Source organism: Ambystoma mexicanum, chromosome 7p, assembly GCF_040938575.1.
Source record: "Ambystoma mexicanum isolate Mex_15411 chromosome 7p, UKY_AmexF1_1, whole genome shotgun sequence".
In the NCBI taxonomy this organism is placed as follows: Eukaryota; Metazoa; Chordata; class Amphibia; order Caudata; family Ambystomatidae; genus Ambystoma; species Ambystoma mexicanum.
The window spans coordinates 713,523,627-714,100,342 of record NC_090939.1 but is presented as its reverse complement, the minus strand read 5'-3'; positions in this window follow the sequence as shown (position 1 = coordinate 714,100,342).

Genomic DNA, 576,716 nt, shown 5'->3' with positions numbered 1-576,716 from the left:
TTGCAGTTGTTGAGATGGTCACCTCTGCTGGACGTCCAACTCCCGACTGTGGCAGGGATGTGTCCTCCACCAGCCTGGCCGCATGGTCAGAGGCAGCTCCACAGGGTACCCAGGTGATACATGGGTGGGAAGATGGCACGGAGGATGACTGGCGCATAGGGGGTTCAGGTGAGGAGGGGGTCAAAGCAAGGTTCAGCAAACGGAGGATTCCGGCCTGGGTGACCTGTCCCAGTAGGCTGACGTGGCCAACGAGCCATTCGAGATGACATGCAGTCTCCCCATGAAAAGACTGCAGGTCACCTTGCATGTCCCGTTGACGCAACGCCACCCCACCCCACCCAGGACATGCTCAACCCGGTCCTGGTTAGCCACGTCCGCAGGGAGAGGAAGGCCAGTTGTTGTAAGCGGATCCCCTCCCTGAAAACGGGTCTGGACGTAGGCATCCCTGCTGGTGCGGGATGATGCAGTCACAGGATCGGGGACAGGATTACACACAGGCACCTCTGCGGCGGCCTGTGCTGCCTCCTGCCCCTGCACTGCATCAGTGGAATCCCCACCTCCATACCCCGTCTCTGTCCCTTGCGCTGCCTCCTTCTCCACCAAACCCCCCACCAACCTGGATGACTCCGTGCCATCTTCCTTCGTCGGGGTCTCAGCTGCTCCTCCTGCTGCCGAGGAGTCCAACTCTGACCTCCGCCTCTTGGACATACCCTGGGCAGCTGCAGCTTGGCACGCGGCACCGGACTCCTCACTCCCTGACGAGATCACAACCTGGGAGGGGAGCCGGGCCTTGCGTCTCTGGCTGGTGGTGTGATCCCGCCGCTGTGCTCCACAGCACCCTCTCCGCCCTCTCCATCAGTTGACGCTGCAGATAGAGAAAGATAGGAGACAGGCATCAGGACACTGTACAATGGACTGATACACATATGCCAATTGCACATGAGTGGCAGTGTCAAACTTCAGACATGGCATCACAATCCCCAACACACATGGCATGTCATCTCACACACATGAGCAATTCCACAGCTATATGGCAACAGCCAGCACCATCCATACACATACAACAGCATGAGCAGCCAAAGGTGAGGCAGACATCACATGAAACACAGGGAGTGCACTAGACATGCACACACGCCACCACACTTACATGCATGTGTACACCACCAACTGTCACAGTCATGAGATTGGCATCCATGTCACATCTGGCAATCAGTCTTCTACATATCAGTGTCCCAAGCATCCATGTTGCATCACTGTTGCACCCTTGTGAAATACACACACATGCTCATGTACACGGTGCAGATACATGCAGCTGGAACTGACATCCATGTGTGACTCCACAACCATGCCAACTTACATACACAGTCATTCAAACATGTGTGCTCACACATATGCATTTGGCATGCAAGCTTACACACACATGCACCATCCATGTGTCTCACACATGAGAGGACTCGCATGTGTTAGCCTCACGGCCCTGTACATACACATCCATACATGGCCCTACAAAACCACATGTGCAACCTGCACACTACTGGCACACCACCACACGCACAGCTTACAATCAGTATGCATGTACACTTACCGCTCGACTCCAGACGGGTCTGCCTCTCAAGGACCTGGACGTGGAGCACTGGTGATATGTGTTCCAGGACCCTCATTTGATGTTCCGACAGGTGGCCCCGGAACCCCTTAGCATCCGCTGCCTTCAAGAGGTGCCGGGCCTTGTTGAGCGGTCCCAGCGCTTCTTGACATGTTTGAATTTGCGGACTGCCACCCCATCCGTGTTGATGGCAGTAACGATGTCCTTCCAGATCCTGGTCCGTCCTTCCTTGTCGACGTGCAACCTTCCGAAGAGGGTATCATACTGCCCCAGGACCTGCTCCACCAGGACACCAACTTCGGTGGCAGTGAAGCTGGTGGCTCTCTGCCTCTCTGGCTGGGGGTTGCCAGTGGTCTCAGATGGTGGTGTGCCCGACATGGCAACCCCAGAGGCAGGTGTGGGTGGGCAACTGGGTCCTGGGGCTGGGCTGTGGAGCGATGGTATTCCAGTCGGGAGTCTTCAGTTTCAGCAGGGGTGGTCACAGCAACTGCACCCCTGGCTGATGTGCAGGCAGCAAATAGCAGGGCATGTGGGCAGCAGGCAGGCAGCAGCAGATGGCAGGTGGGAGCGTGCTCGGGGCTCTTGGGGCAGGAAAATGGCCTTCAGGGCAGGAGCGTGGTCTTCCGTGTGTTTTCACATGGCCAGCTTGATACGGAGTGATTTGGCATGTGAAAAAATTGCACGTCAGCGTGTAATTTGAGGAAAGGCGCTTAGCACGTGAGCGCGTCAGCGCACGCACGCAATTCCATTGGACAAAAGGCCCTTAGCGCGTAAGTGCGTCTGTGGCGTATCGCGCACGGGCGTTGCCCTGGCAGGGCTTGAAGATCCCACGTGGATTTCCATTGCTCTGTACGTGCTTTTCGTGGGGTGCGGTGCGTGTGTTTTCCAGGCGTTGGGGTTCACACGCTATTACTTCACAGCAGGTGGGTGTTGGCTACGCGTTCTTCTACATGCAAGGCAGACGGTGAGTGGTAGCCCGTTCGCCCAGGCCCAATTGTGTGTAAAACTTCCCACGCACCCCTGAAATACACGTACCCTGCTGAAATTGCATGTAAAACTTCCCGCGCACCCTGTATTACACGTACCCTGCTCGCACAGGGCCCTTTCGCGTGTGAGACTTCCCGCGGACCCCATAATACATGTGCCCTGCTCGCACAGGGCCCTTTCACGTGTGAGACTTCCCGCGCACCCCATAATACACGTACCCTGCTCGCACAGGGCCCTTTCGCGTGTAAAACTTCCCGCAAATCCCAGTTAAACACGTACCCTGCTGAAATGGCGTGTGAGACTTCCCACGCACCCCACCACCTGTGCGAGTGGGGTACGTGTATTACGGGGTGCGCGGGAAGTTTTACACACAATTTCAGCAGGGTACGTGTATTTCTGTGGTGCGCGGGAAGTTTTACACGCGATTTCAGCAGGGTACGTGTATTTCAGGAGTGCACGGGAAGTTTTACATGCAATTTCAGCAGGGTACGTGTATTTTAGGGGTGCGCAGGAAGTTTTACACACAATTTCAGCAGGGTACGTGTATTTCTGTGGTGCGCGGGAAGTTTTACACGCAATTTCAGCAGGGTACGTGTATTTCAGGAGTGCACGGGAAGTTTTACATGCAATTTCAGCAGGGTACGTGTATTTTAGGGGTGCGCAGGAAGTTTTACACGCAATTTCAGCAGGGTATATGTATTTTGGGGGTGCAGGGGAGTCCTACATGTGATTTGGCAGTGTGGGTCCTCCCAGGTGTTTCCTCTACACCCTCCACTGACCCTGCAGTCAGCCCACACCACAGGGGACTACCCTGCACCCCTGGTCAGGGTCCAGCATGGGCATGCCCCCCAGCCAAGCCACATGTCACCTTGCACTACTGATCAACAGCGCATGACCCCCTGCACCCCCACCCCCCAGCAGTCAGGGGCACCTGCCAGAAGGCCCCCACTCATGTCCCACTCATGTCTACCAGCACCCCCACGCCCCCATCAATGACAGGCACCTGCCAGCAGGCCCCGACGCATGTCCCACTCATGACCCCCTGCACCCCCAGCAGTCAGGGGCACCTGCCAGCAGGTCCCCACTCATGACCCCTGCACCCCACCTCCCCATCATTGACAGGCACCTGCCAGCAGGCCCCAACACATGTCCCACTCATGACCCCCTGCACCTCCAACCCCCGGCAGTGCAGGGCACCTGCCAGCAGACCCCCACTCATGTCCCACTCATGACTCCCTGCACCCCCATCCCTCAGCAGTCAGGGGCACCTGCCAGCAGGCCCCCACTCATGACCCCCTGTACCCCCACCCCTCAGCAGTCAGGGACATCTGCCAGCAGGCCCCCACTCATGACCCCTTGCACCCCCACCCCCAGCAGTGCAGGGCACCTGCCAGCAGGCCCCCACTCATGTCCCACTCATGACCCCCTGTTCCCCTACCCCCCAGCAGTCAGGGGCACCGACCAGCAGGCCCTCACTCATGACCCCCTGCACCCCCACCCCCCCATTGACAGGCACCTGCCAGCAGGCCCCGACACATGTCCCTCTCATGACCCCATGCACCACCACCCCCCAGCAGTGCAGGGCACCTGCCATCAGGCCCCCACTCATGTCCCACTCATGGCCCCCTGCACCCCTCAGCAGTCAGGGACATCTGCCAGCAGGCCCCCACTCATGACCCCTTGCACCCCCACCCCCCAGCAGTGCAGGGCACCTGCCAGCAGGCCCCCACTCATGTCCCACTTATGATCCCCTCCCCCCCTAACCCCCAGCAGTCAGGGGCACCGGCCAGCAGGCCCCTACTCATGACCCCCTGCACCCCCACCCCCCCATTGACAGGCACCTGCCAGCAGGCCCCGACACATGTCCCTCTCATGACCCCCTGCACCACCACCCCCCAGCAGTGCAGGGCACCTGCCAGCAGGCCCCCACTCATGTCCCACTCATGTCCCCCAGCACCCCCACACCCCCATCCTTGACAGGCACATGCCAGCAGGCCCCGACACACGTCCCCCAGCACCCCCACCCCAGCATCTTTGACAGGCACCTGCCAGCCCACCCCCGACACATGTCCCCCAGCCAACACGTAATCACAATCCAGATCCCTGGCTATTATGGCCACACAAATCCCACCCCACACCACCCCAGTCCAAACACCCATCCAAGCTTTACATCCACTCCAAATTGAAATCACCATTACATGATATATCACAAATAAGCAGTATGCGCATGAGTACAAGTCTGTCAGACCCACACAATGGCAACACATGACTGAGAAATCCCACATTGTAACATGCATGAAACCAATGAGAGAAGACCACACATTGAAGTAAGAAACAAAAATGTATTCAAGTCAAAATGAAGGGAATGAAATAAAAACGCACAATAATGCCAATAATAATGAAAATGCAGCATGTTCCAAAAAATGATAAATAAATAAAATGAGAATCCAAATTAATCCAAATGAAAATGTGTCCAAAGTCACCGTCCAACAACCAAATCCAAAGGGAAAGAAAACCGTAATATCCATTGCTCCATGGTGAAGAAAAATAAAGATGAACGAGAAAAATCCACTGTAAAACTATGTACAAATAGCAAATCCAGGGTCCATGAGCCCAACGACATAAATGAAACCTACAATGAAACCTACCTAATTACTAACTATATACAAAAATGTGGGTCATATTCCATGCGCCCCAAATGAAAGAAAAAAGAAATTAAGCTTAACACTAATGAACTATATACAATGGCGGCGGGCAAGTCCAACGGCTCACTTGTTGATGTCATGGGCCAGGGCATCATCGAACTCCTGTTCAATGTCTTGGAGGTGGGCCTGTTCTCTGTCCTAGAGGTCTCGCAGGGATAACGCCATGTCCACCTCCAACTCCCTTCGAATTCCCTCAAGGCACTGAGCCCGCCTCAGCGCCTTGCGCATGGAGTCCTCCCTCCTGACTATTGTGAGCCGTGCCTCCTCTGCCCGCCGCTGCTCCGCACCTATCTGCTGGCCCAACCGCTGCCACACGGAAGACACTCCCATTCCAGGGTCCCTCTGCCCTCCAGCCGATGCCTGCCCCTCTGATGTAGATGGCCCCGAGCCATGATGCCTCCCACGTTGAGCCTGCCGCTGCCTCCGACACAACTGCCTCTGCCAGCACGACGGCATCCAGGCTGATGGAATCCACCGATGCCGTCGTGCACGTGCCCTGCTCGATGATGCCGGCACATCCTTCATCTGCTGGGGTCCAGTTGCTGTGGTGTCCACCCCTGCTGGACCTCCGACTCCCAACTGTGGCAGGGATGGGATCCCCACCGAACTGGCTGCATTAGTCAGGGCAGGTTCACAGGGGGCCCTGGTGGCATCTGGGCCAGAAGACGGCATGGAGAACGACTGGCGCATAGTCTCCACAGAGGAGGAGAGGGCCGTCAGAGTGGCCGACACACGTTCAAAACCCCCGACCATGGACACTCCCAACTGGGCCACGTTGGCACGCTGCTCTTCATGATGATGTGCGTGCTCCCCCCGGGAAGCATGCACGTCATCACGAAAGTCACGCGTGCGCAACGCGACACCAATCAGGACCTTCTCCATATGGCCAGGGGTCCCCTCGTCCGCAGGTAGAGGAGTGCCAGATGACATGGACATCCCCCTACCTGCGGACGGGCCTGGGATGGGGCATCCCTGCTGGTGCATGGTGGTGCAGTCACAGGGTCAGGGACAGCAACATGCACAGGCCCCTCCACGGTGACCTGTGCTGCCTCCTGCCCCTGGCCCTGGACTGCACCACTTGCACCAGTGGTACCACCCCCACCAGGCCCCATGTGCGGCTCAGTAGCGGCCTCCTCCTCCTCTGTGGAAAACACCAACCTGGATGGCTCCACACCATCTTCCGCCATTGCAAGCCCCTGTGGGGGCTCACCCACCCCTTCTGCTGCAGCCGTAGTGGCAGACGCAGCACCAGTTCCCTCACTCCCGGAGGATGGTAAATTCTGGGAGGATGACTGGGCTTTGCGTCACCTGCCGGTGGGGGCATCCCCACCGCTTTGCTCCACAGCGCCATCTCTGCCCTCTTCATCACTTGCCGCTGTGTAGAGGGAGACATAGAACACAAGCATCAGGGTACTGTACAATGGTCCCCTAGACAGGAAGCAATAGCAGATGAGTGGCACTGTCAAACACCACTTCCATCATGTCCCTCCACAACACATGGGTCAGGGCAGGCAAAACACATGCAGTAACAGGCATGGCACATGAAATGGTAACAGGCATGACACATGCTATGAACATTAGCATACATGTCCAAGGGACTCTTCACACATACAATGCAGGTTTGAAACTCATATGCATCATGGGTCATGCCTATCACATGCACACACTTCACCGTAGTTTCATCCATCTGGCCTCGTACACCCCAGACACAGTGGATACAAGGATGAGTAGGCTGCATCATTGAATCTGAACATTGTCACAGACATGTGTCATGCATCCATGGCATTTACAAGTCACAGACACGCAAGTCAGGCACACAGACATGGACACCATACATGTCCATGACAGCAGCACCCATCTCTCACACCCCATCCATGTCCAATAACAGAGACAGGCATGCATTAATGTGTGCATTCCGCATGCTGCTCCGCATGTTGCATTGTAACACATGCACCAACCATGTGGTTCACACATTACTGGTCTCACATGCATGACCATGATGTCCCTGCACACACACAAACGTACATGGCCTATGTCACACATACAGGCAAGTATCAGACAACCAGCACCCTGCAACATGCCCTGTCTCACACAGCAATGCTTGGCCACTTACCGTTCAACTCCGGACGGGTCTGCCTCCGAAGGATCTGGGCGTGGAGCGCTGGGCCTACACGTTCCAGGACCCTCATCTGGATGGTACTCATGCTGCCCTGGCCCTCCTCCACGAGGCGCCGGGCCTTTATGAGGGTCCTGGACCTCAAGTCCTCCCAGCGCTTGTTGACTTGCTTGATGTTGCGGGTTGCCACCCCCTCCGTGTTGTAGGCAACCACAAAGTCGTCCCAGATCCTATCCCGTCCTTCCTTGTTGGCGCGTGATGTTCCGAAGAGGGCATCATAATGCCCCAGGACATGCTCCACCAGGACACCAACTTCCTTCTGACTGAAGCTGGTGGCCCTCTGCCCCTTTGGCTCGGGGTCGCCAGTGGTCTCAGGTGGTGTTTGCCCCGACATGGCGACCCCCGAGGCAGGTGTGGGTGGGCAACTGGGTCCTGGAGCTGGGCTGCGGAGCGATGGTATCCCAGTAGGGAGTCTTCTGTTCCAGCAGGGGTGGACACAGCAACTGGACCCCTGCAGATGGCTGATGTGCAGGCACCAAATATCAGGGCACGTGGGCAGCAGGCAGTCAGGCAGCAGCAGATGGCAGGTGGGAGCGTGCTCGGGGCTCTTGGGGGCAGGAAAATAGCCTTCAGGGCAGTAGCGTGGTCTTCCGTGTGTTTTCGCGTGGCCAGTTTGATACGGAGTGATTTGGCACGTGAAAATCTTGCACGTCAGCGTGTAATTCGAGGAAAGGGCCTTAGCGCATAAGCGCGTCAGCACACGCACGCGATTCCATCGGACCAAAGGCCCTTAGCGTGTAGGCGCGTAAGTTAAATTTTGCACGCAAGCGTTTCCCTCATAGCACGTGATGACAGATCACACGTGGAAAAACTGCACGTCCAAGTGTCATCGTGTGTAATTGGATGAAAGCGCCCACATGCACGAGTCGCTGACATGGATGTTTGTCCCGGTTTAAAAGCTGCGTGTAGGACGCCATTTCCTTGTACGTGCTCTTCGTGGAGAGCGAGTGGGTGAAATCTGTACTTCTTGTCGGTTCACACGCGATTACTTCACAGCGTTTCTAGTTCGTACTCCCTGTTACCTCTGACAGCTCTTTTCTGATTTTTTGTTGGGCCTGTTTCCTCAAACAGAGTTCACTTCTCCTTTTGTCCTGTCTCCTCAGACAGCGTACAATTCTACTTTTGGCGGGGGTGTTGCCAACGCGCGTATTTTTCACGTTCTTTTTCCAGGCAGACGGTGAGTTCCGCACGTACTTAGCAACTGTGCTTGCCCCGTGTGTCGCGTTCCCCTTCAGAGGTCATTGTAGGCTGTGTGTATAACGCATAAGCTTATTTTTGTGTTTCTGGGTGCCACAGCGTAGTGCGGGTTCATTTTTTCACGCACGTGGTCTACGAGGGGTTGCATGCACGTTTATTTTTGATTTTGGGCTGCCTGTGCGTTTAGTGACCAGTCATCTTCCCCCAGGGGTCACAGACAGCCTTGTTAGAGCACTAGGGTACGGATTCCATCTGGTTTCCTACCCCTTTGACCCCCAATTGCCTAGGACAATAGTTTACTGCAACTCCCATACGCACAACAACATCAGTGCCATGGCTGGGAGGCGACCAAGCAGTAAGGGAGGCAAAGGTGGCCGACCCTCAAAAGGTGGGCGTGGTGGGCGCGGTAGTGGACGTGGCCGGGATTTGCAGGGTGCCCCTAAGACCCCATGTGTGGAGGAACAATCAGGGTCACCCATGCCCCCCCCCATGGTTGAGGGAAACGTGGCAGACACCATCCAAGCTCAGCCCCTGTTGGACCAGCCCATTGTGGCACCTGACCTGGCACAGGATGACTCCCTGGCTGACTTCCAGGTCAGCAAGTCTAGGCCACGTGTGGCGGTGCAAGTTGTTGTCACCAATCCACGTGGATCTGGAGCAGCTATGTCATCTGCTGCCCCAACTATGCAGGGTGGGGAGGCTGCAGGGGCAGCTGCAGCTCCATCCGCCCCAGCTCTGATTCTCCCAGCCAGGATAGTGTCAGTCCCAGTCCATCAAACTGACGTTCCCCCTGCCAACATTACACTGCAACCAATGCCTGCAACAAGACCTATGGTCATTGTGCATTCCCACACTCCTGCCATCCAGTCCACCAGTGATTCTGCCCCTACTGACCAGAGCGGCGTAAGCCACTCTGGCTCTGCTCCACCTTTAAAGAAGAGGAAGAAGGGTGCTCTAGCACGACATGCTGAGACCCCAGACACGGCTACACACTCCGGAACCTCGAGGAAGCCTTGCTTCAATGATACGGAACTTGATGCACTTGTGGGCTATGTGTCGGCACATAGCCACGAAATGCTGGTGACTGCAGGGTGCAAGACCACACCTGGTCAACGTAAGGCACACTGGCAGACCATCGCCAACCGCATAAGTGCCCTTGGATTTGTGAGGCGCTCAGCTGATGATTGCTACAAGCGGTGGAAGGACCTGAAACGCAGAGCAAAGAACAAGCTGGCCTCAAATCATGCCGCTACTCTGGTGACTGGCGGTGGGTCGCCACAAGAGGACAACAAACTCACTGAACATGAGTCTGTTGCTGGGGCCTTCGTCACAGAGGAACAGATCCAAGGTGTGGGAGGACAACCTGATTATGAAGCATTGTCCGGTGAGTGTCCATGCATGTGTGTGTAATGCATGTGTATGTTGTTTGGGTGACGGGTTCTGATTGAGTGCCAGGTGAGGGTGTGTGTGCCTGAGTGGTATGGGTCACCCATGTGCTTCATCCAAAACATTCAGCGGCCTTGGATTTCGGTGTGACAGTATCCCGTCTGCCCACATTAGTAATTTGGCTCAACACTACAGCAGTTGCCCTTGAAGTGGCATCTTGCAACAACATTGTTTGTATTTTTCAGTGTTCGTTCAGGCTGATTGTTTCAATTCTCCCACTTTGGCTCAGCGTTCCTCAGCCCTATTGTCACATTTGTGACATGCTTCTGTCATTGATGAACCCCACATTGGACCACATGTGTTACCTTGTTAGATGAATGATTTGACCATTCAGGCTAATTGAGTATTGGCCTGATCACAGGAATTTATGGGGCCTGTTTGAATGTGGAACATGATAGTTGTTTCCTGTCATGTTGAAGTGACAAACCATTGATGTGTACATCGGCCTGCAATCACTGTATTTTTGTACACTGGGTGTGTTACAGTTATCCCAGCTCCCCTGAGTACAAGACTCAGGCTTCCTCAAAGAGGGGCTCTTTTCCACAATGTACCTCTCTGCTGTTTCAGTTGGGACAGGCAGAGGTGTCAATTGAATAAAAGAGCGGGGAGAACACACACCGCCAATACCAATGCTGCAAAGGAATACAAAGATAATAGACAGTGTTGAGGTTAAGGCAAGTAATTAGAACAGTTGAATTAAACGGGCAACTACCTAGATAGGTATTGGAGTGGAGCTTCCCCGGGGTGGATCTACAAGGAATAACACAAAATGAGTGGAAATGGTCTAATTAAATATCGGTCCCAACTATATATATAGAATTGGTAACAACTAACCTGAATAAGGATATTTTGAGGAAAGGAATCCAGGAAACAGAAGACAATGACAGGAGAAAATATCTCTCAGGCGTTGGAGTACTGTTTTGACATGTTTTTCGTGGTCTTCCTGGTTTTGTGTATAAATCAAAATGTTATCCAGGTAGACAACAACAAACTGATCAAGAATGTCATAAAACAAATCATTCATGAATGCCTGAAAGGTGGCCGGGGCATTACAAAACCCAAAGGGCATGACAAGGTATTCAAATAGACAGTAACGTGTTTTGAATGCGGTCTTCCATTCGTCCCCCTCTCTCATACGGACGAGATTGTAAGCTCCTCTGAGATCGAGCTCAGTAAATATTTTGGAAGATCCCAATTGATCAAGGAGGACAGAGATCAGAGGAAGAGGGTACTGGTTTTTTATGGTTGCCGCATTCAAAGCACGATAATCAATATGGGGACGTAAATCCCCTTCCTTCTTAGGAACAAAGAAAAGTGGTGATGCAATTGGTGATTTGGATGGATGAATGAATCCCATGGCCAAAGCCTTGTCTATATAATCTTTAAGGGCTTCATCTTCTTTGAGAGTAAGGGAGTACACTCTGCCGGATGGTATCTTTACTCCCGGTATTAGGTCTATTGGGCAATAATAGGCTCTACGTGGGGGTAGAGTCGCCGCCATCCCTTTGTCAAAAACATCTGTGTAATCTGCATATTGAGAACATATCACAGAGACAACATTTTTAGAAACAGCTCCAATATGCATAGTAGGAGAAACCAGTGCCCTGACTGGACTTTCCTGGGTAATACCAAGTAATGTAGTACATCGAGTATTTCATATATTGGTAGGGAACTGAATCTGAGATATCGACCAATCGATGGCAGGGTTATGAAGCTTCAACCATGGAAAACCCAGAATGACTTTGTAGGCTGGTGCTTTCATGATATCGAATGATATGTCTTCAGTATGATTTGAGTCAATTTTATTCAAGTATTGCTTTTCCTTTTGGTTTTTTTTTACTCCACACTGTTGGATTCCTATTCTTGCTTTATCCTTCAACGTTTTTCACATAATCTGTTGTTTCCCAAATTAAACATTACATATTTATTTTGTTTCTTTGGAATGCAACCTTTATTAAAAAACGGAGTATCAAGGGGGATTGCAAGCTCTATATAGGTTGTGAGGCAAAGGCAAAACATACAACAGATAGTCAGCAGTGCAATTTGTTACACACATTACATTCACGAAACATGTAAATGAGAGTTAGAGGGTAGCAAGTGATTGCCACCACATCCATTCATTTAGGCCTTCCACATCAGTTCTTAATCTGAACTGCTGACTATCTGTTGTATGTTTTGCCTTTGCCTCACAACCTATATAGAGCTTGCAATCCCCCTTGATACTCCGTTTTTCTGTAGAAAAAACTACATCCCCTATCATTTCACTCAATGTATCGATGTATAAAAATCTCTTTCTGATTTCTTGTGATGATGAGAGATACCACTCAGATCTACACACTATGAGACTCTACCACCATTAGGCATTCTGGCATTTAACCTCAGTAAGCTAATTTCCTGAGTTTGCACTGTAAAGAACTCCAGGACGGTATATGTACTTTTCTTCAAATATGTCATCTTTAAATAAGCTGATCTAGCCATTACTACTGTGTCTGGTTCCTTAAGAACATAGCCGGTAGATTGGCTAAAATAATTTGGCTATCTATGTGTGTGACTGTCACTTGGAAAACTGGCCTGTTGGCCGATTTATAAACAGATCCGCCGTTTTTTGCCATCAACATGCCATACCAAGCTGGCCGCCATCTATGCAGTCTGTTTCTAGTCCGTTTTTAGTGTCCATCGAGATCCAACACGCAGGTTGTCACGTGATTGACAACGCGTTGTGTACACGATAGCTGAGGCGCGGCTCCGTGTATCGACATCAGACTTTGTTTTCAATCTCGAGGGGTACCTGTCATCTATCATGAGGTAAGCAATACCCGATATGCAGATGCTAACGCTGCATATAAACGGCCCTTTGCAGACGTTTTGCAGCCACTCCTTCTCTTCATTTGAGTCTAACCAAACACACTTGTTTTTTTAACAATAGACACGTGTTACACGCGGCGAGACCCCAGTACCCACAAATGTGAACTGTGCCCTGGTTTGTCTCCTCTTGAAAACCAGACCATGGGCTGAATAAACTAAAATTATAATTTAAAAAAAAAACCCTCACCTCCATTGCCCTAGATGCCCTTTCGTTCTATGCATTAGGCTGGCTGGGGAAACTATAGTTTATAGTTTGTCGAAATCGCTAGTACCATATGGGCTACAAACAACATAGAGTAACCAGATGGGTTGCTCCATGACGACGTTACATGGGGATACCCTGCCGGTCCTGTGAGCTCTACAGGTCAAACTCCTCAGGAGTCGACCTGCAAATTGAAAAAAAGCTAGTTTTTAATGACCTTGTGTTTTAAATGCTCTTTGATGCAAACACAGTCATCCTTCAAGTTTCCTTTTCCATTTCACCTAAACTTATAAGAATACATTTCTTCTGTAGGTGAACAAGGAATGTGCGATCATCTCGGATTCGGGAATCTGTAAATAATTTACCTGCCCGCATCCAAGGACCCTGACATTGGGGAGTTGCTTCACCTGTAATGGGTAAGATGTGTACATTATGACCTCTTATGTGACAGAACAGCAGCTGGAGCGGCTCACACGTTCGCTCTCAGCTGAGATGCAGGCAACTCAGGAGGAGATCCGTGCATCACGTCATGTGCTGCATGGGGATCTCCGTACTATAATCCTCCAAAACGAGACCTTCCACACCCACATGCTTGCTGCCATGGAGGACCATACCAGGGCCTTGCTTGGGCTGCCTCCCATTGCACCACCACCTCCTGTGGCAGCACCACCTCCTGTGGCAGCAGCAGAGGGTAATGATAGCGACAGCAGCAATTCTCTCACATTGGCATAGCCGTGCAGGCCATGAGCCCATGGAGGTGTTTTTTGTTCCCAACATCCACACAGGTGGGTGTTGGTGCGCACCCTGTCCTCGGACCAACTGGGTGGCCTCCCCCCCCTTGGCCCCCACATGGCCATTTTTGATTTTTGATTTCTTTTTTTTTTTTGCAGTGTGTTGCCTCGTGTGGCTCCCATGTGCATCCACTTTATTCCGGCTGGGCACATGCAGACTTGTCCTGAGTTTGGGTTAGATGCTTGGGTTCGTGAGACATGGGCTTGCAAAGGGTGTGCCCAAGTGACATTGACTTACACGGTGACATAGGACTCCCATGAGCTGTGTGGGCAGTCTGTAGTCAATACTGTGTATAAATTCCTAGTGGATATTGTTGTTGAATTGTACACTGCATGATGTATTGCTATGTGCTTGTGCATCCATGTCTTTCGCCTAATTTGCTGGTTAATTCCTCATGTCTTCACAAGGCTGTCTACTTTGGAGATGGAGTTCAGGTTGTAAGCAGTGCACTTGGACATTTGCGTGGCAGCAGCACTGTACAGTTGGAAGTGGCCGATGTGCTGGCATGATCAGGTTGTAAGACTACCACTACTTTAATTTAGTACTGTCATGTTTATGCAATGTTTGAGGTTGTGTAGCTGCATTGTATTGTTGGTAAGTATTTGGTCATGTGTGTTGTTAGTTCTACATTACTGGGAGCATATTGTGTATGGGCAGTTTCCATTGAGGACACTGTACCTTGACACTTGTGTGATGTTTTGGGGATTGCTTTGTTTGCTCTCAGATAGTATGACATGCCATGGTGTGTTGGGTGGCAGTGCTGGGGAGGGGTTTGGTGACATGGCACTGTTGTCATGTTGTTTTTTGCAAGGGGGTAATGATTTTTGCAGCATAGAAGTGTGTCTTTTGGTGACACAGCATTGGTGGTGTTTGTGTAGGTAGGGCACACAATGTAACACTTCCAGGTGACCAATCTCAGGCTGGTATGGTTGTGACAGTTGACTGTCCCTTATGTCATCATCATTGATTGTCAGCTGGTATGTGCCAGGGCTGTGTGCACTCCACAGGGGTGTGATTTTAGGTGAAGTAATTATCCACCAACTGCGCACGGGCTGCCTCATCCCGTGCCCTTTCCCCTCCCATGCACAGCGGGCGTGCATGTGGTTGGGGATGTGGGGGCACCACCATGTCCACGCCAGGCCCCGGCGTGTTGCAACGTTGTGCAGGACACATGCTGCCACTATGATCCTGCACACTACTGGGGGAGCGTATAACAGCTGCCCGCCAGAACGGTCAAGGGAGCGAAAGCGTGTCTTGAGCACTCCGAATGTGCGCTCCACTATGCCCCGGTTTGCAATGTGGGCTGTGTTGTATCTTACCTCAGGTGGCGTGGTGGGGTTCCAAATTGGCGCCATCATGTCGGTGCTCAGAGGGTAGGCACTGTCCCCTGGGGAGGTGGAGATGGGTATCATTAGTGGGGTTGTGACATTACTCAGTATCTGACATGCATGCATGTGCTGTGGCATTTATACTCACCGAGCAGCCATGTATCGCCATGCCGCCCAGCTTCTAGGTCCCAGTTTAGGGTTGACATTCTGTAAATAAAACTGTCGTGGGTGGACCCTGGATAGTTGGCATATACTGAGGTGATGATTCCCTTGGCATCACATACTACCTGGATGTTGATGGAATGCCAGTGCTTGCGGTTTCTGTAGATGTGCTCTGATGCCCTGGGGGGACCTAGAGCCACATGGGTGCAGTCAATGGCACCTAGCACTTTGGGGAAGTGTGCCACCCCGTAAAAATCCTGGACGACAGCCTGCCTTTCTGCAGGTGTTCTGGGCAGGTATATGTGCTTGCGGACTGATGGGCGTGCAGTCATGATGGCTAAGACCTGGTGTAGGCAGCGTGACTGCGTGGCCTGTGACACCCCCCCACTATAGCAGTTGTTCATTCAAATTATCCAGTGGCCAAGAAGTGCAGTACATCGAGGACCTTATGCAGGGGGCTGAGTGCTTGGGAGCACAGGATGGGTGATGTGAGGTCATCCTCCCACTCACTGACCAGGTTGAGTATTATGTGAGGTGGACACCTGTACCTCCCATACACCTGGTCATCAGGCATCCCAAAAAGGCTGGTTCTGGGTGTAAAAATTCTGGGCCTGACTATCCTCCTCCTCCTTCTGCGGTATCCCACGACCACTGCTGCTAGGAACGGTATATTCATCCTGGCGTCTGTGCTTGTTTGTTGTTTGCTCACACTTTTATGCTACGCAGGTCCACGTACGCCTGCTTCCTGCTGGCGTACGTGTTTCCGGATTAGCGCGTCTTTTTTGGCGCACGCGTTAGTCCCTTCGATTCCATGAATACGTGTTTTGAACGTGTGTGTGGGCATTCCTGCGCACTTTCCTCCTGTACTTCCCCCGTGACGCCCACATTTTCACGAGTTGTTCCCCATTCCGCGTGTCATGCCCCCTGTTCCTCCTACTTTTGTGTGTGTGTCGCACTATGTGCGATTTCGCTGTGCGCTTAGCGCACGCTGTTTGGAGACGTGTGCGCCAGCGTGCGCCACGCAGAATTTTGGTGCACATCCTGGAAGTTCCTCGCGCACAGACTTCCATGAATCGCTGTGCGTGGGTTTCACTGCGATTTTCGCACTGGCACTGCGATTCGCACGCTTTCGCACGCTTGCGCTGAAAATTTCAGCGCACATTAATTCCATGAATCAGCCTCTATATGGGGTGCAGGGAGTTCTGGATGAGTTTTTTTATTTGAAGGTGTACTGTATGTCATTGTTATATGGTTTAAATCTATTGTGGTGGTTGTGGCCAGTGACCAGAATCTCGTGGGCATGGCCAAAGGCTATGCACACAAAAATCTGGCCACTGGCCACACATAGTATAGTAACTTGTGCATAGTAACTATAGGTAATGTAGGGTGTGTATTCAGTATTTGTAATATGGTGGAATGATATGATTAAAGAGTATATGGTATTTATAATTGTAGTACAATTAAGGACAGTGCACCTTGATGTCTCCTCTGTCTTTCACACTGTCAACCATTGTATCCTCATTAAATAGTTTCATGATACCATTAGCATCATGGACCGGGCACTGTACTGGCTGATTTATTTTCCTCACTAACTACCCTTCCCAGCTGCAACTGGGCTGTTTGTACTCCACCACCTCACTGGTTCTTTGCAGAGTACCCCAGGGTCTATCATATGATTTTGGCTCTTCCATATCTATTTCGTCCCTCTGGCTCACTTGATGTTTCACTGGCAACACATAGTATAGTAATATGTGTATAGTATTTATAGGTACTGTAGGGGGAGCATACTCTATTTGTAATATGGTGGAATTATATAATAGAGTGTATATGGTATTTATGATTGTAGTAAATTGAGGACAGTGCTCCTTGATGTCTCCTCCGCCTTTCACATGGTGAACCATTGTATCCTTATTAAAAGTTTACATGATACCTTTAGCATCATGAAACGGCACTGGACTGGCTGTTCTGTTTTCCTCATTAACCACCCTTCCCAGCAGCAACTGGGCTGTTTGTACTCCACATCCTCATTGTGTACCTGCAGAGTACCCCAGGGTTTTATCCTATCATTGTGCCAATAACATATCTGTTTCGTCCTTCTGGCTCACCCAATGTTTTTCTTCTTTTCTCATTTCTAGTGTTCTGTTAATGACACACAGCCTTCCGTAAACTTCCCTGAACCCAATGTTCTCCTTTTTTATCACTGATTCTCTGATCACCATTGAGGCATGTGCTGCTAACAATCTTTGTCTCAATGCCAGTAAGACTGTGATCTTTCTTATTATGACACCTGTGCCCTGTTTTTCTCCTACATGTGGCCACTGTCTTTGGGTCCTCTACTCTCAGAATTCTGTGGGCATCATCATGAGTTTGGCCTGAACCCTTATACGCAGTGGTAACAGGATTACCACCACATTTAAGGGCTGGCCAAACCACTAGTTGCGCGGAAAATGGCATGTTCACCTCTAGATTTTTGCTGGAGGTAAAAATTACAATTTTCGCACCGTTTTTGGCTGTTTTTGGTGCTATTACCACTGGCACAATTACCGGTTCTATGGACCCAATGTGGAATTGGGATATATTGTCCCCCCCAATTAGTGATCTGGAGCAGATTGTGCCGCACCGAGCTGCAGTAGCGCTATTAGCATTGGTATACTGCCGGTATACCGACCAACTTGTGCTGAGGCCCTCTGAGACCAAAAACATTGGGGTTATCTTTAAGTGTTTTTGCGCCTTTGATCCTTACATTTTGGAGCTTGGAAAGAAAGCCCATGGTTTGAGCTTTACCTCCTTACAGGTATTCCACTGTTCTTTGCCTTCACCCAAAAGTTCAACATCTCTACAGCCCTGATGCACTTTAGGCTGGACGACTGCAACAGCCTCTTCCTTAAACTCCCCATTTGTTGTCTATACCCCCTTCGGCTAATGTAGAATAGGGCTGCCAGACTTGTCCTTGGCCTGAAGCCCACGGATGGTATTGCTGCAGCCTGAAAATGTGTACATTTTCTCCTGCTAATTGCTACTATGTCCAACTTTGTTTCGCTAAATACTGTCCTGCTGCAGCCCTCCGCTGCTGTAAATTCAATACTCTGCTTGTCAATTGCTTTATGAAACATAGAGCGGGAGGCATGTCTCTGTCTTTGGCTCATGCCTCTATTTTCAACAGCCTTCCTGCTCCTTTTATACTTGAGCTGAGTTCCAGAAACTTCTGAAAGTTCTTCTTTTGTCTTGTTGTTTTACTTAATCCCTTGCCTGCTTATTCCTATCACTGCCACTGGTGGCTTGGTCCCTCATAAACCTCACAGCTTCCAGGCCCTATATCTAGTCGACACCAGTACATCCCTCCACCCTTCATCACTGCACTTGCGGGTGTACCGCCTGGTGACTGTGTACCACACCCTTGGGACTTCTTTGCCACAGCAGGTAGTTAGTGGCCTCCCACTTTGGCATGACTCAGCACTTTCCTTCTGGGCTTCTATGAGCACTTGGTGATCTCTACGCCTCTTTCCATTCATGCACTTCTTTTACTGCAAAATGCATATGTGCATTTATAACAGCATTGTGTAAACATTTTTGGGATAAGAAAAGAAAATGCATATGGAAAATATCTGTACAACATTTTTAAGTGGCGGTTGGTGTGTGGAAGTTTAATGTGCTGATACGGTTATTGTAGGGTAACTAATTGGTTTATACATGTGTGACCGTTTTAAAGCAGGCAATGATGGAGTGCTACAAACATAACAGTAAAAAGGGTAGAAGGGCTTTCTTTTGCGAGTGTGTGCATGTGAAATGTGGGTTTCTTAATAAAGCATGGCCTAGAGAAGGGGAGTGCAGAGACCACAGATAGTCATGATGGGCCCTGCATTATGGTCCTTATTGTATGCTAGAGAAAAGTATTTTGGACAGAAAATAGTTTCTGTTTTGTTCTTTTTCTCTAGTATACAAGTGTCCATTATTGCCATTAGCATAGTCAAAAATGCTAATGGGAACTTTGCAGAATCTTATGTGTTTAACTACTTTACTGAACAATGAAAAGTAGTCCATAAGATTATATTTTTTACTTCTATTTTTTAACTGTGAAAGTTGGTTCCTAAAGGAACCTTTTTCAGGTTTTTTTTTTTAATTCAAATTCTTTTTTAAATGTATTTATTTTTGCAGGAGAGGCCAGGTAGTAAGGTGGGGGGGGGATAAGGGAAGGGGCAGCAAGCACAGATATAGAGGGGCAGTTGAACAAGGGAAGATGTTGGGCATGCATTAAATGTAAGTTAGGGGGCAGTGTTTCTTATGCTGCCTGGTTGAGGCCTCGAAGACACTTTGAAACTGCTCCCCCTGCAGAGTGGTGTGTTGCAGTATATATCGAGTACAGTTGTCTTCGAAAGATGTGGATCGACAGCCTCTTTATAGCTTGCAAGGTAGCTGGTGGGATCTTGTGCCCCACAGGAGTAGCCTGTGTGGTGGCAGGATTGGTTGAGGAAGATGAGGAAGAGGAAGACAGCCTACTACTTCCTGAAAAATTAACAGCCTTTCTCAGAGCATCCGAGTGGTTGGATTTAGTGTGGGGTGCATAGAGGTGGTCCCATAGCAGTAATGATAATGATAATGATAATGATGTGTTATTTATATTGCGCCTTAATCCAAAGTGCTGAGTACTGCCCTGGTTGTCTGTGACTGAATACAACGTTGCACTCAGTGGGCCTCATTACAAGTAGGGCGTAAAGGGATACCGGGCACCGGTAATGACACTGGTGCAGGTAATCCCTTTGCGCCCTGCTTCGAGTTCCCTTTGCGGGTCCTTCCTTAACTCCTGGTTTTAGCAGGCGTTAAGGACGAGACCCGCAAAGGGACACCGGGGTCAATAACGGTACCGTAATTTACAGTACCGTTATTGCCACCTTCCCCTTTCCCATTGAGCCCTATGGGGGCTCAAATGGGAATGGGGAATGGCCCTGGTGAATGTGGAATTACCGGTGCCTCTGACCTCGGAATGGACCGGTAATTACTCCATTCACCAGGCCAGAGTCGGAACGATTTTGGAGGCAGCCATGCCGCAAATAGCGGTGCAAAGTCGGAATGAGGCCCAGTGCATTTTAACCTTGGTAGCTTTAGCCTTTGATACCTCCTCAAAGGTGGTAAAAAACTGCGACACCCATGATTCTTTCTGGGTGCTAGAGGTAGGCATTGCCTCTACCTCATTTTTGTGGTCCTCAAGATTGTTTTCTGAATTATTGCGCTTCTTACATTGTCTGGGCCCTCCAGCTGATGGTAGTGGTGGTGGTGGTGATAGTGGCTCCTGGGGATGAGGGATGGCAATATCTGATGCCATTGTTGAAGATAAATAGCAGTTCTGCTAATATTCTTCCAAGCATGAGCTGTGTCCTAGATTGCAAATGGATAATCAGTAAGAATAGGTGTAGTAGCTGTGCAAGGGCACATTTTGAGTTTAAAACAGTTATTTGTGATCTTACCGCAAACAATTACAAAGTGGTAAATTTCATCAAGGACAAAACACCATTTGGGAAGACCTCAAATAAGGGTGTCTCAAAATGTGTATGCCTTTCCTCTAACTACGGCTAGCCTGCAAGCTCTCCTCTAGCATCTGTGTAAAGCAATCCAGACGAGAACGTTCAAATGGGTGCATGCCTGCACAAGACAAATTGGATGTGCCACCTTTGACTGTGTTGTTTTCTACCCTTTTAGATGTGGATCTTACTGAATATATGATATACACTAGGTAAAGGGTCTGCAACCTTTAGCTCTCCAGATGTTTTGAACAACAACTACCATCATCCCTAGCCAGAAACGTCAATGAAAATGGGATAATTTGTATTGCATTTCAAAACATCTGGAGCACCAATGGTTGCAGACCCAGGCATTAGAATATACAAAGATGGAACATTGTGTAGATTTACAATTCAGATATTAAGCATATGGGGTCTATCTCCACCCTCCATGAGTGGTGACCTTTACTTCAGACACCCCTTTACAGCGGTAAATAACAGACCTTACAGTAAAAGATACATGCAGGTAGTTTATGCTATTTCACTGGGGAATGTCACCCGTATAAATGTATACAGGAAGGAGACAAAAATGTCAAGTGCCGCTGAAATTTGCAGATTATGTGGTGTGCAATTTGCTGCTATTTTGAATTTAGCTGTAGTACCATTTGCTGCTATTTTGAATTGAACTGTTAGTACCATATGTTGCTTCTTCAAAGTTAGATGTTAGTTCCATTTGCTACTATTTTGAATTTAGCTGTTAGTACCATCTGTTGCTACTTGAAAGTTAGCTGTAAGTACCATTTGCTGCTATTTTGAATTTAGCTGTTAGTAGCATTTTCTGCTATTTTTTTATTTAGCTGTTACTACCATCTGTTGCTACTTCAAAGTTACCCACCCTTCCTCCACTACTCTCTCTTTTCTTCCCCTCCTCCATGACACCTATGGCACTCTCTGTCTCTCCTATTTTTTAGAACTGTTTCTCCATTGACTATCCAACCCTTCTCACTATGTCTGTTAGGAAGAAGTTCAAAAGGATATCCTGGCCTATAACCCTTGTCTCCCTATCACTGACACCTACTTCAGCGCTTACTCCAGACAGATCCTCAACAACATTCTCTTTAATGTTCCTTCGCCGGACCACTGGACTTCTCATATGGTCTCTCTGCTCTCTGACTTCTCTTCCTCACCCATTAATGGTGACACCCGGTAGGAGGCACTTCTGGACCCCTTCCACTCCTCTAAGGTAATCATTAATGTCTACTTTAATGGCACCAATCTTCTCCTCTTTGACAGACACTTCCCATGCCTCATCAATTTTCTTTCTTCTCCTGCTGTCCCGTCTCTCTCTTCTTCAGCTTCCTTGCCTCTCCCTCTGCATCCTCCTTGGCTACCTTGCCCTCTCCTCCTTCCTCTTCTGTTCCCCATCGGGCTCTTTTTTACACCTCTGCAGAACGTGCCTCTGATTTGTACCCCTCCCCAGAAGTCCATCAAGGATGGCAACCTTCTCCATATTGCCACTCCCAACTCTCGCTCAGCTGTCAAACACTACTGACATCTGTCAACTCCTAGAAAAACTTAACCTCGATGTCCTCGGTCACACTGAGACATGGTTCACGGCCAGCTTTGTCACACATTTTGTCACTCTCCTCCCTGATGGCTACAAGATCCTCTCTGTGCCCAGACCCAACCGGTCCGGAGGTGGTGTACCCTTGATCTTCCTGGAGTGGATTCCTGCCACTGTCATTTCTATGCAGGCCTAATCCTCTATTGAATGCCTTGTCTGCAGGTGTCCTCTCTCTCCTGGCCACTCTCTTATGGTGGCCACTCTATCAGCCACCTGGTCAGATCTCCTCCTTTCTCTCTGAGTGGGTGGACTTCTACTCCTCCCTCCTGGCTTGGACCACTCTACTCCTTCTTCTTGGAGACTTCAACATCCATCTGGATGCTTCCTGACCCTCCTCTGGACTTTTTTGTGACCTCTGCAACTCTCTCTCTCTCTCTCTCTCTCTCTCTTTCTATTCTCCCCTCTGGCCCAACTCACTCTGCAGGACACACTCTGGATGTTCTGATCTCTTCAGACCTCCCCCTCTCTATGCCTCTGACCATTCCTCTCTCCTGGAGTGATCACTCTCTTCTTTCCTCCCATCTCTCCCCCTCTACCCCTCAGGCCAAGCCAACTCCAACACTACCACCTACCTTCTCAGTCATCCGACCCATTAAGTGCGTGTCAGTTGAGGCTTTCGCTACCACTTTCTGTCCCCCTCCTCCACCTCTGACTGACTCACATCCTGACAGAGCCTTTTCCATGCTCTACTCTTCTATATCTGATACTCTTTATGTTCTTGCCCCTGTCATGAGGATCCGCTTGAAGCCCAAAGCCAAGTGTAACTCTTGGTATAACTCTGACCTTGTTACCCTTAAACGCAAGTGTCGGGTGGCGTAGAGGAATTGGCACGCTTCTTGTGCATCCTCTGACAAACTGGCCTGCCGCCTGCTCCAAAGGCAATACCGGCTCTGTGTCCGCACTAAGAAGAGAGCCTATATCTAAGCCTGTGTCTCTGCAGCATCTAGCAACTGGCCAACCTTGCTGCTGCCTCTACCTCTCCTGTCACCTCCCAGGCCCTCTGCACGGCCGTTGCCTCTCATTTCATTTGAAAGACCCAGAACATCCTGTCTACCCTCTTGTCCTCTACTCCTACTCCTCCTTCTCTCTCTGATACATCTGGCCCCTCTGCAGCTGCCTCTCCTCCCTCTTTCTCATCTTTTCCGCCGTTCTCTTTTAACAAGATTTCCAGACAAGTTCGATCTATGAAAATCTCGTCAAAACAGGTTCTTCCCTGTGCATACAAAACCATCAAGGACCTCATTGACACCCTTGCTCCTGCTCTGGCCGACTTCTGCAACCACTCCTTCGCCTCTGGATCCTTCCCCTCCCCTCTGAAGCACTCTCTTGTATGTGAACTCTCTTCTCAAAAATCTCACAGCCGACCTCTCTTGCCCGGCTAACTATCGCCCGATCTCTGCCACTCCTTTCCTGGGAAAACTCCTGGAAAAGCTGGCCATCTCCCAGCTTAATCTCCACACCAATTCTGTTGGTTGGCTCCATGACCATCAGTCTGGCTTCAGAGCTGTCAGAAGCATGGACACTGATCTCCTGAACATCCCTGAAGACCTGCTGTCCAACCTTGATTCTAATATCCCATCTGCCCTCATCATACTTGACCTTTCTTCTGCCTTTGACATGGTCAACCATGTCAACCATGGTCAACCATGTCATCCTGCTCAATCACCGTCTTGATAATCTGGGTTATCACTGATCAGGCTCTGGCCTGGCTGACCTCCTTCCTCTCCAACCAACCCTCCCAGGTCCAACTTGGGCCCTTCCCTTCCTCTATCTCACGTTCTACCTGTGGTGTTTCCCAGGGGTCTAACCTCTTTCCCTGGCTCTCCAACCAATACCTGGCACAGCTCACCAACTGCATAACTGCTCTCTGCTCAAACGTTCAATGCTATGCAGATGACACCCAATTTGTTTTCAGGGTCCCCTCCCTCACCTCTTCTCCCTCTCTCAACTCCCACTGTCTTTCTGCAATCCAGGAGTGGTGCTCTGCCAACAACCTCTGCCTTAATGTCAGTAGGACAGTGATCCTCCTCTTTGAAACACCTGCACCTTCCTTTCCTTTCACTTTCTGGCTGGCCTCCCTTGGCCCTCTCCCTGCTACTACTTGTGAGGCTAACAACCTCTGGGTCATCTTTGACTCCACGCTTTCCTTTTCTCCTCACATCTCTGATGTCTCAAAGAAGTGTAACTACCGACTGCACCTACTCAGAGGTATTCTTCCTTTCCTCTCCTTTCCCCAGAAGCTCACTGTCTCCAGAACTCTGTTTCTCTCTAGGCTGGACTATTGTAAAAGCCTTTTTCTAAATCTGCCTTCAACCACTCTACGCCATCTGCAGCTCATCCAGAACAGGACTGTGAGACTTGTCCTTGGTCTCAAGCCCTGGGATCATATCTCTCCAGCCCTGAAATCTCTTCATTGGTTCTCAGTGGCTGCAAGTATTAATTTCAAGACCCTTTGCATTGTCCACAAGGCTTTCTGGGCCTGGGTCCACAATACCTTCAACTCTCCCTCCGTAAATACATTTCTACTCAAGCTCTTCGCTCCTTCACCTCCAACTCCCTCAGGGTCAGTCGCTTCTCCAAGCAATGATTTGGGAGTAGATCTCTTTCCTCGGCTGGGGCCTCCCTTTGGAATAGCCTCCCTGCCTCTCTGAAACATGAGAACCATCTTTGGCACCTCAACACCTTCCTCTCTGCTTCTGCCTTTACTCTTCCTCTCCCCTGCTAATCTGTCTGTTTTGCTACCTGGTTACCCTCTGATTTCGAGCCCAGATCCCTGCCCTCCCAGACACACACCCGCACTACCTCCTGGCAAACCCTGCACCTGGGTCTGTATCTTCAACCCTACAGTCCCATTCCAGCACTGATCAGATAGCTGTTCTCTACACCTTATTTTCGCACTTACCACCTGCTGCCGCACTACCTGTTGTTGTTCTATCAATAGGGAGGCCTGGGTTGGAGACCAGGATGTCCCTTTTGAGCTTCTTCCTGCCAGGCTTAGTGAGAGGAATAGGATAGTCAAAAGAAAAGCAGTTATAAAAGATAGCTGAGACAGAGAGCACCATAGGGGGTGTGGGGAGGGGAAAGAGAGGGGTAGGGAGTGGGGAGCCCAGGCAGGGGAGGGGAGGTCATGCAAGGGGGGCAGGAGGGAGGCACAAGGGGGACACAAAAGGGAGGGGGCACAACAAATAACAAGAATAATAAACCAACAAATCTGAATCAGAAAGAAAAGAGCACAGCAGGGAACCTAGAAGAGGAGACTGCAGATGTAGTACAGAACTAAGGCAAAGCACAAAGCACAACAGGGAACCTGGAAGTAAAAAAAAAAATCAGATATAATACAGGACCAAAAGCAAAACACAGAGGTCAGCAGGGAACCTAGAAGTGAAGAATGCAGGCAATTGCTATGTGATGCTACAAACCTTGGATACCAACACCATAGCAAGAACTGTAGAGAGCAAACACCAAGTCAACACTTTCAATAAGGCACAGAACACAACAGCACCCTAGAAGAAGAATGCAGGCAATGCAAAGTAATTCCAGAAAAAACAGTGAAGCACGTCACAGTGTCAAAATAGTACACAATAAATCAAAGAGGGAAGGGCTGAGATGCGAGAGGAAGGAAGGGAAATGCATAAGGGGGAATGGAACAGGATGCATGGACCTACAATGAGAGGGAGCGCACATGGCCAGGTTGTTGGCTAAGTATTTGAGCACAACACAATACAACACACACAGATTTGATTTTCCCAAAAGGGGGGAAAAAGGCTACGTTTTTGAGCACAGCACAATACAACACACCCAGATCCGACTTACCTGATCAGTCGCAGGCTACATGCTACCATGGCAGACACTGGCAGACACCACTGGAGCTGTCCTTAGCCTCTGGTCCTTGGCTGAGGGGGCTGCCACAGCAGGGGGTGAATTGAGTGTCCGATTTAAAGGACCTGCCAACCAATGGGAGCACAGTGGGAGAGAGGGACAGGGGAGGGCCAACAAACAAGGAGGAAAAAGGGACAAAGGGAGGCGAGAGCGGGCACACAAGCACTGCGGCGTGAGAATAAAACTTGTAAAAATGCACAACTTATTGTTCCACAGAGCACGTGTCATCTCACCAGCAACAAAGAAGTTGATGTTGGTGTTGCCTGATCATGGTGGGGATGGCCTGTGAGGGGCAGAGGAAGAAAACACATGTTGGTGCATGCTTAACTGCTGTCTGAGCGGAGTTTCGGGCCCTGGATCCTCCTGGTCCAAACAAGTCCAAACAGGAATTGCCCTTTTCTTCATCTGCCCCCCACTTCTGACACCCAGGTGAGAGACAGCCTTGATCTAAGAGTTAAAAGCAGAAAGGAAGAGGCAGGGCTAAGAACATGGCTGGTGCCTAGGCCAGGTACCTAGATCCACTTGCACCCGCTCCTCGTCTGTAAAGAAGATAAGGCTGGAGGGCTGCTTAAGTAGGGATAAAGAGCGGCAACCAGGAAGGCACCAAGTGGGTGGGGCTTAGGCCAGATGACCTAGATCCATTTGCACCTCCTCAGTAAATAGACTATGCTTGGATCACACCATAAGGGAACCCTTTAGTAGAGGTATTTTTCTCATCTGCCCTCAGCCCATTTCTGTCCATTAGGCATTGGAACACACATTACTAGCAGGAGACAATGTTTAGTCATGTAGTTTACCTTATGTCTTAAAAATGAAAAAAAATATTTCTTAGAGATGTATTTTTTTGGGCATTAAAATCATCCTTGTCTCTTGCTCCTGAATTGAAGGCATATTGCTAGATTGAACAAGATGGCAAAATACGTACACCACACAAATTGAAATAACAAGAACGTTCAATTAAGTCAGACTTTAAAAAATGGCATGTATCAAATCAATTAATTTCTTCCAAAAATGGTAAACAATATTTTCATGTTGGACTGCTAGATTTCGATTTGAGATTTTGAGTAACATCATATGATTACATTTACTGCAAATAATGAATTTACCATAATCATTCCCTCACAGTTTTGAAGATTTTTGCAGAAATCAAGATATGGGCAAGTCAGGTTATACACTCTTAAGGGGCTGCCCGCCACAAAGAACCATGTTGACTTGGGTAGTAAACCCAATGGTCTTCTTTGAGGCCTTACATATATGTTGGCTATTGACTGTAAATGTTAATGTAGTGTTCTTACTTCTGGATGGGGTTCCGTCATGTTGGCATTTCCCCGTCTCTTCTTTGGTTACTATCATAGTCTCTGGTGGATTCTGCAATTCTGGAACTATGGGTTTTCTCAAGCACCCATTCAATATATGTCTGCATGTCCCACAGACATAGAATTCGGTTTACCTGGGGTCCTTGTGATCTATTGGTCTGACAGGCTGACATTTGACTCATAAATTCTCTATCCAAGCATCAAAACCGGGGAATTCTCGTCCAATTGTGAGATCATCCACAAGATTTGGGATTTAGGCAAACCTTGTTTTTCCAAGAATATTCTCTGAGTTGGATGGAGTTTGAAGTTTGAAGTTTAGTTTATTTGTAAAGCGCACCAGGCCCATGGGCAACCGGGCGCATAATCTTAGGTGAAGGTTACAATTGGATGGGAATCTTACTTGACATGTAGGACACCCAGTGGCCAAGGAAACAACAGGTGGCTTCAGGTTTCCCACCAAGCCGGCTGTTCATGAGAGGAGGTCACCCTGGGTGGACAACAATTGGACCTGACTGTGTCTTTTGGGGGTTATTCCTTTCTTCTTCAGTCCTTAATTGTTTCCTTTAGGAATCTGGGTTGGATGTGTATCCCTGGGGCTCAGGTCCAACATTTTAATATTTTTAAATCTTTATTTTTTTGTTTAGATTTTTTTTCCCCGAGGAGGCTACCTCCCAGGACATGTACTGGTGGAGGCCCCCACAATGTGGGGGCTACGGCGGCCCCTGCTACACCAGTGATACAAAGACTAGAGACTTGCTGAAGCCATATGTGTTGCTGTTGGACAGATGTAAAATCAGGAGACTTCGAATTTTAAATTGTACTTATTAACTCCCTTATGTCTCCTGTTAACATACAATAATGAAAGAATGTTTAATGCTGAGTACTATATCAACTCCTGATTCTTCCCTTTAACAGATGGAATGCAGCAGTGGCTGCAGCATGAGCTCTGCATGGAACTGCAGGAAGAACCACAACTTGGACCATCTTGGAGTGAGAGAAATGCGAAAATTCTGCAGTAGCACAATCACACCCATGTAAGAAAAGAATTCAGCACAGGATTCTGATCGTGTATGCATTGTCCCATGGCACAGATCAGAAGCTTGTGTCAACCACTGAGAACTAGAAGCCCTCCAGTTTTTGGGAGGGTTGAGCAATACTATCTCGAAGGCGGCAAAGCACAAATAGTAATGAATCAGACTAAGGCAGTGTTAATTTCCATTTTAAGAGACCATAGTACTCCATGGGGATGTATGCAGATTTTTAGTGAGCGGTAGTTCCACCCAAGTATATCTGACAATTTTTGGACCTAAAGAGGAGGATTTACCTCCATTTTTCTTTTCTCATATCCATATTCAGAATTCTGTGGGGAGGTAAAATCAGCAGTAGTTCCATTAGCACAAGAAAAAGTAGTAGTTATGGAATGACTTACAAAAATTGCCCATATTACCGAATTCTTAATGAGGGCCCATGCCTTGAAATTATTCTGTGTTTATTTTGACTGGTGATTTTAATGGCCATACAAGCATTAACTAGCCAATGCTCTTGAATTTGTGGAATTTGAAGCTTGGCTAATACCAATATGGCTATCAAATCTGAATTTCTCCGATTTCTAAGAAGTCTTCTAAATAAAATGGCTGACCATAAGTCATGCCATATTAATTGCTTTATATCTGATGATTTACCACTAAGGGCACTTTTATACAATCTCCTCTTTCTTGCTCGTATTTCTTATAAATGTATTTACCACAATGCAAAGTAAATGTACCACATGTAAATTTACCACATGACAAAGTATGACATGATTTGTAGTTTCAGCAATGGTTGAAAGGTATCCAATGTTTTAACATTGACTTTCTTTAACACACATGCATTGCTGAATGTATTGCACCAAAGGGATGTGTTAACTTTGGGAATATTAACATTGTGGGGTTTCCCCTTACATTTGGTGGCAAAAAATCAATAAAGAAATTGCAGAAGAAAATGTGCAGTAAAGAATTGTAAAGTAAAAACTCATAACACCAGTTTACAGTGGCCATTATCACCTGAGTCTCAAGATAAACATCTCTAATATAGTTCAAATCGACAATTTCATATCCCTAATTTAACTACAGTAAATAATAACAGGATGGATACAATGGACTGAGGTGCCAGTAGACCAGAATTAAACTAATGGAATTAGTAGAAGTAGAAACAGAGTTAAGGTGTGTCATTCTACTTATCATAGGCCTTTCTTAAGCGGTTTTAAGGATCCAGTTGCCACCCAGAAAAATAACAGGATGGCATGAGTTAGCTATAGATGTATTATTATCAGACCTAAAAAAGGAAAAGGACCAAGAAGAGTGGGAACAGATGTTGTCTTGTTGTACAATTAACAAAATAAAAAGGGTTTCTCATGCCGTGAAGTTAGTGATATCTTAGATGGTGTGGTAGATTATTCTTTTTGCTGTAATTTCACAAGAGAACACTTTTTGGGGAAGTAACAGAGCAAAATTACATAGTTGTTTATGATTTTATTGGTCCCGATGATCTCATTCAAGTAGCTACACTAGATAAAGAAATGTCTGTTTCAATAGATTAAAATCCTGTAAAGTACCAGGCTATGATGGTGTGCCAGGAGATCTGTACAGGTTATGCTCTGAGGCACGGGCCCCTCGTTTGAATAAGCTTTTTAAAGCACTGCTAGTATCAACCACATTACAATCTTATTGATTTTTATCATGTATCATCCAAAGTTTTTTTTTAAAGAAAGGATAAAGAAGTAATTTTCTTTATTGAAGACTAATTGCCTGAGTGACATTTCACTTAAAACCTTGGGTATGTTTATCTGTGAGAAGTTATTTTTCTGGGTAACATAACATTATATATTGTCTTTTACTCAACTCGTTATTCTTTCTGGATTGGGTACTTCAGAACAATGTCTCTCACTCTAGCGTTATAACTTGATGGGCCTCATTACAAGCATGGCGGTAGCCGTGCCTGTATAGCAGGCACAGCTACCACCATGCTCGCTACCGGCACCACCACCCGCGATTGGGCAATAACCGGCCATTACGAGTTGAATGGGCTGGTAATTGCCCATTCACGTGTGGCGGTATTGGCGGGCTCCCGATCCCCATTGTGTCCCATAGGGCAGAATAGGGGTGGGGAGCATGGTTGCATCGGCACCGTTGATAACGGTGCCGGTGTAATCACCAGTTCTGCTCACGGGTGCCGCACAGCCCGCCAGCTAAGACCTGGCGGACTGTCAGGCACCCGCTAGCCGAACTCGTAATTCGGCGGAACGGTATGAATGGTGGCATGCCTTACCGGCACCGTTCATACCGTTACCACCAGGGTCGTAATGAGGCCCGATAAGTATGTTGAAGCGAACAGAGGTGATAGCTGTATATGACTGGGTTGAATGTGCTTTACTTTGGAAGGCCTTTGTCAACCTAGGCATTGATCAACAACTGCTCAGCTTGATTGGACAATCATATATAGGTACCGAGCCCCATGTCACCAGTGGCAAAGGGGGTATAAAATAGAGACAATGGGCCTCATTATAAGACCGGCAATAGCCGTGCCAGTAAAACCGGCACGGCTGCCGCCAGTATCATTTTTTTGCCAGCACCCGCTGTTAGGCAGAATCATATGCAGAATCCTTTGGGAACACCACACACAATTAAGACTACAAGTGCAAGTACAAATTCACCTTTGATACAAGCCTTATTAAACAGTAAAGTGGTAGTGATGGCTGAGCATCCAGACTTATCTCAAGAGTAAAGTGAGCAGTATCTGAAGTTACACAAAGCACATCAATTACTATGGTTTACACAAACACTGACTCAAGGTTTCAAAGTAAAAGAATATACATGTATTTACACATTCATTTGTAAAACAGTTCACTAAATAAAGCAGCAGAAAAATCACACTCTTAATATACTACACCACACCCAATCAATTCTGGATAAGTTAAGCTCAAAATGAAGTGTGAGCAAAATGGCGCTCCAGCAATTTAAAAAGGGAGGGAAAGACAAGGTTATACAAAATTAAGCAGCACCAACAAGTAAGTAGGCAGGGAAATCTAGAAAAGGCTTGCTACAATGAGGATTCAAATCAATAGGCCTGGGCCAATATTAATGGTTCAGAGTCTTTGCAGAGGATCACACAGTTCGGAGTAGTTCGCGGGTAAGTCTTTGCCAAGAGGCGAAACGAAGTTGGTCAGAAGAAAAGTTACTTAAAAGAATAGGGAAGGACAAGCCCTCGGATTGGTGAAAGATTTAAAACACTTTCACCGTGGTTGGAACGAACAACCGGGTTTGAAAAGTACCTTTAGAAGAAGAAGGATGCTGTAGCTGAGGCAAAAGTTCCTGGCAGATCCTGCAGGCTCACGGTTCCTGAAGTGACTGTTGGACTGGCACAAAGAAGGAAGACTAGAGGGTCCTGCACTGCCCAAGGAAGAAACCAGCAGCAGAGCAAAGCAACAAATAAAAGGTGCGCTCCTTAAAACCCAAACAGGGTCCGGTCCTCCTGGCTATCGCGTTCACTGCAGCTGTGCACTGCAAATTCGACCAGAGGGGAGGGAGGCCTTGCTTGGTGTTTGGTGAACTGATTGGTCCCACCAGCTCAAGGGAAGAAGATTCCTTGCATATCTTCTCTGTCGTTGAAGTTTGGAGATTCGTACCCACAGCAGGGCCTAACCGGGAGGTTCAGTCGTGGAAGTGGTCCTCTTCTTTCAGCTTCTCTTCGGTTCTCTCGATCCAGTGGCAACTGTGCCTTCCTAGTCCCAGAGACCTGCTTATTATGCAGTTTTCCCCCATTCACACAGTCTGGCTGTCAATCACACAGCAGGGTGGCTGTCCTGCGAGGACAGTCACCTAGCCAATCAAACAGGAGTGTGACTTGGGTTTCCAAGGGAACCCTGTGCAGGGGTAGTTTAACCCCTCCCTCACATAGGGCTCAATGGGAATGGGGAGGTCGGATGCACCGGCACCATTCAGAATGGTGCCGGTGCATCCGACATGCTCTGCTCGTGGGTGCCAGTACGCCCATTAGGTCAGACCTGGCAGACGGGAAGACACCCGCGAGCAGAACTCATAGTTTGCCGGTCCAGTAACAATGGTACCGGCAAGCTTACCGGTACCGTTGTTACTGGACTGGCAAACTTATAATGAGGCCCAATCTGTCCATCATGCATGGTGTCCATCATGGATGTGTTCTAGCACTGCTACTGGTTAATCTTTATATTAATGGCCAAGGGGCCTAGTTTGACTTTTGTATCTTGAGGTGGCAGAGAGGAGAATCACCTGTCTTGCCTATACAGTTGATGTTGTCCTCCTGGGAAGAACACTGATGGCTCTTCAGACGTTACTAGGTGATTATGGGTTGTTTATGTCAAATGTCAACATTTCTGTTAACATAGACAAGTGTTATATCATGTGCTTTCAAAGAGGCCTTGGAAGATAACTGACGTTTTATATAATATGGAAACCACTGATCTAATGGTAGCAAAATGTTTTAAATGTTTGGCAGTCATATGTCTTGCTGCAAAGCAATATCAGTCCAATTCAGGTATTTTAAGCTTTTCGGCTAAACATTGAGGTGTATAAGGCCAAACCCGGAGGATTGGCAACATATGCCATAGGTGTTTGTGCCTAGACCCATATGGAGCCAATTGCTAGAACAATTTTTAAAAGTCAGGTCTGACAGAGTCTATGGCTGACGAACCTCCCTGTTTGGAAACATGTAAGGGAGCCCTGGTTCACAAGCTTGTGCTAGCACAGGTACTTTACAGGCTTCCATTTTGTCGAATGAAACTGTAGCTTTAATTAACATGATTATCAGATAGTACATCACCTGATAACATTTCTTCTACCAAATGTTTATTTGAAAAGCTAAATTAAAATTGATGGCCATTTTAAAACATTTTTCCTAACCCTACAACTAGTACGATCAGCTAAGCTCTTTATTTAAAACGCTACTTTCCATTGTACGCAGGAAGCTTTCTGTAGAGACCAGCTTCCCTGCATCCTGATTTGAATGCTTGGAATCTTGGAGTGAATGTTGATGTATCAGTGGTGTTCTGAGTATGTCAGTTGGAGAGATGTAGACCCTTAGAGAGGATGCCGGTGCATGTTGCCCTTAGCTTAAGTGTGCCTGACTTGATGTACTTAATATAATGTACAAGAACTTAATTGAAGAAGTAACTAGTACATCAGAAGATGTAAGAGTCAACTTTAGCAGAACCCAATCTTTACAATGGCGACAAGGATGATTGCTGTGCTGGGGGGAACAGCACAAAGGAGGGGACATGCACCGTCCCCCAACCAAAGAAGAAGATCCTCTCTGGTAGGGGCACTGCTGTTTGCCATCAAGCACAGAGGGGTCCAGCGCTGGATCCAGAGGCACAGGATGTAGAGGGCAGCACCAGGGCCTGGGCCTGCGGGCCTGCCAGCAGGCATGCAGGCAAAGGACAGTGGGGGCCTGTATGCTGCGTGGCAAAATGGATTTTGGCGGGGCTAAGGGCCCATGGCAGCACCATGAAGGGGCTTAGAGCCCATAGCTGTGAAAAGGAGGGGCTTGGAGCCCATGGCAGCACCATGGAGGGGCTAGGAGCCTATTAAAAGGAAGTTTGGAGGGGCTTGGGGCCATTTCCAGCGCTTAGGAGGGGCATGAGGCCCTTAGTACTGCAGAAGCCATAATGGCAAATGGAGACAATTGAAGGGGCTTGGAGCCCATTTCTGCGCATTTAAGGGGCTTGGAGCTCACCATAGCGTGGAGCTCACCATGGCGCTTGGAAGGGGCCCAGGAGCAGACACACACATATACATTATATATGATTTTGCTTAAAAGGGGACGCAGATGATATCAGGAGCCTTACCTATTGGCATAAGCCGCCTTGTCTGTTGTTGTGGGCTGACTTGAATGATGCAGTCAGTGATCTCTGTGAGGAACATGAGAGATTAGTTGACAAGCAATATTGAGGAGCTGTGCAATACGGTGAAAAACAGGCACCTTATGGTGTGAAGCTGGAGGCAAAGGGGCGCGCTTTGATTCATGGAGCTCTGTTTCGCTCGCCTCTTCACCTGAAGTGATGACGTGTGTGGAATTCCTGGGGGTATGGTGATTACATCGCTGTGCTGGAGACGTCATTATTGAGTGGTCAGTTGACTCGGAACTGCATGAGAGCTGTGAGGAGGAAATAACCTTTGCAGCGTGAGGCGGGGCGCTGTGACGTGAAAAAAACCAGTGAAGTTTATGTTGTTTTTCTTCCCGTGCTTACTCAAGTAAACAGAAGCATAAACAGATGCATTTCAGGGTGAGCACGGCGTTGCGAGGGAAAAGTGGGGAAGCAATGAGAAATCGGCAAAGATATTCTAGAGAAACGGAATCACAGGGTGATGTTTTTGTCCAGAGTGATAAGATTTGCATGATGTCGGCGGCATTACTTAGTGCTGCGCAGTAACTCGGGAGCTAAAGCGGACACTGCCTGCTGTGTGGATGGCAATGCAGGGGAGGCCAGCAGAGGTATTTAGGAACGGTTTGTCTAGTGACCAGTGGGAAAGGGAGCCGTGTTTCCCCAGTGTTACTGCGCTGCACATGAATGGCAGTTAGTGCAGTGAATATCTAGAGATTATATGCCGTCGGAGTTATGCCATATGTCTCTGTGTATTTAAGTAGAAATGTTAAATGTTAACATTTGTGAAGTTGTAATGGTAGGGTTTTGAGTTTCTTAAGGGATTTGTTAATTTGTTAGGGACACCATATAGTCGTGATGTGAGGCCTGGGTGCGACTGATTGTGTGAATGGAATGAGTTTAAAAGTCGTGGCCTTTGTTAGAAAATGCATGTTTGTGATTTTAGCACATAATTTTATGAACCCTGAATTTAAAAGAACATTCTTGTTTAACAAGTTTCTTTCCCAAAGATAAACTCTAAAAGGTAATAGACAATGTGGACTGGTTAGGGTTACGGTAGATTGAATACAGAAACGTGTTTGTGAAATGTTGCCATGTGGATTTTTGCCACACTAACAATTTTGTTTTGCAGGTGGGACTTTTATTCAAGTTAGAGAACGTAGGAGTTTAATGCTAGAACTCTGTTAGGTGATTGCAGAGTTATTTAATTTGTCACAATATTGGAGAAATGTGTGTGGGCATTGTTGAGTACATATGATGCAGTGAGTGTGCAGTGTTGTTGTGAGTATGCTATATGGAGCTCCCTCACAGCAAGTGTGTTCTCAAGGGTTGGTCGTCCTAGGGACACAGGTGACTTTTGGAGGTGGTGATACTAGCACTTTGGCTGACTATGTGTTGGGTGTTAACCACCCGGGTGTTCGGAATGCCCAGCCTGGTTCTTAGGAACGTGTGTAGTGCACAGACAGGAACTGTGTGTATGGAGTGGTTGTGGGGAAGCAGAGTGGTTGTTAGCACGTGGTGCAGTGCAGGTTGCACAGATCTGAAGAGGTATTGGGGTGTCTGAGGTTGTGAGGATTTGGAGTGGTAAATTTACCAGTTGTTTGGTGTCCTTTTCCCACTTCGTAGAAAAGGGGAAGGGCATTGTTGGAGCAGTTTTGGTCCCACTATGGTGAGGACGGTTTCTGGGTTGTGTGGGTGTGGAGTGTTGCAGTTTGAGGTAGAGATGCACGCACATGGGATGGTGTGTGTGTTTGCGAGTGTGTATTTTTGTTGGTAGGTGTTATTTGTTGTCATTAAAGGGGGAAGATATGTAGAGACCTGGCTTCCTTGGATCCTGAGTTGAATGCTTGGAATGTTGGAGTGAGTGACATAGAATGCAGCCTGTGAGAATGTTGATGTATGAGTGGTGTTCTGAGTATGTCAGTTGGAGGGATGCAGACCCCTAGAGAGGATGCCGGTGCATGTTGCACTAAGCTTAAGTGTGCCTGACTTGATGTACTTAAAATAATGTACAAGAACCTAATTAAAGAAGTAACTAGTACATCAGAAGATGGAAGAGTCAACTTTAGCAGAACCCAATCTTTACACGTTCCATGCCTTTTAGACATATGGAGAATATTCTGAATAGTTATTTTTTTATAATATTGTTAGATATATGGGATGCAAATTAGATATACATTGTACCTTTTGGGACAGAAATGTAGATACTACATGTAATTGTGATTATGTCTCAATTGACAAATAATTATGCACTGTTTTTTGTAAGTGCTACTTTGTTCCTAGGAAACATTACATCCTACTGCTGCTCATTCACTTACACACTCATTATTGCTGAATGGCATTCCTTCACTTAATGCAATCGAGTGCTCATCTTATTTGCTGGGGAATCAGCAGCCTCTAAGGGGCTCACATCTCCCCAGTTTTGCGCTCCCTGCACTGGCTCCCGGTGGCTCAACCTAGTCGATTCAAGGCGCCCTGCATTGTCCATTGGGCTCTGCATGATCATGGGGCAGAATTTCTTCGTGCCAAATTTATTCGCTACCTTCCAAATCGCTCTTTGCGATCAGCGTCAGCAGGCTTGCTCTGTGACCCTGTTTTTCTAATATTGGGGGTCGAGCCTTCTCTGTTGCTGCAGCACAGTTATGGAATGACCTCCCACCGGTTGTAAAAACACTGCCTGACCATCTGGCTTTCAGGAAAGCCTTACAAATGTACCTGTTTTAGATTACCACTGAAGATGGCTTTTGGCTCTCTGTTCTCCCTCTCTAGCACCATGATGCATTCGGGCAGCCATGTGCTTTACACATTCTCGTAACATAACAAAACTTAACAGAACATGCTGCCTGAAATCTAAGGGGTTATGTTTCAGATCAGCAGGTCCTGTTCTGATGTCATACAGATTGTTTATTGGTTCTTAGGATTTTCCCTGAGATGTCAGGGGTAGGCTAATACGTGATTGTATGGCATCTCCAGGGAATCAGGAAGGGAGTAACTGTTTGATATATTCTGTGGGACTGGCAGTGGTCTGAACCAATGAATGTGAGGACATGTGACAGGATGGGGTAGAACTAGCTGTATGTGTGAAGGTGTGTAGCAATGTAAGGGAACAGATTGCTTTCAGGTGAGATAGTGTGTGAAAGGAGTTCATTACTGGGTGGTGTCCCACTTAGGGATCCCCCAGATTTTTCCCACCCCTATTAGGGAGAGAAGAATCTTAACTCAATGTAAACAGACAAAGACTATTACCTTGCTGAAGCCATAACAACAGAGGTAACTAGATATAGGCACGCCCATGTTACAAAGTGGCAATAATCCTAACTTGGAGGCACACCATGGATCCCCTTCATGATGTGATTTTGTAACTCCCTGCTGTGGTTTCATGTGTGTGCTCTTCTGGTGAGCAACAGGGGGCCTCTGAGTTGGATTTAAGATTTGCTATGAGATATTGGCTTATCCAAACTGTTTCTCAACTAACAATTCTTCACTGTAATTCAATGGTTTTGTAATGCTATTGTTTTACCAAGGCTTATGGCCGTGACCACTGCCCACTTTACAACCATTAAGATTAAAGACTAAGTAGGGGGTCATTACAAGTTTGGTGGTATCCTGCCAGTAATACTGAACTATTATTATTATTATTATTATTATTATTATTATTATTATTCCTTTTTTTTACTGGGGGCTTGCTCTTCATCCATCAAAGTCGTTAAAAACTGCTTGTCAGATTTACACAACAAACCCAACAAAACGAAATATCTGCAAAACTTTGTACTCAGCTTGTTTCTTCCTTGGCACAAATACATCCATCAGTTTTTGCTATGTGCATAATCAATGGAAGCACCTTTTTTCTCAATGGGATAACAGCTTTTCTTCAACGCTGAATAACTTTTGAACCATTTAACGAATTGGCCTCAAACCTTCCATTTTGATGGGGCATTTACCAGACAATTGTTTTAGATTATTTCAGACAGATCTGTCCAAAGAGTAAAATATTGATATTAGCACCCAGCAGAGGTGAGGGAGGTGTGGTGACCTCCCAGCCAAGCAGGAGGCTCAGAACGGGGGACTTACCACAAGTCACAGTTCCAAGCCTCCCTAGAAGCAGGAGGCCATCATCTCCCCTGATGGGAATCAGGTAAGTGTGCTCCCATGGTCCAATTTCTGCTTCTTACCACCCACCTCCAACTCCGATTTCTATAAAGCCCCGCCCACCCCCACCCTACTTACCTTGGGCTCCTTTGTTCCTCACCGACAGACAGCAGGAACACTCAGTGTTCCTAGTGCATCTCTTTCGCGGCAATGGCCGACATGAAAAGGGAGAAGGGACTGAGTAAAGTTCCCTCTCCATAAACCATGATGGCCATCAATACTTTTTTTGAAGTTGAGCAATGGCAACCACGCTCTTTCTCAACTTGAAAAAGAAAACTATTAGCATCCCAGTACAATATGCTGGGATGCTAATCGCAACAAACCCATCCGTGTGGGAGCTTTACCGAGGCAGGTAATGCCTGGGCTAACTGGTCCAGACATTACCCGGCCTGGTAAGCCCCGCCTATCAGGGTTTATTGCTTACGTAAGAGAATATTAGCAAAAGCCATTGATTCTTAGGATTTAGCTTAACAATAGGTGCTTCAATTGAGAACACACACACATTCTATTTTACGTTAAATTGATCTACTTTTCTGTGCTCGACCTTCAGATGAGATCAGCAGTTCACTTAAAATTGGCCTTACAGAAGTTCAGATCTTCATAATTTACCATGAAAAGAGTTCTCCCAGCTCTATATTTCAAACTGGAAACATATTAGAGAAACATGCTGATCTATTTCAGGATTTGCTCAAAAAAAGAAAGGTTAGAACATAATAAATTCTATGGACTGTAACTTGCCGGGTCACAGCTGTGGAGCTTCCAAAAAATAATCAAGCTGAATCTGTTTTTGTATGTATGTAAGTTTTTATATGGCACACACATAACACTGTACACCGAAGGCATGCGGTAGTTGGTATCATACTTTTCACACAAAGGAATGGTAGACCATTCCCGGCATATTTAAAGACATGTAAAGAGGTTACTCAGAGGGATACACACATGGGTTACAGGTTGCGCCAAGGTTGACCCAGTCTTAGTACATTCGTAGTTATATTCCTATTTGTTGTATCTACAGCTGCGCTGCCTTTGCCTCCATGGCCTCTAGCCACTACCTGTAACCGGCTGTATAGGTCTACCCATGTACACGTGTGCCCTTAATTGTATCCACAGCCGCATGTCTATGCTCATGCCTGCGAAAATGGGCTGTTAGCCAAAGCCAAACGCACGAGACGCGATTCCAAAAACTTTTGCCAAACTGAAGACAAGAGAGTGGCAGATCTAATGGCTGACTCAACCATCACTATCCCGACCTTCATTAGGCCTCCCTCAGCACCCTTTTCCCCATAGGCCCTCATACCCCAAGGCCCTGTATATACTTAACCCGCAAACCCCTTTATATTTTCTATAGGAAAATCATTTTCATTGGATTACATATCAAACGATGCATGGGAACAGAACAGAAACAAAATGCTAAGTGCAAAGGACGAGTATGCTCGTCCTTTTTGCACAGACTTGCCTAATAGCCTGGCAGTTAAGGGGTTAATACTAAATCAGCATATTCGTCTGGAAAATAAGGAAAATCAAAGAATGTACAGTTGTTCACCCACCTGATACATATCTTGTACTATAACTTAGATCTCGATACATCAAATCGAACTAAACTTTGAAAGCCCAGGCAGGACGGTAAATGTTTTAACGTAGTCTAAACCTGTTTTAAAGACCGCTGATGCCACTTAATAGCAACCCTTAGTGATTTCCCAAGCTTGCAAATCTGCATGACTCTTTGCATATTTATGAGCTGCAAGGAGTGGAAGAAATCATTAAGAGCCGCCTGGTGGGACACACAGCTGCAGCAATCAGGTTTCTGGATCACTCAGAGGAATGCAATACACGATGCGTAGTCCCTATTAATTTCAAGGGACTATGCATCGAGAATTGCATTCCTCTGAGCAATCCAGCAACCTGATTGCTGCAGCTGTGTGTCCCACCAGGCGGCTCTTAATGATTTATTCCACTCATTCACTCACAAATCTGTTCTTTGAACTTTTATTTAGCTCTGCCTGCAAAAGAGAAGATTAATTGAAATTCTCTTTTCTCCACTATATTCAAAGTGCAAAATATGTCAATGTTTCAGTATGTGTGTTGCAGTGTTGCAGTAGAGTATGAAGGGTGCTGTGCCAGATTCACTTCATACAAGAAAAGGAAGAGGGTTTGTATGTAAAATCCCCCCATCCCCTGCACACTACTTAGAACTGTTAATGACACTGCAAAGTTATGTTAAAGATTTAGTTTTTACAGCAAGTTTCATAGGTACACCAAGTTTGTGGTCAGGAGTCGACTAGTGAAAAATCCTGCTCTACATTTCCATTTAAAATACGTACATCCACGCGGAGGGGCATGAACACACATGTGAATGTTTTGACACACATGCCGTTGAATATGGAATGAATTATCCGTTGTCTCTGCGAGGTTCTCCTTTTTCCGTGAACTTCCACTTGAACTCTGTATAGAGAGAGGGGGTCCGCAAGGCTCATGAAGAAGAAGCACCGTCCTCGAAAATGCATCAGTCAATGTTACTGGACATACAGATTGTTTTGCCTGTTATTCTCTATAATAAAAAATATATATTTTTTTCTATAAAATCTGTAGCATATAATTCTGTTTTGAGTCACTTATAAAACTTGCTGTGCCTATGAAACTTGCTGTAAAAACTAAATCTTGAACATAACTTTACACTGTCATTTACAGTTCTAAATAGTGTGCAGGGGATGGGAGGATTCTAAATACGAATCCTCTTCCCTTTCTTGTATTGAGTGGTCGTTCTGTGCCAGGACCGCAGTTCCTCCCCTGCACCTGAAAACATACTTACCTGATATTTCAGTTGATTTATAAGACTTATTGTGAACCTTGGTGTGCACCTATAACCCTCGGATATTTTCCAGATTCACTTCATCATATACTAATTTGATTTTCAGGTAATCAAGAGAATTATCCAAACTATATTTTAGAAGTGTTTTCATATGCATATTGGGTGCTGAGCAACATTTCTGTATATTCAGACATTATTAACCAACCAATCTGATTGTACCCTGATGACAGACCATTGTTTTCTAGCAAATATGTTCTTTGAGGACATCTATCTAATTGCATCAACAAGAAATGCTCACCTTGGAATGCTCGGAAGGAAGCACCAAATTTAATCACACTGTAAGTGTGTGTGTATGCCTGCGTGTGTATGTCTGCATGTGCTCATTGCAAGGATATTTTTTGATTCCCTACATTCAGAGTGTTATGCACAAGATTGTCTGAGTTGATTTAATGACTTTTTTTTTCATGATTTCCTTTAGCTATGACCTGTGCACCCAGGTGGAGGTGAATCAAGTATCCTACTCCTTGACTGCTCCTATCACAGTGATGCTACAGTAAGAAGAAAAAAGGTATCATGGTGAGGACACTAATTCTACCCACCTCACCATGACCTCCTTATCCAACTTTAGAAAAAGTGACCAGAAATAAAAACAAAAGTGACCTTACAGGAATGGTAATCAAACCACTCAAATGTCTTGCCTTGTTAAGCCAAGACATCTACACCAAGTCCTCTGTGCCTGATGGGCAATGGTTACTACCTCATGGGAAGTATCACTGTAACATAAACTCAAACTACACCATTGCTTCCCAACTGACTGTGACTATAACATTGATTTGATCTTCCTAATATTTAAGCAAGTGTTGTGTAGTAGTTTTGTATAGCGTTAGGTTACATTTTTAGTGAGATTGACTGTGTTTTGGAAATAGTTGATTTGGTCTGTGTTTCTACCTTAGCATTGGCAACCACAATGTGTGTTGTCTTTATATTCTTTGCACTGAGTGTTAGCACCTTACCTTTGGCATTTCCAATCTTTCAAAAAAAGTAGTTTTTCACTGATTTGCTAAATGTTTATATTGTTTATGTGTGTGAGTGTATGTTTGGATATGCTCACTGCAAGCGTATTTTTCAAGATTCACTACATTCAGAGTTCTATACACAAGATTGTCTGAGTTCAATTAATTAATTACATTTTTTTACATGATTTTCTTTAGCTATACATCCAATTTTATCAAAGGACGTACAAAAAGGGAAGAGAGAAAGAAATCGTTATTGCAAGAATTCACCCGCAATACTGCATATTTAGAAAAGAGCAAGTCCATAAAGTGCAACTGTATAAACAAATAACAGACAAACATCTTTAAAAACAAAGAGACGGGGTCCAATTCAGGCAATTATCTGCGTGGAAAATAGGGTACTTGTGCGCACAACTGCGCACAAATCCTCCTTTGTCGATTCATGGAATCAAATGCATGGTACTTTTCCAAGACTTGCAAGGATTTCGTGCTGGCCCGGCACGTCTCTGCGAGTGGAGGAACACCTTGTTCGAGACTCCAGCAGAGTGTGGGCTGGGCCTACGCAGTGACCAAAATAGTGGACGGAACATACAGAATGAGGAATTACACATGAAAATGTGGGCATATTAAGGGATGGTCAACTGTCAACCAATGGCATGCCAATACCAGCGCAAATAAACACATGTTCATGGATTTCAACTCTGAATGTCGGGTCGTGAAAAAGTTCACACAAATCCTGGTACACTCCTGCCACCTTATAGCATGCGTAAACATCAACGGGCATCTAAACAAAACGTATACAACCATGATGAATCAAGCATTTGTCTGAGCGATCGTGAAAGGACACCACAAGAGAAGGAGGATGGCCAGTGCCCGGATCTTCAACACATGTATCACCTTCTTCGGGATGCCGGATAACCAGGTCTATGGCAGATACAGCCCACGGTACACAATAAAACACATACATCTGAGACACAACATACTTCTTACAAATATTCAGACAGGTGAAATATACTGCATGATTGATCATATTTACAATAGAAGTGAAAGGTCTAAATACCTTGATTCCTCATTATCTATGCATGGAAGCTATAGAATGGTTCCTTCTCAACTAAGGTGAAATCAGGGCATCCATAGAGTTCATGTTGATCCTCCTACAATTCATCTCAGAAAATTCCTACTTCCAATTCTAGTTTTTTCTCCAAGTGTCAGGAACATCAATGGGAGCCACTATGGCTCCCACATATGCTAACTGCTTCATGCACAGATGGGAGAGAGAATATGTGATAGATCATGTGGTGTGGTAGAATTACTTAAGCTTTTGGCTACACTACATTGAAGACATTTCTGGAGTCTGGAAACGTACTAAAGAGAGTCTTACTGGCTTCTTAGTTTATTTGAACATGATTGACCAACCATACAATTTACCATTGAGATGTCAGAAGAATGCATTAATTTTTGGGATATAGAAATCAAACTGTCTCACAGGACTTACTTGACTAACATTTTCAGAAAAGAAACAGATAGGAGCAATCTGTCACATTGACTCGGCTTCCATCTACCAAACCACATTAGGAATTTACCTTACAGTAAAATGCTAAGAGTTAAAAAGATAGTCAGTGATCCAAAGGAAAGCATTGATCAGATCACAAAAATGGGTGAAGACATTCTCAGCCAGAGGCTACCAACCTGAGGAGGTCAATGCCGCAAAGGAAAGTTTAGGTGACATCACACAACAAGCTTTACTTAATGAAAGTCGCAAAGAAAAGAAACCCCCTGCACTTGTGTATGTATCCAAATACTCCATACAAAGTGGACAAATTTAATCTTCCATTAAGAGAAATTGGGGGACTCTTACTTGTGATCCCAAAATATAGCATTTATTTCGAGAAATACCTGTCTTTGCCTACAAAAGGGGAACTAACCTCAGAGACTGCCAAGTTAACACAAGACCAGATCGGAGAAGCTCACCAACAACCACTAAAAATAAATGAACCTTCCTGTGCTTGCATTGTACCAACTGTGGGTTCGTAACTAAAGGAGATAAGGTGAACAACCCTCGATAAGGAGAACTTATCAAGATTAAAAGTTATGTTCCATGTGACACAAAAAGTGTTGTTTATACCATCAAGTGCCATGTGGGATTTACTACATGGGACAATCACAACAACCATGCAAGTTAGGATGGAATGAACATCGGTTGAGAGAGGAGCCCAAAACATCAACTCAGCAGTAGTGAGAAACTGGATTGAAAAACAACATGATTTGTCACAAATCAGATTTCAAGTGGTGGGTGTCATCATCAGAAGGGAATCCTATGGAAACCTGACAAAACAACTTGACCAAATTGGAACATTTTGGATTGGGAATTTTGACTCATTAGCCCCCAATGAGATCAACACAGGATGTAATTATGTGTTCTTTGTTAAGCATCCTGGGGCGCACTTCACACTCTAAGCATTTTATTTGCTCATATACGTAAATTATGACACCAGCACTTTCCTTTTGGAGATCTCAATGAGGCATCAGTGTGTTGGCAGTAGTATCATACATTTGTAATCACTAGTATGTTCACCAATTGTTGATATATTAATTCATTGAGCTTTAGATAGCTATATCTCATAATATTATAGCTTTAATGATACATGGCTTTTGCCTTTTTTTCTTTCTTTTTTCTTTGTTGTATACTTTGTCCATACCATGTTTATTACTATTATGCAATTGCAATTTCCTGCACTCATTGTGTATATAGTTATCCCAGGACATGCTGATATTAGTACTGCATATTAGAGCATGTTTAGCCTATAGCAGCACATGTGTTTTAATTACCTGTATTCAACCAAATGGAAACATTATTGCAGCATCTTCCTGCATTCAATTACAGCCCCATAGGTATTTTCCTTACAGTTGCGCTTTACAGGCGCATTATGGTTGATGATGTCACTGCATGACGCCTATGCTGTGACACCATTTCCCGCTAACGCCTCTTTTTTTCATCATCGAGTAGATAATCATTGTTGCAGCCACATGGCGGTCATTGGTACACAAAGAACCCAAAGCGCGGCTGGAAGATCTTGTATTCACAGGGGTATCTGTACTATCCATTGAAAATAAATGAATTGAATTGAAATCCAACAAAATGTATTCATTGAAAGTCAAATACATATTGTTGGATTTCGATTAGGGTTAGGGTTGAGGGGTGCCCTTGGGGTTGGAGGGGTCGGGGGGAACCCCCCAATAAGGAAAATGTTACATGAAGCTGGCCAGTGCCGAAATACTTTAACGATTTCAGGCCTGGACAGCTCTATGTAAAGTTTTAAGGGGGGAAATAAATGCATCAAAATGCTATCTTTTACATTTAAAAGTACGTATCCATAGAAACTTGTCCATTCCTGCTGTTTATACAGACGGTCATCCGATACGGGAGTGCACATGCGCTCCATAGAACTGGTGGCGCACAAGCGCCCTGTGGACCTGAAGCAGATGACATAGGATACTCCCGAGGGGCCCTGAGAGCGGTTGCACATAAGGCGGCGGCACCCACCCGGGACTGGAGGGAGGCAGGGGCCAATACCGGGCCCTCAATATACGGCTAGCCCGTTGGCCCGCTGGCGAGATTGCGGGCCTACTTGATCTACGGCACCGCGACAAGGGGCCAGTAGGCCTTGTCTGTAACCACGGGAATGCCAGACGTCAGGAGGGCGTCCCAACTGCTCAAATCCAAGACTAAGCAGCCTACAATGGAAGATTTCACCAAGACCCCGCAACAGGCGGAGGGGGCGAGACCTAAAGACAAGAATCCACCATCGGTCATCACTCCTACACGCGTCGACCGCCAGATCCTGGAAGCAATTGCAGACCTTAAGGCATCGTGGAAAGGTAAGCTAGAGGCAGCCACTGCCGAGCTTAAGGCAGCGCTCGAGCTCAAAATCGGCGCAGTGCAGGAGGAGGTCAACTTGCTCAGATTGGATGTGCAGAAAATGGCAGAACACACGGATGAACTAGAGAAAGAAGTGACCATAAACACGACTGCCCGGACCTCGCACAAGTCAGTGATCCATATCCTGAGGCAGCAGGTGACCAACCTGGAGAATAGAGCAGAGGAGGCCGAAGGGCGTGCTCGAAGGAACAATGTGCGCATAGTGGGCCTTCCGGAGGAGGAAGAGGGCCCTAACCTGACGGACTATGTTGAGAACATGTTGCTTCAATATATAGGGGCTGAGATCTTCATGCAAGGCTTCGAGGTGGAGTGTGCACACATCGAGCTATCACGAGGAAGCCCCCTCCGGGTACCACCCCAAGGCCGATCATCGCCAAGATTTTGAACTATCGGTACAGGGAGAAGATACTGGAATATTTCAGGAAGGGGGGCACCATACAAAGGGCCTCCGTGACCATCTCGGCATATCCTGACAATACACTTCAAGTGCAGAGGCGGAGGCTGAACTATGGGACAGTGAAAAGGAGATTGCGAGCCGTGGGGTTGAGATACATGCTGATGTACCCAGCTAAACTGAAAGTATTCCATAAAACCAAAGCTTTGTTTTTTGAGAGTCCGGAGGATGCGATGGAATGGTTGGATTGCCAGAATTGCCCCCGAGGGCACAGACGGCCGCAAGAAGGACGATACGGATGAGTGAGGCCCGATCATGGGACCGAGGTGCTGTACATATTGTGACTCTGAGACTTGATTATAATATAGAGTAACGATTTGTTGACTCTCAGGGGTGAAGTACTTTATTGTGATACGGGGGATACACAATGTACCACGGTAATCATCAGGAGACGAGAGAGAAACACTCTTGACCCCAATAGTTAGTATATTAGTTAGGTCACCTAATATTGGTGACACCCTGCCGGGTTCCCGACCTCGGCATTTCGAGGTGGGACCAAACGCGGGGGAGCATGAGATCCAGGGATGGAGCTGGGCATTAGTTTGGGTGGGGTTGGGGGGCAGGAGGGAAGGGGAAGTGTGCAGTGGGGAACAGTTGAGTGAGGGGTGGGGAGCGGGCTAGTTGGAGAGCCCAAGTTGGGGGAGGGTGGGGAAGGAGCCCAATTTCATGCTGGCCGGGACTGGAACGGTGACCCAGGGAGGGGGGAGGCGGTACATTTTTCACACGACTATGGATAGCCTCCGGATTGTAACTTGCAACATAAGAGGTCTCAACAGCTACCTGAAAAGGAACAAAGTAATGATGTATCTGAGAAGGCTGAAAGTCGATATAGCATTACTACAGGAGAGCTATCTTACTAGGGACAAATTAGAGGTGGTCAAGAGAAAGTGGAGGGGACCACCTCAGGAGCTACATACTCGGCATATGCAAGGGGGGTGGTCACGTGGATAGCACCTCATGTACCTTTCCAGCTGCTTCAATCCACGCCAGACCCGGATGGGAGAATGCTAGTGGTGCGGGGGATGTTGGAGAATAGGGAGGTGAACACCGTGAACACATATGCTCCCAATCAGGACACAGCGGCCTACTACAGGGCCCTATATGACAAAAGTAGCCCCCTAATGGGCTGTGCTACCATCTGGGGAGGCAACTTTAACTGTACAATAGATCCCAAGATGGACAGGTCCGATAAGAAATTGAGAGACCCACCCCTGCAGCGAAGGCACTAATGGCCCTACTGCGGGATTTTGATCTAGATGACATTTGGAGGTTGCTGCACCCGGGCGACAGGCAGTACTCACACTATTCAGCCCCTCATAACTTGTACACTAGATTGGATTACATGTTTGTGTCCTCGGGAATAGCCGGGGAAATAACAGGCTCGGAATACAAGGCCAGAGTGCTCTCGGACCACTCCCCCCTGGTGGTGGAGTGGAGGCATCGGCCCCCTAGGGCAAGAATCCCGACGTGGAAACTCAGAGCTGAGGCTTTGCAGGATTTGGGATTTCGAGAGGACCTAAGGGAGGCCATAACTGAATATTTTGATATTAACACTGGCAGTGTGCAGTCAGAGGGCACCCTATGGGTGGCGTTTAAAGTAGTGGTGCAGGGCGTGGCCATATCTAAGTCTAGAGGGCTCCAAGGGGGCATAGAGCGGGAGCTACAGGAGACAGAGAGGGAGCTTGAAAAGATAATACGGAAGGGATGTACCTCACAGGAAGATACGGCAGGTTGGCCCTACTCCAGCAGGCTAGCAGTGGGCATTGGGACAGGCTCTGCAAGTTAAATTACAAAAAGTACATTGAGAAGCAACATGCGGGAGGAGATAAACCGGGCAGGTTGCTAGCATGGCTTTACAAGAACGAAACGCCACATTCAGTGATTAGGGAGATAAAGGACGAAGATGGCCAGACCTGGGATACCCAAGAAGGAGTCAATGAGGGATTTCTCAGATTCTACAGGCACTTATACGAGGACACGGGGGAGGAGATGGGGCGAGAGACTCAGGAAACCCTGGAGGATATAGGACTGCTTAAGCTTAGTGATCAGGAGCGGGAGGACTTAGATGCCCCAATCACTCTTGAAGAACTGGAGATGGTGGTACAGCACCTACCCACGTGTAAGGCCCCAGTGTCAGATGGGCTCCCGAGTGAATTTTATAAAACATACAAGCAGGATGTGCTCCCCCCGTTGCTCGCCATGTTAAACGAGGCGTATGAACAAGGAGAGTTGCCGATGTCCCTGAGGGACTTGAAACAAGTGGGGAGGCGTCCTGCCACTTACTTTAGGCCCATTTACCTATATGGTAAAGGCTGAATTTCTTTGCATGCTAGTTATGACAGTGGTTATATTATTTAGCTGACTGTCATAGGTTTTCTAAAAAGATGAGCAAGAGATAGACCCTTATGGAAATGCATCATAGCATACTTTTATTATTCTGCTAGTGCTAGTAGGTACACAACATATTTTATGCTTTTAAAGTTTTTTCAAGAATATATGTAGAAGATGCTATTTCATAATATGCATCTTAAATCAGAGTACATTCATTTTGTTTTACAAATGCATTGGAAAAAAGAAAGAGTGAGTGACAAATATGGTTGTGACAAACATTCAACAAATGCACTAAAAGAGTGTAACAAATGTGGTATACAAAATCACCATTAATATTGTTTGTTCGTGTCTTGAATAGAACATATATACAAGACTGTATGGTGTTTGTAAGCTCTAGAGGAGACAGGGACCTAGTCGTTGGTCAACGTCAGGAATCAAATCAGGTTATGAGACGGGACTGTGGGAATGTAGCCCACAAAGTTATGTGGCCCCGTGATGTTTCGGCAATGAGCCTTCTTCTTGGGCCTCGACTTGGTCTCCACTGTGTGTGGAGAAAAGGAGGGAAAAAATAAAAAAGATTCTAAGTAAAATTCAAGGGCAGACTTACTACAGAGTACATCTAAAAAGAAAGATGAGTCTGAAGGTTGTTTGACCTGCATGCATTAAAAATTAATCAGGACCAATATAGGTACAACAATGGAGTTGTCCTGGTGCTTGCTGGACACTTAGGTACTAACCTGAAAAAAAGTACAGGGTTCTAAAGGTGGCTTCACGGAGATGGAGGCGGGGAATACTGTTAGACTCTCCAACATCAGGTATCTGGTAATTCGAGAGTTGTACGTAGATTTTTTGGGTTACTACAAATACTGGAAGGGAAACAAGGAGACAGAAAAAATGTCTCTCAGTCATGTGTTGGGATTTAACATACACTGGCTGCTGTTAAAATAAGTAGACAGAGTAACCATGCAGTACCTGGGGTATCTTGGTGTTAAGCCCGCAGAAACTGTTGTGCTGAATTCTACGGGAAGGCAGTCCTCTATACACGATGCCTTGGTATTAGATATCAGGATTTGGAAGGGCAGTCACCCATCCGGTAACAGGGTGCTGTGGACAGCTGTGGGCCGTTCTTTTGATTTATTGGATTACCCTGTTAAAAAATAGAATAGAATAGGACGGCAACTGATTAGTGGAGGTGGCGAAGTACGAGAAATCCACACGTGCGGCTGAAAGCGCACGTTTGTTGCACAGCCCGTGTGTTCTAGTTGCTGGTGAGGATCAGCTAGTGGGGTCAGGAACATAGGGTCAGAATTTGACGTTCCTGATCCCCACATGGTCTGACTGCCATGGATCTCTCACCTGTGGTGTATGGCGCTGTGATGTTTCATCTGGCCGGGGGGCTGCTACGGATGCGGCAGCTCGCGTAGCTGCATACAAAAGGAAAGAAGCTGTAACTCTATCTATACAGTGCGCATGTGCAGGGAACCTCTGTTTTAGTCTCTGCGCATGGAAAGGGAGAAAAAGCTGTAACTCTATCTATACAGTGCGCTTGCGCAGGGAACCTCTGTTTTAGTCTCTGCGCATGCGTACTTTGTGCGGTGTCAATGAGTTGTCATGGCACCCGTAAAGGAACTAGCTACTGTACGCTTGGCCGTGACCCCTCGTACCGTCTTAGGTTGTATATTTGGACCGTGTATGCGGGTAGGTACTAATGGGGGCTGGACATCCTACTTCTTAGATGTTATTTCGACGTCTCATGGTTCATAGAACGGAGGAAAAAAGGGGGAAAAGAGGCAGGGTAATGGACACATTGGGAGTGAGAAGTGTTCACAGGGACGGGTGCATGTGTAATGAGGGATACACGTTAAAGAGTCAAAGGCGTAATTAAATTGGCTGGTACCACATATAAACGAGGTGACAATAAGATATACTGTATTCAAAGTAAAACACAAATTTGGTGGAAACAAAGTCACAACTCATTTAGATAGACATTATTCTTGTAGTCGCATATTGTTAATATTTATCACAAAGTGCAAATATGTATAAAGCGCCTGGGTAGTTGTTGGTAGCCTAATAGACACTTCGAGATATATGTCAGCACATCTGGTAACATGAAGAGTTTCTGATACAACAGAAAAAGCTGTGGGAGGCTGACCTTTGAATGTCGGAATAAGGTGTTAGAGTGCTGCTGGTAGGCCTAGGTAGAACACTAGGTAGGGGAATATCCCTGTTCAACCATAGGTGGTTGGTATGGCTTCATTCAGGCCCTTCGTAATGGTTTTAAGTTTGAAGATCCACCATGATTCCTTGTAGTTTAGGGCGTTAGAAGCATTGGTGGTATTGACCACCGTATCAGCAACCCACCATAGTATGTCATCTGCACTATGTTGGTATTCCATGTAGTGAGACACTAATGGTGCTGAATGAACTCGACATCGAATCCTGGAGCGGTGTTCACCAATTCTCTTGTTGACCTGCCTCTGAGTTTGGCCAACATATCTGAGCCCACAGGGGCATTCGATGATGTATACTACATTGGTAGTTTTGCAATTGGAAAAGTGTCTGATCTTCCATTCCTTGTCTTCTATTTGAAATGATGTAGTTTTTTTTCGTGAATTTGCATACATTACATGTACCACATGGGTGATGACCCATTATTTCCCTCATATTCCAAAGTTTTGTCCTTTGGGATTTTTTGTTTAACCTGGCATGGGTCAGCATATCCTTCAGGTTTTTGCCTCTCTTAAGGGCCATTCTTGGTGTAGGTGCATTCGGAAGACTCAATTGTACCAGTGGCCAAAATTTCTTAATGATGGATTTAAGTTTAGTGGTATTTGGGCCAAAGGTAGTTACACAGGTCATGAGTTTTTCACTTTCTGTGTCTCGTACTTTGGGAGTGAGTAAAGTTTCGCGGGGAGTATATTGTGCGCGCTTGGTGGTATTCCGAATTAGTTTTTTGGGGTATCCTCTATTGAGGAGTTTATGTTTCAAAATGTTGGCATGTTTTTTGTACTGTTCCAATTCTGTGCAGTTCCGCCTGAGCCGTAAAAATTGACCAAATGGTAGGTTATTTCTCAGGTTCCTGGGATGGTTGCTTCTGTAGTGCAACAGAGTATTTCTCTCTGTTTCCTTCCTGTAGAGTGGGCATATCAGTTTTTCTTCTTTGTCACTGATTTCTAAGTCAAGGAAGTTAATCGTCTGGTTGCTTTTACAGAGTGTAAATTTGATGTCTTCTGTTCTTTGGTTCAACCAGTGTAGGAAATTTTCAACCGGAGTATCGATGTCTTGCCATATAAAGATAATATCATCTATATAGCGATACCAATGCACAATCTTATCTCTGAATGGGTTATGAAAATTTAGAATGTGTTGTTGTTCGTATTCTGACATGAAGATCACGGCCAGACTGGGGGCAAAGGCTGCTCCCATCGCGGTACCGCTGACCTGTAGATAAAAGTTGTCATCAAAAGAGAAGAAGTTGTTTGTAAGAGCCAATTCTAACAGTTCAACTATAAAGTTAGCTGGAACTCGATTTTGTCTCATATGGTGTATAAGATTCTGGTGGATACATTCTAGAGCTGCTTCTTGGGGGATGCTCGTATAGAGACTAGCGATGTCCATGGTCACCAGGAGGTCCCTTGTTGGATTCAATGTCAGGTCTTCAAAAAAAGCGATTGTTGCCATGGTATCCCTTAAATAAGTTGGAGTTTCTTGGCTCAAGGGTTTCAAGAAGTGATCCACAAATTTGCATAATGGTTCGAGGATGTCCCTGAGGGAGGCGGTAATAATCCCACTCTTGAAACCATGCAAACCAGGCTCGGATTGCGGATCTTACCAACCCTTGTCCATGCTTAACCAGGATAGCAAGATCCTTACTGCCGTGTTAGAAAACAGGCTTAAACGCCTCATAGGGAAACTGGTCCACACCGATCAAACAGGGTACGAACCAGGAAGGAATATAACGGACAACCATAGGAAACTTCACCACATGATCGAGCAAACTGAGAAAGACCCGGGCCAAATGGCGATAGTCTCGTTGGATGCAATTAAGGCTTTTGATTCGGTGAGGTGGCCGTGGCTGCTGGTGGCGCTGAGGGAGTATGGCATGGGGTCGGGGTACCTGAGGTGGGTCAAAATGATTTATAGCTCCCCAATCGCTGGGGTTAAAACTGGCGCCATGATCTCGGACAAATGGCAGCTCAGCAGGGGCACGAGACAGGGTTGTCCATGGTCACCAATGTTGTATATCCTTGCTATGGAACCGCTGGTGATCTGCCCCAGACAACAGTATGGGGAGATTGGCATCCCCACAAAGGGAGGAACGCACCTCACCTCGTTGTATGCAGATGACATCCTGTTATACCTGCGCTTCCCAGAGGAAAACTTGCAATTTGTCCTGGAGGCGATGGAACATTATGCCACCCTCTCGGGCATAGTGGTGAGCCCCAGGATCTCGAGCTTGTTCCCCTTGGGAAGATATAGAAGGGTCCCAGTGGAAGACTTGCCGGTCTTGCCGATACCCTGGCAGACCAGGACCTTTAGGTATCTAGGCATTGATATATGTCACTCGGTGGAGGACGAACACAAACACAACACGGAGCGGGCAGTAGCAGGTATTAAGAACAGTGTGGGGTTCTGGTCTAGGCTCCCTTTAGCCATGATGGGTAGGGCAGCACTTCTTAAGATGGTGGTCCTGCTGAGACTGCTGCACTTCTTTGTGAATATTCCATGTATGCTTCCCAGACGGTTTTTCGGGAAACTCCACAGTTTATTTAGGGGCTTCATCTGGCACAATACCAGAAACAGGGTGGCTTTATGAAAGTTACAAAACCTCTAGCGGCAAAAGGAGCATAAATTTACCGAGCTTTGAGCTGTATTATCTGGCAGGACAACTTCAGTACGTGACCAGGTGGCTGTCCGAGGAAGAGTCAGCGGAGACCAGGCTGCTGTATATGGACTCGACCCCTTGTTTTTTGAGGGAGATGGTGTGTTTGCCCAAAGCTAAGGTGCAGGGAAGGGCAAAGCTCCTAACACTGGGTTGGGAAATCTGGAACAAAATGTGGCAGCTGGTGGGAATCCCGACCCCGTGCTCCCCTCAGGTGCCGCTGGTAGCGGTATGCAGAGAGGACCCGCAATTAATAATAGCGGTCCGTAAATACTGGGAATCAATGGGACTTGTGACCCTCGGGGATGTATGGCAAGAGGGCGAGGCACTAGATTTCAGTAGGCTGATGGAAGACACTGGCGTGCATGCAGGCCAACATATTACCCATACTAGAATTATTAAACTGGTGTTGGACAGATGGTATGTGGAAGAGTTATCAGAGCAACCAGATATGGCTATCGAGACAATGTATGATATCTCAGAGGGTGGGCATGAAGTGTCCCGCATATACGAATTACTGATGTCCATGGTGGGTAAGGAGGTGTTGCAATTGAGACGGGATTGGGAGGATGAGGTGGGAGAACCCCTACTAGATGGACAATGGGACAGAGTTCAGAGGTACCACAAGAAGGTGTCTCACAATGCAAGGCTTCAGCAGATACAGTTCTATGTCACCCATAGGGCATATATGACCCCCGGTAGGATTGCCAGTTTGGGAACCCAGCGGTGCAAAAGTGTCCACGATGTGGAGAGGCGGAAGCGGGGCTAATACATATGTTCTGGGCTTGCCCGGAGGTGGGCAGATTTTGGACAGAGATCAAGTTGCGCCTGGCGGAGAAAGGGATCACATTGGAGATGGAATCAGTATGGGCATGTTTGCTGGGGGTGTTCGCCAGACCGCATAACCTGAAGCATGTTAGTAAAATGAAGGACCTAGCCTGCATTCTGGCCAAACGAAGAATCGCAATGTGCTGGAAGGCTGCCCAGCGCTCCAAAATAGAGCCGTGGTGGACGGACCTCCTAAAATGGGCGGACGGAGAAACAACAGTCTGGTACGAAGCAATCAGCAGGGGTGGGGAGGAAGAAGTGGGACCCTTGATTGAATGGAGGCAACTGGTGTCTATACTAGCAGGCACTCCCAAGGCGGGTCCCGACAGGGACTCTGCGCAGGAGATGTGAGAGCACAATGAGATATTCTGGCGGGCGGCAGGAAATAGGAGCTCGAGGTAAAGGGGAGGGTGGGGGAGGACCGTAATGTTTACTGTATGACTATATCGCAACAGACTTGAATATAAATGTCCTCTAAGTTGTAATGTTTGGTGTGTTGGTTATAAAAAATAAAAAATATTTAAAAAAAAAAATAAAAAAACATTGTGTTAAGAGGATCTGAGCCCAGCTGAGGGGACTCCGAGGTGAATAGTGAATCACCTGAGAAATTAAGTACTTGTGAACATCTGAAAGAGGAAAGGAACTTATTGTTTGTTTTTCGCATCAGGCACTCTGAAAGAGACTTGGGCACAGAAGGCCGTGATGCTAATGATTGAACTGTATCCTCATGCTATGGAAGCCAGGGACTTTCAGTGCTGAAAACATGGGAAAGGGAGGCCAACGGCCTGAACATTCTGACATTTCATTTGTGAACACTTTTCTTTTGCATAACATTGTTTTTATCCCACAATGTGTATTTAGTAGTAAGGATTGGCGATAGGTTTAATAGTATAGGCCCTTTTTATTTTGACAAGACAGCACTAGGACTGCATTATTATTATCTGATGGTTGTAGATTGCTCCCATCTGTAGATTTAGGATTAGATAGGCATTTTTAAAGCCTTTTGGAAGTTTAATAAAAACCCTTGAACTGTTGTTATGTGTGTCTGTTTTACTGTTGATCCTATGCCTTCCTTACAGACAGTACAGTGAACACTGGCATGGGGGCGATGATGCAAAGCCCAAGAATGTCTGAACCCAAATACTCACCAATTGCACTGAAGACAGGATCTTGCAGAAGGCAGCACTTGACAGAGGCAGATGTCAGACTGGAAGGCTGGACACTGAAGTAACTGGCATGAAACACACAAGAAGACATAACAAAGCAATGAGAAACAGAGACAAAAGACAAATGCACACAAAAGGGAGCAGACAACTGGAAAGTGCAAGGTAATGTAGACTTCACTGCGACTCGATTGCATTGGGGCATATGTGCATTGAATTATAGGTAGAATTGACATGCTCCCAGCAACTGTCAACATGCTGCTGTAATCCCCCTGGTGCACCATGCATGGCAAACAAACCCTGCTCAATGTGGTGTGCCTGGTGTCTGTTGACAACATAGCATCCCAAACATGTACATCATTGGTGTCATGTGTGTGGATTATACTTTGGACCACACAAGAACAATGGTGAACCCTGACCAATAAGTGTAATAGTGTCTTCCATGTTCATGAATCAATATTAGTGAATCATTGTATGGGATGCCATGTATCAGGCACTACACATGCGAAAAGTGCAAGGAGGCACACACCACCACAATCATCAAAATGTGTCACAGGCCACAAACAGCTGGCCCTGCCACCCTCCTGACAACTCAACAAGAAAGGCCCTACAGAGATTGGCCACACACAACTATGATCCTGCAACATGTGGCACCATGATACAAGTGTGAAAACAGCATGCACAGACACATGAACAGAAGAACACCATGTGACACAGGCACCCACAAACTTTGACCTCTGCCCCACAAAACAAGTTAAACAAAAGTGAATGCACAGAGTGCCCTTCAATTCCCTGCACAGGGAACCCACCTGTCCTGCATACACTGCATCCCACTAGGAAACACATCCTCAAATTGTAAAGACATGCATTGAAACAACTTAAAAACAGTGGTGATCCATGACGACCATTTAGGGAATCAGAAAACAGGCACAGACCACCCAGTGCAGAAAGACCACAGCGTGAAATAGGGAGACAGCACACATATTGAGAATTGAGAGAGAGAGAGAGAGAGAGAGAGAGAGAGAGAGCGAGAGGGGGAGGGAAAATTGAAAACCATAGCAAGGAGACCCTGTCTGGAGTGGAGACGGGATGGACATGCTCAATATCACTGTGGGTGAGGGCACATAGAAGTCGGCCTACGGAGGACGATAGTTATATCAATACCTCTGGAAGTACCATCATGGCATGAGATCACCGAAGGGTACATCTAAAGAAAATATCCACATGCAGAGGCCATGAAGGACAAAAGTGGTGGGGGTGAAGGACAGACTGGCAAATAATAGGCACATGTGTAGGGTCAATCAGTAGCCATATCTCACACAAACCAAGGCAAAATCCCACATGACATGCATTACACAACAAGACACATGTACACCATGTCCACACAACTAAGGCATTGAAAGCATATACCCTAACCCTACATGAGCCAACATTTAACCCTGTTGGACAAAACAACAAATGGACATGCAGCTGTACATTCACCCCCCAACACACCACACACCCTGAGTGAGACTGCCCTACTAAGTGTGCATGGATTCCAGGGCTCACTTGAACCTGACACAGGGACAACAGATAAAGCCAAGCAGTAGGAAGTGGAGGATGTCAGACATGTATGCAACTACATTGTGTCAATTGAATGTACACCCACAGACTGTGGTAGTGAACATGATGTAGAAATTAAAACCAGAAAACATGTAATACACAACAGTAATGATAACCAGCAGCACAACAGCATATACAAAAAGTCACCATACTGGGTAACAGAGAAGCAGTCAGTTAGTGGTACACATGTGCATATCTGTCAAAACCAACACGCATTGAGTGTGAGACAAGCATGTCTTGTGGAGTCAATGCACACACATGTCCACAAAGGAGTCACCAGAGCCCATGTCATGAAATGCTGAAGTGTAGGTTGTGCATACGTGCCTATCCATGCGAATGGGACTTGTTGACCAGTGATCCGGTTGGGAAGGACATGTAAGCGGAGTGGGAAGTGGATTTAGAATTGGCAATGGTCAAAGAGTAGTGTCCACAGGGAGAACATGTGCAGGGCACAGTATGCAACATAGGGACCCGGGAAGTATAAGGGTGGCAGTAAAGAAACATCACCACAGTCAGTGTGCCAAGTGTTGGAGAACATAAACCCCCAGAGTGAAGAAGCAGCAACAATGCATTTGGGAAACAGTACATGCATCCACACTGAACAAAACACTGACAATGTGGAATGTGACAATAGTGCTGCACAATCACTTCCAAACATGCAGTCAACATCATGAGTGCATCCACAGAAACAATGCACGGGCATAGAAGTGCAATTGCACATACACAAACATACATATGTACAGACACACATCTGCTCAGACATTCACTGTGACACAAGGTGAACACTGCCAGCTGCTCTAGATATGTACTGCATGCAGAAACCATGGGGAACAATTACACAGACAGAACATGCAAGAAAGTGCACATGCTTACCCGCTGACTGTGCCAGCATGATGTAATTCCTGAATCACCTCCACTGGGAACCGTGCCTCCAAATGTGTGACAGGAGGTCCAGTGCCTGGCAGAGTGTATGGGTAGTTGGGATGTCAAGGGGCGCGGGGTGTCTCCCCTGGGAGTGCAGTCACTACCTCATTTCGGAGCACTGTAACAACATGGGACAAGGCATTAAAATAGCCATAGTACAGTACCATACACACCTTGCACATGTGTTAATATTCACTGAACACAATGTTACCTGCACATGCCATCCCATCCACCATGATGCAACCATGACAGTTGACGTCACTGTGCATGGCTGAATGTCCACCACTGCATACGTCATGCCCTTGAGAGTGCAACTGCACAACTCAAGGCAAATGGTAAAAATCAAAAAGAAAACAGAAAAAGATTCCACTTTAGAAAGGTATGAACAGAAACATTTACCAATATCTGGGCAAGGGGTCTTGAAAACAAAGAAAAAAGTGTTCATGGCAAAGCAAGGGAGACAAAAAGAAAAAAGAAAGTCCATGGGCGTATAAAATTAAAGATATAAGAAAACTTGCCCATCATGGACAGGGGGGAGTCCACCCGGAAGGGGGAGCATTAGGGTATACATCAATTTCATTTGACTAGGAGAAAAAAAACCTCCATGGGCTCATGGACCTCACGGCAACGGTGGGCCAGGAGTCATGTCTGTGCTGGGACACCCATCCTGTGGTTGATCTGCAGGTGGGTGTGGGGCTGGAGGCAGACCATGCAGTGCCAAGGCCTCGTCTTCAGAGGTGGCAGCCATGTGTGACACTGATGAATGCACCAGCACAGATAGGCCGGTGATGTCTGAGTGAATTGCCTCATGGAAGGCAAGAGATTCTGCATTTGCAGATGGCCGTGATACACAGAGTTCCTCCTAGAGTGACTGCGTGAAGGCACCCACTTCATTGTAGATCAGTTTCTTTGTGGCTGTTAGTTTTGCATGCAGTTCAGCCTGCTGGGCCTCCATGTCAAGTCTCAAGGCCACTCTGTGTGCCTGAGCATCTGGATGCAGGGAAGCCTGAAGGCACCCCAGACCAGCCCGTCGACCCTTGATGTTGGCCTCCATCCACAGTCTGTGGGAGCGGCATGAGGACCGCATGACCTGCAGCTGTTGCTCTACCCGGGCTGCAGGTGAGGTCATGGATTTGGTCATCTTATCCATGCTCTCAGCTATCGTCTCCAAAACAAAGCCATGTCGGAAGGCAGCACACCACATCTGCTGCTCCCCAGCCTGCACACATCCCCCACGTGTGCAGGGCCCACTGCAGCCTGATGCAAGGTACCATGTTCTTTTCTGTGGTGCCCCTGTTGTTTGGTGTAGGTCTGCATACCTGCCTTAGACATCAGGCCCAGGGCCCAATACCAATTATGTGGTGGGTGGCCTTGCAGTCGTAACCACCACAGACGGGTTTGCTACCACTGACCGGCCTTGTGAAGCCAGCCACCCCACCACAGACTCAAGGACCCCGACTGATACACCCATTGGGGTACTCACCTTTGCCATCTTTAAGGCATGCACATCTGGTTCAGCATCAGAGACATCTGAGTCAAAAGAGTCTGAAGAGACTGCAGCACAACTCAGGATGGTCTGCAGCACTAGTGGGTTCTCATGGCCTAACACACCTTATCCCCCACTGGTGAACTGCCGCACAACTGACTCTTCATCCTCCTACTCCTCTGTATCTGGTGCATCCTCACCTGCACATGGACAGAGAAAGACATGTTGATACATGTCAAAAGAGACAACGATGTACATATGCTCCAAGGAGTACCCTGACAAGAAATGTCATGAAATGCACCCATCTGACATTGCGTATCCACACACTTGGTCCAGTAAGCAACTGCTACATGGCATTTGCTGACAAGGGCCTTTCCCCTCTCCCATCATGTACATGCCAGCACTGGGAACATTGACATTCAACAGTGTTGTAAATGCACAATGAAGGGAGATTCAACTGTCAAGTCACCACACATACCAAGGAAAAAGTAATGCACACGTGACATTTTATTGTACAATGATATCACATTGGAAAAGCCAGACATCCAAATCCACGGACAACACTACGGTCAACACATGACACAATAATCAGGTCCGGGACAGGGAACAGGAGACAATGAGGACCTGCATGAAGGCGTGGAACGGGAAGGAGCCCACGTGTAGGTACACCTGAAAGTGTGTTTTCTGGTTAAGGTCCCTGAAGTGCAGTGAGATGGAGAGTGGATTGGGCGACGTGAACAAGGTCCGCCAATCCACAAGATGGTAAGAACAGTGGCCACATGGAGTGGACAGATAGTGTGGGAGGGTAAGAGGGAGCATGAGGCACAATGGGTAGGCTCTCTGTGGCAATGGAATTAAGTAAATGTGTGTGTGGTATGTGGACACTTATGTACTACACTCTGGGAACACAACAATGTGTGTTGACAGACAGCTCAGATATGCATCGTGACAAGGAAACCCATAGAAGCAGGTGGCAAATGGAACATGCAACTCTGCATGACATGGCGTGTAAGGGATACTTTGTGTGCATGCACCGTCTAGCAGTGCAGAGTGAAACGCAACAAGAATGTAGCAAAGACACTACTTGTAGGTGTCACATGTTTCACAAGTGCCGGGGGAGTACTCTGTGGGGGATGTGTCCTGTCACACAGGTATGTGCCACAAATGGCTGCCACACAGGCTATACCCAGTATGATGATGATGGCCAATTGACATGAGTCTGTACGTCACAGGACATGCTTTATCCACGGCTGTCATACAAATGCAGCAAGATGTGCCAATACACAACTGAGGTGGGTGATGCATAACTGGCAAAAAACAGGAGGATCAATGATGGACACTCATCTGATGTGTCCTCATAATTCTACAGGCCTCCCACGCCTTGCACATGCTCAATGAGGATACATTGGCTTGTGACCTCTTCATGCAGTGTCATCTGCTCCTCATGTGGTAGCCACCCTCTAGCCAGTGCAGAGGTCAGGTTGACACTCAGCTTGTGCTTGGTGCGATGGGTGAGATAATTCCAGTGCTTGATTACCTGTTCCGCTGTGTGCATCTCCAACCCTAAGGCATTTATCTGTTGTGTGAGTGTACGTGTGCTCCCCGCATACCGTCACATGTCAAAACTGTGATCTGCCACGTAGTCAATCAGGATCTGGAGCTCCTCATCAGAGAAGTTCTTCTTTTTGTGTGGACCAGTGTCCTGTGTTGTGTCTTGGGGTTGAGAATCTACCTGCTGTGCAGGGCATCCTTTCCAACCACAAGTGGCAGGTGCAGGACCACCTTTGGCCTGGGGCCTGCCATGTCCTCCTTGGGCTCGGGCAGGTGTTTCACCACCACTTCCCTGACCACCTGGGGGCTGGGGCAGGTGTTTCACCATCATCACCCCCACCCTGACACGGTCTGTGTTTTTCCCTTTTGGGGCCTTTCCACTCATGTCACAGTGTAAGGGATGAATGGGAGGCACACCAAGTTATTGTGCTGGGTGATGTGAGTTAGGGGACAGTCTACATGATGTACGACATAGGAGTGTGGTCCAGCAAGCCTCAAATTTACCCCAAACAGGAAAAATATGTGGTACGAGATGTGCAGTGGGACCCAATAACACACAAAGTGCATACGCAACACCTGGAAAGCTTCAGAAAAATAAAAAAGAGGTACGCGCTGTGCAGTGGCACACAATAACACAAAATATGAATATGCAACACACGGAAAGCTCCCGAAACTCAAAAAAGAGGTACGCGATACACAGTAGCAATCACAAACAGAAAAAGTGCATACACTACAGACCGCGTGCCTCAAAATGGGGATAGAAAAAATGTGCGTATGCGCATAGGGAACCACCCCCCAAAAAATATTACACTAGCTGAAGGTGTTAGGGAGAATTCTCTAATAATGCTAATTTCCCAAACCTAGTGAGTCCCCCAGCAGCTTTGCTGGATTCTTGGGGTTTGTTTTTTTCTCCTGCTAATAGTGAGACTCTTTTCCTCCCACTCTTAGGCATGATTTGAGGAATGTCTTTGACGTTTTGTGTGCTTATGGGCTATGTTTTTTTTTACTCCATAGGGTATCATCTGTTTTTGTATATGTGTTACACAGCACTCTCAGTGCAATAACACTCCAAACATAGACTCCATACTCTGGGACTGACTACTGTCTCCCAGGGCATGTAAAGTCACCATTGACTTTACTACTCCAAAATTGTGAACAGAACCAGCACAAACCATCATATTGTGGACGTACTGGAAGGGGTTAATTCGATTGCCCCTGGGTCTGTTTTGAAGGGGGCGCTGTCCAGTCCCCCATTGTCGAGTTCCTGGCTGGTGGCAGTGGTTACCACGCGAAATATTCCACCAGAATGTTTCCTATGGGATTTTCCCATTGATTTTAAACGCACCATTTTTTGGTGCAATGTTAAAGATACCGCTGGTTTATTTATTTAATATTAAATCACCGGTTGGGTCTTTTTTCCAGAACTCTTTTCTAAAATGGCGTTCGTGTCCGTCTCTGTAACTCCAACCAAGGTCGGGCCCTTTGTTCCACTTTTTGGCGGGCTTCTCCACAGAAGCCCTCCAACTGATGCCACTCTGTCTAGGTTCCACAGGAAGTGTGGGTGGGGGAATTGGCACCCTGGACTGCGTTGCCTTAGCATCACAAGTCGTACTCTGTTCTGATTGGCCCAGTGGTGAGCCTCCCGTCTCACCACTTAGCATGTATGAGTGACAGCTAGGCTGTTGAATGGGGTTTTTTCTGCATAAAAGCAGGGCTTTTGGGACTGGAACTTCAGAAGTTGCCACAGGACCTAAGAAATCCGATGAGGGGAGAAGCTAAAACATCTGCAATGACGACACCACTGGTGGAGCCCTGCTGCAACAACCTCACCCCTTTCCCGATGACAAGAGAAGATCTTCTGCTGAAAGAGTCTTCTTCCTCTGAGCTGGTGGAATCAACCACTTTGCCATTTCGCTTTCCAGGACGTCTCTTGGTCGAATAGCCCGTGCCAAGCACGCCGGCGGCCAGATAGCCAAGCTTCACCACTGCGACCGCGAATACCAGGAACGCACCTTTTCACCGACAAACTCCGCGGCTGGTTTCTTCCCTGGGCAGTGCAACGACTCCAAGTTTCCTCCTCGACGAGATCCTCTCTTCCCCTGGTCGAAACCACTAACTGCACCCGCTGCCAGGAACAACCACTGCTGGGGCTTCCTCAACTTTAAAGGTACTGTCTTCCACCTGGCCTCCCTTTCTACGGTTTGCTAAAGGTGACCCTTAAATCCTTTGCTTTCCAACTGGGTTGGCCCCAAACCTTCTAGCTTTACCTTTTGAACCACCCTAACCTCTTTTGAACATTTCTACAAAGACTTGAATGCATTTCTCAACTGTGTGATCTTGGGCACATTTCACCTTGCTCCATTTAAAGTGGGCCTGGCCTATGAACGTTGTTTCTACAGTAGACTCTGCTTTCACTAACTTGTTTTGGTCTCCTAAAAGTGTTGGGAACAGTTTTATCTTTATGACCTGCCTTTTTCTCTCCCTTTTATTTAATTATTGGAGTGCCATCTAAGTTACGCGCTCACCTCTGTTTTGACAAAAAGTGGTGTTTTGACTTAGAATTGTCTAATAATTCTTAAGGGAGGTGTGTATACTTTCCTGATTGTGTTTTGAACTTGCTTTGATTAATAGTGCTAGTGTGTGTTAAATAAATAATTATATACTTTTGATACAAAGCTCTGGTCAGTGTTTGCTTGTTCTACTATGTTTTTGGCCCTATTGTGTATCCTCTGTATACTGCCTAACTCTTCTTGAGAGAAGTCTGACTGCTCAGCCACAGCTACCAGGTAAATCTGGGTGGGACAGACTGCTACCAATTGGGTTTTCTGCTTACTCCTGTAGTCTTAATCTTTTTTCAGTGTTCCCCAATGGAACTGCACAGGATTCTGCCTAACAAGGGATCGGAGTGTGTGGCCCCCCAAAATACATGGAAATGACAATACTCCATCTTCATTCTTTTGCGCGTACAGCCAGTGATGCGTTTACTCATCCTTATGTATCCCCGTCAATGTTGTGAGCCATGTGGGCAAGCTGCGTGCAGTGCGTGTCACTTAACTTACGTGCTAAGGGCCCTTGCTCTGTTTACAGCTGCCTTTCGAGCTGCACATCAAAGATCCACTCTCCTGCCTATATGCCACTTTACATGCCTCCTTCTGCCCCGTGCTGCCTCCCCCGTTGCCATCTGCTGCTGCATGTCCAGTGTGCGTGCCTGCTGCCCACCTGCACTGCATTGGGGGTGCCTGATTTCCAGTCATTGCCTGTGCATCTTGTTAGGCGGAAACCTGTGCAGTTCCCTCTGGGACCACTGCAAAAGGTTTAAGACTACAGGTGTTTGGCAGTAAACCCACTTGGTAGCAGTCTGTACCACACAGATTCACCTGGTAGCTGTGGCTGAGCAGTCAGACTTCCCTCAAGAAGAGTTAGGCACAATAGGTCAAGAGCACACAATAGAACAAGTAAACACTGACCAGGGCTTCGAGTAAAAGAGATATCATTATTTATTTAAAACCACATCTAGAAAAACACACAGGCACTAATAGTAAGCAATTCAAAAACACGGTCACTAAAAGATATACACTCCCTTAAAAGAATATTAGACAAGTCTTAAGTAAAGCCCCACCTATTTTCAGACAGCGGTGAACGCTTAACGTAGATGGCACTACGTTAAGCAATAGTTTGTTTTAAAAAGGGAGAGAAAAGCAGAGAACAAGTTGAAACAGATCCCAACACTTTTACAAGAACATAACAAGAGAGGAAGGCAAGGTAAAACCGTGAATTCAGAGTCAGTAGGCTGGATCCGCTTTAAGAGGATCGAAACGAAATGTGTCCAAGGTCACACGGTTGCAGTGCACAAAAAGTCTTGTAATGGTTCAAAAAGGAGTTGGACTAAAGAAAGGGAGCAGTTAGAGGGTCAAGGCGGCCAGCCCAGTCCAGAAGGTTAAGGAGTTATTATTACCTTGTAGCAATCTTTAGAAAGGGAGGCCTGGCGGACACGGTACCTTAAAGTGGTGAGAACACTCCAGCGGGGGCAGTTGTTCCTGGCAGCGGATGCAAGTCGGTGCTTCGTCCGGGGGAAGAAAGGATCTCGTCGTGGAGGAAGATAGGAGTCCATTGCACTGCCAGGGAAGAAACCAGCCGCGGAGTTTCTCAGCTACAAGGAGCGGTCCATTGATTCGCGGTTCTGTGGTGAGTGGCTATCCGGCCGCCGGGGTGCTTGGCACGGGCAGTTTGACCACAAACCGGTCTGGGGTGCAAAGAAAAGAAGGTAAACTGGTTGTGCCCACCAGTCAGGGGAAGAAGCATCTCCAGCCGGGAGATCTTCTCTGTCGTCGGGAAGTGGTGGGTTGGTTCTGCATGGCTCCACCGGTGGTGTCGTCGTGGTAGGTCAGCTCAGCTTCGCCCTCGTCGGATTCTCAGGTCCTGTGGCGACTTCTGAAGTTCCAGTCCCCAAAGCCCTGCTTTTATGCAGCATACCCCCATTCACTCAGCCTAGCTGTCAATCAAACATGCTAAGTGGTGAGCCGGCCGGCTCACCACTTGGTCCAATCACACAAGAGTGCGACTTCAGTTACCAAGGTAACTCAGTCCAGGGTGCCTAAACTCCCTCCCACACCCCCTGTGGTACCCAGACAGAGTGGCAACACTTTTGGAGGCTTCTGTGGAGAAGCCCGCCAAAAAGTGGAACAAAGGGCTCGACTTGGGTTGGAGTCACAGAAGAGAACACAAACGCCATTTTAGAAACGAGTTTTGGCAAAAAATACCAACCGGAGAATTAATATTAATTAAATGAACCGGCGGTATGTTCGAGGCTATGAGAATTAAATAATTAAAGTTGGTAGCCTCGAACAATGGGAAAATCCCATAGGAAAATTTTGCGGTTGAATATAAAAAGTAGTTTCCACTGCCACCAGCCAAAACTCGATCAGGGGGGGCGGAGACGTGCCCCCTCGACTAACAGACCCCAGGGCAATCGAATTGCCCCAACCAGTATGCCCACAATATGATGGTTTGTACTGGTTTCTGTTAATAATTTAGGACTAGTAAAGCCAATGGTGACTTTACATGCCCTGGGAGACAGTAGTCAGTCCCAGGGTATGGAGTCTATGGTGGCGTGTCACTATGACACCCCTGTGTTACTGCACGGAGGGTGCTGTGTAACACACATAGTAAAAACACATGAGATCCTATGGAGTAAAGGACCCCATAGCCCATAAAACACATAATCAGTCAAAGGAACACCATAAATCATGTCCAAGAGTGGGAGAAAAAGAGTCTCACTGTTGGCAGGAGGAAATAAAAACTCCAGAAATCCAGCAAAGCTGCTGGGGGACTCACTAGGTTAGGAAATTCAGCCTAAAGAGAGAATTCTCCCTAACACTCCTGTCTCAGGCCCTGTGGCCACCCCAGCTGCTGTGTTGAACTCCCTTGACATACCGCCACCACTCATCTGCAGCCCATCTCCAAGACCAGCCTACCTAGCCACACCTACATCAGGGGTTGCCATGTCTGCTCCATCTTCCTCGGACCAGAGTGGGAACCCCATTGCAGCGAGGCAGAGGGCTGTCAACTTCAGTGCAAAACAAGTTGACATCCTTGTGGATGAGGTCCTGGCAAATCATGATGTCCTCTTCGACCCACCAATGCAACGTGGCAAGAAAGGATGTCTCCAGATCTGGGAGGACATGACGGCTGTCATCAACATGGAGGTTGTGGCAGTCCGCTGCGACAAGGCCATACTTAAAGACTGGAGGGACCTCAAATCTTGTACCCACATCAAGGCACATCGCTTCCTGAAGGCCTGTTCAATCGTGCAGGTGCACTGTGCACGCAGGAGAGTTAGTCTAGAAAATACCCTACTATAGCATAGACAGTATATTATGTTGGCCGAAAACCAACCGCATCATATGTCTAGCATCATCAGTACAGCATCGTCAGCATAACCATAGAGCGTCCATTTTGTAAGAATAGAATTCGCCATTTTGCTATTTTGCTTCTCTTTGCTTTTCTGTTCAAATGCTTTGCTAAAAGTGAATTCTATTCTCGTTCTGCTCATGCACAGAGCAAGGCCACACGTTACATGTTGAGAGACTAACCCAGACAGCCCAGATAGCAATGCACCGTTTTCCTCCCTCACAAGTCCTTGGAAGTAAGCAGAAAGGCATTTAATCACTAAGCAGGTACCAGCTAGTCTCGCTGGAGTGGCAGAAACTGTAGAAATAGACAGTTAATGGCTTGAATTATACTCACTTTCACGGCCCCCCTTTCCTGGGCCCCTTTAGATCGAGCCAACCTCTAGCTCACAAATAGAAACCAAGAGGTAGTAAGGCTTGGAATGTGTCCCTCCTACGAATACAGCTTGCTTGCAGAACAAGAGCACTATGTTCTCGATAACAAAGAATAGTGTCTGCACCTTCACAGATTGCAACTGTTGCTGAATAAATGTCTATAAGGGTAAGTCATATAAGTCATAATTGTCAATCACCGAACCCTTGCTAAAGGAGATACATTATGGGCGGTTTTGGATGTGTCATTACTGATAATATGATGGTCATTTTATATATATGTAACTGATGTAAAATGTTCGCTCTCTTGCGTCCCACGAGGTCTGGGCAACACACGTTGCGGGACGTGAGATCCGGTCGGCCGACTGAGACTATTTGCTTTGCAATAAACCCTAGATTTTGGGAATTGAACTTTGTGTCTGGTGTATCAGTTTGTGTGTGGTGATTGTGCCTTGTTTCCATGCATGAGGGTCCCCCAGGGGCCCGTCAAAAATGGTGCCCGAATAGGGACCCTCCCCCATTTGCTGCATCGTTTACGTTGTAATTTGAAGAAGGTGGAAAAAAAATAATTGAGGACGAGGCCGTTGAGCCAGGATCGAGAGGTGTTCGGGGCGCCTCTGTGAAAGTGATGAGAGACTCCTTTGCAGATCTGTACACAACCGATCCCTGATCGACGTGTCCGGCCAGAGAGCAAGAAGGCGAGGGTCCCAAAACGAGGCAGAGTGAGCCATATACGCATACACGACGATCCTTGGTTGCATCAGTATACGGACGATTTGCGTCTTCGTGAGAGACGAATTGGTTGATCAGGTGAGTCGTGCCCCAATTCTAATAGTCCTGATATTGGTTGAGAGTTGCTCTTGCAAGATCAAACGCCCAGGGTAAGATACAAATAAGATTAAACATGCCTGGGAAATTGCCTTCCTTTTTCCAATGCGGTAGACAATCTTTGGAAACTGGCCAGGCTGCGCCACCCGAAGTATGGAATAGGGGCAATGCTGTTTTGTGAAATTCGACACAGAAAAACCAGACACGTAGAAGATTTGCAATGGCCTAAAAATGGGAGTTATGAGATGGCGCGTATAGATTATTTGGAATCAGTATTGCTGCGCAAGAAACCACTCCCTGCGACATTTGACGTCATTAGAGACTGGAGGAAGGAAGCTATGCTCCGCTTGAGAAGCAGAGAGAAATATACGCGTAGGCATAAATCTAGAGAAGATAGAGTGCTAGAAAAGGAAGGAAAAGAATGGGATGATCAAATCAGAAAGGCAGACAGAAGTCTCCAAATGAAAATAGATAAAATATATCTTCAGCAAGAATTGCATGCATCAGATGAATTAATCAATAAGATTTTAAATGAAAAGAGAAAAGAACTTCCCAAAAGTAAGACTGCCATAATTGAACCTGTGCCCATTGCCCAGATTTTGCCCCAGCCCATCCCTGGTGTTCAGCCTCCATTACAGCCACAGCTACCACTCCCCCTTCCAGTTGTTCCATCCGCACCAGCCCCTCCTCTGCACATAATTTCACTCCCCCCTCCGCCTACCGAGCTTAAATCCACAGTACTCAGAGAAGACCGTAAAGGAGGAGCTGGGCCTGCACAAAGCATGTATGCTAGAATAACCCGTGGTGCGGTCAGCAAGGAGAGGAGGAAGGAGTTGAAAGAACAGGCAGAAATATACACCGAAGGAAATGATGAGACCTCAACACTGGGGTTGATGTACGTTTATAGGAAGCTCAGTGAAAAACAGGTATTGTTGGAATGCATGGGGGAATATTTGATGGAGAGATGGAAGCAATTAATTGGTATGGTGCCACCGCAGAAGTTGCGGGACTTGAATGTCTTTGCGCGTATAAGAAAAAGTGATTCAGAAATGAAGGAACATTTGGATAGGTTTTTGCGTTTAAAAATGAACTTGATGAATTGTATGCTGAAATGTTTTGTATGCCCGGGTTTCGAAACAAAGATGTAAGGAGAGGTAGGCAAGAGGCGGTACCATATATGCAACAGCAATTTTTTCCGCCGTCAAAACATGCCAATGAAGAAATGGAAATATGCACACGAGAGGCACTTAGATGGATTACAGATGCTAGCATTCCTACAATGGAGGTGCATGAAACATTTGATCAATATACATTAGGAATGCAAAGGAAGGCATTGCAAGTAATGGTTCAATATTTACAGGACCAATATGTAGATAATAAGCAAAGTTATTGAGAGAGGTTGTTTGAAAATAGAGCCAGTGAGAATTGTTTTGAAAGAGGGAGTAACATTGCCACGTATTCCCCAGTATAAAATTTCAGTTGAAGGTGAAAAAGCATTGTCTCAGATTTGATTAAAAGAAACGTGATTGAAGAGATTACTGGTAGCACTTGTAACAGCCCTATTCTTCCAGTTTATAAGAAAAGAGGTAATGAAATACCGATCCGTTTCATAATTGATTTACGCGCATTGAATAAAGTAGTTGATCCCCAGTTCCCGTTGGTCCCAGACGTCACTACCATTTTGACAATGATATCAGCTCCGGCTTCATATTTTAGTGTGCTTGATCTTAAGAATGCATTTTTTTGCATTCCAGTACACCAAGATAGCAGATACCTATTTGCTTTCACACTAGGTGGGCATTCATTCACATTCACACAAATTCTACAAGGTTACACTGAGAGCCCAAGTATTTATAGCAGAGCATTGAAAGAACACCTAGACATGCAAGAACTACTAGCGGGTTGCTACTATTGCAGTACATAGATGATTTGTTAATTGCTGCTGAAACAGAAGAAATTTGTAAAGAGGGAACTGTTTTGTTGTTGTCACATTTAGCAGAACATGGGCATAACGCTTCTTTAAAAATATTCCAGTATTGTCGAAAGGAGGTGGCTATTTGGGCTACCTACTTTCAAAAGAGGGAAGAAGACTGACACCAGAAACTACAGAGAGCATCTCTGGTATGCCTATTCCAAAAACACAGAAAGGAGTTAGAGCCATAATAGGCATGGCTTCCTATTGCTGCCAATGGATAGCAAATTTTGCGATGATTGTAAAGCCAATGGTGGCATTGACAAAGAAGGATGTTGTGTTGCATTTGCCATGGAGTGAGGAATGTCAGAATGCATTTGATGTGCTCAGCCCCAGTTTTGGGCACACCAAATTATGAAAACATTTTTAAATTATTTGTGCATGAAAATAAAGGATGCGCGCTGGCTGTTTTGACACAGGAACAAGGCGGAAGAAATAGACCATGCAGTTATTTTTCTTCCTGCGCCTGTGAAACAAACCGAAGGGATGGTGTTGGGCCACACCTGAATATTGATGGTGCCACACGCAATAGACATTCTCTTAAACAGAACGCAGACGCAACACCTCACATCAGCTAGATTGACTAGATATGAAATTGTCGTGTTCGCACCACATATTCAAATTCAGAGGTGTTGCGCTTTGAACCCTGTAGAATTAATGCCCCTGCCCAGTGAAGAAATAGGTGAGAATGAATCACCTCCTCATGATTGTTTAATGGTTACTGAAGAAGAAACGAAGGGAAGAATTGACGTAACAGACACCCCACAGAAAGAGCCAGATGAAGAACTGTTTTGTGACTGTTCCTGTTTCAAATTACCTGATGGCACCTCAACTGCTACCTATGCCATCACAACACTAAAGACTATTGTAGAGAGCAAAAGGATCCCACACAATTCAGCACAGACATCAGAGATAAAAGCATTGAGAAGAGCATGTGAAATTTTTGAAAATCTAAATGTAAACATATATACTGACAGTCAGTATGCCTTTGGGGTGGTGCACAATTTTGGCCAAATCTGGGCTGAGAGGGGTTTCCTAACATCACACTGGAACTAGAATCCAACATGGCCCTTTGATAGTGCAATTGCTGTCTGCACTTACGTATCTGAAGTGACTGGCGATAATGAAGTGCAAAGCGCATTAAAAAATAAGATGTAAGGTGGGAAAGGAAACAAAATTGCAAAACAAACTGCCACTGACTTAAGCACAAAAATGTTGATAGTACAGTCGGAAGAAGTTCCCTGCATGATAGAGAATGGGATTTCTACAGTCAAAGAAATGCAAGCGGATGCAACTGCTGATGAAATAAATGGGTGGGCTAAGGACTCTGCAGAATTAGGCTTGGAAGGTTGCTGGGTGGACAAGGAGAGTAGAAAATGGATGCTACCAACTCCTATGTAACTGCAATGGACACCATGGCCCACAGTCCCACGCACATCTGAAAAAAATGGTTCAGCATTTAACTACAGTATGGCAGAACACGCACATAAAAAAATGCAGAATGACTAGTTCAGAATTGTATAACATGTCTGCAACACAATGTTGGATGAGGCTCAGCTACTCCAACAGGGAGTTTTGCCCCCCCCCCTCTATGCCCTTTGAAGTGATCCATTTTGATTTCATAGAAATGGAAAGATGTCAGAACCTGAAATACATCCTAGTGGTAGTGTGTGCGTTCAGTAAATGGGTGGAAGCATATCTGCTGAAGGACTGCACAGCCATGAGCACTGCTAAAGTAATGTTAAAAGAGTACTTTTCCCGATTCGGCTTGCCACGGGTCATATGGTCAGATAACGGCCCGCATTTTGTTGCCGCCCTGATATTACAGATTTGTTCAGACCTCCAGATTGATAAACAATTCCATTGCGCCAGGCATCCGATGAGTGCTGGGCTTGTTGAGAGCCAAAATGGCATATTAAAGAGTAAAATAAGCAAAATATGCGCAGGGCGCAAGCTGAGATGGACGGGTGTGTTACCTTTAGCTTTGTTGTGCATGCACACATCTGTACAGACAAGGACTGGACTCTCCCCATACGAAATCGTGATGGGGAGACCTGCTAATGTTTGGTGTGCGCCGCAGCCAAAGCAGTTGAGTGAAATAGAACATTCTGTGCTTAGTACATATTGTAACCTTTTAATACAGAAGCTTTGTTTGATTAATCAGCTGGTGCAGGAGGCTCTTCCTGTCAGATATACTGGCCTGGGGCATTGTCTGCAGCTGGGAGACTGGATCCTCATTAATAACTTTGAACGGAAATCATGGCTTGCACCAAGATGACGAGGGCCCTGTCAGGTTCTCCTGGCAACACAAACCGCAGTCCGTGTGGAAGGTCGAAAGGCATGGATACATGCCACTCACACTAAGAGAATTCCATTGCCATTGAAAGAACTGCCTGATCCAAATGACAAGGAAGAAACAGCTACCTCCGATTCGAAGGACATCATTGCCAGTTCTCTGCTGAAAATTCTGCCTGAGTCTGAGACAAAGCCTGAGAAGATTGCTAAAAAGGAGAAAGGGCTAAGCGTGCCCCAACTTTGCCCAGTTGAATCTGCATCGCCACAGGTTGACACAAAACGTGCAACAACACTTTGGCGCCCACCATCACCGGCTGCACCACAGGCTGACTCTGAGCCTGACTCTGGAAGTGCACCTGTGCTATTCATCGATCACACAGTGCCTGGAGCAATACGGTACAACCTACGTTCTCAAAATCGAAAGTGATCTGATCTTCGTGTTTAATTTTGCTGCCTCTATTTCCCATCACAGATGAAGTGGGAATCAGAGGCCTAGGGGAGTGGAGCGTAGGGGTTGTACAAATCTGACAGCTCTGGAACGCGGCTTCCCGGTGCTACCTTTGAAAACAAAAAAATCCATGTGTTGATCACCCCGTGTGAACGAGCGGGGCTCATATGGTACGAAGGCAATTGATGTTTGCTCTGGAGTCTTTTGAGCAATGTGCAGGAGCATGATAATCTTGCCTCATGTTTAGCAATCCAGGCTGATGAGAACTGGCCTAAACACTTTGTTACCATTTTTCGAAATCACTGGTATATCAATGAGTGCAGCGGTGAGAAGTATTCACGACGAACATTGCTGGAGAAGAAGAATCAGGAAAATGCCTATACCTGCTCCTGCCCCCTCCTGCACCAATGCTAATAATGTAGTGAATATAGAGACTATAAAATTGCCGAGAAAGCGTTGCCGTAAAAGATGTATTCTAATCATCACAATATTCATATGCATTATCAATCTACTTGCACCGGTATCAATAGTCCTGGTATTATGGTATTTAGAGGAAATACATCCATTTGGTGTGTTTTTTCTTATTAGTAATGTTTCTGTCACCGGAAGCCCAGTCCATGTAATCTCTTATACTTTGTCCCCAATGGAAGAAAGACACGGGGAAGGCTATGGGAATAACACGTTACTTCTGATAATGAACATGACACACTCAATCCTGAAAAAAACAATTGTTGGGTGTGTACCCATATACCACAACTTGGTGGAAAGGGAATAGGTTGGTATGTGCAGCCATTGCAATTATGTTCAGCATGTTATGCATCATTAAGTGCACTATATTATGGGAAATGGAATAAGAGTGAAACGGGTCGATTAGATAAGACACACATGGACGATTTTGAAGAAGTGGTAATGAAACCTGTAGGTTGCTCCAGATTTCACAGCGCAAGAATAATAACACCAGTAGTAACGCCACAAGATAGATTATATGTGCCATATAAATCATCTGTAATCACTTTTTACATGAACCCACTAGGGAGTAAAGATGCAGTGCGCCCCTCGTATACAATAAATTACATTCCTCGCACTGTTTCATTTTGCTTGTGAAAGAAAGGCTCCTATTCAGTAGGGACATTTAATAGGTGCATGAATATTGCAATCCTTGAGAGAGAGGAAGAACCAGTATATGTAGGTGACCCTGTCTATTTCATATGTGGGGAAAAAGCTTATCCATGGTTGCCTAGAAATTGGGGAGGTACTTGTTCCTTAGGAATTCTTTTCCCAGGGGTATTCCTTTCAAAAACATCAGACATAGCAAAATTATCTAGATCAAGGCCACAATGAGATGAGGAAGGAGGATTGATTGCAGAAGATATAGCAAAATCATTTATACCATTTTGGGGTGAAGCAATACATTTGTATAATATAAGACAACTGTCCAGAATTTTAGAGAAAACAATAAATGGAACATCGGATATATTGTATACTATGACTCTGTAGGAAAAAACAATTAGATTAATGACACTTCAAAATAGAATGGCTCTTGACATAGTTTTGGCTGACCATGGAGGAGTTTGCAAAATCGTGGGGTCATCGTGTTGTGTATTTGTGAGTGACTCCTCCCCTATGATTTTTGAGGCAATAAAAAAGTTACACATCCTGAGCTCTGGATGGAAATTGGCTGCAATATTAGCAGCAGTACGCTGAATCTTCCTAACATGTTGTTGCATACACTGTCTACCAATAATTTGCACTGAAGTAAGTGATGAAAGCATACACATGATGACACAAAAAAGAGCTCCCGAAGTAAATACAATCACGAGCCACGAAATGCAGACGGTGAAAAAATTAATGTCTATAAATATCGATGATGATGGTGACGATTATAGAAGTATGAAGAGTTCAGAATCAGATACATGGTTAGAGGAAGACGCGACGTATGGTTGATGCGTTTGGCTTACGGCCAAGAGGAGGGTTTGTTAGTCTAGAAAATACCCTACCATAGCATTGACGGTATATTATGTTGGCCGAAAACCAACTGCATCGTATGTCTAGCATCATCAGTACAGCATCGTCAGCATAACCATAGAGCGTCCATTTTGTAAGAATAGAATTCGCCGTTTTGCTATTTTGCTCCACTTTGCTTTTCTGTTCAAATGCTTTGCAAAAAGTGAATTCTATTCTCGTTCTGCTCATGCACCGTGCAAGACCACAAGTTACATATTGAGAGACGAGACCATACAGCCCAGACAGCAATGCACTGTTTTCTTCCCTCACAAGTCCTTGGAAGTAAGCAGAAAGGCATTTAAGCACTAAGCAGTTGCCAGTTAGTCTCGCTGGAGCGGCAGAACTGTAGAAATAGACAGTTAATGGCTTGAATTATACTCACTTTCACGGCCCCCTTTGCTGGGCCCCTTTAGATCGAGCTGACCTCTAGCTCACTAATAGAAACCAAGAGATAGTAAGGCTTGGAATGTGTCCCTCCTACGAACACAGCTTGCTTGCAGGACAAGAGCACTATGTTCTCGGTAACAAAGAATAGTGTCTGCACCTTCACAGATTGAAACTGTTGCTGAATAAATGTCTATAAGGGTGTCATATTCGTCATAATTGTCAATCCCCGAACCCTTGCTAAAGGAGATACATTATGGGCGGTTTCGGATGTGTCATTACTGATAATATGATGGTTATTTTGTATATATGTAACTGATGTAAAATGTTCGCTCTCTTGCGTCCCACAAGGTCTGGGTAACACACGATGCGGGACGTGAGATCCGGTCGGCTGACTGAGACTATTTGCTTTGCAATAAATCCTAGATTTTGGGAATTGAACCTTGTGTCTGGCGTATCAGTTTGTGTGTGGTGATTGTGCCTTGTTTCCATGCACAAGGGTCCCCCAGGGGCCCGTCACTCAAAAGGTTCTACCCATAGCTGCATGCCCAGGTCTGAGAGTTGCAACAACGTCTGGAGTGGGCTGGTGAGTAGGCATGTGTTTTACTGCTCGACGGTGCATAAGCATGTGCTTGCATGTTGGCAGTGACCCCCTTACTTTTGCAGCATGTATGTTTCAGCCACCAACATCAGCATGCAGGCCCCAGACAATGCTCCCCATGTGGGAAATCAGAAATGTGCAGATTGGGAATGCACTATAATTTACATTGTGTTTTGTAGTACATTTTTGCAAACTGTGCACATGCAATGTTTCTTGTGTCTGAGACATACCTATGGCAATAGCAATGTGTGACTATGCATCACTCACGTCTGGAGGTCACATGTGCATTTGGATGTTTGGCGTAGTCAAGTTTGGTCATTGCAGTTTCCAGGACTGTGATGTGATCGGTCATGGCCCCGCTTGTGAGTCATGTGTGTGCATGCCATGTGGATGTGCTTGGGTCTATGGCATGCCAATTGTGCCTGTGCTATTGATGCATGTATGTTTTGCATGTAAGCAGGATGGGTTGTGGCAGAGGCATGCTGTTTGATGTGATGATGTGGAGAGATGTACAGGCAGGTTTACGCATGGCCATGCTGTGAGTGGTGAAAGTATGGTTGGCCACTGGAGGCCATAATGCCACGGTGTGTTTTGCCCAAAATGTGTTCACGGCGGTGTGCCCCCACATCTATGTTCACATGATTTATGTGTGTGTACGTCATACCAGTTTGCTCCCTGCCCACCCCTGTGCCAATGTGGCATGTCTCCCATGGATGTGCATCAGGCAGCAGTTGGGTCATGTTCACCAACCCCTAGGGTCATGTGATTCATCTTGGTATGTGTCTGTGCACTGGCCAAATTGTGATGCGTTTACATGTGGATGTGTCATGATTGTTCACATCGTGCCTGGGTTGCTGTGTCTGTTTGGATGTGGATTGCATGTCCATGTGCGTGGGTGTGGATGTTGCTGCTTGATCCATGGACATGTCATGTTCCTGTAAATGTTGGTGATGCCACATCAGCTTATTTGCAGTACACTGATGTTGCTGTTCTGTGTCTCCTTTACCACAGTTGCTGCAGCTGATAAAGAGGACAGAAGCGGTGCTCTGGAGCATGGATGCGGGGATCACTCCACCAGATATAGGCGCAAGCCCCAGCAACTCCCCCATGACAGCTAATCTTGGGCAGCGATGTGACTGAGGTAGCCCCTATACCATCAGGCTTAGCTGCTACGGGTAAGTCCAAGGAGGTGGACGGGAACTCCTCAGCAGTGGTGGAACTGGGTGATGCCACACAGGGCCCATCCATGGCAGAAGACACCCTGGAGTCATCCAGGTAGATGGAGGGGGAAGTGGAGGAAGTGGCTGTTGCAGCCCAACCCATGGGGTCAGGTGGGGTGTCGAGGTGGGAGTGCATGCTGCAATTATTCCCAGGGCCATGAGGCTGTGCATGCAACTGTGGAGGTGCCTGTGCAAAATCCTGTACGTGGGCCATCGGATGCAGGACTCTTCACCTGCTGAGATGCCTCCACCGAGACCAGAGGACCGTTGCCGGCTGATGTGTCCATCCGGAATAAGGTGCTGCCCCTGCTGGTTGGGGTTACAAGGCAGACTGTAGTCATTCATAATGACAGACAATCTACTCATAGTCTGCTTACCCATCATCAGAACGAGCTGTACCGCGTTGTGGCCTTGCTTGCAGCAGGCCTGGTCACTTCTGGACTACGTGGGCTGTTCACTGCTGTGACCACCTCCTCGGCTTCCTCATATGTGCACCAGAAATCCTTTGGGGTGTCTTCCAGCCTACATACCAGCAGGCCCACCTGTGATTAGTCCCACCCCCATCACCCTGTCTGGTTGAGCTTACATCCCGCCCGAGGTGGGAGACACAGGTATGGCAGCTAAGGTGGTCACTGTGCCTACCCATGCACTTATAGGGATACAGGCAATGGAGGGACAGCAGGCACCGTGGAGCAGTGCAGGTGCTGTATGACCCCGGAAATCATCATCAGGTCAGAGGGCGTGCCAAGGGAGCGTGCACTGGGCACAGCGGCAGCCGGTGGCAAAGAGAAGGAGGCAGTATGTTGCAGGGCCGACTACGCCAAGGAGGCAGGTGAAAAGTTTGATCCTGGAGGATCACGTGGGAGCGCTACACACAATGTTTTCTGTGTTCAGGAATTTAGGCAGTTGGTGGCAGAGATGCAGCAGACACTGGAAGCAAGGGTGATGGTGGCGAGGGCTGAGGTTGCGCTGCTTTGTGCCAGGAGGTGGGCTGCCATCCTGGAGGCCACTTAAAGGGCAGTGCAGGATGCCAAAGTACAGATGCTGTCCACCCTGCAAACTCCCCAGGAATCAACAGAGGCGCACCTGATGGAGGAGGATGTAGTGTGTGACTAAGCCCTGGTAGACCGCTTGGGTGAGATTATCGATGACTACTAGCCTGCTGCCTTTGTATATGTTTATTTAGGTGTAGGTTTCATTTATTTATTGTTTTATTTATTGGCCCGGACTTCGAAGACTTTCCTTCCCTGTTAGTTATTAAGGCATAGGGGTGTCATCTTTTACTCCTGACTGCTTGGACCTTCTTTTCCAGTTTTTGTTGTACAGAGTTTTGTTTAATACATCTTTCATATTCCATTCCACACTTCATGCAGTTCATTTGTGTGTCTGTAAATTTGATAGATCACATTTCAGCCAGTGCATCTCTCCATTGCAAGCCATGTCACTTGTGGTATGACAGTGTGGGTGTTGTTGCTATAATGGTTGCGGGTGGAGGGATGTACATGTGCCTGACATGTGGGGGTGGGTCCATCAGACAACTGGGGCTGCACTGTATGTTCTCATTTGCATCTAAATGTGCAGCATCACTGTGTGTTTGGCATCAGTGTGGTTGGGGTGGAGGGTTAGGGTGTGTGTGAGATGATGTACATCTGGGTATGGTTGCAGTGATGTGCAGATGTGGTTAGTTTTAATTGGTTTACTCGGATTGGGGATGTGATGCCACCTGTTCCTGTGTGTTTACACAGGTTCACATTGTTTACATTGACAGTCCACTGTTGTTCATGTGTCACCTTTGCACATGCTTGGGATTGTGCATATGCCCACACTAAATGTACTGTATTGTATATTTTGCATTGTGGTTGTTGTGATCGGAGGTGGGCTCACTGTGGAGGGGTGCCCTGGTCACATTACTTGCACATTTATTTGTCATTGCTGTGTCAAACCCATGTCATACCCACATGCCCACCAGCATGTGCAGTCACACACTGCCTGCTCTCATGTCTTGCTCCACCTCTGCAACTGGAATGCATTTGTGACCCATGTTTCCTCTTCCTGTGTGGCAGCACACATTTCCTGTGTTAGTGAGTCATGCACTCTCAGACTGCCCTGACATCACCCATGCATGTGCCTGTCATGTTGTGGTCCCTGACAGGGACTATGCCACCACATCCGCTAAGGTCACTTGTGCTCAGGCTGTGATGCATCTGGATATTATTTGTGGATCTGGATGAAGTATGAATAGGTTTATTTCTGTCCGTGGCACACATTCAGTTGGTGTGCTTTGATGCCTTTGGAATGACCCATGGTCAACTTGAACATGCCACTTTGCATTGCATTCACTTGTCACATGTTTACGAAGTGGCTACAGTGTTGTTGGTGCAATGTAGTGCTGTCTGGCTGGGGTGCTGCAGATTCCGGTCTGACAGTGATTGAAAGCTGATGCTCCGGTCCAGGACTGGTCATCAGTGCTTCCTGTTGATCGTGTTGGTGGTGGACATGTTGTGGGTGTGCTTCATGGTGGAGGCAGACCACAGAGGTTTGGGTGAGTTACAGCCATACATTGAACTGCATGTGTGGGAGACTGTCAGGGGTCTTCCTGCGGTAGTGTCAGAGCTGAGGGTGCTATGGGCACTGTCAGGAGGCTGCATGGGGTAGTGTTGGAGGTGAGGGGAGCTGGCAGGTGGTGTCTGGACTTGAGAGGACTGCCTTGGGTAGCATCAGAGCTGAGGGTGGTGTGGGGAGGGGAGTGTACTGTCAGCAGCTGTGTGTGGAGGTTTCGGAGGTGAGGAGACCGGTGGGTGGTGTCTGGACTTGAGGGGGCTGCCTGGTGTAGTATTGGAGCTGAGCGCAGTGTGGGAAGGGGATTGTACTGTCAGGGGGCTGCCTAGGGTAGTGTCAGAGGTGAGGGGGGGTTGGTGGGTGGTGTCTATATTTGAGGGAGCTGCCTGGGGTAGTGTTGGATGGTGGCTGGACTTGATGGGGCTTTCTGGGGTAGTGTCAGAGCTGAGGGTGGTATGGGGAGTGGAGTGTAATGTCAGGGGGCTGCCTGTTGTAGTGTGAGAGTTGATTGGGGCTGGTGGGTGGTGTCTGGACTTGAGGGGCTACCTGGGGGAGTGTCTAAGGGGAGGGGAGTTGGTGGGTGGTGTCTGGACTGTAGGTGGCTGCCTTGGGTAGCATCAGAGCTGAGGGCGGTGTTGGGAGGGGAGTGCACTGTCAGGGGGCTGTCTGGGGTAGTGTCGGGTGTGAGGAGGCTGGTGGTGTCTGGACTGAGGGGGCTGCCTGGGGTAGTGTCAGGGCTGAGGGTGCTGTGGGCACTGTTCTGTCAGGAGGCTGCAAGGGGTAGTGTTGGAGGTGAGGAGAGCTGGCAGGTGGTGTCTGGACTTGAGGGGGCTGCCTAGAGTAGCATCAGAGCTGAGGGCAGTGTGGGGAGGGGAGTATACTGTAAGGGGGCTGCCTGGGGTAGTTTCAGAGGTGAGGAGACTGCTAGGTGGTGTCTGGATGTGAGGGGGCTGCCTGGGTTAGTGTCGGAGCTGAGGGCGGCGTGGGGAGGGGAGTGTAATATCAGGGGGTTAGCTGGGGTAGTGTTGTAGGTTATGGGGGTGGGTGGGTGAAGTCTGAACTTGAGGGGACTGCCTGGGGTAGTATCTGAGGTGAGAGGGGATGGTGGATGCTGTCTGGAGTTGAGGAGGCTGCCTGTGGTAGTGTCAGAGCTGAGGGCGGTATGGGGAAGGGAGCTTACTGTCAAGGGGCTGTCTGATGTGGTGCTGGAGGTGATGGGGGCTGACAGGTGGTGTCTGGACTTGAGGGGGCTACCTGGGGTAGTGTCGGAGGTGAGGGGGCTGGTGGGTAGTTTCAGGGCTTGAGGGCGCTGCCTGGGGTAGTGTGGGCAGTGAGGGGAGCTGGCAGGTGGTGTCTGGACTTGAGAGGGCTGCCTTGGATAGCATCAGAGCTGAGGGTGGTGTGGGGAGGGGAGTGTACTGTCAGGGGCTGTGTATGGAGGTGTCGGAGCTGGGGAGATGGGTGGGTGGTGTCTGGACTTGAGGGGGCTGCCTGGTGTAGTATTGGAGCTGAGCACAGTGTGGGAAGGGGATTGTACTGTCAGGGGGCTGCCTAGGGTAGTGTCAGAGGTGAGGAGGTTGGTGGGTGGTGTCTATATTTGAGGAAGCTGCCTGGGGTAGTGTTGGATGTGAGGGGGTCTGATGGGTGGTGTCTGGATTTGAGGGGGCTGTCTGGGGTAGTGTCAGAGCTGAGGGTGGTATGGGGAGGGGAGTGTACTGTCAGGGGGCTGCCTGATGTAGTGTCAGAGGTGATGAGGGCTGGTGGGTGGTGTCTGGACTTGGGGGGTATCCTGGGGTTGTGTCAGAGGTGATAGGGACTGGTGGGTGGTATCTGGACTTGAGGTGCTGCCTGGGGGAGTGTCTAAGGTGAGGGGAGCTGGTCGGTGGTGTATGGACTGTAGGTGGCTGCCTTGGGTAGCATCGGAGCTGAGGGCAGTGTGGGGAGGGGAGTACACTGTCAAGGGGATGCCTGGGGTAGTGTCAGGTGTGAGGAGGCTGGTGGGTGGTGTCTGGACTGAGGGGGCTGCCTGGGGTAGTTCAGAGGTGAGAGGGGCTGGTGTGTGGTGTCTGGACTTGAGGGGCCTGCTTGGAGTAGTGTCAGAGCTGAGGGTAATGTGGGAGGGGAATGTGCTGTCACGGGGCTACCTGATATAGCGTCAGCGGTGAGGGGGGCTGGTGTCTGGAATTTAGGGAGCTGCCTGGGGTAGTGTTGGAGGTGAGGGGGGGCTGTTGTGCAGTGTCTGGACTTGGGGGGCTGTCTGCGGTAGTGTCAGAAGTGAGGGGGGCTGGTATGTGGTGTCTGGACTTGAGAGGGCTACCTTGGGTAGCATCAGAGCTGATGGCAGTGTGGGGAGGGGAGTATACTGTAAAGGGGCTGGCTGGGGTAATGTCAGAGGTGAGGAGGCTGCTGGGTGGTGTCTGGACATGAGGGGCTGCCTGGGTTAGTGTCAGATCTGAGGGTGGTGTGGGGAGGAGAGTGTACTGTCAGGGGGCTGCCTCGGTTAGTGTGACAAGAGCATGTGAAATTTTTGAAAATCTAAATGTAAACATATATACTGACAGTCAGTATGCCTTTGGGGTGGTGCACAATTTTGGCCGACTCTGGGCTGAGAGGGGTTTCCTAACATCACATTGGAACTAGAATCCAGCATGGCCCTTTGATAGAGCGATTGCTGTCTGCACTTACGTATCCGAAGTGACTGGCAATAATGAAGTGCAAAGCGCATAAAAAAATAACATACTGCTGCCTGAAAACCTGCTTTCACTTTACTGAAAACGAACGTTTATTTATTCTGCATTCTGCAGAAACTGCGAGCCATCCAGGTGCTTTTGCTCGCGTGAGGTCGCTTCCTGGAGGAGGCGGGACCCGGCCAGCACACGTGACTCATCACGTGACCTTACCAGCTACAAAGCACAGAGCCAACCAGCCGAGCGGCGAATACTGCTGCCTGAAAACCTGCTTTCACTTTACTGAAAACGAACGTTTATTTATTCTGCATTCTTCAGAAACTGCAAGCCATCCAGGTGCTTTTGCTCGCGTGAGGTCGCTTCCTGGAGGAGGCGGGACCCGGCCAGCACACGTGACTCATCACGTGACCTTACCAGCTACAAAGCACAGAGCCAACCAGCCGAGCGGCGAATACTGCTGCCTGAAAACCTGCTTTCACTTTACTGAAAACGAACGTTTATTTATTCTGCATCCTGCTGAAACTGCGAGCCATCCAGGTGCTTTTGCTCGCGTGAGGTCGCTTCCTGGAGGAGGCGGGACCCGGCCAGCACACGTGACTCATCACGTGACCTTACCAGCTACAAAGCACAGAGCCAACCACCCTTGCGGCGTTAAGCCCGGCGGGGTCAAGGGCGCTGGCTGTTGTGCGGTTGTTGCGCGAGGGTGCCGCAGTCTACCAATCTAACATCGGAACTGAGACGGAACCTGTTTTACCTAGCATCATATGAGGTGGTAGTGAGGTAAGGTCCCACACCATATAATTTAATTAGTATAATACACCAAAGACCCTACGTGAAACTGCGGGATATTACTTCCTTTGATCACGTTAGGATCGCAAAACAGGTTTCGCAACAAAAACACATTTTTGATCCCCAATAAGGCATATCTGATATATTATCAAGATATAAAAATCCTTAGCAGCAAGCGCCTCTGTTCGCAGAAAGTCTCTAATCTATTTAAGCTTTATGAAATATTTTGTGATACACTCTGCTTGAACTCTACTTTGACAAACAATATACACACTACGGACTGTCTATCAACTAAACAATAAGTTGAATGAGACTACGCAGTACAAAAGAAATGGAAGGGGCAGGGGATGGATCTTATTTAAACCAAAAGGACGTAGCAAGCACACCAACTATTCAACATGCTCAGGAGAATGTAAATTTAAACACCCCGTTGCAAATCCAAGCACTGGTACATGCTGAAGAAAACCATAGCACACCAGTAAAAAGTCCAACAGAGAAAAATCTACATGTTGCTATAATGCAAAATTGGAAGCGGGGGTTGGAATACACCATCACAACAAGAAGGATGCAAAGTAAAATAGAAACATTTTTTGGGAAAAAGCAACATAAAAGCCATAGTGACATTGAAGGTGAATCACTCATTCTTTGGGAAGACCCAAGGAATCCACAAACCCCCACGTCTAGCACAGAAATACACACGATATCAACAAATCTGGAAAAAGAAGGCCCAGTATGCCAGGAGGAGGATAAGGTGCCTTCTCCAATGCCTGAAAGCTCACAGCCAACAACAAATGTCACACAGCTTTTTCAGGGCCAAAGGGAAACAGACACAAAAAACGAGGAGAAAGCACAAACAAACGTAAATGCAGATACATTGAAAGCCCTGAATTTTGTTCTTAGCTCATTGGTCTCAGTCTTTGAGATGTTAAAAGGAGAGGTTCAATCGCAAAATGGGACATTGTTAGAAATAACAAAAGAAATTACACTCTGCGATTCCACTTTAGTGGGTTTGGTGAATGCTATTAACACAAAACTAAGCACCCAAATTCAGGCCTTAAACCTCGAGACTATAAAGCAAGGACTCGATATCGCATCCATCCAGCAATCATTGAAAGAAAAAAATGAAACTGGAAAACAAAACAATAGACTGCTACAAGAGGTTCTATTAACTTTGAAAGGACATTCGTTCCCAACCCAAAAAGAAAAAACTCCACAAAAAATTCAGGAATATTCACTTCATGATTCGCCACTTTCAGACTCCATAATGGAAGAATTTCTAAGACTTGCAACGGTACTAGAGGAAGACGCAGATGTTGGAAAAAACACACAAAAAAAAAAGAAGGATGTGAAAATCAAAAAAGCATTCAAACGGGACAAATGCAAGAATGGCAAGAACGAGGAGAACAAACATCAAGAGGGAGAAGAAAAAGGAGGAATCGCCTTGTAAAGTGAGAGAGATCCAAATCTACACAACCAAGAGGAAAAAGGAAACATAATAAAGGAATAAATCATAACAGAAACAGAAAAGAGAAAGGAAACGCACAAGAACAAATACGATCAACTGGGTACAGTGGAGAACAAAAAAGCATTATAGAAGATCCTAAAGCCCCTTACAACGGCTCAAAAAAAAAAAATCAAATACGGAAAAGGGGAATCAGAAATGTAGGACTGAAGTTTCTGCAAAAACCAAAACGATTGAAGAAAAACAATTGGATGACATAGCCTTAATAACAAAAGCAAGTATTGGTTTGCAAACAGAGGAGGAGATAGGGCAAAAGGACAACCTAAAAAAGAAAATCACAGAGGCTGAAAAGGAATTGAAACAGCAACTAAACCTGGAGAAACTACCAGCAAAAAATAACCTAGATGCACAACACCAAAAAGAGACTACAGCAAAAGCAGTCAAATGGGCTCCTATCTTCATTAAATAAAACCTCCAGCTTGGAAAAAATAAAGCTGGTGGCAAAACTACTGCCATAGATCAATATGAAAATATAAAAAATGCCCCAATTTTCTTATCAAAGAAGCAAGTGGCCATCAAGGATCCTAGGTCAAATCTTTCAAAGTCATCGGCCTTAACAAATACGATGGGAAAAAACATACCCGAAGGAAATGATATCAAAATTCAAAATGGAGAAGGAAAATTTGTTAGGCTTGACATTCTTACACATCACGAGGAAAATAAAATAGGGTCCCAATACTGCTCGGTAACATGTGATCAACCAATCCAAAATACAACGTTGGAAAACAAAATCCAAAGGTTATGGTTGAGACTACGATCAAATCAGGGACGCCACAAAGCTTTGAATCGGGGAGTGATTTTAGACATAATGCAAAAAATTGCAAATCTTCACTCCTTCAAATCTAAAGACATCGAGAGCGTGAAATTCCCACTGTCAACTGATCCATTTTTGGTTGAACTTCTCTTGTCCTCTAAGAATGCAGAAAAATATATTCTACAAAACTCAGTTGAACTAGAATCCTACGGGCTAGAGATCTCATGCAATGACAGGGAAAGCAACGTTATGAGTAAACAACACAACCCTGTACATTCAATCAAAGGAAAAATACCCCAAAATGAGGCGATTCCTACAAAGAAAGGAAATTCAGAAAAAGATTTCAAAGAAAAAGACAACACTCTTTTGCTCCTCCCAGAAATACTGACAGAAGTATTACAGAAACTAGGCCTAGGCACACAGCGTCTTTAGAAGGAACAATGTAAATATCTTTAGTTGGAATACAAGGGGCTCAAGTATTATTAGAGGCAAAGAAACACGATCATATCTATTTAGCCAGGGAGATGTAGTTCTATTGCAAGAAACCTGGTTGGTAAACCCACTAAATATTGAAGGATACACAGTTTACTGTCTATCAGCTGCGCAAAAACCACTAGGACGTCCCTCAGGAGGACTATTGATAGCACTAAAAAATCAAGTTTTTAAAAATGTCACAGAAATATGGAAAAATCCCCAGGGTATCCAAGCATGTAGAGCCGAAGTAAAATTACAAGAAACTATTACAACTTGGGTCTTTGTAAATATTTACTAGAACCCTGCAACATCGAAACTAAATTGCTTCTTAGGAAACCTAGCAGCACTATTCGAACTACTAAAAACAACCTTAGCCGCTTGTAAAATCGTGATGGCAGGAGACTTTAATTCAAACTGCCTATATCCTCAAAAAGGAGGCTTAGATCGAATGTCTCATGGGAAAATTAGTCAGGGGAAAAAGTGGCAGGAATTTATGGAAGAATGGGATCTTCACATGGTAATGTGCACACTAGAGGGCGACCAAGAACCATACACAACCTGGAGAAGAGGGAATACATCCTCCGCCATAGACTATATTTTTGTTTCAAAAACCCTACATGCTTTGCCTTCTACTCTAAAAATAAAACAGGAGTTAGGCAGTGATCACAGTAGATTGGAGCTGTCATTTGAAAATATTATAATAACGGAGGCTGAAAGAGAACTTCAGCTGCTAGAAGGTAAAAAAGGAAAACTTAGAGTTGTAAAATATAAAGATGGGGGAATCAAACTAAATGGAAAACTTAAAGGGCTCCCCGAGCACTTTTGGAAAACACAATGTGACCCAGAACGATTTACCAATTTTCTATGGACAACTCTAATGCCCAAATATTTAGCGGGAGAAACCAAACAGAAACATCTTCATGCCTTTGATGAACTCACACAAAGAAAAAAAGAGAGCATAGAAAAGCTCTAAGAGATATAAAAAGAGCAGGATACTCATTTGGAAAAATGAAAATTGAGATAAGAAACCAAAAAGCAAATTATAAATCATGGTCAATTTCGCATAAAGCCCATCGGACGCAAACAGATGGCGAGCATATACTTAGCACCCTTAGAGAAAGAAACAGTAAGAACTTCTGGGAAATATTGAACAAATTTGAAGGGGACCAGACACAATCATTATGTAATCTAGTGTCAGAAGATAATTGGGTGAGATATCTGACAGAAACATTCAAGAGTAAAATCAACTGCGAATTCAAAAACAAAACAGATATCCACTGGCAACTAAACTTTAAGGAGGAGGATATACTCGAAATCATAGCCAACTCAACGACATCTAAAGCTTCGGGACTAAATGGCCTGACTTACCAGGCATTGAGAAATGAACCAGTGCTGTGGTCAAAACTTTTATCCACTCTTTTCAAGGAAATACTAAAACAACGAACATTTCCAGCATCTTGGAAAACGGCTCTCATAGTACCCTTTTTTAAAACTGGGGATCGGAGAGTAGCAAGTAACTACAGACCAATAGCACTGTTGGACATTGAAAGTAAAATCTTCATGAAACTTCTACTAAATCACATCATGAAATGGGTTGAAGAGTCCAATATTTTGTCACGCTATCAAACAGGATTCCGCAAAGGCCATTCAATATCCATTAATGGCCTGATCCTAAATATCCTAAACGAACAAAAAAGAGGGGGAAAAAAACAAATAATGTATGGAGCTTGGATAGACCTTTCCAAAGCATTTGATCAGGTAGAACAAGTACTACTTTGGGGGAAACTCCGAAAATGGGGAATGCCAGAACCACTATTATCAATTCTAGTGGAGCTATATAAAGATACTAATTTGAGAATACGGCTTGATGCAATGGGACATCTCTCAAGACTGGTTGAAGTGAATAGAGGGGTAAGACAAGGCTGCCTGGGAGCGCCCCTGTTCTTCAATCTGTTCTTGGCAGATATGGGCCCTTTTTTACAATCATCTGCTTTGTTAAGCCCAATGTTAAATGGGAGAAAGATCTGTTGGCTTGCGTATGCAGACGATATAGTTCTCCTCGACAGAACACCGATCGGTTTACAGCATCTACTTGATAAAATGAATGAGTATGTGGAACTAAATAAATTGACAGTTAATCCAGCCAAATCAAACATTTTGATCTTCAAACATCCACTATCAAAAACGAAATGCAGAAACTGGAACATGGGAGGAGAACGGATAAGAACCGTTGAAACTATAAAATACCTGGGATATAACATCCATGCCCATCCAGCAATATACAAAGCAGAAAATGAAATCAGGGCGAAAGTCAAACAATTTACATCACAAATGATCAAGCTAAACTATACATTTTGCAAATTCTCCATTCTCCCATTGGTGAAGTTTTATCTAGCCAAAGTGGTACCAGTCATCCTATATGGCTTAGAAGCAAAGCCGGATCTCTGGTTTACAAACTGGGACAATTTTGAGGGCCATCTATGGAAAAAAGCTCTGGGCCTCCCAAATTGTGCCTCTTTAAAAAGTCTGAGATTTGAATTAGGTCTAAAATCATTGAACTGTATGGCAGACTGGAAGCTCATCTCATTATATCGGGAAATAATAACAAGTAAAGACTCGACAATGTATGGAGATCTTAGACATGAAGCTCTACAAAAGAGATCAACCATCCTCGCCTCATTGGAAGAGAAAACGATGGAAAGACTGGATGCAGTAGATCTAAATGAAGAGATCTTGGCCCTAAACCCACTTAAAGTAAAAAAAAGACTCGAACAATGGGACTGGATTAAAACGGTAGAAAAAGTAAGAGAGGACCCAACACAAAACACCTTCTTGAAAGGAGAAAAGAAACTCGGGTGTCTCTCCCGATATCTCCTGAAGTCCCCCAATAGGAAACTGCGTTCAGACTTCCTTAGAATGAGACTGAACCTTGTCCATTGTGGTGCTGTTTTGGTAAAACGCAACCAAGGGGACATGGCAAAAAAACTATGCTCAGTCTGTGAAAACCCTGCCAAACAAACGCTAAGACATGTTCTAATGGATTGTGAAGGCACATGGCCACTACGATTTAGACTTTTTAGAGATCTCGTGCGGAGGGAGGAAGACATAGTTACAGACTTCCTCTGGGATAGAATCATCTCGGGCACCAACGCTGCATTGATGTTTGCAGCAACCCAGGTCATAATAGAAAGTGGCCTGACAATCTAATATAATAAAATAAAGTAGAAGTATTTGTAAATTTTGATCCAGCAAAAATTAGGAACATTTGGCGGGGTTGGTGGATAATAATGAAATGCACATGCAAATTTTATAATTTTATTATTTTGTAAAGGCTTGTGCCAAAACAAATAAAAAAAAAAATAAAAAAAAATAACATGTATGGTTGGAAAGGAAACTGCAACTGCTGATGAAATAAACGGGTGGGCTAAGGGCTCTGCAGAATTAGGCTTGGAAGGTTGCTGGGTGGACAAGGAGAGTAGAAAATGGATGCTACCAACTCCTATGTAACTGCAATGGTCACCATGGCCGACAGTCCCACGCACATCTGAAATAAATGGTTCAGCATTTAAATACAGTATGGCAGAACACGCACATAAAAAAATGCGGAAAGACTAGTTCAGAATTATATAACATGTCTGCAACACAATGTTGGAAGAGGAACAGCTACTCCAACAGGGAGTTTTGCCCTCCCCTCTATGCCCTTTCAGGTGATCCATTTTATTTCATAGAAATGGAAAGATGTCAGAACCTGAAATACATCCTGGTGGTAGTGTGTGCATTCAGTAAATGGGTGGAAGCATATCTGCTGAAGGACTGCACAGCCATGAGCATGGCTAAAGTAATGTTAAAAGAGTACTTTTCCCGATGCGGCCTGCCACGGGTCATATGGTCAGATAACGGCCCGCGTTTTGTTGCCGCCGTGATATTACAGATTTGTGAAGACCTCCAGATTGATAAACGATTCCATTGCGCCAGGCATCCGATGAGTGCTGGGCTTGTTGAGAGCAAAAACGGCATATTAAAGAGTAAACTAAGCAAAATGTGCACAGGGAGCAAGCTGAGATGGACGGGTGTGTTAGCTTTGTTGTGCATGCGCACATCTGTACAGGCAAGGACTGGACTCTCCCCACACAAAATAGTGATGGGGAGACCTGCTAATGTTTGGTGTGCGCCGCAGCCAAGGCAGTTGAGTGAAATAGAACACTCTGTGCTTAGTACATATTGTAACCTTTTAATACAGAAGCTTGGTTTGATTCATCAGCAGGTGCAGGAGGCTCTTCCTGTCAGATATACTGGCCCGGGGCATTGTCTGCAGCGGGAAGACTGGATCCTCATTAAAAACTTTGAACGGAAATCATCATTTGCACCAAGATTACGAGGGCCCTATCAGGTTCTCCTGGGAACACAAACCGCACTCTGTGTGGAAGGTCGAAAGGCATGGATACATGCCACTCACACTAAGAGAATTCCATCGCTATTGAAAGAACTGCCTGATCCAAACGACAAGGAAGAAACAGCTGCCTCCGACTCCAATGACATCATTGACAGTTCTCTGCCGAAAATTCTGCCTGAGTCTGAGACAAAGCCTGAGAAGATTGATAAAAAGGGGAAAGGGCTAAGCATGCTCCAACTTTGCCCAGTTCAATCTGCATCGCCACAGGTTGACACAAAACGTGCAACAACACTTTGGCGCCCACCATCGCTCGCTGCGCCACAGGCTGACTCTGAGCCTGACTCTGGAAGTGCACCTGCGCTATTCTTCGATCACACAGTGCCCGGAGCAATACGGTACAACCTACGTTCTCAAAATCGAAAGTGATCTGATCTTCGTGTTTAATTTTGTTCCCTCTATTTCCCATCACAGATGAAGTGGGAATCAGAGGCCTACCGTAGTGGAGCGTGGGGTAGTACAAATCTGACAGCTCTGGAACACGGCTTCCCGGTGCTACCTTTGAAAACAAAAAAAATCCATGTGTTGATCACCCCGTGTGAACGAGCGGGACTCATTTGGTACGAAGGCAATTGATGTTTGCTCTGGAGTCTTTTGAGCAATGTGGAGGAGCACAATATCTTGCCTCACCTTTAGCAATCCAGGCTGCCGAGTACTGGCCTAAACACTTTGTTAACATTTTTCAAAATCACTGGTATTTCAACGAGTGCAGCGATGAGAAGTATTCACGACGAACATTGCTGGAGAAGAAGAATCAAGAAAATGCCTATACCTGCTCCTGCCCCCACCTGCACCAATGCTAATAATGTAGTGAATATAGAGACTATGAAATTGCAGAGAAAGCATTGCCGTAAAAGATGTATGCTAATCATCACAATATTCATGTGCATTATGAGTCTACTTGCACCGGCATCAATAGTCCTGGTATTATGGTATTTAGAGGAAATACATCCATTAGGTGTGTTTTTGCTTATTAGTAATGTTTCTGTCACCGGAAGCCCAGTCCATGTAATCGCTTATACTGTGTCCCCAATGGAAGAAAGACACAGAGAAGGCTATGGGAATAACACATTACTTCTGATAATGAACATGACACACTCAATCCTGAGAAAAAACAATTGTTGGGTGTGTACCCATATTCCACAACTTGGTGGAAAGGGAATAGGTTGGTATGTGCAGCCATTGCAATTAAGTTCAGCATGTTATGCATCATTAAGTGCACTATATTATCGGAAATGGAAGAAGAGGGAAACGGTTCGATTAGATAAGACAAACATGGACAAATCTGAAGAAGTGGTAATGAAACCTGTAGGTTGCTCCATATTTCACAGAGCAAGAATGATAACACCAGTAGTAACGCCACAAGATAGATGATACGTGCCATATAAATCATCTGTAATCACGTTTCACATGAACCCACTAGGGAGTAAAGATGCAGTGCCCCCCTCGTAGACAATAAATTACATTCCTTGCACTGTTTCATTTTGCTTGAGAAAGAAAGGCTCCTATTCAGTAGGGACATTCAATAAGTGCATGAATATCGCAATCCTTGAGAGAGAGGAAGAACCAGTATATGTAGGTGACCCTGTCTATTTCATATGTGGGGAAAAAGCTTTTCCATGGTTGCCTAGAAATTGGGGAGGTACTTGTTACTTAAGAATTATTTTCCCGGGGTATTCCTTTCAAAAACATCAGACATAGCAAAATTATCTAGATCAAGGCCACAATGAGATGAGATGAAGGAGGATTGATTGCAGAAGATATAGCAAAATCATTTATACCATTTTGGGGTCAAACAATACATTTGTATAATATAAGACAACTGTCCAGAATTTTTGAGAAAACAATAAATGGAACAACGGATATATTGTATAATATGACTCTGGAGAAAAAAGCAATTAGATTAATGACACTTCAAAATAGAATGGCTCTTGACATAGCTTTGGCTGACCACGGAGGAGTTTTCAAAATTGTGGGGTCATCCTGTTGCGTATCTGTGAGTGACTCCTCCCCTACGATTTTTGAGGCAATAAAAAAGTTACACGTCCTGAGGTCTGGATGGAAATTGGCTGCAATATTAGCAGCAGTACGCAGAATCTTCCTAACATGTTGTTGTTGCATACACTGTCTACCAATAATTTGCACTGAAGTAAGTGATGAATGCATACACATGATGACACAAAAAAGAGCTCCCAAAGCAAATACAATCACGAACCAGGAAATGCAGACGGTGAAAGAATTCATGTCTATAAATATCTAAGATGGTGATGACGATTATAGCAGTATGCAGAGTTCAGAATCAGATACATGGTCAGAGGAAGACGCAATATATGGTTGATGCATTTGGTTTACGGCCAAGAGGAGGGTTTGTTAGTCTAGAAAATACCCTACCATAGCATTGACGGTATATTATGTTGGCCGAAAACCAACCACATTGTATGTCTAGCATCATCAGTACAGCATCGTCAGCATAACAATAGAGCGTCCATTTTGTAAGAATAGAATTCGCCATTTTGCTGTTTTGCTTCTCTTTGCTTTTCTGTTCAAATGCTTTGCTAAAAGTGAATTCTATTCTCGTTCTGCTCATGGACAGAGCAAGGCCACAACTTATATGTTGAGAGACTAGATCAGAGAGCCCAGACAGCAATGCACCGTTTTCCTCCCTCACAAGTCCTTGGAAGTAAGCAGAAAGGCATTTAATCACTAAGCAGGTGCCAGCTAGTCTCGCTGGAGCGGCAGAAACTGTAGAAGTAGACAGCTAATGGCTTGAATTATACTCACTTTCACAGCCCCCCTTTGCTGGGCCCCTTTAGATCAAGCCGACCTCTAGCTCACAAATAGAAACCAAGAGATAGCAGGGCTTGGAATGTGTCCCTCCTACGAACACAGCTTGCTTGCAGAACAAGAGCACTATGTTCTCGGTAACAAAGAATAGTGTCTGCACCTTCACAGATTGCAACTGTTGCTGAATAAATATAAGGGTGTCATATTCGTCATAATTTTCAGTCACCGAACCCTTGCTAAAGGAGATACATTATGGGTGGTTTCGGATGTGTCATTACTGTTAATATGATGGTCATTTTGTATATATGTAACTGATGTAAAATGTTCGCTCTCTTCCGTCCCACAAGGTCTGGGTAACATACGATGCGGGGCGTGAGATCCGGTCGCCCGACTGAGACTATTTGCTTTGCAATAAACCCTAGAGTTTGGGAATTGAACCTTGTGTCTGGCGTATCAGTTTGTGTGTGGTGATTGTGCCTTGTTTCCAGGCACAAGGGTGCCCCAGGGGCCCGTCACTCATAAGGTTCTACCCATAGCTGCATGCCCAGGTCTAAGAGTTGCAACAACGTCTGGAGTCGGCTGGTGAGTAGGCATGTGTTTTACTGCTCGACGGTGCGTGAGCATGTGCTTGCATGTTGGCAGTGACCCCCTTACTTTTGCCACATGTATGTTTCAGCCACAAACATCAGCATGCATGCCCCAGACAATGCTCCCCATGTGGGAAATCAGAAATGTGCAGATTGGGAATGCACTGTAATTTGCATTGGCCCTCATTACGACCCTGGCGGAAATCGAAAAACGATGGCGGAAATGCAATACCGCCATCGAATAGCGCTCGGTGCGATTATGACCCGTCACCGTAAAGTACGATGCCATTAGCGACACCGTAGTGAACGCCAACGCTAACTGCACCAAGTACGCGCACGCGCGCCATGCGAAACCGTAATTACCACCATGGCGCAACAGTACGCGAATTCTGACCCTAGCGGACATTTACCTAACGCCATCAAGCATGGCGGAAAGTACCATTCCGCCATGGTGAGAAGTACGGCATCGCGAACCAACCGTAAAAAGCCCTACTGAGTGCCTGTACACCACTCCCTGGCCACATTGCACAACTCCTCGTAGGTGCAATGAAGTCACACAATGCAACCAGTGAAATGTACAAGTCACCCATGCATGCCAACGAACAAATGAATGTAGGTGCTCCAAGTGCCTTGTGAGTGGCCATCCATATTTGCCATGGCACCATTGCCGTACTGATGCAGCACAGGCATGTGAAGGTTCAAGTACAGCAACATGAACTGAAATTTGAGACAAACAAAAACAGGCCCCCCATCGCTTGACACCAGTGAAAGGCAACATTCAAAGCAGTATCCTGAGTGAGACTGCACCAGCCCTGTACTCCTGCCAGTAAACAAACCAACCATCAGCATAAGCATGTACCACACAAGTTGGCAGAGTGACTGAGCAGCCAGGCTCATCTCAAGAGGGGCCAATGGGAGCTGCAGGGCACAGATGGCACGAATACAGAAGCTATTCCAATGGACATGACCTCAGTCTCCCTCCAAAAAACGCACGCAAACACAGGCACCTGTGACCAGCCATATTCTGATAATCACATCATTCCACCAATCCACCTGGCTGACCGGCATCTGTTACACAAAAGCTGATCCCCCACCCCTGAGCATGACATCATTAAAACAGTCATAATGGCAGCCCCTATCCCTGACCTCACTGGGCTTCGTAGGCAAACGCGCCCAGTACAGTACCACGCAACTATACTCAGAAGCCGGAACCCAATGCAGATCTTCTCACAATACATCGCTCCACAAATAGGAATATGCTACATTACTTGCAAAGAATAACGCTACACGGTCAATATCATAATCAAAATTTAATGCACAACAAAATCACCAAGCCCATACAGCTATTAGGTCATGAACTCCAAAATATATTTCATTATTGTGGGCTGCATCCGCAATAAATGACCAGCTTCTTCTTGTGTGACGCCCTGTTCCTTCATGGTACACAGGGGCTACATTCACGTTCAAAAAGGCAACATGGAAGCGCCTAGAACCGCAGGGCCGTCCCATTAGGTAGGCACTAGTCCAGCTGAAAGGTCGATATGTTGCTCCTAGCCACTAGTACTGCGTAAGGGCATGTGGGCCATTGGCGATCGTCCCATAAGATCGTAATGGTGCTCCACTGATTAACACGAAGCAGCAGGTGTCGGGAGTAAAAGCCATCTGCAGGAGTGGCATACAGATGGCAGCGGCAAAAGGGGAGGGGATACCTGTCACCCAAATGAAATGAAAAAGAATAGTATGGGCATCAGAACTTCATTTGAATTACTCACTTCAATGATCACACTAAATCCACAGCCATATGCGTGCTAGCCCACTCAAAAGGATTATTCCCACCCAAAAATCACTTGCGAATCATAACTATATAAATCGAGGTGAAAACACTATTACAAACGAGTGTTTGTGTGCATGCGTCTGTTAAAACAGAATCCATTAGATGGGATTAGTAACGTGCATAGACACAAGTGTTTGAAGGCGCGTCGAGACAGGGAGGGTTCAACAAGGGCACATAGACGATGGTCTCACTATGGCAGCCCTGCATCACATAGCGCAGGGGAAGTGGATAGATTCCAAAAAGCCATGTACATGGCAAACTCTCTATTAAATCATCTGTCCATGCATCCATACATCATTCCCTCATCCCGGTATGAAAACGCCTGATTATTTACTCACATAACATGTGAAATTTCCATTGAGTCTGTGCGTAATGCAGTCTGCAAAATCCACTGTGCTCCAGCCCGGAATTCCAGTGTTGTGAAGTAACATGTATTTGGGAACGTCCGGCCTTATCGTCCACTACGCTATTGCGCATCCCATACTATTCATATCAATCATTGCATTCTCGCCATGGCCCCCGTCCCAAGGACATTAAACAATAGAACTTTATATCTGCAGTCAGACCTGTGGGCGTCTCCTCACCGCTAGCTGAAAACCGAAAGCGCTGTCCTTCGAATTCCTCATTTGCAACATCGCGTCGAAAAGGCATCTGTGACCGCTTGAAATCACAAATCCATCCATGTAGTGCGTCAGTGTGTGAAAATGGCAACTGGCTTCACTCACAAATGGTACGCCCCGCCCGTCGGTGAACCGCGGTACAGTGCTGCATGAGGGTCCACCGTTAATCGAGTACTACATTCCACTGACCCTTCACAAGTTTGTTCGCGACTGCAAAGATAGTATGTGAAACAATGGGACCATAGCAGAATGAACATATGAACCAATATTTCACTGCCATCGGGATTAAATACATGATTGTAATACCAAGATGGCATGCGTCGAATTGCAGCGTTGTGTGCGGGACGTGCTCGCCCAAAGGGGATTGCAGCTTGCACAGGTGGAATGAATCACCACAGGTGGAGGCTATACAGCCTGAAAACACATAAATTGCACACCCAACCCCCTCCCACAACCACACCCACTCCAAAATGCTACCGGCAGGACTAGCGATGTTGGCCCTGGGGGACCTGATAGCACTGCAAGTACTCCAACTTCAAGAAGAAGACGAACACCAACTACTACAACAACCGGCCGCACAGAGGAGACGCAGGAGGAGGAGGAGGGCAAGGCAGGGCCAGCAAGGCCCACCAGCACAGCCACTACCACCACGCAGGCAGCCCGCAATCCCACGCCTCCGAGCACATCCGTTCAACCTCACTGATGAGCAGATCCACACCCTCTACCGTTTGGACCGGGACACCATAACCGCCATTGTGCACATGACACACGCTGACCTTGTCAGCATGATAGATAGCCCAACCGCCATCCCACCCCTACTGAAGGTGGTGTCTGTACTCCACTTCCTGGCCACAGGCACCTACCAGCACACAGTCGGACAGTTGCATGGCATTTCACAGCCACTGTTGTCACGGACACTATTGCAAGTGCTCGATGCCCTCCTGAAGCACGCAGACGACTACATCTCTCTACCACGCTCGGAGCAGGAAATTACGAACACAAAAGTGGGATTCCATGCACTTGCCGGCATACCGGGTTGCATAAGTGCCATCGACTGCACCCATGTGGAATTGGTTGTCCCACATGCCATGGAGGCCCAGTACCGCAACCGAAAACAATATCATTCTCTTAATGTACAAATGGTGTGTGACTCCAACAGGATCATCACACATTGTTGTGCCCGATTTCCTGGATCAACCCATGATTCTATGGTCTTGAGGAACTCTACAATACCACGCTACATGGAGCGACACGCAGGGAACAGATCCTGGCTACTCGGTGGGTCTCATTTCATGCATGATAATGTGGGGTATGTGATGCGGCAATGACCTGGCAGGAAGGGGGGGGATGCGTACGTAGCAATGTCATTCCACAAACATCCTTTATTGTCCACATACAGGTGATGCCGGGTATCCACTGAAGAGATGGCTCCTTACACCACTCCGGAACCCACAGAACCAGCATGAGGAGGACTACAACCATGCCCACTCACGTACCCGTGTAGTCATAGAACAGGCATTCAGCCTACTGAAGGGTCGTTTCCGCTGCCTCAGCAGGTCTGGCGGGGCACTCCTGTACCGCCATGAGAAGGTTGCAAAGATGGTCATGGCATGTGTCATGCTACACAACATGTGCGTACGTAGAAATGTGCCCATGCCCCCTGACGCAGAACTGCAAGCACCTGAAGATGGTCATGATGAGGGTCGGCATGTGGCAGCACCTCAAGGAGTCCGCGAGGCACAGGAGGGCCGTGAAATTCGTCAGATTATTATAGATTCATGCTTCTAGCACTCACGCCTGGTGGCTGATACATGGACACGGGACTTGTGGCACTGTGTGTGTCTGGAACATGCACAATATGGACTGTACGCCTATAAAGGCCTCGTACACAAAGATCAATGTCCACACATATCATTGGATGATTGTGAAATGTTTATAGCATATGTGAAATTATGTTACACACCCCATCGACCCGCCACCCAAGTAAGCCCAACACACCCCCTCCACCCTCCTACCTCCCCCCCGAAGACCAGTGGCCAAAGATGCTCATTGTCAGTGGGCAGACGCTATTGCAAGCCCCCTCTCCGGGTATCAGGGGCACCCCTGCCTGTGGAGCGCAGGTTCCTCCCAGATCTACGTTGGGGGCTGCCCTGGACGGAACTTGCAACGGATGATGTCTCTGCCTGCTCACGTCCATGCATGTCCCTAAGGGTTTGTGAGAGCTCAGTGAGCACACGGCGCACAGCGGCAAGTTCAGCACATACGTCTTTGGACGTCGCATGCAGTTCCCCCCTCAGGCTCTCGGTGCTTCTCTCCATTTGTACTCTCAGGCTCTCGGTGCTTATCTCCATTTGTGCCCTTAGTGTCTATGTACTTCTCTCCATTTCTGCCCTAAGTGTCTCAGTAGATGTTTCTATGGCTGCCTTAGTACCCCCACATTCATCAGCATGGTCCTTGAGGAGCGTGGCCAGTTGCTGCTGTTGCACGATCACCTGGTCGAGGGACTGTTGCCTCTGCTAGGCCATGGCCATTTGCGGTGGTGTCACAGAGGGGCTGATCACCTCATGTTGCCTTGACACAGGGCTTGTGGGGGATGGCCAGTCGTCGTCTTGTGGGTGCCCCTGCGTGGTATCCTCATGGTGTACGGGATGGAACAAACAGGGGGATTGAGACAGGTCATGGATGGATCCTACATCGACATCACCGTTTTCTGTGTCGGAGCATGCTGCCATTAATGCAGTGTCACCTATGGTGCTGCTGCCACCAGAAGCAGTGCCTTCTGTGGCATCCATTCGGGGGACCTGTGGTGGTGCTGTTGTGGGCATGCTGGCTGCTGGGGTGCCTGTTGAAGTCCCCTCCTGTGTGCTGCCACTTGATTTGTGCTGCTGCCGTGTCTTGATCCGCGCAGCTGAGGTGGAGGGTCTTTGGCCGTTGGTCTTGGCCCTCTTTGCAGGTGTGCTGGTAGGGGTGTCCTGGAGCTCGTCGTTTGAATCGGACCCTGTGGTGGAGTAAAGGAGGGCGAGCGTTATTAATGGGTCTGTGGAAATTGGAATGGCAATGTATCACATGCATTGGGGTGGTACCTGAGGGTGATTTGGGTCAGGGCCTTGGAGGTGGTTTCCTTTTTGTGTGGATTGAGGATGCAGTTGTTTTGCAGCCTGCAGTTAGGGTGTGCCTGCTGCACGTGTAGAGGGTGTTTTTGGGATTTTTAATTATTTATGTATTTAATGTGACTTTTAAAGTGCGCTATCAGGCCAATGTATGTGGACGTTCTCCTGGACATGTGTTTCTGTTGCACTATGTGGACACATGGTACTTCACATGATTGGACATTGTGGATTTTGCATTGTTTTATTTGGCCCACCTACCTGATTCTTCGGATGTCTGCACTCCTTTCTCCATCCCTCCGACTCCCTCTATACTCTCCATTCCAATGGTGGAGGCACAGATTTCTTCCCAGGGGGTCTACTTGATGGGTGATTACGATCCTCCCTCGGTAGCTGTGGCAATGTTACGGTTGGCGGATAGTATGCTCCGTACGCGTATCCGCAAGTCGTCCCATCGCTTTCTGCATTGCTGTGGGTTGCGGGGTGCGGTCCCCACCGCACTTACCCGCTGTGCCACCAGGGCCCATATGGCCTTCTTGTTCGCAAGTGCCGTCCTGGTCATTTGCGTCGAGAAGACGACGGCAGCATTCTCCTGGAGGGTCTCTGTGAGCACGGTGAGTTCCTCACGGGAGAAGTGGACCTGCCGCTTGCGGTCGCACGCTTTTTTCGCTACTTTTCCCATTTTTATTGTTTTCACTAGGGTGGATGACGGGTTGGGATGTGTCTCAGGGTAGTATTTTTAACGGTTGTGTGGGAATTCTGATTTTATAGGTGTACGGCGTGCTGTTTCCCGTTCCGGGTCCATGTTTTTAGTTCCGTTTCCGTATATTTACGGTCACCGTATTTTCCGATTGCCGCTCATTACGGTGACCGCTATGATGGGTGGCGGAATTGCACCTAGGGCGCCGTACGACGGCGGTGAGGGGCGTTTTGGGGACATTTCCGCCATCGCGGACTTTGCACTTCCGCCATGGCGTAGTGCTCGTGCCCGATGGGTCAGAATTAGCCGCACTTTACTCCGTCGTGCAATGGCGGAAACGCTATTTACGCTATGGCGGTCAGGTCAGTTACTTTCCGCCAGGGTCGTAATGAGGGCCATTGTGTTTTATAGTACATTTTTGCAAACTGTGCACATGCAATGTTTCTTGTGTCTGAGACATACCTATGGCAATAGCAATGTGTGACTAAGCATCACTTACGTCTGGAGGTCACACGTGCATTTGGATGTTTGGCGTAGTCAAGTTTGGTCATTGCAGTTTCCAGGACTGTGATGTGATCGGTCATGGCGTGGCATGTGAGTGATGTGTGTGCATGCCATGTGGATGTGCTTGGGACTATGGCATGCCACATGTTCCTGTGCTATTTATGCATGTATGTTTTGCATGTGAGCAGGATGGGTTGTGGCAGAGGCATGTTGTTTGATGTGATGATGTGGAGATTTGCACAGGCAGGTTTACGCATGGCCATGCTGTGAGTGGTGAAAGTATGGTTTGCCCAAAATGTGTTCACGGCGGAGTGCCCCCACATCTATGTTCACATGCTTTATGTGTGTGTACGTCATACCAGTTTGCTCCCTGCCCACCCCTGTGCCCATGTGGCATGTCTCCCATGGATGTGCATCAGGCTGCAGTTGGGTCATGTTGACCAACTCCTAGGGTCATTTGATTCATCTTGGTATGTGTCTGTGCACTGGCCAAATTGTGCTGCGTTTACATGTGGATGTGTCATGGTTGTTCACATCATGCCTGGGCTGCTGTGACTGTTTGGATGTGGATTGCATGTCCATGTGCGTGGGTGTGGATGTTGCTGCTTGTTCCATGGACATGTCATGTTCCTGTAAATGTTGGTGATGCCACATCAGTTTAGTTACAGTACACTGATGTTGCTGTTCTGTGTCTCCTTTACCACAGTGGCTGCAGCTGATAAAGAGGACAGAAGCGGTGCTCTGGAGCATGGATGTGGGGATCACTCTACCAGATATAGGCGCAAGCCCCAGCCACTTCCCCATGACAGCTAATCTTCGTGGAGCGATGTGACTGAGGTAGCCCCTATACCATCAGGCTTGGCTGCTACGGGTAAGTCCAAGGAGGTGGACGGGAACTCCTCAGCAGTGGTGGAACTGGGTGATGCCACACAGGGGCCATCCATGGCAGAAGATACCCTGGAGTCATCCAGGTTGATGGAGGGGGAAGCAGAGGAAGTGGCTGTTGCAGCCCAACACATGGGGTCAGGTGGGGTGTCGAGGGGTGTCGAGGTGGGAGTGCATGCTGCAATTCTTCCCAGTGCCATGAGGCTGTGCATGCAACTGTGGAGGTGCCTGTGTAAAATCCTGTACATGGGCCATCGGATGCAGGACTCTGCACCTAGTGGGATGCCTCCACCCAGACCAGCAGAACGTTGCTGGCTGATGTGTCCATCTGGAATCAGTTGCTGCCCCTGCTGGTTGGGGTTACAAGGCAGACTGTAGTCATTCATAATGACAGATAAACTACTCATAGTCTGCTTACCCATCATCAGAACGAGCTGTACTGTGTTGTGGCCTTGCTTGCAGCAGGCCTGGTCACTTCTGGACTACATGGGCTGTTCACTGCTTTGACCACCTCCTCGGCTTCCTCCTCTGTGCACCAGAAATCCTTTGGGGTGTCTTCCAGCCTACATACCAGCAGGCCCACCTGTGATTAGTCCCACCCCCATCACCCTGTCTGGTTGAGCTTACATCCCGCCCGAGGGCGGAGACACAGGTATGGCAGCAGAGGTGGTCACTGTGCCTACCCACACACTTATAGTGATACAGGCAATGGAGGGACAGCAGGCACCGTGGAGCAGTGCAGGTGCTGTATGACCCCGGAAATCATCATCAGGTCAGGGGGCGTGCCAAGGGAGTGTGCACTGGGCACAGCGGCAGAAGGTGGCAAACAGGAGGAGGCAGTATGTTGCAGGGCCGACTACGCCAAGGAGGCAGGTGAAAAGTTTGATCCTGAAGGATCATGTGGGAGCGCTACACACAATGTTTTCTGTGTTCAGGAATTTAGGTAGCTGGTGGCAGAGATGCAATGGGCACTGGAAGCAAGGGTGATGGTGGCGAGGGCTGAGGTTGCGCTGCTTGGGGCAGTGCAGGATGCCAAAGTACAGATGCTGGCTACCCTGAAAACCCCCAGGAATCAACAGAGGTGCACCTGATGGAGGATGTAGTGTGTGACTAAGCCCTGGTAGACAGCTTGGGTGAGATTGTCGACGACTACTAGCCTGCTGCCTTTGTATATGGTTATTTAGGTGTAGGTTTAATTTATTTATTGTTTTATTTATTGGCCCAGACTTTGAAGACTTTCCTTCCCTGTTAGTTATTTAGGCATAGGGGTGTCATCTTTTACTCCTGACTGCTTGGACCTTCTTTTCCAGTTTTTGATGTACAGAGTTTTGTTTAATACATCTTTCATATTGTTCCATTCCACACTTCATGCAGTCATTTGTGTGTCTGCAACTTTGATAGATCACATTTCAGCCAGTGCATCTCTCCATTGCAAGCCATGTCACTTGTGGTGTGACAATGTTGGTGTTGTTGCTGTAATGGTTGCGGGTGGAGGGATGTAAATGGGCCTGACATCTGGGGGTGGGCACATCAGACAACTGGGGCTACACTGTATGTTTTCATTTGCATTTAAATGTGCAGCATCACAGTGTGTTTGGCATCAGTGTGGTTGGGGTGGAGGGTTAGGGTGTGTGTGAGATGATGTACATCCGGGTATGGTTGCAGTGATGTGCGGATGTGGTTAGTTTTAATTGGTTTACTAGGATTGTGGATGTGATGCCACGTGTTCCTGTGTGTTTACACAGGTTCACATTGTTTACATTGACAGTCCACTGTTGTTCATGTGTCCCCTTTGCACATGCTTGGGATTGTGCATATGCCCACACTGAATTTACTGTATTGTATATTTTGCATTGTGGTTGTTGTGATGGGAGGTGGGCTCACTGTGGAGGGGTGACCTGGTCACATTACTTGCACATTTATTTGTCATAGCTGTGTCAAACCCATGTCATGCCCACATGCCCACCAGCATGTGCAGTCACACACTGCCTGCTCTCATGTCTTGCTCCACCTCTGCAACTGGAATGCATTTGTGACCCATGTTTCCTCTTCGTGTGTGGCGGCACACATTTCCTGTTTCAGTGAGTTATGCACTCTCTGACTGCCCTGCCATCACCCATGCATGTGCCTGTCATGTTGTGGTCCCTGACAGGGACTATGCCACCACTTCCACTCAGGTCACTTGTGCTCAGGCTGTGATGCGTCTGGATGTTATTTGTGGATCTGGACGATGTATGAATAGGTTTATTTCTGTCCTTGGCACACATTCAGTTGGTGTGCTTTGATGCCTTTTGGAATGACCCATGGTCAACTTTTACATGCCACTTTGCATTGCATTCACTTGTCACATGTTTATGGAGTGGCCACAGTGTTGTTGGTGCAATGTAGTGCTGTCTGGCTGGGGTGCTGCAGATTCCGGTCTGACAGGGATTGAAAGCTGGTGCTTCGGTCCAGGACTGGTCATCAGTGCTTCCTGTTGATTGTGTTGGCGGTGGACATGTTGTGGGTGTGCTTCATGGTGGAGGCAGACCACGGAGGTTCAGTTGAGTTACAGCCATACATTGAACTGCATGTGTGGGAGACTGTCAGGGGGCTTCCTGCGGTAGTGTCAGAGCTGAGGGTGTTGGAGGTGAGGAGAGCTGAGAGGTGGTGTCTGGACTTGAGGGGGCTGCCTTGGGTAGCATCAGAGCTGAGGGCAGTGTGGGGAGGGGAGTATACTGTAAGGGGGCTTCCTGGGCTAGTTTCAGAGGTGAGGAGACTGCTAGGTGGTGTCTGGACGTGAGGGGGCTGCCTGGGTTAGTGTCGGAGCTGAGGGCGGTGTGGAGGGGAGTGTAATATCAGGGGGTTGCCTGGGGTAGTGTTGGAGGTTATGGGGTGGTTGGGTGCACTTTGAACTTGAGGGGACTGCCTGGGGTAGTAACTGAGGTGAGGGGGGATGGTGGATGCTGTCTGGAGTTGAGGAGGCTGCCTGGGATAGTGTCAGAGCTGAGGGCGGTATGGGGAAGGGAATGTACTGTCAAGGGGCTGACTGATGTTGTGCTGGAGGTGAGGGGGCTGACAGGTGGTGTCTGGACTTGAGGGGGCTACCTGGGGTAGTGTCGGAGGTGAGGGGGCTGGTGGGTAGTTTCAGGGCTTGAGGGTGCTGCCTGGGGTAGTGTGGGCGGTGAGAGGAGTTGGCAGCTGGTGTCTGGGCTTGAGAGGGCTGCTTTGGGTAGCATCAGAGCTGAGGGAAGTGTGGGGAGGGGAGTGTACTGTCAGGGTCTGTGTGTGGAGGTGTCGGAGGTGAGGAGACCGGTGGGTGGTGTCTGGATTTGAGGGGGATGCCTGGTGTAGTGTTGGAGCTGAGCGCAGTGTGGGAAGGGGATTGTACTGTCAGGGGGCTGCCTAGGGTAGTTTCAGAGGTGAGGGGGGTTGGTGGGTGGTGTCTATATTTGAGGGAGCTGCCTGGGGTAGTGTTGGATGTGAGGGGGTCTGGTAGGTGGTGTCTGGACTTGAGGGGGCTTTCTGGGGTAGTGTCAGAGCTGAGGGTGGTATGGGGAGGGGAGTGTACTGTCAGGGGGCTGCCTGATGTAGTGTCAGAGGTGATGGCGGCTGGTGGGTGGTGTCTGGACTTGAGAGGGTAGCCTGGGGTTGTGTCGGAGGTGATGGGGGCTGGTGGGTGGTATCTGGACTTGAGGGGCTGCCTGGGGGAGTGTCTAAGGTGAGGGGAGCTGGTAGGTGGTGTCTGGACTGTAGGTGGCTGCCTTGGGTAGCATCGGAGCTGAGGGTGGTGTGGGGAGGGGAGTGCACTGTCAGGGGGCTGCCTGGGGTAGTGTCGGGTGTGAGGAGGCTTGTGGGTGGTGTCTGGACTGAGGGGCCTGTCTGGGGTAGTGTCGGAGGTGAGGTGGGCTGGTGGGTGGTGTCTTGACTTCTGTAGGCTGTCTGGGGTAGTGTTGGAGGTGAGGGGGGCTAGTGGGTTGTGTCTGGACTAGAGGGAGTGTTATGGAAAAACATGCACGAGTCTCTTTAGAACCTCGTGCATGTATATTCCATTTGAGAGTGCCTCGCCAGTTGGTGCTTCCACTGTGACTACCCCGGGGGCCTCGAATAAAGCTCTTACTCACCTCCATTTCAGTGTGCCTCTTTATTACAATGGCGACGAGGCACCGTACCCCGAGGCCCCCGGGAGTGTATCATGCCACCTGACTGCGAGGGAGGGAAGAACAAGCCGCCCTTCGAGTAAGAATACACCCTGGAGAAGAAATCCCTGTGCTGAGTGTGCTCAATAATGATATGGACATCAAATCTAATCTAGCAAAACAATTCCCCAAGGTGTTCTGCGACAAGATTGGACTCCTAAAAGGTTTCCAACACAGAATAATCCTCAAAAGAGGTGCTGTCCCAGTGGCCCACCGAGTCCGCAGTATTCCCTTTGGAACAAAAGAGGCGTTGAAGAAAGAACTTAAGCGCCTCTGCGATGAAAATATCATACAGCCCATCGAGAGTTCAGAATGGCTTGCCCCTATTGTCTTAGTAAAAAAACCGGACGATTCCATAAGAATGTGCGTCGACTTGAGAGACCTAAACAAAAACATATGGGTTGACAGACACCCACTTCCCAATGTATCTGAACTCCTATCGACCATGAAACCTGCAAAATACTTTACAACTCTGGACCTCTCCTCAGCCTATCACCAGATAGCTTTGGAAGAGAGCTCAAAGAACCTAACATCTTTTGTCACACCTCTCGGTGCATTCATGTTTAACAGAATGCCATTTGGACTCGCTTCAGCCGCAGCAGTCTTTCAGAGACTCATGTCACATCTATTTGGAGGACTTGATGGCATACACTGCTTCCAAGATGATATCCTCATATCAGCCAGTACAGAAGAAGAGCACAACGCAAAACTTGTGGGTGTCCTACAGGTCATACAAAAAAGTGGGCTCACACTCAAATTAGAGAAATGCAACATAAAGTGCGACCGAGTTTCATACCTGGGCCATTCCATTGACGCCAACGGCATCAGCCCCAAGAGGAAACTCATGGACACCATAATGAATATCCCCGAGCCTCAAAGTAAAGACCAATTAAGGAGTTTCCTCGGGATGACAGAATACTACTCCAAGTTTATAAACAACTATGCTGATAAGACCAAAAACATGAGGAACATCTTGAAGAAGGCAGCCAAATTCATATGGTCCACTGAATGCAAGAACGAATTCGAAGAAATCAAATTCCAAATTAACCAAGCTCCAGCCTTAGGAATGTTCGATTGTAAAGCCAAAACCATCATATCCGTAGATGCAAGTACAACCGGACTGGGTGGTATCCTGGAACAGCAACAAGATAAGAACATCGTGACGATTGCATTCGCATCGAGATTACTGAGGGGAGCCGAACTAAACTATTCCACCATTGAGAGAGAAGCTCTGGGTCTGAGGTGGATTCTTCAGCATTTCAGGAACCTAATTTGGGGCTTACCCGTCATACTGAAAACAGACCATAAACCTCTAGTAAATGTCCTTCAGTCCAAAACCCCCCACCTTATATCACCGAGAATAAGACGTTGGTTCCTCGACATCATGCAATACAACCTCCAACTATGCTATACTACTGGTCCACAAAACCAAGTAGCAGATTGTCTTTCCAGATTATCGACCAACATCGACACTGAGATTGCATCTCCAGATGAAGACATCATAGCTGTCGTAAACCCTGCCATCTCGAGAGATGAATGGAAAATTAATGCCAATACTGATCCGGAACAGCGAGAAATCAGGGAAGCGATAGCCAATGACTGGGTGGAAACGGGAGAGGCTTTAACTACCTTCATTTCCTTTAAGGAAGAATTTACAATGGACGATGAGCATATCTTCAGAGGCGATCGAGTAATCCCACCCACCCAACTTAGAAAAAAAGTACTCCAACTGGCACACGAAGGTCACCTAGGAAGGAGCTTGACGAAAAACAAGTTGAGAAACAACTATTGGTGGCCAGGAATGTGGAAAGAAGCAGAAGAACTGGTCAAAAATTGTTCCACGTGTGCCATGAGTGACAAGTCCAAGATCTTAAGAAAGACCCCCTTACAGCCTATTGAACCTCCCAAACATGTGTGGTCTAAACTGGCAATCGACATCATGGGTCCATTCGAGAACCTCGAAACAGTCAAAGTATATATCATAGTACTTGTCGATTACACCTCTAAATGGACAGAATGGGGAATAGCTGAGGACAATGTGACCTCAAAGAAAGTCACAGATTTCCTGACAGAGATCTTCAACAGGGAGGGAGACCCCAAGGAAGTGGTTTCGGACAACGGGTCTATTTGGGGAATTCCTCAAGAAAAGGTCCATCAGCCACATAAAAACATCCAATTTCCAACAGACTTGTGGAACGCATGAACAGGCTCGTGAAGAGCGTAGTTCAACTGGCCACGGCCAACAACCTCCCATGGAGAGAAACCCTCAAAGAAGCTTTACATGCGTATAGAACAACCCCACACACCACCACACACCACCACAAACATAGAGCCCTTCACCCTCATGCGAGGTAGGGTTGCAACCAACCGATTTAGACCGGCGTGGATGTTCTTATACACGGGAGAAGCAAGGGTGAACATGGATCTACTTCAAAAGACAGTAAGAGAAAAACAAGCAAAATACAAAAGACAATACGACTCCAGACATGGAGTAAAAGAGATGATGGTTCGTGAAGGAGACTGGGTATGTGTCAAAGAACCGAAGAAAACTCTCAAGGGTGAATCCATCTTCAGACCTCCACAGAGAGTTGTGAGTTGTCATGGGAAGTCTGTCATTCTCGATGATGGAAAGAGATGGTCTGGAGATGATCTCATAAAAGTAACAAAAGACATCCAACAGACCAGCATATCTAAGGACAACAGTCCTGACAGACCATCACAACACACCTCACATTCCCTAAGAGAATCCCTCCGTGAACATGTGGACAATGATAGACCTCACTCCATGCATCAAGGAGTCCCCACTGGAAGAATGTCCAGAAGGAACCGCAAAATCATCCAAAACTTCAACAATGACTATGGCCCTCATTACGACCCTGGCGGTAAGGGGTTTACGCCAGCGTTAGCTGCGCCGACCCCTTACCGCCAACTACGAGTTCCCAAAGCGCCATGGTCACTTTTCCGCCCGCTTTTTGCGGGCGTAAAAATCCATGGCGCTATGGGACCTTGGTGTTAATTACGCCACCGTAATGTACGGTGGCGTAATTAACGCCTTCCCCACTCCCATTGAGCCCTATGGGGCCAAAATGGGGAAGGGTAAATGGGTCAATGGGGACTTACCGCCCCGCCAACCTCGGAATGGGGCGGTAAGTCCGCCATCCGACATGGCGTAAACGGACTTTACGCCATGGCGGAAAAGTCCGTCGATGGCGGAAAAAATCCGCCAGGGTCGTAATGAGGGCCAATGTCTATTACTAATGTACCCCAGTTTACCCATCTTCCCTCTCCTCTCCCACTTGACCCCCCTTTTTTTCCCCTTCACTTTCCTGTTTCCCCCCCCCCTGTTTTTCTTTTTTCTTTTTGCCTCAGGTGGGGGAGATGTTATGGTAATACATGCACGAGTCTCTTTAGAACCTCGTGCATGTATATTCCATTTGAGAGTGCCTCGCCAGTTGGTGCTTCCACTGTGACTACCCCGGGGGCCTCGAATAAAGCTCTTACTCACCTCCATTTCAGTGTGCCTCTTTATTACAGGGGGCTGCCTGGGGTAGTGTCAGAGGTGAGAGGGGCTGGTGTGTGGTGTCTGGACTTGAGGGGGCTGCCTGGGATAGTGTCAGAGCTGAGGGCAATGTGGGAGGGGAGTATACTGTAAAGAGGCTGCCTGGGGTAGTGTCAGAGGTGAGGAGGCTGCTGGGTGGTGTCTGGACATGAGGGGCTGCCTGGGGTAGTGTCGGAGCTGAGGGTGGTGTGGGGAGGGGAGTGTACTGTCAGGGGGCTTCCTGCGGTAGTGTCAGAGTTGAGGGTGCTGTGGGGACTGTTCTGTCAGGAGGCTGCCTGTGTTGGTGTTGGAGGTGAGGGGAGCTGGCAGGTCGTGTCTGGACTTGAGGGGGCTGCCTTGGGTAGCATCAGAGGTGAGGGCAGTGTGGGGAGGGGAGTGTACTGTAAGGGGGCTGCCTGGGGTAGCGTTGGAGGTGAGGAGGTTGCTGGGTGGTGTCTGGACGTGTGGGGGCTACCTGGGGTAGTGTTGGGACAGAGGGTGGTGTGGGGAGCGGAGTGTACTGTCAGGGGGCTGCCTGGGGTAGTGTCCGAGCTGAGGGTGCTGTGGGGATTGTACTGTCAAGGGGCTGCCTGGGGTAGTTGGCGGTTATGGGGTGGGTAGGTGCAGTCTGGATTTGAGGCGGCTGCCTGGGGTAGTATCTGAGGTGAGAGGGACTGGTGGATGCTGTCTGGACTTGAGGGGACTGCCTGGGATAGTGTCAGAGCTGAGGGTGGTATGGGGAGGGGAGTGTACTGTCAAGGGGCTGCCTGATGTGGTGCTGCAGGTGAGGGTGGCCGACCGGTGGTGTCTGGATTTGAGGGGGCTGCCTGGGGTAGTGTCAGAGGTGAGGAGGCTGCTGGGTGGTGTCTGGACATGAGGGGCTGCCTGGGGTAGTGTCAGAGTTGAGGGTGCTGTGGGGACTGTTCTGTCAGGAGGCTGCCTGTGTTGGTGTTGGAGGTGAGGGGAGCTGGCAGGTCGTGTCTGGACTTGAGGGGGCTGCCTTGGGTAGCATCAGAGGTGAGGGCAGTGTGGGGAGGGGAGTGTACTGTAAGGGGGCTGCCTGGGGTAGCGTTGGAGGTGAGGAGGTTGCTGGGTGGTGTCTGGACGTGTGGGGGCTACCTGGGGTAGTGTTGGGACAGAGGGTGGTGTGGGGAGCGGAGTGTACTGTCAGGGGGCTGCCTGGGGTAGTGTCCGAGCTGAGGGTGCTGTGGGGATTGTACTGTCAAGGGGCTGCCTGGGGTAGTTGGCGGTTATGGGGTGGGTAGGTGCAGTCTGGATTTGAGGCGGCTGCCTGGGGTAGTATCTGAGGTGAGAGGGACTGGTGGATGCTGTCTGGACTTGAGGGGACTGCCTGGGATAGTGTCAGAGCTGAGGGTGGTATGGGGAGGGGAGTGTACTGTCAAGGGGCTGCCTGATGTGGTGCTGCAGGTGAGGGTGGCCGACCGGTGGTGTCTGGATTTGAGGGGGCTGCCTGGGGTAGTGTCAGAGGTGAGGGAGGCTGGTGGGTGGTTTCAGGGATTGAGGGGGCTGCCTGGGGTAGTGTGGGAGGTGAGGGAGCTGGTGGGTGGTATCTGGACTTGACGGGGCTGCCTGGCATAGTGTTGGAGGTGAGGGGAGCTGGCAGGTGGTGTCTGGACCTGAGAGGGCTGCCTTGGGTAGCATCAGAGCTGAGGGCTGTGTGGGGAGGGGAGTGTACTGTCAGGGGGCTGCCTAGCATAGTGTCAGAGCTGAGGAGACTGGTGGGTGGTGTCTATGCATGAGGGGGCTGCCTGGGGTAGGGTTGGATGTGAGGGGGTCTGGTGGGTGGTGTCTGGACTTGAGGCGGTTGCCTGGGGTAGTGTCAGAGCTGAGGGTGGTATGGGGAGGAGAGTGTACTGTCAGGGGGCTGCCTGATGTAGTGTCAGAGGTGAGGGGGGCTGGTGGGTGGTGTCTTGACTTCCGTAGGCTGCCTGTAATAGTGTTGGAGGTGAGGGGGGCAGGTGGGTGGTGTCTGGACTTGAGGGAGCTGCCTTTGATATCGTCAGAGGTGAGGGGGGCTGGTGTGTGGTGTCTGGACTTGAGGGGCTGCCTGGGGAAGTATCAGAGCTGAGGGCAATGTGGGAGGGCATTGTGCTGTCAGGGGGCTACCTGGGATAGTGTCAGAGGTTTGGGGGCTGTTGTGCAGTGTCTGGACTTGGGGGGGCTGCCTGCGGTAGTGTCGGAGGTGAGGGGGGCTGGTTTGTTGTGTCTGGACTTGAAGGGGCTGCCTGGGGTAGTGTCGGGAGTGAGGGGGCCTGGTGGGTGGTGTCTGGACTTGAGGGGGATATCTGGGGTCGTGTCAGAACTGTGGGTGGTGTGGGTAGGGGAGCATACTGTCAGGGTCAGCCTGGGGTAGTGTCGGAGATGAGGGGGACTATTGGGTGGTTTCTGGACTTGAGGGGGCTGCATGGGGTAGTGACGGAGGTGAGAGGGGCTGATGGATGGTATCTGGAGTTGGGGGGCTGTCTGGGGTTGTGCTGGAGGTGAGGGGGACTGGTGGGTGGTGTCTGGACTTGAGGGGTCAGCCTGGGGCAGTGTCGGAGCTGGGGGTGGTGTGGGGTGGGGGGTGGATATCACTGGCAGGGGGCAGCCTGTGGTAGTGTCAAAGGTGAGGGGGGCAGGTGGGTGGTTTCTGGATTTGTTGGGGCTGCCTGCAGTAGTGATGGAGGTGAGAGGGCTGATGGTGTCCGGACTTGAGGGGGCTGCCTGGTGTTGTCAGAGCGTGGGCAGTGTAGGCAGGGCAGTATACTGTCAGGGGGCTGCCTGGGGTAGTGTCAGAGGTGAGGGGGGCTGGTGGGTGTTTTCTGGACTTGAGGGGGCTGCCTGGGGTAGTGACGGTGATGAGAGGTGCTGATGGTGTCTGGACTTGAGGGGGATGCCTGGGGTTGTGTCAGAGCTCAGGGCAGTGTAGGGAGGGCAGTGTACTGTCAGGCGTCTGCCTGGGGTAGTGTCCAAGGTGAGGGGGGCTGGTGGATGGTGTCTGGACTTGAGGAGGGAGCCTGTGCATTTTTCATTGGGGGCGCAGCCTCGACTTACGAGGAAGCTCTTGTGTATTCACAAGGGTGCTGCCTTAGCTTATGCTGAAGCCTGTGTGTTTTCATTGGGGATGCGGTCTCGACTTATGAGCATACTCTTGTGTTTTCGCAGGGCTGCCACCTTAGCTTATGAGGGAGCCCATGCATTTTTGTTGGCGGTGCAACCTCGACTTACGAGGAAGCTCTTGCGTTTTCGCAGGGGTGAAGCCTTAGCTTATGAGGGAGCCCATGCATTTTCATTGGGGGTGAAGCCGCGTCTTACGAGGAAGCTCTCACATTTTCACTGGTGGTGCCGCCTTAGCTCACGAGAGAGGCCGCGCGTTTTTGTTGTTTTTGTTGTTTGTGCAGCCTTGACATACAATGAAAGACTTGTGTTTTCAAAGGGATGCCGCCTGCTTATAAGGGGGCCTGCGTATTTTCACAGTGGTGCTGGATGGTGGGTCAGGGTGGACGCAGAGGTTTTCTATGGCTTGGTTTTTGGTTTGCGTGGCAGCGTGTTGTGGGTGTTCCTCGTGCAGCTCCATTCCCTTTGCTTGTCGGCTAGAAATGCGTGTTTGGATCCATGAATAAACAGATTATGCAGATTTACGTACTCGCGCAGGCTCACGCAGTGTCCTTCTCAGAGCACAACCCTTGCAGGATTTCTGCGCATATTTCCATGAATCGGGCCCACAGTGTGCATGAATAACAGCTGCCACATAGGGACTTGAGAACACACCAACTCTCAAAGTAATTTCAAGAGTTTTTATCGATGTAATTGTGATGGGGCGCCACCAGATTTGGTTACACCCTTGTAGTGAACGCCACGGCAGCTTAATACATTCAATCAGCAAGTGGATCTCGTTAACTTCATTTTCTTGATTGCATCTTTATTGGTGCTGTACTTTCACCATTATGCATGTGGTGCATAGCTTTTTTGCAACGCACTCTGCTTTGCTGTCCATCCAAAGGTTTTCACAGAATAGCTGAGGATCCTCTCGTTACATTTAGTACTACAAACTGCAATCCTCTGTGGATGGTCAGTAATGTGACTCTAGAGGTTGTGGATACCTATAATTACTTGGGGATCCTGTTTGCGAGCAATTGTAGTTGGGGTGTGCAAGTGATGATGGCAGCTAACAAGGCACAAATGGTATTGGGGAGCTTGGGCCATTTCTATTATAAGTATGGAGGATGTAGGTTAGATACATGTGCTGAGGTCCTTCAGTCAAAGGTGAATGCTGCTATTTTATATGGTTGTGAAATGTGGGGTCATTTGGACCTTAAGACTATAGATCACATTCAATATAGTTTTTTTCGTAAGGTAGTGGCACTTGGTTCTAGTACTCCACAGAAGCATGAAGAGCATAGCTGGGTGCGCCCTCTATCAGTATTCTTGTCCAGTGGAAATATTTACACTATGCAGTCAAAATCTTTTTGTGATAGCACAGTAAACCCGAACATTACAAATGTAATAGCTGAAATGCTAAGATACTGCACTTGGAACATTTGATTGCTTCTCGGCATGTACCTCAGGATGAGAATGTGATTATGCAAATGCTGTTCCCCGAATATCATAGCATCATTTTAATGATTATAAATTTGTAAAACGCTTAATACCAAAGAGGTTTTTAAGCGCGGAGCGCGTTGCCACTGAGCTCTACTATCCATGCCAATGATGTGACTGAATGTATGCCTTTGCGGGGCCGTATGCGTTGGTTTTAAAAAACTAAGGGGGTAATTCATAGAATTCAGCGCACAAGTGGCGCACGCGGCTGGCGCACAGTGTGCGCGTGCGAATCCCTGCGCCAGCCGCGTGCGCTAAAATCCATTTCCGCGCACAGCGTATTCATGGATTCCAGCCACCAAAACCAGCCGTGGCGCACAGTGGCGCAGCGACCCTGCAGCAGCGCCAGTTACGCCCCCAAGAACGCCTCTCGCGCAGGGAAAAGCCATCATACCCAATCCAGCGCAAAGGGCTGCGCTAACCCTGTACCAGCACAGCAAGCGGGCTACGTGTATCACTGGGGTGCGTGGGAAGTACCTCACGCGATTCCATCAGGGTACGTGTATTTCGGGGTGCTATCAGCAGGGTACGTGTATTTCAGGGGTGCGCGGGAAGTTCCACACGCGAATGGCCTGGGCGCGTGTATTTCAGGGGTGCGCGGGAAGTTCCACACGCGATTGGCCTGGGCGCGTGTATTTCAGGGGTGCGCGGGAAGTTCCACACGCGAATGGCCTGGGCGCGTGTATTTCAGGGATGCGCGGGAAGTTCCACACGCAAATGGCCTGGGCGCGTGTATTTCAGGGGTGCGCGGGAAGTTCCACACGCGATTGGCCTGGGCGCGTGTATTTCAGGGGTGCGCGGGAAGTTCCACACGCGATTGGCCTGGGCGCGTGTATTTCAGGGGTGCGCGGGAAGTTCCACACGCGAATGGCCTGGGCGCGTGTATTTCAGGGGTGCGCAGGAAGTTCCACACGCGAATGGCCTGGGCGCGTGTATTTCAGGGGTGCGCGGGAAGTTCCACACGCGATTGGCCTGGGCGCGTGTATTTCAGGGGTGCGCGGGAAGTTCCACACGTGATTGGCCTGGGCGCGTGTATTTCAGGGGTGCGCGGGAAGTTCCACACGCGATTGGCCTGGGCGCGTGTATTTCAGGGGTGCGTGGGAAGTTCCACACGCAAATGGCCTGTGCGCGTGTATTTCAGGGGTGCACGGGAAGTTCCACACGCGAATGGCCTGGGCGCGTGTATTTCAGGGGTGCGCGGGAAGTTCCACACGCGATTGGCCTGGGCGCGTGTATTACAGGGGTGCGCGGGAAGTTCCACACGCGAATGGCCTGGGCGCGTGTATTTCAGGGGTGCGCGGGAAGTTCCACACGCGAATGGCCTGGGCGCGTGTATTTCAGGGGTGCGCGGGAAGTTTCACACGCGATTGGCCTGGGCGCGTGTATTACAGGGGTGCGCGGGAAGTTCCACACGCGATTGGCCTGGGCGCGTGTATTACAGGGGTGCGCGGGAAGTTCCACACGCGAATGGCCTGGGCGCGTGCATTTCAGGGGTGCGCGGGAAGTTCCACATGCGAATGGCCTGGGGGAGCGTGTGCATGTATACCAGGGGTGCGCGGAAAGTTTTACACGCGATTTCAGCAGGGTACGTGTATTTCAGGGGTGCCGGGGAGTCCTACATGTGATTTGACAGTGTGGGTCCTCCCAGGTGTTCCCTGTACACCCTCCACGCCCCCTGCAGGCAGCCCACACCACAGGGGACTACCCTGCATCCCTGGTCATGTCCCGCAGGCAGCCCACCCAACATGGGCATGCCCCCCAGCAAAGGCACATGTCTCCTTGAACTAATGAACACCAACTCATGTCCCCTTGCACCACTACCCCCCAGCACTGTGGGGCACCTGCCAGCAGGCCCCCACCCATGTCCAACTCATGTCCCCTTGCACCCCCACCCCCCAGCACTGTGGGGCCCCTGCCAGCAGGCCCCCACCCATGTCCAACTCATGTCCCCCACCACCCCCACCCCCCAGCACTGTGGGGCACCTGCCAGCAGGCCCCCACCCATGTCCAACTCAGGTCCCCCACCATCCCCACCCCCCAGCACTGTGGGGCACCTGCCAGCAGGCCCCCACCCATGTCCAACTCATGTCCCCCACCAACCCCACCCCCCAGCACTGTGGGGCACCTGCCAGCAGGCCCCCACCCATGTCCAACTCATGTCCCCCACCACCCCCACCCCCCAGCACTGTGGGGCACCTGCCAGCAGGCCCCCACCCATGTCCAACTCATGTCCCCCACCACCCCCACCCCCCAGCACTGTGGGGCACCTGCCAGCAGGCCCCCACCCATGTCCAACTCATGTCCCCTTGCACCCCCACCCCCAGCATTGCGGGGCACCCTCCACCAGGCCCTCGCCCATGTCCCATCCATGCCCCCCTGCACCTGGGTCCCAACAATCCCCAATCATGTCCGTAATGGCCATCCTCCCCTGCCAAAAGGCCCAAACAACTATCACATCCACCCACATATCAAAGGCAATTACATGTTACACACCCTATGTAAATAATGCAAATGAACACATGTCTGTCACACACAATGGCTGCAAGTGAATGTTAAAACACCCAACATGACATGCATGAAAGTAATGAGATGATACGACACATTGAAGGATGAAAATAAAAATGTATTGAAAATCAACTAGAATGGAAATGAAATGAGAAAAACCACAAAGCAAAACAACAAAAAGAAGATGAATGTCCATGAAAAAAATCCAAAAAAATCAAAAAATCCATAGAAGAACTATTTACAAGACAATCCCGGGTCCATGAGCCCAACCAAATGAAACCTAACTATGTCAACTAACTAAAAATTGAACTATATACAAAAAAGTGGCGCATTGTCCAATCGCAACCAAATAAAAAAAATAATAATTTAAAGGAAACCTACCACTAACTATATAACTATATACAAAGGCAGCGGGCTAGTCCGACGGCTCACTGGTTGTTGTCATGGGCCAGGGCATCATCGAACTCCCGTTCAATGGCTTGGAGGCGGGAATGTTCCCTGGCCCCGAGGTCCCGCAGGGATAATGCAGTGTCCAGCTCCAACTCCCTGCGAAGACCCTCGAGGCACTCAGCCCGCCTCAGCGCCCTCCGCATGGAGTCCTCCGCCCTGACCATTGTGAGCCGTTCCTCCTCTGCCCGCTGCCGCTCCGCACCTATCTGCTGGCACAAAAGCTCCCACACGGAAGCCACTCCCATTCCAGGGTTCTCCTGCCATCCGGCGGATGCCTGCACCCCTGATGTTGATGGCCCCAAGCCATGATGCCTCCCACGTTGAGCCTGCTGCTGCCTCCGACGCAACTGCCTGTGCCAGCACGACGGCATCCAGGCTGATGGAAACCACCGACGCCGTTGTGCACGTGCCCTGCCCGATGATGCCATCACATCCTCCATCTGCTGGGGTCCAGTTGCTGGTGTGTCCACCCCTGCTGGACCTCTGACTCCCGACTGTGGCAGGGATGGGATCCCCACCGAGCTGGCTGCATTGGTCAGGGCAGGTCCACAGGGGGCCCTGGTGGCATCTGGGCCGGAAGACGGCAAGGAGAACGACTGGCGTATAGTCTCCATAGGGGAGGAGAGGGCCGCCAGATTGGCCGACACATGCAGGAAACCCCCCAACATGGACGATCCCAATTGGGCCACGTCGGCATGGTGCTCTTCGTGATGACGTGCGTGCTCCTCCTGGGAAGCACACACGGCATCACAAATCACAGCCGTGCGCATCACGGCCCCAATCGGGACTTTCTCGATACGGCCAGGGGTCCCCTCGTCCGCAGGTGGAGGGGAGTCAGATGACATGGACATCCCCTCTACCTGCGGACGGGCCTGGGACGGGGCATCCCTGCTGGTGCATGGTGGTGCACCCACAGGGTCAGGGACAGCGACATGCACAGGCCCCTCCATGGCGACCTGTGCTGCCTCCTGCCCCTGCCCCTGGACTGCACCACTTGCACCAGCAGGGATGCCCCCACCAGGCCCCATGTGCGCCTCAGTGGCGGCCTCCTCCTCTGTGGAAACCACCAACCTGGATGGCTCCTCACCGTCTTCCGCCGTAGCAGGCCCCTGTGGGGGCTCACCCACCCCTTCCGCTGCAGCCGTGGGGGCATCCCCGCCGCCTTGCTCCACAGCGCCGTCTCCGCCCTCTTCTTCACTAGCCGCTGCGTAGAGGGAGACATAGAACACAAGCATCAGGGTACTGTACAATGGTCCCCTAGACAGGAAGCAATAGCAGATGAGTACCACTGTCAAAGTACACTTCCATCATGTCCCTCCACAACACATGTGTCAGTCCAGGCAAAACACACACAGTGACAGTCATGGTGCATGCCATGGACATTTCCATACATGTCCAATGGACTCTCGAAACATAGAATGTAATGGTACTCACATGCATCATGGGTCATGCCTATCACATGCACACACTTCACCTCAGTCGCATCCATCTGGCCCCCACCCATGTCCAGGAACAGAGACTGCCATGCTCTCATGTGAACAATCTGCATAGGGCTCCCCATGTCGCATTTGAACACATGCAACGACCGTGCGGTTCACACATTGCTGATCGCACATGCATTGCCATGATGTCCCTGCACACATACATGCGTACATGGCCTATGTCACACATACAGGCAAGTATCAGACAACCAGCACACTGCAACATGCCCTGTCTCACACAGCAATGCTTGGCCACTTACCGCTCAACTCCAGACGGGTCTCCCTCGCAAGGACGTGGGGCGCTGGGTGTACGCGTTCCAGGACCCTCATCTGGATGGAACTCATGCGGCCCCGGCCCCCCTCCACGAGGCGCCGGGCCTTTATGAGGGTCCTGGACCTCAAGTCTTCCCAGCGCTTCTTGACCTTCTGTATGGTGCGGGTTGCCACCCCCTCCGCGTTGATGGCAACCACACAGTCGGCCCAGATCCTCTCCCCTCCTTCCTTGTTGGCGCGGGACGATCCGAAGAGGGCATCATACTGCCCCAGGACTTGCTCCACCAGGACACCAACTTTGGTGGCAGTGAAGCTGGTGCCCCTCTGCCCCTCTGGCCGGGGGTTGCCACTGGTGCCAGATGTGGATGTGCCCGACATGGCAACCCCAGGGGCAGGAGTGGGTGGGCAACTGGGTCCTGGGGCTGGGCTGTGGAGCGATGTTATCCGAGTCGGGAGTCTTCTGTTCCAGCAGCGGTGGACACAGCAACTGGACCCCTGCAGATGGCTGATGTGCAGGCACCAAATGGCAGGGCACGGTGGCAGCAGGCAGGCAGGCAGGCAGGCAGCAGCAGATGGCACGTGGGAGGCTGCTCGGGGCACTGGGGGGCAGTAATTCAGCCTTCTGGGCAGGAGCGTGGTCTTCCGTGTGTTTTCGCGTGGCCAGCTTGATACGGAGTGATTTGGCACGTGAAAATCCTGCACGTCAGTGTGAAAATTGAGGAAAGGCCCTTAGCGCGTAAGCGCATCAGCACGCTTACGCGATTTCATTGGACCAAAGGCCCTTACAGTGTAAGCGCGTCTGTGACGTTTTGCGCACGGGCGTTGCCCTGGCAGGGCTTGGAGATCCCGCTACGTGTATCACTGGGGTGCGTGGGAAGTACCTCACGCGATTCCATCAGGGTACGTGTATTTCGGGGTGCTATCAGCAGGGTACGTGTATTTCAGGGGTGCGCGGGAAGTTCCACACGCGAATGGCCTGGGCGCGTGTATTTCAGGGGTGCGCGGGAAGTTCCACACACGATTGGCCTGGGCGCGTGTATTTCAGGGGTGCGCGGGAAGTTCCACACGCGAATGGCCTGGGCGCGTGTATTTCAGGGATGCGCGGGAAGTTCCACACGCAAATGGCCTGGGCGCGTGTATTTCAGGGGTGCGCGGGAAGTTCCACACGCGATTGGCCTGGGCGCGTGTATTTCAGGGGTGCGCGGGAAGTTCCACACGCGATTGGCCTGGGCGCGTGTATTTCAGGGGTGCGCGGGAAGTTCCACACGCGAATGGCCTGGGCGCGTGTATTTCAGGGGTGCGCGGGAAGTTCCACACGCGAATGGCCTGGGCGCGTGTATTTCAGGGGTGGGGGGGAAGTTCCACACGCGATTGGCCTGGGCGCGTGTATTTCAGGGGTGCGCGGGAAGTTCCACACGCGATTGGCCTGGGCGCGTGTATTTCAGGGGTGCGCGGGAAGTTCCACACGCGATTGGCCTGGGCGCGTGTATTTCAGGGGTGCGCGGGAAGTTCCACACGCGAATGGCCTGTGCGCGTGTATTTCAGGGGTGCGCGGGAAGTTCCACACGCGAATGGCCTGGGCGCGTGTATTTCAGGGGTGCGCGGGAAGTTCCACACGCGATTGGCCTGGGCGCGTGTATTACAGGGGTGCGCGGGAAGTTCCACACGCGAATGGCCTGGGCGCGTGTATTTCAGGGGTGCGCGGGAAGTTCCACACGCGATTGGCCTGGGCGCGTGTATTACAGGGGTGCACGGGAAGTTCCACACGCGATTGGCCTGGGCGCGTGTATTACAGGGGTGCGCGGGAAGTTCCACACGCGAATGGCCTGGGCGCGTGCATTTCAGGGGTGCGCGGGAAGTTCCACATGCGAATGGCCTGGGGGAGCGTGTGCTTGTATACCAGGGGTGCGCGGAAAGTTTTACACGCGATTTCAGCAGGGTACGTGTATTTCAGGGGTGCCGGGGAGTCCTACATGTGATTTGACAGTGTGGGTCCTCCCAGGTGTTCCCTGTACACCCTCCACGCCCCCTGCAGGCAGCCCACACCACAGGGGACTACCCTGCATCCCTGGTCATGTCCCGCAGGCAGCCCACCCAACATGGGCATGCCCCCCAGCAAAGGCACATGTCTCCTTGAACTAATGAACACCAACTCATGTCCCCTTGCACCCCTACCCCCCAGCACTGTGGGGCACCTGCCAGCAGGCCCCCACCCATGTCCAACTCATGTCCCCTTGCACCCCCACCCCCCAGCACTGTGGGGCCCCTGCCAGCAGGCCCCCACCCATGTCCAACTCATGTCCCCCACCACCCCCACCCCCCAGCACTGTGGGGCACCTGCCAGCAGGCCCCCACCCATGTCCAACTCAGGTCCCCCACCATCCCCACCCCCCAGCACTGTGGGGCACCTGCCAGCAGGCCCCCACCCATGTCCAACTCATGTCCCCCACCACCCCCACCCCCCAGCACTGTGGGGCACCTGCCAGCAGGCCCCCACCCATGTCCAACTCATGTCCCCCACCACCCCCACCCCCCAGCACTGTGGGGCACCTGCCAGCAGGCCCCCACCCATGTCCAACTCATGTCCCCCACCACCCCCACCCCCCAGCACTGTGGGGCACCTGCCAGCAGGCCCCCACCCATGTCCAACTCATGTCCCCTTGCACCCCCACCCCCAGCATTGCGGGGCACCCTCCACCAGGCCCTCGCCCATGTCCCATCCATGCCCCCCTGCACCTGGGTCCCAACAATCCCCAATCATGTCCGTAATGGCCATCCTCCCCTGCCAAAAGGCCCAACCAACTATCACATCCACCCACATATCAAAGGCAATTACATGTTACACACCCTATGTAAATAATGCAAATGAACACATGTCTGTCACACACAATGGCTGCAAGTGAATGTTAAAACACCCAACATGACATGCATGAAAGTAATGAGATGATACGACACATTGAAGGATGAAAATAAAAATGTATTGAAAATCAACTAGAATGGAAATGAAATGAGAAAAACCACAAAGCAAAACAACAAAAAGAAGATGAATGTCCATGAAAAAAATCCAAAAAAATCAAAAAATCCATAGAAGAACTATTTACAAGACAATCCCGGGTCCATGAGCCCAACCAAATGAAACCTAACTATGTCAACTAACTAAAAATTGAACTATATACAAAAAAGTGGCGCATTGTCCAATCGCAACCAAATAAAAAAAATAATAATTTAAAGGAAACCTACCACTAACTATATAACTATATACAAAGGCAGCGGGCTAGTCCGACGGCTCACTGGTTGTTGTCATGGGCCAGGGCATCATCGAACTCCCGTTCAATGGCTTGGAGGCGGGAATGTTCCCTGGCCCCGAGGTCCCGCAGGGATAATGCAGTGTCCAGCTCCAACTCCCTGCGAAGACCCTCGAGGCACTCAGCCCGCCTCAGCGCCCTCCGCATGGAGTCCTCCGCCCTGACCATTGTGAGCCGTTCCTCCTCTGCCCGCTGCCGCTCCGCACCTATCTGCTGGCACAAACGCTCCCACACGGAAGCCACTCCCATTCCAGGGTTCTCCTACCATCCGGCGGATGCCTGCACCCCTGATGTTGATGGCCCCAAGCCATGATGCCTCCCACGTTGAGCCTGCTGCTGCCTCCGACGCAACTGCCTGTGCCAGCACGACGGCATCCAGGCTGATGGAAACCACCGACGCCGTTGTGCACGTGCCCTGCCCGATGATGCCATCACATCCTCCATCTGCTGGGGTCCAGTTGCTGGTGTGTCCACCCCTGCTGGACCTCTGACTCCCGACTGTGGCAGGGATGGGATCCCCACCGAGCTGGCTGCATTGGTCAGGGCAGGTCCACAGGGGGCCCTGGTGGCATCTGGGCCGGAAGACGGCAAGGAGAACGACTGGCGTATAGTCTCCACAGAGGAGGAGAGGGCCGCCAGATTGGCCGACACATGCAGGAAACCCCCCAACATGGACGATCCCAATTGGGCCACGTCGGCACGGTGCTCTTCGTGATGACGTGAGTGCTCCTCCTGGGAAGCACGCACGGCATCACGAATCACAGCCGTGCGCATCACGGCCCCAATCGGGACTTTCTCGATACGGCCAGGGGTCCCCTCGTCCGCAGGTGGAGGGGAGTCAGATGACATGGACATCCCCTCTACCTGCGGACGGGCCTGGGATGGGGCATCCCTGCTGGTGCATGGTGGTGCACCCACAGGGTCAGGGACAGCGACATGCACAGGCCCCTCCACGGCGACCTGTGCTGCCTCCTGCCCCTGCCCCTGGACTGCACCACTTGCACCAGCAGGGATGCCCCCACCAGGCCCCATGTGCGCCTCAGTGGCGGCCTCCTCCTCTGTGGAAACCACCAACCTGGATGGCTCCTCACCGTCTTCCGCCGTAGCAGGCCCCTGTGGGGGCTCACCCACCCCTTCCGCTGCAGCCGTGGGGGCATCCCCGCCGCCTTGCTCCACAGCGCCGTCTCCGCCCTCTTCTTCACTAGCCGCTGCGTAGAGGGAGACATAGAACACAAGCATCAGGGTACTGTACAATGGTCCCCTAGAAAGGAAGCAAAAGCAGATGAGTACCACTGTCAAAGTACACTTCCATCATGTCCCTCCACAACACATGTGTCAGTCCAGGCAAAACACACACAGTGACAGTCATGGTGCATGCCATGGACATTTCCATACATGTCCAATGGACTCTCGAAACATAGAATGTAATGGTACTCACATGCATCATGGGTCATGCCTATCACATGCACACACTTCACCTCAGTCACATCCATCTGGCCCCGTACACCCCAATCACAGTGGATACAAGGATGACTAGGCTGCATCAGTGAATCTGTACATTGTCACAGACATGTGTCATGCATCCATGGCATTCACAAGTCACAGACACGCAGGTCAGGCACACAGACATGGATACCATATATGTACCTGGCATCAGCACCCATCCCTCACCCCCACCCATGTCCAGGAACAGAGACTGCCATGCTCTCATGTGAACAATCTGCATAGGGCTCCCCATGTCGCATTTGAACACATGCAACGACCGTGCGGTTCACACATTGCTGATCGCACATGCATTACCATGATGTCCCTGCACACATACATGCGTACATGGCCTATGTCACACATACAGGCAAGTATCAGACAACCAGCACACTGCAACATGCCCTGTCTCACACAGCAATGCTTGGCCACTTACCGCTCAACTCCAGACGGGTCTCCCTCGCAAGGACGTGGGGCGCTGGGTGTACGCGTTCCAGGACCCTCATCTGGATGGAACTCATGCGGCCCCGGCCCCCCTCCACGAGGCGCCGGGCCTTTATGAGGGTCCTGGACCTCAAGTCTTCCCAGCGCTTCTTGACCTTCTGTATGGTGCGGGTTGCCACCCCCTCCGCGTTGATGGCAACCACACAGTCGGCCCAGATCCTCTCCCGTCCTTCCTTGTTGGCGCGGGACGATCCGAAGAGGGCATCATACTGCCCCAGGACTTGCTCCACCAGGACACCAACTTCGGTGGCAGTGAAGCTGGTGCCCCTCTGCCCCTCTGGCCGGGGGTTGCCACTGGTGCCAGATGTGGATGTGCCCGACATGGCAACCCCAGGGGCAGGAGTGGGTGGGCAACTGGGTCCTGGGGCTGGGCTGTGGAGTGATGTTATCCGAGTCGGGAGTCTTCTGTTCCAGCAGGGGTGGACACAGCAACTGGACCCCTGCAGATGGCTGATGTGCAGGCACCAAATGGCAGGGCAGGGTGGCAGCAGGCAGGCAGGCAGGCAGGCAGCAGCAGATGGCACGTGGGAGGCTGCTCGGGGCACTGGGGGGCAGTAATTCAGCCTTCTGGGCAGGAGCGTGGTCTTCCGTGTGTTTTCGCGTGGCCAGCTTGATACGGAGTGATTTGGCACGTGAAAATCCTGCACGTCAGCGTGAAAATTGAGGAAAGGCCCTTAGCGCGTAAGCGCTTCAGCACGCTTACGCGATTTCATTGGACCAAAGGCCCTTACAGTGTAAGCGCGTCTGTGACGTTTTGCGCACGGGCGTTGCCCTGGCAGGGCTTGGAGATCCCGCGTGCCTTTATGTTCTGTACGTGCTTTTCGTGCGGTGCATGTGTTTTCCATCCGTTGGGGTTCACACACTATTACTTCACAGCAGGTGTTGGCTACGCGTTCTTCTACACGCAAGGCAGACGGTGAGTGGTACCCCGCTCCCCCAGGCCCGATCGCGTGAGAAACTTCACGCGAACCCCTGAAATACACGTAGCCCGCTCCCCCAGGCCCGATCGCGTGTAAGAGTTCACGCGAACCCCTGAAATACACGTAGCCCGCTCCCCCAGGCCCGATTGCGTGTAAGAGTTCACGCGAACCCCTGAAATACACGTAGCCCGCTCCCCCAGGCCCGATCGCGTGAGAAACTTCATGCGAACCCCTGAAATACACGTAGCCCGCTCCCCCAGGCCCGATCGCGTGTAAGAGTTCACGCGAACCCCTGAAATACACGTAGCCCGCTCCCCCAGGCCCGATCACGTGAGAAACTTCACGCGAACCCCTGAAATACACGTAGCCCGCTCCCCCAGGCCCGATCGCATGTAAGAGTTCACGCGAACCCCTGAAATACACGCAGCCCGCTCCCCCTGGCCCGATCGCGTGAGAAACTTCACGCGAACCCCTGAAATACACGTAGCCCGCTCCCCCAGGCCCGATCGCGTGTAAGAGTTCACGCGAACCCCTGAAATACACGTAGCCCGCTCCCCCAGGCCAGATCGCGTGAGAAACTTCACGCGAACCCCTGAAATACACGTACCCTGCTGGAATCGCGTGTGTGACTTCCCCTGCACCCGGAAATACACGTACCCTGCTGATATCGCGTGTGGAAATTCCCGCGCACCCCTGAAATACACGTACCCTGCTGGAATCGCGGGTGTGACTTCCCCTGCACCCTGAAATACACGTACCATGCTGATATCGCGTGTGGAACTTCACGCGCACCCCGAAATACACGTACCCTGATGGAATCGCGTGTGGAACTTCACGCGCACCCCGAAATACACGTACCCTGATGGAATCGCGTGTGGAACTTCCCGCGCACCCCTGAGATACGCGTACCCTGCTCGCACAGTCACAGGCACTATTGCTGTATGTTGCCACTTTTGTAAAGCGCACGGACGCTACCGCCTGCCTTCGTGTGGCGGACGTGTTTGGGCTTGTGCGTGTCTTTCGCTGTGCGTGGCTTTGCCCTATTCGATTCCATGAATACGTGTGGTTCGGGTGCGTGTGGGCGTTCCGTCTGCTTCCCTGCAGTACATCCCCAGTTACGCCCTTGTTTTCGCGAGTTGTTCCCCATTCCGCGCGTTACGCCCCGTGTTCCGCCCACTTTCTAGTGTATGCGCAGAGGTTGTGCGCTTTCACTGTGTGCGTCGCGCACGTCTTTCGGGATGTTGCAGTGACGTGTGCGCCATGCACGGGTTTGGCGCACATCCCGAGGAACACACGCGCAGGGACTTCCATGCGCCTGTTTTTTTCCACTTGCGTCTGCTTGCGCCTGCTTGCGCATAGATTTTCGGCGCACGTTTGTTCCATGAATCGGCCCCTAAGTTTTGTGTGTGTGGTTCAGGAGATACCGAAAGGCTGCTTTATGTTATGCTGATCTTTATAAATCAGATCGATATTCGTAGATTGGGGCTTGTTGTCATTTTATGAAGTATAATATTAGTACCACTGTTAAGGCAATGTTGTTCCTTTTATGTGTTAACGATATTAATGTTTTAATGGATAGATGCAAATTTGTGAAAGCAGCATTTTTAAGGATTGGTAGACATTTTTTATGGAATATGGACATTTTGCACACTTTGTATTCTGTATTATCCGTCTGGCGATTATTATCTTACATTTTAGTAATTTGAACTGTGTGTATTACTTTTTCATTGTATTTATATTGTTAATGGAGCTGCCGTATACAAATATGTTCTCTCCCTCTAGTTTTTATTGCTTCTTAGGCCTAGAAGATACACAGCTGAAGGTGTGTTCAATAGAGGCATTGCTCCACTATTCACAGAACTAGACCTGATGATAGGCATCATTGCCATCGGCTAAGCGATTCTGCCCCACGAGTATTGGTGAAAGAACAGCACCAATAAAGATGCCATCAGGAAAATGAAGTAAAACTTCATCCAATTCTGGTGGGGTTCCATCAGTTGTGATATACATATTAGTTCCTGAAAGATTTTTGCTGCTCACCAAATTCTAAACTCTATACATGATTTACAATCTTAGTGTAATTAGTGGTGCCCGCCTACAGAGCCTTTACTACTAATTGTGAAGGGGACCCATAATGGCCATCCCTCTATCTCACATCTACTGTGAGTGGTACCCCTCCAAGCCCAGTCATCCCTCAACCCTAAGATGGTAACTAGACATTTGTAACCCCTACTATCTACAAAATGACTGGCTGGTTATGATGACCTAAGGGCAAAACACCCCTTCTCTATCTCTTCCTCTAAAAACAATCTAGGTAAACACTAATCTAGGCCCCAAAAATATTACACAAAGTGCTGTCTTTCAGATCTCACTCGGTCCTTTCCTTGCATGCTTGTATAGTCCTGGCCCATATTTGATTGATAACATGCCTGGCATCATTTAGGTATGACTTTGTTTCCATGGCCAACGGCTGAATAAATAACAATTTGCAAACGTGTTCCATGATCAACCCACATACTGGCAGCATTGGTCCTCCTGGGGGATTCTTTTTATTTTTAGGACTTTTGGCAATGTGTAAAAGACTAGAAATATAGCATTTCTGCAGTTAAGAAATGCATTTTCCTGTCAGGTAATTAAACCATCAACAAAGGCATCATTTGGGATTATTTGAATGATCTTTGTTAGGGAGAATTCTCTGTTTAGGCTGAATTTCCTAACCTAGTGAGTCCCCCAGCAGCTTTGCTGGATTTCTGGAGTTTGTTTTTTCCATCCTGCCAAGAGTGAGACTCTTTTTCTCCCACTCTTGGACATGAATGTGTGTAATTCCTTTGAATGTCAATGTGTTCTATGGGCTATGGGGTCTTTTAATCCATAGGGTCTCATATGTTTTACTATGTGTGTTACAAGGCACCCTCTGTCCCGTAGCACTGGGGCGTCCTAGCAGACCTCCATCATAGACTCCATACCCGGGGACTGACTACTGTCTCCCCGGGCATGTAAAGTCACCATTGGCTTTACTAGACCTAAATTTACTAACAAAACTAGTACAAACCATCCTATTGTGGACGTGCTAGTAGGGGTAATTCGATTACTCCTGGGTCTGTTATTCGAGGGGGCACTGTCCCGTCCCCCCTCGTCGAGTTTTGGCTGGTGGCAGTGGAAACTACTTGTTATATTCAACCCCGAATATACCCTATGGGATTCTTCCCATTGTTAGAGGTTGATACCTTTTTTCCCATTAATCTCTAACATACCATCGGTTTACTTATCTTAAATAAGTCTATCGTTTGGTATTTTTTGCCAGAACTCGGTTTTTTAAAATGGCGTCTGTGTTCGTCTCTGTGACTCCTAAACCAAAGGTTGAGCCCTTTGTTCCACTTTTGGCGGGCTTCTGTACAGAGACCCTCCAAAGTGGTGCCATTCTGTCTGGGTTACCACAGGGGTGTGGGAGGGGGTTTAGGCACCCTGACCGAGTTGCCTTGCCAACTCCGGTCGCACTCTGGTATGATTGGCCCAAGTGGTGAGCCTCCCCGCTCACCACGTAGCGTGTTTTGATTGACAGCTAAGCTGAATGAATGGGGATTTTCTGCATAAAAGCAGGGCTTTTGGGACTGGATCTTCAGAAGTCGCCACAGGACCTAAGAATCCGACGAGGGTAAAGCTGAGCCGACCTGCAACGACGACACCTCCGGTGGAGCCCTGCTGAACCGACTCACCACCTCCTGACGACAGAGGAGATCTCCCTGCCGGAGAGTCTCTTCCCCTGACTGGTGGGAACAACCAGTCACCTTTGCTTTTTCTTCGCTCCAGGACGCAGTGGTCGAATTGCCTGTGCAGAGCACCTCGGCAACTAGATAGCCACGACCCCTGTACCGCGACCAAAAGGTGGTGCCTTGTGACGGAGCACTCCGCGGCTGGTCTCTTCCCTGGTGGTGCAACGATCTTCAACTTTCCTTCGATGACGAGATCATCTCTTCTCTTGGCAAAGACCCGAAGTGCATCCACCACCAGGAACAACTGCCCCCGCCGGAGCTGTCTCTCCACAAACAAGGTTCCGTACCCGGCTGGCTTGCCTTTCTGCCTCATATAGTGAGGTGTCTGAATCCTCGCCTTTCCATTTGGTTGCCTCCAAGCGTTCTTTAACTTTCTGTTCTGAACTGGTCCAACCTTTCCATAACAATTTGCGATAAAGACTCGAAGAGCATTTCCACTGAGACACTTTTGGGACATATCGCCTCGCCTCTCTCCAAGTGGGCCTGACCACTGAACTTTGTGATCTACAGTAGACCCTGCTTCACTTGCCTTTCATTTGTCCGTAAAGTATTGGTACCGAGTTGATTTCATAACCTGCCTTATTTTTCTCTCCCGTCCTAACGAATACTAGAGTGCCATCTAGGTTAAAGCATACACCTCTGCCTGCAAATAAGTGATGCCGGTGAACCTAGACTTGTCGAAATATTGTTAGGGGGATTGATCTATTTCTTCGTATAGTAATTTGTGATTGAAGTTATTTTTCCGTAAGAGTGCCAGAGTGTTTTTTTATAGATTTGTTGTTGTAAATAAATACCTTTATATCTTAACATCGAAGCCTTGTTCCGTGTTTGCTTGTTCTACTGTGTGGATTGCCCTATGTTGTATACACCACATACTGTCTAACTCTTCTTGAGGGAAGTCTGACTGCTCAGCCACAGCTACCAAGTGAATCTGTGTGGTACAGACTGCTACCAAGTGGGTTTACTGCCAAACACCTGTAGTCCTAAATCTTTTGCAGTGGTCCCAGAGGGAACTGCACAGGTTTCCGCCTAACACTTGTGTACAGCGGTGGGATTTGTATCGAGTATACAGTTTAGAGTGCTTTTCGACACTATAGGATAACTAACCACAAGGCTTAGCCCTAAAGAAAGCAACTTTCAAAAACATGTCTACTATGGAAGCTTACAGTCAAGAATCCTTGTCAGGTGAAAATACTGAGAATTTAGCTCTCTGTAGGCAAGAGAATCTTTATGTAAGAGGCAAGAAGTTAGAACTGATAGCGAGATTGCTGGAAAACCAAAGTCTGGGTACTGGTTCAGAGGAACCAACTTCTCCAGCAGATGTAGATAACAGTGATGGTGTTGATCAAAATCGTAATTCTGATGATAGTGATGAAGAGGCTGAAGAGGAAGGAGAGGCCAACGAAACTGTCTCCCCTGCTCCTCTACCTGCCTCACCAGCTGTACCTACGGGGCCCATACCAGGTCCCACATGTAACCCTGCTTATTTTGAACTTGAAAAAATGAAGCTCGAATTAGAATACAAATGGTTCTTGGCTCAATCTGAAAGAAACCAAGAGCTCGAGTTCAGACGGATAAATGCCCAGGCTGAGCAGAAGCAAGCTGAGTTAAGGCTCAGGGAAATAGAACTTAATCACGAGTTAGAGATGAAAAAGTTGTCTGTGGAAAATGCTTCTCTCCCCTCTGGTTCCTCTAGGAGCTCCAGTCCCAAAAGACCCCGGATCCCGAAGGAATTAGTGGGTATGTATGAACCGAGATTGGATGTGTTGGATTGGTTAAAACTGTTTGAGTACAATCATGGGTTCCAGGACATCACGGGGAATGATTTACTTCCCTGGTTGTTCTCTAGGCTCCCCCCTGTTGCGACTGATGTGGTAATGGAGTTGGGGGAGGTGGATAAGACGGATTACGAAAGTGTGAAACTAGATTTGATAGCTAGATTTGGGAAGACCCCTTCCCAGTATCTTAAGAGGTTTAGAACCCTCAAAAAGCATGATGGTACCCCTTGGGCTACCTGGGTGAGTGAAGGGTTGAAAAACTTAGAGGGATGGATTAAGGGTTACAAAGTGAACACTTATGAGGGTATGAAGAATCTTTTTATGTTGGAGTCGATTTATGATGCCTGTTCTCCTGAGCTCAGACAGCACTTGGCTGATTCGAAGGAATTGGATTCCCCGAAACTGGCTAAAGCTGCTGACTTGTGGGTTGCCAACAGGGCTACTCACAAGGATTCTGGGGCAACTCAGAAAAAGGATGACGGAAAACAGCCTAAAAAAGACTCAAAAGAGAATTCGAATAACTCAAATTCCAAAGAGGGCCCCAAACAAAACCAGAGGGTAAGCCACAAGGAAAACCACAGCAGAATAGTGTGTCTTCTGGTGCCAAACTGGAAGGAGGCCAGAACAAGCCACCATTCCAGAAAGCATTCGGTAAATGCTTTTTTTGTGGCTCGACTGACCACGTGAAAGGAGATCCCAGATGTAAGGGTAAACCTTCAGGAGTCCAGCTTGTCTCCTTAGCCTTCGCTCCAGAGGAGGAAGTCCAAATGGCAAGTGGAAACTTTCTATTGCTAGCTGACGAACCCATTGGAGTCTCAGCCAGCGTTTCTTTAGTATCTCTGGGGTTGTGGGAACAACAGAATTTAGATGTCTATAATTCTATCCCCGATAATACTAAAGAGTATTATAAGGACAGTGTCCAGGTGAATGGTCAGGAAACTCCTGCCATTAGGGACACTGGGGCCAGCATAACTGTGGTGGATAAATCGTTTTTTCAGGCTGAGGATATTGCTAAGGCACCCAAATGCCTCACCAAGTTAGCTGGAGGTTCTGTGCAGATGCTTACCCAATTACCAGTTCTCATCCAGTGTAACGACATGACTGTGAAGATACCTGTCAGCATACAGAGTGAGGTACCAGGATGCGTACTTTTGGGTAACGATTTGAAAACTCTCGGAGTTGTATCGCGTACTCCCAGACCTCCTAGTAAACGGTTACAGGAGCTAACCAGACCCACAAGAGAGAGGACCATGCACGGTACTCTCCAGGAGATGATGAAGAAAGAGATCACTCCTACTCCACTGGAATTGTCGGCAGCTTTCTCGAAGAAATCAGAAGCGAAAGGGAAACCTAAGACTTCTACCCCGAAACCAGCAGCCAGCAGTTCAGTGCAGCCAACAAGGACTTCCCCGCGGTTGTCCAAAGTTACACCCGTAACTCCACCTCCAGCTGAGGCTGAGAGGGAGGTACAACCCTGTGTGGTAGAATTAGACTCTGAGGAAGAGCTAATGGAAGGCCAGGAACTCATTGGAGATCTGCATCCTGTTGACCATCCTGACCTGCAGTCTTTACTGGCAGAAGGTGGATCCAGCAGGGCAGACTTCAGTAAGGGACAGAGAGAATGTCCAACTCTGGAAGGTCTTCGCCACCAGGCAGAAGCTCAAGCTGAAGGGCAAGAGCCTGGGAAATACAGGTTGCACTGGGAAGATGGCCTCTTCTACAGTGAACCTACCGAGTCTGCACCTGGAGACTACAAGCGGCTTGTAGTACCCCAAGAGAACAGACCACAGTTCTTGCAGTTAGCCCACGAGATTCCTTTGGCTGGTCACTTGAGTTTCAAGAAGACTAAGGAAAGGCTCTCTCTCTACTTCTATTGGCCAAAGATGGGGGCTGAAGTAGAAAAACACTGCAGGAGCTGCCACACCTGCCAGCTCTCTGGTAAGGTTGGCTCCAAGAATGTGGCACCTTTAGTGCCTCTCCCAGTTGTGGGAGTCCCGTTTGAGAGAGTAGGGATTGACATTGTTGGTCCCCTTAATCCTCCAACCTCCTCAGGCAACAGGTTTATACTTGTTGTAGTAGACCATGCTACTAGGTATCCTGAGGCAATTCCATTGAGGACTGTTAGAGCTCCGGCCGTGGCTAAGGCCCTCCTTGGTATTTTTACTAGGGTCGGGTTTCCTAAGGAAGTAATCTCTGACAGGGGGTCAAACTTTATGTCCCACTACATGAAAGCCATGTGGAAAACCTGTGGAGTTACTTACAAGTTCTCAACGGCGTACCACCCACAAACCAATGGGTTGGTAGAACGGTTCAACCGAACCATGAAGAGCATGATAGGTGCTTTAGAGGAACCCCTTAAGCGTAAGTGGGACTTTCTACTGCCATGCCTTCTATTTGCTTATAGAGAAGTCCCTCAGGAGGGAGTAGGTTATTCTCCCTTCGAACTTCTCTATGGTCATCCCGTCAGAGGTCCATTGGCCCTGATTAAGGAGGGGTTGGAGAGTGCTCCTTCCCCCAAGCCAGTCCGAGTGACTGACTACGTGATAGGTCTCCGGAGGAGAATGTCGCACATGATGACGGAAGCAAGCGATAACTTGAAAGCTGGACAAGCATTGGTCAAGCACTGGCACGATCAAAAGGCTAACATGGTTGAGTTCGCTCAAGACCAGCTCGTTCTCGTTATGATCCCAACAAGGCAGAGGGCCTTGCAAGACAAATGGATGGGACCCTTCAGAGTGGTGGGTAAACTCGGAGAGGTCAACTATCTGGTGGACTTGGACAATCCCAAGGAGGCTCCGACAGTTTTCCACACCAACCGACTCAAAGCGTATGTCTCCCGATATGATGTAGGAGCGTTGCTTCTAGCATCATCCGAGGAAGAAGAAGAGAGTGAAACTCTTACGGATCTCCTCAGAGGCTTACCTTTAGATGAAAAAATTGAAGGATTAAATCTCTCCTCCAATCTGACACCAGAGCAGCAAGAAGAGTGCAAATCTATGTTGAATCAGTTTGCCTCTCTGTTCTCGCTTTCACCAGGCTTGACCCCTTGGGGCCAGCATGACATACTCACTGGTGACTGTCTGCCAGTCAAAAGCAGAGGATACCGAATGTCAGAAAACGTACAAACCCACATCAAAGGTGAGATCAGCAAGATGCTTGATCTCGGGGTGATAGAGCCATCTACTAATCCATGGTCTAGCCCAGTTGTGTTAATACCAAAGGCCAGATCTAAAGAGCTTAGATTCTGCGTGGATTATAGAGCTCTTAATGCAGTCACCCAGACTGATGCCCACCCTTTGCCGAGAACAGATGAGTTGGTGGATAAACTTGGCGCCGCCAAGTTCCTCAGCACATTTGACTTGACGTCAGGCTATTGGCAAATAGCCCTGACAGACCATGCCAAGGAGAAAACTGCATTTTCTACCCCCGTTGGCTTATACCAGTTTAAGGTAATGCCTTTTGGATTAAAGAATGAACCTGCTACATTTCAACGGATGGTAAACCAGGTTCTGAATGGGATGGAGGACTTCTGCATGGCATACTTGGATGACATAGCAGTGTTCAGCAATTGCTGGGAAGAACATGTAACCCACCTGAGAGATGTTTTGCAGGCTCTTGGACGAGCCAATCTGACCATAAAGGCGAGTAAATGCCAAATTGGACAGAGTACGGTAGTCTATCTTGGACATGAGGTAGGAGGTGGAGAAATAAGGCCGTTGCTCAGTAAGATTGAAGCTGTGCAAAATTGGACAACACCTACTACTCAGACCCAAGTGAGAGCCTTCCTAGGCCTCACTGGGTATTACAGGAATTTCATAGAGAACTATGGGACCATAGCTTCTCCAATGAATGTCATCTCCTCGCCCAAATTTCCTAAAAAGGTTAGATGGAACGAGGAGTGCAATCAGGCTTTTGAAAACCTGAAAAAGACTCTTTGCCAAGCCCCAGTACTCAGATCTCCTGATTACCGCCAACACTTCATTGTGCAGACAGATGCTTCAAATGTAGGAATAGGTGCCGCACTCAGTCAACTGGATGGGAAAGGTAGGGAGCACCCCGTTTGCTTCATCAGCCGCAAGCTGAAGGATCCTGAAACAAGGTGGGCAACAATCGAAAGAGAGTGCTTTGCTATTGTGTGGGCTCTGAAGAAGTTTAGGCGTACTTGTATGGTTCTACTTTCGTCATTAAAACTGACCCCCAACCCTTGAGATGGTTAATGCAAATGAAAGGGGAAAACCCAAAACTACTGAGATGGTCGATCTGCCTGCAAGGATTTGATTTCACCATTGAGCACAGGTCAGGGTGTCACCACCAAAATGCTGATGGTCTCTATAGGATGTATGTCATCGACTAGAGGTATGAGATTCATCCAGGAGTGGATTAAATCCTCCTGTCCCTTAGTCTGGGGGGAGGGGGGGCGAGTGTTAGGGAGAATTCTCTTTTTAGGCTGAATTTCCTAACCTAGTGAGTCCCCCAGCAGCTTTGCTGGATTTCTGGAGTTTGTTTTTTCCATCCTGCCAAGAGTGAGACTCTTTTCCTCCCACTCTTGGACATGAATGTGTGTAATTCCTTTGAATGTCAATGTGTTCTATGGGCTATGGGGTCTTTTACTCCATAGGGTCTCATATGTTTTACTATGTGTGTTAAAACGCACCCTCCGTGCCGTAGCACTGGGGCGTCCTAGCGGACCTCCATCATAGACTCCATACCCGGGGACTGACTACTGTCTCCCCGGGCATGTAAAGTCACCATTGGCTTTACTAGACCTAAATTTACTAACGTAACTAGTACAAACCATCCTATTGTGGACGTGCTAGTAGGGGTAATTCGATTACTCCTGGGTCTGTTATTCGAGGGGGCACTGTCCCGCCCCCCCTCGTCGAGTTTTGGCTGGTGGCAGTGGAAACTACTTGTTATATTCGACCCCGAATATAACCCTATGGGATTCTTCCCATTGTTAGAGGTTGATACCTTTTCTCCCGTTAATCTCTAACATACCATCGGTTTACTTATCTTAAATAAGTCTATTGGATTGTATTTTCTGCCACAACTCGGTTTTTTAAAATGGCGTCTGTGTTCGTCTCTGTGACTCCTAAACCAAAGGTTGAGCCCTTTGTTCCACTTTTGGCGGGCTTCTGTACAGAGACCCTGCAAAGTGGTGCCATTCTGTCTGGGTTACCACAGGGGTGTGGGAGGGGGTTTAGGCACCCTGGACCGAGTTGCCTTGCCAACTCCAGTCGCACTCTGGTATGATTGGCCCAAGTGGTGAGCCTCCCCGCTCACTACTTAGCGTGTTTTGATTGACAGCTAGGCTGAATGAATGGGGGTTTTCTGCATAAAAGCAGGGCTTTTGGGACTGGATCTTCAGAAGTCGCCACAGGACCTAAGAATCCGACGAGGGTAAAGCTGAGCCGACCTGCAACGACGACACCTCTGGTGGAGCCCTGCTGAACTGACTCACCACCTCCCGACGACAGAGGAGATCTCACTGCCGGAGAGTCTCTTCCCCTGACTGGTGGGAACAACCAGTCACCTTTGCTTTTTCTTCGCTCCAGGACGCAGTGGTCGAATTGCCCGTGCAGAGCACCTCGGCAACCGGATAGCCACGACCCCTGTACCGCGACCAAAAGGTGGTGCCTTGTGACGGGGCACTCCACGGCTGGTCTCTTCCCTGGTGATGCAACGATCTTCAACTTTCCTTCGACGATGAGATCCTCTCTTCTCTTGGCAAAGACCCGACGTACATCCACCACCAGGAACAAATGCCCCCGCCGGAGCTGTCTCTCCACAAACAAGGTACTGTACCCGCCTGGCTTCCCTTTCTGCCGGATACAGTGAGGTGTCTGAATCCTCGCCTTTCCATTGGGTCGCCTCCAAGCGTTCTTTAACTTTCTGTTCTGAACTGGTCCAACCTTTCCATAACGATTTGCGATAAAGACTCGAAGAGCATTTCCACTGAGACACTTTTGGGACATATCGCCTCGCCTCTCTCTGAGTGGGCCTGGCCTCTGAACTTTGTGATCTACAGTAGACCCTGCTTCACTTGCCTTGCATTTGTCCGTAAAGTATTGGTACCGTGTTGATTTCATAACTTGCCTTATTTTTCTCTCCCGTCCTAACGAATACTAGAGTGCCATCTAGGTTAAAGCATACACCTCTGTCTGCAAATAAGTGATGCCGGTAAACCTAGACTTGTCAAAATATTGTTAGGGGGATTGATCTATTTCTTCGTATAGTAATTTGTGATTGAAGTTATTTTTCCGTAAGAGTGCCAGAGTGTTTTTTTATAGATGTTTTGTTGTAAATAAATACCTTTATATCTTAACACCGAAGCCTTGTTCCGTGTTTGCTTGTTCTACTGTGTGGATTGCCCCATATTGTATACTCCACATACTGTCTAACTCTTCTTGAGGGAAGTCTGACTGCTCAGCCACAGCTACCAAGTGAATCTGTGTGATACAGACTGCTACCAAGTGGGTTTACTGCCAAACACCTGTAGTCCTAAATCTTTTGCAGTGGTCCCAGAGGGAACTGCACAGGTTTCCGCCTAACACTCTTCTGATTATCTTTTGTGGGATCAATATTAAGAGGCAAGTACTGTTAAACATTGTTTAATTGTCTTAAACAGTCTGGGCCTGATTCACAGAGCGTTTTCCCATGGGTTTGCACCATTATAAAACACTTCTGTGAATCAAGCACTGTGTATCTTATTGTATGTCTTTCTTAATACAATTCTACCACCTTTATCAGCACTTTTAATTTTAAGAATTGAGGGATTTTGCTTTGAAGTTTCCAAAGATATGTTTACTAACCATATATATTAAGTCTCATTAAACTTATATTCCGCAGGAAGAAGGTTGAAATATTTGGAACATTATTTGGGTTTACAAATAGGACCCCATGATATACCTACTTCACTTTCGATGGATTTGGCATCCATAGTCCTTCATAATAAAGATATGATGTTTAAAGGGCAATTTAACCGGCACATTAAGGGAACCTCCATGGGATTACCTTTGGCAAAAGATCTTGGAAGTGATAACATATTGTAAAGGTTGTAGCAAGATCATGAAACTGTGACATTTTTATCTAAATCATTTTGCAGCTGATAAGATTTAAATAAGATATAACATGGTTAATTAAATGAAACATGTTTGTACAAAGGATTAGATTATGCTGCATCAAATGATTGAATGTATACCAAGTGGCGCTATTTCAAGATAACAGGTCTCATCACGAGTTGGGCAGTATTCCCGGTGTATTTTCTGCCGAGCACTATTTGATTTAAGCACAATGTTTGGCAGAAACAACGCCCGATCATGAGTCGGTGTGCACGTGCACACGGCCTTAGCGGTAACGCAAATAGCATCCAGCGGGAAAAGTGGCTGCAAACCTGTAAATCCAGTGCACATAGCGCTACCGCCGAGCTATGGCGTTAATATCCCGTGCTATTAGCGCCGCGGGAAACCTGTCACTACCTGAATGGGAAATAAATCAGCAGCCATCTTGGAAATCACAATCTGCCAAAAATTTCAGCCCCTGTAAGCCATCCACTTGTCCACAGCCAAAAACATGTCCCAGCAATGTACCTGGGGCAAGTCTACCCTGGAAAGGGTAAAAAATATCAGGAGCTTGCTGTACTTGTGGAGGAGATGATAGGCCACCGCGAAGAGCTGTATGGGCCTCAACAGAGCAAGACGAGTGCACAGCGGCGAGCACAGATCTGGAGACAAGTGAGCCAGAAGGTGTCGTTGGTGGGCCGTGTGCCCAGGGACAGGGAGGATTGCCAGAACCAGCTGAATGACTTGCGGGTCCATGTCCGTGGTCTCCTGGCCCAGCACACGACTCTGGCTAGTACAGCAAGTTTGGAGTGCTAATACAGAGCTAAATGTCACAGTAGGCAGCTACAGTATGTCATAAGTGCATGAAATGGCGACTTGAGGAGGGCCAACACCACCAGCACCAGACTTGACACCTTGGGAGAAGCAGATGACCACCCTGATAGACATGGGCACAATCGAGGTAGTCGGTGGAGCGGAGGCAGACACCGGTACCCAGGAGGCTGCAGATGAGAACCCCCCTACTTTGAAAATAAATAATCTTCTTATGCCCGACCCTCCAATCACAGTGTGAATGTATGTGTTTGCAACGTGTGTGATGCAACGCAGCCACCCATTAGTACTCCCTTGTACCACCGTATCCTTGCGTCCCCTGGTACCATGACTAAGTACCTACAATGTACCAATGTAAGCCCCAAGGGAAACAGAACCATGACCATGCCAGAGCAACGTGATGTGTGCGTGCGTATCAAAGCCCCCCCTCAATCACAGTGACATGGGAGCTGTGCCTTCACAACAGACATCTGAAGATTACACACCAACATGTCCGATCAGTGTGCCTCCCCTGTAGGACGTTCCAGCATCACAAGATGGGGAATCACAAATATGCAGAGGCCAAGCATGATACAAACTGTGCCCTAACCCACTGTAAGACATGAAATGCATGATACAAATGTAAGCTGCCCTCAACTCATACAACACCCTAGGTACTCTACAGGCACACAGCGATCAATGCAGGGCAATGTTGATGCGGAAACAGCATCCACATCCAGTCACATGCCCTGACACACATCAACCAGCACCACCACCCTACAAAGGGAAAGGCATGAGAAGGCAAGGTGCAGGACACATCCCACGTCACCCCACTGTAGCCCAGTCAGACCAGCTCAACGTCAACAAGGCCGCATGGTGTCACTGCCTCAAACACCGGGAACCACCAGGAGTCTGCAGGATGTGTAGGCAGCCACCAGTGGTTCAAACATGGATGCGGGCCGCACATCCACTGAGGCAAGACACAGTGCACTGGTGTGCAGTCCCAGCCAGGGTGCCACTGAGGAGATGGACACACCCAAAGGGAGCCCCATTTTGCTATGCTTGTATGTCATGCCCGCACACCCCAGCCCGATGTGGACACACCTTCTTATGGTTCCCCTGAAGGCAGCCCCTCCAACCCCAGCAGCCCCATCAGAGAGGCTGCAATGTCCCTACAGTTCCCCTGCCTTGCCGCCAAAGCTGTCATTCCAATCCACACCATACCAGACAGACCCATAGTCAAGGGAGCTGCTGTAATGAATGGGATGACTGGACGTGATAGAGGAATGACAGTGGAAGATTGAGGCCATGGCGGCTGAACAGAGCAACCACATCAAGGCAATAAGCCGCTCCACACGTTATATAGCCAAGACCATGGCGTGTGACAATACCTGCACCCGTAGAGTGGTGGAGGGCTGTGCAGCTGCCCTGACAGGTTTTGGACAGAGAGTTTGTGAGTTGTGTGAGGGGCAATCTGCACATGCTGAGCAGATGTGGGCGGCAATCTGCTCTGCCAGCAGCAGCAGTTAGCAGGTGCAATTCCATCTACCACCACCACACCCACAGAGGGATCCCTGGAGTCTTCCCCCGGGTGCCATTCCCTGTGCAGTCTCCCACGCCGCTCACCAGAGGGATCCGGACATGGGAAGCTTCCATGACCATCATAGATGGACATGGCACAGTTGTGCTGAGGCACGGGCACATGGACCCACTGGCACTGTCTTGGAGTGTTCACAGGGGAGTAGGAGGGATTGTGTGCTGGGGTGTTCACAGGGAGGAAGGGCGATTGTGTTTAGTTTAGTTTAGTTTAGTTTATTATTTATAGAGCGCACCTAAACCTGACGTAACTGGGCACTTGAATTTATGAAGGAGTTACAGAAGCATCCAGATAGAGTACTTAGGAAAGACATGCTTGTCGACAATCGTTTACAGGTTAGTCGCGTTACATAATAATACATATAAGAGCATAGAATTGTCACCAGCAGTTACAGTTTGGTTGACAGCACCAAAAAATACAGCAATACATTGTGACAGGTGTTAGGGTGCATAGGTTTCAGCAGAATTGGATTGTGAGTTACCCAGGGCCTTTTAGGGTTTCTTGTCAAAGAGTCAATTATATACTTTAGCTCTGAAGGACAAGAAGGAAGGTTCAGTTCTGATAGTAAGAGGAAGAGAGTTCCAACATTTGGCAGCCAGAACTGGAAAGCTTGATCCTCCAGCCGTTTTTAGTTTGTACTTCAGGATATTGAGGCAGTGCAAATGGAAGGATCTAGTAGGTCTGGCGGGTTGGTTTCTAGAGAATTTGTCAGCCAGATATTGAGGAGCAGTGTTTGGTAAACATTTATGAGTGATAACTAGAGTGCAGAGTGAGATTCTGTCACGCACAGGGTGCCAGTGGGTGTCCCGTCTGATAGTTGAGATGTGGTTGGATCGGGGAATGTTTAAAGCTGATCTCAGGGCATTATTCTGAAGGACCTGGAGTCTATTGAGGTTCCGTTCTGTGCAACCTAGGAAATGAGTATTACAATAGTCCAGCTTCAATAAGACTAGTGCCCTGGCTAGCGTGATGCAGCTGTTGGGAGACAGAAATGGTTTGCAGGTGTTAATCCGTTTATTAGTATAGGCAGTTGTTGAGGCAGTGGCATTCTCTTGTTTCTTAAGTGACAGAGTGGAGTCCAAGTAGACGCCTAAGGTTTTGACCTCCATGGCAACTTTGAAAGTGTTTCCATCGAATGTTGAAGGTTGTGTACCGTGTGTCAAGTTTTTTCAAACATGCTTGGGATCCAATGATCAGAAGCTCCATCTTATCATCATTAAGACATAGGCTGTGGGTAGCCATTTATGCCTGAAATTTCAAGGTAGATTTTGTTTGGAGTCATTTTCATAGCATCCAGTAAGTGTAATGAGGACCTGGATGTCATCTGCATCAAGACCGTCAAAGAGGAGCTTTGTGAAGATGTTTTATAGCGTTGGAGAGATGCAATAGCCCTGGGGTACTCTGCAGTAGGTGGGGACTGGCTCAGCTTATGCTGAAGGTGCAAAGACTCTGGTTGTTCTGTTAGAGAGGAATTATTGTATCCAATTGGAAGTGTTTGTAGCTAAGGCAGCAGCTGAGGTCAAGTGTTCTTTAAGGATCGGGTGATCGACAAGATAAAACACTGCAGAAAGGTCCAATATCAAGAGGATAGCCAAGTTGCCTTTGTCTTTGGCTTCATCCAAATCGATTTTTAAGTCCAGAAGGGCCATTTCCATTCTGTGTCCTGGTCTGAAACCGGATTGGCGAAGACCTAGAAGGTTGTTATCCTCCAGATGTTTTTGAATTTGGAGATAGGCCACTCTGTCCAGAATTATTAAGAGGAAAGGGACTTAGTAATGGGCCATAATTGGTCAGTATGTTGGGGTCTAGGTTCGTTTTTTTTAAGGAGGGGCATAACCCATGCCTCCCTGAGGTTGTTAGGGACCAAACTTGTGTTGAAAGAGGAGTTAATCACAGCGGAAATGAATGAGGCTAAGTCTTTAGCTCCTTCCTTATTGACTGGGGCAGGACAGATATCTCCCTGGCACCTTGATGGTTTTAAGCCTAGGATAAGGCTTAAAACCAGAAGAAAGGGGGGCAGGAAGGGGGTGGAAGGTCCAGATGGGAGAAGTGTTAGAGCTATTGGCCAGGCTGGTCTTTTTAGTCTCTATTTTTGTTTGTAACATTGTTAATTTGTCAGATAGAGCCTTCTGTATTTTAGTACACCAATCCGTATCCTTGACGCAGGCTTCTGTTGGTGGAGCTGGGGTCTCCAGTTCCCTCAGAAAGCTGAAGAGCTCCTTGGTACCAGATTTTGCATTGAGTATTCTATTATTGTATGTTTCTTTTTTTGTGTTGAGGATGGCCAATTTATAAGAGGAAGCAGCAGATGCGAACACTGCTTTGTTAGGAGAGGTAGGGGATTTTCTTTATGCCGCTTTGGGAGCTCTTTTAGCATTACAGAGAGTATTTACCTCGATTGTGAACAATCTATTAAGGTGTGCTGCCAGTTTAGCTTTTCTTAGTTTGATAGGGGACAATGTTGTTTATGGCTAGTTCTAAGGTGCCATTTTACAAGTCAACCAACTTAACTGGGTTTAGGTCGTTGGAGTTAGGTGGGTCCAGGGTCGCATGGATCAGGGGTCATAGGTTCTGTTGCGTTATGTTCCAGTTGTTTCTGGATAGGGTTTGTGGGGCAATGGTGGAACTGAGATTAGGGAGCACATTTTCCTGAATGGAGAAGGAGATGCAGTGATGGTCCGACCGTGCAATGCGTTCATTCTGGAGGATTGTGGTTGGGCAATTAAGATCTGTCAACCAATCCAACGTTCTGCCCTAATTATGCATAGGCCCAAGGATGCGATGTTTGAAGCCAAGCTAGGAAATAGAATTTTCCATAGATATAGCATTGGTGTTGATGGAATCGTGGAGGCCTAGATTGAGGTTTCCTAGCAGGATAATTTGAGAGCCTGGTTTGGTGATTTGCGTCAGAAGGTCTGTGATGTCGTCCTCGAAGGAAGAGATAGAACCAGGAGGTCGGTAAATTAGATGAAGTAGGATTGTGCAGGTTGCTGAGAGAGGTAGTTTAACTGACAGTAGTTCTGCAGAGAGGAGGCCAACATGGGTGACGGCTCTAAGGCTAAGGTGGGTTTTGGCTATGAAAGCTACTCCCCCTCCTTTGCCAGTGTCTCCGTCTGACCTAATGACGGTGTAGCCCTCAGGGACAGCTAGTGAGAGGGCTGAGCCTGCTGCCTGGTGCAGCCAGGTTTCGGTGATGGCCAGGAAGTCTAGGTGGTTAGTTGTGATAAGATCAGCAACATTGAGTGCATGAGCTACCATCAACCTTGCATTGATGAGGGCTCCTTTGATGGCAGGAGAGGCTGAGAGTGGAGCTTCCTGATGCTGGGATGAGGGTGGCAGTGGACTAAAGTTATCATTGAATTCTGGGCTCTACCGGTATGGAGGCTGGCATTGCGGTAGTGTTTTTGATCGAGGACGGTCGACCATTGGGCCTGGTGAGGGGCTTGCTGTTTACGAAGCGAGACCCGAGTCTCTCGTTTCTGTCACTCATTGGGCAGGGTACCACTGGTGCAGGTGGTGAGGCAAAGTGTTGTATCCATTCCGTGGGGCTGAGAGTGCAAGTATTGATATTGTGAAAGGCTGTGTTGAGGTCTGTGTGAGATATATGTGGGTCGAGGGGGGGGAGGGGTAAGAAATTAGGATATTAGCCATGGTAAGCATGACTCTATGTTAGGTGGCCATGAGGATGGGTGATAGGCTGTCCTAATTTAGGTGCAAGGTTGTTTAGGTCAATAGTAAGTAGTGCACGCTAAGAGAAGCTTAGTGAGCCACCATAGGTTAGAAGCGTGTTTCCACGACTTAGGCTAGTACAGCAGGTTTGGAGTGCTGATACAGAGCTAAATGTCACAGTAGGCAGCTACAGTATGTCATAAGTGCATGAAATGGCATTGATCAGCAAGTAGGCTAATATGGCATGTTTGGAATGCTAATAAAGAGCTAACTAGCACCGTAAGCAGATATTGTGAGTCATAAAGACACATGCAGACTCATGCAAAACGGTACAACTGCAAATATGTTGAGGGTGTTGGTACATACATGGTCATAGAGGATACAGGTGTGCATAAAGGATGCAAGGCAAACAATAACATGTGTGATGTACAGTAGTGACACAGTAGCTATAAATGTGCATAATAGGCAGTCATTACAATATGTAATCAACGGTAAGTTCACAGTAGCTAAAATGTGTAGTAAGTACAGGAAATCATTAGAGTAAGCATGAGTTTGGGAGGCAATGGGGGTCCGTTAATAGGATGGCTTCATAGCAGACTGAACATAAAACATGATACAATTAAAGTTATAGTTGACTGATATGTAGTACCTGGACCAGAGATATAGCATTAGACATGTATACAATGCAAGATATGCATATGTAAATTCGCTATTCCGGTGGTTGTGGGCTGTTATTGCACAAAGGCGTACTATGATAGCGTTCTGCCAGTGGTTGCAGTTTTAATGTGTAAAGGTTCAGGAAGTAGCAGCTACTAGATATAATGCACAGTAAGAGGACATGGGCAAGTTCAGGGAAGGTGCTAGAGTAAGATATTTGGGACCACAGTACGGGGTTTGACGCTCAGAAGGAGTCTGGGGCTGTAGTAACAAATGTGCAGATAGCAATTGTATTGCGGTTTCGGCAGCCTCGGTCTCACAATGCGGTTGTGATCAGGACTGCTAATCTGTAGCTGTGTTGAGAGTCTTGTGGTGCTTACAGGACCATTCGAGTGGCAGGTAATACAGTGAATGCATGGATAAGGTGATGAGGTGTACTTACAGGTGGATGACCGATGAGATACGCGTCAAGCAGACAGTGGGCGTGGGAATCCAGGAGCTGTGCAGTGAGACTGCAAGGAGTTGGGTCCTCGGACCTACGGTCCTTACAGCTTGGACAGACTTGGCCAGGGGCCTTGTTGGTGAGCCTTTTTAGGGGGCCAGCTAAAGCCTGCCGGTGGCCTCAGATTGGCTATGAGGAGGAGTTCAGCCAATCGCCTAGCAGGTGTAGAGTGCCCCGTTGTAAAGGTGCGATTTTCCTCAATGCAACCATCTTGGGGTGGCCAAACTGCATGGTTTCGGTGCAGGGAAATGCTTACAATGCACATATTCTGTAGTTGTTGAGCTCAGAGAGTGCGTAAATCAACTCTCTCGAAATATGGATATCAGTGCAGTAAACTGCTTGAGTAGGGCGTCACGTAGATGCAACAAAGAATAGGGCAGCACAATTATCCCACAGGCTTACCTTGAAGGGATAAAGGTCGAATCAGAAAGGGGGGCTGCTCCGGCAGCCCACACAGGATGAAGAGCTCCAGCTCCTGGCTTCTGCGTGATGACAGAGGTTGTGCTGGGGTGTTTCCGAAGGGGATGGGGGATTGTGTCCTGGGGTGTTCACAGGGGGATGGGATTGTTCCACGATGAATAAATCCCATTCATAATGCATACAAAGCATGGATATTTACAATTGTATGAAAGTGCTCTTCATTTTATAAGTGATATGTGTTACCTCTACCTATCCACCAGATCAAAAATAATTGTCAATCAAGGCCTGTCGGGCCAGCCTCCCCTCCCTCACCCCATCCCTGTGTGCATTTGCCTCGGCTAAGTGCTCATCAACACTCCCATCCCCAGGTGACTGGCCATCAGCATCGGGGGCAGTGGCACATGCCTGCAACAGCAAATGTTGTGCAGCATGGCACAGGTGAGTACGATTTTGCTTACTTTCTCTTGTGCATACATCAATGCTCCTCCCGTATGATCTAGGCATCAGAAGCATGCCTTCAGCAATCCAAATGCCATTTCCACACAGCGGCGTGCATGCCCGTGGGCAATGTGGCGTAGAGAGGCAGTCCTGCAGCACGCCATTTTTCACTGACTGAATAATAGTCTGTTTACTGTTTCTACCAGCTCTACCTTAAAAACTGTGGTGTAGAGTGGCAGTCCTGTAGTCCTGCAGTCCGGCAGAGCGGTCTGCGGTCCGGATCGGTGAGCAATTTGTGTCTTTCTAAATTAACAAACTGTCTTGTTCCATTTGAATTCCAATTTGAGCCATGCCGCCATTTGCGCCAGTTCTCGGATGGAATCCACCTCCAGCATTTCAGACCCCACATTACATACATCTAATATGGAATTTAATGTGACTTCCAATACGGAAAGTCTTTGCATTACAATCGGCACAAATCACGCCCCGCTTGCCAATATCACTATCAATGATACGTTGAGCAAAGAAAGTATGGAAAGCACGGACAAAGATATGGACATTAATGCACCTCAACAAAGAGAATTCACCAGTTCTGCAGGCCCCTTCAATCTAGGGCCAGGAGACCTACCATCGGAATCATCGGAACTGTCGGAAACATTGGAACACAATAAACTCATTAAACTTCAACAATATCCACATTTATACCCATGCTGTAGACCTTCCTTTAATGTGGAAGTTGACATCACGGCTCGAACAGCTTCACATATTAACATTATGCAAATCAATTATGTATCTCCTTTAAATGCGCAACTGATGACTGGTACTAAAGACATCAGGGGAACAGCATTCTTTAATTGCTCAACAAAAAAGCCAATTGGTCGGCAAACGGAATAGAATCAATCTGATCTCAGCTCTCACTCACCCGAGGAGGTGGGCCGCGCCGACCGCGACGCAGCAGAGCCTGCAGAGGCGGGCACGGTCTTGGAGCAGATGTGGGGAGAGCATGTGTTGGGGAGATGGCCCCAGCAGCGTCGGCAGAGACAGACTCGGTCTGGTCGGGAGCCCATGAGCCCCTGGGCGAAGTCATGCCGATTGAGCAGGGCGACGGAGAAGGTCGCCCTAAAAAAATAAATGTTCACAACCACTACTTCAGCATACCAATACTCTGTTTAGCATGCCCTTCGCCTCCTGCTCCAATTTGAGAAACACAATTGTGAAGAATCATACAGGTGCTAAAGCGGCTAAAGAGCTGAAAAGAAAGTTAGATATTACGCTCCATGAACAACGTGCAGCCAATTTCTTTACAAAACAGGCAAACATCGGGCCAGAATGGAAACCGATGTCCTTAAAACCAAATTTGGTGTGCAAGCCTTTCATTATTCAAGTGTATGCCATCTTCCCAGGGTAGAAAATAAAATTGCACATTTAGATCCTACAAATAACCACGATACTAACACATCAGACATCCCAGACCAACTAATGCTTGACACATCCTTGCTAGTAGAGGGCATGGATATGTCATATAATTGCTCATTTCAAAAGGATCCAAAACCGACAAATGAAGCCAATAAATCTGGTAGCGCAAATTGGAAATGGACACCATCAAAAATCATTCAACAAGTTAACTCTAACGAGAGTACATAGGCATTGAAAAATCAATCTGCCCTTTTAAAACAGCCATTGGTTGGTGATATTCAAAATCTACAAGAATATCAAAAGCAACAAAGTGGCAACATGAGCTCTGCAACCACACAAACTACTCTATACACTCCCAATGAGGAAAAAATGACAAATCTAATGAACACACAATCAACCGTGAGTTTGGGGGTCATTCCGACCCTGGCAGTAGGGGGTTAATGGCACCAGTAAGGATGCCGGTGCCGTTAACCCCCGACCGCCCTATTACGAGGTTTTTGGCCAGCCTTAGCGGGACCCGTTAAGGGACCATGGAGCTAATAACGGGCCTGCAATTTGCGGGCCTGTTATTAGCTCCTTCCCCATTCCCATTGAGCCCTATGGGGGCTCAAATGGGAATGGGGAATGGTTTTCCAAATGGGGACTTACCGGATCCGCATAGGTCGGAATGTCCCGGTAAGTCCCCATTCTGACATCACGGACCCGGACCCGAGTTTGGAGGCAGCCATGGTGCTAATAGCACCATGGCTGCCTCCAAACTCGGAATGACCCCCTTTGTTTTGATTTCCTCCCTCACAGCAATATTATCGCCCTTCACGAAATTATATGAACATTTTGGCGAAAATCAAAAAGACCAAACCACGGTGCTTGCCATGTTGCATTCTAAAATGATCCATGATGAAGTTTTTATAAGTGGTGTCCAACAAAATATTGATATAAGCGAAGCAAAAGTCACCACACTACTCCACACAATCTTGGACCCGATTATAAAAGAGAAGCAAGTGCATAGACTTTCACGCTCACATGAAGCTCACAAACCTTTACCCTCCGTGGTGCTGCCAAAACAAGTCACAGCAATTGCAGTACAAACAGACTTTGAAAACCAAATAACAAGTTCACATTCAAGCCAATAGGATCATGCATTCAAAAAGTACTGCACAAATAACCATGCTCACCCCAGTCTTAGCAACTGACAATTCCCATGAGTTCCCCCCTGCACCAATCTTTATGTTTCCAAATCTGTTTTGCCTCTGTTTGAGAAAGCCCAACTGCTCAAAAACCTGTCTACAGAGCCAACAATGATATGCCTGATCTTTAGTAAATTGGAAATATCTAACAGCGATCTTACAATTCGATCAACAACTATATCTGCTTCTACTGGAACACACATAACACAAAAAAACAGTGGTAAAGACAAACAAAGCAAAAAAAACAAAAAAACAATCGATACGTAATCATTCCAAATCAAATCAGAGCAAAACATTTATTAAAAATATAACATTAACAATCTCTGATCACCAAATAAAAATGCCAATGATCAACTTGCATTCTATTGATTCTCACCAAGAACCAAAACAAACTGACCATATTCCGACTTCTGTTACGACACCAACGATTGATCTTCTGCATTTGTCCACATACTATATCACATCCTCTGATGTGGACGACTCAGAAGCAATATGCAATGAAAACTCTTCATGTGGGCCTCTATCATCAGATTCAGAAGGTGACGTCGATCAGATGCGGAAACCACGCTAGACAAAACGGCCCCGAGGCCAAACTATTCTTCAACAACAACCAGAACGTGGGTCCACAAATTTCGTATTCAATACATCGGATAATTCAACACAAACTAATAATCGTAAAAACAACAGGTATCATTTACTTTCCAAAGTTACTAACCATCACAAAAGAAGAAGCTGACTCATCTCCTTCAGCCATCCATCCAGAGCTACAAAATAAAGAATTCTTAGAAAAGCCAAAAAAAATAATCAATTTACACATCAATCAAAACCAGATTTAAAGATCAAGGACAACTACAGAATATATCCTATGACACTCGTAAAAAAGAAAAGAAACCAAAAAGAACATTTAAGAAGAATAAAACAATGGATCTCACCCAAAATGTTCACCAAAACTCGTATACTCGTGGCTCGTATACTAGTGGAATGCATTACCCCAGAGGACAACGGCCTAACATTAAACAGAGCCAACGTCATCCGGTTATTTTACCATCATCCGGCCTTAAGATTACTAACTACCCGGGACGTGACCACGATTGAATTTGCCGATGAAGAATGACAAGACAAAATCATTATTCACTTAAACAGCACACTAATAAAACACATTCTACTACAAGAGGCCCCAAACTTGCGACCTATGGGATTCGATATAACGGAATTAAATGACCCAGAATAAGTGACTCCCGTAACATCAAACAAACCCAAAGCCGGAATTGGTCTACTACAAGAAAGAATTTAAACAGCAAGAAGACTCTTCTAGTCGATCCCAGTCAAGACCTCATTCACAAAAGTCAAATAAAGAAGTTGATCACCGAGCAGAGAGAAAGAAAGGGCCACGCCAATTAGAGACTCCATATCTTGGAACAGCAGAGAATTGGAGATGTCTTGCCAGCCTGTTTGCTGCAAAAATGAATAATGCATAGATTTCAAACCAAAACAGAGCCACAGGATTGACATTAGCGAACTGGAGCACACAAGGGTTTAGTCATTTGACTAATATTAACTCAGAAACTAGCTTAACCCAGGATATTATTTGTCTACAGGAAATCTGGTTACTAACTACCCTGATTATCAATGGATATTCAGTATTCTTAAATCCGGCGATCAAAGGCCCTTGTGGCAGACCATCATCGGGCCTTTTGATTGCAATCAAAAACACATTAAGTTTCGACTTGATGTATTCAATTAACGTGAATCCATATATCCAGTGCATTGCTGGCACGGTGTCTGACAAGGATTCAATTCACCCCATAATCTTAATTATTTTCAATATATACTGGAACCCAGCAGTAAAAGATCTTAAGAATTTTCAAGAAATGACCTCATTACACGTAAACAAACTCAGAGAACAATGGCTAAATCCCTAATTGTCATATGTGGTCACCAGATCTCCTTGTACTGGAACAAAGAAGGCTATGAAACTGATGATGACCCCGCACGTACATTTGCTGCACAGCAGACAGGCATATTCTGGAGAAGACTAATGACACAAAGAAATATATGTATTCTCAGAGACAACTCTACTAACCACAAACTGGGCTCTGCAGCATGGAGAGGAGTGAAAATCCTCGATTACATTTGTGTGTCAGAAAATATCTCACAACACCAAACTACTATTCAGGTAATTGAGACACCAAGGAGTGATCACAACCTTTTGCAGATGAGATGGTCACGTCAAATTGAAAGAACATCGAATGACAATAGCATTTTGTTGGATGTGATGCCGGGACATAATAGACTACGGATCTCCTCTGCAAAATTAAAAAACGTTCAAACGGAATTAAAAATGTTCATTTCAGATAGTTTGCCTCTTCGATCAGTTGACTTATCCACCTTCACAGCTCTGTTGCAAATGTTTTAAATGAAAAAAAAAAACATTTAGAATAAACCGAAACATAAGCACAAACATTGTTACGATCATGTAATAGCAGATCGTAAAAGAAAAGTAAACAAGGAAATACATGCTTTAACAAAGGGAGACTTGTTACATGACAAAGCCCTGGTCAAAAAAATCAAACAAAAATTTCACAATTGGATGAAAGGTTATATGAGAGCAATAATCCTAAACGATGCAGAAAAATGTGAAACCTTGTTAAGAGTAAAAACTTCCCAAATTTGGTTGTTGATCAATAACCTTGATTCCCCTCAAGATACTTTACACTTAAACCCAATTTCTTCAACTGCATAGATTACACATTTTTCTAAATTTTTCAACCCGACCACACAGTTGCAACTTGCTTGTAAATAGACTTGCAGTGACTGGGATATATTTGATATTGATTATCAAACCGTCCAACAAGCAATACTTAAGTTAAACAAATCAGGTGTGGTAGGCCCTGATGGTCTGACAAATGGTCTCTTGAAAGACAATGTGGAAGAATGGACTGCAATTCTAACAACATTATTTCTGATAATATTGAAAAAAGAAAATTCCTCTTTCTTAGAAAAAAGCCATCATAATTCTGATTTTCAAAAAGGGATCAAGAGCTATACCGTCCAATTATCGACCCATCGAACTTCTTGATGTGGTGGGGAAGATATTTGCCTCCTTTGTGTGTAAATCATTGAATTTGTGGAGTATTAAATGGAATCACTGTGACACCTGGTAAAGTCGCTTTGTGAATCTTTTTATATTGAACATCCTTCCGAAGGCTCAGGTGCAACGTATTAAATGGAAAAAGTTCTACCTTGCATTCATTGACCTAACTGAGGCGTTTGATTTAGTTAATAGATACAAACTCTGGCACAAATTGAAAGTGTGGAAGGCCTGTTACCAATTCGTCAAATAATTGAGGAGTTACATTTGAACACCTCGATTCAGATCTGTCTACTCTGACTAAATCGATAGCAACAAATAAGGGGTTAAAACAAGGTTGTCCCCTTGCGGCAGAATTGTTTACCTTGTTCATAGCAGACTTTGAACAAGCATTCTCTGACATCAGATGCTTTCCACCCAAAAAAGGCAGCTCAACAATAATTTGCCTTTTGTACGCAGATGACATGGTTTTAATAGACCAAACACTGATAGGTCTGCAACGTCAATTGAATGTATTCCATCAATACATCCAAACTAATGGGCTAAAAATAAATCCAACAAAATCAAGAGTGATGTATTTTGGCAAAAAATCTACCAGCTCGAGGAAATGCAGTAATATTTGGTCAATCAACAGTGAAGAAATTCCACAAGTAACTGTGTTTACTTATCTAGGAGTGTGTCTGAACACAAGCTCAAGCGACAAACCAAGAGTCAACATCTAGAGAGCAAAAGCAGCAAATTTGGCCAGCCAAATAGAGTCCTTTTGAAACGCTATTGCGAATTCTGTCTTAGACCTTTGATACATTTTTACCAACTAAAAGTACTTCATATCTTGACATATGGTGCGGAAACTGTTATCACCTTCAATAGTGACAACTGGACGATCCTTGAAGGTCTTTTTTGGAAATGTGTACCTCGAATCCCACCTGGAACACCAATTCAAACTCTGAGAATGGAACTGGGACTAACATCTCTCCAAGCAATTGTAACATGGAAATCTTTAGCCCTTTATCGAAAATGGGTCGATCAACCAAAAAACTGTGGTTTTACATTCATTAATGAGGCTTTAACTAAAAACCATGAACATACACTACAAGAATGGCAAACCATATGCCAATAAATTCTCAAAGACCTGCATGAAACTGACAAATCGTTCTGCTAAAATCCAGATAAAGTTAAAAAGAAACTTTATATTAGAGACTGGATCAGTACACAACGTGACAGACAGAAGTTAACACGATATGGAAGAATTTTCTTTGAAAGTCAAAAACTAAACACAATTCCAAAATACCTGGCAATTTTTCCAAATGCTTTATTCAGAGATCAATTTCTAAGATTCTGTCTGGACCTTTTTCCAACTGGCGATATTGTCAATTCAAGATTGAATACTACTGCATTATGCAGATTATGTTATACACCCGAAACAAAAGAATCACTGAAACACTTGGTTTTAGACTGCCCTACAGTTTCTGCCATCAGAGCTTGACTAATGACCGAGATTACCTCCAGTTATGTTCAAAGAATGTCAGAGGACTGGTGGTTACTTTTACTCAGAGGCCAATGTGTATGCACTTCATTAGCGCTGGTGAAACTTTTGCAGGTAATATTTAAGATAATTGACGTTGATAAAACAAACTCAGCATAATCTGAATGGACTGTTTATCTGATTGTACAACATCACATATGAAGCAAATTACACCAGTCTGCGTGGGGGTGGGAGAACACTATGAGGTTGCCTTTATTACCTGCTGCACTTATTCCTAGAAATCTGCCGCTGGAAGATGTCTTTTCTTTGCCATGCTTTTCTGTTGTATATACCTAATTTAATTGTAAATGATGTGTCACACTTCATTTTTATTGAAATATTGTGATTCTAACTGCAATTTAGGCAAAAGGTTTGTAATCAATAAACCAAATAAAGCCTAATGAAAAATAAATAAATAAATAAAGTTATATGCCACCTAAGCTTGAGCCTGTGGATTATACACAGGGGTCATGAGCCATGTGTACTGCGGTTTCCAAAATCACCTGTAGGGGAGAGAATGTGTACATTAGGCAAAGATAGGTTCAGTGGATGTACAAGGTTCAGACATCAATGACATGAACCTCAAAGTAATGTATGTGTAGAAAAGGTACATGCTATCTCACTGCAATGTTTTCATACTTCCTTCACCTTCCAGTACATGCATGCAGCAGTGTATCAATCAACATGTTTATGGTTATGTGTGTCACACTCATTCTGTACAAGTACGGTCATTTTCAGATCGCTACTTTCATCATGGTGTGTGCTGGCAAAGGTGCAGCATTCCATTTATGAACTACTTACTGCATGTACCACCCCTGTGTCTGAATGCCACAGTGGTCTGTCCCCCAATTCAGGATGGGGGTACCCTTATATATTCCTGTTCACGTGACATGTTGTTAGGTGATATGTTGTGGCAGTATCTATAGCTGGTGTTGCGTTTCCTACTTGGCACAATCATGTATATTTGGCCAGGCATGAGAATGTCCATTCAGGGGTCACTATCTCAGGGATGGTCATTGTCGTGATTCCAACTACTTGTGTGAAGTGGTTTTCAGGATGTGCCTACATTAGAACTCTATTGGCATGACTGTCTGGTGGCCTGGGTGTGATATCTCTTGTGTGTCTGGGTGAGGAGCAACACCGCGACACACACAAGATGCATTGTGGTAGTTGGGTTTCCATATGTGACTGTGCTTTCACAAGTGTGTGGCATTCAGATTTGTGTTCTGATGTGTGGAATGTGTGCAAGTGCTCTTGTGCGACACACATGCATGGAAATGGTGCAGTGCTAGTGCTGGCTGTGTCTCCTGGTGGCATGCACGGATTACTGTGTGTCTGCCCCCCTTCATGTGAACATTGGTATGCATTTCACTCAAGATTTGTACTCACCCAACATCCATGTATTTTGACCTCAGTGCCTCTCCATGTAGGCTGACAGGGTACTGTTGCGCAGTACCATGGAGTCGTGGGTGGTTCCTGGATAGCGGGCGCAGCAGTGGCTGAAAGTTAGGTTGGGCTGCAGGTCATCTGCACATTCAGGGAATGGTAACTCTTACGGTTCCTCTAGGCTGCCTCATGTTGCCGGGGTGGTACTAGTGCTACTAGTGCAACATGTGTGCAGTCTAGGGCTGCTATGACATTTGGAACTTGGGCAATGGCATGGAACTGTGCCCTGAGCTGGCTGACCTGTGCCTGTGTGGCTGGCAATGCAATGTGCTCATTGACATGGAGCAGCAGTGCATCCAGCACCTGTCCCAGGACGGCACTGAAGGTGCATCATGGCAACAATGTGTCAGAATCTGCCAGTCCTGAGGTACTGTAAAACAGACACAAACTTCACAAGTGGGGGCACACTGGTGCTGATGGCTATACGGCTGCCTATGTCAGCCTGGATTGCGTCCTGCAACTGGGTGATGGTTGTCCCATCCAGCCTGTAGTTAGTCACCAACTACCCATCAGTCAGGGCCCTGAATGTTGTCCTGACCCTGGGGATGGCTGAACACCTTGCTGGTGTTGGTCTCCTCCTCCTCCTTCTCCTCATCCCCAACACCCACTGTGCTCCCAGGGGCCGGGGCTGGTTGGAAGGCCTCTGTAGCTCAAGGCGCAGCAAGTACATGTCCACATCAAGGCTTCCGGCTCCAAATGAAAACATGGTGTTGGGAAGGGTATGTTGTGCATGGTGGGTCTTTTGTAGGCCTCTTGAGTGCATTGTTTTCACCTGGGCCCTTATTGCTGTCTCCTCCCTGCTTCTAATGGTGATATGTTGTTGGGAGAGTGTTTTGTGCATGGGTGGCTCTTTTGTAGGTCTCTTGAGTGCATTGTTTTTACCTGGTCCATTATTGCTGGGATATTTCTGGCGGTATTACCACCAGTTTTCCGGCGCTAACAGCACCAAGGCTGTACTTGTTGTGGCGCTGTAATAGCGCATTTGTTTGCCGGCACTATTGCAGCCGGCAGTGTTACAGCCGGCTGTATTCGTGTCGGCTGTAATAGTATCACCAGAATTGGAAATCGTGATCCGGTGGAGCAGTATTGGCGGCGCTAATACCGTTTCCGTCTCCTTTAAGGGTTACCGCCCAACTCGTGATGAGGGTGAACATGTTGCATTACATAATTAATTAAATGTTCCTTCAGTCTTGTAATTCATGTAGACTGTATTTGTGCATTTAAAGATGTTTGTGTATTATTTGTTTATATGGTTATAACTTACGCAGTGGCACTTTTCTAAAAATTCTATATTTTGAATTAATGATTGTTATACATTGTTCTGTCTTTATTCCCATTTAATGTTTTCTGAAAGAAAACATTAGAAATTGTTTAAATAAATTAACTCAACTCTGACAATCTTGTGTAGAAAATGATGTGATTATGTCAGCCTGTCCTTGAGTAATAATAGGGACATTCACCTATTTATTAACCTCCATTCAGAGAGCATAATCTGTGCACTTTGCTAAATGTGTGTTGTGCATTCAGTGCATATTAGCTGTATATGGGTATGGTGCTTTCGTACATTGCAACAGCATGGCGTATGTCTCTAAGGGGCCGATTCATAGAATTCGGCGCACAAGTGGCGCACGCGGCTGGCGCACAGTGTGCGCGTGCGGTAGTCTGCGCCAGCCGCGTGCGCCGAAACACATTTCCGCGCACAGCGTATTCATGGATTCCAGCCACCAAATCCAGCCGTGGCGCACAGTGGCGCAGCGACCTTGCAGCAGCGCCAGTTACGCCCCCAAGAACGCCTTCCGCGCAGGGAAAAGCCATTAAAATCCCCAATCCAGCGCAAAGGGCTGCGCTAACCCTGTACCAGCACGGCAAGCGGGCTACGTGTATTACAGGGGTTCACGTGAAGTTTCACACGCGATTCCAGCAGGGTACGTGTATTTCAGGGGTGCGCGGGAAGTTCCACACGCGAATAGCCTGGGCGCGTGTATTTCAGGGGTTCGCGGGAAGTTTCACACGCGATTGGCCTGGGTACGTGTGTTTCGGGGTGCGCGGGGAGTTCCACACGCGATTGGCCGGGGTACGTGTGTTCCGGGGTCCCGTGAACTTTCACACGCGATTGGTTGGGATCCACGTGTGTACTGTCATCACGTGCAATGAGGGATACTCCCTCGCACGTCACGTCACAGACGCGCTCACGCGCTGAGGGCCTTTGGTCCAATGAAAATGCGTATGCGTGCAGACGCGCTTACGCGCTAAGGGCCTTTCCTCGAATCACACGCTGACGTGCAGAATTTTCACGTGCCAAATCACTCCGTATCAAGCTGGCCACGCGTAAGCACACGGAAGACCACGCTCCTGCCCAGAAGGCCGAACTACTGCCCCCCAGAGCCCCGAGCACGCTCCCACCTGCCATCTGCTGCTGCCTGACTGCCTGCTGCCCACGTGCCCTGCCATTTGCTGCCTGCACATCAGCCAGGGGTGCTGTTGGTGTGACCACCCCTGCTGGAACCAAAGACTCCCGACTGGGATTCCATCGCTCCACAGCCCAGCCCCAGGACCCAGTTGCCCACCCACTCCTGCCTCTGGGGTTGTCATGTCGGGGCAAACTCCATCTGTGACCACTGACAACCCCCGGCCAGAGAGGCAGAGGGGCACCAGCTTCAGTGCCACCGAAGTTGGTGTCCTGGTGGAGCAAGTCCTGGGGCAGTATGATGCCCTCTTCGGAAGTTGCCGCGCCGACAAGGAAGGACGGACTCGGATCTGGACTGACATCGTGACTGCCATCAACGCGGAGGGGGTGGCAGTCCGCGACTTCCAACATGTCAAGAAGCGCTGGGAGGACTTCAGGTCCAGGACCCTGACCAAGGCCCGGCGCCTCTTGAAGGCAGCAGATGCCAAGGGGCGCCGGGGCCACTTGTCGGAAGAACAGATGAGGGTCCTGGAACACATATCCCCAGCGCTCCACGTCCAGGTCCTTGAGAGGAAGACCCGTCTGGAGTCGAGCGGTGAGTGTACATGCATCCTGATTGTGAGCAGTGCGTGTGGTGATTGTTCAGTAGTGTGCAGGTTGCACATCTGTTTGTATGGGGTCGAGTATGGGTGCGGGTGTACAGGGCCGTGGGGCTGACACATGCGAGGGCTGTAATGTGTGAGACATGGATGGTGCCTGTGTGTGTGGGCTTGCATGCCAAATGCAGTTGTGTGGGCACACAAGTTTGTATGAATGTGTATGTGAGTAGACATGTCCGTGATGTCACGCATGTATGTTGTTTTCAGCTGATTGTATCAGCGCTGTGTACATGTGCATGTGTGTGTATTTGACAAGGGTGCAACAGTGATGCAACATGGATGCATGTGACAGCGGTATGTGGAAGCCTGATTGGCAGATGTGACATGGATGCCCGTCTGATCACTGCGACACTTAGCAGAGGTGTACACATGCATGCAAGTGTGGTGGTTGGTGTGTACATGTGTGGTGCACTTCCTGTGTTGCATGTGATGTCTGGCTCACCTTTGGCTGCTGATGCTGTTGTATGTGTATGGATGGTGTTGGCAGTTGCAACATGGCTGTGGTATGGCTCGTGTGTGCAAGTTGTAATGACATGTGTGTTGGGGATTGTGATGACATGTCTGAGGTTTGCCAATGCCACTCATGTACAACTGTCATGTGTGTATGTGTCCATTGTACAGTGCCCTGATGCCTGTGTTTTTTTTCTCCCTGTCTGCAGCGTCAACTGATGAAGAGGGCGGAGAAGGTGCTGTGGAGCACAGCGGCGGGGATCCCACCGCCAGCCGGAGACGCAAGGCCCGGCTCCCCTCCCAGGTTGTCATCTCGTCGGGGAGTGAGGAGTCCGGTGCCGCGTCCCAGGCCGCAGCTGCCGGGGGGAGGTCCAAGAGGCGGAGGTTGCAGTTGGACTCCTCGGCAGCAGAAGGGGCAGCTGGGACCCCACAGGGCCCAACGGGGGAAGATGGCACAGAGTCATCCAGGTTGGTGGGGGGTTTGGTGGAGGAGGAGGCCGTGCAAGCACCGGAGACGGGGTCTGGGGGTGGGGATCCCACTGGTGCTAGTGGTGCAGTGCAGGACCAGGGACAGGAGGCAGCACAGGCCGCCGCGGAGGTGCCTGTGTGCAATCCTGTCCCTGATCCTGTCCCTGCATCATCTTGCACCAGCAGGGATGCCCATGTCCAGACCAGTTTTCAGGCAGGGGATGAGCTGACGTCAACTGGCCTTCCTCTGCCTGCGGACGTGGCTATCCAGGCCCGGGTTGAGCCTGTCCTGGCTGGAGTGGCGTTGCGTCAACGGGCCATGCGAGGTGACCTGCAGTCTTTTCATGAAGAGACTGCACATCATCTCGAATGGCTCGTTGACCACGTCAGCCTGCTGGGACAGGTCACCCAGGCCGGATTCCTCCGTCTGATGGGGCTTGCCACGACCCCCTCCTCAGCTGGACCCCCTACGCGCCAGTCGTCCTCTGTGCCATCTTCCCACCCATCAGTCACCTGGGTGCCCTGTGGAGCTGCCTCTGACGGTGCGGCCAGGCTGGTGGAGGAGGCATCCCTGCCGCAGTCGGGAGTCGGACGTCCAGCAGGGGTGGCCACGTCAACGACTGCACCCCAGCCGGCGGAGGATGTGCAGGCAGCAGGAGGCAGTGCAGGGGCAGAGGCACAGCAGCAGCAGCACCATGGTGGGAGCCATGAAGGCTCGGGGCCTTCGACATCGGAGGGGCAGGCATCGGCCGGAGGGCAGGAGGACCCAGGACAAAAAGTGTCTTCCGTGTGGCAGCGGTTGGGCCACGCCATAGATGCGGAGCGGCAGCGGGCGGAAGAGGCACGGCTCTCAATGGTCAGGGCGGAGAACTCCATGCAGAGGGCCCTGAGGCGGGTCGAGTGCCTCGAGGCAATCCGCAGGGCTTTGGAGGTGGACACGTCGACGGCCCTGCGGACCCTCGGGGCCATGGAGGAGGACCGCCTCCGGGACATTGAGGAGGAGTTCGATGATGCCCTGGCCCGGCACATCCAGAAGTGAGCCGTGGAACTAGCCCGCTGCCCTTGTACATAGTTATGTAGGTAGTGTTAAGTTTCATTTTTGTTTTTATTTCATTTGGACCTTTTGGATTTTGGCCACATTTTTGTATATAGTTTTTTTTATTAGTTAGTGTAGTTAGTTAGGTTTCCTTTATTTTGTTGGGATGATGGACCCTGGCTTCTTGCATTGTACATAGTTGTGGACTTGTACATACTTTCTTTTTTGACATTATCCATGGATCAATGGCTTATAATTTTTTTTTCACATTGGATTTTGTTTGGTGGACATTGACTTTGTACTACATTACTTTGGATTTCTATATTCTTTAATTTTTTTTTTATTTTGAACGGACATGCTTCTTTTCATTTTTTTCCATTCACATTTCTGTTTCTTCATTTTTGTTTCTATTCATCTTTCCTTTAATACATTATTTATTTGTTGCACTTCAATGTGTGGTGTCTCATTGTTTTCATGCATTTCATGTTATGTGTTTAGAGAATCACTGACACCCATTGGGTGTATGTGAGGGACATGTGTTTGTTTTGGAACTTGCAATTGGTGTTCTGTGATGTAATTGCAGAATATGAGTGGGTGGATGCAATACTCGGGTGGGTGTTTTGCATTTGGGGGCTGACCATAGAGACCAGGGATCTGGACTGTGATGACATGTTGGGTGGGGAACATGAGTTGGACATGGGTGGGGGCCTGCTGGAGGCTGCCCCTGGTGGCTGGGGGTTGGGGGTGGTGGGAGACATGGGTGGGGGCCTGGTGGAGGGTTCCCCTGGATGCTGGGGGGTGGGGGTGCAGGGGGACATGTGTGGGGGCCTGGTGGAGGGTGCCCCTGCACTGCTGGGGGGTGGGGGTGGTGGGAGACATGTGTGGGGGCCTGGTGGAGGGTGCCCTGCACTGCTGGTGGGTGGGGGTGATGGGTGACATGAGTGGGGGTCTGGTGGAGGGTGCCCCTGGATGCTGGGGGGTGAGGGTGCAGGGGGACATGTGTGGGGGCCTGGTGGAGGGTGCCCCTGCACTGCTGGGGGGTGGGGGTGGTGGGAGACATGTGTGGGTGCCAGGTGGAGGGTGCCCCTGCACTGCTGGGGGGTGGGGGTGGTGGGAGACATGTGTGGGGGCCTGGTGGAGGGTGCCCTGCACTGCTGGTGGGTGGGGGTGATGGGTGACATGAGTGGGGGTCTGGTGGAGGGTGCCCCTGGATGCTGGGGGGTGAGGGTGCAGGGGGACATGTGTGGGGGCCTGGTGGAGGGTGCCCCTGCACTGCTGGGGGGTGGGGGTGGTGGGAGACATGTGTGGGTGCCAGGTGGAGGGTGCCCCTGGATGCTAGGGGGTGGGGGTGCAGGGGGACATGAGTGGGGGCCTGGTGGAGGGTGCCCCTGGATGCTGGGGGGTGGGGGTGGTGGGAGACATGTGTGGGTGCCAGGTGGAGGGTGCCCCTGGATGCTAGGGGGTGGGGGTGCAGGGGGACATGAGTGGGGGCCTGGTGGAGGGTGCCCCTGGATGCTGGGGGGTGGGGGTGGTGGGAGACATGTGTGGGGGCCTGGTGGAGGGTGCCCTGCACTGCTGGTGGGTGGGGGTGATGGGTGAAATGAGTGGGGGTCTGGTGGAGGGTGCCCCTGGATGCTGGGGGGTGAGGGTGCAGGGGGACATGTGTGGGGGCCTGGTGGAGGGTGCCCCTGCACTGCTGGGGGGTGGGGGTGGTGGGAGACATGTGTGGGTGCCAGGTGGAGGGTGCCCCTGGATGCTAGGGGGTGGGGGTGCAGGGGGACATGAGTGGGGGCCTGGTGGAGGGTGCCCCTGGATGCTGGGGGGTGGGGGTGGTGGGAGACATGAGTGGGGGCCAGGTGGAGGGTGCCCCTGGATGCTAGGGGGTGGGGGTGCAGGGGGACATGAGTGGGGGCCTGGTGGAGGGTGCCCCTGGATGCTGGGGGGTGGGGGTGGTGGGAGACATGAGTGGGGGCCTGGTGGAGGGTGCCCCTGGATGCTAGGGGGTGGGGGTGCAGGGGGACATGAGTGGGGGCCTGTTTGAGGCTGCCCCTGCACTGGTGGGGGGTGGGGGTGGGGGGAGACATGGGTGGGGGCCTGCTGGAGGCTGCCCCTGGTGGCTGGGGGTGCAGGGGGACATGCGTTGGTGGGCAGTAGTGCTAGTTGATATGTGGGTTGGCTGGTGGGCATGGCCATGGTGGATGAGGTGCCTGCAGGACATGTGCTGGGTAGGCCCCTGTGGTGTGAGCCACCTGCAGGGGCCGTGGAGGGTGTAGAGGGTACACCTGGGAGGACCCACACGTGCAATTCACGTGTGCTGCTCCCCGCGCACCCCCGGAATACACGTACCCCGCTCAATCGCGTGTGGAACTTCCCGCGCACCCCTGAAATCCACGTACCTGGCCAACTCGCGTGTGGAACTTCCCGCGCACCCCTGAAATCCACGTACCCGGCCAAATCGCGTGTGGAACTTCCCGCGCACCCCTGAAATCCACGTACCCGGCCAACTCGCGTGTGGAACTTCCCGCGCACCCCTGAAATCCACGTACCCGGCCAAATCGCGTGTGTCACTTCCCGCGCACCCCCGAAATACACATACCCCGCTCAATCGCGTGTGGAACTTCCCGCGCACCGCCGAAATCCACGTACCCGGCCAAATCACGTGTGGAACTTCCCGCGCACCCCTGGAATCCACGTACCCGGCCAAATCGCGTGTGGAACTTCCCGCGCACCCCCGAAATACACGTACCCGCCCAAATGGCGTGTGGAACTTCCCGCGCACCCCTGGAATCCACATACCCGGCCAAATCGCGTGTGGAACTTCCCACGCACCCCTGGAATCCACGTACCTGGCCAAATCGGATGTGGAACTTCCCGCGCACCCCCGTAATACACGTACCCCGCTCATTCGCGTGTGTAACTTCCCGCGCACCCCCGGAATACACGTACCCCGCTCAATCGCGTGTGTCACTTCCCGCACACACCCGGAATACACGTACCCCGCTCAATCGCGTATTTTACTTCCCGCTGCGCCACTTTTTTGATGCGCTGGGACTCTACCGCCTGCCTTCGTGTGGCGGACGTGTTTCAGCTTGTGCGCGGCTTTGGCTGTGCGTGGGTTTGCCCTATTCCATTCCATGAATACGTGTGGTTCGTGTGTGTGTGGGCGTTACCTCTGCTTCCGTGCAGTGCATCCCCAGTTACGCCCTTATTTTCGCGTGTTGTTCCCCATTCCGCGCGTTACGCCCCATGTCCCGCCCACTTTCTGCTGTGTGCGCTGAGGTTGTGCGCTTTCACTGTGCGCGTCGCGCACCGTCGCGCACGCCTTTCGCGATGTTGCAGTGACTTGTGCGCCATGCACGGGTTTGGCGCACATCCCGCGGTGAACACGCGCAGGGACTTCCATGAATCGCACGCGTGCGCGTGCGCCTGTTTTTTTCCGCTTGCGCATGCTTGCGCATGCTTGCGCCTAGATTTTCGGCGCACGTTGGTTCCATGAATCGGCCCCTTAGTGTCTTGAGCGTTAGTTGTGTAGTTACCATCTCTTCTGTGTGTTCTAAGCAAGTAGCACTGTATTCTTAGTCTGAACATCTCATCCGTGCTTTCATGTATTTGAAATGTAACGTACGTCAATGCCGCATTGATATTACTTGTGTATTCTGTGCATTGTTTATGCAGGTATTGTTCCCGCGTGTTTTAGTCGGTGTGTATTCCTACTCACCCTGCTCATGTTACCTTTGCGTGTTGTTTGTGTGCGCACCTGTGTTCTGAGATTATTTCTGGAGCATGCACTTTTTCTGGAATTGTACCAAAAAGTCGACTCTACTACTGCACCTCCTGCAGTCACTGCGACTTGGAGGACGCACAAATTACTGACTCCCATTACTCTGCCCAAGCAGAGCAGGGGTTGCGTGGGTGTCCCCCCTCTCCTTGGGCGCAGTAATGGGAGTCAGGGGTAGCGGGGGATTTCCCCCGCTTACCATTGTGGTAAGTGGGGGACAAGAAAGTAAACAAAAAAAAAAAGAAAAGAAAAGCACCCTGCAGCGTCAGCTCCGACCTACATAGTGGGAGGAACTGATGCCGCAATTGATAGATGGGTATAGGCGGCGCACACAGAAGTGTGCCGCTGTAAATGTAAGTGGGGTGGGGTGGTGGGGAGGTCGGGGAGGAGAATACAGGCAGGAGGATGAGGGCAAAGTGATTGATCTGATCACTGTGCCACGCCGATTTGGCATCAACATTTTCGTCAGTGCAGTTACGGGTAGTTCAGTGATCACATAGATTCCTTTTTCTGAATGTGCTGTAAGTGGTTTCTACCCAGCGCTCCACCGAAGTCAATGCCTGGCGTGAGATGCCCAGCTGGAACCCTTAATTATATATTTTTATGTCTAAAGTTATTTTATTTCTGAATGATGTACCTTTATATCACGCTCCTCTCTTCGGATCTCACTGAACCAAGAAGTAGGTTGTTTTGCAAAGTTAAAAGATTTATTTTATGAATTGAACAAGATATATATCACACTTTTATGAATTTGAACAATATCTAGATATCACACTTTTAATATTTATACAATGATCAGCAATGGGTAATATTACAATCAACAATCGCTTTAATCAATAGGAGTATGGATGAGAAGAATAATGTAGCATAGAATAAAACTTTGTGTGGGTTCAATGAAATGCAATGATAGGATATTAATGCAGCACAGAAATAATACTTGATATGAATTCAATCAAATGCAATGTAATCACTCTTTCCCCCTAATACTACTCAATCCCCCCTAATATGCAATATAGAGATGGAAGGAGCGAAAACAGGTTTCAGGAATAAACACTCTTAAATGCAGTTTCAATCCCAATTCCCCCCAGCAAGCTTAGAGAAAAACAGGAATGATTTTAAAACAGGTCAATTGCTTTTGATTGTGGCTTGTAATGAATGGAAAAAATGCTAAAAATGTATTTAAATCTCTAAAGTGGATTCAGAACAGGTGGGAGCTGCGTTGGATCACTTCAGGTATACACTGGCAATGATGGTATAATGACTAGCAGATAGAAAATTGAATTCAGAGGTTGAATGCAAAGAATAGCTGTTTTACATGGGATGAAATTGAGCCAAATGCAGAATCGCAGCGAACTTTTCCGCACACGTTAAGCACGATTGTGGCAAAACTATAAGGAATGCGGTTTTGAATTTGTTGGAAAGCTGAGGATGTTAGCTTCAATTTGACACTTACATTTCGTTCCTGGCATGCACGGTTCACAAGTTATGAAGGTTTTAGTAAAGGTTGATTTTTCTCAAAAAGAGTCAAGATTTCAAATGAAAGATGCGCTTTTGAATATTACACACAAGGATTGGCTTTACACTAAGGGGCTATGAAGATGCGAGATACCAACGGTACAGCCACCAGTCCAGAGGCGCCTCTGTCTGATCTTTGCCCGCTGCAACACTTGCCTTTCTTCAGCAAATATATATTAGCACAAAGATGATTTATCACTACAATTATCACAGGACTATATAGATGAGAGAAGGATTCAGGACAGACAAAAGAGGTTCTACAATGCAGTTCTGGATATGATAGAATGGGTTTTGGATTAGATTACTTAAGGATAAGAGATTGGCTATGGACAATTCTATGCTAAATACTCACAACTATGGTTTTGGAATAGGCCCGTCAGGATCTGGTCAAAGGGTTTTTGACTGGAATCTGCTAACCACCGCACAGGATTCAGGGGCTTGGTTCTGCACTCAGCAAGGCACTCTGGTCTCTACACATCCTCTTGGACTGGATCTGATGGGTTGGTTCTGGGTTACAGCTCTGCTCTACTGGTTTGGATCTCTGGGTTCTAGCAAGAGTTCTTTGCAAGAATCAGAAACCGCACAGTCCGGCTGTTGAATTTGTTGTGCCCCTTGGAAGTTTGGGGTTATAATCAGGTTGCAAGATTTTAAAGGCCAGCTGAGAAGGGTTCAGCTTTGGATTTTGGGCTTTCTGCTTTCAGAGCTCTGGAGTCTGGATCTGGATTCTTCCTGCAGAGCCCTTCGCCAGTAAATCAGTTGATGGGTGAATGTCTGTGTGTGTCTAGGTCCTCAACAGTCCCTATTTATGTATTTCCCAAGGGGGTGGATAGGCTGATTATACTAAGCCCACCCTCTAGGAAACTGATTGGTCACAGTATTCGCTCTCTTCTGATTTGAGAAGGAAACCAGTGTGTCATGATGTGTCATGATCACGCTGTGTTTATGGTCCAGGGAAAATCCTCCCCTTTGTTTCTACACAGAAAATATATTTTCCATATAAGCATATTTACAATATCACCAACTTGCTAATAATACATATTTACATCCCAAATTAAATAAGGCATATATCTGTCCAAGTCCCATCTTCTTAAGAGTTTTGGTTCACAATTTACAGTTTTTCACGCTTTTGGTTGGTTACACAGTGTCAGATCTGTACAAATGTTTCCATATACATGTGCATAACATCTGGGCATAGTCCTGTAAATTTTCATATTCCTAGCATTATTAAAATTGCTACAATATCAACATTTCAGTGGTCCGGTCTCTGAACATCGCCCACATTCCAGAGTAGTTTCTACTTGTGAGAAACATTTTCATTATAACAAATTATAAATTCCAAATTTCTATCAGGTTGGCACAATTTTCTATGGTTCTTTTTCCAAAACTATATTTTCTCCTGTTCCAGATACACATTTCAGTCTAGCCCTGCCTCCAAGCTTTGACTTAGCCAAGAGCAATCTGAGCCCCTTCCTGCCAGCAGATGGTTTTTGTTGACGCCCAAATTTGCATTTCCTTTCAGTCAAGGGAGTCTTTTGTCTCCTGTCAGAGCAACAGGCCAAAGTCCTCCTCCCACCTCATTTCACAACTCCCTGCCAGTTCCTCAGCAGAGTGCAGGGGGGGGAGATTTGTTTGTTTGGGAGAAGCTGTGCAATGTCTTTGAAGCCCAGTGTGGCTGGCTTTAACTCACTTTTAAAACACTGTTTAAAATAGTCTTTTTTCTAAAATACAATTAGCATTTTTAACAATTATAGCCACAAATCTCTTAATTCCAGCCTGTTTAAAACATAAAGATTGAATTGTATCACCTATATTGCTTTTGATGGGAAGTTTCTTCTTTTCCATACTTTGATTTTAATGTAGTTTTAAATGACAGTATAAATAAATGTCAGCTTCTGACACAGGAGAGCAGCGGTACTGCGCCCATTTCTGACATATTTTTCCCATGCAAGCACCTTTGAATGTGGATTTTCTTCTGATGAAATGGGTTTCTGCTGACATTGTTCTTAGGTGGATTCTTTAAATAAAGTGATGTTTAACACCCAACAAGGATGTTGGATCTTCTCTGCTGTTTGAGAATCATTCTTTTGCAAATTTAACAGCCAAGGAAAAACAGATGTTTAAAGTAGTTCTAGGTTTCCCTTGCAATGCAGCACTGCTTTTTCAAGTAGTTTCATTTTACTCTGTGGGTAGCCCAATAATAGGTTTTGGCAGTGGTCTCCTGTGTTACCACTGACATAGGCAAAATGGATTGGCGGCCTATTTTTCAGATTTCCCTGCACATTTCTCAGAGATTTTTAGCGAATAGATCTTTTTGGCGGCCATGCTGTTGTTTTTGATGAAAACAGCACACAGTGATGGTGGGTAAGAACATCCCACAGTGCTGTTAGCGGCTGTGGTGAGGGTTTGTATGTGATGCTTCAGGTGTAAAGGCACATTACAGTTGTTACTCTGGACCAAGTTCATATGTCTGATTTACAGATACATTTTAATTAAATTTGAGCAGTAAATACTTTAGTTTAGCTATAGAGATTTCTGAATAGTTGTGGTTGTTAGGCCGAATTAAATGCAGTACCATTTGGGAACACCACACACAATTAAGGCTACACGTGACAGTACAAATGTATCTTTGGTACAAGCCTGTACTACACAGTATAGTGGTAGCGATGGCTGAGCAGCCAGACTTATCTCAAGAGCAAGTGAGCAGTATCAATAGTTACACAAAGGACAGCAATTACTATGATTCAAACAAATACTGATTCAAGGTTTCTGAGTAAAAGTATATACATTTATTTACACATCTGTTGTAAAACATTTCACTAAAGTAAAGCAGTTGAAAAATCACACTCTTAATACACCTGTAACGCTCACCTGATTCCCACGGAGGCACTGATCCCGGCTGGGCTGCTATCGCTTCTTCAATTGAGAAGCGTAGAGCTCGGACGACTCTCAGGACTGGGCTTCCTCTTATCGAATGTCTGACTTGCAGGGTAAGTTTTTTCTGCAGGTGGAAGAAAAAGGGTTAATCACCGTTTGATGGGATTCCTTCTCCCACCAATCGCCAGTTTCTCCCACAGCCTAGCTTTCTACTTGTCTCGGCGAGCTCTCACCTTAGGCGTATAAATGCTGAGGTCTCCATCCTGCGTCTGGTGCAGGGGTGCGTGGATTCCAGTTACGTCACTGGATGAGTTCAGTGTTGAGGCTCAAATCTTTTGCGGCCTTAGTTGTGGCACTGGTGCTGGGATGCCGAAGAGCGATGCCGCCGTTACTGCACGAGCGGATGCCTGTAAGTATACTGTAGTCTTTAGGCTTTAAAAGATGGGCACCTCAATAATGTCCCTTTTCCTTTGTTTCAGGCCTCGGGATGCTGTGGGCGTAGTTTTCCGTTGCCGCTGCACGTGCCGATGCACGTAAGTATAATGTTCGTTGGCCGCTTTTAATGGCACCTCTAATAATGTCCTTTTTCTAGTTTTCAGGTGCCGGGATGCTGCGGGCTTTATATCCGTTGCCACTGCACGTGCCGATGCACGTAAGTATAATGATCATTGGCCGCTTTTAATGGCACCTCTAATAATGTCCTTTTTCTAGTTTTCAGGTGCCGGGATGCTGCGGTTGATGCGGCCGCTTCTGCGCGTGCAAAAACTGGTAAGTTAAGATGAATGCGACTGCCTTCACCCGAACCCCTTTTTAATTATGTCCTTTGCCTTTCAGGTGCAGAGAAGCTGCCGAAGAGAAGGCCGCGGTTAGCTCCGTTGCAATCACGGATGGATCAGGTAAGCGGGTGCGGCTGCGAACGAGTTGCACTTTTCTAACCTTATGTTTATTCTTTGCAGGTTTTGCCGGTGACTGGATTCCGGGATCTGGTAAGTATTGTTCTGTGTCTTTCTTCATCCACAGGTTGCTGCGCGGAAGCTGAAGATGACTCTTGACCTGGAATGCAGGAGCCGACTCGGTGAGCGTCCTGCCGCTGCTGCAGAATAATGCGAAGCATGTGTTTTCCATCGGGCGTGGTTTAAATAGCAGAGAAGTGCTTCCAGTGTGTGTTCTTCCACCGGTTCCACCCAGGCAAGAAAAGAGTTCCTGAATGGAGGGAATAGTTCCTCCCAGCCCTGATGGCTGGGGACTTCAACCAGACTGGATTGTTCTGGGTAAATATGCAGCATGGTCTGCCTCAGGTAAGTCCACCCAAGCATTATTACACTGTTTATCAATATGAGCCTGGCGCATATGGCGCCGGGACTGAAACCCTTCATGAGCCTGGCGCCAAAGGCGCCAGGACACGGTCCAAAGGGCCCCTGTAGGGGTCTGCTGGGTCCGGAGTAGTGGAAGACGGGTCTGCTTCCGAGGGCACTGGGCCAGTCCAGGCCCCTTGGGAGTAGCGGCCATGACAACACCACACCACTCCCAATAGATTCTGGACAAGTTAAGCTCAAAATGTAGTGTGAGCAAAATGGCATTCCAATAATTTAAAAGGGAGGGAAAGACAAAGTTAGACAAAAATTGAGCAGCACCAACAGGTAAGTAAGCATGGCAATCTAGAAAGGGGAACTATAGTGATGGGATCAAATAAAAAAGGCTTAGGGCTAAAGTCAATAGGACAAAAGTCTTTTGCTTAAGATCACACAGTTCAGGGTAGTTCGCGGTTAAGTCTTTGCTAAAAGTTCCAGGCGAGGTTGGTCGGCAGAAAAGTTAGTTCAAAGAGTAGAAAAGGACAAGCCCTCAGATTGGCAAACGGTTTCACACATATTCACTGCGGCCGGACGAAATGAACAACCGGATTTGCACAGTACCTTTAAATGGAGAAGCTGTAGCTGAGGCGGACGTTCCTGACAGGTCCTGCAGGCTCACGGTTCCTGTGCAAGCGACTGTCGGACTGACATGAAGCAGGAAGACTAGAGGGTCCTTACCTTTAAATGGAGAAGCTGTAGCTGAGGCGGACGTTCCTGACAGGTCCTGCAGGCTCACGGTTCCTGTGCAAGCGACTGTCGGACTGACATGAAGCAGGAAGACTAGAGGGTCCTGCACTGCCGAGGGAAGAAACCAGCAGCAGAGCAAAGCAACAAAATTAAAGGTGCACTCTTTAAAACCCAAGCAGGGTCCAAACTTCCTTGCTATCCGGTTCACTATAGCTCTGTACAGCAAATTCGACCAGAGGAGGGAGTCCTGGCTTGCAGTTTGGGCAAACTGATGGGTCCCACCAGCTCAGGGGAAGAAGATTCCTGGTAGATCTTCTCTGTCGTTGGAGTCTGAAGATTCAGACTTGCAGCAGGGCTTCATTGGAGGGCTCAGTTGTTGTAGGGGTCCTCTTCAGTCAGCTCCTCATTGCTTCTTTCGTTCTTGTGGTGACTCTGCCTTTCCAGCCCCAGAGACCTGCTTTTTATGCAGTTTTCCCCCATTCACGCAGACTGGCTGTCAATCACATATCAGGGTGGCTGTCCTGGCGGGACAGTCACCTAGCCAATCAAACAGGAGTGCGACTTGGGTTACCAAGGGAACCTATGGCAGGGGTCCTAAAACCCCTCCCTCACATCCTGCCTACCCAGACTTTCAGGCGCCTATGGAGGGCTCCTGTGCAGAAGCCTGCAAAAGGACGGCGAACAAAGGAACCAAACCTGGTTTGGCGTGCAGAGTAAAACACGAGAAAGACATTTAAAAAAAAAAATGGCGAATAAACCCAGCCGGAACGGTATAAAAACGTATATGGTCTAGCGGGTTTAAGTTTGAGGCTATGAAGATAGCCTAAAACAATACGAAGGTTATTTAAGATAACCGAGTTAGGCAAAATAGGGTAGTTACCACGGCCACCAGCCAAGTCTTGATGAAAAGGGAGCAACACAATGCTCCAAGAGAAACATACAAAAAGGGATAAGTATTAACCCTTTCCACTACTCTATGTAAGATAGTTTTTACTGGGTCTGTGAATTTTAAAGAGACTAATAAAGTTAATGGCAACTTTACATGTTCTGGGAGAGAGTAGTCAGTCCCAAAAAATGTAGTCTGAGTTGGGAAGTCTAAAAGACAACCCTGTGTTACTGCACTGAAGGTGCTCTGTAACATACAGTAAAAAGATGATGCCTATGGAGTAGGTGAGGCTCCACAGTCTATGAACACAAGACAAGAAAATGTTAAACACACATAGCAAAACAAATGTAAGAGTGGGAAAAAAGGCTCACACTCTTACCAGGTAAAAAAATAAATCATATAAATCCAGCAAAGCTGCTGAGGGACTCAGTAGGTAAGGGAAATTAGCCATTCTTGAGAATTTTCCATCACACTCCCCCCCCCCTCACCCCAGACTAAAGGGACAGGAGGATTTAATACACTCCTGGATGAGTTTTTACCTCTAGTTGGTTAAAAACATCCTAGAGAGACCATCAGCATTTTGGTGGTGACATCCTGCTCTGTGCTCAATGGTGAAGTCAAACAATTGCAGGCAGATTGACCATCTCTGAAGTTTTGGGTTTTCCCCTTTCATTTGCATTAACCATTTCAAGGGTTGGTGGTCTGTCTGAATCACAAAGGTAGATCCATACAAGTATGGTCTAAACCTCTTCAAAGACCACACAATGGCAAAACATTCACGCTCTATGGTTGCCCACCTTGTTTCTGGTTCCTTCAGTTTCCTACTGATGAAGCAAATGGGGTGCTCCCTACCTTTCTCATCCAGTTGACTAAGGACTGCACCCATACCTGTATTAGATGCATCTGTCTGCCTAATTAATGGTTGGTGATAATCAGGAGCTCTTAGGACTGGAGCTTGACAAAGGGCTTTCTTCAGGTTTTCAACGGCTTTAGTGCACTCTTCATTCCATCTAATCCTTTTAGGGAATTTTAGAGAGGAGATCACATTCAAGGGAGAAGCTATGGTCCCATAGTTCTCTATGAAATGTCTGTAGTAGCCATTAAGACCTAGGAAAGCTCTCACTTGGGTTTGAGTAATAGGGGTGGCCCAGTTTTGTACAGCTTTTACTTTGCTAGGCAATGGCCTTATTTCACCTCCTCCTACTTCATGACCAAGGTAGACCACTTTGCTCTGACCAATTTGACATTTGCTTTCCTTTATGGTCAGATGGGTCTGCTCAAGAGCCTACAAAACATATCCTAAGTGATCAATATGTTCTTTCCATGTAGGGCTGAACGCTGCAATGTCATCCGAGTATGCCATGCAGAAGTCATCCATCCCATTCAGAACTTGATTGACCATCCTTTGGAATGTAGCAAGTGCATTCTTTAATCCAAAAGCCATAACCTTAAACTGGTAGATTCCTGCTGGGGTAGAGAATGCAGTTTTCTCCTAGGCATGGTCTGTCGGGGCTATTTGCCAATAGCCTGATGTCAGGTCAAATATACTGAGGTACTTGGCTGAACCAAGTCTGTCCACCAGTTCATTTGTCTTTGGCAAAGGATGGGCATAAGTCTTAGTGACTGCATTTAGAGCTCTATAGTCCACATAGAATCTCAGCTCCTTGATTCCGGCCTTTGGTACTAGAACAACTGGACTAGACCATGGACTTGTAGAGGGCTCTATAACCCCGAGATCAAGCATCTTGTTGACCTCTCCTTTGATGTGGGATCATACATGTTCTGACATTCTGTAACCTCTGCTTTTCACAGGTAGACAGTCACCGGTGAGAATATCATGCTGACCCCAAGGGGTCAAGAGTGGTGATAGTGAAAACAGGGAGGCAAACTGATTTAACAGAACGTTTCACTCCTCCTGTTTTCCAGAAGTCAGTTGAGAAGAGAGATTGACTCCTTCTATTTTCTCATCCAAACGTTGGCCTCTGAGGAGGTCAGGTTGAGGTTCACTCTACTCCTCCTCCTCTTGAGCTGAAGCTAGAAGCAAAGCTCCTACCTCTGGTCTCGAGACATATGCCTTCAAACGGTTGGTGTGAAAGGCTCTGGGAGCCTCCTTAGGTCTGCCTAAATCCACCAAATAGTTCACCTCTCCAAGTTTCCACACAACCTAATACAAGATGGTCTTGAATAAACTCATCCATGCTGGCCTTCTGGTCATGACAATGTTTGACCAGAGCCTGACCTGCTTTTAAGTTTTCACTAGCTTCTACCATCATGTGTGACATTCTCCTCCAGAGAATTATCACATAGTCAGTCACTCTGACTGGCTTGGGGGAAGGAGCACTCTCCAACCCCTCCTTAATCAGGGCCAATGGACCTCTGACTGGATGGCCATAGAGAAGCTTAAAGGAGGGTAACCGACTCCGTCCTGAGGGACTTCTCTATAAGCAAAGAGAAGGCATGGCAGTAGAAGTTCCCACTTTCTTTTAAGGGGTTCCTCTAAAGCACCTCTCATGCTCTTCATAGTGCGATTGAACCTCTCCACCAGTCCATTTGTCTATGGATGGTAGGCTGTAGAGAACTTGACACCACCGTTTTTCCACATGGCTTGTATATAGTGGGACATAAAATTGGATCCCCTGTCAGATATCACTTCCTTAGGAAACCCTACTCTGGTAAAAATACCAAGTAGAGCCTTAGCCACAGCCTGAGCCGTAACAGTCCTCATAGGTATTGCTTCTGGGTATCTTGTAGCATGGTCCACTATAACCAGGATAAACCTGTTCCCTGAAGATGTTGAAGGGTTAAGGGGACCAACAATTTTGATGCCCACCCTCTCAAAAGGAACTCCCACCACTGGGAGAAGCACCAGGGGTGCCACGTTCTTGGCTCCACTCTTGCCATAGGGTTGGCAAGTGTGACAGCTCCGTCAGATTTCGTCAACTTCTGAACCCATCTTAGGCCAATAGAAGTATAAGGAGAGCCTTTCCTTGGTCTTTTTGAAACTCAAATGACCAGCCAAATGTATCTCATGGGCCAACTGTAGGAACTGGAGTCTGTTGGCAAGAGGCTCTACAATTCTTTTGTAGTCCCCAGGGATAGACTCAGTCTGTTCACTGTAGAAGAGGCCATATTCCCAGCTTAACCTATGCTTTCCAACGTCTTGCCCATCAAGTTGGTTAGCAGCCTGTTGTCGAAGACCCTTGAGAGTAGGACACTCTCTTTGTCCTCTGCTGAAGTCTGCCCTGTTGGGTCCACCTTCTGCCTATAAAGACTGCAGCTCAGGATGGTCAACAGGGTCAGGATCTCCAAACTAAACAGTGTCTTCTTCCAGAACTGACTCTTCAGAAACTGGCTCAACCGCACATGGTTTTACCTCACACTCTGCCTCAGCAGGTGGAAGGATCACAGGTGTGACCTTTGACAATCTTGAGGATGTCCTTGTTGGTAGAACAGGGGTGCTGTCTGACTTTTTCCTTGAGGTCTTGGGTTTCTCCTTTGCCTCTTTCTTTCCAGAAATAGCAGTGAGCAACTCCTGTGTAGTGGGAGTAATAGTTTCCTCTATCAACTCCTCTGAAGAGCCCTCGAGGTCCTCTCCCTCGCAGGCTTAGTGAGCTCCTGTCTCCTCTTACTGGGAGACCTGGGGGTGCTTGAAACAACCCCAATAGTGTTCAGGTCATTACCCAACAGAACTCTCCCAGGCACTTCACTCTGCACACTAACAGGTATTTTGACAGTCATATCATTACACTGGATGAGAGCTGGTAACTGGGGAAGCATTTGCACAAGGACTCCAGCCACCTTGGTGAGGCCTTTGGGTGCCTTAGCTACATCCTTCACCTTGAAAAATGATTCCACCACCACACTTATTCTGGCTCCAGTGTCTCTGATGGCAGGGGTCTCCTGACCATTCACAAGAACATTATCTTTATAATTCTCTTTAATATTATCTGGGATGGAATTATAGACATCTAAATTATGTTGTTCCTGCAAGCCCAGATGGTCCAGATGGTGCACTAGCCTGATTTGGTTTCCCCTGTGGTTTACCCTTATGTTGCTGTTTGTGGCCCTCTTTTGGATTGGAGGTATTAGAATTCTCCTTGTTATATTTCTTTGGCTGTTTTCCCTCATCCTTCTTCTGAGTTGTCCCAGAATCCTTGTGAGTGCCCTGTTGGCAACCCACAAGTCAGCAGCCTTAGCTAACTTATTTGGATCTATCTCCTTAGAATCAGCCAAGTGTTGTCTGAGCTCAGGAGAGCAGGCATCATACATTGATTCCAACATAACAAGATTCCTCATACCTTCATTAGTGTTTACTCTGTAACCCTTAACCCAACCATCTAAGTCTTTCAAACATTCATATACCCAGGTAGCCCAAGGGGTACCATCATGCTTTTTGAGGGTCCTAACATCTTAAGGTACTGGGAAGGGGTCTTCCCAAATCTAGCAATTAAAGCTAGCTTCACACACTCATAATCCATCCTATCCTCTTCCCCCAACTCCATCAGATGCAACAGTGGGTAGCCCAGAGAAGAGACAGGGAAGCAACGGATTCCCTGTAAGACCTTGAATCCCATGTTTATATTCAAACATTGCCAACCAATCCAAAATGTCAAGCTTAACCTCATACATACACACAATTTCTTTAGGCATACGTGGTCTCTTAGGACTGGAAGACCTAGAAGACTCTGGGACAGAAGCATTTTCAAGAGATAACCTTTTCATTTCTAGTTCATGATTCAACTCCATTTCTCTGAGCTTAAGTTCTTGGTGTTTTTTTTCAGTTTGAGCATTTAAACATTTGAATTCCAATTCAAGTCTCATCTTTTCTAGTGCAATGAATTCAGGACTGAGTGTAGGACCTGTGGAGGTCCCAGTGGACAACGGTTGAGGTTGTTGAGCAGGTAAGGGAGAAGTGAGGCCTATATTATGAGACACATCTACTTCCTCTAACTCATCAATAATAGACACATTATCATCCTCATCATTTTCCACATTTGCTGAGGGGTTAGGTATTTCAGACCCACCCTCCAGACTTTGTTTCTCTAACAACCTTTCAATCAATTCAGACTTTTTGCCCTTAACAGAGAGATTCCTTTCTCTACACAGATTTTTCAGATAATCCACAGTGTAACTAAGGGGGGTCTCCTCACTGTAACTTTCCATATCAGACATGATTATAATGTGCTTTTTAGATATGTTTAGCCTTGTGGTTAGTTGATCCAAGGTAATAGCAGCACTCTAAGTGTAATTACTATACTTCATCCTCACCGCTGTACAACAGTGTTAGGCAGAATTATATGCAGTACCCTTTGGGAACACAACACATAATTAAGACTACAGGTGACAGTACAAATTCACCTTTGGTACAAGCCTGTACTACACAGTAAAGTGGTAGTGATGGCTGAGCAGCCAGATTTATCTCAAGAGAAGTGAGTAGTATTAATAGTTACACAAAGGACAGCAATTACTATGATTCAAACAAACACTGATGCAATGTTTCTGAGTAAAAGAATATACATTTAGTTACACATCAGTTGTAAAACATTTCACTAAAGTAAAGCAGTTGAGAAATCACACTCTTAATACACCACACCACTCCCCATAGGTTCTGGACAAGTTAAGCTCAAAATGAGGTATGAGCAAAATGGCACTCCAATAATTTAAAAGGGAGGGAAAGACAAACTTGGCCAAAATCGAGCAGCACCAACAGGTGAGTAAGTAGGGAAATCTAGAAAGAGGGACTACAGTGATGGGATCAAATCAAAAAGGCTTAGGGCCATAGTCAATAGGACAAAAGTCTTTTGCTCAAGATCACACAGTTCAGGGTAGTTCGCAGTTAAGTCTTTGCCAAGAGTTCCGGACGAGGTTGGTTGCCAGAAAAGTTACTTTAAAGAGTAGAGAAGGGCAAGCCCTCGGATTGGCGAAGGGTTTCACACACATTCACCGCGGCCAGACGAAACAAACATTTGGATTTGCACAGTACCTTTAACTGGAGAAGAAGCTGTAGCTGAGGCGGACGTTCCAGGCAGGTCCTACAGGCTCACGGTTCCTGAAGCGACTGTCGGATTGACATGAAGTAGGAAGACTAGAGGGTCCTGCACTGCCGTGGGAAGAAACCAGCAGCAGAGCAAAGCAACAAAATAAAAGGTGCACTCCTTAAAACCCAGCAGGGTCCGACCTTCCTGGCTATCCGGTTCACTGTAGCTCTGTACAGCAAATTCAACCAGAGGAGGGAGTCCTAGCTTGCAGTTTGGGTGAACTGGTTTGTCTCACCAGCTCAGGGGAAGAAGATTCCTGGTAGATCTTCTCTGTCGTTGGAGTCTGAAGATTCAGACCTGCAGCAGGGCTTCACCGGGCAGTTCAGTCGTTGTAGGGGTCCGCTTCTGTCAGCTCCTTGTTGGTTCTTTCGTTCCAGTGGCGACTCTGCCTTTCCAGCTCCAGAGACCTGCTTTTTATGCAGTTTTCCCCCATTCACATAGCCTGGCTGTCAATCACACAGCAGGGTGCCTGTCCTGGCGGGACAGTCACCTTGCCAATCAAACAGGAGTGTGACTTGGGTTACCAAGGGTACCCATGGCAGGGGTCCTAAAACCCCTCCCTCACATCCTGCCTGACCAGACTTTCAGGCGCCTAAGGAGGGCTTCTTGCAGAAGCCCGCAAAAGGACGGCGAACAAAGGAACCAAACCTGGTTTGGCACGCAGAGTAAAACACGAGAAAGACATTTTTTAAAAAGAAATGGTGAATAAACCCAGCCGGAACCATATGAAAACGTATATGGTCCCGCGGGTTTAAGTTAGAGGCTACCAAGATAGCCTAAAACAATACCCAGGTTATTTAAGATAACCGCAGTAGGAAAAATAGGGTAGTTACCACTGCCACCAGCCAAGTCTTGATGAAAAGGGAGCGAAACAATGATCCAAGAGAAACAGACAAAAAGGGATATGCATTAGCCCTTTCCAGTACTCTATGTAAGATAGTTTGTACTGGGTCTGTGGATTTTAAAGAGACTAATACAGTTAATGGCAAATTTACATATTCTGGGAGACAGTAGATAGTCCCAGAAAATGCAGTCTGAGTTGGGAAGTCTAAAAGACAACCCTGTGTCACTGCACTGAAGGTGCTGTGTAACACACAGTAAACAGATGACACCTATGGGGTAGGTGAGGCTCCACAGTATATGAACACAAGAAAATGTTAAACACACACAGCAAAACACATATAAGAGTGGGGAAAAAAAGGCTCACACTCTTACCAGGTAAAAAAAAGAAATAATTCTAGAAATCCAGCAAAGCTGCTGAGGGACTCAATAGGTAAGGGAAATTAGCCATTCTAGAAAATTCTCCCTAACAGTGGCATACACCATGGCCAGGTAAAAGCTAGGTGTGTGAAGAACTTCTCAACAATCAAAGGAGACCATTTTGAAATATGCAACACAAAAGAGAGTGTTTTAGGTCGATGGAAAACCCAGTGCACAATACACCTATCTTTCAAGATTGATTTTTTTTTATACAAAAATGTCCATGCAGCCTCAACAAACTTGTCAAGAGCATGTCCATGCAACCTCAATAAATGTGACATTGACCATGAGATTAATGGATAATGGAAGTTGGCTCCAACATATTGACAAAGCGAACTTCGCCCTTTGTAGGTATAGCAGGGCTATACCTAGATATGCCTGGATAGAGCACGTGAATGGGCCATTAAGGCCTTCCATTAATGTGTACAAAATGAAGGCCCGACAAGATGTGCTGTATGGAGCCAAATTATGGAGCAACAGCATCATTAATACGTTTGACGCCTCTGAAAATGCTTTAATAAAAAATATACTTACATTCCCCAAATCTACACCTACGATCCAGCTCCATGAGATATTAGGCCAACGTAACAGAGGCCATGAAGTGGAGCTCAAGCCTGTCTTATTCTGGGCTCGTCTTTGGAGTGAGAAGTTGCTTGTTACATACAGAGAAGGCTTTAATTATATTTTAAGGCAAGGTGGTGGTAACAACTTACCCTGGGTCAAACCTGTCAAAGAAATGTGTATTAGTATGGGCTCTGGTGATCTTTGGAATGACCCTACTGTTATTGGTCAGAGTACCAGAGTCATTATTCAGTCTGAATTTCGTAACAAAGTGCTTGAAAAGACTTTTGATAAAATCTTTGAATCATCCATACTTAGATACTATTGGGATAGTTAAACCTTTACTGCTATGAATGTTATATGAATGTGACCAAACCTAATCTTCCTAACACATTGTATGTTAAGTTCTGATGCAGCACTTTGCCTTCATGCACACACACCTTTGCATGGGGGAAGTCCCCCACTGAATCATTCCCTCAATTGCCCAGATTCGAGTGAAATAGAGATCCACATCTTAATGATTTTTCGATATTTTATCAATTTAAAAGATGTCTTCTGATATTTGCCATATTGCAGCTTCACTAAAGGGTTGCAAAGAAACCAGCAACGATATGCTGGAGGAAGATGATGAAAGATTAAAAGTTGAGTCTTGAGACTTTTATTGATTATAATAGTTGACTAAGACCATTGTTAAGATTACATTTAGCTGAAAATAAATCATTATTTTATCACTACAATGGAACATAATTGGACAAGAGTTGTGCAATAACATAGTATCATGTGTAAAATGAACATGTCATAATCTCTCAAAGCACTTTTAACCAAACTCTGGCACATGGTTGTCCAACTCCAAGCCTTGAGCCTGGATCCTGACAGGTTTTCAGGATGTCCCTCACTAATATACATGAGGAAGAATGTGCATACAGTTAGAATCATTGTATGCAAATGTATCTCATGAATATTAATGTGGGGTGTCTTGAAAACCCAACATGGATCTGGCCATCGAGGCCAGGAGTTGGCGCTTTATTGCCTGACGACACAGGAGCTCTTTTAATAAGGCAACAGTATTTGTGGATATATCTTGTTTCTCTGTATTTATTGTAAACGTATTTTACCACGTTTTTATTCTTGACCTTTATGGCTTACAGCTGAAATTAAGTATTTGATCGATTGGTTGATTGATTGACATATTATGCTTTGAAAGTCAGTGTAACATGAGCTAATTTGTGGGAGGAACAAATGCAGAGCTCTTGTGTGAGTGTAGTAACCTGTAGTCCACCAATGGTATTGCAATGACGCACGTCTAAGAGCAAATGAACATACTTACAGTTGAAGACACGCGTGTGCATTGTAGATAAAGCATGCATGCACAGGCACAAAGAACCTTTTTGATTTTTATTTTTTTTAATTACAGAGACACGTAGTGGTGAATCAAGAGACATCTCCCCTCACACTTCTGTATCGGCTGCAGTTTTGGGGACATTTCAGGTTAAAAACATGGCAATATGCCTCAGTGAAATGACTGTTTCGGGGGAGGAAAAGTGCATTTTGTCCATTTTTGCATTTTGCCCAAATGTTGCTTTCAAGTACAGTACTGTCTAATATGAGCTAATAACATATGAAGTATGCACAAACAATTAAAATTAAATCCTATAATGCATTTTAGACAATAAAACCTTAAACATGGATGCTTCAACTTCAATTACATTTCACAGTTTCTCAGAAATAACATTATTCTTTAATATCATCTTCTCTGATTTCTCTCTGTTCCTACTTTAAAGGCTTTATGTTCCCTCTGCAAGGAGGATTCCTGTGAAGGAGGTTTGAAGTATTTTTACGTTTTTATATTTAAAAACTTTGGGGGCCTCTCTTTCAGTTGAAATTATTTTCTGAAGTGGCTTTGTACAGCATTTGCCATTCATGACCAGAGCCTACACAAAGGAGCTTGCTGTCAAGTTGTATCATGCTGCAGCAACACAGACACAATGCCTCAGTATGTAAACATATTCAAAACTCCCCTGTCTGCCAATGTTAGCAAGAGATCCTAAGAGTCTAAGGGCCTGATTCACAGAGCATTTTTTAATGGGATTGCACCAGTATAAAACACTTCTGTGAATCAGGCCCTAAGTGCCACCATAAAGTGCTGCAAGTGTCAGGTTTTCATTGAGTTAGTGCTGACTCAGTACATTGTCTTCTCTTTCTCACTACTTTTGATGCTGCAGGCACATGCATGGTGCTATATCAAAATACAGAACCCACTTCAGCTTTTTGCTAAATTTCTGAACTGTAAAATCTATACTCTCTTCATCTATTTTTGACTTCCATCCATACACAGTAAATAGACTGCACACAACACATCTTGTAAAATGATTTTCCTTTATTTAACTTAGTCAGTGGCCACCTCTCTGTCAATCAACGTACCTCAAACTTACCTTTGTCCCACAATATCTAATTTTGATATGTCTTTGTGGTCTTTGTAAGATCTCAAGGACATAGAACAGGCTACTTGCTGCAGACATGCGTAATTGACTTAAGTAGAAAAAAAACATGTGCCAGAAAGAGATCAAATATTTGAAATGTAAACCAATTTGCATAATGTGTACATTTTTTGTGCATATACAGTTATAAGCAGTGAATTTAATGTAGTTGAATTTTGAACATTTCTAAATCCCTGAACATAAAAACCTTTGCCACTCCCCCCCCATGTACCCTGTCTCCATTATTTCCAAATGGAGCAGTGAGAAGGGGCCAGACCCCTTGTTGTGCCGAGATCCAATAACAACCGACCTGCTCACATTGAAATAGGTGAGGAAAATGGCAATGCATGCAAGCCACTTCATCTGAGTCTCATTTTCCTAAGCCTCTTTGCTTTCAAGATGATGGAAATATTTCCCACAAATATGCCACAGCGACTGGGTCTAGCGAGGGAGCTCGAACCAACCATATCGGGCTTGGTAGAGTTGTACCCCCAAGACATTCGTTTGAATAATTGGGCACATTGTGCATTATGCAGCACACTTTCAGTGGCGAATCGGGTAAAAAGCGAGTGATTTTAATGTAGTTTCATGTTTACATTTCTAAATCCCTGAACAATAAAAACCTTTGCCACTCCCCCCATGTACCCTGTCTCCATTATTTCCAAGTGGAGTAGAGAGAAAGGGCCATTGCAAGGTAATTCACCACCCTCAGACCCAGGGACAATCAGGGGCCACAAGTGATGAGCCCTTACACTTCTACTTACTTACTTACACCTTACTTACTTAGTTACTTACACCTTCCCCTCTACTCCTCTCCCTTCTCCTCTCCTCGCTCCTCCTGATGCCGAGTCCCCTCCACTATCCTCTCCCCCGCTCTCCTAGCCACCCTCCTTCCCTTTCTCACCGCCCCTACCTTCTCTACCCTCCCACTTTCAACCATGCTGCCCTCATCAATACTGCTCTCTGGAATGCCAGATCCATCTGTAATAAAACTGCTGCGACACTCATTCTATTCTTTCGTCTTAACCTTCATTTCCTCTGCCTAACGGAAACCTGGATTCCCCCTCATAATACCTCTGTCCCTGCTTCCCTAACAACCTCTTCCTCCTCTTTCCTCCATACTCCACGCCCCTCTGGCCGTGGTGGAGGCGTCGCTCTCCTGCACAACCCCAAATGCACCTCCTCTACCTCATCCCCATCTCTTCCCACCTTCCCTTCCTTTGAATTCCTCTACAAATCATTCTCCTCTCCCCACCCTATTTCCTTCCTGATCATCTATCGTCCCCCTGGCCCTCTCTCCTCCTTCTTTGAAGACCTGGATCACCTCCTCTCACTTATTTCTCCCTTCCCCTCTCCTCTAACTGTGCTTGGCGACTTTAACATCCATCTTCCTTCTCCCCCCCAATCTTCTCCCCTCCTCTCTATCCTTGACTCCCACCTCCTCTCCCCCCTTCCTTCTTCCCCTACTCACTCCTCTGGTTCCACTCTTGACCTCATCTTCAAATCCTCCTATCCCTCCTCCCCTGTCTCCTCTCTCCCTGTCTATCTCTCTGACCATGCATTACTCTCGTTCTCCCTTTCTCCTCGCTCATCTTCCACTATTACTAATCCCTCCGCTCTAATCTACTCACGTTGTGACCTGCGTGATTTTGACACTACCCTCTTCTTTGACACCTGCTCTTCATCGCTTCCATCTCACCATGACTTTGCACTACTCTCTCCTGATGATGCTCTCTCTTCCCCCTCATCTTCCATCTCCACCGCCCTTGACCATCTCTATCCCCTTTCTCTCTTCCGCCCTATTCAGAAACCTTCTCAACCCTGGCTTACCTCCCATCTTCGTTCTATGCGGCGCCTTCTCAGGCGTCTTGAAAGACTTTGGCTCAAAACTCCCTCGCTTTCTAATCAAACCTCTTACTTCTCTTACCATGCACTATACAACTCTTGCCTTGCTACGGCCAAATCCTCCTAATACTCTAACCTTTTACAGTCTCAGGCCTCACATCCTCATCAGATTTTTCAAACTCTTTCCCGCCTCCTCTCTCCTCCCTCTCCCGACCTCTCATCTAATTCCACACTTTCTCCCTCTGACTTCGCCAACTACTTTTCCTCCAAAATCATCACACTCAGGCAAAAAATTAACTCCCTCTCTGACTCCCTCTCTTCTCCTCCCCCCTCTCCTCCGTCTTCTAGCATGTCTGTTTTCTCATCTGTTTCCCCTTCCGAAGTCTCCTCCCTTCTATCCAAAGCCCACCCCACAGCCGCCCCCTCTGACCCTCTCCCCTCCGTTCGCATCCCTAAAATTTACCCTATTCTTATCCCTTACCTTACCACTTTCTTCAACTCCTGCCTCTCCTCATCTATATTTCCCTCTGCTTTCAAACATGCAACAATCATTCCTATTCTTAAGAAACCCTCTGCTGATCCACTGCTCACTGCCAGCTACAGACCTATCTCTCTTCTGCCTTTCCTTTCTAAACTCCTTGAACGCCTCGCCTACTCTCAACTCTCTTCCTTTGTCTCGACTTCCTCTCTCCTTCCTCCTTTCCAATCTGGTTTCCGTCCCAAACATTCCACTGAAACTGCTCTCACCTCGATTCTCAACTCGCTCCTCTCTGCTCGCCATGCAAAGCAATCCTCCATACTTATTCTCCTTGATCTCTCTGCCGCTTTTGACACTGTCGATCATCCTCTCCTGCTCCACACTCTCTCCTCCTTCGGGTTCAAAGGCCCTGTTCTAAAATGGCTCTCCTCTTACCTATCCTCTCATTCCTTTGCTGTTTCATGGGGAGGCCAGACCTCTCCTTCCTTCCCTCTTATTTACGGTGTTCCTCAAGGCTCTGTACTTGGCCCTTTCCTCTTCTCTCTCTATACCTCCCTCATTGCCCCTGTCATCTCCTCCTTTGGCATCTCCCATCCTTTCTATGCGGACGACACCCAACTCTTTCTCTCTTTCTCCTCCTTCACACCTGGCCTCCACCTTAAACTCTCCTCTTGTCTCACAGCCATCAAGAACTGGATGTCCTCCCGCTTTCTCTCACTTAACACTGATAAAACTGAAGTCCTTTTCTTCCCCGCTAACTCTCTTCCCCCTCCCTCTCCTCACCAGTTTATCCACTTTCCTCCTTCAAATCTCCCTATCTCCACTCATGCTCGAAACCTAGGTGTTCTTTTTGACTCCTCTCTCACCTTCTCGTAACACATTTCACTCACCTCCCGCTCCTGCAGATACCACCTCTACAATATGCGCAAAATCTGTCCCTCCCTCACATTCCATGCTATCAAACTCCTAATCTCCTCTCTCATCTTTTCCCGCCTCTTCTACTGCTCCTCTATAATTTTTGGTCTTCCCTCATCTCAGCTTGCCCCTCTTAAATCTATATACCACTCTGCCATTCGAACCCTCTGTCTCCTTACCTCCTGTGACTCCATTTCCTCTTCGCTCTCTCGACTAGGCTGGCTACCTTTCCACCTACAACTAAAATTCCACTTTCTCTGCCTTGTATTCAAATCCCTTCATGGTCTTGCCCCTCCTTATCTCTCCTCCCTTCTCTCCTTCTACTCCCCCTCACGCTCCCTTCGTTCCGCTGACCACGTCCTTCTCTTTGTACCTCCTTCCCCCTGCGCTTCCTCCCGGTTCCTCTCTTTCCAACTTCTTGCTCCTCTGCATTGGAACTCCCTCCCCGTCTCAATCCGCTCTTCCACTACCCTCATCTCATTTCGCTCTTCCCTTAAATCCTTCCTCCTCCAATCCCCACCTTGAAGCCCCCCTTGCCCTCTCTACTCCCCCCGTTTTTCCCCTCTTCTAATCCCTCCCCTCCCTTACCACCTTCCCTTTCTATTTTACACTCTCTCTCCTTTCCTTCTACACTCACTCAATCCTTCCCCGCCCCTCCCTTTACTCTCCTGTTCCCACTCCACTTCTCCCCCCTCTCAGTCAATTGCTCTTTGCACTGTTTTGTTGTTGAATGATTCAAGTTGCCACTTTGCTCACACTGTTATGTTGTTGTTATTACTCTGTATTTTGTTGTTCCATTGTACAGCGCCTTGGTGTAAAGCGCTCTATAAATAAATAAATCAATCAATCAATCAATCAACTTAGTCAATGGGGCTAGGACAGTTATCACTGGCTCACACTGGCAGCCTGCAAAAGAGTTGATGGAAAATGGCAAAGCATGCAAGCCATTTCATCTGAGTCTTCCTTTCTTTAGCCTCTCTACCTGTAAGATGGCTGTTGCATGACTAAATCTCTAGAGGAGAGTGTCTCATCTGAATCACATCATACATATGATACCATGAGCTATCAGCCAATTCAGTGGTGCCTGGTGAATTATTTATTTGAATGGGCGGAAATATTTCCCACAAATATGCCAGAGCGACTGAGTGTTGCGAGGTACCCTGAAAAAGCCAATTGGGCTTCTGGTCCATTGCCCCCCAAGAAAATGGTTTGATTAATGGGTTAAAATGGTACATTATGCAGCACACTTTCTGTGTAATATTGAGTAAAAAGCCAGACAGTTGTAATTGGTTTTGTAGGGTTACTCCAATCTAATTATGCATTAAATGTAAGTCACCAACGGTGCACAAGAGCATTTCCAAATTAATTGTCATGATGCCTTGGCGCACAGTATATGCCAGAATAAAAACATGTCCCTGCTGGCTGGATCAATATATGCCAATAATCCCACATAAGAACATAATCATGTTTCCTTTCTGCATAATGCCAGTAATGATACCATAGGACGATATGTTGACGCTGGTTCTGCCAATACATGCAATTATCCCTGCTCAGCAACTTACTGTTGGCTATGGCATTAAAAATGCCATACCATAATATCAAAACGTTCCAAATACGGTTGCACCAAAATGCCAGTCTAGCCACGTGAAAACAAATCCTTTTTGCTGCATCGCGAATGCCCAGTAAAAAATGCCATGTCACAGCAAGAAATTGCTAGAATGGCTGGACCAAGATGCCACTACAACCGTGCAATAACATGTACCATGCTTGCTTTATTATAGATGCTCAGTACAAAATGTCATGACATATTAATAGCTAGACTGGCGTCACCAAAATACCAGTCTTGCCACATAATAGCACTTACTGTGCTTGCTTTTTTAAAGATGCCCAGTAAAGAATGCCATTCCAAAGAAATAGCTAGTGTCAGGACTCACCACCAGTACTGTCTCTCAGCGTGGCAGGAGTATCAGGAGCCGTCAGGATAGTGGACCTGTTAGTTGAAGACGAGTTCTTCCTACCGATGTAACCCTCTGTTGTGTGATGCTGACAATCAGAGAGATCTATTAGTCGGAATACTGGGGACATGCACCACGCCACTGCTGGCTGAAAATCAAGAACATTGTGGTAGATAACACTGGTCTGAGTAACACAAGCATAACCAAAAATGGCCAAGCAAGACTAACCTTTCAAGAAGAAGAGGGTCCCTTATTTATGTAGCTGGTGGCAGTGGTAGATGTGGTTATTGTGCAAATGGCGTCCCTTGATACCTCCCAGTGGATTGGGTGTACCTGGAAGCACAGAAGACCCAACTAAGAAAAGTGAAGGCAAGGAGAGGAGTAGTATGTGTGAACAAGGAAGGGGCTGTTCTTACCAAGAGGTATGATACTGGGGCAGCGGAGGGTCCTGGAATGTCCAGCAATCCAAAATGTAGCACCAATTGTCCTATCCCGATGGCACAAGGACACGTAAAAGTTCAAAGAGCTGAACTTTCAGCAAGCATCTCTAGTCCATGCACAGCGTATGAAAGTGCGCTGAGGGAGTCCCAAGATGAGGCAGCTGTGAAGGGCGGTGGGGAAATCTGAAGAGCGTAGGGTGAGTTCCACAAAGCAGGATCGAAGGATGAGGAAATCCGAAGAACGTAGCCGAAGTCGCGGTTGAGTGGGCAGCGATGACTCCAAATGGTAAGGGAAGCAGTCCGTTAAGCAGGCAAGGTCAAGTTACCCGGCGGGCAGCAGAAATTCCAAAACGAGAGACAGAGAAGTCCATCAGGCAGGCAGGGTCAGGTTATCGTAAGCACAGCAGTATCAGATCAGGGCTCAGACAGAAGCTATTCCAGAACAACAGAAACGGGTCAGAAGCAAGGATTCCGGCGAAGGCGGTATTTATTTCCTCTGTGTCATTTGACAAGGAGGGATGCGCTTTCCACTGGCTACTGCACGCCGGGCTGTGTGACATGCATACAGAGGCTTCCACCGTCGCCAAGGCAACGATGAGTGGCCATCTCCGTCTGTGTGGATTAGAGCATGCAACCCCAGGCATGGGGAGAGTCATGACGTTAGAGGATGTTCTGACAGATATATGGAAGACCCTGGGAGCACATGTACACTGAATCCTGACAGCTAGACTGGTGGCACAGAAATGCCAGTCCAGTCAGACAATAATACTTAACATGCTTGCTTTATCAAAGATGCAGAGAAAAAAAAAACATGCGACAGTGATAAATGTCTAAACTGGCTCCCCCAAGGTGCCAGTCTAGCCATGTAATAACAATTATCTTGCTTGCTTTATCATAGATGCCCAGCAAAAAAAATGTCATGCCACTGTAGGATATGTGTAGACTGGCTGCTACAAAAAGCCAGTCTTGCCTCTTATTAACACTTAACATTTTTTTGTTATTATAGACACACAGGAAAACCAATGCTGAGCCACACTATGAAGTGGCTAGACTGCCTGCCCCAAAATGCCAGTTTAGCTATGTGATAACTCTTAACATGATAGATGCCCAGGGGAAAAAAAATGACATGCCACAGTAAGAAATGTGTAGACTGGCTGCATCAAAATGGCAGTCTAACCTCTTAATAACACTTAACATTTGTGCTTTATTACAAATGCACAGTCAAAAGAAAACTGAGCCACACTATAAAATAGCTAGACTGGCTGCCCAAAAATGACAATCTAGCCACGTAATAGCACATATTCGTATTCATTTTTTAAAAAAAATAAACAGCATTTTTTCTTTGCATCTATAATCGATGCTCAGTAAAAAAATGCCATTGTCCCCGCGCTCCCCACCCCTGAGACTCCCCATCCTGCACACATCACCAGCCAAAATCAGTACCCTGGCTAGGCACAAACACATGCATACACACATTCACTCATACAGTCACCCAAAGCATTTACACAAAACATTCACTCACTCATTCACACGCACACCCATACATCATACACATGCACACATTAATAATCAAAATTCATTTAATCAAGCTTACTTGCATGCATCGCGGTCCATACTCTGCTCTGCTCCAACTCATCCACAAAAGCCTCCTGTTCCCATGCAGCACAAACAAAACCAAGAAAGCGCACAGAGAACTTCCTGGTTCCTGCACATGCACGTGGGATCTGCAGCGCTTCAGACTCGGCTCCATAATCTGTGTGTATATGATGGGACATGCAGGAACGCCCCCTCACACATTCAAACATGCAGGTCCCCATCCTGCATCCCCAATGTGCCACGCATGGCGGGAGAAGAACAATGCCCCCCACCCTCGGTGCCAGTGTTGCATGGCACATCGGGCATGCATGCTGGGGAACAGAATACACAAAGGAAAACCATGTTGTGAACGTTTCTGGGAATCCCCCACTAATATTTTCTCTCTGTCTGTGCTGCTCCTCCCTTTGCCTTATCTCGCCCCCATCTTCCTCCTCGCACTTGTTTTGTTGGCTGTTAGGATCAGGAAAGTATCATACGGGCACAGATGCGAATGACCCTTGGTGCCCGAGCTCCCTCTCTATGTACTTTTTCTTCACTATGCTATGAAGCAACTTGCTACAACGTGGTGCATTATAAATCACCATCAAAACAATACAATTTAAATGTCAACTGTTTTATTATCACTTTGTTGGTACATTTATTTTAAAAATATGACTGCAGCACTGGACATACTTACACAACTGTAGATGTGCACACATGCTCATGCGATGAGTATTGTTACAGACAGTGTAGGCAGCAAGAGCCAATTCTGGTGAATAGGATTAGAGCCCCTTTTGTTTTTTTTAATTGTACATTAAGATAGAGTCACTCCTCAACAATTATTTAAACCATTTCATGGTTTGTAATTGTATTTCCCAGAAGGGGAAATAAATATCACAAAAATACTGTCATTGTACATCAAGCAAAAATGAAACCTGGCGTTACTTTCACTGTATCCCATTATTAATACACACCAGGTCCATAAATGCATTTCTTAAAACAATGTAACGTCCATCAAATCCTGACAAGCATAAGCATTTTTACATAGTTAATTATTACGTTTGTGCAAACATTCTCTTTTATTATATTGGTTGTCGTGTATCTGCCTAATGTGCTTCTGTTAAATACGAATAATGTAATTGAAGGTTCACTCTGTGACATATGTGCTTCCTCTTACGCCTATTGTGTGACACATTGGAATTGCAATACATATATTATTTCGCAAACATTCCATGTAAATTAGAAAATGATGAGCAGTTTTTGAAATTCAGTGGAGTGCATCATATGAACGAAGACACATTAATTCATATACAGGAATGTTGTCATGCTGAAAGCAAGTTATACATTTCGCACCATTCCCATTCATATGCTGGTTCTTTGTACCATGTTATGCGTCCACGTTTTCCAGAAGTGTATTTTGTTAATGTCATTAATAGAATGAAATCGTTTAAATTGGACTGATTTTATTTTGGCCCAGGTGTTATTAACGTGACTATTGTTGGCTATTTTGAGTGCCATTTCGATAATTGATCACTCCTATTTACTTCCAAGCAAACACAAGAAGAGGAGGCAAAGGTAGTTGGCCACAGCGCCATCTAGACCCCTTTCACATGTCCCTTAACCTGGATAACTAGTGGTGCTGCTCCAAGCAGCAACTGCAGCAGGTCAAGTACCAGACGTGGAATAAGTACGACCCCCACCAGCCACAAGATGTGTGTAGGGTCTGATGGCTTGCGCTGCACAAACACCACCATATCCCGTCTGCTACATGGAGCCTGACTCAGCCAATGCCAAGTCTCACATCTGATAGGCAGCTACAATGGCAAGCAGGCAGCGGAAGGTAACCTTCACTGAAGGCACTCGTAAATGAGCTTTCACTTGAAATTCTGGCCCAATTTAGACAAATGATGACTAATAGTAAAATTGTGAAATCTGAGAGTGGCTGTGTTCTGTCTGACTTGAAAGAGATGGTGGGCAATGGTACTGATGTTTTTTTTATGTCGCCATATGATTAGAATAGAAAGGCATTTCTAGCTGATATTGATTGTAGCAGGACATCAGGTGATGTATATTCAATCATGCTGAAAGAATTCAAACAAAAGTCGTAGACATAGGACCATGCTAGAAAATGATGAATGTTTGATGAATAAGGTTTTATAAAAAAGTACATCTCAGTGATTTCCCAATGGCAAGACTGCGTCAAAAGTATTTTATAAGATTTCCAAATAAAGCTTTTAGATATATTTACATGAAATGCACAGCTAACTGCTTAGATACAGTAGAAGTCGCAGGCCAACGATTGTGGCTAAATACAAAGGAGCAGACTGCAGGCTTTGTAATAAGACTACTGTGACTATATTGATTATTTACTTTACAATTGATTGGATATTAAACAAAAAACGATACGAGGAGTTTGGTATATTTGTTTATAATCAAAGCTACATTGATCCATTTAATTTTTTGCTTTTGTCTTATGGCTAATAATCAAATATCGATAATTATCTAGAAGACGCAGGGCTGGCTTAGAATTAACAAATTACTTTTATCCAAGTAAATTGTGCATTATGGTTGATGTGCACATGCAGTTGTAATTGTTTTATTTTGATGTATAAATGACGTGTGTTTTTATACATGTACATTTTGCTTTACTATAATAAATATGAAAAGTTCCTTTATAAACTATAATGTAAAATTAAATAAAGGATACAGAAAGGTAGGTTCAGATACGTTTTGCCATAAAACAGTTTCACTCATACATTCTCGGGAAAAAAAGCAGAGGTAAAGTCCATGCAGTGGAAATATGGAAATATTTCCATATACAGTGGAACATAGAGAGAAAGTACTACATCTTCAAGAGCCATTGAGGAGGCAGGTCAGAAAGCAGAATACATGATGCAGAGTCATAGTGGTAGAGACGACAAGTACTGCTGCCGCTGTCTACTAACTTCATTCAAGAAGACAGTCTTGCCTTGGAAGACTGGATGCCATTTAGGAAAGGAGTCAGACATAAATTACCTAGCAGCGGTGGGGGGGTGTTTGGGGAGCGGGGTGAGAACTCATTATATTGCCACATCAATAGGGGCCAGGAAACAATGCATTAAAGGACTCAACTAGACAATCCATGACGAGGGTTATAAAAAGACCGCTGTAGGTAAAGAGGAGTGCATTGATTGGTAATTCTATGCACGTACAGAACGTTGTAAGGGGCTGGAGAATACCTACTCCAAATAGCCATCTATTGTGCCAGGGGACCCGCCAATGTGCATTGCATACCAGACTGCAAACATCCTGCACTCCTATTCCAAGTGTCTGCTATTGCGTTGTCCGCAATACAGGCTGTGAGATACGATGGATCAGGCCTAGACCTCCACGTGATTAAAATGGAGTGAGAGATAAACCACCGGACGGCTGCATGCATGTGTCTGGCATTACGGACGGTGGTCAATGGGTGGATATTCTTTGTTCATGGATGCAGACAGATGTGTTTGTGGACACGTAGAGTGTGTGAGGATGTTGGGATTGGGCGAGGGTGGCAATTGTTAGCACATATGAATATCGGAAGGCTAGTGAAAGTGTGAACGTGTGGATATGTTGGGCGATGTATAAACTTGTTGGGATTGTTGGGATTTTGGGTTGTTTTGCTGTCAAGGAAGGAGGCAAGGTATGTATTGTTTGTTCAGTTAATGATTGCATGAGTATGAGGATTTTGTTTTAGGAAGCACAAGAGCCATAAGGGTATCGCAATGATTCAGCCTTCGAGAATATGAATGTTCCCTTTGCCATTTATACCTGATGTGTTTGAACGATTAACACAGACAGAGTGTGCCTGGATGAACTTTGCTAACCTTTGGAATCCAAAATACGTAGGTGGTTGTCAGATAGCTAAGTTGATAATAGTGTTGACATAAAAGAACATTGTGTGCACTGGAAAAAAGTGAAATAATTGCTGGTTATTTGTTAGGAACTACATGCACTATTTTGAATAATTGCATATTTAAAATGATTGCATAACAACTGTGAATGAAAGAGACACGCTAATTAATTAAGCATGAATTTCACAGTGTGGAAAGCGTACATTAATACATTTGTTGTGTAGCCTTATTGAAGACCTTGAGCGCTAAATGACTATGTGTACCCGGGGCACGGGAGCCAGCCAATCAGGTTGCTTGAAACGCGGGATGAAACCGCTTAAAAAGCGGGATGAAACCGTTCATCTCAACCCACCTTCCAAGCAGCCTTCTGGCTGCTTCCCCCTAACCCTCAGCGCCATTTTACCCCCACCCTCTCTTTTTTTAAATGTTTCGCTCCACCCCCGCCCTACTTCTCTGTTTTCAATGGTTGCTGTGGCCCCTCTACCACTGCTGCCACGCTTCTGCTGTCGCTCCATGAACATGGAAGACGGGCTCTGTATGCGGCATCCCATTCAATGAACGAAAACACTTTTTTTAGCATCCCGGGTTACCGCTTGGGAAACCCGAAGTGATAATAGCCTTAAGACCCAATCCGGCCCATCAGATCGGGGTCTGATCGGCCCGGGGACCCTTATTAAAAGCCCTCACTTTGCTCTGGCCTTTAACTTGGGCCTCAGGCTGATAAGACCTGATCCGGCCCGCCGGATCGGGTCTTAATGCCATATTCTAAGCCATGAAGCAGTAATACTGCTTGAAAACTGAAAAAATAGCCAATTTTCGAAGAAGTAGAAATTGTTGTGTTCATTTTTTCAAAAATAGTTATAGGTTGTGCTGTATTTTGTGATTGCAATACTCTGCTTAACTGGTCTTTGTGGAGACCAGTTATATGTGTTTTAGTGACTGGGGTGTATGATGTGCATTAACACATGCCACAACTGTCCGTGCATGGCTTCTCGAGTACTGTTAGATTGACAGATTCTATGTTGTGACAAGACATGACCCAATGAGCTTTGAGGCAGTGTGGCAGAGAAGTACTTATACATCAGGAAAATCAGTCTGGTACAGACTGAGTATTTGTATATTGTGGCAATATTATCCGAGGTAATTGCCAGCATCCCAAGGTAAAGGTCCGAGTGAAACGAGGGTCCCCTTAACATGGGTGGCGCTGCCAATAATCAACAAGGACGTCCCGCAGCCAAGGTTAATATCGCCATTATTACCTTTGTGTTTACATACGCAGGCACTAATAGTGCGCATTGTTTTAAAAAAGAACCTTAACTTTTCTGTGTGGCCCCACGCCGCATCTTGGTTCACAGTCCATTTCAATATTGATGACTGCGACATCCTCAACATTGAAATTCGACTCGGGGATACATGGCGCAGAATCGGGCTGTGCAGAAAAGATACCTTTCTTTTACTTTTTTATACCAACAAAAACGCACTCTTAGCACCTGCGTAGGTAACTTCATGGGTGCTAAGAGGTGATGGGGAGAGCAGAGAAGGGAGGGTTGCTCTGGCCAGCAGCACTCAGGCTGCTCGGAATGGTGACATGAACCATACAATACGGCCTTCAATCCGAGCATCCTGATTTTTCAGGGACCCCTTCCGTGGTGCAAATGATTTTGATGTCCTGCATGAGGACTCACCTGACTGCAAATATTGTATGAATTCCAAAAAAGTGCGTCGCAAGTGGCTGTTGCTTATTCATGTTTCTTTCATTTCATTTTCATAAAGGGTGAGGAAATGGACATCTGGGGCAAGTCCGCTTCTCTATTAGGATGCAAATACATGTTTAGTTTGTGAGTTTTCTTCATGGGATCTTAGATTGATTGGGGAAATTGTATTTGTCTGTGTTTTTGTAGATTCTTTGTTGTAATATTGTGACTTTGAATTATCTGTGGTGTTCCCACCATTATAGTACACCTGCAAACATTATTTCCACAGGCAATCGGTATTTTCAATGATTCCTGTCCATATCGCTGCACTGCAGTATATGTGTACTGCTTTATATTTTGTATGCATTATTCCTGTGCAATATATTTGTTACCACCTACATTTACTTTTCTGTCCCTATATGAATTATTAGTTGGAGTCTATTTTGTAAATGGTTAATGCATACTGCTTGGTGTCTCAGCGTTCTACCAAAAGGAATACCATTTGTGATTGTAACAATCTATTGTTATCACATAGTGTCCTACAACATATGTCTGATTTCGATGGCAGTTTATGTTCTTTTTTATGGCTTTTCTATGGCCCTAGCTGCCAATTCTTTGATATGAAGGGAACACATAGTCATCATAAACTGCTGCCAGAGGTGCAAATTCAAGAGGATTAATGAGTACTTTTTGACTTTGGGACGGAGAATATAACAGAGTAGCAACCACTCTCTGCTCCAAGTGAGAGGAGACCTATATGACCTATCGAATATCCAACTCCTTGACTAGTCCTTCCACAGTGATCCTGCATTAGGAAAAAATATAAGAGGCTCATGGCGAAGGAACTAGTTCAACCCACCTCACCATCACCTCCTTATGCAACCTGAGAAAAAGCGACCAGAAATACTGTGCAGTAGCACCTGGAGCGTTCCAAGTGCCAAATGGAATTACCAAACTAAGTGATCTCAGATTCACAGAATGTGGCAAAATACTATTTTATTATCAGTTCAATACATTAGGGAAACCTGGCGAACAAACAATGTGTAGCTCACACTCCCAACGTATTTCAATTACTCAAAAGGTTTTATACCTCAATATATGTCAGCTATGATGTCATCCTACATGTCAAACTCAAAAAAGGGATTGGTTAAGTGAATGTATATACCTATAGTTTATCTAAGTATTAGTATCATCATTTGATTCACCTTTATCTGGTAGGCACGCCTTGAACAACCTCTCACTACGTAAAATACTGATTATAGCATAACAATAGCAGTGGATAGACTTCTGCAACCATGTATGGTCTACCATTACATAGGCCCTCATAAATGGTTGATACTCTCTTCCAACCCTGAACATTCAGTTTGTTAGCAGCACATAAGCAAGGAAACCCAGGTGCAAGGGAACAAGGTCAGACAACTGCCCTTCTTATCTAATAAGCCTACCATTTCTCATCAGTTACGCCCTAAACCAAGGCTTCTTCTCTGTAGTTGACCTTGCTGACTGCTCTATTCTTTTCAGCTTTAAAGGGAGTTAAGGTACATTGTTGTATTTTGTCTGGAACTTTATGAATAGGCATTGTCTTCTGGTCTTGTACCACGTGTGAGGAGACCATGATTTTGTCCATTATGTCCTTTTATTAAGTGCTATTTCAATCATTATATTGTGTGCTATTAATCAGCTTGGCCTCTGGAGACTTGATTGTTCTGTCTTGCATGTGATTTCTGCATCTTTGATTGTTCGATACTTGGCACTCACAATTATTCTCTCCTTTACTTGATCTAAGAGAAATATGTCTTATGTACATGAGTTATACTCTTCGAATCCTTTCATGCCTTGCAGTTGAATCTTTCTGTGGCATCATTGGCTCTGAGCCAAGGAAATATCCTTTGTTTTTGCACAAATCTGTATTCCAGCACCTGTCAGCGCTGCAGCTTTGGTTTCCCTTCTCTAGACTTCTCACTTACTATTATACAAAGCTGACGTCCATTTTCTCAACATGGCTGCTTTACTCGCATTATTTTTTCTACTCTAGCAAGTTTATACATTGTCTTATTGACCTTGTGTTTCTGTGTATATGCATCTACTGCCTCTCTTATTACTTATCTTCTAAGTGTAGATGGTTTTCCTCATATTCGGATAAATGTTTACTTTGTCACTATAGCCACATCTTCATTCTCTAGATAGCCATGCATCAGGTTTAGTGCACCCACCTATCTTCTCCTATTCATGACATCGTTTCACACTGTCAGGCTTTACTTATACTTCTTCTATGTCTAGTGGTGTCTGCAGACTCATGTCTACCGCTTCATTTTGGGGATACATTCAATAAAGTTGTCTGAGTGCATAGTGTAACTCATACCTTCGATGTGGTATTGGGATGATACCAGGTTTCATGCACAGTGTTCTCTTGCTGTTCTTCCAATATGTCGGAGGTGAGGGAGTGATCTTTATAAATGACATGCACATCTGCCTCTCTATATTCCCCCCTCTGGTCGAGTCCTCAATGACCTTCTCAGTATTCTTTACCTTTTCTTCACACTGTGGTTTCTTCAGAATTCATATCTTTGTCACCCACCTCAGGTCGTCTGGATTCTTTATGTGTTCATCTGCACTTCAGGTCATATAACAGCATTCCCCAGTTGATGAACAGAACAAACAAGCATCCCATGTGTTCCTGGAGGTGTCACAGTGTTTCATTTCCGGTGCTCAAGGGTGGTGTTTTCAGTCACAGCATTCACATCGATCATTATCTTCATCTCAATAGCTTTCTTCACTTCTTACATTGTCCTATAATTATTGTTATACGATAGATTCCCAGCAACACTAACACTAGTATTGCTCCCAACATTTTTAAGGAAGTTGTAAACCAGGGTGGAACCAACGAGAATAGAGATGAAAACCAATCTTCATCTTCGGTCCCCTCTACTCCTTCCACCATTTCTGTGCGCAGAGTTGACAACATATTTGTTGCTTCTGCCAGGGTTCCATTTTCTCCATTGTGGGCAGGTTTGTATGTACAGCAAGAAGGCCCGATCTTGGCATAAACACATCCCTCCATTCCTCTAATTAAAGGAAATTTGCGCTGAAAATGTGTATTGTCCCGAGCGTTCGGGCATGTGGTTTTAAACAAACTGTGAACGATCGTAAAAACATTTCCTATGCGCCTTACCATAGTTTTCCACACTTTTACACATGTGAAATGAAGCAGCGGGGTGCGGCCATCTTGTGCTAATGTTATCCGTTGCTGCATCACCCTAAGTTGAACTGCCCCTGCGCCACTAATTAATTTCCCCTGCTCCTGAAGCTGACATCACTATTCCTAGCAATATTCTCCACCTTTTATCATGACATTAGTGGGCAGGGTAGCCAAACGCACCCAGTCATCACCTACATCTTAATGTTAGTTGACGCAGAACCCGGAATATCCACACACACATCCTCTCACAGCACAGCACGTCCCAAATCGGAATGCAAAACACTATCTTTAAAGGTAACACTTATACTCTGCAATTTATAATGTGCTTTTATTTCACAATAAACACTTCTAGAACATCAGCCAATTTCCATATTCAGCCAACTATATATATATATATATATATATATGTATATATATATATATACATATATATATATATATATATATATATATATATATATATATATATATATATATATATATATATATATATATATTGAATGTCAATTGTTTATCATGAGGCACACAGTGTTCATTTTAGCAGAAGAAGCGCATTGGACACATAATGAATCGCAAGGCTTTGGTATCAGGTTCTTGCTAGACCACTGTAAACGATTTCAGGTTGCTCCTGGTCGCTGGTACCACGAAAGGGCATATCGGCCGGGACGATCATTCCACAACAGTGTGATGGAAAGCCATCCATTTAGGTGTATCTGCATCTGCCTGATGAAGAAGCCATCAATTGGTATCTGGAAAAGATGACATTCGCAGAATGGTAGGATGTATCTGTGTAAAACACATAACAGAAATGTGTCTCAATAACCGTCCTTTATTCTAATTTATCCATTTAACCATTAATAATGCATCGTGTTAAAACTAATGATGAACAGATACCAAAAGGAATGGAAATACAGAGAAAACATTGCAGAAAGATTGAGTACACTATGTGCTTGAGAGGTTAGTGCTGTGGCATACGTTTAGCTCGTAATGGGATGGGCATGCGGAAGGTGATGGAAGAATTCGAACAACACATAGTCGGCACTTTAACAGAATATTACCAATGAACTTGGCATTGGTGCAAAGTGGGGGAACCCAGACATGGATTAGCTTCACTTCGGTGCTGGACTGCCCATGTGTCCCGGACAAAGACAAACACGTAAAGGTTGTGTATGCGTGTCGTCACAACCAACAACCCATTACAATGCAATGCAGCAATAACGGTCAGAAAATTAAACCTTGACTTGTTCGTCTATGAACTCATCTACAATAAAACGTACATTATATTTGGTATTTCCATACTCTTGGCGTAACGCAGGGTGTCCAGTCAGATCAACGGTTTTCATAAAATTAAATTACATGTTACTTTTTCCAGTTTTGAAATGGTGAACATTATCATTGTTGCGGGTATTACAAACCTCCCATCATTCATTCCAAAGCGAATACTCCCTTTCTTCCAAGGATGAACAACAATTGAACCTTCATAGGAGCGACCATGCTAATGTTCCTTTTGGTGAAGGAAGGCCACAAATCAAAAACATACTGTACATGATGAATCTGTGTGAACAGGCCACAAGCAACTTCAAACGCAGTGACCTTCACTCCCATGGGAAGATTAGCCCTGCCTGTCGACTAACGTGGAATTTGAAATATTTTCAAGAAAAAAACAAATTGTTTGCTGGCATCCACCAATGCCACGCTACCATGAATACTATTTTACTCTTCTACATTGATATTGATTTAGTTATTTTCTGACAACAGTTCCAGTTATTTTCCTCCCTATTGTCACATCTGCGTGCGCCCTGGTTTCGGGGAGGAATGTGCTCTGGGTATAATGTGAGACACTGACAAGTAATAAATCCGAGTGCACTTCCTTCTCCACTGAACTTCCCGTTCTATAACAAATGTTGGAAGAGAAGGCAGTATGTCCCACCCCCCTGCGCCATTCTCGTACCTGGCAAATTATGTATAATTTAAGGTGGGAGACGTCTCCACCCCTCAATCACCTATTTGCAACACCCATGTTTCATATAAGTGTATTAACGCTGTGCTAATGTGTATACTTTGTACTCCATTTGTGTCCTTCCTACCGCCTTCCTTTTCCTCTGCCCCTCTGGTGAACTGTTCGCTGTCCCTCTCCCAGCGGAGTGCACAGTCAACCTCCACCACCATTGTCAGCTCAGTGTGTGTCCTGTTCTCTCAGAAATGCAGTTATTCATTTTTGCAAGTCACGATTATCGAGCCCTGACAAACTGTGCTCATCCAAGAATGTTACACCAAGGCCTGCCTCAACCTTAGTACCCCATCCATCTTTGCTGACTTACTCATACTATCTCCAACCCATCCCTGCCAGGCCGTGGTCCCCTGAACCCATGACCCCTATTTCCTTTGAACACATCTGGTCAGCAGACCCTACCCCCGCAACACCTTAAATTCACCTACCATATACCTAATCTAGAGTGGCCATATATTTTGGTAACACTAACACCTGTCCCCACTGTGTTTGAAAATGTCAGACTCCAAAAGCCGCAAATCAAAGATCAGCCCTTCTAACAAGTCATCCAAAAGCAACGACCCCTAACCTATGCCCCCATAAAAATAACGGTTGGAATGCACTGATTTCACACCACTAGCACCCTTTCATGCAGTGTTTTGCTTACAGTCATTAGTTCTTGCATGCTAAGTTTGTTATTGTGCATATTTTTCAGGCTGATATGCATCTGACCCTCCCGTGCCCTGATCAGTGAAGGACACACAAGAGCAGGCGGGAAGCGGGAATACACAGAGTTATACTGTATGGCATCCCCCAACAGGCACTTCTTGCAACAACACAAAATTGATAAGGAGGATACATTTGAAAAGGCAATTTGGACGTTTTATTAGCTTTGAAATTCAAGTGAAATAGATTTCAAGTGGTCATGTACATTGTACAAACATTGCGGAAGATACACAGGGCCTCATTACAACCCTGGCGCTCCCGGATTGAAGGGGGCTGGTACAGCACTGGCCCCCTTCATTCCGGGAAAGCCGATTACAAGCTTCCCATTGCGGGTACCGGATCGCACGCCTGGTAAAACCAGGCGTGCTTTCTGCGTCCCGCGAGGGGAAGAGGGAGGCAATAACGGGCCAGATGTAATCTGCACATTATAACCTCCCTCTCCATTCCCATTGAACCCTATGGGGGCTCAAATGGGAATGGGGAAGGGTTCCTGCTTGGAGGACTTACCGGGTCCTCCTATCTCGGAGTAACCCGGTAAGTTCCCATTGCAGGAACTCGCTAATGGAGCCTGGAATGGTGGCAGCCATGAAGCTAATAGCTCCATGGCCACCGCCATTCTCGTAATGAGGCCCACAGTGTTGCTAATCATTTTAAAATGGGAAATCAACTGTTCAAGAAGGTCCTCATTTGGTGGATAGGGCACGTTTGCAATGTTTTGTGGCAGTGTATGAGTCCTAGGAACAAAATCATGATCGATTCTATAAGTGTGCATGCCCAACACAGTCAAAGTGAGATCTTTCACAAAATGGAATTCCATTTCCTGGTATATCGGCTTGACAACCCATTTTTTGCTTTTTTTTGCAAAGGTCATTGTGTAACGAATCATCCCAAAGTTTCCTGCAGTTCCCGAGTGTTTTATACCTATGTTCTCGTTAATGCACTAATACCGCTAGTAATGTTTGATATTGCATACCGTCTATGCCGAAATGCAACTTCTTGGGCCTGTACTTTAGGGACATATTGGGGAACACCTCCAAATCTCCGGTGTGACAGAATTCTGTGAGTCCCTTCAGGTCTCTTGAAAGAGTTTTATCAAACACTATCTTCTCAAGAGCTTTGTGTGGAGGTGAAGATGGAACCAACCACTTCTTCTTGCGTTCCTGTTCTTCTGATAAACAACCATGTGCACATTGGTGAAAATGTTGATTTTCTGTCCACAAATGAACGTTGGAACAGTGGTGCATCAATGAGCGGCATTTGTCTAGCAGATTTTCCACAGACCCTTCACAAGTGTTGGAGCTCTACCAAAGATGATTGCTGAAAGACTGGGACCACTGTAAAATATTTTCAGAGCCCTTTTTTTTACCTTGCGCTGCAGCCGTGACATTTTTATTCATTGATTTGGCAGCATGCCATACATCAAATTGATGGGAAATGTTTAGAAACTACTCTCGCATGGCCTTGGCTATCGAAAGATGTCTGTCAGTGGCTTTGAGGTCTTTTTGCATTGCCCTCGATTGAAAATGCTCGAAAGATTTTATGAAACTATGTTTCTCCATGTCCACTGAGGATGTTCATTTGGACACCTGCACAACCTCCGAACTAACAATTTTTTTAGTGTCCATGTCCTGAGTGGTATGTGCGGTACTTTCCTGAAAATACAGGGCTGTCACACTGTCCATCACCAGCTAGCCTGAACCACTTCCCAGAGAATGTCCTTTCGATTGACATTTGTTCAATTTTCCAGGCCTGACTAATGGCGAGAAATATAAATTCTCTTTGATATTTGTAGTACTGTGTTTTAGCAAGGAACTTAAGTCCCACAAGCATCAGCATCAGTATAATCTCCACCAGGCATCTGTCGAATATAACGTATTTATGCTCCTTTAGTAACGAATCGTTCTGCATGATTGTGGATTGTGACTCAACTGTGGTGGATATGTCGACCGAACTAGGCAAACTGAAGTCGAGATTTTTGGCAAGTTCCTCAGAGAATTGTGTTGAAGCTTCAGTCTGTGTTAGTTCAGCTGGTGTTATTTGCACACACATTGGAGAAACCGTCAACAACAAATGTTTATTGGTGGACCTTTTTATGCTGGTGTAGATTGTGTCAAGTGGTCCTCGAGGAATTGCAATGAATCTTCATTTTATTCAGTTTCATCTTCATCTTGTAGAACTCTCACATTGTAGCAATGGTCCAACAACACTTTGCTGGTTTTGCCGGTCACTTTCAATTCATTTTCTGGCCATTGGACATAAGCATCTCAAGTCTGCTTATTGATTGCACCACTTTGACCCTCAAATAGTAGTTACTCCATGGTGAAATCTGTTTGGCAAGCTGCATCTTTGGTTTCATTTGTTGTCTGGTTCTTTATACTTCTTTTCCTTTTGGGCCTCTACGAGATGGGTTGTAAAAACATGTTCAATGTGAATCACACATACAGTAGATAGCACTTTAAATAAAAAAAACATGTTATGGAGAAAACACTGGGTCAAAACACTTCGAGAAAACGAAAAAAAAGTGTGTTATTTACCCTTGTTTTCTTGTTTATCTGTAAAACCGTGGTCCTCTTTGTAACGACCGCACCAGCAGACTGGTCCACCACCTCTGATCCATACGCCTCCTCTTCTAATTCCTGACCTTGTACACATTCCTTGAATAGAACATTGATTAAAAAAAAAGGAATCAAACATTTTTTAAATTAAAATCTTTCATCGGACACATGGCTTACATACATAACCTCATAAACAGTGTACGCCATTTAGTCAAAATATACATTTCGATTTTCACCTGATTGATGGCAAATGTACTCGACCTCAAACATTTTGGTCAAGGTATATACTTATATGCTGATAATCTTCTCCACCATCCCTCTTAAGTCAGTTAATTTGTTTGGAAATATGAGGGAAAATATTACTTGTGTCTTTGTTAGGTATAGAAACAGTTGTCTCAGTGTTAGACAATTCATTGATACTGTAAAACATAATTTGATGAAATGTTGTATGAATAAGGATGCAAACACTACAAATTGTACATAACATGGCTACAGGAAATATTACAAAATACTTCATGCACCATAATGCATTCTGCGTATTAATCGGCTTTCTTGTTAGCAAACTATATCTTATCGATTGAAAGATCACCATTCTCTTTCAATCAATGTTTTGTTCTTGTTATTGTTTATAGCAACCACACCTTTTTGTAACAAAAATTGCAATATTAGTGCAATTGTGATCCTACGAATAATGGGTCTGTCTAAGGATTTCCAAAAAAGGACACAATATAAAAATGTCATCTCACTAGTGCTGAATAGGATTGAAGCATATAAGTGAAAACAGCATACAAGAATGTGTGGATCGTTAGAGGCAGCATAAAGTGTTGTGTTTGTTCTTTATTTACTTTCTTCAAAACGTGTCCTCTTTTATCTAACAGGATTAGTTCAGTGAACAATGAAAGGTTTATTTGCTTCCCTTTAAACTTAGGAACAATCGAAAGTTCAAATTGTTTTTATTTTATTTGTTCTTGTTGGCTCTTTGTAGCCGATCTAGTCTGCATTCATGATGCTTCTTTTCTTGCTTCACTGTCAACGGGTGCAAGAGGGGTCTATCCTTTTGTATGTCTTTACGTCATTCAGATGCAGCTAAGCTCGTCTTTGTTGGATCTTCACGGCAGTGGGTGTGACCTCCTCTACTAGGTACTGTCCTTCAAAACTGGCCTTATTCTAAGTGCGGGAAAAGCTCTTGACAAGCACTTAGTCCCCTGGATACAAACTAGGTGGCTTAAACACTTCAATAGGGTTGATCATTTGGATGCTGTCTTCTTCAATCTTCTTTGACCATTCCCTCCGATGTATTATCTGTTGGGAAATAAAAGAAACACTACCGATCATATTTGTCAAATAACCATGCATTTCATCGTCTAATGCTGTTGCTACACTATGGGCATCAGTTTCTATACAAGTGGGAGGAGAAAGGGGTACTTTCATGGGGCATCCAGTCACCAACTCATGACGAGTCAGGTGGCGACCTTTGCCAGGCTGGTTTCTCAATGCAAATAATCCAAGGGGTAGGCACTTTAGTAATCACTTCTTCAAAGTCATATTTATCTTTGCTATCATCTCTTTATGGAGTCCATCTAAATGCTCACAAATACAATTCGCCGGTGGGTGATAAGCAGATGAAAATATATGCTTCATGCCTAATAGAAGAGTGATTTGTTCAAACATTTAATTTACATAATGCGGCCCATTATCAGGCATAGGACTTCACATAAACCCCATCTAGGAAACACATCACATATGAGAAATTTGGCAGCACATGTGGCATCGGGGTGTGTTCATTGACCTGCCTCAATCTATCGGGATAAAGGACATATTACTACTAACCTATATCTTTAGCCATTGAATGTTTGCAATATATCCACAAAATCTATATGCGGATGCTGAAAACGACCATCAGGTCCTGTCACTGTTCGCAAGGTATACCCGGCTATGGATTTCTGGCAGACAATGCAATTCACAATAAACTGTGCAATGTGTTTTAATAAATCTGGCAAAAACCAGTCTTCTTCGATCATGGCAGCAGGATTCCCTCTGGTTGTATGCACAGGATAGTGAAGCTGCTCCAGCACAACTCTCAATAGTGCTAGAGGCATAACTGGCTTTTGAGCATTATCCTGTCTCTATATAGCCCCTGTCAGAGATAAAGAACACCCTGTCTTTTCCATAAATCCTGTTCTTCTTGTTCTTCGTGTGGGGCTCGACCTTGCAGCTGAATTAACTGTACAATGGATTACAAATTAAAGCCTTCCTTTATTATCATACATCATTCTGACATTTGTTTAACACTTTCTACTTCAAAACTAGAAATATTTGGAAACTATGCTGCCCTTTTCGCTTCAATTTCTCTGGCCTTGTTACCATGAGAAATCATTTATGCCCTCTTAGTATGGGTTGAACGCTTCACCACGGCAACAGCCAATAGGAGCTTTAGTACCTTAACAAGCTTTTCCAATAGCGGCGCATGTTGCACTGATGTGCCATCTGGGTAGAGGAAAATCATCCTTTTCCAGCATGACAACCCTCCATGTATGGTTGATGGCACATAGGCAAGTCAGAGAACACTGTCACTTCCTCATCCTCATATCTCTGAAGTGCAGCGATAAGCACCACTAATTCTTCAGCCTGTTCTGAAAAATGTTTAGGCAATCTTGATCTTGTCACAACTTCAAATTCACCATTCTTTTTTAACTTCACCACTGCCAATCCCGTATTCCCATCAAACTCAGTATAAATTGTGCAATCATGTACATAATCCTTCTTCTCAACTGATTCTTCTATGATTGTCATTGGATTCACTACTTTACATCTAACAAATGTGATTGCTATGTTTGAAGTAAGCACCTAATAACCTGACGCTCTTTTTGTAATCAACATACTTTTAGGTTTCACCAAAATGGCGAATAAGGAATTCTCGACGTATAACATCATTGGGCACCCCATTGTAATACTTGCAGCTTTTTCAATTGCAAAAGCAGCAGCAGCAAATTCTTGTTTGCAGGGGTAATGACCTCTCATCACTGGGTCTAGAATCCCACTGTAATAAGCTAGTGGTGTATGTCCTAATGGTGTCTTCTGTGTAAGTACTGCTGTCATTACCACTCCATTTGCAAGCGATAAGAAATAAAACTTCTCATTATAATCTGGAATCCCTAAAACTGGGGCTGTACAAATCACCCTTTTTAACTCTTCAAATTCTTCTGTCATCTCATCTGTCCATGTTATGTCATCTTTACCTATCTGTGCTTCCTTAAATCCTTTAAAAAGTAGTCTAATATATGACCAGTAATCAAAAACCCAGGCCCTACAATGATTACATAGGCCTACAAATTGCTGCATTTATCTCACATTCATAGGTCTTAGAGTTTTCATGATTGCTTCTGCTCTCTCAGGTGTCACTTTTCTCCCCATGATTAGCTGCCCTATATATAGGCCCTCTTCCTTGCCATACTGTAGTTTCTCTTCCTCCATTTTGTATCCTTTTCCTGACAATACGGTCATTAACTGGACTCAATCATCTCTGCATTTTTCTTCTGTCTCTCCGCACACTAATACGTCATCTACGTACCAAATGATTGTGCTCTCAAGTTGTTTGTTTCATAGGTCCATCTAAAGATCTCTATTAAAGATCGATTGGGATTCAAAGTACCCCTGTGGTAATCTTGTATGTTTCCACCACTGATTTCTATATGAAAAGGAGTTCAAGTCGTGGGAGTCCTCACGAAGGGGAGTTAAAAAGATTTTTTTGTAATCTACAACTGTAAAATATTTCGCTGTAGCTGGGAAGTTACATAATATCGTAACTGGGTTCGGAACCAGATGAAACTCTACTTGGACAATATTGTTTGGGGGCATAGATCTTGAATACATCTCCCCCTGTAGATTTCTTTACTGGGTATACAGCCGTGTTGCATGCAGCGTCTGATAGTACCAGAATTCCCAGCTGTACTAAAGAGGAATGGCTTCAAATATATCTTCATCTGCTTCTCTGGACATGGGTTACTATTTTGCTGGTGGTAAAAATTTCTCCTGGCTTAAGCTCAAATTGGTCCATAAAATGCTTGGCACTCATTCTAAATCTTCCTAGAAAAATGACGGTTTGTTTCTTACCAATGCCATTTTCTGTGGTATCTCCCTATCCTCAACTTTTATCCAACATGTAAGACTTATGAAAAATATGAATTCATCATCTGAATTCTCATCTCTAAACAACTCTTTGTCTGTCAAGTTTGTTAGTCTAAATCCTTCATCAAGAGCTATTACTGTTCTCTATGCTGTTCATTCACCATCCGACCCAAAAACAACTACCATTTCCTATCTTACTACCGCTGCTTCCAGTTCTTTGGGAATAACCTATCCTTCTTCCTCATAATCCATAGGCATTTATGCCCTAAACAAAAATGTGTCAGGGATACTCAATAATTTTCCAATCAATCTATTAAGCCATGTCGACAAAATGTTTACTCCACACAAAAATACTTCTGGGTCTTAAAGAAATCTTGCAATGCTTTTTGGCCTGTAAATGCTAATATCATTTCACTTACATTTATGTAATATATCCCCGGAGTGGAACATATTATCCCCTTTTCAGTAAATGATGTCATGTTAGATTTTGGCATCAAGTCACGTCCTAATATATTAATTGGTGTCTTTTGGGAATACAATTGTGGCATAGATACGTTGTGTTCTCCTTTTGAAAATGGTAATTCATCTGTAAAATGAACTAAACTCATAGCCCTGGAGAATCCGTGTGCATTCATGGCGATGCCAGACATTGGAAACTTTCCCTCTCAAACACAGGAATGAGTCGCTCCCATGTCCACAAGAAATTAATATTTCTTGCCTCCTATTATTACCCTGAACCTCAGTTCCGCTTGTCGGTCTAGTGTCAGTGATAGTACTGAACACATCAGGTTGCTCTGTGGGCTTTCCTTTAGTGGATATAAATCTATTCCTGGATTTCCTCCCATCACTGTCACACTCCCTATCCTGGATGTAGGTGTTTGTGGGGCTCATGTATTCCCATTCCATTGTGGTACCATTGTCTGTTGTGTCATAATGTACTGTTGGGTCTGTACTTTTTGTGTTTAACCAGGTTCTTGCTGTGGTTGCCCTTGTGGTGACTGTGGTTGCAGCGGAATCTGCTGCATCTTGTTTTTGCAGCGCACATGTCTGATACTGTGTGGGATCTTGGGCATAATACTCTGGTGGTTCTGTACTATATGGTGGAAAATAGCCCATTCCCCCCTTGGAGCTTACCCGTTTTGCTGCATGGCCCCTCTACTTCTGCACATACAGGCAATATGTCCTATTCTCCCACAATTCCAGCACTGCTGCAGCTGGTCTCCATTAAATCCTCCTACCGTGAGGGTCTTGAAATCTATCTCCTCGTCCTCTAGGTCCATACCCTCTACCACGTGGCCAAAATTGTAACCACCCTGATCTATGGGGTACCCTATATTGATTGCCTGTGTAGGCTGTAACTCTTGCAAAACCACTCCTTCGCCGCTCATCAGTACTGCTCCTTCTATAGCAAATTTCTATAATTTCTTCTGAACTAACTTTGCTTCCTCAAGCTTCCTATTCTCTGTTTTTTCTTATTCTTCTCTTGCAACAATCAACAATGATGCACAATAGTCAACTTTATTTCTGTAAATGGCTTTGCTTCCATCCCTACCTATTTCATTATCTGCCTTTGCACTGGCTTGGGCAGTCCCTGAAATAAAATATGATAAAATAATGCTACTGTTTTATCCCACGGTTCTCTCATCTCAAGACACCACCATTCTTGAATCTCCAGATTATAAGCAACAGGATTTTCATTCTCACCCCTTTTTCATGTCATAATTGCGCACACACCTGTCGTATCAGGATACTTTACTCTAAGTGCCTTCCATATGTCTGCTCTACAATTATTAAATGGTGCTGCATTGAGTGTCATGTTTTGTGCTGTCACACTTGCATATCCCGCTTGTCTCTAAAAATCATCAGCTCTCTCCCCTAAAATAGATGCTAGTAGGCCTTTTGCATCACCCACAGCTAATGTTATTCCCACTGTCATTCTCTCTAACTCATAAATCCACTTGCCTGCTCCTGCAGTCAAACTAGGTAACTTGCATTTTAAATGATCTTTATCCATCTGCGGCCATGTTATGTATTGTGGTTGTCATCCCCCTTTCTCTAATGACGGGAATTGTGTGAATCCTGTTCTACAATCGTATCCACCTACCTTCTTGTCTTCCAGGTGGGGCTAGTTTCACCTGCTCATTTTCATCCTGGCAAAGACCTCAATATATTTAAATAAGGCAGAGACATTTCCTCTGCACTAAGCGGCCATCCTTGTTGTCATTCAGGATATGCTATAGGTTTTGTTGTTTTTGCTTCTGGTTCTCCTAAATCTGACCACTTTACCGATTCTCCTACATCTGGTGCTCTCTCATTTATTTCCCTTTCTTTGTCTCACATCATTATATCCAACTGCTATGGCTGCTATCCCTTTCATTGTCATCAAGATCTAGTCTTCTTAAGGATAGCATTCTATGTTTGGCCATCATTTCATCATCCAATCTGCCTCTTGTTTCTCTCGGTGGAGATCCATCGATAATCCCTCTAGTCTCATAGGAATCTTTTATCCTCATCTGTCTATATCATTTCCCAATCCTTTTCCCTATGCCTTCTGCCTCATGATCATCAACCCATGTCAATGCACTGGTTATCTCGTGCAGATTCCTGGGGGTTGTTGCGACCTTCTCTCTTCTTCCCATTGTTCTCGTTCTTCAACTTGTATTGCACATTCGTTAAGAAAGTGATCTATTTCGTCCTCTGTTTGTTCTCGGGTCCTTCTATTTTCCTTTGTTTCTTGGTCTTCCCTCTTCTGTTCTCCCTCTTGCCTTCTCTGTAGCCTTCTTTCTTTCAATCTCTGTGTTTCTATTTCCTCAGATTTCTTCTTTTTGCCTCTCTCTTTAACCTGCTCTTCATACCTTTTTCATTCTTCCTTTCGCTTCATCTCTTTTTCCTTCTCATTTTTATATGCCCTTTCTTGTTCCTTTTTTTTTTCTTTCCTTTTCCTCTCTTACTTCTCTTTCTTTAACTTTGTTGATACTCTTTCCATCTAATTTAAGTAATAATTGCAAAAAAGGTAGCTGGTGCCCCTCTCTAGAAAGAACATGGCATGATAACCTGTTCAGTGGTTTTTACCAACTTTGAAAGTCCACGGCCATCGCTTTGGGCTCACTCTACTTTTCACAAAGGAGGAATATCCATTTGCATATCAGTCTTTGTCCCTCCCACAAGGGTGGTCCAGCACCGAAATGCCAGGCAAATCTCATTTGAACAGGAGTACCAATAGCAACCCCATACACGTGTGTCAGCCTTGTTGGGCCTCATCAGTGAGGTGGAGCTGTGCCTCTCTGAGCACAGTAAGCAAGGGGTCCACGTCTGGGTTCCCCCAGGTAACTTAGGGTGACCAACCACAAGTTCCTTGCAACAATACAAAAAAGGGTAGCAGGCACCCCTCTCTAGAAAGAACATTGCATGATAACCTGTTCAGTGGTTTTTACCCACTTTTCAGAGTCCGCAGCCATCGTTTTTTGATCACTGTACTTTTTACAAAGGAGGAATATCCATTTGCATATCAGTCTTTGTCCCTCCCACAAGGGTGGTCCAGCACGAAAATGCCAGGCAAACCTCCTTTGAACAAGAGTACTAACAGCAACCCCATACACATGTTTCAGCCTTGTTGGGCCACATCAGTGAGGTGGAGCTGTGCCTCTCTGAGCACAGTGAGCAAGGGGTCCACGTCTGGGTTCCCCCATGTAACTTAGGATGACCAACCACAGGTTCCTCTCAAGTGGGTACCTTCCTAAAGAACAGGTCAATGGACCGTGTTTGTTCTCGTAGACGGGCGCATATGGACTATTTTTTATTAAGTAATAAATTGTCCTCCCATCCACTCATGTTATACAATTGTCACTTCACTACCCTTATCTTTTCCTTCTTTTTGTCTCTTGGTCTCTTCTACTGTCTCTATCAATCTGTCCCTTCTCTCATTACGCTCCTCATGTTTACTACATCCGGACACATATTCGTGTTCTTTAATCTTACTTTCTTCTGTACTGTCCTCACTATTATAAGCAGGGGTGCATATATCAGATTAATATACCCCACTGCTGCTTTTGACTAGTTTAGAGGATAGAATCCCGTGTTTCCCAGTGGTTGCACTATTGTCTTCAGAAGAAGAAAGCAGAGCCGAGGGAGCTGTGCCCTCCCCTTCATGCTGATTAAGCATTCACTCCTTCTTTGGGGGGTCTTCTCTCTCTCTTCCGATTCATTTTCCAAAGCTCTAAAATAGCTAACCTTTTTTGTAACTTCATCCCTGTGTACACAGCATGTAAGTATCTTGTCATGTGTTGCAATACTGTTCTTAATAGGCAACCCTCTTGAGGCCAAGGCGTGGACATTTTGAAAGCCGTGTCCCTCACCCATTCAGCATGATATTTCCCAATTGTAACAGTTTATTGAGAGGCCACCCTCAAAACATGGAGTAACTCCCTCCCCACTCAAGGTGTCATGCAACTAACTGTTTAATGGATTCTTTTATTCAGCCCTGTTTCAGATGCATATCAAGCCTCTTGGATTTCTCCCCCTGAGTTACTAATGAGCCAAGAACCAGGCCGGTGTACAGGAAATATATTTATATTTATTTGAATCAGAAGTTACGAAACTTGCAATTAATTGTAAAACACGACTTTATCCGTAGCCCAACACAACAAACTTCTCTCACCATAAATAAGTCACACAAGTGAGTTGAAAAGAACACAAGCCACAATTCTTTACTTTCTACAAATATCACTTCAAGAAATAGTTAGCGTTGGTCAGAGAACGGAATTTACAAATGTAGTGCTGTGCAATTTTAATTTTGCTGTCTGCTCAAAAGGCTATCAATTTGGTTTTTCAGATTTGGACAAATGCATATGTCAATTATGATTTCACCCAAACCTTTGGTTTAAAACAAACGCAGGTTGATTTAGCAGTTTGTTTTTAGAGCCCCCCTACTTTGGTCTGGGTTGAGGAAGTCTGACAGAAAAATAAGGATGATTTGAAGAATTTGGGATTTTAGACTCCCTCCACTGAAAAGCCTGTGTTGGGGAAAGTTGGAAAAAGGTTTGGACTGATATAAGAACAAAGCCAGCCCTCTTCCTGAAAGAAGTCTGGGTTAACAGGACAAAAAGGATTACCCAATTAAATTATACACTATAGTTTTTCAGCGCACACTGGGAAGTGAGCATTGTGAATTTTGAATTTTAACAAAAATTACTGCGTAGTGTTCTGCCAAAGGGAATTAATAAAATTGATATTTTTTTGTTAAATAGGCTAAGGATTTACATAGTTTTGCCCCCCCTCCTGCCCATTATAAAAGGAAAGGATATAAGGCCAGCAGCCCCCCCACACCTTTTGGCTACAAAGGGTTCAACTCTACTTACATTGAAAAACTCTGTTTAAAGTTAAGGACAACCAGCTGCATGTCTCAAGACTCTGGAAAGATAGGGGAGGGGTTTGGTCACTCCATTCTCAAGGATAGCCTTCTGCTCTCCACCATAGGACCCATTCAGCTTTTAGGCCTTCCTAGAATTAGACATCTCTAACCAGATGCACTCTCAGCAATCTCCTCTGGCGTTTCCTTGCAGCTGTCAGATGGTGAGTTTCAGCAGCTCTCCCTGATGGTAAATTTCAGCAGCTCTGTACGATGGTAAATTTTAGCAGATCTGTCCCTTCCTCATAGTGCTTCCCACCTTAGATAGCAGCAATGACACCATCAAGTGCACAGTCTTGGGGCAGAACCCTGCAAGAGTTCTCGCAACTAGTATTGGACAGTTACCCTTCTCTCTCCTCCCAATTCCCGCCTCCCTCTACGGATTGGTTTTAAGAGTCTGGAGCAGACATACGGCAACTTCCGTTTGCAATCCCCATTTGTCCTCATGTCAAATTTCGGCAAAATCTAGTTATGTTGCAAAACTTTAGAATTTCACTCGGAATTGCCTTAATCTTGGATCACAGTCAGCTTTGCTATACAGCCGGGAGATTTCAGAGGATAGCTGAGGATCCTCTCATTTTGATTGCTTCTAAGGACTAGAAGATAAACATCTGGAGACGTGCTCAACAGAGAAATTGTTCCACTATTCACAGAATCAGCCCTGACGATGGGCATCGTGTCCTAAATGCTAAGCGATTCTGCCACTCGAGAAATGGTGAAAGAATATCCCCAATAAAGATGCTATCAAGAAAATTAAGTAAACCTCAGTTGTCTTAACTACAAGGGTGTAACCAATTCTGGTGGGGTTCCATCAGTTCTGAAATACACTGTTAGGAAGAGTGAGTTTTAGGATTTTGGTACACACCAAATACTAAACTCTAAACGCAATTAACAATCTTAGTATAATTAGTGGTGCCCACTTACACAGCCTTTACTAGTAATTGTGAAGGGGACCTCTAAGAGCCATCTCTCTCTTTTATCTGCCCAGTGTGGTACCCTCCTAGCCCAGTCATCCATCAACCCTAGGATGATAACTAGAGATCGGTAACCCCTACTCTTTACAGACTGACTGTCTGGTCATGATGGCCTAAGGGCAAACACCCATTAAACTAGGTCTGAAAAAATAAGTATATGCATCGGTGACTTCCAGATCTCACTCGGTCCTTTCCTTGCGTGCACTTCTACTTCTTGTCCAGATTGTATCAATAACATACGTGGCACATTTTTGTGGTATGACTTTGTTTCCATGGCCAATGGATCAATAGTTTGTTTTAAACAAATAGCAAACTTGTTCCATGATCAACCCATTTGTTGATCCATATGGGTCTTATTGGGGGATACATGTTTTTAGGCATTTTTGGCAATGTGTAAAATACTAGAAATATATAATTTTTAGAATTAAGAAATGTATATTCATGTCAGGTAATCAAAACATCAACATAGTCATCTTCAGAATATCGTGTGTGGGATCGCTATGATGAGGTCAGTCATATTCAACATTGTTTAATTGTATCTTAATTTGTATTTTTCTTATTACAATTCCACCACCTTTATAAGCACTTTTGACTATGAATGCACATTTAAGGCACAATATGTTGTAAGAATCCTAGATTGCCAGACTTTTTCACATTGTCATAAGTGTATACATGTTAAATGAATCCACCGCGAATACCAATATTACCAGGATGTGTGTCGGTCCTGGAACCTGTTTGAAAGTGCATAAAAGGCAGGAGGGATGTTGTTGCCCCCAGGGAGGGTTGCATGAGGTGGGGCCCTCCATTTGGGGTGGGGGGGTGAGTGCCACCCCCTTTGCAGTATAACATCCGCTGCCAATTTAGGGTGGCCCTCAGCCCCCCGTAAAAAGCAGTCTACGATTTTGTATTCTTTTCTTTGTTTACCCAAATTCGCTTGGCGCAGATTGGCACAGTAGTGTGCCAATCTGCCCCCAGGGTGCCCAAACCCTACTGCCCCATGCATTGGGGGCCTGTCCCACCATTTTTGGGGGCCCTCCCCCATTCCCAAATGGAGGGGGGTGTACCTCACGCAGCCGTTTGTAGGAGGCCCAGGGAGGCCTGCATGAGGTGCCCCTGCCACCCATTTGGGGTGAGGGGGGAGAGGGCCCCCAAAAAGGGTGGGGCATGCCCCCCAGTGGGTGGGCCAGTAAGGTTTGGGCACCCCGGGGCCAGATGGCACACCAATGTGCCCCTCTGCACCAAGGCAAGGTTAGTAAACAAAGGAAAAAATGGAAAATGGTGGAACTCTTTTTAGGGGGGCTGTGGGGCACCCCAAAGGGTCTGGGAAGTTTCTAATGGGATGGGGCATTGACGCCCCCCCCCACCTCAATGGAGTGGGTGCAATGTCATGCAGCCCTCCCTGGGACCAGATATCAGCTCCTAGGAACCGACGCCTGAGCCCATGGAGGAGTGCAGGACAGCCCCCCCCATTATTTGCCCCTCGGGAGGGCTATATGAGATGGGCCCCCCCTCCAATTTGGCCATGTGTGGGTTCCCACGGGTGTCCTCTTTTGGAAAATGCGTGGGGTTCCCTGTTTTCCTTGCTGGCTTCGACACCCTAGGCCCAAATCTGTAGGTTGCCAACATGAACAAAATGGGCAGTGGCGAAAGGCTTGGGGTTACCAGTGGGTTACCCTTTTCCTTTTGCGCCCCCGGTAGGTGCACCCACACATGTGAGGTACTGTTTTCATTGGGACACCTGTGGGAACGCGGGACAGTAGGCCATGTGTTGTTGGCGGTGTGTTTCGGTGAGTGGCCAGAGCGAAATGTCTGAGAATTGTCTTCATTTCCAGCCAATTTCAGAGACATTTCACTGTGTCCACTCACCGAAACACATCGACAACAAGAGATATCATACCTTCTCGCGTTCCCACAGGTGTCCCGATGAAAAAGGTACATCACATGTGTGGGTGCACCTACCGGGGGCACAAAAGGAAAAGGGTAACCTCCTGGTAACCCCGAGCCTTTCGCCACAGCACAATTTGTTCATGTGGGCAACCTACAGATTTGGGCCTAGGGTGTCGAAGCCAGCAAGTAAAACAGTCACCCCATGCATTTCCCAAAAGAGGACACCTGTAGGAATGCGCAGAGGTCTGACTTGCGCGAAGCGGCCCAGAATTTATTACCCAGAACCCCAGACAAAGTGAACATTGTGTTTTTTCCCCACCAAATATCACACTTTGTCGGGGATTGTGGTTAATAAAAACTGGTGCAATTTGCGCAAGACAGACCTCTGTGGATTCCCATTGGTGTCCTCTTTTGGAAAATGCATGTGGTTTCCTGTTTCCCTTGCTGGCTTCGACACCCTAGGCCCAAATCTGTAGGTTGCCCACATGAACAAAATGGGCAGTGGCGAAAGTCTTGGGGTTACCAGTGGGTTACCCTTTTCTTTTTGCACCCCGGTAGGTGCACCCACACATGTGAGGTACCGTTTTCATCGGAACACGTGTGGGGACGTGGGAAGGTAGGCCACGTGTTGTTGGCGGTGTGTTTCGGTGGGTGGCCAGAGCGAAATGACTGAGAATTGTCTGCATTTCCAGCCAATTTCAGAGACATTTCCCTGTGTCCACTCACCGGCACACATCGCCAACAACAGATATCATACCTTCTCGCGTTCCCACAGGTGACCCGACGAAAAAGGTACCTCACATGTGTGGGTGCACCTACCGGGGGCGCAAAAGGAAAAGGGTAACCCGCTGGTAACCCTAAGCCTTTTGCCACAGCACAATTTGTTCATGTGGGCAACCTACTGATGTGGGCATAGGGTGTCAAAGCCAGCAAGTAAAACAGGGAACCCCATGCATTTCCCAAAAGAGGACACCCGTAGGAATGCGCAGAGGTCTGACTTGGCGAAGCGGCCCAGAATTTATTACCCAGAACCCCAGACAAAGTGAACATTGTGTTTTTTCCCCACCAAATATCACACTTTGTCGGGGATTGTGGTTAATAAAAACTGGGGCAATTTGCGCAAGACGGACCTCTGTGGATTCCCATTGGTGTCCTCTTTTGGAAAATGCATGTGGTTTCCTGTTTCCCTTGCTGGCTTCGACACCCTAGGCCCAAATCTGTAGGTTGCCCACATGAAGAAAATGGGCAGTGGCGAAAGTCTTGGGGTTACCAGTGGGTTACCCTTTTCCTTTTGCGCCCGGTAGGTGCACCCACAAATGTGAGGTACCGTTTTCATCGGAACACATGTGGGGACGTGGAAAGGTAGGCCACGTGTTGTTGGCGGTGTGTTTCGGTGGGTGGCCAGAGCGAAATGACTGAGAATTGTCTGCATTTCCAGCCAATTTCAGAGACATTTCCCTGTGTCCACTCACCGGCACACGTCACCAACAACAGATATCATACGTTCTCGCGTTCCCACAGGTGACCCGACGAAAAAGGTACCTCACATGTGTGGGTGCACCTACCGGGGGCGCAAAAGGAAAAGGGTAACCCGCTGGTAACCCCAAGCCTTTCGCCACAGCACAATTTGTTCATGTGGGCAACCTACAGATGTGGGTCTAGGGTGTCAAAGCCAGCAAGGTAAACAGGGAACCCATGCATTTCCCAAAAGAGGACAGCCGTGGGAATGCGTAGAGGTCTGACTTGCGCGAAGCGGGCCAGAATTTATTACCCAAAACCCCAGACAAAGTGAACATTGTGTTTTTCCCCCACCAAATATCACAATTTGTCGGGGATTGTGGCTAATAAAAACTGGGGCAATTTGCGCAAGGCAGACCTCTGTGGATTCCCACGGGTGTCCTCTTTTGGAAAATGCATGGGTTTATCTGTTTTCCTTGCTGGCTTCGACACCCTAGGCCCAAATCTGTAGGTTGCCCACATGAACAAAATGGGCAGTGGCGAAAGGCTTGGGGTTACCAGTGATTTACACTTTTCCTTTTGTGCCCTCGGTAGATACACCCACACATGTGATGTGCCGTTTTCATCGGGACAGGTGTGGGGACACGGGAAGGTAGGTCACGTGTTGTTGGCGGTGCGTTTCGTTGGGTGGCCAGAGCGAAATGTCTGAGAATTGTCTGCTTTTCCAGCCAATTTCAGAGACATTTCCCTGTGTCCACTCACCGAAACACATCGCCAACAACAGATATCATACTTTCTCGCATTCCCACAGGTGTCCCGATGAAAAGGTACCTCACATGTGTGGGTGCACCTACCGGGGGCGCAAAAGAAAAAGGGTAACACGCTGGTAACCCTAAGCCTTTAGCCACAACAAAATTTGTTCATGTGGGCAACCTACAGATTTGGGCCTAGGGTGTCGAAGCCAGAAAGGAAAACAGGGAACCCCATGTATTTCCCAAAAGAGAACACCCGTGCAAATGCACCGAGGTCTGACTTGCGCAAAGCGGCCCAGTATTTATTACCCAGAACCCCAGACAAAATGAACATTGTGTTTTTTCCCCACCAAATATCACACTTTGTCGGGGATTGTGGCTAATAAAAACTGGGGCAATTTGAGCAAGGCTGACCTCTGTGGATTCCCACGGATTTCGTCTTTTGTAAAATGCATGGGGTTCCCTGTTTTCCTTCCTGGCTTCGACACCCTAGGCCCAAATCTGTAGGTTGCCCACATGAACAAAATGGGCAGTGGCAAAAGGCTTGGGGTTACCAGTGGGTTACCCTTTTCCTTTTGTGCCCCGGTAGGTGCACCCACACATGTGAGGTACTGTTTTCATCGGGACACCTGTGGGAACGCGGGACGGTAGGCCACGTGTTGTTGGCGGTGAGTTTCAGTGGGTGGCCAGAGCGAAATGTCTGAGAATTGTCTGCATTTCCTGCCAATTTCAGAGACATTTCCCTGTGCCCACTCACCGAAACACGTCACCAACAACAGATGTTATACCTTCTCGCGTTCCCACAGGTTTCCCGATGAAAAAGGTACCTCACATGTGTTGGTGCACCTACCGGGGGCGCAAAAGGAAAAGGGTAACCTGCTGGTAACCCCAGGCCTTTCGCCACAGCGCAATTTGTTCATGTGGGCAACCTACAGATGTGGGCCTAGGGTGTCAAAGCCAGCAAGGTAAACAGGGAACCCATGCATTTCCCAAAAGAGGACAGCCGTGGGAATGCGTAGAGGTCTGACTTGCGCGAAGCGGGCCAGAATTTATTACCCAAAACCCCAGACAAAGTGAACATTGTGTTTTTCCCCCACCAAATATCACAATTTGTCGGGGATTGTGGCTAATAAAAACTGGGGCAATTTGCACAAGGCAGACCTCTGTGGATTCCCACGGGTGTCCTCTTTTGGAAAATGCATGGGTTTATCTGTTTTCCTTGCTGGCTTCGACACCCTAGGCCCAAATCTGTAGGTTGCCCACATGAACAAAATGGGCAGTGGCGAAAGGCTTGGGGTTACCAGTGGGTTACACTTTTCCTTTTGTGCCCTCGGTAGATACACCCACACATGTGATGTGCCGTTTTCATCGGGACAGGTGTGGGGACACGGGAAGGTAGGTCACGTGTTGTTGGCGGTGCGTTTCGTTGGGTGGCCAGAGCGAAATGTCTGAGAATTGTCTGCTTTTCCAGCCAATTTCAGAGACATTTCCCTGTGTCCACTCACCGAAACACATCGCCAACAACAGATATCATACTTTCTCGCATTCCCACAGGTGTCCCGATGAAAAGGTACCTCACATGTGTGGGTGCACCTACCGGGGGCGCAAAAGAAAAAGGGTAACACGCTGGTAACCCTAAGCCTTTAGCCACAACAAAATTTGTTCATGTGGGCAACCTACAGATTTGGGCCTAGGGTGTCGAAGCCAGAAAGGAAAACAGGGAACCCCATGTATTTCCCAAAAGAGAACACCCGTGCAAATGCACCGAGGTCTGACTTGCGCAAAGCGGCCCAGTATTTATTACCCAGAACCCCAGACAAAATGAACATTGTGTTTTTTCCCCACCAAATATCACACTTTGTCGGGGATTGTGGCTAATAAAAACTGGGGCAATTTGAGCAAGGCTGACCTCTGTGGATTCCCACGGATTTCGTCTTTTGTAAAATGCATGGGGTTCCCTGTTTTCCTTCCTGGCTTCGACACCCTAGGCCCAAATCTGTAGGTTGCCCACATGAACAAAATGGGCAGTGGCAAAAGGCTTGGGGTTACCAGTGGGTTACCCTTTTCCTTTTGTGCCCCGGTAGGTGCACCCACACATGTGAGGTACTGTTTTCATCGGGACACCTGTGGGAACGCGGGACGGTAGGCCACGTGTTGTTGGCGGTGAGTTTCAGTGGGTGGCCAGAGCGAAATGTCTGAGAATTGTCTGCATTTCCTGCCAATTTCAGAGACATTTCCCTGTGCCCACTCACCGAAACACGTCACCAACAACAGATGTTATACCTTCTCGCGTTCCCACAGGTTTCCCGATGAAAAAGGTACCTCACATGTGTTGGTGCACCTACCGGGGGCGCAAAAGGAAAAGGGTAACCTGCTGGTAACCCCAGGCCTTTCGCCACAGCGCAATTTGTTCATGTGGGCAACCTACAGATGTGGGCCTAGGGTGTCAAAGCCAGCAAGGTAAACAGGGAACCCATGCATTTCCCAAAAGAGGACAGCCGTGGGAATGCGTAGAGGTCTGACTTGCGCGAAGCGGGCCAGAATTTATTACCCAAAACCCCAGACAAAGTGAACATTGTGTTTTTCCCCCACCAAATATCACAATTTGTCGGGGATTGTGGCTAATAAAAACTGGGGCAATTTGCACAAGGCAGACCTCTGTGGATTCCCACGGGTGTCCTCTTTTGGAAAATGCATGGGTTTATCTGTTTTCCTTGCTGGCTTCGACACCCTAGGCCCAAATCTGTAGGTTGCCCACATGAACAAAATGGGCAGTGGCGAAAGGCTTGGGGTTACCAGTGGGTTACACTTTTCCTTTTGTGCCCTCGGTAGATACACCCACACATGTGATGTGCCGTTTTCATCGGGACAGGTGTGGGGACACGGGAAGGTAGGTCACGTGTTGTTGGCGGTGCGTTTCGTTGGGTGGCCAGAGCGAAATGTCTGAGAATTGTCTGCTTTTCCAGCCAATTTCAGAGACATTTCCCTGTGTCCACTCACCGAAACACATCGCCAACAACAGATATCATACTTTCTCGCATTCCCACAGGTGTCCCGATGAAAAGGTACCTCACATGTGTGGGTGCACCTACCGGGGGCGCAAAAGAAAAAGGGTAACCCGCTGGTAACCCTAAGCCTTTAGCCACAACAAAATTTGTTCATGTGGGCAACCTACAGATTTGGGCCTAGGGTGTCGAAGCCAGAAAGGAAAACAGGGAACCCCATGTATTTCCCAAAAGAGAACACCCGTGCAAATGCACCGAGGTCTGACTTGCGCAAAGCGGCCCAGAATTTATTACCCAGAACCCCAGACAAAATGAACATTGTGTTTTTTCCCCACCAAATATCACACTTTGTCGGGGATTGTGGCTAATAAAAACTGGGGCAATTTGAGCAAGGCTGACCTCTGTGGATTCCCACGGATTTCGTCTTTTGTAAAATGCATGGGGTTCCCTGTTTCCCTTGCTGACTTCGACACCCTAGGCCCAAATCTGTAGGTTGCCCACATGAACAAAATGGGCAGTGGCGAAAGTCTTGGGGTTACCAGTGGGTTACCCTTTTCCTTTTGCGCCCCGGTAGGTGCACCCACACATGTGAGGTACCGTTTTCATCGGGACACGTTGGGGACGCGGGAAGGTAGGCCACGTGTTGTTGGCGGTGTGTTTCGGTGGGTGGCCAGAGCGAAATGACTGAGAATTGTCTGCATTTCCAGCCAATTTCAGAGACATTTCCCTGTGTCCACTCACCGAAACACGTCACCAACAACAGACCTTCTCGCGTTCCCACAGGTGACCCGACGAAAAAGGTACCTCACATGTGTGGGTGCACCTACCGGGGGAGCAAAAGGAAAAAGGGTAACCCGCTGGTAACCCCAAGCCTTTCGCCACAGCACAATTTGTTTATGTGGGCAACCTACAGATGTGGGCCTAGGGTGTAGAAGCCAGCAATGAAAACAGGGAAGCCCATGCATTTCCCAAAAGAGGACACCCGTGGGAATGCGCAGAGGTCTGACTTGCGCAACGCGGGCCAGAATTTATTACCCAGAACCCCAGACAAAGTGAACATTGTGTTTTTTTCCCCACCAAATATCACAATTTGTCGAGGATTGTGGCTAATAAAAACTGGGGCAATTTGCGCAGGGCAGACCTCTGTGGATTCCCATGGGTCTCCTCTTTTGGAAAATGGATGAGGTTCCCTGTTTCCCTTGCTGGCTTCGACACCCTAGGCCCAAATCTGTAGGTTGCCCACATGAACAAAATGGGCAGTGGCGAAAGTCTTGGGGTTACCAGTGGGTTACCCTTTTCCTTTTGCGCCCCGGTAGGTGTACCCACACATGTGAGGTACCGTTTTCATCGGGACACATGTGGGGACGCGGAAAGGTAGGCCATGTGTTGTTGGCGGTGTGTTTCGGTGGGTGGCCAGAGCGAAATGACTGAGAATTGTCTGCTTTTCCAGCCAATTTCAGAGACATTTCCCTGTGTCCACTCACCGAAACACGTCGCCAACAACAGATATCATACCTTCTCGCGTTCCCACAGGTGTCCCGACGAAAAAGGTACCTCACATGTGTGGGTGCACCTACCGGGGGCGCAAAAGGAAAAGGGTAACCCGCTGGTAACCCTAAGCCTTTAGCCACAACAAAATTTGTTCATGTGGGCAACCTACAGATTTGGGCCTAGGGTGTCAAAGCCAGAAAGGAAAACGGGGAACCCCATGCATTTCCCAAAAGAGAACACCCGTGCGAATGCACCTAGGTCTGACTTGTGGGAAGCGGCCCAGAATTTATTACCCAGAACCCCAGACAAAGTGAACATTGTGTTTTTTCCCCACCAAATATCACAATTTGTCGGGGATTGTGGCTAATAAAAACTGGGGCAATTTGCGCAGGGCAGACCTCTGTCGATTCCCACGGGTCTCCTCTTTTTGAAAATGGATGAGGTTCCCTGTTTCCTTGCTGGCTTCGACAGCCTAGGCCCAAATCTGTAGGTTGCCCAACGAACAAAATGGGCAGTGGCGAAAGGGCTTGGGGTTACCAGTGGGTTACCCTTTTCCTTTTGCGCCCCCTGTAGGTGCACCCACACATGTGAGGTACCGTTTTCATCGGGGCACCTGTGGAAATGCCAGAAGGTAGGCCATGTGTTGTTGGTGGTGTGTTTCGGTGAGTGGCCAGAGCGAAATATCTGAGAATTGTTTGCATTAACAGCCAATTTCAGAGACATTTCCCTGTGTCCACACACCAAAACACGTCGCCAACAACAGATGTCATACCTTCTCGCGTTCCCACATGTTTCCCAACAAAAAAGGTGCATCACATGTGTGGGTGCACCTACCGGGGGCGCAAAAGGAAAAGGGTAACCCGCTGGTAACCCCGTACCTTTCGCCACAGCACAATTTGTTCATGTTGGTAACCTACAGATTTGGCCCTAGGGTGTCGAAACCAGCAAGGAAAACAGGGAACCACATGCATTTCCCAAAAGAGGACACCAGTGGGAATGCGCAGAGGTCTGACTTGCGCAAAGAGGCCCAGAATTTATTACCCAGAACCCCAGACAAAGTGAACATTGTGTTTTTTCCCCACCAAATATCACACTTTGTCTGGGATTGTGGCTAATAAAAACTGGGGCAATTTGCGCAAGGCAGACCTTTGTGGATTCCCACGGGTGTCCTCTTTTGGGAAATAAATGGGGTTCCCTTTTTTTATTGCTGGCTTCGACACCCTAGGCCCCAATCTGTAGGTTGCCCACATGAACAAAATGGGCAGTGGCGAAAGGCTTGGGGTTACCAGTGGGTTACCCTTTTCCTTTTGCGCCCCCGGTAGGTGCACCAACACATGTGAGGTACTGTTTTCATCAGGACACCTGTGGGAATGCGCAAAGGTAGGCCACGTGTTATTGGAGGTGTCTTTCGGTGGGTGGCCAGAGGGAAATATCTGAGAATTGTCTGCATTTCCAGCCAATTTCAGAGACATTTCCCTGTGTCCACTCACCGAAACATGTCGCCAACAACAGATATCATACCTTCTCACGTTCCCACAGGTGACCCGACGAAAAAGGTACCTCACATGTGTGGGTGCACCTACCGGGGACGCAAAAGGAAAAGGGTAACCCGCTGGTAACCCCAAGCCTTTCGCCACAGCACAATTTGTTCATGTGGGCCACCTACAGATTTGGGCCTAAGTTGTGGAAGCCAGCAAGGAAAACCGGGAACCCCATGCATTTCCCAAAAGAGGACAGCCTTGGGAATGCGCAGAGGTCTGACTTGCGCGAAGCGGGCCAGAATTTATTACCCAGAACCCCAGACAAAGTGAACATTGTGTTTTTTCCCCACCAAATATCACACTTTGTCGGGTATTGTGGCTAATAAAAACTGGGGCAATTTGTGCAGGGCAGACCTCTGTGGATTCCCATGGGTGTCCTCTTTTGGAAAATGCATGGGTTTCCCTGTTTCCCTTGCTGGCTTCGACACCCTAGTCCCAAATCTGTAGGTTGCCCACTTGAACAAAATGGGCAGTGGCGAAAGTCTTGGGGTTACCAGTGGGTTACCCTTTTCCTTTTGCGCCCCCGGTAGGTGCACCCACACATGTGAGGCACTGTTTTCATCGGGACACCTGTGGGAACGCTGGACGGTAGTCCATGTGTTGTTGGCGGTGTGTTTCGGTGGGTGGACAGAACGAAATGACTGAGAATTGTCTGCATTTCCAGCCAATTTCAGAGACATTTCCGTGTGCACACTCACTGAAACACGTCGCCAACAATAGATGTCATACCTTCTCGCGTTCCCAGAGGTGTTCCGACGAAAAAGGTACCTCACATGTGTAGGTGCACCTACCGGGGGCGCAAAAGGAAAAGGGTAACCCGCTGGTAACCCCAAGCATTTTGCCACAGCACAAATTGTTCATGTGGGCAACCTACAGATTTGGGCCTAGGGTGTCGAAGCCAGCAAGGAAAACAGGGAACCCCATGCATTTCCCAAAAGAGGACACCTGTGGGAATGCGCAGAGGTCTGACTTGCGCAAAGCGGCCCAGAATTTATTACCCAGAACCCCAGACAAAATGAACATTGTGTTTTTTCCCCACCAAATATCACATTTTGTCGGGGATTGTGGCTAATAAAAACTGGGGCAATTTGCGCAAGACAGACCTCTGTGGATTTCCATGGGTGTCGTCTTTTGGAAAATGCATGGGGTTCCCTGTTTCCCTTGCTGGCTTCGACACCCTAGGCCCAAATCTGTAGGTTGCCCACATGAACAAAATGGGCAGTGGCAAAAGGCTTGGGGTTACTAGTGGGTTACCCTTTTCCTTTTGTGACCCCGGTAGGTGCACCCACACATGTGAGATACCGTTTTCATCGGGACACATGTGGGGACGCGGGAAGGTAGGTCACGTGTTGTTGGCGGTGTGTTTTGGTGTGTGGCCAGAGCGAAATGTCTGAGAATTGTCTGCTTTTCCATCCAATTTCAGAGACATTTCCCTGTGTCCACTCACTGAAACACGTCGCCAACAACAGATATCATACCTACTCGCGTTCCCACAGGTGTCCTGACGAAAAAGGTACCTCACATGTGTGGGTGCACCTACCGGTGGCACAAAAGGAAAAGGGTAACCCGCTGGTAACCCCAAGCCTTTCGCCACAGCACAATTTGTTCATTTGGGCAACCTACAGATTTGGGCATAGGGTGTCGAAGCCAGCAAGGAACACAGGGAACCCCATACATTTCCCAAAAGAGGACACCCGTGGGAATGCGCAGAGGTCTGACTTGCGCAAAGCGGCCCAGGATTTATTACCCAGAACCCCAAAGTGAACATTGTGTTTTTTCCCCACCAAATATCACACTTTGTCAGGGATTCTGGCTAATAAAAACTGGGACAATTTGCGCAAGGCAGACCTCTGTGGATTCCCACGGGTGTCCTCTTTTGGAAAATCCATGGGGTTCCCTGTTTTCCTTGCTGGCTTCGACATCCTATTCCCAAATCTGTAGGTTGCCCACATGAACAAAATGGGCAGTGGCAAAAGGCTTGGGGTTACCAGTGGGTTACCCTTTTCCTTTTGCGCCCCCCGTAGGTGCACCCACACATGTGAGGTACCGTTTTCATCGGGACACCTGTGGGGACGCCAGAAGGTAGGCCATGTGTTGTTGGTGGTGTGTTTCGGTTTGAGGCCAGAGCGAAATATCTGAGAATTGTCTGAATTTCCAGCCAATTTCAGAGACATTTCCCTGTATCGACTCAACGAAACACGTCGCCAACAACAGATGTCATACCTTCTCGCATTCCCACAGGTGTCCCAATGAAAAAGGTACCTCACATGTGTGGGTGCACCTACCGGGGGCGCAAATGAAAAAGGGTAACCCGCTGGTAACCCCAAGCCTTTCGCCACAGCACAAATTGTTCATTTGGGCAACCTACAGATTTGGGCCTAGGGTGTCGAAGCCAGCAAGGAAAACAGGAAACCCCATGCATTTCCCAAAAGAAGACCCCTCGTGGGAATGCGTAGAGGTCTGACTTGCGCAAAGCGGCCCAGAATTTATTACCCAGAACCCCAGACAAATTGAAAATTGTGTTTTTCCCCACCAAATATCACACTTTGTCTGGGATTGTGGCTAATAAAAAATGGGGCAATTTGCGCAAGGCAGATCTCTGTGGATTCCCACCGGTGTCCTTTTTTGGAAAATGCATGGGGTTCCCTGTTTTCCTTGCTGGCTTCGAGACCCTAGGCCCAAATCTGTAGGTTGCCCACATGAACAAAATGGGCAGTGGCGAAAGTCTTTGGGGTACCAGTGGATTACCCTTTTCCTTTTGCGCCCTCGGTAGGTGCACCCACACATGTGAGGTACCATTTTCATCGGGGCACGTGTTGGGACGTGGGAAGGTAGGCCACGTTTTGTTGGCGGTTTGTTTCGGTGGGTGGACAGAGCGAAATGTCTGAGAATTGTCTGCATTTCCAGCCAATTTCAGAGACATTTCCCTGTGTCCACTCACCGAAACACGTTGCCAACAACAGATATCATACTTTCTCGCATTCCAACAGGTGTCCCAAAGAAAAAGGTACCTCAAATGTGTGGGTGCACCTACCGGGGGCGCAAAAGGAAAAGGGTAACCCGTTAGTAACCCCAAGCCTTTCGCCACAGCACAATTTGTTCATGAGGGCAATTTACAGATTTGGGCCTAGGTTGTAGAAGCCAGCATGGAAAACAGGGAACCCCATGCATTTCCCAAAAGAGGACACCCGTGCGAATGCACCGAGGTCTGACTTGCGCGAAGCGGCCCAGAATTTATTACCCACAACCCCAGACAAAGTGAACATTGTGTTTTTTCCCCACCAAACATCACACTTGTCGGGGATTGTGGCTAATAAAAACTGGGGCAATTTGCGCAAGGCAGACCTCCGTGGATTCCCACGGGTGTCCTGTTTTGGGAAATGCATAGGGTTCCCTGTATCCCTTGCTGGATTCGACACCCAAGGCCCAAATCTGTAGGTTGCCCACATGAACAAAATGGGCAGTGGCGAAAGTCTTTGGGTTACCAGTGGATTACCCTTTTCCTTTTGCGCCCTCGGTAGGTGCACCCACACATGTGAGGTACCATTTTCATCGGGACACGTGTTGGGACGTGGGAAGGTAGGCCACGTTTTGTTGGCGGTTTGTTTCGGTGGGTGGACAGAGCGAAATGTCTGAGAATTGTCTGCATTTCCAGCCAATTTCAGAGACATTTCCCTGTGTCCACTCACCGAAACACGTTGCCAACAACAGATATCATACTTTCTCGCATTCCAACAAGTGTCCCAAAGAAAAAGGTACCTCAAATGTGTGGGTGCACCTACCGGGGGCGCAAACGGAAAAGGGTAACCCGTTAGTAACCCCAAGCCTTTCGCCACAGCACAATTTGTTCATGAGGGCAATTTACAGATTTGGGCCTAGGTTGTAGAAGCCAGCATGGAAAACAGGGAACCCCATGCATTTCCCAAAAGAGGACACCCGTGCGAATGCACCGAGGTCTGACCTGGGCGAAGCGGCCCAGAATTTATTACCCACAACCCCAGACAAAGTGAACATTGTGTTTTTTCCCCACCAAACATCACACTTGTCGGGGATTGTGGCTAATAAAAACTGGGGCAATTTGCGCAAGGCAGACCTCCGTGGATTCCCACGGGTGTCCTGTTTTGGGAAATGCATAGGGTTCCCTGTATCCCTTGCTGGATTCGACACCCAAGGCCCAAATCTGAAGGTTGCCCACATGAACAAAATGGGCAGTGGCGAAAGGCTTGGGGTTCCCAGTGGGTTACCCTTTTCCTTTTGCGCCCCGGTAGGTGCACCCACACATGTGAGGTAGCATGTTCATCAGGACACCTGTGGGAAAGTGGGACGGTAGGCCATGTGTTGTTGGGGGCGTGTTTCGATGGTTGAGACGAGCGAAATGTGCGGAAAATGCGTTTATTTTCCCAAATTTTGGACTTTGCAGGGATTTCTGGGTCATACATTCTGGGGCAATTTGCGCAAATCATACCTCTGCGGATTCCCACGGGTGTCTTCTTTTCGGAAATGCATGGGGGTCCCTGTTTTCCTCGGTGGCTTGGACACCCGAGGCCCATATCTGTATGTTGTACCGGTCGGCAGAGCATCTCAAATTCCGGTCTGAAAATATACTTGGGGTTACTTGTGTTTTAGGCTTTCCCCTTGGTGGCCAGGTAGGTGCACCCACACATGTGAGGTACCGTTTTCATCGGGACACCTGTGGAAACGCGGGACGGTAGGCCATGTGTTGTTGGGGGCGTGTTTCAACGGGTGAGCCGAGCGAAATGTGCGGAAAATGCATTTTTTTCCCCACATTTCGGACTTTGCAGAGGTGTCTGGGTAATACATTCTGGGGCGATTTAGGCATATCATACCTCTGCGGATTCCCACAGGTGTATTCTTTTCGGAAATGCATGGGGTTCCCTGTTTTCCCTGGTGGCTTGGACACCCGAGGTCCATATCTGTATGTTGTGCCGGTCGGCAGAGAGTCTCAAATTGCGGTCTGAAAACAGACTTGGGGTTACATGTGTTTTATGCTTTCCCCTTGGCGGCCAGGTAGGTGCACCCATACACGTGAGGTACTGTTTTTATCGGGACACCTGTGGGAATGCGGGACAGTAGGCCATGTGATGTTGGGGGCGTGTTTCGATGGGTGAGCCGAGCGAAATGTGCGGAAATACGTTTTTTTTCCCACATTTCAGACTTTGCAGGGGTGTCTTGGTAATACATTCTGGGGCGATTTGGGCATATCATACCTCTGCGGATTCCCACAGGTGTCCTCTTTTCAGAAATGCATGGGGTTCCCTATTTTCCCTGGTGGCTTGGACACCCGAGGCCCATATCTGTATGTTGTGCCGGTCGGCAGAGCGTCTCAAATTCCGGTCTGAAAACAGACCTTTGGGTTACCTGTGTTTTAGGCTTTCACCTTGGCGGCCAGGTAGGTGCACCCACAGATGTGAGGTACCGTTTTCATCAGGACACCTGGAGGAACGCGAGACGGTAGGCCATGTGGTGTTGTGGCCGTGTTTCGATGGGTGAGCCGAGCGAAATGTGCGGAAATGCGTTTTTTTTCCACATATCGGAATTTGCGGGGGTGTCTGGGTAATAAATTCTGGGGCGATTTGGGCATATCATACCTCTGCGGATTCCCACGGGTGTCCTCTTTTCGGAAATGCATGGGGTTCCCTGTTTTCCCCGGTGGCTTGGACACCCGAGGCCCATATCTGTATGTTGTGCCGGTCGGCAGAGCGTCTCAAATTCCGGTCTGAAAACAGACTTGGGGTTACTTGTGTTTTAGGCTTTCCCCTTGGCGGCCAGGGAGGTGCACCCACACATGTGAGGTACCGTTTTCATCGGGACACCTGTGGGAACGCGGAACGGTAGGCCATGTGTTGTTGGGGGTGTGTTTCGATGGGTGAGCCGAGCGAAATGTGCGGAAAATGCATTTATTTTCCCACATTTTGGACTTTGCCGGGGTTTCTGGGTAATAAATTCTGGGCCGATTTGCCCAAATCATACCTCTGCGGATTCCCACGGGTGTCTTCTTTTCGGAAATGCATGGGGGTCCCTGTTTTCCCCAGTGGCTTGGACACCCGAGGCCCATATCTGTATGCTGTACCGGTCAGCAAAGCATCTCAAATTCCGGTCTGAAAATATACTTGGGGTTACTTGTGTTTTAGGATTTCCCCTTGGCGGCCAGGTAGGTGCACCCACACATGTGAGGTACCGTTTTCATTGGGACACCTGTGGGAATGCGGGACAGTAGTCCAAGTGTTGTTGGGGGCGTGTTTCGATGGGTGCGCCGAGCGAAATGTGCGGAAAATGCGTTTCTTCCCACATTTCGGACTTTGCGGGGGTGTCTGGGTAATACATTCTGGGGCGATTTAGGCATATTATACCTCTGCGGATTCCCACAGGTGTCCTCTTTTCAGAAATGCATGGGGTTCCCTGTTTTCCCCAGTGGCTTGGACACCCGAGGCCCATATCTGTATGTTGTGCCGGTCGGCAGAGTGTCTCAAATTCCGGTCTGAAAACAGACTTGGGGTTACTTGTGTTTTAGGCTTTCCCCTTGGTGGCCAGGTAGGTGCACACACACATGTGAGGTACCGTTTTCATTGGAATACCTGGGGGAACGCGGGACGGTAGGCCAGGTGATGTTGGGGGCGTGTTTCGATGGGTGAGCCGAGCGAAATATGTGGAAAATGCGTTTTTCTTCCCACATTTCGGATTTTGCGGGGGTGTCTGGGTAATAAATTCTGGGGCGATTTGGGCATATCATACCTCTGCGGATTCCCACGGGTGTTCTCTTTTCGGAAATGCATGGGGTTCCCTGTTTTCCCCGGTGGCTTGGACACCCAAGGCCCATATCTGTATGTTGTGCCGGTCGGCAGAGCGTCTCAAATTGCGGACTGAAAACAGACTTGGGGTTACATGTGTTTTATGCTTTCCCCTTGGCTGCCAGGTAAGTGCACCCATACACGTGAGGTACTGTTTTTATCGGGACACCTGTGGGAACGCGGGACGGTAGGCCACATGTTGTTGGGGGCGTGTTTCCATGGTTGAGCTGAGCAAAATGTGAGGAAAATGCTGTTTTTTTTCCCACATTTCAGACTTTGCAGGGGTGTCTGGGTAATAAATTCTGGGGCGATTTGGGCATATCATACCTCTGCGGATTTCCACGGGTGTCCTCTTTTCAGAAATGCATGGGATTCCCTATTTTCCCCGGTGGCTTGGACACCCAAGGCCCATATCTGTATGTTGTGCCGGTCAGCAGAGCGTCTCAAATTGCGGTCTGAAAACAGACTTGGGGTTGCATGTGTTTTATGCTTTCCCCTTGGCGGCCAGGTAGGTGCACCCATACACGTGAGGTACTGTTTTTATCGGGACACCTGTGGGAACGCGGGACAGTAGGCCATGTGTTGTTGGGGGCGTGTTTCCATGGGTGAGCTGAGCGAAATGTGAGGAAAATGCTGTTTTTTTCCCCACATTTCAGACTTTGCAGGGGTGTCTGGGTAATGAATTCTGGGGCGATTTGGGCATATCATACCTCTGCGGATTCCCACGAGTGTCCTATTTTCAGAAATGCATGGGGTTCCCTATTTTCCCTGGTGGCTTGGACACCCGAGGCCCATATCTGTATGTTGTGCCAGTCGGCAGAGCGTCTCAAATTCCGGTCTGAAAACAGACCTTTGGGTTACCTGTGTTTTAGGCTTTCACCTTGGCGGCCAGCCATATCTGTATGTTGTGCCGGTCGGCAGAGCGTCTCAAATTCCGGTCTGAAAACAGACTTGGGGTTACTTGTGTTTTAGGCTTTCCCCTTGGTGGCCAGGTAGGTGCACCCACACATGTGAGGTACCATTTTCATTGGGACACCTGTGGGAACGCGGCACGGTAGGCCATGTGTTGTTGGGGGTGTGTTTCGATGGGTGAGCCGAGCGAAATATGCGGAAAATGCATTTATTTTCCCACATTTTGGACTTTGCCGGGGTTTCTGGGTAATAAATTCTGGGCCGATTTGCCCAAATCATACCTCTGCGGATTCCCACGGGTGTCTTCTTTTCGGAAATGCATGGGGGTCCCTGTTTTCCCCAGTGGCTTGGACACCCGAGGCCCATATCTGTATGCTGTACCGGTCAGCAAAGCATCTCAAATTCCGGTCTGAAAATGTACTTGGGGTTACTTGTGTTTTAGGCTTTCCCCCTGGCGGCCAGGTAGGTGCACCCACACATGTGAGGTATCGTTTTCATCGGGACACCTGTGGGAATGCGGGACAGTAGTCCATGTGTTGTTGGGGGCGTGTTTCGATGGGTGAGCCGAGCGAAATGTGCGGAAAATGCATTTCTTCCCACATTTCGGACTTTGCGGGGGTGTCTGGGTAATACATTCTGGGGCGATTTAGGCATATCATACCTCTGCGGATTCCCACAGGTGTCCTCTTTTCGGAAATGCATGGGGTTCCCTGTTTTCCCCGGTGGCTTGGACACCCGAGGTCCATATCTGTATGTTGTGCCGGTCGGCAGAGTGTCTCAAATTCCGGTCTGAAAACAGACTTGGGGTTACTTGTGTTTTAGGCTTTCCCCTTGGCGGCCAGGTAGGTGCACGCACACATGTGAGGTACCGTTTTCATTGGAATACCTGGGGGAACGCGAGACGGTAGGCCATGTGTTGTTGGGGGCGTGTTTCGATGGGTGAGCCGAGCGAAATGTGCAGAAATACGTTTTTTTTTCCACATTTCGGAATTTGCGGGGGTGTCTGGGTAATACATTCTGGGGCGATTTGGGCATATCATACCTCTGCGGATTCCCACGGGTGTCCTCTTTTCAGAAATGCATGGGGTTCCCTGTTTTCCCAGGTGGCTTGGACACCCGAGGCCCATATCTGTATGTTGTGCCGGTCGGCAGAGTGTCTCAAATTCCGGTCTGAAAACAGACTTGGGATTACTTGTGTTTTAGGCTTTCCCCTTGGCGGCCAGGTAGGTGCACGCACACATGTGAGGTACCATTTTCATTGGAATACCTGGGGGAACGCGGGACGGTAGGCCAGGTTTTGTTGGGGGCGTGTTTCGATGGGTGAGCCGAGCGAAATGTGTGGAAAATGCGTTTTTCTTCCCACATTTCGGATTTTGCGGGGGTGTCTGGGTAATAAATTCTGGGGCGATTTGGGCATATCATACCTCTACGGACTCCCACGGGTGTTCTCTTTTCGGAAATGCATAGGGTTCCCTGTTTTCCCCGGTGGCTTGGACACCCAAGGCCCATATCTGTATGTTGTGCCGGTCGGCAGAGCGTCTCAAATTGCAGTCTGAAAACAGACTTGGGGTTACATGTGTTTTATGCTTTCCCCTTGGCGGCCAGGTAGGTGCACCCATACACGTGAGGTACTGTTTTTATCGGGACACCTGTGGGAACGCGGGACGGTAGGCCATGTGTTGTTGGGGGCGTGTTTCCATGGGTGAGCTGAGCGAAATGTGAGGAAAATGCTGTTTTTTTTCCCACATTTCAGACTTTGCAGGGGTGTCTGGGTAATAAATTCTGGGGCGATTTAGGCATATCATACCTCTGCGGATTCCCACGGGTGTCCTCTTTTCAGAAATGCATGGGGTTCCCTATTTTCCCCGGTGGCTTGGACACCCAAGGCCCATATCTGTATGTTGTGCCGGTCGGCAGAGCGTCTCAAATTGCGGTCTGAAAACAGACTTGGGGTTACATGTGTTTTATGCTTTCCCCTTGGCGGCCAGGTAGGTGCACCCATACACGTGAGGTACTGCTTTTATCGGGACACCTGTGGGAACGCGGGACAGTAGGCCATGTGTTGTTGGGGGCGTGTTTCCATGGGTGAGCTGAGCGAAATGTGAGGAAAATGCTGTTTTTTTTCCCACATTTCAGACTTTGCAGGGGTGTCTAGGTAATAAATTCTGGGGCGATTTGGGCATATCATACCTCTGCGGATTCCCACGGGTGTCCTCTTTTCAGAAATGCATGGGGTTCCCTATTTTCCCCGGTGGCTTGGACACCCAAGGCCCATATCTGTATGTTGTGCCGGTCGGCAGAGCGTCTCAAATTGCGGTCTGAAAACAGACTTGGGGTTACATGTGTTTTATGCTTTCCCCTTGGCGGCCAGGTAGGTGCACCCATACACGTGAGGTACTGCTTTTATCGGGACACCTGTGGGAACGCGGGACAGTAGGCCATGTGTTGTTGGGGGCGTGTTTCCATGGGTGAGCTGAGCGAAATGTGAGGAAGATGCTGTTTTTTTTCCCACATTTCAGACTTTGCAGGGGTGTCTGGGTAATAAATTCTGGGGCGATTTGGGCATATCATACCTCTTCGGATTCCCAGGGGTGTCCTCTTTTCGGAAATGCATGGGGTTCCCTATTTTCCCTGGTGGCTTGGACACCCAAGGTCCATATCTGTATGTTGTGCCGGTCGGCAGAGCGTCTCAAATTCCGGTCTGAAAACAGACTTGGGGTTACTTGTGTTTTAGGCTTTCCCCTTGGTGGCCAGGTAGGTGCACCCACACATGTGAGGTACCATTTTCATTGGGACACCTGTGGGAACGCGGGACGGTAGGCCATGTGTTGTTGGGGGTGTGTTTCGATGGGTGAGCCGAGCGAAATGTGCGGAAAATGCGTTTTTTTTCCCACATTTCGGACTCTGCGGGGGTGTCTGGGTAATAAATTCTGGGGCGATTTTGGCATATCATACCTCTGCGGATTCCCACGGGTATATTCCTTTCAGAAATTCATAGGGATCCCTGTTTTCCCCGGTGGCTTGGACACCCGAGTCCCATATCTGTATGTTGTGCCTGTCGGCAGAGCGTCTCAAATTTCCGGTCTGAAAATAGACTTGGGGTTACTTGTGTTTTAGGCTTTCCCCTTGGCGGCCAAGTAGGTGCACCCACACATGTGAGGTACCGTTTTCATCGGGACACCTGTGGGAATGCGGGACGGTAGGCCATGTGTTGTTGGGGGCGTGTTTCGATGGGTGAGCCGAGCGAAATGTGCGGAAAATGCATTTATTTTCCCACATTTCGGACTTTGCGGGGGTGTCTGGGTAATACAGTCTGGGGCAATTTGGGCATATCATACCTCTGTGGATTCCCACGGGTGTTCTCTTTTCGGAAATGCATGGGGTTCCCTGTTTTCCCCAGTGGCTTGGACACCCGAGGCCCATATCTGTATGTTGTGCCGGTCGGCTGAACGTCTCAAATTCCGGTCTGAAAACAGACTTGGAGTTACTTGTGTTTTAGGCTTTCCCTTTGGCGCCAGGTAGGTGCACCTACACATGTGAGGTACCGTTTACATCGGGACACCTTTGGGAACGTGGAACAGTAGGCTATGTGTTGTGTTTCTGTGTTTTTCATAACGTTTTGACCCATTTGCTGTTGGCCTTTGTCACACAACCCTTTCTTTTCCCAAATGTGACCTACATTTAGTCCCTGCTTTAGGCACCATACTCTTTTGTAACCTGCACAAGTCACCTACCCTTGAAAATGTCTGCCTGTGCTCTTTCAAAAAATGTATGCTTGCCATTCCTCACCACATTGCTTTTCCCGATTTACACATGCTAAGTGCGTCTGTTCAGGCCGTGAGCGTAAAACTCCTGTGTACCATGGCTCAGTGTTTGGCTTGTGGTATTGCTTGTTTTGCAAAACACTACAAAAAATGTGTGCTCTCCCAACTGCAAGAGTTGGGGGAAAGTAGCGGAACATTGCTTTTCTCAAAATTCATAGAAGCCATTGCCGTACCAAGCCAACCATGTCCAACACATACCTTTGTTTTCAGTCATTTTCCCGCGTTTCCCCCAATCTATGGCAGTTTCCCCTACCTAGTTGTTGCCTGACCTACGCAAATCACCCCTTCCGAAACTTGGAATTTTATCTACTTTTCAGAAATACTTGCATTTCTGTTCTCCAATTCGGCTTTCCTACCCTTTTCTTCCATTCCGTCCATGCATGTCCAAGTGGCAAAAATGGCCAAAATCGCCTACCTCTCACAAAACGGTTTTTAACCACATCAAAATAATTTGTTTTCGTTTCCACTCAACCTATTCTTGAAAGACAGGACATTGGGGAATTCAGCACAGCAAACCATTCGTTCCTAGCTCTTACAAGGAAAAGAACACAGGCTTCTTTATACATCATTTTATTGTCATTTTTTGAAAAAAACAAAAATGTTTGCCCTTTTTGCTTATTTTCTCTCACCCCCCTACAGCAACCTAGGATTCCTGGGTGGCGTTACGACCGCCTACATGTGGGAAAAAAGGGGCCAAATTTGGCCGAGATACCTCATGTAACAAAAAAGTTACAAGCCATTGAATGGCCACATACCGAAATCACCAAAAAAAGCCAGGCACTGGGGAGACATACCCATGGCACTTAAGGGGTTAAAGAAGCAAATTATTGTATAATGTTTTAGAATATGCTGCATTAGATAATTGATTGTATTCCCAGTGGCAATATTTCAAGATGCCATGTTGTATTAATATAATGAAGATTACCCCTGCAATTTGCGCAGGGAGCATTACTTTTATTAAATACTAGGAGGCGAGCATTATGCTTCAACTTCTTTTATTCATTCTTTAGCAGTTTCAACCATAAAACATAAGAAAACTGAAAAGGTGACTTTCCCTTTAACTCTTTTCTTTTCTTGTTTAAAACTACAAGTCCCACTGTCTCTGTAGAGTCCATCGAACGTGGTGAACCCTTTCAACTGGTGCACGCTCTCGTTGCGATACTTGCGGCGTGTCATCTAACTCTCTCCATGCTTGCTTGCTTGGACATCCTCTTCCTCAATTATTCTTTTGATCCTCTCCTAAGGAACATACAAAATAACAATATCAGGGTGACATATTTGTACTGTCATTTACACTAGTATGACAACGTACACATTTGTACAGTACATATGAGGGCAGGTCATTAATGCTCGCCTCCAAGTCTTTAATAGAATGAATACTCCCTGCGCAACTAGCAGGGGAAATCTTCATTCCATGTCAACACTGGAGGCGAGCATTATGCTTGTTTAAATCTTCCCTAGCACAGCTTTTGCTATTCCTTCAATTGGTTTAAAATAAAACTCGTTGAACGTACAATCACTAGCCCAGTCAGCTGCTTGCATGATATCCTGCAAGGTTACTCCTGCTGTAAATGCTTTGGAGGCCATGGCCCCTCTCACTGAATATGACCCGTATTTGCTTACGTTGATGCCTGCTTGCATCACTTCACACACCCATCTGGCTACGGTGGATGTTGCTATGCCTGAAATGGTTTCCTGCATGCTATTAGTAATTGTGTAGTGCCTGCCGCTCTACTTTCTGCTGTTCTGCTCTCGTACTCTTTAATGCATCTCGTGACACACCATTTGGAATTATTTGGGAAACAGGGGTAATGTACTGAGGTGGATCCTGTCTTTGTCCTCCTTACTATCGAGAAGGTCACTCCCTAGGGTCCAAAAGACTTCCTATGGATCTCTAGGGCTCTATCATCTGTTACTCGCTTGCAGGACACTTAACACAAGAGCATTGCTAGCTTGCCTGACAACTGTTTCAGTGATAGAAAACTGTCTACTGGCCAGCTATCCAGTAATCTCAGTACCACTGTTACGTCCCACAGCTGTTTATACCTCAGCTCTGGTGGTACTTTGTATTGTGCCCCTTTTATAAACCTGGCTACTGTTGGATGCTCTCCTGCTGGCATGTCCTCTACTTCAAGTGACCTGCAGAAATGGCTGACCTGTTGAGTCCAATCGTCCGGAAGGCCTTGCCGTCTTGCAGTAGATGCGCTAGAAAGTTTAGAATTGCTACTATAGGTGCTGAAAGGGGATGAATATTTCTCCCTCTGCACAAGCTTGCCCACTTGGCCCAAGCCGCGTTGTAGCTCCTCCAAGTGGATGGAGTCCAAGATTCAGCGATGAGCTCTGCAGCTTGTGTCGAAATGCCTGGCAAATCCCAGTGTCTCCTGATATTCTGCATGATATCAGAAATGACCCAGCTGGGTCCGTGAGCATGTGCTCTGCTTCTGGGAGCATCGTGGGATGTCCATTGCCATTTGCACCAGTGTGGGAAACCACACTTACAATTTCCACCTTGGAGCTATCAGAATCAGCTCTCTTTCTCTCGCCGGCACTTCACTTGAACTTTGCTCAACATCGCAAAAGGGGGAAACGCGTAATGTATCTCCCCTGTGCATGTGTGTAGGAAAGCGTCTGTGCCTCGAGCAGCTGGCTCCAGCCTCCAGCTGAAAAAGCTATTTGTCTCAGCGTTCAGAAGCAACGCAAAAAGTTTGGAGTGTACTGGACCCCACTGATGGTTCTAGCTTCCAGTCACTGGAATCTGTCAGGTAACGAGAGTTCCATTCGACTACTACGTTGAGTTCTCCTGGCAGGTATTTTGCCGTGACTGACATCCCTGACTGGAGGCAGAAGTGCCAGAAGTCTTTCGCCTTTTCTTCTAGTAGCTTGGATCTTCTCCCTCCTAAGTGATTTATGTACCTCACTGCCAATATGTTGTGCTCATTGAGGAGAGCATCCTTGAGGAGCACACATGAACTCACTCTCCCTTTCATGAATGCCTTGATGGCGAAAGAGCCTGCCAGTAGTTCCAGGCAGTTTATGTGTAGGCAGAACTCATCTTCGCTCCACTTTCCTCCGCTCTCTAGAGTCCTGCATCTCGCTCCCCATCCTAGTCGGCTTGCGTCTCACTCTATCACTAGGTCTGGCCGGTCTCCAAATATGGCACGACCATTCCAGGCATCCATATTCCTCAACCACCATTCCAGTTCTGTGATAGAATCATGGCTCAGGGGCACACTCTGGTGATATCGTAGACCCTGATTTAGATGTCTGATCTTTAGCCCCTGAAGGGCCCGGTAATGAAGGGGTCCTAGAAAAATAGCATGAATTGATTCTGCTAGCATCCCCACTATCCTCCCTAGTCCCCTGATCGATATCTCCTGTTTTCACGGGCAGTTTCTTATCTCTTTCTTGATGTCTTTGATTTTTCTGCCTGGCTGTTCTAGAACCACTTTCCTGGTGTCTAGCACGAAACCCAGGAAGTCTAGTCTCTGAGCTGGTTTGGTCTCTGACTTTTCTCTGTTCACTAAAAATCCCAGAGAGGTTAGGAGATCCTGCACCCATGAGGTCTGATACACTAGCGTTTGCTGATCCTCCGCTAGGAGCAGGAGGTCGTCCTTGTATACAATCATCCGGATCCCTTGCTCCCGGATTGCTGCTACTGGCTTTGCCAATTTGGTAAAAGCCCAGGGCGCAGAGGCTAGCCCAAAAGACATTGTGCTGAAATGCCACAGCTGCCTGTTCCAGCTGAACGCTAGGAAGGTTCTGAACCCCACCCGTACTGGCACTGTAAGGTAGGTGTCCTTCAAGTCTGTCCTGGTTAGCCAGTCTCCTTCTCTCATGGTGTCTCTGAGCTAATGTATACCATACATCTTAAAATGACGGTATACTATCCAGCTGTTTATCACTGGTTGCACTTTCTCTTTCCTGTGCACCAGAAACATAGAGATGACAAATCTCGGCTTTGATCTGCACAGTTCTATGGCTCCTTTCAGCTCTAGCTGCCAGAGCATGTGATGTAGCTTCTCTAGCTCTGCTTGTTGCATCTGTATTTCTCGTGGCCAGCTCTCTTGAACTGGCTCCTGTATGAACTCTATATGTAACCCTCTCACTGTCTGAAAGACCCATGCATCGCTGGAGAGCTTGCACCAGCTTTCCCAATAGAGCTGCGTTCTCGATCCGACTGGAGGATAGTTTGCCTCTCTCACCAGTTGTGAAGCTCTGCCCTTGGCCGGCTCCTCTCCCTCTGCATCCTCTTGGAAAGCGTCATCTTGCCGGGAAGAATGTGTCTTGTTGTTTGAACTCCCAGTATTGTGCTCTGGGGTTATGGGGTCTTCTGCCTCCTTCATAGCGAACGGCAGATCGACCCATATGGTGGCCGGTCCCGGCAAAAACTCTGCCATGGAATATTCTGCATATGGATGCTTGGGCTTTTTCCAAGGAGGTGCATGTGGTCACGAACTTGCCCATTTCCTTTCCGAAGGTCTCCCCGAAGATGAGTCCCTCGGCTGCCTGCCCGGCTTGGTAAGAAGCTTGATCGCTTAGTTTGGCATCAATCTTGAGTAAGAGGCCTCTCCTTCTGTCAGATGAGATGGCGCAGTTGGTGTTGCCTAGAAGGCATGCCGCTCTCTGGGTATAGCTTGCGAGTGCTTTGGGGTCGATTTCCTCCCTGGTGTCCCTGGCCTTCTTGGCCAGGTCTATTATCTTTGGCAGTGGCCCTGAGATATCTAGGACCTTCTCTTGGCAGCTCCGCCAAGATCTATCGATCCCTTTACGTGGATTCTTGCTGGTCTTAGAGACAAATGCCAGCATTTTCACATCTAATTCCGGTGTTTCTGCCACCTTACCTGGCATGTCTGGATGGGGGCATTCCGCCCGAAGGTGCTGCCTCACCTCTTTGTCTGGTGCTTTCCTCAATCTGAGCACCATGTACTTCATCAATCTTGGAGAGGGTTGCCAGTCGGATGTTCGCGGGTTCCAAATGCTGTCTGGGTCAAACATGTTGGAATCTTCCTCTGGCTCTTTGTCCAGATGTTTTTCCTTGCAGGCTTTCTTGCCTCTGCTGGGTTTCACTCATTCTTCCTCCTCTTTCTCTTCTCCTTCTTGGGAAGATCGTTCGTCATCTGCTGGCACTTCTTCTGAGCCTAGGTCGTCATTGCCCAAATTTGCTTCCCCTGGCGAGGGGGTCTTGAGGCCTGGCACAGCGATCGGTGTAGAAATGCTTCTCTGAGCTTCGTAAACGTGTCGGGAGCCTCTGGGGCCTTGTCATGTACCCCATATGTTCGACCCAGGGGATCATCAGAGGCCTTCCTCTTGCACGTCTAGTTACTCCCCTTTGCGCCTCTAATAGAGGGCTCTCTGGGCATGCTGTTCTTTTCAAAGGTGCTTTCTCGTGGCTGACTTAGCATGGACTCTAGGGTCTACAGCCGCTCCTGCAGGGGTTTCATGCCATGTGCCACTGCATCCACCAACAAGCTCACCAGCACTTCCTTAAAACTGAAGGCGAGGACTAGGGATCTCTACACTCAAATTCGAACATGTTGATGGTGCTGTGTGCCTTGTACCTTCACACTGTCTTGCGCACGCTCACTGCTGTGTTGGTTCTTGAGTGTGAAGGCAATAAGTGATCTCCTGTTTAGTAATTTGTTGCGCTATGCCCTCTATATTAATGTATATATATATATTTTTTTTTTTATGTCTAATGGCTCGCACTTGAGTATTTACTTCTTTCCTTCATGTGCTTATTTGCACTGTTTACAGCTTTGAGGCTGTGTTCTCTCTCTCTTGTGCTGTTTGCACTGTAAACTGCCAGTGAGGCTGTCCATACGGGCTGGGCAATCTGCTCCAGCCACGTGCTTTCCGCGCGTGATAATGCGCTCTTTCTCTGAATGAGAGAATCTCCCAGCAACAGGGCTTCCGTTAAAGTGATCGCTTTCAGGTTTGAAAAGGAGAAGCTTTTATATTTGCTTCTTCGTAACGGTGCCGGGCTCCGTTCGTTGTCACTGCTGTGTCGCAATGACACATGGAACGCAACTCAGCTCCTAAGCTCTGCCTCTCTGTTGGAGGGGGTCGCTGTGTCGCTTTCCTCTCTGGCTCCGCCCCCGCAAAGTTCGGGGCTTTAGCGCTCATAGGCCTCGAGGGAGGACGAGCCCCCAGGCGTGTCGACAATGCGACACAGACCTCGCCTCCCTCAGCCTGCTTAATTCCGTTCGTCAGAGAGGAATGTGGAATAGCTCCTTCTCTGAGCTTGCGCTTCTCGCGCTACTCTGTGCTTTCTCGCTTATACTGCCTACTAGTACACCATCATGTATTTTACAAAAATTAACAGTATAGCTCATACCATTCATACATATTATCTGTACTTTTTTTAAATTTATTTTTATTTTCTCAAACAATACTAACATAACAAGTATACACATTAACGCTTTACTCATCGGTCTGCTGTGTGTATCCCTCCCTTCCTCGCCCCCCCCCATCCAAGACCACAATATGACCTTCGGGTCTACCTTTACCAGGCTCTGAATGCTGGCTGCTTGCTTCATCCATTGTAGCAACTTCATTACCTGAGTTAAATAATGGCACTGTGAGCACCACCCATTGTTGTAGGTCTTCACTATTATCTAGCTTCTGTTCCCGTAGTGCAGTCTCCCACACCCCAGTTTCCACCGCCAGCCACTTATAAAGGTCTCCCCAACACAGTGCAACACTTGGGATCCTGGTGTTTTTCCATCCCATGGCGATGCGTCTTTTTGCTAATATGTACATCAAGTCTTTTAACTTATTCAATGGTTTGTTCTAGCGGCTTTTCTTGTACCTGCCTAAGACACTTGCCACTGGGGTTTGTATATCCAATTCAATATCTGCTTCTGCCACCTTTGCGGCTATCTGTGACCAAAAGGATTGTATTACTCGGCACCCCCAAAAGATATGAGTCATTCCTGCACTTGGTTCTTTGCATTTAGGGCATTATTTAGTTTCCGTCCCCTTAAACTTAGAGAGCACCTCCGGAGTGAGGTACGCTCTGTTGGTGATGTAAAATTGTATTAGCAGTAATTTGGCATTCCTGGATACCTTTTTGTGATAATGAGTTATGGTTTCCCATGAGGAGTCCTCAAATTCCATGGCCAGTTCGGTTTCCCATTTCGTCTTGCATCTGAGATCCTCGCTGGTTGTGCAGTCTAATAATGTTTCGTAAAGTCTCGAGATTTCATGGACCACTTCAGCAACATTTAGAATGCTTTCTATGGTTCCGTGCTCTATGTCTTGGTTCTTGATGTCGTGCCATCTTTCTATAAGTCTTGCTATGGCTGCTCTGTGTAGCAGGAACTGTCCCGCAGGCAGTCCCGTAGATTTGTGCAATTCGACGAAGGTCAGGATCTTTGGTTGCTCACCAAATCTCTTAGTGTGGCCACTCCGCAGGGCTCCCAACCAGTTCTAATTTCCACTTGTCCTCAGGCTCTGCCCGCCATGGCCGCTGCAATAGGGATCTGGGGGGAGATAGGGTCTGCTATCTTCATGATATGATATGATATGATATGATATGATATGATATGATATGATAAGGCATTTGTAACGCACCTATACACAAGTGTTTCAAGGTGCGACGAGGCAGGGAGGGGGGAACAAGGGGAGACAGACAACGATCCTACTAGGCCAGGTGTCATTCAGATCGCCCAAGTGCATGGGTAAGGGGGACGGGAAAAGTGCAAGGGGGAAAGGGAGAGGAGAAAGTGCAGTACAGGGTTAGTAATGAACAAGATAAATAATAAGCTCCAGCTGGTGGCAAGTGCAAGATAAGTGCAGACAAGTGCTGGGAAGGGGGGCTGTAGGGATACAGAGACAGTCCCGCAGTGCAGGGGTTGCCAGGAAGGCAGTGCAGGGGAGAGTGGCTGGGCCAAGGACCGAGATTGGTGAGTGGCCCAGTTGCTGATTCAGTACAGTTTCAGTGATTTAGCAGGGGAGAGGGAGAGAGAAAGCAGAAGCAAAGAGGAAGGTTTTGAGGTGCTTCCGGAACCGGAGATGGTTCTCCTCAAGTTTCAGGGGGGCAGGAAGGCTGTTCCAGAGGGAGGCCCCTGCTGCGGAGAGAGATCTCCCCCCAACTCGTTGCTTGGAGAAGCGGCTGACCCTGAGGGAGTTGGAGGCGGAAGAGCAAACTGCTCGAGAAGGAAGATATTTAGGAAGGGAGAGTTAAAGGTAATTTGGCCCCAGGCCCCAGAAGGCCTTGTGGACAATGCAGAGGGTTTTGAACTTAATCCTCACAGCCACAGGGAGCCAGTGAAGCGATTTCAGTCCTGGAGAGATACGGTCCCTGGGCTTGAGGCGAAGGACAAGTCTCGCAGTCCTATTCTGGATGAGTTGCAGAGGGCGGAGAGTAGAGGCAGGCAGATTTAGATAGAGGCTGTTGCTGTAGTCCAGCTTCGAGAGAACCAGGGCTCTGGAGACAGTGAACTTCTGGGGGAAGGAGAGGAAAGGAAGGATACCTCTGAGGAGGTGCAGCTGGTAGTGTGACTTCTTAGAAATGTCAGAAATGTGAGGAGAGAAGGAGAGTGTGGAGTCGAAGATGACCCAGAGGTTTTCTGCATTGCAGATAGGAGCAGGAAGAGGGCCAAGAGAGGCCGGCCAGAGAGCTGCAGGGAAGGAGGGAGTGGGTGTGCCGATGAGTAGAATCTCGGTCTTACTGGCATTAAGGCAGAGGTCGTTGGCGTCACACCATTCCTGGATAGCAGAAAGACAGTCAGAGATGAGTGAAGGAGAAGAGGAGGCCGAGTGTAGCCTGAAAATGAGCTGGGTATCTTGCAAACTCGTTTCCAAATCTGGATCCCCAGTTTAGCTAGGTAAGGATGGTTTAATGTTGTGCTTGCCGGGGCCCAGAGTAGGTCCCTAAGGAGCATTTGTGGGATGGTGGATTGTAAAAGTCGAGTGTCTGTTGTGGTCTCATCCGCCATCCATTTCACTACGTGCCGCAGTGGCCCTGCCAAATAGTACAGTTCAAAATTGGGAATTTTTAGGCCCCCTTTTTCGTAGGGCCTTTGTAATACTTTCAGTGCCACTCTGTGCCTTCCCCCCTGCCAGAGGAATCGTCTGCAAAGCTTCACTAGTTCTCTAAAGAACAGTGGGGGAATGTTGAATGGGACGTTACTAAAGCAGTGTAGCAGTCGGGGCAGCGCTACCATTTTGAGGAGGCCAGCCCTTCCCACCACGGACAACGTCAATTTACTCCAGAAGTCCATTGATCTCTCTAGGCCTTCTCTAGCTCTCTCAGTGTTCAGGGTGTGTTCTGTTTTGGGATTACAGTGGATTGTAAATCCCAAATATTTGAAGGAGGTGGTCTTCCACTGGAGGGCCACTGCAGGGAGTTTTTCGGTACTATCCTCGCTCAAGGGAAAAAAAATAAGTTTGGGGGTTGTGGGGGTGTCCTCCGCATGTTCCATGCAATAATGTCGCCACAAAAAACTGCCATTTTTCGGCGATATTTTTGCATGGCAAGATTTTTGTGGTGACATTATTACATGGAACCCGCTCAAGGCAGCCAGGGGGAAGAGGCATGATTTTTCTTTGTTAATATGGATCCCAGTGTATCTAGAGAACCCATCTAGTGTCTCCAATGTGTATGGTAGTATGTGTTCAGGGTTATTCAGGTAAAGTGTCATCTGCATACATTGACACCAAATGGGCTACTCGGTCTATAACAATGCCCCCGTCCACATATTCCTGCCGAAGGTAGGCGGCTACTGGTTCAGAGGCTATGATGTATAACATGGGGGAAAGTTGGCATCCCTGTCGTGTGCCCCTGTGTAGCTGCCATTTATCAGAGTATGTTTTGCCCATGCGCAATCTGGCCATAGGGCCCGTGTATAAGAGTTTTGTCCATTTTAGGAAGGCAGATCCAATCCGCATTTTCGTCATAGTGGCGTATAGCCAGTTCCATCTAACTGAATCAAATGCTTTGGTAGCGTCTAATGACACCACAGCACACTTCTCGGGTCTGCCATTCATACTGTATATGACATAGCGTAGTCTATGTAAGTTTTCAGACATGGTTCGCCCTGGCACATACCCCGTCTGATCCTGATGGATCAATAAAGGGATCACTTTTCGTAGTCTCCCCGCTAGTAGTGCCGTCAAGATCTTGTTGTCTTGATTTAACACAGACAAGGGCCTATATGAGCTACACTCCTCCCCGTCCTTCCCAGGTTTTAATAGTGGGACAATTACCGCCTCCTTCATGGACTCAGGGAGGGTGCCTACCTCGTATGCTGCAATGACAACTTTGGTTAGAAGTGGTGCGAGGGCCTCTTTGTATGCCTTTTCCGGATGGTAGGGACCTACTAGTGACCAGGACCTCTTCAGGAGTGATATGTTCATCGAGGGCCTCTGCCAATTGCACATCTAGTTTGGGTAGTTTGATGATGTCTAGGACATCCTCTATATTGGAGTCTGTGGCTGCAGGGGTGTTGGCATAGAGGTCCTGATAGAACGCAGAGAAGACTGCGTTTATTTCAGCTTGTGTGTGCACTACTCTACCCGTCTCATCGCGGATATGGCATTGGGTGCTCTAGGGGCTTCGCGCTTGTATAGCCAGGCTAGTAGTTTGGCCGGTTTGTCACCTAGGGCATGACTCATTTCAATGTATTTTGCATAGCTAAGTTTACCCTGTTTTTCCCAGTACGTCAGACAGGCCTGTCGGAGTTCTATCTCTTTCTTCCGGTGTTCAGGGTCTGAGCTGGCACTAGCTTCTAGCGCTTTCAGTTCACTTTTGGTGTGGGCTAATGTGTTTTCAATGGATTTACGTGCTCCCCCAGAAGCGGCAATCATTTCTCCCCTTATGCCAACCTTATATGCTTCCCAAACTGTAGCTACCTGTCGTACACTGTTCTCATTTATCCGCAAGCATTCTAGCCTCCGTTCTTGAATCTGTTCATGAAAGGCAGTATCTAGCAGGGCCTCGCTTCTGAGCCTCCACGTAGGTATGGGCGGTCAAGCCGCAAATACTGTCCATTTGGCCAGGAGCGGGCGTGGTCAGACAGCACTCTGGCAGCATATTGTGCATCCCCGAACATGTCCTGTTGCTCCTCACTTACAAATATGTAATCTAGCCTGGTGTGGACAGCATGTGGGCGAGATTGAAATGAATATTCTCTGTCATCTGGGTGCTGCTCTCTCCCCAAGTCCTTTAGCTTGAAGTGTCGTGCAAGTGCAGATAATATTTTAGCAGGTGTTGATGGGCGAGTGTGTTTGCTATCTGGTCTGTCTTTGCGGGGATCTATGGTGCAGTTGTGATCTCCTCCCCATATCAGGGTACTATCGCTAAATGGACTTAGCCGTTTGTATCAGGAGCGGAAGAAAACTGTAGCATCATGGTTGGGGGCATACGTGTTGATGAAGCAGACCTGCTTTCCCTCAATTGAGCCATGTAACAAGGCCATCCTACCTTCGTCATCAGTTTTAATGGAGATGGTTTTAAAAGGAATGTTAGGGTCCAACCAGATCAGGACCCCCCTGGCGTAACTGGAGTATGTCGAGCCTATCAACGTTCCTCTCCAAGACCTGGCTATAGCGGCTTGCTTACGTGCGTCTAGGTGGGTCTCTTGGAGCAGGGCGATTCCTATTACGCTTGATGTGTGCATGTATTTGCCGTTGCTTGACATAACCGTTCATCCCTCTGACATTCCATGTCATAATTCTAATCTTGTCAGCCATAGTATTTGGAAACTCATGAGTTCTTGTGGGTGGCGCAGCTGGTGGCTCCCTTTCCACGTTTGTTGCTCATCGAAGTCCTGTGTGGTCTCGTCTTCTTCCCCTTTGTTTCCCTAACCTTTTATTTCAACTCCCGTTTGCCCTCCCTCCCCCAACTTTAAACTTCCCGATAACCAAACTTGTCCAGCGGGGTTTCCCCCGTTATGACTATCCTGTTTCCGCTCCATTTGACCCTCTGCTAGTCTTCCGGTGCCCCAGGGTGGGTTAACTGTACCCGAGTATTTCCTGGGGGCGGAGAAGGTCTGTTGTTGTCTGCTTTCACGTCCGGAGCTAACTATCTCCAGAGTGGTTCCTGTGCAAGACCAGTCTTGCTGTGCATAGGATGTCAATTTCATCTATTACTTGTGTAAACTTGGTCCGATCCATGCTGCGACAAAGCTAGTTCAGCCTATGACCTTGCCATGCGGCCATTAGCGTGTGCTGTGTGCTTTAGTTTCAATGTCTTGAATCTGTTTGCTGTCTATGCATTCTCTGGCTTCAGCGGGTGTCTCGAACAGCAGTGCCCGATTATTGTGCAGCACATTTAGTCTCGCTGGGTATAGGAGCATATACCATAGTCCCGCCTTCTTCAGTCTGGCTTTCGTGTAGATAAATTGCGCTCTCTTCATTGGACTTGGAAGGTGTAATCAGGATATATGGCAATCTTAGCAGAGTCTCTTTGGATCTGGCCTCCCGTTCTCCAAAAAGTTAAAATTGTTTCCCTGTCTTTGTAATTGAGCATTTTAGCTATCACTGGTCTAGGCGGAGCTCCAGGCGGTGGCCACTTGGTGAGTGAACGGTGGGCTCTTTTGATGGTTAAGCCTTGTAAGAGTTTCTGTGCTCCAATCTCCTGGATCAATAGGTTCTCTACATAGTTAGTGGGGTCTGTTCCCTCCAATCCCAAAAAAAAGGCTCCACATACTCCAGGCCCAGGATCCTTATATTATTTTGGCGTGCACGCCCTTCGGCTTCTTCGGCCCTGTCTTCTAGATGCTTCACTTTTTGTGCTAATTCGTCTACTTCCTTTGTAAGGTGTGTTTTCGCTTCAGTGTTTTCCCAGACCTGAGCTTCGAGCACGTCTGTCCTTCCAGCAATCGTGCGGACATCTTGTTGCAGCAGGCCCAAGTCTATGGCCACAGCGTCCACTTTGTTCTTCAGGGTTGCCTGGAGCGACTTGATGGCATCTAGGATCTGTGAGTTGCCCGGTTCTTCTGTGGTTTCAGGAGAGCCAGATCTCGCCACTGCAGTACTTTTTGTGCTGGCGTCGGGTCTAGTTCGGCCAATAGCTGCGAAAGTTTCCATGGTGGTCTGTTTTTGTTTATCCTTCGCCCCTCTTGAGGACATTTCACAAAAGACAAAGGGTCCTATATGTATCAGCGTGTGGCAGTCTTCAGCCTGTGAGTGACTTGCAGCCAGCAGGCAGCTTCATTTGCCTTTGCACCCTATGGGTGCTGTAGCAGTGGAGGTGCCGGAGGCACTGCACCAGTAGTTACTGGGCACCGGGCGTAGTCCTCTGCACCTCCCCTAGCTGTGCCATGACACTTCAGAGGATAACTGATGTAGTTCTTGTCGCACCCAGCAGTGTAGGTATCAATTCTGTTCTTTCAGAGGGGCGACCCCGCTCCAGTGGTGTGTGCCAACCATGCCCTGTTCAATGTATAGAGCGTCCTGGGTCCGCAAGCCTCATTGGTGAGGCTGTCGGGCTCAATCAGGTCATGAGGTGTACAGACAGTTTGTTCTTGTAATCCCGCTCCTAGCACCAAGGCGGCATGTCTTGCAGCCCTTATTATGCTTTACTGTGAATGTCTTAGTAGAGGGGGGCCCTCTGGCATGTAGGCACCCTGCCCAGCCCCGGCCACGTAGGTCTGTGTGCTCCCCAGGCACTGCTGCGTGTGCAATCGGTATCAGGCAAACACCCTGTTCCAAACCAGGCGGAGTCCGCACCCCAGTGGGTCACTGCTCCCACTCCGTACCTATGGGTGGATCGCGCCGGCGATGGTGCAGGCCAGCCCGCTCTCTTCACACACCCCTTAACCCCGAGCCGGCAACACTGCTCAGGCTGGGCTGCCTTGTGAGCTTTTACTCATCACTGCGGGGCGACCACCACTAATGGTCATTAGCACTCCAGCGACGCACTCCAGCGAAGCACTCCATTGCTTCAGCGCTAGGCTGGGGGCCGGTGGGGAAGGAGCCCGCAGTGCGCTCGGGGAATCCCAAAATGTCAATCGGGCAGAGTCTCCCCTTACTGCCAGTTCCCTCACCTTGAACACGCAGCTCGGTCCGGTCTCCTCCACTCACGCATGCAGTCCCGACTCGTCACTCTCCCTTGCGGGGCTTCTGCCTTCCGGTTTCCGGGCTTCAGCACAGGAGCAGTTCCTCTTCCAAACCCGTCGCTCTCTGTGCTATGAGTGTGGCTGATTCCCAACCTGCACACGCCGACACCGGCCGCTCTCGCCTCCAGAGGACCCCAGTCCGTCCCTCGCCGGTCCTTTCCGCGTGGACCCCTCGAGCCGAGATCCTCTCCCAGGACTCCAGGGACACCAGCGGCAGGCTGCGCAACAATGCTCTCCTGCCCGTGTTCCTTCACCACGGCGGTTTGCACACTGCCCTTGAAAGTTCTTTTGGGCTTTGGGACCGTGGTCTGCTTTTCCGTTAGCTCGGGCTAGTTGACACCCTTCACAGCGGGCCTGGTCGGTCACTGAGGCGGCGTATCAATTCTTCGTGCCCTAGCTGCCATTTTCCACCCTGAGCTTCAGCTCGGTGTTTCGCGGTTAATGCACCGATAAGGGCTTTTCAGACGGGGTCACTTCTGTCGAAGCCTCACAAAGTCTTCAGTGAAGATTTAGTGGTTTCTTAGACGTTCTGTCCATCTATAAAGCACACTTTGACAGCATGTCCTGGACACATCAAGCGGAGCTCGCAGAGAGTGCGTCTTTCTTACATGGCGGTTAGCCACGCCCCTATTATCTGTACTCTTATGCTTGACAGTTCACACTGTTTTCATACCAATTTGTCAATGCTATCTAATTCACAAGCATGCTTTTATCAGAGGTAGCTGTGAAAGTGTACTTATCTGATTGAAGAGCAGGAAAAGAAGAGGAGGAGTCCAGGAGTAGGAAGTGGTCATAAACTGTACTATTATTAGAAGGACTACAGAGACAGTGGGACTTGTAATTTTAAACAAGAAAAGAAAAGAGTTAAAGGGAAAGTCACCTTTTCAGTTTTCTTATGTTTTATGGTTGAAACTGTTGAAAAATGAATAAAAGAAGTTGAAGCATAATGCTTGCCTCATGTCGTTACATAGAATTAATGAGCTGTTCCTTCAGTCTTGTAATTCATGTAGCCTGTTTATGTGTTTTCAAAGATGTTTGTGTATTATTTGTTTATATAGTTGTAATGTATGCTCTGGCACTTTTCTAAATATTCTATATTTTCAATGAATGACTGTTACACATAGCTCTTTCTCTATTCCCCTTTCATGTTTTAATTTGTTTTCTTTGTTAAAATTTGACTTATTTCTGAAAGAGAACAATAAACATTGTTTAAATTAATGTGATTAGGTCAGCCGTCCTTGAGTAATAATTGGGATATTCACACATTTCTTGACCTCCATCTAGAGAGCATAATCTGTGTATTGGTATTGTGCTTATGTGCATAAGCTACAACATAGAATGTGTCTCTACATATCTTGAGCGTACGTTATGTAGTTAACGTCTCTTCTGTGTGTTATAAGCATGTAGCTCTGTATGCTTAGTCTGAACATCTCATCTATGATTTCATGCATTTGGAATGGAATGTATGTGAATGGTGCATGGATACTACATGGGTATTTTGTGAGCGTATTTTGCGTTCATGTTGGAATTGTAAGTGTGAATTCCAAACATGTGATGCATGCTATCATGCATTTCAATGTTTGTGTATATTGCATGTTCTCTGACTTTTAACATGTTGTATGCATATTGTGCGTCCGTATTGTTCCCACTGGTTTTAGTGGGTGTGTATTCCAGGTCACCCTGCACATGTTACCTGTGCGTATTGTCTTTGACTTATGTGCTCCCCTGTATTCTGAGTGGATTGTTGGGGCATGCACTTTTTCTGAATGTGCGGTTAGTGGTTGTGGTGAGGGATTGTATGTGATGCATCAGGTATAAAGGCAAATAACAGTTGTTACTCTGGAACAAGTGCATAAGTCCAAAAAATAGATATTTTTTAAAAAATGTGACCGTTAAATACTTCAGTTTAGCTGTACAGATGTTTTTATTCATTTTTGGCATGCCAGGAAAAGGCTAGGAGCGTGAAGAACATCTCATTAGTCAAAGGAGACAAATTAGAAATATGCAACACAAAATAGTGTTTCTTAGGTATATGGAAAACCCAGTGCACAATACACCTATTTTTCAAGATTGTATTTTATTTTATTTATACATAAAATGTCCATGCAGCCTCAAAAAGATTGAAATGAGCATGCCAATGCTGCCTTAATAAATGTTAAATTGGGCTTGAGATTATTGGAAACTGGACACTGGCCCCAACATATTGATAAAGCGAACCTCTCCCTCTGTAGGTATAGCAGGGCTATAGCTAGATATGCCTGGATAGAGTATGTGAACGGGGCATTAAGGCCTTCCATTAATGTGTACAAAATGAAGGCCCGCCAAGATGTGCTATATGATGACGAGTTATGAGGCGACAGCATCATTAATAAGTTGGAGGTCTCTGAAAATGCTTTCATAAAAAATATACTTAACCTCCCCAAATCTACACTTATAATCACGTTGCTTGAGAAATTAGGCCTAAATTACAGAGGCCATGAAGTGGAGCTCAAGTCTGTTTTATACTGGGTTCGTGTTTGGAGTGAGAAGTCTCTCGTTACATACAGAGAAGACGTTAATGATGTATTAAGGCAAGATGGTGATAACAACTTACCCTGGGTCAAACCTGTCAAAGAAATGTGCATTAGTATGGGCTCTGGAGATCTGTGGAATGAACCTACTATGATTGGTCAGAGTACCAGAGACATCATTCAGTCTGAATTTCGTAACTAAGTGCTTGAAAAGAATAATGAAAAAAGGCATTGAAGCATCCCTAGTCAGATACTATTGGGATAGTTAAACCTTTACTGCTCTGAATGTTTTCTTAATGTGATCAAACCTAATCTTGCTTGCACGTTGTATGTTAAGTTCAGATGCAGCACTTTGCATTCATGCACATGCAATTTTACATGAGGAGGACCCCCACTGTCCCTTGCTCCAATTGGCCAGATGAGTGAAATGAAGATCCACTTCTTAATGAGTTTTTCCATATTTTGTCGATTTATGAAGAAACCCAGATAAAATGAATTGAATATTCTCCATACTAAGGCTGCTCTAAAGTTTTGCAAAGACACTAGTAATTCATCTCTTGTTTATGCAGTGGCAAAAGTCATCTACCACACATGGATGTGCAGGAGGAAGACAAAGATTAAAAGTCAAGTCTTGATACATTTATTGTTGTATAATATTTGCCTGAGACCACTGTTAAGATTAGATTTTGCTGAAAATGAATCCATTTTATATCACTGCAATGGAACAAAATTGCACAAGAGTTGTGCAATAACTCACTCTGGTGGCCAGCGAAAGAGGTGATGGAAAATGGCAAAATGCAAGTCACCTCATCTCAGTCTCCATTTCTTAAGCCATTCCACCTGCAAGATGACGTAAATATTTCACACAAATATGTCAGAGCGACCGAGCGTAGCAAGGCAGCTCGAAACAACCATGTGGGGTTCGGTGGAGTTAACCCCCCCAAGATTTTTTTTTGTTTTAATAATGGGTTCAGATTTTTCATTAAACAGCACATTTTGTGTGGAAACATTGGTAAATAGCCAGTGAATTGATTGTAGTATCATTTCTTACACTTCTGAATTCCTGAACAATAAAAACCTTCGCTGCTGCCTGGATGTACCCTGTCCCCATTGTTTTCAAGTGAAGCTGTGAGAAAAGGCCAGACCATACTATGTACTGGAGACCAATATAAACTGGCCTGTTCCCATTGCATTGCAATCCACGACCCTCCCACCCAGGGACAGTCAGGGGCTCTGATTGGGCCAGACGCCACTTGTAATCAGCCCTTACTCCCAACGTATTCAATAGGGCTAGGATTGCTATCACAGGCCCACCCTTGCAGTCAGCGAAAGTGGTGATGGAAAATTGCAAAGCATGCAAGCCATTTCATCTCAGTCTTTCTTTTTTAAGCCTCTCCACCTGCAAGAGGGCTGAAATCTCACACGATCCATATGATCCCATATACCATTCGCTATCAGCCAATGGTTGGTGAATTTGTTATTTGGATTGGTGGTAATATTTCCCACAAATATGCCACAGCCACAGAGTATAGCGTGGAACCCAAAAATAACCAAGTGGGCTTTGGGAACATTTTACCCCAAGAAAATGGTTTGATTAATGGGTCAAAATTGTAGGTTATATAGCACACTTTCTGAGTGATATTAAGTAAAAGAGCAAGAGGGAAGATGAGTGGGCACCACTTTAATTGTTGAATCCGCATTCATCCAATTTTCAAAAAGTTGTGAGCAATAGATTTGCTTGTTTGTACAATCGGTGATCAAATGTTCAAAAGGAGCTGGCTGTGACAAATTTGGAGACACCCAAATCTAAAATACATGTAAAGCAGAAGACCAAGTGGAAAGCAAGGTCACACAGCCGCTCACAAGAGCACCCCAGCAGGGTGTGTAGGTAGTTGAATCTATTCGAAGTTGCTTTCAAAAGTAAAAAGTAAAAATGATTTTTAATAGAAAATAATGGTAGTATTGAGATTCAATTGTTTTCCAAAATTGGTTTATCCACCGAGAGTTTGAATAAGAAAAATATATACATATCATGCGATGAAAAGTCACTAATAAATCCTTAGTGAGGAGGAAACCGCCATATATGTTTTTTCAATCAGACCATGAAAATTGCCAATGCATTTCGGAATAATATTTCCTTCATCAGGGAAGGTCTATAAGCAATATACATACAATGAATCGATAGTACATAATTAAACCAAACAGTAGTGACATATAATATAATCAACATACCATATTGTTGTGATTGTAGAGGTACGTAGATGGTAAACAAGGAAAAAAGAAAAAAAAAAAAAGAAAAAAGAAAAAAGGGCAATGAGGCCCTGTTGGATGCAGATAAAGACCATTAAACAATATGTAAAGTGAATGCAGCGAGTATTCACGGAAAGCATTTTACCTGAGGCAGGTTGAAAGCACAGTATGGCGTGAGTGGCTTAAAGAAGCCTTCGAGTGTTCAGACTGTCTACAAGGAGTCAGCGTTGAAGCGCAGCCTCCAGGAAATGTGCTGGAATCAAAAAGGTGTATATAGTTGCAAAAACGGGTCTGATCCATATATAGAGACAAAATTCTAGCAGTAATGCCAACTTACCCTACGAGTCGCAAGGAACAGGCGTTCTCCTGTGACTGGCTCGCGTACATCTGAGGCTATCGTATCAAAGCGTCGCCAAGGCAACGCTTCCTTTTAAAGACACGTGACCGCGAAGCTTCCGCAAGGAGCGCGCGGTCAAAGTAAAGACACTGCAATCAGGCCAATGGGCTTGAATTGCAATGATCCACATATTTAACATACCTCATCTCTACCCAGGCGGAATTGTGGTCACTAAAAAATCTGAAATCTAAAAAAAGTCGTACTATAATGAAAATAGAAAAAATACTGTGATAAAGCGGCATCATATGGAAAAAGGGACCTAGTGCAAGATCCAAACCATGTAGAATATATGGATCGGTATGTGTGGTTCTGAAGCTGCCGGTACAAACACTATCGACTGGTGATGTGTTCTTAAGTGGTCTCCCTCTCCCAGAGGTGAGGGTCCTAAAATAGCTACATTGCGAGTAAACTCAAACTAATGTATCATTATTGTGAAATCTACGCATCTACATGTAATCAACCCTGCTGGTGGTGGTGACATCCTAAAATGGCACCTTGCGTCCCAGACAGTCTGTCCGGGAGGTCCATCAGGGTTCCATTGCTGCAATGCAATTATACATTAATGTCATGTTCATGGTAATACTTAGGGTTAGGACGTATGTCCAAGAGATACAACAAAGTTCCATTGCTTGGATACAGTTACACATCGTAGTAATCATTCACAAATATAGTGTGAAGAGCAGTGTCATCCTGGTTCATAAAGGGGATTACTCTTCGGGTACAAGGATAATCGTACAGTACAGTTACTAACACTCAGGCATGACATACAGGAAATAGTGCCGGCAGTCAAGAACGTATTGAACAAATGTTAGGATCATAAAAAACAGTGGTAGTTGATCTCTTCATTGATGCCATTGGGGGTCAAGCTACTTAGCTTGTCGATCCAGAATGCCTCTCTACGGTTCAGACGTTGGTTCAAGTCTTCATGGGGACTGTTCTTCGTAAGTGTCTCTAAAATCACGAATCTCATCTGGGTCAGATTGTGTCCATTGTCAACCCAATGTCGGGCTACAGCTGAGTTCATGTTTGCATTGCGGATGCATGACCGATGTTCATTCCACCTAGTTTTAGCCATTCTGGTGGATTGACCTACGTAGAACTTGCCACATGGGCATTTGATACCATAGATGGTATTTACACTGTCACAAGATACCGTATGTTTTTAGTAGAATCGTTTTCCCTTTTCTGGGATGGTTGATGACATTCCCCTGGATTATTGAGTTGCAGTTAATGCAATGTAGACAAGGGAATGTTCCAGTCCTTTGAGTTATAGGCTCCTTGAGAGGCGGCCTTGTGTGTAGCAATTCGTCCCTAAGGTTTCTACTTCATTGATAGGCGAACACTGGTAATTCACTAAACAAACCTTGAACTCTAGTGTCGTTTCTCAAAATACTCCAATGTTTATTGATGGTTTTCTTTATTCTGTTGCTCTGGACCGAGAATTTAGAAACATACACAGTTGTCTTCAATTCTCTCTTAGTCTTTGGATCCTGAGTGGTAATCGAAGTGTCTCGTGCCAGGCTACTCACTCTGGTGAATGCTGTGTCGAGTTCATTCTGTTTGTAGCCTCTCGCTAGAAACTTATCCTTCATCACAAGCTGTTGGGCTAAGCAATCTTCTGGGTCACTAACTATTTTCTTCACCCGAAGCAGTTAACTGTACAGGCGGTTCCTAAGCAGACTCGGTTGATGGAAGCTGAGACGATGTAGGCGATTATTGCGGTCTGTGGGTTTCCTGAATAGCGAAGTACTGTAGCCAGTTGATTGCTTTTTGATGAGAACGTCCAAAAAGGTAATTGTGTCATGGGAGATCTCTCTCGTGAACTGGATGCGCTGATCTATGTTGTTCAGATATTCAAAGAACGTGTCGAAGGCGGTCCTAGTGCCCCTCCACACACCAAAAATGTCATCGACATACCGCGTCCACAAGTGGATGTCTTTGTTCCATACTTGTTGGTTCAGTACATTGTCCATTTCAAATTTATACATGAAACAGTTGGCGTATATGGGTGCTATAGTGGCCCCCATTGAAGTTCCTGAGGTCTGCAGATAGAACTGATTGCGATATTGAAAATATGAATTTTCGGAGATGAATTGTAGAAGTGCTAATATGAACTCCTTTTGTGCACCGATGTTGGATGTTTGTAGTAATAGCCACTCAGCTGCTTCCATCCCTAAGTCGTGTGGTATTGATGTGTACAGGCTTTTGACATCAATTGTGAACGTTAAATCCTCTTGTTGAAAACCTGTAGAACTGAGTTTTTGGAGAAAATGAGTGGTATCGCGTGTGTAGGTTGCGGTTTTTTGGATGAGAGGCTGTAAGAAGAAATCAATATAGATGCCCAGCGATTGATTAATGCTTTCCATACCTGAGACTATGGGTCTACCTGGTGATTTCATTGTGCTTTGTGAATCTTGGGTAGAGTATAAAAATTTGGAATCCTAGGATGATTGTTTAACAGGAATTTTTGGGTGTGTTTGTTGATCCATTCCAGCTCTAGAGCTTTATCCAAAAGAGTCTTCAGATTCTGCTTGATGGTTGTAGTTGGGTCATGGTCCAAGATGGCATATACCGTTCTGTCTTGGAGTTGTCTTGTGCACTCTGTTTCATAATCAGCCGTGTTCTGTATCACTAGTGCACCTCCTTTGTCGGCTGGCCGTATCGTTATCCCCTTGTCACTATATAAGTCCTTGATTAGTCTCATTTCATGTGGTTTCAAATTCTTACGTACAGGAGTCCTGTAATTGATCTTTTCTAAGTCTCGAGTTACCAGTTTCTGAAAGATATCAATAGACGGGACCGTAATTGGTGGTATAAACCCACTTTTTGCTCTGAATTCCTGGAAATCAGGACCCTCAATTGGTTTGTCCCGGACCTCTAGTTCTTCAAAAAAGACGTTCAATTTCAGTTTTCTAATAAACTTGTAAAGTTCAATCTTCGTGTCAAACAGGGAAGTCCCATAGGTCGGTACAAAATTTAAACCTTCTGTAACGTGTAAATCTCTGATTTGCTTAGTATTCGGCTAGATATATTGATAACTAGGTTTTCTTCTGCTGAAGTCTTGTTTGAGGTTTGTTCCTTTGGTTTCCTCCTCCCCCTGCAGGTTCTCTTGGGCGGGCGCCTAAAAAAGCCGTTGTTGATGATGTTTGGGCTCGGGGACTTGTTGGTAGGTTCAACCCCTCGGTTGTTGGTTCTGTTGTTGTTACGGAGTCTCTTTGGGTCTCTGAATCAGAGCTGCTGGTGTTGTCAGATGTGTACTTGAAAAGCTTTTTTGGTGCTACAGGGCCGTATTTGTCCATCCAGGTGTAAACTTCGTCGTTAATATAATCGTAGGTGTCTCGTCTGAATTTCTTAACTTTCTTCTGTTCAAGCTCTGTTTTAAAATCATCAAGCTTCGTATTAATGTCGGATAAGATGGCATCGTATTCTTCTTTACCTAGTGAGCCGACCAGCTCCTTTTCTATATCCTCAATTTCTGTTTTCAGAGTTGTTAGGTTTTTGGAGAGTTCTTGAATGGTTAACAAGATAAGATCCAGAGAGCACCTGTTCAAAATCGCTTCCCATTTGCGAACAAATTCTTTGTTCTCCTTGCACAATGTTGGCCGGAGATTTATGCGGAGCCCTCTCAGGATGCGTTGGTTTTTGTAATAACGACCTAATGTGATCGCGTGTAGCTTTCTGTTTATTTCTTTGCGTATGAGGTATTCTAACTGTCTGATCCGCTTGGCTGGATCCTTAAGTGTAGTGTTATATATACCAATTGATGTGTCACTGATCAGTTCAAGAATGGCAGTTGCCTCCTCGGTTGAAAACCCTAAGGTTTCCGCACATTTGCTTGATAATCCTTCTATATCCTCGAATGACATAATAGTTCGTGTGTTCGAATCTCAAATACTTTAGATGCTTGAGGGGTTGTGTGCCTCCACTGCAGTGTGTCTCACCAAAGGATGGGGAGGAGAAAGAGCAAGAGGGAAGATGAGTGGGCACCACTTTAATTGTTGAATCCGCATTCATCCAATTTTCAAAACGTTGTGAGCACGTGTCTTTAAAAGGAAGCCTTGGCGACACTTTGATACGATAGCCTCAGATGTAAGCGAGCCGGTCACAGGAGAACGCCTGTTCCTTGCGACTCGTAGGGTAAGTTTGCATTACTGCTAGAATTTTGTCTCTATATACGGATCAGACCCGTTTTTGCAACTATATACACCTTTTTGATTCCAGCACATTTCCTGGAGGCTGCGCTTCAACGCTTTCTCCTTGTAGACAGTTTGAACACTCGAAGGCTTCTTTAAGCCACTCACGCCATACTGTGCTTTCAACCCGCCTCAGGTAAAATGCTTTCCGTGAATACTCGCTGCATTCACTTTACATATTGTTTAATGGTCTTTATCTGCATGCAACAGGGCCTCATTACCCTTTCAACAATTAAAGTGGTGCCCACTCATCTTCCCTCTTTCTCTTTCTACTCCCCATCCTTTGGTGAGACACACTGCAGTGGAGGCACACAACCCCTCAAGCATCTAAAGTATTTGAGATTCGAACACACGAACTATTATGTCATTCGAGGATATAGAAGGATTATCAAGCAAATGTGCGGAAACCTTAGGGTTTTCAACCGAGGAGGCAACTGCCATTCTTGAACTGATCAGTGACACATCGATTGGTATATATGGCACTACACTTAAGGATCCAGCCAAGCGGATCAGACAGTTAGAATACCTCATACGCAAAGAAATAAACAGAAAGCTACACGCGATCACATTAGGTCGTTATTACAAAAACCAACGCATCCCGAGAGGGCTCCGCATAAATCTCCGGCCAACATTGTGTAAGGAGAACAAAGAATTTGTTCGCAAATGGGAAGCGATTTTGAACAGGTGCGCTCTGGATCTTATCTTGTTAACCATCCAAGAACTCTCCAAAAACCTAACAACTCTGAAAACAGAAATTGAGGATATAGAAAAGGAGCTGGTCGGCTCACTAGGTAAAGAAGAATACGATGCCATCTTATCCGACATTAATACGAAGCTTGATGATTTTAAAACAGAGCTTGAACAGAAGAAAGTTAAGAAATTCAGACGAGACATCTACGATTATATTAACGACGAAGTTTACACCTGGATGGACAAATACGGTCCTGTAGCACCAAAAAAGCTTTTCAAGTACACATCTGACAACACCAGCAGCTCTGATTCAGAGACCCGGAGAGACTCCGTAACAACAACAGAACCAACAACCGAGGGGTTGAACCTACCAACAAGTCCCCGAGCCCAAACATCATCAACAACGGCTTTTTTAGGCGCCCGCCCAAGAGAACCCGCAGGGGGAGGAGGAAACCAAAGGAACAAACCTCAAACAAGACTTCAGCAGAAGAAAACCTAGTTATCAATATATCTAGCCGAATACTAAGCAAATCAGAGATTGACACGTTACAGAAAGGTTTAAATTTTGTACCGACCTATGGGACTTCCCTGTTTGACACGAAGATTGAACTTTACAAGTTTATTAGAAAACTGAAATTGAAGGTCTTTTTTGAAGAACTAGAGGTCCGTGACAAACCAATTGAGGGTCCTGATTTCCAGGAATTCAGAGCAAATGTGGGTTTATACCACCAATTACGGTCCCATCTATTGATATCTTTCAGAAACTGGTAGCTCGAGACTTAGAAAAGATCAATTACAGGACTCCTGTACGTAAGAATTTGAAACCACATGAAATGAGACTAATCAAGGACTTATATAGTGACAAGGGGATAACGATACGGCCAGCCGACAAAGGAGGTGCACTAGTGATACAGAACACGGCTGATTATGAAACAGAGTGCACAAGACAACTCCAAGACAGAACGGTATATGCCATCTTGGACCATGACCCAACTACAACCATCAAGCAGAATCTGAAGATTCTATTGGATAAAGCTCTAGAGCTGGAATGGATCAACGAACACACCCAAAAATTCCTGTTAAACAATCATCCTAGGATTCCAAATTTTTATACTCTACACAAGATTCACAAAGACACAATGAAACCACCAGGTAGACCCATAGTCTCAGGTATGGAAAGCATTAATCAATCGCTGGGCATCTATATTGATTTCTTCTTACATCCTCTCATCCAAAAAAACGCAACCTACACACGCGATACCACTCATTTTCTCCAAAAACTCAGTTCTACAGGTTTTCAACAAGAGGATTTAATGTTCACAATTTATGTCAAAAGCCTGTACACATCAATACCACACGACTTAGGGATGGAAGCAGTTGAGTGGCTATAACTACAAACATCCGACATCCGTGCACAAAAGGAGTTCATATTAGCACTTCTACAATTCATCTCCGAAAATTCATATTTTCAATATCGCAATCAGTTCTATCTGCAGACCTCAGGAACTTCAATGGGGGCCACTATGGCACCCACATACGCCAACCGTTTCATGTATAAATTTGAAATGGACAATGTACTGAACCAACAAGTATGGAACAAAGACATCCACTTGTGGACGCGGTATATCGATGACATTTTTGGTGTGTGGAGGGGCACTAGGACCGCCTTTGACACGTTCTTTGAATATCTGAACAACATAGATCAGCGCATCCAGTTCACGAGAGAGATCTCCCATGACACAATTACCTTTTTGGACGTTCTCATCAAAAAGCAATCAACTGGCTACAGTACTTCGCTATTCAGGAAACCCACAGACCGCAATAATCTCCTACATCATCTAAGCTTCCATCAACCGAGTCTGCTTAGGAACTTCCCGTACAGTCAACTGCTTCGGGTGAAGAAAATAGTTAGCGACCCAGAAGATTGCTTAGCCCAACAGCTTGTGATGAAGGATAAGTTTCTAGCGAGAGGCTACAAACAGAATGAACTCGACACAGCATTCACCAGAGTGAGTAGCCTGGCACGAGACACTTCGATTACCACTCAGGATCCAAAGACTAAGAGAGAATTGAAGACACCTGTGTATGTTTCTAAATTCTCGGTCCAGAGCAACAGAATAAAGAAAACCATCAATAAACATTGGAGTATTTTGAGAAACGACACTAGAGTTCAAGGTTTGTTTAGTGAATTACCAGTGTTCGCCTATCAACGGAGTAGAAACCTTAGGGACGAATTGGTACACACAAGGCCACCTCTCAAGGAGCCTATAACTCAAAGGACTGGAACATTCCCTTGTCTACATTGCATTAACTGCAACTCAATAATCAAGGGGAATGTCATCAACCATCCCAGAACAGGGAAAAAGATTCTACTAAAAACATACGGTACTTGTGACAGTGTAAATACCATCTATGGTATCAAATGCCCATGTGGCATGTTCTACGTAGGTCAATCCACCAGAATGGCTAAAACTAGGTGGAATGAACATCGGTCATGCATCCGCAATGCAAACATGAACTCAGCTGTAGCCTGACATTGGGTTGACAATGGACACAATCTGACCCAGATGAGATTCGTGATTTTAGAGACACTTACGAAGAACAGTCCCCATGAAGACTTGAACCAACGTCTGAACCGTAGAGAGGCATTCTGGATCGACAAGCTAAGTAGCTTGACCCCCAATGGCATCAATGAAGAGATCAACTACCACTGTTTTTTATGATCCTAACATTTTTTCAATACGTTCTTGACTGCTGGCACTATTTCCTGTATGTCATGCCTGAGTGTTAGTAACTGTACTGTACGATTATCATTGTACCCGAAGAGTAATCCCCTTCATGAACCAGGATGACACTGCTCTTCACACTATATTTGTGAATGATTACTACGATGTGTAACTGTATCCAAGCAATGGAACTTTGTTGTATCTCTTGGATATACGTCCTAACCCTAAGTATTACCATGAACATGACATTAATGTATAATTGCATTGCAGCAATGGAACCCTGATGGACCTCCCGGACAGACTGTCTGGGACGCAAGGTGCCATCTTAGGATGTCACCACCACCAGCAGGGTTGATTACATGCAGATGCGTAGATTTCGCAATAATGATACATTAGTTTGAGTTTACTCGCAATGTAGCTATTTTAGGACCCTCACCTCTGGGAGAGGGAGACCACTTAAGAATACATCACCAGTCGATAGTGTTTGTACCGGCAGCTTCAGAACCACACATACCGATCCATATATTCTACATGGTTTGGATCTTGCACTAGGTCCCTTTTTCCATATGATGCCGCTTTATCACAGTATTTTTTCTATTTTCATTACAGTACGACTTTTTTTAGATTTCAGATTTTTTAGTGACCACAATTCCGCCTGGGTAGAGATGAGGTATGTTAAATATGTGGATTATTGCAATTCAAGCCCATTGGCCTGATTGCAGTGTCTTTACTTTGACCGCGCGCTCCTCGCGGAAGCTTCGCGGTCACGTGTCTTTAAAAGGAAGCGTTGCCTTGGCGACGCTTTGATACGATAGCCTCAGATGTACGCGAGCCAGTCACAGGAGAACGCATGTTCCTTGCGACTCGTAGGGTAAGTTGGCATTACTGCTAGAATTTTGTCTCTATATACGGATCAGACCCGTTTTTGCAACTATATACACCTTTTTGATTCCAGCACATTTCCTGGAGGCTGCGCTTGAACGCTGACTCCTTGTAGACAGTCTGAACACTCGAAGGCTTCTTTAAGCCACTCACGCCATACTGTGCTTTCAACCCGCCTCAGGTAAAATGCTTTCTGTGAATACTCGCTGCATTCACTTTACATATTGTTTAATGGTCTTTATCTGCATCCAACAGGGCCTCATTACCCTTTTTTCTTTTCTTTTTTCCTTGTTTACCATCTACGTACCTCTACAATCACAACAATATGGTATGTTGATTATATTATATGTCACTACTGTTTGGTTTAATTATGTACTATCGATTCATTGTATGTATATTGCTTATAGACCTGCCCTGAAGAAGGAAATATTATTCCAAAATGCATTGGCAATTTTCATGGTCTGATTGAAAAAACATATATGGCGGTTTCCTCCTCACTAAGGATTTATTAGTGACTTTTCATCGCATTATATGTATATATTTTTCTTATTCAAACTCTCGGTGGATAAACCAATTTTGGAAAACAATTGAATCTCAAGACTACCATTATTTTCTATTAAAAATAATTTTTACTTTTTACTTTTGAAAGCAACTTCAAATAGATTCAACTACCTACACACCCTGCTGGGGTGCTCTTGTGAGCGGCTGTGTGACCTTGCTTTCCACTTGGTCTTCTGCTTTACATGTATTTTAGATTTGGGTGTCTCCAAATTTGTCACAGCCAGCTCCTTTTGAACATTTGAACACCGATTGTTCAAACAAGCAAATCTATTGCTCACAACTTTTTGAAATTTGGATGAATGCGGAGTCAACAATTAAAGTGGTGCCCACTCATCTTCCCTCTTGCTCTTTTACTTAATATCACTCAGAAAGTGTGCTATATAATCTACAATTTTGACCCATTAATCAATCCATTTTCTTGGGGTAAAATGTTCCCAAAGCCCACCTGGTTATTTTTGGGTTCCACGCTATACTCGGTGGCTGTGGCATATTTGTGGGAAATATTACCACCAATCCAAATAACAAATTCACCAACCATTGCCTGATAGCTAATGGTATATGGGATCATATGGATGGTGTGAGATTTCAGCCCTCTTGCAGGTGGAGAGGCTTAAAAAAGAAAGACTGAGATGAAATGGCTTGCATGCTTTGCAATTTTCCATCACCACTTTCGCTGACTGCAAGGGTGGGCCTGTGATAGCAATCCTAGCCCTATTGAATACGTTGGGAGTAAGGGCTGATTACAAGTGGCGTCTGGCCCAATCAGAGCCCCTGACTGTCCCTGGGTGGGAGGGTCGTGGATTACCATGCAACGGGAACAGGCCAGTTTATATTGGTCTCCAGTACATAGTATGGTCTGGCCTTTTCTCACAGCTCCACTTGAAAACAATGGGGACAGGTTACATCCAGGCAGCAGCGAAGGTTTTTATTGTTCAGGAATTCAGAAGTGTAAAAAATGATACTACAATCAATTCACTGGCTATTTACCCATTTTTCCACACAAGATGTGCTGTTTAATGAAAAATCTGAACCCATTATTAAAAAAAAAAATCTTGGGGGGGTGAACTCCACCGAACCCCACATGGTTGGTTCGAGCTGCCTTGCTACGCTCGGTCGCTCTGACATATTTGTGTGAAATATTTACGTCATCTTGCAGGTGGAATGGCTTAAGAAATGGAGGCTGAGATGAGGTGACTTGCATTTTGCCATTTTCCATCACCTCTTTCGCTGGCCACCAGAGTGAGTTATTGCACAACTCTTGTGCAATTTTGTTCAATTGGAGTGATATAAAAATGATTCATTTTCAGCAAAATCTAATCTTAACAGTGGTCTCAGGCAAATATTATACAACAATAAATGTATCAAGACTTGACTTTTAATCTTTGTCTTCCTCCTGCACATCCATGTGTGGTGTATGACTTTTGCCACTACATAAACAAGAGATGAATTACTAGTGTCTTTGCAAAACTTTAGAGCAGCCTTAGTATGGAGAATATTCAATTCATTTTATCTGGGTTTCTTCATAAATCGACAAAATATGGAAAAACTCATTAAAGGTGGATCTTCATTTCACTCATCTGGCCAATTGGAGCAAGGGACAGTGGGGGTCCTCCTCATGTAAAATTGCATGTGCATGAATGCAAAGTGCTGCATCTGAACTTAACATACAACGTGCAAGAAAGATTAGGTTTGATCACATTAAGAAAACATTCAGAGCAGTAAAGGTTTAACTATCCCAATAGTATCTGACTAGGGATGCTTCAATGCCTTTATCATTATTCTTTTCAAGCACTTAGTTACGAAATTCAGACTGAATGATGTCTCTGGTACTCTGACCAATCATAGTAGGTTCATTCCACAGATCTCCAGAGCCCATACTAATGCACATTTCTTTGACAGGTTTGACCCAGGGTAAGTTGTTATCACCATCTTGCCTTAATACATCATTAACGTCTTCTCTGTATGTAACGAGAGACTTCTCACTCCAAACACGAACCCAGTATAAAACAGACTTGAGCTCCACTTCATGGCCTCTGTAATTTAGTGACCACAATTCCGCCTGGGTAGAGATGAGGTATGTTAAATATGTGGATCATTGCAATTCAAGCCCATTGGCCTGATTGCAGTGTCTTTAATTTGACCGCGCGCTCCTCGCGGAAGCTTCGCGGTCACGTGTCTTTAAAAGGAAGCGTTGTCTTGGCGACGCTTTGATATGATAGCCTCAGATGTACGCGAGCCGGTCACAGGAGAACGCCTGTTCCTTGCGACTCGTAGGGTAAGTTTGCATTACTGCTAGAATTTTGTCTCTATATACGGATCAGACCCGTTTTTGCAACTATATACACCTTTTTTATTCCAGCACATTTCCTGGAGGCTGCGCTTCAACGCTGACTCCTTGTAGACAGTCTGAACACTCGAAGGCTTCTTTAAGCCACTCACGCCATACTGTGCTTTCAACCCGCCTCAGGTAAAATGCTTTCCGTGAATACTCGCTGCATTCACTTTACATATTGTTTAATGGTCTTTATCTGCATCCAACAGGGCCTCATTACCCTTTTTTCTTTTTTTTTTTTTTCTTTTTTCCTTGTTTACCATCTACGTACCTCTACAATCACAACAATATGGTATGTTGATTATATTATATGTCACTACTGTTTGGTTTAATTATGTACTATCGATTCATTGTATGTATATTGCTTATAGACCTGCCCTGATGAAGGAAATATTATTCCGAAATGCATTGGCAATTTTCATGGTCTGATTGAAAAAACATATATGGCGGTTTCCTCCTCACTAAGGATTTATTAGTGACTTTTCATCGCATGATATGTATATATTTTTCTTATTCAAACTCTCGGTGGATAAACCAATTTTGGAAAACAATTGAATCTCAAGACTACCATTATTTTCTATTAAAAATAATTTTTACTTTTTATTTTGAAAGCAACTTCGAATAGATTCAACTACCTACACACCCTGCTGGGGTGCTCTTGTGAGCGGCTGTGTGACCTTGCTTTCCACTTGGTCTTCTGCTTTACATGCTATTAAGTAAAAGCCAGAAAGTTCCATTTGGTTTTGTAGGGTAACTCCAGTCAAGAAATGCATTAGATGCAAGTCACCAACTGTGCATAAGAGCATTTTCAAATGCATTTTCATGATGCCTTTGCCCACAATATATGCCAGTATAAAAATATGTTCACGCTGGCTGTCCCCATACATGTCCATACTGGTGGCATTAACATATGCCTGTAATCCCACATAAGAACATAACCATATTTACTTTGTGCATAATGGCAGTAATGATACTATAGGAAAACAAGTTGATGCTGGTTCTTCCAATAAATGCAAGCATCCTTACTCATAAACTTACTCCTGCTGGCTTTGCCATTAAATATGACATACCACAATAAGAAAACATGCCAAAACTGGCTGCACTAAAATACCAGTCTAGCCACATAATAGCAAATCATTCTTGCTTCACCATAGATGCCCAGTAAATATTGTCATGTAACTATAAGAATTAGCTAGACTGCTGTATCTAAATACCACTATAACCACACAATAACACTTACCATGCTTGCTTTCTTAAAGATGTCCAGTAAAATATTCCATGCCATATAAATAGCTAGACTGGCAACATCAAAATGCCAGTCCAGCCACGTAATGAAACTTATCATGTTTGCTTTATTAAAGATGCCAAGTAAAACACGCCATGTCAAAGAACTAGCTAGCTTAGTGGCATGATCCTGCCGGTCCAGTCAAGTAATACTACTTAAGATGTTTGCTTTATCAAAGCTGCACAGAATAAAATGTCATGCCACAGTAAGGCATGTCTACACTGGCTTCCGGCAACATGCCAGTGTAACCATGTAATGCCATTTAACTTTCTGTATCATAGATGCCCAGCAAAAACAAATGTCATGCCACAGTCAGAAAGTGTATACTGACTGCCTCAAAATGCCAGTCTAGCTTCTTAATACCATTTAACATTCTTGCTTATTATAGATGCCCAGGAAAAAGAAAATTAAGACATACCATGAAATGGCTAGTCTGGCTGCACCAAAATGATACTCAAGTTACGCAATATTACATATCGTTTTTTTTTTAAAATCAACCAAATTTTTTACTGGGCATCTATGATAGATGACCAGTAAAAAAAGTCACTGTTCCCGTGATACCCACCCCTAAGACTTCCCATCCTCCATACCCCACCTGCCAGAATTAGCTCCCTGGCCCAGCACAAACACGTGCACAAACACATTCATTCATTCACACAAAGCATTCTCTCTCTCTCTCTCTCTCTCTCTCTCTCTCTATCTCTCTCTCTCTCTCTCTCTCTGTCACTCTCACTCTCTCACAAACACACACCCACACACACACACACACACACACACACACACACACACACACACACACACACATTAATAAACAACATGCATTAAATAAATGCTTCATTGCATGCTCTGCTCCACCTCCCCCAAAAAAGCCTCCTGCTCCTGTAGGCACACACAAAAACAATAAGTGCACAGAGCACTTCCTGGTTCCTGCACATGCACTAGGCTCTGGAGTGCTTCAGACACGGCTCCATAATCTGTTCATATGTGCTGGGACATACAGGAACAGCCCTTTACACAAACAAACATGCAGTTTCCCAGTCTGCATCCCCAATGGGCCATGCATGGCTGTGGAAGCAAAATGACCCCAGTCTTGCATACCACATTGGGCATGCACGCTGGGGAACAGAACCGTCAAAAGGAAACCGTGTTGTGAAGTTTCCCTGGGAATCCCCCCAGTATATGTTCTCTCAGTCTGTGCTTCTCCTCCCTGCTCTTTTTTTTATTTGTTACACTCTTTAATGCCACCGACTGACTTAGGAAGGAATGATCCCTAGAAACTCCCCTGCCTTATTTCTCACCCATCTTCCTCCTCACACTTTTTTTGTTGCCTGTCAGAGATTAGGAAGATATCCTATGGGCACAGATGCGAATGCCCCCTGGTGCCCCTCTCTTTGTTCTTTTTTGTTCACTATGCTAAGACACAATTTAATACAATGTAGTGCATTATAAATCACCATCAAAATAATACATACCTAAATGTCAACTGTTTTCATGTATTTTATTATCACTTTGTTGACACAGTTATTCTGCAAATATGATGCAGCACTTCACATATTTACACAATTGTAGTTGTGCACACATTCTCCCACAATGAATATTGTTATAGATAGTCTAGGCAGAAAGACCCCATTTTGCTGAATGGGATAGGACCTCATGTGTTTTCACATTAAGATACTGTCACTCCTCAACAATTATATAAACACATTTATGGTTTCTAATAGTATTTGTGCACACATTTCTCTTGTATTATAAAGGTTGACCTGTATCTGAGGAAGATTCTTCTGTTAAATGCTAATAATAAAATAGCTGGTTCTGTCTGTGACATATGTGCTTCCTCTTACGCCTGTTATGTGACATATTGGAATTTCAGTGCATATATTATTTCACAACCATTTCATATAAATTAGAAAATTATCAGCAGTTTTTGAAATTCAGTGGAGTGCATCACAGGAGCGAAGACACATTAGTTCGTATACAGGATTGTTGGCATGCTGAAAGCAAGTTATACATTTCGACCTATATTTCCATGCATATACTAACTGGTTCTTTGTAGCATGTTATGCGTCCACGTTTTCCAGAGGGTATTTTGTGGATGTCATTAATATAATGGAATCGTTGAAATTGGACTGATTTGATTTTGTCCCAGGCGTAATTAATGTGATTGCTGTCGGCTATTTTGACTGCCATTTCGATGATTTATCGGTCTGATTTACTTCCAAGCAAACATCAGTTGGCCGGACCACCCTCTAGACCCCTTTAACATGCCCCGTAACCTGGACAACCGGTAGTGCTGCTCCAAGCAGCAACTGCAGCAGGTCAAGTACCAGACGTGGAATAAGTACGACCCCCACCAGCCACAAGATGTGTGTAGGGTCTGATGGCTTGCGCTGCACAAACACCACCATATCCCGTCTGCTACATGGAGCCTGACTCAGCCAATGCCAAGTCTCACATCTGATAGGCAGCTACAATGGCAAGCAGGCAGCGGAAGGTAACCTTCACTGAAGGCACTCGCAAATGAGCTTTCACTTGAAATTCTGGCCCAACTTAGACAAATGATGACTAATAGTAAAATTGTGAAATCTGAGAGTGGCTGTGTTCTGTCTGACTTGAAAGAGATGATGGACAATGGTACTGAAGCTTTTTTTATGTCGCCATATGATTAGAATAGAAAGGCATTTCTAGCTGATATTGATTGCAGCAGGACATCAGGTGATGGATATTCAATCATGCTGAAAGAAATCAAACAAAAGTCGTACAAATAGGCCTATGTTGGAAACAATGAATGCTTGATGAAAAGTATATCTCAGGGTTTTCCCACTGGCAAGACTGCTTTAACTGTATTTTATAAGATTTCCAAAAAACCTTTCAGATATATCTACATTAAATGTACAGCTAACTGCTTACGTACAGTTGAAGTCATTTGCCCACGTTTGAGACTAAATACAGAGACACAGACTGCAGGCTTTGTCGTACGACTAATGTGACTTTATATTATTTAATGACCAATGGATTGGATATTAAATACATAAGATATTAGGAGTTTGGTATATTTGTTTATAATGAAAGCTACATCGATGCAGGCGATTTTTTGCATTTATCTTATGACTTGTAATCAAATATAGAGCATTATCTAGATAACGCCGTCCTGGCTTAAAATTAAGAATTACTTTTATCTATGTTTATTATGAATTTAGATTAATATGTATATGCATTTGTATTTTTTTTTATTTGCATGTATAGCTAATGTGTTTTTTATTCATGGACTTTTTCTTTGTACTATTATAAATGTGAAACGGATCTTTGTACACTATTACACAAAATAAAATAAAGGATGCAGAAAAGTAGGTTCACATACTTTTTGCCACGAAACAGTTTCACTCATATATTCTCGGACGAAAGCAGAAGTAAAGTCCATGCAGTCGAAATATATCCAAACACAGTGGAAAATCGAGAGAAAGTACTACATCTTCAAAAGCCATTGAGGAGGCAGGTCAGAAAGCAGAATACATGATGCAGAGTCATGGTGGTAGGGACGAAAAGTACTGCTGCTGCTGTCTACTAACTTGATGCAAGAAGAAAGTCTTGACTTGGAAGACTGGATGCCATTTAGGAAAGGATTCAATTAAAAATGACCCAGCAGCAGGGGTGAGAACTAATTATTTTGTGACAACAATTAAGCAATAATCACCAAGCGGGGGGCATTACCACTTCAGGTAATGCCCGGGGCCCATAGTTACAGGCCCAAGAAAGTGATTGCCTTAATGAAGGCCCTGGGGCATTACCTGAAATGGTAAAGCACCCCATGCGAGGTGTAAGACCAGGGACTAAAAGTATTTTTGTTTCTGTTCTGAAACGCAACAGCCTTTTGATACCGAAACAAACATTATTTTTTTTTAAATGCCCACCGGCGAAAGGAAATGAAAGTCAATTATCCCTTTCCCTGGCAGCCATTGAAAAAAGTTAAATGCCTGCCATGGAAACAGGAGAAGGGCTTACATGTAGTCCCTTCTCTCTTTCCATTGTACCCATTAAAAAAGTAAACAAAAAAATAGCTGTCATGGAAAGGATAGAAGGGTCTATACATAGTCCGTTCTTCCTTTGCATGATGGCCTGTCGCAGAGCAGGCGCGGATGCGCTGGGGACAGAAGTGTTCCCAGTGTGCTAGCTCCCAAAATGGACTGAAAATAAGGTAAGTGGGGGTGGATTTCAATCAAGCAATACATCCGGGTCTCAGCCTAGCATGCAATGCACAAATGAAATACTTATTTATTGTGTCTATAGGTTCAATATTCTGAGTGATATACCACTCATATCAAACCCCTTCACAAAATACCCCCAGTGTCATGACCCACAGGACGCGCCCCTTTTGGTCTTCCTGGTCCTTATCGCAACGGGTCTTGCATTCCCTGACACTCCCAACATGGCCGTCCAGCGTGACACGAGTTCCGCGGCCTATACATTGGACATAACGTATTCTACTAATAGACAGCACCCCGTGGCTCTGCGCGTCTCAATGCTATTGCCAAGTAGCGATCAGACGTGTGCTCCGTAGTTCGCAGTATTGCTTTCCTGGTTCCTAGCTTTTCTACGTCCATTCCTTGCCCCTTTCCCTTTTCCTCTTGCTTCCTGGACTTGTGAGCCATCAGCACGTCTTCTTCGTTTCCCGGATCCCCGGATTGCTGCATCCCGGAATCTTAAACGCACGCTGGAGTCGGAAGAGACTCGCTCAGCCTTATTCAAGTCCAGGTCTGTCCGCAAGAAGACACCGCCCACGGAGTCCAGCGAGGATCGGTCTAAGGTGAGAAGGGGGGAACTCTGTGACACCCAGGTCACAATGGACCAGGAATCAGGCTGGTTGGTAAAGGTAATATTTATTATTTATTTAAAATTCAAATCACACATATGTTTTAATATATGGGCAGCAATCACCAATGGGATGACAATACAAATAAGAAAGTAGATAAGGCAGTTGAAATCGCTTTTTAGCACACAGAATATAAAACACAGAGAAAAGAACAGTTTGGCTTGTTGGAAAGATAGCGCTTAAGTTAAGATTTCCCCCTACAAATTTCTCAACTCACAAAGAAGCAATTCTACACAGATGTAAGGGAGCGGCAGGTATTCAGGAGTATAGAACAGTATACAGGGTTTGAATACAATCTCCCCTCCCCAAACAAGAGAGAAAAACGATTTGCGAAATTTTACACTTTTTAAAATGACATTTGAAAATGGCTTAGGAAAACAATGAAAATTTGCAAAAAGTCCTTAAATTGATATAAATTCCTATAGGAGCAACACTGAAAAGATCCTAAAAAACATAAGCTATAATATGAGCAACAGTACACACTTTCAATCTTTAGCAGGGTACGTGTATTTCTGGGGTGCGGGGAAGTTTTACACGCAATTTCAGCAGGGTACGTGTATTACAGGGGTGCATGGGAAGTCCCACACGCGATTTCAGCAGGGTACATGTATTTCTGGGCTGCAGGGAAGTTTCACATGCGATTCCAGCAGGGTACGTGTATTACAGGGGTGCGCGGGAAGTTTAACACGCAATTTCAGCAGGGTACGTGTATTACAGGGGTGCGCGGGAAGTTTGACATGCGATTCCAGCAGAGTACGTGTATTACAGGGGTGCGCGGGAAGTTCCACACGCGATTTCAGCAGGGTACGTGTATTTCTGGTGTGCGGGGAAGTTTAAAACGCAATTTCAGCAGGGTACGTGTATTACAGGGGTGCGCGGGAAGTTCCACATGCGATTTCAGCAGGATATGTGTATTTCTGGGGTGCGGGGAAGTTTCACACGTGATTCTAGCAGGGTACGTGTATTACAGGGGTGCACGGGAAGTTCCACACACGATTTCAGCAGGGCACGTGTATTTCTGTTGTGCGGGGAAGTTTAACACGCGATTTCAGCAGGGTATGTGTATTACAGGGGTGCGCGGGAAGTTCCACACGCAATTTCAGCAGGGTACTTGTATTTCCTGGGTGCAGGGAAGTTTTACACGCAATTTCAGCGGGGTATGTGTATTACAAGGGTGCGCGGGAAGTTCCACACGCGATTTCAGCAGGGTACGTGTATTACTGGGGTGCGCGGGAAGTTCCACACGCAATTTCAGTATGGTACGTGTATTACTGGGGTGCGGGAAAGTTTCACACGCGATAGGCCCTGTGCGAGTGGGGTACGTGTATTTCTGGGATGCAGGGGAGTCCTACATGTGAATTGGCAGTGTGGGTCCTCCCAGGTGTTCCCTCTACACCCTCCACGGCCCCTGCAGGCAGGCCACACCACAGGGGACTACCCTGCACCCCTGGTCATGTCCTGCAGGCAGCCCATCCACCATGGGCATGCCCCCCAAGCCAAGCCACATGTCACCTTGCACCAGTGATCACCAACGCATTACCCCCTTGCACCCCCACCCCACAACAGTGCAGGGCACCTGCCAGCAGGCCTCCACTCATGTCCCCCAGCACCCCCACCCCCCAAACACTGCAGGGCACCTGCCAGCAGGCCCCCACTCATGTCTCCTTGCAACCCACCCCCCAAGCAGTGCAGGGCACCTGCCAGCAGGCCCCCACTCATGTCCCACTCATGTCCCCTTGCACCCCCACCCCCCAGCAGTGCAGGGCACCTGCCAGCAGGCCCCCACTCATGTCCAATTGCAGCCGCACCCCCCAGCAGTGCAGGGCACCTGCCAGCAGGCCCCCAATCATGTCCCACTCATGTCCCCCTGCACCCCCACCCCCCAGCAGTGCAGTTCACCATCCAGCAGGCCCCCACTCAAGGCCCACTCATGTCCCCCTGCACCGCCACCCCCCCAGCAGTCAAGGGCACCTGCCAGCAGGCCTCCACTCATGTCCCACTCATGTCCGCTTGCACCCCCACCCCCCAGCAGTTCAGAGCACCTGCCAGCAGGCCCCCACTCATGTCCCCTTGCAGCCCCACCCCCCAGCAGTGTGGGGCACCTGCCAGCAGGCCCCCACTCATATCCCACTCATGTCCCCTTGCACCCCCACCCCCCAGCAGTGCAGGGCACCTGCCAGCAGGCCCCCACTCATGTCCCCTTGCACACCCATCCCCCAGCAGTGTGTGGCACCTGCCAGCAGGCCCCCACACATGTCCCCTTGCACACCCACGCCCCAGCAGTGCCGGGCACCTGCCAGCAGGCCCCCACTCATGTCCCCTTGCACACCCACCCCCCAGCAGTGCGGGGCACCTGCCAGCAGGCCCCCACTCATGTCCCACTCATGTCCCCTTGTACCCCCACCCCCCAGCAGTGCGGGGCACCTGCCAGCAGGCCCCCACTCATGTCCCACTCATGTTCCCTTGCAGCCCCACCCCCCAGCAGTGCGGGGCACCTGCCAGCAGGCCCCCACTCATGTCCTCTTGCACACCCACCCCCCAGCAGTGCAGGGCACCTGCCAGCATGCCCTCACTCATGTCCCCTTGCACACCCACCCCCCAGCAGTGTGGGGCACCTGCCAGCAGGCCCCCACTCATGTCCCCTTGCACACCAACCCCCCAGCAGTGCGGGGCACCTGCCAGCAGGCCCCCACTCATGTCCCACTTATATCCCCTTGCACCCCCAGCCCTGTGCAGTGCGGGACACCTGCCAGCAGGCCCCCACTCATGTCCCCCTGCCCCCAAATCATGACGATCCTCAATCATGGCCCTTATGGCCAGCCTCCCCAGACCAAAGACCCTACCAAGTATTGCATCCACCCACATAGAAAAGGCAATTACATGATACAACCCCAATGGCAAGTATGTAAATGAACACATGTCCGTCACACACACACAATGGTTTCAAGTTAATGTGAAAACCCATATCATGACATGCATGAAACCAATCAGACAATACCACACATGGAAGTATGAAGAAAAAAATGCATTAAAAGCAACATGAATGGAATTAAAATCAAACAAACAACAATGGGAATAAAAAAAGATAAGCTGCATGTCCGTAAAATAATGAAAAACAAGAAATCATAATCCAAAGGAAAGGTGTCTAAAGTCACAGTCCACTATATACAGATGAACAATCCAGGGTCGATGATCCCAACTGAAGAAATGAAACCTATAAAAAATACTACCTAATGAAAAACTATATACAGAAATGTGGTGCATTGTCCAAGCGCAACCAAAATAAAGAAATCACCAAAGGAAACCTAACACTATCTAACTATTTACAAGGGAAGCAGGCAAGTCCAAGTGCTGACATGTTGATGTCCCGGGCCAGGGCATCATCGAACTCCTGCGCGGTCCTCTTCCATGGCCCCGAGGGTTCACAGGGACGATGACATCTGGAAATCCAGGTCCCTGCGAATGGCCTCGAGGCACTCGGCCCGCCTCAGGGCCGTACGCATGGAGTTCTCCGCCCTGACCATAGTGAGCCGTGCCTCTTCCGCCCGCTTCGCATCTATCGCATGGCCCATCCGCTGCCACACGGAAGACACTTCCCGTCCAGGGTCCTCCTGCCCTCCGGCCGATGCCTGCCCCTCCGATGATGAAGTCCCCGAGCCATCATGGCTCCCACCTTGTTGCTGCTGCTGCTGTGCCGCTGCCTGTGCCCTGGCTCCTGCTGCCTGCACATCCTCCTCCAGCTGGGGTGCAGTTGTTGAGGTGGCCACCCCTGCTGGACATCTGACTCCCGACTGTGGCAGGGATGTCTCCTCCACCAGCCTGGCCGCAGGGTCAGAGGCAGCTCCACGAGGCACCCAGGTGACACATGGGTGGGAAGATGGCACGGAGGACGACTGGCGCATAGGGGGTTCAGTTGAGGAGGGGGTCGGAACAAGGTCCAGAAAACGGAGGAATCCGGCCCTGGTGAGCTGTCCCAGTGGGTCAACGCGGTCAACGAGCCAATGCAAGAAGACGTGCACTCTCCTCATGAAAAGACTGCAGGTCAGCTCGCATGGCATGTTGACGCAACGCCACCCCACCCAGGACAGGTTCAAACTGGTGCCGGATAGCCACATCCGCAGGGAGAGGAAGGCCAGTTGGTGTAAGCCATTCCCCTCCCTGAGAACGGGTCTGGACGTAGGTATCCCTGCTGGTACAAGATGATGCAGTCACAGGATCGGGGACAGGATTACACAGAGGCACCTCCGTGGCGGCCTGTGCTGCCTCCTGTCCCTGCACTGCACCACTAGCACCAGTGGAATCCCCACCTCCAGACCCCGTCTCTTTCCCTTGCGCAGCCTCCTCCTCCACCAAACCCCCCACCAACCTGGATGACTCCGTGCCATCTTGCTCCGTCGGGCCATGTGGGGTCTCAGCTGCCCCTTCGGCTGCCGAGGAGTTCAACTCCAACCTCCGCCTCTTGGACCTCCCCTCGGCATCTGCGTTCTGGGATGCGGCACCAAACTCCTCACTCCCCGACGAGATGACAACCTGGGAGGGGAGCCGGGCCTTGCATCTCCGGCTGGCGATGTGATCCCTGCCGCTGTGCTCCACAGCACCATCTCCACCCTTTTCATCTGTTGACGCTGCAGACAGGGAGAGATAGGAGACAGGCATCAGGGCACTGTACAATGGACTCATACACACATGACAGTAGTAAATGAGTGGCACTGTCAAACTTCAGACATGGCATCACAATCCCCAACACACATGTCATTACAACTCACACACATAAGCTATTCCACAGCCATATTGCAACAGCCAGCACCATCCATACACATACAACAGCATGAGCAGCCAAAGGTGAGCCAGACATCACATGAAACACAGGGAGTGCACTAGACATTCACACACACCACCACAATTACATGCATGTGTACACCTCCTCCAACTGTCGCAGTGATGAGATTGGCATCCATGTCACATCTGGCAATCAGTCTTCTACATATCAGTCTCACATGCATCCATGCTGCATCACTGTTGCACCCATGTCAAATACACACACATGCACATGTACACGGTGCAGATACATGCAGCTGGAACCAACATCCATGTGTGACACCACAACCATGCCAACTTACATACACAGTAATCCAAACATGTGCGCTCACACATCTGCATTTGGCCTGCATGCTAACCCAGACATACACCATCCATGTGTCTCACACATGAAAGGACTTGCATGTGTCAGCCTCACAGCCCTGTACATACACATCCATACATGGCCCTACAAAAAAATATGTACAACCTGCACACTACTGGCACACCACCACACACACAGCTTCCAATCAGCATGCATGTACACTTACCGCTCGACTCCAGACGGGTCTGCCTCTCAAGGACCTGGACGTGGAGCGCTGGGCATATGCGTTCCAGGACCCTCATCTGATGTTCCGACAGTTGGCCCCGGTGCCCCTTAGCATCCACTGCCTTCAAGAGGTGCCGGGCCTTGTTGAGGGTCCTGGACCCGAAGTCCTCCCAGCGCTTCTTGACATGTTGGAAGTCGCGGACTGCCACCACCTCTGCTTTGATGGCAGTCACGATGTCCGTCTCGATCCGAGTCCATCCTTCCTTGTCGGCGGCCGACCTTCCGAAGAGGGCATCATACTGCCCCAGGACTTGCTCCACTAGGACACCAACTTCGGTGGCAGTGAAGCTCGTGGCCCTCTGCCTCTCTGGCTGGGGGTTGCCAGTGGTGCCAGATGGTGTATTGCCCGACATGGCAACCCCAGAGGCAGGTGTGGGTGGGCAACTGGGTCCTGGGGCTGGGCTGTGGAGCAATGGAATAGCAGTCGGGAGTCTTCGGTTCCAGCAGGGGTGGTCACAGCAACAGCACCCCGGGCTGACGTGCAGGCAGCAAATGGCAGGGCACGTGGGCAGCAGGCAATCAGGCAGCAGCAGATGGCAGGTGGGAGTGTGCTCGGGGCTGGGGGCAGTAATTAGGCCTTCTGGGCAGGAGCATGGTCTTCCGTGTGCGAACGCGTGGCTAGCTTGATACGGAGTGATTCGGCACGTGAAAATCTTGCACGTCAGCGTGTAATTCGAGGAAAGGCCCTTAGTGCGTAAGCGCGTCAGCACGCATACGCGATTTCATTGGACCAAAGGCTCTTAGGGCACAAGCGCGTCTGTGACGTGCGCGCGCGGGCGTTACCCTGAACCCGGGTGCATGTTACACGTCCAAGAACTGCACGTCCGAGTGTCAGCTCGTGTAATTGGAGGATAGGGCCTTAGCGCGTATACGCGGAAGTGACTTTGGACGTGTGGGCCAGCTCAAAAGGTGCGTGAAGGACGTCATTTCCTTGTACGTGCTTTTCGTGGAGAGCGAGTGGGTGAATTCTGTACTTCCTGTCGGTTCTGTCATGCATTCCGCATGTCGGCGTTTGTGGGACATTTGGAAGCGCCATTAGCGGTTCCGTTACATCGGCGGCCGTTTGGATTCAACGGTCTAGTTGTTCCTCAAGATGGCCGCCGCACCTAGTAATGCCGGTCCGGTCCTTTCCTCCTCGCGTTGCACCTTCTATGCTCCGCAAAGGTATCGCTACTGAGTGTGTTTCGTTCTTAGTTTTCGCTTCCCTACTGCTATTTTTCTCCCTCGAGTTTCTCTCTCTCTCTCTTGCTCCCGACGTTGCTCGCGTCCCTGCCATTCAGTCCTGTTATCCTTCCCGGATTTCTTGAATTTCCCTCCTGTGTATCCCTGCTGCTTTACATTCTCTTCTTCGCTTCCCGGTCTGGGTTCCCTCCTCTCTGGGCATACTTACCTCGCAATCCTCTTGTTGGAATCTCGCTTGGATCTGCTCCATTACCAGCTCCAGTATCTCCTTCACGCCAAGTTTCTTTTCTTTTCACACACGTCTCCAACCTGTCCTGCCTGCACACAGTGGAACCAACTGGCGTGTGGCTTTTTCCCTGCTCCGGAACCGGCTCCCGGGAGTCCCCCCTGTCCGGTTATCTCATATACCGACAGCGTGGTATCCCAGGGAGCTTGTCCCTTTTTGCACGATAAAAAGACCAGGAAGAAGATAAACACAGAGAGGCAAGAGAGACTGAAGAAGAAGACAGGGTATCAAGATGGTTCCACAGATCTTTCAGGTGAGGAGGAGGGGGAGGGAGTTACTTCAGAGCTTGACAGGTTCACACGCGATTTACTTCACAGCGTTTCTAGTTCGTACTCCCTGTTACCTCTGACAGCTTCTTTCTGATTTTCTGTTGGGCCTGTTTCCTCAAACAGCGTTCACTTCTTCTTTTGTCCTGCCTCCTCAGACAGCGTACAATTCTTGTTTTGGAGGGGTGTTGCCAACGCGCACACGCGCATATTTTTCACGCTCTTTTTGCAGGCAGACGGTGAGTCGCTCACGTATTTACCAACTGTGCTTGCCCCGTGTGTCACGTACCCCTTCAGAGGTCATTGTAGGCTGCGTGTAACACGCATATGTTCATTTTTGTGTTTCTGGGTGCCACAGCGTAGTGCGGGTTCATTTTTCCACGCACGTGGTCTAGGAGGGGTTGCATGCATGTTATTTTCTGTTTTTGGGGTGCTTGTGCGTTGTGTGACCTGTCATCTTTCCCCAGGGGTCACATACAGCCTTGCTAGAGCACTAGGGCAAGAATTCCATCTAGTACCCTACCCCTTTGACCCCCAATTGCCCACGACAATAGTTTACTGCAACTCCCATACGCACAACAACATCAGTGCCATGGTTGGGTGGCGACCAAGCGGTAACGGTGGCAAAGGTGGCTGAGCCTCAAGAGGTGGGCGTGGTGGGTGCGCAAGGGGACGTGGCCGGGATTTGCAGGGTACCCCTAGCCCCCCATGTGTGGAGGACCAGTCAGGGACACCCATGCCATCCCAAGGTTGAAGGAAACGTGGCTGACACCATCTCTGCTCAGCCCTTGTTGAACCGGCCCATTGTGGCACCTGACCTGGCACAGGGTGACTCACAGGTTGACTTCCAGGCTGCCAAGTCTAGGCCATGTGTGGTGGTGCAAGTTAGTGTCACTAGGCCACGTGGATCAGGGGCAGCTATGTCATCTGCTGCCCCGAGTAGGCAGGGTGGGGAGGCTGCAGGGGCAGCTCCATCCACCCCAGCTCTGACTCTCCCAGCCAGGGCAGTGTTGGTCCCAGTCCATCTTGCTAAAGTTCCCCCTGACTATGTCACACTTCAGCCAATGCCTGCACCAAATCCCATGCTCAGTGTGCATTCCAACACTCCAACTACCCAGTTCACCGGTGCTCCTGCCCCTAGTGGCCAGAGCGACGTAGGCCACTCAGGATCCCCACCAGCTTCCAAAAGAAAGAGGAAGAGTGCTCGTCCAGTACAGGCTGAAACCCCAGACACGGCTACGCAGTCCGGCACGTCAAGGAAGACTAGCTTCAATGATGCCGAACGTGATGCACTTGTGCAGTATGTGTCCGCACATGACAGCGAAATGTTGATCACTTCAGGGTGCCCGACCACACCTGCTCGACGTCAGGCACACTGGCAGACCGTCGCGGACATCAGAAGTGCCCTTTGATTTGTGAGGCGCACAGCTGGTGAGTGCTACAAGCGCTGGAATGACCTTAAGCACAGGGCAAAGAAAAAGCTGGCCTCAAGTCATGCCGCTACGCTGGTGACTGGAGGTGGGTCTCCACAAGAGGACATTGAACTCACTGTACATGAGTCTGTTGCTGAGACCTACGTTACAGAGGAACAGATCCAAGGTGTGGGAGAACTGCCAGATTACGAGGCATTGACTGGTGAGTGCACATGCATGTGTGTGTGATCCGTGTGTATGTTGTGTGTGTGAGGGGTTCTGATTGAGTGCCAGGTGAGGGTGTGTGTGCCTGAGTGGTTTGGGTCACCCATGTGCTTCATCCAAAACATTCTGCACCCCTGGATTTGTGTATCCCTTCTGCCCACAGTAGACATTTTGTGCAACATCACGCCAGTTGCCCTTGAAGTGGCATCTTGCAACAACATTGTTCTGTATTTTTCAGTGTTCATTCAGACTGATTGTTTCAATTCCCACACTTGTACTACCCATTTCTCAGCCCTATTGTCAAACAATATGTGACATGCCATGCCCTGTGTGATGGCATGTGTCATGTATGTGGATTGAACATGCCACTCACAGGCCAATGTATGATGGCACTGCTAGCCAGCATGTAGCTAATGTGTTGCTCTTCCATCTTGGTGTCATCAGTGTCTGACATTTTCCTCCCCTTCAAACTCAGTGACAGTGCATGCATGGGAGGGTTATAGTCATGTGGGACATGTGTCAATCAAGTACTGGTTCTGTAGCTTGTCAGGCCTAATTGTGTGCCATGGTGCTAATGCCTGTTTCCATTTTTTGTCTTTCATGTTTTTGCAGGGGATGACGCACTTGATGCTGTTGAGGGTGAGGAGATGGTGCAGACCCAGGAGGGATCTCAGGCATGACCGGGCACCAGTGGGGGACGGGGTGTGGTGGTGGGTGAGAATCCACTCTTGCTGCAGACCGTTCTCTCCAGGGGTGTCTCTGGGTGCACCTCCCCAGACCTCTATTCAGGTGTTGATTCAGATGATGAGACCTATGTGGCTTCGCAGGTAGGTGTGTCTGGAAGGGATTCTGTTCTGTACGACCCATCTGCACCAGGGGTATAGCCCACTGTGGGGATGTCAGTGTTGGTAGGTCCGCCTTTGGTGGTTACGGATGCAGGGCCACACTCCGCAACATCTGATCCTGTTCCCGGGCCAGCAGATCAAAGGGGGAATGCAGTCCTGCAGCCTCAGGAAGTGCCGACACAGCAAGGCACAGTTCGCCTTGCCCCAGACAGGTGTGGTGCCCACCAACGCAGTGGCCGTACGCCACCAGGCAATACCGCATGGGAGCAATCCATATATGGTATGGCAAACCAACAGGCAGCATCATCTGAGATGATGGCTCAAGCAATGGAGAGGGTGGCCACTTCCATTGTCCCCCCAGAAAGGCAGATGGAGTAACTACAGCAGGCAACAGACTCCATTTGCCAATCACTCAAGGAGGACATGTTGGCGTCCAACAGGGACAGACGGGCGGCCTTGGACACTCTGCGCGAAGCCATTTCTTTTGAGTCCCAGGGCCAGAGGGAAGCCCTGAGGGTAGATGTTCATCACCTCTGGTAGACTCTTGTGGACCTTGAGGCTTCCACTGTCACGAGGACAGAACAGCTTCTGGAGCGGGTCACACGTACGCTCTCAGCAGAGATGCAGGCAACTCGGGAGGAGGTCCGGGAATCACTTCAGGTGGTGCATGGGGATCTCCGCACCATATTCCTCCAGAACGAGACCTTCCACACCCGCATGCTTGCTGCCATGGAGGACCAAACTAGGGCTTTGCGTGGGCTGCCTCCCATAGCACCACCACCTCCTGTGGCGGCAGCAGCACAGAGTGATGAGAGCGACCACAGCGATTCTGAATCTCTCACGTTAGCATAGCCGTGTAGGCCATGAGCCCATGGAGGTGGTTTTTTTCGCAACATCCACACAGGTGGCTGTTGGTGTGCACCCTGTCCTCGGACATTTTTGATTTTTGATTTTTGATTTTTTGTTACAGTGTGTTGCCTTGTGTGGCTCCCGTGGGCATCCACTGTATTCCGGCTGGGCACATGCAGGCTTGTCCTGAGTTTGGGTTAGATGCTTGGGTTTGTGAGACACACACCCCTCCTGCTTCCCGTTTCCATTGGCTTGCAAAGGGTGTGCCCAAGTGACAGTGACTTACACAGTGACGTTGGACTCCCATGACATGTGTGGGCAGTCTGTATCAATACTGTGTATACATTCCTAGTGCATATTGTTGTAGTATTGTACACTGCATGGTGTATTGATGGGTGCTTGTGCATCCATGTCTCCCTCCTGATTTGCAGGTTCATTCCTCATGTCTTCATAAGGCCGTCTACTTTGGAGATGGAGTTCATGTTGTAAGCACTGCACTTCCAGATTTGCGTGGCACCAACACTGTACAGTTGGAAGTGGCCGATGTGCTAGCATCACCAGGTTGTAAGACTACGTATCCTTTAACTTAGTACTGTCATGTGAATGCTATGTTTGGGGTTGGGTAGCTGCATTGTAGTGTGGTAAGTATTTGGTCATGTGTGTTGTCAGTTCTACATTAATGGGAGCATATTGTGTGTGGCCAGTTTGCATTCGGAACACTGTACTTTGTGACACTTGTGTCAAGTTTTGGGGATTCCTTTGTTTGCTCTCACATGCTGGGGAGGGGTTGGGTGACATGGCACTGTTGTCATGTTGTAACTTGCAAGGGGGTAATGATTTTATCAGCATAGAAGTGTGTCTTTTGATGACACAGCATTGGTGGTGTTTGTGTAGGTAGGGATGCACACAATGGAACACTTCCAGGTGAACAATCTCAGGCTGGTATGGTTGTGACAGTTGACTGTCACTTGACTCATCATCATTGATAGTCAGCTGGTATGTGCCAGGGCTGTGTGCACTCCACAGGGGTGTGATTTTAGGTGAAGTAATTATCCACCAGCTGCGTACGGGCTGCCTCACCCCATGCCCTTTCCCCTCCCATGCGCCTGCGGCGTGCATGTGGTTGGGGATGTGAGGCACCACCATGTCCACGGCCAGGCCCCGGTGTGTTGCAATGTTGTGCAGGACACATGCTGCCACTATGATCCTGCACACTAATGGGGGAGCATATAACAGCTGCCCGCCATAACGGTCAAGGGAGCGAAAGCGTGACTTGAGCACTCCGAATGTGCGCTCCACTATGCTCCGGGTTGCAATGTGGGCTATGTTGTATCTTACCTGGGGTGGCGTGGTGGGGTTCCGAATTGGCGTCATCATGTGGGTGCTCAGAGGGTAGGCACTGTCCCCTGGGGAGGTGGTGATGGGTATCATTAGTGGGGTTGTGACATTACTCAGTATCTGACATACATACATGTGCAGTGGCATTTATACTCACCAAGCAGCCATGTATCGCCATGCCGCCCAGCTTCTAGTTCTCGGTTTAGGGTTGACATTCTGTAAATGAAACTGTCGTGGGTGGACCCTGGATAGTTGGCATATACTGAGGTGATGATTCCCTTGGCATCACATACTACCTGGACGTTGATGGAATGCCAGTGCTTGCGGTTTCTATAGATGTGCTCAGATGCCCTGGGGGGACGTAGAGCCACATGGGTGCAATCAATGGCACCTAGCACTTTGGGGAATTGTGCCACCCCGTAGAAATCCTTGGCGGCAGCCTGCCTTTCTGCAGGTGTTCTGGGCAGGTATATGTGCCTGCGGACTGATGGGCATGTAGTGATGATGGCCAAGACCTGGTGTAGGCATCGTGACTGCGTGGCATGTGACACCCCCCCCACTATGCCACTTGTCTGCTGAAATGATCCAGTGGCCAAGAAGTGCAGTACATTAAGGACCTTCTCCATGGGGATGAGTGCTTGGGAGCACAGGGTGGGTGATGTGAGGTCATCCTCCCACTCACTGACCAGGTCGAGTATTATGTGAGGTTGAAACCTGTACCTCCCATACACGTGGTCATCAGGCATCCCGAAAAGGCTGGTTCTGGGTGTAAAAATTCTGGCCCTGACTATCCTCCCCCTCCTCCTGCAGTATCCCACAGCCACTGCTGCTAGGAACGGTTTATTCATCCTGGCGTCTGAGCTTGTTTGTTGTTTGTGTGCACTTTTGTGATGTGCGGGTCGACGTACGCCTGCTTCCTGCTGGCGTACGTGTTTCCGGATTGGCCCGTCTTTTTGGGTGCATGCCTTAGCCAGGTTCGATTCCATGAATACGTGTTGTAGGCGAGCGTGTGAAACTTCCTGCGCACCCCAGTAATACACGTACCCCATTCAGCCAGGCCCAATCGCGTGTGAAACTTCATGAGAAACCCTGAAATACATGTACCCAGGCCATTCGCGTGTGACACTTCCCGTGCACCCCAGTAGTACACGTACCCCGCTCACCCAGGCCCGCTCGCGTGTGAAACTTCCTGCGCACCCCTGGAATACACGTACCCTGCTCCCCCAGGCCCGATCACGTGTAGAGCTTCCCGCGCACCCCTGAAATACACGTACCCCGCTCCCCCAGGCCCAATCGCGTGTAAAACTTCCCGCACACACCCGAAATACACGCACACGCTATTTTTCACACAGCGGTTGTCACTGTTTGTCGCATACCCCTTTGCATGTCATTTGTCCTAGGGGGCCACAGTATGGGACATTCATCAGAGCTGTATATTCATGCTTTTTGTTAGCGCACATTTTGGTGCGCATTTTTTTCCAGCGCAGGGACGATACCGCCTGCCTTCGTGTGGCGGACGGGTTTGGGTCTGTGCACGTCTTTGCCCGTGCGCTGGTTTGCCCTATTCGATTCCATGAATATGTGTTGTAGGCGAGCGTGTGGGCGTTCCGTGCACTTGCCTCCTGTACTTCCCCTGTGACGCCCACATTTTCACGAGTTGTTCCCCATTCCGAGTGTCACGCCCCGTGTTCCGCCTACTTTTGTTATGTGCGCCGCACTGCGTGCGCTTTCGCTGTGGCCTTAGCACACGCCATTAGATGACCTGTGCGCCGGCATGCGTCGCGCACTTTTTCAGCGCACATCCCTGATTTTACTCGCGCACGGACTTCCATGAATAGATGTGCGCTGGTTTCCCTGCGATATTCGCACTTGCACTGCGATTTTCGCTCTTTCACTGCGAATCGCACGTTTTCGCACGCCTGCGCCAAAATTTTCAGCGCACATTAATTCCATGAATCGGCCTTTGAGTCTCTAGCTATAAAATTGAGGAAGTTATGCAAGTTTGAATGAAAGGTGTTTTTAGAAATATAGAACAGAGAAAAGCAGAAAATCGGTTTTGAAATGACAGGTTGGTTTTACTTAAACTATATTCATGGCTAAGAAACAAAGAATGCCACCCGTGAATCTCCTCTTTTACGCACGGCCGCTTGTAAACCTTCACGTGGCGGATACACTGTTTTTCTTCATATGAATTACTTTACTTAATCAAAATCATTAATGACTTATGTTCAAGAAAAACAAAAATGAGAAAATCAGCGCTAACACTAAGAATCACAGACACAGTTGCAAGAATGGTTCTGACAGTATTATAGTTTCTTAAGTTGAAGATGGGATGGTGATAGATTGGGGTAGGACAAGGCAAGTCAAAAATACTATGGGTTACTACTATTCCTATTGATACTTACAGTCCACTTTAATTTAAGATTGGACCGTCAAGAGTTCTGATCATCACGGATTGGGTCTACAGGCATCAGGGCACTTCTGGCAGGATAGGTCAGCTGGGCGGTTCTGGTCAATTGGACTGGCACCTCAGACTGGACTGGATTGGATTGAATTCTCCCTTCTGGTTGCTGGACACTGTAGATCAGTCGGATGGCGAGTTTCAGCAGGCAAGCATTAATGGTAGCAAGCCAGACTGGATCAAATATTTCCCTTTGGTTTTGGGATAGTTTCAGGATTTGGGCCCAGCTGAAAAAGAGTACAGGACTGCTGAGGCCTGGTTCAGGAACAAGATGGAGGATTGAGGAACAAGATTAAGAATTCAGGAACAGGGCGCCGCAGGATGGAGTCAGGAATCAGTGTGTCTGTGTGTGGTGAGGTTCCCTAATTTATCCTGCCAAATGACCTCACTAAGTTTATGGTAGGGGCAGACTTACAACCCACACCCACAAGGCTATGATTGGTCAAAGGCACAGTTCCCGCCTTGCTTTTTGCTGTTAGGATGACAGAAAGGGTTGTCATGTTTTATGATGTGACTTGGAAACCTCCCATAGTTATTGGGACCAAAACGTAATTTTCCCACAAATACACATTTATATACTTATGCCATCTAATAAAATCATACACATAAATTACATATTTTGTGGGCTACATTTACATCTAACTCCCAAGTCGGTGGGACCTGACGTTGTATTTCTATGGATTTCTGACAATTTTAATCATACAGGTTTTGCCTAACAATTGCTAATTTGGTATATATATGTGCAATCACCCCAAGAACATGGGTACACAATATTAGATTTGCAGCATTAAAAGTTTCTGCGCAATTAGTCTTTTTTCATAACTTCAGTTCCTTACACAGTAAGAAATCCTACCAAGTCTTCACATGTCTATCATAAATTCAGATTTCAATGTATGTACTTTTCATTCCTTTACTTATTTTTGATGCCAAGTTAAATGTCATGAAGTTTTGTGGAAAAATAAGCAATTTAAATCCAAAATCACAAGTCAGTTTTTTTTTTCTTTCCTTCCCAAGTGGGAGCAGATGGCCAGTCTTTTGACGTTCACTGAGAAGCCTCTCCCAGCATCCTGCCTCTCTCCTGGAAGGATGAGTGTCCAAACCTTCTTTTGTCCTTGCCTGGCGCAAAGATGAATGTCTCATAAGTTCCTTTATTCTGAGTATGTGAGGCCTCCCCACAGCAATTAGGCTTTCCTGCAGCAGTGAAGTATTAACCTTTCCCAGGCTGAGGACGGTCAAGGCAGAATTATCTTTTTTTTTAAATAGTTAATTCACTCACAACTGGGTTACCTTAATTTTCACCTAAATCTGTCATTAAAACATATAAAATAAACACAGTGTATAGGTGGATTTTTACATTAGCAATTGTTTGACATTTCTTAAAGAATTAGGCCTTTCAACAAAAACATGATTTTAAAACAGGCGGTTTTGCACTTTCTTCATGGAAAACACATCCAACTGTAAAGTTCTTTTAAATCTGATTTTCCTGTGCAGCACATGCACAGTTTGATTCAGCATTAGGTCTTCCCTTGAGTGCTGGGATGTTTGCAATCTGGAAACATGTATCCAGCTTTTCTTTGGAGTTTCTGTCTGCACAGCTGATTCTGTTACATGTTGCAATTTTAGCTGGGTTTTTCCCGTGGAACTGAAAACAAATGCTCCTGGGCTGCTTTTTCCTTAGATACATATTATTGATCTGTCAGTCAATGAGGCCCGGTTCCTCTGAGCCAGACTGGATGATCCTGTTTTTGTAGTACCCTTTTAATCTCAATGATTTCAATGGAAATAAATGGATCTAGCACCAAAAATAGCACTTTTGAAGGTTGCAAAGCTAGCATTTTAAAAGGCATTTTCGGTTTCAACACAATTCTGCTACTTTGCTCCATGTTGAATGTGGCAGTGCCCACTGGCATGCTCCTGCAGTGATAACTCTGTTTTCACTCCCCCCGACTGTGTGTGGCGAGGTGTGCAAGCAATTCTGGTTGTTAACCAACGCAATTTTCAAGATTTTGGCGCGCACAGGAGTCAGTGCATCCATTTTGGGCTGTTTCTTTCCCCATTTGTGAAGTGATGCAGTGGGGCACATTAGAATGGGTCAAAATAACCCACATAACCCCCTCCCCCTGACTTTGGCTTGACTTCCAGTCGTGGGGAAGTTGGGCACGTGGGATTTTTCTTTCTGTTTGTGAAGTACATAGGTTTCTTTAGGTGTAAGTTCTTATTCCATCAGCGAATGATACGACACGCTATCCTCGCTGGCTCTTGTTGGAATAGGAACAATACCATCTGTCTTCTCCCAGGCTTCTTTTCAGGGGTGGAACGACACTCTGGATTTCGTTGGTTTTTCCTCCAGGGTCACCGAGGAAGTCATCCTTGGTTATTAGGTATAATTTGTGCAACTATAAAACAGAACACAACCCAATTGTGAAAATGTACCCACTACTGCCCTCCAATAGGGATGACAGCCGTGGGATAAGCATATGCATTCAGTGACAATTTACAATATTCCCGCATGTATTTAATGACAATTTAACATTTTTCTAGGTTTCAAAATTCTCTCACTCTGGGTTTTCTGTAGGCTCTTCTATTTGTCACAAAGTATGCCTAGGGTGGCAACTCTTTAGCTGGTTTATGTGGACCCACTTCTTTCATCAAGTCACATCTGGGGATACACATTCTGTAGGTGAGGACTGGGATGGTGACCTCTCCTCCATTTCTGAACTTCCGTTTCCTGCCGTAGCACTAGGGCCGGCCGGAAGGCTTTCTTTACGACTGCCAGGACTCTGAGATTTATTCTCCAATTGGGACCGGGCTTGGCAATAAATGGGGTCCAAATTAATTTTGAGTTGGTTGAGGAGGTGACTGCCCATGTAAAAGGCGGAAGGAACACCTCGCACGACCCAACAATCATGTACTATGCTTTTCTCACCTCTTGAAATTTTGATCATGCCACTGCTAAGCAGAAGATGTTTGGAACAGGGATTTTCCACGCCCCATACCCATGGACCAATTGACTCGTCGGCGGACAGGTTCTTTGCTATTCAAGTCAACTCGGGCGAGGACAGACTCCTTCCCATCATTTAACTGAATTGGGAGGAAGAGCTGTTCGCCCCTCTTCAGAATGCCAGCTACATTTGGTGCTGGTTGGATATCAATTTTGGCAATCGAATTGGGATTTTCTGATTGTGAATTAAAATAAAATTTCAGAGTATTTCCTTCCAGTGTGGAATGGCACTTGAGACTGGAGGGAAGGTTGATTTGCAGAAATGGAGAGGAGTTCCCATCACCAGTTTGTTGTCCCACAGCAATTATGGTAACGTCGGGTATTTCATTATTTTGAAGATAGAATGTAATGTGGTCTGTTTTTTGTTCAACCATGTGGCATGTTCCATTCAGACTAACATGGTTGGCACTCTGTTTTAATTTGATTGGCCTGTGAGTCTGGGTCCAGAGTACCTTATTCACACAGTATATTAGGGGAGACAACCTATGGAGGATATCATTCCCTAATAGACAGGGGGTTCCCTCTGGTGCCACGACTATGACCGGGTGCTTCATCTTGTGTCGCCCAATTTTAATTTCCATCTCTGCAGTCCCCTCAACAGGAATTTCCTTCCTGTTGAAGTTCTGGAGTTGTCCAGGAAGAGGGGTGAGGGGGATCTGGTATCGCTTCCCCCTTCCTGCCTTCAGCTGATCAAAGGTCCTCTTTGACAGCAGAGTGGCTTGGGATCCAGTGTCCACCAGTGCTGGAATTGCACATTGCCCTTGAACTTGGACCGTGGCATAACATCTTCCCTCCTTCTCCTCAAGGGGCAAAGATAATGTGCATTTTGGGACAGTTGGTGGGTTAGTATCTTGATTCTTGATTCCGACACAGGGGTAGTTTGGGCAGGATTCTGTGTGGGAGCTTGGGGATCTGAAAAGAAATATGGCAGTTGGATATTGGGGGAGTTTTGGGCTCCCATGGTTCTGATTCTAGGCCTCCCCCGCCCTTTTTGGAGGCAGTCCCCACAATATTTTTGGGCACAGTGGTTTTCTGGATCATCATTCTTGGGTTCAATGACAGGCGATCCTAGCTCAGTCCCCACATTCACCCAGCCTTTATTAGGATCTCTCGTGACCCATTTTTCTTCGGGAGGAGTTCTCCCATCCCTGAAGGAGACGATCTTTTTCCCAGAGTCCTCTGAGGACCCCTCTCCTTCAAATTGGAGGACACTAACCCCCTCCACAAAATGGGTCTTTTTAGGTTCTTTATTTCTCCTACCCGCCCTCTGTTCCTTAGGTTGCAGACTTTCGGGGGCAGAAGATTTTGGTTTCAGTTCCTGGGTTTCCAGGGGCTTTTCACAAGTGGGGAAGGAGGCTTCCTATAAAGTTTTACAGCCCTCTTCCCCCCGTGCCTTCTCCTTTGGAACCGGTGGATTGTCGGGGTTTTCTCACCGTCATTGCTCTGGAGTACGAGACCCTTGGTTTGTGGAGTTCTGAGCCGTCATTTTCATCTGAGTGTTCTGCTGAGCCCTCAACATGCGACCCAGATCCTGGGACAAATTCTTGACCTGGCGCCCCAGTTGGGACACCCGCTCTGGCTGGTACGGGGGTCTCTGTGGTCCATCCTAGGTGGATCACAGGAAGGGCAACTGTCCCTGCTCCCATAATACCCTGGGTTTGGATAGTTTGGGTAACCCCCCACCCATGGCCTCCCCTCTCTGGGATTGGGCTGTCTGGGCTCAGGAAAGTGGGGAAAGAAGGAGGGTTGTTTTGTGGGTTGAAGTTTTGTTGGTTGAAGTTTTGAGGGTACCGGGGAAAGAAACTCAACCCGGCATTTGAGGGATTACTGCCCTCCTGGGGAAAGTTAGGAGGGATGTTTCCTGGGTTGGTATCTACCGGGTTGGATCCCCCCCTTGGGCTGGTGGAGTCCACACATACCCCAGGATGAGTTTGTTGCCCTTGTATCAGGGGATAATGTAATCAGGGAAGTTAGAGGTCCCATTTGTGGGATGACTTCCTTGACTACCTGTCTGGGATTGGCCTGAGGGCCTTCTGGTTCCTTGATTTGATGGATTCTGTGCAGGTATATTTTTTGGCCCCTTCATCTCCAGATCTAAAATGGCAGCAACCTTCACCTCCGCCACCTTAGCAGCAGCAGGGGTGTTGGCTGGTTTGGGGTTTTTATTGGTGTTCCTACTATCTACAGGTTTCTGTACCTCATAAATATGGGTCGCCTGTTCTATGACCCAGTCCAGTGATCTCTTCTCGTGAAAGTCCCTCACCAGCTGAGTCATGATGTATTTGGGGAGTGCATGGAAAAAGGTGTTAATGAGCTCCCTACTATGTGTGCACACCCTCCTGGTGGTCTGCGCAAAGGCACGTTTGAGTTCCTGCACAAGTTCTTGGGGGGCCTGATCTTTCCCACACTGCAGATTGTAGGCCGCCTTGCCGGGCCTCTTGGGTATTTCTATGGACAGATAAGTGTTTTAAGATGGCCGCCCTGTAGGTGGACCATCTTGAGTGGTTCTGATCCTCCAGTCCTGCAAAGAAGCTGGAGTACTCGGTGGAGAATGTCCATTTCACATATTGGATGCGATTCTGACACTCTTTCAGATGAAAAGTATCCATCATCTGTTTGTATAATTCAAGGTGTTCCCAGACTGAATACTCGGCATTTTTGTGATAGGGAGTTATAACGCTCCTAATGACCTTGACCTGCTTCAGGGGATCTTTTTGTATAGCCCTCTTGATTTTGTTTGCCTTTTTGCTCTTAGTCACCCGCTTCAACTCATCCTCTGACTCAGAAGCACTACTACTAGAGGTGGCTATCTGATCCTCTAGGCCCTCCCTTATTCTGCAAGCTTGAGAGGGGCTTGCAGAATGGCGGGGCCTAGTTTCCTATTCCTATGGTGCTCAGAAGAGTCTTCTGAATTTCCCCTACTCCCAGGATTGGCGAAGTACCCCTCCCCACCCCCACTGCCCTAGCTGGGAAGAGATCTTGAGGATATTCTTTTTGGGATTTATTTCCTGGAGTTCCCCACAAAATATAACAAACTGATCTCTTAGAAGGCGATAGTTTTGTGGATCCAGTTCCCTGACTCTCCCCTCATAGGGGTCTTCCTGATCAGAGATGTTAGCCCTAACCTTTGGGGATCTGTACAGTGACGGCCATCCATCAATTTCTGGGAGGCGCTGATCTGCCAGTCCCATCTTAACAATTCTGTTGAAGTCTACCATACCCATGGCCCCTGGTTCATATGAGTCAGTGGACATGAAGGTGGCAGGGATTATTGCATTGAAGGGGTTAGAGTCCCTGAGTACAGGGGTCCTGATGTGAAGATTAGGGGTTTCTCTATCCCTCTTTACCTTTTCTCTTTTAGCCCCTATTACCTGATGATATGCAGAAATCCGAGCCTTTTTTTCCTCTATCAAGGCCTTGCTGGTCTCAATGATTTGCTCTTGCATTGCTATCTGTTGGTGGAGCCTATCATTCTTTTCACAGAGAGCCTCATTGTCTCTCTACGCTTCCTGCCTAGTTTGGAAATATTGGGGCAATTTCTACTGCAGGAGACTCACCTCCTGAGTTTTAGCATTCTTGGTCTGGGTGTTCTTTTCCAGAGCATCCTCCACTCGCCTGGTGTGCTTAAGTAAGTTCTCATATTCTATTTTTACTTCATTGAGCTCCTGGAGGGCCAGCTTTCTTTCTTCTAGCTTGGTTTTTAATTGGCTTACTTCCTGGCCTAAGGCGTCCCTCTCTTGATTTAGGGTGTCCCTCTGTTCAGCCAAGTCGCCCCTTTGTTTTTTAAATGCAATGGATTTCTGGCGCTCCTCATCAAATTCCTCCTCAGAGTGGAGGTCTTTAATAATTAATTTATTATTTTCCTCTTTCAAGGTTTCTATGTGGTTTTGTAGGGTATCTACCTGCTCTGCGCATGCTCTATTAAAATGTAATTGTTGTGCCAGCTTCTACTGACTCTGTTGTAAAGAGTCAACCCTTTCCTGACACTGCTCTTTCAGTGCCTGTAATTGGGTGTCTTGCTCTGCATTCTCTTGCTATAGGAGAGCCAGATCGTCTTTTAATTTTGTCACATACTGCCTAGATTCAGTCTCTAATTCTTTGTTCTTCAGAGTCTAGATCAGTCTGGATTTCCTCTAGTGTTTCCACTTGAGTATTTGCCAGAACTATGTTCTCAGCATGTTTTTCCTGCATTACTCCTATGTGAAGGTATGGGTAGGCCACTATTTGAACAATTTTACTCTGCTCCTCTTTAGCTTTTGGGGCCATGTACAGTTTGTTAAGAGCTTGGTGTAATGGGCCCTTGTCCTGCCATTTATCCAGGTCAATGGCAGTGACCTGTTCTTTGATTTCCTGCAGCCAGACATGTTCATTCTGTTCTGGTCACTCGCCCCTGACAAACAGTTTGTGCTAGAGGTGTTCCCTATCCATATTGATTTCTACTGGGATCGCCATTTTAGAACTATCAATTTCTTTATGAATTATTTTAGGGTTAATTTACTTTTACTTTTACAAAAAGTCCTGATTTTGGAGTATTTATTTTGAGAGGTTCATGTACAGTGTAGCACAGTACACGAACCAAACAAGGTGTCTGTACCCTGCAGGTTAGTCCGCTGTGTTAGACTGTCACGGGTGGTAACTCAAACTGAAAATCACGGCGCAAGCCCCCAAATTGGTTAAGGATTTCAATCAGGCAATTCACCCGGGTCTCAGCCTAGCATGCAATGCACAAATGAAATACTTATTTATTGTGTCTGTAGGTTCAATATTCTGAGTGATATACCACTCATATCACACCCCTTCTCAAAATACCCCCAGGTCACAATGGACCAGGAATCAGGCTGGTTGGTAAAGGTAATATTTATTATTTATTCAAAATTCAAATCACACATATGTTTTAATATATGGGGCAGCAATCACCAATGGGGTGACAATACAAATAAGAAAGTAGATAAGGCAGTTGAAATCACTTTTTAGCACACAGAATATAAAATACAGAGAAAAGAACAGTTTGGCTTGTTGGAAAGATATTGTTTAAGTTAAGATTTCCCCCTGCAAATTTCTCAATTCACAAAGAAGCAATTCTACACAGAGTTAAGGGAGCAGCGGGTATTAAGGAATATATAAACGTGTACAGGGTTTGAATACAATCTCCCCCCCCCCCCAAACAAACGAGAAAAAAGTTTTGGGAAATTTTACACTTTTTAAAATGACATTTGAAAATGGCTTAGGAAAACAATGAAAAATGTGCAAAAAGTCCTTAAATTGATATACATTCCTATTGGCGAAACACTGGAAAGATCTTAACAAACATAAGCTATAATATGAGCAACAGTACACACTGTGAATCGTTATGGAAGTTTGGAAATACTTTGAAGTGAAATTTACATGTGTAAAACTTTACAAAAATGTGAATTCCCGCCTAAATTTCCCTATGCGATTTTTAAGAAAAACGGGTCAAATACTGTTTTTGGATGCGATATGTGGGGATGTAGCTAAAGGTCTTAGGTTTAAGTCAGAGTCTCTAGCTATAAATTGAGGAAGTTATGCAAGTTTGAATGAGAGGTGTTTTTAGAAAAATAGAACAGAGAAAAGCAGAAAATTGGTTTTAAAATGACAGGTTGGTTTTATTTAAACTATATTAACGGCTAAGAAACAGAGAATGCCACCCGTGAATCTCCACAGTTACGCACGGCCGCTTGTAACCCTTCACCTGGTGGATACTCTGTTTTTCTTTATGGGAATTACTTTATTTAATCCAAATCACTAATGACTTATGTTCAAGAAAAAGAAAAATGAGAAATTCAGCGCTAACACTAAGAATCACAGACAGAGTTGCAAGAATGGTTCTGACAATATTATAGATTCTTAAGTTAAAGATGGGATGGTTATAGATTGGGATTGGACAAGGCAAGGCAAATATGCTATGGGTTACTATGATTCCAATTGATACTTACAGTCCACTTTAATTTAAGATTGAACCATCAAGGGCTCTTGTCATCACGGATCGGGTCTAGAGGCAGCAGGGCACTGTTGGCAGGATAGGTCAGCTGGGCGGTTTGGGTCAATTGGACTGGCACCTCAGACTGGACTGGATTTCATTGGATTGGTCCTTCTGATTGCTGGATACTGTAGATCAGTGGGATGGTGAGTTTCAGCAGGCAAGCATTAATGGTAGCAAGCCAGACTGGATCAAAATGTTTCCCTTTGGTTTTGGGATAGTGTCAGGATTTGGGCCCAGCTGAAAACGAGTTCAGCATTGCTGAGGCCTGGTTTTTCAAAGAAATCTGGAACAGGAACAATATGGAGGATTCATGAACAAGATGAAGATTTCAGGAACAGGGCACCACGAGGAAATCAGGATGGAGTCAGGAATCAGTGTGTCTGTGTGTGGTGAGGTTCCCTTATTTATCCTGCCAAATGACATCACTAAGTTTATGGTAGAGGCAGACTTACAGCCCACACTCACAAGGCTATGATTGGTCAAAGGCACAGTTCCCGCCTTGCTTTTTGCTGTTAGGATGACAGAAAGGGTTGTCAAGTTTTATGATGTGACTTGGAAACCTCCCATAGTAATTGGGACCAACATGAAACTTTCCCACAAATACACATTTATATACTTATGCCCTCTAATAAAATCATACACATAAATCACATATTTTGTGGGTTACATTTACATCTAACTCCCAAGTCGGTGGGACCTGACGTCGTCTTTCTATGGAATTTTGGCAATTTTAATCATACAGGTTTGGCCTAACAATTCCTAATTCGGTACATATATGTGCAATCACCCCAAGAACATGGGTACACAATATTAGATTTACAGCATTAATAGTTTCTGCGCAATTAGTATTTTTACATAACTTCAGTTCCGTACGCAGCAAGAAATCGTACCAAGTCCTCACATGGCTATCATAAATTCAGATTTCAATGTATGTACTTTTCATTCCTTTACTCATTTTTGCCGCCAAGTTAAATGTCATGAAGTTCTGTGGCAAAATAAGCAATTTATATCCAAAATCACAAGTCACTTTTTTTTCTTTCCATCCCAAGTTGGAGCAGATGGCCAGTCCTTTGAAGTTCACTGAGAAGCCTCTCCCAGCATCCTGCCCCTCCCCTGGAAGGATGAGTATCCAAGCCTTCTATTGTCCTTGCCTGGGGCAAAGATGAATGTCTAATGAGTTCCTTTGTTCTGAGTATGTGAGGCTTCCCCACAGCAATTAGGTCTTCCTGCCAGCAGTGAAGTATCAACCTTTCCTAGGCTGAGGATGCTCAAGGCAGAATAGTTTTTTTTTAAATAGTTAATTCACTCACAACTGGGTTACTTTAAGTTTCACCTAAATCTTTCATTAAAACATATAAAATGAACACAGTTTATAGGTGGATTTTTACATTAGCAATCCTTTGACATTTCTTAAAGAATTAGGCCTTTCAATAAAAATATGCTTTTAAAACAGGCGGTTTTGAACTTTCTTCATGGAAAACAAATTAAACTGCGTTCTTTTAAATCCGATTTTCCTATGCAGCACATACACAGTTTGATTCAGCTTTTGGTCTTCCCTTGAGTGCTGGGATGTTTGCAATCTGGATACATGTATACAGCCTCTGTATGGAATTTCTGTCTGCACAGCTGATTCTGTAACATGTTGCAATTTTAGCCACGTGCTTCCCGTGGAACTGAAAACAAATGCTCCTGGGCTGCTTTTTCCTTAGATACATGTTATAGATCTGTTCGTCAATGAGGCCCAGTTCCACTGAGCCACACTCGATGATCCTGTTTCTGTAGTACCCTTTTAATCTCAATGATGTCAATGGAAATAAATGGATCTATCACCAAACACAGCACTTTTGAAGGTTGCAAAGCTAGCATTTTAAAAGGCATTTTCGGTTTTCAGCACAATTCTGCTGCTTTGCTCCATGTTGAATGTGGCAGAGCCCACTGGCATGCTCCTGCAGTGATAACTCTGTTTTCACCTCCCCTGACTGTGTGTGGCAGTGTGTGCAAGCAGTTCTGGTTGTGACCCAACACAGTTTTCAAGATTTTTGGCGCACACAGCAGTCAGCGCTTCCATTTCGGGCTTTTTCTTTCCCCATTTGTGAAGTGATGCAGTGGGGCACATTGGAATGGGTCAAAATATCCCACAGGAGACAGAGATGGAATTCTGTGGATGGGGGAGGAGCGAGGGAGAGGACAACTCTTACCTCTTTTCCCTGTGGGGGAAGCTTGCGGCCTCCAGCCGTGAGTCGTCTCAGAGCAGAGGGATTACCACTGGTATTGCCCCCGTTCCAAGCGTCCTCATTGTTTAGATACATTTCTGAACTCTGACCTGGTGGGCAGAGATTCAGGAGGCCAGCCTAGTTTCTTGGAACAGGGTAACCTTCTGGACAAGCCAGACCAATCAAGGTAGCTTGGCGGCATTCAAGACTAGGTCTCAGGAAGGGTGAGGGTGACTGAAAGACCTCAATGAGCACACAGAGTAAAGGACACTTACAAATTACTCCCAGTCTGGTATAGATATATTATAAACACATATTCCTTTATTTCAAGCCCTTTGAGTTTCAACACACAAATCAAATGACAGTAATACTATTAAGCCAACACAATCCTATCTAAATACATATATACAAGACCATTGGGCTCTAAAGGGGTAATGCATGAAAGGAGTCCACAACCTAAAAGGGAAAGGAAACAAGCAGTGCAAATTGTCTTTAGCCCCTTCTGCATACAACACACTCCTATCTGAGAGGCAGTCCAATCCCTAAGAAGAGTGGAGCCTAATTCTCAAATGTACAAACAATGCCAGCGCACGCAATAGTTCAAATGGGCAAAACAGGGTCTCTGCAAGGGTCTGTAGCAACTCAGGAAGGTGGGTGAGGTGATGAAGAATAGGTTCCCACTATTCGAGGAGGGTCTCCACATGAGGGCAGAGTCAATTCAAAGAGTCGGGAATAGTTTGCTAGTTCCGCACTAGCAGTGGAAAGGAGAAGGGCCCTCAGGGGCCACTCATGCGTAAAAATGGATGGCGGCGCTAGGGGCCACTGGTTAGGGTTGTAATTACTCACTGACCCTCGCTGCACTCCGGACCAAACTTCGGCAGTCGAGTCCACTTCAGTTGCATTTTCAAGTGCCGCAATTTGACGGCTCTCCGGCTTTCAGCGGCAAAGATACAGTGATGATTCCCCAATGTGACAGTGGCGATTTCTCCGCTCCTGGTGGATGGATTAGGCCAGTTTCACTACAGCAGGCTTCAGGGGCAATAGGGGCACACATGCAGTGCACCTGCAAAGTTCGTCACCATGGCTGGGCGACATGGGAACCGCGTATACCTTGGTTCTGGCGCACTCATCTCACTTCAGACCTGGGAACGCCAGTGTACGAAATTCATTGTGAGGGTGCCGTGAGCACAGCACTGTCGTTTGCTAAGTTTCGATGGCCTCCTCGAAACAGCGGTGGTATCAGGGCAAAGGGTCTGCATAAGCGAGTCAGCCCACTGGTTGGCCAAGGGACACTTCCTAGAAAGCTTACTTGCAGATTTTGATGAAGGTTGAAGGTGCCAAGAATAGTTCGTCCCACTATTCCATTGGGTCGAAGTGTCTTCGCAGACCTTCTAGGACGATCAGATGCAGAGGGGTCCCATGGGACGACAGTGGGCTCAGGGTGCCAAACCTTCCAGCGGGTCACCAGCGGTTCCTCGACTCAGCTTCTTAGTTTCAAGATACTTGAATGCTATCCTTATTTCAGTGAGAACGCCAGAGATCAACATGGTATCGGTGTTTGGGGCCTTCTCTTATCCACAATTTCCTTCATGCCCAAACAAAGAAGAACCAATGGGAGATCTGCTCACATAGAGGCATACCATACGTGGAACAATCACGGACCACGGTGGTCCCAGGCATTCACAGAACTCCAGACTCTCTGGCACCCAGAATGTGTATTGGAACGAGACGTTCCAGCCCACATCCTGGAGGCACACAAGGCATGCAGAAGCCTGCGAAAGCTTGGCGTTTCACGAGAGAATGCCTGCCCAAATAAGGACTGACCCGGCTCGGCTCGACCTGGGGAAGGTGAAAGGGCAAGATTGCCAAAGGACAGGACTAAGAACCTCGTGTTATGGCCATTTTGGAGCCAGGCCACCTATTTGTGCCAAACACGGTGACAGGAAAGGGTTAAAAAGATACTAAACGATAAGCTGCCACTAGCCCTGTCCAAGGCACATCTGCACTTCTCCTAAAATTAATTCGAGAGTATCTAGGACCGTTGAAAATGACTAATAGAGGCACGTCTACTATACTGGTAGGTACATTGTACACTTGTTACATGCTGCAGAAAAGTTGCAACATTGGAAAGGACTAAGGGAAACAAAGTCTCCCAGTACTGACTGTCTTAAGGGCATGTCAGTTTCCCCATAAAAAGTGAGCAACAATCCCAGAGGAGTGCAGCAGAAGGCTGGGCTCCTCTGGTAAAGTCAGACTATGGTGTTAAACATCAGCAAAAAGTTGGGGGGTACACAACTGGAGGGAAAATTACACATAAATGGGAATTTCTCCTAACACTCATTGGCTGAGAGACTGCCCCTCCAACCCCCACTGGGTACTAATATAGAATAGAAAATAAGAAAGAAATGGACACAACTAGACAATCATTGGTGATGAGGGTCAGAAACAGACAGATGTAGGCAAAGATTGGTCATTCTATTCACGGCAAAGCTTTATAAGGGGCTGGAGAATGTTATATTATGTTGTTTGCACTTGTAGTGCGCCGGAAGCTCACAAGCATTGGGGCACAGAAAGAAAAGAGAAGACAGAAGTGAGAATGAACACCACCAAAGGGATTTCAGCCAAAGACGACAGTTGTTTACTCCAAATAGATATTGTGCCAGGGAAAGCTTCTTCACCTCCACTATGTTTTAAATACTGAACTGCAAACGTCCTGCACATGTATTCCAAATGGCTGCTAGTACTTTGTCCACAATACAAGCTGTGTGATCCCATGGTACAAGACCTTCACCTCCATGTGATAAAGTGGAGTGAGAGATAAACCTCCAGATGGCTGTATGCGGGGGTTTGCATGTTGGCATTATGGACAGTTTTCAATGGGTAGGTATTGTTTGATCATGGATGCAGACAGATTTGTAAATCATTTGGGTTTGTGGACAGATAGAGTGTATGAGGCTGTTGGGATTGGGTGAGAGTAACAATTGGCAGTACATAGTAATATCAGAAATCTAGTGAAAGTGTGGATATGTTGGGCGTTGTAAGGGGTAGAATCTGTGAGCTTTTTGTGAGGGAGGAGGTAGTTAGGTTAAAAATTAAAAATTGTCTTTTGAATGTAGGACTGAATGAGAAGTATGAGGTTTATGTTTTAGGTAGTACAAGAGCTATGTGGGTTATGCAATGATTCCCCCGCTGGGAATATGTATTTTCTCTTTGTCATTTATACCTGATGTGTTTGAACCATTACAACAAATAAACATGGATGAACGTTGCTCAACATTTGGACTCCAAAATACATAGTTTGGTGTCAGACAGCTAAGTTAATAATATTGTTCACATAAAGGAATATTGTATGCACTGGAAACAAGTCAAATAATTGCTAGTTACCTGTTAGGAACTACATGCACTATTTTGAATAATTCCATATTTGACATGAGTGCATAAAAACGTGCATGAAAGAAACACACTAATCAGTTAAGCATGAATTTTACAGTGTGAAAGGTGTACATGATTGAATGTGTTGTGTAGCCTTATTGATGACCTTGGGGACCAGGAGTGGACTGGCCTGTAGGTAACTCAGAAGATTTCCCACTAGGCCTCTGCTCCCTGGGCATCTTTTGTGTGCAATTCCCAAATGTTCCCATAGGGAAAGGGTTGGATTTGCTGCAAATGTGTAATATGGGGCCACATTTACAATTATTTCCAGGGCCTCTTTTGGTTCCCAGTCCACCCCTGTTGAGGATGACATGACCATTTTAAGCCATGAAGCAGTAACATTGCTTTGAAAAATCAAAACTGAAAAATAGCCACTTTTAGAACGAGGCAGGGATTGTTGTGTTCCTTTTTTCTTCAAAAATAGTTGTAGGTTGTGCTTTATTTTGTGATTGCAAAACTCCTCTTCACTGGTATTTGTAGGGAATAGTTAAGTTTTTTAGTAACCAGGGTGTATGATGTAGTATTGACATATGCTACATCGCTCCTTGCATGGATTTTCGAGTTCTGTTAAATTGATAGATTCGGGTTGTGACAAGATATGACCCAATGTGCTTTACGGCTGTGTGGCACAGAGGTGTTGATATATCAGGAACATTCTTAAATTGGGTTTGATGTCCTATGTGAGGACTCGCATGACTGCAAATATTGTATGAATGCCAAAGAGGAACGTGGCCAGTGTCTGTGATTATTCATGTTATTTTCGTTTACTTTTCATGGAGGGCCAGGAAATGGGCACCTGGGGCAAGTATGTTTCCCATTATTGATGTAATGACATGTTTTGTTTGTAAGATTTCTTCATGGAATCTTCATCTGACTTCCAGAAATTGTCTGTTTTTTTAGATGCTTTGTTGTAATGTTGTGACCTATGGTTTTCACACCAATGTTTTACACCTGTATGCACTATTTCCACATGCAATCTGTATTTTCAATGATTCCTATCCATGTCCTTGCCCCACAATATATGTGCATTGCTTTAGACTTTTTACACGTTATTCCCCTGCAATACATTTATTACCACCTATATTTGCTTTTCTGTCCCCACATTAATTACCAGTTGCAGACTGTTTTGTAAATTGTTAATGCATCCTGCTTGCTGTCTCAGCTTTCAACAAAAAGGGATACTCTGTGATTGTAACAATCTATTGTTATCACATTAAGTTCTACGACATATGTGTGATATCAATTGCTCTTTTCGTTCTTTTTCATGGCTTGTCTATGGCAGTAGCTGCCAATTCTTTGATAAGTAGAGAATGCATAGTCATCAAAACCTGCTTACAGATGTTTAATTTCACCAGAATTAATGAATATGTTTTGACCTTGGGACCGAGAATATCCCAGAGCAGCAACCAACCCCTGCTCCAAGTAATAGGAGACATATATGACCCATTTGAAGGGGAGTTAATATCCAACTCATTAACTATTCCTATCACAGTGATTCTGCATTAAGAAAATAATATAAATGGCTCATGGTGATGGAACTAATTCTTCCCACCTCACCATCACCTCCTAATGCAACCTGAGAAAAAGTGACCAGAAATACAAAGTGACCTTGCAGGAATGGCCATTAAAACACCCAAGTGTCTGCCCTTGTTAAGCAAAGACTTCTACATGAACAAGTGGCAGAGTTTATGTGGATTTCTGTGGTGTGGCAGCATTTCCTGTCGGGCCATACTTTAAAAACAGTGAGGGGGATTGCACTGACCGGAAGGCCAACTATGTTGAAATACAAGACAGATGCACCTCTTAAAGGTACATGTTTGTGGGTGTCTGTCCATTTTCAAATTGGATTGAGGCGGGGCCCTGTGCTAAAAATGATGCAAAGTCAGACGCGATGTTCCTAATGTGGGAGGTATTTTTGAGGTGGCAGTATGCAATGAAATAAGATCTGATAATGGCAACATTTCACCAATTATCTTTTTGAGGAAATAACATACCTCCTGGGAATAAAACATAGGCTATGCACATTGTACCAGCTGCAAGCTAACGGAATTGGTGAGATATTAAATGGCCTGCTTAAAGAATGCTTGGAAAAGCTAATCAAGACATTGTGCAAAAACTGGCTATATTGCTTCCCATTGGCACTTTTTGCCATTCACAACTCACACAGTGTGGATCATCAATTGACTCCACACAAAATGATAACTGGCAGTTAGATGGATGAACGTGACCCTCCTGCACATTCGATTTTTTATGCAAATAACATGGAACAGTTTTTGGGAGAAGAACTGCAAACATATTTAACTGAACTGACACATGCCCTCAAATACATCTCCAGCCAGGTTCAACATTCAACAAGTCGGCTGATCAATGCAGAAGAAAAGACCAGTGCACACAGAGGGGAAGTATTCCCACAAATGCAACTTTTTCTACCCACGGGAGAAAATATTTATCCGTAACATCGTACAAAAGTGGCAAGAACCAAAATTCATCGGTCCCTATGAAGTACTGTATGCAAAACCCACAGCAGTAAAGATCAAAGAAAAGAGGTCATGGATCCATGTTTCCGACGTCCACAAAGACAACATCATTATGCCCTCAGAAGAAGAAGAGTGGGGGCTAACTTGATAGGAAGGTTTTACCCAATTATCATTTACATTCTTTACAGCTATAAGACTTTACAGAAAGCCCACAAATGGAGGAGGACAGCAGGACACAAGTGGGGGGAATGGAAGAAAGTATAAACACGATGTGAAAACTATAGGGATACTATTGTTTTGTTTCTTTCTTGTTTCTCTTTTCTTATTCTTCTAGTTTCTGTTGTATAAAGAATGTAGGGGTATGCCCACCGACAATGGAAAAGAGGCACGCCTTAAGAAAAGTATATTTAGCACTGAGAATTTCTATGCCTCAATTGGGGAGGGGAGATGCAGCATCCGGAAACGTACAGTATAACGAGATGAAAAGGATGGGACGAGAGAGCTCTAATGGCAGTTGCTATGTGTGCTCCCTAATCCAGCATGTTACAGGGATACCAAAACCTTTCTTGCCACAAGAAGTAGCAGCAGAGATGGGAGGATGCCTGATGCACGTGTCCTTATGTAGGACTCAGGCCTGTTTCATGAGCATACAGTAGAAGTGCAATGGATAGACAAAGGGGAGGAGATATTTGGATAATTATATAACGCTTCAAAGTATGGCCAAAGAGGTAACACAGCATGTAATATTGTAATATAATATAGAAGGGGTGCAAAAAGGGGAACAATTGGCCATTACTCATAGGAGAATATATTGCAAAAAATGCAACAGTGTATGATATTCTGTTGTACCACAACAAATCCCTGATGCAAATAGGGGGTTTGATGTTTCACAATGGGAAGTGGGAATGGGGGATGGTGCAGTGCTGTGCAGAAGGGCTGCTGGGGTTTATGGAGGGGTGGTAAAGAAAATATACTATGTATGCAGTGGAATATGGAATGCTTATGTACATGCTTTGACATGGATAGACGAGAAACAACCTGCAGTGTACCTAAAGCCTCACACAGCATTCCTCGTGTTTCAGAGCATCCGGGATGGTCATACTGGGGATGAACACTGGTTGTAAGAAGACAATGAGCATCCTGGCTTTGCAGAAAGGGACAACAGTGGCGATGTATTAGTGGTGGGCATGCAGATCTAAATCTTTTGCCCAGCTACCTCCAGACTGGGAAGGGGTGTGCATACTTTTGACCCTCTACAACCCTGCACTGGTCATGCCTCGTTTGAACCTGCTACCTTTCAATGAACTTCCTACATCATGGAAGAGGAAAAAGGAAAAGAGTAGAAGAAGGTGAATGATGGACAAAGGCAAGTAGAAAGAAAGAAAAGGAGTAGCAATTACATCTCAGCCAAATCATCACAGAGTATGGACCCAATCCCACAGTTCTTAAAACTTTTCAAGCCCTCTCTACCCTACCCCCTGGCTCCATGCACACCGCGGGCCACACCTTGGATGCGCTAATCTCTATTGACATTCCTCTCTCTATCCCTCACACTATCTGTCTCTCTTGGACTAACCACTCTCTTCTCTCAACATACCTGAAGCTTTCTTCTCCTCTAGCAGAAATACATCAGGCACAGCCACTTGGCTTCAAAGTCACCAGACCAGGAGAAAAGTGACATTGGCTGCTATTGCCTCCTCCTACTCTCCTCCACCCATTCCTTCGGCTGACTCCCACCTTGACACAGCCCTCGCTAACCTCAATCTCTTTATCTCCAACACTTTTGACACTCTTGGCCCTGTCATGAGGGTCTGATTGAAGCCTTCCAAAAAGTACAACTCTTGGCACGACTCCGACCTGGCTGCCCTTAAACGCAAGTGTAGGGCATCTGAGCAGAAATGGAATGTGTTCGGCGAACCATCTGACAAAGTGGCCTGCCTCCTCCTTCTAAGGCATTATCGACTTTGCATCTGCACCAATAACAGAGTCTTTTTTCAAGCCTGCATCTCAGCAGCATCAAACAACACGGTTGAACTTTTCAAAGTCTGCAAGGAACTGGCCAATTCTGTAGCAGCCTCTTCTTCTGTCACACCCTCCCAGGACCTTTGCTCGCCCCTGGCTGCACACTTCACCACAAAAACTCAAGACACTTTTTCCACCCTCTCTTCTACACCACAGCAGACACCAACACCAGAGTCTCCCTTGGCCTCCCCTCCACTTACCCTCTCTTCTCTCTCACCTGTCACACTGGATGAGGTCACCAGACAAGTCCGATCAATGAAGACTTGATACAAACAGGTGGACCCCTGCCCCTCCAAAAGCACTAAAGACAGTATTGACTCCCTCGCGCCAGCCTTGGCTGATCTCTGCAATCTCTCCTTCTTCCCTGGAGCTTTCCCAACTGCCCGTAAGCACTCCCTTGTGCACCCTCTGCTCAAATAACCCTATGCCGACCCCTCCATTCCAGCAAACTACCACTCTATCTCCATCAATCCTTTCCTGGGCAAACTCCTGGAGAAACTGGCTAACTCTCAACTGACCCTCCACACTGAATCTATTGTTTGCTTCCATGACCATCAATCTGGTTTTAGAGCATCCAGAGCATGTAAACTGCTCATGTGAACACCTGTGAAGACCTGCTCTCAAATCTTGACACTGACATCCCCTCTATCCTCATTCTCCTTGACCTCTCCTGTGCCTTCAACATGGTTAACCACATCCTGATCACACGTCTACATGACACCCTGGGAATCACAGGTCAGGCTCTGGCGTGGTTACTTTCCTTCCTCTCTGAACACCCATTCCAGGTAGAACTCGAACCCTTTCACTCAACTATCACTCTCTCAACCTGTGGCGTTCCCCAGGGAACTAACCCATCCCCCTGGTTCTTCAATGTCTATAAGGCTGACCTGGCACGTGTGATTGCCACTTTCACCTCTAAATTCCATTGTTACGTGGATGACATGCAACTCTATTTCAGGCTACCCTTAGCCTCCTCCTCATCCTCACTCATAACTTACTGTCCGCTATTCAGTCATGGTGTGATGCAAACAACATCTGTCTCAACGCCACTAAGACTGAGATCATTTGATTGGGATCTCTGCTCCTGATTTCCTCCTTTCACTCTGGCCGGCCTCCCTTGGTCCTGCACCCGCACCCACCTGCAAGGCCAGAAACCTTGAAGTCATTTTTGATTCTACTCTCTCTTTATCCTCACACATCTCAGACATTTCAGAGGTACTCTTCCTTTTCTCACTTTTCCCCAGAGGCTCACTGTCTTCAGAGCCCTGTTTCTCTCCAGGTTGAACTATTGCAACAGCTTCTTCCTCACCCTCCCTTCTTCTGCCCTTCACCATCTGCAACTCATCCAGAAAAGAACCGCAAGATGTATCCTTGGCCTCAAGCCAAGGGGCCACATCTCTCCATTGCTGAAATCCCTTCACTGTCTCCCTGTGGCTGCAAGGATTAAATTCAAGACCCTCTGCGTTGTTCACAAGGCTTTCTGGGGACTGGGACCTGTCTACCTGCAACACTGCCTACCTAAATATTGTCCCTCATGAGACCTCTGCTCATTTACCACCAACCTTCTGTGAGTGAGCCTGTTTTCCAAGCAGAGATTTGGAGGGAGATCCTTATCCTCAGCAGGTGCCTTCCACTGAAATAGCCTCCCTGTCACCCTCCGTCTTGAACCGGATCTCCTTAAATTCTGGAAACTCCTCAGGACCTTCCTTGTCTCCTCTTCCTTCTCTCTCTCTGTTCTACCCTGCTAACCTAGATCTCTGTTCTTTCCCTCTCTCACTCCTCTTCCTTACAGCATGCTGACTGGCCACCTGGTGTACAGGTTCCCAGCATCCCCGCCAGCTCTCCTTCGCACTTGCCCTACATCCAACCCACACTCACTGCACTAGAGAAATAACCCAAGCAAGTGGCTCTCTCTGAACCTACCTGAGTCTCAAACGACCAGGCGCACTTGAACCTCACCCTCACTGTGATCTTCTGTGCACTTGCATGATCCTTACGCACCACACCTGAAGATCGTCTGTCTGTTCTCCCTTGTCTTCACCCCTTAATTGCATTGTTAAAGCTGCAGAACTGCCGGCACTCCTATTTGCTGTATCCCAAACTGTTAAATGTATTTTTACGCACTTACTCTGCCTGTGCAGACTACTATCATCTCAGAATTTCAAGGGCTCTGAGCGACTGTTGTTTTTTTCCTTATGTTCCCACCCTCCTTGAGCTCTTTGAAACACTTGCCTGTGTATAGGCGCTATGTAAATAAACAATACCATACCATACCAACAAGGTATCAGTCTTTTTGACTACTTTACAGGGTACATGCAGCCATAAATGCCAAATGGCTGCAGATTACCACGTACGAGGTGTTAATGTTGGCAAAGGTGACCAAAAAAGGACTGAACGCAGTGCCGGAAGAGCTCTGTGCTATGCACCTGGTGGCCCTCCAGAATCTAATTGTTCTTGATCTAATGACCGCAATGAAGGGCAGGGTCTGCCATCAAATTGGGAGCAGCTGCTGTACAGCAACACCCGCCAATGGTGCTGTCAATGGAGCACTCACGGAAAGTGTCAACGAGATACACTACATGAAAAAATGGTAAACGAAACACATAATACCACCTCAGACAGTTTGCTGGACTCACTATTTGCCTGGGTACCAGAGTGGCTAGCGACCATGTTAAAAATAACTGTCCTCATGCTCGTCTTGATGCTCATTGCCTTCTGTGTCTGACAGTGGATCATCAAGCATTGCAATTGTTGTAAGGGAAAAGTATGGTATATAATGTCTGCTAATAAAATTGGAGATGCACGCAGCAGATTAGAGAGGCAGTCTTCCCAGGGTGAATGATGGGGAGGACAGAGTGCATGTGTTTTTTTCAGTAACCCCACCAAATGCAGAAGACTATAATGTTTTTTGGGTAGCATGTTCCCTAGATGGATGTGATTGCATAATCATTGGGTCCTCACTGGATGGGTACAAGGAAGATGGAGGGTACATGGACAGGGTAACATGGTTATGGATGTCCAAGGAACAATGTAAGGAAATGATGGGGAAGAAGGTGTCGATTGAAATATCGATCGAAGGGGGGCATGCAATAAAGGTGCAGATTCAGTGCCAGACAGAGGGGCACACCTACCACTTGCCGGGAAGAAGGGGGATGGGCTGGGACACCCCAAAGGGACCAAGCATGTAGTGGAATAAGGGGGGGCGGCACTCTGTATAGAAAATAATATGGACACAAGGGAACTTGTTGAGTAAATGCAAGGAAGGCAAAAAAACAGTTAAATGCTCTCCATGGGGGCACCGCAGGTGGGCCTTACACAGTAGGCCAGCTTTGAACACATTGCCCATATACAGCATCTGAGGGAGGGTGAAGCTGAATTCAGGATGCTCATCTCCAGCACACTGCAGTCGCTGGAAATAGCACCAGGTGATAGAAGCAAGGTTGATGAGCTAGTCCCACGGTTACTCATGGGAGCTGAGGAACTTGACCTAATCCAGGGAGGCACTCGCATAACACCAAAGGTGGTTTCAAACCCCCATTTGGCCAGAGGGTATGGGAAGCAGGATGTGGGATGGAGGGGTACTCCAAGAACAGCCATTCAGACAGTAAGTGTTGTTGTCCCTGGAAAGTAACAAGCCCACAGAGTGCCCACAAAAGTGTTTGTGAAGGTTATCGTCACGAAGATGTTGTGTGAATGCCTCCCTACCCACTGGTTAGGGATGTCTCCTATTCCTTCATTTCTGGTCCTTACCAATGGCAATTAAATAAATATCTGGAGGTCAGCACAATTATGCTATTACTAATTGCAAACTGTTTACAGGGTGGAGTGGGAAGCAATGTGGCACCAAACTGGGAGGGGATGAGCCGGGAGAGGACAGGTCTGCTTTGCCCCAATCAGATCCAACTAACGTATGTCTAGCTATAGGGGCATGACATATTCCAACCGGTAAGCTTCATGAGAACTGAGAAGAAGTGAAGTTTGAAGTGCAACTGTTTCTAACTGTGCACACATTGTAATAGTGATATTAAACAAACTGTCCACTGTGAGCCAGTTTGTCAGCTCTCATCAACCAGTTCTGTTCCACTGTGCCCAGATGTAATAAACAGAGTTACTTCTTGCCTGGTGTATGCTCCTTCTTGGACTACTACTCGTAACTTATCGATTGTGAGCCACAGTGGTCCCCTAATAAAGCCTGATGAGTAATGGTTACCACCTCATGCGCACTACAATTGTAACAAAGTCACACTACACCAATGTTTCTCTAATGACTGTAAATATAACATGGATCTGATCTTCCTAATATTTAAACACTTTTCATGAATTAGTGGTGTATTGGGTAAGGTTACAATTTTAGTGTACAGACATTGGCCCTCATTACAACACCGGCACTAAACCATGGCGCTATTAGCACCATGGTTGGTGCCGGTGTTGTAACGAGTCCGCCATGGTGAAATGGAGAAATACCGCCCCATTCCAAGGTTGGCGGGGTGGTATTTCCCCATTTCACCATGGCCCTTCCCCATTCCCATTTTTGCCCCATAGGGCTCAATGGGAATGGGGAAGGCGGCAATTACTGTACTGCAAATTGCGGTACCGTAATTACCTGCGAGGTCCGTTTGCGGGTCCCTACTTTAACGTCTGGTCCAGACCGGCCGTTCAGGTCGGGTCCCACAAAGGCACCTCGTAGTAAGGCGCTAAGTGGTTAACGGCGCCGCAGCCTTTTACGGCGCTGTTAACCACTTAGTGCCAGGGTCGTAATGAGGCCCATTATGTTATGTAAATAGTTCATTGGGTCTATGTTTGTACCTTCGTGTTGACAATCAAAACATTTGTTGACTTTATATTCTTTTCACAGAGTTTTTGTATCTTACCTTTGGCATGTCCAACATTTATAGGCATTTTTAATGGAAGGAATCTCAATCTTTATTGTGTATGTCTGCATATGCTCATTGCTACAGTATTTTTAATGATTCACTACATTCAGAGTTTTATACACAGGATTGTTGGAGATAAATTAATTAATTGACATGATTTCTATTAGCTATAAATCCAATATTTTCTAAGAACATAGAAAAAGGGAAGAGAGAAAGAAATATGTATTGCCTGCCTTCACACACAACACAGCATATTTAGAAAGGTGCAAGTCCATAAAGTGCAACCATAGAAACAAATAACAGATACACATCTTTCAAAACACAGAGACAATGTACATGAATAATAATTTTTGCAGATGGAAATGAGAACACACCAACTCTCAAAGACGTTTCAAGAGTTTGTATTGACTACTACTGCAGTTTAATACATTCAATCAATAAGTAGAAAGTAGAACTTGTTGACTTCCTTTTCTTGATGTCATCTTTAATAGTGGTGTTTTTTTACCACTATCGGTGTAGCTTTTTTGCTTCACACTCTGCTTTGGTGTCCAGTTTTCACAAGATACCTGAGGATCCTTTGTTTTGTATTGCTTCTTAGGACTAGAAGATAGACATATGAAGGTCTGTACAAAAGACACATTGTTCCACCGTTCACAGAAATAGCCCTAATGATGGACATCATGTCCGAAATGCATTGCCTAAGCGATTCTGCCTCTCGAGAAATGGTGAAAGAACAGCACAATACAGACGTCATAAATAAAACGCAGTCAACTGCAATAGTATTCACTACAAGGGAGTAATAATTCCTGGTCGGGTTCCATCAAATGTGATGTACATATTAGTTCCGGAAAGAGTGCATTTCAGGTTTTGGGTGCACACCAAATAATACACTCTATACATGAAAAACAATATTAGTATAATTAGTGGTACCCGCTTGCACAGCCTTTTCTACTAATTGTCAAGAGGACAATCACTCTCTCTCGAATCTACCCTAAGTGGTACCCCTCCTATCCCAGTCATCCTGCTACCCTAGGATGGTAACTAGACATTGGTAACCCCCACTTTCTACAAACTGACTGTCGGGTCATGATGGCATAAGTACAAACACCCCTTCTCTATCTCTACCTCTGGAAACAATCTAGGTGAACCCTAACCTAGGTCCCTAATACTAGTACATGACGTGGTGCTTTCCAGATCTTGCTTAGTCCTTTCCTTGCATGCTTGTTTATGCCTGGCCCAGATTTGATTGAAAATATCCTGAGTGTCGTTTAGGTATGGCTTTGTTTCCATGGCAAAAGACTAAATAAAAAAATGGCAAACTTGTTCCATGATCAAAACACACACTAATACTTATGGGTCTTCATGTGGGATTCATTTTATATTTGGTCACTTTTGGCAATGTGTAAAGACTAGAAATCTAGGATTTCTATAATTCCGAAATGTAAATTCCTGCGAGGTAATCAACCATCTACATAGGCATCATTTGTGATTCTTACAATTATCTTCTGAATATCATTTGTGGGATCGCTATAAAGAAGCAATTACTATTCAACATTGTTTAATTGCCTTAACTTAAACACTCTGTATCTTAATGTATGTCTTTCTTGATACAATTCCACCACCTTCATAAGCACTTTTCACTATTAGTATCTGGCGAGGGGGGTTGTGACGGCCTCAAAGCCAATGGGGAGGCTCATAATACGGGCGTTACCAGATGGCAATCCCTCCGCCCTGAGCATCCTCAGGTCTGGTGGCCGCCATCTCCCCTCACCAGGGAATCAGGTAACTATTTCCTTCTCCCCTCCCCCTGAATTCCCTCCCTGCCCTCCCACCCCAATTTACCATCTTTTCTGTCCATTTCAGGAGCTCTCGATCTGCGACAGGCCGTCATGGCAAGGAAGAAGGGACTACGCGTAGTCCCTTCCCTCTTTTCCATGACGGACATTTTGCTGTTTACTTTTTTCCTATTTTTTGAATGCCCGTCATGGAAAGGGAGAAGGGACTACATTTATGCATTTATTAATTTATTTATTTATTGGTCACTTATTAGGCGCTTATACAATTAGCAAAACTGTCTGAAAGCGCCCACAGTGCAAACATGGTGGGGACCGGGGAAGGTAGACAATGAATTACAGCAAGGATAAATAAATTGCATTAATAGTACAGACAAATATTGAGACTAGAGGGAAAGGTCGACAGACCTACTATGCCTTGTGAGTGTTCAGAACGTACACGTGCGTAGGGGGGAGGGGTGAGAGGTAAGGTGCTTTGGTGCTCATAGGGAAGTGCTCAGGTTAAGTGCTGAGAAGAGAGGAATGTAAGTGCAATCATCAATGAATGGGTGAGTCAAGTAAGTGCTGTATAAAGAAAGACAGCGGCTGGGTTGAGAGATGTGGTGGGTCAAGGCCCTGAGGACACATAAGGGCCCTGCACATCAGCCACGCTGCTGTAAGATTAGCAGGGAAGAGAGGAGGAAAAGAGGTAAAGAGTAAAGTCTTGAGGGTTTTTTTGAAACTTAAGGAGGTCTTGCTCAAGACGCAGTGGAAGAGGGAGGCTGTTCCAGAGGAGGGTGCCAGACGAGCAAGGTGATCGCCCACCAGCTCTCTGTTTAGCAAAGCACTTAATGTGCAGGGAGTTGGTGCCGGGGGAATGGAGGAGTCTGGGAGGAGAGTATTGGTCAGGAGACATTGAAGATAGAGTGTCCCCCGGTCCCAGATAGCCTTGTGTATGATGGAGAGGGATTTGAACATAATCCGTGCTGAGACCGGGAGCCAGTGAAGGTTTAGTAGGGTAGGACAGGAGAGATGTAGTCCCTGGGCTTGAGGCCAAGGATAAGTCTTGCTGCCCTATTCTGGGTAAGCTGGAGGGGTCGCAGGGTTGAGGATGGACGATTAAGGAGGAGGCTTTTGCAGGCGTCTAGCCTGGAGAGAACCACAGCATGGGTAACATTGAGTCTCTGGGGGAAGGTGAGGAAGGGTAGCGTCCCTTTGATAAGGAAGTCAGGAGGAGTTGAAGATCAACATGTAGTCCCTTCTCCCTTTCCATGGACACCATTTTGTTTGTTTACTATTTTTCCCAACCCAGGGGCAATTTAAAAAAAAAAAAATCTGTTCCAAAATGCTGGTGCGTTTCGGAACAGAAAAAAATGCTTTTACTACACCGGTCTGACAGGCCAGGGTTCTAATAGCAATACGCACCAAGCAGGGGGGCATTACCACATCAGGTAATGCCACCTGTAACTATGGACCCCACGGCATTACCTGAAGTGGTAATGCCTCACCCTGCTCGGGGTTTATTGCTTAATGAATTCATATTTAAGGCACAATATCTTGGAGGAATCCTAGAATGCAAGTGCTTTTTCACATTGTCTAAAGTGCATAAAGGTTACATTAATCCACCATGAATACCTATATTACCAGGATGTGGGTCAGTCCTGGAACCAATTTGAAAGTGCATTAATTACTTGGTTAAGTCTTTGGCTATACATGCAAAGTCGTGCCTAAAAGGTAGAAGGTATGTTTTTAGGATAATTGAGGGATTTTGCTTTGAAGTTTCCACAGATATGTTTACTAACCATGGATATTGAGTCTCATTACACTTACATTCCACAGGAAGAAGGTTTACCATGGCCAGGTAAAGGCTAGGTGTGTGAACAAATTCTCTACAATCAAAGGAGACCATTTGGAAATATGCAATGTGTTTTAGGTCTATGGAAAACGCATTGCACAATAAACCTATTTTTAAACATATCTTTATTTGTATGCAACACATGACAAGAGCATGTCCATGCAGCCTTAATAAATGTGACACTGGGCATGGGTTTACTGGACAGTGGAGGTTGGCTCAAACATATTGACAAAGCGAACCTGACACTCTGTAGGTATAGAAGGGCTATAGCAGGGCTATACCTAGATATGCCTGGATAGAGCATGTGAATGGGGCATTAAGGCCTTCCTTAATGTGTACAAAATGAAGGCCTTCCAAGATGTGCTGTACGATGCCAAATTATGCGGCAACAGCATCATTAATAAGTTGGATGTCTCTGAGAATGCTTTCATAAAAAATATACTATTTTAAATTGTGAATTTTATCAACACACAGTCGACATACATTTATCGAAAAAATAAAAAATTCCCATAACGCTCCATATAATCCAATTCTGAACTTATCGACCATTTATACAAATAAATCCAATTCATCTAATGTTTGTACAATAGCATGCGTTAAAAATAATTCTGAACCTGCACACATGCAATTCCATAAATAATCAAAATTGACAAGTGCACTCGAGGTGCTGAAGAAACAGCCAACAAATGTAATTCCTACGGACCTCACAGCCGAACATTTAATAAGTATGTGACACAAAGTTTCAGATGTATCCTTACTATTACAACGCATACATATATTGTGCTCCTTGTCCTTTTGATCACTTTGAGCAAATGTTACCTCCCCTGTTAGCAAAAGGTTCAGACGAAATCTTAGGAATCCCTGTCTTGTAACAGGACACAAGGATTGGCCAAGACAGTGTGGTATGTGTCCCTATGGTTTATCCACCAAGGTTGAGTAAAGTTTATATCCTCTTGTCCAATCAATGGTTGCAATCCAGCCACTCTCCTTTAATACCTTCCTTATACTCAGTGGATTATCTACTCATTCTTTGCAGTATTTATTAACGACTGCTAACAATCTCCCTGACACTGATAGCATCATGTTCAGGAGTGGTGAACCTTTCTTCATCATACACTCATTTAGATTTGTATAAAGAGTGTTTTTCATTGGTGACATAATTTTAGCAACAAGGGAAAGTACACGCTGATAGAACCAGTACTGCAATTACAGAACATCCAATTCAAATCATAGTGAAGCTATTGGAAGGCAAGAGGTCCGACCCAAGAGCTTCTTCCAAAGTCTGCCATCCAATCAATCTCAATCGAGGCAATAGGCAGCACCGTTGATTTCCATACCATATAACATCTCCAGAATCACTTTCTCCACATAAAAAAGAATAAGGGCTTAATGGAAAATGTGCATAATTTCATTTGTATCCGCTTCACCTGGAAGACTAATTGATCTATTGTTCCTTTAAGATTCTTGACCATTAACAAGCAATTCGAAGATCTGTACAGGTTAGCATTCTGTTATGTTTCAGATATTTTCACTGGATGACCTTTTTACATTTTCCAAACACAATAATATATCTTTTTTTTGGATTCATGATCAGGTCATTCATCTTTGTGTACAGATTCTGCAGCCCAACAAGTGAGCCACCCAGAAGTGCCACGTCATCCATGTAGGACAACCAACTAATGGGGTAGCGCCCCACCTTCGGTCCTCATTCAAGTCAGCCAAGTATATGTTATATAAACATGGGACAAATACACAGCCTTGGCGTAAGCCTATTGTTGTGGGGAAGTTTTCTGAGAGTGATCCCACCCGCATCAAGCCTGACCCTTACTGAGGTTCCTTCATGCATGTACTCTAAGATGGCTAGTAGAGCTGGAGGGATGCCCCACTTTTTCAATTTAGCCCACAACAGTTTACGGTTCACCAAGTCAAAAGCTTTTGTGAAGTCAATTAATGCAACATAAACTTGGTTTGGAAAGAACTTAACCATGGTCCTCTTACCATCTTTCATCACTGACAAAATTAGTTGATTGCCCTTTCCTAGAGCCACATTGTTTTTTAGATAGAACACCCCTTTTCTTGATCCACAACTCCATCTTTTCCAACACCAATCCTGCAAAAAATGTTCCATCACAATCCAGGAGGGAAATCGGTCTGTAGTTCTTAGGGTCAGACCGATTGCCCTTCTTGAATGTTGGGACAATTACCAATTCACTCCAACAAACAGGCATTATGCAGGATTCTAAGATATCCTTGAATAGTAATGTTAATACCAAGGAACAAAAATCAAAATTTGACTTGAATATAACTTATGTAAGTCCATTAGGCCCTGCTAAGTGAGAGTTTGATGCTCCTCTCATAAGTGTTCAATATCTTCCTGTGTAAGCTCTACAGCCCGGTCTGGGAAACTGCACCTACTCTCATTCTTTATAATGCACCCATCACACATTCCTGCCCAGTACCACTTCCAATCGGATTCTCCTACTGAATTACTTTGGAGTTCAATTTGATCGGTCATGTAATTATTAATGATAGACCAAAAATGCCTGGTGTTACACTGGGTAAGTGTATGCAGCATCCTCTCCCCATCATGCTGTATCATTTGGAACTTGTGATCACGCAAACAGTTTTTCAAACCGCTTGTTGCTGCCTTCTTATTTTTAGCATGGGTTTCTGTTGAGATATTACTTCTATTACATGTATTAAGCATCAGTTCATCAGAGTTTTACATGTGTCCATACATTCAATATTATGTACATTGCTTCATCACTAATATGCACCATTGTGAGGTAATATATTCTTTCCAGAATGTTGTGCTTTGAGAGTGTTCTATATGTGGTCAGTTGATGCCTGCGGCTGGAGGCAGTGCCTGCTGTCACCTTCTGTTCAGCTGAATAAACTTCCTAAAATGTTTACTTTTGGTTTGGCCCCATATTCTTAACATTGGCGATGAGGAACTTTCAGGACCCATCGTGTGGCTGCCCCGGCGTACGCGTCCTTGTTGCTGTGTGGATCGCTGGTTACCCTGCGGACATGACAGCAGGCAGAGGAAGTGAGGATCCGCAGGAGGAGGGAGAGGAGGACCACGACGCTACGCTTTCAGCTGAGGCAAGTTGGGGTGCAGGCCTGTGCGGAAGGGGTGTCTCCTTGTATGGAGAGCGTGCGGGCACCGGCTCGGGCTCTGCAGCCCTCGGGCCGCACTGGGAGAGAAAGCAGTGGAGCGCAAGCACCAGCTCAGCTTTGCAGCTCTCGAGCGTGCAAAGTGAGCGAGCGACTGAGCAGGTTCTGCAACCCCCGAGCCCCAAGCTGTGCCGTGCGCAAGCTCCGCCCCCCACACTATTCACCCCGCCCTTTTGGATTTGTATTATTATTCCTTCAGCAGAAGCGTCCCGAACATTGCCATTGTGACGTCGTCCCTGCTGCAACATTGTTTCCGCACACTGGCGGCCTCCTGCCTTTGCTGTAGAACGCTCGTTCTGTTTTACAGCTGAAAGTCTCTAAAACCTTACCTGGTCAATTGCTTTCTGGAACTGTCACAGAACCAAGTGGACTGCGATTGTTCCTTGCGGGAATACTTTAATTGTGATTTAAGATTGAAAAGCCAAGGCTATAACCACGAATCAAATTGTGCATTAATACTGGAATATATACTGGTTTCATGCTCTCTATTATCTTCCCACCGTATTACTGTTCAGCATGGCTGCGTCCATACCACCGCCTCTCTCTTTTCTAAATGAACCAGGCCGGCCTGCCGTCAGGTGGGATAATTGGAAAGATGCCTTTCAGAACTATCTAGTGGCTATGGGGGGAGACAGATACTCGCCTGCACGCAAGAAGCTCTTCTGATACACAATTTGGGCGTGGAAGGGTGCAGAATTTTTGATGGCCTTGCTGGAAATCAAGTCTCAGGATCTGGCAACATGGATGAATATGAGTTGGCTCTTGGTCGCCTGCGGGATCACTTTGAGCCTAAGAAAAATGTCAGTTTTGAGAGGCACAGATTCTTCCAAAGAATACAAGAAAAGTCAGAACCTGTGGAATCGTACATTGCATGCTTGAGGTCCCTGAGCTTCTCCTGCGAGTTTGGACAGTTGGGTGACTCATTAATCAGAGACCAGTTAATCAGGTGCACCAACAATGTCAGAGTTCAAGAAAAACTCCTTGCCAAGGATATGAGTCTGGATGAGGCAGTGGAGTTGGCCAGGAGCATTGAGCAAACGTCCCAGTACCTCAAAGAACTCAGGGTGGATAAATCTGTTGCACCATCGGTGGCTGTGTGCGCTGTAGACCAAAGGAAGAAGCCTCATTTCTCCAGTGGAAAAAAAAGGAACTGGAACATGAGAAGTTCTTGCCCTGTCTGTGGGAGCTCCAGACACGGCGCACATTTTCCATCTTGTCCGGCTAGGTTTGGTGACTGCTTCAAATGCAGGGGCAAAGGACATTTTGCCAACGTCTGTAAACCCTCTGCTGTCAAATGTGTGGAACACAGAGCAGAATATACCAAATAAGAAAATGTTAGGAAGGGATATGATATACAAGAGGTGTCGGGTGTGAGGGAATTTATCACCAAGTATGTTTTTGAAATATCAGCCTTACCTGGGGAGACAAAGGGCCCGGTGGACACTTTTCTTGTTGATGGGTGCAAGCTTGTCATGAAGGTAGACACCTGCTCGCCTTGGACTATTATATCCCGAGATACCCTAGTCAGTGTTTTGAAAAAGAGTGAAGATATGATTGGGCCCACCAGTGTCAGGGCTTGTGGTTATGGAGAATCTGCCATAGACATTCTGGGAGAATTATCGGCAAAGATACTATATAAAGAGGTTATCAAGCTATTTTACTTGTAGCAAAGAAAGGTACCTCCTTGTTGGGTTGGGAGGAGCAGAAGAACTTAGGGGTGCGAGTTCAGGGCAGTGCTCCCAATCCTGTGACCATAGCAGAAGTTGAAGATATTTGGACCAAGGATTTTCCAGAGGTTTTTTCTGAAAGGTTAGGCAAACTGAAGAAATTTGAGCATCATATAAAGCTCAAAAGCAATGCGCAGCCTGTCGTGCACAAGGTGCGGCAAGTACCATTGAAAGTGAGAGATCAACTTAAGGAAGAGCTTAATAACTTGGTTAGCAAGGGTGTTATTGAGCCGGTTACGGCCACTGAGTGGTTGTCGCCCATTGTGTTAGTAGCTAAAGCCAATGGGAAGCTAAGATTGTGTGTTGACGTTCGCAGCTCGAACCAGAACATTGTTGTTGAGAGACATCCACTGCCAAACATTTCTGAGACTCTGTTGACTTTAGGTGAGCCGAAGTTGTTTTCTGTCATTGACCTTTCGTCAGCATATCATCAGGTTCCGTTATCCAAGGATTGCCAGCATCTCACCTCTTTTTTCACACCCGAGGGTGTGTTCAAGTATAATTGCATGCCTTTTGGTTTGGCCTCCCCAGCCTCTGTTTTTCAGAGGGTGATGGAGGAAGTACTAAAAGGTTTAAGAAAAGTCACCGTCTTTCAAGGTGACATTCTTATTTTTGTGGAGAATGAACTCGAACATGATTAAACGTTGAGAGCCGTGTTGGTTAGACTCAAATAAGTTGGTTTGACGGTGCAGAGGGAAAAATGTAAAATTGCTATAAAAGAGGTGGATTATTTGGGCCACAGAATTTCATGTGATGGAATTTCCCCCAAGAAATATCTGGTGGACAGCATTAAATCTGCTCCCCAACCACAAGACACGGAACAGTTACACTCATTCATGGGGTTGGCGGAGTACTACCACAAGTTTGTTGACGGTTTTGCCACCATGTCCTCTCCTTTGAGAGAATTGTTAAAAAAAGGTGCAAAGTATGTATGGACTGATGAGTGTAAGAGTGCTTTTCTAAAGATCAAAGATTGTATTGTGAGTGCGCCCTCCTTGGGGGGGTTTGTTGCCAATAGGAAGACTGTGCTAGCAGTGGATGCGAGTACCTTGGGTCTGGGTGCTGCTCTTTCTCAGTTTGATGCTGGCAAGGTGGAACATGTCATCGCTTTTGCTTCTCGACCTTTGAGGGGGGCTGAAGAAAATTATTCTGTTGTTGAAAGGGAGGCTTAGCAGTCTCGTGGGCTGTTGCGCACTTCAAATTTTATCTCGGGGGTCAACCCTTCACTGTGAGAACCGATCATAAGCCATTAGTTCAATTGTTGGGAAGTGTGGAGTGGGCCAAAGGTTCACCCAGAATATCCAGATGGATGGTTGATTTGCTAGCTTATGACTTTAGGGTTGTGTATGTACCTGGGAAAGACAACATGGTGGCAGATTGTTTGTCAAGGCTGCCTGTGCAAGACAAGGACTCTAGGGAAGTGAGTTTTGAACATGGTTTGAGAATTTATGAGGTTGAATATGAAGCCATAGGGAGAAATGAGTGGAAGAAAGCTGATGATATGGATGAAATAATAAAAAAAGTGAAAATGTGGACCAAAACAGGTTGGCCCAGGAAAGATCTCATTGAGAAGAAATATGAGTGTTACTATGGAATAAAAGAAGAATTAAGCTTGTCAGAGGATGGCTTTCAGCTCAGGAAGGGAGTGAGGGTAGTTCCCCCTTGTAATGTTAGACCCAAGTTAGTGAATATTGCACATCAGGGTCATCTAGGCATGGGGGGCATGAAAAGACATATCAGGCAATCCTTTTGTTGGCCAGGAATCAATAGTGATGTTGGGAGATGTGTGAGGGGTTGCAGAGAATGTGAAAAGAGTGACAAGAGTAAAGTTATTAGGGAGACCCCCATGAGACCTGTGAGTGTTCCAAATGAGCCTTGGAAAAAGGTTGCAGTATATTAGATGAGTCCCCTGTAAGATTTGGGAAATGATTTCAAGTGCTTAATTGTTCTTGTGGATTATCATTCAAAGTGGGTTGAGTGGAAGGCGATAAGAGAGGCCACCACTGCCCAAATGTTTGCATTCTTCAAAGAAGTATTTAATAGGGAGGGTTTCCCCACAGAGCTAGTATCAGACAATGGAGTGCAGTTCTGTACTGACAGAATGGTGGAGTTCTTTAAGAAGTTTGGAATCAGACATTACAGAATGGTCCTCTACCAACCTAGGGCAAATGGTTTGGTAGAAAGGGCGAACAGATTTATAAAAAGGAGGGCTACAGTTAGCCATGGTGTCAGGCCTAAATTGGCAGACTACTTTAAGGGAAATGGTGTGGAACTACTGCACGACCCCACATTCAGTTACCAGAGTTTCTCTGTTTATGTCCCTCAAAGGCAGGCAACCAGGGACCAAATTGTGTCTGGGATGGTTGGATTTGGCAAAGAGTACTTATGTGGACAGAACTAAGGTTATGTCACTTATAAGAGAGGCTCAGGATGAGTACATGGAGAGGGCGAATGCTGAAAGGAAGTCCAAAGCTATAGCTTGGAAAAAGGAGATATGTTTTTTATAATAAAAAAAAAAGATTCTCCTAAGTGTATCGAAAGCAAATTCATTGGGCCAAAAAGAATTTCTGTAGTTAGAGGAAATGTAGCTATCATGGAGGGAGGTGAATGCTGGTCCATGTCAAGATTGGTGAAATGAAATGTAACAACAGTGGTTCAGTCGAGGATTGTGAAAGTGTGGAGGGTGACAATGATGATGATTTGTCATCTGGTTCAAATGCAAACAAGAGTGTAGACAATAAAGATAACAATGTGAATGTGAATTTGGAGAGAGTGAGGAGCAAGCCCCTCTGGTTAAGAGATTATTATCTTGAATGAATTCAACATTGTAAGGGAGGAGATGTGTTGGGATATTACTTCTATTACGTGTATTAAGCATCAGTTCATCAGAGTTTTACATGTGTCCATACATTCAATATTATGTACATTGCTTCATCACTAATATGCACGATTGTGAGGTAATATATTATTTCCAGAATGTTGTGCTTTGAGAGTGTTCTATATGTGGTCAGTTGGTGCCTGCTGCTGGAGGCAGTGCCTGCTGTCACCTTCTGTTCAGCTGAATAAACTTCCTAAAGTGTTTACTTTTGGTTTGGCCCCATATTCTTAACAGTTTCTCTATCAAGGAATTGATGATGTAATGATGCCATCTCTACCGTATGTTTTTTCTTTCGCTCCCACAGCTCCAAAGTGAAAGAGTGAGCATGGGTATTCTGCCAATGTATTATCTTTGGGGGTGTTTATACTTCCCAAATAAAGTCAGTGAAGCCTATACTTGTACACTTTCCAAGAATATATTCAATCTTACCATCATTCATGTGGTCTTCTAGCCTCTTTGTTAAATTCTCCCCATTTCGACAACATTTTTTAAGTCTGTTTCCCCCACAGCTCACAACTAATCCCTGAAGTTGGTCCCACACATGGAAAGTGCCATACAGTTCAAGTGAGGCTGTGAGTATATTATGATCGCTTAGCTCAGTTGGGATGATTTCAAATCTATTACAACACTTTAACATTAGGAGGAATACGTCAATATTGGATGGTTGTTACCCTCTTTTCCATGTTGGTCTATTTCCTAGATACCCCTTCATATTCCCATTGGCTACCAACAGGTCTGAATACTCCAGTAATTGGGCCCAGTTCCTATTGTTTACAGAGATGATCCGATCACCCTCCACCTGTTCACCAATTTTATGTTCCATTCTTTCCTCTTACACCATGCATCATAGGTCTAACAAAGAATCACTTTCATTCAATATTGATTTGCACACACACAAGGAATTTTAGATAAAGCTCTGCTAAGTGTGTCCTTTTTGCTTACGGGAAACGCACATATTTGATATCTTCCAATGATATTCTTTCTAGTTCAGGCAATACATGGAGCATTTTTAGCACATTTGTATGCTTCAATGTTAAATTTACATTTATATTTGGCCAAGGTTCCATGTAGAGCTTGACAACTTTAACATCCTGTTCTTTTATCCATTTGACGGCCTTCATAGTTCCCTCAGGAATTATTCTAACTTTACTCAAGCCCCGTTTGTCAACTATGCAGGGCGTGCATTAATTTGTGCTAAACAATTCCATTATGCAGTCTCTGTCTCCCCCGACCCTTGGTCTGGACCCTACATGCATCATAGACAACCTGCCCTGTGCTCATGTTTGGTCTGACTTTTGAACACTCTTACTTGACCTTGGAGAGTTACTCTCCACTACTCTTTTCGATATGTGCCCTGTCACAGGTGTTTTCAACATTGCATCTCATCTCCCAATCTCCTCTCTCTTTTTCCCCTTCTCTTTTTATCACCTGACTTTCACTTTCTCACACACTATTTTCATGGGGGTTGTTTGGCATGCATTGTGGCACATGCAAGGCCTATCCTGGATTATTCTGGCCAGATGAGCAACCAGTATTATGTTCAACAGTTTTTGTCAGGTCAATGCACTCCCTGCTTGCTACATTCATTTGCATTTCACTATTTGTTACCCTGGCCACCCAGCATTCTGTTCCACTGTGTCCAACTCCCCCTGTGTTCTGCTTGCCTTATCGCAACACATCTCTTAAATATGTTCTCAAATCTAATCGCAGTTGGTTTCTTTTCCCATTCTTAGATTTTTTCTGAACCTTCTCATGTATTTTCCCCCAGACTCAGTCCCTGTATTTGGTCTAGCTGCCACTCTTCTACATTTCCTTCCCACACTGGTGGTTTTTCAATAACCTCTTGCTGCTGCACCTTTTCCGCGGGGTCCTTTGTGAAGTACTCTTCCGGCCCTTCCACAGTGTTTGTTTCTTTATCCTTTGCGTTTCTCAAGTCTCTTTTTGTCTGCTTTAGCATTAAATTGGTCAAAATATCAATGTTTACATTTAGCTCGCAAAGGATAAGTGTATGTGCTTTCCCCTCATCTTTAATATGTTCATACAATTCCACTGAGGCACTGATTACAGTGTTGAGGGCTGAAATTGAAGGGGAGATTAGTTTAATCTGTTCGTCAACCTCTCTCAATGTGTGGTGAAAGGTCCAGGGACCCTCTTTTCCAATTCATCACCTATGTCCCTGGGGCATATTTCTTCCAAAAGTTGGGATGGAGAACCTATTAATATATCAGAGTCCTCCCGATGGGAATCTTCTGCTAATTGACTTGAGTATACACATTGTATGTCCCCATATTCAATCAACAGTGAGAATAGATAACCTTCTCCCTTACTATTCACCAGGTCCCCTACACACATGCTCGCACCTCCCAATTATGGGGCAACAGCATCATTAATAAGTTGGAGGTCTCTGAAAACGCTTTCATAAAAAATATATTTACTCTCCCCAAACACCAAGCAAGGCCTCCCTCCCCTGGTCGAATTTGCTGTGCACAGCTGCAGTGATTTGGATAGCCAGGAGGACCGGACGCTGTTTGGGTTTTAAGGTGTGCACCTTTTATTTGTTGCTTTGCTCTGCTGCTGGTTTCTTCCCTGGGCAGTGCAGGACCCTCCAGTCTTCCTTCTTCGTGCCATTCTGACAGTTGCTTCAGGAACCGTGAGCCTGCAGGATCTGCCAGGAACTTCTGTCGCAGCTACAGCATCCTTCTTCTTCTAAAAGTACTGTTCAAACCCGGACCGCGGTGAAAGTGTTTTAAATCTTTCACCAATCCAAGGGCTTGTCCTTCCCTATTCTTTTAAGTAACTTTTCTTCCGACCAACTTCATTTCAAACTCTTGGCAAAGACTTAACCGCAAACTACTCTGAACTGTGTGATCCTCTGCAAAGACTGTGAACCATTAACATTGGTCCAGGCCTCTTGATTTGAATCCTCATTGTAGCAAGCCTTTTCTAGATTGCCCTGCCTACTTACTTGTTGGTGCTGCTTAATTTTGTATAACCTTGTCTTTGCCTCCCTTTTTAAATTGCTGGAGTGCCATTTTGCTCACACTTCATTTTGAGCTTAACTTGTCCAGAATTGATTGGGTGTGGTGTAGTATATTAAGAGTGTGATTTTTCTGCTGCTTTATTTATTGAACTGTTTTACAATTGAATGTGTAAATAAATGTATATTCTTTTACTCGGAAACCTCGAGTCAGTGTTTGTTTGAGCCATAGTAATTGCTGTCCTTTGCGTAACTTCTGATACTGCTCACTTTACTCATAAAATAAGTCTGGCTGCTCAGCCATCGCTACCACTTTACTGTGTAATACAGGCTTGTACCAAAGGTGAATTTGTACTTGCACTTGTAGTCTTAATTGTGTGTGGTGTGCCAAAGGGCACTGCATATGATTCTGCCTAACAGTATGGGCTTTGTCGATATTGCTAAAGGCATTGGGATCATTATGAGGTGGGCGGTAAGGGATTACTGGCACCGGTAAGGGCACCGGTGCCGGTAATCCCTTAGCGCCCTACTACGAGGTCCCTTAGCGTGTCCCTTCCTTAACACCTGGTTTTACCAGGCGTTATGGAAGGAACCCATTAAGGGACTTCAGAGCTAATAACGGTACCGCAATTTGCGGCATCGTTATTAGCACCTTCCCATTGAGCCCTATGGGGGCTGAAATGGGAATGGGGAATGGCTTTTTCAATGGGGACTTACCGGTCCCGCAAAGGTCAGAATAGAGCGGTAAGTCCCCATTTAACGGGACCGGACACGATACCTATTGGAGGTAGTCATGGCGCTGATAGCGCCATGACTACCTCCAACCTCGTAATGAGGCCCATTGACTCATCCCTAGTTTGATACTATTGGGATAACTCTGTCAGGATCGGAGGATCTGCCTTCTCAACCTTGGCCGCATCTCTGTGGACCTCGCTTCCCCCTCATATTCGACACACTCAAGACTATATGACATTCCGCAAATTCTAAAAACGTGGCTCTTTCCGTAATACCAACCAGGAACATCTGAAGCGATTAAACCCTGGCAACTCGATGAATAATGCTCAATGAGGTCCTGAATAATGTCATCACTGAATATGTGTATTAATTCGCTGTTAAGCAACAGCATGCCTGAAATGCGGAATATCGATCTCCTTAGATCATACCTCCACCCAAATACTCACCTCCCATATCACTAAGCTTAATGTCTACTGTACAACATAACACAATTAGAGTGCAGTAAAAACCCCTCGATCAATTTCGGCCTAGCTCCTCACATACGAACATTTACCCATCAACACCTCAGCATTCTAATAAAACGCAGCTACATCCCATGACAAACCGGCCTAGCTGCACATATAAGTGTCCTACAGGCCTAACGCAGCCTGAACCCAGTCTTGGTGTCCACCCGCCAAACTGCACACATACAACCAATATCAATACCACCACACCTAATGCTAGTATATGCAGCTACCATAAGGCAATTACTTCAGCTGTACACCTAACTGGTGCATCCATGCACCCTACAACATCCTACTCTCTCAAATGTACTTGACTATGGTCCCCAAGGGCGTTCAACCTACCATCGCTTTGAGGTCATACCAATGATATATAGAGCGCTATATAAATGGCAAATAACATAACAACATAACATAGTTAAACTTTGGCTGCTATGAATATTATCCTAATGTGATCAAACCTAATCTTGCTTGCATGTTGCATGTTAAGTTTCAGATGCAGCACTTTTCCTTAATGCACATGCACTTTTACATGGGGGAAGACCCCCGCTGACCATTGCCCCGATTGCTGAGGTACTAGTGAAATCTAGATCCACTTCTGAATGAGCAAATGAACATACTTACAGTGGAAGACACATGTGCAAATTGTAGTGCGAGCATGAACCGTTTAAATGACAAAGAGACACATTGTGGTGAATCGATAGACGGCTCCACTAACACTTCTGTATCAGATGTAGTTTTGGGGATATTTTAGGTGATAACAATGGCAACATGTCTCAGTGAAATAGCTGTTTCGGGGATGAAAAGACCATTTTGTCCACATCTCGCTTTCAAGTACACTACTGTCTAGCAGGAGCCAATAACATATGAAGTATACATGAATAATTAAATATAAATCCTTTAATGCACTTTAGACAATACAACCTTGAACATGGATGCTTCAACTTCAATTATATTTAACATATTCTCAGAAATACAACATTATTCTTTAATGTCGTCTGCTCTGATTTATCTCTGTTCCTACTTTAAAGGCTTTCTGTTCCCCCTGCAAGGAGGATTCCTACACAGGAGGTTTGATGTATTTTTAGGTTTTTATATTTAACGAGATACTTTCTATTTACAGTTTAAACTATTTTCTGAATTGGCTTTGTAGAGCATTTGCCATTTAGGACAAGAGCCTACAAAAAGGAGCTTGCTGTCAAGTTGTATCATGCTGCAGCAACACAGACACACTGGCTCAGTATGTAAACATATTCAAAACTCCCCTGTCTGCCAATGTTAGCAAGACAGCCTAAGAGTCTAAGGGCCTGATTCACAGAGCATGTTTCAATGAGATTGCACCATTAGAAACCACTTCTATGAATCAGGCCAAAGCTGCAAGTCACAGGTTTTCAGTGAGTCAGCGCTGACTCAGCACATTGTCCTTCAGAGGTTGATAAACATGACAACCATTAGTTTGCGTTAGCCAATTAATATTCAACCTTCTAAACAAAATTCTAGTGAGACATTGTTATTACTATTCTATTCCCTTTGCTTCTGCCAGCACGTGCATGGTGCTACAACAAAATTCAGAACCCACTTCAGCGTTTTGCTATATTTCTAGACTGTAAAATGTCTACTATCTACATCCTATATTTACTTCCATCCATATATAGTAAACAAACCGCACACAACACAACTTGTACAATTATCTTCCTTTGTTCAACTTAGAGAGTGCCCACCTCTCTTTCAATCAACTTACCTCCAACTTACCTCATTGCGACACGAGTTAATTCTGATATGTCTTTATGGCATTTTTAATATCTCATAGAACAGGCTACCTATTGCAGACATGCGTAATTGACATACATAAAATACATGTGCCAGGAAGAGATCACATATTTGAATTGTAGACCGACCTGCATAATATGTGCATTTTTAGTGCACATACATTGTTTAGCAGTGAACTTAAAGTAGTGTCATTTTTTTACATTTATGAATGCCGGAACAATAAAAATCTCTGTCGCTACCCAAATGTGCCCTGTCCCCATTGTTTCCAAGTAGAGCTGTGAGAGGGGCCAGACCATTCTATGTGCTGGGGACGAATATCAACTGGTCTGTTCCCATTGCAAGGCAATCTACCATCCTAAAAGGACACACAGAGGCTCTGATTGGTCCAGAAGCCACATGTGAACAGCCCTTACTCCCAACTTAGTCGATCGGTCTAAAACGTTATCATTGGCTCACCCTGGCAGGCCAGCAAAAGAGGTGATAGAAAATGCAAATCATGCAAGCCATTTCATCTCAGTATTCCTTTTATTTTAAGCCTTTCCACCTGCAAGATGGCTGTTGCATGACTAAATCTCTAAAGGGGACTGGCTCATCTGAATCCCATTATCATATGCTACCAGAGCCAATAGCCAATTCAGTGGTGGCTAGTAAATTATGCATTTGGAGTGGCAGATATATTTCCCATAAGTATACCCGAGCGACCGGGCGTAGGGAGGGACCCGAAACAACAAAAAATATTTAATTAGTGGGTTAAAATGGTGCTTTATACAGCACATTTTCTGTTTTATATTAAGTAAAAAGCTAGACAGTGTGTAATTGGGTTTGTAGGGTAGCTCCAATCCACAAATACATTAGCTTCAAGTCACCAACTTTGTTTGAGAGCATTTCCAAATGCATTTTCATGATGCTTTTTCCCGCAATATATGCCAGTATAAAAACATGTTCACTCTGGCTGTACCCATACATTTACATCCTGTCTGTATTCATTATATGTCAGTAATCCCACATAAGAGCATAATCATGTTGCCTTTGTGCATAATGCCAGTAATGATACTATAGCAAAGCATGTTGAGACCGGTTCTGCTAAGACATGCAAGTAGCCCCATTAATCAACCTGCTACTGTTGGCTATGCCATTAGAAATGCAATACCACAATATGAAAGCATGCTGAAACTGGCTGCACCACAATGGCAGTCTACCTATGCAATAACAAATAATTCTTGTTTCATCACAGATGCCGAGTAAAAAATGCAATGGCTGAATAGGTCAGAATAAGAAATAGATAGACTGGCTTGACCAAAATGCCACTAATACCATGCAATACAACTTATCATGCTTGCTTTATTATGATTGCCCAGTAAACAAGCCATGCCATATAAATAGATAGACTGGCATCACCAAAATTCCAGTATAACTATGTAATAACATTTCTCATGATTACTTTATTAAAGATGACTAGTACAAAATTCCACGCTGAAGAAATAGCTAGACTGTCGGCACGGAAATGCCACTCCAGTCAGGTATAATGCATAACATCTTTGCTTTATCAAAGATGCCCAAAAAATATCATGCCACAGTAAGAAATATCTAGACTGGCTGCTGAAAATGCCAGTACAGCAATGTAATAGCACGCAACTGTTTTATCATGGATGCCTAAAAATAAATGCCACTCCACAGTAAGAATGTGTAGACTGGCTGCCACAAAATACCAGTCTAGCCTGTTAATAACACTTAAAATTATTGCTTTATTATAGATGCCCAGGAATTAAAATGTAGAGCCACGCTATGAAATGGCTAGACTTGCTGCCCCAAAAGGATAGCCTAGCCGTATAATCACACATATTGTTATTTTTTTTTTTAAATCAACAGCATTTTCTACTGGGTATCCATGATCGATGCACATTAAAAATGGCATTGTTCCCAGGATCCCACCTCTGAGACTCCCCATCCTCCGCCCACATCTCACCTGCCAAAAAACGCTCCCCAGCCCAGCACAAGTACATGCACGCACAAGTTCACTCATTCATTTACACAAAGCATTCACTCACTCATTCATAGGCACACCCATGCATCATACACACACACATTATTAACCAAAATTCATTAAAAAAAATGCATACCTGCATGCATCACAGTCCATACCCTGCTCCGCTGCACCTCCTCAACAAGAACCTCCTGCTCCCATGCAGCATCAACAAAAAACAGGAAGCACACAGAACACTTCTTGGTTCCTGCACATGCACGTGGGATCTGGAGCGCTTCAGACACAGTTACATGATTGGTTTGTATGTGCGCGGACAAACAGGAACGTCCCCTCACACATGAAAACATGCAGTTCCCAGGTCTGCAACCCCCAATGGGCCAAACATGGCTGGGGAAGCAAAATGCTCCGGACTTGCATGGCATATTGGGCATGCACGCTGGGGAACAGAACTGTCAAAGGGAAACCGTTTTGTGAAATCCACCTGGGAATCCCTCCACTAACATTTTCTTTCAGTCTCTGCTGCTCCTCTCCTGTTTCTTTTTTTATCTGTCAGAATCTTTAATGCCACCGAATGGCTTAGGAAGGAATGATCCCTAGAAACTACCCTGCCTTATTTCTCAACCATCTTCTTCCTTGCGCTTGTTTTGTTGTGAGACAGAATCAGGAAGTTATCCTATCGGCATAGAGGCAAATGTCCCTTGGTGCCCCAGCTCCCTCTCTTTGTTCTTTTTTCTTCACTATTCTATGAAGAAATTAAGTCCAATGTAGTGCATTATAAATCATCATCAAAATAATACATCCCTAAATGTCATCTGTTTTCATGTATTTTGTTATCACTTTGTTGATGATTTATTTTGAAGATATGACTGCCGCATGTGACATATTTACAAAATTGTACATTTGTACAAATTCTCCCATAATGAATATTGTTCCAGATAGTGTAGGCAGGACGACCCCATTTAGGTGAATAGAATAGGACCTTACATTTGTATTATGTCACATTAAGAAACTGTCACTTTTCAGCAATTATTTAAACCATATGGTTTGTAATTGTATTTCCCAGATGGGGATATTCATTGTTGTTAATTATGGATGGGATATGTTACTGTAATGTTACTTTTTGGTTAGAATTGACAGATATCAGATTTGCACGCATGTAGAAAGATAACATGTTAAAACCACCAAATGTACCATGAACACGATTCACACACAGGGTGCTCCAAACTACGTAGAAACTGGGAGACATAGAGGGTTTTAATGCACCTGCAAAGAGGGGGCCAGTCCTGAGAACCCACAGTAAAGAAGAAATAATATTTATCAGACATGCACACCGGGGAACACAAAAAGGGAGTTTATATAAATCTGCATGTAGTCGAGTTTTGTGAATTTATTCCTACTTTGTAGCTAGCAGTTTGTTCAATTAATTTCAGGTAACTGGGAAATTCTGGTTTTGCAGGCTTGGGGGTTGATGGAGAAATAATGATTAATGAAGTAGAAGGTTAGCCATCGAACAGGACACAGGTTTATGGCTCAGTAGTCCTGCAGGGAACAGATGTCATAGTTCCCATTGCTTTGAATTTGTGTAGCGGGATTTTGCCGTTTGCTTGGGCCAGCAATAGAGATGGAGTGAGATGGCCCCTGAGGGCATGGTGTCCAGTATTCAATTGTTTTCTCAGGGTGTAACTAGAGTCCATATGTGCTGGAGTGGTAGTTGTATAATTTAGAATGTTTTAAGTGGAGCCAGTAAACCAGGGCAAATGAGATAGCAATCGATAGTTCAAAGAGAACTTACTTCCTCAGCTTTTCCTCGTGTTGCTAAACTATTTGTGAGAACCATGTGCAATTGCACTTAAGGTTAAAGAGCGTAGCCCAGTTGTTACTAGTAATGAATTATGTTTGCATGTGAATGTTTTATTATGTCATGATGTCACGACCTACTACAGATGAATCCCAAGTGAGCGGGTACTATGAATATGATCTGAAGATGGTAGTAAAGATTGTCGAAGACCAATGAGAAAGGAAGAAATGAAGAAAGATGTATCGTCTTTGTATATGTCTTGTCCAATAATAGTTGGGTGGTAATAAAGTATCTGGGAGTGTTTTAACAGTTGCAAACATGTACACAATGTATCAACTGATGTGGTTCATTGAGACTTGGGTTAGTTTGGCTCCACAGCATCACAGCATCATCTAACTGCTCCCCGGACAACTGTACAATAAACTTGATTTACGTACAAAACATACACTCGTTCCTCAGGTGCTGGGCCCACTTTGGGATAAGGTAATTAGGGTTCTGCGCACACAGATTTGGCGACCACAAAGGGATCCCAGCCTTTCTGAGACATTGGCAGTCTTCTGTCCACACAAATCAGCTGCAGCACCTTACTGTGGGGACAAGGGTCTGTGCACAGTGAAAAAGAAAGGTTTGCGGGTACCATATTGGTGAAAGGTCCATCTGTTCTCTGGAGGCATGGTGCCATGTTCCAGCTGTGCAGGACAATTTGATGGAGAACCACATTGGAGTGCTTGAGGTCACGTGAGTGTACTTTAGGAGGTGAAGCAAGTAGGGAAATAAGGACTGTTTCAACCTGTGTCAAATACTCATGGAGCCCCATTGATTGATGAAAAGGAGTTTGAAACGCCCATGGTCTGCTTAACAAATAGACTAAGAACAGCGAGGGGAAACAGGTAGATGCTGACAGTAACTTGTCTAATGTCCAAAATGGTGGAGTGCATTCCATCCGCAGATTGCAGAGCACAAACGGCAGCCACTTCACTTGTATATAATATTTTTTCAAGATTTGGTTTCTCTCAAAGAATAGAATCAGACCGAGGAAGTCATTTCACAACAAAAATATGGCAAATCTTGGGTGTGAAAAGGAAGGTGCACCTTTCTTACTGACCCTTCTCTTCAGGGGGAGTGGAGTATAACAGATCAGTAGTGGATATGTTAAAAAAGTTTGTAGCTGAAGCAGGTGCTAGTTGGGATTTACAGCTTCCATTGGTACTAATGGATATCAGGTTGACGCCCTCTGAATAAACAAATCTCATCCCCCATGAAATATTGACAGGAAGGAAAATGGTTCTGCCACAACACTTCCATTAGAGGGCAAATGAACAGGTCCTTGTAAATGCAACCACAATTCATGTATTTATGGAAGAGTTGAGGAAGCACTTACAACATGCATTTGCATTTGTGCTGTGGAATTTGGAAAAGGCTGCTGATGGTGCAAAAACATATCATGTCCCGGGAGCATAGCTCGGTGGCAACGTACTCGCCAGGGAAACAAGACGACACAAATCAACACAGGTTCGAACCCCGGGTCCGCGCTTAGAAACCTCTGGGTATCATGCGCGTTATAAATACACAACTAAGACATATTCCTGTAACAGTGCTTCGATGCCCTTTGATTCAATGTGTGAGCACTTTAAAAATGCAAACAAATAAATAAATAAAAAATAAAAATGATAGGCAGGCACGTGTGAAAGAATATGAAATAGGAGACCAGGTATATAAGTTTAACTTCGGGAAGGGGAAACACAAAAACTCTACATTTCTTGCAGCATGGCAAGAACCATATAGAATTGTAGATAAGTTTTCACCTGTGATGTGCAGAATTGCTAAAAAGGAGGGTGACTTAACAGTGGAACAGTTTGCCCATGTTAATCAAATAAAGCCTGTTCACCCAAAACATGAGATAAAAAGGCTTGAGCAAGTTGAAACTAACAGAGAGTAAAAAAGAAATAAAACAAATATAGGGTTGCCACAGCAGATGGGTAGGTGTAAGTAGTGATAGTGCACAAAGGTACAAAGAGGCTCTTATTGGAAAAATACCATGTGATTGTTGTGTACTTATTGGAAAAAAGTGTCTTGGTTGCATGGCATGTTATTTCTATGATTTGTGTTTGTGTGAATAATCAAATTTGGTTTCGGATGCTCCAGTGGAAAAGGAAATGAACGGTTTATTGTGGTTGATACTTAATGTGTCTTTTCTTTTTACTATAGAAAAATAATTGTTTTCCTCATTGCGCGAGATCCTTGGAGCACTGGACACCTGGAGGACACCCCTGGATTGGAGTCCCCTGGAAAGCCCCTTGGACCGTAGATGGGGGTGAAGAAGATGACCCCAAAAGCTATGCAGATGACGACCCTGAAGGAGGTCCCATGTAGTCCCGGGTTGGTCCACCATCAGTCATTTCCTATGTGATTTTTTTTTCTCACCACAGATTATTATTTAAAAAAGTATTTTTCTATTACAGACTGTGTAATAGAAATAGACCTTTTAAATAATAGAACTGTCACAAACTAATGTATAGCAGGAGGTATTTACAAAAACTATTCTTCACAAACTTTTTTGTTTTTTTTTGCATTTGGCTGGAACAAATGACACAGATGTATTGGATGTACGTTTTCTGAAAATGTTAATGGTTTGATTTTTGGTTAAAAAATCAATAAATTTTGGATCACCAATTAAACAAGATGAAAAGAAAAAAGGTGATAAAAAGATAAGGTTTCTTAAAAAAAATCAAAAATAAATAAATAATGATTCAAAAGAAGATAACAAATCAAACAAAGAAATGGAAGAGATCAAGAGTTAAGGGTGATCAAGAGATAAAAAAAAGATAAAAAAGATGTGTTTTATTCCTTTTCAAAGATATTCTAGTTTATTGTTCTGATTAATAAACATAATTATTTTACTCAAGACTGGAAATATGTACATAATGTTCTCATACCTGGATTTCCATTTATGTAATATTTATTTTCAAGTGTAGAAGGGTATTCAATTGGGAGCAGCACATTTTAGAACATTTATTTTTGTTTTTTCCTGCAGTGATTTCGGGTAATATCGCAGCAGTAAAAAAAGGAGGGAGTGTAGGAGTAGCTGGACGCTCTGAATTGCAGGGTCTCTGAATGGTAGGGACTTATTGTTGTAGTGCACATGTAGCTTTTATGCCTGTAGTGTGAGTCTCAGTCAGAAATGTGCAAGGCACATGGTTGCGAAAACATAAGGTGCATGATGGAAAATGTGCAGGCCACAGAGAAATCTTACAAAGCACATGTTTAAAAGTGCATATCATTTCAGGATGATATTTCAATTGACTGACTTGTATAAAAACTAATACTGATATATTAACATATCAATCCAAACCAGTAACCTGTCCCCTTAATAAGATATAGTGCAAATTAGTCTATGTTGTGATAACCTGAAAACAATTTCAGAAAATGCATGGTGCTTTGTAAAATAGGATTCAAACGTGCAGACTGAGTTTTGTGCAGTTAGTTAAATAAATACAAAGTTACGCTTGGTTGAGGCGAACCATTGTGGAATCAGGAAGGGAAAAGAGAAATGTCACATATATTTTTCAGACATGTAGTTAGTACAGTGAGGAAAAACACAGATGAAATCGCATAGTTTCAGTGGTATGAGCGGGTCAAGGGGATGGATTTCCCTTGAGTGTCAGGAAGAAGTAATAAAAAGGGCTTGAGTGGGAGAAGCTGGGTCAGACATCCTCGAACGCTGCAAGAGATATATTCGGGCTGAGACGAGGTGGCAGTTGGCAGGCAGAAAGACTGCAGTGTTGAGGGCCATTTGATGTGGAGCGAGTGCCTACCTATGCGGCCCCAAGGTAGAACAGGAGAGCAGGCTGAGGAAGGTTTCCATGCAGAGGTGAGACAGAATATCACCAGCAGATTTAGGTAATTATTCAGTAATTTAGGAGCATGTAGTGTGCTTGAGAAAAATAGGTTTTGTGTTGGAAACATGTTTGTTTTTTAAAGTAATTCACGATCTATGTTTTACGTTGGTTCCCGTTTATGAAGTGAGCTTTTGTTAAAATGACAGACTTCTAACTGCTAAAGATTGTGAGAGAAACATTTAAGGTTTTTCCCACCAGACTGCACTTGCCAGCCAGCAACAAATGTGTATGTGAAGCTTATTGTTAGAAAAGCCATTTAATGTGTGCGAGTTCTCTAATGAAGTGCATTTTATCCATGTCCAACTATAAGCCACTGTAAAATAAAACAGCATAATGCAACTATTTGGACATTCCTTGAACTTTAACATTTTATAAAGCCATGAAACGAGAAAAACAAATTCGGTTTGTGTTATTATTTTATGTCTGAATTTTTGTCAGCACATAGACTGAGGTCCCGCAAGGGGTAAGCCTATTTTAACAAAGGCAGTAATTCACATTACCACATGTGTTAAAACATAAGATAAATAGTTTTTCTGTGAATTGAGTTTTCAGAAGTGCTAGGCATGTGTGTGTGTACACAACTATTTGGTTGTGAAATCATGAATGCATTTTGAAACTCAGCCACAAGGGCATATTGCGGTATTGTACATAAAATAATATAAGGCTAATTTCCCAAACCTAGTGAGTCCCCCAGCAGCTTTGCTGGATTTTTGTGGTTTGTTTTTTTCACCTGCTAAGAGTGAGACTCTTTTCCTCCCACTCTTAGGCATGATTTGAGGTATGTCTTTGTGTGCTTATGGGCTATGGGGTTTTCTTTTTGCTCCATAGGGTATCATCTATTTTTCTGTGTGTGTGTTACACAGCACCCTCAGCGGTTTCCTAGTGACCCCCCGACTGACTACTGTCTCCCAGGGCATGTAAAGTCACCATTGACTTTACTAGTCCTAAATTGTGAACAGAACCAGTACAAACCATCATATTGTGGAAGTACTGGAAGGGATTAATTATATTGCCCCTGGGTCTGTTTTCAAGGGGGCCCTTTCCAGTCCTCCCTTGTCGAGTTTCTGTCTTTTGGCAGTGGTTACCACGCGAAATATTCCACCGGAATATTCTCTATGGGATTTTCCCATTGATTTTAAACGCACCACTTTTTGGTGCAATATTAAAGATACCGCCGGTTTATTTATTTAATATTAAATTAACGGTTAGGTCTTTTTGCCAGAACCCTTTTCTAAAATGGCGTTCGTGTCCGTCTCTGTAACTCTGACCAAGGTCAAGCCCTTTGTTCCATTTTTTGGCAGGCTTCCCCACAGAAGCCCTCCAAATGGTGCCACTCTGTCTGGGTTCCACAGGATGGGTGGGGAGGGGAATTGGCACCCTGGACTGCGTTGCCTTAGCAACTCAAGTCACACTCTGTTCTGACTCACCACTTAGCATGTTTGAGTGACAGCTAGGCTGTTGAATGGGGGTTTTTCGGCATAAGAGCAGGGCGTTTGGGACTGGAACTTCAGAAGTCGCCACAGGACCTAAGAATCCAAAGCGGGAAGAAGCTGAGCCATCTGCAACGACGACACCACCGGTGAAGTCCTGCTGCAACTACCTCACCACTTTCATGACGACAGGAGAAGATCTTCTGCTGGACGAGTCTTCTTCCTCTGAGCTGGTGGGATCAACCAGTTCGCCCCTTTCGCCTTCCCAAGACGTCTCTTGGTCGAATCACCCATGCCAAGCACCCCGGGCCCGTGCCAAGCACCCCGGCGGCCGGATAGCCAAGCTTCATCACTTTGACCGCGAATAAAAGGAACGCACCTTTTATCGACGAACTGCGCGGCTGGTTTCATCCCTGTGCAGTGCAATGACTCCACGTTTCCTCCTCGATGAGATCCTCTCTGCCCCTGGTCGAAACAACAAACTGCAACCACTGCCACAAACAACTGCCACCGCTGGAGCTTCCTCTCTCTTTAAGGTACTGTGTCCCGCCTGGCCTCCCTTTCTTCGGTTTGCCCAAGGTGACCCTTAAATCCTTGGCTTTCCAACTGGGTCGGCCCCAGACCTTCTAACTTTACCTTCTTGAATCACCCCAACCTCTTTTGAACATTCTGCAAAGACTTTTAGTGCATTTTAAACCGTGTGATCCAGGGCACATTTCGCTTTGCTCCATTTAAAGTGGGCCTGGCCTATGAACTTTGGCCCTACAGTATATACTGCCTTTATTCCCTTGCTGAGAACCCCTAAAATTGTTGCGACCTGTTTTATTTCTATGCTCTGCCTTTTTCTCTCCCTTTAACTGAACTATTGGATTGCCATCAGGTTACGCACTCACATCTGTTTTAATAAATCGTGGTGTTTTAACTCTGACATGTCTGTTAGTTATCAAGGGAGGTGTGTATACTTTACCTGACTGTGTTTTAACTTGCTTTTGACTTAGAGTGCTAGTATATTGCCTAAAGTGTGTTTTAAATAAATAATTATATACTTTTTATACAAAGCTCTGATCAGTGTTTGTTTGCTCTACTGTGTTTCTGGCCCTATTGTGTATACTCTATATACTGCCCTACTCTTCTTGAGAGAAGTCTGACTGCTCAGCCACAGCTACCAGGTAAATCTGAGTGGTGCAGACTGCTACCAATTGGGTTTACTGCTTACTCCTGTAGTCTTAATCTTTTTGCAGTGTTCCCTAAGGGAACTGCACAGGATTCTGCCTAACAAAAATACTGCAGGACGGGCGTATAAGTTATCTACCCAGAGTGTATCAAGTCTGCTATTCTGTTATGTTGAGTGACCCTGGTAAGCACAATTGTTAGGTAATAATCTGAAGATAGGCTTACCATGATAGAAATACCCCATTGAATTACCATGATATACTACCACTATAAAACACCACTCTTTAACACCATAATAAAAAATACCACTAAGTAACAGGTACAACCCGAAAATATATCCAACAGCACCTGTAGGCAATTAACGTCATGTGGATGGTATGATGAGCCTTGCTTTTGTGACGTATGGAGGTAGGTGGCCCAGTGCCCTGTAATGGCTATGAAACCCATGTCGTATGGACTGTTCCACATGTCCAATATCAGGTGGGCTTTCTTTCATAGTAGCCCAGTGTCATCCCTACTACTTGCATAGCAGGGTCCTGGACACTTGCTAGTGAAGTTCACATGAAGTAGTGCTGACTCAAATGTTCAAGGCTGGATCAATGAGAACATGGCTGTGTCCAAAGTCACAGTTTATAACATGGGATTGGGGCATTACATCTGTTGCCAACAGTATACCAATGCTGTCCTTGAAAAGACAAAGCTTTTCATGTTTTCTGTGTTATGTTGCAACAGGCTCACACGCCTCATTAATGGTAGGTCTGTGCCCTGAAAGGGATGATTGTACCATGCATGCTGTATGATCTGCAGGTAAAGTTGGTGTTCTAACAGGTCTTGTGAAAACCTATGACTCAGCAAGACTCTCACGTGTACAGGTGCAGTGTTGTGGTGCAAATGTGCCCATTTCTTGAAGTCAATGTGTGGGTGACTGACCTGTTACCTTTTCGTTTACGCAAGTATGTGGATAATATCATCTCCTGTGGGCCCACAGGAGTAAGGTGGTAATATTGTTTCCTGTCTTCATTTATTGCATACATGGCAGGCAGCATGGCATGTTTTTTTGCATTTTCCCTGCAAAATACCCTCACACATGCAATTTGTTGAGGGCTAAAATGGGCCCTAACCTATGCTCCTTGGGGGCTGCTCAGGGTAATTTACATAATGGTGCAGGTGATTTGCTGAGCCAGTGCGGTTGAAGTGACTTACTGCAAAGTTGTACTACCATTAGCATGTCTTATTCTGGATGCTTTTGGAAAAGTCTATATGCTGGCAAATGGGTGGCGGTCTAAAGCTTCATTCCTGAGCACAGTGCTGCACTTAAAAGTTGCATGAGGTTGTCAATGCTTGCACCTTCTTCTGCTTTGTTGGCTACCTCACTATCTGTCATATCCTAAAAGAAGAAGTTATGAATATTGAGCTTAAATCAGAGGGCATTGCACAATATCTGTGACATTCTTCACTTTTGTCTGTTTCCAAGGAAATCAATGGAAGCGAATATTCAGGAAAACATTTCTTGTTCATCACCTGCGGACTGCTCTTCTTGTAGCTGAAGTGATGTCATATCTTCTCCCTCTTGTGCCTCACATGATGAGGCTCAGCCTCCTCCTCCCGAGCTTCATCCTGTCTCACTGAGTGCATTGTGAAATAGGTGCATTCTGGATAATATTTCTTCCCAGATTGCAGCAGATTTCCCTGTTTTTTACAGAGGGAGAAATATGTGGTTTTCATTGATTACTGTGTGTTACGTTCACCTGGTCTCTGCAGAGGCGTTGGGGCATGGTTGCAGCCCTCCCTGAACTTGAATCACCCCCTTCAGGCCTCTCCCTCAGTAGAAAAGCTGTGAGCCGTGGTACGTGGTGATACTGCTCCTGCGTGGAGATAAGAGTGTGTAAGTGCGCCAATTTGTGATTGTTGTACCTCTCGAACCCTTCACCCCAAAGTACGGTTTCTGTGAGCATATGCCGACCCATAAAGCACACCTGTAAATTATGGAAGATAAGCTCTCCGTCCTGCTACTTCTGACAGAGGCGTGTCGAATGGGATCTAGTTCCTCCACTGATCCCTGATATGGATTAGTCCAGTCCAGCTGTGACTATGGTTCTCCTTATAATTGGTAAATCTTTCTTGAGCTCTTGTGATGCTGTTTGTTCTGTTTAATGTCTTTATATGTTGCTCCTATTTATGCCCGCAATAATGTCTCTCTTCTGTTTTCTTCCCTTAGATGGAAATGTGCCCTCAATGCAGCTGTGAGACGCGAGACACGGCCGGATGGAAGATGGATGCTACCTCAATGTTCGACAAATGTTCGACAGCAGGCAAGTGATTGTTTAAGGAAAAGCGAGAAGTATGGTGAAGCACAGCCTTAAACTGATTGTTTTTTTGATGTCTAACCTTGTCTTCTGTTTTTCCGTGCAGGCGCTGCTGTCGACGATGGAGCATGTTATGCTGCGGTGCCAAGATGAAGATTTCGGTGTTCCAGAAAGTGTAAAGATGAATACTTGGTTTGCCGAAGAGATGTACAGGTAAGAACTGCTTCCCCCAGTTGGTAAATATGTTGGCAGGAAGCATGATCTTCAAAGGTAAGTCTGACCACAGGCGACGGTGATCGTTATGCTGCTTGCAAGTGTAGAATAACGCAAAGCTTCCGTCTTGAGTATCGGGGCAGCTTATATAGCTGAGATCATGGGCACACCCATTAGGGCCGGTTTACCAGCCACACCCTGGCACTCCTAGTGAGTGAGCATGTGTGAAGGCAATCCATTAGCAGCCGCACCCAAGAATACACTTGGGGATGCTTACTGGATGGAATGTTCAAGGTTAATGCATCCTGCTTAATGGATTGAATGTTCAAGGTTAATGCATCTGAAGTGCTATGTCCATAATAAAAGCCTGTTGGTGTTAAATGGATGTTCTTGTTTACTTGTGTTCATGAGCCTGGTGCCAAAGGCCACCCAGTGTCCACCCAGGTTTCCTGTGCATGTGACCCATGCATGCCTGTGCCCCTGACTTCATGACCTTCAAGCCTCTGTTTTGGAAGTAGAAAAACTCCAAACTTTTAACAGATGCTTTCCTCCCAGACCCTGGTCCCCCTCCTTCCATCTTTGTGTACTGCAGAAAATCCAAACATGGTCATGTTATTAATCGCTGTCCTATAATTAGCAAACTGTTTGTCACTGCTTTGGCCTACTCCAGGGCCTCCAAAATTAACGTCTGTCTAAATTTGCTTTGCTATACTCCCACATCGACAACATAATCTTTGTGTGAGACTTCTTTAGTGCGCTTCCTCACCTTCAAAATGTGCATCTGCCTATGACTACAATAGTGTACTCCCAAACCTACAAATTGCACATGTACATAAGATTGTATGCCTTTGCCCAAAAAATAGCGTGTACCTAAAATGTTACAGCATACTCATCTGCCTACGAAATTCACATGTGCAAAGACTGCTCTGACATACCCCCCGCACTGAAAAAAAACATATTTTCCAGCCTTTTAGGGATAAAGCTTACTTTTTACCTGATGTGATAGCTCCTTGGGTTTTCTAGGGTTTTGACTTTATTTTTCTGGCAGTCAGGCTTAATCTATAGCCTGGCAGAGTGTGTGATTTTGTTTATACGTGCTCTTTCTTATGAGTCTTTTTGGCTCCTAAGGCCAGGGTACCCCAAAGGTGGCTGGCTGACCTTGTAGGTAACAGGCCACCACACTCGTTTGGGGACCCTTGCTCACTCTGGCCCTTAACTTAAGCGATTACCTACAGGGTCGGTCTGCCACCTCAGGGCATACAGCCTCAATAATGTTTCTTCCTGTTGATCTTGTGTTTACTCTGGCACTAGTGTGCAATTGCTAGAACATAAGGAGGTCACTGAAAAATGTGCATAGTAGCCGACTCTGGAATAATGCAAAATGGTCTTCTGCAGAAATGCTATTCGGATTCAGGCTATTGCACTCTTGAACCTATGGCACTGCTTGTGAGTCCTTATTTTACTTGAACATTCATTTCTGCGTTCCCTTTTCCTCTTCCTGGGCAAATGTCTATAGCAGCCTCCACTCCACCAGAACCACAGAACTGATCATTGTAACCCTTTTGCAGAAGACAACTCTTTCCCTCCAAATACTGCTCGAATCTCACAAAATGGTGCCCCATTCACACTTCCTAAACACCTTTTGGCCTAGATAGGAAAAGTGTTTTAGTTACCTGTGATGGCAAACTCCCTTCTAGGAAATACTCCTTACTGAATTATTAAGAACTCTTTTGAAACTGTGTTTCTTACTTATTGTGGTGTTGCATATTTCTTTTGCCATGCTTACCTGTTAGTGTAGTGTTTCATCTCTTACCTATTCTTACACAAAATGTGTATTTATATAAAAGATTTAATGTGTAGACATGTTCTCATTTACTATTAATAAAACGTGTATACTGTACCTGTTAACTTCCCCACTCCACCACCTGGGATTTGGGTCTGGACTGCTCTGCCAAAGTATCTCTTAGAGACCCTAGAGGCTTTGAGAGAATCATCATAACTTGCCCTCACCACAGAGCTTAACGAAAATCTAACTCTCGATAACACTCCTAACAGACAAGTTTCAAGTGTGCCTCAGATTGCATTGTTGTACTCCTCTTAAAAAATGCACTTCTGCGTCAGTCTGGTTTGGCATTCTCCCACACTTACAAATTTCACATGTGCATAGGACTGCTTTGGAATACTCCTTCACCTAAAATATTCATGTGTACATAAAACTGCTTCAGCGTACTCATCTGCTTACAGAATTGACTTGTGCATAAGACTGCTTTGATGTACACCTCCACATACAAAATGCATCTGTGCCCTACACTGCAGTGGTACACTTCCACATCTACAAAATGCCCATGTACCTAAGACTGATTTGGTATTCTCCTCTGCTTACTAATGTTTTGTTTATTAAGGACTGATCTGTTGTACTTACCTACCAACAAAATCCATGTAGGCCCACGACTGCTATAGATGACACAAACACTTCCAAACTACAAGTGTTTCTATACCTGTTTTTGCGTACCGATCGCTTTACACAATTCACACATGCCTAAATCCGTTTTGGCTTACTCCTACAACTACAAAATTAACATGTTCCTTAGACTGCATTGGTACAATCCCCCACCAAATTGACATGTCTACAAGACTGCTTAGACATACTCTCCTGCCAATGTTGTCTTAAGATTACTTTGGAGTAATACCACGTCCACAAATTATAGGTTGTGAGAATCCTGAAGGTATCCTCACACATACTCCCCTTTGATCCTCTTCTCATTTGCCAGGGAAAGGCCATTGCTTTTGGATCCTGAACCTGGGGGTAGAGATGCGAGGAAGGATCACCTTGGTGGAGGTTCCTTGGGAATTGGGGAAAGGATATCCACAGGTGAGACGAGATACCCCCCTTGTCCTTATGAGAACCAGCCTCACTTTCCCTGTCTTTTATGGGCTATTGCAAACCATCTCCCCTCATTTCCCCTCATTCAACACACTATAGTCCTGGGACGAGGAAAAGGCAACACTACTATGTCATTTCACCAATAGTACTGAGATGAAGAAGAGGCCTGCAGAGCATTGTAAAGGTCAGGCATGTCTCAATTGCTCCATTATGACCAGGCAATTGCAATGAGGGACTCACATCAGCAACCTATCAAGTGATTGCAGGTGTATAAAAAGAGGACAGACCAGCTGGACGGAGAGCAGCAGGAGAGAGCCGTGGCCGAGTGTTGCGGTGCCGGTGGGAGAATCCTGCAACCGAGGAGGCAGCTGGGCTGGGTCCTGCATGAGAGCCAGAATGTCAGCAGAGAATCCCGAGAAGCTGTAGAGCCACGGGCCGAGTGGAACGCGAAAAGGCCACACATGCGGGAGCCTCACTGGTTGGAGGTTTGCAGCTGGAGCTGCGGACATAGAAGTAAGGAGCAGAGTTACTGACAGCATCCGCGGGGAGAAAGCAGAGCTGCTGGCAGGTTCTGAATAGAAGGTGAAGTACGAGTGGGGCTCACAGTCGAAGGAAAGCTTGTCGGCAGGGCAGAAGCTGAAAGCACAGCTGCCTGGGAAACACCAGGGAACGGTGAGTGCAAAGGAAGAGCACTTGAACCCGGATGCTCCTTGTAGATGCAAAGTAAATGAAAACGTATGTGCAAGATGAAAAGAACCCAAAGCAATGGATTAAGAGGAACAATAAGCGCATTACAAAATACCTGCAGCAGATTAAAAGTTCACAGTTATCGAACACCAAACTAATTGAAGGTGTTTGATAAAGTTTTGAACATGCTAGCTGAGTTTGTCATTGCCTCGGGTCAAACTACAAACTTTTTATTGAATCTGCTGCCTTCAACTGCTGCTCTAACTGCCAACATCTTCGCTGTCAATCTTCATTGCCAGTCAAACCAACCCTGGTGGACTATTGAGCCTTTATCATCGAATGCTGCATGAAATAGCTCGAACCAGACTGCACACTCAGTCTCCAGCCTCTTTAAAGTGACTGTTGAATTAACCTCTGTGGCCCTCATGATCTGCAGCCCATTGGACACTTCATCGAAGCGATACAGTAAGGACCGGGCCTCTAGTCACCAGGATCTTCGCAGTAGAACCAACTGTCAAACAAAACCTGGTGTTACTCACGAACTGCACTTCTTCATGCATCACATTCAAAATGCAGTGAGCTCCTGTTTGACCACTGCTCAATACCGTTTAACATGTAAAACAAAGCAACCGCTGTACTTGTACCAGAACATATCATTTGTACAAACACTATCATTTTTACTTGCCTCACACCCCAGATTCCTCAGTGTATAGTGTTTTCCATTTAGTTATGTTTGTGTGTTTCATTATAGTATATCTATTTTTATAGAACCTTGATTGGATAATCCCTTTACCGGTTGCTACAGAATCACATTTATGTATTTTTATTTATTTGTGACATTTATATAATGCCCAAACCCTGGGGTCTCACAGCGTTTGTTAAATATAGCAAGTGCATTAGTTTGTGCAAATATAGTTAGGTCACTATAGACATCATTCATACTTGTTGAATAGCAATGTTTTAATACATTTTTTTTAATACATTGTACGATTGATTTTTTTCTGATAGACATTGATCAAGTGTTCCAAAGGGTATGTGCGGTGACTGCAAAGCTACTGCCTGCAGCCTTTTTACTACTGAAGTGAGGGGTGACCAAGGTTATAATGGCATTTTATCTTAGTTCTCTACCTAAGGGTTTCTGGGTGAGTGTGTCATTCAGGCAAATGGGTGCGACTTTGCAGATGCATTTGTGTGCTAAGGACAGAGTTTTGAACTCTATGCAGGCTTTCACTGGCAGCCAATGTACCTCTCGTCTGATGGCTGAGATATGATTGGAGCATTTCAGCCCTACGGCCACTCACAGTGCTTTGTTCTGCACTAGCTGTAGTTTGACTAGGTTGGGCGCAGGGGATCCCGTGAGGAGCAGGTTGCAGTAATCCCATTTTTATACTTGGCACGAGTCTGAAATTGTCTGCTAATTGAAATGGGCCGTCAGGTGTACGCCGTGGCTGTAGAGAGTGTGTTGATGCATTTTTTCATGGATAGTTCAGCTTCAAGGTGTACGCCCAGGGTTTTATCTGTTTAAGGACCGGATTGGTGGCACTATAAATGCAGATGGAGAATGACAGGTCTATGTTTTTTAGGTGATAGGGAGAAAAAATGATGAGGATCTCAGTTTTCTCATTGGAGCAGAGGTTGTGTGTGGCCATCCAGTTTTGTATAGTACTGTACACTGAGTTGATAGTGACGGTGTCCTGGAGAAGTTACCTGTGATGGGGATTAGTATTTTGGTGTCATCCACAAAATTGGTGTAGATGGCATCCATCGAATCCAGGAGGTCAAAGAGGGGTTTGGTGTACCTATTGTGGAGCGTGGGTGAAAGGCAGGATCCCTGTGGTACCCCTAGGGACATCTAAATAGGGTCGCCGGCAGCTTCCCCAAAGAATACTCTTGTAGTTCGGTCACTGAGTATAAAGTGTATCCAAACAGTGGCATCCAGAGAGAAGTTGAAATGGTGGCTAAGATGCTGACAGAGTGTGCCATGGTCAACTAGGACGAAGGGGGCAGATACATTTAATAGTAGGAGTATGTCTAAGTGTCCTTAGTCCCTGATGATATCCATTTGGTTTCTAAGATCCAGTAGAGCTGGAACCGTGCTGTGCCTTGGATGGAAGCCAGATTGCCTCCTGCATAGCAGGTGGTTAAGCTCTAGGAAATGCTGTACTCGGATGTTGGGGCCATATGGTCCATTTCATTGAGGAGGAAAGGGACTGGGGTAATTGGTCAGTAGTTGGTTGGGATGGAAGGGTTGGGAGTAGGTTTTTTTTTAAAGTGCAGTGATCCATGCTGATTTGATATTGGATGGGACTTCATGTGTAAGGAAGGAGGCATTAACAAAGTTTGTAATGAGGGGGTCAAGGGTGGGAGCACAGAGTTTAATTACATGTGCTGGGCAAGGACCCCCTTTACAGTTGGATGGTTTTAGTGTGAGGATGGCAGCAAGGACTTCCTCTTGAGTAACTTTAATGAATTTAAATGGGGCAAAGCTGGTGGTTTGGTCCATCGGGGGGAGTGGGAAGTGCAGATAGCGAGCACTATGGAGAGATTCACTTTTTTTGGAACTGCGTTTTACATGCAGGGAAGAGGTTTATGAACCAGGGCATTTTGTATGATGGTGCACCATGTTTTTTCAGTGAAAGCGGGAGGTGCAGTGGGGATAGGAGTCTCTAATTCCTGCAGGATGGCGAAAAGTTCTTTGGTGTTGGAGCCAGCATTATCAATGCGTTCATCAAGCATGCTGGCTTTGGTGGTGATGACTGTGGTCTTATATATGTGTACTGCCGAGGCTAGGGCGATACATTTAGGGGAGGGGATGTTTCTTTATATAGAGATGTTCCAGGGCTCTTTTGTTCCTGCACAGGGATATGAGGTCTTCATTGACCCAATTGTTGTTTGTTGTGCAGGATTTGGGAGTGTTGGGCCAGCTGGAGGCGTGTTTGTTGACGGTTGTAAGCAGGCAATCATGATAATGATTGATAGTGTCATAGGGGTTCAAGTTGGCGCTTGGAGGGCCTGAATCCTGCAAGGCTGCCAGGGTGGGCTTAAGAGCCTCATGTGACAATTTATTGGTGTTTCTGACCAATCTGGGGCTAGGTTTAGTGATCAGGGTGTTGATAGAGATGGGGTAGTTAGGTTGAATAGAATTAAGAAATGGTCTGACCATGGGATTTCATTGATGGCAGTGATGTTAGCAGTAACATTAGATGTGAGGAGCCAATTCAGTATACAGACTTTCGTGTGTGTAGGGCTGTTTATTATTTGGTCGAAGCTCATGTTTTCGAGGCGAGAGCGAGGGCAGTGGTTTTGATGTAGGATGTGTCCTTAAATCCCAAATTCATATTGCCTAGGATAATGCATTTGGTGGCTGGTTTAAGGATTGGTGTGATTAGTAAAGGTAAGTCAAGGTTAAGGTAACTGGTGTAATTTGGCTGGCGATAGACAAGGAGTATGTTGATGGTGGTTTTAGGGTTAGTTGTAAGTTTAATGAGGAGCATTTTGTACCCAGGCGTTGTCGGGATGCGGCAGGCTCTGAGTTGCAAAGAAGATTTGGCAATGAGAGCCACCCCACCTCCGATATCATTTTGCCCTGAGGATGGTGTAGTTAGGTGGGATGACCAGGGAAGAGGAGAGGGCCAGAGGTGTCATGGAGCCAGGATTCCGTAATGGCAATTAACTCAAATTGGTGTTCGATTATGAGGTCATGGATGTCTATAGCATGGCCTCCCAGTGATCAGGCATTTAGCAGGGCACCTTTGCGGCAGTTAGGTTTTTAAGCCATTGCTGTTTGGTGTCTTGAAGCAGCTCTAGGGTAGGCGATTGAGTGTGTGTTTTAGAAGGGGCAGGAGGTGGGTGGGAGCTATTGCACCCAGATAGTTGTGTTGTGGTGGGGACAAGTGGTTGGAGGGCTGTCCTAGCTCTAAGACCCGCAAGGTGAGATTCACCCAGGCAGGGCTGTGTTTCACATAGGACAGTGGGAAGATGGGAGGTAGGCTGGTAGTGTAGCAGATGTGCTTTTCTAGTTCTGAGTCTTGCCAGTCGGGCATCATACACACAAGGATGGGTTTCACCTGATTGAGTAGGGGGAAGGGAAGATGGCTGGCTGTATATTGTGGGTAGGAGGGGGGAGAATGAAGTGGGCTAAGGGAGGTATGTGGTTATGGTAGTATTGGAGCCGGTAGGGTTGGGAGAGTCCCATATGGTAGTAGAGGCATTATTTGTAGGCTTAGCTGTGACCAGACAAGTCATCTGAGCCTTTGCCTCTGGGGCATAAGGGTGGGGTGAGCATTGAGAGCAGTGCACCCTATTTGCATTCTTAGTTGAGTGATTAGCATAGGGACAATTGGTGGGGATAGTAAGAAGGATAACTGAGCGAAAGGGCACTCGATTATCATTCTTAGCCTCTTTAGGGGCCAGGTGTGTAGATTTTGAGGGGAGTCTTCCTGTTGGTGGGGTGAGAGGAGGGCAGACAGTTGTTCATGATGGCAGATAGGTCTAAACAAGTCAGAACGCATTTGTTTGATAATGCAACCACATGTTTGCGCAGAACAGTTGTGTGGGTACAAGCAGCATTTTCTATGGGTGCCGGAGGTGTTGGAGAGCATTTTTTGGCCGTTGGCTCAGAAGTCATAAAGCCATTGTTCAGACATGTGTGAATGACAACATTAGGAGGGGTTGGGACAGTCCCACCTCTGTTGAGGGTATACACTTACCTCTGCCCACGTTACCACAAAAGACAAAGGTGGTATATCTCTCAACTGTGCATGTTTTACCTTTATGATTCAGATCACTCTTGGTATGTAGCAGTTTGAGGGCTGAGCAGGTGCTTTAGCCACTACTCACCCGTGTACTCCTGAAGGACAGAAATCATTTTGTCACACCTTCCACCAAAATTCACATGTACCTAATACATCTTTGGTGTTCTCCCACACCTACAAAATGCACATGGGGCTCTCTTGGCTTTGACCTTCTATTGGTTCGTGGTTCACCCCTCCACCCCTCCACCCCCAAATCATCTCACCCCAAACCCACTGCAAATTTGTACTCTGGAATTCTATCTCCACCTAGGCTCTATTGCCAATGTAATACTATTCTAACAAACACCATAACACATTCTAATTAGGGAGCTCACATTTTCCAAAATATGTCCCACTGAAGAGTCAAGATTTTCTAGGCAGCACTGTCCTATCTCGCAGTTCCTGGGAGATTTTCAATGGGTCGAACATGAGCTCAGGTCTCGAGGTTGGGTTTGAGTCCTGTGGTTCGATCGGGTGGCCAGAGCCTCAATAAAGTAACTTCATCCGTCCAATCACAGGACCTAAGTCATATAGAAATGTTTCAAAAACCTCAGTAAGGTCCAGCACACTTCCTCCCTACTTGGGAGTTGTGTTTAGCTGTTGAGAGTGAAGTACAGTGCATGCTCACAATTCAGTGATGTGCTGGAGGAGTTTTGGATGAATTTTTTTGAATTCAGAATAGTTTTGCAGAGATATGAGGGAGGAGTTTATTAGTTATTTGTGCTTTCTGTTGGTGATATTGAGTCCTCTTTTATCCTGTCTATTCTTGTTTCTTAGGACCTGATTCATAATTTCTCTTTTGTACCATTTCCAATGAAAGGCCTCTTTCTAAGGCCTAAAATTCCTGCCTGTGCCTGTCGGTGGCGGAATGATGGACTGCACTACCATCTATTAAGGTACAAAAGTGTATTTGTTGATACTGCATATGAACTTGCTTCTCAACTTCTTCCTGGTCATTCTGTTTTTCTTGGCTGTTAGCTCATGACCACCATACTCCAAACAGTTATTGCACTTCCATGACTATTCTACAAATTCCTACTCCATACCGGGCAGCCCCCAGCACTACTGGTCGAGGCTTTACCAGAGTGTGCACTTACCTTAATGTTGCTGTAATTTGTCTTATCATGCATATCTGTTGTAGCCCTCAGTATCTACGGGGTGGTTTTACTGGAATGTGCGCATAGCTCAATGTCGCAATTTCTGCCTATCACGTATATCCGACTTAGCCCTGAGTACCAATGCGGTGCCTTTACCAGAATGTATACTTACTTCAATGTTGACATTTCTGCCTCATCACGCATATTCAATGTAGCCCCCAGTACCACGGGGTGTGACTTTCTCTGGAAAGTACCTACAACACAATGCTCTTCTGATGTTAAGCTGCCTGACTGTGCTCCTTCTAGCTCACCTTGTTTCAATATATACCTAGTAAGCGTGCCATTCCCCAGACACTCCCGCTGTCTATCACTTCACTGTCGTGTACTTCACCTAAACATGCTTCATATATGTAATTTGTAACCACCTTATCGTTGTGTTTAGTACATCTCTTCTTGTAACAGTAACTAGCGCCTAGGTGCCCCAGGGCTTTGTGTACTGCTATACATGAAAATAAATTATTCCCTTATTAAAAAAAATATAAAACGCAGAAAAAGATCCTGTGGGACCTTTCCCTGTTGTCAAAATCTCGTTTTTTGACCATTTGTCTCCCAAAAATGAAAAAGCAAAAAGGATTTCCCAACACTTTCCTGTTCCTTTGTCTACCTGTGCTCAGACACCTTCCTTATCCTTATTAATAGTATCAGGTAATATTGTCCCTGTATATAATGTCACCATTCATATAGTCGCAGGGAAACGGCTGAGGCAACATTATATATCAGGACAATATATGAGGTAAATGGGAGCGGGTATTGCAGGGGTGTCCCCCACATGTTCCTAACGATAATGTCTCCGCAAAAAAACAGCGCCATTTTTCCATGGTGAGATTTTTGCGGGCACATTATCACATGGAACCTTATTACTTATGTTTTGTGACAAAACTTACCCTCAATTTGACTCTTTTCACTGTACGTTGAAACCTTAGGCCACAACCTGTTGTTTCTTGCGGTGGGAGCTCCAGGTGGACTAGAGGAGGAGCTGTATTATTCCTCAATCTACATGTCAGTGAAAGTAGTCAGTGAGAACCAGAAAGCGGGCACAGCATGCAAGGAGAGGGAGACAGTGGGTGGAGGAAGGCAACGATGGCTGTGGTGGAGGTGACAGCAGTTTAGGAGTAGGCTTCCAGCAATCTGGGGAGAGAATGTTGTGTTGGCCTGACATTGGTGGGCAGGTGGTGGTAACGCAGCAGCAGCCACAGAGGTGCATGGGGAGAATGAGATAGTCGGAAGAGTAGGTGGTGCTGCTGGACGCTGAAGATCACTAGGGAGAGGCGCAATAGATAGTCTCCCCAGCAGGTGTCACAGGAGGAGGTGAATGTACTCACCTTATATTTAACTACTCAGGAGGAGGAGGTCAGCTCACAGTAACTTTTACTGCTTCGGAAGTGGGAGTAATGCAGGCTTGGCCTTCCTTAAAGTGGGGAGGGCAGGTCAGACATCATAAACACATGTGAGATCCCTTCCAGTCTGATCATGGGTGTGAAAATAGTTCAGCTTGCCAGAGAGTGACACTGTCGCGGGGGGGGGGGGGCAGCAATGTAAATTGCAACCTCTGCTAAGTGTATCATCATGACCCAAGCAAGAGCACCTTGGGCACCTCCACAAGGAGCAGGCACTGCTGCAGGTAACACAAGGATGTGAATGAGGATCCCACATCATATGCCACGTATCCTTCTAGAGCAGCACCCGTCTCGACCACTCATGGCAGCGACACAAGCTGCATGATGGTGCACCTTGTTTCCAGACATGCAAGAGGTATCCCGGTGCCCCCTCACTCTAGGTCAGTACACATGGCTTCCCAACCCCCAGTGCCACCATAACTAAGCAGGCACAGAGCTTCCCACCACTAGCAGCCTGGCCTCTTTTTGGTGGAGTATAGGGTGGGGTGGTACTTGCGCAAGAAAGGAGAGTTTGAGCCATGGGCCATGCCATCACATACTGCCTATATTGTAGCACATGTGTAAGTCAGGGGGAGCTGGACCACACTGTACCGCGTTGAGGCACATGCTCAATGCTTCAAGCGGGATGAGAAATTGAGGGGGGCTTTCACAAGTGGTATGACGTCATTGCCAAGTGTAGCCTAATGGGGAGACAGGCAGCTTTGGCAAGGGTCAGACAAAACAATATATAACCTTATTTTGTGTTACTCTGCAGGTGTTCATATTTGCATCCAGTCTGGACGGGAACCTAAAAGCTAGGACTCATTGTGCCCCTCACATCAAACTAACTTGAGACATTTGAGACAACCATGAATGTATTGTTATGCATGAATAATTATACAAATTGCCTTCTTGCAAAAAGAAATACAGTAAGTTACACAAATCAATTAACAAGTGGTTTCAAGTTGAAGAAAAAGGTATTACTTATTTAGAGAACCCGACTACCATGTTTTCAAGATCAGCAGGGCATATTTCTATTTTTTAAAGCAATACAGGATTTTCAGAGTGCGAACGAATCTGCACGGCTTGTCCTGATAACATGTTGTTCCAACTAAACTAAACTAAGTTACAGTAAACTACATTGCAAATTAAAACAAGCTTTTTAAACATACAATGTGGTTAACTTCAACCTGTAGGAGACCTAACAGCGTGCTCAGCATGTTGTGAATGTCGTTATACCCTGTCCCTTGGTGTAAACTGCATGCAAGTGCATGTGCAGTACGTTTACGGTAACACAGCGTGACAGCGGTTGGGAATTTCACAATGGCCCACATCACACTTCTGAAGGCCCTGCTTTGTCTTCTAGAAGCTGCAGTTAACCACTGCTGCTTAGGAAAACAAAGAAACATTGATGACGCCTAGCTCTGTCTACAAAGCACAGACGTGTCCAGCTGCTGCTGCTTTATGTTTAACATTGTTCACAATGAAAAACAAAACCAATGTGTGCTTCATATTTATCGCCACATGATGGCGACAGAAGACTGCACGCAAAATGACTTTAGGCTCAATCAGTAATGAGGGAGCACTGACTGAGTCCTAATTGAAAAACAGTTATTGGAGACTGCCGGCTAGCTCTGGCACGCTTAAAGCCCTGCACATGCCCAAGCAGCACCCTATGCTTGTGGGCAAGAAGGTAAAAGAAGGTGAGATATGGTGCATTGTCAGAGACCACAAAAAGGGGAGAGTCTTGAACAAATCTGGAGTGGCACCGCTGGCAGGTAGACCAAAATGAATTGAGTCAGAAGCACGTTTTTAAGAGTAGAGCACAAGCTTGCACTCCTCTGGTAGGTAGAGCTAGATAGACTGAAGCAGAAACATCAGACATGTGGAATACATAGGATGAATGTGATCATGTGAGTCTGGATGAGGACCGACCCTTGATTGAGGGAGCACCTTCTCTAATATATTGTTGCAGGTAACCGTTCTGATTAAAGAAGAGGCCAACATGTGGATATCACTTCAAGATAGACCCAATTAGACCGAGGTGGAACCACCAGGGATGTGTAGCGGAACCACCAGGGATGACGGCTCCTCGGTTGAATTGAGCTCTGCAGCTTTGGGGTGAACTTGACTCTGGGAGTCTGGGTGAGGAAAGGCCCTTTATTGAGGAAGAACCTCCACTGAGTACAATGTCAGTGTTAACCAGAGTGAATGAAGAAGTCAAACATTTGGTTAAAGAAGTAAACCTAATTTAATTTTAACTGAAGAAAACATGCAGGCTTATCTAAGCTTTAAAGGAAGCAGAAACTAAACTGAACCAACATTTAACCTGAGAAGAAACCAAACATTCAAGGGAAGAAAAGAGAGACAGAACCTGATCTTGCTTCTTCTTTCTTGTGGTAGCCTTATTGAACGTTGTTGAATATGTTATATGGGTTCTATTGATGATGGTGGTGTTGATGTGACTGCAAAGATCAATAACCACTGTCATGAGTGTTTTTCGCCTGTTTGTGTAAATGACTGTAAACTGAAGGATTGGGGGAATCTCAAGCGTGCTTCCTGTGTATAGAGCTCTTTGGTTTTGTCTGTGCCTGCATCCTTTTCTCTGTCTCACTTTCACTAGCTGAGGTATAATCAGAGAAGATGCGTCTGAGTCTCAAATTAGAGACAGGGGATGATCATCCTTGTCATGGTCTTTGCTGTTTTTTTTTTATTCCAAGCAAATTGCATGTTGGGAATATAGCAAGAATCCCCCTTGCTGATCATCCCTGGGTTTCTCTCTTTCTTCCTGAGTTGAATCAATTTCTTTTCTTCCTTGTGAGTCAGATGGTGGGGTCTCAGCTTCCTCATCCCAAATACCTCCTGAATCCTTATTTGCAAGTGTTACAATGATGCATGCATGGTTATTTTTCATGCAGTGCTACTGTTTCACCTGCGGTAGTTAGCACTGTTCTTTGTTGAAGTATAGACCTGCTTGATCAGGGTGCACATACCTACATTCTATTCACTCTAGCAGGGTTTTTGCCAATGTACATTGCAATCCCTATACCTGGTGAAAAATGCACAAAAAATACATTCCTCACTTTGCCCTTATCAGTTGTGAGCACTGCAAACTACTCACACATGATATATACTTAATGTAACTGTGTTACAACAAGCAGACTACACACCAGCTTTGTCATGATATCTACCTCTGACTATAAAATGAACATGTAGAGGAGCAGATAGACGCCCCCTCACTAGTTTTTGCCTCCTCACCACCGTCATACTGGAATAGTCAGAGAAGAGGAGTAAATGGGACCCCCTTTATTGTTCCCATACCGCATTGTGTGTATGAGAGATGTTATGCACTCAGACAGCCATACAGAATGTGCCCTTGCACTGAAAGTGTGGACGGATGCAACTCCGAGCAATGTCACATTCCAGGATGTCAGAGTGCACCTGTGGACATCATGGACATACTTTAAAGTGAAATCTGATGGGGACGGTGTGATGTCATAAAGAGGATATATGAATCTATGCTGAAACAATATGAATATACTTAAGAATTAACGATGTAACTGAAGCACCAAGAGAAACATGTGCCTAAAGCTAAAGTAATCATGGAAACAATGAAGATGAAGTAACTTACCAATCAATAACTGTAAATATGCAATAACGCAATGTTGAAGTTTGCTATAGTGGAGTAAACAATGTGCAAGGATGGCCATAATGGGGAAAATGGACACTGGCTCATGTTGAACTTAGTATAACAACAGGGTTAATTCAAACAAGAGAAAAGGAGAAAACAACTACCTTCCCTATCCATTACAAAACAGTAATAAAACACAACCTAAACGGTTCTTATGGGAGAAAATGGATACAGAAGTCCAATGAGTTAGTATCAAAACATGTTTACTAGACACATGTGAGAAGATAATGGCCTATCTTGCTCTCGAGAAGAACACCCTAACCCTAGCGGTGGTGCCTGTCCCTAGTTGGCGAGTGATGCAACGCCTATCTAAGAGGGATAGAGCAAGAGGAAAACTCTTCCTTATACTCATCAATTGTGTGGGCAGTACTCAAGAACATTCAATTAATGAAAAGGCAGCAACATCCGGCGTGAAACCACCATATGAATATCTACTACGAGACGTGTGATTAGATCTTGTAGAGAAAAGCTGCAAAGCTAACATGTGGTTTTTGGTGCCATAGGAATTTCAAAAATACATTTATTCACCTTCAGGCAAACAAAATGGCCACATGCAGATGGTTTCCGTGTGGAACGGAGCATAAAAATAATTTAAAAAAAATCCCAATCTACATGGGAAATCCTTAAAAGGCTCACAGCTTGTGAGAAGGATACACTATACACAAGAAGTATCCCCCATCACTCAGGGGAATATCTTAAGAGGCTATGGGAGCACCATAACCACGATGATTAACAGGTTTCGATGGTACGATCGGGTTAGACCATCTTCTTCAGGACAGCTGAGTTAGTGATGTGATCAATACGTCTTCCAGCATGTTTCGGCATCAGACTTCCTGGGCGTGCTGCACCGTCCCCTGTGAGGGAACACAAACAACAAAGAAGGCTGGGCTTTAGTCAACCTGGCACTGGGTCCAACACTAGACAATCCACCAGTTGAGTAAGTGCACATTGTCTAAAGAAAAAACGGAAATATATCTGGAAGAGATATGGGCATATGAATATGCTGCCACTAGCTGCGTGGCTTTTCGTGTATGCAACCCCTAAAGAGGGTGGGCGGTCAGGACTGGACCGCGGGAGGTGGAAGGCAAAGGGAACCCCAGGTGCTCCAGGGGACTCCCAAGCAAGTGTGCATGCAACCTATGCAAAACATCAAACCCCTGTGAATGTCCTGTGTGGTAAGAGAAACACATAGGTGTCTGTGCTGACATGTGTATGCAAGCAGATCAGCGTGTAGATGACGGGAGCTGCGTTCGCACATAGCAGCAGAAGAGTAAAAGCTGCAAAGGTACATAAATTTGAGTCACTGAAACATCGGTCAAGTGATGACTGCAGATCTGGGCAGTCATGGGACTCAAGCAGTCCCTGAAAAAACAGATCTTACCTCAGTGTCTTGAGAAGTGAGCACACAGGGGTGACCGATGTAGCTGTATCGGGATGCGTCTAGCGAGCGCATCGGGCTAGGAAAAACTCTTCCGCATACAACACGGCGTGACATAGGGCAGGCGTGCTCATCCATTGGTTCATGATGCAGCTCATGTAAAGAGGACACAGGAAGGCAGGGCAAGGGGCAGCAAGTGCGGATGCTTTCGACGGGGAGATCTTAGGACAAGGGGAAAAACGAAGAACACATGGCGGATAAAATCTCTCAGTGTGTTACTGTAAAAGAAAGTGTGTTCAACCCGGCCTTCCCTAGTGCTAACGGAGTGGGGAGTATGTATGCGCAAATACATGCGCATGGACTCATTGGCTCGTACAACTACCAATCAATGTTCAGAGAGGACAGAGGCTCAGCAAAGTGGAGGGCTCCGCAAGTGTGTGGATCACACGGACTGCTGGATACATATGTCTTGCAAGGAGACCTGGGAGAGGCTTTGCTGTAGAATAAGGCTTAACAGACAGGAGAGCTGTCTTGAAATACAGCTGTCACAGGGGGAGGTATGGTGCAAGGGTGGGGGAGGTGGGAGGGAATAGGAGGGAGGAGGGAGGAGTGAAGAGGGGACAAGAAGGTAGTGTGCAAGGCCAGGGGAGGCAGGGACAAACCAAAATGGCCCATATTGCATACAGGGCTGTGCTAACGTGCACACATCAGCAACTCCTGCCACTGTATGGCCTCATTGAGCCCTCGGTGACACGTGTTGAGATGGAAGATCCACCTCTCTTCTTGCCTGAACAGATTGTCATAGAAACTGCCCCCACGTATCAGTGGCTTGATCTTCTCAAGGATGTTCCATTTAAAAGTGTCTGCAGTGTGGCTCTCTGCCAAAAAGTGTGAGACTAGAGGTGCTGTGATTTTAAAGAATGTTTTGTTGTTTTGGTATTCTCTCCTCTCAGTCTATAAAATGAAAGTTTGACAAAAACTCTTGTATCATATGTTAAATGCCTTATAGCAATTTGGCATGTTCTCCTCTGGCTACTTAAGGACATACGTGTATGAATACTTCATGTTTTCCTATGAATGTTTTGGATTGTTCTCTTCACACCTACAAACATAGGGTGTGTTTTAGAATGTTTAAGTGTAAAATGGCAAGTTATCTCCTCCACCTACAAAATTTAAATTAGATCTATGCCCACCTACCAAAATTACAGGTTTCTAAGATTGTTCTGACATCACGAGTTTGGCGGTGACCCTTAAATCCAGTGCTAACGCTATTAGCACCACATGTAAGGGTCTGAGTTGGGGGCAAATCCACTGCAATTTTGCCGATTTTTGGTGCTAATACCGCTGGCGGGATATCTGCCGGCGGTAATAGCTTGAAAATTCCCCATTGGGCTCAATGGGAATGGGCATTAACTCTTCCGCAAAACCCATTATCCGGCATTAATAGCCCCGGGGTTGTGGCATAGGGCTAATAGTGCCAGCGGTAATACCGCCGGCGTTACTGCCCAACTCGTGATGAGGCCCATAGTCTTTTCTCTGTCTATAAAATTAACTTATGATTACAAATGATTTGGCATACTCCCTGCTTGCCTAAAAAAGTCTTGTACCTAAGCAATCTTTGTTCTTTCATCCACTTATTAAATGGAAGTGTGAGTAAGACTACTTTGTGTGTTTTTTTCCTGCCAGCAAAAATTGACATGCACCTAAGAAGGTTTTGTTGTGCTTACCTTGGCCTATAAAGTAAACATATAGCTGAGAATGCTTTAGCAGCTCTCTTCTCATCTACACAAATTACATATCCCTGCGAATGGTTTGGCATGTTCTCTCCTCTCTTTTGAAAATGAACATGTGATTAAGACTATTTTGGTATGCTCTCCTCCGCTATAAAAGGATTGTTTGCCTAAGAATGCTTTGGCATGTACATTTCCACCTCTGCCTATAAAAGGATTGTTTGACAAAGAATGCTTTGGCATGCACTCTTCCCACCCACATATTTGAGCTGTACATATGAATGTTTTGTTGTGCTCCCTCCCCCAGTTATATGATACATGCTCCTAATCATGCTTTGGAGTGCTCCCTCTGCCACATGTAGAATGAATGTTTGACTAAGAATGCTTTGACATTTTTCCTTCACACCTACAACAATATTGTGTCCCTAAGTATATTCTGCATCCGTTTTAATGAGCTTAAGCAACAAAAAGTGGATTTTATCCTCAGTCAGGCTCTATAGGGAAATGTTGGCATGGACCATACAATCAATTCATCATTAATTCTGTTGCACAAGTCTATGGCTATTGAAGTCCCTCTTGCACTCTGTGTGAGGAACATCAGTTTCAAGTATCTTAATATCAATTCCATGGATAGCAAGCATATTAACATAAAGTGAACCACATTGTCCACATGTTCAATGAAATAGCAACATTTTTCTAAGCTTGTGCTGTTCCATCTATTCATCAATAAGGCCACAGCAATATGACAATTCTGAATTTCATATAGAGTTCTATGAGGATCTTGGGTTTCTGGTGGTCAAGATGCTGCTCAAAGCCAAGTATGGATTGTATTGCCCAATAGTTCATGCTCCGTTGTGTTAAAATATCTCTTCACAATATTCTAAGTAAGATTATCCTTTTTACCAGGCTGACTCTAAATTTCACTGTATCCAATCTTGCCTAACATCTCCTTAATGAAGTAGCACCATGGGAACAAGGTAAACCCTTATTGTGCTAATCATTGATAGCTTCTCTGTATTTTGCTAATTGGGAGAAGACCAAACTCTAATCCAGTAACCCAATGAATTTAACCAGGAACCTGTTCACTGCAGATTAATTTCCATGAGAAGTGGTATGCTAAGGAAATTCATAGGTAGCCCCACGATGTTCTTCACAAACCTGTTTTCAATGATAGAGAGACCATTGCAAGTCATGCTGCCCTAGAACTTTTCACAATGAAGGGCCACGTGATAGGATTTCAGCATATAAGTCACAAATAACACTCTGACTGTGTGGTTCCATATTCTCCAATGAATCTGGCAATCACCCCACTATCACTAGCTAGCACACCCCCCACCTTTTTTAATTTGTTTGGTCCATGGGCAGTTATCCAAGACACAAAGAGTGAGATAATCATATGATCTGACTTACTCAATCTTTTCTTCTTGTAGTTTGATTTCAAGGTTAAACAATTGTTTCCCTCTTGTCTGAGAAGATCAAGCAATGTGTTGTTACAGCATTAATGATTTAGCCGTTATCACATCACAATTCCTCAAATATAGTGAATTGAGCTTTAAGGCAAGCAAGGGTCAATAGAATGAGAGCAGTATCATCGGCAAACATTAAAATTGGGTACTTTTCTATGCCCATAGAAGGAGCAACAGATGAAGTAGCAAATAAGCTATCTAAGATGCCATTAATACAGATACAAAACAATTTTGGTGCCAGAATGCAACCTTTTTGAACACCCATTTGTATCTTGATTTTCCATGTTGTCTCTCCAATTAAATTCCATCTTATTGCAGCTTCGTTCTCTGTGAAAATGAGTTGAATTGTGGGAAGAAGCAAAGGGGGAATATCTAGATTTTTTAGAGCATTCTACATTTTGACATGCGGGACACGGTCGAAGGCAGTCTTCAAATCTATGAACATGGTATAGAGATACATTTTCCTCAATACAATGTATTTTTCAGAGGGAAGCTGCAGCCTCAAACTCTGGTCGATTTTGCTGATGCCTACCTGGAAACCAGCCTGTAAGTGATTCAGGAGGGCGTCTTTTTCAACCAGGTTTAATAAACTTGCAATGACTTTACCCCCACATCTAATAAAGAAATCGAGAGGTAATTAGTTATTAAGACAATTTTGGAATGCTCCTTCTTCTGTCTATAAAATGTCTGTATGACTAAGAATGCTTTGGTGTGCTTTCTGCCTACCTACAAAAAGTGCATGCAACTAAGAATGTTTTAGCATGCTCACCTCCACATATACACATTCTCTGCTATGCCGATAAAATGAATGTACACCTAAGAATTATTTGGTGAGATCTCTCCTTTTTCTATACATTATTGTGACACTTTGGATGCTTTGACATGCTCTTTCCTTTGCCTAGGAAATTAATATGTGATGAAGAATGCTTTGGCATGCTCACAACAATATTGTGTCCCTAAGTATATTCTGCATCCGTTTTAATGAGCTTAAGCAACAAAAAGTGGATTTTATCCTCAGTCAGGCTCTATAGGGAAATGTTGGCATGGACCATACAATCAATTCATCATTAATTCTGTTGCACAAGTCTATGGCTATTGAAGTCCCTCTTGCACTCTGTGTGAGGAACATCAGTTTCAAGTATCTTAATATCAATTCCATGGATAGCAAGCATATTAACATAAAGTGAACCACATTGTCCACATGTTCAATGAAATAGCAACATTTTTCTAAGCTTGTGCTGTTCCATCTATTCATCAATAAGGCCACAGCAATATGACAATTCTGAATTTCATATAGAGTTCTATGAGGATCTTGGGTTTCTGGTGGTCAAGATGCTGCTCAAAGCCAAGTATGGATTGTATTGCCCAATAGTTCATGCTCCGTTGTGTTAAAATATCTCTTCACAATATTCTAAGTAAGATTATCCTTTTTACCAGGCTGACTCTAAATTTCACTGTATCCAATCTTGCCTAACATCTCCTTAATGAAGTAGCACCATGGGAACAAGGTAAACCCTTATTGTGCTAATCATTGATAGCTTCTCTGTATTTTGCTAATTGGGAGAAGACCAAACTCTAATCCAGTAACCCAATGAATTTAACCAGGAACCTGTTCACTGCAGATTAATTTCCATGAGAAGTGGTATGCTAAGGAAATTCATAGGTAGCCCCACGATGTTCTTCACAAACCTGTTTTCAATGATAGAGAGACCATTGCAAGTCATGCTGCCCTAGAACTTTTCACAATGAAGGGCCACGTGATAGGATTTCAGCATATAAGTCACAAATAACACTCTGACTGTGTGGTTCCATATTCTCCAATGAATCTGGCAATCACCCCACTATCACTAGCTAGCACACCCCCCACCTTTTTTAATTTGTTTGGTCCATGGGCAGTTATCCAAGACACAAAGAGTGAGATAATCATATGATCTGACTTACTCAATCTTTTCTTCTTGTAGTTTGATTTCAAGGTTAAACAATTGTTTCCCTCTTGTCTGAGAAGATCAAGCAATGTGTTGTTACAGCATTAATGATTTAGCCGTTATCACATCACAATTCCTCAAATATAGTGAATTGAGCTTTAAGGCAAGCAAGGGTCAATAGAATGAGAGCAGTATCATCGGCAAACATTAAAATTGGGTACTTTTCTATGCCCATAGAAGGAGCAACAGATGAAGTAGCAAATAAGCTATCTAAGATGCCATTAATACAGATACAAAACAATTTTGGTGCCAGAATGCAACCTTTTTGAACACCCATTTGTATCTTGATTTTCCATGTTGTCTCTCCAATTAAATTCCATCTTATTGCAGCTTCGTTCTCTGTGAAAATGAGTTGAATTGTGGGAAGAAGCAAAGGGGGAATATCTAGATTTTTTAGAGCATTCTACATTTTGACATGCGGGACACGGTCGAAGGCAGTCTTCAAATCTATGAACATGGTATAGAGATACATTTTCCTCAATACAATGTATTTTTCAGAGGGAAGCTGCAGCCTCAAACTCTGGTCGATTTTGCTGATGCCTACCTGGAAACCAGCCTGTAAGTGATTCAGGAGGGCGTCTTTTTCAACCAGGTTTAATAAACTTGCAATGACTTTACCCCCACATCTAATAAAGAAATCGAGAGGTAATTAGTTATTAAGACAATTTTGGAATGCTCCTTCTTCTGTCTATAAAATGTCTGTATGACTAAGAATGCTTTGGTGTGCTTTCTGCCTACCTACAAAAAGTGCATGCAACTAAGAATGTTTTAGCATGCTCACCTCCACATATACACATTCTCTGCTATGCCGATAAAATGAATGTACACCTAAGAATTATTTGGTGAGATCTCTCCTTTTTCTATACATTATTGTGACACTTTGGATGCTTTGACATGCTCTTTCCTTTGCCTAGGAAATTAATATGTGATGAAGAATGCTTTGGCATGCTCACCTCCCACCTACAAATATAATGTGCTCTAAAGAATGCTTTAGCATGCTCTCTCCCACCAATAAAATGAACCTGTGACAAAGATTGCTTTGGCTTGCTCTCTGCCTACGTATGAATATGACATGCATCTAAGAATATGTTGGCCTGCTCTCCTAAGCCTATACAAGCAATATGGGACTAAGCATGTTTTGGTGTAGTCAACATCCACTTATTAAACAAAGATATGACTTAGAATGAGTTGTAGTTCTCTCTGCCCACCTACAAAAATGGCATGCGCCTAAGAATGTTATGACATGCTCTCTTCCTTCAATAATATGGTGTGCATGCAAGAATGTATAGAGAATAACACATTTCCAAAAATGCTTTGGCATGTTTTTTGCCGAACTCTAGAAGTGTTGTGCATCTATGAAGGGTTTGAGTGCTCTCCTCTGACTATAAATTGAATGTCTGAAAATGTTCTCGTACCAGCAACAAAAATAACATGCACCTAAGAATATTTTGGTGTCTGCTCCTCTGCCTGTATAATGACGTAAGGCTAAGAATGCTTTGGCATGCTTACCCCAACCTATAATATGTAAAAACGTCTAAGCATGCATTTGCAGGCTGTCTGCCCACATTCAAAATTGACATGTGAGTAAGAATGTGTTGGGATTTTCTCATCTGCCTTTGAAATAATGTGCATCTAAGTATGCTTTGGCATGCTCTCTACTCTACCTATAAAATGAACAAGAGACTAAAAATGCTGTGGCCTGCTCTCTTTCGACCCACAAAAATTATGTTGGCCTAAGAATGTTTTGACATGCTCTCTCTTCCAGCTACAACATATGTACACCCAAAAATGTGTTTGCATGCCCTTCACTGCCTTTAAAATTAACCTGTGTTTAAGTATGTTTTGATTAAAATGGAACTTTGACAAAGACTATTTTTGCATGCACTCCTACACCTTTAGAATTTTATGTGCTTCATAATGTTTTGGCATGCACTTATCTGGCAATAAAAATGGGTGTGCTAGAATGCTTTGCAATACACTCCTCCAGCTATAAATTTATGAGTGGCTAAGAATGCTTTGACCTGCTCCCTCCTCCACCTATACAATTAACGTTTGACTGAGAATGCTTTGGCATGCTACAGAAATACGGTGTTCATTAGCATAATATGGCATGCATTTTCCTCGGTCTATACATTCATAGAATGAATAATTGACAAAACATGCTCTGGTGTACTTTCTGCCACATGCAAAAAGGATGTGCATCTGCATATTTTGACATGCTCTCCTCTGCCTATAAAATGAGCGTGTGCCTTTACATGTTTTGGCATGATCTTTCCTACACTTATAAAATAAAACTGGGAATTGGACTGCTCAATGGTGTTGTTGTTTTTTTAAACTAACAAGTATGGCATGCACCTATGAATGTTTTGGTGCTTGGTCCTCTACCTATAAAGTGAACATGTGACTTAAAATGCTTTCAAGGCTCTCTTTTCACTGACAAAAATGTGGTGTGAATAATACTAATTGTGTGTGCTCTCCTCCCCCTTTAAAATTAATGTTAGAAAAATAAGTTGTGCCTAAGAATGATTTGGCATGCTCCCTTTCCTGCTGATAAAATGGACTTTGACTAAAAATGTTTTGACGTTCTCTCTGCCCACCTTCAATAATGATGTACCCTTAAAATTGTTTTCAGATGCTCACCTAAACCAATACAATTAAAAACTGCTTAAAAATATTCTGCATGCTCTCTGCTATGTCTACCACAATAAATGTACAATAACACTTGATTTGGAATGCACACTCTTCTACCTACAAAACAATCGCCCTTGATTATGGCTGCTTTGGCATAATCTCTCCTTTGCCAATAAAATGAACATTTGACTAAGAATGCTTTGGCTGCTCCCTGTCCACCACCAAAAATTAAGTGCTCTCTTAAGTCTATAAAAGGATTATGTACCTGATAATGTTTTGGAATGCTCTCTAACAACCTATAACATTAACATCTGACTAAGAAACCTTTGTAGGGCTCTCTGCCAAACAACACAAATGACATGTACCTAAAAATGTTTTAGCATATTCTCCTCCTCCAATGAAATAAGATGCATCTAAGAATGCCTTGGCATGCTCTAGTGTCTGCCTATAACATGGCTTGCTATCTTCTTACCCACAAAAATAACATGTGCATAGGAATGTTTTGGCATGCTCTCTACTCCATGTATAAAATGAAAGTGTACCTATGTATTTTTTGACAAGTTCTATAAAATGCACATGTAGCAAAGGATATCCAGTCATTGCGCCTCATTCCGAGTATGGGGTAGTCATGGCGCTATTCGCGCCATGACCACCTCCCATACCGGGTCCGGGTCCGGCCTGGTTCAATGGGGACTCACTGGTCCATTCCGACCCTGGACGGACCGGTAAGTCCCCATTGAAAAATCCATTCCCCATTCCCATTTGAGCCCCATCGGGCTCAATGGGAATGGGGACGTATCTAATAGCGGTACCGCAATTTGTGGTACCGTTATTAGCTCTCTGGTCTCTTAGCGGCTCCCGCTAAGGGCGCCTGGTACGGGAACCGCTAAGGGACATCGGAATAGGGCACAAAGGGATTACCGGCACCGATGTCCTTAACGGTGCCCGGTATCCCTTTGAGCCCACCTCGGAATGAGGCCCATTGAATCGAATACAAAGCATTGAATGCCAGAAGCATTAGAAAATGCATTAAAAAAGCATTGAATGCATTATTTTTTCAAAGGTAAGGTTTTATTTTAAGTATAATGGGTTTTAGGGGTAAAAAAACAGGAGTTGGGGGACCCCCATTAAAAAATGCATTCAATGCTTTTTTTTAATTGCTTTTTTTTAGCTGCTATGGCATTCAATGCTTTGGGATTCGATGCAATCACTAGGGACCGTAGCAAAGGATTTTGTTGGTGTGCTCGCAGCTCTGCCTGTTTATGGCTAGCAAAGCTTTGGCATGCATTCTGTCCACTTACCAAAATGGTGTACATCTAAGAATTTTTTGCCATACTCTCTGCTCCACCTACTAAATGAACGCAAGACTGTGTAAACATTGGCAAGCCCTCACCTACCACTGGAAAATGAGCATTTCACTAACTATGCTTTGCCATGCTTTCTTCCTACAGAAATAATGTGCGCCTTTGAAAAATTGACCACACTCTTTCCTCAGCCTATTAAATTACATATGACCAAGAATTCTTTGGAGTGATCACTCTTCTTCCTTTAATATGAACATGGGTCTATGAATGCGTTGGCAGGATCACTTTCCACCTACAGAAATTATGTGCACCTAAGAATAATTTGTAATTTTCACTCCTTTATCTATAAAATTAATGTTTGACTAAGAATGGTTTGGCTTAAACTCTGCCCACCTATCAAAATGGCATTTAGAAGTGATTTGGCATGCTGAATCCTTCACCCATAAAATTAACATGTGACTGTGAATACGTTGGCTTGCTCTATGCAAACCCACACAATTGGTGTGCACCTCAGAATTATTTAGCATGCTCTCCTCCACCCATTAAAGGAATATTTGCCTAGGACTGCTGTTTTGGTGTGCTCCATGACCAATCTATGAAATTAACATCTGACTAATAATGCTGTGAAATGCTCTCATCCAATCTAGAAAAGTGGGGTGCACCGTAGGATCATTTTTCATGCTTTCGCTTCCACCCATTTTATGTTATGTTATGTTATGTTATGTTATGTTATGTTATGTTAGTTGGCATTTGTATAGCGCCTTTTGCCATTGTTATGATTCCAAAGCGCTGTGGGTTGAACGCCCTCACGGCCGCAGTCCAGGTCATTAGAGAGAGTAGTGTAGTAAAATGTATCTGGTGCACCTGGTATGTGTGCATCCAGTGTGCATTAGGTGGTGTGTAGCTGCATACTAGTGCTGGGTGTGATGCAGTGGAGTGTGTAAGATCAGCAGAATGTGTGCATGAAGACAAATGGACTATGGTTTCTACATTCTGGCGGTGCTTGAGAGTGGTGTTAGGTGTGCAGCTAGCCTGATTTCAAGGGATATAGCTGTGCTCTAAAGACTGTTGAGGTGAACGTGGAGGTGTGGAGGTATGTGCCCAGCTATGCCAAATTAATCGAGGGGTGTAGGTACACCTCAGAATGGTTTGGAGTGCTGTCTCCTTCACCCATAAACTGGATATTTGACTAAGAATGCTTTGGTGTGCTCTTTACACTCATACAAAAAATGGCATAGGCCTTGGAGTGCTATGGCAGGTGCTTTCCTCGCATTATGAAATTAACCCTTGACTAAACATACTTTGTTGTACTTACTGCTCACCTAATAAATTGCCATGCACCTAAGAATATTGTGGTGTGCTCTCCCTTGTCTATAAAATGAACATGTGTGTAAGAATGTTTTCATGTGCTCTCTCCTGAGCCTATGAAATGAAAGCATGACTAAAACTGCTCTACTCCACCTATACAATTCTGTGTGCCTTACAAACGCTTGACATGCTGGCCTCCATCAATAGAATTACATCTACCTATTAATCTTTTTGTTGTGCTCTCTCCTCCATCTATTAAATAACTGTTTTATTAAGAATGATTTGGTGTGATCTCTTCAGACCTAAAAAATAAGGTGCACCTAAAATGTGCTGGAGTGCTTGTTCCTCTGCCTATAACTTGTCTATTTGACTAAGAATTATTTGGTGTGATCTCTGCCCTCCTACAAAAACAGCATGTGAGTGGTATGACATGTGGTTTCCTCCCTTTAGGAAATTAACTTGTGAATAAGAATACTTTCTGTTCACCTATAAAATTTGACATGCTCCCAAGAAAATGTTGGTGTGCTCGCCTCTGCCTATAAAATGAACATGTGCTTATGAATGTTTTGGCATGCTCTCTTCCCATCTACAAGATTACATGTCCCTAAGAATGTTTTGGAATACTCTTCTCCACCTACAAAAATTAGATGCGTCCAATAATGTTTTGGTATGCCCTATTTCACCTACAAAAGGAATATGTGTACAAGAATATTTTGGTGTATACTGTCTTAAGTCCATAACATGAACGTGTGACCATGACACATTGGTTTGCCCCTTTTTTCCACCTACAAAAACGATGTGTATATTTTGACAGGTCACTCCTCTGCCTATAAAATGTAGTGTGGCTAAGGATGTTTTAGTGTGCTCTCCACTGCCTATAAAATGAACATATGCCTAGGAATGTTTTGGTATGCTCTCTTCTCTGCCTGCAAAAATGCACATTTCTAAGACTGTTTTGGCATGCTCTTCTCCACTTATAAATTGCTGTGTGCCTAAGGATACTTTGGCGTGATCTTCCCTTCCTGCACCTAAGAATACTCGAGCAATTTGGGATGGTCTCTCCTCCACCTATACAGTGAATGTGATACAGAGAATTATTTGGTTGCGTTTTTCACACCTAAAAAACGAGGTGTGCCTAAGATTGTTGAGGCATGCTCTCTCCCCACCTGTAAAATAAACACGTGCTGAAGAATGCTTAGGCATGCTCTTTGCCCACCTATAAAAATGCTGTATCACTAATAAGGTTTTGGAACCTCTCTCCTCCACCCATGAACATGATGTGTGACTTGCAATGTTTTGCGTGTTCTCTTGCAACCTACACAAATGGCATACACCTAAGAATGATGTGGCATGTTTTCCCCTTCACTTATGAAAAGGATGTGTGACTAGGAATGCCATACCATACTCTGTCCTCTGACTATAAAATTAGTGTGCGACTATTAATGCTTTGATGTGCTCTCTTCCCATCTGAAAAAAAATGATGTATGCCAAGAATGCTCTTGGAGTGATCTCTTCTAAGGTACTAAGTGAAATGGTCTATTTAATTTTCACGACAATTAAATAGACTGATTTAGAAAGAAGGCTCTGAGACAGCTCATAGCATTATTTCTAAATCCAAATGTCATACCCCTGCTGCACACGAGTGTGAGCAGAAGCTAACAGGCACAGTGAGAATGGGCAGCAAAAATACAGAAGTCGGCTGAGGTGAGTGTTTGCTTGTCTGTGTGTATGTTCTGTGTTGTCCAGTGTGAGTATAACTGTCTGCTGGGGGCAAGGATAGTTATGGCAGGGGGGGCGGGATTAAATGGTGGGTTCAGGGAGAATCCCCCACTCTCTGATTTTAAGCAGGAGATTGGTTTTCAGTGGGGCCATGGGCCGAAACTCGATGTATTTTGAATATTAAAGGCTGCACCAAATTGGGCAAAAATAATTGGTCATTCTTGCTTACAGTCCTTAATGTTCGAAATGATCACATTGAACCCTCTTCTACACCTAAAACGTTATTGTGATTACAAATATTTTGGCATGCTCTAATCCCACCTACAAAAAAACACTTGGTAACACATATTTTAGCATGCTCTATCCATTGCCTCTGAAATTAAAGTGTGACTACGAATGCTTTGTTGTGCTCACTGCCTACCTACAAAAATGGCATGCACCTAAGGAGATTTTGGAAACTTGTTTCCTCTCCCTATACAATAACCATGTGACTAAGAATGATTTGACAAACTTTCCACACGCCTTAATAAATGACATGCGTCCAAAGAAATGTGAAGTGCTCTCTGCCACAAAGAAAACTCATGTACATTTAACACTGATTTTTCATGTTCTCTAATTCACCTTTGAAATTGACTTGTGACCACGAATGCTTTGGTGTGCTCTCTTTCCACCTATGAAATTAATGGGTTTCTATGTGTGTTTGAAAATGTTCTCTCCCCATCTGCACAAATGATATGTGCCAAAGAATGTTTTGACGTGCCTGCTATAAAATGAGAGCTTGCTATAAAATGAGGGTATGACTGAAAATGTGTATCTGTGTTCTCTTCTCATCTACAAGAATAAAGTGTGCATGTCTAACAATGATTTGATTTGCTTTTCACCATCTACAAAAATAAAGTGTTCCCGAGAATGCTTTTGGTATTCTCTCACCCAACTTCAAAATTAATATTTGCAAAGAATAGTTTTGGTGTGCTCTCCTTCACCTTCAAAATCAACATGCCCCTAAGAATGCCTTTCCCCACTCCGCCAACAGAAATTGCACTCCATCCCTCAACCCCACCCCAAAATCCTTTTTATTGTTCCCTTTCCAGTCCTTATTATTGATTTCAAAGAAATCTATCCTAACACACGTTCAAATCCTGCAGTACCCCCTAACTAGACACCTCCCCTTTCATACTTAGATTTCTGGGGATTTGCACTTGTCTCTTCAAATGTTGACACAAAGCCAAGACTGGTTGAGCCGCCATGCTCGATTCTTGGGAAAAGTCCAAAAAGCCTGATCCACTCAATTTTTTAAAACCTGAGGGATTCTAGTTTTGCTCAAACCTGCTTGAACATGCTTACTCCATACTACGCATCTACATACATTCGATTACCTAACTTTCCAGAGCTGTGTTATATTGCTCCTCCCTCTTCAAATACAAATCACAGAGGGCATGAGTTTCTACTCATGTACCTTTATACAGATGCAAGGTCAAACTCAGTAATCCCACTTATCTCAAATATCCTGATAACCTCAAAACGTTCTGTCTGGTCGATCCCATAGAAATTCTATTGGTTCCTTTTGGACCCCATCTCTCCGATCCATGCTCACTCACTGATGCAGGATTCTGACAATCCGTAGAGGAGTGAACTGGGGTTGTCTGCAAATAAAAAATTGGGTGAAGATCATCAAATTAATTTGCTAAATTGTAGCTCCCCACTTGGCAGGAATGTAACTTACTACAAGATTTTGCTACTCTTCATTGGGCAGGATAGGAGTGAAAGTCACAAACATTCTCACATTTAATTCTTTGAGGTCATGCCAGAAGGTATGGATATTTTGTCAAAATAACTGGGAATTGAGAATCAGAAAAGTATAAAAGCAAATTTTACATCAAAGTGAAAGATCTTGGCTGCATGTAATACGTGTTAAACCTAATGATGTTTCTAGGAAAGGAATTGGAAAGCGTTGGCATACACATTGCTTTTGAAGCGGAATATGCTTTCGTTCAATATGCAGTACTTTGCCATTTATGCAAAGTTTGTGAAATGTCAGATATAATTCGTGAAAACAGAGATGAAGCAGTGGGAAGACCAAAAAGTCACCTTTTTTGCAGAGAATGCATTAGTTAAGCGGCATAGAACACTGATGTTAGCGAAAATGCCATTGTTTGCTTTTGGATGTATATAGTTTACCTTTAATTGCCTGGCTGATCCATAAATGATCCTGTCTAAATAACAAGGGCTCCTCGAACGAAGAGCTCAGCATTTTTGTGTCATTTTCTCAATCCTTTAACTACACAAAAAGACTCCCCTAGAGAGGTAACTGAATGCATACTATTCCAGGCACTGGCAACCTAAAGACGATCATTTACACATTGAAAGGAATATACTTCTAGCAACGTTTGGAATTGGTATTTCATTTGCATTTTGAAGGAATGTGATCTTAGTAAAATAGGTATATATTATAGCTTGGAATGTCACAACATTTTTTGCAATGTGTGCATTATTTACAGACATGATTCCAGACTCGACTACTGAACACAAATAATTGACCACTCACGTTTAGACGATAATGAATAGCATTCAACATGAAACATTCACAAATGTGTTTCTGTTTCATGGAAAAAGCAATTGTGACCTCTTCATCAAAGTGTGTTTGTCTTTTGTGCTCGGGCCGATAACAAAGGATCCGGGCTGTTATCCATCATTCCAGCCCCTGGAACGGGGGGTGAAGGCTATTATCACCCTGGGTTGCCAAATTGGTAACCCGGGGTGCTTAAAAAAAAGGTGTTTCCTTCCTACAACGGGACACGCGCAGCGTCCCGTTGAAGGAAGTAAACAACTTTTCCAAGATGGCTACCATGGAAAGGGAAAGCGTGGCTCTGTATGAAGAGCCCCTCTTACCTTTACATAGTGGGCAACGTGAGGCGGGGGATAGAGGGGATGTGGAGGCGGCACCCGCCGCTGCCGAAAAAGTTAAGTAGGGGTAAGGGAGGAGAAAAATAAAACAAAAAAGTGTGACGGGTGGGGGGAAGATGGTGGCAGGTGGCAGCCAGCGGTCAGGTGGCTTGGAATGTGGGCTTACACTGGCGTTTCAAGCCCGCATTCCTAGCCACCTGATTGGCTGACTCCCCCCTCCCAGATGCTATTTGGTAACAGACACTCTTTTATAAAGCGACTGGGTATTTTAATTGGAACTTATGGTTCTTTTTAGAATTCCAAAAAATATGTTGAGTGGATGGTAATGTTAACATGGAACTGTTGTGTGATCATAAAGAACTCTACATATATTCTAAAAGTATAAATCATTAAATGGGATTATTTACTACTACGAGTTAATAAATATGTATCCCTTCGTCTACCAAAGGTTGATAAACCCAGTATCTTTAAATCTGTTAATAATAGCAACTATTATAAGTGTGAATAGAATCGGGATGTATGGTGTTAAGTGCTATTTGAAAATTGGATATTATTATTTCTGTATTAAATTGATTAATTGGCACAGGCAATCAGTCAATCATTTTGGTACATCCTTGGTTTTTTTCAACTCAATTTAACATGCATAAACTATAGGAATATATTTTGGACAATTATTTCGAATTATATATCATATTGTGTACAAAGAAAGCTGTGCTGCTATTATTGCCACTCGAGAAGCAATCTGTGCCCGCATTTAATGTAATTGCAAGGCAATGAGAGGGCTCAGTGTTTTGCCATGGCTTAAAGTGGCAGCATGTGTTTACATAAATAAATAAAATGTAGGCATATTATTCAACTGCAAAGTAGGATGTTATTGAATGTATTGTTTTAAACACACACTATATGCATTTGGTATTCTTAATACTGACGCAAAAAAGGACACTTGTATAAAATGTGTTACTAGGTTGAGCAATTCTTCAAACATGTCCATGTTCAGAAGGTGCTTCCTTTGACAATCCAACTATAATCCACCATACGCCCTAAGCCCAGCTGAGTCAAGATCAGTGGAAGGACTGTTCTACAGTGAAGCTGCTTAAGGCCTTACACCAGATATCCCTGTTGTCAATGGCATCCATTTTAATATGAGGCTTCCTTCCAATTGGTTCATGTGATCATGTGTCATCCTTACAAATCATGCCGCTGGGATCCAACCGCCATTCATATTCTGCAAATAGTGTCTAGGCAAAGTGCATCACTTGTTTGACTCTGCTTGTAACTTTAAGGGTCAATGTCCACAACCACTGCTCTCACTGTGCTCCTCACCGAACCAACAAGATAACATTATCCCTATTCTCCAGCCCCATGTCCCTCACCACATCAGCCCTTTGCTCCCATCTACCCAACATGTTCCTGCACATTGTAGTCCTGCTCCCATAACTGTCCTCTTGCTTTCTCTTTCCTGGAGACTCCACCTACCCCAGGAATGTACAACGCTGCTCCATATTTCCTCTGTTGTCTCTCACAATTGCTATTCATCATACACCTCCTAAAAGACACCCAGGTAATCCAATTATCCAACCCACTCCACCTTCATCTACCATGACTGCTTCCCTTTTTTGGACAGCCTCGCTTACTTCCCCAACATCTTGCACCCTGAATGAACTTACATTAGGCCTTTGGAATAACAAAACCCTATACAACAAAATGTAATTTCTCATGGACCACTTTGACTCATCACCCCAAGCTCTGTCCTGGCCATCACCCGAATGTGGATTTTGACTTTTGACAACGGCATGCTGGATGCCCCTCACAATGCATTTGCTAACTTCCTACATGGCCTGTGAGTGACAGAAAAGGTGATCAGAAAAATATGCCATCATCCTCCAACTTTACTCCTTTCTCATTTAAGCATAGCTCTGTTGGAACTCTGTTGGACATATTGCTTCTGTGCTTGCTATCCTTCTTATCTTGTGCCCGCCTGGCACCCTTCATCTTTTCTTCTTTAGATTTGAATGAATACTTAAATCACACCTGTATAATGTTCCTATCATCATCATGTGCATTCTCTGCCACTACAAATGGACTTCACATTCTATGAACATTCTCTGGACAACATGCATACCCTTCCTAGTCTTCACATTGCACCTCCCCTGAACTAATGTTCCTATCCATCTCTCTAAACTCCTGTATTCTCTTAATTGATTCCAGATCTCACCCATCCTCTTCACTATCTCTGCACCCCTTCATCCCTCCCTCAGCTAAAACCAAAAGAAAGTTTAAGCCTCTCAATTGAATCAATATCTTACTCCAAGCCCTCTCTCTCCCAATTGCCCAATAACATTGAACCCATACTCACATATTCATTGACTTCACTAGAGCCCTGGCTACCCACTTTTACTATAACTATCCTTCCTGCATCTTATGATCCTACCGGCTTGCATCACCCCAGTCATCCAGCATTTGAGCACCACCATGCATTTCCACGTATGTCACTGATGTGAATCTCACTCCCATCATCTTCTTATTGTTTTTAAAGATTCTTTCCTTGCCCTTTCTATGCTCTTCTGCTGCTCAGATCTGATAATCTCACAGTTTAAACCCTCCCAAGTTATCCATGACCCACCAGAACATGCTTAGCCCATTTAAAATATGCTCTATATCCTCTTAACTGTCCTCTGTCAAGTCTGCCTCTGACATCTCCTCAATAATAACTAAAATAGATGACACAGAGGCCACTCTTGTATCACTCCTGCCCTCTCACTTCTCAGCCCTTCCACCATTTACTCCCACTCTCTCTTCTCTATCTACCTTCACTCACAAATCCACTACTAATCTATCCAGCTCTCCTATGTATCATAAACACCTCAATCAAATAGTTTACACCAGTCACTTCCTCCTAGCTCACCTCACTATTCAATCTCTCTCTCTCTAATATGTATTTTATAATACTTATCTTAACATACTGCTATAAAATATACCTGCCTCTCTTAAACACCATTACAGACCCAAACAGTCCCTCTGTTTATAGACCTGTCTTTCTACAACACATCATTATAAAATGTCTGAGATAGTGTCTTTAAAAGAATAATGAACTACCGACTAACATGCATTGTGCTTTCTGCTCCAAACTAGATATCAGATAAACACTCCAGTGGTGCTGTTTTCACCCCTGTGTTCTACTTCCTCATCATTCCTCAACCCTCTCACCTGTTCTCCAATTGCAATCTACTTGATATTGCTGCCTTCTTTGACTCCATGGATGATTCTTCCCTCCTCCACGCTCCTGGCTTGACTGAGTGGCCTCCTATCGCTAAAACTGGACAATCTTCCTCTCCTAGAATTCTGATACTTGGTTTGTTTGTTTGTTTATTTGATATGGCGCAGCCGAGACCCAGAGGTAGTTAGGCGCAACCATTACAAGGATACTTATCAGCTTAGTTACACATTGTTATAAATATACAAGATTTACATGCACAGTATTTATATACAAACAGGCTTCCTTCACCACGCCCCTTTGTTTCCTTAAGGTTTAGTCCTGGTCACAACATCAACTCCCCTCTAACTGCCTTCTCATCTGGCCGCTCAGCTTGCCTTTCCCAGAATTGGTATGTAAAGTTCCTCTATGTAAATACAAGCCACTGGATGGATTGTCTATAATATACATGGGTGCTCCCTTGTCAATGTCCACAGTTTATGTTGCATTACGCCTTTAAATAATTGTCTTGCTCTCAACCATTCAGTCATTGAAATGTGTAAAATCACCCTACTTTGGGACTGTGTCTGCTATCTTTTTTTAATACTATGCATGCTATTTCTTGTCATCCATACTTCTAAATAAATATAAATAAAAGTCAATTGATCATTACTTGAGGTTCCTCAAAACAAGGTTCTGTAGCTCTTGAATTGCCACTGAGGCCAGACCTTTATCAAAGGTGAGTCCTGCGGTTTTCTTCTGTAGAAATGATGCTAACATGAGTGTGCTCTTTCATCAGTAATTCAACCAAATTAAGACATCTTGTCAAAAGCGAGTGTTCTTCCGACGTTATGATTGAACAGGAAGATAGAAGCGGGTCATCCAGAAAAAGGACCCTGATACATTTGGTATTCTACGGTCATTGCTCTGCCCGTGCCTTCCTTACCATGCCATTGAATAAAAAGATCAAATATGGTCAATTACATGTATTATATTAATTTTCAATGGGAACGAAAAACAAAGAAGGAGAAGTACATTATATACTCTCGAATGTGCATTATACTAAAGAATGTGAAAAGAATAAACAATGTACACAAGTGTTTAATTACAAAGGTCAGTCATATATATCCCAACTCTTGCCAATACCTTTTCCAGAATACCCATATCTGGTCAAAAAGTGACATCCTATTCTGTTTAACAAACATTTCATTTTCAAAGAAGAACCCTTGCCAAACATCTGAAACCAACTGCTGTGCTGCGGCAGATTGTTCACCAAGGCATGGAATGGCAGCAATTAATCAGGCTGCTGCCAGTAGTATTTAAATACTGTCATCTACCATTCCATCCCTCTGTGAATTCCATGAAAGATACGTTGTAATGTCATAACCTGTCATTGTCATCCAATAGATTTTAACAATAAGCAAAACATTCTGATCCCAAAATGTAGTTGTTAGCCAACAACTCAGTTGCAACTTTATCATTGCTGCAACTCGCACATGCTTTCCTATGTTGCGGCTACCATTCATTGTGTTTCCCTGGAGGAAGCTATAGGTCCAACAATGTGTTAAACTGTAGGAGCTCATCATTTTCTAACAGTAAAACTCTCTGCATCTTTTGTAAAGTGCTACTTAGGATTTCCCTAGTGACTTCATTTCCCAGCACTTCAGACCATTTACTTGCTTACTTTTTTAGATCACGCTCAGCAGACCAAAATGAATAACTAACTGAATTGTGATATGTTCATACTGAGTGAGTTGTAGTAGTATTGAATTATTAGGAAGGACATGAATTGGGGGGATATTACATTTTTCGCTCAGTTGAGTAAATGAAAGTACAAATACATTTTTCTATAATGCACCGGATTTTCCAAATGACAACAACTTCCATTTGTTGGCAATGTTGGTACTGATAGATAGTCATCTACTTCAGATTCTGTCATAGTGGAGTGACACATGTAAATCAGGTTATACACAATAGCTGCAGATTCCCGAACATCCCAACATACGGCTTTTTAGAGTCCTGTGACAATTGCATTTGAATAATAGGGATTTTAGGTGCCTTAGAAGAAATCTATTGCACTCTTTCTTGCACCTTGAAAAGCGATCATTAATGATCTCAAAGCAATAATTGAGATAAAAAACAGTATTCATTTCCTTATGGTAGCCCAGTAGTAGAAATGAAAAGACCTATGAATGAGCCCAACACCGAAATAGCATTTCCACATCCATGTAATGCTGTTAGTACCTTCTCATAGTTCCAAGTAAAGGGAGAGATATTTGGTTATATTTGTTTCAAAAACAAATTGGCACTGTGTTTGGGAGTGTTTCTAAGAAAAATAAGAACTGAAGCAGTTTGGACATTTTTATAAAACAGAGTTTCCCAATACTCAAGCAGGGTAAGTGTTTCCATCCATAGCATATGTGTACATTCTTGACAACAAAGGTTAAGTAGTTGAGACACAATATTTGATCTATGTAGCTAGTTAATATGATCCCTAAATATTGGGTGGATTCTTACATTGATGGTATGTCTAGTTTGTATGAGAAGTTTGCAAAACTATGTTTTTGCACACATTGAACTTGGATACAATGTAGTACTAGTATCCGATGCAAGTCCCCTCGATCTCAGAGATGGATACAATTGATTCCTCCAACTATTAGGAGGGGTGTATTCATCTATATATTGAGTATGTGAATGGTCTTGCAAATCAAAGTAACATAGTTGGGATCAATGATTTTACCAATACCGTTAACATGAACCATATATAATTGGTAGAATGCTTATACAAACATATTTCACAAAAGTGTTTCATTTGATAAATTCACAAGATTATGGGTTAGCCCACAAAAAGGCTATAGCCCAATGTTGCACCAGTTTCAGGCACACGTCTCTTTTATGACTCTCTGGGATGGGTTAGAAGAATAAACACTATGTCACTGTGTCATCTGTATAGATCATAGTCTTCGGAGGTTTGCCATGACGGATTACATTTGCTCTCCACTGTGAGTTGGGGGTGCATCATGTATCCAGTTACATCAAGCCTAATACTCTGTTGCAAAGGTGCTCAGTTTGGCCTAATTTAAGGATCGAGGTGACTTTTTACCTGTTGCAAGTTTTATTAAACACTGAATCTCATAGCCATGTTAGCTAGTTAAAATATGTGAGCTCTGAATTGTCTAAGCTCAACCTCATTGAGCTGTAGTTGACTCACGAGTGCATGGGCTCTAAATCAGCACAGATCTTAAAGTTGCATCTTCGAGATATCATCACAGCTAAAGATAAAACAATGAACAAGTGAAACCACTAATTCGTTCTTTAGTTGCCATTGAAAACAAAGGTGGGCAAAGAATGGAATTCACCTTGAGCAAAGAATTTACATTAATACTCCCTACTGATTTAATTGCCACTTAACGGTCTACCCTTCTGTGACCTCTAAAAAGCATTGGAGGAAGCCTGGTGTGTCTCTATCCCTGACATTTCTGGAAATACAATATAACTGCTTCATGTTATGTTTTGTTTTCTGACATATGGTGCTCTGAGAGAAAGAAAGAACTCTTGCCCCCATGGTCAGAGGAAGGCGGTTTATGCAATGCACACCCACATATACTAGTTTTGTCCCTATTGCATGAACCTCTTGTGTGCCAGTTTCTTGATATTTATTTGGTAAAGGCTTTGAGAATTAGAGCTAATGATGCAGCTATTGTTAATGTTGCCTAAATGTGATTGACCTGAAGGTGTCAGCCATTCATGTTAATAACTTATAATTTTAACATTGTATTATATTTGATATTGTGGGATGCTTTCATGGATGAATTTAATGATGTTGAAAACAATGATGGTGATGGTGGGGAAGTCACAATCGTCTATTTAATTGATACCTCAGTTTCTCCCAAGAGGAGTGAAGATAAGATGTGCTGCTGAAAGTGCCTGTGTAAATAGTAATAGTACCCGACAGAACATTGTTTTTACACAGATATAGGTTGTAGAGAGTCCAAATGTTATCTTAATATCTGATATAAACTTTTCTGTCTTTCTAAATCCATCAAGAAAAAGTCTTAATTTACCCTGGGCCATGATATCCAAGCAAAAAACAAGTGTAACCAGGACTAATGTCTGGCAGAGAGACTCCCAGGACCCCCCCTTGTTAATTTGCATGTTATCCAAGGCCATTCTCTGAGTCAAAAAATGTAAAGCCAGGTTAAGCCCATCTACCTGGACAACTTCTGACATGGACAGAAGACTGATGGCATGTTTGAGTCCACCTCCGTTATTTAACCATGCTGCTCAAAGGGTATTAACTGAGTAATAACTGCTTGCTGCAGAAAGTCCATACTTAGTATAGGGCAGCAATATTGGGCATAACAATGCTGATTCTGTTTTACTTTTACTTTTTTTATTTTGAAGAAACATGCTGATAGTGGCATCATTCCAAAATTGATTTTCTTCTTTCTTTGACAGTATTGTGCATGAGCCTCCAATAGATTTGAAGTCACAGAGTTGACTTTTTGTTAAATAAGCCAAAGTGTCGGCTATTTGAACCTCTGAGTTATAGCGTTGCCCTCTCAAGTAAATCTCTGGGTGAAGTTATCGTAAGAGGTCAAGAATTTCAGCATTATCCATTACAATCTCGTCTAAATGATTTTTAATATTTTGTTTTGCTATGCCAATATTTCACTTGTTTTCACCCATCTCGTAGAGCTTGATTTTATCAATGCGTGTAATAGCAGCCATATCAGACTTGATGATGGCACAGTATTTGGCCCTATTGGGAGTTAATTTGATGAGATTTGACGGAGCAACCTCCAGGTCACCTCCAAGAGCCTCCACATGTACATTTTCCATATGTTTAAATTAGTTTCATCTTTCAGTCGAAAAATGGCAAACGACCCTACTAGAAAGCTTATGATTGTTTATAGGCTACCAAAATCATAAATTCACACTTGGTTGCTAAAATAAGATAACAAATATGTTTCTGCTTCCTTTATTAAAAGTTGCATCTGTTTGTTGAGCCCTACAGAATGTCCTGATCCCAGTCATTTCCCCACCTCCCCAGAGAAGTGTGTTATATATTCAGTATTTGATTAGGGAGTATATATGGTCCAAAACATTGCTAAGTATACATGATCATTTCAAATCATCTCCCATCGATCCATTCCCTTCCAGTAACGAGTCAATTCTGTTTGCTTTTTAGACACACTGAAAGAAAAGTAGATGCAACTGACACATTTTGAGTGCTGGTTTCTCTGTTAAGGTTGGAGTAGAGCAGCCCTTTGGCTAGTTCTATTGTAGCCACATACTCTTTAATTGACTAGCCTTCAATTTGATAGGTCAAACGACTTTAGCCATTGCATGATTATTTTCTTCACCTTCTTTAATCCTTTCAGTCATTCGAAGGAAGGACCCATCAACTCTCAGGGACTCTTAGAGGATGCCATCAGGCATCTTGTTGTGCTCATCGTGGTTGAGAAAATGGATTCATCGTATACATGTTTCTTTCCTTGAGGAAATCCAGGTTAAGTAATGAAAAGTATGGTGGCTTATTATTGAAGCCTGTCTTTTATACAGCATGAGACCCTTAATTAGCTCTATGAATATATTATGAGATAAGCTTCTCCAACAGGGTGCAGCAATTACTCTCCTGCTCATTTGTAAGGACCAGTGGAAGATGAGTCCGAAATAGGAATCACCATTCAATAATGATAAAACAAAGCGATGGGGACTTAAAACTGCTACAGCCTCTAGAAAGCCTCCTAGTGCCAAGCCATTGTCTCCAATTCAGAATTGTTTTACTTTTAAATGCCACTGTGCATCAAGTCTTCACTATACCATAGGGAACCTAGACATGTTTTTCAGAGCATATTTTAATATCAAATGATTGACACACGATACATTGTTGCCACTCTCTGTAGTCCTAACACAGATTTCACGACGGCAGACAACTATCAGAAATCATATAGGCAGATTAATATGGACAATAGTGTTTTTAGTAGGCAGCTGCACATATCTTCATAATATTTTGCCTGCCTCCCAGTTAAAAAATAAATAAAAAAATTAAAACTTGTGTAAAATATAATCATGCATTATTTATGCAAACCTAGTTTGTAAACGTCAAATATTCAAATATGTAATAGCGGAACACGAATTACATTGAGCATGAGTTAAAAGCATGGCCTGCATATCGGTAAGATGTTCAAAAGCTAATTAAATGTTTTAGATATTTCTGGGCTTTTCTTTATTCATTGCTGAATGGCTGACACTATTTGTTTTTGGCGGTTTCTTGCAGAATCGTCTCAATTACAGAAATGCAATCTAACAAAAAACGTTTCTGCTATTTATGGTTAGCAATAAAGCAATTCTGAAACGTGTTGTTTCTGAATTAATGCCAACATGTACTTATGTCGTGGAAGTTGACCTACCCTACTTTGTTGAACGTTTTTTATAGCTATGGCTCTGTACATTCTGAGTTGATTCGTCTAAATTGTATATCTTTGGAAAAGGTGATAATGTGCACACTCCAATGCATGGGCCATACATGGTGAAAAGCTATGATTTTTAAACCTTGAAGCAATTTGAATAAGTCAGGTGCTATAAAAAAAGCTATTATGTGTAACTTCCCCATCTCGGAGGTGGGTAGTATTATGATTCTTCCTTTACACTTTGACCTCAAGTGAACACCTTTTTAAAGTATTTTTTTTTCTGCCACGTGTATACCCTTTTAAATAATGTACGTGCTATTAGAAAGACCATGACCCTCAATTTCCAATCTATTAACCAGGAAGTTGAGAGGTTTTGAAATTAAAACTCAGAATAAACCAGCTCTGTTTTTTTTTTGTTTTCTTGTTATCTCTTCCTGCAGTGGTGCAGCTGATTTAGAAAAGTGAAGTGTTGATGGATACATCCCGTTAAGTACATTGCATTTTGACATCAGTGTAAACCAACGCAAAGTTGTTTTAGTTGTTTTTTTTATTAGAAAAGATATTATCTGAACTTTACCATATCTGGTCACACAGAGCAAGAGGCTTCAAGATCTGACCTCACAATAAAACATACAGTAGTGTTTTTGGTTATATTTTGCACAACCATTGAACCACCTTTGAAGTGAAGTGTCACCGGAAAGGTTATGGTATGCACTTTTCCATCTATGGATCTGTTAGGTTGAGTGGATTTTTCACCTTTGAAATCGGAATTATTCAACCCAAAGAGTTTTGCGTTTTGAATTTCTGTAACAGTTGGATACTTTTGACTATGTGAGCTATGGTTACAAAGTTCCTGGTATGCACTTTCATTGCCATGGGTCAAAAAGGTAGGGGAATCATAAAAGTTGATATTTCTCCCAAAAACAAATAGTGCCAAGTGTTCATTAGGAGCCTTTCCTCCAATATTAAAGAGCTTTTGAAAAGTCATGTATCATTAGAAAGCATAGATGGCAGGTGACATTAAAAGGTCATGCATGTTTTGTCCTTGAACTGTCTAAACCTAGTGTGCCTGAATCCTTTACAGGAGGTCCTGCTTATTTATCACTGAGTAAATAGTTTAAATAATCAGTATGTAGAAATGGGGATGGATTATCAACACACCAAACATAAAAAGTTGCATAGGCTCAGAGAATTGTATCCCCATGAAGAGCTCTGACAAGCTGGCCTATGTTAGGCCATTTTACTGAACCAGGCCCTTCTTGCATTTCACTATAAACTCAAAACCTCCAAGTATACATTTCTGTTACATTGGGCCTAAAGTCTAACACTAAGATGACAGAGTCTGTTGTCTGCTGCTTTAGAGGTAGTTACTCACATTCGGGAGATTCATTTTTCCATTCACAACACTAGGCCCATTTCTGAATGTCCTGTCGTTTACTCAAATCAAACTGCAGTCCTGCGTCCCTTCAGTGACAACTGCCGTGACAAAGCCTGGAGTGGAGGGGCAGGGCGCGCATTAGCTATTGTTTCGAGAATTAAACTCTGACTACTCCTTCTCATGAAGCTGTTCCCAGGACATTTGAGCATTGCACAAAATAATAGTTTCTGTCCTTGGTGCAGAGCAGACAAACACAAGGGCATTTTTTCAGTATGAAACAAGACCTTGTATAGTGAGGATGCCAGAACTCTAAAACCATACAGTAGTTCTACTGCCCTATATCGAGTCTTAGGACTGCTGGGTACGTGGTAGGGTTGCTTAGAAACACTTAAATATGAAGAATAAGTTCTCCAAGAGTGCTGCTTTAATTACACTTCTCTGCTTCCCAAGAGATAAGGAATTCTGGCTAGAAGACTGTGTGCCGGGGACAGGAATGTGTTACAATAGGATATTTGCAAAATGTATGTTACAGCGTGAGGGTCTGCAAGGCCTGAGAATTAGGGGATTGCCAAGATTGCAGGTTCCAGGAGAGAGATATTCACTGTTTCAAGTTTGTTGCCACGGGGGATGGTTTCACCTTCTCTGCTGATTTAGTAATTAGGGCATATGCAAGAGGATGCACACACTAATTCACTAAGATCTCACTAACCAATAAAATGTGATAGTGCATGCTGTGTTTAGGTACTCATATGGGTGGGAGCCAATGGGGATGAAGGAATTATAATACACCTGATATTTTGTATTGTATATTAATCTTGGAGTTTTTGTCGACAAATTCTGTAACCAAAGGTGGGTGGGTCAGGTTTTAGGTTTTTCATTCCCACAGAGCTGACTAACTCTCCTGCCCGTTTAATTGCATGCATTAAAGGTGTTTTCCCTGCAACCCGTGCCTCTCATTATTGTTTCCTTGGACCAATTTCATGGGTCTAAACCACACCACATTTATGGTGAGCCCGACATGATCTCCAGCCCTCCCAAGGGAAGCTGAGGGTTCACCTGCCGCATGCCCCGGACCGGAGTGCCCCACTCCCCCTCAGAGCAGTTTCTGTGCCCAGCCAACAGATAGGTTAGCAAACGCAGTGTTTGTCTAAAGCTTTGTCTAATCTCTGGAGGGAGTCTGCCAGGCTGGGCTGTGCAGGCAGATTGAGGGAGACACGACATCGAAGTGATTGTGAGCACATTGCAATTTGAGAGCATATTTTACGCACATATGTGTTTTGTTGTTTTTCTTTTTGCTATTCTCTTGATTGCAAAGCCATATGGTGATTTTGGTATTTTAATGAATTAATGAGCAGAATGTATATACATGTCTTTTTTTGATGCAGAAACACAGGGGTAAATATTATGTGTAAATATATGTGTTTTATTGCAGGATTAAACAGGCAATTGTAAAATGCAAGTATGCTTTGTCCTCCTGATCTTCTTCTGTCCTTGATCTCTTTCCCTGTATGTATTGTCAGTAATATTATATGAAAAAAGTGTTTTTGTTGTCAGCTTTGCCATCCAGAGTTTAGATAGCTATTGTTTGTCATTGTGTATGCAGGTTGCAATAGCAGTTGCTTTTTAAGTTTGTGGGGTGCATTTAAGGCCCTAAGCAGAAATCCCTATCACCTAGAAAAGCTGCATTAAACATTGCCACCATAAATGGCTGTGCTTTGCTTCCCTGGCACATGTAAGGCAAGCATTCAAACCTTTCATTCAAAACGGCCCTGTATTTGCTTTTCTTTCATATGAATAATAAGAAGTTATGCCCTGCATTAATAAATGGTGCTGTGTTTTTTTTCCCTGCATCTGACCATCAAAGTTATGCACTACATCCAAAACATCCTTGTCTCACTGTTAATTCACATGAGTGCCAAGGATTTCAACATTGCAATCCAACACAGCTTTTCTTTTTCCTTTCATGTGAACAGCAGCGCTTTAAACATTGCAAATGAAAAATGGCTTGTTTTTTTCTTTTTATCCCGTGTCAAATCAAAGAGGGTGCAGGGGGCCTACCCCTCCCCTCCATGTCAATGGACGAGCAGAAAATGCAAACCCACTCAAAAGGACAAATAAAAAAAAATCCCATGACCTACAGAACCGCATTTCAAACATTAGATGGAAAACACGGCTTGCGCACCTGTGAAAGAAAATATGAAAGGACAGCTTTGCTCGCACAGAAATATTAGTGAAATATGTTGTGAGTGGGGCATTGGCTAAGCAATGTACACTACATTTCCCCCACAAGACGCCATCACCTTGGAAAAGGCTCAGAATACCAGTAAAACCAGCTTTTGGGCTCAGGCACAAAACTTAATTGAAAGCCTTGCCTCCCACTAAAAGTCGCACCAATAAGTGAATCATTCCACAATTACATGTGATGTTGCTGGGGGCAGTTTAATTCTCTGCTCTGCCAGACTGGAAGGCAGCACTAGCATGGAGGACAAAGAAAGTAAGCGTGGCCAGAGTTTGTCCAAGAGTTGTGAGTTCCTCTGGCACCCACTCCCGAGGACAAACTGACAAACTTCAAAGGGTGTCATAAAAGTCTTTTGTTGCAAGCTGAGCCAGGGGGAGACATTTGGCTGTGGGGGATGAAGCACCACCCTCCCATTTGTGACAGATTCTCCAAATTGACATTAAAGGATTGATTTATTTTAGGCATTTTCTACAAGCACTCAGAATAAGAAATAATTTTGTTTCAGGATATTTTTCCATGTGATTTCCAGGGGTTCTGAAGAGACTAATGAATGTTCCTGGGACTCTGTTGACTGAAATGGCCAGTAAAGACTACTTTCTGGTTGATTTAAAACAGTGGAATGCATAAGATTTGGTGGAAAGATGGAACATAAGAGTATGAACATGCTTATTCATTTGCAGATTTTTAACTGTTATGCATTTCATGACAAGGACAAAAAGGTGCCAGGGGGCCAGGCTAACTCATGGAGAGTTGGTGATCGGCTTGCCTAATTCCCTATGACCAACTGGAACCGTCTATTTATTTCTTATGGTGGTGGCTAGTATACGTTTGACTTATGATACATAACTCAGTTTTGCTGAAAAGTTGACCAGAGCCCAAATAACTATAATAAATGACAAACAGAAAGATGATGCTCTCTCCACTTGAACCAATAAGGCCAGGGGGCACAGAGAGGAATGGTAGGCTGTCCTATCCAACGGTAGGAGTAATTCTAGAATACTTCCCCCCAGATTGTAAAATGAATTATGTTATTTGGGCTATATAAGGGGGGACTGTACTAGACAAAATGACACACACACACACAAGAATCCAGTGAGACAGGAGAATGAGGACAGAGGCAGCTAATCCCAACCATGAGAGTGCAGAGACCAAAACCCTTGCCTACCTGTCCAGAGAGTCCTGAGATCCATCTGGCTGTCCAGAATCCCAACCAGGAGAGTGCAGAGACCAGAACCCCTGCCTAGCTTTCCAGAGGGTCCTGAGATCCAGCTGACTTTCCAGAATCCCAAACCAATGCCTACTTTGTAAGTAGCAAATAACCCATCCCTAAATTGCATCACCTTCCTTTTGTAACATTGCATCCAATAGTCCCTCCCCATTGAAACACCATTGAAAATCCCATTGTAATTTCTTGAACATCCCAAATAGCCAGTATAATGCATTAACCTTCCCATACTAGAACCTGTATTAGCCTGTGTATGTTAGTGTATTCCCTGTGCTAAATCTCTCAGTTGTCTGTAAAAATCCTTAGCATTATTTTGAAGTAAATCAATTAATTCCCCATTGAAATTCACAGTACGAGTTGATTAAAATTCAAAATTAACCCCCTTGTGTCTATTGTCTTTTCTTAGTATAGCCTTAACAGAATTAGTCTCTGTGTAACTGAAAACCAAATTTGCCTGTGTATTGTGTGCATTACCCCAGAAACTCCTAAATTGCATCTGTCCTATTAAATAACCCAAACGGTAGTTCCATTGAGAGTAACCCGTTTGTCTAGAATCCTATCTTTTATGCACCTCTGTTCTTGTCCATGAAAACCGATTTCCGATTTTGAAAGCTAAACCCCTTTCTTAGGTGCCTGTCATTGTAAATCCTGTGTGAAACGAATTTCCATCTGCCATTTGTATTTTTCTTTTGCATTTGCTTTCTCCTCAAAATCGATTTCCTTACCTCATTTCCATGTTGTTATGTGCACTGATTAGTAGTCTCTAAGTTACCCTTCCTCAAGTGTAGCAACACAATTTTCCTTTCTAGCTTTCCCATAGCAGTTGTGAGTAGCCGTGCGAGTAAGAAGCAAAATCTGATTCTGTCGTTTTGCTCCCAAAACAGGTTTTCATTTTCTTTTCTGACTTCCCATCTTGGGGTGGTGGGCTTTATTCCTGATCCAATTTTTATTTCTCTATACTTACTCTTTTGCCACTGCCTTCCATTAAAAGGAATTAAGTAGCTGATGTTTGGGGGTGAGTGTTGCAGGGGGGAGTGCTTAACCTTGATGCTATCACTTGCTTTAAAACTGTTCTTTTTCCTGTTTTGCCATTGAAAGCTCTGTGTAAACTGTGTTAGGATTTATGAACCGATTGTTCTGTACGAATCATTGCATTTGTGTTACCACAGCATTGGTGGCTGTTGTAAAATTATTTGATTTTTCTTTTTCATGAAACCATAAATTATTAGTAATCTTATTGACACATGTCAAATAAACCCAGGCTGGTGGGTACAGCTGGTCTCTTTGGCGACCAAAAAATACACAAATTACTATGTAAGTTTTGAAAATAGGTTTGCAGAAAATCACGTAGAAGGAACGGTATGTCTCTTGAGTTTCAAATACTGGCTCTCAGTAAGTTCGCAGGTCACTGGATGGACGGGCAGCCGGGAAGTCTGTCATAAATAGTCAAACAGGATGAGAAAAAACTCCAGGACAGAGCGCCCAATGAAAAGGGTTTTAATAAATTAAATGTTTCTCAAGCTGTGTAGCCCTTAATGTGACATGTGTTTCGGCCCAAACGGCCTTCCTCAAGACAGGGCTAAATGCATGCCCTTTCCTGGAGTTAGGCTAGTCATCACCATATGGTCCTGGGTCTGATCCCAAAGATTACAGAGCAGGTCCTTCGCGTTGGCCGAACCGATAAGCGTAATGTCATATTGCCGTATTTAGCCCTGTCTTGAGGAAGGCCGTTTGGGCCAAAACACGTGTCACATTAAGCGCTACACAGCTTGAGAAACATTTAATTTAATAAAACCCTTTTGATTGGGCGCTTTGTCCTGGAGTTTTTTCTCATCCTGTTTGATCTTATTGATACACACCGGCCTGGTTCCTAGTCCATTGTGACATGGGTTGTTTGTGAAGGTTGGGTGTGAGGCGGGTTGGAGGCCAATCAAATAAAAGAACCTGTGGTTTATTAAAGATAAAGCATTTTTATTGTGCGCCACATTCATTGTCTGGGGAAGGAGTCCCTGGCGGGAGTGTGCTGTGTTATAAAACCATGACAACTTGTTTGTGATAATGTGGACACACCAGTGTATGTTTAAAGCATCACAACAGTAAACGAAAAAAATCTTAAAGCATCACTGGGAGTGGGTTCAAGGAACCATGGGGAAAATATTTTCATAATGGCCCAAAGAGGGCCCACGTGATAAGAATATATTGGAATATTTACATTGCTATTTGTTGTCAACTTATAAGGGAAATCGATTAAAAATTTGTCAGAGTATTTTAGATTTATGGAAAATGTTTGTAGAAGAAAGCAGTGTCCCCAAGAGCAGGAGGGAAGGGCCTGACTTCATGTGTATACACGCCATTGCCCCTTTGCCCCATTATGTTTGCTTCCCATTGATATGATATGATATGATATGATATGATAGGTTATTTATAACACGCTTAATACCCGGAGGTTTCTAAGTGCGGACCCGGGGATCGAACCTGTGTTGCTCCGTGTCGTCTTGCTTCCAAGGCTAGCATGTTGCCCCTGAACTATCCTCCCAAGCTCCATTGCGGTCCACTGTAGAATACACAAACCCCAAGTTTGGGAAGGGGAAGCCAGGAGAGTCAGTGATCTTAGCCATTGGCAGCAGGGCACACAGACAGGTAAAGGAAGCATTACAGGAAGAAGAACAAGAATTAAGGGAAATGCTGCAGAGTCAGAGCAACAACCAAGAGGACAACACTGCCGTAGGGACCGACAAGTTGAGAGCGGGACAGATATTCTTTAAAATATATGGCCAGGTGGTCTAAGTCCTTCAAAAAGGGACAGAGAAGAGTGAGGATGAAGAACATACAATCGAGGACAGAGGGGCACCAGACCGGGATTTATTTTTTTACATGGGGGTAGACAATACGAAGATGACAGTGAGTCAGATGGCTCAGAGGAGCGAGCTCATTGGAGCAACAAGTTTGACAGTGGGTCGGCTGACTAGCCTTAGCTATGACCAGGAAAAAAAGGAAAATATTACAATCTAGAAAGTGAGGAACACAGATCCCACTGCTATAGGCGGGACTGGGGGACCACAGTATGTTCCCTGGCCCCAAATGGATTGGGACAATCTAATGCATACCTTGCCCTCCCTAATAGCGGGAGTGGACAAGTGGATTTTTGCCCTAGGAAAGCACACCGCAGAGTCCAATTAGTGATAGGGGGCATGAAGAGGTTGCTTGCCCTCCTGCTCAGGAGCAGGCAGACAAGATTTGGAGAAAGGCAGGATGCTGCATGACACCGCACACAAAGGTGCTCCCTTTAACAACTGTTGAGCAAATGTGCAGAAGGTTCTGAGGGATATAGATCCTGATAGGGCAGATATGAACTCTATTAGGGCCTGCACGATGAAGGCAGGTGAGGCTCCAACAGCTTACAAACAACAGATACAATTAGAGACTGGGGAAGCATGGGATGAACACATGCCCTTTATTATCACCTGTTAATTAAGGGCCTCCCCACCGACGTACAAGTGGATCTGAGAAAGGTGTTTGGGATAGAAGTGAAACCATGGCCTCAGATACAGGTACACATAGTACACTATTGTCAACAGGAGCAAGAGAAGGAGAAGGGTCGGGCAGAACGATTAAAGAGAGCAGAAGCAAAGTTAGTGCAGAAGAAACTAGCAAAGATGAACACTAACAGTGTGGTAATAACCTGCACCATGGATGGACAACTCAAGCCCAGCCTCATACAGGGAGGGGCACTGAGGCTTAGAATGGATATGGGAGGACGTCAGATGGGATGAGTAAGCTTTCATAGGGGTAGTGGGGCAGGGGTCACAGGGAGAAGATCATGCATTGGGCAGCAATGTTGGTCATGTGGTCAAATGGGTCATGTTGCACAGGAGCAGGCCAAACATACATTTTAACCCTCATGCCCTGGTCTATTACCCCACCTACCACCGTCAGCAGCAGCAATATTCTCCCACCCCTAATGCTGCAGGTCATTCATCGCAACCGCAGACAAACCCCTAACAAGCACAGCCCCAGCAATTGCAACCCAAGGCATACTTTCACTCTGGAGTGGAACAAGAGAACCACAGGGCATGGTGATGCATTACACAGTTACACAGGGGTGAGTGTGTGGGGGGGCAATCCTTGTCCTGCTCCTGGGGTCTGCCACCATTACTCAATAGGACAGACCTAGGACAGCCCCAGTGCACTCAGTAAATGTCAACTCAGAAGAGGAAGCCCAAGTGCGAGTGAAGATAGGGAATTGAATGTTTTCTTTTACGGTGGACACAGGAGCACCAAATCCTGCAGTAGAGAAGGGTTGTTCCTCCTGTCAAACAAAATAATGGAAACACAGGGATTCTATGTGGTTGTTGTGGTGGTTTCTTTCACAGAGGATTTACGGTTCTCCATAGGCACACATGACTTGTCAGCCCCACTGCTGTACGCACGAGACAAACCAGTAAATCTCCTGAGTAAGGATATCATGAGTAAGCTAAACATGACAATTTCATTTAAAGAAGAGGTCATAGTGTGCTCCACACCAGGCACGTACTACACCAGGGTGGTTGTGGTCATCCAGATGTTGTGTGCACACAGCACTTTGAGAGGGACACCACTGAACCCAGAGTTATTCCTCTGTGGGGTAACAGTACTGTTAGGGTAGGTGCCAGGAGTTAGAGGAAAGATGTTAGGCTTACCCTCTGAATTAATATTTAGAATGGCAGTTCAACAAGAAATAGAAGCAGGTTCCATTGTTATATGGCATTTAGCCACAGTTATCACCAGGCGTGACCATGCATTGTGTGTTGTACCGACAAGGATTACCTCGAGTGGTGCACTATCGTCTGCATCGATCCCACATGAAGGTTCAGGGATATGTCTGGTGAACGCTGGTCAAAAACACCCTGAGGGAAGGGGAAATAATATGCAAGACAGGTACAACCTGCCAGATAAGGGTGGAAAACAGGGAAATGCCCCACTCCCAGCTCCTAGCCAAAAATCTACCATTGCACTTGCATAAGGATTTGGATAGAGTACCCAGCTATTTGTTAATCAGTGGCCCACATAATGTGGGGCTACTGAAGTGGGGCTACTGAAGAGCATAGGAGCAGTGTGCATCAGGTTACAGTCAGGAGCAGTCCTACCCTTAGTAAAATAGTATGCCATTAAACAACAATGTAGAAACAGAATTCTCAGTGGTCCCTAATCCCGCCACCATCTTCTGCAATATTCCTGCAGAAGCAACTCACTTTACAATGGTACACCTTAAGAATGCATTGTTATCTATCTCTATCCCACTACACCCCAACTCCCAGCCCCTTACCACATTCAGCCACTTTGCAAAGATTCCAACACACTCAGTTGCCTCAAGGGTACTGCAAATCCTTGAGCAACGACAGACTAGTACAGATGGACCTAGGAAACATACAAACACAGAGCACAGTAATGCAATATGTAGCTGACCTTTTAGTGTGCAGCACCACAGAGAAGCAGTGCAGAAACAGCTCAGTGAAGCTCCTGATGTTATTGCCAGAAAATGGCTATAAGGTGGACAAGGAGACGTTTTAGTACTGTCAAAATTAGGTAGTATATTTGGGACAGATTATATCATCAGCAGGGAAAATAATCACACCTGAGAGAGCCATAGCAGTATAGAACACACATAAACCTACCACAATAAAGCAGTACCAGCAGCTTTTGGGGTTATCTAATTAATGTCGAGCTGTGATATTTGATTATTCATCTTACACCAAACCACTGATGCAAAGGGATTAAAGATGCACAGAAAGTAAATGGGCCAATTGCCTAGACCAAATGACTGAGGCATTGTAGGAACTCAAAAAATCAATCAGTAACACCCATGTTCTAACCACACTAGTCAGATTACAAAAAGCAATAATATCTGTTTTCAGATTCAAATGGTAAGGTAATGATGGGATTTTTTACACAAAAAACGTCAATGGGACACAAGTCCCTGGCTTATTACAGTGGTCTATTGGACCCGTCATGCAGGGACATTTTCCATGTGAGCAGGTTCTAGCAGCAGACACGTTTTCCAAAGAGAAATCTGCCACCATCCCTATGGGATGCCCGGTGACCATCTATGTAGAGCATACTATTTTTTCAATACTAGAAAAATCAACACTCACAACACTAAGAGCATCAGGATATGAAGTAATTTTGTCATACACCTGCATACAAGTAGTGAGGTGCCACACTGTCAATCCAGAACCAGTACAAATGAATGACATTGAATATGACTTTGCCTGATAGGAGGACACCATGGAAGACATTCCCCATGCAAGTGAGCACTCAATCGAGGAAGGGAATGTACTCTTCATAGATGGGTCATCAATAATAGACCAGAGCTCAGGGGTGAGGCACAGAGGGGCAGTAGTAAACAGCCTTGAGGGTGGGGAGTACCATGTGAAAGCCAGAGTCCCACTGCCCCCACACTATTCAGTGCAAGCAGCAGAATTAGTAACACTGATGGAAGCACTGAAGCTATCTGAGAGGTGCCTCGCTGATTTATTCCGATTCAGTATACATTACATCTACAATACACTCAAGCCTGCCTAGATGACACAAAAGAGGGTTAAATAAATCGGATGGCACACATGTACAGCATGCAGAGTTACTCTCCAACCTGATAGACACGTTACACTGCTTGACAGCAGTAGAAGTAGTGAAATGCACTGCCAACATGGACCCGATAGAAGAGGGAAACGGCAGAGCATATTTGGATGGCAAAGAAGCTGCATGTTTAGACAATCCTTATGACATAGCATCACGGGTACTACTATCACAACATGCAGACATAACAGTACCCTACAATGCACTCTACCATAAACAACTAACTGAGTTACAAGCACAAGCGCCCGAGCACAAAAAAGATTTATGGATTGAGAAGGGATGCTCCATATGGCCAAAAGACCTCATCTGGAGACAGAATATTTCAGGAAAGCTGTTCTCTCTAAAACATTGCACACTGTTGCCCTTGATCAGTTACATCATCCAACACAAGCCTCCAAATTCATGATTGCAACCAACCTGCAAGAATATTGGTTTAATTTAAACGTGCAGGAACTCGTAGAGGAATACATCAATAACTGCATTACTTGTAAGACACACACCCCTGACCACACCCTCAAAACACTGAAGGCAACCTTACGCCACCCTGAATGGCACTTCAAGCACCTATACATAGATCATGTGGACACGATTAACATTAACAGGTACAATAATTATCGTTGCTTCATTGTTGTTGTTTGTCCATTCTCACAATGAATAGAGGCTGGACCCTGTGTCCACGCTCATGCAAAGAGTGCCAAAAGGTTCCTGGTGTGGGACTTGTTTCCTCACTGAGGAGTATGTGACACCTTAAGATCTGATAACAGAAGCCATTTCATCAACAAACATTTTAAAGAATTGGTATGGGTATCATTGGTAGGCAGAAATTACAGGCTATGCAGTGTTTACCTCACCCAGGCACACAGGATAGTAGAACACCTCAATGGTTTACTAGAGTAAAGACTCACCAAGCTGTGTGATACCTTGAAAAAGAGTTGGATGCATTGCCTATCCTTGGCTCTCTGTGCTTTAAGAAATCAACCAGGCTCTGACCACCAATTAAACCCCCATGAGATAGTGACCGGCAGAAGGCTGCATACATCTGTCATACCCGAAACACAGCATCTGATGTCCACACAGCTGCAACAATTCTGGTGAATGAGTTTCAGGGGTACCTTATGGACCTAATCATATCTATCCGATTTATATCTCTCTAGATTGCCACATCAGCAACAGAGCACTCCATCCCAGAGTGACTCATCACAGCAGCAACCGGAACAGCAGTTCTTCCTAGGCAATTTAGTGTTCATCCGAAGTTTGTCCGGAAATGGAAAAAAACATGCTTCACTGGGCCCCACAAATTGATCTAAGCAACACCAACAACTTTCAACTTAGCTGGCCACAAGCAGTGAATACACCTCAGCGACATCTCGAGAGACACCAGCTACCCATGCAACCTCTTCCCCTCCCATGAACAGAAGCAGGACTATGGGGGAATCGAGAGGAGGGGAGTATTATTGCTTTCACTTTCATGAACACACTACAGTCATTTGGGCACGATGATAAGACTTCATCTCTATCGCAAGAAGACCAAGATTTAATGAAAAGATGTATGCCTTGTGTCGTTTTGCTCTTTTGTCTCTGTTCTTTCTCTCTTTTCATGGTTGAGTTTACATGGTTTCTTTCTGTGGTAGTTAGGTTCAGTAGCAATAGCATTGCAGATGCATCAGCAAATATTAGTGTCTCTATGATTACAGTGCCGAGGGATATCACTAACCCAAATGCTCTATCAGATCAATCTAGTGATGCGCAGCACAATGCAGATGACAATTTGTGGTATAGAGATATGAGAGTGGTTGGGAGAGAGAAATCGAGCAAGCCCTGTTTTGTTTGTTGATTGATCTGCCATGCGACAGCCACACCCATACTGTTTATACCTCAAGAAATAACACAAATGGAAGCACAATGTTTAGTGCACCTAGATGTATGCAGTGTGCGGGGTATGGTCCAGGGACAGGCAATAAATATAGAGTAGATGGGAGCTGACACTTCTATATATGAGGACACCTATGTGAAGATCAAGGGATTGACTGAGGAGGTGAATATGAACAAAATGATTCTAACGCTTCCTGGAAAGGGGGGAGCTGACTTTGGGGAGAAAGGAGCTAGGAAGAACAAGGTTGTTTTCTTGGCACTGCCCACTGTCCAGTGTTCTCATGGTATAGGGAGGGGCCAGCCAGAGTGTGACAGACCTAGGTTACAGATGGAAGGAACGGTTTTCTCTAAAGATAAATGGGTTTAAGGCTTGATTGGGTGTAGAGCAGGAGGGATGGCGGGGCTGCCAAAAGAGATAGTATCAGAAAATAAGGGTAGGTGTCCTTGTATTTGGGATAAGTATGTCAAAATTTGGACATTGCTTGACCAGTACACACCAACTGAATTAATAGACATTATTTGATTCTTCCTGTGTTCCACAGGCAGAGGAAATATATTTTAACTGGGGCAAGACTGCTAGCATCGCCAACTTCCAAACTGGCACCACAGCCTGAATGAACATCCATTGGATCTGGCCTATGTGCAGTTACTGCCATCCTGGAAAGGTGTATGTTCATTGGCAACCCTGCAATCTCCGATGCTGGTGATTTAGGATGGCAATCTTACAGCCATCCGCGAAAACCCCATGACAAAACCTGTCGACAAGATGCACCAGCGGGCCCGTCGGTCTTTGGATCTGCAGCATCAGTAATTGCCCAGAAAAAAAATAGAAGCAACACCAGCTGAGTATTGACTGTTCAGTAAGCCAGAAATGTTCTTTGTTTAAATCTTTGCCACACCAATACAAGCAGCAGCCAATCCAAAATGACTCTAGATTACCAGGTGGGAACTCAACGAAACTGAAAAGGGCCAAAACACCATTAAGGAGGAGCTCAGAGTGATTAGAATAGTGACTCTTCAGAATAGGTATGTCTTGGACCTCCTTACTGGCATGGAAGGAGGACTCTCTGCCAAGATATGGACCTCCTGTCGAACCAACATGTCTGCAAATGGCACAGACATTTGCTCACTTACCCAAGTAATAGATGCATTACATAATTTGTGCACCACCATAGAAAGGGAGGGTGGGGCCACAGCAAATGACTGGTTGGCATCAACCTTTTCTTGGGTATCCTCCTGGATCAATACTGTCTTGAAATTACTGATACTGGTGAAAGTTTTTTCTACTTATGCCAATGAGAATCACGTCCACCATTTTTCCCAAAATAGACTCAAAACCCCTTTGTTCCTCAGCTATGTTTGACCATAGAAGGAATGAGGCATTCAATATTTGGATTCAAGGGTATTGATTGTCTCCAATGAGCGGTCCTTGACAGGAGTGGATCTTCCCTGGTGAACAGTGTCATAGTGTGGGATGTCATCCTCTGTGTCACTGTCACTTGAGGAAAACTCTGAGGAGGAAAGCAAATTCCCTAAGTATACCCAAGTGGAATCTCTCAAAAAAACCACAATGCTCCATATTATTTACTGATACTCTGTGGTTTGCTGACATCAGACAAATCAAATTGATTGAACTCTCTCCTGCTAGAAGTCCATTTTTAAACTGATCATGGCTCCTGGAATGACTACATATCATTACAGCTCTTTGTACGATCACCATTAAAGATAGTTTGTCCCTAGAATTGCCACAATTGTGCAGTATCACTAATTGGGTGATAGCATCTTTCACCTCACCAATTTTTGTAGAGCAAATATGTAAACATGTCAAAACTTTTAAGGCCCTGGATTTGAGCTCACTGTATTCCATCCTGTTCTGCAGAATGAATGCCTTCAGGGCCAAATGGCTCACAGCACTTACTCTAGACAGCTAGTAGAAAGCGAAAGTGATGACTACAGGTTAAATGCAAAGAGGGTAACCAGCAGTTGGTTACAAGTGCACAGTTCCTGTTGAATTTCTCCATAGCAAGACAGTGCCTTCATTAAGGTGGTTTCCTGGAACACAAGTGGTTTCATCTGATTTCTTTGCAATCAGAGTTAGTTATCTCAATTAATTAATGCTCAGGTGCTCATTTTGCAGGACACTTGGCTGACCTCTCCATTCAATCTATATGGCTAATGCCTGATTTTTAAACTATCAGCCCCTGTACTTAAGGGCCGCCCTAAAGGCAGACTTTGTATCAGAGTGAAGTCTGCATACAATTTTGTTGAATTGCAGGAAACTCCCAAACATAAAAACCTGTTATGCGCCACACTGGCTAAATCACCTGTAGGTCTTGAACATCTGTCGTTGATAGCACTATCTGATCGTCCGGGTGATGATTTTACCAAGAGTCTTATGTCCACAATTACTGAGACTCTGTGTTCCTAGTGTAGTTTCCATCCCTCCGGTCTCATACTTTCTGGCAACTTCAATGTTGATTGTACTCACTCCTGATCAATAGCTCGTAATGGAGGAACAAGCATGGCTGCTGTGTTAAAGGAGCATGTGTGGTGTGAGGCTCTGTTAGAATATGATTTACATATGATCACCATGAGTAACATGGAATCAATATCAACATGGATTAATGGAACATACAGTAGTAGCATAGATTTTACTTTTGTCAATTCTGCTATTCTAAAGAATTTTCCTGAACTACATGTTAGTCCTTTTAATATAATTGACCACGCTGCTCTCAGTATAAAATATCAGCTCATTAAAAGGCAGCATCACGAACGGTTAGGTGAAAATTCTGTCGTAAACATGCACAGCAATAGATTACGGTGGTCCTCTTACAACAGTTACCATTTTAATCCAAACTTTAGATATATCATTTTGTCTAATGTTAATTTACTGAGACAATGTGATTGGGACTTGAAAAGTATGCTGGATAAGTACTGAGTATTTGCGTCACAACAAGTCTATAGAAAATGTATCAAGGAATGCCAGGGGCCCCATACAACAAGGCTATAGCTAAGAGAAAGAAAGAGCTGAATGCTACCCTCCATGCAATTAGGATAAATGGCCTTTTATCTATTAAACTGAAATGTAAAGCCTTAGCAAGATCTAATTATAAATGTTGGTTGCTGGCGTATAAATACAATGAAAATCCATCCAATTGGCTCTTTGTAAACACATTGCTAAGGACTCGCGACACCAACACATTTTGGTTTTTATTACCATACACTTTTAGAGGCCCCTCACATTGCAAAGACATATTGGGTTAATTCCATTTTTCAAACTTGTTCACTAAAATTGGATCATTGGTATGGCATCAACATCACGTCAATAATATTGAAATCTAAAACATCCAAGGCCATTGGGCCCGATGGTCTATGTAATGCATAGGGCTTAAGTGCTATGAATTTTGTTTGCACGTGTGCAAACTGATCACCTTCCTCCCACATGGTAGGAATCTATTTTGATTCCTGTCTATAAAAAAGGCCCACACACTGATCCAAATAATTATAGACTATTGGCCATGTTAGACAGCAGCTATAAGATCTTTTCAGGTCTATTATTAGAGCCGCTGTCTTCCTGGTCTGATTCTAATTCTATCATAAACACCACAAATCCTGCATCCACTCTTAATCTGTGTTTCGTGGACAATAGCTCCGCTTTTGATTCCGTTGATAGACCAAGATTGTGGAATAAGTTGGAGGATTGGAGTTTGGATTCCTCTCTCTTATATGTTATTATATATATATCTGCCATGCTTTCGCAATTGCCACCATGGCTTGTACAAAATGGTTGTCATTAAAACATTTTATTAGTAGATAAGGGGGAAGGTAAAAGCTAAACTTAATGCATTTGTTATCGGTTATTCTGGGTAATCTCTATGCTCTTGAGACATTACCCGAAGGGTTGGTGTGCTGGTTGAAGAAACTTGAGGCAAAACGCTTTAGATCTTTGCTGGGCCTACCTGGTGCCATACCTGTAGAGGATATTCGACTGGAACCTGTTCTACCTTCCCTACACATATTATGGATGGTGGCAGTATGTGAACTCTGAACCTCCATCCACTTCAGTGATCCAAAGAAAGGTAGAATATTGAGCCTTACTATGTGCCATACAGAATGCTGTTCACAAAGCTTTTGGTTTAAGGACATGGAAAACTTGATATTAAATCATTGCATTAATATTGGCATGAAAGAATTGCCTGAAACTTTAAAGGAATGTTATGCTTTTGGTATTGAGAGGAAGTCTACGGACTAAGACTGACTCCATTCTATTGATTATCTGCCTAAAAAGAGTAAATATGTCCTCTATTCTTCTAATGGAATGAACTTAAATACTCCGCTTTACAATTTAATCAAAGAACATACCCCCCTTTGTTACGTTTTATCCTATGTTTGCACTTAGAGATTCTACCAGTTTACAAAAACACAGGGGCATGGATTGGCCTCAGGAGGGAAGAACGTTTATGTTATTTTTGTGAACTAGCTGTTGAAACTTTGAGACAGCTACTAACCTAATGTATTGTATTCACCAGCTTATACGAGTAGGGCTATTATGAATTTTCTGGTTCTAGGTTAAAGGTTCGAAAACAAAAGGCTTGAATGCCTTTTTCTCGACAGTAAAAGGACAGAAAAAGAGGATCGCATTTTTTTATTATGAGGGGGGGTTCTCTGCCCAGCCCCCCGTTTTCTTTTTATAAAAACGTTTTTTATACATGCTAAACTGAAAAAAAAACTATAAATAAATAAATAAATAAAAACATAAATAAAATATTCAATCCTTTTTTTCGGTCCTTTTGTTTTCGATCAAAAGGTCATTCAATCCTTTTGATTCGAACATTTGACCAGACACCGAATTTTCTACATATAACTCTGACCAGCTTTGGAGCACAATTTACAGTGTGCAGTCCTTGGTAGTGACTGCCGCCGCATACCATATCTGGCTGCTTGTGAAAAAGAGATTAGATATGCTAATGGCCAACTTTTGTTGAAACATATTACACGCATTGCGAGAGATTCTGCTCAAGATTATAAGCATTGATTGCACAGAATATACTTACATGAATGCTGCAGGAACTTTTATGAATTTTATACCATGTGAAGATATTTGCTATATTTGCTGCTATATACTGTTTTAATGCAATTTTATTTTATGGCTGTATTGTATTTTATGATTGATAAAGCTATGTGGTTTTAAACGTCACAGTTTAAAAGGTAAAATGCTGACCAGAGGCACTTAAAAACAATAATAATGAAAAAAAAAATAAAGGGGATCCCAGAAAAAGGTATGGGTGCCGGTCCATCCTTTTGCTAAGATAAGAGATAAACGAGTAGTTGATAAATAAACTAAAGGGAGGATTTTGGAAATGCAGATGCCCTATCAACACACCAAACATAAAAGGAAGCATAGTCTCAGAGAATTGTATCCACATGAAGGGCTCTGACAAGCTGACCAAGGTTAGGCCATTTTACTGAAGCAGGCCCTTTTTGCATTTCACTATCATCTTAACACCTCCAAGTATACCATTCTGCCACATTATACCAAATGTCTAACACTAAGATGACAGGATCTGTTGTATGCTGCTTTAGACATTTGGGGGATAGATTGTGCCATTCACAACACTAGGTCCATTTCTGAATGTCCTGTCAGTTACTAAAATCAAACTGCATTTCTGCTTCCCTTCAGAAAAAAACTGTGATGCCAGAGCCCGGGTGGAGGAGCAGGACACGCATTATCTATTGTTTCGAGAATTAGACTCTGACTGCTCCTTCTCATGAAGTTGTTCCCTGAACATTTAAGCATGACAAAAAGTAATAGTTTTTGCCCTTGGTGCAGAGAAGACTAAAGGGCATTTTTTCACTATGAACCAAGACCTTGTGTAGCGAGGATGCCAGAACGCTAAAACCAGGCAGTGGTTCTACTGCTCTCAACTGCGTTTTAGGACTGCTGGGTAAATGGTAGGGTGGCTCACAAAAACACATAAATATAAAGAATACGTTCTCTAAGAGCGGGACGTTAGTTACACTTCTCATGAGGCCACCTGCTTCCCAAGAGATATGCTGTTTTGGCTAGAAGACTGTGCGCCCAAGACGGCAATGTGTTACAATAAAATAGTTGCAAAAAGTATGTTACAGCTTTAGGTTCTGCAAGGCCTGAGAATGAGGGGGTTTCCAAGATGGCAGGTTCCATGGGAGAGAAATTCACAGTTTCAAGTGTGTTGCTACAGGGGGGTGGTTTCACCTTCTCTGCCGACTATGCAATTAGGGCATCTGCATAGGGATGCACTCACTATGTCACTAAGATCTCACTAACCAATCAAATGTGATGATGTATGTTGTGTTTTGGTACTCATATAGGTGGGAGCCATGGGGATGAAGAAATTATAATATCTCTGATATTTTGTATTGTATGCTAATCTTGTGGTTTTTGTCTCTAAATTCTGTAACCCAAGGTGGGCGGGCGATTTTCCAGTGTTTCAGTTCCAGAGAGCTGAGTGACTCTCCCGTTGTTAAATTGCATGCATTAAAGCTGTTTTTCTTGCAACCTGTGCTTCTCATTATTGTTGCCTTGGATTGATTTTTTTGGGGTCTAAACCACAGGTTCAACACACAGTAAATATTTTCAATAATTGGTGTACAAGGTAAATGTTACAGCACACGTTTCAGCAAAAAAATGATTTAAAAAGCAGTGTGATTACAGTCAACAATCACTGGTAAATACATGAGCGCCACGTGAAAAATGCCAATAGACTCCACGTCCTCAGCAGAGTATTTTGCTAGAATTGTTCATGCTGGCTGCACTCTAAGAACCACCATGGGTCACCAGCCCAAATTGAGATTAATAGAGGAAAAATGTATATTAGAATTTGGTATGCTAAAACTATCTCTAATGGGCTTTATGAAAAGTGCTTTGGAAGATGGGAAATGTGATGCTCTACAGCACTTTAAAAAGCGATCTGTGAAATTCTTTGAAAAAATTGGATGGTGCCCACATTGGGAACAGGGAGAAGGTGCTCTTCTAAAATCGTTTAAGAATGTGGCAGAGATATGGGACTGGGCCACTAGCCACGAGAATGTTGGGAGGATGAAATCCCTGAGGGTCTTTTCACAGCTACACTTTTGCTATAAAGAACCTCAGAGATATCTGAAGATACTTACCTCCCTGGTGACATGTGGCATATTCTTGAATATATACGATTGGACAGGTTGAAGGTATAAGAAATAACGGGAGCCTGGTTGGGCTTACCTGAAGATAAAACATTGTGTAGATAATGTTATAACAAGGAAAGTATTGACACAGTGAGGCATGTAGTCACTTCATGCACAAAGATGAAAGATGTCCATAAATTATAGTTTATGAAATATGCTAATGATTTGGAGGACATTACTACGGACCAATGTTGGCTAAGAATACTTTCTGGATATAATCAAGGTCTGTTATAACATCGGCACAGATATGGAGGCAGCTGAAAAATATCTGCTATGCTTTGATGCTGATGTGAAACTGCTCAAAAATCTTTACACTATATCCAATTGCTTATAGTAGTAGATTTGGGGGCTTATATGCATTTACTCTATAGATTGAATACTATGTTGTATGGTATAATATAAGATCAGTAGAAATGCACAGAGTGACCATGTTCATTGAATAGTGGTATTTAATTTTAAAAATTCACATTTACCCTTTGGTATTTTGTGTATATTGTGTATAATTGCTTGATGATTTGCTAAGTTATTTACGTCTACTTTATAGGTTTTTATATGTTTGTAGGATTAGTGCTCCAATATTTGTTTTTAACATTTGTATTAAGATGTATACAAATATGTGTAAACGTTTATGTTTGAACTGTATACACAATTAAACAAAAAGAACCACCATGAGGCAGGGCTTAAAAATGTATGCCTGAATTGCCCTGAGAAGCACATTGTCATGTTTCCAATACCAACAGTACATGGCAGCATTGATCTTTAAAAATATTGTCATGCTACTTGTACCCAGAGCAAATCATGAGGCCTCGCCAATGCAATATGTCAGACCTGCTCAACTTTTGTGCTGCCATAACAATGCCCAACAATATATTTCTTCATGTGTTGCCTTTAAAACATCATTTCCCTCATGGGAGTGCACATTATATGCCAAAATTCATGTGTGCTACATGATTTCAGGCTGCAATGCCATTATATTTCAGCATTACCACAGATGAACAAGTAAACAATTTTTCATGAACTGGTGCTCATTGTTGCCAAAATTTTGTGGAAATTCCACTGCAACATCCCCTCCACCAATCACAGACACACGCACATAAACACAAACACACACACATTGTTTCCATGCATACTTAGATCAATTTATGCTCAACCAGATAAACTTGTACACAGGGAATTGCACCGGGTTCTCCAACATTTACATTAGCAAGAGCTACTTGCAGTTAATGGCCATTAGGTGGGAGCTACTGGCGAGAGCTAGAGCTACTTGCAGTTAATGGCCATTAGGTGGGAGCTACTGGCGAGAGCCACTGGTGTGGTGTTGTCCATGAGTTTGAGAATTTGTACTAAGGTTATTTATTTGCTGTTTATATAAAAAACGAATTACATATGCATTTACAAGGATATTAATAACTTAAAAAGCATCTTTATTTCATTATTTAGTATTAGTAGCTGTCTCCAACAAATGGGCAAGCATATCGGAATGTAGAAACCAACCGGGACATTCAATGTGATGGCTGACACTTTGTGCTCAGGAATCTGTTATGCAGCTGAGAACAGCAACAGCAATTAGAAGCTGTAGACAGGATCAAAGATTTGATTTCACAAAGTGCTTCTGAAAAAGTGCAATTCACAGAGATAGGCAATCACAGTGGCTGATAGTGCATAAAGCCTCTTTGCCATACTGTTTGCACCTAACTGCACAGATGTAAATTCAGGACATTTATTTTAAATCTCTTACAACAGAGAGTCACTGCACCATTCACAACTGCACCATCTGTAAAAGTCCATTTGTTTTTCATCAAATAATTAGCAACTTCGAAGGATGCCTCTGCAACAGCATTTGCATTGCAGCGTTTAGTTTACCTACTTTTAAGGATCGCAGACATCTTACTTTGGGAAAACTATTTTCATAATTTGTGTGGATAATTGCAAAATGCCTATCAATGTTATGTTCTTTCTCCACTGTAACTTGGGCACTGTAGATTAAAGATACACATTTTCTATTTTCGCTGGAAGAAGAAAAAAAAATATTTCACTATGGACATCTTTTGCATTTTGTTGAATAGTGCATCTTCATCCAGGATTTCAGCAAGGGTAGTTTGTTTATTTTGGGATCGCAGGTGCAAAAACAATATGAGAAGTATTCCAATCAATGTGTTATATGATTGAAAAAAATGTCAGCATATACAACTTTCTTTATCAACAAATGTACTCATGCACATTGCTCACATGTCAGGTCACAGAATCCAGCAAGGGAAAAGTAAGCCAACACCGACTTTGCTGACCACCCTTACATATTTCTATGTCATAATAATTGTCAAGATTGAAAAAATGAACATTTGGAAACCATGTGATCAAGATATATGCAAAGAAAGTGTAAATCACAGGACTAAAACAACATTCAGTATTATAGCGATGACTTAAAATGTGCACTAATCATATAACAAAACAATCATTAATACATTTCGAGCAAAGAGAGTATGTTAGTAGGCAGGGGTGGCCTCTCGTCTGCCCTTTATGAAGGAGGCAGTATCAACGAGACGGAGATTACACGATTGCTGGCTCTTCCTGCAGGAATCGTGCAGGTCATTCTCTTGCATGACCAATGGTTCATGTCTGCCTGTCATGTACAGCTCTCTCAGAAATATTAGAATGATCTATGTGTTAGAAAATTTGCATTTTGCCCACTTTTTTGTCTAAACAGTGCTCTCAAATTGCACCATTTCAACCAAGTATTGAAAGGCTGAAAAATCCCCTGACAAAATGTGAACATATGCATACAGGTCCCCTACAGATCTCTGTATATCTCACAGTTTGAGTATATAACCAAAGGGGATCAACCCTATTAATTGTTCTCCCATCCCATGGCTCTGCTCAATGTTCTCTCTCTGTATTCACCACCCTGTTCTTGTAAAGTGCTTTGTTACTTAGTAACTAGCTTTAAGTGTTACTTAGTAACTAGCTTTAAGCAATATTAATCCTATACGTGTCACAATATATACATACAAACCAGTGCTCAACTTTTCCACATTATTACTTTAAACCCTTCTCTTGTTTCATAAAACATAGGCTAAACCAGAACTCTCAAACCATGTTTATTAAGTCCTGGCATTGACAGCACATGCCATTTTACATTCTTGTTTGGTTTTATAAATGTAAGTGGACAAGCACCATAAGGCAGCGCAGCTAGCAGTTTTCCACATTTACTTAAATGTAAAATTGCCATTAGCACCTGAATCCCTGTATTTGGACACACATAGTGGTGGGATCCTCCTTATCACAGCAAATTCCATCCTAAACTTTAATACAGTTGCTGTACTAGAGCCTTAAAACAAAGAATTCAGCATCTTCAAATAAAATAATGAATTTACAGTGTTACCATAAAAAGGAAAAGTAACATTTGATGTACATTTTTGCAAGCTGGGACTCACATGGATTGTCCGTTTTATATGCACACGCAAAGCCGCACACCACAAACATACACACACACGCACACAGATGCGCTAAGTAAAAAACGATTATGCCTGTAGCTTTATTTTACCCATTCTGAATGAAAGCCTACAATTACCAGCATGCAAAGTAATTGTAACCAAACTACATCTAAGGAAACACAGTGAGACTGACAGGATCACAATCCCTGTCCTGTTTCACATGAAATGCAGATTTATGCACTCCCCTCCCTTTCTAATCAGCCATCACTTGCACCTCTTGGCGTTATTGATAGTTCACCCATTGTTGGTACACTGCTCAAGCCTTTTATGCCCAGTTGCAGCCCCTCCTCTCACCATGCACAATGCTTTTGACTCTTTACTTTGCAGAAAGAGGAGATGGCGGGGACAGGGGAAGAAGCCCAGTGACTCCAGACATCAAATTAAATGCTCAGTGATTATTTTGGGGACTGATGCAAAGAGCTACTGGGAAGCCTCAGGAGAGCTACCAGCGGCCCACGATCTACTGATTGGAGATCCTGGTTTCAGCAATATTAATCACTCTAGCTACAGGAATTTCAGGCACAGCTGCATTCATATATGAATAGCTGTATTCATATTTGCATAACATGGTTAAAGGATGCGTCTGGATTAATTGTTGAATCTAATCTAATGGTTTTCATGACACAGCTACATGTAACCATCACATCCAGACTAACCCTTGTTAAATGCAAAATGTATGGGTATGCCAAACCAGTTTTATTGCTCACAGCTAAAGTAACGATTGTAGCCGGATTAGTTGCTGTACCTAGATTAACTGTTGAAACCAGAATAATGGTTGTGCAGTGTCCTTTGAATATTGTAGCCACACTAATTTACAGAGCCTGAGCAACTGAGGTAACACAATTAATTACTCCACATCGAGAATGAGTGTTGCATGCAGATGTCTTTTGTATAACAACATTAATGTTGCAGCCATCGACATTTCATGCACATCCATATTATTTGTTTACAGCAACACCAATTGTTTTAGCTATATTACATGTCATAGCTAGATTAATTGTTGCATCCAGTTTAGCTGTTACAGGTAGATTAACTCTTGTGAAGCAAGTTTGAATGTTGCAGGCAAATTGATTTTGCACTGATAGATTAATTGCTGTAGCTAGATTGTTGTACATGGATGTGTTGCTCTACAGCCAGATTAATTTGATTATCATAGTCTGATTGTCTCTGTTCAACTATATTAATTATTGAACTCAGAACAGTAAACATGCTCAGCTACATTAAATCATGCACAGTTTGAATAACTATCACAATCAAACTGGTTGTTAAACAGTGAGTGGGAATATCGCCACCAGATTGCACCTTTTATTTCAAGATGGACTCTTGCACAGCGATGTCTCACTGCTGCTGAAGTTCACTCTACCCGCTATTGAATGTCTGCACTGAAATACATTGCATGGAAACTAACTAGTCCACACACAGTTGCTTCGTTTTACCCCTCCCATCAGATGGCAAACAACTCAAAACGACACTGTGTGGCTTCCTTCCTGGGACACATTCCTAATAATTCCTCGCATAAAACGCACAGAAACGGAATGGCACGTGTGCTTAGGGTACTTGCAGTCTGCATGCATCAGCACAAAAGCAAAGCTATCTTGCATTTTCCATCTAGCCCCACATTTGCAGAACTGACCCCACTCTATCACCTGGGTAACATGGAAATTGCAGGGGTATGCAGTGTAAATCCCAATGACAAAAATAGAATAAAATAACACTAAATAGCATAACACAGACACATATAAACACACTTACCAATGCATTCATGCACACTGCTCACATGCATTCCAACTCTCACTCACAAACATACATTCACAACACACCATCACACACAAATACGCACACAATCACACACACACATGCAGGATCCGCTATGTTTGGTCTGGCATCTCAGGAAGCAGCAGTTGGCAGAAGGTGGCAGTGCAATTAAGGCAATTAAGTCACTCTCCCAGGTGCGCCTTTATCCCTAATTCCCTTCACACTGCTACAACTGGGTTGGTCACAGGTGTGTTTTATAAGAGCCAAAGACCGGGTCATACACAATCAGGGACGTAATTTAGGGATTGCCAGGTGTCACAATTGCGACCACTGAGGTCTCCCTTGCTACCCCTAAAAAAAATAAGTGTCTTTTTTAATTTATTTTCAATGCAAGCTCCTGTGCTGTGGCCAGTGCCATGTCGCTCTTTGCTTCTGGATTGGCTGGTGTTCTTGTTCAGGCCTCTTAAAAAAAATGTAACCAAAAAATAAATTTACAGGAGTTCCACAAGTCTAACACTTTCAGCAGTGACCCTAAATAAGAAAGAATAGGAATACCAAATAATGTGCCTTTCTGGAATTCTATACAATAATTGCTAGACTCATTTAAGGTTTATTTCAGGCACACTTCGGGGTGTGTGTGAGTCACTGATTTAGGCTGTTCTTAAACACCCCAACTCAGCCTTTCATCCTTCTGAGGTCAATATATGAGTACCAACACAGGTTGGGTGAAATTGTATGCATATTTTTTCGAAAGTATTAACATTTAGCCTTGGACTTCTGCTTGTATTTACAATAATTTGGTAATATGGGCCTATACACACTGATCTGAATGATACATATGGCGATCCATTCTTGTATGAAATGTAATTCACATTACAGTGATATCATAACCATATTGTTCGTAGTGTACTTAGGAACAATGCTATGTGATGCCACTTCCTATTTTTTCAAGTGGCGAAAGGTCGTGTTTCATTGCTTCCCGCGATATCACTTCGGGGTGGGGTCAAATGACATAATTTCCTGTGATGTCATCAGAGGTCAAAGCTTCTGTGATGTCACTTCTGCTACCACTGGCATTTTGGTGAAATGACGTCCCTGTACACAGTACTGTTCAGGGAGAGACGGTACCCCTAGTTTATTTTGAAGCCTTTGCACTTCAAATCACTTTGTATTGGGTAGCGAGCGTAAGGCATTATGTAAGACATTTGAACCATAATAGAAAATGGTGGTAGGTCATTTTTTCGAAAAAATAATGTCGAATGACAATTTTTTCAAAAAAAAAATGTCGAAAAAAAAATGTCAAATTCCGTTTTTTTTAAAATTATATAATTATTTTGGGGTTCGGGATTAAAAAAAAAAGGGTAAAACAAAAAAAAATGTAAAAAAGGGGGGTTGGGTTGCAAAGAATAGGAATACCATTTCGAAAAAAAATGCATTAAAAAAATTATTCGACAGTTTTTTTCCGACATTTTTTTTCGAAAAAATGACTTTCGACATTATTGGTTTCTACATTATGACTATAAACCATAGAACATAGATTATGAGGCTTGCGGGGCCCAGAACAGCCTGAACAGTGGAGGAATCATGCCTGGCTGCCCATAATATGCCAGTCATAATATGCCCATTAACGTGTCCTTTCTGGAGTATTGGCCAGATATCTTGAAGGATCATAACATTTGGGATTTTACCTCAAAATAACACACCTCCATGAATCCTATATCCCCCTTTCCATAGACATTCACATTTTTATAAGTGTGGCATCCTTGGAGTGGCCTTGATTTTTGCCCTCATATCCAGTGGACCAATAGGTTAATAAGTCATACAATGTCACATTTTATATATAAGCCCCTTAATAAAAGATGTTTTAGGCTTTTACAGTTAACTTTCTCAACCATTGAACTCATTTTCATGATGGAGAAATTATTTGAAAGGTAGTGGCAATTAATGTCCAGTCATTGGGTTAGGTATGGTAACTATTTATGACTGTGACTTTTGTCGCCCCAAAAGAATCAGCAGGTGTTTATCATTGTACATCTGCAAGCATTGATTCAAATTGCATAGTACAGTAGCATTAGAAAGGATATCAGATGTACCTATTTGTTATCACCAGATTGTTTTAATGGGCATGAAAACTACTGTATGCTAACAATGTGCAGCCACTTAACTCTTTTGTGATTCAATTATCATTGCAAGTATATATTCACCTTAATATTAATAGATCTTGAATACTTGCGAAATTACTGCTTGAACACGATTAAAGGTCCACTTTAAATGATTAGCTGTCCATTGTAAGCACAAGTGTGGCAGTGGACTCTAAATAACGCATGAATTCGTTTATTGACTTTCTTTTTTATGGCAGCAGATATGAAGATTCCTGAAGAGGTGGAAAAGGCAAACAGTAAGAGTGGCGAAGATGATACTAGTATATGTCAGTTCCATGACACTAAATATTAAAATTGTCCTTAACAATCTATTCCCTGGGCCACTTCCTCTGTATGTTCCCTGAAAAAATATGTCCCCGTTGACTCGACAAGGGTCAAAGAGGGAAAGCAAAGGAGTATTGAAATGTAGTGGGAGTGACAGGATATGAGGTCATATCCATGGATTGTAGACATTCACCTTCCCAACCTCTCTCCCTTCAATGCTGGGCACTGTCCTTCCTTAAAAAATGTGACCCACATGTGGAAGGCAGGGATTGCTTGGCTCGGTTGGTGCCGCCCTTGCCTTGGGCATGGGCTGATAGGAGCGACAAAGGAGAGGCGTGAAGCGTCCTCTACCCATTTGCAATTGAGTGGAAGTTACTGAGGGAGCAGCAAGCTAAATAAGGGGCTAGGCTCCTCTCACTAGAAATCACTAGAGCCATTTTGCATCCTATCCTCACCCCATGCTTCAGAGCATGGCAGTAACTGATGTGAAACAAGACTGTGGTTTGCTTTTCCTCATTCCATTGCTCGCTTTTGTTGCTGTTTTTCAGAAACATTCCTTGTGCTATGGGTGCTCCAAATCATGTCTTATTTTGTTGGACCATTCTGCCAGGTGCGCCCAGAGGTTTCTAGTACTCTCATAGTGCACTGCAGTGGGGGTTTAATGTTGGCATTTGTCACCGGTGTGTTGCATTATGGTCAAGATTAAAGTGAGGCATCATTCGGATCGACAGTTTTCACACCTAGGCCTTTTCATTTATATGAAAAAAGCTATATATGAAAAACTGACTAACATGGATGACTTACCTGACTGCTGTTCCAGATGTGCCATTTCTTCATTCACTATGGATCCTTGCTCTGGCCTGAGTTGACTGAAGAAATGAAAATGTCTATTGAAGACGTGTTCTTTCTGATCAGTTCACATTGTCCATATTTCCACGTGTCATTGATTTCCCCCCTCTTCTATGGCATATCTGTTTTCGCTTTTGTGAACAATAAACCCACTTCCTTCAGTAGTTGTTACTGTTAACACCTACTGTGTTGTGTGAAGGTGATGCTGTTTGAGTAATCAACAGTAGGGCTGCTCACAGTTGCAGGACTTCCCCGTTGCACACTTTGAGAAGTGTATTGAAAAATGTGCAAACTTCATGAAGTTGCAGAGTTGTTCACAGGCACAATTAATTACTTCCAAATTGTAGTTGTTGGCATTTAAATTGCCATATGTGAAAATGAGTGCACTAAATTGTGCTTTTTTTAAACTAAAATATCAAATCTGCTAGCATACCCATTAAACCAAGCTATTGGGTGTGGATTTCTGGCTAACCAATTATTGTCAGGTCATACGAAGATGATAGAAACGCTCATGCCATACAACGGAGGCAGCAGGCTGCACAATATATCACTTCCAGTTCCTGTTGTTCTCTTGTAATTGCTCTGTAAATACTATTTAACTACATCCGTGTGACTGGTATACTCCGGATACATCCTTTGATCTGCTGTGTGATTATCAGATGTGTTTCAGACCTAAACACAGGGAATTACTAAATGTATTTGTTAAATGATTTGGCACACTTTTTTTCATTGTATTTTTGGAGGATGGTCATTTGTAAATGGGATGTAAATATATGTGTTTTCATTTCTGCAAAATGCAATTTGAAAGTAATATACATACGCAAATGTGGTTGTGTGTTTGTTTGTTGTCCACTAAATTTACTTTAGCTAGAAATAAGGTTTGCGAATGGGGTAATGTTTACCTGAAAACCTGCATGTTTGTCAAATTCATACACATGCACCACTTCATGCATATGTGTGCAAATATGTGCAAATATGTGTGGCCACAATGGGAAATGGATGAAAATGTGATTCAATAAATGAATGCTGCGGTCAAACGTTCACTGTCATCATATGCAATATGCAGCAAAAAAATATTGCAAGCTTTGCAATTTCACAGAATTAAGCTAGCAAACAAATAAACAGTCTTTGCACACCCCCAGCCATCAGTCTTTTCAGTAATGTGCATGCATGATCCACAGCAGATGGTCGCTGGTATGTGGCCGAAGGTGAATATTTTGTCTTTCAGAAATGGTCCTGAACTTGCTAGAGAATCTGTTTCTCGTCTCAGTATTTGAGAAAATGGCCCTCATTATGAGTTTGCCATTTCCGCCGCCGGATATCCCGGTAATAATACCGTGATATTATGGGCAGCTGAACAGCAAGTTCCCATTTCACACGGGGATGGGAACACTGAAGCACGTTAGAAACGGTGCCGGTGCTTCAGTTCACAGCCCCTACCAGCAGACTCGGAGTGAGCCGTTACCGGCACCTCATTTCCAGACCAGCACACTTATAATGAAGGTCAATGTGTTGATCATTTTACAAGGACATGTTGGTTAGGGTGAGTTTGGTTCGCTGCTCCCACCTTTCATTTTTCTGAAAGTTGATAAAGTTAACTTTGTCGAAGTATTATCATCTTAATGGTGTTTCAAAATAGTTTGTCTTGTGGTTACTTACCTTCATGTAGTGCATTGTTCTAATCAGGTTTGTTACAGACCCTCAAAAGATAGTGTCAGGCAGATCCTGGTTACATGTATGCTCCTGGCCTAATCATAGCACTACCTCTGGTACCTTCTCCCCCTCCACAGGCACATAACTTAAAAAAAAGTGATCCCATTTTCTGGAAGCTCCTTCTTTCAGGAAGTTGTCAGTACCATATCTTCTCACCTGCCACATCATACAGCGTGTCAAAATCACTTGCCTCCATCTGCCACCTGGTTCATCACTGCTCTGGTATGCTAGGGTATCATTACATAAGAAAATGTGGATGGAACAAGGACAACAATAACGTGGAATACGGGACCAAAGGATGGGATTGGCCACCTCCTTTGCATTTTAATCAAAGATAGGTGGATCACAAGCTTGATAACATTTTTATAATTGTACCGACCATACTAAACTGCCTAGAGTTGTCCTAACTCTGCCTTTTGTCCTAAATACTCAGCTACCTGACTAATCTCAAGCAGGCTTCAGGCCTCGTTTCAGCACAGATATTGTTACTTCTATCATGCTTTGCTAACTAAAAGAGGAGGTGGAGCGCTGATTCTTTTAAACCTGTCAATCGCATTTGGTGAAGTAGACATCTTATTCTCCTCCCACCTTGAACGACCGGACACTAGCTGTCAGACGCTGAAATTGGTCCATTCCTTCTTTACAAATCGCTCTAAAGTAGGAAAACTGGATACTTTTTTCCCAACCAAGAAATCTCTATTGTGTAGGGTCGCACAGGGTTAAGCTCTATTGCCCTTACTTTTCAGTCGTCATACGGTTACATTGGCTGATATTATCCATAGATATGGAGGCTTTCTTTGTAAACTATGCTGATGATAATCAGCTTTTCAAGAACCTGTCTTGAGATACATTTCCCACTGTCAACAAACTTAAGAGCTGCCTTGTTCCAATGAAGGCTGGATGGATGTTAATTTCCTTAAAATGAACCCAAAGAATATGGAAATCCTTACTGCCAATGCCATTTACTCTCCATGGGACAACAGCTTCTGGCCTGAGTCACTTGGTGAGTGCCAAGCTCCGTCCATACCAGTGAAATATCTTGGCTTTATGTTTGACGTAGAATTGTCCATATCACACCAGTTATCTCCAGTCTACATTGCCGTTTTCGTTCAACCCAGTGAATCTAGGAAATTGGTGCCTTAGTTCTCTTTCAATCACAAAGCTACCTTCATGAATGCATTTGTTTTATCTTGCCTTGACTTTTGGAGCAGCACCTATCTTTGCTTTTCCACAATTAATTTACCATGCTATTGTGGACACTGAGGACATTTTATCATATATCTCCTATTACTCCTTCAGCATCAGGATTATAACAGCCTCTGAGATTACAGGACAAGTGTGTTCTCAGGATTTCTAAATCCACAAATCCAGATTAGGAGGACCAACATTTGTATTGCTAGCACCCAATTGGTGGAATAAACTACCTTTATCATTCAGAACACATGGTAATGTGTTGTATAAAACTACTGAAAAATTGTGCACTTGATGGCACTTCCTGTTAGGAAAGATTCTCTTTACTGCACCTTTCCTTCCACCTTTATGGAACCCCCAAACTTTTTGCTTTTATTTTTCATTCTGACCTGTACTTTTTGCAGTGCAGTGAAGCCTTAAGCTTCACTGTACTGGCCTTTGCTCACATGTTATGGGGAAACTGATGTGTCCTTAAGGCTATCAGTACTGGGAAACAGTGTTTCCCTTAGTCTTGTGACTGTGTTGCTACTTGTGGTTACTTTTGTATCAAATGTGGTAACTTTTTATCATTGCACACAGCAGCTTACACTGCACTGCAATCAGGTTCATTTTTATTTTGCCCTAGACTAACACTCAAAGGATTTTTTGGTTATTCTGAGGTGCTTAAAGGATGGGCTGGTGGCAGCAGTGACTTTTCTCCACTTTTTGGGGAATTTTGTGTTAGCTTAACTGCGTTTACCGCGTGTGGCTACTTACTGTGGCTACTGGCCAAACATGGCCGTGCCACAAGGTTTTTCGCCCATTCTTTTTGCATCTTGTTTAGCCTTCTTCCTGGCCTCAGAGGTCAGAAAGATCCTGATAAGGACTTCCAGTGCCCGGGAAAGCAGGAGCTTTTGGTGGGCTACTGGAGGGCTTTGTGTGTATGTAGGCAGGATGTGGGCTGGGTCAGTCTGACCCCAATACACATCCTGGTTTCTGTGTGTCTGTGTGGTATGCATGAGTGTTTCCGCCAGTGGACCTGATTGGACCACTGTGGGATGTGTGTGTGGGCTAGTTCTGCCATTGGCTAGTGGGAGTTTTGACTCCTACCTCGCTTTTAGGATAAGAAGAGGGCCCCTGCATGCAATTCGCAGAGATCCTGGAAGAACCTGAAGGAGCAAGAATCCGTCCAGCTGAGAAGACCCACAAAGAAACCTGTAACCTGTGTGAAGGAGGCCTGGCAACCAACTTCTGCTGCAGTCCTGGTGGAGCCCTGTCTGTCTCTTGATCTCCAGTAGGCCTGCGAAGATGCTACGACCCCTGGATTGGAGGCACCATCCATTCCAGAAGCCTACTTGGTGCCCAATGCAAAAACCGCCTTCGGAAGTGCCTCAGAATCGTCCTGTGGCTGACCGAATATGTATTTAGGACACCAAGATATCTTCGTTATCGTTCTGAGTTTCCATCTGAAACTTGGCACACCCTCAGCGGCTACTGCAACGATACCCTCTGCGATATTTTGGCATCCTAGCACCAAGGGGACCCGAGATATAGCGGAAAGACCAACCGCGGCTACTGAGTCCTGCTGCATCGCTGTGCGTGGCGTGCACGGTCCAAAACCTGTTTTTCTGACCCACCTCCAGTCCCGAGACGGGTGCTGCATTGTTTGTTTCTGTACTTCTTCACCAAGAGTCCTTGCACCAGCAAAAGATCCTAATCAGAGAATCATTTGAACCTGCAACCGTGAAAATCATGGACTGTGGAATTTGGCGGGAAAAGCAAGCTAGGACACCTTTCCTTTGTTCTGGAAAGTCTTGGGAAGATTTGGAGTGAGGGGGTAAGTTATTGAGCTCTTAACATACCCCTGCACTCCTATTGTAAGTCAATGGACTTACAATATTCTTTATCTTAAACCTATTGGCTTTGCCAATACTTGCCTTGCCAAGACTTCTAACTGTTGGGGAGAATTTTGGACATTGTCTATCTTGAACCCTGGCTCTAAGAATCCATCACTGGACCCCAGAGACCCTACCTACATTTTATTCTGCATCCTGAGTGCTGTATCTTGGTATCCTGAACAATAGGGCCCAAGGCCCCAGGCAGTTTAGGGTTGGACAATATTAGTTAGGGGTTAATTCTCTGTGGATCTTTTTGTGTTTAATACTCATCTATTCATTCTCTTGCAGGAATATTCTGATTTGTATTTTGCACTTGAACCTGTGATTGTATATATGTATTTTAGTTTGATGGTACAGGTTGATAAGTCTACATGCTTGTGTTCATTTTTCTTATAGTGTATTTGGCCATCATTAAATAACTGTATTTGTATACATCCTGTCTAAGGGTAATTTGTGACTCCCATTGTGGCACCTCATTGTGGACCCTTTACAATCTCACCCCTCTGAAGATCTTAGCCTAGACCGCCTGTCACTGCTACCTTAAACTGGTTTGGCTACAGCTTCCCAGAGTTGCTCCTGTCACAATATAGGTTGGCCTTATATACATCTGTCCACCAGGCCAGAGTATAGGAAATCAGTCTTAACAAATTGGTGTACAGCGGTGGGATGACCGTCTCCACATAACATCTGGGTGTTTTGTGAACAGGATCAGTATTGGGTGCCACGGTGTAGATCACTGGTGGTGTGTCCAGATTATACTTACACAAGACACTATAATATTTGATTGCCTTGTGGATATAAGTCACCTACTAAACTAAGCATCATGGAAACAATCACTTTCACCACTTTGAGTAACTTAAATGTGGAGCAATTGAGAAAGTTATCTGTTGATAGAGGCTTGACAGTCTCTGGTTTTAAAGCTGAGTTCATTGTAAAAATTCTAGATTTTGAAAGAAACAATGTTGTGCCTATCTTAACTAATGGTCCTGATAGTGGAGTGGGGGTTAGACCCAGCACCAGTAATGTCATCACTGTCACTCCAGTGACTGATTTTGTAGATGAAGAGGGAGAAAGTGCATCCTCTGAACTTCTGGTTGAGGCCTACTCTAAAGCTGAGGAATTGTTCAATTTGAAGAAAGACACCCTCAGGCTCAAGGAAAAAGAACTTGAGTTTGCCATGGCCAAATTGGAACTGGAGAGGGTTGAGAAGCAGAAAGATAGAGATCACCAGCTGGAACTTACCAAGATTCTGGCTTCACAAGGTTCTTCCAGAGGATCTGGAAATGGGTCTGGGTCCTCTTCACATCCTAAGTTTCCTAAATATCTCCTGAGTATTTATGAGGAAAAAGAATGATATAATTGACTGGCTTGTAACATTTGAATATGCTTGTGAGGTACTGACAAAATTGCATGGTTGATCAGCAGACTGCCCCATTCTGGCTGTAGTACCCTTATGGAAATGTCAAAGGCTGATAGGCTAGCCTTTGTAAACCTTAAGCAATCTCTTATCCTCAAGTTTGGCAAGACTCCTGCCCAAAACCTGAGGAGGTTTAGAGAATATAGAAAGAAAGAATGTATGACCTATGAACGTTTTGTTGCAGATTCTCTGAAAAACTTGAGTGGCTGGATAGAAGGCTATCAGGTAACCACCTTTGAGGCCATGATTCATTTGGTCATGCTTGAACATATTTTGCCTGTTGTTCCCCAGAGTTTAGGCAGCATTTTGCTGACTCAAAGGAGTTAAATCCAAAGAGGCTAGCCATTGCTGCTGACTTATGGGTTTCACATAGAGTGTCACATAAGGACAAGCCTGCTTCAGTAAGCAGGAGGAGGGAAAGAAGAAGAAAGATAAAGAGGGTGGGGATACTGATAAAACTATGTCCAAGAAGGTCCACCAAAAGTTTAATTAGGGGATGCCATCAGAATCAGGTCAGGGTAGTGGGACTAACCCTCCCAAGCAAGTAAGTGGCTACTCTAAGCCTCCCAATGTGTCAAGTGCCAGTGGGGCTTGTTACACTTGTGGAGCAAGTGACCACAGGAAGGGGGACCCCAATTGTAATGGTAAGACCTTGGGGGTCCACTCTGCTAGTCTGGCCTTCTCTCAGTATGAGGAAGAAGGGATAGCAGGGGTGTTCTTCCCTTTAGACTCCATTCCCTCAGAGGAAGAGTCTGAAGTGTGTCTAGATTCCTTGGAAACTAGCAGTGCTGGAGCCTTGGCTCCCATTCCTGTCCTATTGCATAGTAATAATTCTGTTGAGGATAGTGTTCAGGTAGTAGATGTAAGTATGTCTACTGTTAGGAACACTGGGCCCAGTCCTACTGAAGTAGCTTCCTTCATGGAAAACCCACAGGTTTTTGCCAGAGTTCCTGTGGGGGATACTCAGTTGGCCGGTAGGCCCTCTCTTAATGTTCCAGTAGCACCTGTCATTCAAGCTGTGAATAGAGAAATGGTCAGGTCATCTGTCAATGTCAGGAGAGTGGTTTCTAGAAGTGTGTTTGGTGAGTTGAGCAGTCAAGACTTAGGTCCTGGTAGGCCCTCACCAGACACTTCAAGCACTATGTCTCAAGATCAGGCTGTCTGAGCCAAGCATAAGAGAAAGCCTAGGCCTAAGGGGAAACCCATCGCCAGTGGAGTCAGATAAGCAGGCAGAGGAAAGGAGAATATTCCTCCTGCCTGACCTACAACTGATGTTGAGGTAGTTGGAAGTGTCCCCATTCCTAGTTTGTAAGAGGGACCCCCAGAAAACCTTGAATCCTATGGGCCTCCTCAGCTGCCTAGTATACAGGTAGAGGAGCGTCCTAGGAGAACAAGAAGTATGGACCAACAGAAAAGGAAACCATCATGGTTAGGCCTATGGAGAAAGGCATGCTTCCACTTAGAGGATTCTCCTCCAGTGAAGCAAATAATTCCCCAGGAAGGTGGGTTACTGCAAAATAAGCCCACAGAGCCCACCAGAGCAAACCTTGAGAGGTTGGTGGTTACACAGGTTGTGAGGCCCTTCCTCCTACAGTTGGTGTGTGACATTCCCCTTGTGATGCATCCTAGTGTCCGGATATCACCTGTGTGGTCTAACACACATTCCTGCTGGCCCATGATGCGGGTCTCAGAGGAAAACCAATGTAGGGGTCTCACTCTCTGTCACCAGGTTGGCAGAAGTGAGGCAGGAATTCTGTTACTCCAGAGTTCACTTTTAGGAGTGAACTCATTGTTACCAGAAACAAGGCCTACTTTTATTAGCCCCTTTACTCTGGAGACCTGAGGCAATAAGTTGCAATCAGGGATTTCTGATCATAGTCCTATATGCCCCTGTGCCAACCAATTGGGAATGACTGCCAAGTCAGTCATTGACACCATGCTGAATGACAGGTACAGAGGTAGCTTCTCTGCTGTTATCAGTAGTGGTCAGACCCAGTGGTGGGATGGTGAAGTGACCTGTCAAATGTCACTGAGCTGTCATCCACAGGATGGTCTGAGAGAGAGATCTGTAAAATCTCTCAGAAGTTTGATTGGAGCTCTCTTTGAGCCCCAGAGAAGGAGGTGGGACCATCTCCTGTCAAATCTGTTCTACAAATCCCTGACTACCTGTCAGTGGTCCGGGCCTTGTCATGTTTCACAGCTTGGCAAGGTAAACTATTGTCAAGGATTCGATGAACCTGGACAGGTTGCCATACAGTTTCCTGTGAATAGTATGGTGGATTTTATCTTGAGAAATAAATGTGGTGCCCTGCTTATGGCTATAGAGTGGGAGCCAGAGAAATCTGTATGTCACCCTACCCTGTGTCAAAGCAGCCTTTCAAATAGCTTCACTGAGGATGGCCTAGTTTCTCCTCACCTGACCTCACATCAGCAAGGTGAGCTGGAGAGTTTGCTGAGGCAATCTCCCCCCTTGTTGTCACTGACAACCTTTATAACAGGATGGTGGGAACCAGACTGTATACTGGGAATAAGTGAACCCACCAAGATCGGGTATTGTGGTGGTTCAGAACCAATACAAAGTTCTGACAGTTGGTGTGAGATCCACCCTGTGTTGGAACAAAGAGTGTCTGAGGATTCTAGATGTCAAGAGTTCAGTTCTGTGGAACTGGAGGGATATACATGTAAAGCCAGTTTTGGATTGTGTATGGACACTAGAGCTCTGAGTTCTGCCCCCAAGACAGAAGCACACTCTTCACTAAAGGGTAACACCTTAGTGGGTCAGCTCTGTAATGAAAAGTACAGAGGCTGTAATGATCTCTCTGCAGGGTATGGCAACATATCCCTGTCAGTCTGTGCTGAGGAAGAGACATCAGTTTTGACATTTTTAGAGCCCTACTTCAGTGTAAGGTCTTCTGGATTGGTGGCTGCAACTGACACCTGCCAACTGAGCTTAGCCCCTGTTCTGAAGGGGATAATGGATCTTAGCAATACATGTCTGGATGACATGGCAGATTCAACCCCCACTTGGGAGGAACTGGGTCTGACTCAAGAGACTGGGTGTCAGGACCTTCATCAGGCCACCTTGTTCCAAAAGACGGGCAAGTATCAAAATGAACAGGAGCCATTGGCCTTCCTCTTGCATGAAGTTGGTGTATGTGGGGACAAGATGCAACCTCTTGTCAGTCAAGTACTTCATGTACAGAACTGGGCAACCCCCACTACCCAAGCCCAAGTGAGGACTTTCCTGGCCCTCACTGGGAAATACAGGAGTAAAGTGGCAGCCTATAGACATATAGCTGTCCCTCTGACTGCCCTCACTACTCATAGGGGACCTAAAGAGTTCTTATGGACTCCTGAGTGTGATAAGGCCTTCACTGGCCTGAAGGAATCCCTAGATCAGGACCCTGGTCTAAGGGCCCCTGATTTAAAGAGACCGTTCATAGTGCAGATAGATGCCTATGACACTGGGATATTTGGACAACTTTCACAGCTAAATGACAAAGGTGAGGAACACCCTATATGTCTAGTCAGCTACCAGTTTAGGAGCGGAGAAATCAGTTGGCTCCAAGTGGAAAAGAGTTGCTTTTCCATTGTATGGTGCCTTAGGAAGTTGAGGTCCTACCTCTATGGGACTCACTTCACTGTGTATGCTCCCCCTCAAACCTTGAAGTGGTTGATAGATGTTAAGGGAGAGAATCCAAAGTGGCTCAGGTGGTTCATGAGGCTTCAGGCCTTGAACTTCACTATTGGGAATAGGCCAGATCCCAAATGTAGCAATGCTGATGGGCTGTCCAACAGGGTTCACCGACGGCAACAGAGCACCCATTGAGGGGTGGATTAGTTCCCCCTGTCCCTTAGTCTGGGTGGGGGTGTTAGGAAAGATTCTCTTTACTGCACCTTTCCCTCTATCTTTACGGAACCCCTAAAACTTGTTGCTTTTATTTTTCAATCAGACCTGTACTTTTTGCAGTGCAGTGAAGCCTTAAGATTCACTGTACTGGCTTTTGCTCACATGTTATGGGGAAACTGACACGTCCTTAAGGCTATCAGTACTGGGAAACAGTGTTTCTCTTAGTCTGTCTTGTGACTGTGTTGCTACTTGTGGTTACATTTGTATCACATGTGGTAACTTTTTATCATTGCACACAGCAGCTTACACTGCAGTGCAATGGGGTTCATTTTTGTTTTGCCCTAGACTAACACTCAAAGGATTTTTTGGTTATTCTGAGGTGCTTAAAAGATGGGCTGGTGGCAGCAGTGATGTTTCCCCACTTTTTGGGGAATTTCGTGTTAGCTTAACCGCGTTTACCGTGTGTGGCTGCTTACTGTGGCTACTGGCCAAACATGGCCGTGCCCTGAGGTTTTTCACCCATTATTTTTGCATCTTGTTGTTTAGCCTTCTTCCTGGCCTCAGAGGTCAGAAAGATCCTGATAAGGACTTCTAGTGCCCGAAAGCATGAGCTTTTGGCGGGCTACTGGAGGGCTTTGTGTGTTTGTAGGCAGGATGTGGGCTGGGTCAGTCTGACCCCAATACACATCCTGGTTTCTGTGTGTGTGAGTGGTATGCATGAGTGTTCCCACCAGTGGACCTGATTTGACCACTGTGAGGGGTGTGTGTGGGCTAGTTCTGCTATTGGCTAGTGGGAGTTTAGACTCCTACCTGGCTTTTAGGATAAGAAGAGGGCCCTGCATGCAATTCTCAGAGATCCTGGAAGAACCTGATGGAGCCAAGAATCCGTCCAGCTGAGAAGACCTGCAAAGAAACCTGTAACCTGTCTGAAGGAGGCCTGGCAACCAACTTCTGCTGTAGTCCTGGTGGAGACCTGTCTGTCTCTTGATCTCCAATAGGCCTGCGAAGGAGCTAAGATACCTTGATTTTAGGGACCATCCATTCCCGAGGCCTTCGCGGTGCCCAATGCAAAAATCACCTTCGTAAGTGCCTGGGAATCGTCGTGTGGCTGACCAGCTTCATTTTTGGGCTACCAAGTTATCTTCGTTGCCCTTCTGAGTTTCTGCCTAAATCTTGGCACACCCTCAGCTGCCACGGCAAAGATACCCTCTGTGAAATTTTGGCATCCTAGCACCAAGGGGACCCGAGAAATAGCGGAAAGTCCGACCGCGGCTACTGAGTCCTGCTGCATCGCTGTGCGTGGTGTGCACGGTCCAAAACCTACTTTTCTGACCCGCCTCCAGTCCCGAGAAGGGCGCTGCATCATTTGTTTCTGCATTTCTTCACCAAGAGTCCTTTCACCAGCAAAAGATCCTAACCGGAGAACCATTCGAACCTGCAACACGTGAAAATCGTGGACTGTGGAATTTGGTGGGAAAAGCAAGCCAGGACACCCTTCCTTTGTTCTGGAAAGTCTTGGGAAGATTCTGAGTGAGGGGGGTAAGTTATTGAGCTTTTAACATACACCTACACTCCCATTGTAAGTCAATTGACTTACAATACTCTTTGTCTTAAACCTATTGGCTTTGCCAATACTTGCCTTGGCAAGACTTCTAACTGTTGGGGGAATTTTGGACATTGTCTATCTTGAACCCTGGCTCTAAGAATCCATCACTGGACCCCAGAAACCCTACCTACATGTTCTCCTGCCTCCTGAGTGCTTTATCTTTGTATCCTAAACAATAGGGCACAAGGCCCCAGGCAACTTTGGGTTGGACAATATTAGTTAGGGGATAATTTTATGTGGATCTTTTTGTGTTTAATACTCATCTATTCATTCCCTTGCAGGAGTATTCTGATTTGTATTATGCACTTGAACATGTGATTGTATATATGTATTTTAGTTTGATGGTATTGGGTGGTAAGTCTACATGCTTGTGTTCATTTTTCTTATAGTGTATTTGGCCATAATTAAATAACTGTATTTTTATACATCCTGTCTAAGGGTAATTTGTGACACCCATTGTGCGACCTCATTTTGGTCCCTTTACAATCTCACCCCTCTGAAGATCTTAGCCTAGACCGCCTGTCACTGCTACCTTAAACTGGTTTGGCTACAGCTTCCCAGAGTTGCCGCTGTCACAATATAGGTTGGCCTTCTATACATCTGTCCACCAGGCCAGAGCATAGGAAATCAGTCTTAACTCTTCCCTATTCAGTTATTGCCTACCCTAATGTCCTTCTTTCGTCTTCATGACCACCTATTTCGAAATTGTGTCTACTCTATACTACCATGATTCCTTTTGGTGTAGGGTTGTGCTTTACAAACCCCCTACAATACAATTGGTTGGAGTCTGGAACACAACGAGCCTGTTCAAGATTCAGCATACTAATGGGAGAACAAGGGCTAATTCCAGGTAGCTCTAATGTTTACCTGATTAATAGGAGTTGCTTTACTCCTCACTTCCAGATTGCATCGGTGCTTTGATCTTCAGATCAGCTCTCTTCTGAGTGGAAGCAGCCCCCACAATAGTTAACAGACCCACCAGAGCCACTGCTATGTCTTCCTTAACTTTTGATGCACTTGTGCATTTGGTCCTCTGACTGATCTGAACTGCAGTGCCTCCCAAAGCCCCTACATATGTCCTGGTTCCACATAGCACTGCCAGCAGAAAACACCCAACAAGTTTACCTCACATTGAGAACCTGCACTGCCAAGCTCATAGCAACGTGCTTGACGTTTAGTAGTGATACATTGTTGCAGAACAGTGGGAGATCACTTAGAAGTAAAAGCTGCATCCCAACCTTGAGAACAGAAGTTTAAAAATATGTGTATGCATACATACTTGTTTTACATTTTATGCTAAGTATGTTTGTGTAGTGACTGTTTGTAAAAGAGTTTGATTTAGTGCATGCATGCATGTGGTGTGTGTATGTTTGCTTGCATGTATATGTATGTATATTTTGCAGGGAAAGTGATTGTGTGTACACAAGCGTTTGAATAGGTGTTTGTCATTGTGAGTGCTTGCATGTATGCGTATGTTTCTGTGTGTGTGTTTGATAGCATGGCTGACGGAGACATACTTGGTGCTGTGTATGTGTGTGTGTGTCTGGATGGGTAGGTGTGCCTGTGTGGGTGGGTTGGTGTGTGTGTGTGTGTGTGCAAGTGTGATGGGTGAATATATTTGGCAAGAAGGAGGGGTCATACCAGCATGTCATGTATGTACTGTGGCACAGAATCATTAAAGATATATACTATGGGAATTATGACATCTACTGATGGTACATCATCATCAAAATGATTTAATTTGGCAATGACCACACATAATGAGTGTGCCGCTACAGGAACGTGATTTAAAGTAGCAATGCGGGCATGTATTCAATTTGGAACATCATGCAAGTAATTTACAGTACACATACTAGCATATATTGTCAGCACAGCTTCAGTGAGGCAATTTAGAGAGTCAGGATGTGCATATATTGATGGCACATCATCAACAAAGGTGAATTATGATGGGAATGCAGTCATATACTGTCGGGAAACATTATAAAAGTAATGTATGCTGGCAGTGTCTACACTTATTATGAGTGCAGCTTCATGAAAGTGATCTACTGTGGCAATGTTGGCATATAGTGTGCACACAGCATCATAAAAGTGATTTATACTATCAGTGTTGGCACACATGGGTGCGTAAAATATCAGTGTGACTTACAATGATGATGCAGGCAAAAATTGTGGGCCTAGGCATAAGAAACATGCTGTAAAATGCTCCTGCGTGGTGTTGGAGATCAGGAATTGATTGGTTATTTTCTTACGTAACCCGAAAACCAATTGAACATTATCTTTACACAATTTATATCAAATTAGCAGTAAAATGCACAATTGCAATATAATAATTTAAAAAAGAGGATCTGCCTGGAACATGGCTATATTATTCAGGAATCCATCGCTATGCTCTGTCCCTGCTGCTATGTAATTTAAACCTCGACAAACAATACTCATCGAGCACCAGTGACCTTGAAATATTCACAAACAGGTGCCCCCTATGGAGCTGCCTGCCTATACCTCTGGCACCAAATGCTGCCCCTGTGTAGTGTACAGCAGTGTTTACATAATTTTTTATCAGGAGCCATTTTTTCCAAGTGTTTTCAGTTATAAGAGACTCATAATAGGCAGAAGATTGATGAGTTTTAATCGGAAAGCTCAAATAGATGATTTCCTGTTTATCCTCCAACGCATGTTTTATGAATGCTCCATGTAAGGTAGAAGGGAGCCCTCCAAGACACATAATCTTTGTATTTGATGTATTAAATCATATCATTTTCTTTTACTTACTCCCCTAAAGCAGCAAGCAAGCGTTGAAAGCCGATTGAGGTTTGATCAAATATGATTATACGGCATACGACAAAACAAACAGATGGCCTTTGTGCCTTTTATCTGGGCAGGAAAACTACGAGCCTGATGCAGGTTTTGCTCTAAATCCGCAGTATAGGCATTGTACAGAATAGGGCCACAACACACATCTCTGCTTCAGGCCCTGGTTAGTTAGGAAAAAGTTGGAGTAACAGCCTTCTGTGCTAAGCCGTATGGAGATGGAAGTGTTGGAATATAATTGCGTCATGTAATATAGCAAAGTTGAATCAATCCCCCATTCTTTCAACTAAGCCCAGAGTTTAGGTCTTGAAACTAAGTCTAAGGCCTTAGTGAAATCCACGAAACAGCAGAATAGATCTAGGCCATTCTAAGATATTGATAATGATATTGATATTTTATTCTTATCGCGCTCGTACACAAGTGTTTCAGAGCGCGACAAGGCAAGGGTGGGGAACAGGGGAGAACAAAAAAACGATCTTACTAGGCCCAGTGACATTGAGAACGCAAGTGCATGGGAGAGCGGGAGCGGAAAAGTGCATGGAAGGGTGAGAAGTGGAAAGCGCTAAGCAAAGGAGAAACAAATTAATAATAAATAAATAAATAATAAAGGTGCAACAAACAGTGGTAGTGCAGGCAGCAATGTGCAAGTGCTAGGTTTAAGGCAGCAGACAGGGTAGGTCTGATAATTTCAGGAAGAAAAAGGGGGGCTTTATGGGTACAAATACGTAGTCTGCATTGAGAAATTGAAATGCACTGATGTTAGTAATTGTGCTGAAAGATTTTCTGAACCCCATTTCGAAGATGCTAATGAGTTTTCTGTCCTCAAGCCAAAATGTAAATTTGTCTAGGATGATGCTGGCAAACATCTTTTGGAGTTCATTATTACCAATAGGCTATAATTGGATGGCTCTAATCGGTTACCTTAGGATGATGCTGGCAAACATCTTTTGGAGTTCATTATTGCCAATAGGCTATAATTGGATGGCTCTAATCGGTTACCTTTTTTTAATATTGGGACCAATGTAGATCTTTGCCAGCTCCCTGGGATGCTAACAGTCTGCTATTTATGTAAGAAAAGAGCACTCAGTACCTTTGCCCATATTTATGGACAATCTTTAAACACTACATTTGGAACACCATCCAGGCCAGTTGCATGGGATGCTTTAGATTTACCTATTAGCCTGATAAGATTTTCTTCATGAAAATCTAGATTGGAAAAATACTGTGAAGTAGTGTCTTTAATGGTGGTAAGACGATACTCGTCATTTGAGGTATCAAGGGCAAGTTTATCCGGGGTGAAGTAGAGTTCCTGGTTATGTGTAATCCAAACCTCTTGGGAATATTGGATTTAATTGACTAGGGGACAGTGCTGCAGGAAAGTCATTGGGCCTCATTACGAGTTTGGAGGTAGCCATGCCGTCATTACTGGCATTGCTACCTCCAAACTCATGTCCGGGCCCAAAAAAAGGGAATCACCGGGCCATTCCGACTTTTGCGGGCCCCGAAATTCCCATTTTCAGGACCCGGACACGGTACGTCCCCATTCCCATTTGAGCCCCCATAGGACTCAATGAGAATGGGAGGATGCTAACAACGGACCCATTAATGACGGGTCCGTTGTTAGCATCCTGGTCTGCTCGTGGGTGCCAGTATGCACGTCTGGCCAGACCAGACGTGCATACCCCCACACGCGAGCAAACTTGTAATGTGTCGGCCTGGTATGAACGGTGCTAATACCTTACCGGCACCGTTCATACCACGGCCGCCAGGTTCATAATGAGGCCCATTGTATCGGGTCCAAAAATGACTTGCGTTATTCATCTTTAACCAATGAAACTATCTCTGCCAGTTGAATTTCTAGTAGAAGGCTTATGCTGCCTGAGCCAATTTCCATATTAAGATGTCAGTGTTTTATGGGCTTCTAGTTTTCCCCGTTGATTATGCCGAGATTGGCTCTAGCAGCAGCGTGTTCCTTTTGAAAAAAGCTCTTCTTACCATCTATAATGGGGTCAAAAGGAGTACTGTATTTAGAGATGTTATCATTGGTGCATTTCCAAGTCTTTGTTGTGAGGGTTTGCATTATGGTAGTGAGCATGTTGCCAAGATCCCGATCGGCCGAGTTCAAAGCTACAACCAGGCTCAACTTGTCTCCAGGCAAAATGCTATTTATGAATTGAATGTTCTTGGCTGACCAATGTAAGTGATTGCCTTGAAAATTCGAAGTCAACTGTAATTTTCTAATATTTTGTTTAGTGTGGCGATTTACATCCAGAGACCAGCCAAGCTTCATGGCCGATTGCGTTATAACATAATCGATATGTGATCTAACAATATCGTTTGACCAAGTATAATTACACATTTGTGAGCCAGAAGAAAAGAAATCAAGGAACAACAAATCAAAACGGTCCACTAATTTGTACCAAGAACTCTGGCCTGATAGGCCTGACGGGGTCGCTAAATGTAAAACTAATTTGTTAAAATCACCAGCGATCACTATACAGTCAGTAGAAGAGATTTCAACCCACTTACTGACAGTCCAATATCTCTTGAACTGATTTTGTCATGAGGCCACCAGTGTGGGGGGTCGGGGTTATAGAGCTTAATAATTAACATCCTTTCAGACAAAGTGCTGGACAAGCTTAAAACGCCCATCATCACGTATGGTGAAATTGGATAATTCGGATACATTTAGTTTAGTTTAGTTTTGTTTATTAATTTGTATAGTGTGCCGAACCCTGAGGTAACTGGCCGCTTAAGTTTAGTTATCAAACAGTTAAGCTTAGTTATCAAACAGTGAGAATACGGCTGGCAGGAGCCAAGTGTTACAGAACAAGGATGCAAGCCAAGCGAGATTGTTACTTATGTGAAGACATACACAGTGGCGTAACACAAAATGTGGGGCCCCCCCTGCGAGCCATGCTGAGGGGGCCCCCCAACTCGGCAACAAATCATTGGTCAAGCCGAACTCTGGGCTGGCATAGATTATCATGCTTGCAAAATACGCACAGACGTGTTGCTGAAGGGATATGCCACACACTGCACTAGTCGAAAGATATAAATATGTGTTTTAATGCAATATACAGCACACTTTCTGAGAAAAATTGCATAAAAGGCCAAAGCGTTTGCAATTGTTTTGTAGGGTAACACCAATCCCATCGATGCAAGTCACCAACAGTGCACAGGAACATTAATACTTTGCTATTAAAAATGCCGTGCCACGATGAAAACATGTCCAAATGGCTACACAATTTAGACCAGTGTAGACACATAATATTGTTACAGTAAAGCATGCCAGGCCACATTTAGACATACCTAGACTGGTTGTGCCAAAATGCCAGTCGAAGCATTAACACTCATCAAGAAGAGAACACACATTCAAGCCAGTGGCCTCTAACAACACAGCCAAACTCTTTAAAATCTGCAAGGAACTGATCAACCCTGTTGCGGTCTTTACCTCTCCTGTTCCCTCCCAGGCCCTCTGTATGTCTCTGTCATCTCACTTTTCTGCTAAAACTCCTGTCCTTCATATCCTCTTCCTCTCCCTCTTCCTCTCACGGCCCCCCTTTCTCCTCTTTCTCTCTGACAACACCTGACGGGGTTTCTAGACAAGTCCGACCTATGAAAGTGTCATCCAAACAGGTGCTCCCCTGCTCCATAAAAACCATCAAGGACCATATTGACACCCTCGCTCCAGGCTTGGCCGATTTCTGGAATCACTCTTTTGCCACTGGAACGTTCCCTTCTCCCCTTAACCACTCCCTTATGCACCCACTCCTCAAGAAGCCATCTGCCTATCCTGCCTGCCCGGCAAACTATTGCCCAATCTCCATTACACCTTTCCTGGGCAAACTGTTGGAAAAGCTAGCCATCTCCCAGCTTACTCTTCACACAGAATCAGTTGGTTGTCTCCATGACCTTCAGTCTGGCTTCAGAGCTGCCAGAGGCACGGAAACTGCTCTCCTGAACACCTGTAAAGATCGGCTCTCTAACCTTGATTCCAGGATTCCTTCTGTCCTCATCCTCCTTGATCTTTCCTCTACTTTCGACACGGTCAGCCACGCCATCCTGATCAATCCTGATCAATCGACTCCATGAGAACCTGGGCATCACAGATCTGGTCCTTTCTCTCCGCTCCATCCGCTCACCATGGTTTTTCAACCTCTACTTGGCCCCTTTGGCCCACCTGAACTCTACCTTCTCCTCTAACTTTCATTGTTATGCGGCTGACACTCCGCTTTCCTTCAGGCTCTCCTCAGACTCCTCTACTCCCTCGCTCATTCCTGACTCTCTATCTGCGTTTCATGATTGGTGTGCCTCCAATGATGTCTGCCTTAATGTCAGTAAGATGGCGCTCCTTCTCATTTGGACTCCTGCCCCTGCTTTCTCTCTCTCACTCAGGCTGCCCGCCTTCGGCCCTTCCTGTGAGGCAAACAACATTGGTGTCAACTTTGAATCCACTCTCTCTTTCTCTTTCTCTCTTCACATTTTGGACGTCGCCAAGAAGTCCCACTACCAGCTGCTCCTCCTCAAATAAACTCTTCCCTTTCTCACTTTCCCCCAGAAGCTCACTGTCTCCAGGGCCATGGTTCTCTCTAGGCTAGACTACTGCAACAGCCTCTTTCTCAACTTGCCTTCCTCTGCTCTCCACCCTCTGCAACTAATCCAGAACCGGACTGCAAGACGTATCCTTGGCCTCAAGCCCAGGGATCTTATCTCTCCAGCCCTGAAATCTCTCCACTGGCTCCCAGTTGCTGCAAGGATCAAACTCAACAACCTTTGCATTGTCTACAAGCCTTTCTGGGCCTGGGGCCCTCACTACATCCAATGCTCTCTTCCAAAATATCTTCCTTCTCAAGCCCTTCGCTCAGCAACCTGCAATTCTCTAAGGGTTAGACACTTCTCCAGGCAGAGAGTGGGGGTAGATCTCTCTCCTCTGCAGGTGCCTCGCTCTGGAATAGCCTCTCTGCCCCTCTCAAATTTGAGCTGGACCACCTGAAGTTCCGGAAGCAGCTCAAAACTTTCCTCTTCTCCTCTGCTTTCTCTCTCTCCCTCCCCTGCTGGCCTATCTTGACCTACCTGTCTGCTGTACCGACTGGTTGCTTGGCTACCCACGGAGTCTCACTGAGTCCAGACTCTTTCTTGATCGGTCACACTTACACTGCCTCTGGGCATACCAAGAACTTAGGGGCTGTAACTGTAACCCTACAGTCCCTTGTTCGCCTTGCAATACCCAGAGCCACGCTTCCCTGGCTGCACTGACTCAGAGCATTGCTGCCCTGTTTTCCCTCCTCTCTCCCTTGCACTTCCCCCCTCCCTTTCCCCTTGCACTTCTCGTTCTCGCACTTGCACGATCTGAATGACACAAGGCTTAGTAAGATTGTTTGTCTTGTCCTACCTCTATCTTCCCTCCCTTGTCTTGTCGCGCCTAGAAACACTTGTGTACCGGTGCATTTTAAATGACTTATATCATATCATTTGATCACAGATGCCCAGAAAAATATACAATGCCGCATTAAGAAACGGCTAGACTGGCAGCACCCAAATGGCAGTCTAGCCAGGTAATTCACTTAGCAGGACTGCTTTATCAGAAATGCTCAGTTAAAAAAAGTCATACCAAACTGAGGAATGACTAGGCTGGCTGCACCAAAATGCCTCTAGCCACTAATACCACATATCATGCCTACTTAACCTGGACATGGACAGCATTATGATTTGTTGCACAATCCTGCCTCCCCCCCCACACATCCGCTCTCCCTACCACCCCTCCCCCAACCTCCAAAATCAGCTCCTTGGCCCAGAATTACCTCCATGTCACTCTTCCTTATCCCAGGGCTTACATATGAGGCTCTTTGCCTCATAGATAAGTACTGGGATGAGGAAGAGTGGGACTAGGTGTAATGAAGAGTATAGGTAGCTAAGTCAGGCATTACCTCCATGTACCTCTACCTCATCCCAGTACTTGTGTATGAGGCAGAGTGCCTTATACACAAGTACTTTCTCATACACACTGGGACGAGGAAGAATAGGGCTAGTAGTAATGAGTAATCAAGACATTAAACACAAGTATTGGTGCAACACAATTGAGTTGACTGGGATTCAGCAATCCCCATGAAACTTTGGGCTATGTTTGTTGACTCGACCTGGCTGACCTTTAGAGCAGTTGCCAGACAGAACAGGGCACAGATGTTAAATGGCACCTGGGTTTCGCTGTTAACAAGAGCCCAGATAATATCGAGGTGAAGGTCTCCAAGGAGGAGACAGATGTCGGCAGAGTGTTTGATGGCAGAACGAGAATTAAGCGTGGCTAGATGCAAGAGGTCACCACCTTTGAAGGTTTTCTGAGTGTAAAAGCAAAGAAAAATATTGAGGCTTCGGATTTAACATTAAGCCTTAGTACACGTCCTATACAATGTAGTTTAGTATTTAAACAACATTGTATTTGATGTATGTCCGCAGATCGGACTTGTTAGCGCGGGTAATCCTCGATCTACAGGTCAAACGTAGGACAAGGTCTCATTACACGACCCTAACATTTGGCCTATGGGCAGTTTAGACATTAACTTTTGTGCGAAGGTCAGGACGGCTAGGTTACAAGTGAAAAACACTGTCCACCATTTTAGAACACAGAGTGACTTTGAAATGGAAATAAAAATGGCGGATGAACCTAAAATGGCGGCTAAGTCGATCTAAGATTGGAACTTTGCAACGCAGATTTCTTCGCAGAGCGACTGGGCTAAGGCCAATATATACAATAAAGGAGGCACGATATGATATCCCGTTTAACATGAGGAGGTGTAAAAGGTGCATGGTACACCAGTCGGAGGGTGGGCAGAGAGGGCGGAAGAAGGGGTGGCAGGTGTGGTAATTAAGTTGATGAGGGACGGCAGGTGCTGGTCAGAGAGGAGGAGGTTGGGTTGAGGACCCGGAACCAAGATAGTGCCAGTGTGATAGACATTAATGATACACCTGGATGATGTGAAGCCTGCCAAGAGTACTTCCCATCTGATGCCACGTAGGCCAGGGTCAGGATGTCTTTTTGGAAGCTTTTATCTTCCAGGCTATGTGAAAGAGGGAGGATAGGTGATAGTATAGCAATTAGAAAAATAGGGGAGATAGTGAATGCCATAGGGTCAGCGGAGGATAGGAGGAAGAAAGAGGAGGGGCTGCAAAGCACAGTATGAGCAAAAACTCACCAGGTGGACTTGTAGCCAACGGAAGCAAGATAACAGATATACTGTGAATACTTTAGCACCACAGCTTGGTGCAGAGATGTTACAAAACTCACCAGGCTTCGAAATTGCACAAGAGACTCAAAATGCAATGCGAAATGGGGTGCAGCGATGTTAAAGAACATACCAGGCTTCAAAATTGCACAAGGAACAAAATGCGATGCAAAATGGGGTGCAGGGATGTTAACGAACACACCAGGCTTTGAAATTACACAAGAGATATAACATGCTATGAAAACTGGGGTGCAGAGCTGTTCAAAAACACACAAGGATTCAATATTGCACAAGAGACACAACATGCAATGCAAAATGGGGTGCAGAGATGTTCAAAAATAAACCAGGCTTCAAAATTGCACAAGAGGCACAAAATGTAATGAAAGAAGGATTAAGTGAGATTAAATAATGCACGGAAGGCAGAATGGCATAGGCAAACCTTTGTTTCAACAGATTGGGGATAGAGGAGAAGCAGTGACAATGTCCAGCCATAACTCACAGGTATTCTGCAGTTGTGCGTAAAGTTGCAGAGGCCCATGTTCGTGGGGTAACAAGCTGACTGCTTGGAGACTGTCCCATGATGTGCTGCAGAGGTGAGAGGAGGAGGAGGGCCCTCCGATCCCTTAAAGCCCACACATGCACAGACAGGGGCCTCAATGTGGGTCTTGAGGAGGGACGGGGTTCGCCTGCCGGCTCCCATGATTGGGCAGTTGAAAGAAGAATTGCTCGGTGGAGTAGTTGGGCCAGGCACTCCGGTCATGCCTCAGTCGGCAGCCATGTTGGGAGAACAAAGCGTGCCCACAAAAATGATAGGCACACTGGGTATTGCACGTGTACCATGGCCGATGGGTATGATTCACCAATGTGGTGCTGCTGCTCCTGATTGCTGTTCCGAACAGGCAGTTTGCTAATATTAAGAGCACTCACCGCACGGAATCAATGCAGAAGCGTTTCAGGCCACGTAAATGCCCATCAGTGGCTTACATCGTAGAATGCCTGGAAGTGCTGCTGCTGCAGCCTTGCGGAGAAGAGAGGGACGCTGTTGTTTTTTTGACAGCTGGCAGACTGAATGGAGGTTGCGAGAGGCCATGGGCCAAGTGAATGCATTTAGCAGGGCAGGAGTTTGCCTGCCGGCTCCTGTGATTGATCATTTGAAAGAAGAAATGCTGTCCAATGATTCTGCTCAGTGGAGTATTTGAGCCAGGCACTCTGGTCATGCCTCATCCAGCAGCCATATTGGGATGTTGGGAGAACAAAGCTTGCCCACAAAAATGATAGGCACACTGGGTATTGCACGTGTACCATGCCTGATCTGATTTACAAATGTGGCACTGCCACTCCTGAATGCTGTGCAGTGCAGGGAGTATACTAATATTAAGAGCGCCCACTGCACAGAATCAAAGCGGAAGCTTTTCAAGCCACACAAATGCCCATTAGTGGCTTACCTTGTGGAACGCGTGTAAGTGCTGCTCCTGCAGCCTCGCGGAGAAGAGAGGGGACACTGTTGTTTCCGACGGCGGGCAAACCCAAATCGGGTCTGTATATACAACAGACTGAAACAGGAATAATCTATTTCAAATACAGCCTAACATGATAACCCCGATAACCAATCTTTGTCTTATCTAAGGGGGTATCGAAAGAAGATGTTATTAATTGAGAAAGAATATGGCACTAGTTAACCTTCAAAGCTAATTTTGGAGGTGCAAGACAGTCTTAAAGGTGTTATGCCTGTTTTAATGCCTTCATTCATCCTCAGAGGGGCCATTTCATTGTTTTTGAAGCCAGGGGAGTTACATTTCTGCCTCCCTTTTGGCCTGCGACTTCAAAAACAACTTGGTTTTATGCCATCATGAAAATGTCCTGCTGTAGTAAGTAAAACCAATGATTTCCTATGGAATACACCTGCTTTTTTACACCTGCAAAAAGCCTGCGGATTACATAAGAAAACATTGTAAAGGTTGCCTCCAATGCGTAAATGCCAGGCAGCGTTAAATTATTGTTGCACTACAGAGTGCTAAAGAGAAGCGTAAATATGCTCTGCCGTTTCTTTACACTTCTCTTTTGCACTCAGCCTTCATTCATGCTCAGATGGGACCTTCTATAAGGGCAAGCATAGGCGGCCCCCTCCAGGCAATCTGTCTTTTTGCTAAATTAACTCCTTAGCGGTCTCGCTTCTAACCCTGCCCCCGCCCCCGACAAGGTCACGCCCCCTGTCAGTTTCCCACCATCCAATCCAACTAGCTTGTCGATCCAAAGGACTTTATCGTTATATCTCGTAATGGTCATTACCCTTGGCACTAAACTCGTTATTTCATGCAGCTGCTTGATTTATTTCAGGTGCAAGAACAACAATGTGATTCATTTGCTTTTATTGTTATATCTGTTCAATTTATTTTCTAATGTTTTCAAAACCTTATGATATTTATTTGAAAAAATGCATTGCCTGCCGAAGGTGCAGTCACCATCCCTTGTCATTACTACCTTTGGAACAGTGAACTTCCTAATCTATAGCTCGCTCGTCATTGCAATGGTATCGCTTTGTTTGTAAACCTTTATCTATGTGTTGGTTTTTTTCTGCTATGATATGATTGGTTATTTATAACGGCTTAATCCCCAGAGGTTTCTAAGTGCGGACCCGGGGATCGAACCTTGCTTGTTCTGTGTGGTCTTGCTTTCATGGCGCACGTTGCTCCTGAGCTATCCTCCCGAGAGAAAGTGGAGATTCAGCACATGTGCATAGTTACAAATGATTTCAATGTCTGGCCAGCCTGTTCAATTAAAAGCAGACTTTAAATGAGCAAACAGGAATTGCACATAAGAAGGGCACTCGAACATCACAACCCTTTTTAGTGCCATACTTTGGTCTGAGCAGAATGATCATCTATTTCCAATTACCCGAATAGGTTTTTATTCCAGCCAGCTGGAAAAAAAAAGCGAGCACAGCCACGCTCCCGCTTAATTTAAATATGCATGACCTGAAACACATTAGCATGGGAATGGCTTAATTAAAGCTAATTACATGTGCGAACAAGTGAGTTCATTCTCTTCACGTTTATATTTAACTCTAAATCTGGACTGGAAACCCCTTTTACTTGAAAAAATACCTGGCCTTGTAATTTCGCAAATCCTTTCCTATTTCTGAAACGTTCCACAATTATTTTTCTATGAACGTTGTTCAGCTAATTGTCATGTTCTCTGCCTCCTGCAACACCGAAATACAGATGTTATTGTGATGGCATTATGATTGTACACATGTCTTTTAATTAATGTGTTATGGTGCTACACACCATGTTAGGTCACTTTGCAGGGTGTTCTGCTGTTAACTGTCTTGTGGGATTTAGGGGTTGCTCTCAACCCCCCTCTCCCCCCTACATGTTTTTCTCTCTGAGGATTAATCATGAACAAAATAACCCAAGAAAATATTGTTTCCTGTAATGTTATAATGTTGCTGGCAAAGTATAAAATGTGCAGACCATATGAAGCTAAACAGCTGCCGTTAAGTTTTTGCTACAGAGTGCAAGCTTAATGATCAATTTCACCAACATCATGATCAGACCTTCATGTGGCCTTGTGGGTAAGTGTCTCAACAATCTGTTTTCAGGCTTGTGAACACAATACACCAATTTAAGGGAACTCGTGATTTTTCCCTCATCAGGGAAGGTGTGTTGTGCAGGATCCTGGAAAATCGGCTCCGATTCCAGCACTACATTGCAGGGCAGATGAGTGTCCATAGAGGAAGCAGGCAAGCACAGAGGTCCTTCATGGCTGTAACAAATGGTAGCACATCCAGGCTGAAGAGAGAATGTGGGTAGACAGATGGAGAGCCTTGCATTTGGCCAACAAAAAATCCAATTGTATTAGGGAATGTCAAAGTGCAGTGCAAATTCATTTTCACATCCGCTAATTCAAATTGTGCACGCACAAATAGTGTTTGTCGAAATACCATCTTCATTTGCGCTTGCACTGCGGAGTAAAGGTACTTCAGCCACGATTCTGCACTTCCTTTGTGCAATCCACGGTACAAATTATGAAAATTGAACAGAAGGGACCTGTTTGCATGTAATTGGAAACTTAAGCAGTAGAAACATTTCGTAACATCAAGACCGATGTTGAACATTTGTCATAGAATGAATGCAACAGCCCCTCTACCAAGGATACAGAGGATATGACCAGTGACATGGGACATGTATGCAAACCAAAATATGTGATTCATTACACTCCTGTTCAATGAAGAAAAAGGGACAGAGATACAGTGACCCTTCTGTAAATTGGATATCTCCCTTTTTAAATTGTGGGGGTAACATGTTTCAGTGGACATTTTCAATGTTCAGGGGGTATTCCAACCTCTAATTCTGCAGTATTTATTCCATGTGGTATTTCCAAAATACCTCCCAAGTGTATTCTCCCAGACAAGGTGCACCCCTGTGCACTGACAGGACTAGACTTGGGGGATTGCTTCTTTTTCTTCCTTTGTAAGGGCAGGTAACAAACACCCTTTCCACAAGGACAGCCACTCCACAGGCCTGTGAATAGAAACCAAGAGGCACACCCATTCACAGAGAATGCGGCCTCACACCAACGGCTACATTTCTAACAACATTTTTCCTTCAGGAGCCAGGTCCGACCCAGCAACCCCAGAGGCAGGCATCATTTCCCCCAGGGGAGTGCCATCGGGCCCAAGCTGGGGCCCTTTGGACGCAGTCCTGGCGCCTTAGGCGCCAGGCTCATGTTGGACCTCTGTCCTGGCGCCTTAGGCGCCAGGCTCATAAAGCTAGACATGTGTTCAAGTGTTTTAATGTGCACTTACCTGATGCAGACCATGCTGCCACATCCAGGCCCTCTTGAGGCCTGAACAGGAACTACTTTACATGTGGGACTACTTTCCACCCGGGTGTGGTCGGGGAAGGATACATACCTCATCGGAGGAAGGATACACACTTGGAACTTCTTCCAAAGCTATTTAAACCACACCCGATCAGCAACTCACGCTTCGCGTTGTTCTGCTCCTCGCAGCTGGACGCTCACCGTGTCAGCTCCTGCATCTGGACTTCAGCCACGCCTGTCAGCATCCTGGGTCACCTGCAAAGGGAGACAAGAGACCTACCAGCTAATCTGCACCACGGAGACATCACCGACGATCCTGAAAGGTAAGACATCATTTTTAAAAGCATTTCGTTACGATCGCTGCAGCGCTGCATTTCACTCACCTTTCCTGGGTTCCTCCATCTTCAGCAGCGATCATCCGGATACACAGCCACTTCCCAGAGCCTAGAGAAAAAAGACAAGAATAAGAGGTGAGAGAAGGAAGGGAATAGGAAAAGCTCAGTTTCCTTCTAAGACTTACCTGTTGGGTCATTCCCATTTCATTTCGAGTCTTGCTGCTTCCAAGCAGGACCCCGGCCCCTATGGGGAAAAAAGACAAAGACATTAGATGAGCACGTTTCACTTCGGGTCGGCGCCATATCTCCGGCATTCCGAACCCCGGCCCCTATGGGGAAAAGACATCAACATCAGCGCTTTGTTGCAAGAAGTCTCCAAAGGAATCTTCATTCATCACCTGAAAAAAGACAATGAACATTATTATTTAAAGCTTGAACTTTTGAACTTTTAAACAGAACTTTTACAGCGCCTTACCAGTATAATCAAGCTTACCTGAACTCCCATCCAACCTCAATCCAGTGAAGTAACTGGGTTCAACGCGCCCCTGCGTCAGAAGCAGGATGGAGAGCTCGTCCTTTCAGACCCTAAGGTGAGACTTCACAGGGAATCGTGGAAGGGTATCGTGGAGGGTTGGAAGAGAGTGGGAGGCTTGAGCATAACTCAGTCAGTAGGTAATACTCCCTTTTCACGCACAGGGGAATATTCCTGCGAGCCGGAGAAGCCAGAGTAGAGGGCCCTTCCTGTCCATCTTCAGAGTCCTGCGCTTCACCATTGAAGAAGCATCAGCACTCGAAGCCAGACCTGCGCCTCCGTGGGAATCAGGTGAGCGTTAAAGAACGCGAAGCCTACCCACAATTTCCCACCCGGGCGCTATGGAGACTTCCGAGACTGACCAGCTGGCCCAGCTTTTGGGGGAATTACGGGCAGAGGTGCACTCAGCCCGCCAGGAGACTAACGCTCTCAAAAGAGAACTGATCTGATCTAAGGAAAGAACTGATGACCTAGCCAAAAGGTTATTACAGGCCCAGGCAGGGCACAATCCTTCACCTAATTCCGGAGACATTTCCACATCAATGGGTTTGAGTAACCCGGTACAAATCAATCTACCTGGACACATGCCTTTGGCCCCGCCTGAACGTTTTGCGGGGGATCCCAAGAAATATGCCGTCTTTATGAACCAATGTCATTTACACAGACCCGGAGCCTTCCCTAAAGACCAGACCAAGGTAGCCTTTATACTATCTTACCTCAGTGGCAGTGCTGCCGATTGGTCTATTCCATTGGTAAATTAGGATGACCCCATTCTCCAGGATTTTCAGGGCTTCCAGGCCAGCATGGAAAGATTGTTTGCTCGACACTCTCAAGGACAGCCCCTTGATAACGAACTGCTATCCTTATGACAAGGTAATCAGGATCTTCTGACCTACATAGCCACCTTTAACAGACTGGTTGTGGAAACTGGATGGCCAGAAAGCGAAAGGATCACATTGTTTCATCGAGGCCTACGCAGAGAGCTTAAGGATGTTCTAGCTCAGATAGTAAACCCACCCCAGGTCTGCGCAGACTACATTGACTTGGTGGTTCAACTTGATCACAGACTTCAAAATAGAAAAGCAGATCGGTTCAAGTATGAAAACCGAGCACCGATCAAAACCCACGCTACCTCCAAGAGTACAGACGTATCTGTACCTATGCAAATCGGTGGTGTTAAAGGACCATTAACGCAGAAAGAACGAGAGAGAAGGCGGCAAATGCAACTTTGTCTGTATTGCGGGACTTCCGGTCACTTTCTTCGAAATTGTCCAGTTAAACCACTTAAGAAGGTGGTTGGAGCTACTGATAACGAATTAGTGACACCTGATTCGGGAAACGACCTAGCCCGGCAAGCGTAGGGGTCCGCTTGCCGAGCTTGAAAACTAACTCTTTGACCTCGCATTTTGTCATGCCAATGGTGCTCGTGAACCCAAAACAGCCTCAGCAGTTGCATGCTATAAAAGCATACATCGACAGTGGAGCTATTGGAAATTACATAGACCGTGAATTGGCTTCCAGGATTACGCTTCCTCTCCGCCCGAAAGTAACCCAAGATGTCATTACTACAGTATATGGAACCGAAATAGCCTCAGGGCCTGTAACGCATTCCACTGTTGAAGTGACACTGGTGGGTCAGGATGGACATCGGGAAGCAATCGTGTTTGATGTGATCAAGGTCCCACAATTTCAAGTAATTCTTGGAATTCCTTGGTTAGAAACACATAATCCCAGAATTGACTGGCGAGCAAAGAAGATAAGTTTTCCTGATTGAACCAACTTGTTATCCAAGAAATCCAGCTATGGGTCTAGCCACAGCAACTTCCACCCCTGTAAAGCTACCGTCAGAATATCAAGAATTCCAAGACGTTTTTCAGAAAGAACAGGCTAACACGTTACCTCCCCATCGGTCTTATGATTGCCAGATCGATCTGGTACCCAATGCTCAACTACCTTGTAGTAGGATTTATGCTCTTACGGAACCTGAGAACCTGCATTTGCGTCAGTATTTAGATCAGTACCTAGCCAATGGTTTTATTCGCCCGTCCAAGTCTCCTGTCTCTTCAGCTCTGTTCTTCGTGCCAAAAAAAGAAGGCGACCTTAGAACGTGTATAGACTATCGCGCCCTAAATCAAATAACGATTAATAATCGTTATCCTCTGCCCTTGATCCCTGAGCTTATCGACCAGGTGAAAGACGCTTGTGTGTACACCAAGTTAGATCTCTGAGGAGCTTATCACCTGGTGCGCATAAAAGAAGGCGACGAATGGAAGACTGCATTCCGCACCAAATTTGGGCTCTTCGAATATCAGGTGATGCCCTTCGGTTTGTGCAATGCACCTGCCTCCTTTCAGTACTTTATGAATGATGTTCTTCGGGAACTTATCGATGTCTGCGCCATTGTTTACATTGACGACATCCTGGTGTACTCTTCTTCAGAATCTGATCACAGAAAACATGTTAGGGCAGTTCTTGAGAATCTGCGCCAGCACAGATTATTTGCAAAACTCGAAAAATGCGTTTTTCATACCACAGAAATCGAGTTTCTCGGATTCATCCTGACACCTCAAGGAGTCCGAATGGACTCGCGAAAGGTGGACGCCATCCTCAAATGGCCATCTCCAAGCTCGGTGAACGGAGTTCAGAGCATGCTCGACTTTGCCAATTTCTATCGAAGATTCATCCCGGAATTTTCCCGAACAGTCCAACCCATCACCGCTCTCCTAAAGAAAAACAAACGCTTCGAATGGACTCTTGAGGCCGAACAAGCCTTCCAGGACCTGGAAACCAAATTCACCTCTGCACCTGTATTCAAGCACCCGCACCCAGATCTCCCGTACATAGTGGAAACCGATGCTTCCAGTTCGGCCATGGGAGCTGTCCTGTCGCAAAGAGACCCAAAAACTAACCGACTACACCCAGTGGCCTTTTGGTCCAGAAAATGTTCTCCTCCTGAAATCAACTACGCAATTACCGATAAAGAGTTACTGGCCATCAAATCTGCTTTCAAGGCTTGGCGTCACTACCTTCTCGGGGCAAGACACACCATCACCGTAATTACGGACCACAGAAACGTACAGTATTTAAAGACGGCCAAAGCTCAATCTTCACGACAACTCCGATGGGATCTATTCTTTGCGGAATTTGATTTTGTAATTACCTATCGCCCTAGCTGCAAGAATGGAAAAGCGGACGCCTTATCCCGGATTGGCATGGAAGAACCTAATTCGAGCTTAGAACCTGTGCCCATCATACCTGAGCAAAGAATCTTAGGCTTAACTTCATTGCAATCTATTGAGGATATCCAAACGCAAGTAAAACAACTTCTAGACTCTTCAACCTTACTGGAATGGAGTCAAAAGGGACCTCATTACACCGTTAAGGATGACTTACCCTACTTCCAGGAGCGGTTGTTTCTGCCAAGTAAAGAATTGCAAGAACTTGTTATTGCCCATCATCATGAATCTTTAATGGAAGGACACCCTGGTATCGCTAAAACGGAGGAAAAAATCAAACGCCACTTCTGGTGGCCTTCTTGGAGAAAAGACATAAAGTCTTTTGTACTGTCTTGTGGAATTTGCGCCCAAAACAAGGCTCAAAAGAAAAGGCCAGCCGGCCTACTTCAACCCTTGGATATTCCACCGGCACCATGGCACACCCTGTCAATGGACTTTATAACAGATCTGCCTCCTTGTGCTGGTTACAACACAATCCTTGTAATTGTGGACCTATTCTCCAAAATGGCCCACTTTATCCCTTTAAAGGGTTTGCCTTCAGCTTCCACCTTGGCCAAGGAATTCCTGGAGAATATAGTTCGCTTTCCCTTCCATTTTAGTCTCGGATCGTGGAAGTCAATTTATCTCACATTTTTGGAAGAAGTGTTGCCAACTAGCACAAATAGATGTGCGGTTATCCACCAGCCACCACCCCCAGAACGACGGACAAAACGAGAGAACCAATCAGACTCTCGAGCAATATCTTCGGTGCATGTTACACCAATCCGAGTTAAATTGGAAAGACATCCTTTGGATCGCAGAATATGCATACAACAATTCAGTGCATTCTGGGACTGGACAAACCCCCTTTTATACTTTGTATGGTCACCATCCTCGGACCTCTGATCTAGATCCACCTCTGACCCTGGAAATGCCCGCAGTAAATCATCTGCATTCCACAATAACCCGAGCCTTCAAAGAAGCTGCAACTCATTTACAGCAAGCCAAGAAAAAGTATAAAGAAAACGCTGATTTGCACCGAAGTAAAACTCCTCCTTACCAAGTAGGAGACCAGGTATGGCTAGCAACTAAACATTTACCCCTCAAGGGCCCGCGAGCCTTCAATCCCAGATTCATAGGACCTTATCCCATCAAAGCTATAATCAACCCAGTGGCCTTTAAACAGGATCTACCGTCCAACATGCGTATTCATCCAGTTTTTCATGCATCACTTTTGAAGCCAGTACAACCAGGAACCCGATTGTCCAAGCCTCCAGATCCAGTTCAAATTGAAGGGGAATTAGAATTCGAAGTTAAAGACATTTTAGACTCCAAGGTGGTAAAGTCGAAACTCTTCTATCTTGTTGACTGGAAGGGATATGGACCTCAGGAGAGATCGTGGGAGCCTAGTAACCATGTCCACGCACCTCGATTAGTACAAAGGTTTCACCAGAGATTTCCGAACAAGCCCAAACCCCCGGAGGGAAGAACCTTGGGAGGGGCCTTGAGGGGGGGTACTGTCATGATGCCTACCTCCAAGGAGCCAGGTCCGACCCAGCAACCCCAGAGGCAGGCATCATTTCCCCCAGGGGAGTGCCTGCAGGCCCAAGCTGGGGCCCTTTGGACGCAGTCCTGGCGCCTTAGGCGCCAGGCTCATGTTGGACCTCTGTCCTGGCGCCTTAGGCGCCAGGCTCATAAAGCTAGACATGTGTTCAAGTGTTTTAATGTGCACTTACCTGATGCAGACCATGCTGCCACATCCAGGCCCTCTTGAGGCCTGAATAGGAACTACTTTACCTGTGGGACTACTTTCCACCCGGGTGTGGTCGGGGAAGGATACATACCTGATCGGAGGAAGGATACAAACTTGGAACTTCTTCCAAAGCTATTTAAACCACACCCGATCAGCAACTCACGCTTCCCGTTGTTCTGCTCCTCGCAGCTGGACGCTCACCGTGTCAGCTCCTGCATCTGGACTTCAGCCACGCCTGTCAGCATCCTGGGTCACCTGCAAAGGGAGACAAGAGACCTACCAGCTAATCTGCACCACGGAGACATCACCGACGATCCTGAAAGGGAAGACATCATTTTTAAAAGCATTTCGTTACGATCGCTGCAGCGCTGCATTTCACTCACCTTTCCTGGGTTCCTCCATCTTCAGCAGCGATCATCCGGATACACAGCCACTTCCCAGAGCCTAGAGAAAAAGACAAGAATAAGAGCTGAGAGAAGGAAGGGAATAGGAAAAGCTCAGTTTCCTTCTAAGACTTACCTGTTGGGTCATTCCCATTTCATTTCGGGTCTTACTGCTTCCAAGCAGGACCCCGGCCCCTATGGGGAAAAAAGACAAAGACATTAGATGAGCGAATGCAAAAACATTACCTGAGTGCTCATCTAGGATTTACCAGATCTTTACTGGAACTGCACGTTTCACTTCGGGTCGGCGCCATATCTCCGGCATTCCGAACCCCGGCCCCTATGGGGAAAAGACATCAACATCAGCGCTTTGTTGCAAGAAGTCTCCAAAGGAATCTTCATTCATCACCTGAAAAAAGGCAATCAACATTATTATTTAAAGCTTGAACTTTTGAACTTGCAACAGAACTTTTACAGCACCTTACCAGTATAATCAAGCTTACCTGAACTCCCATCCAACCTCAATCCAGTGAAGTAACTGGGTTCAACGCGCCCCTGCGTCAGAAGCAGGATGGAGAGCTCGTCCTTTCAGACCCTAAGGTGAGACTTCATGGGGAATCGTGGAAGGGTATCGTGGAGGGTTGGAAGAGAGTGGGAGGCTTGAGCATAACTCAGTCAGTAGGTAATACTCCCTTTTCACGCACAGGGGAATATTCCTGCGAGTCGGAGAAGCCAGAGTAGAGGGCCCTTCCTGTCCATCTTCAGAGTCCTGCGCTTCACCATTGAAGAAGCATCAGCACTCGAAGCCAGACCTGCGTCTCCGTGGGACTCAGGTGAGCGTTACAGTTCTGCCATTTATATTCTCTCTGCCTCTCTTTCTCTTTACTGTCTGTCTACTGCCTCTAGAGCAAATCACTTTAGGTGTGACATCGCAAGTGCAAATTCCATTCATTTTAAAATCAGGGATTGGACCCATAGAGCAGGTTAGCTTTAGTGAAATCACATGGGGACTTTTGCATTTAAAAGAAGGTGTATCCCACCATTTATTTGAATCATCTGAATTCAGCTTGAACCATCCTGAAGATTTCATTGGTCCCTGCTGAGAGAACAGTCCTTTCTAAAGTTCTCCAGTTGTGGGGAGAAGGCAGAGGTTCTAAAGGCAGAAGCAAGATCATCTCCCTAAGCAGCTGCTGGGACCATTGGGGGTGAATACTGCTGCTAGACCAGACATGTGCCTCTCTGCCAGCCACCCTGTGCCTAGAACCTTACTGTGCTCTAGGTTCCCTGAAGGTGTATTCCATCCTCCCCTGTGTTTAGGACCCTGAGAACGGACTGACATTGGGGCTAGAGAACCTGGAGTGGAACTCACAGCACCAGGAAGCCAGAAGAGTGGAGAATCCTGTGGTCAATGACAACTCGCTCCGAACTTTGATTTGAACACAGCATGCTGCAGAGCTCTACAGCAGGACCCATTCCATGCTGCTCTTTGGAATCCATTGTTCTCTGAACCACCATCCATGGTTCTACCTTGTTCTCCACTGCACCAGCAAAGGTGCTTCACCTCGAACTATGAAGTACCATTGCCTTGCTTTGCTCAAGTCGCTGTCTGAAATGCCAGCATCTTCACTGCAACACCATTGAGTCGATCGACCCAGCCCTGGTGTTCCCCAAACCATGACCTCAGAGCTGTCACATCGACCAAGTCACCTGTGCGTCTTGGTACCAGCTAGACTGCCATCAATCCTCGACTGCCGGACCAGCCCTGGTATCCACCCAATCCACACAGCTCGAGCAGACGCTTCAGGCCTGTAGACCCCTTTCTGTTCGATCCTCCATTAATGCCAGCTTGCCGCTGGACCACTACGACTGTCACATCTGCGACCTGAGCCGACACAGGGGCCGATGTAGAGAAATCTGATTCGATGATGTCAAACCCCAAAGACATTTGCAGATGATATTTGACCGATATCTGCCCCCTTGGTCCAGCTTTTGGCCCTTGATACTGGCTAGGTCATTTCTATCCTTCTAGCAACTTGAATAGAATGCCTTTTGAACATTGTGGTCTTTTGAAGGTCTTTCTCCCTTTGTCTCACCACCCAGAGTGATGCAGCTATTCTATCTATGCATGGTCTGTATTTCTTCTACAGGGGTGGGTTTTTAGAGTGTTTTCTAGTTAGTTACTATTGTCCATAGTGTGTCTAATTAAGCATCGATTTTTATGGAACCTTGATTGGACTGCTATACTTCACAGTATGGGTTGTTACCGAACCATGTTCAAACCCCTCTTAAGAGTATAGCCTTCTCACGGCTGCGTTACCACAAAAGGCGAGGGAGGTATATCTCATGACTGTGCCTCCTTTACCATTATGATTGCTTTGGCTCTTGGTTTGTAGAAGTGTGATGGCAGAGTGGGCATTTTAGCCTACTCATCCTTGTACTCCTGCAGGGCAAAAGTCAATTTGTCACACTCAGTTACGTCCAGCTACTCTGACTGATCTCAGAAGACTCTTATTGGTGCTTCAACCAGTGGCAACAAACAGTCTCAATACATGCTCAAAGATCCATACTTGAAAAACCTTCAGAAATGTCCCTGGGCCAGCACCCTTTTGAGCTATATTGCTGCATCTATCTGGCTCCCAACACCTTGCAGTGTGTACCAACAGACACAGTGAGGGGTGAGAGTGCTGGACATCTTAATACGAGCTGTGTTATACATTTTTCCAATCATTTTCCAGCCCCTCTCCAAACTAATAATTTACATGCTAGGGTTCATGCCCATTCACATGACAAATATTACAATATTGTTCAACATACTTAATAGGTTTGCTTGTCCATGAAGATACAAGGGCAGTATTGAGTCTCCGGCTCATAGTAAGCCTGGTTTCAAGAAGGTACATGATATATTACAACCAAAGCACACGGTTTGAGTTTGTTCCACATTGTTAAGCTGTTTATATGAGGATGAGGCTTGTGAGCACAGACAACACTTGGATTGCAGTTCATACAAGTCACAAGGCTTCTTTGCACAGAACAAGCAGCTCTCGGTCAGCCTAAATGTTGACGTAACTCAAAGGTTGTTTGGCTCGGCTGTAGTTGAAAATATAGTCCACCATTTTAGGACACAAAGCAAGAGTTAAAATCAAAATTGAAGATAGTTCTTAAAATGGCGGTGAAGTTTGATCAGAAATCAGAGCATTTCAACCGCGGTTTTCTGTCCAACGTGAATAGGCTTAGGCCAATATTCATAGCAAAGCGGTATTATACGAATACAGTTTAACAAACCCTCTTTTTGGGCTAAGCCAAGAGCGCTACTCAAACATACGCTTATTCAAAAACTCACACCTCAATATACATCCTGAATCACATTCTTCAGAAATATCAATCGCCATAAGTTCCTTTATAGTAATATCCTTTATTACTAAAACATTAGTAGTTTCTTTGGGCATATGTACCTTTGGACCTAGTGTACCTATAGTTTGTGCACAACATCCTCCTAACATCGAACATATGGCAGGGAGACATTGTACACAACAACAATAACAATAAATAAGGAGAACAACAAGAACTATCATTAGGACTGCAAAGAGCTTCCAACCCTATGATCGTAACATGTCCCAGAATCAAGCACTAAGTTCCAGTTCCCCTCTGGGACATGTACTTCAGTGCTCAAGGTATGTAGATTTTGTATTGCCTTGAATATGGTAGGGGAGGAGTCGGGTACAAAAACACAGTACGTGGATCCCACCAATTTACATGCCCCACCACGCTCAGCTAGGATGACATCTAACACCATCCTATTTTGGAGGGACACTAATCTAATTGCCTTTTGCTCCAGTGTCATGTTGTACAGAATATCAGTGGTCCTATTGATGTGTTTTTCCAGTACCCTTTTTAGTCTTCTCATATCCTCAGAATTAATTATCTGTCCCCAAAATGGCACAAAGGATTTTGCTACATCACCCATGACTTGTGAAGGAGTATGACCTTTCTCATCCCTCCTTGGATGAGCTCTAGAGACTTCATAGGTGCTAGCCACATATACCCCTGGTAACAAGATACCCAAGTAACAAGTACCCTGCCAATCTCTGGGTAACGAAGGATAAGCCTCATTGCCACAACAAAGTAAACAGGGTCTCCTACATACAAAGATCTGTCCTCACTAGTTAGATTTGCAATGTTAGTACAACCCTAGAATGTACCCATTGGTTGAGAACCTTCCCTTTGTATACAGAAGGAAACAGAGTTAGGGTTATGATTAATAGTATAGGAAGGAGGCATGGCATCCCGGTTGCATACAGGAGCCATCTTGAAGGAAATTAGTGATTGAAAAGGTCTAGAGAGTCTATCAGAAGGCCTAATAGAAGCAACATTGAGTTTGCTTCTATTTGCAAAGAGAGAACATTCCGAAAGTGTTAGGACTTGTTTTTCAAATTCATTTAGATCAGTCCCATTGAAGTTCCCAGAAATACTATTGTTCCAACGACCAAAGAATAATGCCCTGAGCGAGGCGTAGCAAGCAGTAGTTAAAGGAAGAGGATGTACCAGCCCCGTCATTTTTCCCCGTGCTCTGGCAAGTGTGAACACACCCAACAATTTCGTTCTGTTCAGAATACCATAGGTCACATTCATGATCATTAGGAGAGTGTTATTATTATAACCCTGTCTATGTTGGGTGTCTCAAGAAGGAAGAGTGTGCAGATCCACGAAAGCTGGAGACACAGTGGAGATATTTTCAGTGGGTAACAAAGTCTCAAATGGACGCACCCTTTCCATGTACCAGAACCCAAGCGCGAATATAACTATTAAACAGACCAGTACTGTGATTAAAAAACACTGGGTCCTCAAGGACCATGATCTTCGATGAACAGATTCTTTATCAGCCACAAGACCAATAGCTTGCTCTGCATGAGTGGATTTACGAAGGGACATTGTTTCTCAAAGTCAGTTTAGAAGCCTCTCCGTTAGTCTCTTTTAGTTAATCCGTTGGTGGCTCCTGACCAGGTGGCCTATCTTGTTTGAAAGTAACTTTGCCGGTCTCTGCCTCTTATTTATTTTTCAGCGAGTGACAAGGGACTGGCTCAATGATGATTCCTTGTGCATGATGCTGTGCTGTTTGTGCGGTGTCTCAGACGCAGTTCGTACCTCAAGACTCCAGGTACGGTGTGATTTGCAAACAGAGTGTCATCGCTTCCTGAAAGAAGTGATGAAGCAGAAGCAAGATTGCTAAATGGTGCAGAAAGATCCAAAGAAGAACTTGAAGGCAAAGCAGCAGTCTCCCCAGGCCTTGCGGGCTCAGGAAAGTTTTCCGTAGACAAAATAGGCTTGTGGTGAGCATCAAAGTGAACAATCTCCTTCTCTTCCCCTATGTCAGAGGAAAAGATATCTTCTTGATGCGCATTGCGTAGATCCAGTGTCGTTCCCTTCCACTTGTACAGCAGTCTGTCTGGCCAAGAGGACTTGGTACGGTCCTCTCCAGCGAGGTGCGAGACAGGAGGCTCTTTCAACGATTTTACAAGCACCCAATCGCCAGGTCGGAGTCAATGACCAGGCCCCACATATATTACTGGGAGGGCTTCTCATGCCTATTGATAAATCAAATACAAGTTTTGAGTTAACTGGTCACAGTATTCAGAAAGGAGCAAATGCTCTACATCTTTTATCCACTAGGGTTTATTAGGTACATTCCAAATATTGGCTGCTGTCCCCATGATTATCTCATAGGGGGATAGCCCTGTCTTAAACTGTGTGGTCGTCCGCATGGACAATAGCGCTATAGGTAAGGCATCTGGCCATTTCAAATTGCTATTTGCACAGATTTTGGCCATTGTATTCTTTAATATACCGTTGTGGCGATCTACATGTCCGGCACTCTGAGCGTGTCTGGCCGGATGGAACCGTTTATCGATCTGTAATCCCACGCATACTTGCAGGATAACATCGGTGATAAAATGTGGACCATTGTCCGACCAAATGACTCTCGGGAAACCAAACCTAGGAAAATATTCCTTCAGCATGGTTTTCGCTGTCGTCATTGCTTTGGCATCTTTTAAAGGAAGAGCTTTCACCCATTTACTGAAAGCGCAAATAACTTATTCTGACAAAGCTCCATTTCAATAAAATGAAAGTGTATTACCTCAAAAGTCATAAAGGGGGGACCAAAATTACCCCTCGGTGTCCATGCACCTTTCCCAACATTATGTTGTAAGCATACCATGCAATTTTGGACAAAACACTCAGCAGTTTTCGAGATATTTACATTCCTCCAGACAGGTTCTAACAATTTACAAATCTTTTTGGTGCATATGTGAGTTGGACCATGAGCCATCGTAACCATAGTGGTGACATAAGCATCGGGCAGCATCCATATTTGTTTACCATTATCTACCCAACAACCTTCATCGTCTAAACTTGCTGAACCCTCAGCCCACTTTTTAAGTTCATCTGGAGTGGCATCAGCCTGAATTTCTTTTATGCAACCAATCCCTACGTCTATCACACAAGTGTTAGTGACCTCTTTCGTTATATACATTTTTAAAAGCAATTCGCTAGCAGTCTGTTTGGCTATTCTATCAGCAAAAGCGTTTCCTTTCCCCACATCATCTGTTACTTTCTGGTGTGCTGCGCACTTCATTATTGCTGAGTAGGAAGCGCAAGTGCAGAAAGTAGCCAATCTATCTGTCAAGTCTTGATCTGTCATGAAGAGTATAGGGGCCTCCGTCCCCAAGTTCCCCACAGAGAGGAGTAAAAATACTCTCTGTGCGGTCCTTGAGGCCACAGGTGTGGATAAAGAGATGCTGAAACCACGCTATGCCGATAACCCCAAGGCCGCTGTAAAGAAACCAGGTATTAGCACAGACAGGCACAGTAAGTATCAACAGGCGTATGAACACAAGGGAAAAGGTATTACCTAAAAGAGGGCCACCAAATGCTGTAACCTGGGCCTGGGATACTTGCGGGGAGGGTGGTGAACAGCAGCTACAGTTGAACTGAAAGATGGTAAGTGTCGACTGCACACACCTGAGTGGTTCTTTGGTATTTTATGCAAGGCGTAGTTAGTCTGATGGATGCGTAATACAAGTAGAATCAATAGGGCTGTGTAGCAAGCCGAGGTCCAATAATGCCAGGTAGACATAGAAAAGAACAACAATGCCAGGGAGTATCCAAGTAGAAGTCCAAAAGTCCGTAAGCCGTGATCCGTGAAACCGTGAAGTCCAAAATGAATCAAATGAATCTTAACGCCGAACAGAGTTACCAGAACAGCTGTGAAGCAAAGACCGCTTATGCGGTCGTAGCTTTTATCTGGCTTGCTTTCCAATCAGACGAGCAGGAATGGAGCCACGTGATTGGGATACCGTCACGTGATACGGAGGTCGACGTAACAGCCTGACTCTGCCTGACCGTAACCTCCACGGCAGCTGCCAACGCCGGTAAGGAGACAAACTAAACTGAAAACAGCCTTTATTTTCAGGCAGAAACTGGTCACGTGACCCCCGCAGCACAAGTGGGTTGCCGCTAACAGCTGACGGGGAAACCTTAGCAGAATGTCTACCTGGAGGAGTGGAAGGTGATACAGAGGAAATAATGGGGGGACTGGTGTTGTGCATGACAGAGCCCCCCCAAAGCCCCACGACCGCGTGGGGAGGACGGGTAATCTAGGTGAAAACTGGAGACAAGGCATGGGGCAAGGACATCTTCAGCAGGGACCCAGAATCGCTCCTCCGGGCCAAACCCTAACCAATCCACCAAGTACTGCAACCGCCCCCTAAAAATACAGGAACCCAGGATCTCGGAAACCTCAAACTCATCCGGCCCACCCACAGAGACAGGAGCCGGGGAACCCCAGAGACGGGTAGGACCAGGACAGGGTTTCCGCAGGGAAGTGTGAAAAACAGGGTGAATGCGCCAAGAGGTGGGAACCGAAAGCCGATAGGCAACTGAATTGATAACTTTCCACACCACATAGGGACCGACAAACCGTGGCAACAGTTTATGACACCCAGGCAAACGAGGTGACGAGTGGACAACCACACTCTGTCCCCTACCGCATACATGGCGGCAGTAGCTTGTTTCCGGTCAGCAGCCATCTTCTGGGAAGCCTGAGCTTCAAGGAGGTGAGCAAGAGTCTGAGAATGGACAGCAGACAGGACCCGAACACAGGCATAGCAGCAGGGTTGCCAGAATGTGTGAGGTCTGGGACAGGCAGAGTGTGGGGGTGTTGACCATACATGGCATAGAACGGAGAAAGGCCAGTGGATGAGTGAAGAGCATTGTTATATGCGAACTCCGCAAGGTGTAGGGCACTGAACCAGGATTTTTGATGTTGCAAAATAAGACAGCGTAAGTATTGCTCCACAGATTGGTTCACCCTCTCAGTCTGACCATCTGTCTCCGGATGATAGGCCGAGGAGTACCGAGTGTCCACACCAAGGAGTTTCACTGCCAGAAGCGGGACGTAAATTGAGAGCCTCTATCAGAGATGACAATGGTAGGTAGACCATAGAGACAAAAAATGGATTTGGAGAAAAGGCCGGCTAACACAGGAGCAGAGGGAACACCTGAGCAGGGAATGAAGTGAGCCATTTTAGTGAATGAGTCAACCACCACCCATATTGTGTCGAAACCCTGGAAACGGGGCAGATCGGTTACAAAGTCCATAGTCAGGGTGTGCCATGGTCTAGGAGGCACAGGTAATGGATGCAATAGACCCAAGGGACGTCCCCGACAGTGTTTACCCTGGGCACAAATCGAACAGGTGTTCACATAGCACTCGACATCCCATTTCGTAGACGGTCACCAACACCAGCATTTAAGGAGTGCTAGTGTTCGTTTCTGACCGGGATGACCATTGATTGAAATGTCATGGGACCATTCTAGTGCGAGATTGCGAGTATCCGCCGTTGTGGGCAGTACTAGCTTTTTCTGAACAAATGGTAAACCATCGTGAAATACAGGATCCCAATTGGACAATTGATCCGGATGTCGAGCCACCCAGGTACGGATCGAAGACAAAAGAGGTACAGGGGGCGTGCAGAGACAGATGATGTTTTTCTTTCCTAGTAGAGTCTCAGGAAATGTGGGCAAAGGAACCCCACCCAGGAGAACGAGACAAATCATCCACCTTCCCATGCGCCAGCCCCGCCCGATGTTTGATTGAAAATTATAGGATGCAAAAAACAGATGCCAGCGCACCTGGTGGCTATTGAGGCACTTAAGAGAGGTCAAATCCTGGAGATTGCGGTGATCAGTGAACACAGTGACCTGATGTCTGGCCCCCAAAAGATGATGCCGCCATACCTGAAAGGCGTCCTTGATTGCCATCAACTCCTTTTCTGTCACCATATTATGACATTCAGCGGATGTAAACTTTCGGGAATGAAAGGCTACCTGGTGTAGAAGACCCGAAGCTGGGCAATGTTGGGATAGGACAGCCCCCAGCGCAAAGGAGGAGGCATCAGCTTCCACCACAAAAGGCAACTCCGGGTCTGGGTGTTTTAAAACTGGGGCAGTGGTGAAAGCGGATTTCAGTGTCTCAAAGGCGGCTTGATGTACTTCAGACCAAAGAAACGGCACACTGGGGCTGGTCAAAGCAGTGAGGGGAGCTACAATGGATGAGAAACCATAGATGAATCTTCTATAGAAGTTTGCGAACGCTAGGAAGGACTGCAGTGCTTTGAGATTACCAGGTCTGGGCCAGTCCAACACAGCCCGTACTTTAGATTGATTCATGACCAACCCCCCCCCCCCCCGGAGTGATTGAAACCCCAAAAAATCGACCTTGTCGGTATGGAACTGGCATTGTTCGGGTTTGGCAAAAAGGGAATGCTGACGGACATAGGACAACACTTCCCGAACATGTGCCACGTGCTCCTTCATGTTTTGTGAATATATGAGGATGTCATCCAGATATACTGCAACGCACACGTCCAGCAGGTCGCTGAATACCTCGTTCATGAATCACTGAAAAGTGGCCGGTGCGTTGCAGAGTCCGAACGGCATGACCGTGTACTCGAATAGCCCATAACGAGTACAAAACACTGTCTTCCATTCAACCCTCTGACGGATCCTGACCAAATTGTATGCACCCCAAAGATCGAGCTTCATATAAATGGAAGCATGGGTTAAGCGATCTAAAAACGGTGTGATAAGTGGTATCGGATACCGGTTCTTTATCGTGATGGAGTTTAGGCGACGGTAGTCCACACAAGGATGTAGATTGCCCTCCTTCTTGAGGACAAAAAAGTTTGGGCTAGCGGCTGGAGAGGTGGAGGGACGGATGTGCCCTAGTTCTAAGGACTTCTGGTTGTATTCCTTCAGGGCCTGTTCTTCAGAAAGGGACGAGTAGATGTGACCCGAAGGTATTGAGGAGTCGGGGAGTAGGTCAATGGGACAATCGTAAGAACGATATGGCAGAAGTACCTCTGAAGAGCCTTGGTCAAAGACTTCCTGGAAGCCCTGGTATACTGTGGGAACCCCTATTGCGACAACCCCTACTAGATGTGAATCCGGAATGGAAGTATCATTGTCATTCAGTGATATTTGAGCAATGGCACCTAATGCTTGTGATGGCGAACCAACCCCTTCAGGTGATGTGAGGCAGAAGTTCTGGCATAACTTGGACCCGAAATGTACTTGCCCCGATCTCCAGTCGATCAGCGAGTTGTGTTCTTTCAACCACGGAATGCCTAAGATCAGACCAAACTGCTGCATGGAAATTAAATCAAAGGTGATGGACTCTTGATGGGCATTCTGGATAATCAATGTGAGGGGGGCAGTTTGTTGTTTGATTGGTTCGGACATTAGGGCCGTGCCGTTCACTGCTTGAAATGGCTCCGGACGGGGCTTATTGATTAACGGGAGGTTCAAGGATGTAGCTAACAAGATATTGATGTAGTTCCCGGTGGCACCCGAATCGATAACAATAGTGACAGGGAGAGAGGTGTCTGGTGTGGGTTTCAGAATGGTTTTTACCAATACATGCCTGATACGGCCAAACGCAGATATTGTTTCCGAGGAAAGACATGGCATGCTCGATCCGGTCCCCAGATCTAGGGTCGAGCAATCTGAAAAACCTGGTTCTTTAGTTTGGGACGTCGGGGACAGGATTTGACGAGATGCCCGTTCAAGCCACAACAGAAGCAGGCATTGTCAACTCTTTGACACTCCCTCTCTGTGGGAGAGTTGGGACTGTGAATCCCACCCACTTGCATGGGTTCACCGCCCGCCTCTGATGGGGAGGCCTGAACTGTGTTGGATAACCCAGCTTCGGTTTTCCGTTCCGATCGCCTAGCATCAATCTGTAAAGCAAGATCCACTAGTTCAGTGTACTGAGCTGGTAAAGAGGGTACCACTGCCATGCTGTCCTTCATAGTGTTATTTAGCCCCCTATAGCATACCACTACCTTCTTGTTCTCAGGCCATGAAGTCTCGACTGCTAACTGATTAAATCGGGTGATGTACTCGATAAGAGAGTATTTTCCTTGGTGTAAGTCTAGCAACTCGAGGTCACGGGACTGAGCCTTATGCCTGGTGTCAAAAACATGAGTCATCTCTGCCACTAGTAGTTCAAAATCGTACAGTGTTGGGCTATCATTTTCAAGCAGTGGGTTGGCCCAAGCTGCATCCGTACCAAGTGAGACAGGGTAAATGCCGCTTTTGTAGTGGAATTGGGAAATGTCAAAGGCCTACACAGGAAATGCAGCTTGCACTGATTGAGGAATGTGCAGAATTTACTAGGGTCACCATGAAACCTCTCCAGGCCCGCTAGTGGGAATGGGGTAGGGATGACTACAGGGACCTGTGATGTGGTACTGGGTACATGGGGTTGTGAAGTCGAGGGTTGGGCTGTGGAATCCCCGAATTCTGAATCAGCAGGTAAGGGATGTTGGGCGCACTGAATTGAATCAAGGTGTTGATGTATAGCAGTATTGCCTGCTGCCATGTCCTCCCGTAGTACTGTAATTGCCTGCACCAAAGCAGCCACAGGGTCATCCGCTGATCCCTCCATACCCAAAACGACAATAAAGTCTGCACAGTCTGTCAAGTCTTGATCTGTTGTGAAGAGTATAGCGGCCTCCGTCCCCAAGCTCCCCACAGAGAGGAGTAAAGATATTCTCTGTGCGGTCCTTGAGGCCACAGGTGTGGATGAAGAGATGCTGGAACCACGCTACACCTATAACCCCAAGGCTGCTGTGAAGAAACCAGGTATTAGCACAGACAGGCACAGTAAGTATCAACAGGCGTATGAACACAAGGGAAAGGGTCTTACCTAAAAGAGGGCTACTAAATGCTGTAACCTGGGCCTGGGATACTTGCAGAGAGGGTGCGTGAACAGCAGCTGCTGTCGAACTGAAGGATGGTAAGTGTCTCTGCCTGACTGTAACCTCCACGGCAGCTGCCAACGCCGGTAAGGAGACAAACAAAGCTGAAAACAGCCTTTATTTTGGGGCAGAAACTGTTCACGTGACCCCCGCATCAGAAGTGGGTTGCCGCTAACGGCTGACAGGGAAACCTTAGCAGAATGTCTACCTGGAGGAGTGGAAGGTGATACAGAGGAACAAATGGGGGCACTGGTGTTGCGCATGACACTATCAGAGTACCATGGTGTATCTTAGTTCCATGCAAGGTCAAGAAACCTCTCTCTGCCCATAATCGACCGAAGTTGTGAACCACCCCGAAGGCATACTGACTGTCGGTAAGTATATTCACACTAAGCCCTTCGGAAAGTTCACAAGCTCGAGTCAATGCAATAATCTCTGCAGCCTGCATGGAGTTATGCGGAATTCTTTTGGTTTCCACAATAGTGCTTAATGTAGTGATTGCGTAAGCAGCAGTGGATGTACCTTCCGGAAGTTTGAAGCAGGAGCCATTGCAAAACTGCTCCCCTCTGGATCTTTTATCGGTGTATCACTTAAATCAAATCTGCCCTTAGTTTCTTTTTCTTGCTCTGTGGAATAGAGGCAGTCATGCCACATCTTGTCACTGCAAGCAATTTCTTGTGGTAGAGGCAATAGTTTGGACGTATTTAATGAGCAATATCTCTTAATTTGGATATGCAGTGCAAATAGAATCAGCTTGTACCTTGTTAGTCGTTCAGATATGAGATGTTGCGTCTGCGTACTGTTTAATAGAACATCTACAGAGTGAGATACCACTACAGTTAAGGAGCGACCCAGAACCATACCCTCACTTTGTTTTACAGATGCAGCGGCAGCAGCAACAGCTCTCAAAACATCTCAGCAAAGTGCATGCAACAGGGTCAAGCGTGGACGAAAAATAACCGCACAGTCTATTCTTTCCTACATGCTTCTGCGTTAACACAGCCAAAGCACATTCATCACATTCATGCACATATAAAATAAAGGCCTTGTCATAATTTGGTGTGCCCAAAACCGGTGCTGAACACAATGCATCCTTGAGTAGTTCAAATGCTTTCTGGCAATCCCTGTTCCACGGAAAAGGCATAGAAATGCCCTTCTTTGTCAAAGCCAACATTGATTTTATTATTAATGAAAAGTTAGGGATCCACTGTCTACAGTATGAAGCCATACCTATCAAGGCTCTGACCTCTTTCTGTTTATTTGGGACAGACATGCTAGAGATGCTTTGTATCCGTTCAGGTGTCAGTCTTCCCCCCTCTTTTGACAGGAGATAGCCTAAATAGGAGACCTCCTGTCGACAATATTGAAACTTTTTTAATGAAGCCTTATGCCCATGTTCTGCTAAATGAATAAGAAGCAACACAGTGCCCTCCTTGCAAGCAACTTCTGTATCTTTAGCTAAAAGAAGATTGTCAACATACTGCAACAACGTGCAAGTGGAAGGCAACTCAAGTCTATCAAGCTTCTCCTTCAAAGCTCTATTATAAATGCTTGGACTCTCGGTGTACCCTTGTGGCACATGAGTAAATGTAAACAAGCGTCCCCCTACGGTGAACACAAACAAATATCTACTGTACTGTCAACATGTACAGGAATATTAAAGAAAGAATTCTTTACATCGACAACACTAAAATGATTAGCTGAAGCTGTAATCATCATCAATATTGTAGTCACATCTGGCACAGTCAAAAATTGTGGAGCAACAATCTTATTGCTAGCTTCCACCACAAAAGGCAACTCCGGGTCCGGGTGTTTTAAAACTGGGGCAGTGGTGAAAGCGGATTTCAGTGTCTCAAAGGCGGCTTGATGTACTTCAGACCAAAGGAACGGTACACTGGGTCTGGTCAAAGCAGTGAGGGGAGCTACAATGGATGAGAAATCATAGATGAATCTTCTATAGAAGTTTGCGAACCCTAGGAAGGACTGCAGTGCTTTGAGATTATCAGGTCTGGGCCAGTCCATCACAGCCCGTACTTTAGATTGATTCATGGCCAGCCCCCCCCCCCGGAGTGATTGAAACCCCAAAAAATCGACCTTGTCGGTATGGAACTGGCATTTTTCGGGTTTGGCAAAAAGGGAATGCTGACAGAGATAGGACAACACTTCCCTTACATGTGCCACGTGCTCCTCCATGTTTTGTGAATATATGAGGATGTCATCCAGATATACTGCAATGCACACGTCCAGCAGGTCGCTGAATACCTCGTTCATGAATCGCTGAAAAGTGGCCGGTGCGTTGCAGAGTCCGAACGGCATGACCGTATACTCGAATAGCCCATAACGAGTACAAAACACTGTCTTCCATTCGTCCCTCTGACGGATTCTGAGCGAATTGTATGCACCCCGAAGATCGAGCTTCGTATAAATGGAGGCATGGGTTAAGCGATCTAAAAACGGTGTGATAAGTGGTATCGGATACCGGTTCTTTATCGTGATGGAGTTTAGGCGACGGTAGTCCACACAAGGACGTAGATTGCCCTCCTTCTTGGGGACAAAAAAGTTTGGGCTACCGGCTGGAGAGGTGGAGGGACGGATGTGCCCTAGTTCTAAGGACTTCTGGTTGAATTCCTTCAGGGCCTGTTCTTCAGAAAGGGACAACGAGTAGATGCGACCCGAAGGTATTGAGGAGTCGGGGAGTAGGTCAATGGGACAATCGTAAGAACGATATGGCAGAAGTACCTCTGAAGAGCCTTGGTCAAAGACATCCTGGAAGCCCTGGTATACTGTGGGAACCCCTATTGTGACAACCCCTACTAGATGTGAATCCGGAAAGGAAGTATCCTTGTCATTCAGTGATATTTCAGCAATGGCACCTAATGCTCGTGATGGCGAACCAATCCCTTCAGGTGATGTGAGGCAGAAGTTCTGGCATAACTTGGACTCGAAATGTACTTGCCCCGATCTCCAGTCGATCAGCGAGTTGTGTTCTTTCAACCACGGAATGCCTAAGATCAGACCAAACTGCTGCATGGAAATTAAATCAAAGGTGATGGACTCTTGATGGGCATTCTGGATAATCAATGTGAGGGGGGCAGTTTGTTGTTTGATTGGTTCAGACATTAGGGCCGTGCCTTCCACTGCTTGAACGGGCTCCGGACGGGGCTTATTGATTAACAGGAGGTTCAAGGATGTAGCTAACATGATATCGATGTAGTTCCCGGTGGCACCCGAATCGATAACAATAGTGACAGGGAGAGAGGTGTCTGGTGTGGGTTTCAGAATGGCTTGTACCAATACAGGCCTGATACGGCCAAACGCAGGTCTTGTTTCTGAGGAAAGACATGGCAAGCTCGATCCGGTCCCCGGATCTAGGGTCGAAAAATCTGAAAAACCTGATTCTTTAGTTTGGGACGTCGGGGACAGGATTTGACGAAATGCCCGTTCAAGCCACAACAGAAGCAGGCATTGTCAACTCTTTGACGCTCCCTCTGCGTGGGAGAGTTGGGACTGTGAATCCCACCCACTTGCATGGGTTCACCTCTCGCCTCTGATGGGGAGGCCTGAACTATGTTGGAAAACCCAGCTTCAGTTTTCCGTTCCGATCGCCTAGCATCAATCTGTAAAGCAAGATCCACTAGTTCAGTGTACTGAGCTGGTAAAGATGGTACCTCTCCCATGGCGTCCTTCATAGTGTTATTTAGCCCCCTATAGCATACCACTACCTTCTTGTTCTCAGGCCATGAAGTCTTGACTGCTAACTGATTAAATCGGGTGATGTACTCAATAAGAGAGTATTTTCCTTGGTGTAAGTCTAGCAACTCGAGGTCACGGGACTGAGCCTTATGCCTGGTGTCAAAAACATTAGTCATATCTGCCACTAGTAGTTCAAAATCGTACAGTGTTGGGCTATCGTTTTCAAGCAGTGGGTTGGCCCAAGCTGCATCCGTTCCAAGTGAGACAGGGTAAATGCCGCTTTGGTAGTGGAATCGGGAAATGTCAAAGGCCTACACAGGAAATGCAGCTTGCACTGATTGAGGAATGTGTGGAATTTCCTAGGGTCACCGTGAAACCTCTCCAGGCCCGCTAGTGGGAATGGGGTAGGGATGACTACAGGGACCTGTGGTGTGGTACTGGGTACATGGGGTTGTGAAGTTGAGGGTTGGGCCGTGGAATCCCCGAATTCTGAATCAGCAGGTAAGGGATGTTGGGCGCCCTGAATTGAATCGAGGTGTTGATGTATGGCAGTATTGGCTGCTGCCATGTCCTCCTGTAGTACTGTAATTGCCTGCACCAAAGCAGCCACAGGGTCATCCGCTGATCCCTCCATACCCAAAACGACAATAAAGTCTTCACAGTCTGTCAAGTCTTGATCTGTCATGAAGAGTATAGGGGCCTCCGTCCCCAAGCTCCCCACAGAGAGGAGTAAAAATACTCCCTGTGCGGTCTTTGAGGCCACAGGTGTGGATGAAGAGATGCTGGAACCACGCTACACCGATAACCCCAAGGCCGCTGTAACGAAACCAGGTATTAGCACAGACAGGCACAGTAAGTATCAACAGGCGTATGAACACAAGGGAAAGGGTCTTACCTAAAAGAGGGCTATCAAATGCTGTAACCTGGGCCTGGGATACTTCCAGGCAGGGTGCGTGAACAGCAGCTGCTGTCGAACTGAAGGATGGTAAGTGTCTCTGCCTGACTGTAACCTCCACGGCAGCTGCCAACGCCAGTAAGGAGACCAACAAAGCTGAAAACAGCCTTTATTTTGGGGCAGAAACTGTTCACGCGACCCCCGCAGCAGAAGTGGGTTGCCGCTAATGGCTGACGGGGAAACCTTAGCAGAATGTCTACCTGGAGGAGTGGAAGGTGATACAGAGGAACAAATGGGGGCACTGGTGTTGTGCATGACACTATCAGAGTACCATGTTGTATCTTAGTTCCATGCAAGGTCAAGAAACCTCTCTCTGCCCATAATCAACCGAAGTTGTGAACCACCCCGAAGGCATACTGACTGTCCGTAAGTATATTCACACTAAGCCCTTCGGAAAGTTCACAAGCTCGAGTGAATGCAATAATCTCTGCAGCCTGCGCGGAGTTATGCGGAATTCTTTTGGTTTCCACAAAAGTGCTTAATGTAGTGATTGCGTAAGCAGCAGTGGATGTACCTTCCGGAAGTCTGAAGCAGGAGCCATCGCAAAACTGCTCCCCTTGTTGATCTTTTATCGGTGTATCACTTAAATCAAATCTGCCCTTAGTTTCTTTTTCTTGCTCTGTGGTATAGAGGCAGTCATGTCACATCTTGTCACTGCAAGCAATTTCTTGCAGAAGAGGCAATAGTTTGGACAGATTTAATGAGCAATATCTCTTAATTTGGATATGCGGTGCAAATAGAATCAGCTTGTACCTTGTTAGTCATTCTGATATGAGATGTTGCGTCTGCGTACTGTTTAATAGAACATCTACAGAGTGAGATACCACTACAGTTAAGGAGCGACCCAGAACCATACCCTCACTTTGTTTTACAGATGCAGCGGCAGCAGCAACAGCTCTCAAAACATCTCGGCAAAGTGCATGCAACAGGGTCAAGCGTGGACGAAAAATAACCGCACAGTCTATTATTTCCTCCATGCTTCTGCGTTAACACAGCCAAAGCACATTCATCACATTCATGCACATATAAAATAAAGGCCTTGTCATAATTTGGTGTGCTCAAAACCAGTGCTGAACACAATGCAGCCTTGAGCAGATCAAAAGCTTTCCGGCCATCCATGTTCCACGGTAAAGGCATAGAAATGCCCTTCTTTGTCAATGCCAACATTGATTTTATCATTAATGAAAAGTTAGGGATCCACTGTCTACAGTATGAAGCCATGCCTATCAAGGCTCTGACCTCTTTCTGTTTATTTGGGACAGACATGCTAGAGATGCTTTGTATCCGTTCAGGTGTCAGTCATCCCCCCTCTTTTGACAGGAGATAGCCTAAATAGGAGACCTCCTGTCGACAATATTCAAACTTTTTTAATGAAGCCTTATGCCCATGTTCTGCTAAATGAATAAGAAGCAACACAGTGCCCTCCTGGCAAGCAACTTCTGTATCTTTAGCTAAAAGAAGATCGTCAACATACTGCAACAACGTGCAAGTGGAAGGCAACTCAAGTGTATCAAGCTTCTCCTTCAAAGCTCTATTATAAATGCTTGGACTCTCAGTGTACCCTTGTGGCACACAAGTAAATGTAAACGAGCGTTCCCCTAGGGTGAACACAAACAAATATCTACTGTCAACATGTACAAGAATACTAAAGAAAGAATTCTTTACATCCACAACACTAAAATGATTAGCTGAAGCTGTAATCATCATCAATATTGTTGTCACATCTGGCACAATCAAAAATTGTGGAGCAACAATCCTATTGATAGCATGCAAATCAATAATAAAACAAAAAGGAATTGCATTATGCCATTTATTATACACCGGTAGAATTGGACTTTTACACAAACTTTCTGCAATTTCCTCAATCACTCCTCGATGTACAAAATCAGAGGCAATACTCTTCAAAGCCTGTTCACCTTCAACCAAAATCTTATACTGCGGAATGCGTGGTAATTAACACCAGGTTTCAACACAATTTTAACTGGTTCAATTTGTAAAATGCTAACGTCATTGTCATTAACTGCCCATACACATGTCAGAACTTTATCTAATTCAGATGGTAAGGGTCTAGACAAAAACTGTGAAATGGAAGTGTGTTGAGGTGAAATCGTTAAATGCACTCCATCCGGAGAACAATAAATTACAGCACTCAATTCTTTCAACAGATTCCACCCCAACACATTTTTGCCACAATTCATCATCAAATGAAATGGACATGAATCAGTGAATGGTCCCGGTGAAATCGGTACCGGCTGAGAAACCGGACTAACCACTGGCGTACCAGAGAACCCTACAGAAATGGTGTTCTGCCCTGACAGTGGAATATCTGGAACCCGTGAATGATCAAAGGAACACTTTTGTGCTCCTGTGTCTATCAAAAATAGATGCTTCCTATTCCCACTTTCAGCTCAATGTGGGGCCCTTTCTGATTGATGGGAATACATACTGGTTCCAGACTCTGCTTCCAGCTGTCCTAACGAAACAGTACATCATCAAATGCAAGATCCTCAGAAAAATAGACAGCCGAAGGATTATCAAACATGTTCCCATTATTAACACTATGCTGCTGTGAAAATGACTGTTGATTCTGAGCGAACTGACTTCTACCAGGACCGCCTATCCCAGGAAGGCCTCTGGATCGTCTACCCATGATACCATATGTGTTATTCAATCGCTGCTGAAGGATCGGTCATTGTGCTCCCCAATGACCTTCTTGTCTGCAATAGGCACATTGGTTCATGTGTACAGGACCCTTTTGCGCATTACTCTGTGGAACAAACTGACCTCTAAACGGTGTACTCCAACCTCTGGTTCCTCTTACTATTTGCTGCAACAATACTTTTGTCTTCAAGTCTCCCTTCTTCTTTTCTATCCTCTCTTTTTTCAGTATTAACCCATTCTCATGTAACTCTGTAAGATATGTGCCCAGATGCCCCTGGGACTGGTGCGCTATACAAATAAAATAAATACAAATAAATACAAAATACAAAAACAAGTATTCTCATAATACTGAGCCATATGCAATACTTCGGACTGCGCTTTAGCTTGCCAGGCGCTTTCAGAAGTTTGTGATTGGATATCAGGCAACAATCCACGCAAAAATGTGTCTACAAACAGCCTTTTTCCTGACTCGGTACTTAAGTCCTGACCGCTGAAATCTGAAAACACTTGATCGAACCGATTAAAAAATTTGGTAGCACCTCAGATTTCCCCTGGATGCAAGCTGTAAGCTTGTCCAAACTATTCTTCTCTCTGGAATCAAAGTCTTCAATTTAGTTACTATTCTGTGTGGCAGTGTCAATATCACCTGTGGCGGTTTCTCACCAGCTTTCCTTTCTCCATCTATCCGTACCAAGGCCCTTACTATGATACCGGCGCTAAACCATGGCGCTATTAGCACCATGGTTGGTGCCGGTATCGTAACTTGTCCGCCATGGTGAAATGGGGAAATACCGCCCCATTCCAAGGTTGGAGGGGCGGTATTTCCCCATGGCCCTTCCCCATTCCCATTTTTGCCCCATAGGGCATAATGGTAATGGCGAAGGCGCTAATACGGTACCGCAAATTGTGGTACCATAATTACCGTGAAGGTCCCTCTGCGGGTCCCTACTTTAACGGCTGGTCTAGACCAGCCATTAAGGTCGCGTCCCGCAAAGGGACCTCGTAATTAGGCGCTAATGGGTTAACGGCGCCACAGCCTTTTACGGTGCCGCCAACCCATTAGCGCCAGGGTCGTAATGAGGACCCAAGTTAACCCATGTGTCACCCATCCCTGCCTGATTATCTCTAGTTCTAATCTGTTTCCATAAATCAGTAGGTAGGATCACAGGGAACAACAAATCTATATCACCCAGCGTGAAAACTGACAAATGCAAGACAGAATCAATTTCTTTATAAAATCCTGTTGGATTTTTCCTGATATCTGGAATCGTTTGTCTAATGGTATTCACTTCCTGTCTAGAAAATGGGACATGAACAAACTGTGAGACATAATGGAACTCATTACGAGTTTGGAGGCAGCCATGGAGCTATTAGCTCCATGGCTGCCTTCAAACCGGACTCCTTTTCCGGGTTCCTGCAATGGCGATTTACCGGGACATTCCGACATAGGAGGACCCGGTAAGTCCTCCTTGCAGGAACCATTGCCCATTCCCATTTGAGCACCCATAGGGAATGGGGATGGAGGTAACAACGGGCACATTATAAGTGTCCCGTTGTTACCTCCCTCTTCCCCTCGCGGGACCCAGAAAGGACACCTGGTTTTACCAGGTGTGCGAACCCGGTCCCACGATGCGAAGCTCGTAATCAGCCCTGACAGAATGAAGGGGGCCGGTCCGGTATCGGCTCCCTTCATTCCGTCAGCGCCTGCCTCATAATGAGGCCCTATGTCATGAAATGTGTTTTCTTTTTACATGGTTGGTTCTTATGATTTAATGTTACAGTGATCTTGGGCCTCATTACGAGGTAGGAGGTAGCCATGGTGCCATTAGCACCATGGCTACCCCCTTACCGCATTCTGGGTCCGGGTTCTCGAAATAGGGATTTACCGGGTCATTCCAACCTGGGAGGACCCGGTAAGTCCCCATTCTGAGAACCATTCCCCATTCCCATTCGAGCTCAATGGGAATGGGGATGGAGCTAATAACGGGCGTGCGAATAGCGGGCCCGTTATTAGCTCCCTGGTCCCTTAGCGGCTCCCGCTAAGGGCACCTAGTAAAACCAAGCGCCCATAGCGGGACCCGCTAAGGGACCCCGGAATACGGAGGTAAGGGGTTACTGGCACCAGCATCCTTACTGTTGCCAGTAACCCCTTACCTCCAACCTCACAATGAGGCCCCTTGTATTTAAAATAGGTAATTTTGTTATGCCATCTATATTTTTATGTATATTATTGTGTATTTGTACTGTTTTTATGGAAAGTTTTGTACATTTATGAAATAAACATTATGATGATGATGGGCGTAAAAAAACACATTGATTTGTGATCATTAAACATTCACTGCAATCATACTTAATGGGCCTCATTACGAGGTTGGAGGTAGCCATGGCGCTATTAGCGCCATGGCTGCCTCCAAAACCCTTCCGACTCCGGCCTGGTGAATGGAGTAATTATGGTCCATTCCGAGGACGGAGGGACCGGTAATTCCCCATTCACCAGGGCCATTCCCCATTCCCATTAGAGCCCCCATAGGGCTCAATGGGAAGGCAGCAATAACGGTACCGCAAATTGCGGTACCGTTATTGAACCCGGTGTCCCTTTGCTGGTCCCATCCTTAACGCCTGCAAAAACCAGGCGTTAAGGAAGGACCCGCAAAGGGAACTCGTACTAGGGCAGGAAGTATTACCGGCACCGGTGCCCTTACCGGTGCCGGTAATCCCTTACCGCCCACCTCATAATGAGACCCCATGCATGTCTAATTAGCAGAAGAACAAGTTACTCTCTTACCTGGTAACGTTCTTTCGATGGGATGGTCTGACGACGTATTACATATCTATGACAGTAATCACCACAGCTGTGCTGCTTCAGAAAATTTTTGGCGTCTGCGTCCTGTGTCAATGATGTCGATATGCTGTCCTCGAGGGCCCCCGTCGAGCCGACGTCACCAGATGTTATAAGTAGGACGCACGACGCCCGTAGCCTCAGTTGTAGTTGTTTCCCCAGAACAGATGGCACCAAACTACTTCCAGTATGACCACAGAAAGCCTTGCGGAAACGTAAGCTGCAATCGCATAATAAATTCTGTAGCGAGGCAGGTAGGGAGGGAGCGATATGGAATACGTTGTCGGACCATCCCATCGAAAGAACGTTACCAGGTAAGAGAGTAACTTGTTCTTTGAGGGGATTGGGTCCTCTGACGTATTTCATTTCTATGACAGACTCACAAAGCAGTACCAACGTATGGATGAAGGAAAAAGAATTTAGAATATATAATAATAATTAAGAATGTCCAATCAAACTGTAGAGTAAAGGACCGCCTTGCCAAAGGCCAGATCCTGCCCATGCATAGAATCTAGGGAGTAGTGTTGTACAAAAGTATGGACCGAAGCCCAAGTGGCTGCTTCACAGATGTTTCGAATAGGAACACCCCCCTGCAGGGCAGTAGAGGCAGAGTGGGTGCGATTTCTCGCCGTCACCATAACCAGTACAAAAGGGACCCTATAAAAACTCAAACAGAAAAGAGTTGAGTAAACATTGCTTTATTAACACACAAGCATTCGCGAATGGGCCACAAGTTCAACCGTCTCGCAAAGCAAGTCGTCAAAGTGCCGCCCTTTCCCCTGCACATCGTGGTCCTTTTATACCCATCTGTTTTACATTGTCATACATTGCTGCACATAGATTATGTCCACCACAAGGCGGTTCCTCCCAGTCATGACTTTGCATCAACGGTCAACAGTTCAACATCTGCTATTGTGGTTTCCTGTTATCTGTTATTCGCTCTCTCTCGTGCCCCTCTGTGTCCTTATCTTTGTGCACGAGGCTGTGCTTACTCATTCCTTCCCCACCCGTAATCTGCAGATAGTTTTAGCAGGCTCAGCATGCTTCGACATACAGTGACCAAACACAATTCTTCTGTTAAAAACAAGTTCTTGCCAGGTCAGCAGGTCTTAAATGCTGCTGTATAAAGAGAAGGCCTCTTCTTTTAACAAAGGGTACATTCTTTTAACACATATGGTGATTAGTACAAACTCCAAGTGTGAGCACAACATTACATATGTATGCGTACCTTCAGCAGCCATACCCCTAGTAGAATGGGCATATAAGCCAACCAGAGGGGCCTTACTCGCCAAGCGGTAAAATTCAGAAATTGCCAAGATAGTCCATCTAGACAAAGTCTGCTTAGTAACAGCTTGTCCCAAAAGCCTTTCAGCGTAACCTGTAAAGAGCTGATTGTCCACTCTGACCCGGGAAATACGTGAAATGTACAAATTTAAAGCTCTCCTAGGATCCAGCCTATGGAGCCTCTCCTCTTCCTTACCAGGATGCGGAGGAGGATAAAACGCCGAAAGAATGACCTTCTGCCTTAAATGAAATTCCGACACCACTTTCGGAAGAAAGGAAGGACGAACTCTAAGGACAACCCTGTCCTTATGAAACACAGTGAAGGGTGGCTTAACTGAAAGTGCCTGCAACTCACTCACTCTGCGAGCGGAAATGACCGCAACTAAAAATACAGTTTTAAGAGTCAATAGTCTCAAAGGACAAGAATGTAAAGGCTGAAATGGAGCACCCATTAGAAATTTTAGAACAAGGTTCAAATCCCAACCAGGCACCTGGAAAGGTGATGGCGGAAACACATTAGTGAGCCCTTTGAGAAACTGAGAAATTATAGGAATCTTGAAATAAGGACACTCCTCAGACCAGCGCTTAAATATGGACAGCGCCGCCAGGAAACCTTTAATGGTACACACTTGCAGGCCCTTGTGGGCTAACAAAAGCAAAAAAGACAGAACCACAGGAATATCACATGAAAAAGGATCCACATTTTTAACCCTGCACCAGTCACAGAACTTTCTCCAAAGGCAATGGTACAGGGACTTGGTTGCAGGCCGTCTGGCCGAAAGCAACACCTCCATCACGTCTTCAGGGAGGTCCCAATCCTAATACCTCAACCTTTCAGAATCCAAGTGTGAAAGTTGGGGGATCTGACCTCTGGATGGAGAACCTGATCCCCCTCCCATGAGAGCAGATGGTCTCGGTAGAGAAGACGACGTGGAGCGCAGATGGAGAAGTCTAGAAGGTCCGGGTACCACGTTCTCTGGGCCCATGCTGGAGCAATGAGGATCATCCGGGAACCGAACCTCTGTAACCTCCGCAGCACTTGCAGAATGACGGGGACTGGAGGAAACGCGTACAGCAGGTGGAAGGACCACTCCACCACGAACGCGTCTCCTAAGGCCCCTTTTGGAGGAAATTCCCGCAAGCAGAACCTTTCGCACTTCCGGTTGACACTGGAGGCGAAGAGATCCACTTCACGGGTCCCCTAAAGGGTGAATACTCCATGAGAATCTCCTGAGCCAGCTCCCACTCGTGAGAGATCGCGCTCTGCCTGCTCAGAGAGTCCGCCGTCTCGTTTTCATCGAAACCTCCTGCTGGATGGCCCAGAACCAGAGCTGCATCGCCTCCCTGCACAGAGAAAGTGACCCTGCCCCCCCTTTTTGTTGAGGTAGTGCATGGCCACTGTGTTGTCCGTCAGAATCAGGACATTCTTCCCTCGCACAGTCGGCAGAAAAGCCTTCAGGGCAAGCCTGAAGGCCCTCAGCTCCAACAGAATGATATGGAGTCTGGACTCTGACGGAGACCAACGACCGATGACTGTCAACTCATTGGCATGAGCTCCCCATCCCGTGAGGGACACATCCATCACGATCGTCACCTTCGGCCAGGGCAGCCAAAACGCAGCCACCCTCATCAGATTGCCTTCGATGGCCCATCACAGGAGGTCCTGGGTGACCGACGGTGGCACCTGAACGGGGTCCGACATCCTGCCGGAGGACTGTGACCACTGCACCTTGAGAGCCCATTGCAGAGATCTCATCCAGAACCTGGCCTCTGGCACCAGAAGAATGCAGGAATCCATGAGGCCGAGCAACCTCAAGAACTCGAATGCCGGGAGACTCTGGGCATGCTGAAACTTGTGCACCATCTGCTGAATGTGACAAGCCCTCACCTGGGGAGGAAAACACTGCCCCAGGGATGTGTTGAGCACTGCTCCGATGTACTGGAGCCGCTGAGTTGTCGTCAAGTGGGACTTCATTAAGTTGAGGGAGAAGCCTAGCTTGTGAAGGGAGTGGCAGGTGACGGACAGATGATCCAGGACTTGCTCTGGAGAGCGCGCCCTGATCAACCAATCGTCCAGGTAGGGGTGCACTTGAATCCCCCCTTTCCTGAGATACGCTGGCACCACCACCATGAGCTTGGTGAAGACCCTCGGGCGGATGTCAATCCGAATGGCAGGACCCGAAACTGAAAGTGCGAGTCGCCAACCGCGAACCTCAGGTACTTCTTGTGCTTGGGATGGATCGGCACATGAAAATAAGTGTCCTTGAGGTCTGTTAGTGGAATTCTCTTATAAGGCTAATTTCCCAAACCTAGTGAGTCCCCCAGCAGCCTTGCTGGATTTTTGTGGTTGTTTTTTTCTCCTGCTAAGAGTGACACTCTTTTCCTCCCACTCTTAGGCATGATTTGCGGTATGTCTTTGACTTATTGTGAGCTTATGGGCTATGGGGTCTTTTACTCCATAGGGTATCATCTGTTTTAGTGTATGTGTTACACAGCACCCTCAGTGCAGTAACACAGGGGTGTCATAGTGACCCCCAAAAATAGACTCCATACCCTGGGACTGACTACTGTCTCCCAGGGCATGTAAAGTCACCATTGGCTTTATTAGTCCAAAATTGTGAACAGAACCAGTACAAACCATCATATTGTGGAAGTACTGGAAGGGGTTAATTAGATTGCCCCTGGGTCTGTTTCCAATGAGGAACTGTCCAGTCCCCCCTTGTCGAGTTTCTGGCTGGTGGCAGTGGTTACCACACAATAAATTCCACCAGAATATTTCCTATGGGATTTTCCCATTGATTTTAAACGCACCACTTTTTTGGTGCAATGTTAAAGATAGCTGGTTTATTTATTTAATAAAAAATCACCGGTTGGGTCTTTTCACCAGAACTCTTCCAAAATGGCGTTTGTATCCGTCTCTGTAACTCCAACCAAGGTCGGGCCCTTTGTTCCACTTTTTGGCAGGCTTCTCCACAGAAGCCCTCCAACTGGTGCCACTCTTTCTGGGTTCCACAGGATGTGAGGGTGGAGGAATTGGCACCCTGGACTGCATTGCCTTAGCAACCCAAGTCAGACTCTGTTCTGATTGGCCCAGTTGTGAGCCGGGTGAGCCGCCCGGCTCACCACTGAGCATGTATGAGTGACAGCTAGGCTGTTGAAGGGGGGCTTTTCTGCATAAAAGCAGGGCTTTTGCGACTGGAACTTCACAAGTCGCCAGAGGACCTAAGAAATCCGAAGAGGGGAGAAGCTGAACCATCTGCAACGACGACACCACCAGTGGAGCCCTGCTGCAACAACCTCACCACTTTCCCGACAACAAGAGAAGATCTTCTGCTGTAAGAGTCTTCTCCCTTTGAGCTGGTGGGAACAACCAGTTCACCATTCGCCTTCCAGGATGTCCCTTGGTCGAATCACCAGTGCCAAGCACCCCGGCGGCCGGATAGCCAAGCTTCACCACTGTGACCGTGAATAAAAGGAACGCACCTTTTAACCGAACGAACTCCGCGGCTGGTCTCTTCCCTGGGCAGTGCAACGACTCCACATTTCCTCCTCGACTAGATCTTCTCTTCCCCTGGTCGAAACCACAAACTGCATCCGCTGCCAGGAACAACTGCCACCACTGGAGCTTCCTCACTTTTAAAGGTACTGTGTTCCACCTGGCCTCCCTTTCTGCGGATTGCTAAAGGTGACCCTTAAATCCTTGGCTTTCCAACTGGGTTGGCCCCCAGACCTTCTAACTTTACCTTTCATATCAAACCAACCTCTTTTGAACATTTTTTCAAAGACTTTAGTGCATTTTAAACTGTGTGATCTTGGGCACATTCCACCTTGCTCCATTTAAAGTGGGCCTGGCCTATGAACCTTGGCTCTACAGTAGACTCTGCCTTCACTAACTTGCTGTGGTCTTAGAAAAGTGTTGGGAACTGTTTTATTTTCATAACATGCCTTTTTCTCTCCCTTTAACTTAATTATTGGAGTGCCATCTAAGTTACACGCTCACATCTGTTTTTACAAATAGTGGTGTTTTGACCAAGACTTGTCTAAATAATTATTAAGGGAGGGGTGTATACTTTTTCTGATTGTGTTTGAACTTACTTTGATCTATAGTGCTTAGTGTATTTCCTAAAGTGTGTTTTAAATAAATATTTATATACTTTTGATACCAAACTCTGGTCAGTGTTTGCTTGCTCTACTGTGTTTTTAGCCCTATTGTGTATCCTCTGTATACTGCCCTACTCATCTTGAGAGAAGTCTGACTGCTCAGCCACAGCTACCAGGTAAATTTGGGTGGTGCGGACTGCTACCAATTGGGTTTACTGCTTACTCCTGTAGTCTTAATCTTTTTGCAGTGGTCCCCAAGGGAACTGCACAGGATTCTGCCTAACAAGGTCGAGAGACACCAACCAGTCCTAGAGTTGAAGGGCCTGGAGGACTTGAGAAAGAGTAACTATCTTGAACTTGTCCTTCCTGAGGAGCTAGTTCAAACCGTGCAAGTCCATGATGGGTCTCAATCCCCTGTCTTTCTTCGAAATCAAAAAATAAGGGGAATACCATCCCTTGCTCCTCTCCGCTACAGGCACCAGTTCTATGGTGCCTTTCTCTAGCAGGGATTGTATTTCCTGTGCAAGGAGCGGATCCGGACTCTTCAAAGAGAGATTCCCTGGTGGATTGTCGTGAGGCCTCTGCCGGAAAGGAAGACAGTAGCCGTGGGCTACGATCTCCAGAACCCACACATCTGAAGTAATGGCATGCCACTCTATAAAATGCTGTGCCAGCCTTCACCCAATCGGCAAACCATGCGACATGGCCTGATGACTGAGCTGAAGCGGCTGCAGCAGTGCCTGAGGGCAAAGAGGCAACTGCCTGATCAGCTTTGTCACCTCGAGTACCCTGTTTTCCACCCCTGGTACTCCTACGGTGGCCCCTTTGACTTGCAGCTCCTCTCGATTTACCAAAGGATGAGTAATAACGAAAGGTACCTACCCTCCACTGCTGTCCCCTAGGACGAAAAGGCGGAGGTTGGCGGACTGCAGCGCTCAACGACTTCGCTGCAGCTTTGGAGGTCTGCAACCTCTCAAGGATCTCTTCAGCCTTGCTGCCAAAAAGATGTTCACCATCAAAGGGCATGTTGAGGAGCCGGGTTTGCACATCCGGAGCAAACCCTGACTTCCGCAACCATGCAAACCTGTGTATTACGGTGCTCGCCTCCATGGACCGGCTGACACAATCTGCCATGTCCAGACCCGACTGAACGGACTCACACATGGCATCCTTGCCATCCTCCACAATAGCAAGAAAACCATCCCGTTCCTCCCCTTCGGGAATGTGTTCAGCCGCTAACGAAATACAGTTCCACAGAGTGTGTGTGAAACGTGACAAGGCACACACAGAGTTGGCTGCTTGTAAAGCCATACCCCTGAAGAAAACACTTTCTTCGCCCAGCCATCAAAACGCTTGTCGTTCCTATCAGGAGGGATGGTAGGGTACGATGCCTGCTTTGCTGGGGCTGTAGCCGCCTGCACCACCAAACTCTCCGGAGTGGGCTGCGTGGTCAAGTAGCAGGGGTCGCTACTGGCTGGGTGGTATTTTCATGGCAAAGACTTGCTCACTGCCGAGAGACTCTCCGGAGCAGTCCAAGCTGCTGCCACCTTCTCTGCAAGGCCATATGGAATGGCAGTACCTGGTCAGTTGGTGGACCTTGGTCGAGGATATCCGCCAGGTCATCCTGCAGAAAATCCACTGGTGGTGCCGACCACCCCAAGTATTCCGTGACCCTCGATATAAGGCGCCGGTACGAGGTCTCAGCATGGGTGCCAGGCTCAGGCCTACAGAACTCCACCTCCGGAGAGGTGTCCAGACCACTGGCATCGTGCAATGACTGCCGCAGGTCTTCAATATGGCTATGACCAGACAACATCTCGCCAGGTACCTCCTCAGGAACCATACCTTCCTCAGACCCTTCATCCACCTCAGAAATATAATCCAGAGGCTGGAATGAGGGCACAGAAAAAGGAACAAAGACATTTTTAGCCTTGGCCGGAGCCTTTCTAGGGGGTTCCACCATGCCACGGGGTACCTCCGACAAAGCAGCCTCGGAAGGCATCGAGGGTGTCGATGGAATCGGCGTCGACGTCGAGTGTGGCGCCGACGGCTTCAACACAGTCCTCGAGGGCAGAGCCCCGAGCCTGTCCTTCGACAGCCTGGGCGCCGAAGGCATCAACGGCTTCCTCAGAGGCAGAGCCTCGAGAGAGTCCCTCGATGACCTCGGCACCAACGGCATCGACGTCTTCTTCGAAGACCTCACAGGCTCTAACGGTCTCCAGGGCATTGAGGACCGGGACCTGGATCGTGCATGTCTAGAGCGACCATCCTTGTCAGACCGGGACCTCGAAGGTGCCGGATGATTGGGTCGACCTCTCGAGCCCGAAAGCGTGCGAGTGGTGTCTCTAGCATGGTCTAGTGACGGGCGGCGTCCTCATACGAGGACAGGGAAGGCGACCTATGCCAGCGCTTCCGTGAGTGCCTTGAAGAGGCAGAGGAATGGTGGGACCTACTCCTGGACCGAGACCCCCTGGACTTACGCTGACGATCCGGAGAGTCGCCTCTCGAATCGTCAGTCGAAAGCCCAGTGGATCTCGACTTCCGGGGCTTGGCCACCTTACCTACAGAATTCTTCTACTTACGCTCCTGCAAGGCCTTCGATGTAAGCAACTGGCAGTCTACACAGTCATCCATGTCGTGGTCCTCACCGAGGAACCAGAGGCAGGCGACGTGCGAATCCGCCAATGACATCTTGGACCCGGAGTCCCAACACCTCTTAAAACCCAGCCGCGGGGTGGAAGAAGACGAAGACATCATGGAAACTTACAACTAACTGGTTCGAAGAACTGAAAGAACAGAACTCAGAAGAACCGAGGCACGCTGAGATCTCCGAAGCGAAAACGTTCGCGGAAAAAACAGAACTGCAGCTACGGGCGTCGTGCGTCCTACTTATAACATCCGGTGACGTCGGCTCGACGGAGGCCCTCGAGGACAGCGTATCGACGTCATCGACGCAGATGGCAAAAATTTTCCGAAGCAGCACAGCTGTGATGATTACTGTCATAGATCTGGAATACGTCGTAGGACCCAATCCCCTCAAAAGCTATTTTGACGCTGCGGTGGTTGCTACTGGTTGTTCAAAAGGTACACTCTGGTTTGATTTATTTTAGAGAGCTTAAAAGATGCACTTTCATGTAGGGTCAACGTCCGCCTGTAGCTTGCTGGCTACTGTGACTGTGTCAATGTAAGCAGTGAATGTTTTGGTGAGGGGGCCAATTAAATTGTCCTTCGTCAGGACCAGGACTTGGTGGACCCTTGCACTAAAATGCCTGTGTGCAAAAAACTGTTTCATAGATTTATGTGTCCTTAAATGGATCCAAGTGTTAATCAGGGGAAGGAAGTGCAGTGTCTGGCTACTAAAGACAAAACATATTGGCTTTCATGCAGTGGCACAATTATTGTAGCCAAAAATGTAACTACAATAAGCTTAATATTACAAATAGAACACATTAGTGGGCAGCAAGTAGCAGTAATCTAGTTCAGATGCAAATATAGACCAGACAAATTTGAAATGGGTTTTAACTAAATATGTGATTAAGTTGGTATTTACAAGGAATATTTAGGATTGTAGGTTGAATTTGGGTCATTTTCAAGAAGACAAGACCCTTAACAGTGGTAAATCTATGAATGATTGGAAGAACCTTACTGATGTTTCGGGGTTAATCCCCAAGGAATATTAGTGACACTTGGGGCCTCATTCCGAGTATGGAGGTAGTCATTGTGGGTCCAACCTGGTTCAATGGGAACTTACCGGTCCATTCTGACCCTGGACCGGTAAGTCCCCATTGAAAAATCCATTCCTATTTGAATCCCCATAGGGCTCAATGGGAATGGGGAAGTAGCTAATAATGGTACCAGAATTTGCGGTACCATTTTTAGCTGTCTGGTCCCTTAACAGCTCCCACTAAGGGTACCTGGTAAAACCAGGTGCCCATTGCAGGACCCTCTAAGGGACCTCGGAATAGGGCGCAAAGGGATTACCGGCACCGATGTCCTTAACGGTGCCCGGTATCACTTTGCGCCCACCTCGGAATGAGGCCATTGGTGTGAAATTGTTCATTTGTAAGCAAATTAGGCCATTACCATTGGTCAAAAACTGGGGTATGACACTAAGAATGCTGAGTGTCTGAAAAGCATGTTCAATAATAAGTTTTAGTCAACTAATCTCAATAATAGTGTAGGGTAACATTAGGAAGTCCTTGAGGGAATTTAGGCAGATAAGGCATTTGCTGTTTAGGTCCACCTTCAAGGCAAAGGCATAACTTAGACAGTAGGGAGAAACTGGAAGTATATACTAAGCAGGGGAGTAGGAACACCAAGCTTAGGGAGCAATTGGTCCTTATAGAAGAGAGCGAGAGAGAGACATCTCTAGTACGCTTCTGAGAAACTAGATAAAAACCCTTGAAACCTCTCTGTGAATGGGAGTATTCTTTGAGTCATGTGTGAAACGCGGAACAGAAGATAAAAATTGCTCATCAAATCACAAATATGGGCATTTGGGTCACTTACTTTGTCCATTGACAACTATGGCCCATTTCTAACAAATCATGTAAATTTTGTACACAAAAACAAACTATGCATGTACAAAAAAGCTTCTGGACAGTTGGGCATTCGTGTTACTGCTTTGCTCATTTTGCCCTTGTCACTGCTAACAGTCATATTACACCCTGCATGGGTGCCAACAGGGGCGCGCAGTTGGGGACAGTGTTTGCTGAATATATTAAGTACCTTCTACAGCCTGTGCTTCTGATCCATGCTCCAAGTAGAGCAACAATTGTTAAAACTGGCCGAGTTAGGCTGGCCAGGTAAATGCAGTGTTACCGATGGGGGTTTTACTGTGGATTATAGAAGTCTTCTCTGGGCTTGCCAGGGAGGTCTAGTTTTTGTCTGCAGCTTCGTCTCAATTGCCTCCTCGATGAACATTTCACACCCTGAAGGAACAGGCTATAGTTATTGCTTCTGATTTCAACAGGAGTAGTTTGTTTTTCTTGAGGCCTGCGCATTCTGCAGTCTCACAATTCACATCAGCAGCCTTCTACCATGCTCCCCTTGCAGTGCACACCCATGTGACTATTCACGCTGATAGTGTAATGACACAGTGGGCCTCATTACGAGGTGGGCGGTAAGGCATTACCGGCACCGGTAAGGGCACCGATGTCGGTAATCCCTTACCCACTACTACGAGTTCCCTTTGCGGGTCCTTCCTTAATGCCTGGTTTTATCAGGCGTTAAGGACGGGACCTGCAAAGGGATACCGGGGTCAATAACGGTACTGCAATTTGCGGTACCATTATTGCCGCCTTCCCCCTTCCCATTGAGCCCTATGGGGGCTCAAATGGGAATGGGGAATGGCTCTGGTGAATGGGGAATTACCGGTCCCTCCGACCTCGGAATGGACCGGTAATTGCTCCATCCACCAGACCGGAGCGGTACGATTTTGGAGGCAGCCATGGTGCTAATGGCGCCATGGCTACCTCCAACCTCGTAATGAGGCCCACTGACTATGATATGATATATGATATGATATGTCATTTATAACGCACCTGTCCACAAGGGTTTCTAGGCACGTGTACACGAATGTTTCTATTATTCCATCATACCCTCCCACCACTCACCCTTCACCCCACTTCAATGAAGCATCTGCAATAAGTAATATGTCATCACTATCTGCCAAAGCAGGCTAAATGGCAGCTTTCTCAGAGTTCCATGCCTCAGCCTGTACTGCCATTGTTGTCTCCTCACTTTCCTTCTTGGCCTCCATACAGTGACCCAGAAGAACTGGTCAGCTCCATTTTAGTGTGCTGTGAGCAACATGTTGCCTGTCCTCAGCATGATAGGGATCACTGTTTTAAGTCACAGGGACTCATTACGAGGCTGGCGGAATGGGTTTACCGGCACCGGTAATGGTGCCGGTGCCGGTAAACCCAGTCCGCCCTATTACGAGGTTCCCTTGCGGGACATGCACAGAATGTCTGGTCAGACTAGACGTCCTTTGCGGGTCCCGCAAGGGGACCAAGGAGGTAATAATGGGCATGTGATTAATGGGCCCGTTATTAGCTCCATCCCCATTCCCATTGAGCCCTGTGGGGGCTCAATGGGAATGGGGATTGGTTTTGTGAATGTGGAATTACTGGGTCCTCGAAGGTTGGAATGACCCGGTAATTCCTCATTCACAGAACCTGGACCGGGACACAATGGGGGTCCTTACAATGTGGGCGGTAAGGGATTACCGGCACCGGTAAGGAGACCGGTGTCGGTAATCCCCAACTACCCAATTCCGAGGTCCCTTACGGGTCCCGCTAAGGGACCAGGGTGCTAATAACAGGCTTTCAAGTCATGAGCCCGTTATTAGCACCCTCCCCATTCCCATTGAGCCCTATGGGAGCTCAAATGGGAATGAGGAATGGCATGTTCAATGGGGACTTACCGGTCCCGCCAGGGTCGGAATACACCAGTAAATCCCCATTGAACTACACCAGTGCCGGATCCGTTATTGGTGGCAGTCATGTCGCAAATAGCACCATGACTACCACCAATCTCGGAATGAGGCCCAATTTTGGAGGCAGCCATGGCACTAATAGCACCATGGCTACCTCCGAACTCGTAAGGAGGCCTTTGTTTTTTTGAAACCGTCCATGATGGTAGTTATCCAGTGCTAGTAAAAGGCATCATGCTGCCCCAGGTGAAGCGTCATTTTGGTGTTCCCACCTCCCCTGAAATGAAGGTAGACTTGATGTTTTAGTGCCAAACAGCCACCTACACTTTGAGCCCCTCGGCTGCTGGCACCCTAATGCGTTCCTAGATGTGTCTTAGTGTAGAAAGGGACATGTAGACATCCTCCATCACCTAAAGCAACTATTGTGTTTTATAAATCAATAGTGAACCAGGCAATGTTCAACATTATATTGAAACTCTTACATTCATTTCACATACCTGTTCTGTCTCCAGTAAAACTTACGTCTATGGAAGGACTCCATCAATGACTCATGGTGATTTGCATTACTAGACACCTTGATGTGGAAATCGGCACTGCTACAAGTGCCACAACCACATTAGCAAATAATTAGGATGGCATCCATTTCCACTGCTACATTCCAGTAACAAATACTACAAAGGTCACGGAAGCCTGCAAGTGAGATCTGAGGATCTTCTCTGAAGTTACCAACTTCACCCTCAGGAATATCCCCTTCCTACTTGCTTGAGCTCTTCTGCGTGTCAGATACTGGGCCTCATTACACGGTAGGTGGAGGACCAAGGTGCTATTAGCACCTTGGTCCATGCCGGTAAAATACCAGCACCGCCTTAGTGGAAAGGGGAATTACCGCTCTATTCCAAGGTTGGCGGGGCGGTAATTCCCCCTTCCCCCATTGCCCTTCCCCATTCCCATTTTTGCCCCATAGGGCTCTATGGGAATGGCATTAATTACGATGCCGCAAATTGCGGTACCGTAATTAGCACCCTGGACCCTTTGCGGGTTGGTTTTTAACGCCTGCTAAACAGCAGGCGTTAAAGCACCTAGCCGCAAAGGGTCCTCGTAGTAAGGCGGTAAGGGTTTACCAGTACCAGTGCCCTTACCGGTACCGGTAAACCCTTACCGCCGTCCGTGTAATGAGGCCCACTGTCTTGTAAGTGCTTTCTCTTGCATGTTTTTCTACTTGATGTAACCAAATGTGAGTTTCTATCAATATGGAATGTCTTTGATATAGTGTAATGATCACAACACTGCTTCTTGCTTGTGAATAATGACAAAGGTTATACAGTAGAAACATGTTTTGTCAGGATGTGTGCTGGTATGGGCTGCCACACAGCAACAGGCTTCCTGATTCCATAAAAGTGATAATTCTACTTTGCTCCCTAGATGTATCTCTTTGTGTGGGTCATCTATTGCAGTGATGCGACTACACTTAGTTCAACATACAAATCATACCAGCCTACTGGGGATTATAATGAATACCTTCTGCCCTTTCATCATGGTGCCGCTCTTCATGAAAATATACTGTACTTACTATGTTAGTGGCGTTATGAGCTGAAGCATTTGTGTAGGATTTTCAGTGTATAGTTTAATATTTGATATTAACACTTAAATAGAGTGGGTTAGATTTGCTAACACCATGAAAATGCTGGTAGCCACAGGTGCACGAACATGGTCAGGTTCAGAAAATAAAAGTTAAACATGAAGGAAAGAATTATTTGTGGAAATCATTGAAACAGAAGTGAGATAGTTCTTGAAAATAAACACTCATTGTCACATGTAAAACAGAAGAGAAGGAAGGAGAAAGGTGGAAGTGAAAAGCGCAACATTAATAGGAGATTGTGATAAGCAGAACATTTCTCAAAGATTGCAAAAGGGGCGAGATTGGTGCTGGAAAGCTCTGGCACGTGAGGGGGTCTGAGGTGACATAATGAAAAAGGCCTGGAAAATTAAAGAAAATGTACAGAAACATATAGAAGAAGCAGAGATGAATGAAGGGTTTGAAATAGAGGGAGAGAAAGGTGGGAAGGACTATAGTTCTCGGCCTGGAACTTAAGGGACTTTGAAAGGTTGGGTCTCTGAGCTGCTGGTCGGTGTGGCTGCTTGTTTTTTTTTTTTTGGAAGCTGGCTGATAGCAGCACAGAGAGTTCATTAAAGGCAGTGTTCAACCTCGGGGGGGGGGGGGGGTTATCTGGTAAGAATGTGTTGGAGGGAGTGTTCAACCTCGGGCAGTGGTCTGGCAAGAATAAGCTCAAGAATGAAAGCTGCGTGTGTAGCTGCATGTGTGTTGATGCGTGACGATACTCGCTGGCCGTTCTGCTAGGAGTTCATCAAATTGGCTGACAGCTATGCAATGAGGTCGCGGTCGGAATTGAGGGCTTTAAGGCAAGCCTAATTCCAGAAAATATGTAATTTTTCTGTTGAGTATAAGTAGGTCAACAATTAATTAAGACACCTCCTACAGTCTAATTCACAGGGTGTCAGATAGGACCAAAGGGCATCACTTCCTTAATCTTTAAGGGAGCTGAAGATTAATGGAGTAGCCAAATTCAAAACTTCGAATGGGCGTGTGTTCCTTTAGTGCAGGAGGAGTCATAATCTAACAACGCATTCAATGATAAGCAAGAGAAGGGGTATAACAAAGAACTGAAATCCTAATGCTTTTATAGTGCTTTCATAATAAATGAATACCAGGGAGGGTCTCAGAGGTTAAAAACGAAAATCGCATATGCATGAAATGCCATGCTAAAGTTAAATGTAATTCTTGTGATGATACACGTTTTATTACACTCGTATCCATGCTCAACAAATGACATAATTGAGGTGTATGATTGAATTTATAAAGTGCCTGTCTGTGAAAGTGTTTAGTGGTCTTTATTGTGTCCGGACCTTGTCCTTGTTGAATCTAGAGGTAAATGGGCATTATGAATGAAAGGTACAGTACTAAGCCTGATGGTGCATAGTTAGAATCCTAAAGCGAGAAAAAACGTAAGTGAAAAAGAAGAGTCAGGCAATTTCTTCCTACATATTTGGTGGAGATGTCGGGTAATGAACTCTAGTGCACCAACCAGACGTGGCATTGTATTTGTTAATAGTGTGCTGTACTTGAAGTGGATTTTAAAATAAAGGTGTATTATAGTGACTTTTAGACATTGTGAGTTGCACAGATAAGGTAAAACATGTCTGAGGCTAGTATGGAAACTTTGCATGAGTAACCAGAATCTAAATTATTTTCTCTAGACATGTGGTCATCACATACTATGAATGTGTGGAGTTAATGTTTATGTCTAGAGAGTGTAAATGAAGCACCTGATACATTTTTTGAAGAAGGCACGGTTTTGCACTCGTGTTTGGTCAGACTATTTGACTGCGATGACAAGAAATCTCAGAGAGGCCGTTCGGTTAAGTTGGGTGAAAAGGTGTTGTTCATTTTGCACAGGATTTGGGATATTAGGAATCAGGGAGGACAAACAACAATAAGGTATCAGTGGAAATTGGAGGGCTTTTTGTGGAAAGCAGTACTGGGCCTTCCAAAATCAACATCTATCTCAGCTATCAGGCGTGAATTGGGCCTCCTATCGATGAAAGCGTCAGTCAAGCAAAGCCAAATGAGACTTCTGTGTAAAATCATTTCTCCAGATGCTTTACCTTTATTCAAAGCAATTCAGAAGGAACTTCCCCAAGGCCATTGCATCGCTCTGAAGAAATGGGAGCAAGAATTACAGGAAAATCTGGCTGATTTGGCTTGTACATCCGAAGACCTAATCCACAATCCTGCCAAGCTAAAGAGAAAAATAGCCCAGGAGGACTGGATTCAAACATGCGAGACGGCTACGGCAAATAAATTACTTGCTCACTTGCCGCCAACTACTAACAAGCTGAACAGACCTTTGAATTACTGCATAAAATTCCCTGACAAAAGGCTACAGAAGAACTTCATGAAATTGAGGCTTAATCTCATGCTAACTCAGGAAATCAAAGTCATCCGGTCCAAATCCACCATAAAAACATGCAGACTATGCCCAGAGACTCAAGAGGAAGAAAATGTAAAGCACCTACTTTTAAACTGTGCAAAAACAGCATATTTGCGTGAAGCTTTTTTGCTACCATTAATGCATGACGCATCACTCCGAGAAGAAGATACATGGTGGTGTAGACTGGTTGCAGGCGAAAAAACTAAATGGGCAACCGCGGCTGTAAACATTTTGGAGGAAGCTCTTAAGCGAGCATCAGAGAGTGGGTCCGCACTCGGTTCCATTTAACAAAACCTCCACAATGCAGTTCTACATCTCATCTCTTCTCTCTTCATGCAGCACTGTCTTCTTCTTCTTTATCTTTCTTTTGATCCTATCTGTTCTGCAATTTAACAGTTCTGATGATCTATTCACATCTGAGATATGGGATGTGATCTCTTGTAAAAATCAAATTTTTCTTTTGATTGTAGACAAGTAAATAAAAAAAATAAAAAATAAATAAGGTATCAAAACGAAATGACAGAATTGCGCAAATGAGTGGATCAGCTAGAAGGTTCATCAGGCGAAGGGCGTTACAGTTGCACACTTGCAGAACTGTGTAACCAGTTAATGGATGACACATTTACAAGCAAGTACCCAGTACTATGATACATTGCAGAATGAGTTGGACATTAAAGAAGACAGATTCAGTAGAATTCCGAACAGATTGACCATTAAAAAGGGGAATTATTTCAGATTCAAGTTCATAGAGATGAGGTCATGACCGAAATGGATTCATTATGTAAAGAAAACAAACAACTGTCATGTGATGTTCAGTGCCTAGAATTCCAGATCGATTGTTTAATGGCGAGAAGTGAAGCATGTTTAAATGTGACTGCTGATTACAGATAACAAGTGACAGAAATTAATGTACTGGTTACAAGTTTGAGACAGGAGCATGTTAAAATGAGTGCAAATAAGGCCGTGACAGAGGGTCTGAAAGCACAAGGGAGTGAAATCATAAAACAAGGGTTAATGATGACACATTTTGCACTCACATTACAGTGAACTGCAAAATATGGAAGCAAATTAACCAATGATTCAGGACATGGGAGATGAGGCAGCACACCTGCAAAGGATTGGCCAGCTTCCAGTATCTGTGGTTAAAGAACACAGCGAGCCACCAGGTGGCAGGGAGTGGGGGAGATAAGCTGTGAGGCAGAAGGAGAGAAGGGATGTTACTGAGGGGGAAGAGATGGGTGCAACAGAACAAATGAGAAAGGAAAATGATGACCAGTTAAATAATTAAATATGAGGCGCACAAACGCAGGGGGTTGTGAAAAGGGAGGAGACAGAGCTCCACACAGATCTCACAGCAATGGGCCCCTGACAAGAAAATGTGATAAACATAGATCCGGTTAAGGTTACGAGGTCACTTAAAGAGATTATAAGGCCATGAACAAAGGCTACCGATGAACACTTTGATCAGGTTATACAAATGCATCAAACACTAAATGTACCAAAAGAGCAATACATTTGATTCTTCCATTCAACAGTCAATTGGACACATGCTGGAATTTTGCATAGCCTAAATGAACAGCACATTTTATCATGGGGGAATACCAACAAGAAGTGAGGTGTTATTTGTCACCCTATAAATCAGTGCTGGAAGTGAAGAGAGTGGCTTATGGATGGTAGGCAGGCTCATACAAATCCGCTAGGCAATTTCTAAAATACCCTTTTTACAGTTTGTTGTGGGCTGCAGCGTTAATTCGATAGATTTCAAGAATACATTTGTGTATGGTCTCCCTCAACCAATTGTTGCACAGTTAACACATGGTTTCTCAAATGAGGAGAGTATTTTGTGGATATTAGATCAATCTATGAAGGTGTGGGAAGTTATCTCCAACACACAGAATAAAGGAAAATAACAGACAAACAGAACATAATAGGTGGAAGCTTGCCCTACAGTTGCAGAACATAAGTGAAGGTAGAATAAGGATATGGGGACCAGAAAGCCAAGAAATGACCAGACACAGAATCAGTAGGAATTGCCAATATAGGATTGGGCCCAGACAGGGAGTGTGGTGTAAAGAAGCAGATGACATCATCTCTTGTGCCTGCCCCCTCACCTCCATCATACTGGAAGAATAGAAGGGAGACTCTGTACATGGCACAAGGTATTATCATAATACAGCATCGAAGATATGAGAGACGTTATGCACTCAGACAACCATATCAAATGTTCCCTTGAAGTTATGTGGTGGAAGAATGTTGGCATACAACGTTTGACATAGAAGAGCTGTAAATGAAATCAGACCAGAGCTAAGTGACGTCATGAAGAGACGTCATGAATAGAAGATACTAAGATGTACTGAAATGATATGCAAATACTTAAGGAATGATAATGTAACTGAAGTACCAAGAAGAATATGTATGCAGAGGTGAAGAAATCATATACACTAAGAATAGAAGTGAGAAGAAAATTAGCAAATGTATATACACAGAAACACAAGGTAGATGAGACATATAGAAGCTTGCTGCAGTAGAAACTATAACATGAGGAAGACAGCCATGATGGAAAGAAGGACGTTGGATCATGTCAAAACTACCTCAGAAGATAAACCAAGGCTGCAGGGTGGAAGACGCTGAAGAAATAGTGTTGTGCAAAGAAAAAGGGATATCTGTTTGGCTGATACTGGAGATGACACATCAAGAAATAATTGGAAGTTACAGAGGGAATCAGCATGGATAAGCTATGAACGAAGGACACATTTCTCTTAGATGAAGCAGAAGCGAAAGCATTTGCAAGTGCCAAGTATTGAACAATTAAGGATGAAGAAAGCACATGTAAGATGGAACAACCACGTCTCCAGAGGCCAAGAGGAGTAATAACAGCCAGTATAATTGAACCAAATAGCTGTAAATTAAAGGTTAAAATGGATAAATTCATGGTCTACTGACACATGGGGCCTCATTACGACCCAGGCAGAGGACCATGGTGCTATTAGCACCATGGTCCATGCCGGTGTCTGCCATCGCGGAATGGGGAATTACCACCTCATTCCGAGGTTGGCAGGGCGGTAATTCCCCATGCCGCCATGGCCCTTCCCCATTCCCATTTTTGCCCCATAGGGCTCAATGGGAATGGGGAAGGCGCTAAGTACGGTGCCGCAAATTCCAGCACCGTACTTAGCACCAAGGACCCTTTGCGGGTCCCTACTTTAACAGCCGTTAAGGTCAGGTCCCGCAAAGGGACCTCGTAATTAGGCGCTAATAGGTTAACGGCGCTGCAGCCTTTTACGGCGCCGTTAACCCATTAGCGCCTGGGTCGTAATGAGGCCCATGGTGTAGGACTAGAAAACAAGGCCTATTCATTATGCTTCAATTGAAGATAGTGATGTGCCTAGACTCCTTTAAAAGTCCCAGAGAAAAAAACTACGAAAAAGGTCAGCTACAAAGGAGACGCCGTGACTCATGGTCTAACTGATGTGAGATGGTAGGCTAATTGACCAATGTGGGCAGTGGTCTGACATTGTACCCCGCATCTGGCTTTAGTTTTACTTACATATTGCTAACAAGCTGAATGTCCAAGGTTAGTAGAGTATGTCAACCACTTGTAAGGGGATATGTAGCAGTGTGCTATACAATGTTGCAGAAGCCAATCCGCTGTTATTGTTTTTCTATAATCTGTATTATACGTATTTAGAGGTAGTTTGAGGTGTGCCTAACATATAAGGGGCAGCCAAAGATGTTATTAACACTTTTGCATACTATAGGTATATGTGTTCCCGTACCCAATCCCTCCCCTCAATAGGTTTTATTATTTGCCACATAAACCCTTACCGCCTTACTACGAGGTCCCTTTGCGGGTAGGTACTTTAACGCCTGATGTTTAGCAGTCGTTAAAAACCAACCCGCAAAGGGACCAGGGTGCTAATAACGGTACCGCAATTTGCGGCACCGTAATTAGCCCCTTCCCCATTCCCATAGAGCCCTATGGGGCAAAAATGGGAATGGGGAAGGGCAATAGGGGAAGGGGGAATTACCGCCCTGCCAACCTTGGAATAGGGCGGTAATTCCCCTTTCCACCAAGGCAGTGCCGGTATTTTACCGGCATGGACCAAGGTGCTAATAGCACCTTGGTCCTCCGCCTACCGTGTAATGAGGCCCTTTGTAAATTGGAAAAGTAACTGAGAGTGAGTACGCTGCGACTTGTTATGCTTGCCAGATTTCCCTACTTTATTTGAGCTGACAATAAAGTAGTACTTTGCCATATACCTTGAGACTATCAGGTTATTTGGGTCCGAGATCACTTATTATGATAATTCTGTTCTGTGCAAGAGGTACACCCAAAGGTACTAGCGCACAGTGGCATCTCCAATGCCACTGTTTCAATCCACCAATACCAGGAACGGGCTAAATAACTAAGCCCACAGTATTTAGAAAGCTCACCTCAGGTAGGATTTCTGTTCAGTTTAGCAGAATCAAATAGCACCCCAAGTTAATCACCTCATGGACTGTATCGGGCATTGAGAGCTCAAAGTAGTTTTTTTAATGTTTTTATTATTATTCGGTCAATACAATTAATCTTTAACATTTAAGATCATGAACTCAAATGTAATAATACACCAAAGACATCAAGATGTTCTTAATATATTCAAAAAACAATCAGTATAATTTCATATATTAACCATTCTCAAGAATTAAAACAAAATATCAAAATGTTCATATTAAACATCAACTACACATATCCCTACCATTTTCAAAAAGACTTTTACAAACACATTAAAATATGTTTCTCATCCAGAGAGACCATCATTTACTGTTCATATTGCCATTCCGATAGGTTCAGTGCCCTCATAAACTCTACCACCGCCATCATATACAATGTTAATACTCCTCCCAAGCATCTATCCCAGAAATAATCCAAACCAGGCTGTGAAAGAAATTGTCAAAGCATTTTCGTCAACTGGGATGAAGCATGGGACATTCAAGAAGCAGATGTTTAGTTGTGTCTAACATGTTCTCCTTTCTTCAAAATCTACAATGTCTCTTGTTGGTTCCAATTTTATTATACCTAAGGATGGTTTCTTTCGTTGGATTTAAGTTCCAACGAAACCTCTGAAAATCACTGCTAACCGACTGACTGGGAGTGTGGTATCATAAATGCCAGAGTTTCAATCCACTAATCCCAGGAACCGAGCTGCCTATGTAAGCCCACAGTATTTAGGACGTTTGGCTCAGATAGGCTTTCAGTTCTGTATAGCAGACTCAAATAGAACCCCAAGTCAATCACCTCATGGACCGTATCAGGCACCGGGAGCTCAATGTAGATTTAGTCCTATAGAAATGGCATGGGAACAGTAATCAAATGGGACCAAGATATGCAGATAGGTTCATCTTAATGTACCACTGAATGACTCTATGCCTGTAACTAAGCTCTTGCAAGTAACAGAGCCTCAATGCCCATGGGTTACTTGCGCGCTATATAAATATAAATAAAAATTGAAATTGGGATTCAACAAAAGGACCAATATCAGCCTAATGAAAAACATAATGTTACATATAGCCCACGCTCACATGCCAAGGCTATGGAGCAAGGGAGTTATGGACAGAGAACAACTTCTAACCCTCCCGTCACAGAAATTCAGGGGAAATAATAATCAAATCCAGTCACCTACCAGTAACCATGGTAACCATAACAGGCCAGTGCAATTTGAATCAAATCAATATAGTTCTAGAGTATAGAAAGATGACTTTAGGGATCATGAGAGATTTCAGAGCCTCGAAACACAAGTGAAGATGCTGGCTGCGCAAGTTAGGAGACTGCGCTAGTCAGAGAAATCACCAACAAATGACAAATCAGAATGACGAGCATAAGAGTGACGCTGCTCAAGGAACCAGTAAGTGACTAGTCAGGCAAACACCCCACACTAGAGAAAAGGCACACAATGACACACCTTTGGAAAAAACAAACAGGCATGCACACTATCTTCAATTGGTTTGACCTAGAGTCAAACCAGACTACTAACTCCATTCAGGTGGGTGAGGACAGGGAAAGGCAAAAGAAAAATACACATTATTACACCAGCTAGAGTGGTGAACCCAAAGAACAGCAGGAAAGAAAACAAACTAAAATGAAGTCTATTGCAAATAGAGAGGATGAGGAGAATACAAATAAACGCACACCCCCAAAGTCTTAAGGGTGCAGGATGAGACCCTCACAGCACGGGGGGTGAAAGTTAGAGTGTTCAGATGGGTGGTGAAGAAAAGGGCCATCACATGCTTAATGCCTTGGATGAATCCGTTCAAAAGGTACAAATGACAGTAAAGTACACATTTGAAATAAATAAAACAGAGGTCAATTAAATTGACCATTGAGGATGAAGTGAATACAAAGAAGAGTAACGGGGTTCAATTGTCGAATGAATCTAACACTGTTCATATCTCCACAGAGGTAGGAACCCCTCAAAGGACACAACAGGTGAGTCACCAGAGGAATATTTTGTGCCACAGATGTTCAGTGAGGTGCAGTTAACAGGAAAAGTACAAGTACAAGGTAAGTTCCAAACACAACATACTCATGTGTTACAGCATGAAAAAGGAATTGCTGCAAATGTAGGGAAATCATGTGCCATAGGGGAGGTAAGGGATTATACTGAAAGCAATGTGGACAAAACAGATAAGGAATTGGGTGTGAACTCAAATGGGCCTATTATGGAGGGTCGTCAGTCAATAGCAAAACTTCAGATGGAATCACAGAACAGGAAGATGCGCAAAGAAGGCAGGAACATTGAAGATGAAACAGTCACAAACGCATGTTAAGATATCATTCCACATGCCCCTTTGTTTAGCAAGAAGTCAAGTAGGCTTAAGAAAAATCAGTTCTGATATCAGTATCAACTCACGTTTCCTAAAGGCATGTGAAAGTCAATATTATGCCCTTATCACAGTGGAAGAACAATGCAATGTGTTTGCGATGGTGGACACAGGAGCACAGGCTACTGTACTGTCAAAGAAAATGCTGGATAGCATAAATGAAGGAAACCAAAAACAAAACACTTAAGGTAAATAGGGGGCCCGGTGTAAGATTTCAATGGTGAGGAAATACCTATGGAAGGTGTCACTGAGGTTAAAATTAAGGTATGCAAACATAAGTTAAGCCAAGGACTGGTGGTCACTCCAATCGAGTAGACAACCTTCCTGTTGTTTATGAATTGTCTGAAGCACCTATGGCTGCTGATTGATGGGGTAAATTGTGTCCTGTGGTCATTGGCAAAAAAGGCCCTGAACACTCAAAAAGTGGTAAGCATGGTTAGCAATGCAAAAGAATGCCACGCCATTGTTAAGTCAGAAAGGGAGGTTGAGGTGTATCTTCAACATGACTGTGCACCTAGTATTACTGTCGTTCTCATGTGCCATGATGAAATGCCGGAGAAAAAGGGAAAACAGTCAATAGAGATTAATTTAGATCCCAGGCAACACTCGCAAACACAATTGGATGAAAACAGATTAAAATTCTATTCAGATGAGGAGGGCACAGAGTCCTGTGTTTGTCACAGGTTTTCCCCCTTCTCACCTGTCTATGTTGCCTGATGTCCTCCTTAGGTGGAGTCTTCTTTTGTATGGTTCGGGACTTAAATAAGCCCGCTCGGCCATCCTTGGCTTCCAGATTACGTTCAGCTTCGATGCCCAGGATCACGGGGAAATCCAGGAGTATTCAAGAAGGTGTTGGAGGCGCGCGGAAGCGGCACAGGGATTCCGGGAAGTAGAAAAGAGGGAAGAAGTCAGAAGAAGGGAATCCATGGGCCAGGGAATAGCAAGTAGCTCTAGAGAAGGTTCGGAACACACGTCCGATCACAGCTAGTAGCAGCATTGAGACGCGCAGGGCTGCGGGGGTGTGGCTTCTTTATAGAGGACGCTGCGTAGAACGTGAAGACTGGCGAGCAGCGTGCTGAGCTTGCCGCCATGTTGGTAGTATTATGGAGTGTAAGGCCCGACGTGACAGGGACCAGGAAGCCCAGAAGGGGCAAGTTTGATGGTTCATGACAGCATGCCTCCTCAGGAAACTCGTTCCACCGGGTTTGTCCGGGTGTATGAGATGGAACCTTCTGAGTAGCATGGGGGTATTTAGATTTGAGATAGGTTCCCAAGTGCGTTCACTGGGGGGATATCCTTTCCAGTCCACCAGGTACTGGAGTTTGCCACGTCTATATCTAGAATCGCAAATCCTGGAGACCTCATACTCCAGTTGGTCATTGATGAGTACTGGTTTGGGCCGAAGGTTAGTTCGAGAGGTCTGAACATATGGCTTTATTAAGGACGTGTGAAAGACTGGATGGATTTTCTTCCAGGAGTCTGGAAGCTTGAGTCGGTAGTCCACAGGGTTGATGATTTCCTTTATAAGGAATGGGCCATAATATAGAGGAGCCAATTTATTTGGTCGCAAATGCCGTGGTAGCAGTTTCGAGGACAGCCAAACCTTATCCCCTATTGTGTAGGAGGGGCTAGGTCTTCGTTTGGAATCCGCATACAGTTTGGTCTGGGTCCTGGCCTTTTCTAATTATTCTTTGGCTTCTCTTTGAACATTAATGAGCATTTCAATCCAGGATTCGACTGTTGGAACTGGTGTAGGATGAGGAAGGATGGAGGGTAGAACTGAAGGGTGGAATCCTTGGCTACAGAAAAAAGGACTGGTCTTAATAGCTGAGTGGTCCGAATTATTATAGGCAAATTCTGCCACTGGTATTAAGAGGGACCAATCGTCCTGGACCTTGGTAGCAAAGCAACGGAGGTATTGTTCCAAGGTTTGGTTTATGCACTCTGTGGCTCCATTGGTTTCGGAATGATATCCTGAGGAAAGAGCGCGTTGGATTCCTAGTATTTGGCAAAGATGTTTCCAGAACTGATAAATGTGTTGGGGCCCTCTGTCTGATATGATCTTGGAAGGAAGTCCATGCAGTCGGAATATGTGTTACAGGAAAATTCCAGCAAGTTCTGACGAGGATGGCAGTTTGAACAGAGGTGTAAAATGGGCCACATTGGTGAACAAATCAATGGTGACCATGATGGTTGTGTATCCCCTGGAAGTTGGTAATTCCACAATGAAGTCTGTTGCTATGAATTCCCAAGGCCTTGTTGGAAGTGGAGGTTGCTGCAATAGACCCGCTGGTCTCTTGTTGTCATGTTTGTTTTGATTACAGACAGAGCATGCCTGGATATACCTTTGTACATCAGTTTTCACTCCAGGCCACCAAAATTGCCTTTGTATTAATCGGAGGGTATTGGTAATACCACGATGCCCGGAGTAAAGAGTATCGTGACAGAGATTTATTATCTTTTGCTGTAGTTTTTGTGTTGGGGTGACCAAGGCATTGTCTTTGAACAAGTATCCATCTTTGGTCTTCAGTTTCCACTGGTTCCTCTCCGAGATACCTTTCCAGAGTTCCGAGGATTGAGTCTGACTGCGGACTTCATCTAGGAGGCTGGTCGCCTGGGCTACAATTATTGTGTAGGGAAACATCTTGGGAAATGCTCGGTCATCAGGAGGTTCATAGTCAGGGCGCCGAGACAAGGCGTCAGCAATTACGTTTTGTGTTCCCGGAACATGGTGAATTTGGAACTGGTATTGAGCAATGAAGAACGCCCAACGGGCCTGACGGCTGTTCCTGCATTCCAGGGCCTGTAACACTTGGAGATTTCGATGGTCCGTCCCAACCTGGACAGGATGTTTAGCTCCTAGAAGTAAATGACGCCACTCGGTGAAGGCTTGACGGATGGCTAGAAGTTCCTTTTATAAGACTGAGTAATGAGTTTCGCTGGAGGTCAATGTCCGTGAAAGATAGGATGTTCCAGCCCGTCATCTAGTTCCTGTTTGAGAACTGCTCCGATGGCATAGTTAGAGGCATCTGTTTCCACTAGGAATGGTCGATTTATATCAGGTTGAACCAGGATGGGGGCTTGTGTAAATTCTGTTTTTAGACATTGGAAGGCCTTCTCCTCGGCTGGGGTCCAACGATGGGGAGTATCCTTCTTCAACAAGGAGATGATCGGTTGGACAATCTCGGAGAAGGATGGTATAAACTTCCGATAGAAATTGGCCAAGCCCAGGAAAGACTGGATCTGTTTTACGGAGGTCGGAGTTGGCCAGGATAGTATGGCTTTAACCTTCGATTGATCCATGCCTATGCCATCTGGGCTAAGGACAAATCCTAGATAGTGAACAGTGGAAACATGAAAAAGGCATTTCTCGGGTTTTGCTAGAAGCTTGTGTTCACTTAGCCGTTGTAACACTGATGTAACATGTTCTTCATGCTTGAGAGGATCCTTAGAGAATATCAAAATATCGTCCAAGTGTACGATGACGAAAAGAAATAGCATATCCGAAAACACCCGGTCCATGAAGCGTTGGAAAATTGCCGGAGCATTAGAGAGTCCAAAGGGCATGACCAAGTATTCGTAATGACCAAAGGGTGTTCTGAAGGCTGTCTTCCATTCGTCACCTTTTCTAATACGAATCAAGTGATAAGCACCCCTAAGATCCAATTTGGTAAATATTACGGCTCCTCTTAAGGCTTCCAGGATATCTGAGATCAAGGGTAATGGATAACGATCCTTAAGGGTGCACTGATTAAGACCTCGATAATCAAGACAAGATCTGAGTTCCTTGGTGTCTTTTTTAGGAACAAAAAATAATGAAGCTCCAGCCGGAGACTTGGATGGGCGTATGGTGCCATTTTTTAGGTTAGTATCTAGGTATTCATGAAGGGCCTTTTTCTCTGGTTCAGACAGGATGAACATCCTTCCAAAGGGAATCACGGCTGAAAATTCGGAACCTAGGAACAGGGAACCAGCTGTCCGATTGATGTATGGATTGTGTTTTTGCAGCCAGGGCATTCCCAAAACCATTGGGTAATGGGCAGATTTTATGATGTCAAACTTTATCCTTTCTCAGTGATGGTTTATAGCCAGCTCAATTCCCTTAGTCTGAAGGGTTATGGGTCCAGAAGAAAGAGATCTTCCATCAATTGCTTCTACAGGTTGCTGACGTTCCCGGATTCGTAAGGAATATGGTGTTTAAGGACCCATTCCTGATCTATGAATATTCCCATGGCCCCACAGTCCATTAGTGCCAGAATGGGTGTAGGATTCCTTCTTAGATGACGATAGAAAAGCCTGTAAGACTACCAGGGAGTTTTGTCCAGGAGAGTTCAAGGATGGTATAGATGTGGAGCCTGCATCTCTCTCCCGAAACTGAGCTCCATCTAGGATCGGGAGCTGGCATTTCCCGAACGCCGGGGAGGGGCTAAGGGACATTGTCTAACTAAATGCTTGTCCGAGGCACAGTACATGCATAAGCCAGTATGGATCCTTCTCAGCCTTTCTTGGGGGGATATGGGTCCACGAAAGGCCCCTAGCTGCATGGGTTCAGGTTCATTTGTAGGAGCAGGAGAATCTTCGGATTTTGAAGGGCTCACAAGAGGATTATTTTGAATGGTTAACCTGGTTTTCCTTTTCTCTGCTTTTCTTTCCTGGATTCGGAAATCAATTTGTAGGGCAAGATCCATAAGTGCCTGGTAAGAACTAGGACGTGCTACCATGGCTAATTCATCCTTAACATCTTCATTCATCTTCGAAAGAGGGTGAAGCAAGCTTCAGAAGGCCAACCCGCTTCTTTAGCCAATTGCTTGAATCGAGTTACGTAGGTGAGCATGTCCTGAGAGCCTTGCTGGAAATCGAGTAAACGTTCTTGAGCACTAAAGACCTGATCTGGGCGATCAAACATAGTTTTTAGTGCTTGAATGAATCCATCATAATCATCCAAAAGAGAATCTCCAGTGTTAACTAATGGTGTGGCCCAGGCTAAGGCATTCCCAGAGAGGTGAGAAATAATAAAGCCCACTTTAGCCCTGGGGGTGGAAAAATAATAAGGTTTAAAGGTAAAGTGGACCAAACAAGAATCCTGGAATCCTCGGAGAGTTTTTGCACAGCCATCATATTTGTCAACAACGCCGCCCAATAGCACGCTGTCCTTTGAGGCAGAGTCGCGCGAGAGTACCAATTGTTTCAGCGCGGCGTTCTCCGCTTTCAAGTTCTGTACTTCGTTCGATAGTTCTTGCATGCCACGCATAAGATCCTGGATGGCCGCCTCCATGTCTGTATCGACTTCGGTCAGGTGGCGTCTCAATCTGTCACAGGTTTCCCCCCTTCTCACCTGTCTATGTTGCCTGATGTCCTCCTTAGGTGGAGTCTTCTTTCGTGTGGTCGTATGCTTCGATGTCCAGGATCACGTGAAACTCCAGGAGTATTCAAGAAGGTGTTGGGGGCACGTGGAAGCGGCACAGGGATTCCGGGAAGTAGAAAAGAGGGAAGAAGTCGGAAGAAGGGAATCCAGGGGCCAGGGAATAGCAAGTAGCACTAGAGAAGGTTCGGAACACACGTCCGATCACAGCTAGTAGCAGTGTTGAGGCGCGCGGGGCCGCGGGGATGTGGCTTCTTTATAGAGGACGCTGCGTAGAACGTGAAGACTGGCAAGCAGCGCGCTGTGCTTGCCGCCATGTTGGTAGTATTATGGAGTGTAAGGCCCGACGTGACAGGGACCAGGAAGCCCAGAAGGGGCGAGTTCGATGGTTCATGACAGTGTTGTTAGAATGGATTTCTGAACTCTGTTCATGAGGCCACCTTTGTTTAGTGAAACAGGGAACACTTCTGCAGAGTTAGCCAGGACAATTCAAGATAGCTTGGAAAACAGTCAAGGCTAAGTCTCTGGAGTAGTGGGAGTGATCTGAGGTCTTGGGTGAGCACACACAGTAGGACAACAAGAATTGCCCTTAGACAGTAGTATCAAAAAAATATACAATGTATTAGGCCCAGAACAAACACAAGTGAATAACGAAGAACACAGTAATACTATTACATAAACACAACTATGTAAAATATATATACAGTCACTTATTGGTCGATCGGGTAAAGGGCGTATTCTCGCCAAAAACTCTGAGGATGGAAAGCAAACAAACTTTCAGGCCGATTCATGGAATTAATGTGCACTGAAATTTTCAGCGCAAGCGTGCGAAAGCGTGCGAATTGCAGTGAGAGTGCGAAAATCGCAGCGATACCCGCACACAGCGATTCATGGAAGTCCGTGCGCGTGGAGATCCATGGATGTGCGCTGAAATCCTGTTCGGCGCACGCTGGCGCAAACGCCTTCAAACAGCGTGCGCTAAGCGCACAGTGAAGGCGCACATAGCGCAGCGAACACAACAAAAGTAGGCGTAACACGGGGCGTGACACGCGGAATGGGGAACAACGCATGAAAATGTGGGCATCATGGGGGAAGTACAGGAGGCCAGTGCGCGGAACGCCCACACGCTTGCCTACAACACGTATTCATGGAATCGAATAGGGCAAAACAGTGCACTGGCAAAGATGCGCACAGGCCTAAACAAGTCCGCCACACGAAGGCAGGCGGTAGCATCCCTGCGCATGAAAAAAATGTGCGCTAACAAAAAGCACGTACATACAGCTATGATGAATGACCCATACTGTGTCCCTCTAGGACAAATGACGTGCAAAGGGGTATGCGACAAACACGGACACCCGCTGTGTGACAAATAGCGTGTGCAAGTATTTCGGGGGTGCACGGGAAGTTTCACACGCGATAGGCCTTGGGAGAGCGAGGTACTTGTATAACTGGGGTTCACGTCAAGTTCCACACGCGATTGGATCTGGGTACGTGTATTTCTGAGGTATGCGGGAAGTTTCACACGCGAAAGGGCCTGTGCGAGTGGGGTACGTGTATTTCTGGGGTGTGTGGGAAGTTTCACACGCGAAAGGGCCTGTGCGAGTGGGGTACATATATTTCTGGGTACGCGTGGAGTTTCACACGCGATAGGCCCTGTGCGAGTGGGGTACGTGTATAACTGGGATTCACTTGGAGTTTCATACGCGATTGGCCCTGTGCGAGTGGGGTATGTGTATTCCTGGGGTTCGCGGGAAGTCTCACACGCGATTTCAGCAGGGTACGTGTATTTTGGGGGTGCCGGGGAGTCCTACACCTGAAATGGCAGTGTGGGTCCTCCCAGGTGTTCCCTCTACACATTCCACGGCCCCTGCAGGCAGCCCACACCACAGGGGACTACCCTGCACCCCTGGTCATGTCCCGCAGGCAGCCCATCGACCATGGGCATGTCCCCAAGCCAAGCCACATGTCACCTTGCACTACTGATCACCAACGCATGACCCCCTGCACCCCCACCCCCCAGCAGTCAGGGGCACCTGCCAGCTGGCTCTCACACATGTCCCCCAGCACCCCCACCTCCCAGCAGTGCATGGCACCTGCCAGCAGGCCCCCATTCATGTCCCACACATGGCCGCCTGCACCCCCACCCCCCAGCAGTCAGGGGCACCTGCTAGCAGGCCCCCGCACATGTTCCCCTGCACCCCCACCCCCTAGCAGTCAGGGGAACCTGCCAGCAGGCCCCCACGCATGTCCCACTCATGTCCCCCTGCACCCCTACCCCCCAGCAGTCAGGGGTGTTAGGTGGAAACCTGTGCAGTTCCCTCTGGGACCACTGAAAAAGATTTAGGACTACAGGTGTTTGGCAGTAAACCCACTTGGTAGCAGTCTGTACCACACAGATTCACTTGGTAGCTGTGGCTGAGCAGTCAGACTTCTCTCAAGAAAAGTTAGGCAGTATGTGGAGTATATAAGGGCAATTTACACCGTAGAACAAGCAGACACGGGACAGAGCTTGGGTGTAAAGATATATAGTTATTTATTTTAAAAACACATCTATGAAAAACACACTGGCACTAATACGGCAAACAACTTCATTTACAATTACTATAAGTATATCAATCCCCTAACAATATTTCGACAAGTCTAGGTTCGATGGCACCACTTATTTGCAGACAGAGGTGAATGCCTTGACATAGATGGCACTCTAATATTCGTTAGATCGGGAGAGAAAAGACAGGGTATGAAACCAAGTCGGTACCAACACTTTTACGAAGCAAATGCAAGACAAGTAAGGCAGGGTCTACTGTAGATCAGACAGTTCAGAGGCCAGGCCCACTCAGAGAGAGGCAAGGCGATATGTCCCAAAAAGTATCACAGTGGAAATGCACTTCGAGTCTCTGTAGCAAATTGTCACAGAAAGGCTGGACCAGTTTAGAACAAAAAAGTTAAGAAGGTCTGGATGTGACCCAATGGAAAGGTAAGGATTTAAGACACCTCATGCTAACCGTCACAAGGGAAGCCAGGCAGACACAGTACCTTGTAAATGAAGAGACAGCTCCGGCGGGGGTAGTTGTTCCTGGTGGTGGATGCAAGTCGGGGCTTTGCCAAGAGATGAGATGGTCTCGTCGTCAAAGGAAAGTTGAAGATCGTTGCACCACCAGGGAAGAGACCAGCCGCGGAGTGCTCCGTCACAAGGCACCACCTTTTGGTCGCGGTACGGGCTAGTGGCTATCTGGTTGCTGGGGTGCTCAGCACGGGCAATCAACCACTACGCCCTGGAAGCAAATAAAAACAAAGGGACTGGTTGTTCCCACCAGTCAGGGGAAGAAGACTCTCCAGCAGGGAGATCTCCTCTGTCGTTGGGAAGTGGTGAGTCGGTTCAGCAGGGCTCCACCGGAGGTGTCGTTGTTGCAGATCGGCTCAGCTTTACCCTCGTAGGATTCTTAGGTACTTTGGTGACTTCTCAAGATCCAGTCCCAAAAGCCCTGCTTTTAGGCAGAAAACCCCCATTCATTCAGCCTAGCTGTCAATAAAAACACGCTAAGTGGTGAGCGGGGTGGCTCACCAGAGTGCGACTTGAGTTGGCAAGGCAACTCATTCCAGGGTGCCTAAAGCCCCTCCCACACCCCCTGTGGTACCCCGACAGAATGGCACCACTCTGGAGGGCTTCTGTGCAGAAGCCTGCCAAAGGTGGAACAAAGGGCTCAACCTTTGGTTCGGAGTTACAGAGGCAAACACATACGCCATTTTAAAAACCGAGTTCTGGCAGAAAATACCACCCGGTGAATTTATTTAAGATAAATAAACCGGCGGTATGTTAGAGACTAACGTGAAAAAGTATTAGCCTTCAACAATGGGAACAATCCCATAGGAATATATTCGGGGTCGAATATAAAAAGTAGTTTCCACTGCCACCAGCCAAAACTCGACAAGGGGGGACGGGACAGTGCCCCCTCGAACAACAGACCCAGGGGTACTCAAATTACCCCTACCAGTACGTCCACAATAGGATGGTTTGTACTGGTTCTGTTAGTAAATTTAGGTCTAGTAAAGCCAATGGTGACTTTACATGCCCTGGGAGACAGTAGTCCGTACCAGGGTATGGAGTCTATGGTGGGGGTCACCTAGGACACCCCAGTGTTACGGCACAGAGGGTGCTTTGTAACACACATAGCAAAACACATGAGGCCCTATGGAGTAAAAGACCCCATAGCCCATCAAACACATTGACATTCAAAGAAATCTACCACAAATCATGTCCAAGAGTGGGAAAAAAGAGTCTCACTCTTGGCAGGATGAAAAAAAAACAAACTCCAGAAATCCAGCAAAGCTGCTGGGGGACTCACTAGGTTAGGAAATTCAGCCCAAACAGAGAATTCTCCCTAACAAGGGGCACCTGCCAGCAGGCCCCCACTCATGTCCCACACATGTCCCCCTGCACCCCCACCCCCCAGGATTCAGGGACACCTGTCAGCAGGCCCCCACACATGTCCCCCAGCACCCCCACCCCCAGCAGTCAGGGACACCTGCCAGAAGGCCCCCACACAAGTCCCCCAGCACCCCCACCCCCCAGCAGTGCAGGGCACCTGCCAGCAGGTCCCCACACATGTCCCCCAGCACCCCCATCCCCCAGCAGTGCAGGGCACCTGCCAGCATGCCCCCACACATGTCCCTCAGCACCCCCAACTCCCAGCAGTGCAGGGCACCTTCCAGCAGGCCACCACTCATGTCCAACTCATGTCCCCCTGCACCCCCACCCCGCAGCAGTCAGGGGCACCTGCCAGCAGGCCCGCACACATGTCACCCAGCACCCCCACCCCCCAGCAGTGAGGGCCACCTGCCAGCAGGCCCCGTACACATGTTGCCAAGCACTCCCACCCCCCAGCAGTGCAGGGCACCTGCCAGCAGGCCCCCACTCATGTCCCACTCATGTCCCCCAGCACCCCCACCCCCCAGCAGTGCAGGGCACCTGCCAGCAGGCCCCCACACATGTCCCCCAGCACCCCCACCCTCCAGCAGTGCAGGGCACCTGCCAGCAGGCCCCCACTCATGCCCCACTCATGTTCCCCAGCACCCCCACCCCCTAGCAGTGCAGGGCACCAGCCAGCATGCCCGCACTCATGTCCCACTCATGTCCCCAAGCACCCCCACCCCCCAGCAGTGCAGGGCACCTGCCAGCAGGCCCCCACACATGTACCCCCGCACCTCCACCCCCCAGCAGTGCAGAGCACCTGCCAGCAGGCCACCACACATGTCCCCTAGCACCCCCACCCCCCAGCAGTCAGGGGCACCTGCCAGCAGGCCCCCCACACATGTCCCCCAGCACCCCCACCCCCCAGCAGTGCAGGGCACCTGCCAGCAGGTCCCCACTCATGTCCCACTCATGTCCCCCTACACCCTCACCCCCAGCAGTGCAGAGCACCTGCCAGCAGGCCCCCACATATGTCCCCCAGCACCCCCACCCCCCGCAGTCAGGGGCACCTGCCAGCAGGCCCCCCACACATTTCCCCCAGCACCCTTACCCCCCTGCAGTGCAGGACACCTGCCAGCACGCCCCCACACATGTCCCCCAGCACCCCCAACCCCCAGCAGTGCAGGGCACCTGCAGCACGCCCCCGCACATGTCCCCCAGCACCCCCACCCCCTAGCAGTGCAGGGCACCTGCCAGCAGGCCCCCACTCATGTCCCACTCATGTCCCCCAGCACCCCCACCCCCAGCAGTGCAGGGCACCTGCCAGCAGGCCCCCACTCATGTCCCACTCATGTCCCCCTGCACCCCCACCCCCCAGCAGTCAGGGGCACCTGCCAGCAGGCCCCCACACATGTCCCCCAGCACACCCACCCCCCAGCAGTCAGGGTCACCTGCCAGCAGGCCACCACACATGTCCCTAGCACCCCCACCCACCAGCAGTGCAGGGCACCTGCCAGCAGGTCCCCACACATGTCCCCTGCACCCCCACCCCCAGCAGTGCAGGGCACCTGCAGGCAGGCCCCCACACATGTCCCCCAGCACCCCCACCCCCAGCAGTCAGGGGCAACTGCCAGCAGGTCCCCCACACATGTCCCCCAGCATCCCCTCCCCCCCAGCAGTGCAGGGCACCTGCCAGCAGGCCCCCACTCATGTCCCACTCATGTCCCCCTGCACCCCCACCCCCCAGCAGTGCAGGGCACCTGCCAGCGGGCCCCCACTCATGTCCCACTCATGTCCCCCTGTACCCCCACCCCCTAGCAGTCAGGGGCACCTGCCAGCAGGCCCCCACACATGTCCCCCAGCAGCCCCACCCCCCAGCAGTGCATGGCACCTGCCAGCAGGCCGCCAGTCATGTCCCACTCATGTCCCCCTGCACCCCCACCCCCCAGCAGTCAGTGGCACCTGCCAGCAGGCCCCCACACATGTCCCCCTGCACCCCCACACCCCAGCAGTCAGGGGCACCTGCCAGCAGGCCCCCACACATGTCCCCAAGCACCCCCACCCCCCAGAAGTGCATGGCACCTGCCAGCAGGCCCCCACTCATACCCCACTCATGTCCCCCTGCACCTCCACCCCCCAGCAGTCAGGGGCACCTGCCAGCAGGCCCACACACATGTCCCCCTGCACCCCCATCCCCCAGCAGTCAGGGGAACCTGCCAGCAGGTCGACACTCATGTCCCACTCATGTCCCCCTGCACCTCCAGCCCCCAGCAGTCAGGGGCACCTGCCAGCAGGCCCCCACACATTTCCCCCAGCACCCTTACCCCCCAGCAGTGCAGGACACCTGCCAGCACGCCCCCACACATGTCCCCCAGCACCCCCAACCCCCAGCAGTGCAGGGCACCTGCAGCACGCCCCCGCACATGTCCCCCAGCACCCCCACCCCCTAGCAGTGCAGGGCACCTGCCAGCAGGCCCCCACTCATGTCCCACTCATGTCCCCCAGCACCCCCACCCCCAGCAGTGCAGGGCACCTGCCAGCAGGCCCCCACTCATGTCCCACTCATGTCCCCCTGCACCCCCACCCCCCAGCAGTCAGGGGCACCTGCCAGCAGGCCCCCACACATGTCCCCCTGCACACCCACCCCCCAGCAGTCAGGGTCACCTGCCAGCAGGCCACCACACATGTCCCTAGCACCCCCACCCACCAGCAGTGCAGGGCACCTGCCAGCAGGTCCCCACACATGTCCCCTGCACCCCCACCCCCCAGCAGTGCAGGGCACCTGCAGGCAGGCCCCCACACATGTCCCCCAGCACCCCCACCCCCAGCAGTCAGGGGCAACTGCCAGCAGGTCCCCCACACATGTCCCCCAGCATCCCCACCCCCCCAGCAGTGCAGGGCACCTGCCAGCAGGCCCCCACTCATGTCCCACTCATGTCCCCCTGCACCCCCACCCCCCAGCAGTGCAGGGCACCTGCCAGCGGGCCCCCACTCATGTCCCACTCATGTCCCCCTGTACCCCCACCCCCTAGCAGTCAGGGGCACCTGCCAGCAGGCCCCCACACATGTCCCCCAGCACCCCCACCCCCCAGCAGTGCATGGCACCTGCCAGCAGGCCGCCAGTCATGTCCCACTCATGTCCCCCTGCACCCCCACCCCCCAGCAGTCAGTGGCACCTGCCAGCAGGCCCCCACACATGTCCCCCTGCACCCCCACACCCCAGCAGTCAGGGGCACCTGCCAGCAGGCCCCCACACATGTCCCCAAGCACCCCCACCCCCCAGAAGTGCATGGCACCTGCCAGCAGGCCCCCACTCATACCCCACTCATGTCCCCCTGCACCTCCACCCCCCAGCAGTCAGGGGCACCTGCCAGCAGGCCCACACACATGTCCCCCTGCACCCCCATCCCCCAGCAGTCAGGGGAACCTGCCAGCAGGCCCCCACTCATGTCCCACACATGTCCCCCTGCACCCCCACCCCCCAGCAGTGCAGGGCACCTGCCAGCAGGCCCCCACTCATGCCCCACTCATGTTCCCCAGCACCCCCACCCCCTAGCAGTGCAGGGCACCAGCCAGCATGCCCGCACTCATGTCCCACTCATGTCCCCAAGCACCCCCACCCCCCAGCAGTGCAGGGCACCTGCCAGCAGGCCCCAACACATGTACCCCCGCACCTCCACCCCCCAGCAGTGCAGAGCACCTGCCAGCAGGCCGCCACACATGTCCCCTAGCACCCCCACCCCCCAGCAGTCAGGGGCACCTGCCAGCAGGCCCCCCACACATGTTCCCCAGCACCCCCACCCCCCAGCAGTGCAGGGCACCTGCCAGCAGGTCCCCACTCATGTCCCACTCATGTCCCCCTACACCCTCACCCCCAGCAGTGCAGAGCACCTGCCAGCAGGCCCCCACTCATGTCCCCCTGCACCTCCAGCCCCCAGCAGTCAGGGGCACCTGCCAGCAGGCCCCCACACATTTCCCCCAGCACCCTTACCCCCCAGCAGTGCAGGACAACTGCCAGCACGCCCCCACACATGTCCCCCAGAACACCCAACCCCCAGCAGTGCAGGGCACCTGCAGCACGCCCCCGCACATGTCCCCCAGCACCCCCACCCCCTAGCAGTGCAGGGCACCTGCCAGCAGGCCCCCACTCATGTCCCACTCATGTCCCCCAGCACCCCCACCCCCAGCAGTGCAGGGCACCTGCCAGCAGGCCCCCACTCATGTCCCACTCATGTCCCCCTGCACCCCCACCCCCCAGCAGTCAGGGGCACCTGCCAGCAGGCCCCCACACATGTCCCCCAGCACACCCACCCCCCAGCAGTCAGGGTCACCTGCCAGCAGGCCACCACACATGTCCCTAGCACCCCCACCCACCAGCAGTGCAGGGCACCTGCCAGCAGGTCCCCACACATGTCCCCTGCACCCCCACCCCCCAGCAGTGCAGGGCACCTGCAGGCAGGCCCCCACACATGTCCCCCAGCACCCCCACCCCCAGCAGTCAGGGGCAACTGCCAGCAGGTCCCCCACACATGTCCCCCAGCATCCCCACCCCCCCAGCAGTGCAGGGCACCTGCCAGCAGGCCCCCACTCATGTCCCACTCATGTCCCCCTGCACCCCCACCCCCCAGCAGTGCAGGGCACCTGCCAGCGGGCCCCCACTCATGTCCCACTCATGTCCCCCTGTACCCCCACCCCCTAGCAGTCAGGGGCACCTGTCAGCAGGCCCCCACACATGTCCCCAGCACCCCCACCCCCCAGCAGTGCATGGCACCTGCCAGCAGGCCGCCAGTCATGTCCCACTCATGTCCCCCTGCACCCCCACCCCCCAGCAGTCAGTGGCACCTGCCAGCAGGCCCCCACACATGTCCCCCTGCACCCCCACACCCCAGCAGTCAGGGGCACCTGCCAGCAGGCCCCCACACATGTCCCCAAGCACCCCCACCCCCCAGAAGTGCATGGCACCTGCCAGCAGGCCCCCACTCATACCCCACTCATGTCCCCCTGCACCTCCACCCCCCAGCAGTCAGGGGCACCTGCCAGCAGGCCCACACACATGTCCCCCTGCACCCCCATCCCCCAGCAGTCAGGGGAACCTGCCAGCAGGCCCCCACTCATGTCCCACACATGTCCCCCTGCACCCTCACCCCCCAGCAGTCAGGGGCACCTGCCAGCAGGCCCCCACACATGTTACCCCTGACAGGTCATCACACTCCAGACCCATGCCCCTCATGGCCACCCAAATCCCAGCCCAGTCCAAACACCCCACATTGAATTCCCAAAGTCATGATAGAAAATACATAACCAACATGGCCATGAATCAATGTCCCTCAGACCCACGCAATGGTAATACATGACTGTGAAAAGATCAACATTGTGACCTGCACAAAACAAATGATATAAGACCACATTAATAAAGTATATAATAAATGTGTATTCAATAATTAACCAAATGAATAAAACAAAATCACACAATGATGGAAATTATGAAGAAAAAGCAGCATGTCCAAAATATTCAAAAAAAAATGTGTGAAAGCAGAGTCCAAATCAATCCAAAAGAAAATGGGACCAAAGAGTCTGTCCGTCCAACCAAATCCAAAGTGTAAAAATAAGACACATCCATTGATCCATGGTAAAAAAAGAAACTTAAATGAAGTGAAATCCAGTGTTAAACTATATACAAAGTACAAATCCAGGGTCCATGAGCCCAACCATTGAAAGGAAACCTACAAAACCCTACCTAATGAACAACTATATACAAAAATGTGGGGCATTGTCCAAGTGCCCCAAATGAAATGAAAACCAAAAGGAAACCTAACACTAATTAACTACATACAATGGCAGCGGGCTAGTCCGACGGCTCACTTCCTGATTTCCCGGGCCAGGGCATCATCGAACTCCTGCTCCTTGTCCTGGAGGCATTCCTCTTCCATGGCCCTGAGGGTTCGCAGGGACGATGACATCCGGACCTCCAGGTCCCTGTGAATTGCCTCGAGGCACTCGGCTCGCCTCAGAGCCCTTTGCATAGAGTTCTCCGCCCTGACCATCGTGAGCCGTGCCTCTTCCGCCCGCTGCCGCTCCGCATCTATAGCATGGTCTAACCGCTGCCACACGGAAGACACTTCCCCTCCTGGGTCCTCCTGCCCCCTGGCCGATGCCTGCCCCTCTGATGTCGAAGGCCCCGAGCTATCATGGCTCCCACCTTGTTGCTGCTGCTGCTGTGCCTGTGCCCTGGCTCCTGCTGCCTGCATATCCTCCTCCAGCTGGGGTGCAGTTGTTGAGGTGGCCACCCCTGTTGGACGTCCGACTCCCGACTGTGGCAGGGATGTGTCCTCCACCAGCCTGGCCGCACGGTCAGAGGAAGCTCCACAGGGTACCCAGGTGATACATGGGTGGGAAGATGGCACGGAGGACGACTGGCGCATATGGGGTTCAGGTGAGGAGGGGGTCGAAGCAAGGTTCAGCAAACGGAGGATTCCGGCCTGGGTGACCTGTCCCAGTAGGCTGACGTGGTCAATGAGCCATTCAAGATGAAGTGCAGTCTCCCCATGAAAAGACTGCAGGTCACCTCGCATGGCCCGTTGACGCAACGCCACCCCACCCAGGACAGGCTCAACCCGGTCCCGGATAGCCACGTCCGCAGGGAGAGGAAGGCCAGTTGTTGTAAGCGGATCCCCTCCCTGAAAACGGGTCTGGACGTAGGCATCCCTGCTGGTGCGGGATGATGCAGTCACAGGATCGGGGACAGGATTACACACAGGCACCTCCGCGGCGGCCTGTGCTGCCTCCTGTCCCTTCCCCTGCACTACACCACTGGCACCAGTGGAATCCCCACCTCCAGAACCCGTCTCTGTCCCTGGCGCGGCCTCCTCCTCCACCAAACCCCCAACCTACCTGGATGACTCTGTGCCATCTTCCTTCGTCGGACCCTGGGGGGTCTCAGCTGCCCCTTCTGCTGCCGAGGAGACCAACTCCGACCTCCGCCTCTTGGTCCTACCCTCGGCAGCTGCAGTCTGGGATGCAGCACCGGACTCCTCACTCCCTGACGAGATCACAACCTGGGAGGGGAGCTGGGCCTTTCGTCTCCAGTTGGTGGTGTGATCCCCGCCGCTGTGCTCCACAGCACCCTCTCCGCCCTCTTCATCAGTTGACGCTGCAGACAGGGAGAGATAGGAGACAGGCATCAGGATACTGTACAATGGACTGATACACACATGCCAGTTGCACATGAGTGGCACTGTCAAACTTCAGACATGGCATCACAATCCCCAACACACATGGCATGTCACATGAGCAATTCCACAGCCATATGGCAACAGCCAGCACCATCCATACACATACAACAGCATGAGCAGCCAAAGGTGAGCCAGACATCACATGAAACACAGGGAGTGCACTAGACATGCACACAAGCCACCACACTTACATGCATGTGTACACCTCCACCAACTGTCGCAGTGATGACATCGGCATCCATGTCACAGCTGGCAATCAGTCTACAACATATCAGTGTCCCAAGCATCCATGTTGCATCACTGCTGCACCCTTGTGAAATACACACACATGCACATGTACACGGTGCAGATACATGCAGCTGGAACCGACATCCATGTGTGACACCACAACCATGCCAATTTACATACACAGTCATTCAAACATGTGTGCTCACACATCTGCATTTGGCATGCAAGCTTACACACACATGCACCATCCATGTGTCTCACACATGAGAGGACTCGCATGTGTTAGCCTCATGGCCCTGTACATACACATCCATACATGGCCCTACCAAACCACATGTGCAACCTGCACACTACTGGCATACCACCACACGCACAGCTTACAATCAGTATGCATGTACACTTACCGCTCGACTCCAGACGGGTCTGCCTCTCAAGGACCTGGACGTGGAGCGCTGGGGATATGCGTTCCAGGACCCTCATTTGATGTTCCGACAGGTGGCCCCGGTGCCCCTTAGCATTCACTGCCTTCAAGAGGCGCCGGGCCTTGTTGAGGGTCCTGGACCTGAAGTCCTCCCAGCGCTTCTTGACATGTTTGAATTTGCAGACTGCCACCCCCTCCGCGTTGATGGCAGTCATGATGTCCGTCCAGATCCTGGTCCGTCCTTCCTTGTTGGCGCGCGAACTTCTGAAGAGGGCATCATACTGCCCCAGGACTTGCTCCACCAGGACACCAACTTCGGTGGCAGTGAAGCTGGTGGCCCTCTGCCTCTCTGGCTGGGGGTTGCCAGTGGTGCCAGATGGTGATGTGCCCGACATGGCAACCCAAGAGGCAGGTGTGGGTGGGCAACTGGGCCCTGGGGCTGGGCTGTGGAGTGATGGTATCCCAGTCGGGAGTCTTCAGTTCCAGCAGGGGTGGTCACATCAACTTCACCCCTGGCTGATGTGCAGGCAGACATTAGCAGGGCACGTGGGCAGCAGGCAGGCAGGCAGCAGCAGATGGCAGGTGGGAGCGTGCTCGGGGCTCTTGGGGGCAGGAAAATGGCTTTCAGGGCAGGAGGATGGTCTTCCGTGTGTTTTCATGTGGCCAGCTTGATACAGAGTGATTTGGCACGTGAAAAAATTGCACGTCAGCGTGTAATTCGAGGGAAGGCCCTTTGCGCGTGAGCGCGTCAGCACACGCACGCGATTCCATTGGACCAAAGGCCCTCAGCGCGTAAGCGCATCTGTGATGCATGCACCACATGGTTGGTGCATGTGTTACAATGCAACATGCGGAGCAGCATGCGGAATGCACACATCAATGCATCTCTGTCTCTGTTATCAGACATGGATGGGGTGTGAGAGATGGGTGCTGCTGTCATGGACATGTCTGGTGTCCATGTATGTGTGTCTGACTTGCATGTCTGTGACTTGTAAATGCCATGGATGCATGACACATGTCTGTGACAATGTTCAGATTCACTGATGCAGCCTACTCATCCTTGTATCCACTGTGTCTGGGGTGTAAGAGGCCAGATGGATGAAACTACGGTGAAGTGTGTGCATGTGATGGGCATGACCCATGATGCATGTGAGTTTCAAACCAGCATAGTATGTTTCAAGAGCACATGTATGCTAATGTTCATAGCATGCGCCATGCCTGTTATTGCATGTGTTTTGCCTGCACTGACCCATGTGTTGTGGAGGGACATGATGGAAGTGATGTTTGACAGTGCCACTCACCTGCTATTGCTTCCTGTATAGGAAACCATTGTACAGTACCCTGATGCATGTGTTCTATGTCTCCCTCTACACAGCGGCAAGTGATGAACAGGGCGGAGACGGCGCTGTGGAGCAAAGCGGCGGGGATGCCCCCACCGGCCGGCGACGCAAGGCCCAGTCACCCTCCCAGAAATTACCATCGTCCGGGAGTGAGGGGACTGGTGCTGAGTATGCCACTACGGCTGCAGCGGAAGACGGTGTGTAGCCATCCAGGTTGGTGGTTTCCACAGAGGAGGAGGAGGAGGCCACTACTGAGCCGCACATGGGGCCTGTGGGGGTGGTACCACTGGTGCAAGTGGTGCAGTTCAGGGGCAGGAGGCAGCACAGGTCGCCGTGGACGGGCCTGTGCATGTCACTGTCCCTGACACTGTGACTGCACCACGATGCACCAGCAGGGATGCCCCATCCCAGGCCCGTCCGCAGGTAGGGGGAATGTCCATGTCATCTGACACTCCTCTACCTGCGGACGAGGGGACTCCTGGCCGTATGGAGAAGGTCCTGATTGGTGTCGCGTTGCGTACGCGTGACCTTCGTGATGACGTGCGTGCTTCCCGGGGGGAGCACGCATGTCATCATGAAGAGCAGCGTGCCAACGTGGCCCAGTTGGGAATTTCCATGGTCAGGGATCTTGTACATGTGTCAGCCACTCTGGCGGCCCTCTCCTCCTCTGTGGAGACTATGCGCCAGTCGTTCTCCATGCAATCTTCCGGCCCAGATGCCACTAGGGCCTCCTGTGGACCTGCCCTGACCAACGCAGCCAGCTCGGTGGGGATCCCATCCCTGCCACAGTCGGGAGTCAGAGGTCCAGCAGGGGTGGACACCCCAGCAACTGGACCCCAGCAGATGGAGAATGTTCCGGCATCATCGGGCAGGGCAAGTGCACGACGGCGTCGGTGGATTCCACCAGCCTGGATGCCATCGTGCTGGCAGAGGCAGTTGCATCGGAGGCAGCGGCAGGCTCAACGTGGGAGGCATCATGGCTCGGGGCCATCTACATCAGAGGGGCAGACATCGGCTGGAGGGCAGGAGGACCCTCGAATGGGAGTGTCTTCCGTGTGGCAGCGGTTGGGCCAGCAGATAGGTACGGAGCGGCGGCGGGCGGAGGAGGCATGGCTCACAATGGTCAGCGCGGAGAACTCCATGCGCAGGGCACTGAGGCGGGCTGAGTGCCTCAAAGGAATTCGCAGGGAGTTGGAGGTAGACATGGCGTTATCCCTGCGAGACCTCGTGGCCAGAGAAAAGTCCCGCCTCCAAGACATTGAACAGGAGTTCGATGATGCCCTGGCCCATGACATCAACAATTGAGCCGTTGGACATGCCCGCCGCCATTGTATATAGTTCATTAGTGTTAAGTTTCTTTTTTCTTTCATTTGGGGTGCATGGACTATGCCCCACATTTTTGTATATAGTTAGTAATTAGGTAGGTTTCATTGTAGGTTTCATTTATGTCATTGGGCTCATGGACCCTGGATTTGCTATTTGTACATAGTTTTACAGTAGATTTTTCTCCTTCATCTTTTTTTTCACCATGGAGCAATGGATATTACGGTTTTCTTTCCCTTTGGATTTGCTTTGTTGGACGGTGACTTTGGACACATTTTCATTTGGATTAATTTGGATTCTCATTTTATTTATTTATCATTTTTTGGGACATGCTGCATTTTGATTATTATTGGCATTATTGTGTGTTTTGATTTCATTCCCTTCATTTTGACTTGAATACATTTTTGTTTCTTACTTCAATGTTTGGTCTTCTCTCATTGGTTTCATGCATGTCACAATGTGGGATTTCTCAGTCATGTGTTGCCATTGTGTGGGTCTGACAGACTTGTACTCATGCACATACTGCTTATTTGTGATCTATCATGTAATGGGGATTCAATTTGGAGTGGATGTAAAGCTTGGTTGGGTGTTTGGACTGGGATGGCGTGGGGTGGGATTTGGGTGGCCATAAAAGCCAGGAATCTGGATTGTGATGATGTGTTGGCTGGGTGACATGAGTGGGGGCCTGCTGGCAGGTGCCCCTGACTGCTGGGGGGTGGGGGTGCAGGGGGACAAGTGTGGGAAATGGTTGGGGGACTGCTGGCAGGTGCCCCTGACTGCTGGGGAGTGGGGGTGGGTGTCCAGTCAATTCGTCGAAAAAAAACTGGTCGACTGCAATTTGGTCGACGCAATTTGGTCGAAAACCAAATGGTTGAATTTTTTTTTTATTTATATATTTATTTTTCGGGTTTTAGTTTAGTTAAAAAAGGGGTTTTTAGAGAAAAAAAGGGGGTGGGGGGGGGGACCCCCCCAAAAAAAAAAAAAAAGGGTTAAAATAAAAAAATAAAAAATTCGACCATTTGGTTTTCGACCAAATTGGTTCGACCATTTGTCTGGTCGACCAATTTTTTTCGACCAAATGTCTGGCAACCGTGGGGGTGCTGTGGGACATTTGTGGGGGCCTCCTGGCAGATGCCCCTGACTGCTGGGGGTGCAGGGGTGCAGGGGGACATGTGTGGAACATGAGTGGGGGCCTGATGGCAGGTGCCCCTGACTGCTGGGGGGTGGGGGTGCTGGAGGACATGTGTGGAGCCCTGCTGGCAGGTGCCCCTGACTGTTGGGGGTTGGGGGTGCTAGGGGACATGAGTGGGGGCCTGCTGGCAGGTGCCCCTGACTGCTAGGGGGTGGGGGTGCAGGGGGACATGTGTGGGACATGAGTAGGGACCTGCTGGCAGGTGCCCCAGACTGCTGGGGGGTGGGGGTGCTGGGGGACATGTGTGGGGCCCTGCTGGCAGGTGCCCCTGACTGCTGGGGGGTGGGGGCTCTGGGGGACATGAGTGGGGGCCTGCTGGCAGGTGCCCCTGACTGCTGGGGGGTGGGGGTGTTAGGGAGAATTCTCTGTTTAGGCGGAATTTCCTAACCTAGTGAGTCCCCCAGCAGCTTTGCTGGATTTCTGGAGTTTGTTTTTTTTCCATCTTGCCAAGAGTGCGACTCTTTTCTCCCACTCTTGGACATGAATGTGGTTAATTCCTGTGAATGTCAATGTGCTCTATGGGCTATGAGGTCTTTTACTTCATAGGGTCTCATATGTTTTGCTATGTGTGTTACAATGCACCCTCCGTGCCGTAACACCGGGGCGTCCTAGAGGACCCCCACCATAGACTCCATACCCTGGGACTGACTACTGTCTCCCAGGGCATGTAAAGTCACCATTGGCTTTACTAGACCTAAATTTACTAACAGAACTAGTACAATCCATCCTATTGTGGACGTACTGATAGGGGTAATTCGATTACCCCTTGGTCTGTTATTCGAGGGGGCACTGTCCCGTCCCCCCTCGTTGAGTTTTGGCTGGTGGCAGTGGAAACTACTTGTTATATTCGACCCCGAATATAACTCTATGGGATTCTTCCCATTGTTGGAGGTTAATACTTTTTTTCGGTAGTCTCTAACATACCACCGGTTTATTTGTCTTAAATAAATCTATCGGTTGGTATTTTCTGCCACAACTCGGTTTTTAAAATGGCGTCTGTGTTTGTCTCTGTGACTCCTAAACCAAAGGTTGAGCCCTTTGTTCCACTTTTGGCGGGCTTCTGCACAGTGGCCCTCCAAAGTGGTGCCATTCTTGGGTACCACAGGGGGTGTGGGAGGGGGTTTAGGCACCATGGACTGAGTTGCCTTGCCAACTCAAGTCGCACTCTGGTGTGATTGGCCCAAGTGGTGAGCCACCCAGCTCACCACTTAGCGTGTTTTGATTGACAGCTTGGCTGAATGAATGGGGGCTTTCTGCATAATAAAAGCAGGGCTTTTGGGACTGGATCTTCAGAAGTCGCCACAGGACCTAAGAATCCGACAAGGGTAAAGCTGAGCCGACCTGCACCGACGACTCCTCCGGTGGAGCCCTGCTGAACCGACTCACCACTTCCCGACAACAGAGGAGATCTCCCCGCTGGAGAGTCTTCGTCCCCTGACTGGTGGGCACAACCAGTCCCCTTTGCTTTTTCTTCGCTTCCAGGATGTAGTGGTCGAATTGCCCGTGCTGAGCACCCCGGCAACCGGATAGCCACTAACCACTGTACCACGACCAAAAGGTGGTGTCTTGTGACGGAGCATTCCGCGGCTGGTCTCTTCCCTGGTGGTGCAACGATTTTCAACTTTCCTTCGACGACGAGATCATCTCTTCTCTTGGCAAAGCCCCGACTTGCATCCACCACCAGGAACAACTGCCCCCGCCAGAGCTGTCTCTCCACATACAAGGTACCGTGTCCGCCTGGCTTCCCTTGTGACGGTTAGCATGAGGTGTCTTAATCCTCGCCTCTCCATTGGGTCGCCTCCAAGCTTTCTTAACTTTCTGTTCTGAACTGGTCCAATCTTTCTATAACAATTTGCGACAAAGACTCGAAGTGCATTTCCACTGTGATACTTTTTGGGACATTTCGCCTTGCCTCTCTCCGAGTGGGCCTGGCCTCTGAACTTTGCGATCTACAGTAGACCCTGCCTTACTTGCCTTGCATTTGTTCGTAAAAGTGTTGGTACCGAGTTGATTTCATACCCTGCCTTTTCTCTCCCGTTCTAATGAATATTAGAGTGCCATCTAGGTTAAAGCATTCACCTCTGTCTGCAAATAAGTGGTGCCGTTAACCTAGACTTGTCGAACTATTGTTAGGGGGATTTATTTACTTTTAGTAATTGTAATTGAAGTTGTTTGCCGTATTAGTGCCAGAGTGTTTTCCATAGATGTGTTGTTATAAATAAATACCTATATATCTTTACACCCGAGCTCTGTTCCGTGTTTGATTGTTCTACTGTGTAAATTGCCCTATTTTGTATACTCCACATGCTGCCTAACTTTTCTTGAGAGAGGTCTGACTGCTCAGCCACAGTTACCAGGTGAATCTGTGTGGTACAGACAGCTACGAAGTGGGTTTACTGCCAACACCTGTAAGCCTAAATCTTTTGCAGTGGTCCCAGAGGGAACTGCACAGGTTTTCCGCTTAACACTGGTGTACAGCGGTGGGATTTGTATCGAGTATACAGTTTAGAGTGCTTTTCAACACTTTAGGATAACTAACCACAAAGCTTAGCACTAAAAAGCAACTTTCAAAAACATGTCTACTATGGAAGTTTACAGTCAAGAGTCCTTGTCAGGAGAAAATACTGAGAGTTTACGAGCTCTCTGTAGACAAGAGAATCTTTCTGTAAGAGGCAAGAAAGTAGAACTGATAGCGAGATTGCTGGAAAACCAAAGTCTGGGTACTGGTTCAGAGGAACCAACTTCTCCAGCGAATGTAGAAAACAGTGATGGTATTGATCTGAATCACAGTCTTGATAATGAGTCAGAAGAGGAAAGTGAACCTAATGAAGTAAGCCACTCTGAGTCTCTGTCTGCCTTACCTACTGTACCTAAGGGGCCCATACCAGGTCCCACATGTAACCCTGCTTATTTTGAACTTGAAAAAATGAAGCTCGAGTTAGAATACAAGCGTTTTTTATCCCAATCTGAAAGAAACCAAGAGCTAGAGTTCAGACGAATGAATGCCCAGGCTGAGCAGAAGCAAGCTGAATTAAAGCTCAGAGAAATAGAACGTAATCATGAGTTAGAGATGAAAAAGTTATCTGTGGAAAATGCTTCTCTCTCCTCTGGTTCCTCTAGAAGTTCCAGTCCCAAAAGACCCTGGATGCCTAAGGAATTAGTGGGTTTGTATGAAGCGAGATTGGATGTGTTGGATTGGTTAAAACTGTTTGAATATAATCATGGGCTCCAGGACATCACAGGGAATGAGTTACTTCCCTGGTTGTTGTCTAGGCTTCCCCCTCTTGCGACTGATGTGGTAATGGAGTTGGGGGAGGTGGATAAGAAGGATTACGAAAGTGTGAAACTAGCTTTGATAGCTAGGTTCGGGAAGACCCCTTCCCAGTATATTAAGAGGTTTAGAACCCTCAAAAAGCATGATGGTACCCCTTGGGCTACCTGGGTGAGTGAAGGGTTGAAAAACTTAGAGGGATGGATTAAGGGTTACAAAGTGAACACTTATGAGGGTATGAAGAATCTTTTTATTTTGGCGTCTATTTATGATGCCTGTTCTCCTGAGCTCAGACAGCACTTGGCTGATTCGAAGGAATTGGATTCCAGGAAGCTAGCTAAGGCTGCTGACTTGTGGGTTGCCAACAAGGCTACTCATAAGGATTCTGGGGCAACTCAGAAAAAGGATGAGGGAAAACAGCCTAAGAAAGACTCAAAAGAGAATTCGAATAACTCAAATTCCAAAGAGGGCCCCAAACAAAACCAGAAGGGTAAGCCACAAGGAAAACCGCAGCAGAATAGTGTGCCTTCTGGTGCCAAACCGGAAGGAGGCCAGAACAAGCCACCATTCCAGAAAGCATTCGATAAATGCTTTGCTTGTGGCTCGACTGACCACGTGAAAGGAGATCCCAGATGTAAGGGTAAACCTTCAGGGGTCCAGCTTGTCTCCTTAGCCTTCGCTCCAGAGGAGGAAGTCCAAATGGCAAGTGGAAACTTTCTACTGCTGGCTGATGAACCCATTGGAGTCTCAGCCAGTGTTTCTTTAGTGTTTCTGGGGTTGTGGGAACAACAGAATTTAGATGTCTATAATTCTATCCCCGATAATACTAAAGAGTATTATAAGGACAGTGTCCAGGCGAATGGTCAGGAGACTCCTGCCATTAGGGACACTGGGGCCAGCATAACTGTGGTGGATAAATCGTTTTTTCAGGCTGAGGATGTTGCTAAGGCACCCAAACGCCTCACCAAGTTAGCTGGAGGGCCTGTGCAGATGCTTCCCCAATTACCAGTTCTCATCCAGTGTAACGACATGACTGTGAAGATACCTGTCAGCATACAGAGTGAGGTACCAGGACGCGTTCTGTTGGGTAACGATTTAAAAACTCTCGGAGTTGTGTCGCAGGAGCTAGCCAGACCTGCAAGGGAGAGAACCATTCAAGGTACTCTCCAGGAGATGATGAAGAAAGATATCACTCCTACTCCACTGGAATTGTCAGCTACGGTCTCAAAGAAATCAGAAGCGAAAGGGAAACCTAAGACTTCTATACCGAAACCAGCAGCCAGCATTTCAGTAGAGCCAACAAGGACTTCCCCGCGGTTGTCCAAAGTTACACCCGTAACTCCACCTCCAGCTGCGGCTGAGAGGGAGGTACAATCCTGTGTGGTAGAATTAGACTCTGAAGAAGAGCTAATGGAAGGCCAGGAACTCCTTGGAGATCTGGATCCTGTTGACCATCTTGAGCTGCAGTCGTTACTGGCAGAAGGTGGGCCCAACAGGGCAGACTTCAGTAAGGGACAGAGGGAATGTCCAACTCTGGAAGGTCTTCGCCACCAGGCAGAAGCTCAGGCTGAAGGGCAAGAGCCTGGTAAATACAGGTTGCACTGGGAAGATGGCCTCTTCTACAGTGAACCGACCGAGTCTGCATCTGGAGACTACAAACGACTTGTAGTACCCCAAGAGAACAGACCACAGTTCTTGCAGTTAGCCCACGAGATTCCTTTGGCTGGTCACTTGAGTTTCAAGAAGATTAAGGAAAGGCTCTCTCTCTACTTTTATTGGCCGAAGATGGGGGCTGAAGTAGAAAAACACTGCAGGAGCTGCCACACCTGCCAGACCTCTGGTAAGGTTGGCTCCAAGAATGTGGCACCTTTAGTGCCTCTCCCAGTTGTGGGAGTCCCATTTGAGAGAGTAGGGATTGACATTGTTGGTCCCCTTGATCCTCCAACCTCCCCAGGCAACAGGTTTATACTGGTTGTAGTAGACCATGCTACTAGGTATCCTGAGGCAATTTCTATGAGGACTGTAACAGCTCCGGCTGTGGCTAAGGCCCTCCTTGGTATTTTTACCAGGGTCGGGTTTCCTAAGGAAGTAATCTCTGACAGGGGGTCAAACTTTATGTCCCACTACATGAAAGCCATGTGGAAAACCTGTGGAGTTACTTACAAGTTCTCAACGGCTTACCACCCCCAAACCAATGGGTTGGTAGAACGGTTCAACCGAACCATGAAGAGCATGATAGGTGCTTTAGAAAAACCCCTTAAACGAAAGTGGGACCTTGTACTGCCATGCCTTCTCTTTGCTTATAGAGAAGACCCTCAGGGGGGAGTAGGTTATTCTCCCTTTGAGCTTCTCTATGGTCATCCCGTCAGAGGTCCATTGGCCCTGATTAAGGAGGGGTTGGAGAGTGCTCCTTCCCCCAAGCCAGTCAGAGTGACTGACTACGTGATAGGTCTCCGAAGGAGAATGTCGCACATGATGACAGAAGCAAGCGATAACTTGAAAGCTGGACAAGCATTGGTCAAGCACTGGCATGGTCAAAAGGATAACATGGTTGAGTTCGCTCAAGACCAGCTCGTTCTCGTTATGATCCCAGCAAGGCAGAGGGCCTTGCAAGACAAATGGATGGGACCTCTCAGAGTTGTGGGTAAACTTGGAGAGGTCAACTATCTGGTGGAATTGGGCAATCCCAAGGAGGCTCCGACAGTCTTCCACACCAACCGACTCAAAGCGTATGTCTCAAGACCGGATGTCGGAGCGTTGCTTCTAGCATCGTCAGAGGAAGAAGAAGAGAGTGAAGCTCTTCCTGATCTCCTCAGAGGCTTACCTTTAGACAAAAAAATTGAAGGAGTGAATCTCTCTTCAAATCTGACACCTGAGCAGCAAGAAGAGTGCAAATCTATGTTGAATCAGTTTGCCTCTCTGTTCTCACTTTCACCAGGCTTGACCCCTTGGGGCCAGCATGACATACTCACTGGTGACTGTCTGCCAGTCAAAAGCAGAGGATACCGAATGTCAGAAAACGTACAAACCCACATCAAAGGTGAGGTCAGCAAGATGCTTGATCTTGGGGTAATAGAGTAGTAGAGCCCTCTACTAGTCCTAGATTCTGCGTGGATTATCGAGCTCTTAATGCAGTCACCAAGACTGATGCCCACCCTTTGCCAAGAGCAGATGAGTTGGTGGATAAACTTGGTTCAGCCAAGTTCCTCAGCACATTTGCCTCGAAGTCAGGCTATTGGCAAATAGCCCTGACAGACCATGCCAAGGAGAAAACTGCATTTTCTACCCCCATTGGCTTATACCAGTTTAAGGTAATGCCTTTCGGATTGTAAAATGCACCTGCTACATTTCAACGGATGGTAAACCAGGTACTGAATGGGATGGAGGACTTCTGCATGGCATACTTGGATGACATAGCAGTGTTCAGCAATTCCTGGGAAGAACATGTAACCCACATAAGAGATGTTTTGCAGGATCTTGGAAGAGCCAATCTGACCATAAAGGCGAGTAAATGCCAAATTGGACAGAGTAAGGTAGTCTATCTTGAACATGAGGTCGGAGGTGGAGAAATAAGACCTTTGCTCAGTAAGATTGAAGCTGTGCAAAATTGGACAACACCTACTACTCAGACCCAGGTGAGAGCCTTCCTAGGCCTCACTGAGTGTTACAGGAATTTCATTGAGAACTATGGGACCATAGCTTCTCCACTGAATGTCATCTCCTCTCCCAAATTTCCTAAAAAGTTTAGATGGAACGAGGAGTGCAATCAGGCTTTTGAAAACCTGAAAAAGGCTCTTTGCCAAGCCCCAGTGCTCAGAGCTCCTGATTACCGCCAAACTTTCATTGTGCAGACAGATGCTTCAAATGGAGGAATAGGTGCCGTACTCAGTCAACTGGATGGGAAAGGTAGAGAGCACCCCGTTTGCTTCATCAGCCGCAAGCTGAAGGATCCTGAAACAAGGTGGGCAACAAGTGAATGAGAGTGCTTTGCTATCGTGTGGGCGCTGAAGAAGTTTAGGCCATACTTGTATGGTTCTACTTTTGTCATTCAGACTGACCACCAACCCTTGAGATGGTTAATGCAAATGAAAGGGGAAAACCCAAAACTACTGAGATGGTCGATCTGCCTGCAAGGGTTTGATTTCACCATTGAACACAGGTCAGGGTGTCACCACCAAAATGCTGATAGTCTCTCTAGGATGTATGTCATCGACTAGAGGTATGAGATTCATCCAGGAGTGGATTAAGTCCTCCTGTCCCTTACTCTGGGGGGGCGAGTGTTAGGGAGAATTCTCTGTTCAGGCTGAATTTCCTAACCTAGTGAGTCCCCCAGCAGCTTTGCTGGATTTCTGGAGTTTGTTTTTTTTCCATCATGCCAAGAGTGCGACTCTTTTCTCCCACTCTTGGACATGAATGTGGTTAATTCCTGTGAATGTCAATGTGTTTTATGGGCTATGGGGTCTTTTACTCCATAGGGTCTCATATGTTTTGCTATGTGTGTTACAACGCACCCTCCGTGCCATAACACCGGGGCGTCCTAGAGGACCTCCACCATAGACTCCATACCCTGGGACTGACTACTGTCTCCCAGGGCATGTAACGTCACCATTGGCTTTACTAGACCTAAATTTACTACCAGAACTAGTACAATCCATCCTATTGTGGACGTACTGGTAGGGGTAATTCGATTAACCCTGGGTCTGTTATTCGAGGGGGCACTGTCCCGTCCCGCCTCGTCGAGTTTTGGCTGGTGACAGTGGAAACTACTTGTTATATTCGACCCCGAATATAACTCTATGGGATTCCTCCCATTGTTGGAGGTTAATACTTTTTCTCGTTAGTCTCTAACATACCACCGGTTTATTTGTCTTAAATAAATCTATCGGTTTGTATTTTCTGCCAGAACTCGGTTTTTAAAATGGCGTCTGTGTTCGTCTCTGTGACTCCTAAACCAAAGGTTGAGCCCTTTGTTCCACTTTTGGCGGGCTTCTGCACAGAGGCCCTCCAAAGTGGTGCCATTCTGTCTGGGTACCACAGGGGGTGTGGGAGGGGGTTTAGGCACCCTGGACTGAGTTGCCTTGCCAACTCAAGTCGCACTCTGGTGTGATTGGCCCAAGTGATGAGTCACCCCGCTCACCACTTAGCGTGTTTTGATTGACAGCTAGGCTGAATGAATGGGGGCTTTCTGCATAAAAGCAGGGCTTTTGGGACTGGATCTTCAGAAGTCGCCACAGGACCTAAGAATCCAACGAGGGTAAAGCTGAGCCGACCTGCAACGACGACACCTCCGGTGGAGCCCTGCTGAACCGACTCACCACTTCCCGACGACAGAGGAGATCTCCCCGCCGGAGAGTCTTCTTCCCCTGACTGGTGGGCACAACCAGTCCCCTTTGCTTTTTCTTCACTTCCAGGATGTAGTGGTCGAATTGCCCGTGCTGAGCACCCCGGCAACCGGATAGCCACTAAACACTGTACCGCGACCAAAAGGTGGTGCCGTGTGACGGAGCACTCCGCGGCTGGTCTCTTCCCTGGTGGTGCAACGATCTTCAACTTTCCTTCGACAACGAGATCATCTCTTCTCTTGGCAAAGCCCCGACTTGCATCCACCACCAGGAACAACTGCCCCCGCCGGAGCTGTCTCTCCACATACAAGGTACTGTGTCCACCTGGCTTCCCTTGTGACGGTTAGCGTGAGGTGCCTTAATCCTCACCTCTCCATTGGGTCGCCTCCAAGCTTTCTTAACTTTCTGTTCTGAACTGGTCCAATCTTTCTATAACAATTTGCGACAAAGACTCAAAGTGCATTTCCACTGTGATACTTTTTGGGACATATCGCCTTGCCTCTCTCCGAGTGGGCCTGGCCTCTGAACTTTGCGATCTACAGTAGATCCTGCCTTACTTGCCTTGCATTTGTTCGTAAAAGTGTTGGTACCGAGTTGATTTTATACCCTGCCTTTTCTCTCCTGTTCTAACGAATATTAGAGTGCCATCTAGGTTAAAGCATTCACCTCTGTCTGCAAATAAGTGGTGCCGTTGAACCTAGACTTGTCGAACTATTGTTAGGGGGATTGATTTACTTATAGTAATTGTAATTGAAGTTTTTTGCCGTATTAGTGCCAGAGTGTTTTCCATAGATGTGTTGTTATAAATAAATACCTATATATCTTTACACCCAAGCTCTGTTCCGTGTTTGCTTGTTCTACTGTGTAAATTGCCCTATTTTGTATACTCCACATACTGCCAAACTTTTCTTGAGAGAGGTCTGATTGCTCAGCCTCAGCTACCAGGTGAATCTGTGTGGTACAGACAGCTACCACGTGGGTTTACTGTCAACACCTGTAAGCCTAAATCTTTTGCAGTGGTCCCAGAGGGAACTGTACAGGTTTTCCGCTTAACAGTGGGTGCTGGGGGACATGAGTAGGGGCCTGCTGGCAGGTGCCCCTGACTGCTGGGTGTTGCGGGTGCAGGGGGACACGTGTGGGACGTGAGTGGGGGCCTGCTGGCAGGTGCCCCTGACTGCTGGGGGGTGGGGGTGCAGGGGGACATGTGTGGGACATGAGTGGGGGCCCGCTGGCAGGTGCCCCTGACTGTTGGGGGTGGGAGTGCTGGGGGACATTTGTGGGGGCCTGCTGGCAGGTGCCCCTAACTGCTGGGGGGTGGGGGTGCTGGGGGACATGTGTGGGGGCCTTCAGGCAGATGCCCCTGACTGCTGGGGGGTGGGGGTGCAGGGGGACATGAGTGGGGGCCTGCTGGCAGGTGCCCCTGACTGCTGAGGGGTGTTCGTGCAGAGGGACATGTGTGGGACATGAGTGGGGGCTTGCTGGCATGTGCCCCCCTGACTGCTGGGGGGTGAGGGTGCTGGGGGACATGTGTGGGGGCCTGCTGGCAGGTGCCCCTGACTGCTGGGGGGTGGAGGTGATGGGGGACATGAGTGGGGGCCTGCTGGCAGGTGCCCCTGACTGCTGGGGGGTGGGGGTGCAGGGGGACATGTGTGGGACATGAGTGGGGGTCTGCTGGCAGGTGCCCCTGACTGCTGGGTGGTGGGGGTGCAGGGGGACATGGGTGGGGGGCTGACTTCTGGGGGGTGGGGGTGCAGGGGGACATGTCTGGGACATGAGTGGGGGCCTGCTGGCAGGTGCCCCTGACTGCTGGGGGGTGGGGGTGCTGGGGGACATCCGTGGGGGCCTGCTGGCAGGTGCCCCTGACTGCTGGGGGGTGGGGGTGCTGGGGGACATGAGTGGGGGCCTGCTGGCAGGTGCCCCTGACTGCTGGGGGGTGGGGGTGCTGGGGGACTGGCCTCTGAACTTTGCGATCTACATTAGATCCTGCCTTACTTGCCTTGCATTTGTTCGTAAAAGTGTTGGTACCGAGTTGATTTCATACCCTGCCTTTTCTCTCCCATTCTAATGAATATTAGAGTGCCATCTAGGTTAAAGCATTTACCTCTGTCTGCAAATAAGTGGTGCCGTTGAACCTAGACTTGTCGAACTATTGTTAGGGGGATTGATTTACTTATAGTAATTGTAATTGAAGTTGTTTGCCGTATTAGTGCCAGAGTGTTTCCCATAGATGTGTTGTTATAAATAAATACCTATATATCTTTACATCCAAGCTCTGTTCTGTGTTTGCTTGTTCTACTGTGTAAATTGCCCTATTTTGTATACTCCACATACTGCCTAACTTTTCTTGAGAGAGGTCTGACTGCTCAGCCTCAGCTACCAGGTGAATCTGTGTGGTACAGACAGCTACCACGTGGGTTTACTGCCAACACCTGTAAGCCTAAATCTTTTGCAGTGGTCCCAGAGGGAACTGCACAGGTTTTCTGCTTAACAGGGGGTGCTGGGGGACATGAGTGGGGGCCTGCTGGCAAGTGCCCCTGACTGCTGGGGGGTGGGGGTGCAGGGGGACATGTGTGGGACATGAGTGGGGGCCTGCTGGCAGGTTTCCCTAACTGTTGGGGGTGGGGTGCTGGGGGACATGAGTGGGGGCCTGCTGGCAAGTGCCCCTGACTGCTGGGGGGTGGGGGTGCAGGGGGACATGTGTGGGACGTGAGTGGGGCCTGCTGGCAGGTGTCCCTGACTGTTGGGGGTGGGGGTGCTGGGGGACATGTGTGGGGGCCTGCTGTCAGGTGCCCCTGACTGCTGAGGGGTGGGGGTACTGGGGGACATGTGTGGGGGCCTGCTGGCAGGTGCCCCTGACTGCTGGGGGTGGGGGTGCAGGGGGACATGAGTGGGGGCCTGCTGGCAGGTACCCCTGACTGCTGGGGGGTGGGGGTGCAGGGGGACATGTGTGGGACATGAGTGGGGGCCTGCTGGCAGGTGCCCTTGACTGCTGGGGGGTGAGGGTGCTGGGGGACATGTGTGGGGGCCTGCTGGCAGGTGCCCTTGACTGCTGGGGGGTGGGGGTGCTGCGGGACATGTGTGGGGGCCTGCTGGCAGGTGCCCCTGACTGCTGGGAGGTGGGGGTGCTGGGGGACATAAGTGGGGGCCTGCTGGCAGGTGCCCCTGATTGCTGGGGGGTGGGGGTGCAGGGGGACATGTGTGGGACATGAGTGGGGGTCTGCTGGCAGGTGCCCCTGACTGCTGGGTGGTGGGGGTGCAGGGGGACATGGGTGGAGCCTGACTGCTGGGGGGAGGGGGTGCTGGGGACATCCGTGGGGGCCTGCTGGCAGGTGCCCCTGACTGCTGGGAGGTGGGGGTGCTGGGGGACATAAGTGGGGGCCTGCTGGCAGGTGCCCCTGATTGCTGGGGGGTGGGGGTGCAGGGGGACATGTGTGGGACATGAGTGGGGGTCTGCTGGCAGGTGCCCCTGACTGCTGGGTGGTGGGGGTGCAGGGGGACATGGGTGGAGCCTGACTGCTGGGGGGAGGGGGTGCTGGGGACATCCGTGGGGGCCTGCTGGCAGGTGCCCCTGACTGCTGGGGGGTGGGGGTGCCGGGGGACATGAGTGGGGGCCTGCTGGCAGGTGCCCCTGACTGCTCGGGGGTGGGGGTGCTGGGGACATCCGTGGGGGCCTGCTGGCAGGTGCCCCTGACTGCTGGAGGGTGGGGGTGCTGGGGGACATGAGTGGGGGCCTGCTGGCAGGTGCCCCTGACTGCTGGGGGGTGGGGTGCTGGGGGACATGTATGGGGGCCTGCTGGCAGGTGCCCTGCACTGCTGGGGTGGGGAGCTGGGGGACATGTGTGGGACATCAGTGGGGGCCTGCTGGCAGGTGCCCCTCACTGCTGGGGTGTGCTGGGAGACAAGAGTTGGTGATCATATTGCAACCTGACATGTGGTTTGGCTGGGGGGCATGCCCATGGTGGATAGGCTGCCTGCGGGCATGACCAGGGGTGCAGGGTAGTCTGCTGTGGTGTGGGCTGCCTGCAGGGGCCATGGAGGGGGTGGAGGGGACACCTGGGAGGACCCACTCTGCCAATTCATGTGTAGGACTCCCCGCGCACCCCCAAAATATGCGTTCCCCGCTCTGACAGCAAAATCGCGTGTGAAACTTCATGCGCAGCCCAGTAATACACGTAACCTACTCCAATCGCGTGTGAAACTTCCCGCGCACCCCTGAAATACACGTACCCAAGCCAATCGCGTGTGAAACGAAACTTCCCGCGCACCCCTGAAATACACGTACCCAGCCCAATCGCGTGTGAAACTTCCCGCACACCCCAGTAATACATGTACCCTACTCCAATCGCGTGTGAAACTTCCCGCGCACCCCTGAAACACACGTACCCAGCCAAATTGCATGTGAAACTTCCCGCACACCCCTGAAATACACGTACCCAGCCCAATCGCGTGTGAAACTTCCCGTGCACCCCCGAAATACACGTACCCAGGCCAATCGCGTGTGAAACTTACCGTGCACCCCTGAAATACACGTACCCAGGCCAATCGCATGTGAAACTTCCCGCGCACCCCTGAAATACACAAACCCAGCCCAATCGCGTGTGAAACTTCCCGCGCACCCCCGAAATACACGTACCCAGGCCAATCGCGTGTGAAACTTACCGTGCACCCCTGAAATACACGTACCCACCCCCGAAATACACGTACCCAGGCCAATCGCGTGTGAAACTTACCGTGCACCCCTGAAATACACGTACCCAGGCCAATCGCGTGTGAAACTACCTGCGCACCCCTTAAATACACGTACCCAGCCCAATCGCGTGTGAAACTTCCCGCGCACCCCTGAAATACACGTACCCAGGCCAATCACGTGTGAAACTTCCCGCGCACCCCCGTAATACACGTACCCCACTCGCACAGGCCCTTTCGCGTGTGAAAGTTCCTGCGAACCCCGTAATACACGTACCCTGCTGAAATCGCATGTGACACTTCCCGCGAACCCCAGCAATACACGTACCCCACTTGCACAGGCCCTTTCGCGTGTGAAACTTCACGCGCACCCCAGTAATACACATTCCCCGCTTGGCGTTTGCTGTTTGGCAGCCCTGTAAACTGGTCCAGGGTTAGCACAGCCCTTTGCGCTGAATTGGGAATTTTGATGGCTTTTCCTCGCGCGAGGGCATTCTTGGGGGCGTAACTGGCGCTGCTGCAGGATCGCTGCGCTACTCTGCACCACGGTTGGTTTTGGAGGCTAAAATCCATGAATACGGTGTGCGCGGAAATCGATTTTAGTGCAGGCGGCTGGCGCAGACTTTCACACGCGCACACTGTGCGCCAGCCGCGTGCGCCACTTTTGTGCGAAATTCTATGAATTACCCTGTCGATCACAATGGCCAACACCAAAAATGAATATCCCTAACTTAAGAAGTCCAGCCCTATGAAGATTAGAGCCTTGTGCTCATTGTTATGTTCATGGGTAAAAGAGCTCATTGATACATACAGCTCACTAAGGACAAACTTCAAGGGGAAGGAAAAGTTAGAAGAGGACATTAGACTGTGAGGAATTTGGTTCCAAGGGTCAGAGGTGGGGCTGCTACAGAGAAAAACACTATCCCCAACTTTCAGATGACTATAGGAAGCAAGAGCCACCTAAAACAAGGCAATTACCACAAGGGATCCTTTGTGTGTAAAAACATTATGGATGAACTAGGGGCCACCGATAAGTGGTATGATTACACACCGCCCTTAGCTCACTCCAGGTTCAAATTTGGCAGGTTTGAAGGAGGTCGTCTGGACTACGGAATCCCCTCCTTTCTTACACTTCAAAGTACACAAGCGCTGCTGGTGCTGATGTGGGTATGATTTACATAAGGAGCTGGATCTCTCATCACAAATTTAGGACAAAGAAAGTACTGATGCAGCTGATCTCAGGAGACTTGAAGAAAAGCGGGAAAGTTGCCAGCAACAAACGCCACTGTCGCACAGTGACAAAGGAGCACCCAAGTCTTGTGGACTGACACAAGCTTCTCTCTTGCAGCCCAAAGCAGTATGAACAGCGAGATTTGGCAAGAAGATGCTTTGTTGTGCAAACTAGGTTTTTTCAAAGCTCGAGTCAAAACGCGATGTAGCAGAGCTCCAGCACGGGTGCCAAGGTACAAGCTCGTCAGCCCAGTGGATGGCCCAGGGACACTTACAAGAAGGCTAATGTGCGGGGCAACAAGGAGGCTGTGAGAGTGATTGGTCCTACCACTCAGAAGGGTTGAAGCACCTTTGCAGGTCTTCAGAGTTTGAGCGCAAACCAGTGGTCTACCGGGACAACAGCAGGCTCAGGATGCCAAATCTTCTCTGTGCCTCTCTGGACCGTTCTTGGACCTGCTTCGCTTCTCAGGATACTTGGCTTTGTGTAGAGGTCAATTTGGATCTCAGAGTGGTCTGTGGGTCTGCACTCATAGCCCATCCTCATATCCTAAAAGTCTAGGGCAGGCTCGCACCCGGCTTGCGAATGAGGAGATCTGGGGACCCATCCATGTGACAAGTTTTAGACCATGAAAGGTGCCAGCTTTTGTGGCAGAATGCATGCCCAAATAAGAATTTTGCAGGTCACAAACAGCAAGGGGAAGGCCAATGGACAAAATGGGCAAAGGAGAAGACAAAATACCTTGTTGCCTAGCCATGACGGGCACTAACCACAGTCATATGCCACATGCGGTAAGCACGATATGGCTTGGTAAATGTTAATAGAAATGAATGAAAAAGCTTCTGCTGCCACCATTCCACTCCGAGCCATATTGTCCAGTTACCAAAAAATCCTAAAGGGATGTCTGGGGCCCGAAAATGCAAGGACCCCAGTGCAGTACATTAATGTACTTAAGTGGCAAAAAAATCATAAGACTAAATGACAGTCATTACTGGGAAACAAAGTTTCCCAGTAATGACTGTCAGAAGGACAAGCCAGTTTCACCTGAATGATGATCGAAAGCCCAGCAGAGCACAGCTGAAGGATGTGCTTCACTGGCAGAAAGTCAGGACAGGAGGCTGAAACAAAAGTAAACATTTGGAGGGTCCTCAAATATAGAGGTAATATAGCAGTAAGTGAAATTTTACCTAACATGTGTCACCTTGTTAGGGAGAATTCTCTGTTTAGGCTGAATTTCCTAACCTAGTGAGTCCCCCAGCAGCTTTGCTGGATTTCTGGAGTTTGTTTTTTTCCATCCTGCCAAGAGTGAGACTCTTTTTCTCCCACTCTTGGACATGAATGTGTGTAATTCCTTTGAATGTCAATGTGTTCTATGGGCTATGGGGTCTTTTACTCCATAGGGTCTCATATGTTTTGCTATGTGTGTTACACCGCACCTTCCGTGCCGTAACACTGGGGCGTCCTAGAGGATCCCCACCATAGACTCCATACCCGGGGACTGACTACTGTCTCCCCGGGCATGTAAAGTCACCATTGGCTTTACTAGACCTAAATTTACTAACAGAACTAGTACAAACCATCCTATTGTGGACGTACTAGTAGGGGTAATTCGATTACTCCTGGGTCTGTTATTCGAGGGGGCACTGTCCCGTCCCCCCTCGTCGAGTTTTGGCTGGTGGCAGTGGAAACTACTTGTTATATTCCACCCCGAATATAACCCTATGGGATTCTTCCCATTGTTGGAGGTTAATACTTTTTCTCGTTAATCTCTAACCTACCACCGGTTTATTTATCTTAAATAAATCTATCGGTTGGTATTTTCTGCCAGAACTCGGTTTTTAAAATGGCGTCTGTGTTTGTCTCTGTGACTCCTAAACCAAAAGTTGAGCCCTTTGTTGCAGTTTTGGCGGGCTTCTACACAGAAGTCCTCCAAAGTGGTGCCATTCTGTCTGGGTACCACAGGGGTTGTGGGAGGGGGTTTAGGCACCCTGGACTGACTTGCCTTGCCAACTCAAGTCACACTCTGGTGTGATTGGCCCAAGTGGTGAGCCACCCCGCTCACCACTTAGCGTGTGTTGATTAACAGCTAGGCTGAATGAATGGGGGTTTTCTGCATAAAAGCAGGGCTTTTGGGACTGGATCTTCAGAAGTCCCCACAGGACCTAAGAATCCGACGAGGGTAAAGCTGAGCTGACCTGCAACGACGACACCTCCGGTGGAGCCCTGCTGAACCGACTCACCACTTCCCGACAACAGAGGAGATCTCCCCGCCGGAGTGTCTCTTCCCCTGACTGGTGGGAACAACCAGTCCCCTTTGCTTTTTCTTCGCTTCCAGGGCGTAGTGGTCGAATTGCCCGTGCAGAGCACCCCGGCAACCGGATAGCCACTAACCCATACCACGACCAAAAGGTGGTGCCTTGTGACCGAGCCCTCCGCGGCTGGTCTCTTCCCTGGTGGTGCAACGATCTTCAACTTTCCTTGGACGATGAGATCATCTCTTCTCTTGGCAAAGCCCCGACCTGCATTCACCACCAGGAAAAACTGCCCCCGCCGGAGCTGTCTCTCCACAAACAAGGTACCGTGTCCGCCTGGCTTCCCTTTTTTGCCGGATAGAGTGAGGTGTCTTAATCCTCGCCTCTCCATTGGGTCGCCTCCAAGCTTTCTTAACTTTCTGTTCTGAACTGGTCCAATCTTTCTATAACAATTTGCGACAAAGACTCAAAGTGCATTTCCACTGTGATACTTTTTGGGACATATCGCCTTGCCTCTCTCCGAGTGGGCCTGCCCTCTGAACTTTGCGATCTACAGTAGATCCTGCCTTACTTGCCTTGCATTTGTTCGTAAAAGTGTTGGTACCGAGTTGATTTCATACCCTGCCTTTTCTCTCCTGTTCTAACGAATATTAGAGTGCCATCTAGTTTAAAGCATTCACCTCTGTCTGCAAATAAGTGGTGCCATTGAACCTAGACTTGTCGAACTATTGTTAGGGGGATTGATTTACTGATAGTAATTGTAATTGAAGTTGTTTGCCGTATTAGTGCCAGAGTGTTTTCCATAGATGTGTTGTTATAAATAAATACCTATATATCTTTACACCCAAGCTCTGTTCCGTGTTTGCTTGTTCTTCTGTGTAAATTGCCCTATTTTGTATACTCCACATACTGCCTAACCTTTCTTGAGAGAGGTCTGACTGCTCAGCCACAGCTACCAGGTGAATCTGTGTGGTACAGACAGCTACCAAGAGGGATTACCGCCAACACCTGTAAACCTAAATCTTTTGCAGTGGTCCCAGAGGGAACTGCACAGGTTTTCCGCTTAACACACCTCTCTGTCGAAAAAGGAAAAAATGTATTTCAACCAGTGCAGAGATAGACACGAATGAAGGTCAGGCATGGATACCACTGCATATGGATGGGTATCACGAGAGGATTGAGGCAGTATTAGCTCTTAAACAAGAAAGGAGTTTCATCAATGAAAACGTGTTTTTAAAAATACTTCACAGAAAAGAGGTGCAACATTTCACCATTAAAAATCAACAAATATTCAAATTAGACAGCCTTGGTTTGGGACACAGAATTGTAGGGAGGTGCGTGCTAAAAATAGAAATAGAATCCATAAGCACCAATCACAATGTGTAGATAGTAAGCGGAGAGAAGGTCAAGTTCTTTACAGGGAATTATAGCAATGATTGAGTGTGGTTCTGGATTTATTGAATCAAAATGTTTGGTCCATACTGGGGGAAGGACACAGGTGAAAAGGGATGTTACCAATCCTGCATTCACAAGGCAGTTTACAGTATCATTCAAACCCAGAAAGGGGCAAATGATTATGGAGTCTGATGCATTTGGGTGTATCAATGAAACCATGAGACAACAGAGAATAGAATGTGAGTACACGCCCTGGTAGATGTTGGAGATGGTCCGATCTGATGCTAGCAGATATTAACGGATGTCAGGAGATTAATTCGGAAGAAGGTATACCATTAGGGATGGCAATTCAACAATCATATTACACTGTAGAATTGAACAAAATTATTGGAAATATTTGAGAACACTATATCACTTCACACGGTGAGCTGCCTGTGTTTTTAGACTCCAAACCCAAAGTAATCCTCAAAGTACAGTCATGTATATACTTGTTAACAAAAAGATGTGGTTTGTTATGACCAGGATTATTGAATTCTATTCCAGGTGGGTGATAATGTGACAGAAGAAAAACAGCAAATTGAAGTGGAGGCTGAAATGATTGTGGGCATATTGATTTACGTGTAGCCACATTACCAGAAGGTTATGGTAGAGAACCTGTATTTGTGTGTCAATATAGGTTTCCCTTGGCCTGTTTAGACTCATTGGTGGAAATAATTTAAAACTGATTCCGAGTCCAAAGGTATCATTAAACCTATTAAAAGTACATAAAACACACCCATATTAGGTGTGTTGAAGCCCAACAATCAGTGGCGTTTATGTAATGATTTGAGAGAACTTAACAAGATGGTACCTATGTCAAGGTGGCCACTTCCATTCATTGACCAAGGTCTTGCACAGATATAAGGGTCAATGGTTCTACCACTTTGGATTTCACAGTGGTTATTGGTGTGTGTGATTAAGAAAAGACATACAAAACCTATTTGCATTCACCTTCCAAGGAAAATAATATGCATGGGAAAGAGTTCTCTTTGACTATATCAGCAGTGGGAGCAAGTTTGGAATTTTTTGAACAAGGCACTTCTGCATGCAGCTGAGAGAGGAACTGTGATTTATGTGGATGACATCCTGATTAAGAATGAGGAAATCTTCAGTGAAATAAGACATGTGCAAAGGTATCATTTCAGGAGGGGCAGTGGTGCAGAACGACAGTAAACCTCTTGAGACATTAAAATTCCAGACCATGGATTGAACCCTCAGAAGAAAAAGGTATAAGCCATTCAAAAGATGAAGGATCCCACACGTTTCAAGGGTTTGAAAAGATTTCTAGGGATGACAAGTTACAACAGAAAATTAATTGAAGCAGAAGTCACACAACATTGACTAAACTACTGAAACAGGGCATGCCCTGGAAATGGGGACAGGAACAGCATGAGGTGGTAGTTAAGTTAAATAATTGTTTGGTAAGCGCCCCAAGTTTTGCTTATCCAAAGAAGAATCAGGATTTCTTTATTGAAATAGCATTCACGTACCTGTGCATGTCAGCGGCCTTGTATCAGAAGCAAATCTTGTACAACAGGACCATCGCATATGCCAGAAAAGCTCTGTCACAAGTAGAAGTCAAATGTAATAAATGTGAAAAAGCACTATGGATAGTTTGATAGTTTTTATCAGTATACTTACAGCGAAGTAGCTTTGTATACAGACAAACAACACATATTACATACTCCATATTCGACAGCAACTTCATTAAAATCAATAAAATCACAGTTAAACTCATGTTTTATGCCATTACATAACATCTTGCCCTACGAGGCCTATTAAAATGTCTACCATCTTCAAATAAAATGACACAATAAAATAAATAACATTAATGTCATCACCCAACATGAATTTACACCACACATTCTCAATATCATTAACATCAAACATATTATTATAAGATTTTAAAAACTGGTACCTTTTTATTTCTAAACTTTCACAAGCAATGATTAAATGTTCTAATGACTCAATTACGTTACTACCACACAGACGGCAGTAACGCCTTTCTCTGCACACACCAAGCCTAGCACCCATTGTTTCTAATGCCACAGATACATTGAATTTCATCAATAGGTAGGTTCGAAAGATCTTCACGCTAGGATAAGCTGTAATATACTTAGCTATATTTGTGTGAGTCGCTCGTACAGGACAATAATGTCCACTATGAGCTTTGGATGCAAGTTTGATCATATTGTGTTCATAGCTAAATTCATGCAATCTCTTTTTTAACCATGTGCTAAGTGTCACACTTACAGGTATTAGAGAGTATCCAAAGCAGTATTGGAAACCGTTTGGGCATTACAACATTTCCGCCCCATTATTCAAGGAGAGCGGGTAATTGTTGAAACTGCACATCAACCTTTACGATTTCTACAAAGTAAAAGGATCAGATCAGGACAGTTTAGCCCAATCAAGGATTACCTCATAGGCATTGGCATTGCAAGGGTTCCCCGTAGAGTTGAGATATGGGCAAAAAAGGCAGCAAAGCAGATCATCAAATAGGAAGGAGAATATACGCAATTCTGGCTGAAAATCATATGTTGGCAAACTTACAAAAAAACAGTGTGGTCCCAAATGCTAAAGCCAAGGCATGCATCCTCAAAGATGGATTTTGTTGTTAGCCAGTGGGCACAATTCATGTTCCATTGCCAGGCATAGGCTGCTTTGGTGCCAAACAATTGTGTCCCCCTTTTCTACATCATCCATGATACCCTAACACTGTTCGTAAAAGCTCTATGCAGTCTTTATTTGAGGCAGGATTCTCATCACTTGCAGCAGCCAGACCACAGCATGCATCCTCGTGCATTTGTGTGTAAGTATACAGTGGTCCAAGTATACACAAACAAATATTGGAACAGTGTTTCCTCTGCCTCACCTCTTTTTCTGCCCACCCTCTTTTCTGCTCCCTTCACTCACTGTCATTCCCCACCGCACCCCCATTCTCCCTCAATTCAAACCCCCTGGCTGGATCCTTCCTTTTCTCCCCTCCAATCCACAAATCTGTGCTTTACAACAGTTCTCACAAGACTGTGAAAGAATATGCATTTAAATGACCACCATTAGTGTGTCATTGTTCCCCTCAGCGTGCAGTTTATGCAGCCTCCCCTTGCAATCACCCACCATTTGAACCTCTTAAGGGGCATGTCCTGGACTATAGCCACTTACACACCCTTCCCATTACCTGCAAACACATCTGTGCCTACACAAGCACCCCTGTGCCTACATCCATTCCCAGATAGCTGCCTGACTGCTTGGGAATGGGCTTCATGCTGAAGCAGTCCATTGAAATAATCAAAGCTTAGTCAGCACTTGTGAAATATCGCAATGAAGTTTAACACAGACTTATGTGCAGCAGAGCCTAGGTTCAATCCCCAGTCGGGGGAGCGGGGTAATTATTGAATTATATATAGAGGCATTTTCTACCATCCTGGAACAGTACTCTGGGTCACATGATGTAAGGGGACTGTGACATATTCCCTGAGAAGTAATGGAACGTTGGAACCTTTAGTTTCCTCCCACTTTGACCTATGTATGTATATATGTATGTATACAGTGTTTTTTACATTGACAACTTAGCAGGGAAACAACAGAGAATTGTTAAACTCGAGGATACAGCAAGAGAATAGATAGTATGAGTAGAATTTGAAGAATGGAATAATATTGGCCCAGTAAGACATACATAGAGAGAGGGGATTCAGAGGGCTAGAGGCAGGAATACAGGTTAAGGAGGGTTAAGGAGGGACGTGTGGATGCAGTCATGGATCAGGGAGCTTCTGCAGGCTAATGATCAGTGAGATGTTCAGTCACTTTCTGAATTGCCAGAGGTGGGAGAGCAGTGGATATATGGCACTAGATATTACACATCCTAGGTGCATAGCTGGAGAAGGCTTGCATCCTAGTTTTTCATTTGTGCAGCTCTTGGTTTGCAATCTGGTGGTCTGCAGTATCAGACCGTTGTCCTGACCTCCAGAGATTATCAGTTTCCTGCGCTCTGCCTATGCATTCCCAACTTCCCATTAGAGCGACTTCAGTGCTTTGGTTAGAGAATGTATCTTTGTTGATATCCCTAATCATTCCCCGACGTTGCTCTGAGACTACAAGTACTCGCCCGCAAAAGATGCCTGCCACCACTTAAAACATATTCTCTGGGGGGGACAAAAAGCTGCGGTAGGATATCACAGGTGGACAGAGTAGGAATTGTGCTAGTGGTTGACATCACAGCATCCACCCACATTCAACTTGAAGGTCTGATAAAAAAAATACGTGTAAATCTGTGTTAGCCACATGAATATGTTTATTTAAAGAAAAGAAAAAAAACACAGTGTGCAAAAATAAAACACAATGAAATCAATGGCATCTTTGTTAGGTTGATGCAGAGTTATGATTTCGATGCTACGGTTTGGCGTCTCTCAGAGCAATAATGCAACAAGGGAGGTAGATGTCAACTGCACAGGGGAATTGTGAGCCATGACTACGATAATTGGACATATGGAGAGTTGTAAGCTTCACAGGGCCTTGCTTATGATACTATTTCTGTACTTTTCAAGCAAAAGGAAACAGCCCATGGAGCAAGGGCTGAAAGACACATATAATAAGGCCATCTGGGGAGATATGAAATCAGTCCCTTTTCAAGGTTGAATGGCGCGTTTTGTCAAGGGAAATCAGTTGTGTGGCATTCTTAAAGAATAACAATCATAAAATCAGGTCAGCCAGGCTTCTTTAGGTTTTTGCTCTGACCCCCTTCCCCAACCTTGCCCCCATGACTGACCTCCCCATGCGCAGTCTGAACTTCAACCCACTGAAGACAACCAGGCAGGCCAAGCAGATCCCTTGCTGATCAGACCCCTTTCAAGCCTAACCATCGGGGCGAGAGACTGTTCACCGTATGAAGGTCCCCCAGGTTTTGCACTGTCAGTGTATTTTACAGGCACATCTGAACCGTGGTTACCACATGTCTTCATATGACCTTCCTTGGTGGTTGACGTTACATTGCCTTAAACATATGAGCTTTTTAAAACTGTATGTAGATCATGTGTTCACCCTGCGCCATTCGGGCATTGTTGTCGGGTTTCATTTTCATTGCACAAGTGCTCTGTTACTTATGAGGTTTGCCCTTGCAAAATGCAAACGCTCTAACATTTTCTAAAATCTGTAGCCCAATTCGTCACAAATTGCATTATACTGCATGTACACTAGGTAGAGATCTAATTGACCTGCAGTAAGTGGTCGTAGTGCAGTGCTTTAAGTTGCTCAAACAAGTCTGACCGTGGTGTGGGCTCAGTTGAATGCATGCATGGGTGCATTTGTTGTGCGTTTAGCAGCATGCCATATTTATAAATCGACGATTCAGAGCACAAGTGGCCATGGGCAAGCATAAGGGAAGGGAGAAACTGACTCAAGGGCACAAGAATAAAATAAAAAGTACAAAAGAAAAGTCTATTAAAGTAGTAATGTCCTTCTGTTTACTGGCAAAGCTGCCCTTAGTTTTCATTATGTGCAGTACATGTATTCTTTCAGAAGGGGGCACCAGCAATCACTTTTGAACCACAAGGCATGTTGTCCAATACAGGTAGAGTTGTTTAATGAAAACTGTCTGTACTGTACACCCATGTGACTGGGGAGTGCCTAGGAGTTAGGCACCTTGGTCTATCGGGTTTTTTGTTGCGAAACGTGTTGTTAGCAAGCTGTACACTTTCTGGCTTCTTAATATAACAGCTATTTTGTGTAGTGAGCATACTCACTTTTTTAATATCAAATACGTTTTCCACGATTTGCGATTGAAAAAACAGACATGTTTTCCACACGTGGACAGTGAGTACAACTATGCTACATGCAAGGCGAGAGTCTCTTCTACGCCACCCCAGAGAAACAATGTCTTGGTCCTTCACCAGCGACTACAGAGAAACTACTAGTCATCCCGTATATGAATTGCCAATTCTTTTAAATGTTTAGTTTATTTATGGTTCAAAATTATTAAATAAATTGCCAAATTCAATCCACCTGACAAATCACTCTCTAATCACTACAGCCCATATTACATCAAGGGTAGGGCTACTTCCCTTCCTTGCTATTTATACTTTTCACTAGATTTGTGTATTGGAAATGGGCGGGCACAAAAATGGAAGGACTGCATGAGGCTTTCTTGCATGCATTAATCGGACATTTTCCGAGTATAATAAATATTTTGTCACTATTGTTTTGACTGAGAAGCCTGTTTTCCAATTCCGCAATACCAAACAGGGGTGGGTTAAATCTAGCCACATACCTTATAAAATAAATGCTAGTACCTTTGCAATCATGCACAGTAATACGAGGTTAAGGGCCTGATTCATGGAAAAGTGTGTAGAGATCCCAGAAAGGCAGCATGCCGAGAACGCCTCTGCGTGAGCCTGTGCACAGAAGTTACTCTGCTCGCTCTGTGTATTCATGGAATTGTTCACGCAAAGTGACCATACATGCAAATTGCAGCCGGAATGCCTCCGACATGCCCCAAAGCAAAGCAAAAAGAGACAGATACAGCTAGCTTTGCGTGCTCCTCAGGCACAAACACATGCTACACTACTTACGCACACCTCTAACTTCTATTGTACGCCGACTGCTTGCACTCACACCTGAATCCAACATGCGATCTTACCTCTGGGCAGTGATTTCTATGCGCAAGTGTCTGTACACCTGCTTTCGGGTGGCAGTTACATCGAGAGCTTTGCGTGGTCATTTCCCAGACATGAGGTTGCACGGTCAGATCCATGAATATGGTTTTTCCTTTGCAGTTGTGTGCGTGGGATAGCCCACACGGGCTGTCCCTTGGAACTCCCACATTTTCCCTTGTTCTTCCCCATTTCGTGAGTTTCTCTCCCTCCTCAGTTCTATATGCAGACCACGCCCACGCTCTGCGAGGTGTCTCGCGTAAGGCACTCAGACATTTGTTGAGATATGTTGAGCCTGCGCGAAGTCCCTTCAGAGTACAAAGAAGTCCCACGCAGTTGATTCCATGAATCGACTAACAGGATTTAACATGCAGTTTAGTGCGCAAAGTCCTTATTAACCGCAGAGAAAATTCCATGAAGCGGGCCCCAAGTATTGCAGTTAGTTGCCTCCCACATTCCAAAGGGTGCAGACAAGGCATTTAAAAGCATAGATATCATAAACATGGGAATAAAAAAAGTGTGACCTATGCAATGTGTCAATTAATGCATATCAAAAGTAACTTTTGTAAAGCCTAAGGAAAAAGTCAACAACACATACTAACAAGCATTTGCAAAGCCAATAGTTTTGGCACCCACAGCTTTTCTTTGCAATTTGCATGTATAGGCTCCTGGGTGCAGGGGAAAGAGTGCAAGGTCTCAAAGGAGGATTTGTGAAGGGATGCAGCTGTGAAAGAGAATACAAAGGGGACTACAGAAAGGGAGGAAGCCATAGAGAGAGAGTGCCAGCCATGATGAACAAGTGGAAATATTGTCCTGTGCAGTCCACTGTTTTGCATTTCACTACTGTACTGTCTTTCCATGGCATTGCCTGCATTCCTCTTCCAGGTTTTAATGGATTCCCAATGTTTTGTTTAGTTGGGTTACTATTGGATTGTGTACATGCTACATCGCTTGCATTTGTGTTCTTCTCCTCTAGGACCCCTTTTGACCACCAGCTGTGTATTTTGTACTGTGCTTGCATTCTCACACCTTGAGGTCCATTGTAGTGTATTTTTGCTGCATGCACTGTTCTCTTCTGCCACCTCTCCTGCACTCTCTCCTTCCTTTCTGAGTACCCTTCCACCTCCTCCTTCCTCCTCTGCCCATTCTCTGGCTCCTCTAACACTTCAGCAGGGCATATCTCATGCCTATACACGACCACAGAAGCCTTACAAAGGTGGCAATAGTTTCCATGTCACTACTCTTAACTCTCGCTAAGCTGTGAAATACTCCTCGGACATCTGCCGTCTTCTGGAAGAGCTTGATTTGGATGTACTTGGTCTGAGTGCACAGAGTAGAGTGCAAGATCTCAAGGGAGGATTTGAGAAGGGATGCAGGTGTCAAAGAGAATACAAAGGGAAATAGAGAAAGGGAGTATGCGATTGAGAGAGAGTGCCATAAATGATGAACAAGTGGAAATATTGTACTTTTCAGACCACACTTTTGCATTTCACTACTGTATTGTCTTTCCATTGTATGGTTTCCTTTGACTCCCAGTGTTTTGCTTTGTTGGGTTACTATTGTATTGTGTATCTGCTATACTGCTTGCATTTCTTTTTTTCCCCTCTAGGACCCCTTTTGACCACCAGCTGTTTATTCTGTAGTGTACTTGCATTCTCACACCTTGAGTTCCATTGTAGTGTGTTTTTGCTGCATGCACTGTTCTCCACTCACGCTAGGATCTTGCAAGGCCCTAGTGTTCTTGTTCTGTGTTGTACTTCTTGTGGTCCCTCTTTGTGTTGACTCCCTGTGTGCCTGCCTCCTGTTTGCCCCTAACTTGTGACACTCCTCCCCTCCTGCTTGTGCTGCACCCCTCTAACACTCCACCCGCATCCTCAATGGTTCTCTCTGTCACCCCTATCTGCTCTAATTGCTATTCTATCGACTATCTTATCCATCTCACTATGTCTGGTAGGAAGAAGCTCAAAAGGGACATCCTGGTCACCAACCCAGGCCTCCCTATCACTGATACCTACACCAGTGCTGCCTGCAGACAGACCCTCACCGACATTCCCTTTGTCGTTCCCTCTCAAGGCCTATAGACGCCACATATGTCTTTCTTGTCTCTCCTTTTTTCTCCTCTCCCATTAATGGTGGTACCCAGTGTGAGGCACTACTGGCCATCTTACACTCATCGAAAACCATTATTAATGCCTACTTAACTGGTACTATCTTGGTCGAGGGCCCTCAGGCCAATCTCCTTCTTTTTGATATATGCTTCTGCATTTTATCAACTTCCTTTCTTCTCCTGCTACTCCTATCTTCCCTTCTCTGGCTCCTCTGCTGCTTCCTTCCTCCACCACCGCACTGGCACCCTCTGCTGCTTAATTGACCGCTCTGCTGCCTCCTTACTCCGCCACCTCTCTGGCACCCTCTGCTGCTTCTTTGACCGCTCTACCTTCTTCTGCCTCCGCCACCCCTCGGTCACCTCCCTGTTTCTCTGGCTGCTCTGCTTCTCCTTCTTCTGCCACCTCTCTGGCACTCTCTTCTTCCTCTCTGACTACCCTTCCACCTCCTCCTTCCTGCTCTGCCCATTCTCTGGCTACTCTAACACTTCCACAGGGTGTATCTCATGCCTGTACCCCTCAACGGAAGTCTTTCAAAGGTGGCAATCTTTTCCACGTCGCTACTCTTAACTCTCGCTCGGCTGTCAAACACTCCTTGGACATCTGCCGTCTCCTGGAAGAGCTTGATTTGAATGTACTCAGTCTGACCAAGACTTGGTTCACAGCCAGCTCTGTCACAAGTTGTTACACTTTCCTCCATGATGTCTTCAAGATCCTCTCCGAATCCAGGACCAATGGTCCTGGAGGGTGAGTAGCCCAGATCTTCCTGGAGTGGATCCCTGCTTCTGTCATTCCTACACAGGCCTAATCCTGATTTGAAAGTCTGGTCTGCAGGCACTCTAGGTCTCCTGTCCACTCTCTCACTTTGTCCACCATCTATAGGCCACCTGGCCAGTTCACCCTCTTCCTTTCTGAGTGGACTGACCTCTCCTCCTCCCTCCCTGCCTCTACCACTCAACTTCTCCTCCTCAGAGACCTTAACATCCACTTGGATGCTATAAGCCCCTCCGCTGGGCTCTTTCGCGACCTCTGCGACTCTCTCTCCCTCTTTTCTCACCTCTGGTCCGACTCACTTCACAGGGCACACCCTTGATGTTCTGATCTCTTCAGACCTCACCCTCTCCAACCCCCTCACCACTCCTTTCTCTTGGACTGACCACTTTCTTCTCTCCTCTCACCTGTCACTCTCTGCGCCTCAGGCTAAGACGTCCCCAGCTCTGCCACCCACCTTCTCGGTCATCCAGCCCATGAAGCGTGTTTCAGTGGAGGCTTCTGTTGCTACTTTCTCTCCTCCTCCTACTCCTTTGGCTGACTCACACTCTGACACAGCCCTTTCCAACCTTCTTCTCTCTATCTCTAACACATCTTGAAATCTTTAACCCTGCCATGAGGATCCGTTTGAAGCCTGCATCCAAATGTAACTCTTGGTATGATTCGGACCTCGCCACCCTTATGCGCAGAGAGGAAATGGAGGGCATCAAGCACACCCTCTGACAAACGGTCCTACCACCTGCTCCAAAGGCAATACAGCCTCTCTGTCTTCTCTAAGAAGAGAGCCTGCATCCAAGCCCATGTCTCAGTGGCCTCTAACCACTCAGCCAAACATTTCCAAATCTGCAAATAGCTGGACAATCCTGCGGCAGTCTCTTACTCTCCTGTTCCTTTGCAGGCCCTCTGCACGGCCATGGCATCTCATTTCACCACTAAAACTGAGGACATCCTGCCAACTCTCTATTCCTCTACCGCCCAATCAAGGACCACATCAACATCCATGCTCCAGCCTTAGCTGATTTCTGCAATCACTCTTTTGCCAATGGAACCTTCCTCTCCCCTTAAACACTCCTTTGTGCACCCCTTCTTAAGAAGCCTTCTTCGGCGATCCTTCCTCTCTGGCAAACTATCGCCGGATCTCCACCACTCCTTTCCTGGGCAAACGCTTGGAAAAGATGACTATCTCCCAGCTTAATCTACATACTGAATCTGTTGGTTGTCTCCATGACAACCAGTATGGCTTCAGAGAAGCTAGAAGCAAGGAAACTGCTCACCTGAACACCCGTGAAGACTTGCTCTCCAATCTTAAATGTAACCTTCCTTCTGTCCTCATTCTCCTTGACCTATCCTCTGCTTCTGACATGGTCAACCATGCCATTCTGCTCAAGCGTCTCCGGCACAACCTGTGCATCTCTGGTCAGGCCATTGCCTGGTTGACCTCCTTTCTCAAAAATTGACCATCCCTGGTCCAACTACAATCCTTCCCCTATTTCATCTCTCTCTACTTGAGGTGTTCCCCAGGGGTCTAACCTCTGCCTAGCTATCTAACCACTACCTGACAACTATGGCTCACCTCATCTCTACCATGTGCTCTAACTTTCAGTGTTATGCAGATGACACTAAGCTCTCGTTCAGGCTCCCCTCAGCCTCTATGGCTCCTTCTCTCATACCAGACTGTCTGTCCGCTATTCAGGAATTGTGTGCCTCAAACTATCGCTGCCTTAATGCCAGTAAGACTGAGATCCTCCTCATTGGGACTCCTGCTCCCGCCTTCCCTCTCTCACTCTGGATGCCCACTTTGGGCCCTCTACCTGCTCCTTCCAGTGAGACTAAGAACCTTGGGGTCATCTTCGATTCCACCCTCTCCTTCTCACATCACATCTTTGATGTCTCTAAGAAGTCAAACTATCAGCTGCATCTCCTCAGAGGTAATCTTCCTTTTCTCACTTTCCCCCAGAAGCTCAGTGTCTCCAGAGTCCTGGTCCTCTTTAGGCTGGACTACAGCAACAGCCTCTTTCTAAATCTGCCTGCCTCTACTCTTCTTCCTCTACAACTTATTCAGAACAGGACTGCAAGACTTGTCCTTGGCCTCAAGCCTGGGGATCGTATCTCTCCAGCCCTGAAACCTCTCCACTTCCTCCCTGTGGCTGCGAGGATTAAGTTCAAGCGCATCTGCATCGTCCACAAGGCTTTCTGGGGATGGGGACCACACTACATCTAACTTTTTCTTCCTAAGCATCTTCCTTCTTGAGCCCTCTGCTCATCCACCTCGAACTCTCTGAGGGTCAGACGCTTCTCCAGGCAGAGTGTGGGGGGGTAGATTTCTGTACCTGGGGCCTCCTTCTGGATCAGCCTCCCTGCCTCCCTGAAACTTGAGCAGGACCACCTAAGTTTTCGGAAGCAAATCAAGGCCTTGCTTTTCGCTTCCTCTTTCTCACTCCCTTGCTGATGTCCCTGTCTGCTGCGCATACTGATTACCTGGCCACCCACTGAACTTGCGGGACCAGGCTCCTGCATGACCGGTTGCCCTTGCACTGCCTCTAGGCCTCCCAACCACTTAAGGAACTGTATCTGAAACCCTATATTCTCCTAACTCTCTGCACGTATGAGCCACCTCTCAGTTGCACTTACTAGTGAATACTCTCCCCTTCCCCCTGGCACTTCTACCCCCCACACTTGTGTGATCTGATTGACACAAGGCCTGGTAAGATTGTTGTTTTGTCCTCATTCTGTCCTCCCTTCCTTTCGTTGTTGCGCCTAGAAACACTTGTGTATAGGCGTGTTATAAATTATTTATCATATCATATTGTCTCGGGAGGATAGCTCAGGGGAAATGTGCTCGCCTTCGAAGCAAGACGACATGGAGCAACACAGGTTCGATCCCTGGGTCCGCGCTTATAAACCTCTGGGTATTAAGTGCGTTATAAATAACCGATCATATCATATCATATCATATGAGTGAGAAACAGTGAGTGTGGGAGGGTAAGAGAAAAAGTGAGGGTGAGAGGAAAGATGAGAGAAAAAGTAAGGCCTGCAAGCAAAGTTGAGAGTTGGTGAAGATGAAATGAGGGTGAAAGAGGGGCTGTTTTCAACAGTGCCAAGGTGAGAGAGAGAGGGTGACATCACAAGGAGGGAGAAAGTGACAGCACAGCAGCACAGAGAGAGAGTGACAGTGCAGTTAGAGAGAGAGATGTGGTGCATGTAGTGAGATACTGTTCTGCCCCAGTGGCTCCGCTTTTCATGAATCTCTGCTGCACTGAATGGCTGGTGACACTATATGTGACATGAAAGATTTTGCTTGGGATGACACACTTTGGCTAAACAGCGAAGCAGGATTTTTACCAACTCTGGAATTTTAAGCACTTGACCATACACCTTCCAAGCTTTACTTGGTACACATATTTAAGTTTTGGATTTAAAGAAGTACAATAATACTGCATGATAGACTTTACTTGCAAAAATACATTAATTGCAGCAACCAGACAACATGTAAATCCTTGGAGAAACATGTTAAGCTAAAAGTATGTCATTATAGCTTTTATTTTCAGACTGCAAAAAAATGAAAGCCTTAAATATCATTTATTTAACCCACTGTACTTCAACCACTTTCAAACACACATTGAAAGAAGTCATGCAATAAACTAAGTTAGGGAGATTCTCTCTCACAAACTCCTAGATTGCTATAATGTATGATGTTAAGAATATTTGACCATGGACTGAAAGCAATCCTTTTTTACATGTGAAGCCGTAGAGTTCATAGGCATAAACACATCTTTAAAAGTGGGCTTTATTCTGTTACTCACTTTAACTGATTTTGAAGTGGCAACACATTTCTAAGACAAATGCTGCTGTTGCCTGGTCTCTCACTTGAAAATGTTCTATCTCGCATAAGAAAGGCTCTGCTGTTTATAAGAAAAGAAATGCATTTGAGAGGTCATTAAGGTGCTGTCTATACATCCCCTGCGATGTGTCCACGCCTCAGGCAGGTTGTGACTTGGGAAACGGGCAGTGCTAGCTCTCCGAACTGCTGAGCTGATTCTAAATTTAGAAAGAAAATGCTTCCAGGATAATCTTTGTGAGCCTTGTAGAGGAGGTCCCAAACATGGCTTGCACTCCAGTCGCCCATTTTGAAGTACCAGGAACATTTACACAGAGATATATGACGTACGATGAGCAAATAAACCAGCAGAGAGCCGCACTAGGGCTCTGTCCAGTGCCAATCAGAAGAGCAATACCTATTGAAGCGCCAATAATCAGACAACCATGGGCAGTAAGGTATCCATTGAGACAACCATACCAGCAAATGACAAGAAATGAAGATTGTTTAAACACTGTCCCAGAAGAAACTCAAAAGGCTTTAATGGAAGACGAATGATGATGTCACAAGAGCACGGACAGACGTACAAATGAAGAACAACAACCAAAAGATGACACAGACATAGAAGAAGAGACGATGTTGAAATATAAAGAAACGTAACTAAAGCAGGATGAAAGCATTAAACCAGCTAACGCCTATACATAGGCTGGTAACGCAAGACGCTAAGAAAACAGTGTGGCTTGCTATGCTTATTAGAAGAATAGAGCGGCAAGCGCCAACCTTATATCTACCTCAACGAAGCACATTATATAAGTGCAGTCCACTTTAAACAAAAGCAGAATTAACCCAGGTTACTAAGGGTCAAACAGGCCAGGATTCTTATTCCAGCTAAAACAAGAAGAGAGACGGCGGAATCGAAACTCGGCAAGGAGCAGGCCATGCCTGGGAAATCGAGGTCAAACCAAGAGAGGGCGGCAGACAGTAACTTTGGAGAATCAGAACTTATGAGTAGAACAGCCAAGCCCGTGAAGGTCGAGATAAGGGGGCCCAGGCAGGTGGCAGCCGAAAAAGAGAATTAAATGCAAAAATAGACGGAAAACGAAGCCGATTCAGGGTTTGCTAACAAGCGATCAGCCAAGCGCGAAGAGGTACCCACGTCTGATGTCACCCAAAACAGGAGATACCATAACTTTTCCTGATAAGAAGCTACAGTTTCGAGGCCAACCTCAGCCAACTAATTGACACATAGCCCTAAAGTACTGATTGATGGAAGGACCTTTAGTGACGTTTGCATGAGTAATGCAGAGGGAAGGGTGTGGATGCCCACCCAATAAGAGTTATCCAATTCTCACACTATGTTACCATATACAGATATAGCACCTATACTTAAGTTACCTTTTCCAACCAATAGAATTGCATAACAAACTTTTGAGTGTTACACGTCAATGATGACGAATTTTGACTAAACCGCAATTTGCGGTACCGTAACTACCGCCGTCCCCATTTCCATTGAGCCCTATGGGGGAAAAATGGGAATGGGGAAGGGCCAATGGTGAATGGGGAATTACCGCCCCGCCAACCTTGGAATGGGGCGGTAATTCCGCCATTCACCATGGCGGAATTGGTAAATTACCGGCGTCAACCATGGCGCTAATAGCGCCATGGTTAACGCCTCGGTTGTAATGAGGCCCATAGTCATAAGAGATATACCACTGGAACCAGAAGTTTTCGCATATGGCATGCGGGTGCTTATGGCAGGATTGCCAGGCCTCGCAGACAGAACTATGAGAACCCCTGATGAGTTTTTGTTCAGACCAAGAATACCTATGCGTGAAGAGGAGGGACAAGTATCTCCCTTGATGATACATGCTGCAGCAGTGCTTGTGAAAGTAACATTGGTTGACGGATACGATGATGAAGGCAGACAATGGTGCGCGATTATCGCCATTGAAGAAGGGTATCGAGTGACCAACGTCACCGATGATGATCTGTTTGAAGAACAACCAGACTCAGAAGAGACAAGGGTGGAAGTGAGTCTCACCTTTTGAGTAAAAATGATCAAAAGAGAAGTGCCTCCGAGAATGATGTTGGCGCTGAAGCGTCCGGAATATTTTGATGAGGATATAGCTAAAGTACCTGTCTCAGTATGACGTAGGCCTCTTGAAGGGGGTGGGAGAAGTGAAAATTAAACTAAAGCCAGGAGCAATTTTGCTGAGAGTCTGACAATATCTCATGTCCAGAGAGGCAGACAAAGGGATTTTTAAGATGATCTCTGCCATGATGGACCAGGGCATCTTAGTGACGTCAGAGTCACCATGTAATACGGCAGTTTATCCTGTCAAAAAATCGAAGGGAGGGTCTTGGCGTTTAATCCAGGATTTACGAGCATTAAACGATATTGTTGAAGCTGAGTTCCCTCTAGTCCCTAATCCATCTACAATCCTATGTAATTTACCCGTCGAGGCAAAATATTTCAAGGTGGTTGACTTGAAAAATGCGTTTTTCTCAATCCCGTTGCACTGTGGCTCACAAGATCTGACGTCATTCACATTCAGACAAATGCGTCTGAAAAGCACAAGGCTGCCACAGGGGTACTGTGAGTCCCCATCCATTTTCAATAGAGTCCTACTGATGGAACTAAGCAATATTGCATTAGAAAGTGTCATCTTGCAGTATGTGGATGGCATTCTAATCTGACCACAGAAGAACAATGCAGGCACGATTCTGTTCAGCTACTGACTATACTGGCTGAGAAAGGATATAAGGTTGACAAGGAAAAGCTACAATACTGTCAACAGGAAGTGCTGCACATAGGCCAACTGATCTCTTATGAAGGGAAGAAGGTGACCCCAGAAAGAGCTGAAGCAATAATGAACACAGCTAAGCCACACACGATAAAGCAAATGCAGAGCTTTCTAGGCCTGTGCAACTATGTTAGGGCATGGGTTTCCAATTACAGCTTGTATACCAAGCCTTTACTCCAGGACCTAAAGAAGGCACAGGTGACAAAGGAAAAGATTGAATGGTCTGAGGCAATGAAAAAAGGGTTTGCTGAACTCAAGAGAGCAATTTGTACGGTTCCAGTTCTCAGAATTCCTAACTATGTAGATGAATTCTACCTGTTTTCGCACACAATTGTCAGCGCCATGACGGCAGACTCGCTCAAAGAACCTCGTTGGGGTACAAGCCCCTGGCATATTGACCCAGTAATGAAAGGTCAATTCCCATGCAAACAAAGTTTAGTTGCTGCAGCGTTCGCCATAGAGAAGGTGACAACCAGTGTAATGGGATGTTCCATGACGTTATATGTCGAGCACTCATTTTTTGCCATATTAGAGAAACCAAAAGGTACATTGACATCTCAGAGAGTTCTGCTTATGAAGTGATCATATCAAATCCATCGATTAAGATAGTCTGATGCAAGATAGTGAACCCAGCTATGTTCATAACAGAGACAGTCACTGAAGGAGAGCCGATACATGACTGTACGAATTATGAAGAATTCTATGATGAAATCCCCAGGGTAAACGAAAATGCCTTGGCAGGAGGAGAAATTGTCTTTATTGACGGGTCTTCGAGAATCGATCAAGTTGATGCACAAAGATATACAGGCGTTGCTGTGGTGAAACACACAGCAAATGGAGAATTTCAAGTACTCGTCAGTGCACAAATACCATCTCATTATTCAGAACAGGCTGCAGAATTAATGGCGCTGATACTCGCCATTGAGAATCACACAGACCAGGAAGTAACGGTGTACAGTGACTCCGCCTTTGTGATGTCCACAGTGCACGCAGGCCTTTCGCGCTGGAAGAGGAGGGGCTACCTCCGAGCGGACAGCACGCCAGTGCAGCACGCAGCCTTATTGGACAGGCTGATTAAGGCACTACAGCTCCCAGTGGGCATAGCGGTCGTGAAATGCACTGCCCACACGAAAGGGACAGATTTTGTGTCATTCGGAAATCATGCAGCAGACACAGAAGCCAAGCGTATGGCATACAAAACTGAGACGATTATGGAAGAAGAAGTGGCGTGCACCCATGAAAGGCTGATGCTAGCACGAACCACACGAGAAGCCTATAGCGATCTTGGGCAAACGCAACTAATGGAGCTCCACGGGGAGGCACCGCATGAGGAGAAAAACCAGTGGAAACATTGAGGGTGTTCTTTGAACCCCTCTGACGGCTTGTGGCGGCAAGACAGCACTGGTAAACCAGTGATACCTGTAGCCCTACTAAAAATAGCATTGGTGCAATTGCATTACCCGATGCACCTGACAAAAGAGAATCTAGCAGCAATGCTTGCGGAAGACTGGTTTATACTGAATTTTGCTGAGCACTTTGCATTCTTTATGGTGAACTGCATAATCTGCCAGCAGTTCACCACTGGCAACACATTAAAAGTAATGAGAGGAGTCATCCCCCGGCCAAATGGGCCTTTTCAGCATCTACATGTCGATTACGTCGACATGATTCAAGTATGCAACGGGTACAGATACTTAATTGTCGTGGTGTGTCCATTCTCTAGATGGATAGAAGCAGGTTCATGTACACACCCAAACTCTACCTCTGCGGGCAAATTCCCAGTGAGGGAAGTGTTCTCTAAGTGGGGGGTGTGTGAAGTAATGAGATCAGATAATGGGGTTCATTTTGTAAATGCAGTCTTTGAGCAAATCAGCTTGTTGCTTGGTATAAAGCACAAATTTACGTTGGCATATCATCCAGAAGGTAATAGAATTTTTGTGAGAGGCTCAATGGCTTGTTAAAGGAAAGGATAGCCAAGTGGAAGCTTACTCTAAAGAGGGAATGGTTGCACTCCCTTCCATTGGCATTGTATGCTCTTCGTAACCAACCAGGCTCTGACCATCATCTTACGCCACACAAGATAGTCACAGGAAGTAGAATGAGGACCCCCACTAACCTCTCGAAACAGAGCTAGATGTGATGCCAAGCCAACCCGAGAGGTCCTAGGATCCGAAATGCAAAAGTACTTGAACTGCATGACATCCAGCCTACTGTAATTTAAGACCAGCTGCAACGACGACGAAAAGGGTGCAGCACAGCACAGAACACTGAAGAGAACCCTGCAACAGACTCAGTTCAAGATCCATGTGTTCCACTTGTGTTCCCTGGAGATAGTGTGTTGGTGAGGAACCACACGAGGAAAGGTGGGACGAGCCAAGATTCAATGGTCCTTTCATCATGGAGGACTGCACTCCATCAGCTGTGAAGTTAAAGGGCAGGAGAGCATGGATTTTTCTAAATGACATTAAGCCATAATTCAGAGAAAACCCCCTGCCTGCACCCCCCCCGCGAAGAAAATACAGACCCATGGAAGAACCACAGCACGTGCAGATGAGATCTGTGACGAGGAAGAAGGACGCATGAGCAGTAAAGCAAGACAAAGAACCCTTTTGCAAACTGTGGCTTAACTTGGACATTCCCCTAAGCAAAAGAAAAAAGGGGTAAGGACATAAAAAACGGACACTCCGTGCATCCTAGTTGCAGGGTGAAGAAGATAATTGCGCATATAAGCCATAGCACGTTTTGTTGACACAAACTTTTGAACCAAGTCACACTTAAGCCTGTTGAGGAAAAGACTATGACAAACATTGATCAAGGACTTTTACATTCAAAACAGATACAGTATCCTGATCCATCCAGTACCAAGACTTTGTTTTGCAGCACTTATGGTGTCCCCCATTAGAGACATCACAAAGGACGTGGTTACATACTTCCACTTAGTATTAGTATCATACCCGTCTCTGGTAGGGAGGGTCACCAGTGCCACAGACTTTCTACAAGTTCCTGAGAACGAAAAGGTAATCAGACACCTGCTTACTGTCATTGCGGAAGCCTTCATCGTACTCCCAGAGTACAGTGATAAGGAAACAAATGCTTCCACCAGAAGTGATACTAGATGGACTCATCAATACACTTTTCTTTCGCATAATGGAAGAGTGCCCATCTATTGTTGGAAGAACCACAGACACGCTGACCTTTCTTCAAGATCCAGCAAGCACTGAACATTTGAGCAATCTGTTTAACAAAATTAGCATATTGGTCGCACTCCAAGCGACCGGACAGTGCAAACATTGTTCACGTCAAGGAAAGAACTTAGAATCCTGAACCCAGCAAGACAGGACGAATGTCCCTTTCACTAGAAGACAGCAGACTGGTGCACAGTGTCTTTTTCCGCATAGTGGATGACTTTCCTGATTTAGTGGGGAGGCCTATTGAAATTGACGCCCCCAAATTCATCCTAGATCCAGCAAATATCGCACAATTGGGAATGCTCCTGCATGGAATAATCCTCCAAGTGGAACTTTCCAATCATCAAAGAGACTATCTGGGGAGATTCTGAAAAAACTTTACACTGAGGGACAGATCGAGGGAGCAAAGTCAAGAGCCCTATTTGTTATATTTGTTGTCATTTTCTCTATTTCTTCATACTGACTTGTGTCCAACACAGCAGCAGGATTGAACCAGATTAAAGGAGTGAACCGAGAGCTCACACACTTTTGAACCTGCACAGTAAATATGACTCACCGACGTGTTAGCCTAATCTATTTTTTCCATAGTCTAGCAAGGGAAATGCATCCCACATCAAGAGACAATTACCATCCTCAAGAGGAGGGACACTTGTGAAGCACTTGACACTTTATGACACTAACTGTTCAAAGAACAATATTGCGTGGGGGAAAACAATAACATTGACACTTTGCGAATGATCGAGATGGGGGCCCAGAACAGTAACCTGGTCCTCCAACAAGCAGAGGGGCACCCTCGCTTCTCTGGAAGAAAATGCTGCCGCCTTACTTATCGAACTATAATGTACCTATGCATTGTGTTTATCATTATTTTGCTGTCATTTACGATCAGAACTGCATTTTTTATTGGTGCACGAAGCGTTCCAATTTCAGTGCACCCACCTGAGGATGTACCCATGAAACCCACAAAAACACCCAGACATTATATAGTCATTCCAGTCCGAGAAAATCTGATGGTAAAGTAAATGAAATTAAAATGAATGTAATTAGCAGTGATACATACACACTGCAGGTAATGAATGAGGAGGAAAGTTGGAGACAGGGTCGCACGAAAGACATGAAGACAAAGCACTGACACCCACACACACACACACATTGAATGCACATGAACCAGGCTTAGTGTCAATGACCACAGAACCTCAAAGAAAGAAACAGAGAAGACGAGACTACCTACCGAAAAAACTTTCACAGGAGATTGTGAGAAAAAATGAGACGAAGAGGAGAGTCAACAGAAGCAGTGCTTTCAGACACCCTGTGGAAAACAGAAGCGGCCGCAGAAGGACTCTCCGCAAGGACACAAATGTTAGTTGATCGTCTACTACCAAACATAGCCAGAGTAAGAAAACTACAAGAGGAACTGAAGAACAGAACAACAGAACAACAGAGGCTGTACTATCCAGCACGCATAGTTCAACATGAGGAACAAGTACCAGGCCCATGATACAGCCATACACTGGGCCAGCGAAAGGCTGGTGGTTGATAAAGGTGCTTATAGATGGCAGGAAAAGGATGCAAGAAGAGAAGGAGAGAACTGCAAAACCTCCATCTACCCCATCAATGCAGACAAAGAGACCTGCACCGTGGACCAGAATACCTGAGAGTCCTCCAGCAAGAAAAAGCCATACAGATGCATTTAGGGATGTAGTTATAGCAAACTACAGGAAGACACTGAGAAACAAGATAAGCCTACATGAAGATAACAATGAACTGAACAACTACCTTGACAGCACAGTACATCTAGGGAACAACATTTTGTACCAGCACATGAAAGAAGTTGGAAGGCAAACTTCAGAAGGAGAATGCTTCGTTTGTGCACTTCTACCGTACAGCATGGGGAAATCCAAGATCTTCATGGCTGTAGAAATTGATGTCCCTGACAGCACATTGTCTGTCACATATAGCAATGTGCAACCCCAGAGGCCAGTTCATGGGGAGGGATCCCTCATTGTATGGGCAACTGAAGCAGATTACCCCGATGAAGATGATTATGTTCAGGACATTAAGAAGAGAAATAGTGCTCATACTAGGAATCACGTGATCAGGTACGAAAAACCTGAAGTTAAAGGAGCAGGAATAAGATGGGAAATAAACCTGAGACTGAACGTCCAAGGGAAAACCCCGGAAGAGGCTCAAATTTGGAAGAACAGTGCTTTTCCCAAACGGATGGGAAGAAGGAGTGGTGATCTGTCAAGCATGGATGGTCCTTTGAGCCTGCAAGGAAGCAATGGAAAACTCACAGAGGTTGTGCGAACCTCTGTGGCCGAGACTCACAAGATTACTGACATGGGTCAAAGACAGAGGAGGACCCTTGCAGGTAGTGCCACTGGAAAGCCCGTAACTGTGCTTCAGGAACCATGGCACAAGAAAAATGGGAGAGAATCAGAACTGTGGACGAATTTTTGAACCTCCAGGAATGACTCATGGAACTGCAGTAATTATGGATCATTATTGGGCATGTGGATCCAAAGCATACATCAGACTACCAAAGAAGTGGGGAGGCATATGCACAATAGTGAATGTCCAAGTTCCAGCATTAGTGATCCCGAAAAGTGACCTGAATATTGAGAGTTTCCCGAAGGCAGATGCTCACCTGAGGAAAAGGAGATTTGTGGAGCTGGTATCCCGAATGAGAGAGAGAATTACTTCTCTGCCAAATCAGAAGAAGCATTTCATGCAATCCCATATGAACACAGGCTGTTCAGCCTCACCTCATCAGTGTCTGAGACAATCCTCATGCCAAGATTCCAAGTTGGAGCAAATACTGAATGGTTACAAATAACAAGATGGTAGCTGCTGCAAACCATCGACTCGACAATAAAAGGATTCAATGCAATCAAGGAAGAGTTAAGAGCAATCCGACTGATGACTCTCCAGAACAGATATGTACTTGACATGATCACAGCGATGGGTGGAGGTTTTTGTGCAAAAATCAGAGAATCATGTTGCAAATTTATACCTTCTTACGATGAGGAAAATTGAAATTTAACAGAAGCCATAAGTATGCTGATAAACCTACAGAACCAGATGATCGACGAAACTGACGAAGTTGATGATGACAGCTGGTTTGGATCACTATTCTTGTGGGTCCCACAATGGATGGCAGACATATGCAGCCCAATTGGACAATGTCAGCTAATGACATGGAATAAAGACAAACATGTGAAAACAGCAGGAAACCTGAAAGGAGTGGTAAAAATATGGACGCTGAAGAGACATTCCTTCAAACCATCAAGTACAAACCCAGAAGATGAGGAAGAAAGGGATACAGATGAACCAAGTAAGACGAACCCCAAGGAGGAAGCGGAAGTGGTCAAGAACCAACCAGAGGGGGGAGCATAGAGGGGGTCCCAAATATGGCCTGCACTCCAGTCGCCCATTTTGAAGTACCAGGAACATTCACACCGAGATATGTGACATACGATGAGCAAATAAACCAGCAGAGAGCCGCACTAGGGCTCTGTCCAGTGCCAGTCAGGAGAGCAATACCTATTGAAGCGACAATAACCAGACAAACATGGGCAGTAAGGTATCCATTGAGACAACCATACCAGCAAATGACAAGAAATTAAGATTGTTTAAACACTGTCCCAGAAGAAACTCAAAAGGCCTTAATCGAAGATGAATGATGACGTCACAAGGGCCTGGACAGATGTACAGATGAAGAACGACAACCAAACGATGACACACAAAGACAAAACACCATGGATAAGGATATCTCAGACATAGACGAAGAGACAATGTTGAAATATAAAGAAACGTAACTGTAAAGCAGGATGAAAGTATTCAACCAGCTAACACCTGTACATAGGCTTGTAACGCAAGAAGCTAAGAAAACAGTATGGCTTTCTATGCTTAGTAGAAGAATAGAGCAGCAAGCGCCAACTATATATCTACCTCAACGAAGCACATTATATAAGTGCAGCCCACTTTATACAAAAGCAGAATTAACCCAAGTTACTAAGGGTCAAACAGGCCAGGATTCTTGTTCCAGCTAAAACAAGAAGTGAGACAGCGGAATCAAAACTCAGTGAGGAGTAGGCCGTGCCCGGGAAATAGAGGTCAAACCAAGAGAGGGAGGTGAACAGTAACTTCGGAGAATCAAAACTTAAGAGCAGAGCAGCCTGCCCCGTGAAGGTCGAGATGAGGGGGCCCAGGCAGGTGGCGGCCAAAAAAGAGAAGTAAATGCACAAATAGAAGGAAAACAAAGACGATTCACGGTGTGCTAACACGTGACCAGCCAAGTGCAAAGAGGTACCACCGTCTGATGTCACCCAAAGCAGGAGATACCATAACTTTTCCTGATAAGAAGATACATTTTAGAGGCCAACCTCAGCCAACTAATTGACACATAGCCCTAAAGTACTGATTGATGGAAGGGAGGCAGGATGAATCTTGGGGCATACTGCATCTGGGTGACCATTCTGCGTGCTGCTAATTATAGTGGAGATTTATGCTTAGGATTGCAGCCAGCCCAATCAGAGTGGGGCAAATAATCTAAGGTCCTATAGATAGTAGAACCAATGAGACGTTGTACCTTTAGTGACTTTTGCATGAGTAATGTAGAGGGAAGGGCGTAGATGCCCACCCGATAAGACTTATTCAATCCTCACACTCCATTACCATATATAGCACCTGTACTTAAGTTACCTTTTCCAACCAATAGAATTGCATGACAAACTTTTGAGTGTTACACATCAATGATGATGAATTTTAACTATAACTATTGCTGTTTGAATGAAGATTGTTGGGAGTTGAAGCGAGACGGGCCATTGCATCATTGTTGAACTCCATGTTTCCCCGTTTCTTGTACTTGTCATTAAATGGACTCCCCTTTACCAAACCATTGAGTTGTCCTTATTGATTGGTGTTGGAGTTCGAGAATCCCGCACCCCATTCACCTCAAGGTTCAGCTATCTCGTCTTAAAGTACTCGAGGGCGAGCTCTGATTCTGTGGGCCGGTCAGAGGTCACTCCCCCTCGCTGTATAGCCTTTGAAGTAAATATGCAAAAGATACACACTTTGAACTTACTAATTGGTTTGCATTTCCACCTCTGCAAATATATATATATATATATGTATATATATATATATATATATGAACAAACAATGTATTTCCAAATATACTACTGTGCTTTGTAGACCAACGCAGCTCTTAACTCATAACCCACAAACTCTTGTAATTTCCGACACAAGTGGTTTTTGAGTTGCTCAATTGTGCAGGAAATAGCCCGATGAGAAGGAGTTGACACACAGAGAAACGAGGGGTAAGCAGGCAAACGAAGGATTAGTGTACCAGCACAGGACGAAAGCTTGTGCTTTCCAACTAGACTCCTGATTGGAGAGTAATTGTAAATCACCCACACATTGATTTAAAAGGCCATGGGACAAAAAAAATAAAAATGTTCTCACAAAGCTAATTCATGTCTGAGCATTTCCAGTTACCACAACAATCAGACACCCTGCTACTGAAAACCCATGTTTCTTTCTTGTGTTAGCAATGCTTTGCCACATAGGTGGCTCTAGAGCCACTATATGCACCAACACCAAAAAGGACAACAACAGCGAAAATAAACAACATTAACAAAACAGAATGACTCTGCACTGGTCTCTAATTAGCTTTAAACATAAGGATATGTTAAATATATACCAAGATACATATATGAAGACCAGAAGCAAGGCTAAACTCTGTTACTAGTCTCTGTCCCCTAAAGAGGCAGAGAGACCATGTGGGAGTTTTCAAGGGAAGGGGAGGAGTTTAGGGGAGTTTAGCCAGACGCAGTAGATTTTTGTAATGAAGAAAACGTTATCCAGTTGCTCTGGTGTCGCATGCTTATTTCTTTAGGCCAAGAGCCCTAACAACTGGTGACGAGGTGGTCTCCTGTGACCCAGAATCTTCCCAGCTGGCGGGTGATCCCACCACGCCATCCAGAACTCCAACTTCCTATTCAAGTGCACTGCCCGCACACATCCCGAGTGCCGGCGATCCCACGGCACGGTCCTTCACCAGATCTGGGCTGTTGAAGAGGAACGCTCCAGACGCCTTTATTGCTGCCAGCAGTCACCTCAGTTCCATCTAACGAAGCATGAGCATACACATGGAGCCCACAGGTGGGTGCCTCCACCTCCCTCCATAACTTGCGATCTCACCATGTTACTACGGCCTGCCGCCTCCTCCGGCAGCCGGTCCGGCCCATCCAATAGAAGGTGCATCTCCCTCCTTCCATTACTGGTGATCCCACTGCCACTATGGCCTGTCTCCTCACATGACGGCTGCTCTGACCCAGAAATCAGCCACAGGGAGGCACGTGCTATGCTTCGTCGGCACTCACACACAGAGAAATCAAATACACGTGTGCCAGCTACAAACTTGCGAATCCTCTTCACACATTACCGACCCATTGTACTGCCTGACAGTGGGCACCTGCAGAGAACAATGAGGAAGGAAAATATTAGTAAACAAAAACAAATCATATGGGTGAAGGCCACAAGGTCAGCAGTGCACCTGAGGAAGCCTCAACACTAGGCCCTGCCTACAGGTGGCACGTGCACCACCAAGACAATCACTGCTGGGGGAGCTCACACGCATAAGTGGACACACAACTCAACTGCCACACCTGTCACAATGAGCAACCCAGATACACCGTCCCCTCCATCCAGGTCCAAATTGATGTTGCTGCGCATGCCGCTCCTGTTCACCATGACCCCGTTTGCAGACAAAGGCCCAAGGTGGGTTGAATGGATGGAAGACTTTAACCACTTTGTAAAAGCAGCAGGCGGGGAAAAGTCGCCTAACCTACAGGACATGTTCATCAACCTTGTTGGCAGTGAAATCAAGACAATCGTCGAAACAATTCCCCCAGAGAACAACCAGATTTCCCCTCACTGATAAGTGGCACGTGCACCACCAAGACAATCACTGCTGGGGGAGCTCACACGCATAAGTGGACACACAACTCAACTGCCACACCTGTCACAATGAGCAACCCAGATACACCGTCCCCTCCATCCAGGTCCAAATTGATGTTGCTGCGCATGCCGCTCCTGTTCACCATGACCCCGTTTGCAGACAAAGGCCCAAGGTGGGTTGAATGGATGGAAGACTTTAACCACTTTGTAAAAGCAGCAGGCGGGGAAAAGTCACCTAACCTACAGGACATGTTCATCAACCTTGTTGGCAGTGAAATCAAGACAATCGTCAAAACAATTCCCCCAGAGAACAACCAGATTTCCCCTCACTGATAAATGCCCTAAACAAGAAACTTGTGATTGAACCAAATAGCGACCATGAAAGCTACATGTTTAATCAGTGTACACAGAGGGGAAGAGACAATTGATGAATTCATAACCCGCATCAGAGTCAAAGGCACACACTGCCAGTTTCATGCATTCTCTTTGTATGAGGCAATAAGGCTATGAGTGATAGATAGAGGGATGACTGTCCCTGTCCCTAAATAAACAATTTCTAAAGAAACCCCTGTCAATAGAGGGAGTGAGTGAGCTGGCAAGAACTTTCAAAAGAATGGACGCACAGGCAGCATCCATGACAGGCAGTCCCAGCTCCAAACAAGACAAAAGTGAATTAATTGCAGCAATTCAACCAATGACCCAACGACCTTGTGAGAGGGAAGCAACACCCTACAGAGGGGCCAGCCAAACAGGGCCCAGATCACAAAGACAGTGCTACTGCTGTGAAATGACGTTCCCCCACTAAGGAACGTGTCCCGCACTCTCTCAAAGATGTGCTAACTGTGGAAGAGAGGGACACTTCCAGTCCATCTGCAGGGAAGGCCGGCCATTTCCCACCCTGCAAATGACTCCTCATCCACAAAACAGGATGTACAGTTGAGCCCCCCCAAAGCCCGTCCTACCTAAATAGAGTTTACCAACCAGGACCACAGTGATACATAAGAGCCATGGAAGAATACCACCCTGTAGACTACGCCCAAGACTATGAACCTTATGAACAAGCCCCACACCTCGAAGATGAATACAACAGACCCCGCAAATGTATCAGGATCACAATGTACACCAGCAATTTGCACCCTCTTATGGAAGAGATGACAATGATCAATCGTACCAGGACGAATATGTTAACCTCATCCTGGATGTCTGAGAAGCGAGTGAAGTGCCCAGGATAGCTGTCAGCATTGGAAATAGACAATTCTGTTTTTGGTCGACTCTGGTGCCACCGTCAACATCATGGGCAAACAAGAGTTCCTACAAATCCCAGAGAAACCTACGTTGGCCAAAACAAACTCAAAGATCTTCCAGTGGGGTGCAGCTCTTCCCCTGCACTCCATAGGACACTTCAAGCGTCAGCTCATGCACAAGGGTCTGAAAGTAACCACCATCATCCATGTGATTCGGAGCCTGACAAAAGGAAAATGTCTTTTGAGCTACTATACCGCGTCGTGCCTAGTCATATATATCCATTTTCATGAAGGTGACATAATCCACTGAATCGCACCACCAAGCAACAGGAAAGAAAATGTGTTCACAATGAATGCCACTCCCATGCTACAAAACCTCATCACGAAAGAGATGATCCTAGCAAAGCTCCTACTCCTCTGTGCTGGACTAAGGAAACTCAAAGGAGCACCCATCAAGCTACACATTGACAGTATCGTCCAGCCCATTCCCCACCATCCCAGGAGAGTGGGATTCCACCTGCAAGAGGCAGTCTCAAAATAACTCAACCAGCTGCTCTGTCACAGTATCATCGAGCCGGCGACAGGCCCGACCCCCTCGGTGTCACCTCTAGTCATTGTGCCAAAAGAAGGCGGACGTTTGAGACTGTGTGAATGTCAAACACCACCATTCAAAGAGAAAGGCACCCTGGCCCATGTATTGAAGACATGATTGACCAGCTCAATGAGTCTGTAATGTCCTCAAAATTGGACCTGAACCAGGGGTATCACCAGTTGTAACTACACTCTAATTAGAGGGGCATCACCACTTTTGCCACCGATGAAGGCCAAGTTTGATACAGAGGCCTCAACTTTGGCATCTCTTCAGCAGCTGAGATTTTTCAGGAGGCCATTAGACAGGTTCTTATACCAATTCGTGAAGCGCTGATATACTCGTCTTCGGCAAATGATATACTCGTCTTCGGCAAATCTCGAGAGGACCATGATGCTGAACTGTTGGCGACATGCACTGCAGTCCAGGAAGCAGGACTGACGCTCAACATCAGAAAGTGCTGATTCAGCAAGACAAAATCGACATTTTTTGGACTCATCATTTCAGTGGATGGCATGACACCGGACCCTGACAAGGTCAGCACCATCTTGAACCTGCACGAACTGACACAAGTGGCAGAAGTCCAATCCTTTCTAGGGATAGACAATGGTGATGGATCAAAATGCGTATTGAAAAGTCACGAGGAATAGTTCCCAAATCAAGCACCTGATCAAGAAGGAGGATGAGAGGCTTCCACCCCCTGCACCTGAACCGCGAGAGCCAAGGGATGACCTGTGGGTCCCCCCCCCCAAGAAACCTGTCACCGGGCAGTGGAGCCGGTTCTCTTGATAGGCGCGCGCATGCCCAGCGAAAGGAGTGAGAGACTTCATTGCACGATCTGAACACCACCTCACCTCCTTGATGAGTGTTGAGTCGGATGTTAAAACATTTGTCCGGGGGTCATGTTACTAGTATCTGTCCCCTTAAGAGGCAGAGAGACCATGTGGGAGTTAACAAGGGAAGCGGAGGAGTTTAGGGAGTTTGGCAGTACGTAGTAGATTTTGTAACAAAGAAGAGGTTATACAGTTGCTCCGGTGTCACGTCCTTATTTCCTTAGGCCAAGAGTCCTAACAAACTCCTTTCATGTAGTATATCTATGTCACAAAAGTACAAAAGAAACATCCAAGACCTTGAATTGACCAGCCATAATGATGCTAACGCCGCAGGCTGAGGAATGTACACACTTATCGGAGACCCTGAACTCATATCTCTTTTGACATGAGTACATATAACTCTGTTAACCTTCATATCACACCATCAACATGATTCTTTACAGTGGGCATGGCACTCCTAAAAAGAGTGCTCCGCTCAGGGGGCAAGAGATTCGAGGGGCATCACAAAAGGTATGGGCAACAGGGGCAAGGCACTCATAGGTGAAAGGCAGAGGCAACGTTTTGTATGTTCCCCGTAATGTAAGATATTCACTGTTTGCAGTGTTAGGCCTTTTAAATGTGGCTACAATAAGTATTCAGGATGTGTGGCTGACTCTCTGAGTGCAATACTTCATGGGAAATGTGTACCCACAAATGCCTAATTGAAAAACCTACCAAAAGCATAATGTATTAAACATAAACACAATTGTAGCAAGACTGTGATTTGTATGAAAAACAATCATCAGCTATTACTTCTCACACCACACGATAGAAATCAAAAGTCAAAAGAAGCCAATATAGAAAAATATTACGAAAACACTGGCACATTCTGCAGCCCGACATAGATATACAAGAATGAACCGGAGATTTCTCTTCAATCACAAACGCAAGATCACTTAAAATCAAATTGTGCCCATTCACTTTCAAGACAAGAAACCAGGCAGAATCAACTTGACAAGGTTCCAATAATGCCCATGGACTGCATAACATTTCATAATGCATCTAAAGTTCAAATACCATGTGAGATCCGAGTAAGTCACATTTTGAAATAGCCTTTCAGGGATATTGAGTATTGCAGATGCACATATGTGATATGCATCATCATCACATATGTTTATTTCAGAATTCATTTTTCCATAAAGCAGTGCACAGCATAAAACACATCAACATTAAAACAATACACCACAATTAAAAGATGCGTACTGCACCAATATAGTTTTTTCCTTAAATTGCACACATCTTAAATATGAAAAACGGCTCAAGCAACACTCTGCCAATTGACCATAAGGAGGTAGCATAGGGCAGGTATGACGACATTGGTTAAAACTTATCTGTCTTAAAATCAATACAATTGCTCTCCTTCTAATGTGTAAATATGCTTGATAAAATAATACACAATTTAGCATGTCGTCCATTGGCTGATTACACAATGGACAAATCGTGTCATCTGAATAGTCTTTCCATTTTGCAGTGATGTTCAATGGCAAGCTAATAATGCATGCACACATGATTAGCCATCTATCATAAGCTTCGTGGCTCCATGTGCATGTCAGATAATTGGGCAAAGTGACTGAGGTAGAAATGACAGCATGTCTATGATTCGAATTGATTAAAATATGCATCATCTATTGTGTACACAACAAAATATTGTCGGGAAGTACCAAGCGAAAAGTGTGAGAATGTATCCAAATACAAATTTTAGCTATCCAGAAAGAAGACCCTATTATCCATTAGTACCCAGCAACGGAAAATCAGATTGGAACATGCAATCTGATTGGCCCTAACCGGGGCTTTACCCAACCAATAATCCCTCTCCCAACATTCCTTTCCTTTCTGTCCCAGTCGGGGGGGGGGGTGATAGCAGCCACCAAACGGCTGGAAGCTGCCATCTTCCCCACTGGGGATCAAGGTAAGTATTTTCCTTCCTCCCCCTACCCCAATCCAAACAATTCCCTCCCCACCCTCCCAACCCCACTTACCTTATTTTTGGCCAATTTCAGAAGCGGACGCGCTGAGAACGCTTCTGTCCCCAGCCATGCACTCCCGATCTGCGACAGGCCATCATGGAAAGGAAGAAGGGGCTACACATCGTCCCTTCTCTCCTTTCCATGGTGGGCATTTTGTTTATTTACATTTTCCCTTTCCATGGTGGCCATTTTGTCCGTTTACATTTTTCCATTTAATTTGAATGGCCGCCATGGAAAGGGAAAATGGACTCCGTTTTCCATTCCCCGGCAGCCTTTTTTTCACATTTTATTTTTCTGTTCTGAAACCAGAGTGATTTGAAACAGAAAAAGAATGCTCTTAGAACCCCGGTCTGGCTGGCCGGCCGGGGTACTAATAGCATTAAGCCCTGAGTCAGTGCCAAGTCAGGTAATGCCCCTGCAGCTCGATGCTTATTGCTTAATTAGCAAATCATTGTGAAATCAACAGAGCAGAGTGGACATGGCAAGAATTACATTTCTTCAGTGCCAAAACATTTAAAAAAACATTCAATCATAGTCAACATGAAGGCATTCTTAGATGTGAGAAATGCGGATGAATCAGTTTGATGTCGAGCAAAACGACTGGACTGAACTAACATAACATCTACCATCAAAACCTGCTGCTGATGGTAGTGGGGGCCTTGTGGGTGTGTCTTTCCAGGCAGGCTGGGAGATCCCTTTCGACACATCATAATTAAGCAATAATCCCTGAACCAAGGAGGCATTGCTGAGTCAGTTAGAGGCCCCGGGCCAAAACATTTTTTTTTTAAATGGCCACCGGGGAAGGGAAAACGGAGTCTGTTTTCCCTTTTCATGGCTGCCATTCATACTGAATGGAAAAAGGTAAACAAATAAAATGGCTGCCATTGGCTGCCATGGAAAGGGAGACGGGAATACATGTAGTCCCTTCTCCCTTTCCATGGTGGCCATTCAAAAAATAAGAAAAATGTAAACAAAGAAAAAGGCTGCCATGGAAAGGAGAGAAGGGACTATGTGATCCCTTCTTCCTTTCCATGGCGGCCTTTTGCGGATAGGAAGTGAATGCACTGGGGACAGAAGTGTTCTGGGGACAGAAGTGTTCCCAGCGCATTCGCTCCTGAAATGGACCAAAAAGCAGGTGAGTGGGGTTGGGAGGGTGGGGAGGGGATTGTATGGATTGAGTCTGGGGGGCAGGTGGATGGAAAACACTTACCTGAATCCCCGGTCGAGGAAAATGGCAGCCTCCAGACATGTGGTGGTTCAGAGCAGGGATTATCCCATTCCAGGCCTCCTCATTGGCTGAGGGGTTTCCACACCCCACCCCCCATCCCCTGCCGGGGACAAAGGAAAAGAACGCTGGGAGAGGGATTCTTGGTCGGGTAATGCCCCGGTGGGGCCAATCAGATTGCATGTTACAATCTGATTGTCCCTCACCTGGTACTAATGGCACACACTGCCTGTATTGTTAGATGACCATCAGAGGGGGGCTGAACCCCAGCACAGTAGAAGTTGCTGTGGCGAAGAACATATTTCAGCAACACCCTAGCCTTTTCTACATATTCCAGCAACACCCTAGCCTCTTCTAGGTGACTAACTGGGCATTTTGCACAACGGTGGGAAAAGGGCAGGTGGAGTGATAACCCTCAGAGTCTGAGGTGTCACTCCAAATATTGGGAGAGTAATTCTACAATCTTGTGAGTGGTTCACAATACATAACACAAGTTTCTTGTGCAAACTATTGTTTCTTGCAACACAATGCAACCATACTAAACACCTAAATTTGCCCCACTGTCTGCAGCGTTGAAAAATGAGTTAGTTAGCTAATCGGAATAAAAAGGAGGTAATTAGGAATCAAATTAATGGATGAAATGTTAATGTATAATAGCACATGGTTACGGACTACCAGAAATCGGCTGAATTATGCACATTCGTTTATTACATATGTTTGAGTTTCAATCTGCAGCATGCACATTTCCCCCAGTTAGGAATATGCTCCTTGCATTTGTCATTTTTCTGCCATGGATGGATTATTTGACTTGCTTGAGAATTACAGAAAGTGCATCAATCCATTACTGAAATCATTGCCAATATGAACTTGTCTGAATAAAGTAGAAGCCATACGGCATGACGATGATGTGAGGTGATACTTCAAGACTGCTTGAACCTCACACTTGGGTCGTTCTGAAAATATGTCATCCTGTCATTGATGTACTAGGACTAATGGTGTATTTTGTAATGCAATTTGGGAAAAACACAAAAAGGCAGTTCACGATGTAGAACATACAAATGGACAACTATTGTAGTTGAAATTGGCTTAGATATAAAATTACATAACGTTTCCTGAGTGAGAATACTTGACTGATTCATGTTGTATGAACAATCTATAAAGGCACTTCACTTAATCATCACATGATTTTCAGTGATGGATGAACAGGGGTTGACAAAAATGATCATATGTGCAGCTCTCGTTTCACAGGTAGATCTTAAAAATAAAATCCTAGCATACTGTTTGCACTGTTGGAAGGTAGCTCTCCTCACAACACTGTAGTTTTAAATGTAGATAGCAGGAGCAACACACACAATTAGAACAGTAGTGGCACAAATTAAATCGATTTGATAATTATTATAGTCAGTCAAAGCCACTGCAATCAGTCGCTATACGTATGTTACAGAAGCAGAATTTAATGGGGCGACAAACTGTAGCTGTTAAGTGGACTTGCTACTGGGGAGTCGGCTGCAGTAGGTATATTCAAGTCTACTCCATTGTGTCACAAAATACAGTACAAGTGGAGAGATGCTGTAATTCTACTTCCTGCATTATGAAGATTTTCCAAACTTTGTGAACTTACTTGCTGGTCAAAAAATCATTTCATCTTATAATCATAAATGTGAAATTTGTGGGAGTAGAGCAGTTGCTGTGGCTGACACATGCTGATATTTTGCACTTTCACATCTGACTTTGAAGTGCCCAGAATGATTAAACAGAAGGTGTGCCCTTTCCTGCGCCCTCACTAACTCTGGCATTGTCATTCTCCTAGACATGATTGGGGGGACAATAGTTTGCTCATTATCATCATAATTATCCTCACTCATTATACGCAGATGTGGGAGTTGGGGTGGTGGATAGACAGACCAGGAACATCCCAAATCCTTCACCTCTGCACTGTTTGTCATTTCTTCTGGTGCACCGGTAGAAACAATCTGCAACTTCTCTCCACATTTTGCCCCGGTTGGCAGAAAATACTGCACATGTCTCCCTCTTCCCTGGTGCTTTTCATGCCACTGACATGTTGGCACTCAAAATGTTCACTTCTTTATAGCTCAAAACGATGGCATATGTTTTGCACACTATGTAAAATATGTAACGATTTTGGAAGGGCTTCATTACGAGTTAGATGGTGTGGGTTAAATGAAGCAGTATAACTGTATACCACCCCATTACTGCACTGCCCAACTATAAGGTGTATAGAAAGTTGGAGGATTCACCTCCAGATATGAGCTAGATGTAAATCTGCCGACTTTCTGCCCATTTTCAGTAACATTACTGCAGCAGAATTATTGCCAAAGTAATTCTGCAAAAAATGCCCCATTGAGTCCTATGGACCGAAATAAATGGTGATTTACACTACCACTGCCACCTGTAATCCAGCAGTAATACCGACAGATCAAGTGGCGGCAATGGTAATAGTGTTTGGTGTTATCTGGGCTGATTTAACACACAGATACCACCAAACTCGTAATGAGGCCAAATATTAATTAATGTACTCTGATGCCTCCAATGAAGTCTAAGAAATATCAATTTCAAAACAACAGATATTGTGTCTGGCCACAAATTGATGGTGCACTAATTTACAAACACTGGATATAATCTCTTTCCACCTCCTATTTGTAGGGCTTTACCTCTGCAATTGATAGTTTGTCTAGCCACAATAAATGATGCACTGAATACACTCTTCAAAGACTATAAGTAGTGTCTCCTTGACAAGTAAAACATCTTTTGTCTAGTCACTAAAGGATAGCACATTGATCTACAACCGCTGTATTATTTGCCTTTCTCCAAAGAAATGTTAGATGTTTTTGTACACCTAGAGCTTCATATTGCCATAACAGTTTGACACACTCAGTTACAGACTCTGAATGTGCTCTCCAGCCTCCAACAATGTTGAAGGAATTCCTCGTTGACAAGTAGCACAAATGTATCTAGCTAAAAATACATGGCACCCTTTTAAAGCCAATGCATGTAATCTCTTCCAGGGAATTATAAGATGTCTGCTCATACTCAGTTGCAGAAATCTGATGCATTTGGTAGAAATGTTTTCAATGCATGTAATATGTATATTTTGGGCCACAACAAAACACATCCTGAGGTACAGCCAGTGTAATCCCCTGAATTCTCTGAAACATGTATTTTGTCTCACCACAACAAGATGACACCCTCAGTTACAGACACAAATACACTCTCCTGCCTGTGAAGGATACCAAGCCTTTTTTTCTGCATCTACTTTTTTCTCTCTCACCACAAAAAGGATGACACACTGAGTTACCTACCCTAAATTAAATCTTCTCTTACCACCAAAACATTCTAAGAATGTGATTCTTCTAAAGCAGCAAGTATGTTATCTTGCTCCAAATAGTATGCCAAACTAAATGACAGCTATTGAATATAATCTGCTCCTGTGACTCATTTTGCGCTTGGCTGTATTCTGGTGATAAATCCACCAAAATTCCTCCAAACCCAAATTGCCATTACCGCCACCTGGTCCCGTGGTTTATGGAGTCCATACGACTCCATAGGGATTTTTGGCAGACTTACCGCTGGTGGAATTACTGCACAGTTAATCACTGATTTTTGGAGGTAAAATGGAAGATTTACCTCCAGCAACAAGCTTAAAGTGATTCTGCCCGTCTCCTCTGAAATTCAGCTAATTTAACACACAGTGATTCCCCCAGCGCTAAATGTGCCAAAGATTATAATTTAACGGTGCTGAAAAAGTGGTGGTAAAAGAATTTCCGGCATTTCTGTCTTACACCGCCAAACTTGTAATGAGGCACATATCTCGGCAACATCACTGAATTTCACTTACTAAAGTAGTCACTTATGGTTTGTAAAATGAATCGATTACCTGCCAGCTCTTGAGTATTTTATGTGTTAAAACTCATGCTCTTAAATGGTATCTTGTTCTTCTCTATATAGCCTATACACTGCACTTATAAAATCTGAACTTTTTATAAAAACATGTCAAGAACTTTCCCCATCCCTCCTACCCTCCTGATATGAAGGCACTGTGAAGTAGCTGTGCCTATGTTGGTGCCTTTTAAAAACCCCAAAAATGTATAACAAGTATTTTGTATCACCACAAAAAGAGTACAGTTCAAGTTATCACAAATTTATGCCTTCTCGGCCTCCAAAATATTGTAAGAAGTGTTTTATTATCATGCAACAAATATTTTGTCTGGCCACAAAAAATATGACATGCTAAGTTAGTGTCACCGTATATAAGAATCGCTTGCTTTCAAAGGATGTGATACTTTTTCACTGCAACCATAAACCAATGGAGTGCATGTACAAGGTAGATGGCAAGTGAGGTGTGGCACACAGCCTGTGGTTCTTGTTTGCATATTTACCCATCTATTGGCCACCAATGCCCATGCTAATTCGGTGGAGGTTCCCACCTACTAGCTGCCCATCCCCACCCAGATAACTCTCTCCTAGGATGGCTTGGAGATAGTTATATCATGCAGCAGCATCACATGCTTTATAGAACTTAAATGCACTATTCTGAGAATTAATGGATTAATTGCCACTGTAAATAAGCCCCTTTTGTAATAGAAATGGCTTAACCAAGTGTGCCATCAGCCAGATGAGTGCAACATGTGTCCTCATATCTATTACTTGCACTGATGTAATGTAAAAACAAGTATCTGCAGAGCGAAAAGGTTGGCTTCCCTATCGGTGTAAGATATGCATTTGACTATCACACACCTACACAAAAGCCAACACTTCTAACTTTGTCAATGTTTTAAAAATATGCGTAGCTAACAGAGTCAGAAGTAAGTCACAGCAATGGTCAGAGAACGCTGCCTGGTTCAAGGCAAGAATCCCTGAGCTAAAAAAGAGGCACACCCAGTGGGAGGGGGTATGAGATCGTGGTACAGTGACAAGGAGGTCAGAGTCACCTAAAAGATTGGGAAGGGATTGAAAATAATACACATGGCCGGACCCAACAGCCAACCCACACTCTCCTGTACCAGTTCTACATATCCTATCACAGAAAGCAGAGTCATCTTGCATTATAATTAAAGAACAGACAGAAAAAAGACCCTACTCTGCAAATAAATTGCTTCATGCTACAGGCTCCAGAAAGGGGTAGTTTCTACAATATGTGAACAACAACAAAATAGGTTTGCAGAAGGTTATTCAGGCCCTCTCCTTGGGACATCCACACCAGGCAACCCTCTGGCGAAGAAGAGTGTCCCTCCATCCCAGAGTTGGTGGTGGTATCTCAGGGAAATCAGCTCAATATCAAGTTAATCCTAAGAATGTTGATTCATGTTTTCATCTGATGTCAAGGAGTGATTTATTATTTGAGATTTGCTTAATACATTAGCTAGAACCTGAAAAGTTAACTCAGAATCTGTCTGTTAATCCAACTGGCTGCCCTGACATTCCCCATCAACTGAAGCCCTTTCTGTCACTAGCTCTAGCAACCTCCTGCTCCTGCTTACCAAGAGTGATCCTGATGTGTACATGCATATACCATATATTCTAGTTAGCCTTAACAATCCCAAAATGTTTGTCAAAACCACAGATATGGTGGGAAATCTAATTTTGACAGAAAAGTCAATAAATGAATTGTTGGCAGTGTGGCTGAATATGTTCACCTAGGTCTATTCACAACTAAAAGTTTCTCTCACTGACAGCCACTGAATTTATTATTGTGCCCCAAAATCAATTCTATAATTTTTCCTTTGTAGTTGGTATTTTGTCACAACACATTAAGTTGGCACACTAAGCTCCACGGTGGACTGAAAACAGGACAGTCCCTCCCCTGCTGAAGAAACCCAAACTCTAGCTGGATTGTCTCACGAAATAATTGCCATTCATACATCCACCCTTCCTCAGCAAAGTGATTGAGAAGCCAGTCGCCATTCAGTTGCATGAATCACTTGGCACAATATTCTACAGGAGTACCTATTTAGTTTCTGACCATGATGCAGCACTGAGACCTCCATCATTCATGTTTTTAATGATGCTCTACATACACTGGACAGAGGAATCCCCTGCTTACTTATCGTACACAACCTCACTCCCACCTTTAAAACAATTTAGCATTAAACCCTCCTCAACATTCTCACCATGCTCATAGGCTTTGAGAGTCAGTAAAGCAGTGGCATGTCTCCTACCTTTCCAGAAAAGAACAACTCATCCAGATGGGCCCCAAGAGACCCCAATACCAGCGACAGTGTTGTAGAGTTCTGCAACACTACATCCTGACACCTATAATCCCAAAACTCTAAATGGAGCCTCTACTCAAACTCCTTTTAGGGATTCTGTCAGAGGACTATAACATAATCTGGTGGTATTTTATTACTGTGGTGAAAATAGTGGTAAAATAGTGGTAACGTGGTGGCACAGTGTGTTTATGCTGATGCCCTATATAATTTGACAACACTCCCCTTTGAACCTTGTAGTCTACATAGGGTTAACTGTAAGCTAAAGATAGCAGACTTTGTATCTACGGGAACTTGACAGTGCTAACTGTCATTCCAATCACTTATCTACGAGACTGGACTACTGTCCCGGACAGATTTGTTCATAATACACTCTTCATTATGAGCAATGATTCACAAGCCACACATGCATCATCTGTTTTCTAGCCTGCTAGCTGGTTCCCAAACTTTACCTCCAACTTTACCACCCATGGTAAAATGTTTTACCCCTTTTGATACATTGGGGCACTTACCTGTGATTTCCCGTCTTTGTCAGTGAATACGCATAGGCACAGAAACCACAACCCCACTGATTCAGTTTTAAAAAATGCTTTTCTTTTTGTATGTTCTATTGTTTGAAAACAGGTTATGCTGTACACACATTAATACAAATTAACACTTCTTCATTAAATACATAACCAGCCTGCGTTCATAATGAAATATTCACTTTTCAGTTTTTACCCAGACCTTGAACCCCAAGACAGTCGACAGAATGTACCATCTAAAAGAATAGACAAAAGCAAATCGCACAGCGGCATGCCAAATTTTTTTCCATTACACTTCAGTGTTTCTCATTTACAAATGCGAAAGAAATTTTAAACACTCTGTTTCGAAAATAGCCACTTAATCTTGACTGACTGATGGGAAAGATAAACACAGTTAATCAGCCGCTCCTCAACTTTTACCAATGCTCGCATTCATTGTATAGTATTTCTTTGCTGTTATCACAGAAAGCCCTCTCTGAAGTGACTTATCAGCACACGGGAGTGCCACCATTCCGCACAGCTTCATCACCCACGAAGGACAGCCTAATGCACCGGCTCCATGGAAAGATTTGCACTGCACATCTCTGCTCTCTGGATGTTGACAGCTAAACTTCTGTTCTCCTCTGGACAGCAACTGCAACTGCCCCAACTTAACCTGTCTCCTAAATTTATAGCCTAGCTGTGTCACTCAAACTAAATCCTGCCCTTTCTCCTGACGTCTACACATCACTAAGCCGATATCTCTAAAGGCATAGCTTCAGAAAGAAAAAATTGCAACACACTTCCTCTGAACAATGGGACTGTTCAGAGCACATTTTTCCTTTCATAATGTTTGCACTGAAACACAGCCAGCAAATTCCCTCACGTTCTAAAAACACATTATTTTGACATTTTATCTGCCGCACTTTGCACTGCCTGGTTAAGGGTACATTATCAGTTACTTGGCAGTACTAGTTGATTTTTAATTAGGTTAATGGGTGTATACAGTGCAAGCTGGACAGATGATCTATTCACTCTGAAGTGTATCATTTTAAAGATGCTTAATGTGCATTTCCATTTGCTGTCTGTATTTTGCATTCAGTCTACTACCTCCACTGAATGTAATGTCATGTACTACACCCCTTACTAATGCAGATATTAAGATACACCAATGCACAGGTGGCACTCAGCTTTACCAAAAGATCAATTGCATTAATGAAATCCATTGAATCAAGCACTATCTGTACCTCATACAATTCAGGATGTGAAACTCCTATCTGAAGCTCAATCTGAGAAAGACCAAATCTGCTCTCCTAGGAAATCCTACTTTAAATGTTGCAGACACTAATTGGCTGAAATAAATGAAGCTCAATGGATAAACATCTTAGGTCACCTCAACTGTCACCCATTGCAGAATCTCTGAGCTTTATCATCGGCTGTGAACTCTTACTCAAAACATCCATCACCAAAAGGAGCCAAGCAGCTTGTGATTCTCTGCAAATCGAACACACAATCTCTTTCCTGAGTTTCAGTAGAATTGTCCAATGCCTGGTCTTCTCCCATCTGGAAGGTCATAACACAATCCTCGCATGTATCCTAGATGCACATTGTCTGCTCGGAAACCCATCCAGCACATTGCAGCATGCCATATCGCAGTGTTTAACAAATTTGACCACATCCCCCCATGCTTTAGGATCTAAAGATGTTACCTGTTCATGCACACACCATTTTCAAGACAGCCAGTATCACCTACAAAGCAGTCACAACCAAAACACCACTCTACCTGGAGGATTAGTTCTCCATCTCCAGAAACCAATAAGACACCAAGAGCAAAAACATGGCTAGGTCAGAAATAAAGAAGAAAATGAAACAAGAAACATGTTTTTTCAGTTATTCACCCAGTCTCTGGGACAAGTTACCTACAGAGACAAAATGGTCCCCACCATACTAAACTTCAAGAAGAAACATAAAGCCCTATGCTCTAAAAAATACATCTCAACAATTGTGGATTGTGCCACTGACCTCTAATTGTCCTCTTCTAGTGCTCCCCTGCTTCATGCACAACTCCAGACCAGCTTCTCTGCTATTCACACACCTTTAATTACTTGTCAAACCCTTAGTTTAGCCCCTATGCATATCATGTTGCTGCTGCCCAGCTAGGTTTTCGCTTTAAAAATCGCATACATAAATATGTTACGGACACAAAATGTGGTGTCTTGTCTCAAAACAATTGCATGATTTTCTCTTCGCTATTCACTTCTACTATTTTGTTGGTAAGCTCAAAAACAGACACTGATAATTCTATTTCACTCCGAACAACACTGTTTACTCTCATCACAAAAAAAGTGGCACACTCAGATACAGCCAATGAAAGGAATGCACCCTCCAAAAATGTAACCATTTTGTTGACATTTTATGACACAGCAGTACAGCAAAAGTTCCTACCATCCCACTATACAAGCCAGTAGCACATATTTGATTCCTGTTGCACCTCCATCCTCTGGAGTTTGGTCTTACTGACAACCACAGCCATTATCAATTGTTGAGGGTAGGAATAAAAATAAGTCAAGGCAACAGAAAAAAGGGGGATTCCTCTCACATGCATACTTTAAATGTCCATGTAAAAGCCATGCATACATATCCACCAAATCATTTCAGTAGTACCTTTGCTCAGGACATTGGGCCTCATTACGAGTTTGGAGGTAGCCATGCCCTTATTAAGGGCATGGCTACCCCCAAACACGGGTCTGGGTAGCGCAAAAGTTTACTTACTGGGCCATTCTGACCTTGGAGGGCCCAGTAATTCCCATTCACGGGACCCAGACCCAGTATGTCCCCATTCCCATTTGAGCCCCCATAGTGCTCAATGGGAATGGGGAGGATGGTAGCAGCAGTACCTTTAATAATGATACCGCTGCTACCATCCTGGTCTGCTCGCGGGTGCCGCGAGCAAATTCAGAATGTTGCAGTGAGGTAACAACGGCGCCAGTAGCACTACCGCCATCGTTGTTGCCTTACCGCAACACTCCTAACGAGGCCCATTGTCTTTGGCTGTGTCAAGCATTCACAAGTCATTCACTGTGATCACCGACCATCCCTGCAGGGCATTTCCAGTGGTGGCTTTGCTTGTGACCTGTTCTGTAGAAGGCTTGAAAAGGGTTATATTGCAACACTTACCAAAAGTACTGAAAAGTGCTAGGGGGCACCGAGATTTGTGCATATTTGCAGACATTCTTCAGCACTATGTGACTCCCCCTCTATGACCTTGCATAGGGTTGTTTGAGACCCACAGGGCCTCTTTTTACACATTTTGCAGCATAGTGTCCCAATGATTCTACCAGATCCACAGACCACGATATCTGTTTAGACAATTTGGGCCCCAACCAATAAGAATTGCCACCTTTTTACTAATCTACCTGGCTGTAACGCACCATACTAAAATGTACAGTCCCGTTCTTGTCCATAAATGTTAAATGACCAAAGAAAGCGTTCAATAATGTCTTAGTGGATCCACGATCCAAGATATTTTGAACATGTTTTTGGTCACTTTTGGGTGATTTTTCATTTTTTGTTATTTTTTTTTATTTATTGTGTTCATGGTTTACAGGTAAACCTTACACAGAAGAAGTAAGACATTTTTTAAAAGGAGATCAAACACTTAATTACGTTTTAAAGTGTGAAAATAACAACAAATACGACAATCTGATACACAAGGAGTACAACAAGCATAGTTACATACAAAACAAGAATCATTCAAACATAAACTAATCTTTTAGGCATGCTAATATTATTAATTTCTCCTAATAAATCCTTAAAAATTATAAAATGATCTCTTTTTGTTATGTCAGATGTATCCTATGTATAAACTACAGAAGTGCCGAAGTGATTGCAATTGAATTACTGCTAAACATCCTTCCCTTAAGGTCTCACTCATCACAAAGGCAGCATTATTTACAAAGACCAAACACAAGGCCCTTAAATTACTCAATGTTTCACAATATAAGATCAAACGCTTTACATTTTCTGTTTCGTTAAAGCTAAATCTACTTTGTGGGCTCAAAACTGACTTATATCCCCACAGCCATAGATTTGCTCTAGTTCTGAAGAGATCAAATCAAAATTGCATAAAGATTGTTCTCGATTGTGAGGATCGACCATGGGTCAGATAGGGAAGTTGAAACCCTAATTTATCATGTATTTCTGCTAAGTCATTCATGCATTTATATTTTTTTTAGAATTTGGCAAGTGTCACACCAGTCATTTTGCCAAAGCCTTTTCTTTTTTATTTACTCATGATTTCCATACTATCAGTTAATGTCAACCACTTTCGATTTAGTTCTGCTTCGCATTTCATTACATCAATATTTTCCTCCCCTTGTGCAGAGGGATAACAAGCCTAATATAAAGAGTTATGTGGTGGTTCAATACATGTTTTACAAATAAAAAGCTGTTTCCAGAATACCTTTGTATTTAAGGCAAGTAGTCCCAGCTCAAAATGAATTACTGACATCGGAGTGCTTTGCACTGTACCTTTCACAAAGTAGGAATAGCCATTTGAATATCAGTCTTTGTCCCGCCCACAAGGGAAGTCCAGCACCAAAATGCCAGGCAAACCTCCTTTGTACAAGAGTACCAGCAGCAACCCAAGACATGTGTTTCAGCCTTGTTGGGCCTCAGCGGTGAGGTGGTCTGTGACTCTCTGAGCACAGTCAGCAAGGGTCCACGTCTGGGTTCCTCCAGGTAACTTAGGGTGACCAACCCCAAGTTCCTTGCAAAATACAAAAAAGGTAGCAGGCAACACTCTCTAGCATGAACATGGCATAATAACCTGTTCTGTGTTTTTATCCCCCACTTTGAGAGTCCACAGCCGTCGCTTTCAGCTCATTGTACCTTTCACAAGGAGAAATATCCATTTGCATATCAGTCTTTGTCCCGTCCACAAGGGCAGTCCAGCACCGAAATGCCAGGCAAACCTCCTTTGAACAAGAGTACCAATAACAACCCCAGACACGTGTTTAAGCCTTGTAGGGCCTCATCAGTGAGGTGGAGCTGTGCCTCTCTGAGCACAGTGAGCAAAGGGTCCACGTCTGGGTTCGCCTAAGTTCTTTGCAAAATACAAAAAAGGTAGCAGGCACCCCTCTGTAGAAAGAACATGGCATGATAACATGTTCTGTGGTTTTTCCCACTTTGAGAGTCTGCAGCCATCACTTTTAGCTCCCTGTACCTTTCACAAAGGAGGAATATCCATTTGCATATCAGTCTTTGTCCAGCCCAGAAGGGCAGTCCAGCACCAAAATGCCAGGCAAACCTCCTTTGAACAAGAGTACCAACAGCAACCCCAGACACGTGCTTCAGCCTTGTTGGGCATCATCAGTGAGGTGGAGCTGTGCTGGACTCTAAACGTAGCAATTTCATGGTTGACACATGGACTTGGGACACCGAATACATTGAACTTAAAGGGTGTGTCGTTTTTGTTTATGTCTCTAGCTGCAAAAGCATGCAACAATGTGCATAATGTGTCTGTGATTCTTTGTTTGCTAAAACATTTAAAACATGGGGAATTGCTTGCTGTTATGTTCTTCTGTTTTGGACCTCTTGGCTACAATTCCAGACCTAGTGCAGTGCTGGGCACAGTAACCTTTTTATTGTGAAAGAATAACTCACACAATGACAGGACACACACACAAACAGTTTTTATAACAGTGCCCTTTGGCTTTTATCTGACTTTGTTCAAAATAGGGCATAGTTCAGCTCATCAAAATGCAGTTGGAAAGTCGTAGTACAGTATAGAACGTCTGCATGGAAGAGAATAATGTCATGTACCACTTAGATGTGGTTTTTGCAGTCATATGAAAGAAGTAACAAGATACATACATGCAATTTCACATTTTACAGTGGAGAGATATATTTCAGGGTATTCGGCCTTATTTGCCATTTACCATTTATAGACAAATGATAAAATTAGAAATATACACACAATCAGTTCAGGAGGCCAACATGTTGTGATGCCCTTCTTCATACATTCTCTCCCACAGCAATACTTTCTCTTTTCTTTTGGCGAGACTATTTATACATCAGCATTTCGCAGGGGATACACAGTTGGCCTTGGCAGTCACACTAAAAGCCCTTTAGCACCCTTGCAAAATCTCAACTTCGCACTAGAAACAGAAATGCATTGATAAACAGATTAGCACCTCCCAACTCTGACCAGGGCCTGTCCTAATCACCTATTTTGTATCTTTTTGACTAATAATCACTGAGCCCAGAGAGAGAGAATTCAGCTTGTATGGAAACTTTCTTCAGTCAGAATGGCTGTCTTTCTCCCACACTCCTAGGGACTTGTGTTTAACTATCACAGGCCTGCCCCTCCTTTCTCCAGACTCCAGATGCAGTCTCTCAGCACACACACAGCCAGACAGCCACCAGTGCTTGAGTCTCTTTAATTCTCTCCTTCTCCCTCAAACCTCCTTCTTCTCTCTTTTTTTGCCAGTAGCCACTCTCCTGTTTACTCCTCCTCTTCCTTCTAAGGCCTTTTTTCCTTCTGTCCCACTTTGCTTATACCTAGATAAAGAAAGAATCTGATTTCACCACCCATGTCGTGAGGTCACCCATCAATCAAACACTTCCCGTTTAACCAACAGCTAGTAAATGGCCAAATTACTTCTGCTTCTTCACTGTGACCTCTGTACGGCACTCTTTCACAGGCCCGGATGAATGTGCAACTTTTTCATCCACTCTTTCCTGCAGCTTCATGCGCAAAGAGTTTTCACTAAATGCATTCCACTGTGTCCCACGTACACTGCAGTTCAGCTTAAAATTTTGAACTTTCTGAATTTAATTCTAATCTCACATCACTGTGAATGGTGCCTTACACCCATGGCCTGCAGTGTGGATGTCTGAGCAACCTCATTCTAATTATTAATAGATTTGATTGTTAAGTTTAATGGTTAATAGTTAGTAATTAGTAATTAGTCAGGTTCATTGTTAGCCTCTGCACAAAAGTGCACTACCCTGCCATGCTATGCTAAATCCCAACTCCTTTCTTTGGTTTGTATGGTTCTCATCAGTGTCTCATGTCAACCCCAAATCACACCTAAGCTTCACATTGGGATCCCTTTTACATTAGTGCTTACTTTCCTATTGAGATCAGTGGTTCTGTTGAAATTAGTGCATGGCTGAAATGTGTGCACTAATTATATCTACATTTATCCCCCCTTTGTTTCTGTAAGGTCCCAAATAAATAAGGGCCTCAACTGAAACATGAGCATAGGAAGACATTAGAACTTTTGCTGCTGTTTTGAACTCAAATGGGTCTTAAAGCACAGAGCTCCATTCAACAGATTGTTCCTTTTTTCAATGTCCAACAATGTGAACATAATCATGTGTAACCTAACCATAAGCACTACTAGCCACACCAAGATGGATACTATGGATACACCTATAATCAACAAACCCTTTTCTGTCCATGTTTCCCATGTGTAAGCATCTCCCTCTGTCAAACCCATATCACTCATAGTGATGTTATTTTATTAGCATGTTCATTTTAATTGTGTGTACATTTTTATGTCTCAACAAATACTCAATATCGGGATCAATGGGAAATGTATCTTTCTGGTTCAATATTTGCTATCTTTACTTCCCACAGGACCCCATCCATGTGAAACAATGTTAATCCACTGACTGTCAACACCATATCATTAGGAACAGTCATGTAAAATACCTTGTACTTCAATGGCTTGATAAGAAATGAATCATGATTGAGAAGAGTCACCGTAAAATCTGATGCACATGTACTGGCCAGACATCTGTGCTTATTTAAATTGGCATATGTCAGCTCATCATGTTTTGTGTTACGTATAGATACTTCACATGCTTCAGCCATACTGTGATCTCCCCCCAAGCCACAAATTGTGCTTGTTACATCAGGTACAAACGGCTTCCCGGGACATATGTAGTTTTGTTCATTAAACATCATACCAATATTACAAGTCAAGCTCACAAGCTTGAAAAGCCACCATTTCAGTATTCACTATGTTGATTTATTTCTCCCCCTGCCAGAAACCCACATTATGCACCAATTTAGTTTGATAAATTAACTCTGGAGTGATATTCTGGATACATAATAGAAAGACGATTTCCATTCTTTCTGCATCTGTACATAAAGGAATCAAACTCCCCATTTAAAATGCAATGTTCTCCTGTATTATTTCCACCTCTCTCTGTGTGATCGGTGCCATCATTTGATGGATGATATCAGATGACAGAAAGTACAAAGGAATGTGCCCCTGTATCAGCTGAGACTCCCCATTATGAACTTTTCTTAGGAACTGTGTCAATCCACTTTTCAGAGGATTTCCACATTCAAAATATCCTGTATCAGTTTGTCATGTTTTACAACAAAATTGATGCAATGTTCCAGAACCATTGATTGTTCCTTAAGAGTCAGAATAGTTTGATTTATGTATTGAATTGCCTCTTTCTGTTTGATCATAAGATCGTCCAGCCTTTTCTGAATCACTTTCAAATCCATCCCCAGTTCTTTGACCTTACCAGCAGGGTACTAACAGAAATAGCATTTGCTGTAGATACCATCATCCCCACAAAAGCACCAATTATAGGCATGACAATTGCAGCAACAGGAAGCCAGCCATTTTTCGCCCCCTCCTTTTCTAAGACTAGGATGAGTTCATTAAAGTTTTGTTTAACTACAATGGGCACTCTCTTACCGCTCTTTGTGCACCTTCTTATGGAATCTGCACCCATTCTTTTACTTAGGCAGATTTAACCTTGGATGCATTAAGACATTTTTCCAAGACCAGCTCTGGATTCACGCTAGTGTACAAATTCTGGTACTACAACCTTCTATTGCCAAGAATGAAACCTGGGGCTTCTTCAACCACAACCCGAGATGCAGGACCCGGTTCCACCAGCACTTGACAGTTTACAGGCTCAGCACATATCGAAGTTACTAATAATACCCCAGTTAAAATGTTTTTGAATAAAAGGACACAATGGGCCTCATTACGACTGAGGTGGAATGGGTTAACAGTCTCCGCTAAAGGAGGTGGACCCGTTAAACCCGTTCTGCCTCATTGCAAGCTCCCCTCGCAGGACCCGGTAAGTAACGCCTGGTCAAACCGAATCCCACGAGGGGAAGAGGGAGCAAACAACGGGCCACTGGTAATCGGCCCATTGTTTGCACCCTCTCCCATTCCCATTGAGCCCTATGGGGGCTCAGATGGGAATGGGGAAGGTCCGGGCCAGGGTTCCTGGAGGGAGGAAATACTGGGCCCTCTGAACTCGGAATGGCCAGGTAATTCCCCATCTCTTGAACCCGGACCCAGACCCGATTTCGGCGGCAGCCATGCCGCCAATAGCGACATGGCTACTGCCGAAGTTGTAATGAGGCCCAATGTCTTCCCCCACGCTGCATGGGATGCTGTGCCATGATCTAGATTCTGCTTTCTCTCTCTAGTGGCATTTTGCTTTTATTCCAAGGTATTCCGATCCAGGGGACTCCAATCCATTGGACTCCTCCAGGGGCCTCTGACGATGACACCCAGCTCTAGGGGTGCTGGTGAAGGAAATGAGTTAGCAATCTAATTCATAAAAGAAATGTACATGTTAAGTACCAAGTAAAATGTGTTTTTGTCATTATGCCACTTAGCTATGCAACCTGGAAATAAATGTATGCATTATACAACATATAAACACAAAATTGACCACCAAATTTCACAATCACAGTTCCCTTCACCACAACCTGGAAACAAATGTATGGATTAAACATAATAGAAACATACAATTCAAACATATATACATACTATACATCATTAACCTAGAAATATAATATTATAAGCCTACACTTTTTCCTCTTTTTTATACACACATTACATACATATTTTCACGCACACCCAATCACCTGTTTTATCCCTTTTTTTCCAATTTATATTCATACCTTCATGCACACCGACTTAAAGTTATGAGGAATCCCTTTCAAGGAAAATGCTAGCTTGCAGTCTTCTTATTTTACTCTTTTATTTTCTTTTTTACTTTGGTTTTAGTGTAACAGCTATACCTTTCAGGCCCTACTGGTTTCTGCAGCCTGTTCCAGCCTTTTAACCTCATGTTTTGGGTAGAATGTGTTAATTTGGTTCACAAGGGTAAATTGTTCCACAGCCAGATCTTCTTACTTTACCATTATCTAGTAAACAACAGGTAAACCTTTGTCCACAATTGTGGACAGACCATGCCAGCATGCCAGAAACTTGACATTCCTGTGTTGGCCTTTTGTGAAATTAAATTTGAACACATGGTTTGGCACTGTAAACTGTTTGTTAGCACATGCTGCAAGTTCTTTCTCAAATCTTCTACATATTCATGAATTGTGGATGCATTTACTAGGACCTGTTCATTAGTTCTGTACAATATATGTAGCAAAACCATTTTCCTGATTGTCATAATTTCATGTGGGCTGAGGTTTGTGGATTTTGATGGTGTTAACCTTATAGCCATTAGCACCAGAGAGAGATGCAAATCCCAGCTGGACCCTGCTTCAGCTGCAAACCTTATCAAAATATCAATGATTGATCTATTACAATGTTCCACACCACAGGAAGAAAATGGATGATTGGAAATATGTAGTTTCCCTTTCACTACCACAATGTGCCATATCTTAGTCATCACTGCACTGGAACCATTAT